At 41.8% G+C, this 576,716-nt stretch overlaps 2 protein-coding genes and 1 long non-coding RNA gene across 4 annotated transcripts; 2 read left to right on the top strand and 1 right to left on the bottom strand.

The window, feature by feature from the left end:
- The first annotated feature begins 169,298 nt into the window (after window positions 1–169,298).
- On the top strand, window positions 169,299–425,513 carry LOC138752856 (sodium/potassium/calcium exchanger 4-like). The gene is made up of 17 exons (XM_069915476.1): window positions 169,299–169,453; window positions 170,361–170,396; window positions 170,778–170,848; window positions 325,162–325,238; window positions 336,580–336,654; window positions 339,433–339,517; window positions 340,286–340,389; window positions 353,756–353,830; window positions 362,688–362,713; window positions 364,686–364,739; window positions 377,951–378,096; window positions 381,855–382,007; window positions 387,774–387,940; window positions 396,306–396,420; window positions 399,478–399,590; window positions 401,060–401,125; window positions 425,085–425,513. The coding sequence occupies exons 1-17, from the start codon at window positions 169,299–169,301 to the stop codon at window positions 425,235–425,237; spliced, it is 1,671 nt and encodes a 556-aa protein (XP_069771577.1). The 3' UTR covers window positions 425,238–425,513.
- A 410-nt stretch (window positions 425,514–425,923) lies between these two features.
- LOC138752294 (uncharacterized) lies at window positions 425,924–437,877 on the bottom strand. Its single transcript, XR_011350493.1, has 3 exons — window positions 437,774–437,877; window positions 433,977–434,051; window positions 425,924–426,187 (listed from the first exon to the last, which is right to left on the bottom strand). It is a non-coding gene; the product is annotated as an uncharacterized lncRNA (long non-coding RNA).
- Window positions 437,878–454,112: 16,235 nt separating this feature from the next.
- Window positions 454,113–572,525, top strand: rin3 (Ras and Rab interactor 3). Of its 2 annotated transcripts, XM_069916229.1 has the most exons (10): window positions 454,114–454,382; window positions 454,614–454,791; window positions 498,186–498,300; window positions 510,793–510,865; window positions 536,107–536,198; window positions 539,905–541,326; window positions 543,756–544,064; window positions 563,401–563,532; window positions 565,320–565,483; window positions 571,507–572,525. In XM_069916229.1, exons 1-10 carry the CDS (start codon window positions 454,333–454,335, stop codon window positions 571,816–571,818), a joined length of 2,847 nt encoding a protein of 948 aa, XP_069772330.1. In that variant the 5' UTR covers window positions 454,114–454,332; the 3' UTR covers window positions 571,819–572,525. The 2 variants fall into 2 exon arrangements, with proteins under 2 accessions (XP_069772331.1, XP_069772330.1); XM_069916230.1 differs by lacking the exon at window positions 543,756–544,064 and having other exon boundaries at window positions 454,113–454,382.
- The last annotated feature ends 4,191 nt before the right edge of the window (window positions 572,526–576,716 follow it).

Raw genomic sequence — 576,716 nt, 5'->3', positions numbered from 1 at the left:
CCTGTCCCGCATCGGACTGGTCAGCCACAAACGAGCCTGCAGCTGACGTGGACTTTTTACCCCCTCCATAAATCTTCGTCCGCGAAGCCAAGCCAAAGAAAAAGAAAAACACAGTATACTGGAGACAAATGGTCGGGCAGCATCTTTGTAGAGAGAACCAGAGTTAACAAATTAAGGTTGAAGTTCAAGAGCAGAAGAATTACAATTTGGGCTTTTCTCTCAAACCATGTTATTTGTAAAGTCGACTTTTAGAGGCTTGTTTAAGTCTTTGTATAAGTTGCACTTCTGGAATATGCACAAAAACACTTTTGCCTAAAATGGAATTGGCATTTATTCAATTTGACCAATTTTTAAGGATTGATTATGTGTGAAATGTCCTTATGTGTTTGCACAGTTCATGTATATTTTATAGCCAACTGACATCAGCATGTTGTTAATGTTATTTCCTCAATGTATTTTGTATACAATGCATATAGAATGTTTTATTTATGTAGTTCATAAATTGGATCAAAAGCCATGATCTGCAGCCTGCATTATTAGCTGAAATGAGTGAAATGTGTGAGGAAACATTTCTGAGATGTGCCTTCATATGGCAGGGCATTGAAAGCAATGGTTTTGGGATGTCATGTTCAAATTATACAAAGTTAAGTGAAGATTTATTGTCAGAGTACCTACATGACATCACATACAACCCTGAGATTCTTTTTCCTGCGGGCGAGGGAGATTTAACGTTTTTTTGGTAGTGTAAAAAGCTGTACTCAAGAAGATACATATACATATAAACAAGCAAAGAAATGTAAACAAACTGACTGTGCAATACAGAGAGAGAGAAAAAATCAATAAAGTACAAAAGTACGAGTCCTTAAATGAGTCTCTGATTGAGTTTGTTGTTGAGGAGTCTGATGGTGGACGGGTATCAGCTGTTTCTGAACCAGGTGGTGTGAGTCTTGTGGCACCTATACCTCTTCTGTTTGGTGAAGCAACGCTTGGAATATTGGGTGCAGTTTTGGTTCCCTTGCAATAGGAAGGATATTATAAAGTTGGAAAGGGTACAGAAAAGGTTTATGAAGTTGTTGCCAGGATTAGGGAAGTTGAGTTGTCATGAGAGAGTGGAAAAACTGGGCCAACTTTCCTTCGAGCACAGGGGATCTTATTGAAGTCTATTAAAAAAATCACGAGGTGTACAGCTAAGTTGAATAATAGCAGTCTCTATCTGAGAATAGCAGAATCTAAGACAAAAGGACATAACTATAAGATGAGGGAGATGGGACTTAGAGGGATGTGAGTGGCCAGTTCTTCACTCAGAGGATTGAGTCCACGTGGAACAAACTTCAAGACAAAGTGGTAGAGGCAGGTACATTAGCTTTCTTGGAAAACGACAAGGATTCGAGTGGCTTGGAGGGGCAAGTGGGACTAAAGCAGGTGGGCACATTGTTCAGCAAGGACAAGTGAGTCTATGGGCCTGTTTCCATGCAGTAATTCACTATGACTCCTTGTTAATTTTAAAGAAACAACTTACTGATTTCTATGAATATTATTATTGATAAAAATGTCTACTCTCCATTGTCTCTTCTTTCACCCAGCCAGGCTCAGGGTCAGATCACATCATTGGTTCAGCCAAGGCTATGGTACCTGCACTGCACTTCTCCTGATGCTACTCACTCACAGGACAAGTCAAATCAAGTCAAGTTTATTATCATCTAATTGCACAAGTATATCCCAATGAAACAGCACTGTTTGGCTGTCAGGACAAAGCAGGCAGACACACATCTAGCCATACATACAGACAGGCAAACAATATGCATGCAGGACAAGTATCCATATATACAAATAAATCAATAAATATGATTTAATGAATATGAGAGTCTTGATGGTTAGTGTGAGGAGTACCTTTGGCTGTTCATCATTCTCACTGCCCGTGAGAAGAAGCTGTTTCTCATCCTGGGGGTGTTGGCTCGAATACTCCTGTATCTCTTTCCTAATGGGAGCAGTTGTAAGATGCTGTGTGCAGGGTGGGAGGGATCCTCAAAGATTTTGCATGGCCACTTCAGATAACGATCCTGGTAGATCAGGTAGATTTGAGGGTGATTGGGTTGGGGGGGAGGGGGGAGGGAGACTTAAGGTCCTGTGGATTGACTTCCAATCCATTTCTCTGCAGCAACCGTACCACACTGTGATACAGCTGGCCAGAATGCTCTCGATAGAGCTCCTGTAGTAGGTTGGCATAATGGTGGCCAATAGCTCTGCCCGCTTCAGGAAGTGCAGTTACTGTTGTGCCTTCTTGACAAGTATAGAGATAGTCCTCAATAGGTCATGAATGATGTGGATTCCAAGAAACTTGGTGCTCTCTACTTTGTTCACTACAGTGTTATTGATGTGCAGTGGAGGGTGGTCATACCTGGCCGTCCATTCACCAACAATATGAAACATTCTGCCCATGAGTTGGGTGAAATCAACAATCCAGTTTGAAATGCCTCTAAAATTGCTGTTATCCTTGAAGTTCTGTTCAACCTAATTTGTGTTTTAGTGAACCAATGCCATATGATGGTATTTTTCAAAAGGAAATGACAAATGTATTGCTTGAAGAGTGGTAAGGAATGGTTTGATTTTTTTTGTGCTGGAAAAATATGATTTCAAAAAAATCATTAATCCACAATCTCTGGGTAAATAAATAAGTGAGAACAACTTGCAAATTCAGAACTGTGTGAATTATATTAGAATGCAGAAATGAATTTCTTAGTAAATTTGAATTAGAAATTAAGGTTGCTAGTCCACGAGTGGTCAAAAGAATGCTCCATTTCAAGATCCTCCTTGAAAGCCAACAAATTGGCACAGAAACTGAAAACTTGGAATGGTGATTAATTCTGTTCATGGAAAGGCCAGTTTTGTTAATGCACCAAGTTTTTTAAGATGGTGTATATGAGCATTAAACTCCAGTGAATGCAACTTGCACTTGAACTTTCAAATCTATTCTGATGGTGTGGTTGATTTTGCAGTATTTTCTTTGAAACCCAGTGCTTATGAATGAAAAGTCCTGTTCCCTAAATCTGAAGCCCAACTACCTATCAAACAAAAGATTTTAAGGAATATAGGGTGGTATGGTTAGCACAACACTGTAACAGCACCAGTGACTTGGACCAGGGTTCGAATTCCATGCTGTCTGTAAGGAAATTGTTACATTCTCCCCGTGTCTGCCTGGGTTTCCTATGGGCGCTCCAGTTTCCTCCCACCATTCAAAATGTATGGGGGTTGTAGGTCAATTGGGTGTAATTGGGTGGCACGGGCTCATGGGCTGAAAGGGCCTGCTACCGTGATGTATGTCTGTAGGTTTAATTATAAAAACTTTAAAAAATTTACAGTCTCCCGCTTCCCTAGCAAGGACATATTTTCAGTTGGGCCATGAATAAGGAAGTACTGCAACCCTTTCTTTAGCCTCTTTAAAGGTTCGTCACCCACTGTAGGAGACCTAAAATACTGAGGAATTTAATCACAGAAGGAAACTCCTTTAGTGCCAGAAGAGTTATAGATTGGAAGCTGGCAACATGGGTACTGAGTTCTCTTTCACCCCTCTTTGCTACCAGGTAGAAGCAGCTGACAGAAGCCAAATGTTTCACTATAGAAAGCTGGAAGTTATCTATCACAGGCTGCGCCCAGTCCACCCACAAACACGATGTTACAAATCTGTAGAGGCAGAAGTTTGGGAGAAGACTGCCTGCTCAAAGTGTGAATAGGATTTGCCAAGTGTAGAAAAAGAAAGTGATATTTCGATCTATTACTTGCAGTTGAATCTGATGGATGGCAAATTGTGGACTTTACTCATAGCTTCCAAAGATATCCGCTGGTGGGGGTGACAGACCACCTCATCACCTAAATTACAACAATGAGCTAAACTGTGTAAACACACACACAGACTGAAGCATTGGAAGATCATTCCACCTCATTATTATCTGTGCTTCCAACCTCTTTTTTAAAAAAATGATTACCGGTTCCCTGGTCTTGGTCTCTTTTTACTCTTGATTCTGATGGTGCTTCTTGTGAATCTAATGAATCTTCACAGCACTTACTCTGTAGCAAATGCATTGATTGAAGAACCCCTCTGTGGCATGAAAGGAGAGCAGTGCTTCACTGATATTGGAATAGAAGCATTGAGCCAGAAATATCTTTCCATGAACATCATTTCAGTGATCAAGTACAGGTTTGCAAGTTCAGATATAGATGACATTTGTTGCACCTTCCATTGATTGTGACTGCAGAAGGGAAGATGGGAAACATACTGTAACTTATTGAGGCGCTGGGATTAACCTTAGGATTTCTGTGGGCACAATTCATTGTCTCTTTAGTTCTGTCCAGATAAGTCTCTGAGGTTCCTGAATATACTGATCCCTCTCTGGATGCTCATTTCCTCCAGCCATTCCTGCTCCCACTTGTGTATTGCCACCCTTATAGAGAGTTCACATAAAGCAGGGCAATGAATTCCAGCACTATCTTCAGTCCATGAATACGTTTGGAGGGGCAGACGTTAGCACTGGTGACATTCAGCTGTTGTTTCACCCCTCTGTATCCCAACACCAAAAAGAACCCTGAATGCTGCTTCTTTAAACATACAAATCCTGACATGAACTATGCAGGTAGAATATCGTGCCCAAGACATTATGGCCCAGTAAAGCAGGTTCTCTCCACACCACAATGATGTCTGGTTTCAGGAAGGATTGAGCTTCTATGTCATATTTTCAGATGACTGTAAGCCTTGATGAGGCATTGTGAAACAACTAGTAGAGCTACTGTCTCACAGACCCAGTGCTGCAGGTTCAACCTGACCTTCAGTGTTGTCAGTATGGAGTTGGCATATTCTTCCTTTCACTGTTTGAGTTTCCTCTAGGCTTACTGCCATGTCCCAAAGATTGACAGGCTAATTAGCCACCATAAATTGTCCCTAATACACAGAGAAGTAGGAGAATGTGAGGAAAATAAAATGGGATTACTAAGGAATTCTTGTAAGTGGAGGCGAGCATGGACTGGATGGGCTGAATGGCCTTCACTTTTTTATGATATCCAGGAGATATATTAAAATATGATTCAAATCTAAAGAAAAATTAAATGCAAAATGTCAATTTTTAATTGAAGCTGTACTGACAATAACCACAACAGCTTTAATAAACTAATATGTCCACTAAGAGGTCTTGTCTCTCTGCAAGACTAACCTGGAAGGCTCGACTGTAGCTCTGGACTGCTTTATGTACAAGGTCACCGGGATGACCCCTGGTGATCTAGTGGTGTAATTACATATCACCACAGGAGCCATTGGGATCCAGGATCTAATTTAGTTTACTAGCTCAGAACTGAAAGGAGAATGGAATTTAGCAAAGAGGACAGTCAATAGAGTTTCTCCATATTTTTTTACCACAATCTTCCCATGACTTGGCAGTCAAGAGAGGGCCTGGATCTCTCTGAGCACCATGCTTTCAATGACCTTCATAGATCAAACTTACACAAAGGGTCAATTGTGATGCTGACTTCAGAAGTGCTCATGTGTTGCAGAGGGGAAAAATAAAAGGAAAAGTTCCATTATTGTCACATCATACTATATTTAGAATGTAACATACATGAAATTATTTAACTTTGTCTACTGTAAGGAAGAGAAAGTCACCACTTTTGTCAATTGCCCCTCACAGAAATGAGGCCCCAGCAAGGAATGAACTTGCAACACTTGGCTTTCAAGATCAGTGTTCTAACCACTGCATTAATAGGTGTTAACAAGAGGGAGCCCACTTGTAGCTTCTCAGAATGATGCACGTACATTGGAAAGTTGCACTTTCACGGATGTTCTGAGGTTGTGCGGTGTCTCGTTGAAAGCAATGCAGCTTTGAAGAATTGGAGTCATTGAGTTACAGAGCAATATAGCATTGAAACTGGCCCTTCAACCCATCAATTCACACTGTCTATCAAACACTAATTCACACTAATTCTGCATCAATTACATTTTGTTCTCCTTACATTATTAACCCTTTTTAATTTGAATTTAAATGTGCTCTTCTGAGAAATGCTCTTGAAGATTTTCTTCATACAACCTATCATACTTACGTTTGATTTTTTCTCAATTTTTGGTATATTCAAAAGTTGGTTTTTTTCCTAGTATTTTAATATTGAATTACACAGGGCTCAGTATTGGTATCTGGCTGTGAAACCAGGGTAAATCTGGACAGTTCTTCAACTGGGTGAACTTACTGACTTCGAAGATATTACTGGATACCAGTTCAGTGGAAACTAACTGAATGAGGCTAAAGGAATCTTTTGGTATCCAGCCAGCTGAAGTGAGAAAGGTCCTGACCAGCTGTGAGTTCCACGTTCTGAGTGGCAGACGACTCTGTGTCTATCGTGATACACTCCAAGGGATTCCAGTGACAGGCCCCTGGTCTAGCTTGAATTCCCCAGCAGTGCCCTGGGAATGATCTCCCCGACCTGCACTAAGTTTGGAGATTCGATGCATTTGAATGGGGCACCTCAGACAATCGAATGAGGAAGGTAACCTTTCTTTTGATTATTATAGTTAGTTTCCTGTTTCTAAATGTTTAATTTTGTTTTATTTAACATAATTATATTGTGAATTGAAAATGGCAATCTAATTTATTTCAATTATTTACACCAGATTTAATAGTTTTAAACAATAAATATGTATTTTAGCTCCATTATTATCATTGAATTTTTTGGGGATAGATTGGGGGGGGTTGTGAGGGAGGGAATGGGAGGAGGGGGTATATAGGGATAAAATTTGTATTATCATTTTACTTTACGCGATATTTGTATTTTAAATTTTGTTCAATAAATAAAGAAAGAAAATTTTGGTGAGAACGTAAGAGACATTTAAAACTGTTAAAATGCATTTGCAGATATTGCAAGATGCGGAAACGTTGCTTCCTGTCATAGACTGTCAGGGTGTCTTAGGGCAAGGTTTAGCCTGATGCCTCATCACTGCCCAACCCTGGTCTGAGCCATTTGCTCTCTGCACATAGAGGTGGCAAGGTTTGGACAGATCCAGTCTGGCATGGATAGTGCTCAGATTCCTTGTGTTTCCTTCCTGTTGTTGCAAGATGAAGGAATGGATTCAAAGACACCCAATGGTGGTAAGTCTGTAAGGATACATATCTTGCTGAATTGCTTGTTCTAGGTTAAAAAAGGGAAGGATGAAAAAGACAATGAAAAACTGCGGATAGGCAGAATAGAGTTTAGGAGACGGGGAAAGAAGCCAATATTTTCTGATATCTTTCTGATATGCTTCTCTAGCTTTCGCTCCCTACCTGCTACTGGGGTGGAGGATTATCCACAGAATGAATGATTTGTTGAAGCCTTTCATGGACAAACACTCCACAATGACGTCACTCTGGCACTGGTCCTTTTTCTGCTAAGCCATCGGAATCAATAAAAGAAATTAAATTCTGTCATCAAGGACAAGGCAGCCACTACCAGCATATCAATTGACCAGGAATGGAGTGAAATTCATACTTGAAATTGAAACAACATATTTTGAAGAGTAATGGAAATCAAGTCAACTCCAAGGTTGCGATCTCATCATGGCATGAGTGTTGCAGCCACCAGGATGTTATTTGAGCATTATGATTGGATTACCACTTTGAAAGCTCTCTTGGGAACCTGCTATTCTTAATAGGAACATGCCAGCAGCTAGAAAGTTCTTCTGAATTTCTCTGCTGGTTCCAAGTAGTGATGCTTGAAAACAAGCTGTAGCCAGATCAGAGCCTTCCAAAAATAACTTTTCTATTAAATAGGCATCTGATGTTGCATCGTGCAGTGTAGGAGGCCATTCTGCCATCTTAACACAACTTCATTTAAAAAAAAAATATATTTCTGTTGTCCCAATTTTGCATATACAGTAAAACACCTGGTGTCTGGCACCTATGGTACTTGTCCGGTAGATGCCGGATGTGAATTTTCTGGTTGCTTGAGATTGTGTGTTGTATGATTGGCGAACTAATAGCAAGGCACGTCAATTTTAAATTTCTGGGTTTTTTTAACCTATTTATTTTCTGTAATTTTTTTTCCCTGATTGTTTGAATTCCGGATAACAGGGATTTTGCTGTACCATGTTCCCTTCCCACTTAAATTGCAGATGGAATTGAATCTAGATAAATATATGGTAGTGAATTTCATGGGCATCAATGAGGCTAGGACATTTAAGATCAGTGGTGTGGTTCAAGGGAGTATTGACAGTGGTGTACAAGCCCAAAGATTCTTGCAGGTGGCAGCTCAAGTAGATAATATGTTCATGAAGGTATATGAGATACCGCTCTTCATTTGTTGAGATAATGAATTCAAGAGCAGGGAGGCAATGTAATCAAACATTGTTTAGATATCATTCAGACTGGAGTATTGCATGTAGTTCTGGACACCACATCTGAAAAATGCTGGAGGGGTTCAAAGGAGACTCATCAGGATGTGGCTTGGAATGGAGTGTCTCAGTTATGTGGAGAGATTGGAGAGTCTCGGCCTGATCTCCCTGCAGCAGAGAGGGTAAAGAGGGAACATGATCGAAATAGATAAAATTATGGAGGATATAAATAAGGTAGAATGCAGGAAAGGTTTCTCATATCAGAGGGAGGTAAAGTGAGAGGGCAAACATTTAGGGAAAGGGGAAAGAGAGAGTTTAGACAGATCTGAGGAGAACCTTTTACATCCAGACAAGAGTGAGTACTGGAAGACGTTGCCTGAGAAAGTTGTGGCAGCAGAGGTGCTAACAGGACTTAATCACTGTCTGGACAAATAATTAAATTGCCTGGGTATAAAAAGGCATAGAAATTGGATGAAAAAGTACATGTTGCCATTAGTTAGCATAGATGTGGTGGGCCAATAGTCCACTGCCATGTCGTATGACTCTAACAGTAGAGGGAACTGTGAAACCACCCATTGGTTCTAAAAGCTTAGGAAGAGAGTCTGCCATTCATGGGGCAGCAAACAATGAAGGATTGAAGGATGAGGGAGTGAAGGGTGGATGATTACACCTGGCCCAGCCAGTGAACAAATACCATATTGTGTTATTGGACTGTGGTCTCTGAAAGTTTTAAACTTGACCTTTGTTTGCCCATAAGAGATAAACATAGAAGGTTGAATGATACAGTACAGGAACACGCCCTTTGGTTCATATGACTGCACTGAACATGATTTCCAAATTAAACTAAAACTCTACCACTTGCATGTGATGTGTACCCATCAGCCCAGAAGACTCTTGTTACTCTATCAAATCTGCTTCCACCACTACTCCTGGCAGCCCTCTCAAGATACCCATCACTCACTGTATAAAAGTATTTGCCTTGCACATCCCCTTTAAATTCCACACCCCCCTCGCCCTCATCTTGTCTCTATTATTTAATATTTTTTTTCACCCTGGGAAAAGGATTATGACATTCTACCCTAGTAATGCTTCTCATAATCATATAAACATCGATCTGGTCTCTCTTGGCCTCTGATGCTTCAGAGAAAAACATCCCAAGTTTGCCTAACTTCTCCCCATAGCTCATACCCCCCAATCCATTCAACATACTGGTAAAACCTCCACATCCTTCCTATAACGGGGCAACCAGAAATGTGCACAACCAGAATTTTATGTAGCTGCCACATGGCTTCCTTACATCCAATGAATACAAACAAATCTTCTTTGCCACCTTAATTACTTGGATGACAATTTCCAAGGAGTATGGGTTTGGAGTCCACACCATTCAACACCCCATCCCCGCTTCGCACCCGTTTCTGCTCTCTCTGAACATCAATTAAGTTTCCTGCCAATCACTGTATAGTTTCCCCTTACATTTAAGTGCCAAAATACAACACCTCATGCTTGTCCAGATTAAATTCCATCTGACATGTCTCTGGCCATGTCTGAAAGTGATCTATATCCTGTTCTATATTTTGATGTCCTCTGCACGGTGCACCTATCTTTGTGCCATCTACAAACTTTACTAAATCACCCACCTACTTTTTCATCCAAGTCATTTATATACATCGCAAACAACAAGGGCCCCAATCCTGATCCCTGCTGAACACCACTGGTCACGGAGTAAAAACACACAGTAAATGCTGGAGGAACTCAGCCTCAGAACTCGGGTCTTGCAGCGTCCACAGGAGGTAAAGATATATTACCAACATTTCAGGCCTGAACCATTCTTCAAAGTATAAGCAAAAAGCAGACAGGTGTCTCACTAAAGACTGAGAGAGAAGTGGGAAACTGGGAAAGTGTTCAGACCAACTAACAAAAAGTGTTAATTGGGTATGATAACAGGAAAGGTGAGAATTAATTATGGCTCTGTGAATGGAGACAGAGAGAACTAGGAGACGGGACAAAGATGTGGGGGTGGGGGGGCAGTGGAGTTTAATGGAAACTGGAGAAGTTGATGTTAATGCCATACATTTCGAGGGTGCCCAGAGCTCACACCTTTCTACTACTGCACTCCCTTTTCTGTGGGCCAGCCAATTACAAATACAATGATCAAAAGAAGGATCGTTCTAGCTATGCTATCAAAGTTTCCTCCATCAAACAGACTTTACGTGGAAGCAGTAATTATTTTTCTTGCTTCTCATTGCTGTCATTGGGATGTGTCTTTTTCAGAATTATTGTTGGGTGAAGGTGGTGCAGTGATGAGCCCTGCTGCCTCAGCTCTAGAGCTCCAGGTTCAAAGTTGTTCTTGGGTGCTGTTTTGTGTGGAGTTTGCACATTCTCCCCCCATCTGACTTTGTGGGTTTCTCTTGTGTGCTCCCAAATGCCACAGATTTGTGGTTGGTTACAATCAATTTCCTCTAGCTTAAGTGGGTGGTAGGAGAATAATGGGAGGGAAATTGGGCCAGTAAATGGCTGATTGAATTTATTGCAGAGAAGTGTGAGGTGTGGCACTTTGGCAGAGCGAATCTGGTAGGTCGTACACAGTAAATGGTAGACCATTGAGAAGAGCAGAGGAGCAAAGGGAGCTGGGAATACATATACATTGTTCCCTGAAGGTGATGTCGCATGTGGATAGGGTTGTAAAGAAAGCTTTTGGCATCTTAGCCTTTATAAATCAAAGTATTGAGTATAGAAGTTGGAATGTTATGTTGAAGTTGTTCACTTAGAATATTGTGTGCAGTTCTGGTCGCCCAGCAGCAGGAAAGATATCAATAAGATTGAAAGAGTGCAGAGAAGATTTACTAAGATGCTGCCTTGGTGTTCAGGAGTTGAGTTAGGACTATACTCCTTGGAATGAAGAAGAATGAGGGGAGACTTGATAGAAGTTTATGACATTATGAGGGGTATAGACAAAGTAGATGTGAGTAGGATGTTTCCAGTTAGATTGGGGGAGATAACTATGAGAAGTTGGAGCTTTAGGTTGAAAGGGGAGAAGTATAAGAGGAACATTAGGAGAAAGTTTTTCACTCAGAGAGTGGTAGATTTGTGGAATGAGCTGCCATCTGATGTAGCGAATGCAGATTAAATCTTGAGTTTTAAAAATAAATTGGATCAATACATGGATAGGAGAAGTCTGGAGGTTATGGAATGAGAGCAGGACAGTGGGACTAGCTAGCTTTATTGGTCGGCAGAGACCCGAATGCCCTGTTTTGCTGTGTTGTAACGTTCTATGATTCTATGGGTTGAGTGTCAAAGCGTGCTATACAGAAAGCGCTAATACAGTGGGGTGAAGGGCCTGTTTAGTGCTGTACCATGTAAGATGGAGGATTTTGCCTTTGAGATGGCTCCACGTGATAAATGATTATTGATCGTGAAAAGAACAGACAACCAGGCTCTTCCCTGCACGTCCGTCGTTTTCATTTCCTTCACTTCCTTCCTTCCCCATAAGAGAAGGAATTTAGCCACTGATATGTCCAAAGTTCAAGGATAAAGTGTTGTTTTGTGCTGCAGTATGAATAAATTGGGTGAAGGTTGATTGAAGTGAAGCAACACATACATCAATGTTATTGCCACGAGTGTAGTTTCTCTTCAAAGAGAATCAGTTAATTGTGTGTAATTGAATAGACAGTGCTTTCATCTCCAACTGTTACGTGAACCATGATCAAATTCCACTCTGCTTCACATTATCACGTGAGCCAACGAATTGAACTTTAATTTGATGAAACTATGGTTACAGTAGCATAGCTGTCACACGATTGGTTTGATAGTCAAGGAAGCTGACCAAATCAGACTTAAGTTCAACTATTCCCATGACAGTATAGATTCAGTTAATTGTTTACATTTGGAATACAAACTGATATAATTAATGGAAGGGCAAATACAAATGTGTTCATTTTCTAAATTAGATTTAGGAGAGCTAAAGTAAAGGGAAAACACTCCCCTGATTAATTACTTCATAATTCCTGGATATTATTTCAGTGATCCTTACTTGGGGTCCTTGACTTTTCACTCTGTGGATAAGCACTCAGCTTACAAGCTGATGAAGCATCCTAAGCAGAATATTGATCGGGGTCAGGGCTGGGAGTGAACAAGGAGGGGGAGATGGAGATGAGTGGGGAGAACAGCTGCCTGCAATTGAGGTTTACTTAACTCCTTTTACATTTAAATTTAATGATACAGCATGGCAGAAGGCCCTTTCGACTCATGAAACCCATGCTACCCAATTACATCCAATTAACCTCCCAAGGAGGGTGGGAGGAAACTGGAGAAAACCCATGCAGGTTACAGGGAGAAAGTGCAAACTCCCTGCAGTCAGTGTTGGATTCTAACCCGAGTTACTGGTGCTGTAATAGTGTTGTGCTAACCATTTATTGGCTCACATGACCTGTTGTCTGAACCCATCTTGCATTCGAACTCCAGATTATTTTAATCGGCAAGGGAATAGATACATTATTACTATTTCATTATTCCTGACCTCTGAAAAAGCAAGTTTATCTACAATATTTCTGTTTCATATTTCCATTGGGTTTCTTGCATCATTGACCTAGTGTTTAAGCTTTAATTCCTGAAGACTTCAGATAAATCTGTGGAAATTTGCGACTTTATCACTGGATCAAATAGTTGTTCATTCATACACATAAACAGCTACCAGTACAGTATGGCAGTGACCATGTTTTTAATTTTTATAACATTTAGACATACAGCACAGTAACAGGCTATTTTGGCCCACAAGTCCATGCCACCCAATTTACACCCAATTAACTTTCAACCCCAGTACATTTTAAATGGTGAGAAGAAACTGGAGCCCCTGGGGAAAACCCACGCAGACACGGGGAGAATGTACAAATTCCTTACAGACAGTGCGGGATTCAATCCCCAGTCCCGACCGCTGGCGCTGTAAAGGCATTGCGCTAACCGCTAGACCAACTGCGCCACCCATTTCCAATGGCGTCAGCCCATGTATGGCCATTTGTTTTTTAAGGCAGCAATGACTGTGGACATCAGGACTCTATTGATAATCAGGGGTTTGGGAGGCCCTGTTGCAGGAGGTGGAACTCAATTTAGAGAATAGGGTCATGGTTCAGTAAAGGGCATACTCGCCTAATGGGGGAGAACACCACGTCTGGCTCTGATGCTCTGAAGGGAAGGCAAGAGAAAAAGAGAGCAGTGGTGACAGGGGAGTTGGTGGACAGGGGGACGAACAGGAAATTTTGCAACCAAGAGCGAGACTCCTTTTCCAATCTTTTTATTAATTTTAAGGAGACTCCTCAATGGTATCTTGATTGGGTGTGAAAGGGATGTCTCAGAATCAGTTCACAGCATTCTTAAAGGAAAGGGCAAGTAGCTAGCAATCATGGGACACACTAGAATCAATGAAGAAGGTAGGGAATAGGATCCTGCAAAATGAATATCGGGAGCTAGAAAGTATGTTAAAAATAAAATTTTCAAGGTAGTAATTGTAAAGGTTTTTGTATTTCTTTAAGCTAGTATTTCTATATATCTTTTATATCTTCAGATACAAAATTAACTAAGAATCAAAACACAAGGTTTTAACCTTTGCAGTAATCTCTGGATTACTTGCAGTGCCACATGCCAGTTTGAGTAGGAATAGGACAGAAGATCACATAAACATGTGGCTGAGCATTTGGTGCAGGAAAGGCTGAGTTATTGTGAGAAATTGGAAAAAAGTACAGAGTGTAGGAGGGTGAGAGGAGATCTTATTGTGTTTGAAATCATGAGGGGAAAAGATTAGGGGAATAGTGACCATCTGTTTCCCAGAGTAGGAGAATCTAAGACGAGAGGGCATGACTATAGATTTTTCAGATTTCAGATTGATTGTCAGAGTATATCCCTGACATCACATACAACCCTGAGATTCCTTTTACCTGCAGGCGCAGCAGAATCACCACTAATTGGCAGCGAAAAAAATAAACTGTGCACAGCATAAACATGTAAACAAATAAAAGAACTGTAAATAGATAATGAAGGTAAACAAACTGACTGCAACACAGAGAGAACAAAAGAAAATCAATAAAGTGCACAAGAGTCCTTAAACAAATCTCTCACTGAGTTTGTTGTCAAGGAGTCTGATGGGGGGAGGGGTGGGAGTGTACCTGAACTTGGCAATGTGATTCTTGTGGCACATATACCTCTTTCCTGATGGCAGCAGCGAGAACATTGCAAATGCTGGGCAGTGTGGGTCTCTGGTGATTGCTGCTGCCCTCCAAATGCAATGTTCCCTGTAGAGGTTTTTGATAGTGGGGAGGGCTTTGCTTATAATGTCCTGGGCTGTGTCCACTACTTTTAGGAGGGCTTTATGCTCAGGGGTATTGGTGTTCCCATACCAGACTGTAATGCAGCCAGTCAGCACACTTTCCACCACACATCTGTAGAAATTTTCCAGGATTTCTGGTGTCATACCAAACCTCTGCAATCTCCTGAGGAAGCAGAGGTGCTGATGTGCTTTCTTCACGATGCCATTGGTGTGTTGGGTCCAGGAAAGATCCTCTGAGATAGTGACTCCCAAGAATTTAAATTTGCTCACCCTCTCCACCTCTGATCCCCCGATGATCAGTGGATTGTATACCCCTGGCTTTCCCTTCCTGAAGTCAAGATCAGCTCCTTGGTTTTAGTGACATTGAGTGTGAGGTTGTTGTTGGTGCACCATTCAGCCAAGTTTTCAATCTCCATCCTTTACGCTGACTCATTCCCTTCCTTTATACGACCTACTACCATGGTATCGGCAGCAAATTTGTAGATGGTGTTTTTGTCGTACTGTGTGACACAGCCATAGGTGTAAAGTGAGGAGAACAAAGGGTAAGGACACAGCCCTGTGGTGCTCCAGAACTGATGGAGATGGTGGAGGAGAAATTCTTACCAAGTCTCACCAATTTTGGTCTGGAGGTGTGGAAACTCATGATCCAATTACATAGTAGTGTGTTAACTTCCAGGTCTTGGAATTTGCCGATCAGTTTTGAGGGGATGATGGTGTTAAATGCTGAACTGTAGTAGATACAGGTCTATAAAGTGAGTGGGTTGGATTTGGACAGGAGATAAGGGGACAGTTCTTCATTCAGATGGTGGTGAGCTACCAAACAACGTGGTGGAGGCTAGTACATTGGCTTTCTTTAAGAAACACTTGCATAATTACATGGACAGGAAGGGCTTGGAGAGCATGGGCTTAATGTAGACAAGTGTGACTAAAGCAAGAGGATATGTGATTTGGCATGGACATGCTGTGCCTGTGAGAGAAGGCAACTTACCACTATATTATAATAAGCAATTGCAGATGTAAAACAAACACCAGCCTTGTCAGTTTTGCCCATGTCTCCATATGAAAAAAACAAACTAAATAACCTTTATGTTGATGAACAGTCTTGCAGTTCCTTAAATATTCAGGATATTAGCTTCATTCTGTTTGATTCTTGCATTTAGATGGCCCTTTATGGACATTTGTCCAATTAGCACAAGGGAATTTAATTTAGAATCATAGAATATTTAGAACATAGATGGCCATTCAACCTATCATGTCAGTGCTACCCCATAAAGAGCTATCACCTAGAATTGATCTATAGCCCTGCAGGCCACAGCACTTCAAGAACAGACCTCAGCCCTGTTTGATGGGGGTTTCTTCCTCTACCTCTCTTCCAGGGAGTGAGTTTTGGACCCCTGCAATCTTATTTTTTAACCCTCACTTCCCATTCAATTTTTCTGTAAATGATTTAAAATCTTTGTCTCAGTTTATATTCAAAGGTCACCCAGCCAGGTTATGCCAACAAACTGTGGTGACCTTTTTTCTAATTAAATGTCAGACGAGTTCAGTTAAAGATTTTGTTCACAGTGAACTTTTTGCATACACCGGAAACAGATCGGAATTTCAGATAAAATATATAATTACACATGCTCAACTGAAGCACCTCAAAGCAGTTCACTAATATTAAGTGGGTCAAAGTCATGACAATAGATAAAAATCAAAACACAAACTTCCAAGGAAAATCCAGCCTCAAGAGTTATTTGCTTTGTGTAATTGCCTGAATGATTTTTAAGTTCTTTGTAATAAAATTAGGAGCTTCAAACCAGCAGTTCTGTGCATAACCCCATGTTAATTCCACACTGTGTATCCAGTTTTGTTATCTCCAGAACTGTGGTAAAGTTTGGCATTCCTGTACCACAGCAAAAAAACATTTCCATAGCTGGTCACCAGGAATTTCTTCATGGAGTCCAAAGGAAGAAAATGAACTTGTACAACTTGCGCAGCACATCCTCTGGGAAATCGGATTACTGTCCAGTGTCAGGCTAAAGTTTACACGGGCTCCAAGTGATGAGAAAGGAACAGGTACTAAATGATAGGGTCTCACTTTCTGAACAGCTTGATGCCTTTGAGAGTTCAGCAGCTTTCAAAGGCTTTTTATGTTTTTAAATGTCATAGATAGATTTAAATAACTTAGAAAATGTCAGGAGAGCATGACCAATACTATTAATGTGGCGCAATACAATTTTTTGTACCAACTATATCTTACGCTGCAAAAATTACACAAATTAAAATCAGAAATATCAGGTCAATGTTTTAGATGCGGTGAAGAAACAAGAACCTTTTTGCATTCAACTAGGTCATGTACCAAGGTGAATATTTTCTGGGAATATTTGGGAAATCTTCCAGAACAAATCTCTAAGATTCATTTTATACAGATATCGGAATTGTTTCTATTGATGTAAGACCTACAATGTGGCTGTCGAAATACCAATTAAAATTTGTAAAGGTTGCACTGGCGGTGGCCAGGAAGTGTACAGCAGTTAACTGGAAATCTGATGCCCACCTCGATATGACCCATTGGAAAACAGAAAGAAATGCTTGTATTCCCCTGGAGAAAATTACTTATAACCTTAGGAAAAAAAATGATGTTTTTCTAAAAATTTAGAGTCCATATCTTCAACACATAGGTGTAGATTCTTCATGATGCCCCCCTCTCCCCCCCCCCCCCTGACTTTGGTCCCCTGCATCCTGGGATTTCTGGTAAGTCAAGATATTTGTCCCTTGGCAGGAGATTGATGAATCCAGTAAAACCATTTTCTTTCTCTTTTTTTTGTCTCTTTTTCTTTTCTCTCTTCAATTCTATTGACTATTTCTCTCCTTTTTCCCCTGGGTGGATGGGAGGGTTAGGGCTTGTTTGTTTTTTTCTTGTTTATTTTTCTTACTCAAAATCAACATCGAATGATAAGATTATATTTCTTTTATGTAATTGATGAATTTCATGTCATCATGTTGATTTGAAAATACAAATAATTAAAAAAATAGAAAATAAGTAGAAACTTAGAAATAACTTAGTGCCTGTCGGGAAAGAGATACAGGAGGATCAGAGCCGGCACCACCAGGCTGAGGAACAGCTTCTTCCCATGGGCAGTGAGAATGCTGAATGACCAAAGGAACTGCTCACACTAACCATCCGAGACTCTCATATTTACAAATCAACATCTATTTATGTATTTGTATATGAATACTTGTTCTGCAAATATATTGTTTTGTCTGTATGTGCGTTAAGTCTGGTTGTGTGTCTGCGTGTTTTGCACTGAGATCCAGAGAATGGTTTTGTCAGGTTGTACTTATACAATGAGATGACAATAAACTTGACTTGATTTGACCTTGACCAACATTTAGAACAATATTATATGAAGTGAAATAATACAAATACCTGCACTTTCCTTATCTTACAGGGACAGTGAATAATGACATCAGTATTCCAGTGCCCACCCATCCTTGTGGCAAGTCGAGAAACAGATGCAAGGTGGATCTTGACCTGTCAGCAAGGAGTCGGTGCTCTGCCAATAGGGGTTAATAGGTTAGATAATTTTTTACATGATAGAGGAATTAGGGGATATGGGGAGAAGGCAGGTAGGTGGAGTTAGGTCATAAATTAGATCAGCCATGATCTTATTAAATGGCGGAGCAGGCTCGATGGGCCATTTTTGGCCTACTGCTGTTCCTACTTCCTATGTTCCTATGAGACCAGACTTTTCTCTTCCAGTGTGCAGCTGTGGCAATCTCATTCAGGCTGATTCTTCAACAAACGGCTAGCAGTTAGTTGGATTTTTCCCAATGACTTTGGTATTCCTGACGATTACTGTACTTGAAAAAATCTCGAGTTCTGCCACTGTTGGGGTTGGGTAAGTGGGATGATAAATCAAAGGCAGTTGCAGGGTGAAGAAACGTGGAACTGCTTGCGAGTTATGAAAGGCCATAAGGAACAATTATATTCTTATCGCCTTGTGTTTATTATTGCTGTACACCTAAAATGATTACAGTTTAGTTGACAACATGTTTGATTATTGCCGCAGTCCCGTTCTGTCGCTATTGTGAACCTATCATCTGCAACGGGACAGCCTAATTACTTCTATAATTCACATACTTATTATTTTTGCAGGGAACCCCCATTAGTTACCTCTCCAGTTGCTGAAATGTAATTTTAATGTTTTCCTAGTGGGCTGTAAATAAAGGAATATTCAGTAATATGCAAATATATTCAATTCAGATAAGTGTAGGTGGGAAATCAGTGGGGAATTGTTTACTCCACTACAGTCGGAAATTCTAATAATGCAAAAATGTCTTACTGAGGGCACAATGAGTTTCACATAATTAAGCAAGTTCTGCTAAGTTTATGTGTTTCGGGGAGTTGGTTCAGCAGGGGGATGTCATTATCTCCCTCATTCACTCCATATCCGGCAAGTTATTTAATATTTTCCAAGAATGAACCTATTGCCTGAACATTCTCAGTAAATTACATTTTAATTAACCATCAAAGAGATTATTAGGTGAAATCAAACACTTGGAGATGCTGCTCAACCATTCACTATCACAAAGTACTGACAATGACTATAGGTTTTAGTGGATCAGTTCAGCACAGTTGAGGTTGGGGATAGATCCATAATCCATAATCACACGACATGTTGTTCCATCAGTGTGTGTGTGTGTGAGTGTGTGAGTGTGTGTGTGTGTGTGTGTGTGTGTGTGTGTGTGTGTGTGTGTGTGTGTGTGTGTGTGTGTGTGCGTGTGTGTGTGCGTGTGTGTGTGCGTGTGTGTGTGCGTGTGTGTGTGTGTGTTGCTTTGCAATCACATCAGATGGGAGATTCGTGCAATATGACTGCGTTTCAAACAATGTAACAGCTTCACCAACATCAGAATCAGAAACTTGTCACAAAACTAGTCACTATCAGGAACTTGTGATGGATTATGTCATATTTTATATTGAATAGAGATATGTTTTAAAGGAGATAAATTGTGGGAGGTTAATTTAGTTTAGGTCTCATACAGATACAAACACTTCAAAACAGATTTCGTTTAAAAGGCCAGAGCTCTGCTCATGCCAGACAGTCCAGTCTCCGGGTGCCTTTGCAAAAACTTTGAAGAAGACCTATAAGGTGTTAATTGGACATGCTGTGGAGTAATGGATTATTGTTTTGGAAAGCAACAGATGAACAAACTCAGAAGATAAGGTCCAGTGCCGTCTGAGGGCAGCTTGTTGTTCTAAGAGGGTCACGTGTTTTTTTTTTCTCTGAGAGAGAGTGAAAATTCAGTTCTACAGTTCAGCAGCAGCTGCTGGGACTGGAACAGGACAAGCTGGCAAGCTTGTGGAAAAACCCCATTTGGAAGATGGGTTGTGAGTTCTTAGTTCAGCCTGGGCAAAGCCTTTGTGGTCCATACAAGAGGAGAGGACTGGCTGCATAATGTTTCACTTGAAATAAGGGAAACAAAAAGGTGACCTGAAAGAAAGAGGTTATCATCTGGAAAACCCTGATGGAGCAAGTTTCTTTGGCAAGACACTAAAGTGGCTGATCTAAAGGAATCATTTGTGGGTGTCCAACGAGCAACAAATCTCTCTCCGAAAACCAACAAGAATCTTCCTGAGCGGTAACCATTTACTTTTCAAGCACCAAAGCCTGATGAAATTCATAAATGTTAAATTTTGTGCACAGTATAAGAATTGCCTGATACCAGTGAATTTGGAGGAGTGAGAAGTAGGATTGGACTGTGAATCAAAAAATTTTTCAGAACTTACACACACAATACATACACGTGCGCTTAAAATTAGAAGGAGGTTAAGTTAGGTGATGTACGTTAATAGTAATGTTAAAGTTTGATCCTGTTTTCATGTTTAAAGATAATTAAAAGCAACTTTTGTTTAAGTAACCATTTGTCTTGGTGAATTTCTATTGCTGCTGGGATTTGGGGTCACAAAATTTGTTTGTTTTGCAGCCGCTTTACAGTGCAAATATTACTATAGAATTACATTTAAAAATAAATAATTTAGTTCAAAAATAGGAGAAAGTGAGGTAGTGTCTGTGGTTCACTGTCTGTTCAGAAATCTGATGTCAGAGGGGAAGAAGCTGTCCTTGTGCTGCTGGGGCTTTGCCCTTCCCAATGGTAGGAGTGTGAAGAGACCATGGCCTGGGTGGTGAGGGTCCTGGAAGATAGAGGCTGCTTGTCTGTTTCCTTAAGACTCCGCCTCTTGCAAATGACTTCTTGCAGATGAGTGGAGACTGATGCCTGTGATGGCAGTGGCTGAGTTTACAACTCTCGGTAGTTACTTTCTTGTCCTGTGCTTTGGCATCTCTTTCCAAAACACGGATGCAACCCATCAGAATGATCTCCAGAGTACAACGTAGAAATGTGGAAGAGTCTTTGGTGACATATCAAAAATGCTCACAAGCCTTCTTCATGATTGCATCAACATGGAGGCCCCAGCACAGATCTTCAGAAACTTGAAGCTTTTAATCCTTTGCACTACTGACCCCTCGATGAGGACAGTTTTGTATTCTCCTGATATTGCATCTGCTGTGGAGTGACTGTGATGGTAGTTTTCACTTAGCTTCAAGACTCAACGTATAATTAGCTGCATTGTTTTCCAATAGATCCCTACATCTTTGTATATACATTTGTTATATCTCAATATCTTCTAAAGATATTACAAATTAATGAGAAAGATAGAACTATAGAACATTACAGCTCAGTACAGGCCCTTCAGCCCACACTGTTGTGCTGACCCATATATACCTAACCAAAAATAAACCAAAACCCTCGCTACCTCATAGCCCTCTCTTTCATCTATGTGCCTGTCTATGAGGCTCTTAAACATCTCCATTGTTCCAGACTCTACCACCACCCTTGGCAAAGCATTCCAGGCACCCACTACTCTCTGTGTAAAAAAAACTTACTCCTGATGTCCCCTCTAAAATTTCCTCACTTCATTTTGTTCAGATGTCCTTTGCTGTTTGCTACACCTGTGCTTGGGGTGGGGAGGGGTGGGGGGGAAGGCACTGACTTGCCACCTTATCTATGGAATCTCATAATTGTGTAAGTCACCTCTCATCCTTCTTCAAAGAGAAAAGCCTTAGCTCTGCAGTACAGGTTCATGGGCCTAGAGGGCCAGTTACCTGCTATATATCTAAAATAAAATCCCATCTATTGCACTCAATGCTTTGATTTATGAAGGCCAATGTGCCAGAAACTTTACTACCCGATCCACTTCTGACACCACTTTCAGGTATCTGTATTCTTAGACCCCCTCTATTCTACTGCACTCCATTCACAGTGGATGTCTTATCTTGGTTTGTCCTTCCAAACTGAAACACCTCACACTTGTCTGTATTACATTCTAGCTGTCATTTTGCAGGCCATTTTTCCAGCAGGTCCAGATCTCTCTGCAAACGTTGAAAGCCTTTCTCGTTGTCCACTACAGCTCTAATCTTTGTGTCATCTGCAAATGCTGATCCAAATATTATCACCCAGATTATGGGTATAGATAACAAACAACAATGGACCCAGCACTGATCCTTGAAGCACATTGCATTTCAATGTTGCTGCATCTTTGGTCTGGCTCAAGTAAATTTGATGAAAGCCATTAAGTGGTAAAACTTTGCATGTGGAATTTCCAGGTCTGTGGAAATGTCATTAAAGAATACAAAATAATTTGGTCCATCAGAAGCAACTGCAGCCCTAAGCTGGCAAATTTATGAGAAAACATTGAAAGCCATGGACCAAATCCTGGCAAATAGAATTGGTAGAGCGAAGGACTGGATAATCATTATGGATGATTCTGTGCTTTATGACTCTGTAAAAGCGTGGATTCATTGGAACAACATAGGTCTAATTAGAGGTAATCAGCATATTTGTGTGTTGTGCCTCGCAAATGAGAGTTTTTTGAGGAAATGATGAAAGTGATTGATGAGGGCAGGGCAGTAGATGTTGGCTACATGGACTTATTAAAGCATTTGACAGGGTCTCTCATGGTGAGCTGATTAAATCACAAGAGATTGTGGCGAGTTTGTAAATTGGATCCAAAATTGGCTTGGCCATGGAAGATCAAGGGTAGAGGGAGAGGGAAGATTTTCTAACTGGAGGTCTGTGACCAGTGGTGTTCTGCAACATTTGGTGCTGTGTCCAATATACTTCAATATTTTGGAGGAAAATGTCAGTGGTCACGTGGATAAGTTTGCAGATGTTCCGAAAATTGGTGGACTCGTGGATAGTGACAAAGGCTGCCTGAGGATATAGCCGATATAGAGATACAAAGCCATGATAGGACTTAGATAAAGACAACAGTCACAGTCTTCCCCAGGTAAAACTAGAGGACATAACTTAAAGGTAAGAGGGGAAGGATATCAAAGGGACCTGAAGCGTAGCTTTTTCAAACCAAAGTTGGTGGGTCTATGGATAGAGATATCAGAGGAAGTAATAGAGCTGGGTACACTAGTCATATTTAAAACACACTTAGAGAGGTACGTGAATAGGAAAGATTTAGAGGCTATTGTCCAAATGTATTCAAATGGGACTATCATAGAAAAAAATTTGCTCGGCCTGGATAAGGTGAGCTGAAGGCATGTTTCTGTGCTATGTGACTCCATGTGATCAGGTGGATAGTTGGATGGAGAAATGGCAGATGGAGTTTAATCGAACAAGTGTGAAGAGATGGATTTTAAGAGATCCAATGCAGGGAGAAAGTATTTAGAAGATGGCAGGAGCCTTCCAGTGATGGACGGGGGGACTTGGGGCACTTGCTTGTAACCCTTTGAAAGTGGGTAGAGTGGTAAGTAAAGCATACACCATGCTTACCTTCATTGGTTAGGACACTGAGTATAAAAGTTGAGAAGTAATATTGCAGCTGTATAAAGCTTTGATGAGGGACATTCGAAGTAGTGTGTTGGGTTCACAGTAGTATAAGAGGATGTGGAGGCTTTGGAGTGGGTGTAGAGGGGTGAATTACAGTGTATTAACTATAAGGAAAGCTTTCTGAGGTTATGTTCAAGAGACTATATGAGCAAAACATCAGGCTGAAGTAAAGAAAATGTGTTCATTCATGATGAAAAGTAGCGAACTTTGATTTGAAGGTGATGCCAATGACCCACACCCAGTGAAGGAAATGGTAGGGATCATCACCCATATGCAAAAGACTCACAACATGTCAGAGTTAAGCTGGTTCGAAAGGATGGTACAGTTTCATGCATTATTCTTTTGAGGTCTTGAATACCATTACATCAGCTGTTGTGGGACGATGTTAAGTGAATGATGAATATAAGAAAGGCCTTCTGATTCCTTATAAATACGAGGCTTGTTATCAGTGCGCAATGCATACAGTTAATTTGAAAAAGCTGCAAAGTGCTTTCTGAAGGATGATGAACATTTCTTTTGTTGCAACTGACAACAATGCAACTGACCACAGGAATTCAAAGCCGAACATTATCCAAAAGCTCTGTCACTGCCCTCACTTGGGAAATCTGAGGCCAGAAGTGAAAGTGTGTTGAGAATATTAAATGCAATCATCAAGAAACTTCCAGTGACTACATATGAAATTGCAGTCAAGACCTGGAGAGAGCCAGTACTGAAAATTGCAGATTTGGGCCAGTGTACAGATGAAGATCTATTCCATAATGAGACTGTTGGTTCTATCCCTCAACCTCTTTGCCGACACCATGGTACTCAGCTTCCATCCTTCAATCTGGAGGTCTGTGCACTCAAGGACGTTTCTCTTGCCTGACAGAAGTGGGGAGAAGAGAGAGTGTGAGCGGGTGCAATGGATCTTTTAAAATTAGCAGCTTTTCTGAGAAGTATCAATGGAGTCAATGGATGCGATATTGGTTTGTGCGATTGCTTGAGCTGCATTTCTCTGCTATTTCTTGCAGACTCAGGCAGATGCTCTGTATTCACTACATTTAACCAAAACTACACTAAGCACAGGCAGAGCAACCAATATAGATGATGTGACAGGAAACTTTGTGTACAAGAGTAACATGGGAAACTAGGGAAGCTGGAATCTGGAGCAAACGCAGTCTGTTGTTGGACCTTGGAGTCGGAATCCTTCATCAAGTACTGTAGAGCAAAAATAGTCCAAAGAGAAGTTTTATTTTTACAGAAAGGAGAATACAGTGCAGCATTTGCTGCTCATCCACAATTTCAGAGGTTATTTAAGAGTCAAGCTTATTGATGGGATTGGAGCCATTTAGTGACCAGATGGGGAGGATGACTGATTTCTTCTTCCAAAGGGCTATAGCGGCCAGATGGGTTGTTACAACAATCCAATCATTTTGTGGCCATTGTTATTTGTGATTTGAACTTGAGCCTCAGTAGCTTCACAACTTGCCTGCCATTGCACCAAAGTGTTATTGGTATGACAGAGCCTTCAGTAATAGCAACGAACATTTGTGAGGCATTTTTGGGCAACGCTGTTGGACTTATAGAACATGCTGTTAACATCTGCCAGTCTGTTTATACACTCACCATGACAATAAATTTTTTTTATCTTAGTTTAGTAATATCCCAGGCAAATGATTTATGGTACTGTGTCAACAATGCTTACGAAATCACAAAAAAAATCTTTGGCTTACCATATGAGTTCCACAATAATTACATTGCAATATTTTATAACGTTAACTTTCAAATGTCTTTGTGAAAAACACATTTGCTGCCTTTATATCATCTATATACATATTCTAAACATTTTCTGCATATTAAATTTGATTTTGCATGCTCTTATAAACTCTGCATTAAGCAGTGAAATATATAATCTGACTGAATGATCCCTGAATCATTGATAATTTTGGAATGCACTTCTGACTGATAAGAATTTGTCCAAGCATAATTATTATGCAGGCAGAGGTTTGAATCTTACAGAAACTGGCTTCTGTCATTATCAACCATTGTGGGTGAATTCCTCTTAAGTGCTACAATTCATTTAGCAGATGTTTGAACTGCATTCTATCAGATATAAAGGATAGCTGGAGCAGAATTAATGTACTCTAGATTTTTGAAGAACGAGAGGTGATTTTGTTGAAACATGTGGTCAGGCTTGACAGGATAGTTTCTGAGTGTTCGCCAGTTGTGGGTGGAATTTAGAGCAAGTCTCTGGAGAGTTGTGATGAAGAGGAATTTCTTCTTTCAGAGTGTCATGAATCCCAAGACAGCAGTGAAGAGGGCCATTGAATATATTGAAGGTCCAAAGATCATGCAGGAAGTTCAGCCAAGGCCGAAGATCAGCCATGGAATTATATTCACAAGAGGCTGGTGATGTTTTCATGCTCCTTTGTCTTCATTTTTTAGGAGGTGGGGCTACAAGAGTAGGAAGATGGCTAACCCTGGTATCTATGGACAACTGATGCATCTCAAGGCTCCAATCTAAAATCATTTACTTTCCAGTTAGATGCGAGCTGCTTTCTTGACGACATAATGTTGAGAAAAGCCCAGCAAATACTTCACTCAGCATAGCTAATTTCCTTGGGAGGATTCCACAACATGCATCCAGTAGCCTGAATATGCCTGGTGTTGTCTGATCTCAGAAGCTAAGCAGGCACAAGGACTGGTCAGTACTTGGAGGGGAGTGCGCCTGAGAACACCAAGTGCTGTAGGGGCACTGGACAAAATGGAAACTTTCTGTCTGCCTTATAGTAGACAACAGTTAAAGAATTTCATATATGTTACACTCTAAATGTAGTATTACTTGACAACAATGGAAACTTTACCTTCACAATATGTGTTTCTCCATAATACACATTGGTGTTTAACTGAATATCATCTGTGATCAACATGCTTTTGGATAATTCTCAGATATCCTTGGGACACAGAGCATGACCCTGCTACTTGGATCATTTGCAGTTCTCTTTAAAATGCATTCATAATCAAATTCAGCTCCGCAAGGATGAAAGTACTGTTCATTTAGCTGAGCATAAAAACATTTTCTAACAGTGGGATCTTTCCATTAATGGAAATTCTACAATTAATGCACTTTTTTCTATTCATCTTCAGTGTTAAAAAAGGTAACATGGCAGTGAGTCGTTACCTTGGTCTCCTTCTGCTTCCACTTCCATTTACCAGGTGTAAGGAGCTGGATAAGCTGAACGTTCCAAGCTGAGAGATGTCTAGAGAGATGCCAGGAGTTGGCTTCAAGGCGAGGATCCTGAGATACTATCCCAATAGCCTTTGAGTTAAAGGCCAGTTTCTATTCTGTTGTTATCAAGCTCTTGGACAGATTTCTCATTGGTTAAACATGATGCATTGCACTGTTTAACTGTACTTTTCTCTTTAAGACCCCACTCTTTAGTTTTAAGTTGTTATTTTATGTATAGATTGACCTGCCCGTGTAGCATGCAAAACAATGTTTTTCACTCAGTAAACGTGATAATAAATATTCAAAACTTTTAAATAAGGTGAAGTAATTTAAAGTTATTGGAATCTGCATCTTTTACATGATCTTTGGTTCAAAAGAGTCTGTACACCACTGTCCAGTATATATCCAGCCTGTCTGTTTACACATGAATGCTCTGCACACTGGTAAAGCAGGACACTAGTTGTCTCCATGGTGGACCTCCAGCTCATCCCAGACTTTTGTATTTGACCATACTTGGATTTTCCTGTGATACTTACACACAGTAAACAACGAACAGAAACAAATCCGATATTAAAACTTCTAGCTCTACACCTAAACTATTGGTATACACTGTGAACACTTATAATCTCTGAACAGAACCTTGTGATCGAAAAAGGTAAACCAAAGAAGTTAGATTCAAGTTCAAGTTTATTGTCATCTGCTTGAACATATACAGGTACAACCTGACGAAACAGCACATCTCCAGACCATAGTGCACACATGCTAACACACAGTATACCCTACTCACAACCGACATATATACATAGCAATCCAAAATAAAAATATATTTATTTATATATAAAAATAAGTTATAGATTTTTAGGATTGTTCAATCAGCCTGACAGTTCTGGTTTATATGCTCCTGGACCTCTTCCTTGAAGGTAATGTCTCAAAAGTCTTTATCACACTGGCTAACCAGTAGATTGGCCGTTCAGTGAACTGGTTAAGGAAGCCATTTTTGCCTTTCACGCAGGACACTGTTAACCGGTTCTCTGTGTCCTTTCACACTCATCTCAAGGCATCCCCTGGGATAGGGGATTCTACCCTCCACCGATGATGTCTCTAAGTGTCGCATCGAGTGATGGTGGACCTGCCCTGAATCCTGATCAATGTATTATGATTTTGTATTTAAACAAAATTAATCTTGCCCAATTATAACATAATTGTGTTACGTACAGCACAGTATGAGCCCTTCAGCCCTGTTGTTGAGCCTAACGATATAAACCTTTATAAATTTATAAAATACAGTGGCTAACTTGTATAAAACACATAGCTGCACAATTTATAAACACCATGGTAAAGTCCTAGCGGCAATAACACACAAATTAAAAAGACTGTGGGAAAGAGCGATGGAGGACCTGCCCTCGCACAATTCTGTGTGACAAAGAAAGGGCTGTATGCATGGAGCACTCATGGAGCACTCAGGCAGGGGTTTCTCTGCTGTACAGAATTCTGGGAGGACAGATCTGCCATCTCTCTCTCCTTCCCATGATCTTTTAGACATTTATAAAGGTTTATATAGGTTGGCAAAGTTTATACCTTCATTTGAATCTTTTGTTCCCTTAATGTTCCTGCACTCAACGTGTCACTAATTTATCCCAGGATACCCTATGTCCCTTTCACACTGGGCTAATTGGCACGTATGCATCATCAGACACCAGGGATGACACTACCTATAGGTAGGTAGTATTATCCCCAACATCTGATGATGTCTACATGCTGATTAAAGAGCATTCACACTGGACCCTTAACTGGTAGATTGGCCATTAATTACTGGGACAAGGTGCCAGTGTGAAAGGGGCAAAAGATACTGCAGGCTGGATGGTAAGGATCCTCAATGATTCTCTGAGCCTTTTGTAAGTGCTGCTTCCTGTAGATATCATTGATAGAAACTCCAGTGATATTCTCAGCACCCTCCATACTGACCTCCAATCTGATGCTTTGCAGCTATCACACCACTCTAGGATGCAGCCAGTCAGGACACTCTCTATTGTGCTCCTGTAGAATGTTATTAGGATAGTCGTTGTAGTCTTGGCCTCCTCAATCTCCTTAGGATATTGTATTGGGAAGGGCCACTCATGAGTGCACACCTTACTGTTGAACTTCTGTAAATTACCTGGACTGCACTCTCCAGCCTGCCTGTACTTGGCCTTGGGCCATTGTAATTGGATTAACCTTCCTGGCACTGAGCCATTGGCACCCTGTAAATGATCTGGGTGGGACCCTCCAGCACTATAATGGAGCTATATGCTCTTTGTTCTCTGCTCTTTGCCAGCTTGGGACCACCCTGCTTCACTCCAGGCCTAGAAATGTGGAAGGGCGCTGGAAAAACTGTTGGTATGATGTGCACTGTTAAAAGGGTTGGGAGTATTTAATTAGTGTTCCTTGTAGCACAGACCTGTGCCTGCATTGTCAAGGTGTGATTAGGCATTGTAGTGATTTTTCCTTGATCATTATATGTACCAGTTCATTGTGTGTGTTTGTGTGTGTGTATTTTGTTCCCATGCTATTTTCCCCATATTTGTTATTTATTGTTCTCTATTTCTTTCCCACAGCTGCTGTAAAGTGTGTGCGTGTGTAGGTGTGTGTACTGCATCAGTTACCATTTCCCACACTTGCCTTCTGTAAATAAAATAGTTCCCCATCAAAACTGTGTTCAGAATCTTTTGCCTTTGAGACCTACCAAACCTGTTTCCTCACTCACAACAGATGACTAACGAGGAGATGTTGTAGGTCCAGGAGAGGTTGTCCTTTAAATGGACACCAAGGAACTTTGTGCTGCTTGGTCTCATTATTAAGGAGCTACAGATACGTAGTGAGGAATGATCCTTCATCCTCCTGAAATCTACAGTCAGCTCCACATTGAGATTCAGGAGGTTGCGCCTACACCACTGTAAGGTGAATCCTCATTAGAACCATAGAACACTACAGCACAGAAACGGGCCCCGTCAGCCCTTGTAGTTCATGCTGAACTTTTTTTGCCTAGTCCCACTGACTTGCACCCAGTCCATAGCCCTCCATACCTCTCCCATCCATGAACCTGTCCAAATTCTTCTTGAATGTTAGAATTGAGCCCGCATTCACCACCTCAGCATTGTTGCCGATGAGGCCAAACTTCTGTTGTAAACTTGATGATTGTGTCGGAGCTGAACCAGGCAGCACAATTGTGAGTTAACAGCAGGGTGAGCACACAGGCCTGAGGTGCACCTGTGCTCATTGTGATGGGGCTTGAGGTTTTGTTGCCAACCTAGACAGACTGTGGTCTTTCAATCAAGAAGTTCAGGATCCAGTGGCAGAAAGGTGTTCTGAGTCTCAGCCGCTGAAGTATGAAAGGGCTGAAGTCAAAGAACTGGCTTGCTCACCATCAATACATACTCTTTTCCTGAATGATTCCCATATACCTACTCCACTGCCCTTCTCCCATATTTGTCCATGTTTTCTCTTTACAGAATTTATCCAATTCCATTTTAAGTTACTCTGGATCAGGGTCAGCGCCATGGGGGTGTTGTGCACCCTTGTACGGTCGCAGCCATAGCTGGCCATCAGACCTGCCCCTTCCCATGTCACTAGCGTCTAGCTGACGCATGCTAGCGACTTTCCACCTGCCCCCGGCCACGTCACTGGCGTGCGTCAAGCTCCTACATTGGAGGAGCAGGCTGTGTTAACGACAGGTGGATTCAGCTGGCATCCAATAGCACACCCCACCCCATCCTACCCCATTGAGTGGTAGGTCCTGGCCACACCCCCTCTGCTGAATGAGTTTCCCCCCCCCCTCCCCCCAACATGCTAATGCCCAAGTCTAACATTTGTTCTGGTACTGACCCTGCTCTGGATCCTCATTTCTCCAGTACGTAGAATTAAATTGTTTATTGTCACACGTGCTGAGACAGAATGGGTAACGTCTCAAATCCCAAGCAAAAGTTGTTTAGAAAGACTTTCCTCATGCCATCTCTGGTTCTTTTGCGAATCTAGGTAAAATTTGAGACCCATGTTTATGCGCCTTCTGCCAGCCTAAACCAATTTGGCAAATTCTCTGCAACTTTTGTTTTTCCTTTCCACGCTTCAAACTACCTTTACCTCCATTAAGATGCTTTTCATCCCATTTCTTTCCCCGAATCTTCACAGAGAATACTTTGTTGGAGGCTACAAGCCATTGCATGCCTTGTTGACCAAATTTATCACTTTCTCAATTGAATGACTCAGCACAAATCTTCTTGTCTGAAATTTCTGCCTTATTGATTTCTTAATTTAGATTCTTGGTCACTCCATCTTTAATTAAAGACTAATTACAGAAGTTAAACCAACTCACTGAAATTATCATTACTTGCCCATTGGAAATTGGGTTAGCTTCAGCAATGCTCCTATCTAAATTAGGTTCAGGGTTCAGACCAGCCACGAACCCAAAACTGAATACAATTGATTGGGGTTCAAAAATCAGCTCACAATCTCATTCCATTTGTTTCTCTCTCAGCAGGTTAACTGAGGGAAACACAGGGTTAAAGTTCAAAGTTCAGATTTAGCGTCAGAGGACATGTATAACATCATCTACAACCCTGAGATTATTTTCCTTCTGGCCAGGCAGAATTTCTAATTATCAGCAGTAAAACTGTACTCAAGAAAAGGTATGCAAAAGAGATCAGATTCAGATTTATTGTCGGAGTACATACACGACATCACATCCAACCCTGAGATTCCTTTTCCCTGTGCGTGCGGCAGAATTATCACTTAATGGTAGTGCAAAAAGTAAACTGAACACTGTAAACACTGTAAACAATCGAAACACTGTGCAAAACAGAGCGAGCAAAGAAAAAAATAGTAATCTGTAAAGTTAGAGTCCTTTAATCAGTCCCTGATTGAGTTTGTTGTTGAGGAGTCTGATGTCAGATGGATAGCAGCTGTTTCTGAACCTGGTGGTGCAAGTCTGGGGGCATCTATACCTCTTTCCTAATGGCAGCAGTGAAAACAGAGTGTGTGCTGAGTGGTGTGGGTCTTTGATGATTGCTGCTGCCCTCCAACAGCAGGGTTTCCTGTAGAGGAAAGAAATGTAAACAAATTGACTGTGTAATACAGAAAATAAATATTCAATAATAAATAATGTGCAAAGTAAGAGCCCTTAAATGAGTCTCTGATTAATAGATTGATTGGATAGTTGAAAAGGCTTAAGATATACTGGCCTTCATTAGTTGAGGGATTGACTTCAAGATTCTTGAGATAATGTTGCAGCTGTACAAAACTTTGGTTCGACCACACTAAGACTATTGTGTTCATTTCTGGTCACATCTTTGCAGGAAGGACGTGGAAGCTTTGGAGAGGGGGCAGAAGAGATTTGCCAAGATGTAGCCTGGATTAGAGATCATCTTCTGATGTGAGGCTAACAGAGCTCGGGCTTTTCTCTTTGGAGCAAAGAAGGATGGCAGGTGACTAAATTGAGGTCAACAAGAATGAGAGGCATAGATAGGGAGGACAGCCGGCACCTATTTTACCAAGGAGATGGTAGCAAATACCAGAGGACGTAGGTATAAGGTGAGGGGAGGAAGGTTTAGCAGAGACATCAGGGATACATTTTTTAATACATAGAGAGTAGTGAGTGCCTGGAATACATTGCCAGGGGTTGTGGTGGAGGCTGGTATAATAGGGACATTTAAAAAGCTCAGACACATGAATGTAAGAAAAATAGTGGCTTCCATAGAGGTAGGGAAGATTTAGATTGTTGAGTAGGTTTATATAGGTTGACACAATACCATGGGCTGAAGGGCCTGTTCTGTGCTGTTAAGATCGTTCTGCTGATAAATAAGTGTTCTAAATGTCAAGCAAATATTTTACTTCTAAAATAAAGATTTAAAACAACCCAAAAACTTCACCTTAACCCGAATACTAAATACCATCTTTTGTTAATAATATTTTAAATGGACTTCTATGGCATTGCAAAATTTCTGATATTAAGATCAATCTACCTCAGTTGAAATTTTGCTACATTATTGTATGAATGAAGAAAATACTGGCATTGTTAAAGCTTTAACTCATTATATCTTGTAATGAATGCCATCTATATTTTTTAAAAAGGTATTGCCATTATCTCCCAGCAACAAAAATAGAAAAAGCCATTTCCCTTCTTGACTCTGGGATTCCCATTTGGCCTGTGAATAATCCCATGTTTGAGCTATATAACAAAATATCTTGAAATCTGTTGATTTTGCATTACTACTTTACAGATAAATTGGATAGTAAATTGAAACTGTTCTTTCAATGTCAAAATCCCTGAATCTTTTCTACGTCCTTTCTCCCTGTGTATTGAAAAATGTGCCATCCATGTTCCTGTTATAAACTGAGAGCTTCATGATCTGTGACTCTTGGTAAATCACAGTGGGTATATAATCAATATTGTGATATCTAAGAAATACTTATAACATGTTGCAGTGAATACAAATTGCAAGCCCTGCTGTTATCTATTGTGAGATCTATTAAGAGCTGAATATTATTTAAAGGGTGAAAAACTACAGCATGCTGTTGTGCAGAGGGACTTGGGAGGGCTTGTGCATGAATCACTAAAAGTTAGGTTGCAGGTGCAGCAGGTTATTAAGAAGGCAAATGGAATGTTGGCCTTCATCGCTAGAGGAATTGAATTCAGGAGTAGGGAGGTATTGTTGCAACTGTATAAGGTACTGGTGAGACCGCACCTGGAGTACTGTGTCCAGTTCTGGTCTCCATATTTGAGGAAGGATATACTGGCTTTGGAGACGGTCCAGAGGAGGTTTACTAGGTTGATCCCTGGGATGAAGGGGTTGACTTATGATGAAAGATTAAATCATCTAGGATTGTATTCGCTTAAGTTCAGAAGAATGAGAGGAGATCTTATAGAAACATATAGGATTATGAAGGGTATGGATAGGATAGATGTAGGAAGGTTTTTTAAGCTGGCCGGGGAAACTAAAATGAGAGGACACAGTCTCAAGATTCGGGGAGGTAGATTTAGGACAGAGATGAGGAAAAATCATTTTTCCCAGAGAGTAGTGAATGTTTGGAATTCTCTAAGCAGGGAAATGGTTGAGGCTGCCTCATTAAACATATTTAAAATTCGGTTAGATAAATATTTACATGATAGAAGAATTAGGGGATATGGGGAGAAGGCAGGTAGGTGGAGTTAGGTCATAAATTAGATCAGCCATGATCGTATTGAATGGCGGTGCAGGCTCGTTGGGCCATTTTTGGCCTACTCCTGTTCTTACTTCCTATGTTCCTCCGCATTGGTTGCTGCGCTAATCAAGATATTTAATTAAATATACTTGTGCCAACATATGTTTTAGAAAGAGAAGGCTACGGATTTGCCATAAATCAGCAGAATAATCCAATGGGACTAATCAACGGGAAGATTTGATATTTGCTCCTGAGAGCCACAGCCTCTCAGCTAGTTAAATTAAGAAAAGAGACAGGCAGGTTTACAACCAGAGGGAAATATAATGATTTAAAGAGCACATGAAACAGGGATCTGACTAGATGGACCAGCAAGTACGAGGATGCTGAGGCACAGTAAAGATGCAACAGGGAAGATGAGAAAGAAGAAAGAGAATGATGAAGGATCATTGTTCACCGAGTAGGGATAGATATCTTGTTCAGCACAGGAAATTACTGTCCAAACACCTACAGATGGGGTTAGATATAGCGAAAGATGTTGATCCCATTGCAGTGGTTTTCAAACTTTTTCTTTCCACTCACATAACGCCTTAAGTAATCCCTATACCATAGGTGCACTGTGATTAGTAAGGGATTACTTAAGGTGGTATGAGTGGGAAGGGAAGGTGGAGAATCACTGCTCTAGACTCTATTGTTATTGAAATAATTTGCTCGAGGAAAAATTGTCATTGGCCCATTTCCTTTGGAGTTATGAAACCATGCACATAATGAGTCAGTGAGGTACGATTAAAACCATGGTTTTCAATCGTTTTCTTCCCACTCACATAGCACCTTAAGCAATCCCTTACTAATGACAGCATCCATGGCATAGGGATTACTTAAGTTGGTATGTGAGTGGAAAGAAAATGTTTGAAAACCACTGCATTAGCAGATGATTCAAGTATGGGGGAGCAAATTCAAAACTGATGAGCAAAAGATACAAGGATGTGTTGAAGAAACGAACGTTCTTTAAAGAACTTACTCACAGCAATTTTTCAAAGGAAATCATTTAGGTACTTGAGAAAAGAATAATTTTACAGAACTTTGGGAAAAGAGCAAAGAACAAAAGAATGGCGCTGAATGGATTGATCCACCCAGAGCCAGATGGGCTACATTCAGTCCAATAATGCTTCAGTGATTCAATGCTTCTCATGCACTGGTCTACCCATAGCAAATAAAGAGACCAGAAAAGCTGTGATGTAATTGATGGCTGAGGATCGAGGATGTATATATATAAAAAAAATACATTGACAAGGATTGATTGAAACCATAAAACAAAAAGTAAAAATAATTGTATCATATTCAGGGTGGAAGGATGGTGTGGATGCCACAGAATCTATACTGGGCCCTCTGTTATTTCCAATTCATGTTAAGAGCTTAATTTACGTGTGGTGATACCTCTGCATTACCATCCCTGTTCGTATGCTGGCTCGCCCCTGTATTGACTATATCAGTGACTCCTCCCCTTGGAATCCCCTAATAAAGGCAGTTATGCCCAAACCCCTCTCCCAGTAAGAGCTCTGGACTTGGGCCAAACAATATGAGTGTACCTATAGTTTTAAGCAATCCCAAGCCTATCATTCTGGCAACTATGAAGTTGGTTGATAGTGCAACAGTACGATGGGTTAGATTCACTGAGGGCATAACCTATGAATGTAATATCCTAGAAACCGTAAAGAACACAGCAATGTATTAAAGTGGCATTTTTTTTTGTGAGGACACATTCTACTTACTTTCAGGGCTATGGGGGAGTGATTTTTATTAAGGCACAATCTTCAAAGAGTCATGTGCACAAGAGTTTCAGTTCCGGGGCTTTTGCCGTGGTTACGCATAGTTTCAGTGAATGATCCACCTGTATGAACTCACGTGAGCAATGATGTCCCAACGTGAATAGAACTCTAAAATCAACAGTTCTCAGCGGGACTGCTATTCGAAGCAGTCAGATCACCTACTGGTTAGATAAAGATACGGCCACTCCACTTTTATGATGCTAGATCAGGCATCAAGATAACAGAATGGCAGGACCACTTCTGTGATGCCCTCAAATTAAAGTGTAAAGACCTCCTTCAAAATACTGGAGATCTGATTGATAAATGGATCAAAGAAAAGGGCATTTATGGAATTTTCAACAATGGCTCAGGAGAAGACAGTGACTTGAACACAATAACAAAATCACTTTAGGTTTGTAACAAGTTGTAGTGCAATCAATAACCACCAGCAGACACGAAGCAAGTGATTAAAGGCTTTAATGTCCTGAATTATCCAACACATAATGCTTCTGGCCCAGATCCAAGACTGGTATTGAGGGAGGAGACTAGGGCTAACAGTCTTTATTGGGAAACTACGGGGAGGAGGTGGGCCAGCCTGAGCAGACCAGTGAGGTCAGTTATAGCAGTAATGGGATATTAGAATGGGAATCACAACACTCAAGTCATCAACCAGGAACTCAGGCATAGGTTCACTAGTAAAAATTAGGAACTCAGCTGGTTTATTCAGCATCTATAGGAGACAAGGAAAAATCAGAGCAGGGGTCTCCAAAGTGATTGATATTGACTCCTGGAACTATCCAAAAGGTCGATAAATGCCATAGGGTGAAAAGGGGATTGATAACGTCGGGGGGGGGGGGGGTCAATTGAACTTTTGTGGTGGAAAGCAGGGGCGGATCAATGGAAAATAGCACCTATTACTAAGTGTGGCCAACCTCTCATGAAAGTGGACCTGCATTACCGTGTTCCTCCACACAAATTCTTGTCCTTGGTTCCCTTGAGAACAAAGCTTTTCCAGTCTACTACTTCTACTTCCTCTGCAGCTAACTCGTTACCCTTTTGTCTCTTGATATTCCAGATCATATGCATTTCTGCCAGTGCTGTCTTGTACGTTGGGTTCTTTTCCCTCTCGTTGCTTTTGAGCTTCTCTTCATAAATTTTCTGCTAAGACATTCTATAGCTCTTTTTGGCCACATTGTATGAAACAGATGTCCACTTTTATACCTTTAATACAATCAGACTCTTTCCTAGCACTTCAGGTTGTGTCTGTGATACTGTATATCATGTCGCCAAGTGTTTTAGATCATCAACCCCCTTCACGGAATACTTGATCCCTCATCCACCCCCAGGCATGGATCCCAGTGCTGGGGTGGGGGGGGTGGGTGGTGGTGTGGTGGCGCTGGACTGAGGGATGGTGGTGTGGCATCACTGGATTGGGGAGGGCACTATCAGAGGTACAAAGAACACATACAAGTTTCTTCTACGCTCCGTCAATTGTTCCATTCACTCTCAACTTATTCAAAGGCCGAAGCCAAATGCAACACGGTGGCCACAAAGGCCCACTTTCGTGAGAGGTTGGCCACACTTAGCAATAGGTGCTATTTTCCATTGATCCGCCCCTGCTTTCCACCACAAAAGTTCAATTGACCCCCCCCCCCCCAACGTTATCAATCCCCTTTTCACCCTATGGCATTTATCGACCTTTTTGATAGTTCCAGGAGTCAATATCAATCACTTTGGAGACCCCTGCTCTGATTTTTCCTTGTCTCCTATAAATGCTGAATAAACCAGCTGAGTTCCTAGTTTTTACTAGTGAACCTATGCCTGAGTTCCTGGTTGATGACTTGAGTGTTGTGATTCCCATTCTAATATCCCATTACTGCTATAACTGTATCACATTAATTAACAACCTACTGGTTCCAATGTAAATATAGCTTTATGTTTTGTTGGCTGGAATTCTGACAGCCAACCAGAGAACGCAGTTTTGTCATTTTGTACTTGAACAATTGGATGATAACTAAACTTGAACAAACTCATGACGTAACTCAAGCTGCTTAGCAGGTATCCACTGCCAGATTCCTCTGACTTTGATTTGGGTGCCACTGCATCAAATGCTCCACATTTGTCCACTTTCCTTCATTCTACACTTCCTTACATGTCTGCTACCATTGATCCCAACATCTGAGGGGTCCATTGGGTCAGGTTGCTTGTCCCCGAGCCAAGTTTTCTTATTACAGAGATGTGGAAAAATTTCTTTAGCCAGAGGGTTGTGAGTATCTAGAACTTGTTGCCACAGGTGGCTGTGGAAGAGAAGTCTTTGGGTGTATACAAGACAGAGATTGATTAGTCAGGGCCTCATCAGTTATGGGGAGAAGGCTGGGGAGTGGGAGTGAGTGGGAGGATGGGTCAGGTCATGATGGAATGGTGGAGCAGACTCGATTGGCCCTACTTCTGCTCCTCTATCTTGTGACATCCCACAAAGTCTGTAAATCTCGGCAGTCAGAATGGAATCCTTTCCCTCCAACTCTTGGTCAGTTTTATCAGCTATTCTTGATCACTGATCTGTCACTACTGCTACTTCTGCGAACTGTGTTACAGCATCCACTAGCTCATGACTGCCTGGTGCATTGCTCTCCCACTGACTCAGTAGCATCAAAAGTGAGACGATTACTCAACAGATTCAGGTTCTCTCTGCTTTGCTTTGCCTGATAATTAGATGGAAAACACTCTTTCTCAGTCTGAAATTCCTCACCAAACCTAATCCTAACACTATCAACCTCTGGGAACAGTCTGTGTAATTATTGACAATTCTGTTTCCTGATTTTGTTTAATCACAGTACACTCCACTCCTCCCTATTATATATCTCACCTCTCCAGAGTATGTGCTCATCAGGATCATTCTCTTCATTAGATGGACTTGCAGAAAGTAATTCCTCAGGCTACCTCACCCCTTTGCTAAATGATTTGCTGCAGTATTTGCACTAATTGCAATGTCCTGACTGTTTATTTTAATGACTGTTGAGAATGCTGCAATCTTTTTGTCCAAATATAGCATGGATACCATTCAACAACCATTCATCAATGTCCACATTATCTCCAAGGTTGTTCAGAACACCTTTCCGATGTCTTTTGCAGATGGATTTGGAAAGGGCTTGCCCATCGCAGAACAGAGGGTTGTAGTGGAATTGATATTGTGGCGAAGGTCAGTGACCAATGACGATCTGCAGAGATTGGTGTGGGGAGATCCCTGTTGTTTTTGATGTATGTACATGGATGAAAAAGTAGGTGTGCAGGCTATTAAATTTTTAGTTGATACAAGGATTGGTGGTGTTGTGGGCAGTGTGGTGGGCTATTAAAGAATGCAACAGTACAAAATCAAAAACCAATTACAAATATGGGCAGAGGAATAAAAGTTGAAGTTTATTCTGGACAAATGTAAGGTGTTGCAACTGGGAAGTCAAATGTAAGGGGGAAGCATGCAGTTTATGCCAGTATTCTTAAACACATTAATGTGCAGGACGGTCTGGGGATTCAGGTTCATAGGCCCTTGAAAGTGGCCACACAAGTTGGTAGGGTCATGAAGAAGGCACATGGTAGGCTTTGTTTCATTGGTCAGGGCATTAGGAAGTGGTAGAAGTAGATAGATTAGTGGTGTTTAAGAGGCTTCTAGATACACCCATGAACATGAAGGGATCCCACAGGATTTGATGTTATTTTTATTGAGTAAAATTAAGGCTATAAGGCCAAAATTAAAATTAAAATTTATCAAATTGAATTTGTGTTAATTGCTTTGGCAGTTTCTAGGAAATGTATAGCTATAATCATGGAAGTCAGAAATAGATTTAGGCATGGAAAGATGGCACGCAGAACTTCGTAGTTGTATACCATTAGAGAAAATTACTTATTATCTGTGAGATAAATATCATGCTTTTTTTGGAAAATATGGAGCCCATATTTACAACATTTTGGTTTGCATGTATAATTGGACCTCACTTCTTCATAACCTCTGTCGTGCGCTGTCAGGCAGAAGCAAGCACACAAAACCAAAAGACTGTACAACAGGCTTTATTCGCCGTAAAACTTCACAGAGCCAGCTGTGAGATTGTGCTGCTGTGAGCTCTGAGAATGACTTTGAAGGGCCGGCTCAGGCTTATACCCCGGAGGGTGATTGACTCCCGACTAGGTGGCGCTTGGTCCATTGAGGTTGGCTGATTGACAGCTGGCCAGGTGTTGTTTTGTCCTCATGCTCTTCTGCAGGTACAGAGGTTGCCCCTGCAATAGGCCAGTGATGTACCACCACGACCTCCAAAATATTTTATTGTGTAAATATTTTCTTTTCTTGGCATTCTCCAGATTTTTTCTTTTTTTCTCTTTTTTAGGGGTGGGGGGGTGGGTAGGTGTGGTGGGATGATATATACCACATGTATAATTTTTTTGAAACAATATTTAGAACTGAATGTAATGCAACTATTATTGTAGTTTAAAAATTTATAAAGTATTCAAAAAAAAAGAACACGAATGCAATGGAGGGATAGGTATCAAAATCAAGCAGCAGATTTTCAATTTTGGTGCAAGTGGGCTGAAGGGCCTGTTCCTGTAATGTTCTGTTGTATATGAAGGGGATTGAGAGGTAAATTTATTCACCCCTTTGGTGTATGGAACGAGGTGCCATGGGAAGTGGCAGAGGCGGGAAGACAACTTGATTGGGATGTGCGAGTTGGGCTAAAGGGCATGTTTTCATGCTGTTTAACTCTGACCCGCAGGGCAACCAGCTATCAGTCCAGTAAAGCTTTTCTGAAACTTCCTTGAAAATGTGAACGTCCTTCCTTAAATAAGGAGACCAACATGGCGCATGCTATTCGAAGAGCATTGATGAAATGTCTTTATCAGGCATTTTCAAATTGGGCCATACCCCCCACCCCCATAGGGAACACAGCACATTTAAGTGGGGGCACAGACTGATTTCACAAAGTATTTTTTTGTTTTGCATGCAGTCAGTAGGAGAGAAGTACAGAAGAAACCAAATCCTTCTTCACAGGGATGGAGGCCCATAAACCGAGCAGATTCCTAAGGGGGTTGTGGTGGTACACCAACAGCCTACTGGAGGGGGAAACCTCTGTACCTGCAGGAGTGTAAGGGGACAGGACAACACCTGGCCGGCTGCCAATCAGTCAGCCTGAATGGATCAAGCCCCACCCAGTCGGGTGTCAATCACCCTCCGGGATATAAGCCTGTGCCGGCCTCCTGAGGCCTCACTCAGAGTTGCTGCAGCCACAGCCAGCCTGGCTCTGTGGAGGTTTTTGTGGATTAAAGCCTGTTGTTCAGTCTTTACCTTGTGTGTCTGATTCTGTCTAACAGTGCACCACAGGGGTCATAGCCAGTAAATGGTTGAAAATAGCTACTCTATATACAGTAACTGAAACATAACCTCCCTAGTATTCAATTCCCCTGATAATAAATGATAAAAATCTTGCTGTTCCTTCATGTTAGCCTTTTACAAATCATTCACGAGCACACCATAATCTCTGTTAACTCAGAGCATGCATGCCAAATGGACAATTTTATATTTTCTCTCATATTCCAATTATTCATTCTTTGCTTATTCATTCTAATATATTTCTTCATAACCTTCTTATCCCTGTGTCATAACTTGCTCTCCAACTGGATGGCATTAACATTGACTTCTCTGAAACCCCTCTTCTTCCCCGTTTCCTTTCCTCTAGTTCTATCTTTCTTGCTCTTCACTTTTCCCTCTGTCTCCTTTCACAGAACCAAAATCAATTCTCATCTTTCCTCTTATTGTATCCAATAATCTCTTATTGTATCCAATAATCTTTGTGAGTCTGCACACCACCCCCTTTCTCTTTGCCTGCCTGCATTTTTCTCATAAAGTGAAGCCTCAGGCTCGAAACATTGATAATATATCTTCATCTTTGACTGTATAATATATCTATGACACGATGCTCCTTATAGACTATAATCTACAAGGCTTTACTTCCTATGGAAGTTTGGAATGACATCAGAAACCCTGGCACATTTCTACAGTTGTGCGGTGAAAGGTGTGCTGACTGGCTACATTACAGTTTGATATGGGGACACCAATACCCCTGAGTGTAAAACCTCCAAAAGGTAGTGGACACAACCCAGGACATCACAGGCAAAAGCTTCCCCACCACTGAGAACATCTGTGGGCCATTGGAGAGCAGCAGCGATCATCAATGGCCCGCGCCATCCAACACACTATCTGTTCTTGCTGCTGCCATCAGGAAGGAGGAACAGGTGCCACAAGACTCGCACCAGCACATTCAGGAACAGCTGCTACTCATCCACCATCAGAGTCTTCAACAACAAATTCATTTAAGGATGCTTATTTTTGCACTTCATTGATTTTTTAAAAATTCTCCCTGTATTGCAGTCAGTTGTTTATATTTGTTATGTTTAGTTATTTGATCACTTTTCCACTACCAATAAGTAGTAAATCTGCCTCCTCTGCAGGCAAAAGAATCTCAGGGTTATAATTAATGTCATGTAAGTACTCTGACAATAAATCAGAAATCTTTATCTCCTATGGACGTTGCGAGACCAGCTGAGTTCCTCCAGTATTTCTGTGTGCTTTTACTACAATCACAGCATCTGCAGAATTTTGTGCTTCACCTCGTAACTTACTTTCTGACCTAACTTTGTGTTGTCAGCAAATTAAGTGACTTATAACTATGGTCCATTCATTCAAGTCATTTTGATAAATTGTAAACAGTGGAAACCTCAGCTTTGATCCCAATGGCACACCACTCATTGCATCTTGCCAACCATAAAAGTCCCTTTTATTCCTATTTTCTGTTTCCTTTTAGCTAGACCATCTACTTTTCGTGCATATGTTAATTTCTTCACAAAGAGCTTTTACATTCTGCCACCAACCTTCCATGTGACACATGATTACCTTCTGGAGACACTGATAGAGCAGTTACCCCTTTACTTACAACACTTCTTCAAAGAACTCCAATAAATTGGTTAAAATAATTTCCCTTTCACAAAGCAGGTGGGCATATTGTTGGGCATGGACACACTGGACATTCTCTGTGAGACTCTTTGACTTTAAAACCATCTGCACCTTCAGTTGACTGGATCTCTTCAAATTTCTCACTCCCACATATATTGGAACCAAAACTTCAATTGCTTTTTTTCTATTCATTCATTAGATGTGGGCTTCACAGGGTGAGCCAGAATTTAATTATCCATCTCTAAATGCCCTTAAGAAGATGGTGGTGAGCTATCTTTTTGAAATGCTTCCACACACAATGCTGTTCAGGAAAGAGTTCCAGGAAGGGTAATGGAGCACTGACAGATTTCCAAGTCAGGATGGGTCGTGACTTGGAGGGCGACTTTCAGATTGCAGATGTTAGCATGTTTTTGCTTCTTTTGACCTTCTAGCTAATGCAGGTTGTGGGGCTGGTGGGTGTTGTTTAAGGAGTACTAATGAGTTGCTGCAGTGCATTGTATAGATGGTGCCAACGGCTGCTACTGTGCATTGATGAATGGTTGTGAATGAGGTGCCTATCAAGCAATCTCCTATGTCCTATATGGCAATAAAGCTTCTTGAGTGTTGTTGAGAATGCACTCATTGGGTGAACTTACTCTAGAGTAAGATCTTACAAATGAAAAAGTTTGACCAGTATCCGTTGTTCTGGCCCTCAACACTCTGTCTAAGGACATTCTAAATTTTAGGAGTAAAACTTGAAAATCTGCAGGTACAGTGGTTGAAGTCAAAACACAATGCTGGAGAAACTCAGCTGGTCAAACACGGTCCTTTATAGAGCAAAGTAAAGATACATAATGTTGGCTTTCTCCAGCATTGTGTTTTTACATTTAAAATCTTTCCAAGTTTCTCCAACCAATAGATTAGGTATCAAGTTATAATTGTGAAACCTGTAACTCTTTTAAAAAATGGTGTGGGGTTGATATCCACCTTCAGCTTCTCAACAGTATTGTCTATCATGCTGACAGATTACAAACCATATTCAGGCATTATCTCAGGTAGGCAACTTGGCCGGCATTTGCGAGTTGAGCCAAAGGGCCAGTTTCCATTGCTGTTTAACTCTAACACACATGGACCATTCCACATTGTCCCATGGACCCTGAACATTGAAATACTCCAAAAATCCTCCTCGTGCTTTCTCACATTTACAAAATATCCCTCTTGGTTTTTTTTTAACCACCTGGTCCTGAACTCCCCAATGCCTGCGCTAATTTTAATTTTGAGAAATACCTTCTGTTACAACACACATTTGTAAATTTAAAACTCATCCAATCTGTAGCCCGGGACTTGCATGTGGAACCATAGAGAGATGCAACGTGGAATCTGTCCATTCAACTTGGTGAGTCTACACCAACGACCATCCAATGATCTACCTACACTAACCCTAATTATTGCCTTTTTAAAATTCTGTCCCGTTCTCATCAACTCCACCTCCCAGATCCAACTATTCATCTATACACTAGGGGCAACTTACAATTACCAACAAAACCAGACTGGAGCACCTGGAGGGAACTGACATGGTGACAGAGAATGTGAAAACTCCACGCAGGCAGTGCTTGAGATCAGGATTTATCCTGCGATCTCTTGTAACTGTAAGACAGTAGCTCTACCAGCTGCCCATTGTGTTCCCATGCTTCCTGCCACCGCAGTCCCTTGTGGGTTCACCTGAACATCTCTCTGGAACTCACTTACTTGTTTAGATAATTTTTGCGCATGGTGTTTAGTGTTTAGTTGACTCTTGGAGTAGGCTAGTACAATGTCGAAATGGTTATTAATGTGAGTTAAACAAGAAAATCTGCAGATTCTGGGGTCAAGTGGCTATTATGGTTAGTACCACTCTATTACAATCCCACTGACCTGGGTTCGAATCTGGCGCTGTCTGTAAGGAGACTGTATGCTCTCCCTGTGTCTGAGAGGGTTTCCTCCATGGGTTCCTGTTTCCTTTCACCCTTCAAAATGTACAGGAGTTACAGGTTAATTTGGGCATTTGGGCATCATGGGTTCGTGGGCCTGTTGCCATCCTGCATGTCTAAATGTAAATATTTAAAATTAAAAGTGCAATGCACACATGTGCTGGAGAAACTCAGCAGGTCACCCTTTACTTCCTATGGATGTTGTGTGACCTGCTGAGTTTCTCCAGCACATTTATTTAATGTTAGCTGGTTCTGTAAACACCAATATCACCAACTTTAAAGTTACACCTACTTACATCAATATACACACACCACACCACCGAATCTATCTTCAAATGTAAATTTGGAACCAACATTTTGAAACTAGAAAGCAAAGCAGGAGTGGCCTATAACTTGAATGCATTTCTACACATGACCTTGAAATGGATGGGGCAGAACTCTTGCCTGAAATAGGCACAGGAAAGTGGACTCCCCTAACAGATACGTTTCAAGCCAAAAATGTAATTTTTGAGTGCTTCATAGATCAATGCCTGACTCTCACAATGACTTGGCTGGAGTTGCTGGAATTTTGCCACTCAGCAGAAAAGATGTTTAAAACGCACAAAGTTCTTGCTGAGTTGATGGAATAAAACCGGACATTAAAATCGCCCAAGCTTCTCCTTGCAGCCATTACCACATGGAGTGGAAACTCAGGTACTTAGCCCAATATGTGTGCATTTTCAAAATCACTCCCCCCTTCTCCACCCTTTATTTTAATTCAAGCCTTTGAATCGAGATTCTTCACAACGCATTTTGAAATGACATTGCAAATTTCAGCTTTCTGAAGGTATTAAATTAAATGAAAATAGATTTTATTTTGAGAAGTGTGCTCCTTTAAACGTAACAAGGAAAGCCTATGTGGGATAACCAAGATTGGATATTGAAAATTAGCTGAGGCAAAGTGTGTCAAATCCATGCCTGCAAAATTTCTATTACCTTGGGAACTCAAGTCAGCATCTTCAACTTCCAACCAAACCTGGTTCAGTTAACTCAAAGGTAACAGCAAGACAAGTTGTTAACCATTTCAGCCCTTGCTACAACAAATATTTTTTGTTTAACGGTCAGTTAAACATAATTGAAATGACTACACTGCTTTCAAAAATCAATGGAAGTTTACCCAGAAATTTGAAAATATAACTGTCTATTTTCAACCCAAAGCGTAATGACCAAACAAGTGAACATCTTTAAATTTAAAAATATATATTTAGAGTGGGATAGAAGCCCATTCCAGCCATTTAAACCTGTGGTGCTCAATTACATCCAAATTAACCTACATCTCTGTACATTTTGGAGGGTGGGGGGAAACCAATGCACCCGGGGAAAACCCATGCAGACATAAGAAAACATTCAAACTCCTTAAAAACAGTGCCAGATTCAAACCTGGCTTGCTAGCAATGTAATAGCACTGCATTGGCTGCTATTCTAACCATGCCCCATGAGAAAAATTTCCTCAAAGGGTGGTGAAAAAGTGGAACTTGCTCCCATAAGAAGTGGGTAAAATGGAATCTGAGCAATAGAGAGTTGGCATTAGAGGCTTGAGCTGAGTGTAAATACCAGCACATAACTCCCATTTTTGTAATAAAAATCACTAAATTGGCTTGGGCACTCACATCAGCACGTCAACATGTCGGATTTGACTCATGATGGGTTCAATCAGTGTGCAAGCACCTTTCAATCACTTGCACTGACATTTGGAGTTCAAAGTCCCTGAGAAGTAATGTCATTGAATGGTCTCTGTCTGAATAAAAAAGGGAACTATGTTCTTTACGTAGCTGTTATTTTTAAGGACCCATGCTCCGGAAAAGGCAGAACTGATTGCGCATTGCATAGTTCTCACACTCGTGGAGGGTGCTTGCTGCAGTATTTAACTGCTCAGCATGCACGTTTCCACCGTAGATTTGTAGAAGCTTCAGGTCAGGAAGGATTGGGGTCCCAGGGAGGAAAGCATAGGAATTCCCAATGTATATACCCTAGTCCCAGGGAAATTTGAGAGCCACAGGATTGCACCCTGATAAGGAATGATCTTACAGGCTTGGGGTTATTAAAGGTCACAATTACTGAGGTCTTTGATATTCAGAGATGATCATTAGTCTCCCTCTTGGACATGCACTGCTTGATATTTGACCCCATCTGCACAATTATCAAATCCCAATATGTCGGTCATGAAAAGATTGTGAGAATCTTCAGCTTCCTGGACTCATGATCAATCCATGCATCTGTGACCATCTGCCACATATCTCACTTTGCTGCATTAGACAGTCACCCAGGCTTTGCATTCATGGAGGCCTATTTTTGAACAATATTGTGATAGTACAGATTCTATCACCAATGTGTATATGTACATATGTACAGATGGTAGTGTAGGATGACTGTGATTGGCTGAGAGTGTAGCCACACCTACTGGCAGGTCTTAAACGATTGCTACGAGCCAGACCAGGTCATTCTGGACTGGTCGACCTACTTGTGATATGCTCCAGTCTTTTAGTTAATAAAAGCCTTGGTTTGGATCAACAAGTCTTTGGTTCTTTCGACGCGCATTACAAATTTTATTAACTAAAATAAATTTTGAAGGGATGGAGCGTATGCTACGGCTGGAATGCCTCAACATCGACCCACAGTCAGCTACAGCCTCGAATGACTTTAAGCACTGGGTGAGATGCTTCGAAGCATTCTTACAGCTCTCTGATCCTGCCGTGATAGAGGACAGCCATCGACTACTAATATTGATGACTATGGTGTCCCCGAGAGCCTACCAGAGTGTCTAGGATGCAACCACTTAGACCGCAGCCGTGAAGGTGCTGAAAGGACTCTATAAGCAACCAGTGAACAGGGTCTATGCTCAGTACAAACATTCTACAAGGAGGCAACAGCCCGGTGAGTCCTGTAAAGCTTATATTCAGGCACTAAGGGCAATGGGCAGGGACTGTGCCTGCACAGACAGAACTGCTGCGGAGGCCACAGACGATCTCATTCGGGATGCCTTTGTGGCCGGGGTTCGATCGAATGAAGTGAGGCAGTGCCTGCTAGAGCACGGGGTAGAAAACCTAGAGGACGCGATCTGGATCACAGAGACAATGGAGGCTGTGGTCTTAAGAATGGACATGTACTCTTGGGGCTGGACCCCACACTCTAATGTGAGTAGGATGCCCTCCCGCTACCCTACTACTGCTGCTACGCTGCCCGATGGAACCCCGAAGTGTTATTTCTGCGGGAAGAACAAGCACAGCAGGTCCCAGTGCCCGACAAGAAAAGCCAGGTGCCAGAAGTGCCTTAAAAACGGCCACTTTGCTGTAGTCTGTTGTTCCAAAATGGCCGCCATCAAACACAGTGCCTCGTGTGAAGCCAAATCGCCACTCTCCATTTCAAACACTTCTTCCTCAGAGCACTTGTCCAATGAGAGCGAGGACTCCACCACGTGGCAGTGCCTGACGTCACAGGGCAGATGCCGAGCGCAGAAGGTACAATCCACCCTCGCCGCAATGATGTTCACCCTAACGTCCGACGAGGCCCCAGCCCCGATCTCAACGCCCGCCACCGCCACCAACCAAGGACCCACTGCCGCCGCCAACCGGGGACCCGCTGCTGCTGTTGCTGCCGACCGAGGACAAGCCGACACTGCCGACCCGGTACCCACCGACGCTGCTGTTGAAATGACTCTGGTGACACGGCGGTCATACCGGATGGTCAGACCCCCTGACCGGTACAGCCCCTAACCTCCATTCACCCTGGGGTTGATTCTCAAAGAAGGGGTAAATGTGATAGTACAGATACTATCACCAATGTGTACATGTACAGATTGTAGTGTAGGATGACTGTGATTGGCTGAGAGTGTAGCCACACCTTCTGGCAGGTCTTAAAGGATTGCTCCTAGCCAGACAAGGTCATTCTGGACTGATCAATCTACTTGTGATTTGCTCCAGTCTTTTGTTAATAAAAACCTTGGTTTGGATCAACAAGTCTTTGGTTCTTTCGACGTGCATTACAACTATGTTGAAGAACGAGGAATCTTGTGGACTGGGATGTGCTAGTGTTGTTAACTATATGCTTCAAGGACTGCCTCTTTTCTGTTGTTATCAGACTCTTGAATTGGCCTATCAATGGTAAAGGACTACTTTTGTTTGATTCATCCAGGTTGATTGATGTAAATGGTCCACCCAGGGAAGGGACAATACTGGGAAAGGAGCCTAGTCAGGTAATTGGAGTCTGAGTGGGTGAGCATTTTGGGAATAGTGATCATTATTCCCTACGTTTTATAGTTATGTATGGAGATATAAATGAAAAACTTCGTTTTACATGCTTTCCAGGCAAGTCGACCAATGCACAATACAACAGGGTGCAATAGTAAAAATCACAAATGTATCTTTGGCTTGGCTTCGTGGACGAAGATTTATGGAGGGGTAATGTCCACGTCAGCTGCAGGCTCGTTTGTGGCTGACAAGTCCGATGCGGGACAGGCAGACACGGTTGCAGCGGTTGCAAGGGAAAATGGGTTGGTTGGGGTTGGGTGTTGGGTTTTTCCTCCTTTGTCTTTTGACAGTGAGGTGGGATCTGCGGTCTTCTTCAAAGGAGGTTGCAGCCCGCCAAACTGTGAGGCGCCAAGATGCGAGGTTTGAGGCGATATCAGCCCACTGGCGATGATCAATGTTGCAATAAAACAGCAGTTCAGGGTGTAGTGTCACATAAGACAAAAGTGCAGGCCAGCATGTTCTCGCGAGGTATTTGGACTGCAGGCAGGTATCGGCACGATCAAGGAATTTTGCCGCTACGTGGGCAGTCTAAAAAGGGATGTCCGGGAATTTTGAGTCAATTCCTGCGCCGCGATTTATCCTCCAGGACCCCTACAACATTTGTGAGGAAGCCTGCCATGAAAGTTGAAAAATTTGTTGACGACCCTCCACTTCACTGCACATCCACCCACCAGGACTATTGCACTCAGGCACTTGCAGTCCTGTGACAGTGGTCGATTTGCTTCGAAACATACGTAGAGTGACTTCTACACATATCACAACAAAGAAAACAGTTTTACGCTGATATGCATTTTAACTGCATCGATAAATAAACTTAAAGAGCTGAAATTTGCACTTTTTTTCATTTGGGGGATAAAATTGTAGGAAAATAGCACACTCATTCAAAAGGTAAAGATAATTGGAAATGACAATAAAAAGTCATCTTCTCTTAATAACTCTGAATATGAAACATTAGCTAAGTGCTTAGAGCAGGAAATTTTCTAATTAAGTGTCAAATTCTAATGATTAGGATAATACATGTCTCAGCTTTGTCATAACTTTCATTTCTCCAGGTGTCAGATTTAGGTCGTCATTTAAGGAATGCACTTTCACCAGCTATCTTTAATTTCGACCACTTTAATTGAACTGGTAACTGGGAACGTTTGATTTGAGATTCCTGTGCATTTTCAAAAGGAAGCATTTCATCTAGCATTTGATAAATAAAGATTTGCTGATACTTGCGGCAGGAGCTTATCCTCTATTAGTTATATCCACTTCTAAAACATTGGAATATTATGCGAAGTTTCTCGGTTGCCACTCTGCAGAGTGGACGCGATGGTTCAGGAGAGGGATGCAACTGGAGATGCAGTGGGGGATGGAGTGACTGGAAGTCTTCTCCTTGGAATGAAGGGCGAGCTCTGAAGGTGCAGAACATTCTGAGGGCCAGAGAAAGGGTAGACAGCACTTTTCTTATTTCAGAATCGTCTGCAACCAGAGGTCATGGGCATCAGAAAGGAGCAAAAGGTTTAATGGGGATGTGAAGATTTTTTTTTCAGGTGGAGTTTGGAGAGGGCAGTGGAGCAGAGAGTCTCATAAAGCTCAAAGGGTGCCTGGAGAAGTGCGGTAGCCTCCCTGGTATCTGTCACTGATAGGGGGGATTGGTAGATGCCAGATAACCGAATTTTTCGGTTGCTTGAGATTACGTGTTGCATGATTGGTGAACTGAGAGCAAGTTGTGCCAATATGAAACCTGCATTTTTTACCTTTTTATTTTTTGTGATTTTTTTTGTTGTTGATTGCTTGAGGCTGCTGGTTGTTTGAATTCTGGATAACGGGTTTTACTGCACTCGAATCACCATGGCTCAGAAGGCTAAGAACCAAAATGGGATATGGGATTAATATGATAAATGGTGTTAATATAGATGAGTACTTGATGGTAGGCATAGGAATGGTGCGTCGAGGGCCCTGTTTTATCTCTCTAAGGCTAGGACACTATCTGGCAAAGAAAACAAAGATTTACATTTACGTTATTGCCTTTTACACTCCCTTTGGAACGTTTACAAGCTCTTTACAGAAAATTCAATCTGAAGTCTATTTGCTATTGTTTTGGAGAAACATTGTACATATAATATGGTATGATATGCTATGTTGCACGACAAGAGTTCACACCCACACCCTATTGCACTCCACAGATGCACCCAAATCTTTGCTTGCAGCCTCACAGGTATGTAAGATAGTGTAAATTAATTTACCACAATGTATCATAAGTCAATAAAAATATACATTTAAAGGGATAGCGCACAAGAAATAGGATGTTTCAACTGTGGTCAAATCTTTTGGTGGTTTTGCTTTATGGATAAGAGTCTGATAGCTGCTGGTGGAAAAAATCTATTCTTGAACCGAGAGGGGTTGGACTTCAGGCTTCTGTTCCTTCCGCCTGAAGGAATCAGTGAGAAGAGATTGTGGACATGCATAGAGAACTCCAACATACAACATCCAACATACAGACCTGTGCGTGGAAAGAAAAGTTTGAAAATTATTGGTTTAGAGGATGTAGCGCATCTAATGACTCAAAGACCTGTTGACTCAATCCAAGGCTTTTATTAGCAAAAGACTGGAGCATATTACATCGAGGTCAACCAGTCCAGACTGACGTGGGTCTGGTTATGACCTGCCAGTAGGCGTGGCTACGGCTCTCAGCCAATCACTATTGTTATATGTAAATAGATACAAATGTGTACATTGGTGATAGTATTCTGTACTATCACAGAGGGTTAAGGGCCAAATGCAGACATATGAGACATTTTGGGCAGGTTTGTCAAAAGTACCTGCTTCCATGCTGCATGACTCTGTAAATTCTCACAGATGCTAATTATTTTTATAGTTTGTAATAAATTTATTGTACATACCATTTGCAGTGTGTGGGTTATTGTAACTCAATGTGATAGGATATTTAAACAAAGATTTTAATAAATTCTGTTGTGGTAAAATAATATGGCAGTTTTACAACTCTTGACTAATCTATGTTTTAGTCCAAACGGGATACTTCGGTGTATGGCCAGTCAACTACACATCTATCACTGCATTACAATAATAATTGATTATTTTTCAGATAAAATAGCTAAGTCAGAAGCAAAAAAATGTTTGATAGTTTTAGGGAAATACAAAAGTGCCTCCAAACCTTCATTTCAGAAAATACCTATTAATTGTCTGTCTACTGAGAGAGCATTGAAGGAAAATGTGCCAGATACTCATTACAATTTAATTCGAAGATGGCCACATTGAACACTGCTGAGTAAAGTGCCAATGATATGCTTGCCTACCACTGGCAAAATCAATTGACATGCCCAGACAGACTTCTGCCCCAAGTGTCAAGACAAATTTCACACTTCCAAATTGGTAAAGTACTTAATTGTGGCAATCCATTAATCTCCTGTACTTTTGCAAAAACCAGCTGCTTCATCAATGATCTTCCTTCACTTTTCAGATCAGAAGTGGAAGGTTTGCAGATGATTGCATAATGTTTATTTCCATTTGCAGCTCAACAAATGAAGCAGTCTATGCCTGATTGCAGAATGTACTTTTGGCATGGGCAACCAGTGGCAAGGATCGTCTGTACCGCAGAAGTACCAGGCAGTGACTGTCTCTTCCAAGTGAGCTGAACCATTTGAGTAGCACAGTGGCACAGCTCCAGGTGTTCCTGTTTCCCCTCATACCCTAAAGTGGTGCAGGATAACAGCAAAACATTTGAAGGTTAAAAACTGCCCCTCGTGTACATGAGTGATAAAATCTAGAAGTCAATGGAATGTGGTGAGAGTCAGTTACAGGGAAAATTAAAGGAGGAATTGGATTCCTTTTCGAGCAGGTATTGTACAATAAAACTAGAGGCTAGTTTTGGTGAAAAGTCTGTTCAAACTAAAAATGCTCAAATTTATTATTTGGATTACAGAAGTGTGGTGAGATTTGAAGGACGCGAGAAACAAACGAGATAGAATAATTTTGAACTCAATAGATCTTAAGAAGCAGAAATGCATCTCAGCTAAAGGGAACATTGGTCACCATGAATCTGAAGTTCATGGTAGTGTCTGACATTTAATTTTATTGTAATGAATTGAATTAAATATCGCACATTATGTGTGGTGGGCAGCTGATCCAACACCATCTGTTTTGTATAATGAGTGAATTTCTAACCCATCTTTGACTTGTCTGATAGTTGTTTTGAGTCACTAGTGCTGGGATTTTTAAAGTAGATATTTATCCTATGCTTTGCGCCAGGATTCTATAAAAGTAGTAAAAACACAAAGCTGGAGAAATTCAGCAGGTCAATCAATGTACCTTATCTTCTTTCTTTCTTTGGCTTGGCTTCGCGGACGAAGATTTATGGAGGGGGTAAAAGTCCACGTCAGCTGCAGGCTCGTTTGTGGCTGACAAGTCCGATGCGGGACAGGCAGACACGGTTGCAGCGGTTGCAGGGGAAAATTGGTTGGTTGGGGTTGGGTGTTGGGTTTTTCCTCCTTTGCCTTTTGTCAGTGAGGTGGGCTCTGCAGTCTTCTTCAAAGGAGGTTGCTGCCCGCCAAACTGTGAGGCGCCAAGATGCACGGTTTGAGGCGATATCAGCCCACTGGCGGTGGTCAATGTGGCAGGCACCAAGAGATTTCTTTAGACAGTCTTTGTACCTCTTCTTTGGTGCACCTCTGTCACGGTGGCCAGTGGAGAGCTCGCCATAAAAACACGATCTTGGGAAGGCGATGGTCCTCCATTCTGGAGACGTGACCTACCCAGCGTAGTTGGATCTTCAGCAGCGTGCTTTTATATAGCAAAGATAAAGATACATAACCAACATTTTGGGCTTGAGACCTGCTGAGTTTCACCAGCATCGTGGTTTGACTTCAGTAACAACGCCTGCAGACATTTATGTTTTACTTCTATAAAAAGCAGATGGGATTTCAAGATGTTTAAAAAATAATGAGTTGAGCAGAGTTAGTGTGGGTTTTTGAACATAAATTATGTTTGTCTAATCTTCTGGAGTGTATATAGTCTTGTAGATGAGGGGGAATCAGTTGGGGTTATGGTATTTTTTAGCAAGTGTTTGATAAGGTCTTTCACAGGAAACTGGTGAAAACGATTGGAGCATATGGAATTGGAGTGAAATACCGTACCCAGTGTGCATTGTTTACAGAAAGAAACAAAGAGTAAAGATAGATGGGCCTTCACAAATTGGCAGGCCAAGGCTATTTATTTTCTGCAGGGATTAATACTTGCACCTCATTACCCATATAAGTAAGTGGAATCTGATTAATGCTGAGGACACGAAGAGACTTCAAGAAGATCTATGCAAGCTCAAGGAATGTGGCAGACTCTGAGTTTATCCACTTCAGTAAAAAAAAACCAGGAACGTAAAAAAAACAGAAGAGGGCTATGGACTAGGTGCATGTCAGTGGGATTAGGCAGAAAAATGGTTTGGCACAGACTGGAAGGGCGCCATAGAAGAATGCCATAGGTGTTCTATAGTTAGTAAGGGATAACTTAAGGTGGCATGTGAGGGAAACAAAAGGTTGAGAACCACTGGCTTATAACTCAAGCCTCCTGTCTCAGCAACATCCTTGTGAATCTTTCTTGCACCCTTTCCAGCTTAATGTCATCATATAGCTGGGTAACCAGAGCTACACACAGTACCCCAGGTGTGGCCTCACCAGCAACTTGTCCAGTTGTAACAGGCAATTGTTGGTGCAGCAGGCAATTAGGAAGGCCAATGGTATGCTGGCCTCTTTTGCTGAATGATTAAAGGAGAAGAATCAAGTTGTCCTACCACATTTTAGAGAGCATTTCTATAATAATGCTACATCTCAAAATTAAAAATAAAAAAAAACCAGTTAAAATAAAAGGTAAGGTCTTCCAATAGCCATTGGTAAGTAAAGGAATCGATACTGTATGAAGGCAGACTACTGAAAGAAGTGAAAGCACCGGGATTGTGGTGCATGACTCCTCAATATTGAGTGTCCGAGGCTTTGATGGGTAGAATATGTTAGGTGATTCTCTTTTTTTGAAATATGGATGTTTATTCATGCTCAAACAATTAATCAAGTACAAACTTCCATTATTCACAATTTAAGACCACAGAAAATTTGCATAATGAACTGCATTATTTACATCAATTGCCTCCTCTCATTACTTTTTCTCAATTATCTTTTTCTTCAATTTTTCAACTGAAGAGTCATACTATTGTTTTACACAGTCTAATCTCGTTGATGGCACTATGTAATCAGATTTTAAATTCAAGATGTGACTTGGTATGAAGCATTTCAGTATGGAGCAGTAGGGACTATGGGGAGAGCTGAATGAGGTTTCCAAAATTACAAAGGGCATAGTTAGAGTGTTTGGGAAGTGATTTTTTTTTTATCCCTCACAGAGTTATCTAAAGCTACAAGGCATAGGTTTTTTAAATTTTTTATTTTTTTTAAATTTTTCACACTATGAACCATATTAATCAAAATACACACAAACATTTCCCTCTTGAATATACACAGTGTCATTTTCTCCCCTTTTGGCCCCTCCCTTCCCTCCCTCCCTCCTTCCCACCCCCCTCCCTACCCACTAAACGTTCAACATATACAATACAATAAACCCATTAAAAAATGTAATCACACAATGAAAATAAACAAGAAAATTGTGTCATCGACTTTTACACACTGGGTCAGTTCATTTCGTCTTCTCATTCTATCATTTTAGGGGGTGGGGGTCCGCGGTAGGCCCTCTCTGTTGTGTTCCATGTATTTTTTTTAAATGATATGTTATTTTTTCCAATGGAATACATTTATTCATTTCCACGTACCATTGCTGTACTCTCAGGCTCTCTTCTGATTTCCGAGTTGACATTATAGATTTTTTTTGCTACAGCTAAGGCTATCATAATAAATCTTTTTTGCATTTCATCCAGTTTGAGGCCTAATTCTTTACTTCTTATAAAAGCAAAAAGCAAAAAAAAGCAAAAAAGCAAATTGGGTAAATATGGGGAATATAGAGATTGCAAAAGGTGTAGTTTTAAGGCTTTTGAAGAATATAAAGGTGGATAAGTCTCCAGGACCAGACAGGATCTTCCCCAGGACATTGAAGAGGTGAAGGAGGAAATAGCAGAGGCTCTGGTGGTAATTTTCCAAATGTCATTAGATATGGGGATAGTGCCGGAGGATTGGCGCATTGCGCATGTGGTTCCGTTATTTAAAAAGGGTTCAAGGAGGAAGCCTGGCAACTATCGGCCTGTAAGTTTGACGTCTGTGGTAGGTAAATTAATGGAGAAAATTCTTAGAGATAGTACTTATAAACATCTGGATAGACAGGGTCTGATCAGGAGCACTCAACATGGATTTGTGGGAGGAAGGTCATGTTTGACCAATCTGATTGAATTTTTTGAAGAGGTGACTAGGAATGCGGATGAGGGTAGCGCAGTGGATGTTGTCTATATGGACTTCAGTAAGGCCTTCGATAAGGTACCACATGGAAGGTTAGTTAGGAAGGTGCAGTCTTTAGGTATAAATTTTGAGATAGTCAAATGGATTGAACATTGGCTGAAAGGGAGAGGCCAGAGAGTGGTAGTGGATAATCGTCTGTCAGGTTGGAGGCCAGTGACCAGTGGTGTGCCTCAAGGATCTGTATTGGGCCCATTGTTGTTCGTTATATACATTAATGATCTAGATGATGGGGTGGTGAATTGGATTAGTAAATATGCAGACGATACTAAGATAGGTGGAATAGTGGATAATGAAGAAGGTTTTCAAGGATTGCAGAGGGATTTGGGCTGCTTAGAAAAGTGGGCTGAAAAATGGCAGATGGAATTTAATGCTGATAAGTGTGAGGTGCTTCATTTTGGTAAGAAGAATCAGAATAGGACATACGTGGTAAATGGGAGAGCATTGAGGAATACAGAAGAGCAGAAAGATTTAGGAGTAATGGTACATCGTTCCCTGAAGGTAGAAACTCACGTGAATAGGGTGGTGAAGAAGGCTTTTAGTATGCTGGCCTTTATCAATCATTGCATGGAATATAGGAGTTGGGAGGTGATGTTGAGATTGTATAAGACGTTGGTGCGGCCTAATTTGGAGTTCTGTGTGCAGTTCTGGTCGCCTAATTATAGGAAGGATATAAACAGAGTGGAGAGAGTGCAGAGAAGGTTTACCAGAATGTTACCTGGGTTTAAGCATCTAGAGTATAGGGAGAGATTGGACAGATTAGGTCTTTATTCTTTGGAGCGTAGAAGGTTGAGAGGGGATTTGATAGAAGTATTTAAGATTATGAAAGGGATAGACAGAGTGGATGTGGATAGACTATTTCCGTTAAGAGGAGGAAAGATTAAAACAAGAGGACATGAGTTAAGAATTAAGGGGGAGAGGTTTAGAGGTAACATGAATGGGAACTTCTTTACTCAGAGAGTGGTAGCCGTGTGGAATGAGCTTCCGGGAGAAATAGTGGCGGCGGAGTCAATTGTATTATTTAAGAAAAGGTTGGACAGGTATATGGATGAGATGAAGATGGAGGGTTATGGGCATTGTTCAGGGAGGTGGGACTAGAAAGGGGTGTTTGGCTCGGTGCGGACTAGAAGGGCCTAATGGCCTGTTTCCGTTCTGTAATTGTTATGTTATGTTATATTACTTAGAAGCAAGATCTCTGGATTTTTTGGTATGTTGCTGTGATAGTACAGATTTATCACCAATGTATATAGTGTATATAGTTACAGTATCTAGACTGTGCTTACAGCGATTGGCTGAGAGCTTAGCCACGCCTACTGTCTGGGCCTTAAAGGGTTGTGTCCCTAGCCAGGTCGGATCATTCCGGACTGGTCGGCCACATGTGAAGAGCTCCTGTCTTTTGCTAATAAAAGCCTTGGTTTGGATCAACAAGTCTTTGGTTCTTTCGACGAGCTCCACATTTGCTTTTTTGTGATTTTATTTAATACCTGATTTAGATCTTCCCAAAACTTTTTCACTTTCTCACATGCCCAGATTGCATGTACTGTTGTGATGTTAGGTGATTCTTTAAACAGTAGGTGATTGTCCATTCAGAGAAGGGGTATTGTGCTATTAATCGAACTTCCTCTTGTGATAGTGGATTCAGGGAAGGAGAGTGGTTGCATATCATTAAGTTTTAAGATGGATATGAATAAGGAAAAGTCTAGAGCTCAGGGAAAGTGCTAATTTGGAGGATAAGGCAAACTGAAACATTATTAGCCAGAGTTATGGAGAGTAGATTTGGAGCAGCTATTATTAAGTTGACATCTGCCATGTGGAAGTCATTTAAAGACCAGCTGCTCAGAATTCTGGACTGGCACGTTTCAATGAAAAAGAAAGACAAGGATGGCAAGATTTTGGATGACCAGAGATATTGAAAATTTAGTTAAAACTTTTAATTTAAATTTTTAATAAAAAAAATATAGACATACAGCACTGTATCAGTCCCTCCCGGCCCACAAGCTCAGACTGCCCAATTACACCCAATTGACCTAATTACACCCAATTGACCTACAGCCTTGGTACATTTTGAAGGGTGGGAGAAAACCCAAGCAGACATGGGGAGAATGTACAAACTCCTTACAGACAGCGACAGATTTGAACCTGGGTCCCTGGCGCTGCAACAGCATTGCACTAACTGTTTGCCGCAAAAGGAAACAAATGTAAAGTTTAGAAGGTTGCAGTAAGACAGAATACTTAAGAAATGTAAAGGAAGCAGGAGAGAATGGGGAGTCAGGAAGGCTAAAAGGGGCCATTAAATGTCCTTGGAGAGTCAGATTAAGAAAAATCCCAAAGCATGTTTACATACATTAAAAACAAAAGGGAGCAAGGGAGAGGATAGGGCCACTGAAGAATAAAGGAGGGAATTAATGCCTGAAGCCAGAAGAAGTGGGCAAATACTGTGCAAAAACTTTCTTTCACTTCACTCAGGAGAAGGATGTGGAGGATAGTCAGATCAGGGAGGCATATGTTGAAAAGCCTGGATAGTGTAGGTGTGGCAAGGTTGTTTCCCATGATAGAGGAGTCAAGGTCAAGTGGGCACAACTTCAGGATTGAAGGCTGGCTGTTTAAAGCAGTGAAAATTAAAAAGGAGAAATTTCTTTAGCCAAACAGTGGTGAACCTCTGGAATTTGCTGCCATGGGCAGGTGCAGAGGCCAGGTTTTTGGGTCTATTAAAGGCTGATTAGTCAGGGTATCAAAGAAAAGGCAGGCGTGTGGGAGAATAGCTCATGATGGAATGGCAGAGCAGACTTGATGGGTAAATGGCTTATTTCTGCTTCTGAATATATCTTGTATTCTAAGGCAGCTTGATATCAAGAAGGAGAAAGTGGAGGTCCCTTGAAGGATATTAGCATGGATAAATCTCCAGCGCTGTTTTGGACCTATCCCAAGTTTTTGAGAGAGGACTTCACTGTGGCCTTGATGGAAATGGAGATCTCCGTATCCACTCAAGCCACGAAAGAGATACCCGAGGACTGGGGAGTAGCCAATGTTCCTTTATTTAAGAAGAGCAAAAGAGATAATCAAGAAAATTATAGGCCTTGTGTCATTGTGATGTTTCTGCAGGGGATTCTTAAGGTTAATATTTGCATGCATTAAGAAAATGTGCTCATTAGGGATATTCAGTATGATTTTATGCAGGACAGGTCATGTCTTATGAACTTTTTTTTGTTTTTTTTTGAGGAGGGCAGAGATGATTGATGAGGGTAGGTCATTCATAGGCTTTAGCAAGGCCTTTGTCAAGATCTCTCATGGCAAACTGATCCAGAAGACAAGTGAGAGGCAGAGTAACTTTGTAGATTGGATTCAAAATAGATGTGGCCACAGAATATAAAGGGTAGGGGTGGATGGGTGTTTTTTGCACTAGAAATGGTCTTCTGTAGTGATCAATGTGACCTTTGTTATTTGTAATGTTTGTACAAATTGGGGTGGCACAGTTAGCGTAGCAGTTAGTGCAATGCTGTCACAGAGCCAGAAACCTGGGTTTGAATCCTTCACTGTCTGTAAGGAGGATGTATGCTCTCCCTGAGTCTGCATGGGTTTCCTCAGAGTTCTCCAGTTTCCTCCCATCCTTCAAAGCATACCAGGGGGTGGGGGGGGGGGGTGGATTCTAGGTTAAGTGGGCGGCAGGGGCTTGTGGGCTAGAAGGGACCATTTTCATGCTGGATATCTAAATAAAAATTATTTGGGAAAATGTAGATGGGAATGCAGGGAGGATGTTTCTCTTAGCTGAAGATTCTGGAAGCAGGACTATCAGACCCAAAATATGGAAGAGCTGGCATTACTGAAATGAGGAGAAATTTCTTCCTGCAGTGGATCTTTGGCATTCTCAGCTCTAGTGACTTGGTCATTGATTGCATTCAAAGTAGCATTTAATTAAGGAACAAACCATGAAAATGGTGCTTGTGTATTTGTGCTGGAAGATCAGCCACAATCTTGTCGAATGGTAGGAAGAAGTTGAATGGTATATTCCAGCTCCGACTTCTTATGTTTTTTTTATATATCTTGACAGTTCTGACTTTGGGAAATTTTGAAACAGTACAGAAGAGGAAACAGTCGACCTTTCTCCTCTCAAGCGAAATCTAAGCAGCTGCAACAATGCAGAGGGTATTTTTGGAAACAGCATGCCCCATTCATGTAATATTTGACATTGAAGGATCTAGGACAATGAGCGAGTATAAGAGGGAAATAATATTTTGATCAATCCTGAACATAGTGACACTCAGGACCCTGTGACTTGCTAACTATATTTAGTATATTTGAAACTTAAGAGTGAATTTGTTGTAAAGAGCAATTAAGATGATGGGATTTTTGGCATGTAATGCCGAAAGGCCCCCTTTTGAAATTCACATTTTAATGAGGCTGTTAACAGTCTGCAACATTCTATAGGTTTCACAGCTTTGAATGATTTTTAGGGGTTACCCTCTGTTGACTTGTATTACTGTTTTTCTGACTAAGAGTTGACAGAAATAATCAGATCTGCAAGGAAACCAAAGCCTCGCAGAATTTTACTGAAAGCGCGTTGCCAGAGGAGCAAACCTAAGTGCTGAACAAAAACATTTATTTATCCTTTGAAATATTGCTATTTATTTCAAGGTTAAAAGTTGACATTTTTGTCTTCTTTACCTAATTGTCTGCAATTTTTTGTTTTGTCCATCTATTTTTTCCCCAGAAGGACAGGCAAAGAAGAACAATGGTCAAATGTATTACTGGTGTGTCCAGTGGATTCAAATCAATATAAGTCAAGTTTATTGTCATCTGATTGTACAAGTACTACCCATGAAATAGCGTTCTCCAGTTCTTGGTGCAAAATGTGCAAACACACAATATGTGTACAGACAAATGATACAGATGCAGGTCAAGTACTTGGTATTCATCCATGCAAATAAATAGATATTATTTCATGAATATGACAGTGTAGAGCTCGTTGAAAGAACCAAAGACTTGTTGATCCAAACCAAGGCTTTTATTAGCAAAAGACAGGAGCTCTTCACAGGTGGCTGACCAGTCCGGAATGATCTGACCTGGCTAGGGACACAACCCTTTAAGGCCCAGACAGTAGGTGTGGCTAAGCTCTCAGCCAATCGCTGTAAGCACAGTCATTACACTCTAGATACTGTAACTATATACATTGGTGATAGGTCTGTACTATCACAGACAGTCTCGAATGGATAGTGTGAGCAGTTCCTTTGGTTGTTCAGCCTGGTGGTACTGGCTCTGATCCTCCTGTATCTCTTTCCCAATGGGAGCAGCTTGAAGATGCTGTGTGCAGGGTGGAAGGGGGTCCTCAATGATTTTGTGTGCCCTCTTCAGACAACAATCCTGGTAGATCATGTCAATGGTGGGGACAGGAGACTCTGCCATTATAATAGTCCTATGGTTTGAGCTCCGATCCATTTCTCTGCAACAACTGTTCCACACTGTGATGCAGCCGGCCAGGATGCTCTCGATAGAGCTTCTGTAGAAGGATGACATGATGGTGGCCGGTAGCCTTGCCCGCTTCAGTCTTCTCAGGAAGTGCAGTTGCTGTTGTGCCTTCATGACAAGAGAGGATGTATTTTACTGTCTGTCCATGATAGGTCACTAGTTAAGTGGACTTCAAGGAACTTGGTGCTCTCTACATTCTCCACCACAGAGTCTCTGGTCCTCCTGAAGTCTATGATCATCTTCTTCATCTTGTCCACATTGAGACTTGGGTTGTTATTCTTGGACCATTTCACAAGATTTTTCCACCTCTTCTCTGTTATGAAACTCATCGTTGTTGCTGGTGAGGCCAATGACTGTTGTGCCATCTGCAAACTTCATGATACTGTGGGAGCTGGATCTGGTGATGCAGTCGTGGGTCAATATTGTGGACAGGAGCGGGCTGAGCACACAGCCCTGTGGTGCACCAATTCTCAGTGTGACGGTACTTCAATGCTCTAGCAAGCTGTGCCAAGACTGCAGCAAGCCTGGTGCTTCATTCTTTTAGCCTGCCCTGAACAGATTTTAAAAATGGACGGCATTGTCTGAATCTGTTTTCACAAGGGATTATAACTATATCCCTATATGGACTGGCTGACAGCATATCATAATGTCTGTATGGAATCAGTTTAATAGCTGTAGTGCTTGCAGAGGTGTTGTCAATTGTGAAGACAGATAGCTGCTTGGTGTGGTGCCATTTGCAAAGTGCTACTTGACCCTTGAGTTCCTCCAGCAGATTTGTTTTTGCTGCAGATTCCAGCATCTTCAGTTTCAAGTGTCTCCTCAGCTCTCGGGCATTTATGATCCCACGTGAAAAAGGACTTTCTCCTTGTTTACTTATTAAATAGAAAATCACTCATTGTGAATACCTGGAATCTATTTCAACATGGTATATTTCAGCAAGATCATCTTTTACTTCTTTAAATTCCACTGGGCACAGATCCAACCTGTTCAATCTTCCATCAAAAGATGACTTTCCCTTCTCAAGAATCAACCTGGTGAATCTTCTCTGAATGGTCTCCATTGTAAGTACTCTCATAAAAGATGGAGATCAAAGTTGTCTCAGGTGTGGTATTATCAATATCCTACACAGTTGTAGCAAGGTTTTCCAACTTTTATGCTCTATCCTCTGTGACCAAGCTCGTGCAGTCAAGTAGAAATCCAATTATTCACCATCTGACTATTTAGGAATCTTGAAGAATCAGCATTTGGTTCACTTTCTTGCCTCCTTCTGACTCACTGGCCCTGGATCTCACACTCCCCTCCTTGTCACTGGGATCCTAATTCACATGCTCCTTTTCAATCTGTTGGAGCTCTGGTTCCTGTGCTTCCTCCCACTCATCAGGGACCCTGTTCCTGCACTATCTATTTACTCACTGGAGATCCAGTTTCCTTGTTCCCCTTCCACTGACTGGGGCCTAAGCTGCCTAGCTCCCTTTCCACTCACCTGGACTCTGTCCTGTGTTTCCATTCCACTCACTGGCCCCCAGTTCCTGAGCTCCCATTCATTTACTGAGAACCCACTACCTGTGTTCCCTTCACCTCGCCAGACCTCCAGTTCTCTTTCAACTGACCAGGATTCTCTTTCGTCTCACTTTAAACATTTGGTTCCTATTATCACTAGGTTGAATCTTTTAAAAAAAAGTGAACTGAAAACCTGGTCTGGAAAATTTGTTAACATGGCACCACCAACGCGCGGAGTGTGTTGGATAATTGGAGTTTTACTCTGTTCCTCTACTGCTTTTGGACTTTCTTTAATCTGACACACCAAGGATATTTCATGGCCCCTTTTAGCCCTGTTTCCTCCTACTTCCTTTAAATTTCTTAAGCATTCAGACTTTCTACAACCTCCTAAACCTTGCATATGCTTCCTTTGTGGCATGTTTAGCGGAACAGTGTCAGCAACTGGGGTTCAAATCCGGCACTGTCTGTAAGAAGTTTGTCCGTTCTTCCTGCATCTTTGTGGGTTTCCTCTGGGTGCTTTGATTTCCTCCCACTCTTCAAAATGTACTGACATTGTAGGGTAATTAGGAGTAATTGGTCAAAATATAAAACAAGGTTGTAAAATTGATGACAACATTTTGAAAGTTCTCATCAGATTTTCCCTTCAGGACAAAACAAAAATCATGTCGGAGGACAGGGAAGGAGCTCCCCAGGCACATCCTCCATCCCCAGCACAGATGGACAATCGGTTTGTTACTGGTGGTCTACAATAGTTCTCCAGTTTTCTCCCACCCTCCAAAATGTACGGGGTTGTCCTTAATTGGTGTAATTGGGTGGCACAGGTGTCAAGGGCTGGAATCAGCTTCCACAGTGTCAAAAATAAAATAAAAGTTATTGTATATTTTGGCATATGTCAAGTCATAAAATCGTAAAAAATCTCTCAAAAATGGGGGTCGATGTGTAATGCCAGATATACTCCTGAGACATTAAAATCAGCTCAAAAACCGCTCCATGCTGATTTGGCATATAAGTTGACCCTTGAAAAACTGATCTGGTGTATAAATCAACCTACGAAAAACCATTAAAAAAACCTGGTCACAACAATTTTTATTGAAAACAACAACAGATTTGGAACACTTCAAAATCACTATTTTGAGGCAAAGATGGCAACAAACTCATCCATACTCTCACTGTTTAAACCATCATCATATAGGTCCCAGTCTGTATCTGATGAGGCATCTTCAGCTTCATTGTCAGAATCCCATAATAAAACATCTTCCGTGCCATCAATTACACGAAAGATACCGCACATTTTAAACAATCTTATTCCTGTCTCTAACTTTGTCCCATGCCTTGAACATGAAGTTACACAGCACATCAAGTAATGCAGCACACATTGCCCTGTCTTTTGTAAATCATTTTTCTGCATTGGCATGTATTCCATTCCTCTTGCACATGGTCTTTGAATGGCTTCAAGCAGACATCAAGAGGTTGCAATATAGATGTCAAACCACCCTGGACAACCACCATGTAAGTATTATGTAGTGTTAATCTACTTAAGTGGCTACAAAACATATCCCAAACCAACAAACTCTGTTCTTTGCATAAGCCACTTGGCTGCCTCTACCACATGTTGTCTATCCATAGTTTTACACCATTTTCATCCATCCACCCATCCTTGTTTATGAAAATGTATAGAAATACTTTCAGGGAATTTTATTTTAAGTTTAATTTTGTGTTTGAAGATTTCCACGCATCTTAACTTTGTACCGTCGGCCATGCACGATAACACCACAGTAAACCTGGTCCTTTCGTGGCCTGTACTTCTGGTTTGCAGTTTTAACACCTTTCCATTCCACTGTTCTATTGCCTATCATGTCAAAATTCATGGGGGCTATGTCCATATTTGCCAATGCAAACTAATGATTTTGCCAGTTCTGTATAAGCTCTTGAAAATATACAACTTTATGATCAAGATTTTTTGGTAGTTTCTGAGCAATTTTTGTTTTTTTTCGTAATACCAGATTTTTCCTGTTCATGAAGTGCTTGCACCAGCCTACTGTAGCCTCAAAATCTTGACTGAAGTCTGGCTGTGACTTTGCCTACCGCAGTGCAAATGTTCTTGTTTTATTTTGGGTGATCATGTAGCAATTATTGGCTCTGTTCATGTACCCATTCGTCAACATGATTTTCCAACTCTGGCCAAGAAGTGATTCCTCTTCTCATTGAACATTGCCTTTTTGGTATTTTTCTTAAAGTCTCTTCTTTCTTCCTCCAATCTCTTACCAACTTCTCGTATACATCAAATTTTCTTGCAGCAGCGCAGCTGTTGGTTTTCTGGGCCATTTCTATCATTTTTACTTTAAAACTCCCTTCATACTTTTGTCATTTTTATGTAACCTCCATGATAACAATCACCTCCAGTCATCACTCAGCAGATTAAGCATTGCAAATTTTGGGGGTCAACTTGTACACCAACAAATGTCCAATATCTCAGGTATCGTGATTTTTGGGGGGTAGACTTTTAAGCCTGATGCATGATAAAACCCTTAAAATAAGGTTGAAAAAGGGGGAGGGGCGACCGACTTATCTGCTGCTCGACTTGTACACTGAAATATATGGTAAGTGTAAAAAATTTAAAGGAATATCTGAGGTGAAGTTTAGGTGAAAAATAGTTGAGAAACTCTTCTGCAAGTTTGAATTATTAAAAAAAATGTGCTTGAAAATATTGTTTTCTGGGTAGAAGCACCATACACTAGTTAACTTAACCAATCAGAATGTATGGCAAACACAGACAATCAGGTCCAGGTGAACTGCTTCAATCATTGATCTCCTTTTGGGGCTGATTTCAATGCCGATGGTTTGAGCTTAACCTGATGAATTGTATTGCCATCCAGGGATGAGAATCCATTTCATTCACAATAGCTTCAGAATTTTAAAATAGACGCTGAACCCTGAAAATAGGCGGAAGCTGGAAGCTAGAAATTAACCATTGCCTGGTTCTAGTGAGGCAATGCATGTGCACAGATGGCAGATATTTACAGACATTTTCTTGGAGAGGCCTGGAGAAAAACTTGGCATGCCAGCTGGAGTCTTGATGGGACACTGGGCCAAAACCCAGAGCTGTGCTTGATAGAAGGATATTCAAAACTTTATTTGTTGGCAATATGGAATCTCCATGGTCACTGTGACCCATGTAATGTGCTGCACAATTCCATTGAATTCAATCGTATCTCAACAAGAATCTGTCACTCAAATAACCATTGCAAATGCTGGTATGTAAGAACAAATTATAACCATTAGACCCTTGTTTGCAATACTCCCAATGATATCATTCAGTGGTGGCATTCCTACTGCAAACTTCTGTGAAATCTCTTCGAGGGATGTCTCCTTTGCTCTCAGAAGTGAATTGTGTGAGATTCTCTTTCACTGTCCTCATCTGTAATCATAGCTGCTCTCATTATGGCCATGTACTCACCCAGACTCGCTTTCACAGCTGTTGGGCCCTTCCTGCCTTCTCTGTTCATTACCTCCTGCCTGTGGGACTGTGCTCCTCCTCTGCTCCTCCCCACAAGCCATTTTATTCCAGCACCAGTCGACATTTTCCTCATACTTTGATCAAGAGCTCAAGGCCAAAACATTGGCTATGAATCTTGATTTTTGCTCTATAAAGTATACTGTTTGATCTGCTGAGTTTCTCCATCATTGTGTTTTTGCCATTCCTAGCCTGTTGATTGCTTTCTATGTTCCTGACATTAGGCTTAGGCTTTTTGTGGAATATCATTGCGTCCTAGAATGTGGCCCTCTTTTTAAATAAAAGGGGTGGAGTGCAGGTAGTGGTGTACACATTTTGTAGGTATGCATATTAACTCTGCAGCTGGCATTTAATGTAGGAAATAGGCTGAGAATTGGGGTGATAGACAGCTTGATCAACTGAATACTGTCCAACCATTTCTTGAATATTATGATTTACAATGCAGGTTGCCAGCTAAAGGGGTTGACTACTTGGCCATGAATCACCAGTAGATCATGTACAATTGTGAAACTGAACACATCAAATTAAGATAGACTTCAAATGATTGTGGTCTCATCCTTTGCACCTGAAAGGAATAAGAAACCACCTTTAATTCAACTTTTGGGATCTGTCTTTAGAACTTAATTTAACCCTATTTCTCCTGGATTTAAAAGCTTTGATGCAAAAACAATAAAAGGCATTTTTGTTTTGAAATAAATGGAGACTTATTGAAAATTCTTTCATTTACTCTGGTTAAAAAAAGTACAGGATAGTAGAAAATGCAGCAATGACGTTAAAGATCTAATCCCAGGAGGGAATTGCTGCATCTGTTTAAACACATTGTTGTTTTTGAAGGACAACTATCATTGAAGAAGACAATATATGAACATACCTTTCCGTATAGACTTAGCAAGTTGGAAATAATTTTATTTTCTGTCAACTGATCCCTTTAAAATATGCCCAGGTAATCAACTCATTTATAATAAAAAGTGCTTCCCTTTAATTTTGGATCATTCCCAATACATCAGGATGTTCCAAATCTATGAAGAGAAAGTTGGGCAGAATATAAGAGAAATTTGCATTCTACACTTTCTTTGCCAGTATCCTTGGAGAGGGACCCGATTAGTGGCGGGGGGGAGAGGGGAGAATAAAAATGTGTTGAATTCAACTCATTTAAATGCTTGAAATCTGGACAAAAAAGGTAATTTACAGCTCATGTGTTGGACTGAAGCCAAATGACTATAAAATAGATACAGGGTTAGATTTTCAATGACTTTCTAATAATAAACAGAACTCATTTTTCAGAACCCCCTTCCTCAAAAGCCTCTGCCCACACCACAAACCTTTTGCTGAAACTGGGGATATGCAAAGAATGATTACTTCACTCTACCACAGGATCCTGTCACTAACAATCAGTGCTGAGAACATCTCTCTATAGAGGTGAGATTCACCGATGGTGGGGATAAATCCTTTCATTTGTCTTCTTAAAGGGGCATAGTTAGCATAATGTTATTACAGTGCCAACGACCGGCACTGATTAGAATCCGGTGCCGTCTGTAAGAACTTTCTACCTTCTCCTTGTGACCTGTGTGGGTTTTCTAGTTTCATCACACCTGAAAAAGCTTAGCGAGTTTGTCAGCTAATGGATGTAATTGACAGCATGGGGCCCAATGGGCTTCTACCAAGATGTATGGTTAAAAAAAAACTTCCAACAGAACTTAAAACCTTTTTCCTTCTCCTTTTCATCCCTGCCTTTTGTATCATAACCAAGAGCGGAAGCACTGAGGAATTTCTATAACCTTCCTTTCATTATTGATGAAATCTTTCCAGTACTTTATTTCTCTCCCAGCTGAGATAATCCAAGCTACAGTATTGGTTATATAATGTTCATGTGTTCAATTTGACAACACCATGCAATTTCATTTAAGAGCATCGGAATATGTATCAAGTGAAATTTGTTCAAATTGCTTTGGATGGAAAATGTATTGGTATAACTTGGAAGTCAGATATTTGGGAATTGATAGATGGCATGCAGAAGTTCAGAGTTGTATTCCACTTGAATTACAATTTAAGAGATAAATATCATACATTTTGTGAAATATGGAGCCCATATTTACAAATTGTTATTAAAATTTAAATGAATTTTGAACATTCCCTTTCTCTTATAGGTCTCCGAGTGTGTGTGTGTGTGTGTGTGTGTGTGTGTGTGTGTGTGTGTGTGTGTGTGTGTGTGTGTGTGTGTGTGTGTGTGTGTGTGTGTGTGTGTGTGTGTGTGTGTGTGTGTGTGTGTGCGTGCGTGTGTGTGTGTGTGTTTTTTTTTACATGTATATAGAAAGTGAAGTGCTTCTGTTGTGGTTTTCTTGTCCCTTTTTCTCTTTCTTTTTAGTTTCTAGAGGGTTGGGGAGAAGGGATTTAGAGGAGGCTTTTTCTTTCTTATTTTATACAAAATACCACATGTATTTGGATTAAGTTTGAAATATTGTGAAATGTTAAGTGGTTTTATATTAAACAAAATATTTAAAAAAAACATCAGATATGGGTTGGAGTACAAGGAGCACCTAGTGCAAGTTCATAAGAAGCATTTTAATACACAAATGTGATGGAGAAATTCAGCAGGAGATGGCTGCATTCTTTATGACAAAGAATTCTACGTGACCTGCTGAGTTTCTCCTGCACTTTTGCGTATTAAACTGCACCGTAGACTTTCTTGTTTAACTTCATAAGGAGTATGCTGCCTCTATTTTACTAAGTTTCATTATTTGTGTTTAACTACTGAAATATTTTGGACGTAAATTATCAAAATCCCTGAGCCTGATTTCTGATGTGATCAGGTTCATTTCTACAATCACAAGTTTATCATCTGAAATTTGCGACAATAAAGAGTTGATATTTTCTATTCATTTGTGACGGTTGATGCACAGAAGGTTAACTCTTCTTTGATTCAATGAAAGTGACATCCCTGTTAATTAATTAGCCAACTGACTGACTCCATTTAGTCCAGTAAATCAACATTTGTTAACAAATTAGTCAATGTTTTTCTGAAACAATTGTTTGTAGTAATTTATTTCAAATTAAGTTCCATAAAGTGATGGTAGAAGATTCCATGATGTCCCAATAAATGATGGGGAAATAGATTCCAACAATCTGTTGCCAAGCTTGCTACAAATAATTATAGCTTACTTTGAAAATAATTTTGGCCAAGGCTCAAGGTAGACATTTCCTCTGAGAGAAACCTACTGAACAAACTAAACCTTCCCTGCTTTGTACCATGGATCCCAAGCCTCATGACTTTCTGAATGAGTCTACCATCAGGGACCTTGTCAAATGCTATATTAAAATCCATATACTCTATATCTACCAACTTATCTTCATCATTTTCTTTTCTTACTTCCTCAAAAAGACTCAATTAGGCTTGTGAGGCATGTCCTGCCCCTCACAAAGCAGTGCTGGCTATCCCTGAGAAGACTATGCTCTCTCAATGCTCACAAATCCTGTCCCTAAGAATCCTCTCCAATAATTTGCCCACCAACTATGTCAGACTCACTGGTCGATAATTCTCAGGATTCTCCCTATCACATTTGTCATTCTCCAATCCTCTTACCTCTGCTGTGGCCCAAACCCCAGCAATCTCTTTCCTCGCTTCCTGTATATTTCGTCCCATCCTAGGGACATACCAATCTAATGTTTTTAAGAAGATCTTGCACTTCCTCCTCCTTAACTTCAACATGCTCCAGTACATAAGCTTTTTCTGTACTGACCTCACTTGGACCAAAGTTGCTCTCTCTGATGAACACTGAGCAAAGTATTAGCTTAGGATCTCCCCTACCTCCTTTGCTTCCAGGCAGATGTTGCCTCCTTTATCCTTAAGCAGCCCTACCTTCACAGATGCATGGAACACCGTAGGGTTTTCCTTAATTCTACTTGCCAAGGCCTTCTCATGCCCCCTTCTAGCTCTCCTCAGTTCATTTTTTGCTACCATCTAATTTTCATGAGCCCTTCCTGACTTTTGCCTCCAGAACCTTCTCTATGTTTCCTTCTTTCTTAACTCATCTCTTTTGTCTCTTTTTCCCTTATCCTCCCATCTTTTCCCTGTCTCAGTGGGACAAACATCCAGAATCCCTACAATTGGTCCATAAATATCCTCCACATTACTTCTGTCCTTTGTGTGTGAGTGTGATCCCTGCTATGACTTCCCTCATGAGTAAATAAATACCTGTGGCGACGCATTCAATGTGCTGGCTGTGTCTTTCTTGGCTGTGGTCAACTCTACCCTAGTGTAGGATTAAGCTGCTTTCAGACTTATGACTTCTTGGCCCTCCGAACTTGATCTCCACATCACAGCAAGCAGCCGAATTTGGCAGAGTGAAGGAGGGCTCCACCTTGGGCTCAGCGGGCTGTAGGCTTTATGCTATGCTGTGGGCACCAGCAACTTTCAACAACCAGGGAATCAGGTCCAGGGCACGAGGAGGAGCCATATGAGGGCTCAATGTCAGGGGGCAGCGGAAGGAGATGGAGTGGTCATTTTGCCACTCTGTCTTTTTCTTTTTCTCCTTTTTTTGCAAAATGGCGACCCTTTGAATGGCATGCAAAAAAATAAAGCTTTTCACTTCATTTCAGTACATGACAATAATACATATATGTAAACATATACATACGTGGCAGTACAGTACAATGCTAGCATCCTGGTTTTGAATCCACCACTGTCTGCAAGGAGTTTGTATGGTCACCCCATGACCTGTGTCCATTGTCTCCGGTTCCTCCATCCTCCAAATGTAGGGGTTGGTTGGTTGATGGGGAAGTAAGGGTCTGAAGATGGATGTAAATTGAGCAATGTAATCTTGATTTGTGTTGTTGGGCTACCTCAGCTGAGCTAGGAAATTTCCACTAGCCTGGGGTTTCCTGGACCATGTGACTCGTGAGAACAATCCCGGAGAAAAGGAGGACACAGCTTATGTGACCGGTTTGCGAAATGACGCTATCTGTGGATAACAGTATGTAGCTTAATGCTGAGTGGGTAATGCTTGTCATATGGAAGAAAACTGTTTTGGATTGGTTAAGTCAGATAGTGATGGGTTATATAAATTTTTATACTTGTATGTTTAGGAAGATTCTTGACCCTCTATAGGGGTGATGAACTTGCTGCAGGCCTGTGTTCAAAGAAATTGACAGAAGGAGAGTCTAAACCCTTCATTCCTCAAGGAGAGTAGACTGCCGATTGAGATTTCACCCCAGAACCTGGACTGAGGATCCAAACTGATTCTCCACTGTAAGTGGGCAGCAAGGGTGTCATGGGCTGGAACACTCTTCTACTGTATTGTATCATTAAAATTAAGATTAAATTAAATCTAACACTTCTTTTGACAGACTTCCAAATGGATACCAGGGAGACACAGCTGTGACTGTTTGAAACCCACTTCATGCAGGTTAGCTCCAAGTCACAGTGAACACTGTTTTGCTGGCACGGATTGATTTCCAAAAAAACTTAAACTGGAACTAATGATATTATTGAGAAGTAGAGTCTAGGCTGCAAACAGGCCCTTTGGCCTCCTGTGGTCATGCCAGCCATCAGCCATCTCTCCATACCATTCCCATTTCCCAGCACTTGGCCCAGAACCTTCAAGGGCATGGCACTTCAGGTGCTAAATTAATACTTCTTAAATATTGCAGAATCCTTGCCTCCACCACCCACTCAAGACAGTGCTTTCATGATTTCAAATATCCTATAGGTGAAAAGACACCTTCCTCAAATCCACCAAATCTCCTCTGACACTGCAGTTCTGGTTACAATACTGTAGAAAGGGTAGACTTGCACTGGAGAGAGTGATTTTGAGATCCTTAGAGATGTTATTTAGGATGGAACATTTCATGTATGAGGGGAGATTTAAAAATATTTGGAGCAGAGAAGGCTGAGAGGGTACCTGGCTGAGGTATATACCATGTTATGAGAGATAGGATCAACTTTTACCCATAGACTAATATATTGAAAATAAAGTGTGTACTGTGTCCAGAGGACTTCAAAATCTAGCAGCAATAGATATGCACCATGACAAATGGTTACTTAAATAATCTTTGAACATAAAAATAGAATCACACTTTAAATAATATCTATTGACTCACTTCACCTACTTAACCCCACCCCCCCTTTCTAATTCTAAGTGCACGTGTGTGTAATATGTGTTCAGCAAAGTTCTTTGGTTCACAGTCTCTCTCACAGAGTGAGAGAGTGAGAGAGTGACAGAGTGAGAGATTTTCTTGTTCCAGGACATCCACACTGATTCCTTTTTGATTACCCACTCCAGTGTCTTGCTGACAAAATTTGCCCCCTTCAGGGTTCTCCAGATGATTACCTCTTTCTTTCCGGTCACAGCAGAGTTCCTTTCTGTTTCTCCTATTCCAAGGGAAACACTGGACAGCCAGTCCTCTCCTTTGACCAGGTCGTCTTCCAAAGCTTGCCAGCTTGTCCCTCTGGAACTGATCTCTCTCTGCCTCTCTCTCTCTCTCTCTCCCTCTCTCTCTCTCTCTCTCTCTCTCTCTCCTTCCAACTCTGAGAGCAAAGCCTGTTTTTTTTTCCTCCTCTCTGCCTGCAAAGATCACAAGGCCTTCCAGACAGCAAGTTCTGTTTTCCAGACAAAGCTGCTACTGCCTGTTGTAACATTTGTTGCCTTTTGCAAATGACAGTCCACCATGAGTTCTGAGCACTCTTGCAAAGACTCCTACAAAGATTCTGTGTTTTTAAGTATTTGTGTGTGACCTATTCTAACAAACCCTTCCCAACTTATCTCCCAAACACCTCTATATACTCTGTCACGGTACCTAATCAGGAAGTTAATGAAGTAACTGTTATGTCTGGTAGCAGAGTTTAGCTAAGCCACTACTGTGGTTATGCTACTGAGTAAGATTTTTAAAAATGTATAGTTAATAGTATTTATCCACTTGAATGATCAAAGGAGATGCAATCTGCAGGAGAACATTCATTATCACTCTCTTTTATAAAGAATGAGAATTGTCCAGTTGGTAAATATTTTTCTTTGATTAACTGCAAGTGTCTTAGGAATCTTTGAATATGCTCGGGATGTTTTGTTAGGCAATACACACATTTTTAAAGCAGTTTTTTATGAATGAGAGAGGAATGAATGAACCACGTGATGTAGCGGGCGAGTTCATACATGCTCGGGTTTGCTCCTGGTGCTCTCGCCCTTAATTTCTCCAAAGACTACAATTATTTACTCCAGACCCTTGGGTCCAAGTATCCTTTAGCCCACAGCTATCTGGAAAAACAGACAACAGGACCTCAAGTGATGGATTATGAGTTCCTTTCTTCTAATCGCCCCATTAACACTTTGACAGTTCACTGTTTAATGCCTTTCTTCGTCAGACATATTCTAAAATATTTGAAACAAATCTCAAGTTATTTACTTACAATATATACCAGCCCTACATGTCTCCCTGTTTCTCCCCCATCACCTTTCCCATGGCTCCAGTGGCTTATTGGGTGCTAACGTTACAGATGCCCTTGTGACAAAGAAGTCAGAACTGGAGAGAGCGAGGAAATGTCCTTCTCAGATCAGGTTACACCTTCTGAGACCACTGGCAGCATCTAAGCTCCTGTTTTGCACGCTTTACACCGACATGACCTGCCGAGAGGCACTTAGGGTAGCTGCTGTGAATAGAACATAATCAGGGTGTACCCCACAGTATTGTATATAATACAGGTTCAGCTGACCATAGTGTGTGGCAGAATTGTGGGATAGTGCATAATACTAATGCAAACATTGTTACAAGAGAGAATCTGGGAATCCGACTGATTTGCAGTGTCTTCAAGATTGAACCATCATTGAAGCTCGCCCACACAGCACACAAGAGCCTTGTGCTACATTAAAGAATCCCTCTTGGACCTCGTTCATATTTTCAACAACCTTCACATCCCGAGGCATCTGACAAGTGAAGACCAATCAATGTTACTATGTAGGAAGAGCAACAGGCAACTTTCACAGCAAGATCCATGAAAAGTTGAGCTAAATGAGAAAGACAAGTTATCTGAGTGATGTTAGTTGAGGGATGTCACATAAAAGACTTTTGGGATTATAATTTGCATATATTCTCTTCTATCGGTCTTCTTATACTCATACCAGTAAAATAATGTCCCCTTTACTTTGTTGTAACAAATCTTTTTCTGTAACTCTGCATTCATACCATATTTTTAACTGCTGTACCATGTAAGGGCTGACAAGAAGGACAGCTCACAAAACAAATTTCTCATTGTACCTCTTGAATTTGAACTAGAAATCTTAGGGCAGTCATTTCAATCCAATTTGCTGACAAGATTAAACCAGTGCTGGTCTGTGCATGAATTGTCTTTCCGTTCAAATCCATATAACCATGGAACACCACATCACAGAAACAGGCCATTCAGCCCATCTACTCCATGCTGAATTATCTCATTGACCTGCACCCAGATTATGTCCAAGTCAAGTTTAATGTCATCTGATTGTACAAGTACAGCCCAATGAAACAGCATCCCTCCATTTGCCTCCCATCCATGTATCCATCCAAATGTTTCATAAATGTCAAATTCACCACTTCAGCTGCCAGCTCGTTCCACACTCTTGGCATTCTCTGCATGAAGATAAATCCCCTTAACGTTCCCTTTTAACATTTCACCTTTCTCCCTAAACCCATGCTTTCTTGCACTTGTACTCATTGGGGGGAAAAACACCTGTTTAATTTACTCTATCTACACCCCTCATCATTTTGTATACTTATCAAATCTCTCCTCATCCTATGACACTTCAGGGAATAAATTGCTAACCTATTTAACCTTCCCCTAGAATTCAGCTCCTCGAGTGCCGGCAACATCCCTGTAAATCTTCTCTGCACTCTTTCAATCTTATTGATACCTTTCAATCTTTGCCCACAGGAATTGGTCATGGTCATCTTTCCCTGAGTGACCCATATGAGGTGTTGTGATGGTAATAACAATTCAACCTTCTCACCAATGACTCAAAACCAAATGATCTTTATTCAGATTTAACACCGCCTGTTAAACAGGACAGCAGAGCACAGACAACAGACTCCTGGATTAAATCTGAAGAGCTATCTTGAGATAAAAGATGGGTGCAGAAACTTGCATCTGCCTGCCTCTCTAATACTCGAAGAAGCTTGTTTACTTTTAGATAAGAAATTTTGGATGAAAACTCAGTGTCAATCGAATATTTCAAAAATAAATCTTGGCAAAGATTTCTGTGATAATTTTCATCAACTATTTTGGGGTAAAACATGAAGATATGAGAACAATATCTGCAGAATTTTGTGCACAAGTGCCATATTTGTCATTGAGCTGTCTTTAATAACTGCACCACAACTTATTTAATAATTCATATGCTGAATATATAAATTCCTGTGGGCATTCCAGTGACAAAAATACATTTTGTGTCTTTATTATCATATTTGGAAGGAATCTAATTTATCATCTGATTATTTTTTTTGGTTTTATCTGATCTGTATTCTCGACTTATGAAGGAAATAAAAAGAAGCAAGGCTTTTGGAAACAAGGTGGAATTTCAGTGCCCCTCTTTATGGGCAGTCAGGACCAAGCACAGTTTCTGAGGGTCATTTCGATGTGTTAAGATAACTGAAACTGCTTTTGCTAAGATGAGAGGAGGAAGTCGATAGGAATGAAGGCCAAAGAGGTAGGTCTGAAATGAGAATGCAGTGTAAAGGAACAAATGAAAGGATTTGCAGAAGTCATAAGGGTGGCAGAAATGGTATCTGCCAAGGGTGGAGAGTTACTGGAGTGGCAAATTTTCTCCTGGTAGGTGTGATAGGGCTGCTTTGTTGGCATAGTGGTTAATGCAATCCTTTTACTGCACCAGCATTCGCGACCAAAGTTCAAGTCCCGCGCTGTCTGTAAGAAGTTTGTACGTTCTCCCAGTGACTGCATGGGTTTTACCAAGGTATTCTGGTTTCCTCCCACCCTTCAAAACGTACCTGGGGGTGTAGGTTAATAGGGTGTAAATTACATGGCGTGGAGTGGTGGGCCACAATGGCCTGATACTGTGCTGTATGTCTAACTTTTAATTAAAAAAAACCTAAAATTATTTCCATGATGGGAACTCAGGCAGATCTGTGAAGATCCAGTATTTTCCTGAGTCAGGAAATATTTGCATGTTCTAAGGGTCTGGTGACCTCAGGATTCTTTACATCTCAAGGGCAACTCTATTCTGTAATGAAGCAAATGCTGAGGCATCATGGGAACAACTAGTTTAATTGTTGATGGTCAGACCCCAGAAGATTGTGAGAGTTCTATTTTATTCCTCCATCAGGGTATTTATAGCCTCAACACTTACCATGTCAGCTTTGGGAAAGTGTGGAAAATATATGCTGAGAAGTCCTGGAGACCTTTCGATAATGAGGATGCGACTCATGTCCAATTTTGTTTTTAAATTCTCTCTCAGAGGCAAGGCTCTATTTAATGCCTTTCCTGAGTTAATGTGCTCCTTTTCTATGCTACCTTAGATTAGATCACATTTCTATTTCCCAATCTTATTGGGCGATTCATCATGGTTGATTTGGTTAAAGATACTGGTATTCACAAACAGAGGTGTAAAAGGTGAAGGAACTTTGGCCTTCATTGCTAGAGATTTTGTGTCCAAAAGCAAGAAAATGTCACTACAATTTTTTAGGATCAAGATGAGACCACCTTGATATCGAAAACCCTGGCAAATTTCTACAGATGTCCTGTGGAAAGAGTGCTGACTGGCTGCAACACGGTCTGGTATGGGGTAACCAATAGCCCTGAACATAAAGTTCATGAAAATGTAGAGGACACAGCCCAGGACATTCCAGGCAAAACCTTCCCCGCCATCAAGAGCATCCACAGGGAGCACTGCCGTCGGAGAGCAGCAGGGATCAAGAATGCTGCGATCATCAGGATGGAGGTACTTGCACCACCAGGTTCAGGAACAGCTGTTTCCCTGCCATCATCAGTCTCCTCAACAACAAATTCAATCAGGAACACATTTAAATTTTAAATTTAAATTTAGATACACACCATTTCTGCCCATGAGCCCACACTCCCCAATTACATCCAAATGACCTACAACCCTCAGTACTTTCCAAATGGTGGGAGGAAACCCAAGCAGACACAGACTGCTTACAGACACCATGGGATTCAAACCCCGATCTCAATCACTGACGCTGCATTAACTGCTATGTTAACTGTGCTGCCTGTAAGGATTTAAGGACTCTTACTTTTGCACTTTGTTGAATTTTTTTTCTCTCTGTGTTGCAGACAGTTTGTTTACATTTTATTTATTTACATGTGTACATTGAGTACAATATTTTTTGCGGTACCAATAAGTGGCAATTCTGCCTTGCCTGCAGGAAAAAAGAATGTCACGAGTGTACTCTGACAATAAATATGAAATATGAAATCTGACGGAGTGTGAACACTTTGGCTTCTTTCCTAATGAAGCATATGCTTGCCCTAGAAGCAGTGGTTTTCAAACTTTTTCTTTCCACTCACCTTAAGTAATCCCTATGCCATCAGTGCTCTGTGATTAGTAAAGGATTATTTAAGGTGGTATGTGAGTGGGAAGGGAAGGTTGAGAACCACTGCTCTAGACCCAATTGTTACTGAAATATTTTGCTTGAGGAAAAATTGTCATTGGCCCATTTCCTTTGGAGTTATGAAACCCTGCACATAACGAGTCAATTAGGTATGATTAAAACAGTGGTTTTCAATCTTTTTTCTTTCCACTCACATACCACCTGAAGTATTTCCCATGTCATAGGTGCTCTGTGATTAGTAAGGGATTGCTTAAGATGGCATTTGAATGGAAAGAAAAAGTTTGAAAACCACTACCCTAGGGGAACATAGAACTTAGAACATTACAGCACAGGCCCTTTGGCCATGAGGTTGTGCTAACCTATAAATACCTACCCCCTAAAAAAATTAAACCTTCTCTACCTTATAACCCTCTATTTTTCTTTTGTTCATGTGGCTGACAAAGTCTTTTAATTGCCTCCACCACCACCCCCGGGCAATGCCCTCCAGGCAGCACAATCTCTGTGAAAATCTTACATCTGATGTCTCCCCTAAACTTTCCTCCCTTCACTTTGTACAGATTTCTTCTAGTGTTTGCTACTCCTGCCCTGGGAAAAAGATCCTGACTGACTATGTATGCCTCTCATCATTGCAGAAGTTCACCAGACTGATTCCCAGGATGTTAAGACGATCAGATGGGAGGAGAACTGTTTGACTTGCTTTATTTACTAGAGTTTAGAAGAATGGGAGGAGGCCACATTGAAGTGTACAATATTTTAATCATCCTGGTTACAGGGAGGATGTTTGTCTTGGCTAAGGTTTCTAGACTTATCGCAGTTTCAGGATATGGGGAAAACATTCAAGATGAGGAGAAGTTGCTTCACTCAGATGGCAGATTGAATAGCAGAGCAGGCTGGAAGGGCTGAGTGGCCCACTACATTTTGAGGTTTTTGAGAGGTTTCCTCTTTAATCATCCTGTCCTTTTGTTTCCAACAGGGTATTTTTCATGTGGAATCCAGGTAATGTAGGACTAGATGTTAGTATCGCTTAGTTACCTTTACGTGGTGTTCCTTCCACTCATCGATCATAGAACACAGTACAGTACTAACCTCTCCCATGCTGCTGTGCTGACCTGTATAAACCTACTCCACAACAATCTAATCCTTCCCTTTCTGGGGAGTTTTCAGGGAGCTGATAAAAATGTGAAGAGAATAAAATGGGATTAATGAAAAATTAGTGGGGCAAAGGGCCTGTTTCCAAATGTATGTCTCTAAAACTCTATGCAGTGATCTAAATTCCACTCAAAAACAAGCAGATAATCAGCATTCACCATACGTTAATAATACATCCTCGTGACTTGACGTCCGATCTATTGAAACTGGCCCATAGGATAATTTCATGGCATTTTTGTGTTTAGCACATCTTTGTCCAATGTTCAAAGTTCAGATTTATTGTCAGAGTACATACATGACATCACACAAACCTTGCAATACTTTTGCCTATAGGAGAGGCAGAATTTCTACTTAATGGTAACTGCAAACTGTTCTCAATATAAAAAATAGGTGTACAAAAGAGAGAAACATAAGCAAGAAAAATGTAAACAAACTGACATAGAAATACAATTAAAAAATAAATATTCAGTAGTAAATAAAATCCAAAGTTAGAGGTCTTCAATGAGCTTCTGATTGAGTTTGTTGTTCAGTAGTCTAATGCTGGAGGGGCAGGCAGCAACTGTTCCTGGACCTGGTGGTATGAATCTCTTGGCACCTACACTTCTTTCCTGATGGCAGCAGTGGGAGCAGAGCATGTCCTGGGTGGTGTGGATCCTTGATGACTGCTGCGGCTCTCCAACGGCAATGTTCCATGTAGAGTTTCTTGATGGTGTCTCACAATTCATTAGCTCCAGCGACCTGGGTTTGAACCTAACCTCTGCTGCTGTCTGTCTGCATGGACTTAACATGTCCTTCTTGTGACCACTTGGGTTTCCTTGGAATGCTCCCCTTCCCCCTCATAAGCCAGGATCATTGGGCCACAGTAAATTACCCATCGTGCGCCGTTGAGTCGTAGAATCTGAGAGGAGTTGAGGGGAGTATTGGGTGAATAAATTGGAATTAGTGTAAATTGGAATTGTTGGTTGGCATGGATTCGGGGGTTGAAGGGTCTGTTTCTGTGCTATATGATTCTCTGAATACTATTTGAATTCTATTGCTTCCTCTTTCACAGACTTCTTCATCTGTACCTTAATTTTGTGTTTCACATGAACATTTTTGAGGTGTATTTGAAGAATCAATCAGATTTGATAGCTGTCATTAATCTTGAGTATTGGGTTTTTACACAAAGACATTACATTATATAGAATTAGTTCCCAGAATGGAAATATTACAGCATACCTTTTAATGAATTGTGAATTTTTAAGACATAGTTTAAGAATTTATACAGTTGGGGAAAAGGAGTCTAAAATTACTGTACATCTAAAATAATGGCAGGCTCTCTAATGAGGAGAGATTAGATAGTCAAGTTGTACCTAGTATCCTGATACAGCACCTAAATAGCCTGAATATGCCTGGGATTGTCTGATCTCAGAAGCTAAGCAGGTACTGGAATGGTCAGTACTTGGAGGGAGACTGCCTAGGAGCACCAGCCACTGTGAGGAGTGCTGGACAAAGTGGCGACTCTCTGTCTGCCTTACATTAGACAAAAGCTAAAGAATTTGTGCTTTTTTTAAACTTTTTTTTCTCTCAGATGGTTGTGAATCTTTGTAATTTAAAGTTTGCTGGATCCATAATCTTGCAATATTTTTAAAGCAGAGGTAACGACAGGCAAGAAAAATTACAAGGGATATGCAGGAATAAGGGCTTGAGGCCAGGATCTTTTAAAATGATGGAGCAGGCTTGCATGTAAGTGGAGTACTCCTGCACCTGATGCCTATGCTTGCATGTTGTTTCAGTGGTGTGGATATGAAAGCTAATGTAGACTGGTTTGGACCCCTGTGAGATAGCTGTTCCCTGGAGCGTTGGAGAATGAGGAGAGATTTGTTAGAGGTATACAAAGTTATGAGGGGTATTGATAGAGAAAATGCGAGCAGGCTTTTCCCACTGAGGTTAGGTGAGACAAGAACTGGAGAAAATTGGTTAAGGTGTGAAAGGTGAAATATTTAAGGGAAGCATTGAGGGAACTTCTTCATGCAGGGAGAGTGCGGAATGAGGCGACGGCTGAAGTGGTGAATGCGGACTTGATTTTGTCCTTAAAGAAAAATTTGGATAGGTGCATGGATGGGAGTGCTATGTGGTATATGGAGGGTTGTGGTCTGGATGCAGTCAATGGGTCTAGGCAGAATAATATTGCAACACAGAGCAGATGTGCTGAAGGGCCTGTTTTTGTGCTGTAATGTTCTGTGGTTCTATGTATTTAAAATACATGATACAGGGAAAGACAATTCATGCTCAGAGCAAACTCTGGTTCAGTCTGGTCAGCAAATTGAATTGAGGCGATTGCCCGAATCTTTTAAAAAGCCTTCTAGTTCAAGTTCGAGGTACGGTGTGGCCAAAGCGCAGTTTCTGTGTTGTAGCTTTTTATGGTTCATGTGTTACTCAGCTGTCAGCAAAATAGGGGTTAATGGACAGGCTTTACTCTGGCCTGCAACAAATATTCATGATTTTCACTTTTGCATAAAATGGAAGTAAAATGGGTCTATTATATTTTTCCTTCTTATTTTGTTTGAGTTTCTGTATGTCCTTAAGAAAAAGACATTTCACTGAAGATACTGTCTTTGCTACTACTGACTGATCAACCACATACTGTGCTTTTCTTTCTTCTTCTTTGGCTTGGCTTCGCGGATGAAGATTTATGGAGGGGTAATGTCCACGTCAGCTGCAGGCTCGTTTGTGGCTGACAAGTCCAATGCGGGACAGGCAGACACGGGTGCAGCGGTTGCAAGGGAAAATTGGGTGGTTGGGGTTGGGTGTTGGGTTTTTCCTCCTTTGTCTTTTGTCAGTGAGGTGGGCTCTGCGGTCTTCTTCAAAGGAGGTTGCTGCCCGCCGAACTGTGAGGCACCAAGATGCACGGTTTGAGGCGAGATCAGCCCACTGGCGGTGGTCAAGGTGGCAGGCACCAAGAGATTACTTTAGGCAGTCCTTGTACCTCTTCTTTGGTGCACCTCTGTCTCGGTGGCCAGTGGAGAACTCGCCATATAACACGATCTTGGGAAGGCGATGGTCCTCCATTCTGGAGACGTGACCTACCCAGCGCAGTTGGATCTTCAGCAGCGTGGATTCGATGCTGTCGGCCTCTGCCATCTCGAGTACTTCGATGTTGGTGATAAAGTCGCTCCAATGAATGTTGAAGATGGAGCGGAGACAACACTGGTGGAGGCGTTCTAGGAGCCGTAGGTGATGCCGGTAGAGGACCAAGATTCGGAGCCGAACAGGAGTGTAGGTATGACAATGGCTCTGTATACGCTAATGTTTGTAAGGTTTTTCAGTTGGTTGTTTTTCCAGACTCTTTTGCGTAGTCTTCCAAAGGCGCTATTTGCCTTGGCGAGTCTGTTGTCTATCTCATTGTCGATCCTTGCATCCGATGAAATGGTGCAGCCGAGATAGATTACCATGAGACAATTCATCCAGAGGCTTTTCTTTCATCCTGGTACCTGACTCAGTTCTGGTGAGAAAGGGTAAACCTACTTGCTCACTTGGGATGTCTTGAGTATTGAATCTTAGAAAATCTGTGACACAGAGGACCATTCAACCCATTATCCCTGAGCTGGTCATTAAAGTACAACCCAACCTAGAATCACTGTCCAGCACTCATTCCATAGCCCTGCAGGTCACTGCTCTTCCAGTGCACAACCAAGCAGGTCTGAATTATGATGTGTCTGCCTTTCCCACACTTTCAGGCATAGAGTTAGACTCCTAATGCCCTCTTGGTGGAAAAATCCTTCTGCCATCTCCCTTCTAATCATTTAACAATTATTTTAAATCTAATTCTTTTTGGGGACCCCCGCCCCCCCACTTCCCAAACTCAGGGAACTGGTTCTTTCCCAATTTATTTTTTCTGTTCCCCTCATTATTTTATGCACTAAATTAAGTCTCCCTCAGCCTCCTTTGTTGCAAAGAAAATAACTCTGGTGTTTATGAAATACTTCCCCTTAGCTACATTACCCAGGGTTCCTCAGCACCCATCCTTTAGATGGGGAACTGTATAGTACTCAAGCTGTAATCGAACAGATGTATAAGGTTCTAACATACCCTTCCGCTTCTTATACTTCACCTAATAAAGGAAGCATTTTGTATGTCTTGTTAATCATTATCATTACTTATCATTTTACCTTTCTCGTTGTGTGGACGTCCCTCTGTTCTCCACTGCATTCAATATCTTTCCACTTATTGTATTTTCCCTTGTGGTTTCTCCCCAAATGCAATACTTCCAACTCTCCCTTGGGGATTGGATTAAATTCTCTTGCCCACTTCATTGTCCAACTGCACCTTTACTTCTTCAACACTTTCAGGGCTTTGGTATGACATCAGAAACTTTGGCAAATTTCCTCAGATGAAGTCACCTCATTACAGAAAGGATGAGGAAGCTGTGGAGAAGGCGCAGAAGAGCTTTAACAAGATGTTGCCTGGTTTGGATAACAAGTCAAGGTTAACAAGTTAGGCTTTTTCTCTTTGGAGCGAAGAAGGATGAGAGGAGACTTAATAGAAATCTACAATAATTGGGAGGCATAGATAAATTAGACAGTCAACACCTTTTTCCCAGGGCAGGAGTAGCAAACACCAGACGTTATCTGTACAAAATGAAGGATGGAAAGTTTAGGGAAGACATCAGGAGTAAGTTTTTTTTTTACACAGTGAGTTGTGGGTGCCTGGAATGCCTTGCTAGGGGTGGAGGTGGAGGCTGAAACCTTGGGGCATTTAAGAGGTTCTTAGACAGGCACATGGAGGATGATGAGGTAGGAAGGCTTTGTTTTTCATTTATAGGAATATATAGGTCGGCACAACATCAAGGTCCAAAGGGCCTGCACTGTAGTTTTCTATTTTCTATGTTCTATACATGTGGAAAGTCTGCCGACCAGCTGCATTATGGTCTGGTATGGGGACACCAATACCCCTGAGCAGAAAGCCTTGCAAAGTATAGGGGACATAGCCCAGGATGTTACAGGCAAAACTCTCCCTACCATTGAGAGCATCTACAGGGAATGCTGCTGTCAGAGAACAGCAACAATCATCAAGGATCCACACCACCTACCACATGCTCTGTTCTTGCTGCTCTCATCAGGAAAGAGGGTACAGGTGCTACAAGACTCACACCACTGGGTTCAGGAACAACTGCTCCCCCTCCACCATCAGACTCCTCAACAACAAACTCAATCAGGGACTCATTTAAGGACTCTTACTTGTGTACTTTAATGATTTTATTTCTTCCTGTATTGCACAGTCTGTTTGTTTACATTTCTTTATTTGCTTACATGTATATGTATCTTCTTGAGTACGGTTTTTTGCAATGCCAATAAGTGGTAATTCTGCCTTGCCCACAGGAAAAAAGAATCCCAGGGTTGTACAAGATGTCATGAATGTATTCTGACCATAAATCTGAATTCTAAATTGACCAGAACATCTATAACTTCCTGCAACATAAAGCTTTTATTCTCACTATCATTTATAAAGTTAATGATAAATAATAACTCCAAAAGACTGCAAGTTACCAGCCAAGAGGCTTTTATTCCTATAAGACTGTAAGTGCATTCACATTGCTGACCCAATTCCAGGGTTCATGCTGGAGGACAGACTTGGGCGAAACCGCCTTCATTGGGGAATTCCAAGGGGAGGAGTCACAGGGTTAGTCAGCAAGGAGGAGGGCCACCCTCTACTACACATCAGCAACTCTGTAGTAGAGAGAGAGTGGAGAGCACAAAGTTCCTTTGAGTTCTCTCAACTATTTAACTACCATGGACACTCAATATCTCCTCACTTGTCAAGAAGGCGCAACAGCGACTGCACATCCTGAGAAGACTGAAGCAGGCAAAGCTAGTAGTCATCATTATGTCAACCTATAGGAGCTCTATAGAGAGTGTGCTGGCCGGCTGCATCCCAGAGTGGTATGGTTGCTAAAGAGAAATGGATCGGCGGTCAATCCATAGGACCATAAGAGTGGCAGAGAGGATCACTGGAGTCTCTGTCCCTCCTCCATCGATGTAATCTATCAGGATCATTGTCTGAAGAGGGTGCAGAAAATCATTGAGGCCCCCTTCCACACTACACACAGCATCTTTCAGCTGCTCCTGTTGTGGAAGAGATACAGGAGTATCAGACCCATTGCCACCATGCTGGGCAGTGAGAATGCTGACCAAAGGAGCTGCTCACACTAAACATCTGAGTCTCTCATTTGTGCAAACTAACATCTATTTATTTATTTATTTATTAGATTATAATACTTATTTTTGATATGTATTATTTGTATGTGCGTTATGTCTGGTTGTGTGTCAGCGTGTTTTTGCATCGAGGATTGTAGAATGCTGATTGTTGTACTTGTACAATCAAATGAGAATAAACTTGACTTGAAGCAAACAGTAGCCATAAGCATTGCCTGGTGCCTCTCACAATAAGAGAAAGAGGAGCAAAAAAGAGTCCCTTCAGAGACACTGAGTGTCCATGGATTCACCTCCAGCACTCCAGCAGCCTCGAGAGCTGGACAGACTCCAGTTCAAACTATTGGCTACTCAAACTCCTGGTCCAAAATTATGATACATTCAGGAAGATTTCAGCACCTGAGGCACTTTGGGAGCCCTTCTTCCCCTCAATACCCTTTCAAATCCCAGTTCCCATTGTGATTTGGAATTGGTGATCCTCTTGACCACTGGAGGGTGTCGGAAATGGAATGTTCCACCTAGAGTTAGATGCAAAATGGATGTCCTATGAGGTGATGAGTTGTTAATGAAACATAATTAATACAAAAGAACCCAAGTTTCTTTATTATGACAAAAGAAGCATCAGATGGTACCAGGAGTCAGTATTAGCAGGAGACATGGAAAGTGTGAAGTATCCTGATGCTGCAATTTGGACTCAGAATGTCAGTTGTTCAAACAACAATTCATGCTGTATCTGCAAGCCATTGGACTCTATAGCAACCTGATGCATGGAATAATGCACAGCTACTTACTACAACCTCAAGCACCAGAACCTTTCAGCACATTTATTTTGTGAGGCAAATGACTAGAGCACATTTGACAAGATGTTTGATGAACAGAGCTCACCAAAGGAACATGAAACATTCAAGAGGTAAGTGCTTTGCATGCGCACGCCACTGCAGGCAGAGAGGTTCAATACTTTCTTAATGAACATGCAAAAATATGCAATTTTGGATCGCTGCAAGATTTAATGATCCATGATCAAATTGTGTTTGGAATTATTGATAAGAAAGAGAGAGAGAGGTTACTATAACAGATAGAGTTTGCCTTAGCTGGAGCTGTGAAGAAATGCCACACCAATGAATTAGCTCTGCAGCACACAAAAACGTTTGGTGAGAGTGCAAAAGCCAGTGAAAATTAAGACATAGCTATAGCCATGGTATCTGGATGCACACATAGACAGAGAATGAGTCACCGGAAACAACAAAAAAAAGCGAGACATTCAATTGTAAATGATGTGGCACCCAACAGGCACCAAAACAATGCCCAGCCTATGGAAAAGTCTGTAACAAGTGCAAAGGGCAGAATCACTATGTAAAGCAATGTTTTTCCAAAGGAAACCAAACAGAAATAAAAGTGTGCACACAAAAGAAGAAACTTTTCTGAGTGATGCATTCTTTGAGGACATGGTTGTGCAAGAAGGTTTCAAACCAACAGACATTGAACAACCAAGTGTGAATAGAGTTGAGCAGAAAAAGTGGCCAATGCCATTGCATGGAAATGGAGCAGATATTACTTTCAAGTTGGACCCAGGGGAAAGGCCAATATGATCTGTGAACACAACATCAGGACAGTGAAGATGAAGCCACACGTCCATCCAAATTCTGTTCAGCTCAAGGTCTACAATGGAGAGCACATTGACAGAAAAGGTACATGCAGACTCAAGGTAAAAGTTAAAGGTAAAGAGCACCACCTCATATTTGCAGTAATCCCAGATGGCTGTGCCTCTGCTTGATGAGAAAGCATGTGAAATTTTAAGCCTAGTCAAGAGGGTGTACCGTATTAACAGTGCCAATGCACAGAATAGCATAGAGGAAATGCTGGATCTAGTTCCAGACATCTTTAAGGGATTTGGTGTTCTCCCATTCACCTGTAAGATACTCTCCTGGCTGTGCAGCCTTTTTTAACTGTATGCCCCAAGGCAGGTTCCAGTACCATTAAAAGACATGCTCAAGCAGGAACTTGACCAAATGATGTCACCAGGCATCATAAGGAAGGTGGAGTAGCCCACAGAATGGGTGAATTCAATGGTGTGTGACAAAAAGAACCAATGTAAAGAGGAGACAATGTCAGATTCCAACTAGGAATGAAATTACAAGTGAGATGGCCGGTGAGATGGCACAAAATATTGTACCTTCAATACACTGGTCAATACTTTTGTTTGAGGTTGCCTTTTGGAATTTCCACAGCTCCTACGAGGATCCACACAAAAACAATACAACGAGAGACACATCAAAGTGCTGCAACATCCAGAAGTATAGATTAAAGTTAAACAAAGCAAAATGTCAGTTTGGTGTGAAGGAAATCACCTTTCTGGGAGATAAACTGTTGGAGGCAGGAATGGAGCCAGACAAGAGCAAGGTGAAAGCAATTCTAGGGATGCCCAGACCAAATGACAAAAAAGAGCATATTGAGAGTGCTGGGAATGATCAATTTCAATGGTAAATTCATTCCAAACCTGTCTTCCAGAACAATGTTCCTGAGGAAGTTATTCCATGACAAATGTCAATTCCAGTGGATGACCAACCATAAGGAAGAATGGGGACGACTGAAGACCACTCTAACTACAGAACCTGTGCTTTTGATGTTCTTTGACCCATCCAGAAGGACAGAAATATCTATGGACACTACTAAAGATGGAATAGATGCTGTACTTCTTCAGGCTGTGGGAGAAGATTGGAGGCCAGTAGCCTATGCAGCAGGGACAAATGGCCACATCTGAATGTCAATACATGCAGATAAAGAAAGTGTGTCTAGGCCTGGTCTATTGTCTTGAGAAATTCCACAGCTATGTGTATGGTCTACCAACATTCATGGTAAGCAGACCACAAGCTATTACAGCCATAATCAAGAAAAACCGCAGTGAGATGTTGCTGCAAATTCGAAGACTGATAATGAAGCAACAATGTTATGACTTTGAATTGGTCAACACACCAGGGAAACCTATTGTGCCTGCTGATGCACTGTCCAGGCAACAACACAGAGTGAAGCACACATTAAGAGTTCCACAGACAGATGTGAATCTCCACATAAACTTGATCACTGAATTTCTTCCTGTATCTGACATGAAATCCAAGCAGATCACAGCTGAAACAGAGAAGAACACAGTTCTACAGAAGGTCATCAAGAATCTTAATGAAGGATAGCCCAGAGGTGAATGTCAGCAATACTACAACATTTGAGCTGAGCTGAGTGTTGTCAATGGGCTTCTATTCTGACAGAGCAGGATTATCATTCCACAATCACTGTGACAAGAGATGCTGAAAAGGCTTCAGGAGGGGCACCTTGGAATGGAAAAATGCAAGAGAAGGGCCAGAACTGCTGTTTATTGGCCAGGGATAAAACCTAACATTGGCAGAATGGTCTCAAGCTGAGAGACCTCTCTGAAACATCATGCAAAGCAGCCAAAGGAACCCATGATTTACCAGAGGAGACATGGCAGAAAGTTGGGACTGATGGAATGAATGACCTGCTGTTTATTGACTATCATACTATCCTGAGATGGCAATGGCACTCTTCCCAACATGTCTGCTATCTGTGTGATCAAATATATGAAAATGATCTTTGCAAGATGGGGAATTCCTCAAATTGTCTACTGTGACAATGAACCATGTTTCAGTTGTAGAGAATTCCTGAACTTTGCAGAAGAGTATGATTTTCGACATGTGACTTCAAGTCCTCTGCATCCCCAGTCAAACAGTAAAGCAGAGAAAGGAGTTCACATAGTTAAAAAGCTGCTCAAGAAAGGACAAGACAGTGGCTCAGATCCTTATCTAGCTCTGTTGAGTTACCAAACTTCATCACTTGAACATGGAATGTCACCCGCTGAGGTCCTGATGATACGTAAACTACACACGACCTTTCCCTACTCTGCAGATCCAAACAAGAACAGAAATGTCAAATGGAAACAAAAGTGTCTGCAAAGGAGACAAAAAGCAAACTATGACAAGTCAGCAAGAAGCTTAAAGCCACTGACACAGCACAGCACAATGAGACTCAGAGATTCTAATATCTGGGACAAAAGGTCACTGTTCTGGGAGAAGTAAATCCAAGATCCTACACTGTCAGAACAGAGGTTGGTCATATACTGAGGAGGATTCAAAAGAACCCGCTTAAAAAGCAAGTGAAGCTGCAAGAACATACAAATGCAGAAGATTCAACCTGCACAGCAAAAGAGGAAACACCACCAGTGCTAGTCAGTAGTGGGTCAGCAGAGCTGACGCATGCACTGTGTTGAGAAGATAAACATGTTATCAAAGCACCCGACAGGCTGAACCTCTAAAAGAAAAAAAAAATTGCACACTTAAAAAGTTTGTCTTTTTGATGTTTGTGTTTAACTTTAATAAATTGGAAGGAATACTGTATTACCCTGTAATGTTGCTAGATTGGACATTTTAAGGAAAGGGGATGTGGTGATTTGGAGTTGGTGATCCTCCTGACTTCTACAGGGCATTGGAGAGGGAATTCTCCATGTCGGGTTGGATGCAAAATGAATGTCCCAGAAGGTCGGGAGTTGTTAATAAAAATATAACTAATACATAAGAACCCAAGTTTCTTTATTACAATAAAAGAAACATTATAATTCCGATGCCTGATTCCCAAGAGTCAGTATACAGCAATCCACAACTTGTGTGCGTCCTTTGAACGTAAGTTCCCAGCCATCTCCCCAGCCAGTGTGAGACGTTCCACCACAAATCGCCAATAGCCTGCAGCCTGTGTAGGCCCTTCAACTACTGGGCCCCTCACTGTTCATCATGCCATCAACATTTAGATCAACATCATTTACATTTATTATCAACAGCATGAGACTGGGTGTTAAGCCCTGTTGTTTGTGGTCTTGAAAATCATGCATGAGCCAATATTTTCTGCCGGAGAGCCAATTGTGATTAAATTTGCCACTCCTCTTTTGATTCAATAGGTTTTAAATTTCGATTTTGGTCAGCCTACCAAGTGGGATTTGTGTTCAAAGTGCAGTGGACAGCTGCAAAACAATTGATAGCAGTCTTGTTTTTGAGACAAAAAAAAAATTTTAAGAAATTGATTCCCTATCAAAGCTTGAGTCCTGGCTGGTGATCCAGTGTGTTGCAAAACCTGGAGGAGTTTGCATTGTGATTAAGACATATCCAAAGTAATTCTGAGCAGAGAACAAGCTGTTTTATCTTTGTTTGTAAGGTTATGTTGTACAGCAAAGTCATGTGATGTGCGGTACCCCTCTGTTGTATCTAATTGTCTAGTCAGGCACATCTATTGGCTGATTGTACCTGTGGTCCCTCCCCACAGGCTCCTGTGTACAGGTGATTGCTCCACAGCCCCCTCTCAGTGCAGGTCAATCGAACAGTATGGATGTGCCTTTGTTCTGAAGTGAATAAAAGCCTATTGTTTCTCAACAACAGACTTTTGAGCGCATCTTGATGTGTCTGCCTCTCAGTCTGGAACATTTAGTTTGTGGCAACTTTGAATCTTAACGTGTAAAAACATTGTCTTATAAATAATCTTCTATCTCTTTGGATCTATATTTGCTATGATTCAAAGTAAATGAGCACCATTATTCTCTTTGAGCAACAGTTGTCCATTTCATCTAGAACTAATTTTCCTTTCAATCCCAGCAAAAGGATGTCAAACATCAACATCTATTAAAATACAAAAGCATTATAAATTAGCTACACTCTTGAGCTAAAATGTGTTGGTCTCTTGGCTGCATGCAAAATATCACTTGGTGCAGTTTCGAGGGTGAAGTTATTTCTGGTGACCCAGTAAATATTATTCCCTACACCTAGCTTGCACCATATCTCTTTCACACACCCCTACATTGATTCCTTATTAAGCTGTACCACATTTCAAAATTTTTCATCCTAGTTTCCAGAGACCTTCATGATTTCACCTTTCCATAACCTTGTAATCTCCTTCAGCTCTAATGCTGAAGATAAAGATGCTCAGTAAAGCCCCAGATATCTGGAATTCAAGCAACCGGCAGCATCAAGCGACCAGCAAGAAAAAAAAGAAAACAAGTATATAAAAAAAAATAATAGTTTATAAATATGCCTGTTTGAAATTGGCATGCCACCACTCACGTGATAGGCGACACCTGAAACCAGTTCCCACCTTGTGAACCACGTAATCAAACCAAGATTCCATTTCACGTGACATTATTTTGGATAAATTTCCCTGCCCCCCCCCCCCCCCAACTGTTAGCATGCCAAAAAAATAAATCAGGCAAGTATTTATATGTAGTGCTTACCCAGAAGCAAAAGTAGAAAGAAACTAGAAAATAGTGCCAATTGTATATTCATGAAGGAATATAACATTAAGGCCCAGTTCTCAGAAAATTAAGCAGTTTTATATGAAGTCCAACCCCAGAGAGACATCACACTCTTCATACCCCAAGATGGACTAAACTTGACTAGGCTCTTTGTGAATTGTTTCGTTTGAAAAGGTTGGAAGGTTCTAACATGTCAGAACCCATGTTGCAAGAAAAAGGAAAGAAGTTCCAGAGAAGATTAATATTGAGGCACAGTGCTCTTTTTCAAATAGCTAGCTTAGCAGATTCAAGATTCATCACGATATCTGGATATTGGACTTGTTCGGAAAGCAGAAATCAGTGACTCATGATATTGTAAGAATGAGTTTCAAGCAACCAGAAAATACCAATGCCCTTAGGTGCCGGATTGTACATCCAAAATCCTCTAAATATGGCATTTGGAATACCAAAGGTGGCCAACAAGCTCTGGGATTCCTATATTTATGCCTGTCTCCTTCTCGTTCACTTTTTATGATGGTTTTAAGATCTAGCACTTACATCTACTTTGTGCTACTCTGGTTTTCGTTATTCCACGAATCAGAGCTGAGGGTCATTGAACCAGGCAGGTGGGTAGAGAGTGAAGGGGTATCCTCCTCCTGATACTTATTCGGAACATGTGTGTACACGTGGACTGAAGGTTTTCAGTGACAACCTGAATGCCCTTCTCTACTTTAAGGAGTCAAGGGCCGGAATTTTCCAGAAATTGGCAGAGATATTTTCAAGAAGGTTTTGAACACATTTCTTGGTTATCCTGTACATCTCTTCAGGGTGGGGTGGGGGAGGGGTGGATATTTGTCTTGGTAGTCTGGTATCAAGTGTGTAAGAGTTGTGACATGTCCAGTAGAATCTGCTGAATATAATTACGCCCAGTATACTGCGTTGGCCTGGGAGAGGACACTGATGTTGATTCATATAGTCCCAGAAGATTTGAAGCATTTTTCAGACACAGTGTACATAGGATCTCTCTAGTGCTTTGAGGTACCCACTATATTAGGGCAGGACAATTAGTGTAGTGAATAGTGCAATGCCATTACAGTAACATCAAACCAGGTTTGTATGCAATGCTGTCTGTATGGAGTTTGTGTATTCTTCCAGCATCCTCATGTGTTACCTCTGGCTTCCTTCCACATTCCAAAGACATACCGGGTTAGAAGGTTAATTGGTCACATGGGTGTATTTGGGCAGCCGGCCTTTTACCATGCTGTGCCTCTAAATTAAATTAATTAAAACATGCCATGCATGATGGACTGCAGTGAGATACTGCAGTGAACATAAATTTTATTTTTGATATGCAATTGTATTTGAAACAGAGTCTTTTTGTATGAGGGGCACAGTCACCATGACTGAGGAAAACAAAGATGTCTATGCTGCAGAGATTTGCTAAAAATAACACTGCTGTCATGTTCCTCTTTTTGGCCATGCTGAGATCTATTTAAATATTATTACCATTCAATTGTATTCTTTCACAACATTTTACTGAGGGAAAATACCCTGAACCCTATCACTTTGTGAAATGCAGTCTATGTTGCTTGCTGAGAACAAGCCAGCAATTCCCTGGTGAGGATCTATATTCTGCCTCTAAATGTCTTTAAAACTCCAATTCTGATGTGTCCTGGCTTTATAACAGCAAGTATTCATTTAGGTGTTATTTTCCTTTTGGAACCGTTCATCATTATTGCTAACCAAGGATAGGTTTTCATTCCCTGATCAGAATGAAGAGAAAATTAGCATTAGGGTCGCTCACACTTTAGACAAAGATGTAAAATACATTATATTGAGGCAAACACCAGTTAATCATTTCTTCTGATTTTCATTTCTTTTGATATTGAGGAATGGAAATTACTCCAAGTCCTTTTTTAATGATAAAATATTTTTTTAATTGCCTGAAATTCTCTCACGCCAGCCTGCAGACTGCTGGAGACCGCCTTGAGACTGCCTGAAGGGGTACCAGGTATTGGAATCAACGTGCGAGAGGGCACTGGAGGCTTCTTGATCACATAGGAGGTTTGGATCTGGAGCTTGGTTTGCTGTTGGTTTGGACAGAAGGCCGTGCAACTGGAGTGCTGGAGGTGAAGCCATGGACATTCAGTGACTCTTTTACTTCTCTTTCTCTGGCTGTCATGAATGCTGGATAATTTCTGCTGATAGTGAATCTTTGTCTGCCTTTGGGGTGAATGTTTGCCAAGCTGCCTGTCTCCCCTCTGGTGAGCCTTGCTGCACTAACATTGGCTGTGCATTTTCTCTACTGTTAAGGACACTCCCCTTGGGTATAACAGTGTATGCACCTATTGTCTTTCATTATGGTACCATGAGTTTCTGCTAATAAAAGCCATGATTATTGTTTGACCCCATCGTCTTTGTCTACTTCATCAACTGGCACTTCAGGCTTATGGAAATTTTGTGTAATATCACATCTTCTGTTGTATTACATAGCAATAAAATAATTTTGAATCTTGAAAAATGCTCTATAAGGAACTGAGACATTGTGAATGCCTGCACTTTTGCTAAGACTATAAATACTGCCAAGATGTCTGTTCCAGATCCACCTGGTCTTGTAGGCTGAAGGAAAAGTAGATGGAATCTTCTCGCCTTGACATGGTGACCTCTCAGCTGCAGTGAGCAGCCTGGAATCATTCTGGAACTGAAGCTGAGGTTGGCACTGACCTCCATGGGCAATAGAGCTGGGCAGGAGTATGATGCAGTCTGACACCTCTGAACAATTTCAGGAAAATGGGGTGAGTCGAACATGGTTGTTTTGTGAATAACTAAGAATTGGCGTTTATCAGATGAGTTGAATTTGGAATCTCACTGCCACAATGAGTGTTACACCAATAATAGCAACATTTACGAGTTTTACTCTGCAAGGACAAATGAGAATCTTTGCAAAAAGACAGGTTTTTTTCCCCCTGATAGCACAAAAAAAAAGTTGGCACAAATTTGTTCTGCTCCAAGCTTAAAAAAAAATGCTGGAGAAACTCAGCAGGTCAAACAGCGTACAGTAGCTAAGATTAAAGATGCATAACCAATGTTTCGGGCGTGAGCCCTTCATAAAGGTATGAGCAAAATGTAGGTAGGTGCCTACTTCAGGTTAACCCACTTTTTAACTCCAGTTTTACTTGGGACAGGGGTTGAGGCCATGAGTTTAAAACAAGCAGTTTTTCCAACCAACCCCTTTACACATTGTGTTCAAGCAATCTCCCTAAAAATGTAACGTATCTAAAAATGCGCACTCCCAGTTGATGCAGTTCTCGACTAAAAATAATTAAGGTACAGGGCATTGAAGGATCAGTGGCAAATATCCAAGCAGTGCAGTGCACAAAAGTACGAGAGAAACTCAGCAGGTTATACTGCATTCATAGGAAGAAAAGGGAAGTTGATATTTTGAGCCTGAGTCGTCCTTCAGGAGTGCTGAAAATAAAAAATTGGGTGGGGGGGCAAAGGAAAAATGGGAGTAACACAGGTAAACAGTGAAGCTACAGGAGTGACGGTAGAAGAGAAAGAAGCGGAGAAGTTATCAGAGGAGAAGGCTGAGGGCTAAGAAGGATAGGAGAAAGAAGGGAAGAGGGTGGGGATGAGAAAGGGAGAGAGTTAATAAAAATCGGACATCAATATTGATGCAATCTGGCTGGAGGCCACTAAAACGTGTTGTTCCTCCAGTTTGCTAGTGGCTTCAAATTGCAGAAAATGAATGACATGTTGTACTTCATGATTTTTATATGCTTGAAGTAGACTTAAAATATAAGAGGAAATAGGGTGTATCTATGTAGTGCTCTATCAGTAACCACCAAGACTAGACTGAGGGAACAATGGGCTTTAATATACAGAAAAACCTTGCTGGCCAAGATCCAGGTATAGGAATGGAGGGAAGGATGAGGTGACTTGATCTCTATGGCTCAAGCATGGGGGAGGAGTCATAGGGTATGAGTCATCAGTGGGCGGGTCAGCTCCATATATACAGTAGCCAACAAGAACTATATAAAATGGAGGAAACATATCACCACAATCTAAACACGGTACACGACAGGAAAATTTTAACGTGATTTTTCGTGATCAGCAGTCCAAAATCCAGACAATAAAAGTGTTCAGGAAGCAAAATCTTTGATATCCAGTGTTTATAGAAGGTGATTGCACTGGAATGAATGCAAAGAAGATTCACAGAGATGTTGCCTTGGTTGGGGCAATTCAGGCGTTGGGTTTGAGCAGGGAGGATGACTCAGAATACAAATTTGTGTGGGGTCTAGACAGTGAGAAACCTTTCCTCATGGAAGTGTTGTCTCTCACCAGGAGGCAAAGGTATAAAGTAAGGGATGGGTGATTAAAAAAAAAGGTTTAGGAATGAACTTTTTCAACTAAAGGGTGGTTGATATCTGGAGGGTGACACTTGAGGAGACGGTTGATGCATGTATCTCTAAGAACATTTATATAGCATTTAGCTGTGTCATTGAAATGCTGTTGCATCGAAGGTTACGTTCTGAAAAATGGGATTAGTATAGATAGATGACAATAGCTAACACAGACCTACGGGCAGAAAGGCCTGCTTGCACGATGAGGGATTCTGTGACTCTGATATGTATTTTTCCAAGAGAACATTCGTTCAGAGTTATTCCACCCAAATGTCAGATCATCTAAGTATTTATCTGTACAGTTCAATACAAAATGTGTATCTGAGCAGAATTTCCAGGTAATATTGAAAATGCTTCATATTCCATGAAATGTCAGCAAGACAACAAGCAACTTCAGGTTAAACTTTAATTGTGGATCCTGTGAAAACAGGATCCATCGTTCACTGCAACACCTCTCTCAGAATTTCTGGACTGCGTCCCTCTGTTCTGAGTGCCCTACTTTTCAACATTTGTAAATCAGAAATTCTATTTATAAACTATTGTCAAGGGGCTGAGCCTTCGAAAGAAAAATGTTTTCCCTGCACCAGCAATTCTGCTTGCACCTCCTGTCAATTCTGTAAGATTTTTTTTTTTCATTTTTGTGCAGAAGTAATGGGGAGAGTATTTCTGTAATCATTTTTTTTCAGTTTGTATTCTCCCCTGGAAACCAATGCTTTGCTGTCACCAAGTGCCAAAAATGTTACTGAATGTTGGTCTTTGGAGCTGCTAGGTGGGTAGTGGAAGGTTTGGGAGAGATGTTGACCGACGTTAATGCAGGGATTGCTCCTGCTCGACGATTAGCATCTTCTAAAGAGCTAAGAGGACAAGTGGGATTTGGAGCCCCCCCCCCCCCCCCACCCCACCCCAGGCCTTGCCTTCTCCTGCGTCATCAGGGTTGTCTCCCTCAACTCTCTGAAGGTTGTGCAGTGCTTCTCAGCTCTAGTTTTAGCTCACACGCTGCATTCATTTGCATAATTTTATGCGAGTAACACTTTGCTTCACAGTGCAATAAAACCTGGATCTCTTCTGCGTGCACCCATGACAAACACTGCCAGGTGTAATTAGCTTTCATGTTCTAGTTTCGTTTTTAACATTATTAATTCCAGCAAGATCTTGTCTTTCTTTATCATTTTTATTAACAGCATTGCGTTAATGCCCTCCAATCTCAGAAATGAAACCGCAAGAGCTGCAAACCACACAGCACAGTTAGTTTAGGGAATGGAGAGCAAGCCCCATAAATAGTCTCTCTGCACTGCATTTCAGGAAATTTTCAGAACTGTCCATGCATCAGAGTCCACGGTTTCAGCCTCCAAGTGCTTGCGTAATGAGGGTTGAGGTTGATCTGCCATTATGATATTAGCTCAGCTGTTGAGTGTGGGTTTCTGAAGGAGCCAAGCATTTCAAGAAAGCTAGCTTTTAGTAAAATATCAAAGTCTGCAGCCACCGTGGTTGAAGTAAAAACACAATGCCGGAGAAACTCAGCACGTCCAACAGTGTACTTTATATAGCAAAGATGAAGATACACAACCAATGTTTCAGGCTTGAGCCCATCATCAAGAGAAAGTGTATGGGGGGGGGGGGGGAAGGGGGACATTGGCATGGGGAGGAGCACAGGCCCACAGGCAGGAGGTAACAGGTGGATAAGGGACGAAGGGCACACCAGCAAGCAGAGGGATGGGGTGGGGGGGGGTTCTGTGAATGGAGAGAGAAAGGGGTGGAGAGCTGGAGGAAAGAAGACGAAGGGAGGACGAACAAAGAGTAGGTTAGCAGAAACTGGAGAAGTCAATGTTAATGCCATTGGTTGTGGAGAGTACCCAGACAGAAAATCACCTGTTGTTCCTCCAATTTACGGGTGGTCTTGGTGGGACAGAGCATGAGGCCATGGACAGAAATGTCAGCACAGAAGTGGGATGCAGGATTGAAGTGGTTGGCCACTGGAAGGGCCAGGAGAAGGTGAAAGTGGGGGGAAGAATTATTGGCACTCTCAATCAGTGAAATGATGTGAAAGCCTGTATCATTCATGAAAGCAGCAGACCTGACTGAAGAAGACAATAAATTGTGCTATTATTTATGACCAGATCTTAGGGAAGCCTGTAATCATGCTGTAGATCAAGTGAATTGAGTTCAAATCCTGCCACGTCATTTGGGTGGTATAAATTTCAGATAATTGAATATATGTGGAATAAAAAGCTAATGGGGCTCATGAAGCTGACAGATTATTGTTTAAATATTTTAACTGAAAGTAACTGAGAGTAGTAAAAAATCCATTTAAGGCAGCAGTTTCCTGACCATCTAGTTGAGAGGAGAACAGGAGCAGTGATAATCGACACACAAATGACATTAGAGGTCTGATCTCATCAGTTGATTCCTGCATACTTAATTAACCGTGTTTCCACTTCTGGCACACGCTTGTCACCCACATCTAAATTTGTAATGAGGTCCGCTGGCAGGTAATACAACACCTGCTAACTCAGAACAGCATTTGGGGCCGGGCAGTGTGGAGGAGGAAGGGGATGATTTTCAAAATGAACAGCCCACAATCAACTTTAATCTGTTGCATTAATTGTACTGGGCGTTGTCACTAGGATTGGTGTCACCCAGTGCGGTACCTCATGGTGTCACCCCTCCCCCACTACATCAGTGATGCCAAACAAAGGTTGGGTGACCTCTCCACCGAGCATCTGTACGAATCTTGTATCCCAATAACCAACCATTTTTGACATCTCTGTCATCGGCCTCATCTGCTGTCGGAGTGAACTTGACATAAACTGGAGGAACAACGTGTTTTCTCCAGGACAACGTTCACCCTAGAAATGTGATGGTTGAGTAAGACATGGATGACGAAGTCATAGTGCCGGTAATGCATGAAGTGCAAAATCCATAACAATAGAAGTGTTCTGACAAGGCAGGACACTTTTACCCAGATGTTCCCTCTTTGAGTTAATTCTACTAAAAAAAGATAATAATCGTGATCAGGAAGCAACATTATAGAAAAATGTTAAACGTAGGAAGAAGGGAATTGCATCCAGTATTTAAAGGACCAAAAGTATGGGAATATAGGTAGAAGGTAAATTGCTTCAATATTTGGACAAGGGAAACTTTAGAATATTGTGAGAATATGGATATCAATTTCAAGGTTCATAGCTGAGGAGGGAATTTTATCAACCTTTATTAATAGATGGAATGAAACAACCTAGGAATAGGGCAAATGTGATAATAATTATTTGGGGGTCCTAATGAAGGATACCCTAAAGGTTAACCTCCAGATTGAGTCAGTAGTGAAGAAGGTGAATGCAATGTTGACATTCATATCTCGAGGAATAGAATCAGAATTTATAGTCCTGAACAAGTCACAAAATTCACTGTTTCAAGCCAGCATCACAGTGTAAACATTTATATTGTAACCCTCTTACAACATTACTATAAAAAATAAAACTAATAGTGCACGAAAAGTAAGGCAATGTCTTTATTCGGGTCTTTATTCGGGTATCTGATGGCAGCTAGAATAAGCTTTCCTTGTGCCACTGAGTGCTCATCTTTAGGCTCCTGTACTTTTTCCCCCAATGGTAGCAGAATGAAGAGGGCATGCCTGGGTGGTGGAGGTCCTTGGAGGTAGAGGCTGCTAATTTTTAAGACATCGCCTCTTTCGATGTCCTCGATGGAGCAAAGTCTGGTGCCTGTGATGTCGCAGGGCAAGTAACAACCCTCTGGAGTTTATTCTTGTCCTGAGTGTTGGCACCTCCATACCAGACAGTGAAGAAACCAGCCAGAAAGTTCTCCACAGTACACCTGTAGAAGTTTATGAGAGTCTTTGGTGACATACTGAATCTCCTCACAAGGTATAGCTGCTGGCGAGCCGCCTTCATGATTGCATCGACAGGGAGGCTCCAGAACAGTTCCTTGGAGTCATTGACACTCAGGGATTTGAAGTCCACTATTGAGACCCTGATGAGGACTGGGTCGCGTTCTCTTGACTTCCTCCTGAAGTCCATAACCTTCTCCTTGGTTTTGCTAATATTGAGCACGTTTGTTGGCATGACACCATTCAAAAAGCTGAGCTACTTCACTCCTCTACGCTTCTTCACTGCCATTTGTGATTCTGCTGGCAGCTGTGATGTGATTGGGAAATTTGTTGAAAGCATTGGAATTGTGCCTGGCCACACAGACGTGGGTGTTTAATGAGTACAACAGTGGGCTAAGCACGTATCCTTAAGGTGTGCCTGTACTGATAATTAGTGAGGAGGAGACATGGCTTCCAATTTGTACTGATTGTGGTCTTCCAATAAGGAAGTCAAGGATCCAGCTGCAAAGGGGGTGCAGAGGCCCAGAGTTTGTAGCTTCCTGACCAGCACAGAGGTAATAATGGTGGTGAAGGCTGACCTGTAGTCAATGAAGAGCAGCTATATGATGAATTTCTGTTTTTGAGGTGATCCAGAGCTAAGTGCAGAGCCAGCAATATTGCATCTGCTGTGGAGAGAATGTGACAATAGGTGAATTGGGTCCAGACCTTTGCTTAGATATGTGTTAATTCTGGCCATGACCAGCCTCTCAAATCCTTTCATCACAGAAATTAGTGCTACTGGGCAATAGTCATTGAGGCAACTCACACTGCTCTTTTGGGCACTGGGAAATTATGTCCTTTTGAAGCAGGTGGAAACCTCTAACTGCACCAATTAGAGGGTGAAAATGAACACTCTGGCTAGTTGGTTGGCACAGATTTTCAGTACCCTGCCTGGTACGCCATCAGGGCCTGACACCTTGTGAGGGTTCACCCTCTTGGATGATGTTCTGACATCGTCCTCAGAGACAGATATCACAGGGTCCTCAGTCTTTGCATGGATTCTAGTAGGCACTGTTTGGTTCTCATTCTCAAAGTGGGTATAGAAGGTGTTGGGCTCATAGGGTAGTGAAGCATCACAGCCATCTACGGTGTTCGTCCTTGCTTTGTAAGCTGTAATTGCCTGCACATCCAGCCATAGATGGCGTGTATCTGTCTCTGTCTTTAGCTTCCTCCAGAATTACCACTTTTTTTCAGAGATGGCCATCCACCAGTCTTACTTGGACTTCTTGTAAGTAGCTAGATCCTCACCCTCAGCAGGTTGCGAATCCTTTGATTCATCCAAAGCTTCTGGATAGAATACAGGAGCACAGATGTGCTGCAGCACTGTTGAGTCCTCACTTGGAGCATTGGGTACAATTTTCGGCTCCTTATGAAAGCATGTGCTGGCATTGGAGAGAGTTCAGAGAAGGTTCACAAGAAGGATTTCTGAGGAATGTCTGTTGACTCTTGGACTGTACTCCTTGTAGTTCAGAAGAATGAGGGGGAACCTCAAGAAACATTTTGAATGTTGAAAGCCATGGACAGTGTAAAAGGGGAGGTTAGGACAAGAGGGCACAACTTCAGGATTAAAGGGTGCCCATTTAAAGCAGAAATGTGGAGGCATTCTTCAGCCAGAGAGTTTAGTACCTATGGAATTTGCACTGGAGGTATAGTAGGTGTGTTTAAGGCAGATTGATAAGTATCAAAATAGTCAGGGCATCAAAAATGGTTATAAGGAGAAGGCAGGGGAGTAGGATCAGCTCATGATGGAATGGCAAAGTGGACTCGATGGGCTGTTTGGCCTACTTCTGGTCCCATATCTCATGGTCTTATTTGCCTATGTAAAGTTGGACTGAATGGCCAGTATCTTAGTAATGACTTCATTGTACATTGATGAAAAATTGTTGAATGGTTTTACTGGAAAGATTAAATTAGCTGGGCTGAAATGATCCAAGTGCACTCTACGGTGCTTGTTGCACTGTATATACAACATACACAGTCCAGCAGGTACAATCTTGAGGTAACTGCACAAGTAAGATATTTTTCCTTTATGATCAGCAAAATAAATATAGAATTGAGTTTCAGAGATATCCAAGTTAAATGACGGTGCAGCCAACATCATATGTGTTGTTCTTCCACTGTTAAACCCCTGTTGCTCCATTAGAAGTGGAAACTCATTTCATTTATTTGGATTTTGTGAATTGCTGTTGACTTCACCAGTTCTGTTGCTCTCCAACATTCAATGGGGTACAGTGCATGAGCAAGTAGGGGTGGATGCGAGTAATGTCAGGAGATTGGTGTAATGTTACTGCCCCGAAAAGAATATTCATCTTAAGTGTTATTGACAAAAGGAGGCTGTAAATTTAGATTTTATTTGCAAAAATGTTACCTTTGATCTAATACATCCAAGTAATTGGCAAAAATCTCAGCACTGTGAAAAATAGTTTATTAAATTGCAATTGTTAAACAGGCTAGATTTAAGGATGATTTATAAAACAGATCCTTTAAAGGAATTCTAAATAAATGGTCCACTGATGCACAGTTTTCATTGTGTGGATGTTCTATCTATTTATTTATTTATTTATTAGATAGAGAGAGAGATATATATTATATAGATATGTTTTATATTATATATATTTGTATGTGCGTGTGTGTATATATAAATATATCTTATATATAAAATATATTAAAATACAGCCCATGCCACCTAATTACACCTAATTGACCCACACCCTCATACGTTTTGAAGGGTGGGAGGGAATTGGAGCAGCTAGGGATACCCACACATTGATGGTGAGAACGTACAAGCTCCTTTTAGACAGTGCTGGATTCTAACCTGTGTTGCTATAAGAGGGTTGTGCTAACCATGCCACCCCATTTATGGAGCCTTTTTCAATACTTCAAGTTTTTAGATACCATTTATGTCATATCCTAAGTAAAGACCAACCTGACAACCTTCAGAAATGACACATGTTAATGATCATGGTGGCAACGTTTGCAAAAGGCACACTGTAAGCTATCAAAGTACATCTGACAGGCCATGAACTGCAGCAGCAATCACACTGGAGAGGAGGCATATGATAGAAATATATTTTGAGAAATGCAACAACATTTCTTTTATAGACTCTAAAGAAGCCCGATTGTTATGATTTTAGCTGCACTGTGGGAGTGAAATGCTTCTTTGAACAAAAAGATAAAGGTGACTTGTATGTTATTTCGCCTCAATTAACAATCCATATAAAATGATTGGAGTAAAATACAAAAGTCCGCAGAAACCATGATTCAAGCAAGAACACAGTTCTGGACAAACTCAGTAGGTCAAACAATCCTCTCCATTCACAGAGTCATCCCTTCCTCCCGATGTTTGATGTTGTGCCCTCCCTCCCCTATCTCTTGCCTGTGGTCCTATGCCCCTCCCCCTACCATTTAGTTTGGGCATATGCCGACATTTTGTTCATACCTTGATGAAGGGCTCAAGCCCGAAACGTGGGTTGCATATCTTTATCTTTGCCACATGAAATATACTGTTTGACCTGATGAGTTTCTCCAGCAGTGTGTTTTTCACTTATATGAAATGATAATTCAATCCTAAATGAATTGTTGCAGGTCATTCGTGAATGAGAAAACAGATAAGTCCATTTTATTTTATTAAGAGGCTCTGTTTCAAGGGAATCTTTAAATTTAATTTGGAGAATTATTTTGATAGAAAATAATAGAATTAAGATTTTTTTTCTGAGCAAGCCCCACGTGGAGACAAACTCTCAGTATGGTGTATTTGAGTTTGTTCAAAACAACAAATTTTATTGGTACATGCTGAATTTAATAAATAGATGTTAAAGTGAGGTTGGGTTATGGGTAGAAAGGAATTGTCTGGATTTACCTTCTTTGTATTGTTTATTTAACATTTTTGTGCTATTAATTTGTGCAGAGCACACAGTATTCTGGATAGCCATAAAGATCAAATGAGAAATGACTGTTGATTACCTTAATGAATGAATTGTTGAACTTATCTGCATGCTATTCACCCTTTTGATATTGTAGCCGAATGTTATCGAGTTATTTTAGATGGGTCGTACCTCAGTTGAATTTTTAAATATGAGGATACCATCCAGACATAGTACCATGGTGTATGTCTAAACTTAGATTTTTAAAGCCCAGGGAAATGTTCTCCATGGTTTAAAGATATAAATGGTGTTAAAATTGAGCCATGCACATTTTGATTGAGCTAGTGAGAAAAGATTGGACATTTTCTTCCTCATTAAATTTAGAAGCACGTGGATAGAAAACAGATTGGGATGAAGTTCAAGGCTTTAAAAATGTTCCTAAATCGGAACTTGCAATATAAAAGCAGGAAGGTTATGAGGAACCCTGCTTAGTCTACAACTGGACTATTGCATTTCATTCTGTCGCACGCATTTGGAAGAAGGGTGTCTAGACATTGGAGAAGATTTAGAGAAGCTTAAAGGAGGTAGGATGTCAGACCCAAGGTTAGATTAATGAAGATAGGATTGAACTCCTTGAATAAAAGAAGGTTGGTTGGTTGGTATGGAGCATTTTCTTGACAGGAATGATTGGAAATCTGTAGATTTCTCGACCTCAGCGGGCCACTGATGTAGAGTCAAATTTTCCTAAAGTTAATTTTTTAATATACTGTACACATGCAGAATGTGGTTATGGTCTGGAACTCACTGCTGTGGGAGAAGTGGAAACAAAATCGGTCAGAACTAAAAAGGCTGGACAGACACAAGGGGAAGTAATCAGCAGGGCTATGGGGGATTGGTGGATTTTTCTACAGAGTTGGCACAGACCCTATGAGGTATGATTTTGATAACCTTCCATCCATAATTAAGGAATAAAATTCCTTAAATTTCTTCCATGTTTTGTGCACAGCAAAGTAACACAAGCTCTTGACATATTATCATTTCACGTCAGTCTCTCTTCATAGCTATTATCATGTTCTTCATTTTAAGGGAAAGAAGCAGATGAAGTAGAGAGCAAATTAAATGGTTGGGACCCTTCTTGCCTTGAGATTGGTATATAACAAAAAGATCCAGCAAAATTATACAGGAATCTCGGAGCCCACATTTGGAGCGTCCCTGCATTTTTGATCTCGTACCTAATAGAAAGATTGATGATGGGTTATCAGAAAAGAGACCCAGGAAAATTAGTCTATGGCTTTGAGAGTTTAGAAAATGATGGATGATACTTTGGAGGCATAAGGATTGATGGATATATAATGAAATAGTTGGCAGATCTCAAATGAGAAATCACCCATTTAAAATAGCTCTGCCCTTCGAAGAGATCATGACTGATGTTGGGCCAAGTTAAGAGTGACTGAGAATCCATAGCCCTCTGTGGTTTAAAATCCAAAGATCCACAATCATACATCAAGAAATTTCTCCTTGGGCAGCGTAGTTGGAGAGCAGTTCGCACAATGCAGTTACGGCACCAGTGACCCAAGTTCAAATCTGGCACTCTCTGTAAGGAGCTTGTACGTCCTCCCCATGTCTGCATGGGCTTCCTCCGGATGCTCCACTTTCACCCCGCCCTCCGAAATGTATGGGGTTAAAGCTTAATTGGGTGCTATTGGACAGCATGGGCTTGTGGGCCAGAACAGCCTGTTTCCATGCTGTATGTGTGAACATAAATATGAAATTTCTTCTCTTCTGAATCCTAAATGGGTGGTCTCTTATCCTGATACTGATGCAACAATCCAGTGATATCACCATTGCTGAATTTATTTCATTGAATTTAAGTTCCCAGCTGCTGTAATCGGATTTGAACTCATTCTCTTGGATCATTTGCCAAGATCTCTGAATTGCACATCCAGTAGTTGAACCATTATACTGCTGCCCCCAGCCTTTACATCATCTTCTCATTTTACTACTCTGTTGTATGAATTCTCCACTCCTCTCTGACCTGAACCAACTGCACAGCCATCAGTGTTTATTTCCCTTTCATGTGATTCTTATAAGCACTCCCAACACTTCTAATGAAGAAAACTACAAATTGCCTGGTTGATCTTTCAGTGATGCACATCCCAGGTGGGTGTTTCCTTATGCAACAGTCTTTCCTTTATCAATGGATTCATTAACAGCCTCTGGTTCATATCACTGCACCAACACTACCTTTTGTTTCTCCTCTGCTACACCTTCTTGTTATTTCGCTGGCATTCCTTTCTTATCTCTAGTTTCCCAATTATTTCTTTAAAGTGATTCAAAAACAACCATTTGAAGGTCAAAAGAAATGCTTGCGTCTTTATGGAGTTAAATGATAAAAGTCTGCAGCTGCTGGGGCCGAACACAATAGACAAATGTGCTGGCAAAACTCAGCAGCTCACGCAGCATCCTTAGGATGTAAAGGGTAATTAACATTTTGTGCCTTCATCATTTAGAAGAAAATAACAGGCCCTGAATAGAAAGAGGGGAGAGGGGAAGGGGGAAAAACATAAGATAACAGGTTAGAGGTGGATACAGGTGGGGGGGGGGGGGTAGAACAGGGAAAAAAAGCTGAGAAATGATGGGGGAGATGGCCAAGGGTAACTTTCTGTTAAGAGAAGGAAGGGAAGGGGTTGGGTAGCAGAGAAAAGGAGACTGGGGATACACCTTACATTATGCTTGCGCACATTCCAACCAAATGGCATTAACATCGACTTCCAGTTTCTGCTAGGCTCTCTCTGTGCCTCCCTACACTTCCTCCACCCTCCCCATTTTATTTGGGTACCTCCTGTGTTTTCTTGTACCCGGTGAAGGACCCATGCCTGAAATGTTGGTTATCCTTTGCTCTCTATGGATTCTGCCTCTCGAAGCATTGCATTTGTATTGCAACTCTCAGATCAGTCCAAAGGCTTTACAATAAAGTATAGCTATCAGTGAAGTGAATAAATTGGGGGCATAGTTTTATTGTTGATAACATTTATTTTTGAAACAAAACAAAGAATGATTTATGGCCATAAAAACTGACTTCTGCAATTCATCTCGAGGTTTTCGCTAAAGGCCTTTGACAAGGTTACTTATGGGAAGTTAATCATAAATCAAGGATATACACCACTCAGCACACACTCTGTTCTTTCTGCTACCATCAGGAAAGAGGTTTAGGTGCCATAAGACTCGCACCACCAGGTTCAGGAACAGCTGCTAGCCCTCAACCTTCAAACTCCTCATCAATCAACTCAATCAGGGACTCTTACAGTGAAAGTGTAAACAGGTTAGGACATTATTCCCTGGAGCACAGAAGAATAAGGGGAGATTTGATAGAGGTATTTAAAATTATGATGGGTATAGATGGAGTAACTGCAACTAGGCTTTTTCTTTTGAGGTTGGTTGATATACAGAGGACATAGTTTAAATATGAAAGAAGAGTATTTATGGGGAACAGTAGAGGAAATCTTTTCACACAGAGTGGTGGGGATATGGATTGAACTGCCAGCTGAAGTGTTGATTACGGGCTATTTTAACATTTAAAGAAAATTTAGACTGGAACATGGATGGTTTGGAGAATATATGTAAATTATTTTACATTAATTTTTGTAATTCTTTTCAGAAACCATCCATGAATTTAGAAACCAAAACAGAGTTTTAGATTTGCATGGTCAGTTTGACTCAATCATACCATTATTGCAAATGAATTTAAAAAAAATGGAATCATCTCATCTGATACAGGTCTGGAGATGCTTCCATGTGACTCCCAAAAAATCAAGATTGCACAGGTCAAAATTGCATCACTTAAACAATTGCACACATATTTTTGAGTGGGTAAACACAGGTCATTATTAAGGATGAATGTTTTGGTGTAAGAAATCATGCATTTTTTATTTGGATTATAGGGTGCCCATATAAAGACAACAGTATATGAAATTTCTAGCAAGATTTTCAAGCATGTTAGCCTAAATCGTGACTGGTTCAGTTTACTTGCAGGTTTTTAAAAAAATGAAGTCAAGCTGAATGTCCTTTAAAAGACCACATATTATCTTCCTTGAGAAAATCCAAACCAGGGTGCTAAACAGACCTCAAGTTGACCAATGTAATTTGACATCCTAGTTAGCATGCCATCAGTAATTTCAACAAATTCCCCTTAAAAATGAGTGACCAGAAATGCCAAGAGAAGTCCTGCAAAAACAGAAGAGGTTCTTCCTGGTCAGAAGGAAAGGACATCTGACGAAGGATGTTGCATCCTTGGCAAGAAGTTGCCAGGGATTTGACTAGGGTTCATCATGATGGCCTACCATTTTGCAATCACAGCCAAATTCCCTTTCCATAAGTGCAGCCAACAAATGTGAAATAGCCTTTTCTTTGTTCCACCCCATCTCATGCCAATGGTTGGAAGCTGGTCTCCTATAAAGATGTGTTTTCTACCTGCAAAATGAGCCTCCAAATTAATGTGGGGAATAATTTTGGGATCCTTGGCAATAACAAAGATGTCCTTTTCAATTTAGTTCCCATTTACTCATCTAAAACATTTTAACAAATATTCTCTTGTTTTGAAAATATATCCATCAGATATGACTTAAGTTCAACCTACACAGATTCTAAAATAAAAATCTAAGTACAGTTTAGATCATAATAACCGTTCTTTTTCAGTCTAGGACAGTGGTTTGAAAATGTTTGAAAACCATTGACACGTTGTGTGCAAAAGAAACGGGCCCAATGACAATTTTTCTCAAGCAAAATATTTCAGTAACAATTGGGTCCAGAGCAGTGATTCTCAACCTTCCCTTCCAACTCACATACCACTTTAAGCAATCCCTTGCTAATCACAGATGGAATAGGGATTACTTAAAGTGGTATGTGAATGGAAAGAGAAAGGTTGAGAACCACTGATCTTGAGAAATGGTTCTCAACCTTTTTTCCCCACTCACTTAACACCTTAAGTAATCCTTTACTAAACCAAGAGCACTGATGGCATAGGGATTATTTAAGGTGGTATGCGAGTGGAAAGAAAAAGATTGAAAACCATTGGTCTTGAACAAAATACTACGGCTGAATAACATTTAATAAGATCTTGTAATTAAATGTGATGGTGGATTTTAAAAATATAATTAATAAGATGGGACCCAAAAAATGCACTTCATAATCTCTGTAATCTTCTAATTGTTGTTCATCTTGTTAAATCTATTGTCTAAAAATACACTTGTATTTTAAGAAGACTGGAAGGATTAAAATCCTTGATATTCATAATAGATTTATCTTCCTTTATAAATGTAGAAATAGGTTTTTCTTTCTGAATATTGAATGACGACTCATATGAAAGAATCATTTATGAAGACAACCAAACAGGAATATAAGATTTTGAAAGTATTACATGTATTCCATTGCTTCAATAGATTCCATGGGAAAAGCAGTTCCTCCTTATATCTCTCCCAAATCTACTACCCTGAATCCTAAGGCTATATGAGTGATCAGGGTGATGGGAAATTTTTATGATGTTGGCCGGCTTCTTTTGGCAGTGCCTCCTGCAGATGTCTTCAGCAAATGGGAGGTCAGTTCTCATGAAGTTCTTGGTAAGGCCTTGCACTTTATTGGAGCCTTCTGAAGGGCGTGAAACAACCAGTCGGCATACTTTCTAAAGTATATTGGTAAGCTTCAGAAAAGATGATCAATTGACGAAATTGACATGGTTTAATGGGAGTCAGGTTGACCAAATTACCATTGAATTAAGGAACCAAATATTGGTTATGTTGGTTGGTTGTCTGTTCTCCATTAGATTTCCCACTGTATATTCAATTGATGTATCAGAAAAAAATCTCATGGTTTTTTGCTCAGCTTCAGAGTTATAAAGATAAATTAATCTTTCTCCTTTATGCAGTGCTGTCATCAAATACTGTACTGTAAATCATCTTATCTAGCTGTCAGTGAGTATATCTATATTATACATACTGCTGAGTGATATTTGCACAGCGGCTATGTGAAATCACATCATAAACTCATGTGGGAAGATATTTTCTCATCACTATAGCTGTATTGTAAATCAGATTATCAGTATCTCCAGAGTGCCATTTTTATACATTGTAAACTTGATCTTTGTTAACATATTGCTCATTTCACTAGAGGCATTGAAATATCTCTACATTCACTTATGATGGCACTATAAATGGTAAAAGAAATCAAATCTGGAACTTCATTTAAATTGTATAGATTTTATTTTTTTAAATTTTATTTACAACACGGTAGAAGCCAATTCCAGCCATTTAAACCCATGCTGCCCAATTTCTCCCAAATTAACCTACAACTCCATTTGTTTTGGAGATTGGGAGGAAACCAGAGCATGTGGAGAAAACCACACAGACATGGGAAGAATGTACAAGCTTATTACAGACAGCACTGGATTCATACCCGGGTCATTGGCGCTGTAATATCTTCATGCTAACCGCGCCGCCTAATTTATGAAATTTTGCATTTTAACATTCAGTTTTCTTTTAATTTCTCTATCAGTACATGTAACTAAATCCTAATACTCAGCTCATTTGTCTGACCCTCTCTCCTGGTTTATTTCTCTTTGCCTATCTTCCCCTCCCCCTCACCACTTTGTTCATTCTGATGTGGTGCATGTTCTGTGACCAGTATTCTGGAGTAATTTATATGTGGTGGACAACATCAGGTAAATCTGTCTCTTTCAAGGGCAATGGGTTGTATTATTTCTAAGATAATTCATGCCAAACCACCACATGTTTTATCACTGGCTGATTACCTACTAAAGGTACCAGATCCAACAAGGGGTAGGGAAATGGAGATAGGCTGAAACCACATTGGTCTGTGTGCTTTTGTAGTGAGTCCCATGGCAATGCTGAAAGATGTTTATTGATGGTGGGTGGAGTTCATGGTTGGTTGATTGTCGGGGCAAAACTCAAGGGACAAAAGGAACTGTTTCCTTGTAGTATGTCCCATCACTTTAGCACCTGGTGCCTGCAAAGCACAAAGTTCCTCCAATGGGTAAAAGGTTTGAGAGGGCAAGACGTGTCTCTGCTCTTTGAGCTCATGCAAGCAGAAGGCAGTAAAACTGTTGTATGCTGCACAGGTAGAGATGGTGCTGGAAGAAAGAGTTCCCATCCATGTTTAGCTCTACTACTGCACATCAGCCAGAGGTAATTTATAGGATCATCCATCAGCATTGACTAAGAAAAGCACAAGCATTTGCATTTAGGAGCTGGTGTTGAGGTGGGCCAATTGTTTAGGCTGAGTGACTAACTGAATGAGACACAGAGCTAAGATGATAGCTGAATTTATCAACTTTATGCATAACTTTCTTTTAATCCATGTTCAAGGTTCAAAGTTCCTTTATTATTATCTACATAAATACACAAAATATGTTAAGTTTTGTTTGTCCGTAAAGGAACACAGAGGTGCCACATGTCCCTTGTAGAGTGCGTTGAAAGAACCAAAAACTTGTTGATCCAAACCAATGCTTTTATTAACTAAAAGACTGGAGTCGTATCACAAGTAGGTCGACCAGTCCAGAATGACCTGGTCCGGTTAGGAGCAATCAAAGACCTGCCAGTAGGCGTGGCTACGCTCTCAGCCAATCACAGTCATCCTACACTACCATCTGTACATTGGTGATAGAATCTGTACTATCACATCCCGCACTCCCTCCAACAAGAAGCAAGAGTTCCTTCAGAGAGATTGAGTGACAGTAGATCCCACCACTTCCTCCTATACTCCTGTAAGTTCTGTAGCCACGCAGCCTCCATCTGTTCCAGTGGTGAACCTGAGCTCCAAGCATCCCAGTCATTCACCTTGGCTCCTGGTTCTGAACTGCTGATAAGATTAGGAAGCTGTCGATGACCAAGGCCCTTAAGAAGCCATCAGCATCCTCAGGAATCCCGGTCGCGATACGTGGATCCCACAAGTCCAGGCTCTGCAAGCAGCCTGCAGTCTGCTTTATTGATGCCTGGATTCACACCTCTGTGGAATGCAAATTCAGAGGAAATCTGTTATCTCCTTGGATTTTAAATAGACAATGTATCAGGAGTCTTTTTTGGGGGGTCAGGATCTTTCAATTCAGTCTACCGACTGATTGTGGTGTGCTTCACTTGTATTATTATTCTTCCTGTATTTTCAATTTCTCCAAGAAAATATTATCTTGATCTTTGGTGAGGCTTCTTTTATTTTATAACATAGCTAGAAGTAAGAAGGAGCAAGCAGAAGAGGAAGATTTGTTACATGCATGAGTAATCATTTCCAAACTGTAAAAGCAATATTTCACTGAACAATGAAGAATAAAAATCAATTTGTTTAATCTCAACTGCCTGTGAACGCTCTTGATCCGCACAGAATGCCATTCCTGCAGGATTCACTTTGATGTTCTTTGTACGTTGGGCAAGAGATATCTACTTCAATAATTCTTAACGTGTACTTGTTAGATCTATAAAAATTGTTTTGCTCACATCGTCACAAAACCTCCACAGCTTTGATACTTTTTTCAGACTTTTGTTTTAAAATCCACACCTAACAATTCATTCTCAGTGATAACTGTTCATTTAATATTTTGAAGCAATTTGTACATTCCCTCATTAGACAAAGGTCACATAAATGTTTGCAAGGAAGATGGTTCTGAACTCCACAGTATGACTACATGGGCACAATCTATTATGACAGAGAGTGAAAACATACTTTGCCCCATTTCTGGTATGGTGGTGATTATATAACGTACTTCCATGTTCAAATGAAATTCTGCACTGCAGTTCTTGGGAAAACAGAGAAAAGGTTTGAGAAAAGATCTTGTCAGAAAGTTTTGACAGGTGACAATTCTTTTTGTCCTTGCAGTTCTGGGACTCTGACTTTGACCAGCCAATTGAATTTTGGTTGCTCTGTACACAATTCCACTAATCTGCTCTGGTTCCATATTCCTTATGCTCTTTCCTATTGTTTCAGTTCTGAAATTTTCAGTTTCTACCTTAGCGTCAATGGCAGTTTTGGGGAAGAGAAGCCCACTTTCTCAGAACCTTTGCTGGCCTTCATAAATCATAGTATAGAGTATAGGAGCTGAGTAATGTTGCTGCGGCTGTTTAAGACATTGATGAGGCCTGGTTTGGAGTACTGTACTCAGTTCTGGTCTCCAAATTATAGAAAGGATATAGATAGGGTGGAGAGAGTGCAGAGAAGGTTTACAAGGATGTCGCCTGGCATACTGCATCTGGATTACAGGAAGAGATTAAGGAGTCTGGGACTTTATTCATTGGAACGTAGAAGGCTGAGAGGGGATTTGATAGAGGTATTTTAAATTATGAAAGGAATTGATAGACTAGACAAAAACAAACTCTTTCCCTTGAGGGCAGGGGAGGTTGGAACAAGAGGGCATGAGTTAAGGGTAAGAGGGCAAAACTTTTGGAGAAATATTAGAGGATGCTTTTTCACTCAGTGAGTGGTGGCAGAATGGAATGATCTTCCAAAAGAGATAGTTGCGGCAGGGTCCCTTCTGTCATTTAAGAGAAGGTTGGATGTATATGTGGAGGTGAGGGGGTTTGCAGGGTTATGGGCGGAGAGCGGGAGGGTTGAGCTAGTGGAGTTGTTCAAGTGAACCAGTGCAGACTCGAAGGGCCGACATGGCCTGTTTCCACACTGTAAACAGTTATGTGGTGTACCCTCAGATTATTCCTCAGTAGAATATAATTGGTTTAAAAGTTATGGTACTGTGTTCTAGACTGCGCTGTTACTAATTTGGAATCTACATACCATGCAGTTGACTTATTTTTTCCCCCTTTTTGTTCAGGAAATGTAATTCTTTTGTACATTGATGCAATCCCTGTCTCATTAATTCCTTGAAATGAATGGGTTGATGACATTAATGAGAGGTAGAAGATAAGAAGTTGTGGATAATGCCTCACTAATTACTTTCTGGAGGGAGAAATCTGCCTTTTTAATGAACTTTTATCTAATTTTTGATTGTGTTATCTCTGGCTCAGTGTTTTCTGTAGCACAATAATAACTAAATTTCTCAAACTATTAGCTATAAAAGGCTTTGAGATGTCCTAAGACTATGATAGCTCAATCTTTCTGTTCTGAGCTTCAAATCTTAATAAGTTCTCATATGCTGAATTTAAGAGGAAAATGAAAAGCAATTGGTACCTGAATTGGGGATCAGGATTTTTGGCCTATAAATCTTTCACAGCTGAGTGCTTGAGAATATCCTGCATATTTTTTAAAGCTTACCTTCCTTATGAAAAATGACAAGCTTTGAGGTTCAGTGAAATGCAAACCAAAGATCATGGGTTAAGGGTGAAAAGGGAAAAGTGTAGGGGGAACATTTCTTCATATAGAGAGTGGCGGAAGTGTAGAATGAGCTGCCAGCTAAAGTGGTGAATGCGGGTCAATTTTAAGAATCAATAAATATTTGGACAGGTACATGGATGGGAGGGGTATGGAGGGATATGGAATGGGTGCAACTTTGCAAAATAATAGTTCAGCACAGATTAGAAGGGCCAAATGCCCTGTTTTCTGTGCCATAATGGCCTATGGTTCCATTCAGCTATTTGTGCCCTTAAAATAACTTCTCACACATGTTCATTTTCCAATTTCACCCAGACATTCTTTGGGTTAGAGTTAGAAAGTAAAAATGGATATTTATATAATTAGAAGGTTTAAAGGTTGTTCTTAAAAATCAAGATATTCACAGATCCTATTTTATGTCAACTACTGACATGTAGAGCACCTCAGGCACTCTTAAATTATTAAACATGGTAATTTTTCAGTGAACTATTTTTAAAAATATTATATATTTCTGAATGATAAAAGGACACTTGAAGCAGTGAAATGTAGGATAATAGTATGTTATGCAAGAAATCATACCTGAAAACACAGGTGATGCATCCAAAGCAAAGCTTTACAAAAATGATTGCTGCCTCAAATTATATCAATGGTGACATTTGAAAGAACTTTTCCTCCTTCCAGTGAAGATGAATCACAAGATTAATAGAATGTGTTACACTGTCCAGTTGTAAGACACACATCTTTAAGGCTGATGTTAAGAATTTAGGTACAATGGGATTCCAATCATGATTTAATATTAGAATTAAACTAAATTCCATGCAACATACTGTGGTTTCCATTTGATTTATTATGCAGCTAGGCTCGTATCCATCCCCTCACTCCTAGTGGGCTTTGAAAGTAACGCCTTCCACATTTTGGCATATGTCGAAATGCTGCCTTAGATAACAATGAAGATGAGTTGACGGAAGCCAAGAATCAAGGGAGTCAGAGATTGGATAGCCATAAAAGGACACGATAATAATCACACATTTCCTTTCATTCACCTGGTTATCAATGGTAATGAAAGCAATAAAATAACTGCAGTAGAAATTTTACCATAACAGACAAAGCTCCTGCTCTCAAAGTACTTTCATTATATTACCTTTAAGACATTGCCTGGAAATTACTTGTATCAATGCTTAAAGAGATCATATGAGATTCACACAAAAATAATCAAAATAACAAAAATGTACTGCTGTCTTACATATAAATTAATATTGCCCTTATAACTTCCATACTTGAGATTCTTTCACCGAATTAGTTAAATGTTTCATCCCATCAATACATAAATACATTTTCCTGCTTGTTCTTGTGGAAATGCTTGGTTGTTGGGCGGTCCCACGGTTTTCAGCTCTGCCTTGCATATTGTCTCAGCAATACTGGTCAGTTCCAGAATAGGCCAGCTGTGCTCAATATCTACCATAACCATAGTGAAAAGGAAGGCAGATCTTTGCTATCGAAAGTGGTAGAAATCGCATGGTACCCACCTGCCTAGCTTGGAGTCATGAGTAATTAATGCATGAGAACAAATAGGTCAGAATTGGATGTCGGGCTTTAGTTCCTTCAGATCCAGGATCTTCAGATATCTGCTGCCCCTCCCAAGTCACTTGGGTTTGAAGAGAATCTTTCCCTATATCTCCTTTCCTCTAGCTCTGTCTCCGTCCACCCAAATTTCATGACTTGTTCATGACAATTGATTCTCTCTCTCTCTCTCTCTCTCTCTCTCTCTTCCCTTTTGCCTCTGTCTACTTTCACAGAACCAAAAATTACCCCCTCACCCAATCAATTCTCACTTTCCTCTCTCCTGTCTTCCTATCCATATCCAATTAGCACCTTTTGTCTGTAGATCTATTCTCCTCCCCCTCCCATTCTTCCCTTTTCACCATCCTTTTTAATATAGGCACCTGCCTGCTTTTTGTCCATACACGGAGGAAACCCTGACACATCAGTAATATATCTTGACCTCCTATGTGCTGCAGGATCCACTGAGTTCCTCTACCATCTGGGTTTTTGAGCTTGGGTTTGAAGCAAGCATCAATGTTGTTCCACTGTAAAGCTGGCTATGGCCCATAGGTGGGTCCCATGAATGGTCTAAAAAACTAATGCATGACAGTTAGATGATTATAGAACTATTGAACATTACAGCACAGAAACAGATCCCTTTGGCCCTTCTAGTCTGTGCTGAACTATTTTTTTTGCCTGGTCCCACTGACCTACACCTAGTCCATAGCCCTCCATACCTCTTCCATCTATGTACCTGTCCAAATTCTTCTTAAACATTAAAATTGAGCCTGCATTCACCATCTCAGCTGGCAGCTCATTCACACTCCCTCCATTCTCTGTGTGAAGAGGTTCCCTCTCCTGTTCCTCCTGAACTTTTTCCCTTTCATGCTTAACCCATGTCCTCAGGTTTGAATCTTACCTACCCTCAGTGGAAAATGCCTTTCTACATTTACTCTGTCTATCCCCCTTATAATTTTAAATACCTCTATCAAATCTCCCCTTATTCTTTTACACTCAAGAGAATATAGTCCTAACCTGTTTAACCTTTCCCTGAAACTCAGTTCCTGAAGTCTAGGGTGTTGCCTGGACTTCATGAACTGAGTAACAGGGAAAGGTTAAACAGATTAGGACTATATTCCCTGGAGCATACTCTTGCTCTTCCTGATAACCCAGGAAGGACTTATTTGCTTATTTTTAAAGATGTGCAACTATATATTTTGAAGGTGAAACTGAAAAATGGGACTGTTGACTATTTTGTCAGAGGCTATATTTGTTACGATAGTGTCATGGAGCTCTATAGCACAGAAATGGGGCAACCTTGTTCAAACCAACTATTTTGTTCCCTTACACTACTCACCATCAATTGCTTGAAGGCTAAAATCCTTTCTGCATCTTTTCAGGGCTTTCTGAATGTTTGACTTAATGATGTCACCCTTGTTCCAAACCCACCATTCCTTAAATTCTTATTAATCAACAGATTGGATATGCAGATAATTAAGTTGCAAACATGGATATGGATGGAGAGCATCCATATCCAAATAAAAACAGATTTGAACTATTCAGATGATGGTTGATTGAAGTTCATCATGCTTATGTCCCAATGGATAGTAGCTCAAAATTAATTCCAACTTGTCTCTGATATGACAGACTAGACTGAAACCTCACAACCTCCAGTGAGCAGTACTACCCCCTGTGCTGATATGACACCGTGCATTTTCACCAAAAGAGCACCAATGAGCCCACATGCTCATCATCCTCTGCTTTTTAATGCCAGATAGTTTTTTTTTAACAAATTGCCTTTGCTGGGATTTGAACTCACACATTATTAACCCACACCTATGAATTACCGACAAACATAATACGAAAGTGCAGGAAATACTTGGCAAGTCTGGTAACATCTGTTGTGAGTAAAATAGAGTCAATAATCTTTCCTCAGATGAGAGATGTAATTGAATTGAGTAAAGAGAGAGTTGGGAAGTGAAGAAGGAGCTAAGAAGATGGGAGGCAGGGACAATTAGAGAAATGTTGAAATTTAAAATAAAAACAGAAAATGCTGCTCACCACATCAGGATGCATCTGCGCAAAGAGAAAGGTTGGAGATGCTTATTATAATTGTCGAGCTGAAGCTACCATTTCCAGGCTTTGAAGCTCTATCATTTCTACGTTTCCCACCAAAAAAAACTCCTTGGTTGAAGTAAAAAGAACAGAAAATTATGGAAATGGGAAGAATGGAAGTAGGGTGGAATGGATCAATGTATGAGGTGAGGGTACAGACCAGATAGATTATTCCACAAAATAGGAAGTAGAGGTAGGATCCCAGTTCTGAACATTTTAGACAGAGCAAGTGTTCTTGCAAACAAACCTGGATTGGCTTTTATCAGCAAACAAGCTATTGGAGGAGCTCAACGAGTTGAGCAGCATTAGTGAGAGAAAAAAAAGGGTTCATTTTAAATTCAAATTTAGATGTACAGTGCAGTATAAGTGAGCATTAGAAGAAACAAATATCATCCTTGGGAGAGACTGTGGGGAGCAAGTATCACTCCTTGGTAAGATAACTGTCCGAGTGCGCTAAAAATATTGTGAGAAATTCATGCTGAAATTGTTGATGGCCAAAGGAAATCGTCCAGTTCTCTTTGGCAGAGACTGGCTTACCAAGATCAGATTGAATTGGGAGAACATTTTGGTGGTTAGAGATTGGGGTAATGAGGCCAAATCTCAGCCCAAGCCAACCGCTAAATCACGCCATAAACGGGTTGCCACACCTTCAGTCCAGTTGGAGTTCGACTCAGTTCTAAGAAGGCATGATGCTGTTCAGGAATGAAGGATCAGGCATAAAAGGGTTTACTGCTTCAATTTAACGCAAGTCGGGTGCAAAACCGACATTTTAGAAAGCATGACCCGTGCCCTATTGTTAGGTAAAAACATCATGAGCTGGGAATGTAGAAGGAGTCACCCAGTGCTGGGCCGTAACAAGATGCAGTTGTGACCTTGTACTCTCAAGATAAGAGTGGGGATGACAAATTGATGTGCAGGAGGCTAGCAGAGAGGGACAGCAACAGTTTATTCATTGGACAATGTCATGGTATGATAATTTACTAAGTACGTATCCTAAGGTATATAAAAAACACCACTTGCTGATAACGGCAGAATGCGCCTTCTCCAACTAACACTGTTAGTTGCAAGTGTTACAATCTGGCAATAAAGAACAAAGAACCTTGATTTCGACTCAGTCTGGTGTTTGACTCACTCATTCATGAACAAAGCAGACCTAACACTATGCCCTGGTGGAAATTGTAAATAAAGATTGAGTGGCTCATAAATTAAGACATACTGACCCTACACATTGAGTGTGGGCCTCGCCTACAGTTCACATTCCCAAATCTCAAGGGAATATTCGCGTGTGCAGGAACTACAAGCACGTGAATGAGGACATCGAGGATGATGGCTGCAAGCTGTCCAATGCGCAAGATGGTACTGCACTGAAAGTGTATTCGGTCATTGTCCTAGCTGGTGCATTTAACCAGCTCTTTCTCGATGAGGAGTCGGCTGAACTCCTGGAGCTCAACACTCACAACGGCTTGCTTGGACCCAAATGCTTATGCTTTGAAGTGAAAACCGCACCAGTCTTGTTCCAAGCAACTATGGACAAGAATTTGTCAGGGATGGAGCGTGATTTTTGCTACGTCGATTACAATTTGATTGCGACCGATGCCTACGAATGGCACATGAAAGTGCTAGCAGAGCTGTTTGCCCAGATGGACAACCACAATGTGCAATTCCATCATGAGAAGTGCCAATTTCTGAAGCCGACTTGGACACATTCCCACTGCTGATGACATTAAGCTATTGCAGGACAAAGTAGACGTGATCAAAAATGTGTGAAGACCAGAGATGATATCTGAACTTAAATCTTTTCTCGGGATGATACTTTAGTATGGGAAATTCATTCCGAATCTGAGCTCAAAACTACACCCGTTTTATGTGCTGCTGCCACATTCGCAAGGTGGAAACGATGCACAAAATGCAAAGAAGTCTTTGTGTATGCAAAAAACATGCTTGCTAGTGACCACATTCAAGTCCATTACAATCCATTGAAAGCACTAGTTTTGAGTGTGGATCTAAGTCACAAACTGGATGGTGGCTCAGAAAAGCCAATTGCATATGTGTCGAGAACACTAAGCATTGCTGAAAAAAAAACTATGCACAAATAGACATGGAAGGCTTGGTGATTGTGTTCGGTGTGCAGATGTTTCAGCTCTCCCTTTATGGGAGAAATTTCTCTCTTGTTTTAGACCATCAGCCTCTTACAAGCATTTTCGGTCCAAAATCGGGGATTCCTCCTCTGGCTGCTGCTCGCATGCAGGGACGGGCTCTGCTCCTCTCTGGCTATCGATATCAGCTTGATAATCAATCTTCATCTCGCCATGCAAATGCAGATCTATTGAGTAGGTTACCCCTGGCTACTGCTATTCCTCATCCAGATGAGGTGTGCGCACACCAGGTACCAGTAAGTGCACAGCAAATTGAAGATCAAACGAGACAAGATCAGGTGTTTGGAAAGGTGTATGAGCCCACCCTGTCAGCATGAGCAAATCATATCAAGGATGTCTCGCTGCAGCCATATTTCAGGTGTTAACATGAGCTGTTCTTGAAAGATGGATGCATTCTATGGGGTGGACGAGTTGTCAGCACATACTCAATGAGTTACATGAATGTCATTCTGGCATGAGCTGAATGAAGGCTCTTACACGATCGTACATTTGGTGGTCTGGTATCAAGCAGGATAACAGAGTGCACACTTGTTCTACTCGTGTTGAAGCTCATAACACATTTAAACAAGTTCCATTGCTACTCTGGCCTTGGGCCACAGGTATATGGCAAAGAATTCACATTGACTTTCCCAAAGTCAAAGGTCAGCAATTTCTACTTGTAGCGGACAGCCGATCGAAGTGGCTGGAAGCATTTCCGATGAGTAGCACTACACCAGCTGCTACCATCACTGCGCTGCCCATTTGGGATTGCTCTTACAGGTATTAAGTGACAATGGCCTGCAGTTTACATCTGAGGGGTTTGCATTATTCCTCAAGGGTAACGGCATCAAGCACACCCTTTGTTCAGCGTACCACCTCAGCCAGCAATAGTTTAGCTGAACAGTACGTTCAGACTTTCAAGTGGCTGCTTGAAAAATCTGACAAAAAGCTATTCATCCAACATAAGGTGGCAAAGGTGTTGTTTCATTACAGAAAGACACTGCACACAACCACTGGAAATAATCCAGCGGGGTTATTCCTCAAGCCCTCTCCATGAACTCAACTTTCTTTCGTGAAGCCCAGTCTCAAACAGAAAGTAGAGGAGAAACAAATCGCAACCATAGATCAAGGAGACGGGCGCATCCCAAAATGTGAACATTTGATCTTTATCAATCAGTTAGAGTCAGAAACATGAGGCGAGGGAAGAAAAGATGGCGACTGGGGCGGTTATCAATAAAGGGGCGGCTCACATGTTTGGGTAGAGTACCAGGAAACAATAGAAGAGTTGTTCATGCAGATCATCTGATCCCAGATGACTCTAGGAGTAATGAATCTGTAGATGACCTGTCTGAACCACACACACTTGTTGATTTATTCCGACTCTAGGAGTAATGAATCTGTAGATGATCTGTCTGAACCACACACACTTGTTGATTTATTCGACGCTCAGTTCACACTCAACTCCTAATTCTGACCTTGGTGACCAATCACTCCCAGCTCATATAAACAAAGAAATCCCACTCGTAGTTATATGGTCAGGCAGAGTCGTTCAACTGCCAAAACGTTATGAACCTTAAGAGTATGATATTGTATAATGATTGGCCTATGTGTGTTCTGTTATGTCATAATTCCAGATTTAAAGTAAGGTCTGAAATGACCTGGTACACTCCGTCATAAAAGAAAAATGTCCTGTAACAAGCAATAATACTTGATCGTTGAGTAATTGATTTGGAATTGAAACAGTGGAAACTAAATTTTTGATATTGTTAAAAGGATGAGGTACAATATTTATTATATGGTAGAAACCAAGTTGAAAAATGTGATTACGTTTTCTTGAAGATGCATGACATAGGAGTTATAGAAGTCATGATCTAGAAGGGAGGGATGTAGTATCCTATAACTCAGCATCCATGCTGATATAAGTATCTCATGACTATGCAATTATGCAAAGTCATTAACCAGATTGTTTTAAGTCAATGGCCTGTCATGATCTGCTGCATAATTAGTGCCCAAGGAACGTCCACTATAACCATATATGGTAATCTCTGTACAGCTATGGCTGAACTGCCTTGGAATGAGACTTGACCACTGCTCGGTCCATGTGCTTTGTGAATAAACCACTTGAGTTTTAGATCTCACTCTATCAAGTCAATGGGTGCCTTGTCTCTGTTCTGTTGACTGGGTTCGTTAACTACTGGAACTTCAAACTATGCTCATACTTTCTCCAGTACAAAAAAACATGGTAACAGGCCATTTCAGCAAACGAGTCCGTGCTGCCCAACTTACTCCCAATTAACCTACACCCCCCGGTACATTTTGAATGGACAGAGGAAAGCAGAGCCCCCCCCCCCACCCCCCACCCCGGGGAAAACACCTGCCGACATGGGGAGAACGTACAAACTCCTTACAGACAGTGTGGGTTTTGAATCCCGGTCCCAATTGCTGGCGCTGTAAAGGTGTTGTGCTAAACACTACGTCAATTGTAGCTTTGGGTTGGAACACTTCATCAAGACTGAGAGTGCAGAGGGAAAGAGCCAACACCTATAATAGGCGCAGGCCTAGTTTGTTTCAACTGGAGAAGCTCTGGGGCTCTCAAATCATTGTTGCAGGAGTGGGCCCTGACACATTGGATTCCTCTAATTGCACTGGGGAATAAAATGTTCTCTCACAGGAAGATGAAGAAAATCCATCTAATTTGAGTAATTCAAATGGAGCCTAATACGAGCAAATAAAATGGTATTTCATCCAGCTGCTACAGTTAGTTCTGCTATTCTATAAAATTATGGTTGATCTCCCCTCTCAGCTGCAACTCGATGCTTATCCCACATGATTATTCTTTTAGAGACTAAGAATATATCAATTTCTTTAATATATTCATTGACGGAGCACTCACAGCCTGTGGCAAAAAAAAGGACCAAGTATTTGTAACACCTTCATCTCAATCTTGTATGGTTGACCATTTAGCCTAAGTTTATGACCTTATATTTTGACTTTCTCAGTCACAAGAAGCAGCCTTTCTGAATCTACAGTGCCTCAAAGAATTTTACACAGTTTAAAGCAATTTTGCCTCATTCATCGAAACTCCAGGCACTCAGGTGAACTTTCCATTCAAGGAATCAGACTTTCATTTAATCTCCTTCAAGGCAAATATATCTCAAAATGAAAATGATTTGAACTAAATTGATTTGTAAAAATAACTAGATAACCTGCTTATTTTTGTTTGTTGTCCTATTTGAATCAATGAGACAACTGGCGACAAAGGAAATAAAAAGACAAAACAAAGAATGCTGGAAACATCCTACAGGTCAGAGAGCATTCATGGAGAGAAAAGCAGTTAACATTTCAGGTCAATCACCCTCCATCAGCAATGCTCAAACTCTTTCACTCTTTCTCTCAGCAAATTTTCATGGCTTGGCTTCGTGAATGAAGATTTAGGAAGGGGGCCATCCACATCTGCTGCAGGCTCGCTGGTGGCAGATGAAGCCAATATGGGACAGATATGCCCAGCCACAGCGGCTATAAGGGAAATTCCATTCTGGATTTTGTAATGCTGTGTCACTGTTCTTCCTGCATCTCCTTTTGTCCTCAAGGTCAACCCTGAGTGCGCTCTCAAAGGAGGAGACAGAATGGCGTGTCACCAGGCCACACGATTGGAGACAGGCCTGTCACTGGCGATGATTAATGTGACAGGCACCAAGGGATTTCTTCAGAAAGTCCTTGTACCTCTTTTTTGGAGCCCTTCTGTTATGGTAGCCAGTGGAGAGTTCACCATACAGCACATTCTTGGGTAGGCTGTAATACTCCATCCTAGAGACGTGTTTTGCACACTGTAGCTGCGTCTTCAACAGCATGGTCTCGATGCTGGTAACCTCTGCCTGTTTGAGGACTTCAATGTTGGTGACAAAGTCACTCCAGTGGATGATGAGGATGGTGCGGAGGCAGCGCTGGTGGAAGCGCTCAAAGAGTTGTAGGTGGTGACAGTAGGTGACCCATGACTCGGAGGGTGGTCAGTACAACAGCTCTGTACACAGGTAGCATTCGTGGAGAGAAAACATTTCAGGTCAATAACCCTTCATCAGCAATGCTCAAACTCTCACTCTTTCTCTCAGCAAGTTTTATCTTACATGTGTTACACATACTTTGAAAATCTTCAAATGCCTTTGGAAAGTGGCACAAACAGAAAACTCTTTCTGTTCTGCTCAGATTGTTTGATCTCACCACACCATTCTAATTCCTCCTGACTCCCAGTCAGAAAGCTTCAATTGATAATTTCTACACTGATTTATCTGTAAGAGCATCTTGCAAAGAATAATTAACATGTAACAATCAAAGGTATGACTAATATGATTTAGAGGCAGCCAATTAAATTATTTTTTGGTTTAAAACTACACAAAGAATGTTACATAAAGCAGACAAATGGTATGTGTAACTTTCTATGCAGATCTTTATTTTTTTTTCCGTAATTTTGGCAGAATAAAATAGATCAAAACTTACTTTAGTAATTGCAATTGCAGATTTATTTAAATAGTGGACAATTACCAGTATATTTCTAGACGATAGGGCCAATTAGGCCATTGAGCCTATGCTGGTTTACAAAGCAAACCTATTTCTCCACTTCCTTTCCCTGTAATCTATTCTGCCCAAATTCCCATTAGCTCTCTCCAAGATTCTACTGTTCATCCAAACACAGGTGGGCAATATACATTGACAATTAATTTGTCGAACCAGAGGTGTTTGAGATATGGAAAAAGACCGGGCAAAAGCCCATAATTTCACAGTCAGAGAGTACAAACCCAACACAGGCTCCACTGAAGGTCAAGACCAAACCCATGTGTACCACCCATACTGATGATTTATTTAATTGTCTGCACCAGGTTGGCTGCATAACAGTGTGGTATGGTCAAACCACAGGACCATAAGTGTGGTAGAGAGGATCACAGAAGTCTCCATCTCCACCCCCACCCTCACCCACCATTGACATAATCTACCAGGATCGTTGTCTGCAGAGGGCACATAAGATCATTGAGGTCTCCTTTCACCTCACACACAGCATCTTTCAGCTGCTCCTTTCAGGAAAGAGATACAGGGCTATCAGAGCCAGCACCACCAGGCTGAGGAACAGCTTCTTCCCAGGGGCAGTGAAAATGCTGAATGATCAAAGGAACTGCTCACAATAACCATTCAATACTCTGGTATTTATGAAACAATATTTATTTATTGATTTGTATTTATGAAGACTTGTCCCGCATGTGTATTGTTTGTCATTTGTGTGTTATATCTGGATGAGTGTCTGTGTGTTTTGAAGTGAGGACCGGAGAATGTAATGTCATCATTTTGTACTTGTGCAATCAGATAATAATAAACTTGGCTCGCCTTGACCAAGAACTGGACCCCATTTAAAAGATATGTTTGGAAGCCCATAAAAAGGCAGCAGTGTGATGGGTGTGCAGACAGCATCCTTTTTTAAAACAATGGTGTAAAAATGGAATGTAACAACTGCCTTTTTACCTCTTCCCTTCCTACCATCCAGAGATACAAACAGACTTTCTAGGCGCAGCAACCATTCCCTTGCACTTTGTCCAGTTTAATCCACTCATTCAATGTTCCCACTGCTGCCTCCTCTACATGGAAGAAATTGAATGATGGCTTTGTGGGTCATTTGTTTTCAGTCTGCTTCAGGTCTTCTGCCACTTAATTTACTCTTTCCACTCTGTCTGTGCACTGCTGCAGTGAGGTCCAAAGCCCAACTAAAGACCCAGTACCTCTTCTTCTGTCGGTCTCATTGCAAATTTTCAGGCTTGGCCCTGAATTCTGCAAGCTTCGGTAACTTGATTTTTCTTTCTTGTGTTTCATAATTTTTGCTCAGTTTTTCTTATTTCTCTTGGTAGAGTGGAAAGCTTCGTTTTGTGATCATACAGGCAGCTCGCAAAAAAAAAATCATCATACTCCAGCACTATTTTGGATCACAAGAAAACTGTTGCAAGATTAACCATGACCATAGCAGCTTTTAACTTTAACGTAATCAAATTTCAAAGGTAAAGGAGAAATTACAGCAGCTTCCTGAAGGGAATCTGGCATGACCATTGCACCAGGCATGGTCCCTCTCTCTCTTGCTTTCAGTTTCTCCCTGTTCACACCAGTCTCTGCTGCTAAAGCTACTCCTCTCATTTTCTGCAATCACTACCACCTCCCCCACAAACCCCCTGGATTTGCAACATATTGTCAAGTCAAGCTTATTGTCATCTGACTGCACAAGTACAGCCTGATGAAACAGCGTTCTCTGGTCCTCGGTGCAAAACATGTAGACACACAACCAGACATAACACATATACAGGCAAACGATACATATGCAGGAGAGATATTCATATGCCCAAATAAAAATATAACTATTGTTTTATGAATATGAGTCTCGGGTGGTTAGTGTGAGCAGTTCCTTTGGTCCTCCAGCATTCTTACTGTCCATGGGAAGAAGTTGTTCCTCAGCCTGGTGGTGCTGGCTCTGATAAGAGTATCTTTTTCCCAATGGGAGCAGCTGAAAGATGCTGAGTGTGGGGTAAAATGGGTCCTCAATAATTTTAATTGTCTAGATAAAGAATCATAACCTCTCCCCCACCTTCTGTGCCATGTAAAACAACTCACTTCTCTTGTTCTCAGTTTCTGAAAAATTAAAGGTTTCTCTTTCCTCAGATGCTGTCTGGCTTGCTGGGCAATTCCAGCATTTCCTGCTTCAACATTAGAGCAAACATTGGAGAAACTCAAATGGTCAGGCAGTGCCTGTGAAAAACAAAACTGATTTTATTGGACATTAATATGGGTAATAAAGGGACATTTAAGACCCTGAGAACTATTCTTGAACTTAAAGGTTTTGGTCCAGGCTTCTGTACCTTCTTCATGAAGGTAGCAGTGAGAAGGATGATGAGAAAGTGAAGGCAGCAGATCACATCGATGGCTTCAATGGGTTGGAATTTGGAGCCTGTGATGGACTTGATGTTTCCTACCTTTGGCAACCTTCTACAGGTACATTCTTGAACATCCAAATTACCAAACCAGACTGTGATGCAACGAGTCAGTTCATCCGTAGAAGTTTGCTAGCATTTGATGATATAGCAAATCTCATCAGAAAGTAGAGATGTTGGTAAGCATTCTTCACATCTGCCTCTCTGTGCTGGTTCCAAGAAAGGTCTTCTAATAAATGGACTCCCATGAACTTGAGATACTCCCTTTCCACCACCATTCATTTCAATGTGGACAGGTATGTCTTCTTCTTCCAAAAATCCTCAGAAAGCTCCTTAGTCATGTAGACAAACATGAAAATCTGCAAATCTGATTATAGTTTACTCAAAGAAATGCTGGAGAAACACAGCAAGTTGTGTAGTGATCTTTATGTAGTAAAGATAGAGCTATCTATGCGATGTTTTGGATATGACCCCTTCAAGATATGAGCTAAAGGCAGGCAGGCATCTGAATAAAATGGCGTTGGGAGGGTTAAGGGGAGGAGCACAGAGCACAGAGTCACAGGTCATACATAGGGCATAAGAGAAAACTCCTGAGGAGTGATAGGGGCAGGAAATAGCTCTCTGAATGGAGAGGGATGGCGAGGAAGGGTAATGGAAGTCAGAGAGAGGAATTTTTAACTTCCTCTGACTTCCTGTTGTTCACCGGTAATGGTGATGTTTTCAGCGAACTTAGACATTGCAGTGTAGCCAAACATGGCCACAAAATCATGAGTGTAGAGGAAAAAAAATGTTACATTTAATTTAAATGTTAACGGCACGTTGTTTAATTTTTAAATGTACAGCATCAACGATTATGAGGACAAGCCAAGATCAATATGATAAGGCATTGCCATATTTTCATTCCACTCAACACACCCAATGGGTCTTGCTGATTCCTTTTCAAATCCAACGCAATTCTTCCACTGATTGTCCTCTTGACCATACCAAGGGGTCTGCTCGCTTGATCTTATTTCTTTTTGGCAACCTAGCTTCCATGTTACCTCATGTTGAACACGGCTCGTGGACCTCAGGTTGTGTATCCCTCCCTTTCATATTTACCACCTTCACTCTCTCTTTAAAGAAATCAACCAATAATCCTCTGTCCTTCCAAATCACTGTTCATTAAAGACGTTAAACATACAATTGCATCACAAATCAGTGCTGATCCTTGTCTGAATCCCTGCTGTACTGAATCATCTCTATTCAAACTCACAACTTACATCCTTTGAGAGTGTAACCATAAAAAATTAAGCCTTACATTTCTTGACAGGTTTGACAGTCTAATCACAGCCCTGTCTCCACTGGCATCACCAGAGGGGGGTGGGGGGGGGGGGTGGGGGGACCGGTGAGGACTGCACCAGTTGACACCATCAGAAGGGGTGAAACCAAAATGACTTTCTTTAAATTTTTTGTGCGGCGTTTCAGTAGAAATATATTATTTTTTATAAAAATATCCCTGTATATAGTAACAACAAAAACATTTTTCATAAGCCCAGCTTACATGTATCAATACAGCTACAAAGCTAAAACTCTATGCTAATTTACTTTTTGATCTCTGATCTCCGGTCAGAGATGTCATTATTACCCAATTACAATGATTCAAATCACGTGGTTTCGTCTGAACGTGCTACAAATACACGCTGTTGTTTTTGTTCCTGCTAGTGTTTTTATAGTCGCTGCTTTGTCAAATTTTCTGGTGTTTTAGCTACAAAACTTGTTGCAGTGCTGTTTAAGAAAGATCACATTATTTTTATTAAAAAGGAATAATGTTTTGAATTCTGACAATAAATTTTCCAAATCCTAGATACAGGTTCTGCTGAGTTTTTAAAGAGAATGGTTGAGCGTGCCATCCAGATGTGTGTTGACGAACTGATAATTGTTCTAAATATAAACTAATTATTTTAAGTCAAAATCCTAAGCTTGATTGGAGCCCCAGACAATATGTTGAAAGTTAAAATCTCCTACTAAGATGCTTCTGTACCTTCTTCCCAATGGTACTGGGTCAGAGATGCTCCGTGCTGGATGGAAAAGGTCATCGTGAGCTCGTGGAGTTGTTCTAGTGAACCGGTGCGGACTCGAAAGGCCGAAATGGCCTGTTTCCGCTCTGTAAATGGTTAAATGGTTAATATTGTGGTAATTAGTATTTTTAAGAATGAAGTAGTAATTAAAGGAAAAGGAGAAAAATCAAAAAAAGGATCCCGTTCAGTTACTAATAAAAGTAATTCAATGTAGAAAGATTTTACAAAACAATTTTGCTGTTACCATTCATGTAATATTTGTAAGATATTGTAATTTAGAGGTGCAATTTAAATTTTGCTAGTTGTTTATCTCACTGCTATGGCCATTGCATACAGAGGTATAAGGGCATTATGAATAACAGGGCAAAAAACTTTACTAAGGATTCTCTATGGTCTGGTATGGGAGACAGTTCAATGGGGGGGGGAAGGTGGTGACACCGTGAGTTACCGTGACAACAACTTTGTCTATCAGGTTATGACCAGAGGAGCATCAGCAATGGATTCTCTTCCAATGGCAGTGTCATTACTTTAATTGTCCCAAGGATAGTTCTCCACCTCCTTCCTATTTTTCATCTATTCCTTGCATCCACTCCACCACATAACTCATTTCCTCTTTCCTCTGCTTTCTTTGCATTGTCATATTTACTTGAACTGGAGAACTTTCAGGAAATCCAAGTACCATTTCCAATTTTGCTGACTGTACCTGCCGGGCAGGAAGGAGTCGGATCAGGATTCAGTTACGGATGGAGCTCTCTCCTCCTGGGGGTGGATCTGTGGGTTTAAACCACCTGCTGCCTTGCAGGTTTTGCCTCTTCAGGCAAGGGTTAGGAGAAGGTAACTCTGACTTCAAATCCCCGGGCTCGGCTAGCCCAGCTGTCAGTACCTGGAAAGGGCCCCAGCTATGGGCAAATAACACATGTCAGTCTGCCAGCAGGGGTTGGCAACTGTGACAGAGCACAGGAAACAGTTTCCCTAGCGGTCTGCAGCAGCAAACTTAGTGGGCGAAAGATCCGTAAGGACAACGGCCAGTGAGAACGGTCTTGGAACAGACCACTGCGGGCCAGTCCCGCATCACTGTGGCTGTCATACCTTGCACTCAGCACGACCCAGTGACGCCAGAGGGAGGCATTTGTCCTGGGAAAGCACTCGCCTCCAAGTCCTTGCCCCAGCACATGGTGCCTAGGGCTCCATGGAAAACGGAACAAAAGTTCTGTGAGGACAGAAGAGCTACAAGGCACCATGTTCATCTTCGCTTGCAAAGATAATGACTATACCACAGTAATGGGTTGTATAACAAGGGGTAATGAGCCAGCATGCAGAAGGGAGATTTAAAACTTAGCTGAATGGTGTACTAAAAACAGCTTTGCTTTCGATGTCACCAAAACCAAGGAGCTAATTGTTGACTTCAGAAAGGGAAAAACAGAGATGTACGATCCATTGGGGGATCAGAGGTAAAGAGGCTGAGCAGAGTTAAGTTCTTGGGAGTCACTATCTCAAAGAAACTTTCCTGGACCAAACACACTAACGGCATCGTGAAGAAAGCCCATCAGTGCCCCTACTTCCTCAGAAGTTTGCGAAGGTTTGGTATGACATCAGAAATCCGGGAACATTTCTACGGATATAACCAGCTGCATCATGAGGACACCAATACCCCTGAGCACAAAGCCCTACAAAAGATAATGGACTCAGCCCAGGACATCACAGGGAAAACCCTTCCCACCATTGCGAATATCTTCAGGGAACACTGCCATTGGAGAGCAGCAGCAATCATCAAGGATCCACACGCTCTGTTCTAGCTGTTACCATGAGGAAAGAGGTATAGTTATCAAAAAAACCTGCACCAGCAGGTTCATCAATAGCTGCTACCCCTCCATCATTAGACTCTTCAACAACAAATTCAATCAGAGACTCATTTAAGGATGTAGTGGGCTGCACTGATCTGCAAGCGAACTGGGTCACAGAGGTGCAGCCTTGCACTTGCTGACATCACAATGGTCCTGGTGGTGGTTGGGCGGAAGGTGCAAAGGATTGTGAGAGTCATGCTGAGAAGCTCTTGGAGAGTTCCAGTAAAACCAGTGGGTTGGTTGAGCTCACTAACAGTTTTTTATCTTTCGTTCACTGCACAGCACACCGACAAGAGTGGTGACCCCTGAACTGTGAGACATCCAAAGTGCAGAGGTACGTGAAAGTCCCTCTTCAGTCCTTCCTGCCAACACACATACGATTTGACCACATCCACGTGGACATCATCAGGCCACTGCCAGCTTCCAGAGGCACCACGTATCTTTTCACAATGGTGGACGGTTTCATTGAATGGCCGGAAGCTGTACCACTCTCGGATACTTCCACTACATCCTGCACCAGGGCCCTCATCGCCAACTGGATAGCCTGTTTCGGCCTTCCTTCCAATATCACGTCGGCTGGGGAAGCAAAGTTCACGACCAGTTATGGATAGCACTTGCACAGCTCCTAAGGACCCAGTTACATCACACCACGGCCTACCACCCACAGCCTGGTGGAAAGGTTGCATTGGCCTCATGGCACGGCTCAGAGGCCTGGATTGAGCTGCCTTGGGTGCTCCTTGGCATCCACACAGCACCGAAGGAAGATTTGGCTCGTCCCTCACTGAGCTCATCTATGGGGCTCTGCTGACAGTCCCGGGAGAGTTTGTACCAGTTGCTCATGGCCAGGAGGAAACACCTACGACACTGCTAATGTGACTTCATGAGGATGAGGGCACCCGAGTCCCCGTCCCCACCTCACGCCAAGGTCCAGCTCCATCCAACATCATGAAGGATCTTGAAGACTGCGAATACGTCTTCACAAGGAGAGGCACGCACCAGACGCTCCTTCAGTACCCACATGAGGGTCCATACAAGGTGCTATGACACAATGGGACAATGTGCTATTTGGACATTGGGGGTGGGCAGGAAACATTCATGGTCAACCGCCTCAAACTTGACCTTGACCAACCAGTAACTGTTCCAGCCCCATGGCGGAGAGGTCAGCCTCCAAAACATATGAACTGTTTACAAACGGTGGACTCAGCACCTCAGAACACTGGTTCTAGGGTGGGGTGGGGGGTGGAGTCACATAGTGAGCTGCTCTGATCTGCAAGCGATCTGGGTCACAGAGGTGGAGGCTAGCACTGGCTGACATCACAATGGTCCCAGTGAGGGTGGGAGTTGCAAAGGATCATGGGGGCCCTGCTGATAAGCTCTCAAGAGAGTTCCAGTCAAGTCATTTGATTGGTTCAACTCACTCACAGCTTTAGTGTGTTTTTTTCTTTTGTACACTGCATAGCACACTGACCATAGACTCTTATTTTTGCACTTTATTGATTTATTTCTTGCTCTGTATTATGCAGTCAGTTTGTTTACATTTCTGTATTTGTTTTTATATATCTTCTTGAGTACAGTTCTTGCACTACCAATAAGTAATAATTCTGCCTCGCCTGCAGGATAAAGAATCTCAAGGTTGTATGTGATGTCAATTAATCTGAAATCTGATCAGCAAAATTGTTGTCTTAGATTTTCATCACAGAAACTCCACTACCTGCTCTGTCCCTGTCCCTGAAATTTGCCTGGGGATGGACCCTAAAATGCTTGACATCATGTGAACTCCTGAGTTCCACATCATCGCCGACACCTTCTAGTCCATCAATGTAACATCCCCTCACTCTACCCACATCCAAGATCAACAGATACTGACATCCCTCTTGTGCAATCATATTATTCCACTCTCTCCCAGTCAGTGACCCTTATCCTAGCCAACTTGCACTATTGGTCATCCAAGCTGCCTGAATCCCGACCAAACCCCATTCTCTCTTCACCCATTGTTTTATTGCTTATGGTTTTATGTCAGGCATTGGCTTGATTATAAAAAAAATAGTATATTTGTTTTCAATTCCTTCAGTTGTGAGTTATTATCCCCATTGTGTGTATATGCTTGCCTCAATGAACCTATTGCATGTGGGAGATTAGAGAATGGAAGAGGAGGCAAGTGTTTAAAAGGTGATGACAGTGGAAAATGCAGCTTGTTATTCCAAGGGAGAAAGACGAGAAGAGAGAGTTGAAACAGACAAAGATAGTTCTGTGTTTGACTTCCAACCTCACTATCCCCATAACCTTTATAGTCACTGCAAGCCTCAGTGTACACTCCCAGTCATCTCAAAATATGCAACATCTCCATTTGACTCTCTCTCATTCTGTGGCACCTTTTTCTATAGGGAAAAGGGATTTGAAGATATTCCACGTGTGAGTTCTTAGGCAACACATGGATGAAGGAAAAGGTTCTTTACTTTAAAATTGTTGTAAGCAGCCCAGCATGAAATTTGCAAACCTCAATTACAGATCTCCCATGCAGCAGTTTCCCCATCTGTGCGAGCCCCCTGCTGGCAGCCAAGTATAATCAAACAGGAACTATGATCCTTAAGACATTGCTAGTGGCAATGCAAACATGATCACTACCATTACAGAACGTGGCTTACATAATGTACATCAGGAAGAATGTGTATGAAAGCAGGAGTTTGCCTTTCAGCCCATAACCCTAACCCATCACTCTGTCCTTGAATATACTCAATAATTAATCCTTTAAATGGCCTCTTAATGTAGAGAGGAACAATGATGTCCTGGTGGACCTATAAGGTTACTAGTGTGTCTCCATTGTGGAAGGAGTGCTTGAGGAACTTCCTTGCTTTCATACCTTACCTTTATCCCCTGAGAACTATGTCAGGGCACTAATCACCCTTCTGAGGCACGGATGACCTCCTTCTATCTTTACTGCACCCTGATCATATCATTTGAGAATGTAGGGGCCCAAGCAGTCCACTAGCCTCAAAATAAATCACAGGTTGTCTTTGACTAACATTGGTTTCACCTTACCCACTGACTGCCAATCCAACAATTGCACAATTTATCCTTTTGATTCCATAGAGTTGCAGGGGAAGAAATCCCAACCATTGACTGTTCCATGTGCTCCTGTGAATCCTTGATATGGGCAATGGCTTTACATCCTAATGGGGAGAGAATTGGGTAGAAATTCAATGCATGATGTTTTACTATAAATATTAAACAGTGGAAATAATTTTTCTGCAGTTCCCATTTCAGAACTTTTATTACAAGGTTGCTGTGAAATTGCTTTCAGTTTGGATTAGCACTGGCTGAACTAAATGTGCTTTGACAGCATTCCCTGCGCTCCAATCCAACCTGTGAACCAGTGCAGTCTTAAATTATTCCATCGTGTGCTTGCTATTGTGTTTGCTGTAGTTTTTTTTCAGTGACCAGAAAAGACAAACTGCCAAAGTGCAGAATATTTGAAACTAAATATTAAAAGCAATCAGTTCCAGTTCTAAACTGTAATTGGCATGAATAATTATTAACAACAAATTATAAGGATAAATTTATCTCCAGTGTAGGGCACAAATTAAAAAAAAGAAACATTTTAGATGTGAAATAAATTATACTGTAATTTTGCAAAAAATAGCTGTAGCTTGAAGTTAATTCTTAACAGTAAAACAGGATTCAATTAGATCTCTGTAGCATAGAAATGTTAGTCAGATCAGGATACAAACTTAATGAATATATTTGAATGACATTAGTTTGTTACTTTAACTAAGGCATTCACCCAGATAAAATAAAGTCTTTAATGCATCTGTTAAAATAGACCAAAATCATGTACAAGTCCAAATCGTAAAATCTCCAGTGCCACTCCTGAACTTACAAAATAGTAAAAGTTCAAAAATCTGGATGCCAGAAATCTGGATCACCCAAAAATCTGGACTTTTCAAAAACTCTCAAGCTTTTAAGATTTAGTGAGTTTGTGCGTGTGTTTTCCGCGTCCCACGACTCCCTGAAATGACACGGCTCCCAAAAGCCTTAGCATTACAAGTCCCTGGGAAACTCCTGGACCCATGGAGACCTGCGATTCCGAAGCTCCGGTGAGGTAAGTAGTGGCACGGTCTGCCACATGACCCCCCCCTCCCAGAACTGGAGTGAGGAGTTGACGCCCCAGTCTGGTTATCACGAGTAGCATTGGCCGGTGGGTGCCTCCTGTACCGGCTTATCTCGGTCCACGTGTGGTGGCTTAAGGCAATCTACCAAAATAGTTTCTTGCCTGCCGCCAATGTCTATAACAAACATGGAGCCATCATTCCGTAGCACCTTCATATAGCTGTTGCAATGGCGTCCTGTGCGCATCCCTGCGCAGGAATACATAAAGGCAGTTCTTGAGTTCAGGCGGAATGTATGAAGTCATAGACCCATCCCGGGTGGCCTGGATTGGCGCCAGTGTACCCACCCTCTCCCTCAAGTGTGTGAATACCGGAGTGGGAGACTCTTGTTCTGCTGAAATGAAATCTCCTGGAACTGCTAGGGGGGTTCCGAACACCAATTCTGAGGAGGACGTAGTCAGAACCTCCGTCGGCGCGGTACGGATACCTAAAATTATCCAAGGCAGTTCATCCATCCAGTCTTGTCTTTTAAGACATGCCATGAGAGCCACTTTCATATGATGGTGAAAACATTCCACTGGGCCAATGGGGATGATAGACTGTGGACCGATGTAGTTGCGTGCCCAGCAACTGTACGATTGTGGATGTCAACTGAGCTCCTCTGTCAGAGGAGATGTGTATGGGTAGTCCAAAGCGCACTATCCTATTGGCAATGAGGGCACTTGCAAAGCTAAGGCAGAGGTGTCGGAGGGCAGAACAACCTCTGGCCATCTCGCGAACCTGTCTACTATTGTGAAGAGGTGAATAGCACTCCTGGATGGGGGAAATGGGCCGATGATATCCACGTGGATGTGATCAAACCTGTGTTGCGTGGGTGCAAAAACCTGTAGTGAGGTTTTGGTGTGGTGCTGAACCTTCAAGGTCTAGCACTGGTTGCATGTCCTTGCCTAAGTGCCAACTTGCTTGCCTGGCATGAGCCTTGTTGTCATCTTAATTGAAGGGTGAGCCAAACTGTGTATGGCATCAAACCCCCAATTTCACGACACAGCAGGTACAATGGGGCTCGGTTGGCTGGTGGATATGTCACAAAGTATGAGGTATTTGCTGGACCAAAGTTTATGCCCTCCAATTTCAGTCCCAAGATGGCTTTGCAATACGCGGCCATCTCCTCATCTTCCTGCTGAGCTGCTGTCAAAGCTGTGTCATCTATTCCAGCAGACAAGGCTTCTGTCCATCCATGAGTGCCAGCATCTCATTCATTAGTTCGGAAGGAATGCTGTCATCCAAGCCATCCATATGGAGAAGTTGTGCTGCCCTGTTGCGTTAGGAAAAGCTGAAAGTACATATGAGCAGGATTTTGATGGCTTCCTACCTGTCGTTAGCTGAAGGCTGGAATAAGAAATCAGCAATAAGCCCTGCAGTGTCTTGGTCCAGCGACATAGTAGTATTTTGTTGTGTCAGCGGTAATCTGGTGCAGATGGAACTGGGCCTTGGCCTGCTCAAACCAGACCTGTGGCTGCGAGGTCCAAATACTGGAAGTTTGAGTGCAACGACGTTCTACACATCCATAGTGAATCCAAAATGCCATTTGGACTGTCGGGTTCACCTATGTGGCGGGTGATCACTGTAGCAAGTGATGAAGCAACAAAGAACACAAGCAATGCTATGAGCTAATGAGCTGACTAGTTTAATGGTGTTCTTACAGTCATTTAAAATATCCAAGATTTGTGCACTCCCCACATCACATGACTCCTGGAAGCCTTAGCATCATTAGTCCCTGGGAAATTTCCATGAACTCTCAGGCTCACAGAGACCCGCAACCCAGAGCTCCAGAGAGGTAAGTAGTGGTGTGGTCTACTATACTATCAACGCTTACCTGTTCATCTCTTCTTCATTCCTCCTTAAATTTTAATTTTAAAAGTACTGCCCGAGAATCTGGAAAATCTGAAAATCTGGATCAATCCAATCCTCGAGCAGTCTGAATTTTTGGACTTTTACCGTATTTTTTATTTCATGCATTCATGTACAAATACAGCTCAATGTTTTACCACCTGATTGCATCACAGTCAATGTGCATCCAAACATCTCAGAGATAAATTTATTTGATTCTTCCTTACTAAGCAATAATTCTAAAGTAGATTGTCTTGGTAATTTTAAACTATGGCCTAATTTCTCCAACAAAATGTTTTAACCTGATAATAACAAAAAAAAAATGTATTATCAGGAACTTGAATCTTCTCCTTCATTCGATTGAAAGATAAAAACTTCTCTGCTTCAAAACAATCTTCAACTTTTTTAATCCCCAATTGATTCCATATTTTCAAAAACTGATTATTAACAGTAAAGGGAAATAGTTTATTCTGATATAAAGGCATTTTCGCTGAAATCTTTCCCTTCCCACCTATCTGATAATCAATCTTATTTCATATTTTAATTAAAATTGGTGGATCTATACCAGTTAACAATTTTGAATTCCACTTATAAATAAATTCAGCCATAAACCTCATAAATTTTATTTTACTCTATTTGACCAAATAGAAGATTTATTTAAATCAAACATTGCATTAATAAATTTCATTTGTGCAATTTATCTCTGAGATGTATAAATTGTGGCAAAATAAAATGCCTAAATTGAATGTTCATAAATCAAGAATGAAATGGGAACTTGATTTAAATAGAAAGATAGATAAAAATGTTTGGAGAAATTTGTGTTAGGATAATATGACTAAGGTTATAAATGTAAAATATAGACTGGTACAATATAATTTTTTACAGCAATTGTATTTAACTCCTCAGAAATTTTAAAAAATTGAATTAAATTCTTCAGATTTATGTTTTAGATGTGGACAAGAAATAGGTACTTTTTTTATTCTAAGGTTAAGAATTTTTGGTTACAAGTTAAATTGTTTTTGGAACGAGTATTAAAAGAAAGTTTACCATTTCATCCAATGTTATTTTTATTAGCGGATATTAAGACAATTGTTTTAGGGTTGAGATTTTTACATTTGGCTTTGGCTGTTTCTAAAAAAAATGTTTGGCTATCACATGGAAATCTGATTTAATTTTAGGAATGCAAAGATGAAATGAAACCCTGTAACCCTTCAGAAAAACGCACACAACCAGACGGGTTGAGCTTAGTGAGCAGACTAGTTTATTGCTGGGCTGTACTTATGCTGAGAACCCCGCTGGAGGGCACTGACATCACCCGGGCGTCACGTGGTCCCCCAGTGTGGGCTTCTGAGCCCCGTGCTGGGAGGAAGGGAAAACTCCCAACAGCGCCATTTTGGCCGGCTGCCCCGCCGCATGGCTTACAAGTGGGGCCGGTTCAGCTGCCTAGTGGTGAGCTGCCACACAGACATCCAAGAACCAGCGCCAATGTCCTATTTCGCTAGGCAGCCTTGCTTCTTGGGCTGGGCTACGACCACAGGCTCAGTGGGATCGAGGTGCACTGGCTTCAGCCTGTCCACAGTAAACAGCTCCCGCCTGCTGCCAATCTCCAACGTGAACGTAGAGCTGAAACGCTGTACAACCCTGTATGTCCCCTCGTATGGTCGCTGCAGAGGTGCCACGGTCGGGCCCTGCTGAACAAAAATGTATTCCACGGTAAGCAGTTCACCAGGAATGTGAGACGGGTGAGTGCCATGCCTGGGTGGTGGTGGGGTTTCGAATGAGTTCAAGCGTGCCCTGAGGTGAGGAAGTAGTTCATGCGGTGACCGCTGGGGATTGTGAGGTGGGTTGATGAACTCACCAGGTAGTACCAGCGGCGCACCGTAGACTAGCTCAGCAGATGACGCCTACAGATCTTCCTTGGGAGTGGAGCGGATGCCCAGGAGCACCCAAGGCAGTTCGTCCGCCTTGTTGGGACCAGTGTGGCGGGCCATGAGTACCGACTTAAGGTCAGATGTTCGATCAGTCCATTGGCCTGCAGGTGGTAAGCCATGGTGTGGTGTAGCTGGATCCCCAAGCTGTTGGTGAGCTGTGCTCAGAGCGCAGATGTGAACTGAGTGCCCCGATCGCTGGTGAGGTAACCCGGGATGCCAAACCGGGTGACCCAACCTTGCAACAGTGCTCGGGAGCAGGAGTTGGTGGAGGTGTCTGGCATCGGGATCACCTCAGGCCAGCGAATGGTGCGGTCCACCATCGTAAACAGGTAACGGTTGCCCTGGGAAATGGGTAAGGGCCAGACGACATCCACGTTAAAGTGGCTGAACCATTTCCGGACATGCTCAAACTCCTGTACGGGCGCCCTGGTGTGCCTGTGCACCTTGGACGTCTGGCAATGGGTGCATGTTCTGGCCCAGCTCACGATCTGCTTCCACAGCCCATGCCATATGAACCATTCTGTCACCATCCGGACCGTGGACCTGGTGGATATGATGGAAGACCTGCCTGCGCCACTACTGGGGAACCACTGGTCATGGGATACCCATGGAGATATCACACAGGATGGTGCTTTCGCTGCTCAGAGTTTGGAGGTGTCGGAACCGCAGGCCCATGATGGCGGTCTTGAAGGCCGTCGTCTCCTCATCAGACTTCTGGTCCCGGGCGAGCTGGTCGAAGTTGAGGCTGGGCATCAGCGCGCAGATGGCAGGTCGCGAGAGTGCATCAACGACAGCATTGTCCTTCCCCGCCTTGTGCCGAAGTCGGTGGTAAACTCCGACACGAAGGAGGTGACGCTGCTGGCGGGATGACCAGGGATTCCTTGCCATCGAGAGCACCTGGGTGAAAGGTTTGTGGTCAGTGAAGATTGTAAAAATCCTCCCCTCCAAAAAATAGCGGAAATGCTGCAACGCCAGGTACATGCCCAGTAACTCGCGGTTGAAGGCACTATACTTGCATTCTGGTGGGTGGAGCAGGCGGCTGAAGAATGCCAGTGGCTTCCAAATGCCCATTCACCTGCTGTTCCAGGTTGGCACCGATGGCTGTGGCAGAGGCATCGACAGAGAGTGCCATATACTGGTCGGTGTGCGGGTGGGCAAGCATGGCGACCTTCGTGAGGGTGTCCTTGGTGGCCTCAAATGCGGTGCAGGCTTCTGGGTTCCAAGCGAGCATTTTGTGTTTGGCTGCATGATGTGCACAGCTCCCAGGATGAAGTGGTTGTAAAAGTTGACCATACCCGCGAACTCCTGCAGCCCTTTGAGGCTGTCCGGGTGTGGGAACTCCCTGATAGCGGCGACCTTCACAGCGGTGGCCGTGGCTCCTTCAGCCATGATGGTATGGTCCAGGAACTGTATGGGCTCTTTCCCAAACTGGCACTTGGCTGGGTTGATGGTAAGGCCGAAATCGGCCAGCCAGGAGAAAAGGGAGCAGAGGTGGGCCTTGTGTTGCACCCAGTCCTTGCTGACGACGAGGATGTTGTCCATATAAATAAGGACAAAATCCAAGTCCCTGCCCATAGAGTCCATGAGGCACTGAAAGGTCTGAGCGGCATTCATGGGCCCGAACAGCATGCACAGGAATTCAAACAAGCCAAAGGGGGTGATGATGGCCATCTTGGGTATGCCCTCAGGGTGGACCGGGATCTGGTGATATCCACGCACAAGGTCAACCTTGGAGAAAATCCTCGCACCGTGCAGGTTGGCTGTAAAGTCTTGGATGTGAGGGATGAGGCAACAGTCAGGATCTGTTGCCTCGTTGAGCCATCGATAGTCTCCGCAGGGACGCCAGCCACTGGAAGCTTTCGGGACCAGGTGGAGCGGCGAGGCCCATGGGCTGTCAGACCACCGAATGATCCCCAGTTTCAACAGGTGCGAAAACTCCTCCTTCACCACCTGGAGCTTGTCAGGCAGGAACCGACGTGCCTTGGCGTGAGCTGGTGGGCCGTGGGTGGGGATGTGGTGGAACACCCCGTGGCATGGTGAGGCAGTGGAAAACTGTGGCTTGAAGAGTTTCAGGAACTCGTCCAGGATTTGCTGGAACTCGTCTCTGGGCGTGCTGATCGTGCCCATCTGCGGTTGCTCCGAGCGGGAGGCGTCAAGGCGAATAGCCTGGAAGGTACAGGTGTCCACCAGGCACCTACCTCGAATGTCCACCAGAAGCCCATGTGTGAGGAGGAAGTCTGCACCCAGGATGGCAGTCGAGAGGGATGAAATGGTGAACCTCCACGCAAAATTCAATTGGCCGATCTCAAAGTGGACTGTCTTTTCTCCATAACTCCAGATTTCTGTTGTGTTGGCCACACGGAGGGGAGGTGCACAAGGTTGGTTCCTGGACTCGACGGCCATGGCTGGGATGATGCTGATCTGGACTCCAGTGTCAACGAGGAACTGCCGGCCGTTGACTGAGTCCTGCAGGTAGAGGAGGCTGTGTCCTCGGCCAGCTGCCGCAGCCGTTAACAGAGGCCAGCCTGGTCATTTCCCTGGAACAAGCAGGGCTGACTACACTTCCGAGCCTTGGCTCCCCGGCGCTAGTGTTTGAAGCAGAGGCCTGGAGAGGATGCTGTGGCCTTGGTTATGCTCTTGGGGGCCCCTGCAGTGGCCAGATGCTCTACTGCAGTGCTAGAGGCGGGCTTGGCATGGTCATGCCCATGCCTCATGATTTGCTGACCGCTGAGCTCTCCGGGAATCATGTGAGCCATAGCTCTTGGGCCTTCTGGGTGACCTTCCTCGGGTTGGTGAAACTCTTCTGGACCAGCAGCGGCCAGAGGTCCCCGGGCATATGGTCGAGGAAAATGCGCTCAAAGAGTGAGCAGTTGGTGTGCTCAACCATGAGTATGAGCATCTCATCCATCAGCTCCATCGGGGACCTGTCCCCCAGGGCGTGGAGGTGCAGCATCCGAGGGACAAGCTGGTGTCTGGATAGTCTGAGGGATCCGGTAAGCACTCGCTTTATGGTCTCGTATTTTTCTTCGGCAGGTGGGTGCTGAACGAGGTGCAACACGCGTCTGGTGGTGGCCTGGTCCAGGGCAGCGACCACATGGTAGAATTTGGTCATGTCAGACGAAATCTGGCGCAGGTGAAACTGAGCCTCTGCGTGGCCGAACCAGGTCTCTGACTCCTGAACCCAGAATTCAGGCAGTTTCACGGCTATAGCGCTGATCCCAGGCTTGCTCATGATGGGTTCAAAGATGTTTGAACCACTCGGGGTCACCAATTGTAGCACCGGCTACATTGCTCCTGCAATAACACACACAACCAGACGGGTTGAGCTCAGTGAGCAGACGAGTTTATTGCAGGCTGCTGGGCTGTGCTTATACTCCCAGCCCGGACCTGGCTGAGAACCGCACTGGAGGGCGCTGACGTCACCCAGGCGTCACGTGGTCCCCCAGCGCAGGCTTCTGAGCCCCGTGCTGGGAGGAAGGGAACAGCCCTGATGGCGCCATTTTGGCCAGATGCCCCGCCACGTGGCTTACAAGCAGGGCCGGTTTGCCTGCCTAGTGGTGAGCCGCCACAAGATAACATATAATTTGAGGGATAAATATCATTTTTTTGTTAAAGTATGGAGCCCATATTTAAAAATTCTTGGTATTAAAATTTAATCTCTCGATCTGCTCCAGTGAATGACTTTTGGTTTCCACAGCTAAAAGGTTGATTATTAGTTGTTCTTAGCGATGATCTTTCTTTCTTTCTGGGTGGGTGGGGAAGGAGGGAGGGTGTTAGGGGGTGGATGAGGGAGGTTGGGGGGCTTTGTTCAATGTTTGTATTGATATATTATAACTAATGTCAAATTATTTAAAATTGTAAAGAAAATATATATATTTTAATTGTGCATCCAAACATACGCAGAAACGCGTGTTGTCTGTGATTTCTAATTCTCAAGCAGAACCTAATTTTCACTGGGTAGGTCATAGTTCAAGCTTCCATGAGAATTAATTTGGATAATCGCTTATACAAAACCTTCCATGAATCAGTGCAAAGAGACTACATAAGAAAACATAATATTATTTTTATTTTGAACATTTGAAGAGTTTTTAAAAATGTATTTATAGATAGGGCCGGTGATACTTTACTGAAAAATTAACATCTTTAATAAGTCTAGATCAGAGGTGGCCAATCCTTTTGATTGTGGGCTGCATACAGGAAAATATTAGGAGTCACGGGTCAAATAACATTAAGCCTGGCAGTTTTCAACTCCTGTAGGCTCCTTTAACAGGTCGTTTAAGACATGTACAGAGCCAACAGCAGTTGGACCCTGTGGGGGGAGCGCTGAGACTTGGCTCTCCGCAGGTCCGCACCAGCTGCAACGCTGCCGTTACAGCAACTCTGGCAGCACCGCCATTTTTTCTCTAACGGGCCACTTAAAAATGGGCAATGGGCCGCAGTTGGTCAGGGACCGTATTCTGGCCACTACTGCTCTAGATCATCACTTGCGTGTAACCTGATCTAAACATCACTCAAAAGTTATGCTGTCCACTCATTAGTTTGCCTTCAAGTGGGAAAAATGTATGTGGGATTTGAGAGGGCTTTCCCAACAATCATAGTGGATGAAACCTCAATTTAGGTGTTTGCACTGTTTTATAAGAGAGTCTAAACTGGGGCAGATGGCTTCTTGAGCAATGAACATTGTACAAATTGGTACCAAATGCAAACATGCATTTCCTGCGAAGATTGAAGTGGGCAAAGCTACTTACCACCATTATGTCAACCTTCTGCAGGAGCTCTATTGAGAGTTATCTGGCTGGTTGCATCGTAGTGTGGTATGGTTTCTGCAGAGAAATGGATTGGAGAGCAATCCACAGGACCATGAACGGCAGAGAGGATCACTAGAGTGGCAGAGAAGATCACTCCACCCCTCCCATTGATATGACCTAATAGGATTGTTGTCTAAAGAGGGCATGGAAAATCAGAGAGGACCCCTTCCACCCCACACAAAGCTTCTTTCAGCTGCTCCAATCTGAAAAGAGCTGCAAGAGTATCAGAGCCAGTACCACCAGGCTGAGGAACAGCTTCTTCCCACGGGCAGTGAGAATGGTGAACAAACAAAAGAACTGCTCACCCTAACCATACAAGACTTTCATATTTACGAAACAATTTATTTATTCTTGTCCTGCATATGTATTGCTTTTCTGTATGAGTGTCATGTCTGGGCTTGTGTCTGTGTCCTTTGCACTGAGGACCAGAGAATGCTGTTTTGCCGGGTTGTACTTGTGCAATCAAATAACAATAAACTTGACTTGATAGCCTTACTCTATGGGCCAGTTTTTGCATGGGACTCCCATCAAAAGTCACTATTAACTTGTATGGTGACTCTGCTTTTGTTCCTGAGAGGTGTTTCGATTGCTGCTTAGTCTTAGAGGCATATGGATGGAATCAGGTCCTTTGACCCACAAATTTTTCAATAATGCCATTTTAGTCTCTTCACATTTTATTTGTTTCTTATAAATTCCCAACAAAGGGGAGGATTAGATTGTTGTGGAGTTGGTTTATATGTCAGCACAACATCATGGGCCAAAGGGGCTGTATTGAGCTGTCATGTTCTATGTTCTACCAATCAGCTATGTATTAGTGATTTAGAGTGACAAATTATCCTACACATCTGGGCCTAGAGGAAATTCATGGGGTCACTGAAGGAATGTGCAAACTCCACATTGATAACACCAGTGGCTGTACCACTGTGCCATCCTTCCCATCACGTGGGAAGGCTAGAAAATGCAATTCATGTAATAATATGTCTCTCTTGGGCAGCCGAAGCTAGTTTATTCTGAGACCCTGAGGTCAGAGCATGGTGCATAGAACATTGCACCTAGTACACAGCACAACACAGTCCGTGATGTCTGCAAACATAAAGAGAGATTAAATCTCTACTCCCTGCGTGAGGTTCCTCCATTTCCTTCATATTCACATGCCTATCGAGTAACCTCTTAAATCCTCTGCTATCCAGCATCTATGGAGATTGGTAAATGCTTGGTGAGTGCATTTTCCAGTGCTTGAGATTGTTTGGTTGCATGGGTTGGCAAACAATTAGCGAGATGCGCAAATTTTAAACTTTTTAACCTATTTATTTTCCTAATTTTTCTTGCTAGTTGCTTGAGGCTGCTGGATACCAGGGGTTTTACTGTATTCTGTCTGCTTCCACCATTACCACTTGCACCCTATTCCAGGCACTAACTGCGTAAGGAAACTTGCCCCCCACATCTCCTTTCGACTTCCTGTCTCTCTCACCATAAATGCATGTCCTCAAGTATTTAATATTTTTACCTGGAAAAAAAAGATTCTGATTGTCTTCCCTATCTCTGCCTCTCTATATTGTTTATGATATACTTTCATATACATAAAAAATAATGAGGCTTTCAATCACATAACACTTAAGAAACTGGCAATATGCCACAGCATTTATTTATGGATAATGCTTCATCCATTACTGGTTTAGATGAAATGTAGAAAAGAGAATAATTTAGAGTATTTTTTTCTCATTGCTGCAGGGATTTAGTTTCAGTTTTTTGACATTGCCAAGAACATTACATGGATTGGATGTGGAGTGCTGAGGGGTTAGGAAGGAGATATTTTCATCCTTGAAGGCTGACCATTTCCCTATGGCCAGTTCCATTTGATCAGAAATCCGTCAACTTTGAATGATGCATCCTTAAATTTAAATTTTCATGCTTGCTTAGTCATTTTCTCCTGATTGGGTTGATAGACCTTTAATCTTTCCATGTTTTGTAGCAAATCCGAATACTTCCCTATTTATCACTTACATCGGTTCCTGCTGTGGAAGATATTTTAGTTCTATTTGTACCTTGCACTCAATGGAAAATCCATTCAGGTTCTCTGAATAGCAGATATTGATTCTGCTGAGGATTAGTTTGTTTAATCCAGGATGACATTGAAACCCTGGTCAGCTACTTTTAAAAGCATGAAAGGATTTTTTTAATTTCTCCAAAGACGTAATCGCACACAATCGCTTGTTCAGGGATCGACTGGGCTTTCAGCTTTCCCAAGGTGAAAAAAACTGCATAAGCTGGAAATCTGGAATTAAACCCAAAATGCTGGAGGTACTCAGCAGGTCAGGTGATATCTCGTACAGAAGGGAAGAAGGTTAACCTCTGAAGTCACACAGCATGGAAAACGCTGGAGGCAGGCAGTTTTCAAACCACTCTGGAGCCAAACAAGGAATAAATAACATAGCTTAGATATGGCCAAATGGATGATGATACAAGGCATAAGGCATGGCATGAGATGGTGTAGAAAACAAAGACAACTCCACTGTAGCTGAAAATTGCTTTAAAGGAATAGTAAAGGAGAGGGATTGGCGCAATGCTATTACTGCACCAGTGACCTGGGTTCAAATCTAACACCATCTGTAAGGAGGCTGTTCTATATGTTCTCCCCACATTCGCATGGGGTTTATCCAGGGGCTCCTCCCACATTCCAAAGATGAGCAGGATTGGTAGATTAATTGATCACATCATAGGTATATTTGGGCGACAAGGGCTCATGGGCCAGGAGGGCCTGTTACCATTTGGTATCTCTAAATTAAATTTAAATTAAAAAAAATTATGTAAAGATATTGCAGAAGAAAGGCAGTGACTTTGTGGATGAGTACGATGGCCCATTTTCAGGTAGAGAATTAAGCATCATTCTGTAGAGCCACCCTGCCAAAAGCACAGCTTTTCTTTGTGTCCAGTTACTTGCTGTCTGAGAGCAAATGGGAGAAGCAGTTATGGCCTAAACTGGTGGATCACAACTATTTACTCACAGACCATTTTAAATGTTCTTCTACTTAAGGCAAACGACCTATGGATCACCAGTGGACTGGCAATCCCCTTCCCAGATCACTAATGGGATTTTTGCTTTGCTTTGTTGAGAAATTTCAAGATTTTTTTTAGATTTATAACCTTCTTTTATATAGTTTTTTTTATCTTCAATGGGGACCACCTATAACAAACACATTGATTACCAGTGGTTTGCAGACCACAGGTTGAAAACTATTGTTCCAAAGACTGCTAGCCTTGTCCTGAAGAAGGTTCCATCAATCAACTACGATGACAGGTCATTGATACCATATTTTAACTTTGCTTCACTTATTCCAGTTGCTCTCTGTTCTTCTCCTGAGTGCTTTCAGTATCCATTCCTCCTTTAAGCTGCTAACCACATCAATATTTCAAACAGAGAATATGTTTCTTTAGGAGTAAATGTAAAAACAGAAAAAGGTGGAGAAGCTCAACAGGTCAAACAGTGTATTTTATGTAGCAAAGGTAAAAATACATAACCGACGTTTCGGGCTTGAGCCCTTCATCAAGGTATGAGAGAGAGCCAGCAGGCATCCAAACAAAAATGTGGTGGGGGGGGAGGGGGAGTGGCAAAGGTAGGAGATGATAGGTGGAGAAAGGTGTGAGGAGACACCAGCAATGAGGGGGAGGAGGGTTCGCTGGATGGGTGAAGAGGAAGGGAGGGGAGAACTGAAAAGACAGGAAAGGGGGAAGGGAAAGAAAAGGCGAGCACGTTTAGCAGAAAGCAGAGAAGTCAGTGTTAATGCCATGTGGCTAGAGGGTGCCTGGTCGGAAAATAAGGTGTTGTTCCTCCAATCTGCGGGTGGTCAGGGTGGGATTGTGCAAAAGACCATGGATTGACATGCAAGTTTGGGAGAGTGACTCGGATGGAGGGTAGGTGCTCAGTGAAGTGATCTCCCAGTCTGCGACTGCTCTCTCCAATGTAGAGAATGCATTGAATGCAGTAAATCAGTCCAGTGGATATACTATGTTTCTTTACATCATTATTCAGAAAATACTTCCTCTGGCAGATTAAACCTAAAAATATCAGAGTTGCAAACCCATCGATGTTTTGGAGTCCCACTTGATTAATATTCACAATTAGCCAACATGTATTGTAAATTCTAAGGGGAAAGGCTTTCAATCACAAATAAGTTTAGTGTTAGAACCTTCAGTTTGGTACTTTGAATGTTTAAAGGATAACATCAGGTGGATCTCCAAAAGAATTTTGATGACTCCATTTGGAAAAATAATGCTGGGATATATATAAATGTTGTATTGATCTAACACAAGAACTGCTTCTTTTATTTTCTTCTCTAAATTGCTGGATATAGTTTTAAGCCATTGAAAATAATTCCTTGAACTAATTCCGAGACCTCAATCAAATGAGCAGAAGGCACTGTAAACATCAGGGGGAAAATCCTGGAAAAAATACTATACATGAGCGTATAATTTTTCAAAGTAAGGGTTATATTCATATAGTGTTTTTATGACCTTTGGACAACCAAATGCTTTACAATCTCAAAAGCAGATTCAAAATGGATCCACTGTCAGCATGTAGGAAATGCAGCAATATTTAGTACAATTTCAATTAGAGCATGTGTCTATGATTTAATCATCTGATTAAATGACATTGGCTGATTGTTGAATCACAGAACACTTATGGCAAAAGATGGCCCATCAAGTCTTCACCACTTGATGTCACAGCAATCCAGCTAGATCTACTCTCCTGCTGTCTCCCTTGCCTTTCAGAAACTAATGCAGCTCCATTTTGAGTGTTACATTTGTATTGGCCTTGACAATGTCTGGTTCTGCATTCGAGTCCCTTGCCTTGACAAAGACAGCAGATGCTACTCACCCGCTCTTTGCTGATATTGAGCCTGAGGATGCTTTATATCCACTGAAGAGGACTTGTTGGGCATCAGGTTATTGTTGCAACATTGATATAAACAAAAGGTTATGATCAGATTTAGTTTAATTTCTGAATAAACCTCACATTGAAGCTGTTGTTGTATACTAACCTTTTGATCTGTAACTGATGTAGTTATATCTATGAGAGCAGCAGTGGAAACTTTGGCCATAGAGCTTGACCAATTCTCTTTCAATCTATTATTGATGCAATCACAAACAAGGCTCACCCGCAGCTATAATTTATGAGGTCTCTAAGGATATTCAGTATGTCACCAAAGACTCTCATAAACTTCTACAGGTGTACTGTGGAGAGCATTCTGGCTGGTTGCATCACTGCCTTGTTTTGAGGCACCAACTCTCAGGATAAGAAGAAACTCCAGAGGGTTATTAACTCGACCTGCGATATCACAGGCACCAGACTACACTCCATTGAAGACATCTACATGAGACAGAGTCTTAAAAAAAGCAGCCTCTATCATCAAAGGTAGAGACCATGCCCTCTTCACTCTGCTACCATCAGGAAAAGGTACAAGTGCCTATAGACGAGCGCTCAGCAACACAAGGACAGCTTCTTCCCCGCTGCCATCAGATTCCTGAATAATCAATGAACCAAAGACACTCCTTTACTTTTCGTGCATTATTTTTTTATATAGTAATGTTGTAAGATAGTTATAATATTAACGTTTGCTCAATGAAGCTGCCGTAAAACTCCAAATTTCATGACTTGTTCATGACAATAAATTCTGATTCTGATTCTCTTATCACTTATTCATACTCTCAAATGGGGAGTATTACTGCTGCATCAGAATGAGTTGCACAGAGGAAAAATTGGAGTTGCCCTGTTAAATGTTAAATCCATTCAAATTAATGCATGGACAAAATAGGTGCTTTGTTCGTTCCATATCTTTCAATCCTCACCACCTATCACCTGCATCCAGAGATCTCAATCTTGATGTCATGCGAGGCCGGCCTGCCAAATTCTTCAAGGAAGCACTGCTCTTCGCCACCAGAACCAGATCGCAAACTGGGAGCTCACTACAACAGATCAACACAAACTATTTATCTGGGATCGGCCAATAAAAAAATCCAATGGAAATACAAAACAGTCTGCAAGGTAAAGTCAAGATACACATTAACTCAGAAGAAAATAGTTAGGTATCTCCTATATTTCCTACCTTTGAAATCTTGATGGGACTGGAAGCATTTTCTTGCAGATGCTGGCGAATCTCTGGAATCCTGAAGGGACGTGGAAGCTAATAGTTAAGGATGAGGGAGGCACATTTTTGAAAAGGGGATTTCACATTAAAAAAAAATTAAAATGTTATTTACAGGACAGTAGAAGACGATTCTGGCCATTTAAACCCATGCCTCCCAATTACACCCAAATTAACCTTTTGGAGGGTGGGAGGAAACCAGAGCACCCAGAGGAAACCCATACAGGCATGGTGAGAATGTATAAACTCCTTACAGACAGAACCGATTCAAACTAGGGTTGCTGGCACTTTAATAGCATTGCACTAACTGCTATGCTAACTGTGCCACTCATGGTTTTTATCAGTTCCTCCACTGAAGAAGAGATGAGACCCATAATCATAGTGAGGGCCAGGACTGTCCTTGAGGGAATGATTGACCTACACTTACTCTTTTTATGTTCTTGTGTTATCCAACCTTTGAGGAAGCAAAGTTTATCTCCTTTAGCGACATGTGATGTTGGTCAGAGAAGGTGAACAGTTTTCCCCAAACCAACTTCATTATTGCCGAAGATGTCAATGGGGAGATACAGGTGGCTTCACCCAGCAGAAATTGATTCACCGTCGTAAGTTCAGAGTTGCAGGCATCCACAATAATGTTGTCTGTAGGCATCTGTTAATCCACCATTTTAGTCTCTAATGCACTGCCTCATGATGAGGGTTCCACTTATCGCATGATCAATGTGTTGAGTTCGTCATTGCCCCAATCTCTGCCAAAGAACGGGCCTGAGGGAAGTGAAACTTTTCCTCAGTGCCACTTTGCACAAGAGCCTGGTCTTATCTAAATGTCGTGGGCACTCATACAGATCCCGTGCCACTGCTACACTGTTGGACATTGCTGCCTTACTGCTGGACTAATGAAGATTCAAATGGCCATGCAAAGGAAATGCAGTGAGTAAGTCACATGCACTTATGTGTCCTACAGATATGGCAATGTTCAGTGATCCAAAGAAACAGACTCCAAGACTGACAAATGATGCTTTGAAAGTATCCACGAGATGTTGAAGTAGAACATCCATGATAAATGTCTCTGGAAGCAAACACAACTACCACCATTTCAACAATCTGGGCAGAAATAGAGTTAATGGTAGTTTGTGCCCCTTCCTTTTAATATCCAACACTACTGCTTGCCTTCTGAGAAGTTTCTCTCACACTCAGAGTCAAAAAGATGCTTTTGGGGCTAAATTCTGGACCATGCTCAGGTCATCTCCAATCTACAGTGCAGTTCTAGGATTTGAGGTTGGTCTCATTCAGTGTGATCACAGTGTGAGAATCCTTCCATCTTGGTTCTTTGATTTATTTAACAAAGGACACAGACTTAACAATGCAGATGCAGAGGGTGGGGCTTCCCTGGGCTCAGAAGCCGGTGGCAGTGGGCTCATCTGCTTTGAGAAGCATCTGCGTATCACACATAGGTTAGAGAGTCGATCAATGTCAAGCTAGGATCTTGGGGATGTCACCTGGTCTTCAGGAAGCATAGTTGAGAGACACCGATTCTTGGTTGTTACATGACAATTTGGACAATGTATGTATCGATGATGGTCAACAGGTACGGAGGCTGTGTCTTTCTACCAAGTTCATTGCCATGTTGAATTTTATGGCAGCATGGTACCACTGGGTGGACCTTGAGACTCCCAGAGACCCTCTTATCCAACCTGAACAAGCCCAGTATACCAGCAAGGGAATTATACCAAGCACAGGGGGAAGTAGGAATCTTAAAATGGGTGCTCAGAGAGTAGTTACAGCTAAGCCACTCTAGTCTTGCAATCAAGATTTGTCCCATCTGCACTACTCATGATTTGACTTTCACTATTGTGAAGATTAGGTGTAAAAGTCATGTCCAGTTTCAAAGGATTCATATGGTACATACGCTTGCAATGAGAGTTGGCGAAAATGTACATTATAAGATATTGTGTTTCCAAATCTCTTGGTGCCTGCCACATTGACCACCGCCAGTGGGCTGATATCGCCTCAAACCGTGCATCACAGTTCGGTGGGCAGCAATCTCCTTTGAAGAAGACCGCATAGCCCACCTCACTGACAAAAGACAAAGAAGGAAAAACCCAACACTCAACCCCAACCCACCAATTTTCCCTTGCAACCGCTGCAACCGTGTCTGCCTGTCCCGCATCGGACTTGTCAGCCACAAACGAGCCTGCAGCTGACGTGGACATTACCCCTCCATAAATCTTCGACCGCGAAGCCAAGCCAAAGAAAGAAAGAAGAAGACTCTGATGCAGGAAGTTCAACAAGTCTGACAGAAGGTTCTCATCCAAGTCGCTTTTGAAATGCCAATTATCTTGATGGAATTGGCCTAGAGAATAATCAGAGCCTGACTAAAGTTCTTACTTGGTAATACTTGTATTTTTCTTCTTCTAGATCGTGAATCAAAGGAACCTGGTTTGCAGTTACAAAGCATGATGAAACAGGGCATTTGTTGAGGTCTTTAACCAGTTCTGGATTGAAATGTTGACTGACCCTTACTGTTAGAGATGCAGACAGCCATATAGTCTCAAAGCTCCATGCAGCCCAGTTAGGTGTGTTTGGTTGAGTTAGTCATCTGCATTGAAGTTTCTCTAGGTCTCTAGACATCCAAGTAAGTGTAGCTCCCATGTCCATCTGGTATATTTAGCAGTACTATTCAAACTGTTGCCAGTGATGTTGCCCTGAAAATGTGCAGTCATCTGACATGTGGTCCCCACCTGGATCTAGTGGAACATCTTTTTGCTGTTTGAGATTAGAATTTTTGCTGTTTGAGATTAGAATCGAGTCTTCCTAGAAGTCCATCAATGTACCCTCTCACGAGTGTGCTTTGCTCTTGGAGTGAGAAATCATTCAGAAATACCTGATTGTGACGTGTAGTTCACATCTGGTTCATTCGGGTTCAGCTTGGCATGTGTAGAAGGAGACAGGTTTGACTGGAGATTCCTGAGAGTTTGAGGTGTTCATGTCTAGTCGAGCATTTTATTGGTTTGACTTTTCTCATTTAATGATTTGATGTTTTGATGTATTTGATGTTTTGAATATGGTCAAAAAGTTTGTTTTTATCAGAACTCAACCAATCCAATTGCAGGAAAGGAATAGAAGGTTGGCCCATTCAAACCTGGCCCACCAATAAGATCATGGCAGATCTGTTGTAACCTTGAATTTGCATTCTTGCCCACCTCACTGACAAAAGACAAAAGCTTCCTTTTCATTAAGCTGTTGAACCCTGACTGATTCTGTTTCCATTAAGGGAGAGAGTGCCATACAATTGTGACTCTCTGAGAAAACAATTTTTTTGCTTATTGACTCCACAGGGTCAATTTCTACAAACATTCAGCAACATGGATTCTGCATTGGATACTGCTGAAGGGAGTATGAGTCGTGGGGGTCAGGTCTCTGGCACAGGGGCTGCCCCTGAGGTTCAGAAGGGAAGGAGGGATAAGAACAGGATACTTGTAGTTGGGGACTCGTTAGTCAGAGGGACAGATAGAAGGTTTGTGGGATGAGATCGGGGATCCAGGTTGGTCTGTTGCCTCCCTGGTGCCAGGGTCAGGGATATCTCTGATCGAGTTCATAGCATTCTGCAAGGGGAAGGAGAACAGCCAGGAGTCATGGTCCATGTGGGGATGAGGTCCTGAAATGGGATTATGTGGAATTAGGTATGAAGTTAAAAAACAGGACCTCCAAGGTAGTAATCTCTGGATTGCTGCCGGTGCCACGCGCTAGTGAGGGTAGAAATAGGAGGATGTGGAGGATGAATGCGTGGCTAAAGAGATGGTGCAGGGGGCAAGGGATGAGATTTCTGGATCATTGGGATCTCTTCTAGGGAAGGTCGGACCTGTACAAAAGAGACAAGACTCCAATTGAACTGGAGGGGGAACAATGTGCTGGCAAGCAGATTTGCTAGAGCTGTGGAGGAAGGTTTAAACTAGTTTGGCAGGGGGGTGGGGAAATGAGTGTGAGAGCAGTGTCCAGGGAGCATGGCCACCTAGATAGGAATAATAATGATAACAATGGTAAGATGGAGATTAGGGTAAAAGGTAGAAAAGAGAATATATGTGAGGGTCATTCTCTGAAATGCATATATTTTAATGCAAGAAGCATAGTGAACAAGATAGATGAGCTTAGAGCATGGACAGATACTTGGGGTCATGATATTGTGGCAATTAATGAGACCTGGCTACAGGAGGGGCAGGACTGGCAACTTAATATTCCAGGATACATTTGTTTTAGATGTGATAGATCAGGGGGTAAAAAAGGGGGAGGAGTTGCTCTGCTTGTTAAAGAGCACATTACTGTCGTGAGGTGGCAGGATGGTCTGGAGGGATCATCCAGTGAGGCTGTTTGGGTGGAATTGAGGGGTGAAGGAGGCATGAGGGTGCTAATAGGGGTGTATTACAGACCACCAAATGGGCCAAGAAAATTAGAGGAACAAATTTGCAGGGAGATAACATAAGATATCATAAGGTAGTGATCATGGGTGATTTTAACTTCCCTCACATTGATTGGGATACCCATACAGTTAGAGGGCTGGATGGGCTAGAGTTCGTTAAATGTGTTCAAGATTGTTTTCTAAATCAATTAGTAGAAGAACTGACTCGGGACAGTGTAATACTGGATCTCCTGTTAGGGAACGAGCTAGGTCAGGTATCGGACATTAATGTTGGAGATCCAATTGGGTCTAGTTTTAGGGAAGAGCAAGGAGGGGCCTAAAGTTGAGGTTCTGGATTGGAGAAGAGCAAATTTCGAAGGAATAAAATGGGATTTGGGGAGTATTGAGTGGGACAAGATATTTTCAGGTAAGGATGTAATTGAAAAATGGAGGATATTCAAAAAAAGAAATTTTGAGGGTACAGAGTAGATATATCCCAGTGAGGATCAAAGGAAAGGCTGGAAGTCATAGGGAGCCTTGGTTTTCGAGGAATATTGGAAATTTGGTTAGGAGAAAAAGGGAGGTGTACAAGAGGTATAAAGAGCAGAGCAGGGAGCTGAGAATTAGAAGGAGGACTACAAGGAGTGTAGAAAGAATCTTAAGAAAGAAATTAGAAAGGCCAAAAAAAGGCACGAAGAGGCTTTAACAGACAGAGTAAAAATAAATCCAAAGGGTTTCTATAGGTACATTAAAAGTAAAAGATTAGTGAGGGATAAAATTGGACCCCTTGTAGATAGCGAGGGTAGGCTGAGTGAAAAGTCAGAGGAAATGGCGGAAATTTTGAATGATTTCTTTGCCTCGGTATTCATTAGGGAAAAAAAAATTGAACCAGTTGAAGTAAAGAAAAATAGTGGGGAGGTCATGAAGCATATAAGGATAACCGAGGAGGTAGTGGTGGCTGTGTTGAAAAAGATAAAGGTGGATAAATCTCCGGGACCGGACAAAATATTCCCAAGGACACTCAGGGAGGCTTGTGGACAGATAGTGGGGCCATTAACAGAGATATTTAGGATGTTAATGGCCACGGGGTTAATGCCAAAGGATTGGAGGGTGGCGCATATGGTTCCGCTGTAAACCTGGGAATTATAGGCCCGTGAGTCTGACGTCTGTGGTGGGCAAGTTGATGGAAAGTGTTCTGAGGGATGGTATTTACAAATATTTGGAGGTACAGGGATTGCTAGGGAGTAATCAGCATGGTTTTGTCAGGAGTAGATCATGCTTGACAAACCTGATTGAGTTTTTCGAGGGGGTTACAAAAAAGGTTGATGAAGGGAAAGCTGTGGATGTTGTCTATTTAGATTTTAGTAAAGCTTTTGGCAAAGTTCCCCACAGGAGGTTAGGAATAAAGGTGGAGGCATTAGGTATAAATAAGGAGGTAGTGAAATGGATTCAGTAATGGTTGGATGGGAGGTGTCAGAGAGTAGTGGTAGAAAATTGTTTGTCCAATTGGAGGCCGGTGACTAGTGGTGTTCCTCAGGGATCGGTCCTGGGTCCACTATTGTTTGTTATATATATTAACGATCTGAAAGTAGGGGTGGAGAATTGGATAAGCAAGTTTGCGGATGATACAAAGATTGGTGGTGTTGTGGACAGTGAGGAAGATTACCGTAGATTAAAAGGTGATTTAGGAAGGCTGGAGGTGTGGGCTGAGAAATGGCTGAGGGAATTTAATATAGATAAATGTGAGGTGTTACATTTTGGAAAGGCAAATCTAAGTAGGTCATATGCATTAAATGGTAGGCTATTGAGATGTGCAGAACAACAAAGGGATTTAGATGTGATGGTAAATAGTACCCTCAAGGCTGATACTCAGGTAGATGGTGTGGTGAAGAAGGCATTTGGAATGTTGGCCTTCATAAATCGGAGTATTGAATTCAAGAGTAGGGAGGTTATGATGAAATTGTACAAGGCATTGGTGATGCCAAATTTGGAGTACTGTGTACAGTTTTGGTCACCAAATTATAGGAAAGATATAAACAAAATAGAGAGAGTACAGAGAAGGTTCATGAGAATGTTGACAGGATTTCAAGGTTTGAGTTACAGGGAAAGGTTGTGCAGACTAGGGCTTTTTTCTCTGGAGCGTAGAAGATTGAGGGGGGACGATAGAGGTGTTTAAGATTTTAAAAGGGACAGACAGAGTAAATGTGGATAGGCTTTTTCAATTAAGAGTGGAGGAGATTCAAACTAGAGGGCATGGTTTAAGATTGAAGGGGGAAAATTATAAGGGGAACATGAGGGGAAATTTCTTTGCAAAAGGTGGTAGGGATATGGAATGAGCTTCCGGCAGACGTGGTTGAGGCGGGATCATTGGTTACATTTAAGGAAAGACTGGATCGTTACATGGATAGGAGGGGACTGGAGGGGTATGGACCGGGTACTAGTCAGTGGGACGAGGAGGGTGGGAATTTGTTACAGCATGGACTAGTAGGGCCGAACTGGCCTGTTCTGTGCTGTAAGTGGTTATATGGTTATATGGTTATATATGGTTATAATGGTTAAATGGAAATGGACTCTAAGTGATAAAAGGAATGATTTGGGTTGATGAACAGATGTTTCATCAAAGGGCAGATTTCAAGAAGCCACTTAAAAGGGGAAACAGAGAAAAGATGTATAGTGCTGGGAATTTCAAGAGCTTAGAGCCCATGCTGTTGAAGGCACATTGCAGATGGTGAAACAATAATAACTAGCTTGCTCAAGAACAGAGAATTGGAAGAAATCAAAGGTATTATACATTTGAATGATTGATTGAGATTAATAAACATGCAAATATTTCCTTTTCAAGAACAAATCATATTAGTCAATATTTTTATGTTATTTTGTTGGGAATTTTCTGCTTGAATATTCATTAATACTGAATTATGAATCTGTATATAGCAGAGGAAATTACTATGGACGTATTTCTGGTCAATTTGAAAATGTCACATTTTCCCATCATGCTTTCAAACATGATTCATGTTCTCTAGCATTTGTAATAATATCTGAATTGTACAACAATGCAGAAAATGGCCAGTGTTTTGTCTCATCCACCATTAAATGAGTGAGGGAGGGTCATGCTTCATTCCTTTTAGCATACATGGAAATCTTGTACATGAGTGAGAATTTAGAATTTGGAGAAAAATAGTCACTAATCCAATGTGTATTAACCCAGGCTGGATCAGTGAACTCCCTGACCAGTGACTAAATTCCCCTCTTGCAGACCCTCCCCAACCCCTAGTGCCCCATCCAATGAACCATCCATAAACTCTTCCCATCTTAGCTTCTGTCCTCTCCTACCAAGTGTTGTAGCCACCGTCCTTCACATGACATCTCCTATCCCTCAACCTTGTGTACGTGACCCACTGTGTTTATTTCTTCTCCCTCTCACAATGTGTGAGCTTGTCCAAATGCTGCATGAAAAGCAACATTTACTGTACAAAGTCAATACTGTGTAAAAAGTCGACCCCTATTTTTGGCCAAAATATCTGGTATTATCCATATATCACGTGTAAAAGCTTATACATTCTATTTCTGGCCCTGGCCGCCCACCCACCGGAGCTCCCGGTGACCCGACCGCGGATCCTCACCTCAGCTGCCCACCCATCTGAGCTCCCGAAGCCCCAACCACAGACTTTCCAACCAGGCCCATCCATCTGAGCTCCCTTCACCTCAAATGACACAAGTACTTACTGCAGTCAAAAGTAGTATGAATTTTACCCTAAAAATTTGTCTCCAAAATTTGACTTTTACACAAGTATACATGGTTCATTATGTGCATTTGTACACCAATAAGCAGAAGGAAAAATGTATGCATTGCAGTCCCCAGATTAGCCTTGTGCTGGTTGTGCCTCAGTCATTGCTCCAATTTTGAAAGAAGATCGAAGGACCTGATATAATGGCAGAGGTTGCTCACCAGGATGGTATCAGCATTGAGAGTATTGAATGATGCTGATTGATGGAAGAAGTGGTGATTGTTCTTTTTAGAGCACTAAAAGTCACAAAAGATCTAACAGGGTATTTAACGTAGGGGCTACATTAGATTAAGGATGAATGCTCCCTTGACATGGATCTGTAATCGGATGTTTTAAACTTAAAATAAATGCCAAAAATGCTGGAGGTAGCGGGCTGGATAATTTACTTGGCTTGCATCCAAAAGCCCAGACCAATGATCGGAAGACGTGATCACATCCCATTGGGGCAGCTGGGGAATTTAAATGTAAGTGGTTAGATAGATCTGGAAGTAAAATTACAAAGCTGGTGTCAGTAATGATAATAATGCAGCAGCAAGCTTGCAGTAAAAAAAACCCCACATCTCCTTCTCTAATACTATTTAAGAAAAAAACAATTTTTACCCTTACCTGTTCAAAATGTGACTCTAACTCCTCTTTGGTGAAAGGGTGTTAGGGATGGGCAATAAATGCAGACCTTGCTGTGAATAAAAATATGAAGGGAGATTCTGTCATGTAGTGGGTTGCCAATGTACCAAGTATAGTTCCTAAAACGATGGAGGATGTTGGCAAAGCCAGAGATGATTGTGGACTTCAGGAGAACAGATACATTGAGGGCTTAGCTGTGGAGAGGGTCATGCTCTCTACTTTGCTGTCATTGGGAAAAAAGGTCAGGAGCTGAAAGATGAGCACTCAGCTGAACAAGGACAGCTTCCTCCCCGCTGCCATCAGATTCCTGATCCGTGAACCAAAGACACTGCCTTTTCCTGCACTTTTAAAAAAAAGAATTGTAAGGTGGTTTATATGAACGTTTGCTCTATGAGGGCTGCTGCAAAACAACAAACTTCATGACTTGTTCATGATAATAAATTCTGATTCTCATATTGCATTGTATATTGTCAAGAGCAAATAGAGGGATTAGAGGGCAAAGGCTGAAGGGTGGGAATAAATGAGATACACTTCCAAAGACCCAGCAGAATTACAAAGAGCTATATGGCTGATGTCGGCACCACAAGATCCCATTCCGCTAAAAGTGTAAAGTTTCCCACTTTTAAGTATGTGCTATAAACCAATTAGCCTGCACAACAAATTGAGAAACAGAGTTAAAGGTTCTATTACAGTTTCAAATCTCATAAGGAATTGTTAATGGCAAGTTAGATGGCACTTTGTTAGTTTATAGAAGTCCATCTTTCTCTTCACATGGATGCCCATTTGTATGTACTGAATTAAATGGGAAGCATCTTACTTTCAGGCTATCATGGAAATATTAATCCCTCTTGGATGTGCATACATTTGATTAGTTCTATAAGTTATTTAAGCAATATGAGGTAATAAGTTTTCATCTGATGCTGAGGAAAAATTAACTTAGTTACCAATCTGTTTTCTACCATCAAAACTTGTTTACTCAACTTCCAGGATCTTTTAGCTAATACTCTACAATATCCAACATTATTGTTATCTTGCAATCTCCCTTGGGTGCTGAATATAGGTCAGTTCTGGTTCTCTGGCCATAAGTGCCATGTAATTATTGTGGGACCCACTCCACAGAATGTCCTATTCTGTCCACCGTGCCAAATTTGAAATTCAAGTGCAAACTGAGCTCTGATTGCCAGTGGGTGGATTACAGACTCCATCTAAGTGCAGAAAACTATTCTCAGAGTCTTGGAAGATGTTTGGTCCTCGCTCAACAACATCTATTTATTAGCATCTTACTTTTTCTAATATCTTGTTTATAACTTGGCAGCTGCATTTCCTCTGTTTCATGGGGCGGACAATTCCCAAGCACATCAGAGATGACAATGAATTTGGTTCTTAGGGCTTGTCTGACTTTTGAAACAACATCACACTAATGCAAGCTTTAAAAGGTCATTCATCACTAGGACTGTCTGGCATTTGCCAAGTTCCTTCTCCCAAAGAGCCTGCCTAAAATTTAATTCTTAGTGTATATGCCCATGGAGCTGACCACAAACAATCTATTATAATGGCACTAGTTCCTACTAGCCCAAGTTACCATTATTAAAGGGCTTAGGATAGTTACTGGAGCCTTTCTTGCATGTGCACAGACTCCCATATGCTGATGTCATTAGTATAATAGAGGCCATCAACAATATTATAAATACTGTCTGAGATTTTTTATTTAAAAAATATTTATAAAATATATACAATCATTACACAACTTTCATTACCAATCATTGGGCCAAGAGGTTAATAAATGCTTTTTGAATATATCAGTGCTTTATTGGATAATGCAAACATGAAGTGTTTGACAGGTTTTACACAGGACACAGCCCCTTAGTATCCAGTGATGGCAGGACTGTGGTCCTTCCCTACAAAGGCTTTGGAGTGGCTGCACCAAGTTTCAGATCTTCACTCAGTACATCCTCCTGTGGCTTAAAATTGCCAAATGGGGGTATTCGCTTGTGAACATCTTCTTAGACTGGAAGACCAACAAGCTCTGAGCAGATCAAGGCACATCTTTTACCCAAAAGATAATTTCCAGCAACAGTTGCTTCTATCTCAGTATGCGACCATAGGAATAAATTTAAATTTAGACTTCTTCTTTCTTTGGCTTGGCTTCGTGGATGAAGATTTATGGAGGGGTATAGGAACATAGGAACATAGGAAATAGGAACAGGAGTAGGCCAAAAATGGCCCATCGAGCCTGCACCGCCATTCAATACGATCATGACTGATCTAATTTATGACCTAACTCCACCTACCTGCCTTCTCCCCATATCCCCTAATTCCTCTATCATGTAATAATTTATCTAACCGAATTTCAAATATGTTTAATGAGGCAGCCTCAACCACTTCCCTGGTTATTGAATTCCAAACATTCACTACTCTCTGGGAAAAACTATTTTTCCTCATCTCTGTCCTAAATCTACTCCCCCGAATCTTGAGACTGTGTCCTCTCATTTTAGTTTCCCCGGCCAGCTCAAAAAACCTTCCTACATCTATCCCATCCATACCCTTCATAATCCTATATGTTTCTATAAGATCTCCTCTCATTCTTCTGAACTCAAGCGAATACAATCCTAGACAACTTAATCTTTCATCATAAGTCAACCCCTTCATCCCAGGGATCAACCTAGTAAACCTCTTCTGGACCGTTTCCAAAGCCAGTATATCCTTCCTCAAATATGGAGACCAGAACTGGACACAGTACTCCAGGTGCGGTCTCACCAGTTCCTTATACAGTTGCAACATTACCTCCCTACTCCTGAATTCAATTCCTCTAGTGATGAAGGCCAACATTCCATTTGCCTTCTTAATAACCTGCTACTCCTGCAACCTAACTTTTTGCAATTCATGCACAAGCACTCCCAAGTCCCTCTGCACAACAGTATGCTGTAGTTTTTCACCCTTTAAATAATATTCAGCTCTTTTATTTTTCTTGCCAAAGTGGATAACCTCACACTTACTAACATTGTACTCCATCTGCCAGACCTTTGCCCACTCATCCAGCTTAACTATATCCCTCTGCAGACTCTCCACATCCTCATTACAATTTGCTCTTCCACTCAATTTGGTGTCATCCGCAAACTTGGCTACACCACATTTTGTCCCCTCCTCCAAGTCATCAATGTAAATGATGAACAGTTGTGGGCCTAACACTGACCCCTGTGGCATCCCACTTACCACTCTCTGCCAACCTGAAAAACTCCCATTTATCCCGACTCTCTGCATCCTGTCAGACAACCAATTTTCAATCCAGACCAATATACTTCCCCGGACTCCACTTTCCTGTAACTTACTGATAAGTCTCTTGTGCGGCACTTTATCAAATGCTTTCTGGAAATCCAAATATACAACATCAACCTGTTCCCCTCTATCCACCGCACCCATTATATCCTCAAAGAATCCTAACAAGTTTGTCAAACAAGATCTTCCCTTTCTAAAACCATGCTGCGTTTGCCTGATTGAACCCTTACGTTCCAAAAGTTTCACTATTTCATCTTTAATGACGGTTTCAAGCATTTTTCCAACTACAGACATCAAGCTAATTGGCTGATCATTTCCAGTCTTCTGCCTACATCCCTTCTTAAAAAGTGGCGTGACATTTGCTGTCTTCCAGTCTGCCGGGACCTGCCTAGAATCCAAGGAATTTTGGTCTATGACCACCAATGCATCAACTATAACTTCTGCCATTTCCTTCAGAACCCTTGGATGCATATCATCAGGACCAGGTGATTTGTCTGGCTTTAGTCCCATTAGTTTCTCCATCACTACTTCCTTTGTAACAACTATTTTATCAAGGCCCTCCCCAACATTCGCATCCTTAACTCCGCACTTGGGCATGCTGGACGTGTCTTCCACCGTGAAGACTGACACAAAATATTTGTTTAATGCCTCGGCCATTTCCTCATTTTTTCCTACCAGTTTTCCTTTCTCATCCTCCAAGGGTCCTATGTTAACTCTGGCCACCCTCTTCCGTTTTATATATTTATAAAATTTTTTGCTTTCTGTTTTTATATTTTGTGCCAATTTACTTTCATAATCCTTTTTCCCATTTCTTATTACTTGCTTTGTTGTCTCTTAAAGTTTTCCCAATCTTCCAGTTTCCCACTGCTCTTTGCATCTTTGTACACCTGCGCCTTCAATTTTATACTCTCCTTTATTTCCTTTGTTAACCACAGTTGATTTTTCCCTCCCTTGCTGCCCTTTTTCCTGACCGAAATATATTTTTGTTGAGCATTACAAAATATTTCTTTGAAAATCTTCCACTATTCCTCAACTGTTTCATCAATGAGCCTGTGCTCCCAGTCCACTCTGCCCAATTCCTCCCTCATCCTATGGTAGTCACCTCTGTTTAAGCATAATATATTAGTTTTAGATCTAACTATTTCCCCTTCCATCTGAATGAGAAATTCAATCATACTATGATCGCTATTTCCCAGATGGTCTCTGACTATTACATCATTTACTCTACCTATCTCATTGCACAACACTAGATCCAGGAGAGCATTTTCTCTTGTGGGTTCCTTAACATGCTGCTCAAGAAAGCTATCGCGGATGCATTCTATGAAGTCCTCTTCTAGACTCTCATGACCAACTTGATTTTCCCAATCTATGTGGAGGATAAAGTCTCCCATGACTACTGCCGTATCATTATTACATGCCTCACTTATATCTCTATTTATTTCCTGTGCCACTAAACTATTGTTATTTGGTGGGCGATAGATAACACCGACCAATAATTTTTCCCTTTGTTATTCTTTATCTCTACCCAAATGGACTCAACATAATGCTCTTTAGATCTTATATAATTCCTCACTACTGCCTGGAGCTCATCTTTGATTAAGAGTGCAACTCCACCTCCCTTACCATCCTGTCTATCTCTTTGCACCACCTGATACCCTTGAAAGTTTAATTCCCATTTAGGGTCACCTTGTAGCCATGTTTCCGTGATGGCTACCAAATTATAGGCATGGGTACCGATTTGTGCCTCAAGTTCACTAACCTTATTTCTAATACTGCGGGCAATCAGATAAAGTGCCCTTATGCTCTTTGTCCTTTTAATATCTAGAGACTTCTGTAACCTTTTCTTTTGATTTTTCTGCCCACTATTTTTCTTTGTAATTTTCTTAAGACTATCATTGACCCGAAAACTCACTGCACCATCTGATTTTTTACTTTTTCCTCCCAACATTACTTTTCCTATTTTAATTTTCTTGGCCATTACTTTATCTTCCCTACCCTTTTCCCTATCACTCTGGTTCCCATACCCCTGCCAAATTAGTTTAAACCTTGCCCCACTGCTGTACCAAACATACTTCCCAAAATGTTGACACCTTTTGGATTTAGGTGCAACCCGTCCCTCTTGTAAAGATCATGCCTTCCCCAAAAGAGATCCCAATGATCCAAGAAGCCAAATCCTTGCCTTGTACACCAGCACCTCAGCCACACGTTCATTTTCCTTATCCTTACATTTTTTTCATCACTAGCATTTGGAATAGGTAGTAATCCCGAGATCACCACCCTAGCATTCCTGACTTTCAGCTTTCGTCCCAGCTCACTGTAATCCCTTTTCATTATCTCCTCCCTTTTCTTGTCTTGGTACCCACATGTACCAAGACATCAGGCTGCTCTCCTTCTCCTCTCAGAATATTTTGGACCCGATTTGTGATATCTCGTACCCTTGCACCAGGGAGGCAGCACACCATGCGGGTATACTTATCTGGCTCACGGACCCTCCTGTCTGTACCCCTGACAATGGAGTCCCCAATAACTACTGTCCACGTCTGCTGCAGGCTCGTTGGTGACTGACAAGTCCGATGCGGGACAGGCAGGCACAGTTGCAGCGGTTGCAAGGGAAAATTGGTTGGTTGGGGTTGGGTGTTGGGTTTTTCCTCCTTTGTCTTTCGTCAGTGAGGTGGGCTCTGCGGTCTTCTTCAAAGGAGGTTGCTGCCCGCCGAACTGTGAGGCGCCAAGATGCACGGTTGGAGGCGATATCAGACCACTGGCAGTGGTCAATGTGGCAGGCACCAAGAGATTTCTTTAAGCAGTCCTTGTACCTCTTCTTTGGTGCACCTCTGTCTCGGTGGCCAGTGGAGAGCTCACCATAGAACACGATCTTGGGAAGGCGATGGTCCTCCATTCTGGAGACGTGACCCACCCAGCGCAGTTTGGTCTTCAGCAGCATGGATTCGATGCTTGCGGACTCTGCCAGCTCGAGTACTTCGATGTTGGTGATGAAGTCATTCCAATGAATGTTGAGGATGGAGCGGACACAGCGCTGATGGAAGCGTTCTAGGAGCCGTAGGTGATGCCGGTAGAGGACCCATGATTCGGAGCCGAACATGAGCGTGGGTATGACAACGGCTCTATACATGCTGATTTTTGTGTGTTTCTTCAGATGGTTGTTTTTCAATACTCTTTTGTGTAGTCTTCCAAAGGCGCTATTTGCCTTGGCGAGTCTGTTGTCTATCTTGTTGTCGATCCTTGCATCAGATGAAATGGTGCAGCCGAGGTAGGTTGACCGTTTTGAGTTCTGTGTGCCCGATGAAGATGTGGGGGGGCTGGTGGTCATGGTGGGGAGCTGGCTGATGGAGGACCTCAGTTTTCTTCAGGCTGACTTCCAGGCCAAACATATTGGCAGTTTCTTCAAAACAGGACGTCATGCGCTGGAAAGCTGGCTCTGAATGGGCAACTAAAGCGGCATCATCTGCAAAGAGTAGTTCACGGACAAGTTGCTCTTACGTCTTGGTGTGAGCTTGCAGGCGCCTCAGATTGAAGAGACTGCCATCCGTGCGGTACCGGATGTAAACAGCGTCTTCATTGTTGAGGTCTTTCATGGCTTGTTTCAGCATCATGCGGAAGAAGATAGTAAAGAGGGTTGGTGCGAAGATGCAGCCTTGCTTCACGCCGTTGTCAATGGAGAAGGGTTCGGAGAGCTCATTGCTGTATCTGACCCGACCTTGTTGGTTTTCGTGCAGTTGGATAACCATGTTGAGGAACTTGGGGGGGCATCCGAGGCACTCTAGTATTTGCCAAAGCCCTTTCCTGATCACGGTGTCAAAGGCTTTGTTGAGGTCAACATAGGTGATGTAGAGTCGTTTGTTTTGTTCTCTGCACTTTTCTTGGAGCTGTCTGAGGGCAAAGACCATGTCAATAGTTCCTCTGTTTGCACGAAAGCCACACTGTGATTCTGGGAGGACATTTTCGGCGACACTAGGTATTAGTCTATTAAGGAGAATCCTAGCGAAGATTTTGCCTGCAATGGAGAGCAGCGTGATTCCCCTGTAGTTTGAGCAGTCTGATTTCTCGCCTTTGTTTTTGTACAGGGTGATGATGATGGCATCACGAAGGTCCTGAGGCAGTTTTCCTTGGTCCCACCATAGAGCATGAAAAACTCATGCAGTTTGGTATGCAGAGCTTTGCCGCCAGCCTTCCAGACCTCTGGGGGGGGGGATTCCATCCATACCTGCTGCTTTTCCACTTTTCAGTTGTTCAATTGCCTTATATTTAATTGCCTTAAATTTAGACTTACGGCATGGTAATAGCCCCTTTCAGCTCATGAGCCCATGCTGCTCAATTACACCCAAATGACCAACAACCCCCGGTACATTTTGAATGGTGGGGAAACCAGAGCACCTGGAGGAAACCCACACAGACACGGGGAGAACGTACAAACTTCATACAATGGACAGATCACAGAATACTCTGTTACACTGCTGTATGGGTTAAACCTCGATGGACCATTGTATACATTTCAGACAGTCCTTGAAAAAGCATGTGGCCCACAAAGAGATGGATGATCATCTCATCCACACTGCAGCCCTTTCTGAAGCAGCCTATGGTGGGAGTGAGGCTCTGGGTGTTCAGGAAGGATCTGATGGACAGGGCTTCACTCACTGCTGGCCGTTTCAGATCTTAGTGCTTGTTGATGAGCTCTGGTGATGAGGCATTCTACTGAAGGACTTTGACAGTCTGCTCAGGAAACTATCCTATTAGGATCTGTCATGTCCTTGTCCCATGGGAGTTGCAAGTTAATTCATACTGATCCCTTAAAATACTTATTTTTGCAGAAACATTTTTACAAAGAACAGGTAGTACAAGAAAGTTCAGTTGAATGGATTATTATATGGCATTGAGGCCGAGGCCATCCTTTACAACTCTGGAGACAGTAGAACCTCGCACACTTTGCTTCTGCACATGGTTTGGCAAAGCCATAGACAATGGTGGCCATCAGGTCATGGGCAATGTTGGGGTTAATTTCTCCCCCTCATTCTCCAGAAACATGTCCATCATAACCCAAAGGATGCCATCCACCATGAATGAAGCAGGTGATTTGGGTGATGTCACACTACAGGGGCAGGTAAGGGATACACCTGCACCACAAACAGCAACACTGAGAGCAACTCACACCTGATGATCAGTTTTTTGCCCACCATAGAGAGGGAGCACCACTCCCACATTCCCAGTTTTTGTTTCATCTTGGCTATCCATTCCAGCCAATTGCTGCATATGCCTCAGCTCCTCTAAACCAGATACCAGCACCTTCAGGTAGTCAGACTTGACAGTGAAGGGAACAAGATTAGTTGGGTCAATTGCCAAAGAACATGGTCTCACTCATCCTATGGTTGATTCAAACTGCCAACGTAAGGAGTTTGTAACTTCTCTCCGTGTCTGTGTGAGTTTCCACTGGGTGCTCTGGCTTTCTCTCACCGTTCAAAAATGTACCAGGGGTTGTAGCTCAAAGTGGTCGCAGATGCTGATTAATCTGTTAACTGACCATGGATCTAAGCAGGATTCTGTGATGCCATCCATGTACGGGGAGGTAGTGATCTCTGTGTCCCAGCTGCCTGGCATCATCACTCCTCTTATACCTACATCCTTTTTTGATGGATTTGGCAAAAGATTCAATGCAACCCACAGGCAAGTTAGAGGACACTGGGAAACCTTGATGACCAGACTTGACTGAGAAGCTATGTTTCCCTCCTGTTAATTTGAACTACCCTACTGATGTCTGTGCAGAACAGTTGGATCCAATTGATTATTCCCTTGCCAAAGCCTATTTTGGAGGGTACATCCATTATGTGCTGCCAAATATCTTCAGATCCAAGATCACCACCCTCCAGCAAGACTGTCAGAGATTTTCCCACTGGAGTTAAGGTTGACCTGGATAGATCACCTGTCCCAAAATGGACTTGACACTATCTCTGATGCCCTTGGTCAAGATCTTGTGTCATACACAAGCCATAGTATGAAAGGATATTCTTCTCTCTGAGACACGCCATGCGTTAGCTCGGCAGCAGCAACCTGGTGAGATTCATTCCGTGTATGCACACGTATTTCTTTGAGAGTAACTTGGGAAGATGCGCCACCCTTCCGCGAAACTTGGTGTATCGCCGCTGGCCTACAACTATTTCCAGGTACCTCTAGCCGTGCGCTAAAAGGTTTGGGGCATGGGTGGTGGATGTGGTTGCAGCGATGTCCTTACGGACATGTTTCTTCCTTAAAAGCTGATGGTGGCAACTCAGACCAATTCCAGCACCCTCGCTGCTTCCAGACCAATTCCAGCACCCTCCTGAGACCTGTGCGCTCAGGGGGATCCCCTCCCGCGGTATTCAACCCACAAGGGACATACTGCCAAGGTGAGAGGTGGATAAAGGCCACATCAACCTCTTGGCATCTCCAAATGTACCCCCAGCATCTCAGAGGCCAACGTGGACAAGGATCTGAAGGCCAGGATTTCTGTGCATTAGACATCATTGGTTGGATTGAGAAAGGTGGGGGGGGGGGGGGGGTGGGAGGATTGAATTAGAGGTCATGCGCAGTTAGAGACAAAGTTAGGAAGAGATGAAGGTGAGGAGGGGAATAATGGAGAGCACCAGAGCTCGGCAGTGCAATAACCGAGGGGTCGGTCGCTCCTCGCACGACCTCTTGCTGCAACTCGCCAAAGACAGCTTTCTTCACTAGAATCATTGATCGACTTTAATGTTTTATCTCATCGTTCCCTTCCTATGTTTTAAATGTGGTTGACGGGGAGAGAGGATGTGATCTTCGAATCATCAGGGAACTGCATGTATAGGTAAAGCCCCCCATTCCCTGCCTTGCGAGCCCTCGTCATTACCCGAAGCAAAGAGCGTCCTGAAACTGACAAGGCTCCTCTCTCTCTCGCTCCTGAAACCTGGAGCTCACATGTGATCTCGACACTGCATCAGGGCTTTTTCCCTCCTCCTTCACCGGCGTGAAATGAGAAGTGGCGCCGGAGTTTAAACACGCACCAGAATAGAAAGAAAGAAGGAGGGAAGGAAGGAAGGAAGGGAGGAAGGAAGGGAGGGAGGGAGGGAGGGAGGGAGGGGGTGGGACGGGCGGACGGACGGACACCGCGCCTCGCCATTAAACCAAAAAAAAAGACATCAAATTGTCAGAAGCGATGGACTCGGGCAGCAGGCGGCGGGGAAACGCAGCGTTGGCCAAGATGACCAAAGTTCGCAGGAGGAAAGAGATGGTTCTCTACCAGATCGCCGTCTCCTGCAGCATCCTGCTGCTGGCCTGGTGCATGTGCAGTCTGCTGTCCAGACTGGGTGAGTGAGGGAGGGAGGGAGGGAGGGAGTGGGGAGGGAGGGAGGGAGGGAGTGGGGAGGGAGGGAGGGAGGGAGTGAGGAGGGAGGGAGGGAGGGAGTGAAGAAGGAGGGAGTGAGGAGGGAGGGAGGGAGTGAGTGAGGAGGGAGGGAGGGAGGGAGTGAGTGAGGAGGGAGGGAGTGAGTGAGGAGGGAGGGAGGGAGGGAGTGAGTGAGGAGGGAGGGAGGGAGGGAGTGAGTGAGGAGGGAGGGAGGGAGGGAGTGAGTGAGGAGGGAGGGAGGGAGTGAGTGAGGAGGGAGGGAGGGAGGGAGTGAGTGAGGAGGGAGTAAGGAGGGAGGGAGGAAGGGAGTGAGGAGGGAGGGAGGGAGAGAGTGAGGAGGGAGGGAGTGAGGGAGCCCTTCAACTTTTCCCGCCTGCTGTCTGCGGATGCAGCAGGGCTCCCCCCCCCCATCCATCCATCCATCCATCCATCCATCCATCCACAGAACTCGTGCCCCGACCACCGAAAGCTGCCCGAGAAAGTCGGCTTCGTGGAAGCGGTCATTTGGACGGTTTGATTTTGTTGTTGTTTCGCGTACTTTTTTAAAAAAAGTTTTCCGCCTCTCCTTCCGTCCCACCCGTGAACTTGGCAGAGCTGGGAGGCTGGACTGGAGTCGAATGGCCGGCCAGGTTCACATCGCACGAGTGAGTCGCTCACCTGGGAGGAACGTGCAAGTTTCCCCAAGGAGAGAGGGAGAGAGAGAGAGAAAACCCATCATTAATAAAGGCTTCTTCCGCCCCCCCCCCACCCCCCGCCCCCCCCCCCCCCCACGGCCCCCCCCTCCCCCCTCCCAACCCGGTCAGTGATTGCGGACTGGCTAATATTTCTGCAAGAAAGTAGGAGAGCGTTCCCAATTTCTAAAACGAACTTTAGAGTGGTGGTGGTCGGGGGTAGGGGTGGGGGGATGGAGTAGGGGGGATGGAGTGGGGGGGATGGAGTGGGGGGGATGGAGGGATGGAGTGGGGGGATGGAGTGGGGGGTGGGGTGGGGGGGATGGAGTGGGGGGTGGGGTGGGGGGGATGGAGTGGGGGTGGGGTGGGGGGTGGGGTGGGGGGGATGGAGGGGGGGATGGAGTGGGGGTGTGGGGTGGAGGTGGATGGAGTGGGGGGGTGGGGTGGGGTGGGATGGGGGGGGGGAGAGCAATCATTGAATTAGATGCGGCGATTTCTTGGAGAGTTCTGAATAAAAACGAGAGTCAAAGGCTGGACGATTCCCCATCACTCACTGGCAATTGCTCAACCCGACAGAACAAGCGGGACGCCCCGAGCAACGAGCCGTGCGGGACCGAAGGTGGTGGGGCAGGAGGTTAATGACAGCAGCGACTGACAACGGTACCCAAACCAAGAACTGCACGGAACCAGGTGAGGAGCAGACCGACAACCGACAACCCCCATCCCCCCCATCCCCCCCCACCCATCCAAAACTGTTCCATGCACGCGTATGCTGAGCAGAGCATATAATAAATGGATAACGAGGCTGCTGTTCTCATGAAATATACGCTGCTATAGTAACCAGTTTAAATAGAGATGTCAACGTGTGTGTGCATGTGAACTGCTGGGATTGTTCCTATGGAGCCGGTGAGACCAAAGGGAACAATTACTGCAGACACGCATCTTCTCAATGGCAGCTCTTCTCCAGGTTCTGACTCCGTGCAGCGACGTGTAGCATCAAGGAAAGGGCTCTTGCAGCAGCCCACCGATTTCTGGGATTACTTTCATTCCGTGTATCAGCACTCGTTAAGTCCTCTTGAGAACTTGCTTGGGAAATTATTTTATTTCCAAAGTAAATTCCTCCTCCCTCCCCCCTCTCTCTTTCTCTCTTCCCCCCCCCCCCCCAACTCTTCTTCAGTATGTGTGGCTTGTTGATAGTCTCCCCACCACCCACCCCAACTTTTAAAAGGTGTGTGACTTTTAGCTTAATATTTCCACCTGTCCTGGACGATTGATGTAGAATTTGAGAGCGATCTTCTGCAGGGGCTCGTTGGGGGGACCCTGGCAGTTTGTTGTCCACATCAACAATCTGAATGGAGAGTCGGTGGTGTGACCAGTAAGTTGGTTGATGGGGTGAAGGTTGAGGGTTGCTGGTTCACAGTGAAAAGGGGAGTATTTAGCAACAGAACTATTTTTGGCAAGATGGCCTGAGAAACAGCAAAAGAAACATGTGAAGTGACACATTTGGGGAAGTAGGATAGACCCAGTGAAGGGTAGGATCCAGATGGTCTAGGTACCTAGACATGTTTGGAGATCACTGAAGGCAGCACTGCAGGTAGACACACAGCTATTTAGTTCTGTAAGCTGGAGGCCTAGTATACAAGTAAAAGGAGGTTATGGTACAACTGAATAATTTATAGTGTTGGGTATGGTCTTGGTCACCACACTGGTGAGGAGAGAGTCATCAGGATGTTACCTGGAATGGAATGTTTTAGTTATATGGGATAGGTTGGGTCTGTTTTCTTCAGAGGCGAGGGATCTGATTGAAGTACACGCAATTAGGGGAGGCATGGATAATGAAGAAAGTGAGAAACCCATTCCCCTGAATGGAGGTGTCTTTGACCAAAGAGCATAGGGTGAGCATCAGGGAAAAGGAGATTTGGAAGGGATATGAGGAAGATTCTTTACACTCAGAGGGTGAGTGAAACCTAAAATGCCCTGCCCAAGGAGCAGTGAAGGCAGGTACCACAGAAAAATTTAAGTATTTAAATGAGCCCTTGAAGTGCCATAGTGTTGAAGGCTGTCGGCTGAGTTCCTGAATATGGAGTACCTGATGGGCAGCATCAGCGAGGTGGACAGAAAGATCTGCTTCCATATTCCATGCCCCTGTTGGAGCTCAGCTGGAATTGCAGAGTCCACATGAGGTGAAGATACATTACCGACATTTCAGGCCTGAGCCCTTCTTCAAGGTCCTATGGACGCTGTTAGACTGGCCGAGTTCCTCCAGCATTTTTTTTGCATTTTTTACTATAATTATAGCATCTGCAGACTTTTGTGTTTAGCTCCATATCTCTGTTAACTGGCTTCAAGCAGGAAGTTCAGGAAAAACTGAACAGTCACCATTCTTCTCTCTTTGAATGACTCAAATGTGGCCTCGTGTATGATCTTAAAACAAAGGGGTTTGGTGCGACAAGTGTCAAGATACTTTTGGGGAGTTCTTATCTCGCAAGCGTATATAAAATCTATTCATTGATTAAAATGTAAAAGGGTATTCTGTACAAACTTTACTCAGAGTGTTGGAAATATGGAGTGGTCATGGATAATAACATTAATGCATTTAAGAGGTAGTTAGACAAAAAGATTAGTCAGCAAGATGCAGAGTATATAGTGATAGTGAGATGGTAAGGGTGGTGCAATGAGGAACTTGAGTGGAGTTTGCACTCCTACTGAACTGAATGACATGCTTATATTTGTAAATTTCGGTGTCATTCAATAGAGAGTGGTGCAGAGTAGGTTGCGATAGGAATAACTGGCACAGAGTTGGCTGAATTGGAATTGACTGATGTTCAATAATTAAGCTCTTGAGACAGAAATTGGACAAATAATATTTGGAATTGATCAAGTGCTCCAAAGAACACAGTGCAGCAGCTTTTAATGTGAGCATGTAAAATGTAGCACACAAAGATATTGGAGGAGATGAAGGGATACCAAAAAGCAATCCATTTTAATTTTTGCTCATTTCAAATAAGATAAACAGTTCTTAATTTTTTTTTGATCTACAGTATCAATTTAGATACTGTAGATCAAAGGGATGGGTGAGGAAAATTAGCTCTTGAAGTCTTCCTTTTGGTGCTGGGGTATTAAATGGTCTTCAGTGACCCGTTCTCCAGGATAGCTAATGGATCTTCTTTCTCATTTATTTCAATGACCAATAGCAAAAGAGCTTGTACATATGAAGCAAGGTAACCTCCCTCACGTTAAGGCCTATATTTGCATGTTTATATGTGACTTCACGAAAGCCCTATCCATTTTGTTACACTGAGCTCTTTAGAGTACTCGTCTGTCTCTGCAAGCTTGACATTGGTCTCACCAAGGTAGTGGAGAAAACTCAGCTCAGAATCTAAAGAGTACTCAATTGGAGCTTGTGCCCAGAGTGTTTTAAACTGTTCCCCATTCTGAAGTCACAGCTGCCAGGTCACTAGGTCACAGTCTCCGGGTAGGCTGCATATTGCTGATGCCAGATGAGATGTTTATTTAAGTATAATTGCATGTTGTTTGTGTGATTTTAAAAAAACTGGACTAATGATCAACTAACAAGTTCAAATCCCTCAATGGCAGCTGCAGAATTTAAATTCAGTTTAAGTCTGGAAAATAAAATAGTGTTGGTGTTGGTAACTATTGCAAATAAAAATCTTCTGGTTCACTAATGCCCTTTAGAGATGGACATCTGAATGTTTTCTGAGTTGAATTTTAATCTGAGCTCACAACAATGTGGTTGATTCTGAACTGCCTCCTGAAACTACTTCTTAAACCATGAAGTTCGAGGACATTTAGCAGTTCAAGTAGGCAGCGATTCTTCAGTTCAACATTGGTCCCTCAGCACCAAATTGCTTCCATAAATTGTTGTCCTGGAATGATATGCAATATAGAAAAACGAAAAGAGAAAGGCTGTTTTGTCCAGAAGAATCAACGATGAACAACCATCACTGAAAAAATTGTTACTAGGAAACAAAGAACAGAAGCTAACATAATTATCTTCATGCACATTGTATTGCGAACAATTTTGACACTGAGGTGGGTGGGGTGGGGTGGTGGTATTAAACATTAGTGCACTAATATCAATTTTTGGCAGTGATGTAAAATGGACAATTCCTTTTGCTTTCCATTTTAATTAAAATCAATGAATAGGAAAATTAGACTGCTTATTATAACAGCTGATTTCCACCTTTAGCGAAGTTAATTTTCTTACATAGAATGGTTGAAGCAAAAACCAAAGGAATTTTTGAATTTAATAAATGTTTTAAAAAACATGCTCTTTGCCATGTTAAGTGAAGAAGAAGGTTATTAGAGTTTACTTATAAAAATGATGTAAAGATAATTTATGTAAATTAAGTGGATCTAAACGATATCAACATTTCTTGAAGGATTGTGAGGATTTTAATATTGACAGGACCATACAATGGCTGATTGTATCCCGTAACTTGCTGAGATTATCTTCTAGTTGGGTATGAATTGAGCTCTGCAGGTTGGTGTGCTAAGATGAAGAACCGAGTTTCAAAGTCATTTCCATTCCTTTCACACCTTTAAAATTTCCCAGTGTCCTTCAAATTCCAAACAAATGGCATTGAGAACCACTGAGATGTGATGACAAGTAACTAAAACTGGGCTGAGGAAGTAGGTTTTCTGAATCGCCTTAAAATTAGAGAGTCAAAGATTCCAGAGTTTGACGCCAAAGCAGTTGGCTTTTTGTTCTGGAATTATTAAAATTTGGAAATTTCAGCACATTGAATCTGGAAGGCATAGAGATATTAAGAGCGTTGTTGGACTGCAGGAAGTTACACAGATAACGTGTGTATGGATGTGCACCAAGGTCTAGAGAATCACTGTTTCGTCTGGTTGATTGAACTTGCTATAAATATCTTCTGGCAAGAAAATTAATTTTAAAAATCTAAAGCTTCCTGCTATTATATTACATTTAGCCCTTTTCTATCATAATTGTGTTGAAGCATGTTGTCTTTGAGATTTAAAATGTGAACACTACAAATAATGTTAATAGCACAGTTGTTTGATCATGAGCAGTGTGTTATAGCAGGCTTTGTGATGCCTTTCCGTGTAAAAGCAGTATTTAAAATGGGAGTTGGGAACATGCAACTGATTGATCCTGAACTGGATAATCTAGCTGGGTCAGAATTCAATCCTTCACAGTAAACATTTTAATGTTTAAAACAATTTGTAATGTATGCCAAAATAAAATGTTAGAAGGACATTACCTTACCTCAAACAGTGCACTGAAAGCTCTTTGTTGAAGTAATTGGAGAATGGTAATCAAAACATTTCTATTTTGTCGCTTGGATTGCGCATTCCCTTGCAAATTATCATCAGATATTTCATTGATGCTTTTACCTCACTTAGGGAAATATATATTTTCAAATACTGCAATGGCCCCTTGGAATTTGGAAGAAATATAGCAACAACAGGCCACTCGGCCTCTTCCATGCCTGTGCTAAGCAAGATAGTAATGTAAAATGCACGTCATTCTGTATATGGTCCATATCCTCTGCCAGTTTATGTGCCAGTCTAACTGTGCATGCTTCTGCAACCTTGTGTGTGTGTGTGTGTGTGTGTGTGTGTGTGTGTGTGTGTGTGTGTGTGTGTGTGTGTGTGTGTGTTTGTGTGTGTGTGTTTGTGTGTGTGTGTGTGTGTTTGTGTGTGTGTGTGTGTTTGTGTGTGTGTGTTTGTGTGTGTGTGTGTGTGTGTTTGTGTGTGTGTGTGTTTGTGTGTGTTTATGTGTGTGTGTGTTTGTGTGTGTGTGTTTGTGTGTGTGTGTGTTTGTGTGTGTGTGTGTGTGTGTGTGTGTGTGTGTGTTATTAAAACACACACACATTCATCTTTTGCCTAAAGCAATTAAGTATTTGCCATTTCTACTCTGGGAGAAAGATTCTACCTCCCTATGATTCTCTTAATTTTATTTATTTCTACCAGCCTCCGATATTCCAGTGAAAACAATCCAGCTGTATCCAACCCCTCCTCTCAGACAAGTGATACATATGCACGGTACATAAAAAAACCAAATATTAAAATATTTCAATACATAGTTGAGTCATGGAAGGTTTTGTATGAGATGTCCACATAATACTTTGAACAAAGTTTTATAAAGCAGCAACCTTCATATTTAGTGCCCTGATTGATGAACTCAGGCATGCTGTGCACCTTCAGTGTCACCCTATCTCCTTGTGTTACCATTTTCAGAGAACTATGAATTTGTACCCAAGCACACTTTCCAGCTATTTGACCTCCCAAAGTGAATTATTTCAAACTTGTCTGAATTAGATGAAGGCAATTTCTCTGCCCATAGTTCCAACTGGTCTGTATCCTGCTGCAGCAAGAACTTGGATCACAATCTTGTATTGAAAAGTGCAGTTTCAAATATATATTGTAACTGTGCCTTTTATGAGGTTGAAAGGAACATATTTGTACAAAGAGGCTGAAGTTCTAATGGAACTTGTATGATTGATTTTTTTCTATCAAGCGTTGTTTATGTATTCAGGGTATATTCTAAGATGCTAGGATTGGTACACATACATGTCACTTCTGTTTCTAAAGAAAGATGAAGTCATGCCTTCTGTGATCAATCTGTGGAGAATTTTTATTATTATAATTGAATATATTATTGGTATTAGCTGTAATGTCTTGTGCTAATACAGATTGAAGAAAGATGCATTTGTAAGATTTGAGCTGGATGAGTGAAAAAGTGCTAATTACCTCTGCAGTCATTGAAAACCACACCAAAGCGTCATTTGTACATCAACATTTCTGGTGAAGATCAGCACTGATTGGTAATATTTATCTTCAGATAGTACAGGTGAACTTAACAGTTAATTATGTTGATGGCTATTGTAACATTGGATAGGACCATTGGATCTGTTCTTTATGCTGAACTTGTTGCAAGGAAAATGACATGACCAATTTACTTTATCTTTCATTAACTTACCTTCAGCAAATTTAGTGAGAGTGCCATCTCTAAGATCCTAAAGAAAATTGGATGCCTGCAACATGCTCTCTATATCATGAGTTCCATGAAGGTCCACTACAATAATTGACTATTACCTGGTTTCAACATTGATACTGGCATGATGGTGTTTTTGGTATTGTCTATTGTTGCTTTCTGTCAATAATCCCAGTCTCAAATCACTCTGCTTGTAAATTTTATGAAGCAGAATGGTGTCATGCATCTCTCATGTCATCCACCTTCAAGAGGTCATTTGGAATTGTTTAAAACAAAAGCTCCCAGGGTGCAAACTTTGGAGCTCAGCATGAAACCTCACCTGCTGAGCATCTTGCTGAAGAGAAGAATAAACCTTTACATTGCGGTGGGGTGCATACCCGCAAACAATCAATAAGGAGCAGATTGAGAACAGGTTTGAGCTTTAATCAACAAAATTTGGCATCTAGAATTGAACAGATTCCATTGAGCCAACATGTCCTTCTGACACAAAGAAGAAGGAATGCAGTTTCAAGCAAAATATGTGCATCTTGTATTCTTAGCCCACCTAATAACTTCAGCTCAGACCGTGGGAAGAAGGACTAAGGGAGGGATTTGCAGAATCATGAGTTGAATTGATGTCAGAATCTGGTGTTGCTGTAGATCTTGTGCAACATGACTGATTCAAGGATATAATGAAAAAAAATAAGAGAAAAAAATATTAAATATATGTAATCCAAAGCCTAAACCATTCCAAAATTGCATGGCAATAGAAAGAAAAAGGACAGTACTAGTAAAAATAAGAAGAAACACAAATCCATAGTTATATAATTATTATTCCCATTAAAAGTTATGAAAATAATTCAAAAAGGAGCCCAAAAGATTATTAAAAAATTAAATTTAAAACACTTGTTGAACATCTTATTTTCTCCAAAGTTAAATTTGACATCACATCATGTAACCATTGATTTTGAGTGGATGGGACAGCATCTTTCCATCTGATCAAAATTACTTATCTCGCAATAAGAAAAGTGAAGGCTCATACATGACCATTGAGATAAAAGCAATTTCACTACCCTATGTTCACCCATCCCAAAAAAGGCTATTACGGATTTGGTGTTAAGTTTGCATTAATGATGATTGATAAAATACGGAAAACCTCTTCCCAATATTTGACTAGGTTGGACAAGACCAGAACATATGAATTAGTGAACCATCCTCATTCTTGCACCTATCACAAAGATAGCTGATATTAGGATAAATACGAGCTAATATAACTTTTGACATATAGGCCTGTGGCCACTGGAATCACAGTGGACATGAGAAAATAATCACACAAGGCATTTCTAGAGTGAATCAAACAGATTTACTCTTCATCACCCGCGTAACCTTTTAAAAGCCTGGGAGTTGTAATGCCGCCATAGCACCACTGCAGGCTCTATGCACAACTTTAAATTGTAGTAGTGAGTGACGGGCACATTGAGATGATGTATTAATCAACTTAAAAATGGAATTCCAAGAATCTTCAGAAATTGAAATATGGAGGTCCTGCTCCCATGTCTTTTTAATTTTGTCCAATGAGGTTTGCCTTGATTTCAACAATGTATCATACCACAACAGATATTAACTTTTTTCTGAGATGGTTGTAGATTGTAAATTGTTTCTATCAAATTCAAAACAGGAACCTGGGAAAGGTTTGACAGTTGAGAATGGAAAAAGTCTGTAATTTGCAAATAGCTTTAAAAAAAAAAGAGAATTTGGTAAATTAAATTTGATAGAAAGTTGCTCAAATGTAGCAAGATTGCTATCAAAAAGTAAATCATCAAACACTTAATACCCAATCTAAACCATTCCTGAAAAGCAGAGTCCATCAAAGCAGATTGAAAAAAATAGTTTGATAGAATAGGACTAGCAAGAGGAAACCTATGGAGTCCAAAATGTTTCTAAACTGAAAACAAACAAATCTAGTGTTTGACCACTAGATTATCAATCTTTTTACCGATAGGAAAAGGCAAGGATGCTCCAAGTAAAGAAACAACAGAAAATTTCTTAAATCAACCTGGGATGGGCCACCCACTTTGTTATCATAGTATAACCAAAATATAACGAATATTAACAACCCAATAATAGAATCTAAAATTGGGTAGAGCCAAACCTCCATTCTTTTTGAGATTTTGGAGCTCAATTTTATTTAAACATGGACATATATTTTTCCAAATATATGATGATATAATAGAATCAAGTAAGTCGCAAAAAGATTTAGGAAGAAAAATTGGAATAGCTTGAAAAATGTATAGAAATTTGGGTAAAATATTCATCTTACTAGCATTAATTCGTCCAATTAGGGACATCAAAAGAGTCGACCACCGAAATAAAGATTTCTTCACCTGATTGAATAGAGCAAGAAAATTTTCCTTCAACAAACGTTGGTGATTCTTAGTAATTGTTACGCCAAGGTATGTAAATTGGCTTTTAGCAGTCTTTTTTTAAAAATATTTTATATGTATAAATTTTAAAGCACAATATTAATTTCATTTCATTAAATTTAAAAATTATTCAGAAGGTTATACATGTGGTATATATTAAAAAAGAAGTAAAACAAACTCCTTTACCTCCCCTCCCCAACCTTCTTTCCTCTCCCCAAAACACCTAAAAAGAAATAAAAAGAGATTGAAGAAAGAAAGACCAAAGAATGCCAAGGGAATTACATTTATAACGTAAAGTCTAATATTGGTCTCTAAAGACCAAGAAGTGAAGTCTTCAGAGAGTTTATCAAACATACAAATCCACATTTTGTAAATATGAGTGCCATATTTTCCAAAATGAATGATACTTATTTCATAAACTATAAATAATCTTCTCTAAAGGTATACAGCTACAAAGTTCTGTGTGCCATCTTTCCATACCTAAATCTATCTCTGACATGATATTGCTATGCATTTCCTAGAAACTGCTAAAGCAATTTGCGCAAATTCAATTTGATGCATAGTTAATTTTAATTTAAGTCTTATAACCTTAATATTACTCAATAAAAAATAACATCAGATCCTGCAGGAACGTGACCCCAGTAATCCATTCCTAAAGGTTACCGACTTCCAACCAAAAATATCTGACTTTGGCTTTTAGCAGTCTTGAAAGGAAAAGCAGTGTGTAGAGGGTTTAATATGTTCAAAGAAAATAGTTCAATCTTTTGTAAATTTAATTTGTATCCAGAAAACTGGCCAAATTTATGGAATAATATTAATGCAGCAGGAATCAAAGAATTAGGATCAGGTGCAAAAAGTTTCCTGTAGATCAAATAATCTATGTTTAAAAATGCATCATCTGGATTATGAATAGTTACCTCACGAAATTATGTCTGAATTGACTCCAATATAAAAGATGTTTATTGTTATGTAATAGTTGGGACAGTGAGAACGGTTTGTAGTGTGTGCAATCTAATAAGCCAACTCTAATACACGTACAGAAATGCAAAGTAAAAGAGCAAGAGCATATTCACAGTGTGTAGTGTTAAAGTGAAACAATCAATTGACATAAGAAGGGGAGTGTGGGAACACTATTGTGAGGTTCATTCAGGAGTCTGATGGGTTCAATATGAAACTGTCTTTGACGCTGTTGGTGTGTGATCATTTACACACTTAAACCTTCTCCGCAATGGAAAGAGGGAGATGAGAAGGTTTCCAGGGTGGGGTGGGTTCTTCAGTATGTTGGCTACTTTTCCAAGGCGGCAGGAAAGATAGGCAGAGGTAAGTTTGTGTGATATTCTGGGCTGCCTTCTGCAACTTCTTCTGATTTTAGGTGAAGCAGCCCCCATTCCACATGGTGGTGCATCCAACTAGGATGCTTTCCATGGTGAAAAGTTGTTAAGGCACTTGGGGAAACATGCAAAACTTCCTTAGCATTCTAAGGATTTTCTTGACAATCCTGTCAGCTTGGTTGGTCCAGATAAGGTTACTGGAAATGTTTACTCCCAAGAACTTGAAACTATCCAAAGCACTCATCAGGAACTGAGGCACCAGATCCATGCCAGTCTGAGAAGGAAGAAAGCTTCTTTTTAGTTCAAAGGTGGGATCCAACAGAAGAAGAATGGATTTGACACTAAAACCTGTAATTAGATCAGAAAAGGGACTGGAAACTGGTTACTGGAGTAAATTTATATTTTGTGCTGACTTAAATTTAAGCAAAACAGCACAGTAACAGGCCCTTCTGGCCCACGAGTCCATGACACCCAATTACACCCAATTGACTTGCAGCCCCAGTATGTTTTGAAGACATGGGGAGAATATACAAACTAACAGATAGCTCCGATTTGAACCCTGGTTGCTGTAACAGAGTTGTGCTAACCACTAGGCTAACCTTGTAGAAGAGAAAGGCATTTATAATTATGTGAAATATGTACAGTGATATGATATTTGTACAAGTATGGTATTGAAAATAGGGTATTATCAAATACTTTATATTGATCAAATGAAAGATAGTGTGTTCCTTGTGTTGGACATACTGTGATTCTGTTGAACAGGAGACGTGTTCCGTGATAATAGTCAGTCTCTAACAGGAGCACAAAGAAATGTAATGACCATGTGTTCTTCTTTTCAAATATTTATTTTTTGTTATGATTCATATCTCCTGCATTTATGAGAGCACTGCTGAGAGAAAGGTGCATTATTTTATTATCCTCTTGCTACTGAACTGTCTTCCTAAATGGTTTCTATCCAGTTACATTGAGACAAACATTTATTATTTTCATTCTGTTGTTTCAATGGAAAGGAACAGTGAATGACATAAATTCACCCTTACCATCGATACTGTGTAAAAGTCGACCTCCCCAACTTTTGGCCCAAAAATCTGATATTTTTCATATTGCGTGTAAAAGTCGACACCCCCTCCTCCCCTTATGTTTGGCCCCAGCTGCCACCCATCGGAGCACCCGAAGCCCCGATTGCTGTCTTAACCACCTGGTCCCAGCCACCCGCCCACCTATTGGAGCTCCCAACGCCTCTATCATAGGCTTACCAGTGGTCCCGGCCACCCGCCCACCCTCAGAGTACCCAATGCCTCTATTGCAGTTTTACCACTGGATTCGGCCACTTGCCTGCCCATTGGAGCTCTCTCCGCCTCTAACGCAGGCTTACCACTGGTCCTGGCCACCTGCCTGCCCATCGGAGCTCTCTACGCCTCTAACGCAGGCTTACCACTGGTCCCAGATGCCTGCCTGCTCATCTGAGCTACTTACACTTCGAATGGCCCAGGTACTTACTGCGGTCAAAAGTAGTATCCATCTAATGGTTGACCCCATAAATTTAAAGTTTAAAAGTGGTCTTAAAAAACTAGACTTTTACACAAATATATGGTTGATAAATTAACTCCTCTTAATGCCATAATGAATAGTGTTTGCAAGATAATTTTTGATTGACACAAAAGAGAAAGATGAAATGTTTTCTGCATCCAAATTGCTTCCTTGTTCATTAAGAATTTATTTCTTGGCCGAAACAAATTTCCTATCCCGCTCAAAGTGAATTTTTTTTTCTTCAATAGCTGCTGTCAAAAAAGGAGATCAGTGGAGAAAAAAAAAGTTATCTCCGTGCACAGAATGTGCTCTCCACTGAGAAATAATCACTGCAGGAACAAAATAATTCATGTGCCAGCCAGAGGTTGTGGATAGTCTCTCTCTTTCTCTTCTTCTCTCTTTGGCTTGGCTTCGCGGACGAAGATTTATGGAGGGGGTAAAAAGTCCACGTCAGCTGCAGGCTCGTTTGTGGCTGACCAGTCCGATGCGGGACAGGCAGACACGATTGCAGCGGTTGCAAGGGAAAGTTGGTTGGTTGGGGTTGGGTGTTGGGTTTTTCCTCCTTTTTTTAAGGGAAAAGGCTGATGGTTTCACCAATGACTATAATAAGCCAAAGGGTTGAGAGAGATTTTGGAACCAGCAATAGATGACCAAAATATTGATATGGAGGGCGAAATTGGCATAAACCTGAACATATCTTTAAAATTTGTAAGAATTTGAAAAGTTCAAAATTGCAGGTGCTGAAAACCTGAGAAATGAAAAGGTTAACAGCATCTATAGAAAAAGAAACCGAGCTAACTATTCATGTTGAACACCATGTAAATGTTCTGATGAAGAGTCTTTGACCTGAAATGTTAATTTTCTTTCTTTTCCCATGGATACTGCCTGACCTGCTGAATATTCCCGGCATTGTCTGATTGTAAGTACTTGTATGGCTTTATATAAAAAAAAGATTGTGGCAAAAGTAAATTGGTTTCCATGGAGACAAGGACAGGAGTAATGATAAGGGAGGAAAAAGGAAATATTTTGCATCTGTCTTCACAATAGAAGCAGGATAAATGTACGAGGACTAATGGGGAACCAAGAGAGTCCCAAGACATTTTAGAATTTAAAAACAAGAGGCTAACCAAGGAGAGGAAATGCCCACTTAAGGAAAAAGAAGGGATTTTGTGCTGGGAGTGGGTGAGGAAGAGGCTGAGGTGCACTAAAACCCCTAGTATATGGTGCCTATGGGGGGTTGGTAGATGCCAGATAAGCTTGAGATTGAGTGTTGCGTGATTGGCAAACTAACAGTGAGGTGTTCCAATTTCAAACTTTCATGTGCTTTACCTATTTATTTTCTGAGATTTTTTTGATGGTTGCTTGAGGGCTTTCTTGTATTTTGGATAACAGGGGTTCTGGATAACAATGCTTTGCATTGGTATTCTTCAAGAACATGGAGGATAGTGAGAGCATTATGGAGAATGCTAATATTTTGGGGCATTTTGAAATAAGGAAAGAAGCATTGTTCAGTCTGTTGAAGAATTCTTATTTGGTTAAGACCTCAGAATCTGATGGGATATTAAAAAAATAAAATTTAACATATACATACAGCACGATAACAGGCCTTTTCAACCCACAAGCCCGTGCCACCTCAATCTGTGGGAGGAAACCAGTGCCCCCGGACAAAACCCACACAGACACGGGAAGAATGTAGAAACTACTTACAGACAGCATGGGATTCGAACCCTGGCCCCCAATTGCTAGCGCTCTTCATAGATTATTGAAAGAGACAAGAGGGAAGATTGCTGAGGCCTTGACCTGGATCCTTCTATCCTCACTAGTAACAGATGACTTCCTTGAGGATAAGAGTGGCTAATGCTGTTCCTTTGTTCAAGGATTAAAGAAGCATAATCCTGGAAATTATAGGATGGTGAGCCTGCCAAAGCAGGGAAATTTTTGGAGAGGACAGTAGGGACAGGATTTGCATGCATTTGGAAAGGATTGATCAGGTTAAGAACAGTCAGTATGGCTTAGTGCAGGGCAGATCATGACTTGAAAATCTATTGATTTTTCAGGAGGTGACAAAGGGGGTGATGAGGTAGGGTAGTGGATGCTTCTACACAGACTTGAATAAGGCATTTGACAATGTCAATTTAGGGTGGGCTGATCCAGAAAGTGAAGATGCATTATATTCATGGTGGTAGTTCACTTACCCTTGGAAGAATAGAGGGTAGTGAAGGAAGGGTGTTATTCTCACTGGACCAGTGGAGTTACTTTAAATTTGATGAGCTAGTATGAGCTGTTGGACTTTGTAAGGGGTAATTATGCAGTTAATGCTAATATTCTTCGTCGCATTGATGTTCAGCGGGATCAAGGGTTCCAAGCCCATAGCTCCCTGAAAGTGGCAGCAGAGATCGATAGGGTAGTAAAGAAGCTATACACCAAAATTGCATTCATTGGTCACAAAATGAGTGTAAGTACAAGGATATTGTATTGCAGGTATATAAAACTTGATTTGGGCTGCACTTGAAGTGTTGTGTGTAATTCTGGTCACCTCATTATAGGAAGGATGTGGAAGCTTTGGAAAAAGTCAAGAAAATATTTACCAGGACGTTTAAGGAGAGAGGTCAACGTTAAAAGATCAAAAGACCATAAGACAGCAGAAATAGGCTTTTCAGCCCATTGAGACTGCCCCCCCATTGAGACTGCCCCCCCCATTTAATCATGAGCTGATCCATTTCCCCATTCAGCCCCACTGCCTAGCCTTCTCCCCATAACTTTTGATGTCCTGGCTAATCAAGAACCTGTCAATCTCAGTCTTAAATACTCCCAATGACCTGACCTTCACATCTGCCTGTGGCAACAAATTCCATAGATTTAAAACCCTCTGGCTAAAGAAATTCCTACGTATCTCAGTTCTGGAAGTTGTCCCTCTCGTCCTAGACTCACCCTCCATGGGAAACAACCTTTCTATATCTACTCTGTCCATGCCTTCAAAATCTTTCAATGAGATTCCCTCTCATTCTCCTAAATTCCAATGAATACAGGCCAAGAGCTGTGAAACACTCCTCATATGACAACCCTTTCATTCCTGGAATCATCCTAGTGAATCTCCTTTGAATCCTCTCCAATGTCAGTGCGTCTTTTCTTAAATAAGGAACCCAAAATTGCTCACAATGCTACAAGGGCAGTCTCACCAATACCTCATTGGTTATGGGCAAGTTTATGGCGGAGCAGACTCCATGGGCTGAATGGCCTAATTTTGCTGGTCTTTCAAGTTTTTTAGCACAACAAGTGGTAGATGCCCGAAACTGGCTGCCAAGGTTAGAGGTGGAAGCAGATACAATTACACCTATTTTAGAGGCTTCTGCGTCGACACATGAATGTGCAAGAATTGAGAGACAGGTATCATATGCAAGCAGCAGAGAATTTAGGTGTGCTTGGTGCAGACATGTGGAGCGAGGGGGATTTGATTCTGTGCTGTACCGTTTAACGATATGCGGGTAGAATGACTGAGAAGGAATAATATGGGGCATAAGACCGAATAAATCTTCTAGACCAGATGGCAAACATCCCATTGTTCTGAAAGAAATTGTTGCATATTGCATTCGCTAAATTTTGTAACAGTCTCAGAAAATTAGGATGCAGAAAAGATTAACAGAAAAAATAGGCATCTGCTGCAATTTCTTTTCAAGCAATGGAATGCAAGCTGTCTGATCCAGGGGATTTATTAGGTTTTAGTTCCCTTAATTTCTTTTTCCAAACATGACGTTCCTGAGTCAGACCCATAGTTCTCTATTGGTTCTGGTACGTCAGTCAAATATATAAAATTTGTCAAAGTACTGGAGTCTATCATGATGGATTTGGTGTAGAAAACAGATCAAATTATAATACATTTAGTCAGAACAGCAAAGCTCTATGAAAAGGAATTTCTCTTTGAAAAATGTAATAAAACTTCCAATAGATCAGGGGCCAGCAGTAGATGCAGTATATCTGGCATTTGATTGAAAGCACCACTTGAACAATTGCTACATTAAGAAAGGGATTCACTGGATGGGGCAATGTATCAGTGTGAATTAACTACAGGACAGTAACATTAAGCAGGAGTGATCTGGAATTGTCAGGCCATTACCTGTGAGATGAAACCAAGCACTTGGCTATTCAGCTTATCATAGAGTCACAGAGACATACAGCATGGAGCAGGCCCTCACCCATGTTGACTATGCTGGCATTCTGAGGTAGTCCTATTTGTCTGCATTTGGCCCACATCTTTCTGATTTTTGAATTTTTTGACATGTTGGATTTTAAAATGCCATGTGTATCCTCACAGCTTTGGAAGAACTTTAATTCGTTGAAAGGTTTCTACCAAAAAAAGCAATGTTTTTTCAGAATAATTGATCAATTAGCCTGGGTGTATCTTAGTAACCATCTGCAGCCAACAACTAATTCTCTAATTCAGTCCCCCCCCTTCCTCGCTCCCACTTCCCCCACCCCTCCCTCTCCCCCCCATCTCTCTCCACCCCCTCCCCCATTTGATCCTTTATCCTGATATCTATTATTTAGGTCAAAGTCAAATTGACTGTGAATCTCTTCGGGTCCTCTTATGCCATGGACATTAATTGTGATGGGAAAAGGATGTGGAAAATTCATGGACTCCATCTGTTGTTGAGAACATGAAAAGAAAAACAGTTGCCCAAAAGGCAAGTGCTGGATAAAAGTTTAAAAAAAAAAGGCAGGAGGCCAGAAAAAACAGGTCAGTTACTGATGGAAAATCCCTGGCTCACTCTCTATCTGTGATACTGAGAATATGAACAGATTGCAGTGGTCCCAAAGGCATTTTGCTGAAGCAAAACCTACACAAGTGGAGACGGTTGTCAGAGGTGATTCTTCACTGAACTTGAGGATGTGATGTGGAGGAGTCTACATTATAGCAATGTGTGATGTAACGTTGGTGTAACAAACAGCATTTTCTGGACATGCATTTCTATACCTCTTAGAGACAGCTAAGATCCAGTCTCATGCTGTTAGTGAATTTACCATGATTTTGAAGATGTGACATATAGAATAGTTGGGTGTAGTCCATTTAGCTGTGCAGAAAGCTTTCTTAGATGGAAGAAATGACTTCAGAAATGGAGCCTTCTCTGATACTCAGCTTTCAAAATTCCTTACATTCTGGAATTCTTGTGGATTGGAGTGCAGCAAATGAGACTCTGCTATTTGCAGTGTTGTTGAAACCACATTGTATATAATTTCTGTCTGAATTAAAGACTCTTGAAAGCACTTGAGGACAGATTTGCGAGAGTGATATCTGGAATGATGAAAGGTTGGACAGATTCGATTTGTATCCACTGGATGAGAGAAGACAATTACAATATACAAGGTCTGAGGGGAGAGGACATTTCCCTTTGAGGGAAAAAGTAGAACTAGAGATCGCTGTTGAAAAAGAAGCTTTGGCCAAGTTCAAAGACAGATGAGACATTTTGTTTCTCTCAGACTTGTGTGTATTTGGAACTCCCTTCATCAAAAGTGTGGTGCAACCTTGAATGTGTTCCTGCAGAAGAGGAATTGCAAAGGGATAAGAGGTTACTTCTGTGAAAAGGAATGTGGGCAAGAAGTGCATCGTGATGTGAGGATTGATGCAGCGAGTATTTATAACCTGCAACTTGTTGATTTTAAGAGAGGAAGAAATCGTGATGGTATATGACTTGATAAGGAAATTGAATAGGCATTTAACATGGAAGATTGTAGCACAGTGTGCCCTCAATTTTGTGCCGACTTATATAAACTTAACAAACTAAACCTTCCCTACTTCACTCCCATAACCTATTTTTCCTTCATCCATGTGGCAGTCTAAGAGGCTTTTAAATGACCCTAATTTACCAGCCTCCACCACCACTCCTGACAATGCATTCAAGTCACCCACCACTCTGTTTTTTTTTTTAAAAAACACCCCTGACATCTCCCCTAAACTTCCCACCCCTCACCTTGTACAGATGTCCTCTGGGGTTTGCTACTCTTGCCCGAGGGGAAAAAAGTGCTGGCTGTCTACCCTATCTATGCCTTCTGTTATCTTGTAGACCTCTATTCAGTCCCCTTTCATCCCACATTTGTGGGGAATAAACTTTCAGGCCTACAAGGATAAGAGCTTGTCAGTGGGACTGGCTGGATTACAATACACACAGAATTAACACTATGGGCCAAATGGACTTCTGTACCATTGTTTTTTTTTTACATTTCCAACATGGTAGAAATTGATTCCAGGCTTTGAGACGCATGTTGCCCAATCAACCTACTACCTTGTATGTTTTGGAGGAAAGGAGGAATCCGGAGCACCCGGGAAAACCCACGCAGGTCTCTGGAAAAATGCACAAATTCCTTTCAGGCAGCTAGTTTAAAAAAAAGTTTAGTTGTACAGCATGGTAGGAGGCTCTTCAAGCCCATGCTGCCCAAATACACCAATGATCCTACAACCCCCATTTTGAAGGGTGGGAGGAAACTGGAAGAAACCTATACAGACTCAAGGAGAACGTGCAAACTCATTACAGGTGGTGCCGGATTCGAACCTGGGTTTCTTCCTCTGTAATAGCATTGCGCAAACTGCTACGCTAACTGTGTATCGGATGCACATTTATGCACAGACATTGAAAAGTAGAACTTATCTGAAAGGGCTGAATAATGACACTCCTCTGCTTCCCCATCACCTGGCATTTTTTGTATTAGAGCATTAGAACTTCTGGGTCACAGGGTTCCAACCTGGCGCCAGCACAGCTACCAGGTTGGTTATACCCATGACTGGGTGACAGGTTGCAAGTGTTGAAGGTACAAATGACCTTCCAGTTGTGTAACCTGGTGTTCAGTCCAAAGAGCCTCAGTATCTTTCAAACATTACTGGGGATTTTGAGGTAAGTCTCACTTGCCAGGTTTGAATCTTAAGTTGCAAAACATGTTGGGAAACATAGGTTGTGTTTAAATCTGTTGGAAACGATCAAAATACATTTGTGGACATCTCACTGTGGTCTAGCTGAGATGAATGCAGTTTTAATCCTCGGAGGGTAAGAGTGGCCAGCAAATTTTAGCAGTGTTTTGGGAAAGTTCCATGTGTAAGTGTGTTTTGTCACATTATTTTGGTGTGTCTATGACAAAGATTCACAACCATTTATCTTTTGTTTCTTTAACAGTTGTCATAACTCTCTGGCAAACTGTCTATGAAATATTTTGAAGGAAATTGTACAATATTACAATTGGTTTCCAAAGCATCTTTATACCATATCTTATGGGGGCGGGGAAAGCATATTTAAAAACTCTTATGCCATTAAAACATCGTGCTCTTCCTAGTTACCTAAAGAAATTCCGGGACTCCACAAAAAATAAACCCGCTGCTTAATATTCCAAAATGACAACGTTTCTTTTTTTCTCAAGCCATGGTGTGACTGGCAAACTGTTTGATCGTCAACACCTCAAGATGTTGGTGGTGGTGAGGCTTGCTGAACTGAATCAATTGCCAGGGCATTTAGTTGGAAGTTCTTAATCGTTGGTTGTAAAAACTTAGTTACAAATAAATAGCATGTCAGAGATGGCAACACAGGTTGTCACTGCAGTATAAAGTCTTAGAGTCAGCATGGAAACTGGCACCAACCTACTGAGTGGAAGGTAACCATCAGGCACCCATTTTATATTAATCCTATCCTAAGACGATTCCCATTAATTCCCCCAATTCCCATCAACTTCCTCCACCCCATCTCCCCCCCGCCCAACCGTATTCCAGTTCCATTGACCAATTAACCTACCAGCCTTCAGTTTTGGGGTGTACAAGGAAACTGGAACACATAAGGGAAATCCACTCGATTGCAAACTCCACACACACAGCCCCTGAGGGTGGGTTGGTGGAGCTGGAATGCAGTGGCTCTACCAACTGTGACAAACTCTACCAACTCCCACAGCTGTTACTCTGCCAGTCTGTGGGATGTGGCACAAACTTGCTCTTGTGTCTGTGTAGATGTCTCCTCAGTGTTGCTTTTGTATCTGCTTCTAACACCTGCCATGGCAACGCTTTCCAGGCACCTGCCACTCTTGGTAAAAATAATAACAAAAATTGACTTGCAAATCACCTTTGGAATTTTTCCATTTCACCTTAACTTTGCCCTCTGGTACTTGGTGGTCTTATAAGAGTCAGTGTTGGGCAGGCCTGTGTGAGCAGTGAGGGCTGCACAGCATTGAAATTTTGGTGTCAGGGCATCACTCCAGCTGGCATGATGAATGTGGACTGGCGTTTGTTGACAGGTCACCCACATCCTCTGGTCTCACTCATCAGCTTCTGTTCAATGTGATAGATGATGTTGTCTCTCACTTTTTGTTGTCTCCACAGCTCTCCTAGCCTGAAGATATTGTATCAAAATCAATGACACCTTTTCTGACCATTTGAGGGCATGGTTTGTGCTGGGTTCTTGGAATTGCATTTCCATCTTTAACATATTTCCATCTCGAGTTTATTGTCATGTACGTTGAACATTGTACATGTGCTCTGAAATTCTTAACTTGCTGCAGCCGAACAGATACTTCACAAAGGAAGACTACTCTATAGTATTAAAAAGTCAACAAATACAAAAAATAGATAATAATTATTCTATATAACACTCATTTCTTTCAGCAAGGTGCCACCATTTTATACATTGTAAAAAGTTGAAACCCCAGCAGCACACACTTTATGTCACTCCCTCTGTGCAAATTGCTGGTAAGAGAAATACTTACTCTGTTTCCTGTAAGCTGATTATCTATGCCAGTATATCACCTTTTACACCATGAGCATTCATTTACCACAATAATATCTTATAAAAAGCCTTTTGGAGATCTATATATGGTACATGCACAGGTTCCTCATCATCTCCATCTTCAAAGAGCTCCAGTAAATTGGTGAAATGTGATTTCCCTTTTGCAAAACCATGTTCATTTTGACTGATTACCATTGTGGTGCACTGTTAGACAGAATCAGACACACACAAGGTAAAGATTGAACAACAGGCTTTAATCCACAAAGACCTCCACAGAGCCAGGCTGGCTGTGGCTGCAGCAACTCAGAGTCAGGCTTCGGGAAGCCGGCGCAGGCGTGATTGACACCCGACCGGGTGGGGCTTGATCCATTCAGACCGACTGATTGGCAGCCGACCAGTTGTTGTCCTGTCCCCTTACACTCCTGCAGGTACAGATGTTGCCCTCTGCAGTAGGCCGGTGGTGTACCACCACAACGTTAAATTTTTGTAAATGCCCTACTATATGGTCTTTAATGAGTGTTTCTAAAAATTGCTCTGTGATAAACGTAAGCTAACTAGCCGATTTCCAGCTTTTTATTTTGTTCTCGTTTTGTATGAGAAATGGATAACTGGAATGACTTCTTTATTTAAGGGTGGCTTCAGAGAGTAGCCTGATACCTCCAATGTGCTTTATGTCAGCGATAGAAAAATAATTGGAAAAAAATTCTGAGGTATAGGGTATATGTACATTTGGAAAGGCAGAGGCTGATCAGGGATAGTTGTGTGAGGGAATTCCACTTACTATGTTAGATGAGTATTTTTTTAAACTTTATTTATTCTTTAAAAATCAAATAATATATGACATATGCAGCAATTAAACATGAACATGAATGGTTTTTTATATATAGAAAAAAAGAAAAAGAAAAGAAAAGAACCTCCCCCCTTCAGCCAGCTCTCCTAAGGAGAGCCATAAAAATAAGAAAAAAGAAAGAATATTAAAGAAAAAGTTAAATATACATATTAAAATCTAATCAATATAAATTGAAATGTAAATATTCCAAGTATAACAGCCATGTATTAAATTAAAAAATTATGATTATCACGTGAAACATATGTAATTTTTCCATTATTAAACAATATTTCATCTCATTATGCCATTTATTAATATCAATCATATTTGTATTTTTCCATGTACTAGCAATACATTTTTATGCTATGGATAAAGCTAAATATACAAAAGCAAGCTGGAACTTATCTAATCCCAAACCTTTCAGAGGTTGCAAACTACCCAATAAAAATAGTGTTGGATCTAAAACTATTTTAATCTTATACAGGTATTCTAAAAACAATTGAATTTTCTTCCAAAAAGATACATGACCAAACAGCATGAAAAAAGTTCCAACCATATCACCACATCTAAAACACAAATCTGATTCATTAAAACCATACTTTTTTAATTTTTCAGGTGTCAAATATAATTGATGTAAAAAATTGTAATTAATCATTGCAATAACGTGCATTTATCAATCCAGTTACACTATCATAACAGATATCTAACCAATCCTCTTCAGAAAAAGTAAAACCAATATCTGCTTCCCATTTAATTCTAGATCTATCCCAATCCTTTTTATCCATACCATCCTGTAATATTTGATACATAGATGAAATATAACCTTTCTCTGGTACCTTCATAAGAGAAGTCTCAAATTTAGTCATTTTAGGTAAAATCATATCTCTACCAAACATACATTTTACTAAAGATCGAATTTGATAATAAAGAAATAAAGAGTTCTTATCAATACCAAAATCTTCCCTCATCTGATTAAAAGATAAAAACTTACCCTCTTTAAAACAATCTCCCAAATTTTTCACACCTTTAAATCTCCAATACAATAAACTTTGATTATGTATTGAAAAAGAAATAAGTTGATTATTATATAATGGAGTCAAAGCCAATAATTTACCCCTAGAACCTATCATTTTATTTTTCTTTATCCATAACTTCATTAAATATTTTAGTATAGGCACATTATATTGTTGTAACAAATTTATATTCCACCTAAACAAAAATTGATGTATTTCAAATTCAGAAATACTTGCCATCTCAATTTTAGCCCAACTAGGAGGCCATACCAAATCCATCAATGAACTAATAAATTTAAGTTGGGTTGCTTCATAATAATTTTGAAAATGTGGTAAACGTAGTCCCCCTAACTCATATTTCCAAGTTAATTTATTCAAAGCTACTCTTGAAAATTTACCCCTCCATAAAAACTCCCTAACCATTTTATTCAAATCTTGAAAAAAAATTTGATCAAGTAAATACGGAATAGATTGAAACAAATATTGTATACGCGGAAAGATATTCATCTTAATTGTATTTATCCTTCCCATTAAATTAATAGGTAAATCTTTCCATTTAATCAAATCAGTTTTAATTTTTTTCATTAATGGAGCATAATTTAATTTATATAAAAGTTGATAATTAACATTAAAAATTATACCCAAATATTTAACTCAATCATTCCACTTCAAATTAATAATATTCTTATAAACTGAATAATCTCCTTCACTTTCCGGTAATATTTCACTTTTTTCCCAATTAACTTTATATCCAGAAAGACATCAATATTGTATTAAACATTCTTTCAAATGCAAAAATGACTGAGCTGGGTTTATTAAATACACCAATACATCATCAGCAAATAAATTAATTTTATATTCCTCATCTAAAACTTTCATACCTTGTGTCTGTGTATTTTGTCTTATCAACTGTGTTAAAGGTTCGATCATTAACACAAACAAACTGGTGATAAAGGACAACCTTGACGAGTTGATCGAGTTAACTTAAAAGATTCTAAAATCAAACCATTCATCAATACTCTAGCTACCGGTTTACTATATAGAGCCCTAATCCAACCAATAAAAGAAGGACCAAACTTAAATTTCTCCAAAACTTTAAACAAAAAATTCCATTCAACTCTATCAAATGCTTTTTCTGCATCTAAGGATATCACCATCGGGTGATCTAAAGACTGTCGAAATCTATTAATCAAACTAATCACGCACAAAATGTTATCTGAAGCATATCTATTCGTTATAAAACCTGCTTGATCAATATGAATCAACTTTGGTAAAATTTTAGCCAATCTATTCGCTAATATTTTAGCTATTATTTTATAATCTACATTTAACAATGAAATTGGTCTATATGAAGATACTTCTAAAGGATGTCTATCTTTTTTAGGAATTACTGTAATTAAAGCACTAGAACAATACACAGGTAATTCATAATGTTCTCCAACTTGACATAATAGATCCCCAAACACTGTAGATAAATCATCATAAATAATTTTTTAAAATTCAACTGAAAATCCATCATCACCAGGCGATTTACCATTTGGCATTTCCAGCATAGTCATTTTAATTTCCGAATGAGGAAATGGTTCTTCTAACTCCTGTATATCTCTGTCCTCTAATATCGGTAAATTCAACTGTGATTAAAAAAAAGATCAATCGATCCAGTTTCTTGTTTTCCTTCAGATGTATATAACTTTTTATAAAATGAATAAAATTCATCATTAATCTCACGAGATTATTATAAGTAATAAGAGAATTCCGTCTAACAGCATTAATAATCCTCGATATCTGTTCTTTCTTTAATTGCCACGCCAATACCTTATGTGCTTTCTCTCCCCATTCGTGATACTGTTGTTTAGTCCTATTAATCACACATTCAAATTGATAAGATTGCAAAGTATTATATTTCAATTTCAGCCTGGATAATTCTATTTTCTGATCTTCTGTAGCATCTTTCTGAAATTCCTTTTCTAACTCATCGATCTGTTTCTCTAATTCAAGACTTTGATTTAATCGATTCTTTTTTATTTTAGAAGTATAACTAATTATTTGTCCTCTCAAATAGGCTTTCATAGCATCCCATAATACAAACTTACTTTGAACAGAATTAGAATTTTCTTTAAAAAAAATTAATGTTTTTTCAAAAAATCAATAAATTCCATATTTTTTAACAACATTGTATTAAATCTCCAACAATAAGCTATTTGAGTTTTCTCAGAAGTTTCATACGTAAAATATAACAGAGAGTGATCTGAAATCACCCTACTTTTATATTCCGCTTGTTGTATTTTCCCTTGTAAATGTGCCGATACTAAAAAGATTGGATGAGTATTTTAATGGGATAAGTAAGAAGATTGATGAAGGAAGGGTTATCAAGGTTGTATATATGGATTTTAGTAAGGCATTTGACGAGGTTCTGCATGGCAGCCGAGTCCAGAAGATTAAGGCACATAGGAGCACTATATGGGTTCTATATGATGTTGGCTGCCTCCTTGAGGCATCGCCACATAGATGTATTTAATGGATGATGTCAGAGCCTGTGATGGACATGTTTGCTACCTTCTGGGGCATTCTGTGTTCTTAGGTATTCAAATACCCAAACCAGATTGTGAATCAACCAGTCAGTACACTTTCCACTGTTTATCTGTGGATGTTTAATGACATGTCAAATTTCTTCCAACTCTTTAGAAAGTATAGGCATGGGATGACTTCTTCACAGTTATCTCAAAGTGCTGGCTCTAGGAGAGGTCTTCTGAAATATAGACTCACAGAACTTGAGGGTTCTAACCTTCTCCACCTCTGGCCTCTCCTTCCCTAAAATACCCAATAAGTTCCTTTGTCTTTGTGATGTTGAGAGCAAGATTATGGTTCTGGCAGGACACAACCAGATTCTTGATCTCCATCCTGTATTCTGAATCATTATTCCTAATTAGTTGGCCAATGACCATGCTGTATGACTCTAGTCAGCCATTTGGGAAGGCGTAGAAGAGAATGGACCTAATGTGGGCAAATGGGATTAGAATAGACTTGGATGTGAAGGGGTCGTTTCTATGCAGAGCAACCCCATGATTCCATAACTCTATGCATTGGCTATGTCCATCAACGTAATGGACTCCTTTCCTGAATGTACAGAATTTTGAAACATTAAAACCAACACATTGCTGGCTCTCTACCTTCCATTTTTCCTTCCCTGTTTTCTGTGTCCGTAAATATTATGCACCTCGTTCTTGCCAATATGTAAGTGGCATTTTGTTTATGCTACAGTGTTGTATCACCACACAGATATCTATGCTCACCAATCTTACTCATTCAATATTTGTGCATTTACATAGATGCATTTCAAAAAAACTGGCAGTCCTGTATTTCTTAGTTTGTTCCAGTCTAACGCAGTATTTCCTCCTTCTCCGGTACTGTGCGTCACTCTAACTGTGCACATAATGCCTGTTGATCCACAGAGCTAAGGGTTGGGATGATTCTGAATAGTTTTATTTTTTAGCTGATTGTGGACTGAATGGTCTCCTCAGCTGTAAAGGTCAATTCGATGACTTATGGAGCAGTTACCTTTTCATCAGTACTGGCAGGCTACTCGGAAACTGGAGTACCACATTTTGTTCTGTGCATATGCTCAGTGAACAAGAAGTGAAGAGGTGTCTGAAAATGTCATCGCCATGGTAACAGAGATTCAAGGGGAATCTGTGCCCCATTTACACTGTTCTGCCTCTGAATGAGCTCAGGCATTATAATATAGCCCTGTTGGGCAGCTCCTGCAAGAACTTTCAGTGTTGATCTGCTCAGTCTGTGCAGATTTAAGGGAGCTAGATTCCTGCAAGGTGCCCATTTCCTCGGTTAACTCTAAAGTTGCACAGACGGAGCAATTTCACCTTTATTCCAAAACTCTGTGTGCTGCTGCTCATTCTGCACTGTTGACCCCACTTAATCACTTATTCAAAAAGCATACAGTCACATTTGACTTTATGAGGTAGTAATGGAGCTGGACTTTAAAAAAAAAAAGTTAATTTTTAAGTGAGGAAAAAAAAACTGGATGAATGTGGTATGAGAAACCTAGACTATAGTGTTGAAGCTTCTCCCAACCTTAATGACCTCTGTAATTTTTGACAGTCCTTTGAGATCAGGAATACAGAAGCATGGATTTATGTTCTTCATTAATATGAATCTCAAGTATGTAGTGCCATGGCCCCAATAAAGCTCTTTCTGGGAGTTCATTATTTTTCATTTCCAAATTACACAGTCGATATAGTTGCTAAACAGAAATGTCCACTCTCTATACACCTTATCTCCTCAATGTTGAACATATCAGAGCCCTTCATTTCTTTTCAGTAACAGTCACAACTAGTCTCCCTCCACCACCATTCCCCTCCGCCTGTAAGAAAATGTGTGGATGAAGGGCTTGGGCCTGTAAGGTTGCTTACCCTTTACTTCCTATAGATGCTGCGTGACCTGCTGAGTTTCTCCAGCCCTTTTGTGCCTTGTGATACTAATTGCTACTTGTCTTTCTCTACATCCATTGCACCGTTAATTCGACACACATTGCAACACGTCAATGCCACATTGCCTCAAAAGACTTAGCTCTTGAGAGGTTGTTTTGCTGGATCAACCCTCTTAGGGTCCAGGGGCAGCAGAAGTCTAGACTGTGATTTTTTTTAATGTATATAAATATATACATGCTCATGCAGCTGTTGCAGTGGCTACCCTGAACTTGGCCCATGCTACTGCACCAAAGAATATGCATTCACTCAAAGGTACCAGGTTACTCTGGGTGATCAACGGTTTAGGGCAGACTAAAGTGTGTCTTTCATTAAAGCTGATCTTCCGGCTATTGTTGATTGTCTGACAAGGCTTTCAGGCTCAGACGTATAATACAGAGTCATCTGTTACACAGCTGCACAAGAATGAATCTTGACAAGGGTCAATGCATCCTCTTCCCAGACTTCCCTTTGTAAATACAATTGGCAAATGCAGAGTCCATGCCAAGTTGGTTAACACTCTTCATCGACATCACAGCCACTTTGAGGACAGCCTGTGGCCGAGTGAGGCTCCATCTGTGCAGGAAGGATCTGATTAGGAGCTGACCCAGCCTGAAAGAACCAGAGTCCTTGTTTACAAGATCTGACCATGAAGTGTTTAATAGTCTGCCCAGGAAACTATTTCAGAGGATTCCATCCAAGTGCTTCTCCTGCAGAGCTTCCAAAACACTGTATGCTTAGCGCTGCCTGAGGAACTTGCAATCAGATTTGTTTTCCTGGATCAACTTCTCTACAGAGGGCAGCAAGATACAACCAAATGTAACTCTGCACAGTAATGAGGCCTGGTCTATCCTTGCCAATACCCTTGATAATGAACACCAATGAGCTATTCAGCTAGAAGAGATGGACAGGTGAATACAATCCTATCTAAAGCAGAGATCAACATTTTTCAGCTGTTGGCTGAACATGTTTTTTATTCACCCATGCATCGTTCTGGAAGTGGGAACGCAAATTGATTTGGGCGTAAGTCGATCATTATAGGTGAAATATACTGTATAACATAAATTACCATGACATATACATATTTATCTAAGCCTCTATATTGTCGAATCACACCTTACTTATTAAAATGTAAATACTGTACAGTACCTAGAAAAATATACAAACACCGGTAATAACAGTAATAAGACTGTATGTGCACTTACCATGACTGGTGCTGAAGTGTTGTACGACATGAAGGCAACTGCAGAGTGAAGGGACTATACAGTATTCTAATTTACAGTCCAGGGTGAAGTATTATCTTCAACAAAATCAATAAAAACAAAAAGAATTCACTGGCTTTTAATTTTGTCGGCTACCTTTTTTTGTTTACTTTTCAACTGTACCCAGCATAAATTAAAAAATTTTTATTAAACGCTTATGGTGACCTGGGACATACCTGTGATTGGACATTACTCCATCGAGCATAAGTTGAGGTATGGCTGTATTAATATAGCAGGATTTAATTTGTTTAATTGAAGTCTTTTGTAAATGCGGCTGGTTTATTTTGTCCTCTCGTTGACTATAGAAATACGACTAGGAATTAACAACAATAATATTATTATGGCAAGGGAACAAAAAAAATTGTAATTAAAAATTGCATCTGGAATGTGGCAGCCTTACATTTCAGTACTCATACTTGGACATTCTCAATAACTTGGTGCATTGATCCACAGACAATCAGAGGAAAGGTTCAAAGTAAAGATTCTCAGTGTGTCAGTTGTGAATTTGCAATTGAAAGAATGCTTTTGGATATAACTGGAAAATTGGTAAACCCGTACACACACACCCCCTGCCCCCCCCACCCTGGCCACCATTTCTAAATATCATTCATTTTGCTCAATTAGAATTCAATTTGCGCAAATATCAGATGGAAACAAGATCATCAGTACTCAGGAGACCTACTGAGTATCTCCAACGTTACTGTTTTTATTTCAGATTTTCAGCCTCTACATTTATTTTTTTTCATTTTCATTTTCTGGAATTCACTTGACTGTAACATCCCTCATGGTCAACTCATACTCTCAGCTCACAAAGTGGCTGTATCAATCACATGGCTCTCTCAAGGTCAATTCCATGGCATTATAGCTCAGCAAGATGACAAAGCTTTCAGCAGAGGGAGTACGAGGGAACAATTTCTTAAGTAAAATACAAAGATAAATTCCGAACAGGAATGCTCTTAACACAAGGTAACCAGAGATTAGTTGGCAAATGGTTGCAAGCACAATAGCTTCAATATGGGTTTTTGGAAGATGTGTGATAAAGTGCTACAATTTCATTTTGCTTCTGCACTGCAGGTGCGTTCATCAATACAGTGGTATTGAAGAGCTTTGGAAACTTACAACTTATTTTACTGCATTGAATTTGTCAATCGTGCACTTTTTGAAGATTAGTGCATTGTGTGGCTTCACTTGTATTATTCAGTCATAGAAATCTGTGCTGAAAGTGAAACTGCTCACAGATGTGTTGCACAGCACACATATATCAGTCAAAATTTCACAAACAATACAAGGAAATTGGATTGTCGAGATCTAAGATTGAAAGGGGTTGTGATAAAGTGTGTGCTTTGGCCTGGACTCATCACAATGGCTGCTTCGCTTTGCTTTTGTGTAGCAGTGTTTGTTTCTATATAGAATGCTCATTTCACTTCTTTGTCACATATTTACACTTTATTGGTTGATGATTAAAATCTGGAATCGTGTAGGATGATTGGCAAATTTCTATCTAATGTGTGGAGGAAGTGACATCAATTTTCTCCATTTACAATAGCTTTGTCAAGTCCCTATGGCGTGGGTGGCATTTTGACCTCCTTGCAAGCCTAGTGTTAAGCAGGTTCTGTAAAGAGAGCAGAGGTAAATCCCAGCACCAATTTCCCTGTTTTCAGCATTTCATTTATCCAGAGAGCCCTGGATTATATGTCCCAGCCGAAATTGTTCCCATTTGATAAGGATGGACTGAGTGAGGGAGAGCGTGATGTTATCAAGAGTGGTCTCATGATGTACGGGATGGGCATGCGAATGCATGCTTATGAAATTCACCTACTACTTAAGGAGCCCATTCTTTTCAGCATTAACGAGAACCGTGATTAAAGATGAAAAAAAACACTTGCAATTATCACACACCTTGTTTGAAATATTGCTGGAGCATTGCACTTAATGTGAGGTTACCAGGCCTAATGTTTGCACAAAGTGGGCACTGGCTACCTGGCACTTGCTGGCTGTGAGAACCCTGCCATTTTGATGCACGTATTAAATCTGTCTGGGTTCCATGAGCCAATAATACTTCCCTGTGCATTGGGAAGGTCAATGGGATTGGCTGGAAAGCAGGTGGAACTCCTTGAAATCTGCATTGGGATAGGGTATCAAGCTGTTGCAAATGATGACTTACTGCATCTCAGAGTTAGATTTATTGTCATAATGCGTACAACCCTAAGACTTCTTCTTGCAGGCAAGGCAGAACGACCACTTATTGGTAAAAGTAAAGTGCAAAAAGCACTGTCCACAAAAATACACATGAAAACAAATAAAGAAATGGAAGCATATTGTGCAATACAGAGAGAAAATAAAGTATTAAAGTGCAAATGTAAGAGCCCTTTACTGATTTTGTTGTTCAGGAGTCTGATGGTGGAGGGGTAGTGTGATAGTACAGATTCTATCACCACTGTATATATGTACAGATGTACAGATGGTAGTGTAGGATGACTGTGATTGGCTGAGAGTGTAGCAGGTCTTAAAGGATTGCTCCTAGCCAGACCAGGTCATTCTGGACTGGTCGACCTACTTGTGATATGCTCCAGTCTTTTAGTTAATAAAAGCCTTGGTTTGGATCAACAAGTCTTTGGTTCTTTCGACGCGCATTACAGGTAGCAACTGTTCATGAAACTGGTGGTGCAAGTCTTGTAGCACCTTTACTTCTTACCTGATGGCAGCAGCGAGAACAGGACATTTGCTTGATGGTGTGGATCTTTGATGAACGATGCTGCTCTCCAATGGTAGCATTTCCTGTATATGTTCTCAATGGTGGGGGGAGGGTTTTGCCTGCGATGCCATGAGCTATGTCCACTACCTTTTGCAGGGCTTTATGCTCGGGGATATAGGTGTCCCAATGCCAGACCGTGATGCAGCCAGTCAGCACAATTTCCACCAAACATCTGATGAAATGCCAGAGTTTCTGGTGTCATACCAAACCTCTCCTGTGGAAGTAGAGGTGCTGACGTGCTTGACTCCCAAGAACTTAAATTTACTCATCCTCTCCACCTCTGATCCACCAATGATCAATGGATCGTACACCTCCGGCTCTCCCTTCCTGTAGTCAACAATCAGCTCCTTGGTTTTGGCGACATTGAGTGCAAGGTTGTTGTTGGTGCACCATTCAGCCAAATTTCCAATCTTCCTCCTGTATACTGACTCATCATTCCTTTTTATACAACCCACTACCGTGGTATCATCATCGAATTTGTAGATTGGGTAGTTGTCGTACCAAGCCACAGCGTCATGGGTGTATAGCGAGCAGAGCTGGGGGCTAGGAACACAGACAGCCCTGTGGTGCTCCAGTACTGAATGGGGATGTTCTGACCAATTCTCTGGTCTGGAGATGAAGAAATTCAGGATCCAGTTACATCGTGGGGTATTGAGTCCCAGGTCTTACAGTTTCCTGATCCTTATGGAATAATAACAGTGCTTAATTGTAAAATAAATATATGATAGATATTCCTTTGCAATTGTGCTAGTAATGTACTGCAACAGAAAGGTAACAGGAAGGGGCAATTGTAAAATACATGAAACAACATATAACATCATACACTTAGCTTCAATAAAATAGCTCCCTTTGGTAGCAGGGCCAAAAGTTGTTTAATTAAGTCTTGAAGGGATAGTTCAACCAAAATGTTTTGCTAGCGGTGTTTTATTTCCTGAATGTTTTATTTTGTGTGAACTTCCATTGTAGCTTAGTAGTTTAATTGATCAATATAAAGGCAGCATGTAACTAAAATGAAAAAGCACAGCATTCCCTTTCAAATAATATGCAAAAGGGAGCTACTCTTTGACATGTCTGGAAGCATTTTATTTTAAAATGGTTTTTATTTATCTATGTCAGGGACTTCGATTTTAACCTGAGATCATAATGAACAACTGAAGCCTGTCTTCTGATTAAGCTACTTGACAAACGTGCTCAACATAAAATCAATTTTGTCCAAACCTGTTTCAAAATGTTTGATACTTCAATGGGAGTCAAGCGGGGAGGTTAATTTTTTTTTCAGTTTCAAGAGCTAGGTGATGTAAAACCATGGTTGTGGACCTCACCAGAAAACTTTGACCATGTTCCATGAGTGTTGAGAATCATTGCTGAGGATACCTGCTTTAAAACACTGGCTACTTCTCCTGGCTCATGTGGAGATTGATATGGGCTAAGCCAATGAAGTCCTATAGGTTAAAAATTTTGTCTGTCTGTGGGGAAGGGGAATGTTTCTGATCGGGTAAAACCAGGGTGACAATGGGGATAAATTATAAATAGGTAAGTGAATGGGAGCAGTGGGGAGAGAGAGTGTAGACAAAAGAATATAAGAATTGCAAACTCTCCGTGGGTTCCCCAGCATCCTTGCAGCTTAATAAACATCTTGTTTTGTCCTTCCCAGTTCTGATGTGGGGTCTTCAATCTTCAATGCTAACTCTTCCCACAGATGCAGCTGACCCATTGGATATTTCCAGTAACGACAACTGTTATTCTCATTGATCTGTACTAATTCCACAGGATGATTAGGACTGCTTTTGTGATTGGATGTCTGTGAATAGTGTTCCATGGCAATCAGAGCTGAATCAATTTTATTGTTTTGGATGTAGATGGAGGAGGCATGGTCACTGGGTTTGCAGATGGCACAAGGATTGATGGAGTTGTTGATAATGGAGGATTGTCTTTGCCTGTAGGGAGATAATGATGTGTTAGTGAAATTGGCTAAGAAATGGCAGATAAAGTAATTAAGGAAGGAACCCCATAAAGAAACAAAGTTCAACATTTATTGTTCTGAACAAGTCATGAAATTCAGTGTTTTGTGGCAGGATCACAGTGCAAACATTCATATTATAACCATTTTACTATAAAAAAATAAAAATAATACTGCACAAAAAGTAAGTCAGTGTCTTTGGTTCATTGATTATTCAGGAATCTGATGGCAGTGGGGTGGGGGTGGGGGGTAAGAAGCTGCCCTTGTACCATTGAGTGCTCGGCTTTGGGCTCGTGTACCTTTTTCCCGATATGGTAGCAGAGTGAAACAAGCATGGCCTGGGTGGTGGGGGTCTTTGAGGATAGAGGCTGCTTTTTTTTTGAGACATCACCTCATGGAGATGTCCTCAATGGAGTGAAGTCTGGTGCCTGTGATGTCACAGATTAATTTAATTTCAAGGTTCATTTTTAGTAGTGGAACATGTAATTTTTCCCGAAGTCAGATAAGCCATCATATCAGACAACCATTGATTATGAGTGGGAGGGACAGCATCTTTCCATCTCATTAATTTGTAAGATTAACTAGTTTGTGGTTTTGATCCCAATGTTTAACTTCCTTTTTTCTTATTATTGGTAGTGGACTGTTGGTGTTAAGTCAGTAGCCTCCGAAGGGAGGGGATTGATATTTAGATAATTAGTATACTGGTTTTCTTTTATAATGTAACATAGATTTAAATACTATTTGTATTGCTATATAAGATTTGTTAATACTTTATTTTGTTGTCATGTAACATTTATTTGATAAAACCAATGCAAATATTGGAAAAGAAAGAAATGGCAGATAACATTTAGTCTTGATAAATGTGAGGCGATGCATTTTGGCTGGATTGTGCTGCATGAATGGTAAGGTCCTCGGGAAAATGGAGGAACAGATGAACCTGGTATGCAAGTTCAAAGATTCCTGAAGATGATGGTCGAAGCAAATAGCATACTGCCCTCCATTAGTCACGGCATTGACTGAAAGAGCAAGGAGGTTATGTTCCAACTTTATAAAATCTTGATCACATGTCAGCTGGAGTATTGCATATGGTTCTGGTTTCCACACCATAGTTTTCCACTGATATGACGATGCTTGAGGGGAGCAGAGGAGAAGAATCGATGTTTCTTTTGGATGGGGTCTTTCAATTATGTGGAGAGGCTAGGTGTATTTTTCCTGAAGTGGAGTAGATTGTGAGGGGCTGCAGGAAACTTTTCCCCTCATCAGAAATGAGTAAAATTAGAGACCATAGATTTGGGGTAAGTGATGGGCAATTTAGAGGGGATGTAAGGAGGATCTTTCTCATCCAGAGAGTGATAAGTACCTGGAATGCACTGCTGGAGAGAGTGGTGACAACAAAGTTGTGATGATACGCTGCGGTACATCACTCGGCGAACAGGTGGCTTAGAGACACGGCACCCGGCCTAATGACATCCGACCACCAGGTGGGCCCAAAGGGCTCATGGTATAAAGTCGAGGTCCCGACCATGTGCTCTCTCTAACTCCTTCAGGATCACACTATAAGCTAGCAGCCAATTAGATATTTATGTGAGTGGAATAAAGCTGTGTTGCCCCAATCAGTATTGTGTCATTGTTTTCCTTTGGTGCAGCCTAACACAAGAGTTACTGATAGCAATAAAGTAGTGTCTTGAAAACCATTTAAATGGCCTTGGCGTAGATGGCTATGGTAAAGCACAGAAATGCTGGAGGAACTCAGCAGGTCTTGCAGTGACCAATGGAGGTAAAGAGATACTACTGGGGTTTTGGGCCTGATTCCTTCTTCAAGGTATGATTAAAGAATGAGCAGGTGCCTCTGTGAAAGCAGGAGAAACCCCCTCCCCCAATCATTTCTCACCTTTCCTCCTATCCATATCCAATTAACATCTGTGTGCTGGTCTGTGCCCCTCCCACTTCTTTCTTTCATTCTCCAAGCCTTTTAATTCGTACACCTGCCTGTTTTCTACACACCTCTTGAAATGTTGGTTGTATAACTTTACGTCCCAGAGCCACTGCATGTCCCACTGAGTTCTTGTGCATTAAAATAATTTATCCTCACAACTCCTCTCTACTTCCTAAGGTGTTTGAGGAGATTCGGCATATCATCGGATATTCTATTACATTTTCTCTCGAAGTTTACTGACCGGTTACATCAACGCCTGGTTTGAATGGCCAGGAATACAAAGTGGTGGACAATTGACCTCCCATGTATTGAAAACATCTAGGTGATGCACTGTTTCATGAAAGAAGCTGAATGGGTATGAAAGTCTGAAAAATAATACTTAAATCATTCACATTAAATGTATTAATGGTTAGGAGGCCTCTATGTATTAACGGGCATTTTCTTGTACTACTAGGATGGAATAGTGGCACAACTCATAGACTCCCTGCTTCATTACTCCTCGGATACTGATTCGGTACTGATTTTGGTTTTGTCTTTGTGGAGTTTGCTTGCTCCCCTTTAGGTGTTTCCTTTAGGTGCTCCTATTTCCTGGCAAATCCCAAAGTCGGAGGTCAATATTTGGCCCCTGTAACTTGCTCGGAATGTGTTGGAGAATGATATAATGGGGGTGTAGGGAGGAGTGGATGGGAATATTTTGAGGCTGTAGTAGGATTAGTCTAAATGGTTGCTTGCTGACCGGCAGGATTCTGTGGGCTGAAGAGTTTATTTCCACTCTGCACTCCTCTATGACCCCACACTTCCTTTAGTTGTACTTTTTAGAATCATGTATGGATTTTAGCATAGAAGATCTAGAGATTAATATTCGAAAATGCAAACTGAAGACCTTGAACATTCAGCAGGCCAGGCATCAAGTGTTCATTGTTGCTTGGTCTAAGTGCTGGAACTCTTTCCCTACAACAGGAATGGGTGTACCTTTCTTTTTCTTTCTTCTTTGGCTTGGCTTTGCGGACGAAGATTTATGGAGGGGTATGTCCACGTCTGCTGCAGATTCATTGGTGACTGACAAGTCCGATGCGGGACAGGCAGGCACAGTTGCAGCGGTTGCAAGGGAAAATTGGTGGGTTGGGGTTGGGTGTTGGGTTTTTCCTCCTTTGTCTTTTGTCAGTGAGGTGGGCTCTGCGGTCTTCTTCAAAGGAGGTTGCTGCCCGCCGAACTGTGAGACGCCAAGATGCTCGTTTAGAGGCGATATCAGCCCACTGGCAGTGGTCAATGGGGCAGGCACCAAGAGATTTTTTTAAGCAGTCCTTGTACCTCTTCTTTGGTGCTCCTCTGTCTTGGTGGCCAGTAGAGAGCTCGCCATAGAACACGATCTTGGGAAGGTGATGGTCCTCCATTCTGGAGATGTGACCCACCCAGCGCAGTTAGGTCTTCAGCAGCGTGGATTCGATGCTTGCGGACTCTGCCAGCTCGAGTACTTCGATGTTGGTGATGAAGTCATTCCAATGAATGTTGAGGATGGAGCGGAGACTGCGCTGATGGAAGCGTTCTAGGAGCCATGGGTGATGCCGGTAGAGGACCCATGATCCGGAGCCGAACAGGAGCGTGGGTATGACAACGGCTCTGTACACACTGATCTTTGTGTGTTTCTTCAGGTGGTTGTTTTTCCAGACTCTTTTGTGTAGTCTTCCAAAGGCACTATTTGCCTTGGTGAGTCTGTTGTCTATCTCTTTGTCGATCCTTGCATCAGATGAAATGGTGCAGCCGAGGTAGGTAAACTGGTTAACCGTTTTGAGTTCAGTGTGCCCGATAGCTGGTGGTCATGGTGGGGAGCTGGCTGATGGAGGACCTCAGTTTTCTTCAGGCTGACTTCCAGGCCAAACATTTTGGCAGTTTCCGCAAAACAGGACGTCATGAGCTGGAAAGCTGGCTCTGAATGGGCAACTAAAGCGGCATCGTCTGCAAAGAGTAGTTCACGGACAAGTTGCTCCTGTGTCTTGGTGTGAGCTTGCAGACGCCTCAGATTGAAGAGACTGCCATCCGTGCCATCCATGCGGTAACCAGAAGAACTACAGTGGTTCATGGAGGTTGGCCTTGTATGAAATGTGAAAAAATTGAGATGAAACCCTCGGATCGAGAGTGTGTCACTGGCTTCTACATTTATCAGGTCTCAGTAAAGTATCTGGTTTGAACTAGGGACCATCCTTTTTTTCCCACTGATGCTGCTTGAAGCACTGCGTTCCTCCAATGGATTATGTTAGGCTTCACATTCCAGCTTCTGCAGTCCCCAGTGTGTTTCGAGTTAATGACCTGTTATTAGAACTGGAGATGTAAAATTTAATTTTTTTTAATTAAAAAAAAAATTAAACTCCAACTAAAGCAATAGGACAAGGTCAAGGAAGTTAGATTGGGAGGAATAGGAAAAAAAAAACAAAGAGTGAAAGGGAAGTTTGAGGTCATGCCACCCATCTGTACGACCACTCGTATTGAAAAGGGAAGCATATCATGAACAGCAAATTCTGTGTACTAACTTGAGGAAAGAACAAGTAACTCACACATCAAGAGCTTCTTTTGGATTGGAAAGTACCGTGGGAAAGTTGGTGGATTTTGGAGAAAATGGAAGAATGTAGTGGTATCCTGGAAGGAATACTTCCTTTGAATTCTTGAAAGGGGAGGAAGATCAGAGTTTATTGTCATGAACAAACCATGAAATTTGTCACTTTGCGACATCATCACAGTGCAAACATTTATAGAAACCCCATTACAAAATAAATAAAAATTGTGCAAGAAAAAGTCAAAGTGAGGTAGTGTCTGAGGTTCATTCAGGAATCTGATGGCAGCGGGGAAAGAAGCTGTCCTTGTGGAACTGAGTGCTCATCTTCAGGCTCCTGTACCTTTTTCACCGAGGGTAACAGAGTGAAGAGGTCATGGCCTGGGTGATGGGGATAGAGGCTGCTTTCTTAAGACACCACCGCTTGTAGATGCCCTCGATGGAATGAAGTCTGGTGCCCGTGATGTCGCAGGCCGATTTAACAACCCTCTGAGTTTTTTCTTGTTCTGAGTGTCGGTACCTCTTTACCAGACAATTCATCAAATAGTGAAATTTTATGAAAAATATTGAAATATTTTGGGGATTGTCCACTGGATGTGAAGGCATCTGGAAAGGAAAATGAGATAGAGGAGTTTATCCTGGTTCTGGGAGAGGTAGAAGTGGGAGCAAACACCTGGGGAAATGGAATGGATGGAGTCAAGAAATATAATCAGTTAGGTAAAGGGAGATCCAAAGGTGTGGAAGAAGGAAAGCTCATGGAAGTACTGGCGTGGAATTGCTGTGGTCACAATTGTGAAGGAGAGAGAAATTACGGAAGAAATAAATGGAGTCCTTGCAGGAAGCAGAATTGAAGGGTTTCATTCATGCATCTGCCCAGGGGAGTAAATCTTTGAGCATCCTTTAAGGCAAGCTCAATTTTTCATAAGGTACAGAAACCATATCTTTGCCCAGCATTCTCAGTCTTGTGACAGATTACATTGTGTTTGTATTATATATAGATATGTTTTTGGGAGATAAATTAGGGCAGGTTTTTTAGTGTAGGTCACATATAAACACTTTAAAACAAATCTTATTTAAAATAATGGAGCTCTGCTCATGCTAGACAGGCCAGTGCCAAGAGCCTTTGCAAAAGCTTTGGAGAGTGCCCAAGAGATGTGCGTCACTAATGGATTGTTGGTTACAAAAAGGCAACAGATGAAAGAACTCATCAGAGCCGCAGGCTGTCTGAAGTGGGTCAAGAGGGTCATGTGGTTTTGCAAGCAGAGAGAGTAAAACAGGCTTTCTCTGTGTGTGTTGGGGGGGGGGGGGTGTGAGAGATCAGTTCTGCAGTTTTACAGTCAGCAGCAGCAGCTGGGACTGGAACAGGGCAAGCTGGCAAACTTGTGGGAAACCCCATTTGGAAGAGGGCTTAGTTCAACCTGGTCAAAGCCCCTGTGGGTCATGCAAGAGGAGAGGACTGGCTGTCTAATGTTTCACTTGAAATAAGAGAAACAAAAAGGAACTCTGTGGTGACCTAAAAGCAAGAGGTTGTCATCTGGAAAACCCTGATGGGGTAAGTTTCTTTGGCAACACACTGAAGTGGCTGGTTACAAGGAATCAGTTGTGGGTATCCAGCGAACAACAAATCTCTCTCTGAAAACTGACAAGAACCTTCCTGAGTAGTAGCCATTTACCTTTCAAGCACCAAAGCCTGGTGAACTTTATAAATGTTAAATTCTGTACACAGTGTAAAAATTGCCTGCAACCAGTAAACTTGGAGGAATGAGAAGTGAAATTGGACTGTGAATCAAAGAACTTTTCTAAACTTACACACACATTACATACACGTGCACTTGGAATTAGAAGGGAGTTAATTGCAGTGAAATGTCTTTAACATCACAATCCAATCAGTTTGCCTCTGGGTTATATGTATATTAATATTTTGCATGTTGTGTATTGGGAAATCCATTTGAACTTGGCCATCTACATTTACCAATTTCCTCACTTTAAAAATATTTTTACTTACCCATACTTTTTACTATTTAAAAAAAAAGTTTTTTAATGATACAGTAGTGTCGTAGGCCCTTCCGGCCCATGAAACACATTCAGCCCAATTGCATCCAATTAACCTATCAACACTGTATGATTTAGAGAGTAGAAGGAAAAAGGATTATCCGGAGAAAACTCACGCAGGTCATGGAAGCTCCATACAGACAGCGCCAGATTCGAAACCGGGTCACTGGCGCTGTAATAGCATTGCACTAACTGCCTTGCTAACTATAATTGGGTTGCCTCAGACTTTCCTACATCGTACTTTACCTGTTCCCTTCTTGCCAGTCATTTTACCAACTTACTTTGGCTTGTAGTTTCTTTGCATCCTGCATCCAAATTCTTTTCCACATTGTGCTGTATGCAATGTGCTTGGATATATTGGAGATTAGCTTGGCACAGGAACTTCCTTACATAAGTAGTAAGGCAACTGTACTTCAGCATACAAATCCTGTTGGAAATTAGCTTGATGTTTTTTCTGACCTTTTGATCCCCTTGCAGCAAGCTCTCCTCAGTGAACACTTTCCCCAGATGTACAAACTTTTCAGAATAACTCTGTTGAAATCTTTGCGCAGTCTGAATAGGAGGCGAAGGACCCTGGAGATTTCAGCCACCATTGAAAATGTTTTGTAGTTAGGCAACAATAAATATTAAAATGCATTCAAGACGCTTCTTTTGGAGAGGACTGTATCAATGTTCACAGTACGACTATTCCAGCACCATGAAGGCCAATTTTGTAATTCAGAGAGAATTTTTATGAGGATTATATTTCAGATTGAAATCTCTACAGTGTGATGAAGTGTCAATTCACTTCTTCACTGACCTAGAATTTTTTAAAATGTAAAAATAGCACACCATATTTCTGGAAGAGAGCTTTAACAATTTTGCATATGCAAAAGTTTGCCTGGCAACCCTTCAAATTGATTTTCTTTTTTGTCATGTTTACTGAGATGCAGTGAAAAGCTTTTTTTTGCGCACAATCCAACCAAGTCATTGCATAAGTACACCAGGTGGTTCAATAATAGTGCAATATGTACAGTTAAAGTCATGGTTTAGATCTCCAATAATAAGTGCAGGGTGAAAGAAAAATACAGTTAACCAGTGTAAACGTATTATCAGAAATCTAGGGAGTGGTGCCACATAGATTCATCTATATTTCATTCACATATGCTTTGCACATAAATGAAGAGATTGATGTTAAAGTTCTCCAAGGCAATTCTTGGAACATTGAAGGAGGCTATCTGAGTCAATTTCTCCCAGAAGAGCAAACCTATCATTCCTGTTTGCATTCTCCCCCTCTTCTTTCTCTGTAACACTGCAATTTATTCTGGGTCACATGCCTATTTGATTATTTTAGCTGCTTACCCGCACCAAGAGATAACACAGTAGCTACTTGGCTTACAAGCATGTTTTATTGGGATATGAAGAAACTAGAGCACCTGAAGGAAATCCACACTCGTGTGATTTCCACAGAGACGGTACTTGGGGACAAGTTGAACCCAGGTCACCAGTATTATGAAGCAACCACAAATACCTTTTTATTTAATTATACTGGACAACAAGGACTTTGGTTCCTAAACCCTTTTGGATGTATTTTATGGAATTTGGGCTGCTGATCACGAAAATCACCCTAACATTTTCCAATCACATACTGCATTTTAGATATAAATATTTTTGTGATTTCCAGTCATATTTTTTCTACTAGTATATTGTCCACAAAGCTATTCATTTTGGTCAATCCAAGAATGCCTGGGCATGGTTAGTCAGGATAGATGCAGACCAGCTATAGAAGCAGATCACATATATCGATGGTATGCATTACATTGATATACATTGAGCGCATATTGATGCACATGTTCTTCAGACAATAGCATCATGAGTGTACTTAGCAAAAGCATTTATTGTCTTCAAGAAGACTCATTACAGTTTTTGCTGTAAGAAGGAAACAGGAACAACAGGACATGCAATTTGGGCATGTGAGAAAGTGGAAAAGTTTTGGGAAGATCTAAATCAGGTATTAAATAAAATCACAAAAAGCAACATACCAAAAAAATCCAGAGATCTTTCTTCTAAGTAATATAAGAAGTAAAGAACTTGGACTCAATTTGGATGGAGCTAAAAAAAAGATTTATTATGATAGCCTTAGCTGTAGCAAAAAAAATATATTACGTCAACCTGGAAATCAGAAGAGAGCCTGAGAGTACATAGAAATGAATAAATGTATTCCATTGGAAAAAATAACATATCATTTAAGAAATAACATCACAGTATTCGAACAAATTTGGGAACCGTACATGGAACACAACAGAGAAGTCCTACTGCAGACCCCCACCCCCTAAAATGACAGAAGGAGAAGAAGACGAAATGAACTGACCCAGTGTGTAAAAGTAGATGACACAATTTTCTTGTTTATTTTCATTGTGTGATGACATTGTTTAATGGGTTTAATGTGTCGTATATATTGAATGTTTAGTGGGTGGGGTGGGGGTTGGAAGGAGCGAGGGAAGGGAGGGGGATAAAGGGGAGAAAATGACACTGTGTTTATTCAAGAGGGAAATGTTTGTGTGTATTTTGGTCAATATGGTTCATAGTGTGAAAAATAAAAAATAAAAAAATAAAAAAGACATTACAACAGAAATGTCTCATCAGTGTCGCAACAGCTGTGATACACTTGTGGCGAATTTATGCTTAATACTCAAAGACACAGCAAAACTGCACTTTTTCAGAAAGCTTATGAGCTCTACTTCAATTGCAAACATTGGTGACCAAGACAAACTCTGGGCTCCTCATGTTTATTGTGCAACATGTGCAGTCGATCTAAGAGCTTGGCTCAGAGGTACATTAAGCAATTAAGCATGCTAAATTCAAATAAAAGTTAATTTAATGTTTCCCAACTTCCTACATGATACAGTAAGTCTGAACTTATCTTTTGTGTTCAGCTTGAAGTTGTCTGTCATAATCCCCAATTTTTTTTCAGGAAGCAAATCTTTTGAGGGAAAAAAAAATTGTTGTCCAGTGTTATTGGGGAATGATAGAAGGATTAAGCTTCTTGACCACATGCAGCACAGGTTACAAACTTGAGTGCACAACCCAGCTGATCCACACTCTCAGCACACATCCAGAGCTGATGCAGCAGAAAGACTTGTCCCAGTTTCTGCAGTTCTGAGTATTGCTTTGTAGAAGAGATGCTAGGTATGTGGAAGATTCATTAAAATGACAAGTTATCAGGTCACCTAGAAGTTTTGTTTATCACTTCCAAAGAAATGGAAATAATTTTTAATCAAATATCTTCTCTAAACTTTTTATGTTTAAAACCTATTAATTTTCTCTTAACCCATCTCTGCTTTGGTGAAAAATCCCCCAAATTTCAGGTTAATTTCATTGAGAGATGTGTTATTCCATGAAATTTAAATCTTTAAATTAATGCTCAGAACATGAGGCTTTCATGGAATAACACATCTCTCAATGAAATTAACCTGAAATTTGGGGGATTTTTCACCAAAGCAGAGATGGGTTAAGAGAAAATTAATAGGTTTTAAACTCATAAAAAATTTAGAGATATTTGATTAAAAATTATTTTCATTGGTGAATAGGCTGAGAAAGAGACACACACAGAAGATTATTGCTTATAAAGCAAAGATTTTTCAGCCAAAGGATGATTAGATCTTCACCACATTGAGGCAAAGAGTTAGTAAGAACGCAGCATAATCTCAGCATCTCCCTACATTTACTGAAAACAGATGTTCATTTCCATCAAATTGGATCCCAACAATAATATATTTTCATGCCTAAATGACTATTGACCATGGCACTCACATCAAGAGTGATGAAGTGTTTTAAAAGAATGGTGTTGAAGCATATCAGCTCCTGTCTGAGCAGTGACATGGATCAATTCCAATTCCCCTACCATAGCAACAGGTCTACCGAGGATGCCATCTCCCTGGCTCCTCGCAAAGCCCTGGAACACCTGTTCTTTATCAACTATAGTTCAGCATTCAACTCATCATCCCATCAAAACTAATCAGCAAACTCCAAGACCTGGGACTCAACACTCCACTGTGTAAGTGGATCCTTGATTTCCTCACTTCCAGACCATAATCAGTGAGGATTGGTAAGAACATCTCCTCCACCATCTCCATCGGTACTGGAGCACCACAGGGCTGTATTCTTAGCCCCCTGCTCTATTCTCTATAACTTATGACTATGTGACTCAGTATGATTTTCAAGTGATACCACGGTGGTGAATTATATAAAAAGGGTGGAGATTGAAAATTTGTCTGAATGGTGCACCAACAACAACCTTACACTCAATGTCACCAAAACCAAGGAGCTTTAGGAAGGGAAAATCTGATCATTGGGGATCAGAGGTGGAGAGGGTGAGCAAATTTAAGTTCTTGGGAGTCACTATCTCAGAGGATCTTTCCTGGACCCAACACACTTATGGCATCATGAAGAAAGCATGTCAGCACCTCTAATCCTCAGGAGTTTGAGGAGGCATTGTATGACATTGGAAATCCTGGCAAATGTCTCCAGGTTTGTGGTAGAACGTGTGCTGACTATGTCTGGAATAGGGACACCAATACTCCTGAGTGTAAAGCCCTGCAAAAATTAGTGGACACAGCCAAGGACATCACAGGCAAGAACCCTCCCAACCATCAAGAACGTCGACAGTGAATGCTGCCGTCGGAGAGCAGCAGCAATCAAAGGATCCACACACCATCCAGCATATACTCTGTTCTCACTGCTACCATCAGGAAAGAGGTGTAGATGCCGCAAGATTCACACCAGCAGGTTCAGGAACAGCTGCTACTCCTCCACCATCAGACTCCTCAATAACAAACTCAATCAGGGACTTGTTTAAAGACTCTTACCTTTGCACTTAATTGTTTTTTTCTCTGTATTGCACAGTCAGTTTGTCTACATTTCATTTGTTTACATGTATACAGTTTTTTGCTCGACCAATAGTAGTAATTCTGTCTTGTCCACAGGAAAAAGAACTTCAGGGGTGTATGTAAGGTCATGTGTATATGTTATTTATTGTCGAGCAATAAATGCTGTTCTAGCATTTAAATGGAATCAAACATTTAATAAAAATGTTGGTACTGCTGCAGAACTGGTGGTGTGGATCCGGGAGAGCAGACAGCAGAGATGCATGCAGGGTCCTGTTGCCCGGTCATTAGGCTAATGTCCCCATACAGATTTCAAATGGCCACTAGAAGTGGCCGGCATGGTTTTTTTTATTGTTAACATTGGTGAACCTGTGGAGATCCGCCTAAGGTGGTGGAACAAGGGTTGTGGGAAGAGCACCTGAACAGGAGAACATCTGGGACTAGACTAGAGCCCTTTGATCTCAAGTCACTAGCAGCCTGTGTGGGTTCCTTTCCCGCAAGTTGCCAACAGCTTACCGCTTGGCAATGATCCCCACCTAGAAAATAAACATTTCATTGAATGATTTTCTCAGTCACATTCTGTTAGAAGCAAGCAGTATTTTGGAGAACATGAATATATGCTTCCTTGCATTGCACTTGCTGGTTTCCACCTGCTGAATATTCATTTAGATTCCATGAAGATTTGCTTGCAGGAGATAGTTTTCTTTTTGCATTCCTTTGTACCCCGAAGGGTAAAGAGAGTGGAAAATTACTTTCATTTCAGCGTGGAAGTAAGAAAGCAATTATTCATGATGAGTCCAATGTGAAATACATCTCTGTGACCTAGTGGGCTGTCTTGAAAAGAAGAGAAATCTTCCTGCAAATAAATCATTACAAGTGTGCAAAAATCCTTGGCATCTACTAACTGTTGCACTTGCAAAGCAACTCTCATGAAGCTGAAATGCCCCAAACCATTTTATAGCCAATTAAATACTTTAGAAGGTTAATCCCTGTTGTTGGCTTGGAATTTGTGCAAGGAAGAATCCACATGCACAATCATTATATAATTATTGAATGATACACCATGGAATTAAGCCATTCAGCTCCATAAATGTGGACTGATCATCAAACTCCATTTTTTACACTAATAAGACATTTTATTCCCTGCATTCCCACATTTTACCACTTCACCTGCACCCTAGGAACAATTCATTGTGGCTATTTCTCCAACCAACCCAGGCATTTTTGGGTTGTGGATGAAACCAGCCTATCTGGAGGATACTCATGTGGTCACGGGGCAATGTTCAAAGATCACTCAGACAGTGCCAGAAGACAGCATTGAATCTAGGCACAGCATCTCCACTAACTGCACCACTGTTCCTTTGACAATATTTTTTTAATATATTGCTATAAGCCTGGACTATGTAAAACTTACCTTCATTTCTTTGATTTAAATCTGAGGTTTTTTTTTAAACCATGGACGAATAAGACCTGTGACAAGAAAGGGAATCTGTCTTTGTTCTACATCTTATTGAAATCCTAGAACATTGACTGGTGCTGCACTGATTTGCTCCAGACGGTGCGCTTAACTCTCTGGGGGAGGGGACGCACCCATTCACCTTGTAACCCAGATTTCGGGATGATGCAACTGAGGCAAAGCTGGCACCCAGGAAAATCAAAAGCAAAGGCCTTCAACTGGAGCTATTTGATCTTCTGACTTTCAGTTCCATGGATGAGTGCCTTTGGTTTGCATCCAGTTAAACACAATCAAAATGACATTACATCACAGTATCACAAATCACAAATCATTTAAAAGCTCAGTCTCTGGTGGGTTCCAAAGTTTGGGTTGTCATATTTCACCTTGATTGCCTTTTTAATGAGAGATTGAGTCGTCTGGGGCAGTACTCACTTGAAATGAGAAGAATGAGAAGGCATCTTATAGAACCATATAAAATTATGAAAGGGATAGATAAGACAGCGGTAGGTAAGTTGTTCCCATTGGTGGACGAGGCTAGAACTAGGGGACATAGTCTCAAGTTCTAGAGTAGTAGATTTAGGATGGAGTTGTGGAGGAACTACTTTACCCAGAGGGTGGTAAGCCTGTGGAGGCTATCTCAGTAAATACATTTAGGACCAGGTTTGATAGATTTTTTACAAAGTAGGGGAACTAAAGGACATTGGGAAAAGGCAAGAAAATGAAGATGAGCCTGTCATCAGATCAGTCATAATCTCATTGAATGGCACAGCAAGCCACTCCTGCTCCTAATGTTCTTATGTTCTAATATTATTATTTTTTCTTTTAAAAATCAACTCAGCCAAGTTTTTCATGTTCCTTGGACGACCGTAAATTTGTTACAAAGATCTTTTTTATTCCTTAACCTGTATTTAATGTGATGAATAACTATTTAATCTTTTATGAAATCAGCATGACGTAAAGGAAGTGCTTAGAGTTATATTTTTGGCACCTGAGTAAAATTGCTCCTCATTTACAGACACTGGAGATGCAAGATTCCGTCTACTATGTCATCCACTTTGTAGAGACTGCCAACTGCACACGGCATCACAGCCTCATTCCTTCCATCTGTTCTGTAATTAGGAGGCTTCTGAGTCTGTCTAAAGTCAGCTTTCCATCCCGAAGAAATGCCCAGTTTACGAATACATTTCGTCAAACTTTGTTGACATGAACAACGGTGTTTGGGAAATATTTTGTTCCCAATTATCGGGTTGCTTCATTGAAGTGCCAATTCTTACAATTACGACCCATGCTTTTTCTTCTGTTAATGTTACTTGGTTGTAAGCTGTCTGGTTTATGGTTAAAATTTAAAAAAAATTGCAAGTCATTCAAATATCATACAAGTTTTTTGGCTGTCCAAGATTTGGACGTCTTGAGGCTATGAATGACATTATATTGCTATCATTTTTTTTTTATCATGCATTGTGAATGAGTTGATGGTAAGAAAAGAAAGTGCTGGAATGGGAGGAAGTTAGAGAAAATAAAAAGCAAGAGCATACAGAAGTTGTGAAATGCAAGTGAGAGCTGAGGTTAGAGGAGGTTGTGTTTGTGGATGGACAAAACTGAACACTGTAATTACTATTACAGCTGAATTGGCCACCTAATACAGACTGGAGGTGATTGTTGGGTCATAGAAGGGTCAGAACGGAAGTGGGAAGGAGAATTAAAGTACTAAAACATGGAAGTCTGGAGACACCGTGATTGAAGTAAAAGCCAATGCTGGAGCAGGTCAAACAGGGTACTTTTTATAGCAAAGATAAAGATACATAACCCACATTTCAGGCTTGAGCCCTTCATCAATGTATGAGAAAAATGTACCTGAACAATATGGTGGAGTCTAGGAACAGAGCACAGTCCCACAGGCAGGTGTTAACAGGTGGATGAGGGAAGGAGAGTGCATGAGCAAACAGTGGGGGAGGGGGGGATGGCTCTGTGAATGGAGAGGGAAGGGGAGGAGAACTGGAGCAAAGAAGACTGGGGGATAGGGAAGAGAGGGAGAACAGGGAGTGAGCTAACAGAAACCAGAGATCAATGTTAATGCCATCCAGATAGAGAGTGCTCAGACGGGATATTAGGTGATTCTCCTCCAATTTACAGGTTGCCTTGGTTTGGCAATACAGGAGAGCCTGGACAGACATGTGAGCCAGGGAGTGGGGCAAAGATTTGAAATGGTTGACCACTGGGAGATCCCCGTCACTAATGCAGACAGAACGAAGGTGCTCTACCAATCTGAGACTGGTCTCTCTGAAGTAGAGAAGAGCACCAGATGCAGTAATTGACTCCCACAGATTTACAAGTGAAATGTTGTTTCACTTGGAAGGACTGTTTGGAGCCTTGAATGGTTTTGAAGGAGGAGATATGAGCACAAGTGTAACACCTTCTGCAGCCGCAGGAGAAGGTTCCAAGAGGGCAATTAGTGGAAAAGATTAAGTGGACAAGGGAACCACAAAAGGAAGGCTGGAAAGGGAAGATCTGTCCGGTGGTGGGATTGTGTTGTAGGTGACAGAAATAATGGAGGATAATGTGTTGGATACAGAGGCTGGTGGGATGGTAGGTGAGGAAAAGAGGAATCCTGTTTTTGTTACATCTAGGGGCGGAGGGCAGGGCAGGGCAGCTAAGTGAGAAATGGAGGAGATGGGAGTAAGGTTCTAAGTTGATGGTGGTAGAGGGGAAGCTGTGTTTTTGGAAGAAGGAGGAGATTTCAGATGATTTGGACTAGGTGTAAATTGCCACAGGGTCCAGAAGATGAGAGAGTTACATGCATAGCTGAATGATTGGTGTGAGAGAAGTGGCTTCTAATTCATGGGAAATTGGAACTAGTATTTCAGCTGCTCTTGTCGGGAAAGAGATGCAGGAGTGTCAGAGCCGGCACCACCAGGCTGAGAAAAAGTGACCAAAGAATCTCCTCACACTAACTGTTCAAGACTTTCCTATTCATGAAACAATATTTATTTATTTATTGGTAATACTTGTCCTGCATATGTATTATTGGTCTGTATGTGTGTTATGTCTGGTTGCACGTCTGCATGTTTTGCACCAAGGACCGGAGAATGCTGTTTCATCGGGTTTTACTTGTTCAATTAGATGACAATAAACTTGACTTGAAAAGGAAAGTAATTGGTGTTGATACAAGTGCCAACAGGAAAAGGGTATTTGAAAAGTCAGGGTCAAGAACCCAAAACCTGACCCAAAACTTGTGGTCTGGCAAGTGGAGGTGATCCTTTTCTTACCATATCCTTCTGAGACTTCGCATTTAATGTTTCATGCCAAAGTTGCCTCCACAAAATTCTCTGAATTCACTGGAAGGATATGTCCTCTCCTGGCCAATATCCCCAACCTCAGTTCACCCTAACAGGGAGGTTACATTGCTCGATGACTGATTCTGGATTCCCAAATACTGCACAGAAGAGATCGCCAGATGAAGAATAGGAAATAGTCAAGGGCTCAACATTTCATAGAAAGGTTTTGCAAGAACCCCACCAATGACCTCTTAAAATGGAAAAGGAGAATTCAGGATATTGCTGAGAAGTTCACACATCAGGAGAACACAAACATTCTGTATTTATAGTAGACGATTATTCCACTTTATGAAATACCAATTCTTCCTTCCCCACCAACCCCTGTAAAGGACCTTCTGCCCCAGGTATGGAAGAAGTCCCAGTCTCCACACAATCAGAGTGGAAGCAAGTTATCTTTGATCTGGAAGGACTGCCAAAGAAGGAGAAGAACATTTATGAAGGCGTTCTATTTCTTGTTGAATCCCTGTGGGAAAGTAATGACTCCCCCTCTGACACCTTTGAGCTACATTCTCTGTATTAAGTTTGAAGAGAATTGGCATCCTTTTATAAACTATTTTCATATGACTTAATTTGTATTTTGACTTTACCTTCCAGATTGTTTTGGATTTCTATTGTTTTTTTTTATTGGCAAGGACCAGATAAATAGTTTGATTTGATCTGTTGAAGAGAAGTCTCGGTTTAGGCTGCCCAGCCATTTTTCCCCCCCCCCCCCCCCCACCTTTGTTATTGTCGTTTATTTTTTGTTTAGTTTGGTAAGTTAGATGGGGTTTTAATAAATTTTTTTCTTCTTTTTTCAATATTCCAAATTGAGGAGAAAAGGATAATATTTACAAATTTTTGGAGGTACAGGGATTGATAGGGAGTAATCAACATGGTTTTGTCAGGGGTAGATCATGCTTGACAAACCTGATTGAGTTCTTCGAGGGGGTTACAAAAAAGGTTGATGAAGGGAAAGCTGTGGATGTTGTCTATTTGGACTTTAGTAAAGCTTTTGACAAAGTTCCCCACAGGAGGTTAGGAAAAAAGGTGGAGGCATTAGGTATAAATAAAGAGGTAGTGAAATGGATTCAGCAGTGGTTGGATGGGAGGTGTCAGAGAGTAGTGGTAGATAATTGTTTGTCCAATTGGAGGCCGGTGACTAGTGGAGTTCCTCAGGGTTCGGTCCTAGGTCCACTATTATTTGTTATATATATTAACGATCTGGATGTAGGGGTGGAGAATTGGATAAGCAAGTTTGCGGATGACACAAAGATTGGTGGTGTTGTGGATAGTGAGGTAGATTATTACCGTAGATTAAAAGGTGATTTAGGAAGGCTGGAAGTGTGGCCTGAGAAATGGCTGAAGGAATTTAATACAGATAAATGTGAGGTGCTACATTTTGGAAAGGCAAATTTAAATAGGTCATATACATTGAATGGTAGACAATTGAGGAGTGCAGAGCAACAAAGAGATTTAGGAGTTATGGTAAATAGTACCCTCAAGGCTGATACTCAGGTAGATGGTGTGGTGAAGAAGGCATTAGGAATGTTGGCCTTCATAAATCGGAGTATTGAATTCAAGAGTAGGGAGGTTATGATGAAATTGTACAAGGCATTGGTGAGGCCAAATTTGGAGTACTGTGTACAGTTTTGGTCACCAAATTATAGGAAAGATATAAACAAAATAGAGAGAGTGCAGAGAAGGTTCACGAGAATGTTGACAGGATTTCAGGGTCTGAGTTACAGGGAAAGGTTGTGCAGACTGGGGCTTTTTTCTCTGGAGCGTAGAAGATTGAGAGGGGACTTGATAGAGGTGTTTAACATTTTAAAAGGGACAGAGTAAATGTGGATAGGCTTTTTCAATTACGAAAGGGCGAGATTCAAACTAGAGGACATGGTTTAAGATTGAAGGGGGGAAATTATAAGGGGAACATGAGGGGAAATCTCTTTACGCAGAGGGTGGTGGGGATGTGGAATGAGCTTCTGGCAGACGCGGTCGAGGCGGGATCATTGGTTACATTTAAGGAAAGACTGGATCATTACATGGATAGGAGGGGACAAGAGGGGTATGGACCGGGTGCTGGTCAGTGGGACTAGGAGGTTGGGGATTTGCTACAGCATGGACTAGTAGGGCCGAACTGGCCTGTTCTGTGCTGTAAGTGGTTATATGGTTATGTTCAATATGTTATAATGTTATACGTTTTATTATGTATTGGAATAGAGTGATGTTTCTGTTTTTACATTTTGATTCTGTATTCTACTCTCCTCATGTATATTTACTATAATATGTTTAATAAATAGATTGAAAAAGAAAGAAAGAGCTACATTCTCCTGACCAGGGCCTCTCTTCCATTGCATCAAAGGTGCTCCACTATGGAATGATATCCAGCACTAGTTCCAGCCACAAAACATTTCATGATAATGAGTTTGTTGTCATATACATAAGTACAGTGCGCAGATGCAGCAAAATTCTTACTTGCTGCAGCCAAATAGCATACCCTATATTACCCCAGTATAGAAAGATACAATAATTATAAAAGATAGACCAATTTTTTTTTAAACAGTTACAGTAATGCAAGAAACATATTTGTTTAACCTACGACAACCTTCAACATTATCCATAACTCCTCTAACCTTCTTATCATTTGCAAAATTACTGTCCCATCCTTCCACTTCTTCATTTAGGTCATTGATAAAAATCGCAAAGAGCAGGGGTCCCAGAACAGATCACTGTGGAACTCCACTAATTACTGGCCTCCTGACAGAATACTTCACATCCAATACTATTCTCTGCTTTCTACAGGCAAACCAATTCTGAATCCACACAGTCAAGGTTCCATGGATCCCATTCCTCATGACTTTCTGAATGAGTCTCCGATAGGAGGCCTTGTCAAATGCCTTACTAAAATCCATATACATCAAAACCGCCCAGTATCTGGCACCTATGGGGATTCGTAGACACCAGATAAGTGAATTTTCTGGTTGCGCAAGATTACGTTTTGCGTGGATTGGCGAACTGTCCGTGAGAGGGCACCAATTTTAAACTTTTGTATTTTTACCTATTTTTTTTCTGCCAATTTTTGCCTGTTGCTTGAGGCTGCTGGTTGCTTAAATTCCAGATTATGGAGATTGTACTGTAAACCACATTTACCTCCCTACCTTCATCAATTTCTTTCATCAACACAAAAAAACTCAGTTAGGCTTGTGTGGCCCCTTCCCCTCACAAAGGGCTATCCCTGAGAAGATTGTACATTGCTAAATGTGTGTAATAACTGTATTAAGAATTCTCTCCATTGGTTTGCATACCACTGACGTTAAGACTCATTGGTCTATAATTCACAGGATTCTCCCTATTACTTTATTTTTGAACAAGGGGATTACAATTGCCATTCTCCAATCTTCCAGCACCTCCCCTGTGGCCAAGCAGGACAAAAGATCATTGCCAATGCCCCAGCTATCTCTTTCCTCACTTCCCACAGCAACCTGGGTTATATTCATCCAGCCTTCGAGATTTATCAGTCTTAAAGTTTTTAGGATGATCCAGGGCTTCCTCTTTCCTAATCTCAACATGAATCACAAGCATTTTCTATTCTGGCCTCATCTTGACCAAGGTTATTTTCCCTGGTGAATACTGTCAAGTAAATAGACATATTTCAAAACTTCCAAATGACAAAATTTATGCTTCCTCCCCTGCCTGTCCTCCTTCACAAACTCGCATCACATTGCATCATCCTTTACACCTCTGCCCTATTCTCTGCGCTCACATCCTGGTTTCCATCCCCCTGCCAAACTCGTTTAAACTCTCGCCAACAACTCTTGCAAACCTACCAAAAAGGATATTGGTCTCACTCCAGTTTAGGTGCAGCCCGTCCATTTTGTACAGGCATACCTTCTCCAGAAGAGATCTCAATGATCCATAAATCTGAACTCCTGGGATTGTTGAATTATTTTAATAAATTACAGTTTTTTTTTAAATAGTCTTTTTCCATTACACCAATAGCTGTGAAAGGATGTGAAGCTCAAGATGATTTTGACTTCCTGCCTCCCCCCACCATTTTGTCATACTTTGATGAAGGGCTCAAACCTGGAACTTTGGTCATGTACCTTTATCTTTGCTTCATTGTTTGACATGCTGAGTTTCTATTCATCTTATCTGTTCCCAAAATGATGTCTTCCTTTCCAGATCATCTGAAATGTTCTCATGTACAAAAATGTGGCTCCCGTCCAACATCAACTCAGCCCTTTCCTGCATTTCTTCCATTTCCCGCTCATCTGCTCTGGCCCCTCTTGCCCCAGATGCAACAAACACAGGATTACCCTTGTCCTCATCACCCCCCCACCCCACCCAGCCTCCACATTTGTAATTTCTGCCACCTACAACATGATCCCCTCCACCAGACACATCTCCCCCTCTCCACCTTCGTAGGAACTGCTCCCTCTATGACTCCACCATCCATTCACCCCTGGTACCATCATATGCTAAAAGAACTGCAGCACGTGGTGCCCACACCTCCTCCTTCACCACCATTTGTGGCCCCAAACAGTCCTTGCAAGTGAAGCAACAATTCATCTGTGTATCTGTGGGAGTCAACTACCGCATCCGGTGCTCCCACTGTGGCCTCCTCTCCAGCGGAGAGACCGGATGCAGACTGGGAGGTGGCTTTGCTGAGCACCTTCACTCTGTCCGCAGGGGTATCCCCAGTGGTGAACCATTTCAATTCGGTGCCCCACTCCCATTCTGACATGCCTGTCCTTGGCCTCGTGCACTGTCAAGCCAAGACCACTGCAGTGAACTGGAATTCACTGTCTGTGTATTGTTCTGAGGGCTGGCTCCTCCCTCACCTACCCCAATATAAACCTTGGTTTTCTCGCCTTACTTCAGATTCACCTGAGGACCATTGTGTCGACTGGCCATTGATTGCAAGCTATTAAAAGCGTGTTGTACTCCTCACTTTTCTCTGAGTGAGTTACAAGCAACATTTAATTTTACGCCTGGGTACTCTCCAATTGGATAGCATTAGCATCAACATTTCCGGTCTCTGATTGCCCATTCCCCATTCTCCCTCTGTCTTTTTTTCCTACCGATTCACCCCCCCCTTCCCTCTCTGTTCACAGAACCATCCCCCCCTCCCCCTGTTGGCTTGTGTGCCCAATTACCACCTCTCAGTGGGGCTGTGCCCCTTCCCCCCACCACTTTGTCATACCTTGATGAAGGGTTCAAGCCTGAAAGGTTGGTTATTTATCTTTGCTACATAAATTGGGCAGCCCGGGCCAGTGATCAGGACTGATGTTCGAATCCCGCGCTCTCTGTAAGGAGTTTGTACATTCTCCTTGTGTCTGTCTTGGTTTTCCCTGAGGGCTCCGTTTTCCTCCCACTGTTCAAAAATGTACTGGGGGTTGTAGGTTAATGGGTGGCATGGGCTTGTGGGCCAAAAGGGCCTGTTTCCGTGCTGTGTATCTAAACTTAAAAAAATATATATATATAATTTAAAATAAAGTACACTGTTCAACCTGCTGAGTTTCTCCAGCATTGTGTTTTAACTCCAGATGACTTTTATGAGTATTATAGTCCACTGAAGTGCTGGTCCAGTACTCTCAGCAGACACAGAATTAGTCTTATTTTCTGCACTTCAACATGTGACATTAATGCAGCGTTGTTCCACTGGATAGAATACAGTATTGAAATACCAATAAAGTTTGGAACACTGAAAATAGCAGAGAAAACATCATCTCAGCTGGATAAAAGAAGTTTGTCGTCATGTTTCAGTGCAGTATGTTCCATAAGTAATTTTCTGGACGACACTTCATCTGATTTCCACATTCCATGAAATGAAGCCAGTGCCTCACACAGTTTCCCACAAGTTTGAACACTGACTTTGACCTTGAGGGCCTATGAATATGCTATTTTCTTTAAAGACAAGAAATACCATGGAAATACACACGCTCTTAGTGATTTTCCAATGCCAGGGCAAAGTGCTGATGAAGCATCATCTGGGACACTCTATATGTGAGAACTGTGCAGATTAGGCAGTGGACAGCAAAAGATCTGGCAGTGCCTCAAAGCATGGTTAGGCACACTACCAGAGAGAGAGAGAGAGAGAGAGAGAGAGAGAGAGAGAGAAGTCGAGCATATTTGAAAGATTTTATTTAATAAGTTTGAATTAGCTTGAAAATAATTACTATTTTTAATTCATCTATATGTACATTAATATAAATATGATTTTTAGCAGACTCCATTTCTGCTGAGTTCTGCAGGGAGCTGTATTTGCAGACATGCACTCAGAAGGCTTGAAGAAATTACATTTCCTGAAAGGTGAAACATAACTTCCACCTTTTTTTCAGATAAAGATGTAACAATTTTCCAGCAGACAATATCATGCCTGCTGTGTGCTCACCTCACACAGCACAACATGGATCTAACGGTATGTCAGATACTACTTAAAAACAATGAGAATAGAGTAAGACATCACACTGCATCATTGAACAACCCCTGTCATGTGACCTCACTGAGGCAAGGTGGGAGAAATGTAGGGCCCATGCATGATGATTTTATCCAAAGAAAATTTTGCTCATCAGAATCAGAATTTATTGTCAGGAAATTTGTGCCAGCATCACAGTGCGAACATTCATATTATAGCCACCTCATAACATTACATAAATAAAAATAAAAATAAAAATAATAGAGCGTGAAAAGTGAGGCAGTGTCTTTGGTTCATTGATTATTCAGGAATCTGATGGCAGCGGGGAAGAAGCTGTCCTTGTGTTGTTGAGGTTCCCGTACCTTTTCCTGATGGTAGTAGAGTGAAGAGGGCATAGCTTGGGTGGTGAGGATAGGGGCTGCTTTTTTTTAAGACACCACCTCATGTAGATGTCCTCGATAGAGTGAAGTCTGGTGCCTGTGATGTCACAGGCGGAGCTAACAACCCTCTGAAGTTTTTCTCGTCCTGAGAGTTGGTGCCTCCGTACCAGGCAGTGATGCAACCAGCCAGAATGCTCTACACGGTACACCTGTAGAAGTTTTCGGTGACATACCGAACCTCCTCAGACACCTCACTAAGTACAGCCGCTGGCAAGCCTTCTTTGTGATTGCATCGACGTAGAGGCTCCAGGACAAATCCTCAGAGATGTTGACACCCAGGGATTTGAAGTTCTTGACCCTCTTCACTACTGAGCCCTCGATGAGCAGTGGGTCATGTTCCCCTGAATTCCTTCTGAAGTCCACAATCATCTCTTTGGTTTTGCTAACGTTTAGCTCACATTTGTTGTCGTTACATCATTCAATGAGCTGATCCATCTCCCTCCTGTACGCCCCTACCATGAATCCCAGTTAAGTTGTCAGAGACCTTGCTGACTGCAGTACCTGATGTTTATTCCCTGGTATTGCTCTGCTTGATTTAGACCTTCCTTAAAATTTGCTTCCTCTCTACTTCAGTTCTTCCCATAAAATGATCGTATCTTCTGGCTGTGTGATCTAATATTTCCTTATTTGGCTTGGCAACAATCATGTATTTGAAAACGCCCATGAAACTTTCTAGGACATTATTGTCATGTTAAAATTCCAATGTAAATTGGATCTGCCGTTTCCATTTTTTTTTCAGTTGGAAAACGACTGCTTCAAAGTGTTCCCTCTTGGTTTCTGTGAACTAATATCAATCTGACCTACAGCAAGAGTCAGATTACAATTCGAGGGCACAAATAATAAGAATTGGGAATACTCTGGTGTTGTAATAAGGAAATGCTGCACTTCTGAAGTGCACCTTTAAATCAAGGCCTTGTTAGCATAAAAGAGAACGAAGATGTTCTCCCTACAATCTTGGCTAATTACTAAAATCAACTAAAATCATTAAAAATTGATATGGATGTGATAGTACAGATCTATCACCAATGTATATAGTTACAGTATCTAGAGTGTAATGACTGTGCTGACAGCGATTGGCTGAGAGCTTAGCCACGCCTACTGTCTGGGCCTTAAAGGGTTGTGTCCCTAGCCAGGTCGGATCATCCGGACTGGTCGGCCACCTGTGAAGAGCTCCTGTCTTTTGCTAATAAAAGCCTTGGTTTGGATCAACAAGTCTTTGGTTCTTTCGACGAGCTCTACAATGGGTGTTTTCAAATTGCACCAGGTGTAATATTGCTGCATGTGTGATAGTACAGATCTATCACCAATGTACATAGTGTATATAGTTACTGTATCTAGACTGTGCTTACAGCGATTGGCTGAGAGCTAAGCCACGCCTATTGTCTGGGCCTTAAAGGGTTGTGTCCCTAGCCAGGTCGGATCATTCCAGACTGGTCGGCCATCTGTGAAGAGCTCCTGTCTTTTGCTAATAAAAGCCTTGGTTTGGATCAACAAGTCTTGATTCTTTCGACGAGCTCTACAGCATGTTATTTGCTTTCCCACTGCCAACTTTACAACAGTGAATATATTCAAAGATACTTCATTAACAATAAATTGATCTGGGACAACCTGAGGCTGTGAAGAGGACAAAGTAATCGCAGAACTTCTATGTAGCACAATGAGCTTCTCACCTCCACACCTTGGGCAGCACAGTTAGCGATGTGGTTAGCCCAATTCTTTTACAGTGCCAGTGAATCCTTTATTGTCTGTAAGGAGTTTGTATGTTCTCCCCTGGATGGGGAGCTCTGGTTTCCTCCCACCATTTGAAATGTACCGGGGGGGTGTACGTTAATCGTTGTAAATTGGGCCATTTGGGCTCGTGGGCCGAAATGGCCTGCTACCGTGCTGTATGTCTAAATTTAAAAAAATCAAGCAGTGTGGATCGGCAAGAATATCTCCTCTACAATCTCCATCAGCACTGGAGCACCACAGAGCTGCATACTTAGCCCCCTGCTCTTCTTGCTTTACACCTATCAATGTGTGACTCGGTACGACAACAACAGCATCTGCAAATTTGCTGATGATAACATGGTAGAGGGTGGTATAAAAAGGGGTGCTGCGATAGCATACGGAAGGGAGAACTTGGCCAACAACAACCTCGCACTCAGTGTCACCAAGGAGCTAACTGTGGACTTTTAGAAGAGAACATCAGAGGTGTATGACCCACTGTTCATTCGGGTATCAGAGGCCGAGAGAGCGAGCAAATTTAAATCTTGCACCCAAGACATGAATGTCATCGCGAAGAAAGCAAATCAGTGCCTCTAATTTCTCAGGAGTTTGCAGAGGTTTGAACAACAAACTCAAGCAGGGATTTATTTGTTAATTGAATAGTTATTTTCTGTATTGCGCTATTTGTTTACATTTCTCTCTTTTGTATGGTATCTTTCTTGAGTACAGTTTTCTCTTTGCACTTCTGATAAGTAGAAATTCTATGTGGTTTGCAGGGAAAAGAATCTCAGGGTTGTATGTGATATCGTGTAGTACTCTGAATTTGAACTTTGTGCCTCATCTGCTGGCATCTACTGAAATATATGATATGCACTACAAATGACTCCAAAGGCTGAGCGAGGAACAACAGGCTTTAATGCACATTAGATTTCAGCTGGTCCAACTCCATGTGCTCGAATGAATGGAAAGAGGTAGGGAGGTCGACCATGTCACGAGGGAGGGGATACAGGGGATTGAGTCATCAGTGGGCGGGCTAGTCATTTATACACAGAACAGTCTATACATATCACCACAGGATGTAAAGAGACAGAGGACTGTTCATTCTATTCAAAAGAAATGCCTGTTTTGCACCATACTCTCAAAAGCTCTTACTTCTCAACAATCCTGCTCAGAGCTTAAATCTAAGGAGGCATTTCAAAAACCTCCCCCTCAGTTGTTGGCAAGGTACAGGGAATCTGCCAAAAAGCAATAAAAAAACAAGTGAACCATCACTCAACATGAGCCCCTGGAACTCCCTTTTCTCTCTACTTCGGTTACTTCTCTCAACAGTTCTGAACTCTTTTATTTTTTCTGTCTTTCATTGTTTGACCAAGAAGAATATGAGTTACCTTATATTTTACTGCTAAGCTCCAAGCACAATCAATCCCTCCTTAAAAATAGAGTATGAATCTCTCTGTCTCCCTCTCTTCCTCTCTCCCTCTCTTCTTCCTTCCCTTTCTCCCTCTTCCTCCCTCTCTTCTTCCCTCCCTCTCCCTCCCACTCTTCCTCCCTGCCCCTCTCCTTCCCCTCCATTATTTTCTTTAAGACCTATTTGGCCAAATTTCAATTTTTTTTTCTATTTTATTTTCAGTTTTAACAAATCTGTCAATAAAAAAGACATTTTACTGTATTAAAGTTGCCACATAAATATAAGTTGTTTTATTTATTTTCTTGGAGATCACAGTGACCAGTGCTCTGAATTAGCTGCCATGCACAATTAAATTCCAAATTTAATATATTGCAACCTTTTCCTTGTCTCATTTCAGGTTCAAATCCCTCCTTAACAACCAACCCCATGAACTATTTAAAAAAAAACAAGTGTCATTAAAGAGCTTTCACCTAAATCTTCTGAACAGTAGAATCATTTCCAAGGTTCAGCCTTTTCTGTTTGTGAGCACATACCGATTTTAAAATCTGAAGCTCTACCCTCACCAGGTTTTGTGATTTAATATGTCTATTTTATATTTCTTGTTGCGTTCATTTCCATAATCTGAGTGGAAGTACTTTGGTTTTTACGCAACAATAGCGAAAATTCCAGTAAGCATGAAGATTGCTTGATTAATTGTATTGATTCCTCAGAGGAATCAGATGCTCACAGCATCTCAAGGTTGTACTTTTTTTTCTGTTCTTTTTGGCAGCTTGAATGGTGCTTCCCTCGTCTGATTAAACATCAAGATTCTCACTTTTACTTTTGCAAAAGTAGAATGTGATGAAAAAGCATAAATTACTGTTCCTACACCAAAAAGAACAAGAGCCAGGAATATACTTACTGTATTTCATTAGTCTGGCAATGGAATGCAAATAATATTGAAAAATATAGTGTTCAAAACTATGCTTTTTTTAAAAAAAAATTCTTAGCTACTGGATTTTTAACAACAACCTAGTCAACTTTTTTTGCAATAAACAGCACTGGTGGAATCTTGACTGCCATCAAATGCTAAAGCAAATGGCTTCTCAAAATCAAGTGATTTAAGTGTAGGTTTATGACATAATGTCATTCCATTTGTCAAATGCTTCCTGACACATGGCTGTCCAAATAAACTTTGCTCTTCACTTGACTAATATTTTAGAGAGAGTGCAATGTCCAAAAAGTTTTGACAATTCCCACAATAGCCAACCATTCCTAAAAATCTCCCAATAATTTTCTTACCCATGGGCTTAGGAAATTCAGAAATTATCTGAATTTTAACCTGAACATGCTTCCATTTTCCTTGGCCAACAACATAACCAAGATAACTCAATTAATCATGACAAAATTTACCTTAGATGCTATCTCATTGTGCCCAGAAATTCTTGCTCTAATTGATTAGACATTGTTAATGGAATTACCACTTTATCTCCTGGTTTAAAACTTTTCTGTCTTGCTTTTCTGCCATTCCAGACTTCCATTTTATCCTGAGCTACTTTTAAATTCTCCTCAGCTACCTTACACATTTTTTTCCAGCGATCTTTAAACTTTGAAATATAATTCAACAATTTCAACTGTACATCTTCATTAACCCACATTAACAACATTAAAGGTTTTATAATTTCATGTCCAAACACCAATTTACTTACTTCAGACAAATGTAAACGAGCACCTTCATCCCAATTCTTGTCATTTTCTTGATAGCTTTGTTTTCAAAGAGAATGGAACCTCTCCAAAGCTCTCTGAAATTCTGAATGAAATACCAACAATGCAATTAATTTAGCTCTCAATTTATAAACTAACTGTTGAAATACACCTGACATAGAATTCTTTGCTTGATCAGATTTTATTTCTTTAGGCAAATAAAATGAGCTGATTTTTTTTCTAGACCCCAGCCACAGTTTTTGCTTTAATGCTCCTGAGTGGTATTATTTCCATAAACCTAGAAATGACACACATATTGGTCAACAGATATTCATTTCCAGTTTTTGTTTTGGGCATTGGACCAACACAGTCCACTATTACTTTAGAAAAAAGGATCCGAAAACAGGAATATGTCAGAAAGGTGCCACTGTGAGACCTTGATTAGGTTTCCCTGCAGCTTGACAAGTGTGACGTGTTTTACAATATCTTTTCTTAAATTTGGCCAATAAAATTGTTTCATAATTTTGTAGGTAATTTCCTTTACCCCAAGGCGCCCACGCAAATGTGTTTTATAAGCCATGTTCAAAATATCATCTCTATAGGCTCTAGGATCTATAACCTGGTGAACCACTGCCCATTCTTCATTAGACATAATATATTTTCTCGTTAATAAACCCCCATTAAAACAAAATCCAACTGGTACTTTCTTAATTTTCTTCACCAGAGAGTGTCTTCTCTCTAACTTCAGCAAGATCATTATCCTCACTTTGTTTTTCTATCAGTTTTTCTCTGGACATCTCTGTCTTCACTGTCACTACTTTCAAGTTTAAAATCAGAATCAGAATTCTGACTTTAAGAAATATTTAAAGTGACTGGTGATTCATCGCAGTTTCTTTGCTTCTGCACTTGACAACTTATTTCTTGTTTTATCTCACAGCCTGCTTGTTTCTGTCTTTGCTACTGCTTTCTTTAAATCAATTTGTCCAATTCATTTTCCACTGTGGCAAAGTTTTTAAACTTTAAACCAGTTTGTTCAACATTCTCACTGGCAAAAGTTTCCCTTTCATTCTCAAACTTACTTGGACACTTTACTGCAGAGATAACCTTATCTCCTGACACAAAAAACTTGAATTCCTTCCTAACTTTAGGCACAAAGTTCACATTGTGATCATTAGTCTGCCAATGAAGCAGACGTTTGTCCCTTTCTGGATTTAGCACATCATAACCAGCAGTAACTTTAACTGAATTTTTCACAATCTCAATTTCTCTCTCAAATTCCTGGCTTCCTCCACCTCAAATTCCCTTTGCCTCCTCTAATCTATTTTTTTTCATCTCTCTCTCTCTCTCTCCCTCTAATCCAGTGGTTCTCAACCTTTTTCTTTCCACATACATACCACTTTAAGTATTCCCTATGCCATAAGTGCTCTGTGATTAGTAAGGGATTGCTTAAGGTGGCATGTGGGTGGAAAGAAAAAGTTTGAAAAACTCTGTTTTAATCATACCTAATTGACTCGTTGTGTGCACAGTTTCATAACGCCAAAGAAATTGGGCCAATGACAATTTTTCTCAAGCAAAATATTTGAGTAACAAATGGGTCTAGGGCAGTGATTCTCAACCTTCCCTTCCCACTCATATACGACCTTAAGTAATCCCTTACTAATCACAGAGCACTGATGGCATAGGGAATACTTAAACTGGTATGTGAGTGGAAAGAAAATGGTTGAGAATGTCTGCTCTAATCTAAGTTTTTTAATTCCATCCATCTCAGCTTTAACTGCTGGTCAGGAGATCTACTCTCAAAAAATTGTTTTAACTCCTTCTCTTCAAAAATACCCCCTTTTACATAGTAGTCCGCCATAATTTTCTGAATCTCTATTTTTTTCATCGACACTTTGACCTTCATATGTTTCAACACCTTAGCAATAAGCAATAACTCCTTTTTCACCTTTTTTTATATCTGAAAAGTTTGGTGATAACAAAAACATTTTAATATCCATTTGGACAATTTCACTTGGCCCACACTTAAATTTTGTTTTTAAAACACACTTATCTGTACTTTTTACAAAATCTGACCAAGTTTCAAAAATTTCACTTGATCCACACTTAGTTTTGGGGTTTAAAACATTCTCATCTGCAAATTCTGCAGAATCTGACAAAGTTATCACATTTAAATCTGCACAGATTGGTGTTTCCAAACATTTATCAAAACCCACTGCTGTTGTTTATCCACACACATCATAAGCCCTTTAAATGAGCATGGAAAAACAATTTACTAATAAATCACAAAAAATCCAAAGGTTTAAGATCCCAACACTCTAAATGTTTTAGTTCCCAAACCTCAAATATTTCAAATCACAACAGAAGAACCCCCAAAATATGTTACAAACTAACAACCCTTTCATTTATTTTTGGGACTAAAGGGACTTTGTTAGCACTAACACAGGAAGAGCATGGAAAATTCATCAGATAGTGGTAAAATCAAAATAATAGATTTTTTTATTGAACTATTAATAACATAACACTTCTTACTTATCTCTAAACTTAACTCTAAATTTAATCCCACTATGCGCAAATGTAGAATGTAAGTGTGTGTGTGACATTAAAGTCCCACTCTGAAAAGTCAATTTTAAAAATTCAGCATCATTTTAGTCTTGCTTGAAGATCTTAAATTTTCAGTTCAGAAATAATTACAAAGTGCTTTTAAACATCATATCTTCAGGTCTATTTACTCACAATTCTGAGTTCTTTTCAAAGAATGTAGCTATTTTCTTCTATGACAAATTCAGAAACCCAGACAAGGGTTAAATGAACTGGCTATTTTCTTTCACAATGAATTCACAAACCCAGACAAGGGTCAAACAAAGTGGCGATACAAAAATAGACTCAATATAATTCTGTCTTCCTTTTCAAATAGACAGCAAAGTGATCTTGCTTATTTCAAAAGTCACTGATTCTGTGTTCACCTCTTTCCTGGAGTAACACACACAACAGCACCTATTCTGGTTACTGTAAGTCAACCCTGTCTTTCACAAGGTTTCATACCCCTGTGTGTCACAGGGTTTTGACTTCTGTAAACTCCAAACTGAACTCAACCAAAAATGTCTTAATTTGATAATATATTTCTCCAAATCAGATGACAATTTACATAATCAATGAGGTCAGTTCCAATTCTTTAAAATCATGTGATCAGTTATTGGAATTTTAAACAGTTGCAAACCTCATTTTCTTGTAAACCATGTGATCTTCATATCTCTGCCTTGTAGACGACATGACTTTGAAAGATTACCTCACTTCTGTTTCAAAGGCTTAAGTAAATCATTCATATGGCTCTGAGTTTCATTTCTCTTGTTCAAGAGGCTTTGTAGTTTAGTTTATAAACAGATGGCTTCCTTCAGCAGTTCTTATTGACTACTTATGTACTTCAGTTTTTAATAAAGCAAACACTCCATTGTTCTTGAATAATTAAGACCCACTTCAAATTCATTACCTCTGTGTCTTTCCAAGACATGTTGACTCCAAAACTGAACTCTCATCTCGGAAAACAATGGTTCTCAGTAAATGTGCTGTGACCTGTGTGTGACCTTGTACAACTAACTTACTAAGACGACAGATACAATATTTTAACTCTATAATTTACTTTACTAAGTCATTTTTATATATGAGAAATAGAGTTTAACATTAAATTAAAGGTTAACACAAATCTGTTACACCTTCCAGTCCAAGTGTGAGCTCTATACATGGTTTACACATCATGAAATGAAGGCACAGGTTTGCGATTTTTAGAACTTGACTCAGGAGAATTATTCAGGTCAGGTAACGAGTCAATAGAACCTGTTGCAGATTTAGAATGTAGCCACGTAACTCCTGGATAGGTTATAAAAGATACTTCCAGTCCCTCCTTGAAGTACACTATACATCTAACATATCAGCCTCAGCAAAGACAAAGACAAAATATAAATATCACACAATAGTGCAATGACATTGAAAAAGACTTCCAGATATTATTTTATAAATAACGGCTTTAGCCTTAATATTTGACTGTGTGATAAATAATATTTTGGCATTTGTAATGATTTGTAAATGGAACAATCTTGATATTTGGATCTCAAAATAAGTAGGTACCAGTATGATCAGCAACTATTCTTCATGGTACAAATAGTTCATTTCTGAGACAGAGGCAGGTGAAATTCTAATTTTTATTCTTTTTCAGGAACTAGGTATTGCCAAAAGGGTCAATATATATTGCAATCCCTTGAGAAGGTGGTGGTGAACTAACCTTTGAAACGACATCACTTCCCACTGGAAACACAGCCTCTGACCTACCAGACATAGGTATTTATGTGGCTTGTTATGAGCCCAGAGGGCTCCAAAACCCAGCAACAATAGATATTCACCTAGACAAATGGTGGACTTAAAACAAAAGTTGCTTTTAATTATCTTTAAACATGAAACAGGATCAAACTTTAACTTATTATTATTAACTTAACTAACCTAACTTAGCCCCCTTCTAATTCTAAGTGCACATGAATGGAATGTGTGTGTAAGTTTAGAAAAGTTCTTTGATTCACATCCCAATCTCAATTCTCACTCCTCTATGTTCACTGGTTGCAGACAATTTTTATACTGTGCACTGAATTTAACATTTATGAAGTTCACCAGGTTCTGGTGCTTGAAAGGTAAATGGTTACTGCTCAGAAAGTTTCTTGTCAGTTTTCAGAGAGAGATTTGTTGTTCCTGGATGCAAACTGATCCCTTTTAATCAGCCACATAAGTGTCTTGCTGAAGAAACTTGCCCCATCAGGGTTTCCAGATGATAACCACTTTCTTTCAGTCACCACAGAGTTCCTTTTTGTTTCCCTTATTTCAAGTGAAATATGAGGCAGCCAGTCTTCTCCTCTTGTATGGACCACAAGAGCGTTGACCAGGCTGAATTAAGAACTCACAACCCATCTTCAAAATGGGGTTTTTCCACAAGCTTACCAGCTTGTCATGTCCCAGTCCCAGGAGCTGCTGCTAAACTCTAGCACTGTAGAATTGAATTCTCTCTCTCTCTCTCTCTTTCTCTCTCTCTCTCTCTCTCTCTCTCTCTCTTTCTCTCTCTCTCTCTCTCTCTCTCTCTCTCTCTCTCTCAGATAAAAGCCTGTTTTACTCTCTCGCTTGCAAAATCACATGACCCTCTTAGAACAGAAACCTCCACTCAGACAGACTGCGGCTCCGAACCTAATCCTCTGAGTTCTTTCATCTGTTGCTTTTCAAAAACAACAATCCATTAGTAAAGTCCCTTGGGGTCTCCCCAGAACTTTTGCAAAGGCCCTCAGAGCCAGCCTGACTAGCTTAACCAGAGCTCCAGTATTTTAAATGAGATCTGTTCTGAAATGTTTGTATGTGACCTACACAAAAAAAAGCCTGCCACACTTTATCTCCCAAAATCATATACTACAATATAAAACACAACATATTCTGTTACAGGCTGGTCCACTCATTTCTGGTCAATGATGACCCCCCCCCCCCCACCTAGGACATCAATCATGGAAACGGAACTAACAATGCAGCTGAAATGTCAAGGGCAAGGGTCAGAATCTCCCTAGATCATTAGCTAGTACTTCTGTTGTTTGGATGTTCCCGGTGTCTTGTAAGTCTATGCTTTAGTGTTATCCATATTTTGCTGCTTATAAATACAGGCAACTTCATTTTTGGAGTTGAGAATGAAATTAAACATGTTGTAGTTATTGGTGAACATCCCCACTTCTAATCACATGATCAATGGTAAAACCTCAGACAGTACCTGAGGAACTTCTGCAGAGACATACTGGGGCTGAGATGATCAACTTTTAACAATTGCAACCAACTTCCTTTGTGTGACAGTGATGGAAATCATAGAAGCATTTCTGTCTTAACTCCACTGATTTCAGTTTTACCATGATTGCTTGATGCACAATTTGGACAAATGCTGCAATGTTGTCAAGGACAATGACCATCTCCTCAGCACTGCAATTCAGCTTCTTGGTCCATGTTTCAAAAGAGCCGATGATGAGGTTGGAGCTATCTACCTCTAATGAAGCCCAAATTGATCATTGGTGAACATCATTTGATGGCTTTGTTGATAGAATTTCATCATTTTACTGATGATTCAGAGTGGATGATTGGAGAGAAATTAGCCAGATTGGATTTTTATGGCCTTTCGAGAACGAGAACAATTTCCACATCATCAACTACAGTACAAGCCACTGTAGCCATTGTACCAGAACAACTTGGCTAGAAGCACTGGCTACAGGTTGTCAGCATTACAGCTGGGATGTTGTACAATCCCATAGGCTTTGTTGTATCCTGTGCTTGACATGATTTCTTGGTGTCACCTGTAACCAACTTTTTTCACCTTTTTCCTGCGGTGTCAATAGCAAATACCAGAAGAAAATGGGTTAAGGTGAGTGGAAGAAGGTTTAAGGGAGCTGTCAGAGATATGTTTTTTACTCAGGGTAGTGGGTGTCTGGAATGCATTGCCAGGGGTGGCAATGGAGGCTGGGTAGAGCAGGGACATTCAAAAGACTCAGACCGGCACAAGCATTTAAGAATAATAAAGGATTATGGTGTAAGATAGGGAAAAATTAGGTTTTTATGAAGTAGGTTGGCACATAATCATGGTTGAATCTAAGCTTCAGAAGGGACAAGTGGAACAATAGTCAAGGGTAAAAAATAGGGGATTCTGCGGCCACAAACTTGACTCCAGGGTGCTTGGGTTCAGGTCGTCTCTGAGTGGGTGAAGAATATTCTTAAGGGCGAGCATCAGCAGCCAGTGGTACATATTAGTACTAATTGACATAGGCAGGAGTGGGGTAGAGGTTCTGCAAAGTAAGTTTACAGAGTTAGGAAAGAGATTGAAGAGCAGAGCCTCCAAGGTGGATTACTGCAGATGCCATGAGCTTGGGAAGGTCAGAATAGGAAGATATTGCAGACTGAAGAGATGGTGCAGGAGCAGGATTTCTTGGGGAAGCGGTGACCTGTACAAGTGGGATGGGTTGCACCTGAACTTGAGGGGAACCAATATCCTGGTATGGAGATTTGATAATGTTGTGAGGTGGGATGGGGGTTTAAACTAGATTCTCAGGGGGGTTGAAATCAAAGTGAAGAGGCAGTTGGCACATGAAGGGACAGCTGGCAGGGTGTTTGTGTGGAAGGACAGGCTGATTGAGCAAAATTGCAGCCAGTGGGATGAGTTGCAATGCACAGAGTCAAACGTTATAAATAATGGGCTAAAGGTTTTGTACTTAACACACCATTAGACATAAAGTGGATGACCTTGTAATATAGCTGCACATTGGCAGGTATGATGTTGTGGCCATCATGGAGTCATGGTTAAAGGATAAATGTCATTGGGAAGTGAATGTCCAAGGATACACAGTGTATCAAAAAGATATGCAGGGAAGCAGAGGGGGTGGTGTGGCTCTATTGGTGAGGAACAACATTAAATCATTAGAAAGAGGTAACAAGGATCAGAAAATATAGAATCATTGTGGGTTGAGTTAGGAATGGCAATCATAAAAAGAAACTGTTAGCATTTATATTCAAGCCTCCAAACAGATGTGGACAACAAATTACAACAGCAAATAGAAGTGGTGTGTCAGAAGGGCAATGTTATGGTAGCCCTGAGAGGATTTTAACATGCAAGAAGATTAGGAAAGCCAAGTTGGAACTGGATAGCAAAAGAGAGGGAATTTATTGAATGCCATTGAGATGGCTTTTTAGAGCAGCTTGTTGATGAGCCCACCAGGGGATCAGATGTACTGGATTAGGTGTTGTGAAATGCACCAGAGGTGATTAGCGAGCTTAGAGTAAAGGAACCATAAAGGGGCAGTGGTCACAATATGACTGAATTCAATTTGAGATTTTACAAGGAGAAGTAAAGTCAGTTGTGTCAGTATTTCGGTAAAGAGAATTACAATGGTATGAGTGAGGAATTGACCAAAGTAGATTAGAAGGGTACACAAGTATGGAAGACAGCAGAGCAGCAATGGATGGAGTTTCTGCATGAAATGAGGAAGATGAAGGATAAATGCATACCAAAAAAGGAAATATTCAATTGAAAAAAATGTCACAACTGTGGCAAAATATTTCAGTAACAATTTGGTCCAGAGCAGTTGTTTTCAACCTTTTTACCCCCACCCACAGACAACCTTAAGCAATCCCTTACTCATCACAGAGCACCTATGGCATAGGGATTACTATGTGAGTGGAAAGAAAATAAATTGAGGTGGCAAATGAAATACAATGTCACAATGTGTACGGTCATGCCTTTGGTGGAAGTAAATAAACAGGAAAACTATTCTCTAAATGGTGAGAAAATTGAAAATATCCAGGTGTAAAGGGACCTAGGAGTCCTCATGAAGGATAGCCTGAAGGTAAACTTGTAGGTTGAGATGGTGGTGAAGAAGGCAAGCTCTTGGCCTGTATTCATTAAAATTAAGAGAATGAAGGGGATCTCATTGGAAACTTTTTTAAATGTTGAAAGCCAAGGACAGAGTAGATGTAGAAAGGTTGTTTCCATTGGTGGGAGAGTCTAGGACAAGAGGGCACACCTTCAAGATTGAGGGGCATCCACTTAGAACACAGATGCATAGAAATTTCTTCAGCGAGGGGGTGGTGAATCTGTGGAACTGGTGGTTGTGGAGGGCAAGTCTTTTGGTGTGTTTAAGTGTTACAGAGTTCTGTGTTGTGAATTGACCTATGTGTTGTGTGGTTTTATGTTAAAACGTGACAGTCTGCCTTGGAGAGCCAAGGTGAAGGTGGATTGCTGAGAGAGTGGGAGACAGACTAAGCATGTGCAGAAAATGATCAAAACATTTCTGGACTTGGACGATAAACCACTACTGGGGGTTGCTGTGGAGTGGAAGGAGGCCCAGAGCATGAGTCATGGTCTGGAGGACAGTTTAGAATGTTGGGATTTCCAAATGGATCAACATTCCGAAGGCAGCCAGAAGGATCCGGACCAAGCCAGTGGTTCCTCTCTCTGCAAGCAACACAAGAAGACAACTTTGAATTTTGTGCTCCCTCTCTCAAAGATCTTTTGGCTTCAGTTTACCAAACAAACTGAATTTTGTTTATGATCTTTGCTTCGGTTGAGATCGAAGTTTTGTGAGTCTTGTGTGTTTTGTGTTTGTTTTGTGTCTAAGTTTTTCTGTGGGCTTGTTGGAAGTGTAGCTTAGACTTTAATTACATATGTTATATTTAGGCTGGGGAATTTATTAGTTTGACACTGTTATAGAGATTTTCATAGTAACCAGTGGACATTGTTATAAAAGGGGAGATTTTGAATTAAAGTTTGAAGGTGAATTTTTGTTAATAAAATCATTGTTCATCTTTACCTCTGTGTGATGTACCTTCTTTGTGGTTGCTGGTTTGATCTTGTAACATAAGAAAGAAACTGATAGGCTCTTATGATCAGCCAGGGCATCAAAGATTATGAGGAGAAGGCCAGGCAGTGCAACTGAGTGGGAAAATGGATCAGCTCATGATTAAGTGGTGGGGCAATCTCAATGGGCTGAATAGCCTATTTCTGCTTTCTGTCTTATGCTCTGAAGTTCTTTTGGCTGAATGACCTCTACTCTGCTGTAATGTTCAATGTTCCAACTGAATGGGCTGAACACCAGTTCCTGCAATGGCGGTATTTTCAGAATGAAGCCGAGTTAGATATCTATTCATCATGCTGGCTGAATGTCATTCAAATTCTCCAGCCTTCAGCTTGCACTTGTAATGATGACTGGGGCATTCTTGGAAATTCTCCCTTCTGTATTTCTAGGCACCTGTCCCTACAAATTAAATGACATTACCATCAATGTCTCTCCCATCATGAACGATCACCAGTGACCAGGAACTCTGTTGAGTCAGCCAGATAAAGATTGAAATCACTTTTTGTGACTTTTCTAATGCATTCTAAAACACAAAATAATATGCACTTTCTGACAAGGTCAAGATGGATGAATGCAGATGTCAAACGTCTCAGTATTTTCTAACAAAACTGTGAGCCTTTCATATGTATCAACTTTATCAGAGAAAAGGGCCTCAACACTTTCTCAGCGGCGTAAATAGCAAAAACTTGAAACAAAAAAAAAATGCTGGAATTAGCGCATTAAACCATATGTGTGAAGAAAAAGACACATTTAAGATTTCAGATTGATGACAAAGGGTTTTGATTAAAAGTTATCATCTTGAAACAGTAGCTCAATTGCCTTCTCAAGGGATGCTGCCTGACCTGCTCAGCTGTCCCAGCATTCCCTGATTTTATTCTCATACATAATGCAGACCTGGATTTTCATCAGTTTACAAATTTACTCTCATTATGATTAGTGACTTATCTAGTCAATTTGCAGAACAAACTTGGACCGCAGAACATGGGTGAAGACACTAATTTCCCAATGGCCTCCAGAGAAAGGCCTCTTTTTACATTAACCTACAATCACCCCTGTGGGGTGTCAACCCCACTTATTCTGCAAAGCATTTTTAGTACCTGTGAAACCATTTAAACACCATTTAAAGATTATTACTATCAAAACAGCAACATCCTGATATCGTTAAAAAAAATTTCATTGTATTTACTTCCCTTGCAAGAGATTTTCAGATTTACTCCCAGTGGCCATTCATTGCAATTTCACTGACCCATTCCCTTGCTGACATGTCAGTTCATGGTCTTGTGCACTGCCAGACTGAGACCACCCGCAAATTGGAGGAACAACAACTCTTCTTCCGTCTGGGCACCCTCCAACCAAATTACATTAACCTCGACTTCTCTGCTTTCCATTTACGAAGTTACCCTCTCCCTTCTTCCTCCCTGTCTCCTTTCCCCTAGTTCTCATGTTTTCTCTCTTTCTTTCTCTCTCTCTCTGTCTGTCTCCTTTCACAGAGCCAAAAATCAATTCTCACCTTTCCTCTTATCATATCCAATTAATACCTTTTGGACTCCTTCCCCTCCCATTCTTCCCCCTTAATCTCTAGACTTTAATTAAGACACCCTGCCTGCTTTTGGCTTATACCTTGAAGAAGGGCTCAGGCCCGAAATTTCAATAATATAACCTATACCTCCTATGGACGCTGGGAGATCAGTTAAGTGCCTCCAGCAATTCTATGTGATTTTTCTATAATCTCAGCATCTGCAGACTTTTGTGTTTCACCTCATATTTACTTTAGTTCACTTCAAAGCAAGGGCCTGACATAAATGGTGCAATTAATTACCCAGATTTTATTTTCAAACCTGTTTTCCTGAAAAAAATCAATAATCAGAGCTTATTTTCTGTTTAAACCTGAAGTCCAATTACACAGCAATCTTTGAACAGATCTAATTTAAAATTTACGCGAACTACTGCAGGTAGGAAATGCCACAAAGATATGGCCAGTGAAGGATAAATTGGTTTCAAGATTTGTCTCCTACACTGTGAAACTGATTTCTTGTTTCTGGTAGAAAAACAATGCAAGATCATTCTTTGATAATCGTTATTATCTTCATCAAGAAGATACTTCTGATCCAAAGTGATAGACAGTAAAACCCCTGGTATCCAGCACCTAGATGCCAGATAAGTGAGTTTTCTGGTTGCTTGAAACTCACTCTTACCATGCCTAACTAAAACTCCTGCATTAAGAATAAACAGTTTAAAAGACAAAAATATATACTGTCGTTCCACTGAACATCACTTGCACGAATATTTTCAGATCAAATTCAGATTCAAATATCAAATTTATTGTTAAATGCATACACGACATCACATACAACCCTGAGATTCTTTCTCCTGTAGGCAACAAAAAATTACCACTTATTGGCAGTGCAAAAAAAAAAACGGACTCAATGTACACATGTAAACAAATAAAGAAATGAAAACAAACTCTGCAATACAGAGGGGGGAAAAGTACAAAAATAAGAGTCCATAAATAAGTCCCTGATTGAATTTGTTGTTGAGGAGTCTGATGGGGGTAAAATATATAAACCTTAAAGCATTTTACTTTATTTTCACTTGCATTCTTTGAAAACATTTAACCATTGGTCCATCTGCAGATTCCTTCCCCTCCATGGAGCCGCCTGAAAGGCGAACAATAACATTATAGATTATTAACACTCCTCCCATGCCCCCCCCCGCCAAGATTACAGATAAAGCCTTACTAACATATTTAATGATATACTGATAGACACTCTTACTAAGCAGAGATACAGAGACATTTTAAGAGAGTCACCCCAATGGTGGGCAGCATCAACCTGGGCGAGGCCTTTGCTGTTTCACACAACTTCATTCAAACAGCTGGCTGAATATTTTCCCCCATCTTCACAAAAGGTTTATGTTACTTCAGGGAAAATTCCATTTTACAAATTTTAAACTTTACATTTGTATTCATTCTATTTATTTATTTTTATTTTTTTTTGCCGTTTGCTTGAATTCCGGAGAGCAGGGATTTTACTGTATGCCATTTGTAACCCAGCTGAGAGAATTCTTGCTGGTTAGGTCAGAAGTTTGCAAGTTCACCCACACCAGAGATCTAAAATCTAAAAATCTATTGCACCAAATCTTCCAGTCTCCTCAGTTAGCTATGAACTATTCTGTACTGGTTACCTGTGGAGCAGGAAGGTTATCTCTGGTGTAATAGTCATGACTGGTCCACAAAGTATATCCCTAAAAAGATATTTATTATGTTGTTAATTAATTTTTGTCACTGGGAACTAATGTAGTATTTTCAATGTTACACTGACACAACTCTTAAACCCCATCCCCCATCTTCTTTCCTCTAGTTCTGTCTCTCTCCCCTTTTCCCTCTGTCTCCTTTCACAGAGCCAAAATCAATTCTCACCTTTCCTCCTATCCAATTTACACCTTTAGCCTGTTGGTGTAGATTCCTCCCCCCTCCCATTTTTCTCCCTTTCTCTCTCCAGTCTTTAATCCAGCTGCCTACTTGCTTTTTGCTTCTACCACAAAGAAGAGCTCAGGCCTGAAACATCAGTATTATATCTTTACGTCCTATGGATGCTGTGAGACCGGCTGTGTTCCTCCAGCATTTCTGTATGTTTTTTTGTTACAGCATTCAAGTTCAAAAGCAGAGAAACACATGAACGCAGATACTGTAATACTGAGCAACAATGAGAAGTCGGAGGGACTAGGCAGGTCACGTGCAAAATCCCATGGCAGGACCGGAAGCTGTAAAAAATGCTAGAATTAAGTGCTTTTTCTTCCTAACTGATCCTTATTGGAAAAGATTATATTTCTTGCATTTCTGAAAATCCAAGGGTGTGCAAGATTCCATTAGGGCCCCTCAGAATAAATAAATGCAGATCTGAAATAAAAATAGAAAATGTGGAAAATCTCGATCTGTTAAATATTTTAGTATTTTCTGTTTCCGTATTACTAGATCGGAGATTTTCCTTCATTAACAATGAAGAGAATAGTAACTTGATAAACTATGATGATCTGCTTCATGAAGAGGTTAAAGAAAAGGTAACAGAGATGGTCTCAAAAGGAAGATGAGTACAAGGTCCTCAGCGGTGCTGACTTCCAGCCCCAGTGACCCAGGTTCATTCCTAACCACTGGTGCCTGAAGTGTGGAGTGTCTGCATTCACCTGTGACTACAGAGCTTTTTCCCAGGTACTCTGCTTTTCTCCCATGTACAAAGATGTGCAAGGTGAACATTTAATTGTCCCTGTGCAGGCGAGTGACAGAATCCAAGGCGATTTGATGGGACTGAGGAGAGAATAAAATGGAATTAGTGCAAGTGGGTGCTTAATGGTCAGCATCGACAATAGGCTGAAGCATTTGTTTCTGTACTCTATAGCTCCTTCACCCAATGACTCCAAGGGGCCAAAAGCTTAGGGGCATAAGTTTAAGATAATTGGAGAAGCATTAGCAAGAAGTTGAGAAAAAGATTTTGCTCAGTGAGTGGTGTGGACTTGGAACTCCTTGCTTAAAATATTGAAGACAGAGCCAGACACCACATTAAAAAAAATATTCAGATGAAGACTTGAAGAACTATCACCAACAGAGCTTTGGGTCAGGAGATGAAGTGGAATTCACCTAGTATTCATTTTTGGCTAGCATAAATCTAATCGCCTGAACTGCCTTCCATAATGCTGAACATCTCTGATGTGCTAAAAATAGCGGCCGATAATCCATATGGTCTGACTTTCTTTCCTTAAACCTCAATTACTTTAAAAAACTGGATAGGGGGTTGAAAAGGCAATGATTTCTTTGTTGATCCTATTGCAAACACATCAAAGTTGAATTTCGCCTTCTGCGTTTGCTCAAGAACATCATGGAAAACACAGCTGGCCTAGTGTTTAGCACAACGCCTTTACACCGCCAGCGATCAGACTGGGGTTCAAATCCCGTGCTGTCTGTAAGGAGTTTGTATGCTCTCCCCCGTGTCTACATGGATTTTCTCTGGGGGCTCCTGTTTCCTCCACATTCAAAAATGTACCGGGGATGTAGGTTAAATGGGTATAAATTTGGTGGCACAGATTCATGAGCTGAAATGGCCTGTTACCATGCTGTATGTCTAAATAAAAAAATTAAAACTTTAAATGTTATGATTCAATTTTACAGTTTATTGTACAATCTGAAATTACTTCAAAAGATCATTTTACATGAACTGGTAAAATGCATATTTGAATTAATCTTCTTCAGTGTTGCAATTCAAAGCTGAGCCCTTAGTAGTAGATGGTTGACATATTAAATGATATCTGATGAATTTTGCTGGAAGAAGGTAGAAATATGGCAGTGGTAGTTGAGACATTGAGCATTAGACCAGCAAAATCACATGTCCAACCCTTCATCAATGTTAAGCTAAGGACAATAGTGGGCTTCTAAAATCTGGCCCAGCCCCTGCTTTCAACCAGCTACAATCAATAAGCAGTGACTTCAAGTGTTCCTTAAAAATGTGGAAATCAAAAGAGAGCAGTTTTATCATGGTGTTCCAGTGTGCGACTGGCTGATGAATAGGTGACTTTAGAAAGTTAACAGAGTGCACAACAACAGTTTTTTCACTGCTAGACAGAGGGGGGGATGAAAAGTAATGAAGGGAAAATTACAAAAAAGAAATACTACAAATATGTATTGATAAATGTACAGCAGAAGGCAACATTTTAGGTCAAATACCCTTGATCAACAGAGTTATTCACTTTGAATACCAGTCGTGAGTTCATTTTAATATTCAATTTGCAAGGATTTGAACAGGATCTCTTTGCCTTAAATTAACTTCTTCTGCACTAAGTTTCAAACTTTAAAACATAGTTATTCCATTTCATGTGAGGAGCACAGAGATATATAATCAGACTGCATTTCCAATTCCAAATATTGAATTCAGTTGTGTCAACTGTATCCAATTCATCTGTGAAAGAATCCCAAATTTTATAAAAACGATTATTTTCTAGATGATGTACCACATGCCACATACTTTGATCATGTATAAAATCATCTCTTCAATAATAATGTAAAATAAGTTTATGCATTGTGTTTATTCACCACAGTAAACCAAGGAATATGCCTAACCAGCCCAAATGTTTTTTAAAAGTATTTATGGTGTTCTTGACATAAAAGGTTGCATACTATATATAATTCGAGTCACCAACCAATGTTTATTTTATATACTCCTGCCTGTGAATTCAAATGTCAAATAGGTTATCATTGCTGCTTCCTTTAAATAGCTTGCTTTACTTATGTACACTAACAAAGGGATTTGGGATAAATTGAGACGGTGTACAGATATCATTAAGCCTATCTGTTCATGCAGAGGATTAAAAATTGATTGGTTTTACAATGTTGCCTGTTCTTCTGTTCTTTTTTTTTAAACGCTTGATATGTAGAAACTTTATTCAGGATGCATCTTCCCTTGAAAATAATTGTTTAATTAAGAATCACTAATTTTCCTGAGCAGAACAGAGTAATTAAATCACCAAGCATCATATATCTCCATTATGCTCATCAAACAGCATCCTCAAAGCTACTGGAGAGCAGACTGATTTAGTCCACAGAGTTCATCTCTTCTTCATGGTCCTTTTCCATAAATGAAATAAGAAATGCATTTTTTCGCTCCATTACGTACGAAGATCATTTGATTTCCATCTACTGTGTGGAGAGGTCATATAACAACAGCCTTAATGTTAAACATAAAAACATTAGAAATGGGAGCAGGAGGGCTTACTACCATCGGAAAGCAAGTTCTGAAGCATCAAAATCAGGCCTGCCAGGCTGGGAAATAGTTTCTTCCCGCAGGCTGTGAGATGGATGAACGGTATCTTGTAACCTTGGGTCTCTTATAAATAAAATGAGTAAATTACTCCAAAATATTTACACATATTTATTTTATTTTATATTTTTATTTTATATCTGATTATTTTGTGCATTATCTGTGTTTTTCTGTAACTGCTTAATCTTATTTTTAAATATAGGCTTTTATCGTCATTCATTCCTTTAATTAGAAATCAAACTAATTCCTTTAAATGATCACAAATGATAAACTGGCCTGTAATTACTCTGCTCCTTCCTTCCTCTTTTTTGGAGCGAGAGTAGGCACTTTCAGGTGGCCAAAATACCCCGATGTAAAACTGCATATTCTACCCCTATGAGGCTGTCGGGTGGCCATCTGAAAGCGGAGAACCCAACCAGGGTTACCTCACCCTCCTCCTGTTGGTATAATCTCCGACTCCGAGAATTCCCCCCCGTTGCACCTGAAAGCAGCGGTGGGTCTATGGCCAGAGTCTACAGGAGCCGGTGTTCGCTCGGACGCGGCTCTCCTTCAGCTGACACGTTCAGGTGACAGGAAGGTGTCTTCTCCGCGGCCACCTGAATGTCCCATCTGCACTCCCCCAGCCACGTCTGCCGGAGCATTACCTGCGTCCGAACACCTGAAAGCGGCTACTAATAGTAGCAGTGCTCCAATCTGATGGTTCCTCTTCTGGAGCTAAGGCAAGTGATAGATGGTGCCTCAGCAATCCATACATCTTGTTTATCTGAGCCTTGTAATTTATCCAATTTCAAAGCAGCTAAATGAGTACTTAATTTTGATTATTAATCCAATAGGACACATTCTTCCACCTTAATTCCAACATCAGATGCCTTGCGACTTTTGATGAAGGGCTCAGACAGAAAACATGAACAACTCTTTTTCTCCCACTAATGCTGCTCGAGCTCCATTAGCAGGTTTTTTTTTGGCATTGGTACCATCCTGCTTTTTTGTATAAATAGCAGCTAGTGCTGATTAAGAACGTCTCCCACGTCCTCCAATTCAACACACCAATTACCGGATATAGCAGTGTATAGGATGATCCTCAAAGCTTAAAAATTTCACCTTAATATATAATGGGTCTAAAATCCAAACCTTGACAGCAAAGTCTCAACTCCGCTGCCATCTTCCCGCCAGCTCCGGTGCAATCTTGTGCCTGTCCTGTTAGTTATAAATGAAATCTCAGCACTCCCCACAGGATCCTACCGCCCAGTCCGACTGCCATTGGCTGTGTGCGTGCTTTAATCGGCCTGTTACAGGAGCCAATGGTGGATTATTTTAAAATATGCTAATAAAATTAGAACCTTTACAGCAGTGGTTCTCAACTTTTTTCTTTCCACTCACATACCATTTTAAGTAATCCCTATGCCATCTGTGCTCTGTGGGATTGCTAAAGCTGGTATGTGAGTGGGAAGGGAAGGTTGAGAATCACTGCTCTAGACCCAATTGTTACTGAAATATTTTGCTTGAGAAAAATTGCCATTGGCCCATTTCCTTTGGAGTTATGAAACCGTGCACATCATGAGTCAATTAGGTATGATTAAAACAGTGGTTTCCAAACTTTTTCTTTCCACCCACATACCACCTTAAGCAATCCCTTACTCATCACAGAGCACCTATGGCATAGGGATTGCTTAAGGTGGTATATGAGTGGAAAGAAAAAGGTTGAGAACCACTGCTTTACAGGGTAATTTGGCATTAAAATACTTTATTGTGATTTACTTTTAACAGCATCCACTGGTCAGCAGTAAGTCCCAGATTTTGGGTCATCTTATACAAAGGGTTTGCTCAAAATCACCATTTTAGCTAGAAATTCTGGGTCGTCCTAAGCATGAGTCTTCCTATATGCTGGAATATACTTTTTTGAATCCCTCTCAACAAGTTATTTTTTGACTTACATTGGCTCCAAATAAATCAAAACCTCAATTTGAAAATACACATTCACATTCACATCCTCCTTAACTCATCAAACCCCATGACCCTCCAAGATTTCTGTATATATCCTGTTCTGGCTTGTTGATCATCTCCATATAATAAATAATTTCCCCACTCGGAGCCATACTTTCAGATGCTAAAGTCCTGATGGGATTAAAGATTTAAAATTACCCACCCTAAACTTCCCCTCTATCCTTCTACTCTTTTCTTCCCTTAAGAGGCTCATCAAATCCGTATCCAAACTCTATGAGCATGTTTATCTCCCATACTACATATGTGTGTGTGTGTGTGTGTGTGTGTGTGTGTGTGTGTGTGTGTATTACTCACTATATGTGTATACTATATACAGGTATGCACTTCTTAACGTCTACCATATGTTCTGAAATTGGGTGCTATGCAATGTGGAAGTTGTGTGAACACCATATGTACTTAGCCAAGCTAAATGGGATACTGAACTTATGCAAATTTAAACTGCTTAATTTTTTTTTCACTTTTTAAACTTTTATGTAAACACTTTCTGAGCCTATATCACACACAATTTAACAAAGGGGGTCAGGATCATCCACGTCACAGTTCTCAACCTCCTCATAGTGTTCCACTGGAAGAGTTTCAGGTCGAATATCCTCTATTGATGAACTGTCACTCTGTGATGCCTGAAGGACCCGGCTGAGACTCTTCTAGGGGAGGTGTTGGAATATGTCCAGTGTTATTTGCCTAGTTTGCTGTTTTATTTTCTTCATAAATGTCTTTATATGCAGCAAACACTGCAGGAGCGTTCCTCTCTCTCAGTGAAAAGCGTTCAATGTTTGGGTCCATCTCTTCAGCAAGCTGTTAAGATCTGCAAAGAATTTGGCGAACCCTTTAACAGTGAACCTCTTCTGCACTTGTTCTTCTCCTTCTGCAGTTTTATTTTCCCTTGACTCTTCTTCATCTAGTTTATCTAAAGTTTCAACAAATTATTCTGCTGTCTTCACATCAGCACTTGCAGACTCACCACTCACTTTCACATTATGAAGCGAAAAACGCTATTTGAAGCGTTTGCACCCCCAAGAACTAGCATTAAGTTCAATACCGTATCTGGTCCTGCTTCTTCTTTAAGCATCTCGAACAAGCAGTGACCATCAACGTGCTGAGAGGGATTTGCTTTTGTGTTTGTACCTCAATCCACGACATTAGCAATTTCTCCATATCTGATATAGGCCCCTCTCACATTTTCATTAGCCTTGTAGCTTTCAGTGGAGCTGATCCTTTAGCAACTTGGATAATTATTTCTTTGTTTTTGAGGATCGTCGTGATTGTCGAGTGCGACATGCCTAAATCAAAAGCATTCACTGATTTTCCACCTTTGTGTTGTTTAATAATCTTTTGTTTCATTTCCAAATCGATACTTCTCCTTTGCCTCTTGCTGCTTCCATCACTAGCACTGGTTTTGCTGCCTTTGGGAGCCATGATGGATAGAAGGTTACACTACAGAACCTACAGATACAAAACACGAGATACATATGTTGCGTGTAGGAAGTTGTTACGTACATCCAGTTACATCCACTTCGTCCCATTCTCTGATCGGGATATATATCTACATATATTTCTCTCCATATCTCCTGTATATATATATATGTATATATACACACACACACACACACACACACACACACACACACACACACACACACACACATACACACACACACACACACACACACACATATATATCTTTGGCCTCCATCGGTTATGGTCGAGCATGGGTACTGCACCTCTGGTAGTCACTGTGGAGTGGCCTCTTCAGGGTGCAAGCCAGGGCAGAGTTGATAGGGAGATCTGCCTATTGCCCATGCAGTAGGACCCACCCTCCCTCTCCATGCTAATTTCAGGTCCGAAGGAACGATGAAGGTCAATACAGTTGGGTGCCAGAAGCATCGCAGGAGTTGCTAAGCCAGTGCTGAGTACAGTAGTTGGCTGCCTTCGGGACTCCGACTCTGGATTTGTCCTCGGGGTTTACTCCCCAAGCCTTTCCCGTGAACTGGTGTTGCCACAAGGCAGCGGAGGTTTGAAATCAGAGTTTTCCATCTCCTAGAGGAGTTACCATCTGTGGTTAATGAGTCCTGTCTGTCCGAAACAACTGGTTTCAAGGCACCAGTGGCCCACCTTTGCACCTTCACCTCTCTGCCGGGCATAAGAACTATGCCACACATGAAGGCCAGGAGTTGGTCTTGGTTGTCAGAGGCTGTTTGAGATGCACACCATGAAGAGCATTTGTGCGTTAGTGGGAGCTCGTTCCCACTACCATCCTTTGGTTATGTCAACCTTTAGAGCCTATCTTTCTTCTTTGGCTTGGCTTCGCGGATGAAGATTTATGGAGAAGGTAAAAGTCCACGTCAGCTGCAGGCTCGTTTGTGGCTGGCAAGTCCGATGCGGGACAGGCAGACACGGTTGCAGTGGCTGCAGGGGAAAGTTGGTGGGTTGGGGTTGGGTGTTGGGTTTTTCCTCCTTTGCGTTTTGTCAGTGAGGTGGGCTCTGCGGTCTTCTTCAAAGGAGGTTGCTGCCCGCCAAACTGTGAGGCACCAAGATGCACGGTTTGAGGCGATATCAGCCCACTGGCGGTGGTCAATGTGGCAGGCACCAAGAGATTTCTTTAGGCAGTCCTTGTACCTTTTCTTTGGTGCACCTCTGTCACGGTGGCCAGTGGAGAGCTCGCCATATAACACGATCTTGGGAAGGCGATGGTCCTCCATTCTGGAGACGTGACCCACCCAGCGCAGCTGGATCTTCAGCAGCATGGACTCGATGCTGTCGACCTCTGCCATCTCGAGTACTTCGACGTTAGGGATGAAAGCGCTCCAATGGATGTTGAGGATGGAGCGGAGACAACGCTGGTGGAAGCGTTCTAGGAGCCGTAGGTGATGCCGGTAGAGGACCCATGATTCGGAGCCGAACAGGAGTGTGGGTATGACAACGGCTCTGTATACGCTTATCTTTGTGAGGTTTACATCTGGTACCGCACGGATGGCAGTCTCTTCAATCTGAGGCGCCTGCAAGCTCACACCAAGACACAAGAGAAACTTGTCCGTGAACTACTCTTTGCAGACGATGCCGCTTTAGTTGCCCATTCAGAGCCAGCTCTTCAGCGCTTGATGTCCTGCTTTGCGGAAACTGCCAAAATGTTTGGCCTGGAAGTCAGCCTGAAGAAAACTGAGGTCCTCCATCAGCCAGCTCCCCACCATGACTACCAGCCCCCCCACATCTCCATCGGGCACACAAAACTCAAAACGGTCAACCAGTTTACCTATCTCGGCTGCACCATTTCATCAGATGCAAGGATCGACAATGAGATAGACAACAGACTCGCCAAGGCAAATAGCGCCTTTGGAAGACTACACAAAAGAGTCTGGAAAAACAACCAACTGAAAAACCTCACAAAGATAAGCGTAGAGCTTATACACACACTGAAAATCTGATTATCTGAAATTGTTGGGTCTGGGCCTATTTCGGATAAATGTTTTTTTTCGGCAAACTTGTCATTTTTTTAAAAACAGCCCAGTAGCAAAGGAAATCACTTGTAGCAGTCTTTATACAACAACAAATAACAAGGTTAGTATTTTAAAGCATTAAAATAATGTTTAATTATTACCAAAAATATGCTGGCTGCTGCCGATCACTGACACCTCCCCACCAAGGCCTCTCGTATCAGGAGCCCTAGGTCCCCAGTCAATTCAGTTCTGAAAAAAAACTTATAAAGGAGGATTTCTGATTTGTTTGGTATATCCTCATTAACTTTGGATAATTGAGGATTTTGGAGAATCCGATTTCGGATAATCGGAGTTTTAGTGTATATACCGTTTATCCATCTTTCTGTCACACACACACACACACACACACACACACACACACACACACACACACACACACACACACACACACACACACACACACACACACACACACACACACACACACACACACACACACACAAATAGAAGCTGTTTTTACCATAACCTTTTAGTAGATTCACATTTTTGTGCAACATTAATCCAGATTTTTCAATCATTTATGTTTTGACTCACAATCTCCAAACATTGATCTCTTTTATGTTTTCATTACTTCCTAAAACAAATCACTGAAAAATATCTGCAGTCCTTGATAATGCATTCATAGATGCATTAATTATAATTTTAATTTCAACATCAATCAGATTAGATCACCTTCTATTCAAGAGGGCCTTCCCCATTCTCTGCAATCATGAATCATGAAATACATGAAGCAGCAGCTCTGTGAGTTCTTTAATGCTATTTGAATAACTAAATTCCTGAATAATCCCTCCTTTCCCTTTTAATAATATAACAAATTTCTACATTTGAGACAGAAATTAGGCCCCATATGAAAACAATTAAACTGTTAGGTTGCAGGTGCAGCAGGTTATTAAGAAGGCAAATGGAATGTTGGCCTTCATCGCTAGAGGAATTGAATTCAGGAGTAGGGAGGACATGTTGCAACTGTATAAGGAACTGGTGAGACCACACCTGGAGTACTGTGTCCAGTTCTGGTCTCCATATTTGAGGAAGGATACACTGGCTTTGGAGACGGTCCAGAGGAGGTTTACTAGGTTGATCCCTGGGATGAAGGGGTTGACTTATGATGAAAGATTAAATCGTCTAGGATTGTATTCGCTCGAGTTCAGAAGAATGAGAGGAGATCTTATAGAAACATATAGGGTTATGAAGGGTATGGATAGGATAGATGTAGGAAGGTTTTTTGAGCTGGCCGGGGAAACTAAAACCAGAAGACACAGTCTCAAGATTCGGGGGAGTAGATTTAGGACAGAAATGAGGAAAAATACTTTTTCCCAGAGAGTAGTGAATGTTTGGAATTCTCTAAGCAGGGAAGTGGTTGAGGCTGCCTCATTAAACATATTTAAAATTCGGTTAGATAAATTTTTACATGATAGAGGAATTAGGGGATATGGGGAGAAGGCAGGTAGGTGGAGTTAGGTCATAAATTAGATCAGCCATGATCGTATTGAATGGCGGTGCAGGCTCGATGGGCCATTTTTGGCCTACTCCTGTCCTTATTCCTATGTTCCTATGTTCCTATGTTTGTATTTACAATTCCTACTTTGGGAAACTTCATCTATTATTCATTGTTCCTTCCAATAATTGACCAGCTGATCTCCAAAGGTCCACTATTGGCAGGCACACTTCAGATTCTAAAGCCCTAAAATACCCTATGTAAACTTCCCTGTCATCTTTTCCTCCTCTAAGATGCCCAGCTCACCTGCTCTTCGTGGGACTGGGATGATTGATGCCCTTTTCAAGCAGGTGGGAACCTCCGACTGCCGCAATGAGAGATAGAAATGTCCTTGAGCATTCTGGATAGTTGGTTGGCACAGATTTTCAGTACCCTGCCAGGTACGCCATCAGGGCCTGTCGCCTTGTGAGGGTTTACCGTCTTGATGATTGTTCTGACATTGGCCTCAGAGGCAAATATCACAGGGTTGCCGGCAACTGCAGGGATTCAAATCAGTACTATTGAGTTCCCTTTTCAAAGAGAAGATTAAAGGTGTTTGGCTCATCAGCTAGTGAAGCATCACAGCCATTTATGATATTCAGCCTCACCTCGTAGGATGTAATGGCCTTTAATCCCTGCCGTAGCTTGTGTCTGCCTGTCCCGCATCGGACTTGTCAGCCACAAACGAGCCTGCAGCTGACGTGGACTTTTTACCCCCTCCATAAATCTTCGTCCGCGAAGCCAAGCCAAAGAAAAGAGCTTGTGAGAGTATTGGACTTCATCTCTAGCTTCCCTTGGAATGGCCTCTTCGCTGCTGTGATTTGCGCAATGCTATTACAGCGCCATTGACCAGGTTAGAATTCGGCCCTGTTTGTAAGGAGCTTTACATTCTCCCTTTGTCTGTCTGGGTTTCCTTGGGGTGTTCAAGTTTCCTCCTCCTCCTCTAACTTACAAAATGTGTGAGGGTTGTGGGTTAATTGAGGCATTTGTGCGGCATGGGCTCGTGTACCAGAAGGGCCCGTTACCGTTCAGTGTGGCTAAATTTAAAACATTTGCCAATATATTTCTACACCAAAACCCTGTTTGTGCTTCCAACCACTGCTCAGGGTCGATGGGTTGGACCCTCCAGTTGAGATTTAAGTTATTATTGATTACCCTTTTGAAGCTACTCAGTGATGTTGGGCCTAAGGTTCTGTCTGCCTATTCCTTGCTCACTATCCAACAAGATGTCTCTTCCCAGGTGAGGACCTCATCCAGCTCTAGCTTTAGGGGCTGTTGAGGGAGCTGGAGCAGGGCGGATTCTTGGACTGAGCGGTTGGCACTGAAAAGAGACTGGAAGTGTTCTGACCATCGGTTGAGAATGGAGATCTTGTCGCTGAGGAGGACTTTGCCGTTTGAGCTGTGCAGCGGGCTTTGGACTTGAGGTGAGGGGCCGTACACACCCTTTAGAGCCTCGTAAAAACCCCTGAAGTTGCCAATGTCCGCGCTGAGCTGGGTTCGTTTGGCGAGGCTGGTCCATCACTCATTTTGGATCTCCCAGAGTTTGCGCTGAAGATGGCTGCATGCATGACGGAAGGCTTGTTTCTTCTCTGGCCAGGACGGCTTTGCAAGATGAGCCTGGTGGGCAGCTCGCTTCTTTGCCAGCAACTCCTGGATTTCCTGATTGCTTTCGTCGAACCAGTCCTTGTTTTTTCCTGGAGGAGAAGCCCAGTACCTCTTCAGTGGATTGCAGTATGGTGGTCTTCAGCTGATCCCTGCCACATTGACCATCGCCAGTGGGCTGATATCACCTCAAACCGTGTATCTTGGCGCCTTACAGTTCGGCGGGCAGCAACCTCCTTTGAAGAAGACCGCAGAGCCCACCTCACTGACAAAAGACAAAGGAAGAAAAACCCAACACCCAACCCCAACCAACCAATTTTCCCTTGCAACCACTGCAACCGTGTCTGCCTGTCCCGCATCGGACTTGTCAGCCACAAACGAGCCTGCAGCTGACGTGGACATTACTCCTCCATAAATCTTCATCTGCAAAGCCAAGCCAAAGAAAGAAGAAAGAATCCAACAAGAAGCCATTTTTTTAAAAGTTTTTGGGTCTTTGAACAATGACTGATCCCTTTCTCCCATTTCTGCCCTCTGATGGGAACATCCTTCTTTCTCATGAAACAAACTCCTAGCTGCAGTCTTCCCAAATATCTTTCTTCACATTATATTTTAAAATTGACAGCACAATGTTTTCAATCACACCATTCAGTATTTTGTTTAACATTTGAAAAGCTGAGAGTTCAACAGGAGAGCACCAGAGAGCACAGTGCTGATGTAGTGTGTTATTAACACACACCCCTTTGACAAGGCCATGCACAGAATTCATATTGCAAACAAATTTGCATAATTTAGCTCCCACCTGCCACTAGAAACGAGCAGCAGCTCAGGTTCCATAGCTGATTAAGTTCACCATGTGCCATTTAAAAAAGGAGACCTCATAGACAAGTTTGGCTCCAAAATTTGCTGACGACACCATTGTTATCAGCTGAATAAAGGGAAATAAAGAATCAGAACACAGGATGGAGGTTGAGAATCTGGCTGGGTGGTGACAGAACAATAAATTTTGCACGTCGTTGAATGCTCAATCAAACTTCTGCGGGCATACTGTGGAAAGTATACTGACCAATCACATCGCAGCCTGGTTTGTTAATTTGAATGCCCAGAAAGCTCCACAAAGTAGCAAGCACAACCAAGTCCATCACAGGCTCCAACCTCCTATCCATTGTCAACATTTATGTAATGAGGAGGCAGCCAACATCACAAAGGACCCCCTTCACCCTGGAGCCAAACCTGGCTGCAGACACGAGTGGACAGGGTAAAGTCAAGTGCTGAGTAGAATGGAGTGTAGAAGGATGAGAGGTGGCTTAATAGAGGTCCACAAGATTCTGAGAGGCATAAATAAGGTGGACAGCCAGTGCCTTTGTCTCAGGGTGGGAGTAGCAAACACCAGAAGACATGTGTACAAAGAAAGGGAGGAAAGTTTAGGGGAAACATCAGGGGTAGGTTTATTTTTGCACAGAGAGTTGTGGGTGCCTGGAATACCTTACCAGGGGTGGTGGTGGAGGCTGAAACATTAGGGGCATTTAAAAGACTTGTAGACAGACATATGGATGAAATAAAATTAGGTTATGAGGTAGGGGGTTTCATTTTTTCCTTTGGTATTTATATGAAAGTTGGCACAACATCGAGGGCCAAAAGACCTGTACTGTGTAGTGTTTTATGTTCTACGTCTTTAGCTCAGTTGCCTTGTGCCACTGAAGCATTTGTAATGGTTTGACTTCACTTTGAACTTGATGTAGTTCTTTTGCATCTAAGTGGTGTCTCAAGTTGTGTATTTCATTCACCGAGAAGGTTTATCCACTCTTCTTCAGACAAAGGCTTGCCTTTACCATTTTGCACAGCACTCAACTTCACCCTGTCCACTCATGACTGTAACTAGGTTTGGCTCCAAAATAATCTATAAATTCACTGACAACATCACTGTGGTTGGCCGAATAATGGGTAATCAGGTATCAGAATGCAGGATGGGGATTCAGAATCGATTGGGTGGTGCTAGAAACAATAATTTTGTTCTCAAGGCCACCAAGGTACGAAGCTGCTCATTTTCGGAAGGGAGGGCGAAGGACCGCACACTTGTCCGCATTGATGAGATGGAGGTGGAGAGGGTTAGTGCCTTCAAGTTCTTGGGAGTCTATATGTCAGGAGACCTCTCCTTGAGCCATATATCAAGGGAACTGTGAGGAAGGGCAATACCAATGCCTTTACTTTCTAAGAGATTGGAAGTTTATTGTTGAGAAGTCTGATGGTAACAGGTTCCTGAGCCTGGTGGTGCGAGTCTTGTGACACTTGTATCTCTTTCCTGATTTTTTAAATTATTTTTTTATTTTAAATGTATTTAGATTTTAAATTTAGACATACAGCACAGCACAGGCCCAAGAGCCCATGCCACCCTATTACAGCCAATTAATCTACAACCCCTGGTACATTTTGAATGATGGGAGGATAGTGGACCCCCCAGAGGGAATCCACGCAGACTTGGGGAGAACATGCCAACTCCTTACAGACAGCACAGGATTTGAACCCTGGTCCCGGCCGCTGGCACTGTAACAGCTTTGCCTTAACTGCTACACTAACCGTGCCTCCCTTATGGTAGCAGCAAGAACAGAGCGTGTGCTGGGTAGTGTGGTTCCTTGATGATTGCTGCTGCTCTCCAATGGCAGCATTCCCTGTAAATGTTCTCAATGGCGGAGAGGGTCTACCTGTGATGTCCTGAGCTGCATCCACTACTTTTTGTAGGGTTTTATGTTCTGGGGTATTGGTGTGAGGCAGCCGGTCAACACACTTTCCACCATACACCTGTAGAAATTTGCCTGGATTTCCAATGCCATACCAAACCTCTACAAACTCTCGATGGAGAAGGGTCGTTGATGTACTGGACCTGCCATTTGTGTGTTGGGTCCAGGAAAGATTCTCTGAGATAGTGACTCCCAAGAACTTAAATTTGCTCACCCTCTCCACCTCTGATCCCCCAATGATCACTGGATTCTATACCTCTGCTTTAGTGCATGAGTGCATTGTGCAATGCACATGATAATAAACCTGTTATTATCATTATTACTTGCTTCGGATTCTACGAGTGTTTGCTCTTAAGACACTTATAACCAGGATGTCATCCAAGAATCCAGTGAAGTTCTGCCTGACCCACAGGAAAAAGAATTTCAGAGTTGTATGTGAGGTTGTGTATGTAGTCTGACAATAAATCTGAACTTTAAACCTTGGAAATGCCCTGAAGCAACAGTTCTCTGAAAGATGGGAGGTGCAGATGAAACTCCAAGAATACCCAGTTATACGTGAACAAGCCATTGTCAAGTAAGGCTAATTATTATCAGATTGCACAGTTACAATCTAATGAAAGAGTGTTCTCCAGTCCACGGTGTAAAATGTGCAGACACACAACAGACAAATAACATTCATATAGACAAATAAACAAATAAATATTGTTTTTCATGAATATGGGAGTCTCAGATGGTCAGTGTGAGCAGTTCCTTTTGCCATTCAGCCTTTTCACTGCCCGTGAGAAGAAGCTGTTCCTCAGCCTGGCTCTGATCCTCCTGTGTCTCCGATGGGTGATGCTGTGTGTCAGGTGGTAGGTGTCCTCAGTGATTTTGAGTACCCTCTTCAGTCATCGATCCTGGTAGATGACTTCAAAGGAGGGAGGGAGACTCCAGTGATCCTCTCTGCCATGATCTGGTGAATTGACCTCTGATTCCTTTCTCTGCAGCAACCATACCACACTGTGATGCAGCCAGCCAGGAACTTCCTGTAAAAGGTTGGCATGATGGTGGCCAAAAGCCTTGCCCATTTCAATCTTCTCAGGAAGTGCAGTTGCCTTCTTGACAATAGAAGTGTACTCATGACAGGTCACGAGTTAAATGAACTGGTGTGTTGACAGTCAAAAACCTATTTGACGTCTTGTCCTATATTGCTGATGCACACGATTCAACGTTGCTGCCCTCGAAACCAAGTTGTAAATACTCCAGTACTTGCATTTTCGAGATGACACAAAAACTTGAATAACTGTCATTTTATAATCTCCACAAATTCTGATGGATGCTTTGTGTTCTAAAACTGTCACAATGGATGCTGCCTGCATGGTGTAATTAATTGGTTCAATTATTTATTTTCTTCTTAGAAGCCTGATAATTTCTGCCTTCAATTTTGGTTTAATTGTATCAGGCACTCACTCTGGCACGAGGAACCATGGGGAATTATTAGGACAACGTGCGTTTTCACACCGATACCCTTTCAGAGCCAGGAAACACCAATGTTCACAGTCGTCATCCAGTGCCAACTGCTAAAGCTCACCTTTGTAATCTCTTCGACTCTCTCTGGCTCCACAGCAACATTCCAGCTTCAACCTCCTCAAGTCCAATGATTTTCTTCTCCTGCAAGGGAATTTTATTCAGCTCGTCATTTCCCTACCGCTTCACAGCCTACACAAGCTAATTTATTGCCACATCATCGACTCCAACCCCGCCAATACTTTCACCTGCAGGTGCAATGTTTTCTGGCCACCCAGCTGCTGAGTTGGTCTGGTTCACGAGTGTAACATGGCACCCAGTGTCAAACTCAAAATCTGCATCTCATGACAACAATGAATGGTTCTACTTTTGTGAAGTCACTGAATACTTTCCCTGTATTACAGTCTTCACTTGCTTCCTTTAAATGGTAAGAAGGCTTCTTTGAATTCTTACTTCCATTTTATCTTCTCAACTTGACGCTAGTCTAACAGATTCTGGCCTCACAGTCCCTTTAAATCCTACATATGTCTCTTCTTGCTTGAACAACATTCAGCACAACATATGTTTCCCTCCATAGTAGCAACAGCCTTTGTTTAGCTCTTTAAAATGTTCAGTTTGTTTCAAAACTGTGTGTTTTGGCCGCGTCTTCCTCACCGCTGAGCTGCTCTTAGCTGAAAGTCCTACAGCTTTTAACTTGCCAATTTCACTGCTTGGGCAACGTTCAGTCTATTCTCTGAGGAAAGAACTGTGTTCCATTTCCTGGGAAGACTGAAGCGGTCAAGACCACTGGCCACCATCATATTAACCTTCTACAGAAGCTTTCCAGAGAGCATCCGGCCGGCTGCCTCACAGTGTGCCACGGTTACTGTCGAGAAATGGACTGGAGGTCAATCCACAGGACGATAGAGAGGATCCCTTCCACCCCCCCACCCCCCCCACCCAATTGGTGTGATCTACTCGGATTGTTGTCCGAAGAGGGCATTCAAAATCGTTGAGCCCTACCACCCAGCACACAGCACCTTTCAACCACTCCCATCGGTAAAGAGATATAGGAGTGTCAGAGCCAGCACGACCAAACTAAGAAACAGCTTCTTCCCACAGGCAGTGAGAATGCAGAATGACCAAAGGGACAACACAAACTGACCATCCAAGTCTCATATTTATGAAACAATGTTTATGTATTTGTATATATGAATATTTGTCCTGCGTATGTATTGTTTGTCAGTATGTTTTATGACTGCATGTTTTGCACAGAGGACTGCAGAGCATTGTTTCATCTGGTGGTACTTCTGCAATGAGATGATAATGAACTTGACTTTTTTTTGAAATTTTTATTTTTCATTTGCATCAATAAGAAATATAACATGCTTATCCATAATCATCCAAAGTAATAAAATGATGCAAAAAGAATACATAATTCTCCCCCTCCCTCCCTAAAAAAGTGGGAAAAAAAATGAAAAAAGCCTACCTGAATTTATCATATATCATTCATTGATTAATTAAATTTCAAATTTACGAATATAATCTTAAACCTCTAAATTAACTAGGGTGAGTTGTAGCAGGAGTAGCAGACGCTGTAGATGAACTCTTACCAATGAAATCCATATATGGTTTCCAAGTCTTATAAAATTTTTCTGGTTGATTCGGTAAATTATACGTTTTTTTCTCTAACGGCATACGATTTTGTAATTCCACTTGCCATCTATTCAACCCCACATTATTGTCTAATTATAATGAACGACTTGAACTGCCTCTGGATCTGATTATCATTGTTTTTACACATTAACGTGGCCCGTGGTAATTCAGAGAATGAAGACTAATCTTGTGATAACTTCCTCCATTTGGGCCCCTCCATAAGCCAATCTTTGTTAGATTTTCTTAACTTTCAGTCAGACTTAAAGTATTGCAATATTTTCCTTGTCTTGTTTTTCATTGACAAATACACCCATTCCTTATTTCGTATTTTGTTAATAGGTTGCTCCAGGCTCATCAAATTGTACCTTGGTTTATCCACCACACTAATTAGTCACGGACTTCTGTTTATTTTCGTCGTATCTCTTCTCTGAAGCAAAGAAATGTGACAGTATCTCACAATATTCCTCCCATCTCTGGGTCGGAGAATCGCATGTTCCAATCAAGCGTAATGTTGTGGCCATTTACCTTTCCTTATTCTTTTATTAAAGCAGACAGTTGTTGGACATTCCTCCTTCCCTCTGACACACCACCAGCCACCCACTCCCCTCCACCCCACTTCCTTTCCAAGAATTTTTCTTCTTCTTTGGTCCTGCCTGACTGGAAAGAATGTTCCTGTCTCTAATATATCCAACCTCACCATGCAGAATAAGTAGAGGCTGTTTCATCCTTTAGGAGGTTTAGTTCTTTTCCTCAAGTATGCTTGGTGCACATGTCTACAAACGTAGCCTCTATGGAGATGAACTAAAATGGCAACTGCCAAAGAGCAAAACCTTGTAAGTACAATGATCCCTGCTGTCACTACCAAGTGGAAACATTCAATTACATGCAGTTAAAGTCCTAAAATCCGGACTGCTCGGAGATTGGGTCAATCAGATTTTCCAGATTCCAGATATATACAAATGCCATCAGGACATTACAATCATATACCTACATGCAGATATAATTTAAAATATATAAATATTTCCTCGGTTGCAGGATACCGTTCATCCATCTCAGAGCATGTAGGAAAAAAACATTTTTTCAGCCTGGCAGTCCTGATTTTAATGCTATTGTACCTCCTTCTTGATGGCAGTGGATCAAAGATACTGTGAGCTGGATGGAAAGGGTCCTGAATAATTCTTTGGCTCCTATTAAAGTAACATTTCTGGAGAACGTCATCAATAGAGTTAAGTGATATTCTCGGCCGTTTTGATGATCCTCTGTATTGACTTCCAGTCCGGTGTTTTGCAGCTACCGTCCCACACAATGATGAAACTGGGCAAGACACTCAGTTGTGCTCCTGCCAAATGTTTTGAGATGGAGGGAGGTAGCCTTGCCCCTCCTCAATCTCTTTAGGAAGTGTAGGTGCAGTGATACGACCACTAGCCTACAGGGGGCGATCTCTGTACCTGCAGAAGGACCACCTTGGGGCTGACTCCACCTGGCCGGCTGTCAATCAGCCGACCCGAATATAAGCTTGAGCCAGCCCCTCCAGAGCCAGTCACTCGGGAGCCACCACAGCCGAAACTGGGGTGTACAGACTTTTAGCAGAATAAAGCCTGTAGTACCGTCTTTTGTGTTTTGTGTCTGCTTGCTGCTACCACAATGCATCACAGTAGGCGCTGCTGTGGTTTCCTGTCTCATGAGGAGGGGCTGTCACCCCTGTCCCACTATGGTATGTGGCACATGATGATGTATGTGTACATCATATTAGGTTTTGTAGATTGTTTTATGCCTCAACCTTGGCTACTAACTACTTGAGCCACTTTATATTTCTAACATGTTGGCCAAGATATTATTCCCTTTGCTTCAGAAAGTGAGTCAATCTTTCAGTCGGCATGGAGCTAACCAATTTATATGGGTTGGCTTCCCACAGCAAGATTCTATTTTGTACAAGGCTCAATGGAGTGACTGCTGCAAGGCACATGCAAACTCAGTATTCTGTGTGAGCTGCACAGGTAGAAAGGGAAAACAGGAAGCTTGCAGATTTGCTGGTGGGGAAGGGGAGAAGGAGTGTCATAGGGGTTGGGAAGAGAATCTCAGTGAGGAGTGAAGGTGGGACCTTCAGCAAAGGTATGACTTTCCCACCTGGATGGGGAATCAGGAGTGAGCGGTGGTTGCAACCTTGAGGGATGGATTATCTGGAGACGCAGTCGGATCAAAGTCTGGAGATGGCAACCTAAAGGATATTCATAGTGAGATGGTTAATTCACAGATATGCTGGGGAAACTCAGCAGCTCATGCAGTGTTCTTTATGGCAAAGATACATAACCAATGTTTCGGTCCTGAGCCCTTTGTCAAGGTATGAGCAGAAAGCAGGCAGGCATCTGAATAAAACAGTGGGGGGGGGGGGGGCAGAGGGGGGCCAAGCACAGACCCACAGGCAATAAGTGGATATGGGTGGGAGCAGGGGCATAGCCAGATTCTAAAGTTAGGGGAAGTGTACACATAAAAAAGGCATCATGACATATACCAGATGGTGAGTCAGTGGTTGAATGGTGAACTGCACTGATCTTTCGGTGGCGTCAGACTGGGGGTCGTGGCAGCATCAGACTAGGGGGCGGGGGGGGGAGGAGGGGAGATGTCACTTTGGAAAAATTTGCTCTGCACTCCCTCTCCCCTCAAAGCAATGCCACTGGTTGGGAGGACAGAAGAGAAAAAAAGCTCGGAAGTGATGGGGGAGGGAATAGGGAGTTTGAAAGGGGACAGAGGGATAAGGGAAGAGAGGGAGGGAGAGAGAGATGGGGAGGGGGATAACAGAAACTGGAGAATTTGATGTTAAAGAGTGAAACATGAAAGTCTGCAGATGCTTTGATTGTAATAAAAAGACACCAAAATGCTAGAGGAATTCGGCCGGTCTTTTCAGCATCCATAAAAATCAAAGATAAATTGGCAATGTTCCAGACCTGATGCCGTATAAATTGGCAATGTTCCAGACCTGATGCCGTCTTCAGGGAATAAGCAGAATGAACCAGAAGCAGGAAGTCTCAGAAAATCTCAGAATTCAGACAATGCTGACTGGGGTAGAAATCCAGACTAACAAAAGGTGTTAATTTGATATGATAAGAGGAATGTTACAGTATATAGATATGTTTTTGGGAGATAAATTGGGGAAAGGTTTATTAGAGTAGGTTACATAAAAAACACTTTAAAACAGATCTTATTTAAAATACTGGAGCTCTGCTAGACATATGGCTCCACAGCTTTTGCAAGAGCTTTGGAGAATGCTCAAGAGACTTCACTAATAGATTGTTGTTTATAAAATGCAACAGATGAAAGATCTTGTTGGAGCTGCAGATTGTCTGGAAGAGAACTTGTTGTTCTAAGTGGGTCATGTGATTTTGCAAGCAGAGAGAGTAAAACAGGCTTTCTCTCAGGGAGAGAGAGAGAGAGAGAGAGAGAGAGAGAGAGAGAGAGAGAGAGAGAGAGAGAGAGAGAGAGAGATCACTTGCACAGTGTTACAGCCAGCAGAAGCAGCTGGAAAGCTTGTGGAAAGCCATTTGGAAAATGGCCTGGTCAAAGCCCTTGTGGTTCATACAAGAGGAGAGGACTGGCTGTCTAATGTTTCACTTGGAATTAGAGAAACAAAAAGGCACTCTGTGGTGACCTGAAAAAAAGAGGTTATCATCTGGAGAATCCTAAGGGGGCAAGTTTTATCAGCAAGACACTGAAGTGGCTGATGGACGTAAATCAGTTGTGGGTGTCCTGGAACAACAAATCTCTCTCTGAAAACCGACAAGAACCTTCCTGAACAGTAACCATTTACCTTTCAAGCACCAAAGCCTGGTGAACTTTATAAATGTTAAATTCTGTGCACAGTGTAAGAATTGCCTGCAACCAGTGAACTTGGAGGAATGAGAAGTGAGATTGGACTGCGAATCAAAGAATTTTTCTGAACTTACACACACATTACATACACGAACATTTAGAATTAGAAGGGGGTTAAGTTAGGTTAGTTAAGTTAAAGTGTGATTCTGTTTTCACGTTTAAAGATAATTAAAAGCAACTTTTGTTTAAGTAACCATTTGTCTTGGTGAATATGTATTGCTGCTGGGTTTTGGGGTCCTCTGGGCTCATAACAGGAGAGGTAAGCATTTATCATGTCTGTACGAAAGGAGACAGGGAAGGGAGAGAGTACCCAGACACCCCTTCCCCCACCACTTTATTCAGGTGCTTTCCTGCATTTTACTAATTCCTTAACGGAGGGCTCAGGCACAAAACGTCGTTTAGGTATCTGTGCCACGCGTGTCTATGTGAATTTGGATTAATCTCACAGCAAGATATTAGAAATCATTCTGCTTGTCCAGAGGCCTCCATGTGAATGTGTGCCGTGTACACCGAGGACCTGGAATGAATTTAGAAAGCTACATGATCCATGCTTTCAATGGAGCATGGCACATTTAAGTAAAAGTCTTGCTCTCCTTGCATCTCACATAAACATCAATTTTTTTTTAATGTTTTTATATCGTCGGTAGGAGAGAAGCACAAAAGAAACCAAAACTTGATGCTTCACAAGAATCATAGAACACCTGTGTGTATTATTTGCTTGTAAACAAACACTACCTGAATTTTTTTAGTGCAGGCAAGCTGAGAAAGCATCAAATATAGCAAATATAGTTTGCCAAAATGCATTATGTTCATGCAGCTATAACAATGCCAATTTACTGGGTTAAAACAGAGTGAAGCTCTGATTAGTTTTTGCTTACAACTGCTTTAATTGAATTTGATTTGATTGGCCCTTATATTCCCCTTAACCTGAAGGTCAAATAATTGTGCTAAATCGTGCTACTTTAGTTAGGCTGTCCTTTCTCAGCTTAGTATTCAGTTTTAGGACAAGTATGGCATTGTATTGGGTGGTCTCTTTGCAATTAAAGCATTATCCTTACAGAATCCAGTCTGATTGTGTCCAGTTAACAAGCTGTAACTCAGTTCTTCACCCTTCAATCTCCATTCCCAGGAAAGTTTGTGAATGAAGCGAAAATACTCCAGAATACTAAATACTACCGGAAATCTGAAATAAAACAAATGGATATAAAAACTCTAAGCAGTCCGGAAGTATCTGGGTGGCACGGTTAGTGTAGCAGTTAGCACAACACAGTTTCATTGCCAGCGACCCAGGTTTAAATATGTGCTGTCTTTAAGGAATTTGTACGATCTCCCCGTGACTGCGTGGGTTTCCTCCAGGTTCTTCGGTTTCCTCCAACCTTTCCAAACGAACAGGTCTGTAGGTGTAATTGGACAGCACAGGCTTGTGAGCTGAGATGGCCTGTTACTGTGCTGTATGTCTAAAATTAAATTTTAAAATTTTTCATTTATATCTGCAAAAAGCGAAACACGTTAACCTTTCAGGGTTGATGTGAAACATTAACTCTGCTCGTCTTTGTACAAATGCTGCCTGAACCGATTGCCCCCAGCATTTTCTGTTATTATGCAATTGCAAATAAAGCATTGATTTGGAAAAAAAGGAAATGGTGAACGCATCTTCCTCTCCCGTAACTCCCTGTGCATTATGCCCAAAATTGTGTCAGGTGTGAAAGGATGTTTGCCAGGATGTTGCCTGGAATGGAGGATTTTCGTTACAGGGAGAGTTTGGATCGACGGTGCTCGTCTGCTTGTGTTTGCTGGAGCAAACAAGCCTGGGGAGGGACCTGATGCAGGAATGTAAGATTATGAGAGGCAGAGACAGGCTAGATAGTGAAAGTCATTTTTATTTCATGACAGCGATATCAAAAACAAGAGGGCATAAGTTTAAGGTGGAAGGACTTTAAAGGGAAAAGTGGGATAAGCTTTTTACACAGAGAGTGGTTGTTATCTGCAATGTTCTAGTGGAGAAGGTGGTGAATTCAGATACAATTAATACTGTTAAAAGAAATTCAGATTTCAGATTTATTGGATGAAGAAGAAAGCTTTGGGAAAATGACAGATGTACTTTAACTCGTAGATTGCAGCAGCGATCAGCAAAGACCCACACCACCCAGCACATTCTCTGTTCTCGCTGCTGCCATCAGGAAAGAGGCTGAGCAATATTTTCAACTCAAAGGCAGCTCTATAAGCCGAATGCCCCCTGCCTTAGTTTTTGCCATTGCATGAGGTAAACATGTTCAGCTGGAAGGGTTGGCGATGCTGGGAAGAGGGCTAGCTGCTGGAGCCCTGATCAAGCCTGATCAGTGGGGTTGCCATTGAAAGATCAAAGTTGTGTGAGGAATCCTCATTTGCAAGAGCAGAATCTGCAGTGGTGTTTTCAGCACTCATGGAAATGGGATCAGGGTGAATGAAAGATCTGGCCATCAGAGCAGAGGAGAAAGCAGCAGTGAACTGGCAGGAGATGCATCAAATCTGACATTATCTTTGTGTTCAGCTTGAAGTTGTCTGTCATAATCCCCAATTTTTTGATTCAGGAAGCAAACCTTTTGAAAAATTTATTGTCCAGTGTAACACTTTGGCTTCAGGTGGTGGGAAAACACATTTATGATGGACCTGGTGCAAGGCTGAAGTTGATGTCCCTGAATTTTGTCCTGCAGAACTCTATCCTGGCAAGGACTGGTGCTCTCAGCAGCAAATTGATATAAACCTCCCTAGACCTTAGTTTCTAGTCTAGTTAATAGTTCATCCAACGGGCAAAGTTTGGTAAATTGACACCGTGCCTTCTTGGCCTGGTTTGGGTTTTATTGCGGTGGGGGGGGGGGGTGGGGGGTTGGCAAGGTTAACACAGCATTATTACAGTGCCAGAGACCTGGATCGAATCCGTTGCTGTTTTGTAATGAGATTGTGCATTGCCTCCCCCTGTGTGTTTGCATGCGTTTCCTCCCACCCTTAAACGTATGGAGTTTGTAGATTAATTGATCAGCCATGCTCTTATTGAATGCCGGAGCAAGCTTGACAGGCTGGATCGCTCCTATTTCTTATGTTCTCTGCTTCAGTTGGGGGGTCTTACATCAGGGAATTACTGGATCGGAGTGGCGATCAGCATTCATGAAATTGAAGTGAATTGCATTGTTGATTTTCACACATACCGACATAAAGTGAAAAGCTTTGTCTTGTCTGCTATCCAACAAACCAATCCACACTTAAGTACAGCTGGTAGATGGAAGGAAAAAACAAAAGTACAGGATGTAGTTTTTACAGGAAACCAGGGTGCAGTGTTAGAGTCAAAGTGCAATGGGTGAAGAAAGGTACAGTTAAAACGGTACAATGACGTAATCTTTTAGAGTGGAAAGTCCATTTAAGTTTGATAATAGGAGGGAAGAAACTCGCTGAACTCTATCTGCCACTTTTCCACCCAACTCTGCATCCTGTCTATATTCTATTGTAATCTACGACATCCTTCAAGACTAATCACAACACAATGGTGGAACACTGTAATACATGCATTGTACTGGTTGGCCTGCTTCTAATACAATAACTCCTCCCTCTTCAGGATTCCTAATAAAGGTGGTACCGCTGTATCCCCTCCCTCAGTACTGCCTTGGAATCAGGCCAACAGCAAGTAAGATATGCCTGTAAGTTCATAGTGATTAAAGCCTATTAAACTCGACTTCTGGTCTATCGGGTTTAATTGATAGCGCTACAAACACCTCCAACCTTCATATTATCAGCAAACTTACTGACCCATTCCTCTACTTCTTTGTCCAGGTCTATTCTGACATCACCTTGACCAAGGTCCTTTGTCCTTTACTGAAGCAAAGTATTCATCTAGGAAGTCCCCAACCTCCTCTACCTCCAAGCACATGTTGTCTCTTTCTCCTTAAGTGGCCCTAAATTTACTCTCGTCAGTTCTTCACATATGCATAAAATGCCTTAGAGTTTTCCGTAATCGTACTTGCCAAGGCCTTCTCATGCCCCATTTTAGCTCTTCTTTCTTAGTTTCCTTCCTGGTTATCATATAATTCTCATGAGCTCCTTCTGTTTTTTGCTTCCTAAATCTAATATATGCTTCCTTTTTCTTCTTCTCGACCAGCTGCCTCACCTGTTTTGTCAACCATGGTTCCCTTTTCCTATCATCTTGACCCTGTTTCAGTGGGACAAACCTATCCAGAACCCTGTGCAAGTGGACCCTAAACATCCTCCACATTACTTCTGGAACATCTGTTCCAAATTTGCTCTACCTAATTCCTGCCTCATCCCCTCGCAATTCTCCCTTCCCCAATGGAAATCACATTTCCATTTTGTCTGCTTTTATAGTTATGCTAAAGCTCAGAGATGGTCTCTATCACCGAAATGCACCCCATTGAAAGGCCCATCACCTGACCAGGTTCATTACCAGTATTGCCCTTCATCTAGTTGGCAGTGTCAGGAATCCTTCTTGGACACACCTGACCAATTCCTCTTGGAGTAAAGAGGTGCCAGTCAACATTTGGGAAGTTGAAGTCTCCCATAACAACAATTGTGTTATTCCCGCACTATTCCAAAATCTGTCTACATATCTGCTCCTCAGTGTCCTGAAGGCTATTTGGTGGTCTATAGACCATTGCTCCCTTCCTATTTCTGACTTCCTGCCACAAGACTCAGTAAGACACTCCCTATACAGCGTCCTCTCTTTCTGTAGCTGTGACACTATCCCTGACCAGTATTGCTACTCCACCACCCCCCCCCCCCACCCCCACCTCCTTTACCTCCCTTTTAATACATCTAAATCTTGGTACCTGCATTGGACAATCCTGTCCTTGCATTAGCCAAGTCTCTGTAACAACCACAACATTGTAATTCCAATTACTGACCCGTGCTCGAGATTCATCCCCTTTATTCCTAATACTCCTTACATTCAAACCCTCCAACTGACTACATTTGCTTCTTTGCAATACTTGTGGATTTTATTATAGCATCCCTGACCGAAGCTTTCTGTCCCCCATCTGAGTCACTGCAGCTATTAATTATCGACAAGTAACAATTAAAAATAAAGTCAGAGAAAAAGGAAATTATTCTCCAATGACTGGCAAACTTGGATTCTGGCAAAGAGAGAGGGAATGGTGTGTACGTTTTAGTTAATATAATCTGATGCATGGACATTGGTGATGTACTATCAATTACTCAAAGACTGAGGTTGAGAAACCAATAGGCTTTTATTCACTAAAGAACAAAGGCACATCCATACTGCTTGACTGCCCTGCACTGAGGAGGGAGCTGTGGAACAGTCACTTTTATACAGGAGCATGTTGGAGGGGGCACAGGTACAGCTGCCCAATGGGTGTGCCTGACCTGACAAATACATGCAACAGTGGTTTACCACAGTTGGGGTCATGCCAATCTCCTGCTCCGCTGCCTTAAAGCAAATCCCGATTAAATGCAGACTCTTCTATCTATCCCAAGAGTTCTCATCAGTAATTCTCACTGGAGTTTATATCCCTCCTGTAGCCGATTACAAACAGGCATGTGGAGCTGCATGATGTGGTCAGCGATAAGGAATCGGCCCAGCCTGATGTATTACAAATCACAGTCAGTGACTTTAACCAGGCCTATGTCAAGAAAACACTACCATCAGCTTGTAACCTACTATACCAGAGGTTTCAGCACACTTGATCACTGCTACACCAAGATAAGGAAGGCCTACCAATCTTTCCTAAGACCACATTTTTGGAAGTTGAATCACCTGGTTGTCCTCCTTCTCTCTGAATACAGAGAGAGCTTATAAAGAGAGGGTCCAGAGATCAGAATAGCCAGAAGGTGGTCATGGGAGGCTGAAGAGGCTTGAATCAGTGGATTGGGCAGTGTTCAAGAATTCAGCTGAGGATCTGAATGATTACAATAGAGTTGTTACAAACTTTATCAAAACAGCAGTTGTTCCACCAAATTATTTAGGTTTTCCATAACCAGGAGCCCCGAAAAAACAACAAAATCTGAAACCTTCTGAGAGCTAGATCATAGGCATTTATGCCTGGAGATCCTGAACACTGCACAAGGAGCAGGTATGATCTATGAGAATTTCCTGGGAAATTTTGGACTAAAATGGAAACAATGGTGGATACCCGACTGCTGTGGCAGGGCCTCAATGTCACAACTTGCTACAAAACCAAATCCAGTGCAGTAGGAGACAGTAAAGCTTCACTCCAAGTTGAGCTCAATGCCTTCTATGCCTGATTTGACCATCAGAACAAGGAAGTATCTGAAGATGACATGTGGGCTGCCTTCGGGTTCCAAGGAAAGAATATCTGGTCAGGAACTGAACACCTGTGCTGACCAACTTGCTCATGTATTCATCGATTTTGTCAAAATCTCACTCCAGCAGGGGGTGGTACACACTTGTTTCAAACAGGCCTCAATTATACTGGTGCCTAAGAAGAGTGTGGTAACCTGCCTAAATGAGAACCGACTAGTGGCAGTCACATCAAAGAGATGGAGTGTTTTCAGAGGTAGGTGTTGAAGCATATCAGCTCTTGTCTGAGTGCTGACAAGGATCTAATCCAATTTACCTACAACAGCAACAGATCTAGAGCAGATGTCATCTCACTGGCTCTACACAAAGTCTATGAACACCTGGACAGCAAAGACATATACATCAGGATGCTCTCTATCAACTACATTCAACATTATCATCTCTTCAACACTGATCAGCAAGACTTAGGACTCAAAACCCTACTGTATAATTGGATCCTGGATTTCCCCACCTAAAGTCCACAATCAGTGAGGATTGGTGAGACCTTCTCCTCCATAATCTGCATTAGAATGGGAGCACCAAGCCCCCTGATTTACCCACAATACACCTATGGCTCCGTACAACAAAAACACCATTGAAAAATCAGCTGATGATGTCATGGCAATTGGTTATGTAATAGGGGCATGAGCCAGCATACAGGAGAGAGATTGAAAACTTGGCTGAATGGTGCACTAACAACAACCTTGCACTCGATGTCACCAAAACTAAGGAGCTGATTGTTGACTTCAGGAAAGGAAAGCCAGATGTGTACGATCCAGTGATCATTGGGGGATCAGAGGTGGAGAGGGTGACCAAATTTAAATTCCTGGGAGTCACTATCTAGGAGGACCTTGCCTGGACCCAACACATGAATCCCATCATGAAGAAAGCACATCAGCACCTCTATTTCTTAAGATGTTTACGGAGGCTTGGTATGACATCGGAAACCTTGGCAAAGTTCTACAGATATGCTGACCGACTGCATCACGGCCTGGTATGAGTGCACCAGTACCTCCGAGCAGAAAGTCCTGCAAAAGATAGTGGGCACAGCACAGTACATCACATGCAAACCTCTCCCTACCATCAAAAGAATCTGGATTGAACAGCAATCATCAAGAATCCCCACCACCCAGGGCCTGCTCTGTTCTCTCTGCTGTCATCAGAAAAGAAATAGAGGTGACATTAGATTTGTACCATCAGGTTCAGGAACAGTTACTACACCTCCACCATCAAATTTCTGAACAACAAACTCATTCAGAGACTCATTTAAGGACTCTTAATTTGCACATTATTTGTTATTGAATATTCATTTTCTATAAACTAAACTTTAAAAAAATGGCGATACTACCGAATCTGCTATAAAACCAGCAATGCCACAGGGGTGGACTCGCAGCTAGTGAGGAGAGGAGACAGAGGGCTTCTCTATAGAATTCCACTGCCCTGTCCAAATACCAATGGATCCATACAGGCTTTAAACGCCTGTTAAAGCAGCTGACAGTTTATTTTAAAATCCTGCAACCATGGCATCTGGGCCCAAGATAACAGTGCCTATGTTTGGCAGCAGCCTCGAGGGGCTGCAGAGTCCGGGGAAGCAGGGGACTAGCGCAAGGCACCAGATAATGGGAAGACCACCCCCCCCCCCCCGTCTATTTGAAATGGAGAGGCAGAGGATACAACTCATGGGATGCTGACCATGGCGGCACACAAGTGAGGGGCTTTGCGGCTGAAGAACACGCAGGCGGTAGGCTGATAGTGATTCAAAGCGAGGTACCCAGGCAGGCAGGGGGCTGATGGCGACTGCAGTCAGTGTACTCATACCAGGCTGCTGACTGCTGGAGACTGGCTGAAGAGGTACCAGGATGCGAGAGGGCATTTAGGCTGCTGAAGGCTTCATCTCAGAGGTTCGGATTTGGAGCTCAGGCTGCCGTTGGTTTGGACTGGTGTCTGTGTAGCTGCAGAGGATGTGGGAGTGCTAGAGGTGAATCTACGGATACTCGGTGACTTGGGAGGGGGGGGGGGGGTACTCTCTTTTGCTTTTCTTTTCTAACTGTAAGAGATGCCTGGCAATTTCTGCTGATAGCGAATCTGTATGTCTTACAGCAGACTAAAGTCAATTTAGTGTAATATTACACCTGTTTTATTACATGACAATAAAGGAATCTTGAATCTTTATTTAAATGTCTTTCTTTGTTTACATTTCTCTCTTTTGAGTACAGTGGTTTTGCACTGCCAGTAAGTAGAAATATTTGCCTGGCCCACCGGAAAAAAGAATCGCAGTGTTGTATGTGATGACATGTATGTACCCTGGCAATAAATCTGAATTTCTGAACTTTTTTGGACTTTTGAAATATTCTTCTCTCTTTCATAGAGTAAGTCTAGAACCTGACCATCAATCTGGAGGATGTGTAAATGGGAGAAGCTGAAGTGTTCGTGGATAATAATAATTAAAAAAAGCAGAAGCAGGGAATCTGCACGTCATCAGAAATGATAAACTTAAGTTAAATTCAGAGTCATCCCATCAAGAGAGAGATCAGTGGCTTTAAGTTGCCTAGAAAATGAAATGGTTTCATGGGCAGATCTTTGGCCCCAAGTCCACACTTCCTTAGATTCATTTACTATTGTCATGTGTACTAAGATACAGTGGAAAAATTGCTTTTGCGTGCCACTCAAAGGCTAGCAAAGAGTTGCCTGAAATTCTGTGCAGAGATGATGTGTGGTTGAGGATCAGGCTGCACCCTGTGATGCAGCTACCTTCCCCACTGTCTCCCCACTCCTGTAACCACCCGTTGATAAATGCCATGAATTACAAAGAGTAAATAACTTCATGAATTGCTCAAAAGTACATTTGGGGTACTGGCAAAGAGAAGCACTGATGTCAGTAAATACCTGTGAAGAGCGTAGATGGCGTCATGGTGGATTTTCTCTTCAAAATGCTATGTATTTCCATTGGATTGTTGAGAGTTACGCAGTATGTAGCTGTGCATCATTAGTTCTCAAGCTGCTAATCTGGTAATGCTTGAATCAGAAAGAAGGTGCCACTGGAAGATCCAAACCAACCTCATGTGAATGAATTAGCTAAAGCACATAAAAATGATGAACTTTAGCACAGTAAAACCCCATCAATGCCAGTTGCTCAAAGGTTAATTAGGATGTTTCCTATGTATGACCTCAGAAATCAAGGTCATTTGTCTTGCTAATTGAATGTGAGTTGTTAAGTTTGTAGAGCTGTTGAAATAACTGTAGTATCTTAGGAGAAGATGGCTGTCTAAATTCATTTGGTCCAAAGTTATCCTGCAACCTATTACATGCTGAAATTTTCTCACTTGTTCATAATCGAGGATTCAGTCACTGTGTAATTTTGTTAAACAATTTACTGCTCATTTGTCGCATTTTATTTTGGAGGAGTTGGGTCAATAACAGGTGATGGTTGTGCCTGATGGAGGATCGGTCTGAGAGCTTATCTTTAAATATTGTAAGGTAAAACATCATGAGATGGGAATGTGTAAGGAGTTACCCTGTACAGGGCTGTAACAAGATGTGAATGCATCCTTGTACTTACAAGATAAGAGAGACATTGATGGATTGAGAGGCAGGAAGCTAGCAGGGAAAGGATAGCAACAGTTTTAGTCATTGGACAAGTAATGATATGATGATGTTCTAAGCATGTATCCAAGGGTATAAAAAATCACCATTTTGCTGATAACGGCAGAATGCATTCTCCGACTAACATGGTTAGTCGCAAGTGTTACAATCCGGTAATAAAGAACAAAGAACCCTGATTTCGACTCAGCCTGGTGTTTGTCTCACTCATTCATGAACAAAGCAGACCTAACAATACCCATTAACTTATCAAAAAAAACTCATTTTCTATCACCAGCCTATTCAAGTTCAAGTTTGTTATCATCTGACTGTCTCTGTAGAGCCTGACAAAACAGCATTTCTCTGGAGCACAGCGTGTGTGTGCGTGCATACACTCTCTTTCACACACTCACACACACACACACACACACACACACACACACACACACACACAGCATAATAATGCAATAATACATAAAGATATATAAATATTGGGGATGATTTCCTCAGATTCAAACATTGATTGTCATTTTCCAATATCTGTAAGTAGTTGGAAGTCCCCCATAATCACCACATACTCGGAAAATTACCTTGAAATACTTCTTGAATAAGAAGGAACCGTTAAAGCTAATTTCCGAATAGAATTCAATTTAACTGTTAAAGCTTTCAGAAGAATTTTGAATTGGCTGTGAGAACTTCACCATTATTGCTGATGTATTATGTTCATGCTAATCTAGTTTATTATATTTTGAATGAGTTCATCATTATATCAATTACTTAAGCTAAAATATTTCTACTTAATACTTTGGCAAATCAACCAATGTTTCATTATACCAACTCACAATTAGTTTGACAAAGATCCAACAGTTAAAATCTGGACACCCTTCAATCCTTTTGCTCAGACAGTAATGTAAATAGGGCCCATCTTCTACATGAAGTTAGAACATAAATCACAAATAAATGCAGTGTTTTGGAATAATACTCATATATTTAAAAACAGGTTTCTTAAAATATATGCCATTTGACAACAAAAGGAAGAAATAAAATAACAGGGTGAAGATACTAAAATATGGTTTAAGATTAAAATTTGAAAATGATCAGAAGATAACAAGATATAGAAGCAGAAGTAGGCCCATTGGCCCATCGAATTTGCTCCGCAATTCTTATCATGAGCTGATCCACCCTCCCATTCAGCCCTGCCCCCCTGCCCTGACTAATCAAATAACTGTCAATTTCTGTCTTAAGTACACCCAGTGACCTCGCTCCCACAGCCGCCCGTGGTCACAAGTTCCACAGACACACAACCCTCTGAGTAAAGAAATTTTTCCATATCTCTTGTTTTAAATTGATTCCCTTTTATCCTGATGTTATGCCCTCTTGTCCTAAATTCCCCTACCATGCAAATATTCTTGCCTCATCTACACTCTACAGGCCTTTCAGCATTCGAAATGGTTCCATGAGCTTCCTCCTTCATCTTTCTGTACTCCAACGAGGGCAGTCCGAGAGCCGATAATCATTCCTCATATGCTAACCCTATCATTCCTGGTATCATTCTGGTAAATCTTCTCTGAACCCTCTTCAATGCCACCAGATCATTTCTCAAATAAGATGCCCAAAACTGTACACAGTACTCCAAGTGAGGTCTCACTGGTGCTTTTTAGAGCCTGAACATTACATCCTTGTTCTTATAAGCTATTCCTCTACTAATAAATCCCAACATTGCATTCATCTATTGCACTACCAACTCAAACTAGAGGTTAACATTTAGGGTGTCCTGTATGAGGACTCCCAAGTCCCTTTGCATTTCGTAATTTTGAATTTTCTCTCCATCTAAATAATAGTCTGCCCATCTAATTCTTCTACCAAAGTGCATGGCTGTGCACTTTCCAACATTGTATTTCATCTGTCATCTCTTTGCCCATTTTCCTAATCTATCCAAAGCCCTCTGCAGCCTTTTGGTATCCTCAGCACTACCCTCCCTAGCAGCTATTTTGGTATCATCTGCAAATAGCTACAAAGCCATCTTTCCATATCCATAATCATTTATATACAACAATGGTAACCAGTAGCCAATCGGAATAGGATCTCTTTGTTCCAACTCTCTGAACCATGCGAATAGCCTTCCTGTAATTTCATGGGCTCTTATCTTGTTTAGCAGCCTTACGTGTGACACTTTGTCAAGGACCTTTTGAAAGTCCATCCACTGCCTCTCCCCTTGTCTAACCTACTTGTGACCTCTTCAAAATATTGTAGTAAGTTTGTCAGGTTGATTTTCCTTTAAGAAAACCATGCTGACTTGGGCCTATCTTTTAATGCACCTCCAAGTATTTCATAACTTCATCCTTGACAATCTGCTGTAAAAACAGTGAAGTGACATTCGTACTCCTCCAGTCCACCAAAACCATGCCAGAATTCTGGAAGATCATTACCAATGCTTCCACGTTTTCTACAGCTACCTCCTTTAGAACACAAGGGTGCATTCCATCCAGTCCAGGAGACATCTACTCTTAGACCATTTAGCTCCATCACCCTCACTGCTTCTCACTCTCATTCCCTCTAATGATGGTTCAACATTTGGCCATTTTTCCTAAATTCCCCTCTCTCTCTGTCTGTCTGTCTCTCTGTCTCTCTCTCTCCCCCCTTCTCCCCCACCCCCCCCTCTCTATTCCTAAATGTCACACTTGAAAGGCCTGAGCTTTTTATACTGATATTTAAAACCATGCTTTCCATCCTAAACTAATCCATGGAACTCACTGTGTCTACTCAGAGATACCTCTGGCAGGTTGGATGGCCAAGTCGGAATAATTATCATGTAGATTATGTTAATCAGACCTTTTCACTGATAATCTTTAGAGTTTACTTGACACACTCCAGCTCCAGTGACCCATGGTTCTATCCCAATCTCTGGTATGGTTTGCCTGTGTAGAGTTTGCTTATTTTCCTCACTTCTCCATGGAATTCCATCGGTGCTCCCTAAGTTGAGCTGGTTGGCAAATTAATTGGCAACTATAAATGAACCCTGGTGTAAGTGTGCAATAGGGGAAGCAAATGATGTGGAATTGAACGTCATGTCCAGGGGAATGGGATTGATTGGATTGCCCTGAGAGCAGACATGGACTTGATGAGCCAAATGTAAGGAAATATTAAATACATCTGCGGTCACAGGCAGGATATTTATTGTAAGTTAATGTTGAGCTCACATCAGAAATAATTGTTTCTGTCTGAAGGGAAAAATAATTTCTCACCCCTTCATTTATACTACATCTTTTGTTAATTAATTGGCAGAGGGGATGTTAAGGCTGCCTGTCCTCCTTGAGAAGGTGGCAATGAGCTGTGAGTTACAGATGTTTCTTACAGTGCAAGGGAGTGGTCATCAATGGAGTGGGCTGAGTCAGAATGGAAAGGCTTTGGCAAGAACAGATAAGAGGCAAGGGATAGTAGGAGTAGAAATAAGAAAGGGCCACCTTATTCAAGGAACAAAAAAAGGATTCAGCAGGTAGGTACAGGTAAGGGCAGATCTTAGATATCATATTTTTTTTCTTCTAGCCGTAAACAGTGGGAATGGCAGGCAAGGCAGGGGAATGCTCTTCTTGCCGAATGTGGGTTGTCAGGGAAGACAGCAGTATCTCTGATGTCTTCATCTGCGATAAGTGCACCCAGCTGCAGCTCCCAACAAGAAGAGTTAAGGAATTGGAGCTGGAGTTGGATGAACTCTGGATCATTCAGAAGGCAAAGGGGTGATAGGCAGGAGATACCTGGACACTGTCACATCTAGGAGGCAGGGTAGATTATGTCAGTCAGGAGAGGGAAAGGGAACAGCTAGGCAGTGCAGGACACCTTTGTGGCCATTCCCCTCAATAACAAGTATACCATTTTGGATACTGTTGGGAGGATGACCTACCAGGGACAAGTCACGGCGATCAGGTCTCCAGCACAGAGTTTGGTCCTGTGGCTAAGAAAGGAAGGGAGGAGAAAAGGCGAGCTGTAGTGATGGGGGGACAGGTGAGAGGTTCTGTGCCAAGGTCTGAGATATCTCAGTTCGAGTTCATGGCATTCTCAGGAGGGAGGGTGAGCAGCCAGATGTTGTGGCCCATACAGGGACCAATGACTTGGGTAGGAAGAGTGAAGAGGTCCTGAAGGAGAGTACAGGGAGTTAGGCGCTAGGTTGAAGGACAGGACCTCCAGGATTGTGGTCCCAGGATTGCTACCCATGTCACGTGCTAATGAGGTTAGAAAGAGGAGGATAATGCAACTTAACAGGTGACTAAAGACATGGTACAGGGGGGAGGGCTTCAGGTTTATGGAGCATTGGATCACTTCCAGGGCAGGTGAGACCTGTTCTGAACAGGAGGAGGACTGATATCTTTGCGGGAAAGTTTGCTAATGCTGCACTGGAGGGTTTAAATTAAATTTGCAGGGGTTTGGTAACCAGAGTGCCAGAGTAGATAGAGGAGTGGAGGAGGGAAAAGATGATGTGAAAATTGTTTGCACCGTTAGAAGTCAACAGGTTGTACATGGTGAAAATGTTCTCAAGTCCATCTATTTCAATGCAAGGAGTATTGTGGGAAAGGCAGACGAGCTTAGAGCATGGAATGACACGTGGAATTATGACATTGTTGCAGGAAGGGTAGGACTGGCAGATCCATGTTTTGTGCTTCTATTACTTTAGACATGATGGAATGGGGGGGGGGATGGAAGAAAGAGGAAGGAGTGTCAGGGAAAATATCACAGCTGTGCTCAAGCAGGAGAAACCAAAGGGCTCATCTACTGAGGCTATATGGGTGGAACTGAGGAATGGGAAATGTATGATCACATTCATGATGTTGTATTGAAGACTATGCCCAATAGTCTACAAGAATTGGAGAAGCAAATCTGTAGAGGTAGCAGACAGCTGCAGAAAACATAAGGTTCTGATAGTAGGAGATTTTAATTTTCCACATATTGACAGGGATTCCCAAACTGTAAAAGGGTTAGATGGCTTGGAGTTTGTCAAAAGTTAGCAATAAAGTTTTCTTAATCAATAGATAGATGTACCAACTCGAGAGAGCACAATACTGGATCTCCTCTTAGGAAACAAGACAGGACATGTGACAAAAGTATATGTAGGGGAATATTTTGGGTCCATTGATCATAATGGCTTTAGTTTCAAGTTAATTATGGGAGAAGGATAGGTCTGGTCCTCGGGTTGAGATTCTAAATTGAATAGAGGCCAATTTTGAGGAAATGAGAAAGGATCTAGAATGTTTGGATTGGGATAAGTTGTTTTCAGGCAAGGATGTGCAAGGTGAATGGAGGACCTTCAAAGGTGAAATTTTAAGAGTACAGAGTTTGTATGTTCCTATGAGAATTAAAGGTAAGGTTAACAGACATAGGGAATTTTGGGGATCTGGTTTGGAAGAAGAGAGAGGTGCATAGAGGTTATAGGCAACATGGAACAAATGAGGTAATTGAGGAGTATATAAAATGCAAGAAAAACTCAAGAAAGAAATCAGGAAGGCTAAAAGAAGACATGAAATTACTTTGGTAGACAATGTAAAAGAAAATCCTAAGGGTATCTACAGGTATATTAAGAGCAAAAGGATAGTAAGGGGAAAAATTGATCTCCTGAAGGTCAGATATGTTGATTTTTTATGGAGCCAAAAGAGATCTTAAATGTTTTTTTTTCATCAGTATTCACTTAGGAAACGGGCACAGAATCATGGAAAGTAAGGAAAACAAGCAGTGAGGTCATGGAACCTATACAGATTAAAGAGGAAGAAGTGCTTGCTGTCTTCAAGCAAATAAGAGTGGATAAATCCCCAGGGCCTGACAAGATGTTCCCTTGGACCTTGATGGAAGCTAGTGAAAAAATTGCACGGGCTCTGGCAGAAATATTTAAAATGTCCTTAGCCACAGGTGTGTGGATGGTTATAGGGTAGTTCATGTTGTGATTTTGTTCAGAAAAGGCTCTAAAAGTAATCCTGGAAATTATAGGTCTGTGAGCCTGATGTCAGTGGTAGGTAACTTATTGGAAGGTGTTCTAAGAGATCAGCTATACAATTACTTGGAATGCCAGAAACTGATTAGGGATAGTCAACATGATTTTGTGCGTGGTAGGTCATGTTTAACCCACCTTATAGATTTTTTTGAGGGAAGTTGATGAAAGAAAGGCTGTGGATGTTGTCTTCATGGACTTTAGTAAGACCTTTGACAAGGTCCCACATGGGAGGTTAGTCAGAAAGGTTCAGGCACTAGGTATTCATGATGAGGTAGTGAAAATGGATTTGACAATGGCTGGATGGGAGAAGCCAGAGAGTCATGGTGGATGATTGCTTCTCTGACTGCAGGTCTGTGACTAACAGTGTGCCTCAGGGATCAGTGCTGGGACCATTGTTGTTTGTCATCTATATCAATGATCAGGATGATAATGTGGTAAATTGGATCAGCACATTTGCAGATGACACTAAGATTGGAGTTGGTGTGGACAACAAAGAAGGTTTTCAAAGCTTGCAGAGGAATCTGGACCAGTTGGAAAAGTGGCAGATGGAATTTAATGCAGACAAGTGTGAGGTGTTGCATTTTGAAATGACAAACCAAGAAAGGACATACATGGTAAATGGTAGGGCACTGAGGATTGTGGTAGGACAGAGGGATCTGGTAATGCGGATACATAATTCCATGAAAGTGACGTCACAGGTGGATAGGGTTGTCAAGAGAGCTTTTGGCATATTGGCCATCATAAATCAAATCATTGAGTATAGGAGTTTGGATGTTAGGGTAAAGTTGTATAAGACACTGGTGAGGCCAAATTTGGAGTATTGTGTTCAGTATTGGTCAGGAAAGATATCAATAAGATAGAAAGAGTGCAGAGAAGATTTATTAGGATGTTGCCCGGACTTCAGGAACTGAGTTACAGGAAAAGGTTAAACAGATTACGACTTTTTTCCCTTGAATGTAGAAGAATGAGGGGTGATTTGATAGAGGTATTTAAAATTAGGAGGAGGATAGACAGTAAATGTAGAAAGGCTTTTTCCACTGAGGGTGAGTGAGATACAAACTAGAATACATGTGTTAAGACTGAAGGGGGAATATTTTAGGGGGAATATGAGAGGGAACTTCACACAGAGGAGGGCATGGGAGTGTGGAATGAGCTGCAAGCTAAAGTGGTAAATACAGACTCAATTTTAACATTTAAGAGGAATTTGGACAGGTACATAGATGGGAGAGGTATGGAGGGCTATGGACTGGGTGCAGGTCAGTGAGACAAGGAAAGAAAAAATGGTTTGGCACAGACTAGAAGGACCATAAAGGGCCTTTTTGTTGTAATGTTCTTTGGTTTCAGGATCCCATCAGCAGATTTTTTTTTGCAAGAAATGTGAGGGCAATGTAACCCAAAGAATGGAGAAAATAACAGAGGGATGAAATCAGTCTTATATGATGACAGGGAAACACAGCCTTCTTGGAACAAGGACACCCCTTCAGGTATAAATAACTCCAATCAAGCAGAAGGCAGTGAAATAATGTGTGCAATTTTTAAAAATGTATTTTCAAATTGCCTGCAGTGCTTCCCTACAAATGTTGTGGTGAGACAGGACACAAGGCAGGATTCTCTCTTGCATCTGGAATGTGATCAATTACTGCACTGGGTTTTCTCGTCTCTATGTGGCTGCAGAATTCTGATGCCTCTTTCCCCCTCGCACCACCCCCCTCATCCCCCTCCTCCCATATGAGAATTCAATATTCAGATCCAAATCTTTTCTTCCCAACAGCTTAACTTATGATTCAATCACCCAAGCGAAGAAGTGTTAAAACAACATGAAAGTGAGCAGATTTTCTTCCCTAGTGCGCAGTGGTTCTGCACCAAACCCAAGAGGGATGCCAACTGAGCACTTGCCAGTGTTTGATGCAGTCACTCGTTGGCATAGATTATGTGCTGCACCTAAATTTCATAGTACTCGAGAGTTTTTGGTTGGATTCCAAATTTTTAACTCAGATTCCTATCACCACCCTATTGCAGAAAAATCTGCTTCAAAGCTCGCTCACGCTGTGTCCCTTATAATTACAATGACAACATATGCCATTCCCAGATACTTGGCATCAGCTGTTTGCAATGTGTTTAAACCCCTGCTGGCAGCCACCGAGCTGGGGGGGAAAAGTCCAGAGTTAAGTCTGAATTTCACACTTGCCTGCTGGTAAAGGAAGAGCATTGGGTTCTCAGCTCTTTCATCATCTCAGTTAGGGATTTAGTTCTGTGATCCATCGAGCACACCACACATCATGTGGAAGAGCTATCACGAATAACCGAATGTTCATTAGTTAATTCATGGTAAGTCAATTATGCTTACTTCCTCTAACCTTTTCCAAATGTCTTTCCCCATCTATTTTAAACTCTTCATAATTACAGTCATGAACGTAATGTACTATTTTAAATTGATGCTCCTGTGATGGTGGAGTGTGACTGGAAGGACAATGAATTATTCACTTCCATGACATTACATCCCCTTAAGTGGAAATATATAAGTTGAGAAATTACATTCCCAAAGTCCTTCAAAATTTAAACAAAAAGTATAGGGTTCATTCATTCATTCAGGTACCTTGCCGTTCGGCGTGGGCAATCATGTCTCTCCATCCGTCAAGATCTCTGCCCCTCTGAATTGTAGTTGTTGCCTCTCCTGTTCTCCTTTGGTGAAGGCTCCATCTTTGAGCTGAGACCATGGTCGATGTTGAGCTCATGATTATACGAGGGAAAAATACTGAAGTGGTTTCTTCAGTTGCAGTGTCCACACTGGACAGGTAACCCTGGCCATTGATCAGCAGATCCATCTGCCCAGTATTTTTAGTTTTACAACCACAAATTCCAATTTGTAGAATCTGCTTGTAAAAACCCTCCACCATCTGCAATCCATGGCTTCACGTGACCTGGAGGCTATCACATGGAAGGAGCACCTTATACCTCCTTTTGCTAAGCAATTGCACAGCAATGACACGAATCTTATTGGATCTGGGGTAAAGTTAGATATAATAAAATGAGAATTTGTCATGAATCCTTTTAAGTTGCAATGTACTGGGCATTGATTCCTGTGAGTAACTAGATGGTGTCTAACTCTGCCTTTCATTGCAATCCTTTCTCATCAGCCTTGTTTCCCTACTGGTCAAGTCAATGATTTGGGGAGGCAGTAGTGGGAGCGGATAAAATAGTGGCATTTAGGAGACTTCAAGGTAAACACATGAAAATGAAGAGAATGAAAAATAGCAGTCGTGTTGTATTTTGATTTGGACATTATGCTTAGCCCAGACCTATGGGCCAAAGGACTGTAGAGTTGTATGTTTTCTATTCTTTGATTCACTTTAGAGATTAAGATTGAGAATGATCAGGATTGCTGACCTACTGACTGTCAGCATCCCCTGCTGTTTCAGAGATTTCCTATTACATCCTGAAGGAAACTTCTGCCATCCAGTTCTGGTGATGATTTTGAAAAACTTACTTTCCGAAGTAGGCCTGTTGGTTCCATCAAAGACTTGATTTAATTTTATTAGAAGACCAAGGGAAGCCATGAGAACACTTGATGTATCAGTCAACAATGATTATCTCCAATGAACATTAGCATTTGGAGAGAAGTAGATAATGATTCCTCATGCCAGAGATCCCTTGCTAAGCTCACCAGTTATTTAATATAGTACTATGTAACATTTAAACACCAAGTGAATTGAAAGTGTGTTGGGTATATTCATTAGAATAGTATCCAGTTGTCCAGAAGAGTGGAGCGGTTGGACTGGAATGTTTTGGGGAACAGTGGTAGGTATTGCCTTGTGTAGATTAAAGATGAAGTATTCCACGTACCTCCATGGTAAGAATATTTTAAACACTTACTCTCTTGGACAACACATGAAACATTCTCTTTTTAGGCAATTTGTCAAACATCTTGAAGACCTGTTTATTCTTGTTCATTTAAGGCCCCACAATATTGTAAAGGTGCATTCATATTTCCTTTCCACATGGAAGGAATCAATTGAATCTATGCAAGCTGTCAGGGTAATTCCATTTCCATACTTATTTTCCCTGTAACCTATTCTCTCCATATTTCCATCAACAGTCCTGATTCTACCATCCATCCAGTGGCAATTTGCAATTAACCCACTGACCAGCCTGGCTTTGGGGTGTGGAAAGAAATTGGAGCACCTGGGAGACACTCATAGGATGGCATTGAGTATGTGAAAACTGCACACAGATGCACACCAACACGTTTACCTTCCATGAAGTCTGAAGAAAATTAGCATATACCTCATTGAACCTTCTACAGGTGTGCTGTGGAAAATTTACTGACTGGTTGCTTCACAGTCAAGTCTATTGCAAGCACCAACCTCCTGTCTATTGAAAACATCCATGTGATACCCTGCCTCAAGAAGGCAGACAACTAGATTAAGTGCATTATCATCTGGATATACATATACAGCCAGACGAAACGTCATTTCTCCAGAGCACCATGCACACACATATACACACAATGCACTGCATATATTAATCATATTTATACATAGATATAATTTCAAATAAATACATATAAATATTTTGGAATGATTTACTTGATTCTATGAGCCCTATTTAAGTAGTGAATGTCGACATCGTACAGGATCCCTGTAAGCACGGTCATAATCTCTTTGCACTGCTACCTTCAGGCAGAAAGTACAGAAGCCTGATGTCCAGCACCTCTCGGTTCAAGAAGTTTTATTTTCCAATAGCTCTTGATAGCAACTTGTTAACTACTATACTATACTACTCCATGACCACCAAATTACTCCAGGACCACCAACTAATCTCAGATTTCAGATTTATTGTCAGACAACCCTGAGATTCTTTATCTTGCAGGCAAAAAGAAACTACTTAACATACACATATAAACAAATAAAGAAATGTAAACAAACTGCACAATACAGAGAGAAAAAAAATCAATAAAGTGCACGAGCCCTAAATGAGTTCTTGATTGAACATGTCGTTGAGGAGTCTGATGGTGGAGGGGTAGCAGCTATTCCTGAACCTGGTGGTGCGAGTCATGAGGCACCTATACCTCTTTCCTGATGACAGCAGCAAGAACAGAGCGTGTGCTGAGTGATGCGGATCCCTGATGATTGCTACTGGTCTCTGACGGCAGCATTCCCTGTAGATGTTCTCGATGGCGGGACCTGTCTGCACATTTGAAACGTCACTTATTTTTCTTGCGAGAACCTCGACTGTGAATAATTATTTATCTATCCTTTTATAATTACTATTTATGTTTCCATTGCTTCTTGTGATATTTTAATTGATACTATAATAGTTGGTGTATCCTATGGACCTGTTTGGCTGCAGCAAATGAGATTTTTGGTGCATCCGTACATTGTACCTATGTAGTGATAATAAATTCTCATTACCTCTCATCAGACAGCACTGAACCTGGGTCACAAGAGCCGTGAGCATCAGTTTTATTAGCTGTCCCACTGTTACTAAACAGGCATTGGATCCCTTTTGTGCTCTTCAAACCAATTTTCACCAAAATGACTGCGGTAGATTTCATGTTTGTGCTTCCAACTCATTAGAGGTTGAGGAGGCTACTTAATGGCTGTTGTCGAGTGATTGATTTCCTAGGTCACAATTCTGGAACAATTTTTCCGACTGCTATAATGGATGTAAATTATTGAGCACATTTAAACACATTTTGTACATTTGTGGAATATGTAACTCTAGTTTTAGATAAGTGAAAGCAGAAGCTGGAGTTCAGATAAATAACGTCATTTGCAATATCACAAAGCAATTTTAGACATTCAAATAGCCAAAATGAACAAGAGTTTTCAGAAGTTCTTGGGTGACATTTTCATTCGTTTCAAAAGTTTTGCAAAAAGAAAAGTAAATGAGTGTGAGAAAGATGTAGTTCTGTCAGGGAGTGCTATAATTAATGAATAAAATCACAGTTATTATGTTTGGGAAAGTGACTGTCGAGGGAATTGGATAAATACATCTGGAGTATTGTGTGCATTTGTGGTTGTCCAATTATTGGAAGGATGTCATTAAACTGGAGAGTGCAGAAAAGATTTATGAGAATACAGAACTGCCAGCAAGGTTTGAGTGAAAAGGAGAGGCTGCATCTTTTCTGCCAGGAGAATAGGAAGCTGAGTGGGGGGGGGGGTGCATTTATGGAGGTTTGTACAATCAGGAGTGGTATAGAGAAGGTAAAGAGTTATGGTCCTTTTCCTAGGGTAAACTAGAACACCCTCCATTGAGAAGGAGAAGCATAGAAGATAAACCTATAGGACGGTGACCACCACAGCAGACCAGCAAGGGTCTCAATGGCTGAAGGATTCCACCCAGGCTATGACTTGCGGTCAAAGGACTCACAAAAGGCTGCAGGATTCTGGAGCCTGGCTCATGGGAACTAGGTATTGGAACCAGGATTTGAGAGGATCTTGAGGACTCCTGAAGGGCCTCGACTTCCTGATGGAAATTTAAATCTGAACCTCGGGATGCCAATGGTTTGAACCGAAGTCCGTGCAGCTGCAGAGGCTGTGAGAGACAGACCCACGGACACTCGGTGTCTCTGAAGAGACTGTCTTTTCCTTCTCTTTCTCCTATTAGGGGTGCCAGGCAATGCTTTTGGTAACTCTTCATTTGCCTTAAGGCAAACAAAAGTTAAAGTATATTTTACATTTTCAACGTTTTATACTGGGACAAAAAAAATCAACCTGTGAACTTTTGAATGGGCCACGAGGAACGGCCCTTAATGAAGGCTGGTGGCAGGAAAGTTAGGAGGAGTTGGTGAGCTTGCAAGAGAGAATGAGCGAAATATATAAGTTGAGAAATTACATTCCCAAAGTGAAATATATTGGGAAACGGGACTTAATTGGCTGTTTCTGAAATTACAAATTGATCAAATTGGAGGAGGATTTCAGACTTCTTCCCTTAAAGGATATTAGAGACCCATAGTTGTGATTGTTATTCATGGCAACGCCACCACAATGGCATTTGAATGTGAGCCTTTGAATTATTAGTCCAGGCTTGGATTACCAGTGCTGTAGTTTATCAATGTTCAACGACTGTACTCTGAGATGGAGAAGGGCAATGCCATAAACCAGCTGATGGGTGAACTTGATTGTGATGAGAGAGAACCATAAAGATATACAATCAAGAGAAACTACTACTCAACTACAGCACTGGAAGAAATCATGCCAGCATTGACAGAAGCCTAGGTTTTTGGAGAACTTGCCGTCAAAAACAGGGAGTGGAATGTAAAGTTAGATCAAGAGACTTCACTGTTGACGAAACTCAAAACGCCAATTGGGTGATAAAAGTTCTGTCACTCTGATTTTGACATGTGGAGCTTCTTCAGCTGAAAGCAAGTTTGCCTCAAGATGGCAACAAGCATAAGAGATGAAATCCAGATCCATGGAGTGGATGGTAAAGATCATCTCCATCAGATGAAGGAAAGACCCAAGCTTAAGCAAAAGACAGACCACTGCACCACATGGAGGAAAACATATACATCAGAATGAGTTCCCCTCACCCCAGCAAAGGTCAAGGCTATTGCTGAGATGATACCAGACCACAAGAAAGAACTAAGAATCCAAGTTTCATTCTTCATGCATGATCAAACCTTGGAGGACGAATGAAATTTTCGGTACACGGTCAAGTTTTTTTTATTTACACAAGAGTTGTAGGTGCCTGGAATGCATTGCCAAGGGTGATGGTGGAGGCAGGATCATAGGGGGATTTAATAGGTCTTTAGACAGGCACTTGGATGAAAGAAAAATAAGGGGTCATTAGGAAGGGAGGGCTTAGTTTTTTTGGAGTAGGTATATATATGGATCAGCACCACATTGTGGGCTGCAGGGCCCGTACTGTGCTGTAATGTTCCATGTTCCAAAGTGCTGAATATCGGTCCCCATGAAATGAGTTCGACAATTTATGGAGATGGTGTGCACTGCAGTACTTCATTTCAATGGAAAACAGTCACTTTGCAGGTAGCAAGTTGTTAACCGTGTAGGTGCAGCCTTAGTTTGAACTGGCAAGATGATAGTATTTACATCTTGAGCACTCACATCATCAAAAACAAGGGGTGGCAACATTGCACATCTGTTAGAATTCAAAAAAGAGCGTAAGAAATCCCACACATATGTCTGTAAGTGATTTATCCTCACTGGTCCTTAGAACAAACATGTAAAAAAACTACATCCAAGATTGATAGGATTACATCTGAGGCTAAAGAGTTATTATTTCACTCCAAAATGCAATCCATGAAAAGGAATGGTGCTGGCAGGTGTGCCATTTTGTCCGTTACCCCGGGAAAATTGTGAGATGAGGTATCAAGGCACACTACCTAGTATATATGACAAAGATAAGGAGTAACAGAGTTTTCGCAGCAAATGATTCATGGATTTCTTGGAAATCTGAAACAGAAGTAAGATGTTACTGATAAATCAAAGGTGGCATGTGGATTTCACAGGGAGGTAGCCTCAAGAGACAAGGGAATAGCTTTAGGATGGGGATGAGGAGCCCAGAGAGTGGTGAATCTGTGGAATTCTCTGCCAAGGAAGTAGTGAAGGCTACCTCATTCAACATATTTAAAACGGAGATGGATAGATGTCCGCAAAGTAGGGAACTTAAGGGTTACGGGGAAAAGGGAAGCAACGTGGAGCTGAGTTCATGGCCATATCAGCCATGTTCTTATTAAATGGTGAAGCAGAATTTATGGACTGAATGGCCAACTCTTGTTCATGTTTATTAAATTAGAACCAGAATCATCAAACAAAAAAAAAATGTGAGGACCATTAAGCTGGCAAATATCAGAAGACCATTTAGATACAAAAAATAGGGAAGATGTGAGCCAGGTCAGCTAATCACGGGATTGACACTGACAATAACATGGACAAAGACAATGGTGTTCCCATGCCAGAAGTATAGAAAGAACACAACAAAAGGAAGACTGATGCACAATCAATTACTCAAAAGACTATTATAGAGAAACCAATAGGCTTTTATTCATTTTTATTAAGAACACAAGCACATCCATACTTTTCAGTTGTCCTGAACTGAACTGCAGGGGGCTGTGGAACAGTCACCTTTATACAGGAGCCTGTTGGGATGGGCCACATTTGCAACCGGCCAATAGGTGTGCCTGACCAGACAATTATACATAACAATGGTTTACCACAAAGACGTGTTGGGTTACAGTCGAAGCCAACCTATGCCATGCAGCTCCTCATTACATTTCCAAAGGAATGCAAAATGGCCTGAAAATTAATATTTTCAGTGAGGTAATTTAGAGCCTGCGACATCCAAATATACCAATTTACCTACAAGCTTCATACCTTTTTGGAGGATGGGATGAATCTGGAGCACCCAGAGGAAACCCACAGAGACAGGGGGAGAACATACAAACTCCTTACAGACAGTGCCAAATTTGAACCCGGGTCACTGGTGTGTAATAGTGGTGTGTTAACCACTACGCCAGTGGCTCTCAACCTTTCTCTTCCCACTCACATTCCACTGTAAGTAATCCCTATGCCATCGGTGCTCCGTGATTAGTAAGGAATTGCTTAAGGTGGGATGTGAGTGGGAAGGGAAGGTTAAGAACCACTGCTCTAGACCCAATTGTTACTGAAATATTTTGCTAAGAAAAATGATCATTAGCCCATTTCCTTTGGAGTTATGAAAGCACGCACATAACGATCACAATTAAAACAGTGGTTTTCAAACTTTTTCTTTCTATCCACATACCGCCTTAAGCAATCCCTTACTCATCACAGAGCACCAATGACATAGGGGTATGTGAGGGGAAAGAAAAGGGTTGAGAACCACTGCAGCACGCTAACCATGCATGTGATGAAATTCTAAGCAAGCCTTCTCAGAAAAGGGTTGAGATCCACTGCAGAAAAGGGTTGAGAACCACTGCAGAAAAGGGTTGAGAACCACTGCAGAAAAGGGTTGAGAACCACTGCAGAAAAGGGTTGAGAACCACTGCAGAAAAGGGTTGAGAACCACTGCAGAAAAGGGTTGAGAACCACTGCAGAAAAGGGTTGAGAACCACTGCAGAAAAGGGTTGAGAACCACTGCAGAAAAGGGTTGAGAACCACTGCAGAAAAGGGTTGAGAACCACTGCAGCACGCTAACCATGCATGTGATGAAATTCTAAGCAAGCCTTCTCAGAAAAGGGTTGAGAACCACTGCAGGAAAGGGTTGAGAACCACTGCAGAAAAGGGTTGAGAACCACTGCAGAAAAGGGTTGAGAACCACTGCAGAAAAGAGTTGAGAACCACTGCAGAAAAGGGTTGAGAACCACTGCAGAAAAGGGTTGAGAACCACTGCAGAAAAGGGTTGAGAACCACTGCAGAAAAGGGTTGAGAACCACTGCAGAAAAGGGTTGAGAACCACTGCAGAAAAGGGTTGAGAACCACTGCAGAAAAGGGTTGAGAACCACTGCAGAAAAGGGTTGAGAACCACTGCAGAAAAGGGTTGAGAACCACTGCAGAAAAGGGTTGAGAACCACTGCAGAAAAGGGTTGAGAACCACTGCAGCACGCTAACTATGCATGTGATGAAATTCTAAGCAAGCCTTCTCAGAAAAGGGTTGAGAACCACTGCAGGAAAGGGTTGAGAACCACTGCAGAAAAGGGTTGAGAACCACTGCAGAAAAGGGTTGAGAACCACTGCAGAAAAGGGTTGAGAACCACTGCAGAAAAGGGTTGAGAACCACTGCAGAAAAGGGTTGAGAACCACTGCAGAAAAGGGTTGAGAACCACTGCAGAAAAGGGTTGAGAACCACTGCAGAAAAGGGTTGAGAACCACTGCAGAAAAGGGTTGAGAACCACTGCAGAAAAGGGTTGAGAACCACTGCAGAAAAGGGTTGAGAACCACTGCAGAAAAGGGTTGAGAACCACTGCAGAAAAGGGTTGAGAACCACTGCAGAAAAGGGTTGAGAACCACTGCAGAAGAGGGTTGAGAACCACTGCAGCACACTAACCATGCATGTGATGAAATTCTAAGCAAGCCTTCTCAGTCGTGTTTTAAAAGATCCTGGGCAAGCATGGCGTCGGCAAGTGCAACGACAATGGGCGCCTCCTGTTGGAGCTCTGCGCAGAACAGCGGCTTGTCATTACAAACACCCTTTTTCAGCAGAGGGACAGCCTTAAGACCACCTGGATGCATCCCCGATCCAAACACTGGCACCTCCTGGACTACATCCTGGTGCGAGAAAGTGACAAACAAGATGTGCTCCACACCAGGGTCATGCCTAGCGCGGAATGCCACACTGACCACCGGCTGGTTCGCTGCAAGCTCAACCTTCACTTCAAGCCAAAGCCCAGGAACAATAAAGCCCCCAGAAAGAGGTTCAATGTTGGAAAACTGCAGTCAGACGAAGCGAGAGGAAACTTCCAGGCAAACCTCAAAGCAAAGCTCGACGTTGCAACCCGCCTCACGGACCCGTCCCCTGAAACCCTCTGGGATCAGTTGAAGGCTACCATACTGCAATCCACTGAAGAGGTACTGGGCTTCTCCTCCAGGAAAAACAAGGACTGGTTTGACGAAAACAGCCAGGAAATCCAGGAGCTGCTGGCAAAGAAGCGAGCTGCCCACCAGGCTCACCTTACAAAGCCGTCCTGTCCAGAGAAGAAACAAGCCTTCCGTCGCGCATGCAGCCATCTTCAGCGCAAACTCCGGGAGATCCAAAATGAGTGGTGGACTAGCCTCGCCAAACGAACACAGCTCAGCGCGGACATTGGCGACTTCAGGGGTTTCTACGAGGCTCTAAAGGCTGTGTACGGCCCCTCACCCCAAGTCCAAAGCCCGCTGCGCAGCTCAGACGGCAAAGTCCTCCTCAGCGACAAGATCTCCATCCTCAACCGATGGTCAGAACACTTCCAATCTCTTTTCAGTACCAACCGCTCAGTCCAAGATTCCGCCCTGCTCCAGCTCCCTCAACAGCCCCTAAGGCTAGAGCTGGATGAGGTTCCCACCCTGGATGAGACATATAAGGCAATCGAACAACTGAAAAGTGGCAAAGCAGCAGGTATGGATGGAATCCCCCCAGAAGTCTGGAAGGCTGGCGGCAAAACTCTGCATGCCAAACTGCATGAGTTTTTCAAGCTTTGTTGGGACCAAGGTAAACTGCCTCAGGATCTTCGTGATGCCACCATCATCACCCTGTACAAAAACAAAGGCGAGAAATCAGACTGCTCAAACTACAGGGGAATCACGTTGCTCTCCATTGCAGGCAAAATCTTTGCTAGGATTCTACTAAATAGAATAATACCTAGTGTCGCTGAGAATATTCTCCCAGAATCACAGTGCGGCTTTCGCGCAAACAGAGGAACCACTGACATGGTCTTTGCCCTCAGACAGCTCCAAGAAAAGTGCAGAGAACAAAACAAAGGACTCTACATCACCTTTGTTGACCTCACCAAAGCCTTCGACACCGTGAGCAGGAAAGGGCTTTGGCAAATACTAGAGCGCATCGGATGTCCCCCAAAGTTCCTCAACATGATTATCCAACTGCACGAAAACCAACAAGGTCGGGTCAGATACAGCAATGAGCTCTCTGAACCCTTCTCCATTAACAATGGCGTGAAGCAAGGCTGTGTTCTCGCACCAACCCTCTTTTCAATCTTCTTCAGCATGATGCTGAACCAAGCCATGAAAGACCCCAACAATGAAGACGCTGTTTACATCCGGTACCGCACGGATGGCAGTCTCTTCAATCTGAGGCGCCTGCAAGCTCACACCAAGACACAAGAGAAACTTGTCCGTGAACTACTCTTTGCAGATGATGCCGCTTTAGTTGCCCATTCAGAGCCAGCTCTTCAGCGCTTGACGTCCTGCTTTGCGGAAACTGCCAAAATGTTTGGCCTGGAAGTCAGCCTGAAGAAAACTGAGGTCCTCCATCAGCCAGCTCCCCACCATGACTACCAGCCCCCCCACATCTCCATCGGGCACACAAAACTCAAAACGGTCAACCAGTTTACCTATCTCGGCTGCACCATTTCATCAGATGCAAGGATCGACAATGAGATAGACAACAGACTCGCCAAGGCAAATAGCGCCTTTGGAAGACTACACAAAAGAGTCTGGAAAAACAACCAACTGAAAAACCTCACAAAGATAAGCGTATACAGAGCCGTTGTCATACCCACACTCCTGTTCGGCTCCGAATCATGGGTCCTCTACCGGCACCACCTACGGCTCCTAGAACGCTTCCACCAGCGTTGTCTCCGCTCCATCCTCAACATCCATTGGAGCGCTCACACCCCTAACGTCGAGGTACTCGAGATGGCAGAGGTCGACAGCATCGAGTCCACGCTGCTGAAGATCCAGCTGCGCTGGATGGGTCACGTCTCCAGAATGGAGGACCATCGCCTTCCCAAGATCGTATTATATGGCGAGCTCTCCACTGGCCACCGTGACAGAGGTGCACCAAAGAAAAGGTACAAGGACTGCCTAAAGAAATCTCTTGGTGCCTGCCACATTGACCACCGCCAGTGGGCTGATAACGCCTCAAACCGTGCATCTTGGCGCCTCACAGTTTGGCGGGCAGCAACCTCCTTTGAAGAAGACCGCAGAGCCCACCTCACTGACAAAAGGCAAAGGAGGAAAAACCCAACACCCAACCCCAACCAACCAATTTTCCCTTGCAACCGCTGCAATCGTGTCTGCCTGTCCCGCATCGGACTGGTCAGCCACAAACGAGCCTGCAGCTGACGTGGACTTTTTTACCCCCTCCATAAATCTTCGTCCGCGAAGCCAAGCCAAAGAAGAAGTTTCACCATCTCATAAATTACAGAAGTTCCATAATTTTTGCTTCATTGGAAGGAAATGAAGCACAAGGCATTGATTAATAATAATGGCACTGAAATTCTAGCTATTTCAAGGAGTTTAGTCTTAGAATGTACAATCTCCCTGCCACATTTTAGAATAATTTTTAATGAGATAACTACTTTTAGTAACTTGATAAGGGAATTGCAGAAGATTTCAGATTAGGTTCTGGGCTGCTTCAATTATAATTAGATTTTAAAGATTGATTGAATAGATTCATGTTAAGTTTCCAAAATCCAAGATAACTTATTTATACCAAGTGCTGTCAGACTTCAATCTTATTCGCAGAGGATTCTTGTTTATCATGACTGCATGGGCTAATGTTGAATTAAATTGTTTATGGTCACATGGGCAGAGAGAGAAAGTGAAAAGCTTCTTAATGCATGTCTCAAAATCTCACAAGAGACTCTTCATTTTGGATCCACAAAAAAAATGTTGAGAGAAAGAGGCAGCCTCTAACTTCAACATTTTCATTAAAGTAATGGGCAAATCAAGCTTAAAATGTAAATAAAACATTTCAAGCTTCCGGATAGGAATACAGCACATCGATCCAGGTACCCTGTATAATCCCATAAATGTCCTGTCTCTCGCCCTCTCCCTGTCATCAGTCACACCGGCCTCCATCCCCCAAGGGAGCTTCTCTCTTGTTCCGCTGCCACTGCCACCTTCCCTGCAGCTCATTTGCTGTGGTTCATTGGATGGAGACTTCCAGTCTCCCCTGCAGTGGTGTACAGTTTGATTCCAATTGCATCATTAGAATGAATAAATGTGAACGAATATTGTGACCCACAAAACAAGCCAATGCAACCAGCAAAGCTTTACCAATATTGATATATAATCCATCCAGATTTTGTCTCCATAGATCCAGCCATTGATTTCAAGGACAGAAGTCAGAAAGTAGGAAATCCTGGCTCCAGCATCCACAACTCCCTGAAGTAGAGAATATAGGATCCACAAACCCCTGGGGTAAAAATCCAGAATCCATGGCCTCTGGAGCTGAGTATTAGATTTAGTGCTTATTAGTATATTATCTTCAACTTAATGCAGCTTGATGAATGAAGTAAATATATTCAGAGAATAGAGAAAAATTGCAGGTGCCAAAAGTGATAAATGAGGTCATAAATCGAAAATTGTTTTTATATTCTAATCCCTCTCGAGACAGACACAATGCTAAATAGTGCTGACTGCTACCCTATTGCATGGTAATTGAAAGTTAAAGAGGTATGGTACGTAGCGGCAATGGGTGACTCTTCCTGCTTACTTCCTCCTCAAGCATCCAGGGACTCCATTCCAACCACTCTGGTCCTCTTTAAGTTGGTTGGGTCCAGAGCATTTATTTGTGCATTGCTAAGTGAGTTTTGAAATGAATGAGGCCAATTACTTTATTTACAATGAGAGCAGTTCAAATTAAAAGCATCAATGGTTTAGACTCTAACTACTATTTGAATAGTTACTCAGAGGTCAGACACCACAGTTACTGAACACACATGCCTGTTTATCATTGAGAAACATTTTTTTGCAGCACTGCTGCTATCCATGAAGTAAAAGATTACCCGCAAATGAGGGCTGGGTGTTTTGAAGCTGAGACCTATCGATGAGGTGATTCATGCCGAGGTGAGAGCATGAGTTAGATGCGGCAAAAACCCTCACCATTCTTAAAGCTTGCACCATCCTTCAGAGAGACCATGGCTCTCAATCCTCACTTTCTGCCAAACCTTTCATCCTTCTATTCCTTTCATGCACTAAAATCTGTCAGTTATTAATCTGCTCAATGACGAACAAGAACAGCCTGCTGGGCTGGAGAATCCCAATGATATACAGCTCTCTGAGTCTTCATTCTGACACTGTGCCTTCTAATTCCAGATTCTGCAGCTTGAGAACACAGTCTCTCAATAATTTTGAAATCAATCCCTCTCGGGGTGAGGAGCATTGATTTGGCCTTTTCGTGCATGTACTGTATTCATAGTTCGAGGTATTGGAGATCACAAGTTTGGAAATGATGGACGTTTAATCAAATTAGCTGGCATGTCATTGAGGGAGTCAAGCTACTTGAGAATTGTTGCAGCTGTATTGTTGCAATCCACTCCAGTATAAATACAGTAAAACCCCTGGTATCTGGCACCTATGGAGATTGGTATATGTCAGATAAGTTTATTTCTGTGTTGCTTGAGATTTACTCCTACAATGCCTAACTAATATACCTGCATTAAGAATAAACAGTTTAAAAAATAAAAAATGCTATACTGTACACTCAATGTGAATAAACTTCACTAACATGAATATCATATAAACCTTTTTACTTTATTTATTGTCACATTCTTTGAAAAAACTTAACCATTGCTGCATCTGCAGGTTCCTCCCCTCTCCACGGAGCTGCCAGAGAAACAAACAATAAAATTATAGATAATTAACCACCCCTTCTCTAAGTTTACAGATAAAGCCTCTGACCGGGGCAACCCTCACTAAGCAGGGATAAGGAGACACTTTAAGAGAGACATCCCAGTGGTGAGCAACATCAACCAGCTGGGTGATGCCATTGCTCTTTCACACAACTTTATTCAAACAGCTGCTGTGAGCAAAGCACCCCAAGGCACACCAGTGGCTGAATATTTGCTCCTATCTTCACCCAAGGTTTATGTTACTTCAGAGAACATTTACAATTTTAAACTTACATATTTTAAAACTCATTATTTATTTAATCTTGAGCTGATACATCCACCCACTCAACCCTTCTCCCTGGCCTTCTCCACATAACTCTTGATGTCTTGACTAATCAAATGCCTGTCAATCTTGCCTCTAACCTCCTTCATTAGCTACAGTATTTCAAAGTTTCCCAAGGAAGTTAAGGTGGAGAATCAGGTTAAGCCATTGGACTAACAACATGAAGGAAATGTATACAAGTTTATTTCTAGAAAGTATTTGTTATTGATGAGTGAGGGCCCAAAGCCAGGTTTGCATAAATCTAGGGTGAGATGGAGTCCAACTGAGACACAATAATTGATTAATAAGTCTGGTCAGATCTGTGTCAGGAAAGTATGTTGGCTACTATCAATGCCAGGTATAGATTGGTCCATTATAATTTTCTCCATCAACTGTACCTCACCCCACAGAAATTACATCAATATAAACCTAAATTATCAGAGATATGTTTTAGGTTCATTTTACATTCTACCTGGCTGCATGAAGGTGAGGCCCTTTGGGTTTGACCTGTATGACACCCTAACCAAAATCACGGGAATCACCTTCCCAGTAGACCGAGAGCTTTGTCTTCTGGAGAATTTTACCACAGTTGGTAGATCACTAACTAATTCTTAAATTAAATTCACAGAAATTGCCTTATGTGCGGCCAGGAAATGTACAGCACTAATGTGGAAGTTTGACTCCCATCTCCTCAAGGATAGGTGATCTTTGGAAATGATTAGCTGCATCCCACTTGAAAAGGTCACATACAATTTCAGGAAGGGATATGAAAATCTGGCAGCCTTATTTAGAGCATATAGGTACCTCACTGGTGCCTATATAGGGTTACGATCACTACTGGCTAGCCAGTAGACCTCTGTAAAGATTTTAACCCTGTGATATTATCGTGTCTCCATATGTTTTACAGTCCGGACTGACAATTAGATTTTTTTTGTGTTTCTCTTTCTTCATTCTTTCTCTGTTTAATAGAACTTCTAGAGAGGGGAGGGGTTCTCTTGATGCTTTGTATGATTATCGCCTGTTAAATATATTTAAAATGAGAAATAAAATATTATAAAATGTGGTGTCAGATCAAAATATCACTAAATGATGAGCTCATGCAATCCTGATGGTGCATAATTAAAACTTGTGTGAGTACATCAAAAGAGGAGAATTGAGGAGTTAAAAGATTATTCTTCCTTTCAATATGAATTCATCTGAATGTGTGCAAAGAAGACTGCAAACTTTTTAGTCACAGAGGAGCCTTGGTGTGGGCTCCATATTTATTTTAGATGATCAGGTGCATTTCTGAGTCTGTTTCTTTGCATTAGCGGGGTAGAAAGTAAATCATTTTATTTAATGAATAATGCATTTCTGTTGCATTTTTGGAATGCTTAAAAACTTCCTTACCTTTAAATAAAGTTGCTACCTTATCAATACATTTTCTACCAATATTTTTCATCTCACACCTGTGTATATGTATTTACTCTGGAGTGACAGTACATAATAAAATCTTGTAATTGTTCTGATTTATTTCTCACATTATAGAACACTTTCTTTGATTGAATTTGTTCATTTTTCACTTGTTTTGTCCCTTTGTTTTACATTGGCCCCTGATGTTGTGCCAAAATTTTGTTTGGAAAATTTCTATCTCTGTCTTAAATTGAACACAAGGGAGCATATGATGAGTTTTGCAATATAACCCACATAATAAGTTGTCTGATGACTTGGCTGACAGTACCTATCACACAGGCAATCAAAAATTTTCAGTGTCAAGCACTTACGTTCAGTCCTAACATGGAGTGATGTTGTAAAACGATTGGCTACGTTAAACCAATTCTGACAGGCTTACCCTAGAAAACAGCTTTTATCATTCAGAATTGATTTACTTTTTTTTACACTTAGAAAACAGGGTAAAAGATTTTGATTCATTTTACAAGACACCAACAGCCTTGTGGAAATTAAATTACAAAATGCAATGGTTTTGTAAGCTTGGAGGCATGTTTTCACCTTCTGCAACAGAATGGAGAGATAGGAAGTGGGTAAATATACTTTGAGCCAAGGGAGGAGAGGCCAAAGGAATGTTAACCATGAAAACACTGATGAAAGGAGCTTCTATCAATATTATTGATAGAGGGGGAGGGCAGGGGGCTGATAAAGATGCCCTCTGATGTGAGGGAGGAAGGGAAGGGATTGGCAGCTGGAGAAGTGAGGTATAGGTGACAGGCAAGGGAAAGAGAAGAGAATCAGAGGGATGAGGGAAGCAATGGGAAGAAAAAAAGAGAAAGGGGTAGGTATTCCCAGAAATTGGAGGTTGATATTGATGCTGTCTGGTTGGAGATTGCCAAGACAAAACATGCTTTGTTCCTCCAATTTGCATGTGGCCTCAACATGGCAGTACATGAGGCCATAGACAAGTGTGGGAATGGGAACTGGTAATGAACTGGCTGGCCACTCCGAGACCCTTACTGTCAACGAAATGATCTCCCAGTCTGCGTCCAGTCTCCCCAGTGTAGAGGAGGCTACAATGGGAACATAGATATCTTGCTTAAAACTGTTAGTACAGAGTTGCTTGCTCAAATTTTAGATGAATAAGACTGAGATGTCAAAGTTTGAAACGTGCACAAAATAGCAGAATAAATCAAAAGACCCCCTTGAGCCTGCTCCATCATTAAGTTAGCAATTGATTGTTTACTCAAGCTTGTTTTAGCAAATAATTCCAATTTGGCTCTTTTTTCCCTAGTGTCCAAAATCCAATAATCCCAGAATTGACTGTTCACAACAAATTAAAATCTATGGCCTTGCCAATAGGTAAACTTCCAAAGATTCACAGCTCTGTGAGTCCAGGCCTGAATAACTAAATCCCAATTTCCAGCTTTTCCTTTCTACCCTGTCAGGATCTTGTATGTCTCAAGCAGTGCTTCTGTTACTACAATAACAGGCTTCAATGACTACAACCCTCAGGCACTGACATCCACCATTATAAAATACTTTGAGCATCTGGTGATGAAACGCATCAAAGCGCACCTTCCAGAGAACCTGGACCAATTTAAATTCACCTATAGAAGAAGCCATTCCACAGACAATGCTATAGCTTTGTTCCTTCACTCTGTCCTGTCCTGTCCCACCTGGATAATGTCACCTCATATGCCAGGCTGTGTTTCAGTTAACTTAAGATTAGTGTTTAGTACGATCATCCCCCAGAGGGTGGTAGAGAAATTGTGCTCTTTGGGACTCAACACCCCTCTCTGTAACTGGATCCTGGACTTCATATCGGAAAGACCACAGTCTGTCTGGGTCAGTAGCAGAACGCTGAGCACTGGCACACCTCAGGACTGTGTGCTCAGCTCTCAACAGTTCATGCTACTGACCCAGGACTGGATTACCAAACCCAGCTCCGCAGTGTCATCTGGTTTGGAGATAACACAACAGTATTTGCCCTCATCAGCAACAACGATGAGTCGCACTACAGAGAAGAGGTGGAAAATTTCACGATAGGGTGTGAGAGTAATAACCTGAGTTTCAATGCGGACAAGACAAAAGAGATGATTGTGGACTTCAGGAGGATCAGGAATGACCACCCTCCACCTCACTTCAAGAACTCTGTAGTGGAGTGTTGTGAGTGAGAAAACAGATTCAATGGGTCTCAAAAGCAAGGACTCTGAACACCGTCTGGTAGTAAATGATTTTATTTACAAAGATGAGTGTGGCAAAATGGTTACGGGAATAACATACACACGTGCAGAGTTTATAGAGAGCATGGGAAAATCACACCAGGGATAAAATACACACACACACACCCCTGAACTGGGTACATACAACAATGTGATAACAATACAATACGATACCAATACGATATGATACCAGCCACCCCTTGACTCAATTCAGGCATGGCTCTATGCTACAAGAGAGACTAATTAAAAAACTCCCAATCCTTTAGCAGTATACATCTTACCAACGATTTCTCCAGCACTGTTCAATGGTTCTCGGTCTGGAGTGAAGCACGGTGGTCCCTCGAAGGTGCCCAAGAGGAAGAACTGAGCATACATAGGACCCTTTATAATGATGTAGGGCTGTGGGGGAGTTCAGTCCAGGTAATTTAAAGGGTGCCAATGGCTCGGTGCCAGCAAGGTTGTTGATTATAACAGCCAATGCCCCAAGGCCAAATACAAGAAGGCTGGAGCATCCAGCCCAGGTAATTTATATGAGACCAATGCTCTGTACCAGCAAGGTTAAGTTGATTACAAAGCCCCAAGGCCAATTACAATGGAATTTAAATTAGCCAACGGCAAGGTGTGCACTAATGGGTGGGGTGGGGCCAAACTTTAATTGGCAGGTGGTGTGTCTTTTGACCAGGTAGTGAATAGTTTTGTCACATGACAGCCACAACCCTTCATAATACATTGAGAGAATGGAGAGCATCAAGTTCCTTGGAATTTACTTAACAAGTGGCATATTGTTTACACAATCTCCTCACTTGACAGGAACTTGCAACAGAGAGTGCTCTTCCTGAAAGGACTGAAGCAGGCAAGGCTACTGGCCACCATTATATCATCCTTCTACAGGAGCTCAATCAAGAGCATGCTGGCCGGCTCCATCACAGGGTCATAGAGTGGCAGAGAGGATCACTGGAGTCTTCCTCTTCCGATTGACATGATCTACCAGGATCATTGTGTGAGAGGGTCTACAAAATCATTGAGGACTCCTTCCACCCTGCACATAGCATATTTCAGCTGCTCTCATTGGGAAAGAGATACAGGAGGATCAGAGCCAGCACCACCAGGCTGAGGAACGGCTTTTTCCCGTAGGCAGTGAGAATGCTGAATGTATAAGAGAACTGCTCACACTGACCATCCGAGACTCTCATATTCACGAAACAATATTTATTTATTTGTGTATGTCAATACTCATCATGCATATGTATTGCTTGTCTGTATGTGTATTATGTCAGGTTGGGTGTCTGCATATTTTGCTCCGAGGACCGGAGTTGTACTTGTGCAATCAGATGACAATAAACTTGACGATTTACAATTCTCTCTCTTATTCTTCTGACCTCCAGTCTTTTTGGTCAACCTTATTGATAAAACACTCAACCTTCATCCCATTTGTTTGTTACAGGATACTAGTACATTGAAAGTTGTCTTTGTTTCAATGCAAGCTTCAAACAGGTGCATTTTTAATATTTTAAATTTAGGCATATATCACGGTAACAGGCCATGAGCCTGTGTCACCCAATTACATCCACCTACAACCTGGCAAGTTTTTTTTTGAAGGGTAGGAGGAAACCCATGCAGACATGAGGAGAATGTCCTTATAGACTGCCCTGGACTCGAATCCTGGTCACTGACACTGTAACAGCATTGCGCTTACTGCCACGCTAAACGTATCAGCCAGTGGTTTCCTTACATCAGAATGGTACCCATGTAGTGTACATCTCTGTAAGAGCTGTGAGGCTGGAGATATGATTTACTTATAGATTCAGTCAAGTTAAATAATTTGATGTATATTCTTTACCCATTTATTTTGTCTAATCTTAATTATATTTTAAGTCTCATTTCCTCATCAGCTATTGGTTCCCGTGTACATAGAAGTCATGCTCACATCCTAGCAACCTCTCCTCTACAGTGTGAAGCCTCTGTATGTGGAGGCTAATCTTGCTGATTGCCCTTCATTTACTGCAACAGATTTGGGCTGCTTTGTTTGATCATCTAGTTCAGCATAAAAAAAAACAAATATTTTGTTTCCATTCTTCTTTCCCATTTGTCCTCGGAAAGCTTCTTTAAAATTCAGCTTCTGTGGTTTTAAAATGCCCCACATACCTCTTTCTTCCCAGTAACTTAATTCCCAGTGTTGTGACCAATGTGGGGCACTTTAGCCCTGCCACAAGACATTTGCCACCACCTGCTTCAAAAGGCCATCAATCATCCTGGTGCCCAAAGTGAGCTGCCTCAATGACTATCAACCAGTACCTCTCACATCTACTGTGATGAAATGCCGTGAGGGGTTGGTCATAGCCAGAATGAACATGTACACAAGCAAAGATCTGGACCCACTGCAATTCGTCTGTCATCACAATTGCTCCACAGCAGAGTCAATGTTGCTGACTCTCAATTCAGTTCTGGATCACTTAGAAAGCAGCAGCTCATCCTTCAGCACCATTATTCCCTCAGGGCTGGTCATCGAGCTCTAAATCCTGGGCCTCTGTACCCCCCCCCCCCCCCCACCTTCCTCCTTGGAAGGCCACAGTAAGTATGAATGGGAAACAACGTCTCCTCCTTACTATCATCTATCACTATCAACACAGGATATGTGTTTACCCCACTGCTCTACTCACTATACACCGATGACTGTGTGGCCAGGCACAATTCCAGTGCTATCTATTAATTTGCTGATGACACCACAGTTTTTGGCAGAATCACAAACTGCAGTGGTGTACAGGAGGGAGATGGATTAGCTTGCTGAGTGGTGTCAACCTTGCACTCAACGTTAGCAAAACCACGGAGATGATTGTGGACTTCAGCAGGAAGTCAGGAGAACATGAACCAGTCCTCATCGAGAGCTCAGTAGAGGAGAGGGTCAAGAATTTCAAATTCCTGGGTGTCAGCATGTCTGAGGATCTATCCTGGAGCCTCCAAGTTGATACAATCATGAAGAAGGCTCACTAGCAGCTCTACTTTGTGAGGTGTTTGAGGAGATTTGATATGTCACTGAAGACTCTTGAAAGCTTCTACAGGTGTACTGTGGAGACCATTCTGGCTGGTTGTATCACTGTCTGGTACGGAGGTGCCAATGCTCAGGACAAGAAAAAATTCCAGAGGGTTGTTATCTCGGCCTGCGACATCACGGACACAAGACTTCACTCCATTAGGAAAAAAGGTACAGGAGCCTGAAGACAAGCACTCAGCAGCACAAGGACAGCTTCTTCACCGCTGCTATTAGATTCCTGAATGATCAACAAGCCAAAGATACTGCATTACTTTGACTTTTGGTGCACTATTTTTTATTTATTTGTAAGGTGGTTTTTATATAAATGTGATGCTGACACAAAACAGCAAATTTCGTGCTTTGTTCCTGACAATAAATTCTGATTCTGTTGTTGTTGAAGTAAATTACCAAAAGTAAAACTTTGCTCCAGTTTTGTTTCTATATCATGGCTTGCAGTCTAGACATTGGAAAATGTAAATACTTGAGTGATTAATCCCAGAGAATGTTTCTCTGTGACATTACTTGTGATAAAAGATTAACAGCAAAATTTTATTTGGTAATGTATCCCTGATTCTGTTTTCCTGTGTAGTTTGCCAGGATCTTTAACTCTTGAACAAGGTTGCAGGTTGCCCTGTCTGACTTCTGCTTCTCCATCAAAACATTAATGAGATGGTTTTCATGAATTTATTACTAAACATTTACTGACACAAGACCAGATGTAGTTCACCAGGCCGCCATCGTTCAATATACCTGTAAACATGGCTGATCTCTGCTGGCCTCAACGCCTCTGCTGTGCCAGTTCTCCCTAACCCCCAAGCCCTCTTTAATCAAATTAAATTAAGATAACTTGACATTAAAGTTAATGGCTGTGTGAAAAGTATGAAAAGACTTTATTACGGCATTTTTGAAAGAAACACAGCTTCTTGTGTAATTCTATAAAAACTGTGAGACCCTGCATCAATTGATCAGTATAATTCCACATTCTCATGCATAATGCATTCTTTGACCTTGGAAGCTTTCCCTCTTTTTGTTCAGTAATAGTCTAACAGCAGAGATTTAATCATATAAAAGCAAAACACATTAAAATGCTCATTATCATAATATGGTACACAAGCCTTTTAAATAATGAGACATTGAACTCTTAATATGAACTATTAGTTATTTTGTCAGTATGCGAGCAAAAATACACAATGATATTTCTTTTTATTCAGTTACAGATAGGTTAGTATATCTGGAAAGGCCAGGACTGCACTTGAGATCTGCTTTCTTGAACTGCGGAAGTTCTGGTTGTGACTCAGAGTTATTGAGGAAGGTGTCCCAGGATTTAGGTCCAGCAATGACAAATGAATCTGGTATATTTCCTAAGGAGAGGAGAAGCTGCAGACAGTAGGAATTGGTCACATACTGATTGTGTGCATTGCAATTTGTCCATAAGTTAAGCAACTGTGAAAGCCTAATATCACAATAGTTTTGAATCACATAATAAGGAATAATCAAATTAACATTTTTACTATAAACTATTTGATTTGGCCTAAAATTTTAAAAGTATGTGTTCACAATAGGTAATTCCCTGATCTATAATTTATTGCTTTACTGCTTGGCAAATCCAACTCCAATAACATGAGGCACTTTTAACCACCACCCCCCCCCCCCACCCAAAAACAAAAATCCATCAGAGCACTCCATACACACTTCCAAAAAAAAAATTGACAAGCCGGAGCAGTGGATTGTTAGAGATGGTAACCAAAATTGCGATTGGTGTTGCAGCAGGAAAGGAGGGAGGTAAATAAGAACAACGGCTTATGCTTGGAACTCACCATTACAGAAGCAATAATCCAACCGCAGTCATGTGAGCAAGCCACCTTTCCTCTCAGCTATTCTGACAAGACTTTCACTCAACCCGCCCTACTCCAGGGGAATTTGTCCTACTATCTGCACATTTTGCTCCCACTCACGCGTCATCCTGATTTGGATCTTTGATCATCGCTGGTTCGAAAACCTGGAATTCTTAACCTACAGCTTGTACTTGAAGGATGCAGCAGTTGAGGCCGTCTCAGCATCATCTTATCAAAGACACTTTGAGGTTAGGATAACAGTCATCTTGGTAATGAAAAATGAACAATAATCACCCTTAACAATGGGATATAATATTTTAGATACCTGGTCCTGAAAAGGGATCAGGATTCATCGATGATTGTTGTGAGCAGGGGCAACACATGGTCATTTGAGCAATTAAAACACAAGTCTGGTTTTGCTAACAATACTATATTCTGCTATTTTCAGTTAAGAGCATACTTAAGGGATAAACTGGGCCCGACAATGTGCAGTGACGTGGAGACTCTGACTTGAAAGGGAAACACAAAGAAATTTACTTCATCAATGTATTTATTACTTCAAATGGGACCCCCCCCCCCCACCCCAAACAGGAGGTACGCGTCTAGACAGAGATGGGAATCAAATATAAGTATTGGTGATCAAAGCTGGCCCGATTTGTATCGAGACTGTATGACAAACTGTACAATTTGCACCAGATGTATCTCACACCGCAAAAATTAAATAAGTTAAATCAGACATTTTGGATCAATGCTTGAGTTGTGGTGAGGAGATAGGAACCTTTTTTTACATTCTGGATATTAAGTCATGATTATCAATTAAATTACAATGGTAATTTATATTGTTATATAAACCCTTCGATACAATTTCTACCATTATTCTTCATATAACATAATGCTAAAGACTCTTAAATTCAAAGCACACAGAACTCCAAGGCCTCCAGTAATTAAAAAAAAAGTTCCTTTCTTATTTTATACTGATAGCTCTCTGCTATTTATCATTCCTCCATTGTTCATTAAGTTACTGGATATTGCAGACATTCACCAAACTTGCATGGAAAGTAATTTTAGAAGGATTTGAATAAATGGCTAACTATCATGAGAAATTGTAATTAAAAAAACTGCTGCCCAACTCATTATTCGCTAGAGATGTTTATTTGTTTTCTCAAAAGCAGGTTCTTACTGTTAACAGCTACAACACCTTGTTTTCTCAATAAATGGTAATGATTGGTCCGACATTAATTTAGCTAGAAATATTCAAGAACTAAAAATAAGACCATGGTCAACAGTTTTCATTTCTTCCATTGTCAATATGGCCAGTATTAAGATGTAAGAGATGTTAGTGAGTGGTACGGACACTAACCCCTGCTGAGTCTATCCCGGGTGACCTTCCTCTGCCTGAGACAGAATGCTTTGTTCTCAGCAGAGACCTTACCTTCATCCTCCTATGCCCACACCTCAGTGGGTTTCACGCCTGGCATGATGACTAGCTCGTCTTCATGTCTACCTCTTCAATGAGGATTCTCCACCCCTCACTGAGGATCCCATCTCCCATCATAAGCCTTCTTCCTCCTTTTGGGCACATTGTTCTGGACTTTTCCCCACTCTGGATCTTTTTATTTCCAACTGCTACTGAGACAACCACTGCATTGACTTCATCATTCCACTCATCTAGACCAAACGTAACTCATCAGAATGCATTGCCCTTAATTATCTTTCCTCCCATCCCATTCTCACTGTTATATCTGCAGACAGGGAGTTTAAGATAACAGGCAAGAGGTAATAGGTGGGCACAGATGGGAGGATTAGAGAGAAAGAAGCTGAGAAGTGATGGGGAAGAGGGCATTCGGATAAGAAGGGTAGCTCTCAGATATGGAGAAGGAAGGAAGGGAATGGGGAGCTGGTGGAAAGGAGATAGAGGGATAGAGAAAGAGATCCTGGGGAGGGGGGTTAACAGAAATAGGAGGTTGCTAGTAATGCTTTCTGGTTGGAGACTGCCATGACGGAAAATAAGGTGTTGTTCCTCCAATTTTCGGGTGGGCTCAATTTGGCAGCACTTGAATTCATGACAGACATGTTGGTGTGGCAGTAGTGTGTGGAATTAAAATTGTTGGCCACTAGGAAGTCCTAGCTGTTGCAGTGGACAATGCAAATGTGCTCAACAAAATTATCTCCTAGTCTGTGTCCTGTCTACTCAATGTAGAGGAAGCAGTAGATGACCTCTATAGATTCAGAGGTGATGTCTGTTTGGAGCCCCAAATAAAGGTGAGGGAGTAGGTGCGAGTGCAAGTGTAGCATTTCTTGTGGTTATGGGGGAGGTGACAAGGGGACAAGTAGCGGGAATAAATGAGTGGACAAGGGAGTCCTGGACGGAGTGATCCCCATGGAAAGTGGAGAGGGGAGGAGATGGGAAGATGTGTCTGGTGGTGAGATCTCAATGGAGGTATCAGAAATTGTTGGATGCAGAAGCTGGTAGGATGGTAGGTGAGGACAAGGGGAAACCTCAACCTTATTACGTCTCGGAATAAAAGGGGCAGGGGAGATGTGCGGGAAGTAGAGGAGATGCAGGCAAGGGCTGAGCTAATGTCAGGAGGTAAGTTAACAGATGTCCTGAAATGGACAGCCTCATCCTGGGAGCAGAAGTGGCAGAGTCAGAGGAGTTGAGAAAAAGGAATAGAATCCTTACAGGAGATAGATTGGGAAGAGGCATAGTTGAGGTAACTGTTAAAATCGAAGTAAGATAAAGAGAGTGTAAAAAAGATCCACAATGATATCGTTGGGATGGGAAGCCCTGATGTAAGGAGAAAATAGATAGGCTGGAACTGTTCTCCTTGGAGAGAAAGAGGCTGAGAAGTGATCTTGCAGCAGTTTATAAAACAATGAGAGGCATAGAGTTTTTGCCAGGACATAGGAGTCTTAATCTAGGGCACATAGGTTTAAAGTGAGAGGGGAAAGGTTTAAAGGGGACCTGAGTGGTATGTATTTCATTCATATCGTGGTAGTCTATGGAACAAACTGTTCAAAGAAGTTTTAGAAGTGAGTATAATGTTTGGACTGATGGATAGGAAAGGTTTAGAGGAATATTTGCCAAACACAGGCAAATAGAACTAGTTCAGGCAGTCACCTTGTCACCTGGTAGAATTGGATTGAAGGACCTCTTTCTGTGTTGTTTGACTCTATGATCTTGTGGAGATATGTAATTACACCATTAGGTCACCAGGGGTCATCCCGGTGACCTTGTACATAAAGCAGTCCAGAGCTACAGTCGAGCCTTCCAGGTTTGTCTTGCAGAGAGACAAGACCTCTTAGTGGACATATTAGTTTATTAAATCTGTCTTATACTCGCACTGCTGGTATGGTTATTGTCAGTACAGATCCCTCAGTTGTAGCATCAACATATGGTAGAAGTTTATATCATCTGCTGAAAGCAGTTCTAATGCTCTTACTGTGAAATTCTCAGTTTGTAATGCTACTAAGTTACTTGAGGATGATATTTTGGATAATCAAATGGAATTGTTAGTGATTCTTCCATTTCTAAACAGTCCTTCACGATTGACAGTGAATTACATCCCTCTGGTTTTGTGGGCTCTGTGGTGGCCAATGGGGAAACTGTAGTCTCCTCCACAAATGAGGCACAAAGGTGGTAGTGTGTGAGATGATTCACTCCTTTTATTTCTTGCGCACAGCCTCAACGTGCTCTTGAGGCATGCACTCGGTCCTCGACGCCACCCAGAATCCTCCTTATTCATTTCATGGGCCACTTGTTTAAGGAGGCTTTGTTGCCTCTTTCGACCCTTCCCTTTGTTCACGTGGAAATCTGCACCAGTGAGTGAGCTCGGAATTACACCTGCTTCAGGAGTCTGGTGTTGGCAATGCGACCATTGCTGCCAAAATGAACGCAGGCAACCCAGTGCAACCAGGGCTCCTAGGTGTCCACTTGAAGGACAAGCAGACCAGTGTCAGTGCCTTCTCCCTGCCAACATCCGCAGTATTATCAGTGATATTTGAAATATCTTTTACAAAGTAACAGTATTTTAACATAGATGTGAGCTGCTTCATAAACATGCACGTCAGAAGAGATAGCAGCTGCTGTGCTATCCTTCAGTTTACAGCTTTGGAAGCAATCCAATATTGCATACTGATTATGTCACAATTGCAGTATGTATTAGCAATGCATGCACCAAAACCCTTCCAATGTGACAGCTGACCTGGTTTCACTGCTTCTGTAAAGGAAGTGCCATTACAACTCATAGATATCTCCAATACATGAAATGCCAAATTCAGATGAATTTTTGGACTGGCGATGCTTTCAACATGAATAGTTGCTTGCCCATCTGAAGTTCTTATTTAGACTCTCCGCTCAGATCAAAGGAAAGACTATTGCTGAACATACAATTGATATCATACGGATCATTGAAGTTGTTCAAAAAAGCACGGTGATATCTGGAATAAGTCTGGAGCTCAGGGGAAAGTGCTACACTAGGGGAAGGCAAATTATAACATTACTAGGCAGGAGATGATAAAAAAAACATTAGCAACTCTCATTGGGTAAGACCACATCTGGCATGTGGGAGTCATTTAAAAACCAGTTGATCAGAATTCGAGACTGGCATATTCCAGTGATGAAGCAAAGCAAGGCAATTATTTGATGTGCCTCTGTATACTAGAATCTTACGCGGTTAGTATAGTAGTCACTAAACGTTATTACAGCATTAACAACCCAGGTTCGAATCCAGCAGTATCTGTAAGGAGTTTGCACCTTCTCCTTGTTACTGCGTGGGTTTCCATTGAGTCCTCTGGTTTCCTCTCATGTTCCAAAGACATACAGGGTTAGTCGGCTAATTGGTGACATGGGCATGTTTGGGTGGCGTGGGCTGGGAGGGCCTGTTACCGTGCTGTATCTCTGAACTAAAAACGAACTATTGCAGATGTGCAGTTATTTGCAGCTGTATGCCACTTTTGATGAGTTATTATGACAAATGAGAAATTACAAAGTGAAGTAAATAGCAGATCAGGCAGCATCTGTAAAGAAAGAAAATCAGTTTATGGTTCAGGTCGATGGACTTTGCTCATGAGCTTATCATCACAAATTAAAAATGTCTGTTCATTTCCAGTGAATGTAGGTGTATGTGGGCCTGTTTTGGAGCAACCCATTGCATTGCATTTGAGAAACCTAAACCTGGCCCATCATTAGGTGTCAAAACTCATGAACAGTTTTCACACAAGGTACTGATGGTGAGGATGTCCTGCCAGTTGGCACTTGTGGAAGAGGAGGTTGGTGTAGGCACTGGGGAAATAGTGTGGAATTGTGATGTAGAATCCTGATTTTGCTGGGTGTACTTATTTTCCTTTTTTGTTCGACATAAATTGCTTTTCCCTCAATGTGTTGTTGCCTGTCATTGGATATCTCATTTTGAAATATTCTCATCTATTTTAGATGGTTCCTTAAAATGCCTGAAAATCTAGCTTGTTCAATTTGGGCAGCTCGCCAGTTTTCCTTAAAGTCCAAAATATTGTTCTTTAACTGGGGCAACTTTGTTCCAAGAAATGGCAGTAAGATTCTAACCTAACTTCCAGAGTATACTGAGATTCTTATATAATGATGGAAATGTTGACATGTTCAGCACCTGCAACAAAAGATTATTTATGGACTTCTTTAAAAAAATGTGTGTAATGGGGTCTGAAATGCAAGCTGATGTGTATTTATTACATGGAGATGGTGCTTCTTTCATTAAGATTCAGATTTCAGATTTATTGTCAGAGTACATACATGACATCACAAACAACCTGAGATTCTATTTTTTCCCTGTGGGGAAAACAAAGTCACCATCATACTGATGTTTTTAAGTAAGAAATGGGGTGCTGGAGGAAATCAGCAGGTCGGGCAACATCCATCAGTAGAAATGATCAGTCAGTCAATAAGCTATCACTTATTGATAGTGCCAAAAAAATTGTACAAAACGTACACATGTAAATACATAAGGAAATGTAAACAAATTGACTGTGCCAAACAGAGAGAGAAAGATAAATAAAGTGCAAAGGAGTCCTTAAATGAGTCTCTAATTGAGTTTGTCATTGAGGACTCTGATGGTAGAGGGGTAGTATCTGCTCCTGAGCCTTGTGGTGCAAGCCTCTTTCCTGATGGCAGCAGCAAAAATAGAATGTGTGCTGGGTGGTGTGGATCATTAAGTCTGGCTTTGCATATTTTCTGCCTCAAAGTGCCTTCCTGTTTTTTTTTCCCTGCACTTCCAACTGCTACAGTAATGCATCCCAGTTCTGGCAGGCTACCTGAATGAAAAATTTGCCTGAAACTTTGGTTACAATCTTTGCCATAAAGAACGCTGTGTGACCAGTTAAGTTTCTCCAGCACTTTTTTTGTATTAAACTACAGTCACAGTGTCTGCAGACTTTTCTTGTTTAACGCAAGTAAAATTATATTACCTCTGTTCTGTATCAATGGATCTCTCTCTCTCTGTAATTCTGCATTCTGTATTGTGTTTTACTTTCTGTACAACATAAGTATTTGACCAGCTGGACTGCTTGCAAATCAAACTTTCTTACTGCATCTCAGTACATGTGACAATAAACTTGAACAGCCAGAAATATATTATTGTCATTAGATATTTCTGGAAAGGAAAAAGATGCATTCATAATCAGTGGTTTGGATCCCTTTGCTGCATGTCAAGATTTCATTGATATATATGCAGGCAGATGCCAACTTAGAATAATATTTGACTTGGAGCAAAAGCAGAATGTGACTCCTAAATTAGTTTTCTGTGCTTTTTTCTCCATGTTGAGTTACATTCAATACCAATTATTTTTGATCCAAGCATCAGTCATCATTTTTACTTTTATATTATTTCCTCCAGGCATTGGCTATGTTAAAATGTAATATTTTCTGCTATTAGGTAGGAGAACTGAAAAGGTGAAGACCCTGTGAAAGATCATTTATTTCCTGAACCTGTTATTTGCTGTGTGTGATACTTGTTTATGTAGATATTGTACGGAGCTTTCAATGGGATATTTATATCAAATATAGCTTTCAGATGACTACCTTCTCATTAATTTTTTTCAGAAGTACTCTATAGAAATTGTTAGTTTTCATTTCTTGCAGCTCATTATCGGATATACTAAGAAGAAATAGAAGGATCAATTTTATGAAATCTTAGTCGAGTGATTCTCATTTTGTTATTTGAATCATGTAGTTCCCTGGATCTTTCTTATCAATATATCTCCACCTATAAGTACAACTGAAAATGTAATTTCATCCATTTTCAGTGAGGACTCCAATACAAAGTCTCTTCTTGGTAAAGTTTCAACAAGGGCCCCTTTTGTAATCTGACCCAGAGGAATGAGGCACATGAAAACATTGGCAACTCTGGATTTAAAATTAGCTTTTCTATTGAGGACAAGTGGTAGTGGCAGAGAAGTGTTTTTCTAGCCCCTTTTCCACTGGCATCTCAGTTAATTGGTTGTGCAATGTCCCGGAATAGGAAGTCCTTTGTGCCATTTCCACTGGGCCACCCTTAACTGGGACACAATTCATCCCCGTGGATCGGAGTGTTCTACCTTCAACTGGTGACTTTCTGCTGCTTTTCCACTGGTTTTATCAGCATGCCGGCATCAGGAAATGCCAGAGATACGAGTAGGGGTAGAGGTGGTTAATCCCTGGCGTGCAATGATATCATTTGATGCCGATGTTCGGACAATGTTCCTTTTCCACTGGACCCTGTGCCAGTAAATTTCCAGTTAATTCCTGGAGCAGGGTGCCAGTGGAAAAGGGGCTAATGATTAGTGCAAAAATGTAGGCATCAGTCTGGAGATGCACAAAATTAGCAGAGTTGCAGATAGTGTGGAAGGCCATCCAAGGATTCAGAAAGATATCGACTGGATGGAAGGTCGCTATAGAAATGTCAATGGAGTTTAATCAAGACAAATGTGAGGTTGCACGTCGGGAGGTCAAATGTAAGAAGAAAGTATACAGTAAATGGCAGGACATTTAGGAGCATTGAAATACTTAGGAACCGTGGGATCTACTCCTCCAGATCTTGAGACTATGTCCTCTGGTTCTAATCTCAGTTACTAGTGGAAATAACTTTCCAGCCTCTATTATATCTATCCCTTTTGTAATTTCTTTGTTTCCTATGGGCCCCTTTCATTCTTGTTAATTCCAAGTACAGGCAACTCAATCTCTTGTTCGAGACTGATCCCCTCACCTCTGTAATCAACTTGGTGAACCTCCTCTGGGCTGCCTCAAAAGCCAGTATATCTTTTTTTCAAGTAAGTATAACAGAACTCCACACAGTACTCAAGGTGTCGCCTTACTAGTACCCAACACAGCTGCAGCAGAACCTCCCTGTTTTTAAATTCCATCCCTCTAGTAATGAAGGCTAAGATTCCATTTGTCTTCTTAATGACCTGTTGCATCTGCAAGCTAACCTTTTGCAATTCACGCAGAGGCACCTCCAAGACTATTTAAAATAATTAATAAATAATCATCTGATCTACTATTTTTCCTTCCAAAGTGGATGTCCCTGCACCTAAAATTGGTAAAGATGCTAAAAAAGTGCACGACAAGCAGGCACTCTGTCTGGAGTCTCTCCGTAGCAACCCAAACTCAAAGAAAAATCAAGTGTTTTTTTACAAGAATAACAACAGGCAATCTAATTCAACTTCAATATCTACAATGGCATTGTTTAATTCTGTATTTGAGATTGGCAAATGGTTCCTTTGATTCACATATACACAATGGAAATTCGCTGTAACAAAGAAGACACCTCTGCGTGTTGACGCACTTGAAACACTGACTGATCATTTCTACTGATGGATGTTGCCCGACCTGCTGATTTCCTCCAGCACCCCATTTCTTACTTAAAAGCATCAGTATGATGGTGACTTTGTTTGCATAAATATCCCATTTATTGATTGACAGAGCCCATAATTCTGTTTCATGTGCTAAGTGACAAAAAAAAAATAAATCTGTCATTTTACATTGGTGGGGGAGAATAGAACCAGGGGACATAGCCTCAAGATTCAGGGTAGGAGATTTAGAACGGAGATTAGGCTTTTCCCAGAGGGTGGTGAATCTATAGAATTTGCTGCCCATTGAAGCAGTAGAGGCCACCTCAGTAAATATATTTAAGACAAGTTGGGTAGATTTTTACATTGTAGGGGAATTAAGGGATATGGGGAAAAGATAGGTAGGCGGTCTTGAACCTATCATGAGATCAGTCATAATTACCTTGAATGGTGGAGCAGAGTCGATGGGCCGGATGGCCTACTCCTGCTCCTATTTCTTATGTAAACCAATTAACACAGCCCCGTTGTGAGACTTTGTACACGTTGTAATTTAGAAGAATGAGAGGGAATCTTATAGAAATGTATTAAATTATGAAGGCAAAGATAAGTTAGAGGTCGATAAGTTTGTTTCCATTGATGGAGAAACTAGATTCAGATTCAATTCAGATTTATTGTCAGAGTGCATACATGACATCACATACAATTGTGAGATTCTTTGCCCTGTGGGGGAGGCAGAATTACCACTTACAGAAAATGCAAAAAAAACCCCCAACAGAATATACACATGTAGACAAGTAAAGAAATATAAATAAACTGACTGTGCAATACAGTGAAAAAAAAAGTGTAAAAGTAAAAGTCTTTAAATAAGTCCCCAATTGAGTTAGTTGTTGAGGAGTCAGTCGGATGGTGGAGGGGTAGCAGCTGTTCCTAAACCTGGTGATGCGAGTCTTGTGACACCAATACCTCTTTCCTGATGGCAGCAGCGAGAATAAAGTATCTGCTGAGTGGTGTGGAACCTTGATGATTACTATTACTCTCAGATAGCATCATTCCCTGTTGCTGTTCTTGATGGAGGGGAGGATTTTACCTGTGTTGTCCTGGGCTGTGACCACTACGTTTTGCAGGGCTTTTCACTCAGAGGCATTGGTGTCCCCCATACCAGACCATGATGCAGCTGGTCAGCACACTTTTCACACACATCTGTAGAAATTTGCCAGGGTTTCCGATGTCATGCCAAACCTCTACGAACTCCTGAGGGATAGAGGCACTGACATGTGTTCTTCACGATGCCATTTGTGAGTGGGGTCCAGGAAAGATCCTCCAAGATAGCGATTCCCAAGAACATAAATTTGCTCACCCTCTCCATCTCTGATTCCCCCAACGATCACTGGATCATACACCTCTGGTTTTCTCTTCCTGAAGTCAACAATCAGCTCTTTCGTTTTGGTGACATTGACCCGGGGTCGGTGTCATGGTGGGGGGCATTCGCAGGCCATGGCCTCCAAAATGGGTTATTGTACCCACCCGGCCTGACGCTGCCGCCACCACCCCCCCCACCCAAGGTCTGACGCTGCCATCCCCTGGCCTCCCTCCCACACCCCCCCCCACCCCGAGATGTTACATCTCCATAGGTAATTTTGGCATCAAAATCAGCCTATACAGACCATGAGTTGCAATTTCATCTTGATCAATTAATGTAAAGATTGATGAATAATTCTATATTGAGCACTGCAAAATTTGTAGATGGAAGCATTTCTGCAGTTAATCACAAGAAAAACAATTTAAGAGCCCAGTGAGGAAAGGTTCCTGTCCATAATGTATATAAAAAGACCATTTTATTTATTACTTTACGAATATCACATAGTGAAGGAAATTAATGTGGAAAGACTAACTGAAAGTGTCTGTTATCTTGCACCTACCCCCACACCAGCTGCTCACTGAATGCCCTGAATACTTGCACAGAATATTCGTAACTGCAATATCTGTTTCATTAAAATTATCCTTCATCTTTATTTATTAATTTATTTTGGATCACTATGTATGTGTTTCATTTATGTGTGTGTGTGTGTGTGTGTGTGTGTGTGTGTGTGTGTGCACTGTGTTCCAGAGATACGCTGTTTTGTCAGGTTGTATACTATATGTACAATCAGTTGGCATTAAACTTGAACTTGATATCAACAGAGCATGTCTCCTCAGTTATATGCTCACATTTCTGTGGACCTTTAAACCTGCAACCCACTGATTCCTCCCTTTCTTCAATGACAATTACCATTGAGTCAAGGTGGTTTTCTAAGTGCCAATTGTAAACGCGACCCAGATGTGGTGTTAGTCCATGCCAAGTTCTCATTCAGCCCCAGTTATTAATGAATACAAAACATTCCTGCAAACATCAATGTGATCGTTGGGAATGCTTTCCTGGTCAATAGCACAGAACCCACAATCAGCTCATGGAAGAGAATTGAACTTAATAATTGTTTCATTGTTGTATCAGTTTTAATTAGTTGCATTGAGCAATATATATTGGCCAGGAGAAGAGGGAGGCCCTTCAAAATATATTTTGTTTTGCATCCAGCTGCAAGAAAATATGGGATTGCTCATCTGATCGCTCATGTAGATCTCCTTGGATATGGAAAAAAGAGATGGGATTTCAGGTTGGGGAGGAAGGAGAGACTGTTAGAGTCAAGTGGTCTTATATCCATGTCCTATTATAACCTGTTAGCCTGAGCTCCTCCCTTGCCCATTTTTTTTCCTTCTCCCCCAGTCTTTTCATTCAGGCATCTACTTACTTTTTGCTCCAATGTTGAAGAAGGGCTCAACCCAATATGTCAGTTATATATCTTTACCTTCTGTGGATGCTACAAAACCTGCTGAGTTCCTCCAGCATTTTTGAATTTTTTCTTCAAGTTAATAGATTTTCTGAGATTTTGGAAACCAGTGAAAATTGTCATAAGTAACTTAAAAAGTTAATAGAGAATCCCTAAAGTTATAAGACTCGTTAAATCAGAAAGTGCTGGTCTTATTTAAGGAGAATTACCCTTAATGCATAGGGATAACTGGAAAACTTAGAGGTATTGAAAAACAAATTTGATCTTTTGTTGAGTGTATCAAATGCATGACATGGTCTTTTGGAGCCAGTGGAAACAAATGTCTGGAATTCATTGAATATTTAACATCTGAAACAGTAGGCACTTTTAAACTGCCGCACCTGGGTAGCCCTCTTGGGACCCAGGTGCATTTAATGGGTTGAAGGTGCTCCCAGCACCTTTTAACCTGCAGGGAAATCGCCCCATTAAATCAGCAAACCCAGCAATTAAAGGGGGATCCTACCCACGTGATGAGTGACGTGTCGCGCTCTCACCAGATGAAATGAAGTAAAAGATTTTAACCTTACTCTTCCTGGGAAGCATGTTTAAACCATGTTATAATATCCCCTTTCCTGACCTGCACTGTTGAGTTCCTCCTCTACATTTGAACTTGGTGCCAACATGCTGCCCAGTGACGCACGCACATAAGCACTGACTTCACCAGAATAATTGGGTCGGCCATTTTTGTTTACAAGCCGCCAATGGATGCAACCTAGGTAAGTTTAACTGGGTTCTCTGACTACCTCTGAGGTAGGGCAGGGATCCAGTTGATTTAGGAGCATGCTGACTGGGTCGAATCCTTTCAAGCTGCCTTGTGAATGGGGCGCTAACTGGGCAAATTGCCCAGTTAACCCCATTTTACAAGGCAGCTTGAAAGTGTCACATTTTTATCCTGTGGAGCATTGATGAAGTAAGTGTTGGTAGAGACACCAGTTTAAAAAGCACAGATTTAAGATGAGTGATGAAATGAGCAGAATGAAGATATGGGGGTTTTCCTTGTGAAGTGTTTGTTCCAGCATGAAAATAGGCCCAAATATTTGCTCTCAAAAGAAAATAGCAACTTGAATAGTCACTCTGGGCTGAATGGTTGTTACTGAGGTGACTTGTGAAAAATTTCTGATTATTTTACTGTTTTTGTTCTCAATAAATCAAAAATAAAAAATTCAGCCAAATGTTGGAAAGTCAGTTAATGCATGAAGCAAAACTGATGGTGCATTTAGTGGCATGGTCCCCTACTAGTGGAACATAGGGCTTTATTCATAGTCCCCTAGTGTGAACCTTCAGTGGGCCAACCGGCTCACAGAGGTCTGAGCCGACAGCCACAGGATGCCTGGCAGCATCGAGCTTGCTGTCAATCATCCTGGGGGACGACACTTCCAGGCCGAGCAGTGCAAAGGTCGTCGGGAGTGCGAGTGCTTTAAAAGAACACACCAGAGTTGAGGCAGTTGATCCTAATCAACCCTGGTGACTGGTTGGCATTTAGTTAATCTCTAAATGACTACAATGTATCATTATTGCTTCTGTGGAAATTGATGCAAAATCTATGCTGTTTCAGTTAACTGTGTATGGTCTTCTCAAAGGGTGGATCTCTGAATTAGAATCATAATTTATTGTCATGAAATTTGTTGTTTTCTGGCAACATTACAGGGGCAAATATTCCTATAAATTACATTTAAATAAATAAGTGCAAAAGAAGAGTAAGGAGGTATTCATTTTCCATTCTGAAATCTGATGGAAGAGGGGAAGAAGCTGGTTTTGTAGCACTGGGTGTTCATCTTCAGGCCCCTGTACCTCCTTCCTGATCCTTGCAGGGTGAATAGTGCATAGCCCTGGGTTGTGAGGGTCCTTGAGAATAGATGCTGCTTTCTTAAGAAACCTCCTCCTGTAGATGTCCTTGATAGAGTGGAGACTAGTGCCCGTGATGGTGCTGGCCGAGTTCACAACTCTCTGCAGTCCCTTCTTATCATGTGAATTGGCACCTCCATAACTAGACGGTGGCAACCAGTCAGAATGTTCTCCATGGTACACCTGTAGAAATTGGTGATCCTTCTAACCTCTCACAAAGTATAGCCACTGGCGAGCCTTCTTCATGACTGCGTCAAAATGGAGTTCCCAGGAGAGATCTTCAGAGATGTAGATACCCAGGAATTTGAAATTCTTAATCCTTTTCACAGCTGATCCCTTGATGAGGATTGGTTTGTGTTCTCCTAAAGTCCACAATTAGTTCCTTAGTTTTGCTAATATTGAGCTCAACGTTATTGTGGTTACACCAATCAACTAGCCTTCCTTTTTTGCCATCTGTGATTCTTCTGTCAACTGCGGTGTCATCAGCAAATTTATAGATGGCATTTGAATTGACCCTAACAACACAATCATGGATGTAGAGCAGTGGGGTAAGCACACATCCTTGAAGTATGACTGTTTTGATTGTCAGTGAAGAGATGCTTCTGATTCATACTGACTGTGGTCTTCTAAGAAAAAGTCGAGATTCAATTGCAGAGTGGGGTGCAGTGGCGTAGGTTTTGCGGGATTGTTGACAATATTGTGGGTATGATGATGTTGAAAGCTGAGCTTGGTTGATGAATAGTAGTAGCCTATTGTATGTGTTGTCTAGGTGATCCAGAGCTGAATGGAGAACCAGTGATATTCATCTGCTGTGGAGTGATTGTAATGGTAGGCAAGTTGCAGTCAGTCCAGATCTTTACTTGGGTATGAATTAATTATGGCCATGACCAAGCTCTCAAAACATTTCATTACAGTAGATGTGAGTGTCACTGGGCAATACTTATTGAAGCAGCTCTCTCTGCTCTTCATGGGTACCTTTTGAAGCAGGTTGGAACCTCAAACTGCAGCAATAAGAGATTGGAAAATGTCCGTGAACACTCCAGTTAGTTAGTTGGCACAAATTTTCCATACCCTGCCAGGTATTCCATCAGGGCTTGTCACTTAGTAAGGTTTAACCCTCTTGAAGGAAGTTCTGACGTTGGCCTCAGATGCAGCGTCGTCAGCTTCTGCAGCGATTCTCATTAGTACTGTTGAATTCTCCTTTTCAAAGTGAGCCTAAAAGGTGTTCAGCTCATTGGGTAGTGAAGCATCACAGTTATTTATGGTATTTGGACTCGGCTTGTAGAATGTAATGGTCTGCAATCCCTGCCATAGCTGGGGAGTATCTGATTGTCTCTAGCTTCCCTTGGAAATACCTCTTTGCTGTAGGTCGTACCTGGACTTGCTGTAGAGTTCTGGATCACCGGTCTTAAATGTCCTTGACCTCCCCCTCAGCACATTGCAAATCTTTTAATTCATCCACAGCTTTTGACAGGGTACACGCACTCGCCCATCTGCACAAATCCTGATGAAGTCATTAACAGCTGTGGATATTCATTCAAGTTTGATGATGAATCCTTGAATATGGTCCAGTCAACCAATTCATAGCAGTCATACAGGCACTCCTCCACCTCCCTCACCCATACTTTTACAGTTTTCACCACTGGTACTGTTGTCCTCTGTCTCTCCTTGTATGCCCAGAGCAGAAGTACAGCCAGGTGGTCACACTTACGGAGGTGCAGTCATGGGATGGTTCAGTAGGGATTCTTCATGGTGGTGTCAAAGTGGTCAAGTATGTTGGCTCCTCTGGTTTCACAGGTTGGATACTTCTAATTGCAACGCTATTTTTTCTAGTAAATGTAATTTCGTTTTTATTTTCTATTAGTATTTTTATAATAATGAATAGTTTGGTATTACTGGGTATGACAGATGGCAGAAAGGAGACTTAAAATGTGATGTTACAGAAGAAAATGCATGAGGTTTTGCTTTTATGATTTTTCACTGTCAAGTAAACAGTGGTCATTGGATGAGAAGTTTTTCAAATCCAATTTTTGCTGTTCTTAGTTGTGAGTGGAATTATCAGTCTGCAATTTCCCTGCAGGTGTAAGTGTCCTATTTTTGTCATTGCAGAGAGCAATCAGTGCAACAAAACATTATGGTTGCCACATGAATAAAGCATTCTTTTTTTCCTTTGGATTTAGCTTGGCTTCTGTTCAAACCATCATCAATTAGAACATCATTGCAATGTTCTGCTCCATTTCAGAACTTTCTGAGATTGATTCTGAAATATAAAAAAAAAGTACCATCGTTTACTTTGGTTGTATTCCATTGTTTCTTTCCTGGGAGGCATGGAAAAGGGAAAAAAAAGACTTGATCTACTTTTTCCTGACTAAACGGAGGTTCCTCTCCAAGACCAATGAAGTTTTGACAATGTCAAAAATTCTGAGGGAATTTGGTCAAAGCAAATAGGATCAGACCAATGAGATAAGGAAAACTATGTTCAAAAACCTCAGATTTCCAATGATTATTTTATTGTGAATTTTCAACAAAGGGAATTGAAAATTATTGCAAAAATAGTTGTGGGTTTTTTTAAAAAAGTCCAGCAACGTTGGAAATGTGAAATAACTGGAAATGTTCAGCAGGTAAGGCAGTATCTGTGGAGAGAGAAAAACAGTGATGTTTCACTTTGATCCCTTTCATCAGAACCCTTTGGTGATTAAATATTATCTGTGTCTTTCACCATGGATGCAGATGGACTTACTGATTATCTGCAGTATTTTCTGATTTAACTGAAAATATTGATTCAATTTTTGCCAAATTAAGAATGCAATGATTAAACAATGAAGGAAAAGCAGCAGATAAAAGTCTGGAAACTTTTATCAAAATTAAGCAAATCCTCTATACTATTTTGGAAATTACTGTTCTTCCAACAGTACAGTCTGTAACCTCTGAGTCAAGTATTAAGGTTCAATCCCTGAGTTGGAATGATGGCAGTACTGCTACTGGTGGGGCCCCAAAATGAACGGAAATGCTTTTCTCAGCGCTTCTCTGTTGGGTCCTACTGCCCATCCATTCTGCCAAATGGGCCTGTACAGGTTTAAAATGCTGGTGGCCAGTTTTTTTTTAACATCAGAGGTTGGTGCCCAAGCTCAGCAGTCTAGAACATGAGGGTTTCAGCCACTGGATGGCTGAACACCCGGCAAGGAGGAGAAACCTGGGAGAGAGATCCTACAGGGTCGGAAATTGCTTGCTACTGAACACAGCCGTATATGTTAAGTGAAAATGGTATCAACTAATTAGCTTGGCAAACACTGCATTGTGAACCAATGAAACCAAAGGAAAATTATGGTTCTTTATGTATTTCAGAATCAATCTGAAAATTCTGAAACTGAGTCCTGAATTCTAGAATTCACCAGAATATCCTTCACACTACTGATCGAGAGACCTTGTTTGGAGCTTGTAACTTTTCAGTTTTATTTAAGGGCTGATGACTTCATCCACTTTGCAGTAAACTAATAGCCTGAATATACCTGGGACCTCAAATTCACTTGGTTCATCTCTAGCAACATTCTCACTTTCTTTCATCTGTTTCCATCTCAGGAGACAAATACTTAACAGACATCTTCTATAAACCCAACAACTCCCACATCTACCTCAACTATACCCTTTTTCCACCCTGTCCCCTGTAAGGACTCCATTCTATTCCCTCAAGTCCTCCATCCCCATCGCATCTGCACCCAGGCTGAGGGCTTCCATGCCAGATCATCAGAAATGTCCTCCTTCAAACTACATGGTTTTCCCTCTTCCACCACCTGCATATCCTCCCTTACCCGCACATCTGCCATGGCCCCCTCCGCCTCCACACGCAACAAGGACAGGATTCCCCTTGTCCTCACCTACCACCCCACCATCATCCTCCGCCATTTCCACCACCTACTACAGATCCCACCCCTGCCATTTTCTGACCCCCTTCCCCCCCCCCCAACATTTATTAACCTCATGGGTTGTCCCATCAACCCCAGGGGTCAATATTGACCACTTTGGAGACCCCTATTCTATATCCTGAAGTCCAGCAGATTATTTGAGAATCTGATCTGACCTCCAGGCTTAGTTCTTTCAAAGTTGCAGGATACATTAGTTGTTCACCACATGGGCAGAAGTTTCATTACTTGATTCTGCAAATTAAATAAATTTTAAAATTCCACTACTTCAAACTTTTTGCCATTTCTGTCAGATGAGATAGTTTCTATTTTTTTTTATTTTGAGTTTCACCTTATGAAAATTAGGACAAAAATGTATTTCTCTTCACACAGTCATTTGAGCTCTTCTTGACTGTAGTTTTATTGAATAACCTCAACAATCTGTTAAAATTGTTTGACTTTGCATAGTTCCATCATTTTTTTCCCATTATAGTGTTATGATGGCAGCCACTTATGCCAGGATCACAGTACACTTTTATCTCTCCCCAGAAGTGGTGCTGAATATTATGAACAGTTTGTCATCATTGCCCCAGGGAGTAGATTTCCTCTGTGGTCAGTTTTTGTAATTTTACTAGAACTCAGTGTCTGGCAAATTTCCAACCTCAGGACAAGGTGGAATCTGTAGGTGGCATCAGTTTCCATTCGTATCCATAGACAGAGGGATCGTGTCTGCATATGTGAAACATTTTTCCAGCCTATGTATTTTGTGCTCTGACGAGAAGAGAATTGGTGAGCTTGACATAAAAGCGACAAAAAGCTGTCGATTTCTTTAGAAAGGCCTAATTTACTGAAGTTTGAATTCTGCAGATGTCTCTTTGTTAATGTTTCATCTTCTGTCATGGCTTGGTGCACAGTTACATGTCCTGATCTTTTTGGTCCTGCAATTGTGAGATGCATTAGAATATGTAAATCGCATGCAGTTCTCCCATTTCTTGAGAAAAAAAGTGTTTTACAGCCTGTGATGTATGTTCTGTTACAGCGATCCATGAATTTCCAAATGATCTATTTACCAATAAGGAAAGGCAACACGGAGGAGTATTACTTCATATAACAGGAGTAAGTACAGTCACACAGATCTTTCACTTGGGAATGTGCCTATTGTGTATGGCTTTTTTAAAAAACTTGAAATACCTTTTCAAAGTAAAATAGATTGCAGAAAATGAAAATAAACTTTACTGCAAAAGGAAAGCAAGATTGTATTCTATAGATAGATAAGAATATATATTTAAAAAAAGCAAGAGAAGGTCCTCTGTCTCCATCTGCCTACTTCACCATTCAATCGGTTCGTGGTTGATTTTTTTTTGTCTCAGTCACACTCTGTCCCAGTCCCAGGTCTACTGATTTTCATAATATTCAAAGATTGAATCAAATTTTAGAAAAAATGCTATGAGAAAATTCACAGGAGAAAATGGCACTGCACTTCATTGTTGATATTGTTTTCTCCCCAACTTGCTCATAAGGTACTAATTCATTCCAGAACGTTGACATCATCTTCACAAAAAAATTAGACAAATTATATGTCATTATTAGGTCTTTACCTTCAAAGGGAGTCAAGAAAAAAATGCCCATGTTACATGTTTGCATTAGTGAAAGAAGATTGATAAGAAAACTAACTGTTGAGTTCTTGACATCCTGCATCTACATAAACATGCACAAATATGAGTGAAGGTTGCACTTTTGGCACAAGCATTGGATAATGTACAGGAAAGGAGTAATATCCATCACATGCACACGTCTACACTTGACAAAAAGCATGCATTAAGTTGGATAAATAACCAATTAAAGATCATTTTCATTGGCCAAGTGATAGAGGCAGTTGCATATTCTGATAGATAGAACACCACAAATTCATGGCTGAGGAAAGGTCATTAGGGTTACCAAGATTTGAACTTTGAACTTTGAACTTTATTCATCCTCGGCGTGATTTGAATTCCAATGTTTTGTCATCTGTGACTGTTCAATTAATTTCTAATTCATCAATAATATTATCCTAAGACTTCCCTCTAATGTCTAAAATTTAAGGTCCTTTCATCTTTTCTCATAAGCAACTGTCTTTACATCTATGATGAACGTTTCAGACGTAGTTATAACTCTGCTCTTGTGTCCTGGCCTAATTTGAAGAAGACCGCAGAGCCCACCTCACTGACAAAAGACGAAGGAGGAAAAACCCAACACCCAACCCCAACCAACCAATTTTCCCTTGCAACCGCGTCTGCCTGTCCCGCATCGGACTTGTCAGCCACAAACGAGCCTGCAGCTGACGTGGACATTTACCCCCTCCATAAATCTTCGTCCGCGAAGCCAAGCCAAAGAATTCATTAATATAGTATAAATATAATCTTTGTATCATATTTCAAGGTGAAAGATTCTTCAATGTTTTTGTCTGCCATCATTTCCCTTGGAAAATTTGTGGTGGTATTCCTTGCGTTTTTCCAGCGTACTGTGGAAAAACTATCTTCCCATAGATAACAAAACAGAAAATCTACCTTATTTTCTCAAACTAAATTAGCTCCTTTAATTATTAAATGTAATCATCGGTATGGCTTTACAGAGATGCATAAAAGAGCTATCCATGTTATTTATTTTGGGTAATTGAAGAAAGATGAGTGATGCCAGGCTCCAGGGAGGTTAAATGGCCTACTTCAGTTTCTATTAGACTTTTAAATTGCTTTGGCATTATTTGGATCCTTTTTTTTATTATAGTGCACTGACTCTGTTCCTCGCATTCTATACATGTACTCCACAATTTTTAAACTATGTGGAATTAATTACACTTTCAATGGGATGTATGCATTTGCTGAATTGCGCGATTAATCTATATCCCCCCCTTATTGAAATCTATTGCTAATTTTTTTCTTGCAATTGTTTTTCCTATTGCTTCTGTAAAGAAAAATAAATAAAACTCAGTCTTTTAAAATATCCCAGCCATAAATAAAAAACACCTATAATGATAACATTATTCATTGTTATAACATTCTCTCCAACTGATGTTTAAAACCAAAAAAGTACCATTGTATCAACTCACCAGAGGCCTAATCGAGCCGTCTCAGGAGGTCCGTCATTTGGAACGCATGGGGTTTTCAAAAGTTGCGCGTGACTGTTTAAGTAAACGACTTTTACTGAACTCGACTAATTCAGATCATTCTCCCAATCTTCATTTCGCACTGCCTGCATTGCTGCATTGTGAATGATTAATAGATACAGTTGTGCAAGTGCCCTGCATACAGCTCAGGAAGGTTTCTGCTTGGGATACAATCTAGAGACTCTCAAAAGGATGTTCTTGTGTACAAAGAAAGCAAATAGCTAAGATGGCGCTCATCAATTCACAGGCTTTTCAAAAGAAAACCTCCACTCCCTAGAAGCTTAACAGCATCAGGGCAGCAAAGTGAGAGAGGCCAAGACACACTTCCGTGAATGCACACCAGCTACAATCATTAGCCCTCTCATTTTGCTGAAATGCTTACAAGGTTAATCAGGACCCATTTACATGACCAGCTTTCCACACTTGATCATGGCCAAAAGACCAAGAAGCGATTCTCTGACCAGCTGAAATCCGTAAGAATGGATTTCACTCGAAGATGTGAACTGTTTGCTTATTTCCCCCAGCATTGTCTGTTTGGCAATGTGACTGCACGTTCGGGCATATAGAGAACATTCTATTGTAATGGGGAAGACCAATCAACAAGAAGGCCGCCTTGAAATGGTTGGTGGTTTGTACATTGACGTGGATTAATTGTGGAATAAATGTTGATGACAAAAATAGGTGCTCTTTGAGCTGACATTGCACATGAGATACATTTGCTGATCATGGACCTTTGTATGAAGAATGGATGTGTGGTTGATAGGATTGTTAGCCAGGTGAGATAGTAAAGATCTTCTAAATAATTTGAACTACAGTATAACATTGATTGTCACCATCAACTGACAGTCTTCAAGTCACTACAGCGTAACAGTTTCACTGTTGTCTTTACTGATGCCAGCTTCTTTTATATCTAATCTTCTATAGTAGGGCTTTCTCTTGCACTGTCGATTGCAATGGATGCCATGCCAATTCCAAATTCTCTGCATTAGCACAATAGAATATTATATTTTAATCCCAGAATGAATCTACTTCCAAAATCTTTCACAGGGCCTTATTGTGCAAGAGCTGACCCCTGAGTCTCTTATTTTTTCTCAAAATACTCTCTTTGGATCTATTTAAGGTATGAGATTGTCTGACCGCCTCTGTTAACACTGAATTCAGTTAACACTGAATTTAATGTACGTTGCTCCCCAGATCTTGATGATCTGTTCCAAGAGTTTCACCTCACTTCCTTGGATACTCATCCCGCTCCACATGAAGCAGGATTTGTAATTGCTACCAATTTTCAAGACTTTGATTCTGTGATGCACTGAGAAGCAGGATCAAAATGTCATTTATATTCACATTTATTTTGTTGCTCTGGTTTCAAAAAAAGATCAAAACACAGAATGGGGGGGGGTGAATTATGTGCATTTTCCATTGCACATTCATATGAGATTTGTTGACTTGTGAGTGGCTTGACAGGCCAGTCAAAAAAACAGTAACTATCTACAAGGCTAAATGACTTGTGAACAGTTTCCAGATCATAACCCAACAGTCTACTTTCACTTGGAATTAATTGCTATTTTACAAAACAAAATACAAATCGTATAAGTCGAGTCGTGAAACCCTAAAAAAAATCCCGAAGTTGGGGAGGGGGGGGGGAAATCAACTGGATATACTTTTGAGACAAATTCACTGGGGGAAAAAAGATTGACGTCAATTTGGCGTATAAGTCTGTACTGGAAGTGCCTTCCCGCTGCCGCTTCCCAACACTAGGTGCCGCCATAACCACTCCTAGCTGAGAACATGAGGTCGCCATTGCTGCTCCTGCCTGGTAGGCCAAGGTTCCTGCTCCCACCTGGAGCACGATGTCGCCGTTCCAGGTCCAAGAGCCATCTCTGCTCCTGCCCGGTAGGCCAAAGTGTTTTTTTTTACTTAGTTAATTTACAGCTTTTTTACTTGGGATTAGAGTGTTTTAAAGAATTTTGGGTTGTTCCTGGGAGACCCAGACAGCCCCAAAAATGGGGGTCAACTTGTATGCTGGATATAACATAAAACCATTAAAATTAGGCTGAAAAATGGGGGTTGACTTGTACACCGAAAATTTTATCTCTGAGGGACTGTGGTCAATTCATTACCCTGATGAAGTTCAGGCCACCCATACAAATTTGTGTAAATGTGCATGCCTGAAATTCCACGAAGCAGAGCATTTCTGTCATTCAAGATCAAGTCTGGTTTATTGTCATCAGACTGTACATGTATACAACATTTCTATGGATCGTGGTCCATTCACAATACACAGATCACACATATCACATAACCAAGACATTACCACAAATGAATTACTGAAAGTTAATTCAAGACTAATAAAATATGCCTCAAATAGACCTCAATGGTGATAGGGTGTTTCTCGTTAGTCTCACTGCCTGAGGGAAATTGCTGTTCTGCATTTTGGCAGTCTTAAGTTTAATGCTCCTGTACTTCCAAATGGAAATAGGTCAACAAGACTGTAGGATGGATGATAAGAATCCTCAACAATGCTTTGGGCCCTCTGTGTACAGCGCTCCTGGTAAATGTCATATATAGTGGAGAGGGAGACTTCAAAGATCTTCTCAGCGACTTCCTAATCCTCTGTAGCATTTTTCAGTCCGATTCCCAACATTGGATAACTCCTGAAATCCATCTGTGGAGCACAAGAATCCTACAAGTTCCTGTTTCAGACTTGGGTTAGTTCAGCAGTTTCATTTCTCTCATAGAGAGGAGCTGGTGCGAGGGAACAAAATGAGCTTCAAATCATTTGTGATGTAAGTGGATTTGCTTTACTATTTTGCTGTTTTAGTGTTTTGAAAATATTCACTTTTTAATAACTTTTGGACGTTTGTGTACACTCTCTCTCTCACACATTGAAGATGCTTAACAGCATTGACAGCTGGTTCAGCTTTGGGGTGTGGTTTTATCTAGCTGTCAAAATGTTTGTGGGAATAGAGTCAGAACTCACTGTTCCGTGGGAGCTTCGTGAAAGCCGGGTTTATTCCAAGCATTCTGCCAAGCAGATACCCTCAAGATGAGGATTGATTTAGTAGGCAAGCAAGGGTGGAATTCCAGATTTTAAATTCCTAGTTGTTTGGAATCTTGCTCTGCATGGTTTGTCTGCCAATTTCTTACAGTATAACAGTGACTCCACACATCAGATATCACTGCTTCAACTCTGGGAAAGATTGAGAAAGGCAGTCGAGCAATGCCACTGTCTTGTGTGAACATCACACTTGGATTATTTGAAGTTTTGGAGTTTCAAAAGCAGCAAACCACAGGGATAGGGCTGTAACTTGATAAGTTTGATTGAAAAGCACCATTTTTGCACCAGTTCAAGGGCAGAATTTTATAATAATAATCTAATTTCAGTCTGTGAAGACACTGATCCCTATGTCAGTGATAAAATACCAATTTTGCTTCATCTGAACCCAACTATAACAGACAATGGAACTGTCACAATATGTACTGGCACTTTCATTCTGAAATATCATAGTCGATAGCAAACCTCAGAATTTCGCAGTCTCTCTACCCTTTCATTGTTATCTAGATTCTATTGCTACCTTCAAGATGTGGAATACAGATCTCAGCTGATGCTAGCTTTCAGGGATTTCCAGGACCCCAGCTGGTTATTGTGTCTCTGAATTACTTGGGGAGGATTTTTAAATCAGTTAGAAATGCAAGATTCAAATAACAAAGGAGACTTTACTTACTGATGCCTTCCACCATTTCAGGAAACTGTTCACACACCCTTGTATGCATATACATACTCCCCACAGTGGTGCACTACAGTTACTACAGTGAGAAGGGTGTATTGTTACGCGGTTACAAATAGTTCACACAATCCTGACTCTATAACAGAGTAAACAAACTTGTATGCATGCAAATTCGGAGCAGCAAGTGGTCAGATGGCTCCTCAAATGTATGCAGTTGGGAGCGATCTGAATGTATCCTCAGCTCCACATTCCAATCTACCCACTCCTGGCATCAAGCCATAACTCACTATCTCCCTTTGATATTCCAACTCGTAATTGTTTGTGAAACAGCCTCTCCAAATCCAAAGTCTTGTTTTTCAGGCACTTTCTCTCTCACTACTCAAAATTCCCAGTAGATGGAGAGCCTAGTCTTTTCAACTGTTTTGCATAAGTCTTCCCACCATTCCAGATGTTGGCAAACATTCTGTGAACTGCAAGGAGTCTTTAAGGAGTTTGTATGTTCTCTCCATATCTGTGTGGGTCACTTCCGGTTGCTCTAGTTTCCTCCAACCCTCTGAAAACGCATGAGGTTTGTAGGTTAATTGTAGGGTGTGACTGTATGACGGGGGTTTAAATAACCTGAATTGGCTTCTGGTGTGTAGTAAATAAAAAATTTTTAAAATGAAAAAAATTAAAAACAGCTTTCAATGTATCCTTCCTTAAGTAAGGAGACCAGTACCATCTCACCGAATCTGAAGTATTAAATTCACCAGAATAAATAATATCTTGTTAGATTGCTTAATTATTTGGTGTTCATTCACATTAGCCTTTTGCAAGTTATATTTTTACTTGAGTTAATGCATATGTGCATGGTCCCAAATCTAAGTTTGTGCTCATGGTTCTGTGACTGGATATTGTAGCAATACCAGGAAGAAGAGTGGCTTAGGGTATTTCTATTTTCTTGTGCGGCAAGACAAGCAAAAGACTGTTAGTGCTGTACAGGTCCAAAATTTGACCAAAAGTGAAAATTCCAAGTGTACTCTGAGAGAAGTTGGGTGTGAGTGTGTAAACTGTGAGCCAATGTGACAGTGGCACATGTCTGACCTTCTGTGGCTTCTGACGGAGCCTAGAGCAAAAAACCTAGAAATACAAACATATTTCCTGACCCGCTTATCGAGTCCATGCCAGCATTCAGAACTGCCCATCGCTCCAGATCCCCATTAATTTCCCTGTAACTTATTTTCAGACACTTGGCCAGTAAAATCACTGTAATTCGCCTATGACACAATGGAAAATTCACAATAGTTAAGTAAACTACCAATGAACATTTTTTATGATAAGGGATGAAATTGGAGAATGAGGTGGAAGCCTTCCAAATTGCATGCAGATAGGACCAGAGGCCAGAATCGAACCCAGGCCTCAGCACCACCTACAGCACTACTGCAATTGTTGTCTCTATATAGGTACCATTTTATTTCCATTCTGGGTAGGTTTAGTTCATCAACAGAAAAGCAGGTGCTGGCGGATTTTAAAGTTTTACCGTAAAACTTAAGAGCTCTCAGCCACATAGGAGGATGATCAGAATAGGTGGCCCAGTCAGTGTGGCGGTACTCCACCAGCCTACTGCAGGGGGAAACCTCTGTACCGGCAGGAGCGTAAGGGGACAGGACAACACCTGGCCGGCTGTCAATCAGTCGGCCTGAATGGATCAAGCCCCACCCGGTCGGTCGGGATATAAGCCTGCGCCGGCCTCCCGAGGCCTCACTCAGAGTTGCTGGAGCCACAGCCAGCCTGGCTCTGTGGAAGTCTTTGTGGATTAAAGCCTGTTGTACAGTCTTTATCTTTGTGTGTGTCTGATTCTGGGTAACAGCGCACCACAGTCATTCATGCTCCTGAATCTCCTACCTGACAGGAGGATGGTGAAGTTCAAGATCAAGTTTGTTATCATCTGATTGCACAAGTGCAAGCTAACGAAACGACATTCTCTGTTCCTCATGCAAAACACACACACACACACACACACACACACACACACACACACACACACACACACACACACACACACACACACACACACACACACACACACACACACACAATTTCTCTGGGCTAGGGTCCACGCTATGTGCACATGAAACAAGTGGGCTGTCTTATCAAGGTTGATTGAGCAACTTAGATTGACCTTCATCATGTTTATGAATATGAGATGATCTATTTAAGATGCAAGATTCCAAAGGATTCTCTGCGGTAGGTGCTGAGAGAGTATTTCCCCTTCAAGGAAAATAGAACAAGGAGCACATGCTTTATAAATAAGGAGTTACCCATTGGAGTTGGAGATGTGAAGAATTTTGTTTTTGTTGCTTTAAGTGAGTTTTGGGGCCAAACTGTTAGAATATATTCAAGACTGAGCCAGATAGATTTTTGGAGACGAGGTCAATCAAAGGTCAAGGAGAGCAGGCAGGAATGTAAAGTTGAGTCAAAGACTAGATTAGCCTTGAACTAAAGGTGCTAAGTGGACCATCCCTGTTCCTTATATTCTTATGTAAGTGAGGCACACATGGGTATAGATGAACTCATGCCATATGCCATTCATAAAAATTAGGCCTCTGTGTACATCCATGAGCATTTAACATAAATAAAAACTTAGGTACTCGTATACATTTGTGAACAATAAAATGTAAAATAAAACCACTCGTATCCAGAATTCAAACAACCAGAGGCCTCAAGCAATCAGCAAAACAAAATTGAGGAAAATAAAAACAAAAAATTAAAATAAATAAGAATAAAATAATAGATAAAAAATTATGTAACTTTAAAATTGTAAAAGTGCCATATACACTCGTGTTACAGTTAATCTTGTGTAATAGTCAAACTCTCCCTCCCCAACCTTTTTTGGGATGTTTTCCATATGATCCATGTAAAAGTTGGCCCCCTCCATATTTTTGGCCCCAACTGCCTACCTATTCAAGCTCCCGATTCCCTGTCCATGGATCCCTGTCCTGGCCACCTGCCCACCAGAGTCCTTGTCCGCCCACCCATCTGAACATCTGATGCCCAAACACCCACCCATCAGGACTCCTGATGCCTCAAACGTAGACATACCACCTGGTTCTGGCCATCTGAGCTCCTGATATGCCCAACGGGGACTCACCACCTGATCTCAGCGATCCAAGCTCCTGACGCCTCGAAAGCACACACTTACCATGGTCAAAAGTATGACTCATGCTAAAGTCAACCCCTTCCCCACCCCCCCCCCCAATTTGACCCTAAAAATTGGTCCAAAAAACTACTATTACACTAGTGTATACGGTAAATGTTTTCCGAAGTAACACGAAACTTTGGTTAAGATGGGAGCAAATATTCAGCCAGCAAAGTGCCTTGATTGTGCTTTGCCCATAGCAGCTATTTGAATAAAATGGCTCTGCCCAGGATGAGGAGTTCATTGATGCCTCTCACCGTTGAGGTGACTCTTTTAACGTGTCTACTTATCAGTAAGAGTTGCCCCAGTCTGAGGTTTTATCTGTAAACCTGGGGAAAGGCATTTAATTATCTATAATGTTATTGTTCATCTTTCGAGCAGCTCCTTGGAGGGGGAGGAACCTGCAGAAGCAGCAACGGTTAAATGTTTTCAAAGAATGTGACTGAAAATAAAGTAAAATTCTTTAAGGTTTATATATTCATGAAAGTGAAGTTTGTTCACTTGTAAGTATAGTATTTTTGTCTTTCTCTTAATCTGTTCATTCTTCATGCAGGTATATTAGCTAGGCATTGTAAGAGTAAGGCTCAAACAACTTATCCGGCATCTACTAATCCCCATAGGTGCTGGATATCAGGGGTTTTACTTTATGTGCATTCGTGAAATCAGGCCTATATGTGAAAACACAGCCTTTCAAAGTACTGTTCACAGACTCTGAACGATGCATACTCACTCAACCGTGAAGGGTGCACGAGCCCCTGTTGAAGGCGTCATTAAAAACATGCCCAGCATTGCCCTAAACCCCTTTTGACCGAAGACGCAAGGTTATTTCTTCTCATCACCTGTTGCTAACGATAATCTTATCTGTTGAATCAAACAAAAATTATGGTGGCCATATTGGGAGTGGAAGCAATGGAGTTATCGGTGCACAGTGCTTTACCGTATCCTTTCTTTGGGGGAAAAGGCCTCAAAGTTGTTTGTCAACTCAGTGACAGCCACTCATGAATGAAATGCTGTTAAATATGGGCTCAGCTGATATTCAGGGAGATACAAAGATGCTTAAAGTGGTGGATGATTAGACGAAGTTGAAAAGTTGTTCATTGTTATTTCAATCAACCACAGTATTTTTACAAAGCTATCAGTTCTGATTATTCAGCATTTTTCTGTTCAAAGAAGTATAATTACCAAAGCACTCGATGTAAATCGCAGCAAAAAGTGAACAACAGATTACAATACGAACCATGTCTCACTTCTGCGGTATTCCTTTAAAGAAATGTTAACATAAAAATATTCTTCATTCGTTTTCTGAATGTTAGGTTTCATACCTGAATTGAACTGATTTGCATTTCTGATGTTCAAGACCTCAAGAATTATTTGATACTCTTATCCAATTGGCAAGGATAAGGTGATTGTTAAAACAGTTGAGATGATCATTTCTCAAAAACAGCAGCACATCTTTGTTTGCTTCACCAATCAAAGGTTAAAAAAGTCGACAGTTACTAAAAAAATAAATTCTGCTCCATCGAATGAAATTCTAGCTGAGAGAAATGACTAGCTCCTTTGAGAATTCTCGATGTATGTATTTTTTCTAATGCTCCAATGAAAATATTCATTGTTTTTGTTCTATAATATGTATGAAATGCCATTTACTAACATGTAAAAAAATATGCAATTTTGAGCTGCAAATATTTTGGAACAAATTTATTTTTCTAAAATTTTGACATGTCACATGAAATTGATAATTTTCTGAGTGGATTCCTGTACTCCACAGTTTTCAGGCAGTTAGCTTGTTAGGCCTGGTTCGTTTTTGTCACTGCAGTTAAGGCGAGAAAAAGACCTTTGGGGCTTTTCCAAAGTGAATTTGCCAACATCCTTTGTGAATATCTTCACTGGCCAACCTTTTCCATAAATGTGCATTATTTCAGAGGATTAAAGTGTCCCCAAATGATGAGGTATTAACATGGATGTACAACCCACGCACAGATTCTCACAGTGGTATCTCCATTCTCATGGTCTTCCCAGAAATGCACCCAATCAATGACAAACCAAGGGAAGCAGAATGGGATTTGCTTTACTCCACCCAAAACCTAGTATGCACCTTGATGTTGGGCTCCTTCATGTTGTTTTTGTTTTTCATTGGCATTGATAAAGCAATTAAACTTGTTACCTAATTCATTAACATAATTCACAATCCTAAATTGAAGGTGGCATCATCCAATATCTCCCAGGAAAGATCCACAGAAGCAATATAATATGCACATTACGCAAATACATAAATGAAAGATAATCCATGTCCTGGCCATTTTGGTCCTCAGATTGCACTTTTGAGAAGGGGGGGGGGGGGGGGGGGATCTTGGAGAGAAAAAGCTTTTTTGTGAAATATAACTGACGTTGCTTCTTTTCTCTTTACAGGCTGTGTATATGTTTTACGCACTGGCTATAGTTTGTGATGATTTCTTTGTTCCAGCCTTAGAAAAAATATGTGAGGTATGTTGACATGCATTTACTTCAAACATTGAGAGCCCGAAAAACAAACAGGATTTCTGAAGCCTATATTATCCTGCAACTGTTGAGTTAATGCTGACCTTCATAGTGATACCCAGATTTATAAAAAAGAATTAAGTGTCCTAATTCAGAATATGTTTGCTAATATTATCAAAAATATAAAATTGTGGGCAGCACGATTAGCATAGCGTTTAACGCAATGCTATAAACCAAGGCAATTACTCGGGTTCAAATCCAGTGGTGCCTGTAAGGAGTTTGTACGCTCCTCCCCCGCCCCCCCCCCCCACATCTGTGTGAGTTTCCACTGGGTTGCTTCAGTTTCTTCCCACCCTTCAAAATGTTCAAGGGTTGTAGGTTAAATGGGCAGCACGGGCTCATGGGCTGGAAGGGCCTGTTACCGTGCTGTATGTTTAAGTTTAAAATGTAAAGTTTAAAATTTAACTTGAAGTTATTTTGGTAGACTTGAAGAGTTTGGTGTAGTCTTCCAATGTCTCCTTTAGTATCAAAAATTACTTGCATTCACATCAATTGTGGGGAGGGTCTAATGAGGCTAATATGGGAAATACAAACTCTTCTACAGAGGGGGCTGACGGCATTTGCCAGATGCATTAGTTTCCAAAGTGGGTGCTGCTTATGCAGGGCATCCCTGTGTTCCTGGTACATAATCTTGAGGATCTACATATCATCTCAAATGTTCCTAATCCCTTAACTGCCTTATTTGGTATTGTTGGAGAGAATGGCATAACCTTAATGGCATCTGATTTGCATGTATTAGCTTTTATTCTCTTATGGCTAGGCGGGCAGTGTTGCTCAGATGGAGGGTCATTGCTCTGCCTATTCGTGCTCAATGGATGATATGTCATGTTTAAATTTAGAGAAGATTAATGCTCAATTTCCAATTTGAATTCAAATTTTCAAACACTGTGGGGACCCCTTATTACTTTCATAATCTCTGATTTGATATGAAGGTAGAAGTGTTGATTAATAAAGTAATTTCTTACTCTGATAAGAATTCTGTCTTTTTTTTTGCCAAATGGCTTTTTGTTTTGGTAGTGGGTTTAGATTTTTTATAATAAAATATTAGTACAATGTAATTTGTTTGATTGAAAATGTGCGGTACCTTGGATGAAATGTGACATAAGTGTAATGTATCTTTTTGACTTTTAACATGTATCCTTATGTACTCTGTATTTTTTTGATGTAGTAGAATTTCAATGTTAATAAAAATATTGAAAAAGAAAGTAATGTTCCTTCTGTATCTTGAGAAACCATGTGCCAGAAATTCCCAGGAGTCATTGAGGATGTTGCATTCTTTATTTAAAATTTTATTTTGATTTTTTTTTAAGCAGACTCTAAGTAATTTCAACAGTCAAGACAATCTTTTCAACATTCATAGAACATACAAAGTCTGTGTTTTGTTCCGCCCCCCCCCCCAACCCTTGCTACCAAATTCATAATCAGACCAATTATACATTATACAAATACATGTGGGGTTCAGAGCCACCACCGAAAACCTAAAAAAAAGGAACAACCTAATTAACTAAATAACCCAAGTAAGAAATTTTTTAAAAATTAAAATAAAACAAACTAAAAAGGGGCTAAAAAGAAAACATCCACATCACCTCTGCCACATTCCATTTCCTTAAGTCCATTCCTTTCCCTACTAAGACAAGTTTTTATAATATCCATATTTCACGGGGAGGGAGAGCTGGTCAATCTACATACCCATGTGTTTCAGATACGGCTGCCACACTTTAATGAATGTATCATGTCCTCCCCCATAGATTGTAAGTGATTTTTCTCCAAGGGAGGGCAATTCTGCATTTTCAATTCCATACACCTTCTGGCTGGATGTTACATTTCTTCAAGGAGGTGCTGAGTACATCCTTGAATATTTATCCCTGTCAATCTGGTAATCTCTTCCCTGGACCCCGGTGCCAATTATACGAATAATATGACTAGCCCAACATAGTCAACTAAGAGTATCTGGTACCTCCTTGGTAGGAAATTTGGCCAAGAGAGGGTGTGGATAATGATCTGCTTATCCTTCCAGGGAATTTGTAAAATTTTCTGGAGACTGTTGGTATTTCCCCCCAGAGCCATAAGATAATTGCTAAAGACAATCCAGGTCTCTCAAGTGTGTAGGAACATATCACTTATGCATGTCAGTCTGAGTTTTGCACCAGGTCTGAGATCTTAATTTTGACACACCCTTTTCCTTAATCAACTGAAGGTTGTACTGAACCATGGACAAACTTGCAGAAAAACCAAACTAATTTGTTCTAACCATGTACCCAAGAGAAATATTATTGTGTTCCAGCAAGCACAGAATTGCAGAGGAGTTGGGATGGAAAGGCCATCCTGGGAAGTCTAAGTTAGACTGATTATCAAGGTCTTTAGAAAATACTTTGTTAAAAAAAATACAATTCTGACAAAGCGATGCAACTCTAATATTAATAACATAAGCCTCAGCAGCAGAATCAAGTGATTTGTACCTCACCAAAAATATATAGAACGGATCATTGACGATTGAGAAAATATACTTTAAGTTTAATGTCTGATGTATGTGTGCACCATCAGGATGTGTACTCAGTTTTGTTGTACTTGTGCCATGACAATAAAAGGTTATCTTAATACATGGGTAGGGCCATCTTGAAAATAATATTTCATTCTCTAAACTTGAGGGCTTAGAAAGAATAATTGTGTGTGCATCTGAATATTTGTGATTTCCTGTAATGACTTAACTTTCTTTTCATTAAGAGATTACATTTGAATGAAGATGTAGCTGGTGCAACATTCATGGCAGCTGGAAGCTCAGCCCCTGAGCTATTTGCTTCAGTTATTGGTAATAACAGTTAATAAATCCTCTAAAATAAATCCAAAATTCTGCAGTTGCTTTAAAGTTAAAAAAAAAAACTAGAAGATCCTGGAAATGCTCAATGGTTAGACAGCATCTGTGGAGAGACGAGGATTAACATTTCAATTCTGATGAAATTATTCATCTGAGAAGTTAACCCTGTTTTTCTTTCTACCAAATGTTGCCTGACCTGCTGTTTATCATTTTGTATTTATTCCTGAAAAAGAGCATATTGCATGAACATAGTAGCTAAACAACAACAACATTAAAAAATCTGTTTGTTTGATTCTAAAATTTAATTGCACGAGCGATGTCTATGAGAATATCATTGTGCAATTAATCCCTCCAAGTTACTGCTAAGGAAGGGCTTGTAAGTTAACATAAAATGTCCATTTGACCTTCCCATCTCTCTGTATGGTACCCAGGCCAGTTCTTCTCAAATCCAAGTAAGTTCATGTGAAAGCAATTAGAAATTCCATCCCTTGGGGGAAATGATCCAGTTGGAATTGGTCTATACCCTCATTCTTTTTAAATTTGTTCCTTGGATCATGTTGTGGAATTTTTGTGGGTTGCTTACCTTCACTTTAATTTTGTGCAAAAGCAAATCAAATCATTTCTATCTGTAGGTCTTAGCATCAGTTTCATTTGCAACTATTTTGAAGATTAACGTTATCACTTGGATCACTAAAAGAAATGTAGTTATAATAAAGTCTAGTAAAGCTAATGAAAAAGTAACGCACTCTTATGTTCCTGTAGGTGTCTTTATTACTCACGGAGATGTTGGAGTTGGAACTATTGTTGGTTCGGCGGTATTTAACATACTCTGTATCATTGGCGTCTGTGGACTATTTGCAGGACAGGTCAGTCCAATCGAAACTACTCCTTTTGAAAAATAATAAGTAAACTTTGAAAACTGCATTCACATGCCACCTCAAATGTTAAATCCACTGGGAGGGCACCCAATACACATGTGGCAAGCAAGTGTGTAAGCCATCTGTTGGTTCTCTGGTACCTGCCAGAAAAAAAACTGCAGACTCTGAAAATCTGATATAAAACTGAAACTTCAAGAGGTGCTCAGCAGATCACATAGCATCTGTGGATAGAGAAGCGGTGTGAGATTTAGATTGATGAAGCGTGTCGCGCGAGAAATATGTGTGAGGAAGTAGTTTCTGATTCGCCTTCTGTTGTTCTGCTGTTTCCCCTCATGAGACACTGTGTCATACATTCTGAAACATGATTTCCTTTTTTATTAATTAACTCTTGCAGAATGGTGAAGCATAAAAAATGAAAATTACTCCAGTTGCATCAACTTTGATGCAAAACTCAAAGCTGAAGATAGTGGAAATCTGAAATAATGCAGGGAACACTGATAATACCAAAGAGGCCAAGCAGCATCTGTGGAGTGAGAGGAAGAGTTAATGGTTGAAGTTAATGTAAAATTACAGCAAATAGACTAGAACATGGAGATGAGGTTATAATCAGATTACTTATGATCAGATTAAATGACAAAACAAGCTTGAGGACCAATGAGCCCACTCCTCCCTCTAGTGTGCAGATCCATATATATGTTTATTCTCTCACACATTATGCTAGTGTTGTCATTTATTTTGCTCCATGTTGAATCTACTAAGGGTTTGTTCCTTTATGAGGCTAGAATTTCTACAACTTCAAACCAGCTGATTAAGTTAACATAAAATGTCCATTTGACCTTCCCATCTCTCTGTATGGTACCCAGGCCAGTTCCTCTCAAATCCAAGTAAGTTCATGTGAAAGCAATTAGAAATTACATCCCTTGGGTGAAATGATCCAGTTAGAATTGGTCTATACCCTCATTCTTTTTAAATTTGTTCCTTGGATCACGTTGTGGAATTTTTGTGGGAGCTGATTAAAGTAAAGGAACTGACTTTCAAAGGTGGGTTGTATTAATTGGGGTCACTATGTACGTTATTTCTACTCACAGCTGATTTTTTTGAATCTAAATAGTAGCAAAATAATGCTGGTTTAGGGGTCTGACCCATGAGGTGTATTATCTCGTTTGTGTTTGCAGCAGAGAGACATTCTCACATCGGGAAAATTACCTAACTAAAAATGTTATAAGCCCGAATGAGTTGGCTTTCAAGTTGATGCCGGCTAGGTTTCCTTCCACTTTTGTTTGTGTTCTGCACTTTACTTTTGGGGTTTTTTTTTAACATAGAATAGTTGAAAAACCTCAGGAAACAAGTAACATTTTTCTTTGCCCTTCAATAATGGTGAGAGAGCAGCAATAAAGGAAGGTACTGTTAAATCCTCCAACCAAAAACATTGTCTAGTGCAAGTCTGCCACCCAAAATGTTCATATGTAACAATGAAGACTGATAGCTTTCATGACTATTGTGTGGTTCAGAATCTTGTGATTTTTACATACAAGTTATTTCATGTTAAAAATGAGACGGATAATGCTTATCAATATTAGATGATGGAGAATTCCTCATTTGAGAAAATGAAGTTAAAATTCTAAGTAAATATTTCCTTTTTCTAATTTTGCATTATTTTTAAGATTGTAGGTTTATGCAATTTGCCTTATTTGAAAACAAACTCTGTCTGTAACAGCATTTTTTTTTTAATTTAAACATACAGCAGGGTACAGGCCATTCCAGCTCATGGGCCCATGCTGCTCAGTTTACACCCAATTTACCTGCACTTCCCGGTACATTTTGAATGGTGGGAGGAAACTGGGGCCCCTGGGAAAAACCCATGCAAACACGGGGGGAACGTAAAAACTCCTTACAGTGTGGGATCCGAACCCCAGTCCCGATCGCTGGGGCCAACTGTGCCGCCCCTTTGCATCTTTTTTCCATTCATCATTTGTGGATTGTAGGATCTTGCTCTGATCATTTGTCCGTACATTTGTCCTTTGTATAAAACGTGCAAACCACAAGACACACAGTATTCATCAAACTGGTTTTTAATGTCATTCAGTCTGAAGAAACAAAAACACAACATTGATTGATTTACTCCTTGTAAGGCAAGCTGAACATAACAAAGAACACAGGCTTAGGCCTCTGAAGAGGGACTGGAGTCCACAGCCAAAAGAAGAATGCTACCAACCGTGCCATGTTTCTTTAATGTCAAATGCCTAGTCAAAATACATCACATGGTATTTGAAGGAAGAGATTTAAATGCTGATTCACCTTTTTTTGTTCTAATCTTTTTCATATACTTAAGCAAAACTTGTATAAATTAATTTTAATGGAAAGTAAGAATATACAGAAATGAACAAAAAACAATTAACAGTATTTTAAAAATTCTTAAAACAGCAAGTAATTGACATTCCCTTGAAAAGAATGTTGACCTGTAATGATAACATTACAAAACAGAGTTTCAAACACCATTTTCATTCCAGAAATAAGATCATAGTCTGATTTGTTTTATGTGTCTTTAAAAACCAGAGAGAAAAGGATAAGTGCTTTTTAGTAACTTTCCTCAAGAGTGCTTCCACAAAATCCTGGAAATATTCTCAATTGCCACCAGGAATTCTATTAACTAGCCAGATAATTTTGAAATTATAGTATTTCTTTCAGCAATAAATAATGGGAAGATCACATAGAATTTGCAGTAAATAGCAATCACTAAACAGATCATTAAAATATTGAGATTACTAAGTGCTCCATGTGATAGTACAGATTCTATCAACAATGTGTATATGTACAGATAGTAGTGTAGGATAACTGTGATTGGCTGAGAGTGTAGCCACACCTACTGGGAGGTCTTAAAGGATTGCTCCTAGTCAGACCAGGTCCTTCTGGACTGGTCGACCTACTTGTGATATGCTCCAGTCTGTTAGTTAATAAAAGCCTTAAATGCAAGTATTTGGTTCTTTCGACATGCTCCACAATTTTATGAACTAAAAAGTTTTGAAGGGATGGAGCGTATGCTACGGCTGAAATGCCTTGACATCGACCCACAGTCAGCTACAGCCTCGAATGACTTTAAGCACTGGGTGAGATGCTTCGAAACAGCTCTATGACCCTGCCTTGATAGAGGACAACCATCGACTACTAATATTGATGACTATGGTGTCTCCGAGAGTCTACCAGAATGTCCAGGACGCGACCACTTACGCCGCAGGGTTCTACGAGCGACCGGTGAACAGGATCTATGCTCGGTACAAACTTGCTACAAGGAGGCAACATCTTGGTGAGTCCTTCCTATAGAGCTTATATTCAGGCACTAAGGGCAATGGGCAGGGACTGTGCCTGCACAGACAGAACTGCTGCGGAGACCACAGACGATCTCATTCGGACTGCCTATGTGGCTGGGGTTCGATCGAATGAGGTGAGGCAGCGCGGGGGAGAAAACCTAGAGGACGTGATCCAGATCACAGAGATGATGGAGGCTACGGTCTTAAGTATGGACATGTAGTCTCAGGGCTGGACCCCACACTCTGATGTGAGTAGGATGCCCTCCCTCTACCCTGCCACTGCTGCTACACTGCCCAATGCAACCCCAAAGAGTTATTTCTGTGGGAGGAACAAGCACAGCAGGACCCAGTGCCCGGCAAGAAAAGCCAGGTGCCAGAAGTGCCTTAAAAACGGCCACTTTGCTGTAGTCTGTCGGTCCAAAATGTCCGCCGTCAAACACAGTGTCTCGAGTGAAGCCCAATCACCACTGTCCATTTCAAACACTTCTTCCTCAGAGCTCTCGTCCAATGAGAACGAGAACTCCACCGCGTGGCAGCGCCTGATGTCACGGGGCAGACACCGAGTACAGAAGGTACAACCCACCCTTGCCGCAATGACGTTCACCCTACCTCACGAAGCAATGTCCGACCAGGCCCCAGCCCCGACTTCAACGGCCGCTGCCACTGCTGACCAGGGACCCGCCACCGCCGCCGACCAGGGACCCGCCACCGCTATCAACTGGGGAGCCACCACCACCGAGGCAGCTGACCAGGTACCCGCATCTGCAACTGACGCTGCCGACCAGGGACCCACCGACACTGCCGACCGCCTGACTGATCGCCCCACCGCTGACAGCAAGCAGCGACCCCCCCAACACTTACCGTTGGCTGGCCAACACCCCCACCAGGCTGCAGGCAGCAACACCAACTCCTCTACGCTGTCTCTTCAGGCCCAACTGTTTGCGTGTCGTCATCACGCAGGACTCCACTGTCCTCATTACAAGTCTCTGCATCAATAACCCTCGACCAGGACTTCCCTCAACCCTTCACAAAAGCTATGGAACTGATTAAAGTGCATGGACACTATACCAAATGCTTATTTGACTCGGGGTCAACTGACAGTTTTATCCGCCCAGACATGGCCCACCGTTGCAGACTGGCTATTCTCCCCACTACACAGAGAATTTCATTGGTGACCAGATCGCACTCAACTGGGTAAAGTGGTATTGCGTGGCGACCCTGAAAGTCCAGAGCATCACGTTCACAGACTTCAAACTATTAGTCCTTCCACAATTGTGTGCCACTGCACTGCTGGGACTGGATTTTCAGTGCCAGTTTCAAACCGTTTCCCTGCACTTTGGGGGGCCTCACGCTCCACTCTCTGTCTGTAACCACTCAACCCCGGAAGCCTCCTGCCAGCGGCTGCCCGAGCCACCCACCCCCATACCCCGGGGCCTCACCTGTAGTCTCTCCACCCTCCGAGTTGCTCCGCCAGCACTTTTCGCAAACCTTACTCCTGGCTGGAAGCCTGTGGCCACCAAAAGTCGGCAATATAGTTATGAACACAGGAAATTCATCACAATCGAGGTGCGCAGACTGCTGGACGAGGGCATTATCGAACCTAGCTCGAGTCCATGGAGGGCCCAGATGGTGGTTGTTAAAAATGGGGAGAAACCGCAGATGGTGGTTGACTACAGCCAGAAATCAACTGCTTCACGCTTCTGGATGCGTACCTCCTTCCACGGATCACGGATGTGGTGAATTAGATCGCCCAATACCATGTATTTTCCACCATTGACTTACGTTCGGCCTATCATCAGCTCCCGATCTGCTGAGAAGACCGACCTTTCACGGCCTTCGAAGCGAATGGGTGGCTGTATCAATTCCTCAGGGTACCCATTGATGTCACAAATGGCGTCGCGGTCTTCCAGATGGTGGACCAGAATGGGCTGACTGCTACTTTCCTGTATCTGGACAATGTCACCATCTGTGGCCATGACACGGAGGATCATGATGCCAACCTTGAGAAATGTTTTCAGACTGCAAACTTGACCTACAATTTCGACAAGTGTGTCTTCCGGACCACTCGGCTCCCAATTCTAGGTTGTGTGGTGGAGAACGGGGTGGTCATGCCGGACCCTGACTACATGCGTCCCCTCATGGACTTGCCCTCCCCACTCCCACACCCAGAAGGCACTCAGACACTGCCTGGGCTTTTTCTCTTACTATGCCCAATGGGTTCCATGCTATGCCAACAAGGCACGGCTACTCATCAGACCACCTCCTTCCCCCTGTCAACTGAAGCCAGAGCGGCCTTTGACCGCATCAAATCGGACATTGCTGCTGCAACACTGCACGCCATCGACAAGTCCATTTCGTTCCAAGTCGAGAGCGATGCGTCCGACTTTGCACTGGCAGCCACTTTGAACCAGGCCAGCCGGCCAGTAGCCTTCTTCAGAACCCTCCAGGTTCTTGAGAGCCGACATTTCTCTGTCAAGAAGGAGGCCCAGGCCATAGTCAAAGCAGTACGTCATTGGAGACACTACTTCATTTCAAGCACTTTACGCTGTTGACCGACCAATGCATGGTCTCCTTCATGTTTAGCAATACTCAGCGAGGTAAGATCAAGAATGACAAAATCGCCAGGTGGAAAATCGAGCTCTCCATCTTTAATTATGACATACTGTATTGGCCCGGTAAACTCAACAACCCACTAGATGCGCTCTCCAGGGGGACTTGCGCAAACATACAATTGGACAGGCTGCAGAGACTCCACGAGGAGCTCTGTCATCCAGGGGTCACTAGGTTCGCACACCTTGTCAAAGCTCGCAACCTGCCCTACACGGTCGAGGAGATTCGCTCCATGACCCGAGCCTGCCCGGTGTGCAGAGTACAAACCCCACTTCTTCCGTCCGGAGAACGCCCACGTCATCAAAGCCACCCGCCCCTTTGAGCATCTCAGCGTAGATCTCACCTACATCCTTACGGCCATCGACGAGTACTCCTGCTTCCCGTTCGCTGTGCCCTGCTCGCATATGACTGCCTCCTCAGTTATAGAGGCCCTGCACAGCATCTTCGCCATCTTGGCTGTGACCTCCCTTGATGAAAGATGAAGCAGAATGAGAGGCAAAGGGTAGAATTCTGTTTCAATTATGTGGGGTCTCAGGTGAGACCACCCCTGGATCATTGTGTACACATTTACTCTCTCCACTTAAGGAGGTATATGCTTGTGGTATAGAAGGATTACAGTAAGGTTCAGCACTTTGTTTCCTGGATTAGCAGGGTTTTTTTTGTCTGGAGAAATTAGGCCTGCCTTCTTCATATTAGAAGAATGAGAGGTGATCATTGAAATATGTAAAATTCTTGTGGCGTTTGACAGCTGTTGATGTTTCCCTTGTATGAGGTACCTCAAACCAAGTTTCTCTAGCCAAGTTACACTTGCGTCCCAGTAAATCGATCGTTCGGTGTCCAGTTAAGAATGGTGTTTTTGCTTTTCACACTTGGCCACTCTTAATCGGGATACTGCACACTTTTACACTTACAAGGAGCCATCCCTGGGACTGTTCTAACTTCAGTCGGAAGTGTCCGAATGTATTTCTCAGTTTCACACTTGGCTGATTGCAACACCAGCATCTGCAGATACCGGGGATTTGCAGTAGGGGTCGAGGCAGCGTATCCCCGGCATGAGATGACGTTTTATGCCAGCGTTCAAATGATTTTACTTTCACACGACCCTTTATCAGCCAATTGGCCACTAATTCCTGGGACCACATGCAAGTGTGAAAGGGGGTTTCAGACTCAAAATGAGTTGGCCATTTAGGTCAGAGATGAAAAGGAGTTTCTTTGTCAAGAGGGTAATGACTCTTGAATTTTCTACCCAAGGGAGCTGTGGAGGCTCGATTTCTGTGTGTATTCAAGGTAGAGATTGAACAATTTATGAATCAGGCAATCAGAAGTATAGCGATTTGCACAGGAAAGTGGCAATAGCCTACTTGTGCTGTTGTTTCTTTCGTTGTTAAACATTCACTGTATTAACATGACAAAATTAATATAGATGCAAAATCAACTAATCCCTTTCACAATAGGTAACCTTTCTTTTAGAGAATGGGAGAGAAAAAGGATCAAAAGAATAGAAAATTGTTTTTTGGGAAATAAATTATTATCTTTTGAACAAATGAAGGATAAATATGGTATAACTCACGATACAATGTTTGCATACCACCAACTGAAAACCTACTTGAAGGACAAATTGGGAAGCAGGCTGAGGTTACCAGAAGGAAGCAATTTTGAATATGTGATTACAGACACAATGATAATTAAAAGATTTATAACAAACATGTACATCAAACTGCAAGAGAAAGAGAACGAGGAAACAAGCTGTAAACTCAAACAAAAATGGGAACAAGATCTAAATATAAAGATAAAGAATGAAACATGGGAAAAGCTATGCTCTGGAACTATGAGAAATACAATAAACACGAGGTTACACATGATACAATATAATTGGTTACACAGGCTAGACACCACGCCCCAAAAGTTAAATAAATGGGACCCAACAGTATCAGATAGATGTTTTTGCTGTAAGAAGGAAACGGGAACAACAGTACATGCAATTTGGGCATGTGAGAAAGTGGAAAAGTTTTGGGAAGATCTAAACCAGGTATTAAATAAAATCACAAAAAGCAACTGTCTTGGGTAAACTTATACCTCTCACTTTGTTCTTTTTAGATTGGTCACAATGTTTGAGCTACCGAAAGTAAATAGACACACACGCTGAGAGAAGTTCAGATTATACAAATGTTTATTACAAATTCAAAAGCCGATTTCACACTACAATATGCAAGCCCTTCCCAACTATCCTTATCAACGGTTGGACTGGTCCCAACTGCCGAAGCGAGGCAACGACTGCGCACTTGTAGTAGGTTGTCAGGGCGCCGGTAGCAGGTTTTCCACCTTCCCTGACCAGGACGTTGGCTGGACTCTAGAAGTTCTTCTTCTTGCTGAGAGATGTTGCCACCTCTCGGAGAGTCTCAAACTTCAGCAGTAGGACCATGGCTTATATTACCCAAAAACTGCTTACCCAAACACCTATTCCCAGCACAGCAAGAAAGATAAGCGAGCAAGCTAGCATTCTAGGCTTCAATTGAATAACATAATTTTCAGCTTATCACTTTGAATACAATGGTTTAGTTTGCATCAAGGCTAGGCCTCTGACAGTCTGCGACCAAAACAAGCAGGAAGATTAAATATTCTTGGAACACAGATGTCCTTTTGTCAGATAACAGCATCTCTGGCCCCTCGGTGGAATTTAGCTTATGTCAGCTGATTCTAAAACACAAGCAGGTTCTCAGCCTGGCAGAAGCAAAGGATGCAAAAGTAAAAAACATGGTAGCAGGGCATCCCCTAGTAGTAAGTAAGTAATCCACCTCTCTCCCTCTACTCCGCAGCTCAGCAGTGACCCTGATATCAGTAGACAATGTTCCTAATCCCAACAATTTCTCAGGGGTTAAAAATACATTATCCCCTCCTTGTTCCCAGACACGCAGGAGCCAGGCTGCCAGAGTTTCTCCTGCCTTTTGCCTAAATCGATCTCCAATGGCAGCCAGCTCTTTTACAGAGAAGTCACGGATCATTGACTGTTTCCGACCCCTGTTCCCACTTTGGCCCACAGGGTCCTCCATCCAGTCTAGGGGAGGAGGAGGTCGAGGCCATCCCGTAGAGGGAGTAGGCCATAGAGCATAAGCAGGGGTTTGGGTATTTTCCCCTGGGTCCACGTGGGAGATCGGGGTATCTATCCCTTCTCTACCCTTACATCATCCCCCCTTCCGACTGTTTGGAAAATCTGCTGCCTTATAGGGCGGGTGTGAACAGCAGGTGGTGGAGAGGGTAGTATGTTAGACACATGCTGAGGAGTATCTGCATTATTACCATTGTCATTCCAGATATTCCTATCCCAATCATCAATTACATCGGGATCATCACCATTCCTTATCATGGCACGAATACGATATGGATCGGGTTCTACTCCATGGCTTTCCTTATCTGCACAGAGTTGCTGCTGGAGTTTAATATTACGGCAGATCGTTTGGACATGCTTATCCTCCCATTCTTTGCCTCGGTCTGGACTGGTGCAAACAATCTCACTCATCATGGAACAGTGTTGTCGCAGGGCTTCTAGCTCCTCCTCTAATTGGTTTCTCTTGCGCTGAGATTCTACTTCTCTTTGAATTGATTCTGATTCATGCTGAACGGAGTGGTGTAAGGCTGTGGCCAGCAGCCAAAAACCATCCGTCAGCGTCCCCTTTTTATCAGGAAATTTACTTTCTCGAAGGAGACTGGCAACCCTCTCTCCCAGAGGTGCACTTGATGGGTCTAACTTCTCATCCCAACTAATGGGTGGTCCCAACAAAGACAGGGTATTGGCCAACATGCCAAACCCATCGTCTTTGTTAGTCCATCCCGGAATCAAGTACTGCTCAGGGCTCACCACTTTCTTTTGGCGAAACATCTTGAGACCAATCCTGCTCGCAGCGCCAATTGTCTTGGGTAAACTTGTACCTCTCACTTTGTTCGTTTTAGATTGGTCACAGTGTTTGAGCTACCAAAAGAAAATAGACACACACACCAAGAGCAGTTCTGATTATACAAATGTTTATTACAAATTCAAAAGCTGATTTCACACTACAATATGCAAGCCCTTCCCCCAACTATCCTTAACAACGCTTGGACTGGTCCCAACTGCCGAAGCGAGGCAACGACTGCGCACTTGTAGTAGGTTGTCAGGGTGCCAGTAGCAGCTTCTCCACATCCCCCGACCAGGATGTTGGTTGAACTCTAGAAGTTCTTCTTCTTGCTGAGAGATGTTGCCACCTCTCGGAGAGTCTCAAACTTCAGCAGTAGGACCATGGCTTATATTACCCAAAAACTGCTTACCCAAGCACCTATTCCCAGCACAGCAAGAAAGATAAGCGAGCATGCTAGGCTTCAATCGAATAACATAATTTTCAGCTTATCACTTTGAATACAATGGTTTATTTTGCATCAAGGCTAGGCCTCTGACAGTCTGTGACCAAAACAAGCAGGAAGATTAAATGTTCTTGGAACACAGATGTCCTTTTGTCAGATAACAGCATCTCTGGCCCCTCGGTGGAATTTAGCTTATGTCTGCTGATTCTAAAACACAAGCAGGTTCTCAGCCTGGAAGAAGCAAAGGCTGCAAAAGTAAAAAACACGGTTAGAATCTTACATTACAGCAACATACCAAAAAATCCAGAGATCTTTCTTCTAAGTAATATAAGAAGTAAAGAACTTGGACTCGATTTGGATGGAGCACAAAAAAGATTTATTATGATAGCCTTAGCTGTAGCAAAAAAATGTATTATGTCCACCTGGAAATCAGAAGATAACCAATGGTACATAGAAATGAATAAATGTATTCCACTGGAAAAAATAACATATAATTTAAGAAATAACATCACAGTATTCAAACAAATTTGGGAACCGTACATGGAACACAACAGAGAAGTCCTACCGTGGACCTCCACCTGGTAAAATGACAGAAGGAGAAGAAGACAAAATGAACTGACCCAGTGTGTAAAAGTAGAAGACACAAATTTCTTTTTCATTGTGTGATGACATTGTTTAATGGGTTTAATGTAGCATATAGGTTGAACGTTGAGTGGGTGGGTGGGGGGGGGGTGAAGGAGGGAGGGAAGGGAGGGGGAAAAGGGGAGAAAATGACTGTGTATATTCAAGAGGGAAATGTTTGTGTGTATTTTGGTCAGTATGGTTCATAGTGTGGAAAATTTAAAAAAAAATTAAAAAAACATGATCACTCACTTGTACCCCCCACAAAAATTTGTGAAATTGGATTGAGATCAGTTGAAAGATGCAGTGTGATGTTGTGCACAGAGAATCGTGCATTGAAGCATGGTTTATAAGTCTAGCAGTTAGTGCATCACTGAATTCAGCACTGTCTGTAAGGAGTTTGTATGTTCACCTCGTGGGTTTTCACTGAGTGTTCTGGTTTCTTTTTTTTAATTTAGACGTACATCACAATAACTGGCCCTTCCGGCCCACAAACCTGTGCTGTCCAATAACATCCAATTGACCTCAACCCCCTGTTTTGAAGGGTGGGAGGAAACCCGAGAGTCCAGAGGAAACCCATGCAGACACGGTGAGAAATACAAACTTCTTACAGACTGGACCAGTTTCGAACCCAAGTCACTGGTGCTGTGACAGAGTTGTGCTAACTGCTACGCTAACCCTGCTGCCCAATGTATTTCCTCCCACTTTCCAAACACGTACAGGGTTAGGGTGGTAGAACCCTGTAATACATGCATTGTGCTGGTTGGCCAGCCCCTGATACTGTAACTCCTCCTGACCCTCAAGTCAACAGGGCTGCTCATCGCTCAGTGGCAAGAGGTCCTACCAGAAGTGGTCCACGCCACCAGGTTTCTCCTCTGTACAGCAACAAATGCGACCCCACATGAAAGATTATTCTCCTTCCCCAGGAGGTTGGCATCAGGAACAATGCTACCAGGGCCTGAGCTACTCTGGAGACACACCAGAACCCACAAAGCAAACCCCCCCCTCCGGTCTAAAAGGTCCACCTCCTCCATGTGACCCCCAGTATGCCTATGTGCAGTACCACAATGGGCAGAGAGACACTCTCTCTGTCCGGGACCTGACATATGCAGGAGCCCCCTCAACTGATCACCGTCAATCAACCAGCACACACCCCCTCCACCATTACCAGAGATACAGCCCAGGATCTGATCCCACAATCAGCACCAGTTGCATCGTCCCAACCCACACCCTCACCCCCCCCCCACCCCGATCCAGCCGCAACTGATTTTGTTCAGCCATCTGAATCACAGCCTGTCACACAGAGCATTTCCCAGGAGCCTACAGCAACACCAGTTCGACAGGCAAAACCCCTGGACAGGTTGAATCTGTAAATAGACTCTGAATGGACTCTGTCACTTCACCCCACTGGACTTTTTCAAAAGAAGGGGTGTATGTGGCGGAACACTGTAATATATGCATTCTACTGGTTGGCCTACCCCTCATACTGTAACTCCTCCCCCTTCAGGATTCCAAATATAGGTGGTACTACCCAATCCCCTCCCTCAGTTCTGCCTTGGAATCTGACCAACAGCATGTAAGATATGCTTGTAAGTTTTTAGCAATTCAAGCCTCTTAATCTCAACTTCTAATCTGTCTAATTGATAGCACTACAGTTAGAAGGTTGATACATTACATGAGTGAATTTGGGCAGTGAGGGCTTGTGGGCTGGAAGGGCCTGTTAACGAGCATGTGGCGACTATGCTGGCCACAGTGAAGTGCTCAAAGAACTCGCTCCCTGCCTGTACATCGGCAGATAAGCTGCAACACATTTGTGCGAAACACATGGAGAAGGGGAACACAGTAATCTCTGAATTAGTAGGTAGCCTCTCTGCCATCATTTGGCCAGATACAGATTTTCCATGACCCCAGGTCAGTTCAAGGTGCAGGAAAGGCCAATAATTACAACTTAGAAATGAGAAAGGCTGTGATCAATGATCAAAGAAGCCAAGAGTCATTGCATAATATTGACTATTGAACCCTGAGGTTGCCAGATGCTGTGTGCAAGATACAAATGGGGAAGTACAAATTCTTAATTGCCATCTCATTTCTGAAACCTGTGCGATGTACTCCTGTTTATTTTCTCTGTGAGCAAGAAATAGGTTGCACACAAAGGCTAAAAATCCTGTTGCAAGTGAAGGTCAAGCGCAGTGTTTTACTTGGAATCATACATTAAGGAAGTAGCTCATTTGGCCCCTGGTCCATGCTGAACAAGGGACTATGGCAGCATCCTTCCAGCAGTTTGAATACCTGCTATCAAGGCTGAAGAATGGCATTTGATTTTTTTTTTAAATAAAAGAAACATGAAAACAGGAAATAGGGCACTTTTTTTCTTCGTTTTCCTGCATTTTTCTGAAACTTGGAAGGCTCGTGTGGCATCAGCATCGGAATAAAAAGCATGAAAAATTCTCAAAAGTAATTTTACTTTTTGTCTTTTTCAGATTGTATATCTGACTCAGTGGTCTGTGTTCAGGGATTCGTTGTATTATACTTTGTCAGTCATTCTGCTTATTGTGGTAAGTGAAAATCCTCATTCTACCCATTGCTAACTTTTACATCCCAAGGATCACTGATTATAAATGGTATTGTCATGTATATTAAGGGTGCGTTATCAGTAGTGGTGACTTTCTTCATATAAGACCCACAGGCACATAAGACCCTCTTCCCCCATTTCAGGAGACAATATTGAGTTTTTTTTTCCAAGGTCTTCATTGAAGACTAGTGTCCGTGATGTCACAGGCTGAGTTAACAACCCTCTGGAGTTTTCCTTGTCCTGAACATAGGCAAGCAACAAATGGCCAAAAGGAAATGACATATTCCTCTGAACTCCATATACATAACTTGGACCACTGCTGGGTTTGGTTTCACAGCAGTGTACCATCAACTCCTCACTCTTCTCACCCCTCCACACCTCCGACACTACTTTTGTCTCTGTGATTGAATGGGCACTGCTTCAAGGCACATCTTTTACTGAACCTAATATTGCAGCAGCTGCAATGTGTGTGGTGCCCTTGGGGCTCTGATTTCAACACGCATATTATTTTTGTAAAGTACATTAGGAGCAAAGGTAGGCTAGTCAGCCCATCAAGTCCTCTCTGTCATTTCATCATGAGCTGACCCATTCTCCTGCTCAGCTCCACTTCTCTGCCTTCTCCCCATAACCCTTGATACCTTGACTACTCAAATATCTATCAATCTCTGCCTTAAGTACACCCAACGACTTGGCCTCCACAGCCGCCCAGGTTAGAAAATTCCAAAGGTTCACCACTCTCTGGATGAAGAAATTCCTCTGCATCTCTGTTTTAAATGGGTGCCCTTCAATCCTGGAATTGTGCCCTCTTGTCCTAGACTCCCCTACCATAGGGAAACAACTTTGCCACATCTACACTGTCCAGGCCTTTCAGCATGTAAAATGCATCTGTGAGGTCCTCCTCATTTCTTCCGAGCTACAAGGGGTGAAGTCCAAGAGCCGTCAAAAGTTCCTCATATTGCTAATCCTTTAATTCCAGGAATCATTTTTGCGAATCTTCTCTGAATCCTCTCCATCCTTTCTTGAAAAAGGAGCTCAAAACTGTACCCCATATTCCAAGTGCCTTATCAGCATCACACCCCTGCTCTTGTACTATACTCTTTGAGAAAACAATGCCAATATTGCAATTGCCTTCTTCACCACAGACTCAACCTGGAGGTTAACCTTTAGCATATCCTGCACAGGGACTCCCAAGTCCCTTTGCACCTCCATATTTTGAATTTTCTCCCCATCTAAATATTAGTCTGCACTTTTATTCCCTCTACCAAAGTGTATGACCATACACACATTACAATATATTTAATTTGTCACTTCTTTACCCATTCTCCTCGTCTGTCTGTCTCTCTGCAGCCTCTCCATTTCCTCCTCAATACCTGCCCCTTGACCTATATCATCTAAAAACCTAGGCACAAAGCCACTTATTTCACAAACCAAATTAGTAACATACAGTGTAAAAAGAATTGGCCCAAACACTGATCCCTGCTGAACGCCACTGTTAACCGATAGCCAACCATAATAGGAAAGTTGGTGCCATCTCTGCTATGAATCTATGACCATTATTTTCCTTTCTTTTGTGCTTATGTACAAAGTACAAACTAGATTCAGCTTGATAACACACCTTCCTGAAATAATCTGTGTGAAACTCCTTACACTCATAAGATGATAAGCAATCATTAACCCACCCCCCGGCAACTGAATCCTTGACTTCCTCATGGGAAGACCATAAGTCAGTACAAATCAGAAGCAACATCTCCTCCTCACTTACACTCAGCACAGGCACACCTGAAGGATGCGTGCTTAACCCACTGGTCTACGCCCATACACAGGTAGCTAGGCACAATTCAAATGCCGTGGGCAAATTTCCAATGACACCAAGGTCATCGGCAGAATCACAGATGGCAATGAAGAAGAATACAGGAGGGATGTAGATGAGTTAGTTTAGTGATGTCACAACAATCTTGCACTCAACATTAGCAAAACTAAGGAGATGACTATGGACTTCAGAGTTTGTGGGGGGGGGGGGGGGGGGAATCAGGAGAACACAATCCAGTCCACATCAAGTGGTAAACAGTGGAAAAGGTTAAGAATTTCAAATTCCTGTGTGTCAGCATCTCTGAAGATCTGCCCTGGGACCTCCATGTCAATGCAATCGTGAAGAATCACCAGTGTCTTTACTTTGTGAAGAATTTGAGGAGATTCAGTATGTCACCAAATACTCTTGAAAATCTCTGCAGATGCACTGTGGAGAGCATCGGTTGCATCTCTATCTGGTACAGAGGTGCCAACGGACAGGACAGGAAAAAAACTAGAGTTGTGAACTCAGCCAGCACCATCATGGGCATCGGTCTTCACTCCACTGAGGACATCTACAAGAGTTGGTGTCTTAAGAAAGCAGCCTTTATCCTCAAGGAACTTCACCACCCAGGCCATGCCCTCTTCATACTGATACCATTAGGAAGGAGGTACAGGAGCCTGAAGACGAACAAAAGGACAGCTTCTTCCCTTCTGCTATCAGATTCCTGAATGGACCACAGACACTACCTCACTTTCTCATATTTTTCATTAATTAATTTATTTTTTAAATGTAATTTAGAGCAATATTTGCACCTGTAATGCTGCCACAAAACTACAATTTTTGTGCCATGTTCATAACAATAAATTTTGATTCTGATTTATTTATGGTAATGTGGTATAATTGACAGCAATAAACAGAATCAACAATGTTTACTTCAACACTTCACTAATCATCTTATATTTGATTAATTGATGGAAAGGTAATGAGAGGATTTGTAAATGATCCTAACCAAACCTTATATGGAATCAACAGGGACAATTAATTGTGACTCGAAATTGTTGAACTAATTTTTGAGGCTGTAAACCTATAAAGTGGCTAATCAGATGATGAAGTCCTCTTCCTTAAAAGTCATCCACTTTTGGTGAACAACCAGGTAATGCTATTACAGTTTGTACGTTCTGGGTTTGTACGTTCTCTCCATGTCTACGTGGGTTTCCTTTTGGTGCTCTGGTTTCCTCCCACTCTTCAAAACGTACAGGGGTGGGGTGCAATTGGACGGCATGGGCTCAGGGGCTGAAAGGGCCTGTTACTGTACTGTATGTCTAAATCTAAAGTTTAAAATGAAAATTTAAAACTTGTACTCTGTTTTAAATCATGCACAAAATGAAGAAAGTTCTCTGAGCTTTAACATTTGTCTGAATTTTATGAGAAACTTTATAATTCTCATCCTTACAAGTTCATATCTGTTAGAAAAGTTGCAGGTAGTTCCAAGTGAGTAAGTGCTCTCCATTAATGGAATTCCCAAGAAGCATATTTCAGCATTCCATGCAACTTAAGCTGTATTTACTCTCTCTTGCAACATCACTTTGTGGCCAGTGTGAAAGCCTTTCTGTACAACAAGGATAAGGCCCTTACGCTCATTCTCAGACGGAAGGAATTTTTCCAAGAACTTAAAAACTTTATTGCCCCAAAGTTATGGATGGAAAATATATGAATCTCCAGAGAAAGGGACGGCACAGTTAGTGTAGCAGTTAGCTACACTAGTTCAAATCCGGTGCTGCCCGTAAGGTGATTGTGCATTGCCTCCCCTTGGCCTACCGCACACTGGAGCTCCCGACAGCCCAACCCCAAACCTTCCCCTCGGCCTACCCAACATACATTCCTAAGCTTCCGACTGTCCAACTCAGAACCCTCCCCTCGGCCTACTGCACAACGGAGTTCCCGTCGCCCTTTTCAGAATCCTCCCCTTGGCCTACTACACACTGGAGCTCCCGATGCCCGACTCCGAATTCTCCCCTCAGCCTATCTGAACTGTGGGGCACAATTTGCTTCAGTTTTTAAATAAAACATTTTACTCACTTCTCTCTGATTTACTTCAAACATAAATCAAATATTGTTTGTGCCTTGGGTTCGTGGCGATCCATGCAATCCCCAATCCACGCCAACACATAGCTGAAGGCTGAATGTGCCCAATCAGCAGGGAGCTTACCCTGTTGACATCTAATTGACTGAAGGCACACAAGGAGAAGACAGATGAGTCTACTCAACCTAATGGTCAGTTCGCCACTGGTGAAAACACAGTTCAAAAAATATGCTCGGGGGAGGGGTCACCACCCTTTCCCTGCACCCCCCCTCCCCCCTAGCTATGCCACAGGTTTCAGATACAGATGAGATTTATGAAAATGTTTCAAGGATGAGGAACTTCCATTATTTGGATAATCCAAAGGTGGTTTTGTTCTCCTTGGAATAGAGGCAGTTGCAAGCAGAGGGTTTTTTTTAAATCTTGGGTGTAGAGTATGTTGTTATCTTCAAGTGGAATTAACAATTTTTTGTGAGATCTATTCCATTCTTTTAAATTGGTTACAACATGGTAGAAGCTGATCCCGGCCATTTAAACGCACGCTGCCCCATTCACCCAACCTATCCTACAACCCCGTGCATTTTGGAGGGTGGGACCAAACCAGAGCAACTGGGAAAAACCCATGCAGACACAGGGAGAATGCACAATTTTAAATATAAATAACAATTATGTACTTCCTTTAAAATTGTATATTCCTTAAGTTCCCTGCATTTTGATGTTAAATACAAAATAAGAATGAATAATGAATTTCAAATTATATGTTATGCGTTGTGGAGATCTGCACATTAATTTCCTTTATGCACCAGGTTGCAAAACACGTGTGCGCACGCACAAGGACACAGCTTTGTGGGAACAGTGATCAAGACGCCTTTTTTACGCGCTCGCTCCCCCTAACGTTAAAAACTGGCTACGCCCCTGTCTAAACCATTTTTTTTCTGAAGCATAACACCCAAATCTGGACATGGTGCACCAGTTGTGGCTGAACCAGTAATTTAACTAAGGTTCGTTGCAACTCCTCGTACTCTTTGCGTGTATTTATGAAACAGCACCCTCTTTCTTGATTCCTCCAGAGGATAAAACTCTAATTCTGCTTATCCCAGTTTACAATACAGACAAATTGGCTGGGAAGTTGTTTTGAGATATAACTTCATGCTAATGACATTTGTATTTTCATTTCCACACAGCTGTGATTAAAAATGAAATATCCATTCCACAAGGCACTTGCTTTTAAAAGCTCACGATTCACATGTGCTGACGAGGGCACGAGAATTTTTTTTAACTGCCTTATATCTGGGTATTTCTACCCTGTGCAGTCAAGCTGGAAACTTGTGAATCTCAATGGAAGACTATCAATAAACGGCAAGTTCATCTGGGGCTTCACAATAAATTGCACATGACAATGGTTCAGAGCAAATTAATTCGTAAGGACAGAGTTAAAATGAAAACCTTTGCCAGCAGTAGAACAGACACTTGTTTTGCAGCAATACAGATAATCTTGATACGTCATTGTAATAAGCATAGATTGGCACTGAAAAGAGATTGAAAGTGTTCTGACCATCGTTTGAGGATGGAGATCTTGTCGCTGAGGAGGACTTTGCCATCTGAGCTGCGCAGAGGGCTTTGGACTTGGGGTGAGGGGCCGCTCAGTCCAAGAATCTGCCCTGCTCCAGCTCCCTCAGCAGCCCTTGAGCCTAGAGCTGGATAAGGTCCTTACCCGGATAGAGACATATAAGGCAATTGAACAACTGAAAAGTGGCAAAGCAGCAGGTATGGATGGAATCCCCCCCAGAGGTCTGGAAGGCTGGCGACAAAGCTCTGCATACCAAACTGCATGAGTTTTTCATGCTCTGCTGGGACCAAGGAAAGCTGCCTCAGGACCTTAGTGATGCCATCATTATCACCCTGTACAAAAACAAAGGCGAGAAATCAGACTGCTCAAACTACAGGGGAATCACACTGCTCTTCATTGCAGGCAAAATCTTCACTAGGATTCTCCTTAATAGACTAATACCTAGTGTCGCCGAAAATTTCCTCCCAGAATCACAGTGTGGCTTTCGCGCAAACAGAGGAACTACTGACATGGTCTTTGCCCTCAGACAGCTCCAAGAAAAGTGCAGAGAACAAAACAAAGGACTCTACATCACCTTTGTTGACCTCACCAAAACCTTCGACACCGTGAGCAGGAAAGGGCATTGACAAATACTAGAGCACCTCGGATGCCCCTCTAAGTTCCTCAACATGGTTATCCAACTGCATGAAAACCAACAAGGTCGGGTCAGATACAGCAATGAGCTCTCCAAACCCTTCTCCATTGACAACGGCGTGAAGCAAGGCTGCGTCCTCACACCAACCTTCTTTACTATCTTCTTCAGCATGATGCTGAAACAAGCCATGAAAGACCTCAACAATGAAGATGCTGTTTACATCCGGTACTGCACGGATGTCAGTCTCTTCAATCTGAGGCACCTGCAAGCTCACACCAAGACACAAGAGCAACTTGTCTGTGAACTACTCTTTGCAGACGATGCCACTTTAGTTGCCCATTCAGAGCCAGCTTTCCAGCGCATGACATCCTGTTTTGCAGAAACTGCCAAAATGTTTGGCCTGGAAGCCAGTCTGAAGAAAACTGAGGTCCTCCATCAGCCAGCTCCCCCCCACATCTCCATCGGGCACGCAAAACTCAAAACGGTCAACCAGTTTACCTATCTCAGCTGCACCATTTCATCAGATGCAAGGATCGACAACAAGATAGACAACAGACTCGCCAAGGCAAATAGCGCCTTTGGAAGACTACACAAAAGAGTCTGGAAAAACAACCACCTGAAGAAACACACAAAGATCAGCGTGTACAGAGCCGTTGTCATACCCATGCTCCTGTTCAGCTCCGAATCATGGGTCCTCTACCGGCATCACCTACGGCTCCTAGAACGCTTCCATTAGCGCTGTCTCCGCTCCATCCTCAACATTCATTGGAGCGACTTCATCACTAACGTCAAAGTACTCGAGATGGCAGAGTCCGCAAGCATCAAATCCACGCTGCTGAAGACCCAACTGGGCTGGGTGGATCACGTCTCTGGAATGGAGGACCATCGCCTTCCCAAGATCATGTTATATGGCGAGCTCTCCACTGGCCACCGAGACAGAGGTGCACCAAAGAAGAGGTACAAGGACTGCTTAAAGAAATCTCTTGGTGCCTGCCACATTGACCACCGCCAGTGGGCTGATATCGCCTCCAACTGTGCATCTTGGCGCCTCACAGTTCGGCGGGCAGCAACCTCCTTTGAAGAAGACCGCAGAGCCCACCTCACTGACAAAAGACAAAGGAGGAAAAAACCAACATCCAACCCCAACCAACCAATTTTCCCTTGCAACCGCTGCAACCGTGCCTGCCTGTCCCGCATCGGACTTGTCAGTCACCAACGAGCCTGCAGCAGACGTGGACATACCCCTCCATAAATCTTCGTCCGCAAAGCCAAGCCAAAGAAAAGAAAGAAGAAAAAAGAAGAAGCATAGATTGGACTTTCAGCCAAGTATTTGAAAAGTATTAATTGTGGTCAGAGTGAGGTATGGTTTTGCATGTCAAATAAAGCAGAAAAAACAGGATTGGAAATAATTTGTATACATTTATGAAATCATAAAGGTTGTAATTGTAAAATAAAGCTAACGTGTAAAACTGGATTGGATGACTGCAAATTCTAACAAATCTATTTAGAATATTTGTTATGAAATATTATGTGTTCAATTGAATGTCCAGAACAAAATGAAATGATAACTTTGAAATGTGTCACATTCAGCTTCAGATTCAGATTTATTGTCAAGAGTATGTACATGACACCACATACTGAGATTCTTTTTTCCTGTGGGCGAAGCAGAATTTTACCACTTACTGGCAGTGCAAAAAAAAACCTGACTCAACGTACACATGTAAACAAATAAAAGAATGTAAACACACTGTGCAATACTGAGAAAATAAATCAATAAAATGAAAATGTAAGAGTTCTTAACTGAGTTTGTCGTTAAGGAGTCTGATGGAGGAGCGGTAGCAGCTGTTCCTGAACCTGGTGGTGCGAGTCTTGTGGCAGCTGTCCCTCTTTCCTGATAGTAGCAACGAGAACAGACCATGTGCTGTGTGGTGCGGATGATTGCTGCTTCTCTCCCTGCAGATGTTCTCACTGGTGGGGAGGATTTTACCTATGTGTCCACTACCTTTTGAAGGGATTTTTGCTCGGGGCATTGGTGTCCCTATACCAAACTGTGATGCAGCCGATCAGCACACTTTCCACCACATATCTGTAGAAATTTGCCACGTATCATGCATTCACATGTATTATGATGCTATCAAAGATTTTTCAGCTCATGAAATAATTCTGATATATTATAACTATTGTACAAAGGTCTCACAACCATCATTGATATAACAACTGATTTTAGTCATGTTGAAAAAATGATATATACTTGCCAACAGGAATAATCTTCCTCGGCCTCCACCCATAGATTTGTTCTCATTTTATCCAAAAGCGAGCACCTCTGACATTTTTATTCCTCAGAAAGCATATTTAGCTTTGACGGCCATACTTGTTTATCTGCTCAGGATTCTATTCCTCTTATATTTAAATGTCATACTTTTCCTTCTTGTTCCATTTATATTTAAATCTGTTTCGTTTCTTGCTTCTCTTAACTATCTGGGTTCTATTGTGTGAAGTCTTGGAGAGCAGAGGCATTCAGACCAAAAACTGCTGTAGGATCATTTTCCTCCCTGGTAAGCATTTCATGTAGTTTCGTAGTTACATAACTAGTCACACGAGTGGCTGCCATTCAAGGAAGCTTAGGTTTGAACCAGTGACCACAATAACAGTAAAAAGTGAAACTCAGACTAACAGCTTTTTCAATTGATTTGTTAATTCTTTAACATCAGAAGGAGACACAAAGTTGTGGCGAAATTATTTAATTAACTCTTTTTTCTTGCAGTTCATGTATGATGAGAAAATCGATTGGTAAGTAGTATGAACCAATAATTGCTTTATCAAAGCTTTATTGTGTGATAATATATCTGTAGATTATTGATTGGAATTTAAATTTTACTAATCAAAGTCGTTTGAGATTTCACACAATGATGCAATGCATCAATAATATGCAAATACTGCATTTAATTTTACATTTTTTTCACAATGATTTTGCTTTGTCCTTAAATATACATTTTTTTATGGTTAAAGTTTGGTTGTTGTCTATTAAGTGGTGTATATAATGGAGATTCAAAAATCCTGATGCCAGATATCCAGACCACCCGAGAATCCGAATTTTTTTGTAAACTCAAACTTATTAAATTTATTAATTTACCTGTTCTTCACTTCTTTATTCCTCCTTCAATTTTGAGTCTTAAAAGCACTGCCCGAGAGTCCATAAAAATCTGAAAATCCAGACCGATCCATTTGCCACGCAGTCCAGATTTTCAGACCTCCACTATACATCCAAGAACATGATTCATTGCAACATCACGCAATTCCTTAAAATTAAGACATGGATATTTAATCCAGCATGGCAAGCTATGAGACTCTTGTGGCCCATGGGTTTGTGCCAAGTGAAGGTCGGGATCACCATGAATGCTTTATGATGGGGCTCTCACAGGTCTACAGAGCAATTCCATCTCTCCGCTTTCATGACGGAGAAATTTTTTCTCAAAATTTTGTCATTGACGTCAAGTTTTATGCTCCGATTCCTGGCAGTCACAAAGCAAGAATGTCAGGAATGAAATGAATTTGTGTAACTATCAAGTGAATTTGGCATTAAATCTGCTGATTCCCGTAAATGTATCCATGCTGATTGTTTTACCTGTATTTCAGGACATCATCCTCCATCTTTTCTGCCAGCTGCACCTAGACCCCACCACCAGACCCTTCCACCACCACCACCCCTCATCTTTTTCTGTCTTCTGCAGAGATTTCTCTCTTCATGACTCCCTTGTCCGCTTCATCCCTTCCCATCCACCTCTCCATGACCCCTGGCACTTCCCATGTGACTACAGGAAGTGCAACATTTCCTCCTCCCCCCCCACCACCATCAAGTGTCATAAACAGCCCCTTTTACATGAAGCGACCTCTTCGAACCTCATTTGTTGCATTCACTGCTCCCCCCTCCCCCCGAGTGAGGCCCAGTGCAGGCTTTGGAGACTGTTTCACAGACCATCTACGTTCTGACCTCAATGGCCATTGTGAGCTCCCAACTACATGCCATTCAAGCCCCCACTCTGATCTTTCTGCCCTGAGCCTTCTCCACTGGCCCTAACATAAACAAGAGGAACAATACCTTTGTATTCCACTGGGCAGTCTGCAGCCCAATGGTATGATCATAGAATTTTCTAATTTCAGGTAGCATAACCTTTCTCTTCTGTACTCCTTTGGCTTTGTCCCCCCTTTCCCATTTATCCCCTCCCAGCATCTCATCCCCTTCCATCCCCATTTCCTCATTGAATTCTTCTGCTCGCCCACTCCCTCCCTACACCGTTTCTATCTGGTCTCTGTTTAAACCACTGTTGTCACCTTATCAGATTCCAGCAATGGCAGCCTTTGACCTCTAATCAGCCCCTCCAGTCTGTATGTCTCATCTTCCTCCATCTAACCCCTGTTTTTTTTTGCCTCTCTCTCCTCTTGTCTGGCATCTACCAATCTACTGCCTCTGTCCATTGAACTTCACCTCTCCCTGGTTCACCAATCCCACCTGTGCCCCTGTTCTGTTTCTCCCCACCCTATCCTCTGTGCACTGCCTTCTCTCTCTTCACTTCCGGTTGCTGAAGGGCTCCAGCCAGAAATGACTCACATTCTTTTTCTTGAACTGATGCCGCTTGACCCGCTAATTTCCTTCTCCAGCAGACTGTGTTTAGCTTTGGATTCCAGCATCTGCATCTACTGTGTGTTTTGCATTATTCCTTCATAATTTCTTAAGTACTGACATCCTGTTTATTTCTTTGAGGTGGGAAGGCCTTATCCTGATCCTTGTGTATGCAGGCTATATACTTGTGATGAAGTAAGTGTTCTAATTATTTGGGTTTTTTTTCTTGTTATGCAATAATTAGGCAAAATATAATGACAGAGGGAACATAATTTATCATAGAATTTGTTCCTCTTTCTTTGCACTCTCTAAACCAGGACTGTTCCTTTTCATCGTTCCCAGCTCTTTACAGGTACATTAGAACATATAACAGTAAAAATCCTTAACGCAGTAAAAAGAATAAGATCACTGTCAAACTGAAAAATTTAGGCATCACCAAGTCTGAGAAAATAAAGAAATGTCAAAAAAAAAATTAAAGAATCTTCACAGTTCATTCAGCCAATTTAGACCTTCTTAAAACATATCTGAATGGGGGAGCAGTTGTTGTAGGTCAATTGGATGTAATTGGGCGGCATGGGCTCATGGACCAAAAGGTATTGTTGCCATGCTATATGTATAAATATTTTTTTTAAAGACTCAGGAGATACCTGTGACGTCACTGAATGGGTTTCACATCTGAATAAACTGCTTCACTGAGTTAAACTCTCAACGCAAGTTGTTAAGTGAACACTGGGTGCAAGGCACTTGGGTTTGTTCATTCAAAGAGTGAAAGATCAACAACAGCATGAATGAAACTAGCATCTCTAAAGCAGTGAAATATCTTAAGGAGATTGACAACAGCGTTTTCAAACAAAACTGACACCATGCCAAAAAATACAATATTAAGGCAACTAATCAAAAGTTTAGTGAAGGAACCTGCTTTTAAATAGCATCTTAAGGAAATAGAGAGAAGCATAAAGGGAGGGAATTCTAGAATGAAGGACCCTGACATTTGAAGACTCTCCAATCAATGGTGGACCAATTGTGACACTGAGATGGACAAGATCATGAGTTCAGTGAGCTCAGTGATTTAGATGGCTGAATAACAATAAAGAGAAAACAAGGATATAATATTCAAGTTGTATAGAGCCTTGTTTTAATTACATTTAGGATGTCTCAGTAGTGTATCTAGTAGAGCCACTGCTCCTCAGTGCCAGAGACTTTGGTTCAATTTGACCTCAGGTGCTGTCCATGTGGAGTATTACATGGACACATGGGTTTCCTGTGTCTTCTCAGATATCTTCCCACATCCCAAAGATCTTTTGGTGGACCCAGAGTAGTTCATGGTTAGGGTAGTATGGGGAGGCTTGTCAGCTGTTGGAAAAAAACTATTCTTGAAGGTAGAGATGCTGGACTTCAAACTTCTGTATCTTATTCCTGAATGTAGCAGTGAAAAGAGATTGTGAGCAGAGTGATTTGGATTCTTTATAATCTTAGCTGCCTCACTGATGTGTGGAGGTTTGGGATGACATCAGAAATCCTGGAAAATTTCTACAGATGTGTGGTGGGAAGTATGCTGACCAGCTGCATCACAGTCTAGTATGGGGACAGCAGAAGGTAGTGGTCACAGCCCAGGACATCACAGACAAAACCCTCCCACCATTGAGAATGTCTACAGGGAACACTGCTGTCAGAGAGCAGCAGCAATCATCAAGGATTCACATCATATATGATACATTAAACCCATTAAACAATGTCATCACACAATGAAAATAAACAAGAAAATTGTGTCATCTACTTTTACACACTGGGTCAGATCATTTCGTCTGCTTCTCATTCTGTCATTTTAGGGGGTGGAGGTCTGCGGTAGGACTTCTCTGTTGTGTTCCAGGGAGGTGGGAAGGAGGGAGGGAAGGGAGGGGGGGAAAAGGGGAGAAAATTACACTGTATATATTCAAGAGGGAAAGGTTAATGTGTATTTTGGTCAATATGGTTCATAGTGTGAATAATTTTTTTTTAATTTTAAAAAAAGCATCCACATCACCCAGTACATGCTCTGTTCTCACTGCTACCATCAGGAAAGGAGTATAGGTGCCTTAAGATTTGCACCACCAGGTTCAAGAACAGCTCCTCCACCATCAAACTGCTCAACAACAAACTCAATCAGGGACTCATTTAAAGATTCTTACTTTTGCACATTATTGATTTTTTTTTCTTTGTATTGTGCAGTCAATTTGTTTGCATATGAACATCGACTCTATTTTTTACACTACCAGTAATTCTGCCTCGCCCACAGGAAAAAAGGAATCTCAGGGTTGTATGTGATATCATGTATGTAGTCTGACAATAAATCTGAAATCTTCTTGAGGCAGCGTCTCAATGTTTTCAATGGATTCTTAATTACATTGTGTTGCGCCCTATCGGTAGCCCCAATAATGATGCAGACAGAAGACTGAGGGGAACGATAGGCTTTACTGAGCTAGAGACTGCTGGGCCGGGTCCAGGCTAGGAAAATGAGCAGGAAGGAGAGGGGACTTGACCTTTCTGGCCCGGGGTCACATGGGCAGACTAAGGGAGGAGCTAAGGCAGGGAGACACCCGGAGGGCGTGCCAGCCATTGCATACAGTCATATCACCACACGTTGTGTTGGATTTGGGATCATATTTTGGTTAGACCAGATCAGGAGAGCAAAGTTTCACTCTTAAAAGGTATGAATCAACCAAATGGGGCTTTACCACAGTCTCTTGCTGTTTATAATTATCACTTACAAATTTATTTCATAAATTAATAGAATTTAAATTCTCCAGATACCAAAATGTGATTTGAAGGTGTTTTTCCATTATTTACACGAGTATGTTGAAAAATAATCAATGTGCAGAAATGGCATTGATTCTGATAAAGTGGCTAGGTCTGTAAATCTGACCATCTCAAAAATGTATTTTGTGTAAGTACGTGAAAGTCATTTAGAGGTCAAATAAAGAATTCAGGATAAATTTCTTCACATGGACAGAAAGGTCTGTCTGTGCACTGACTGTTATCTGGATGATCAACATATGGATGGGAAGAAGGTTACTGAGGCAGGATATGAAGAGATAATTTGAGTGGGAGGAGATCCTCAGGGAAAACTGACTCCAGTTTAGACTATAGATTCTCAATCGTACTACAAAATATATTAACAGTACTTCACAGCAGCCTTTAATCATTGTTCGAGAGAACTCCCACTCAAATCACATTTTGTGTCTCTCCGACATTATTTCTGAAACTAACTATCTTGCGCTTTGGGAAGGCTATGGGGGAAAATAGTATAATTCTAATCTGATCTAATCTATAATTCTAAACTGAAATCTTCTCAAATAGTAACCTAGCCCTTTGTCTCTGTCACACCCAGATCTTCTGTTTCCTATTAAATAAACTAAAAATTCAATCATCAGCTTATTTTTCTTTTCATGAGTAAACTAGTATATGAATCTTTTCCTTATCTAGGATGGTACCCACTCTCCTATGGTTCCTTCTATTGGTTGGCTATCCACATCCAGAAACCCTCTCAATGTACATATTCTCCCCTATCCAAGTCCCTTGCAGTTATGAAATCACAGTCAGAATTGGGGAAATTATAGTTACCCACTCTGATAACCTTGTTTTTACATCTTCCCAAAATCTGTTTCCATATCTGTCCCTCAACTTCCCACTTTCTATGGCACAGGTAGTGTAGCGGATAGCGCAACACTATTACAGAGCCCGTGACCCAGGTTCAAATCCAGCGTTGCCCGGTACATTATCCCCATATCTGCATGGGTTTCTTCCAAGTGCTCTGGTATCCTCCCACCCTTCAAAAATAATTTTCAGGGTTGTAGGTTATTTTTGGGCAGCAAGGGCTCATGAACATACACCTGTTATCATGGTGTCTGTCTAAATTAAATTAAATACTAAGAGGATTGTGATAGCAGCTTTCTTTATTTCCACCCATATTGCTCTGTAGATGAGATCTCCAGTACATCCTAATCTGAATGCAGCTCTGATTTTCGCACTGATTAGTAATGTAGCTCTTCCATCTCTTTTACATCCCTCACTATCACATCTGAAACATTGATCAGTCTTACTGATCTCTCATCAATGTCTCACTAATTATGTCACAGTGCAGCATTATCCATAACTAGTGCAAAACTGCTTTCAATTTATATACATTTTTCCATCAGCCTCGTGTCTGCTTCACACTCCCAGTAATCAAGCTAAGTAAATGGGATAATAAATGCTCAACAGTTTGAAACTTAAAGACTAATGTGGCAGATGATGTTATATTTTATATAGATATGTTTTATAGGAGATAAATTGTTGAAGGCTTTTTGCAAAAATGACATACAAATCCAGAAATTCTGTCCTTTCTCATCTTCCATTCATCTTTTCTCTTAACATTCTTCCCAGACTTAATTTCAGACTTATTAGTCTGCTCCACATTAACCTTCTGAACAGGTTCACTATTCTGAAATTTGTTTTTGTGAATCAAGGCATATTCATCCGCTAACTTTGCCATTTGCTGCCACATCCCCATATCTCTCTCATCCAGGTATAATTTAATCTCATTTGGGACATACCTTTTAATTTTCTCAATTAATATCAATTCTCTCAATCTGTCAAAATCATTATTTATTCCTTTTGATGGACACCAACAGTCCATTTTTCTTTTGGCCATCTTGAGCTCTCAGCAACCTTTTCGAAAAGCTGAAAATATGTATCTATATCTCCCTCATCAAAAGGAGGAACTAGATTTACTTCTCTACTAGCCAAAAACCTCTCCCCAGACACTACAACCTCAATTCTCTTACCTTCCTCCATCTCAATGTTTAACTTCTCTGATTAAAACCTTCTATCTGTTTCAATTTTTTTCAAGTCATATTTTCTGTCTTTCATCCTCCTCCCTCTTTCAGCTACCTCTGCCTCATTCTGTTGTTTCTGCAACTCTAAGTTCCATTTCTCTCTTTCTCCAGCCACCCTCAATTTCTCCAATTCCAATTGTAATTCTACAGATCTATCCTCCAGAAAATTTTCTATCTTTATCAACAAATTTTCACTCACCTATATAATATTTCACTATAATCCTCTGTATTTGTATTTTCTTCATCGAATGCTTGACTTCAGTCAGTTTTAATTCCTTAGAAATAACCATCAATTACTCTTTTCTCTTGCTTCGCAGGTGATGGTTGTGACAAAAATGTATCAACATCCATTGCTGCTGTCTTTCCACACACATAAGATTTAAATTAGCTTGGAAAAACCAATTAACTATTAAATTACAAAAACTCCTATTTTCAATCCAAAAAGACAACTCCCCCCCCCCCAAACATTACAAGCCCAGAGAACCCCAAAACCCAGCAGTAATAGAAATTCACCAAGACAAATGGTTACTTAAACAAAAGATACTTTTAATTATCTTTAAACATGAAAACAGGATCAAACTTTAACTTATTACTATTAACTTAACCTAACTTAATCCCCTTCTAATTCTCAGTGCATATGTATGTAATGTGTATATAAGTTCAAAAAACGTAATTTGATTCACAGTCCAATCTCACTTCACATTCCTCCAAGTTTACTGGTATCAGGCAATTCTTATTCTGTGCACAGAATTTAACATTTATAAACCTTCACCAGGCTTTGGTGCTTGAAAAGTAAATGGTTACTGCTCAGGAAGGTTCTTGTCTGTTTTCAGAGAGAGATTTGTTGCTCAGTGGACACCCACAAGTGATTCCTTCTGATCAGCCACTTTAATGTCTTGCCGAAGAAACTTGCCCCATCAGGATTTTCCAGATGATAACCTCTTTCTTTCAGATCACCACAGAGTTCCTTTTTGTTTCCCTTATTTCAAGTGAAACATTATACAGCCAATCTTGTGTGGACCAAAAGGGCTTTGACCAAGTTGAACTAAACACTCACAACCCGTCTTCAAAATGGGTTTTTCCACAGGCTTGCCAGCTTGTCATGCTCCAGTCCCAGCTGCTGTAGAACTGAATTCTCTCTCTCTCTCTCTCTCTCTCTCTCTCTCTCTCTCTCTCCCTCTTAGAACAGCCAAATGCACTCAGAAAGACTGTGGCTCTGGAACTAATCTTCTGAGTTTGTTCATCTGTTGCTTTCTAAAACAATAATCCATTACTCCACAGCATGTCCAATTAACACCTTATAGGCCTTCTTCAAAGTTTCTGCAAAGGCACTTGGAGCTTGAACTGTCTGGCTTGAGCAGAGCTCCAGCATTTTAAATGAGATCTGTTTTGAATTGTTTGTATCTGTATGTGACCTAAACTATAAAAAAAACTCCCACAATTTATCTCCTATAAAATATATCTATATACAATATAAAATATAACATAATCTGTCACACTAATTTCCCCCAACATAAAATTCCGTCATGTACTCATTCTTTGTTTCAATTATTTCTTTCTCATTTAATGATCTTGAAACACTGAAGTAAAAAACAATGATTGTGTATTTCAATCATTTTGATTATTTTTACAAACAAAGCAAGACAAGGTCAGAGAGAGTTGGCTATTCATTCTGTTGATCTGCTTAAAAGCATGGAAACTTCCAAACTTGACAATAATTGTTCAAATATTAGTTGAGGAAAGTTTTTTTCACAGTCATGGATACAGGAATTTACTTTTATAATTTATGGTGGATAATGTGAGTGACTTAAACAGTTTCCTTCATCTCCGTGTACATTCAAAATGTACAAGGGGTGTAGGTTAATTGGGTAAATTAAGTGGCATGGACTCATGGGCTGAAATGGCCTGCTTCTGTGCTGTATGTCTAAATATTAAAATAAAATTTTAAATTTTAAAAAATTTAAAAATCAGTATCTATTTTCTCTTGTCGCAGAATGATCGTAAGAAGGGGAAAAAAAACACTTTATTTCAAATGGTTTGCAAACATTTTGAACAAGGAAGCACATGTAAGAAGCCACAATCAGGGAGGGATATAATGAAAGTAGAATAGGGATCAAACATGGAATCAGGAGGCTCAAAAGTGGTCATGAAATGTGCAATCGTACCTTGATAAAGGGTATATAAAGGACACAGTTTGACCTGCTGAATTTCTCCAGCATTTTGATTTTAAATGGTCACGAAATATCTTTGGAAATGGAATTAACTCGGGAGAAGATTGGACTACTCAAGGACTCAGGAGGAAATTTATACCTTGAGCCAGAGGAAGTGAGTGAGAACTAAATAAGTACTTTGTATCAGTATTCTCCAAGGAAAAGTTAATGGAAGGTGGTGAGATCCAGTGGTGATAATATTCAGTCTGTTGATGAACATTAAGGTGGATACATCCCCAGAGCCTGTTGGAATTTATCCCAGGTTATTGAGAGAGGATATTGCTCTGCTTTGACAGAGATCTTTGATCCTCTCAACCCTCAGGAAAAGAGGACTGGGGAGTCTCTTTGTTTAAGAAAGGCAAGAAGAATTATCCTGCAAATTATAGTCCAAAGAGCCTTACATCAGTGGCAGAGAAATTATAGCAGATAGGATTTTCTAACATTTTGTAAAGCATGGGCTTATTAGGGATTGCTTTGTGCACGGCAGGACATGTCTAATTACCTTGATTGAGCTTTTTGAATAGGTGACACAGATGATTAATGAAGAAATGACAGTGGATATTAGTCATAGTCACATGGACATTAGGAATTTGACGCAGTTCCTCATGGTTGGCTGATCCAAAAGATTAAGACATGGGATCCGCTGTGGATTGGATTCAAAATTGGCATGGTCCTAGAAGATGGGGGAGTAGTGAAAGCTGTTTGTCTGGCTGGAGGTCTGTTCTACAAGAATCTGTGATGCATCCTTTGTTGTTTGTAAAAGTAAAAATGATTTGGTCAAATGCATTGATTATTACATTTAGAGACCACATAAAAATTAACAAAGTTGTGGATAGTGAAGCAGGTTGAAAGGAATACTGTCTGATATAGATAACTTGGAGATATCTGGATTAAATTACATCTGCTATTTCCCCAAATAAGAATGGAGTGTTGTACTTTGGGAAATCATTATGTGAGAGGAAAGTGTGGAATTTCCTGGACTTTTAGGAACATTGACATACAGAAGGATTTGGGGTGCAAGTCGAAAGCTCCCTGAAGATGGGTGGTGAAGAAGCCATTATTGGTCAGGGAGGCATATCTCAGCTGTTAATTAGGCCACATTTGGAGTACTGTGTCATTTCTGGTCACCAGATTACAAGATGGATGTGTGGTCTTTGGAAGGATGCAGTTTAATTTAGCATCATGATCAGTACTGGCATCTTGGACCAACAGGCCTGTTCCTGTGCTGTAGATTTTTATTTCCCGACTTTCTTATGAGGTGAAAGAAGGCATGGGAACAATTATAAATGGCTAGAAGTATTGAGCAGAAACTCATGGAGGATCATTGCTATGACATGAAATAATAATAATAATCATGTAAGAGATGGAGAAACGGCATCTTATGTTTAACATAGAACCCACCAAAGTTATTAATGGCTTGGGTTGGGTGGGGGGGGGTGGGAGGCGATGCATTTCTAATCCTGCCAATCAGTGCAAACAAAGCAGATGATCGATTAAAATACTGCTGGCATATCTAACCACAAACCACTGAGTTGTTGTGACACAATTTTAATCTGCCCTTTAAATTAACCCACAAGGACTTCTACCCAATCCGTCAAAGTCCTTCATAACCTAACAAAATGAGGAATAGGTGCTGCTTGATCCACTGAATATTTCAAATAATTTTTGGCCTGGTTTCAGATTTTCAGCATTTGCAGTTTTTTTTTTATTTTCCTGTGTAGCATTAACTTGTTGTCCACCAGGTACAAGTGTGAAACCAGTAGGAGGCCACAAATATGACATTTTAATTTTTCTTGTTATCAGAGCCAAATGGAGCAGGAATGCTTCTTCTGCCCTCACATAGAAAGAGTTGCCTGCACAGCTGCAATCCCCTTGCTCTCTTCCCCTGATCTCAGGCCACATGCCATAAGTCCAGTGGGCAATTCTGCCCCATGTGGCATTGGCTAGTGGTCACTGTGGTTGTCTTCCATGCTTGGAATGAGACCAAATTAGGCCATTGGGTTTGTCGTGAAGCTTGAGAGTGAACGAGGTTGTGAATTTTAGAACGGATAGGACATTAAGTCCTTAAAGCTAAAATCAATCAGGGCAACGTGGTTAGCACAACCCTGTTAAAGCATCAGTATTCAAGACGGGGGTTCGAATTCCCACGTTGTCTGTAAGGAGTTTGCATGTTCTCCTCGTGTCTGTGAGGGGTTTCTTCTGGGTGTTCCGGTTTCCTCCCACCATTCAAAACGTACCAGGGATGTAGGTCAATTCGGAATAATTGGGCAGAAAGGGCCTGTTACCGTGCTGCATGTCTAAATTTAAATTTAAATCATGATTGTTCATATTTCTTATGCTGGAGCCTTTGCTGGGCAGAATGAGCAAACCATGATGAAGTGGAGGGTGGAGTTACAGATGAAACAAAGGATTCCAGATCAGGAAGGTGCAGCACCTACACTTCCTACGGAGGGTTGAAAGGGGTAATGCTACTGTCCCCCATCTTGACAACATTTTAGAGGAGCACAATTGAGAGTTCCTGCCTGGCTACATCATTGTGTGTTATGCTAGTTGCAAAGCATTGGTTCAGAAATCAACACAGAGGATCATCAAAACAGCCGAGAAAATCACTGGGCTATTCCTTTCTTCTATTAACAACTGAGAGTGTTGCTTAAATAGAGCTCAAAGAATTATTGAGGACCTTTTCTATCTATCACAGTATCTTTGACAAACTACTATCAGAAAGGAGGTATGGGAGCTTCAAAATTAGCACTGCCAGGCAAAGAAATAGCTTCTTCTTGCAGGCTGTGAGTTGATGTATGGTATCCTGTAACTGAGTGAATTATTCCAAAATATTTTAAAGCATTTTTTTTCACAACTTTATTTATTCGTTCAACAAAGTTATTACATACAGTGGGAAAAAGATACATATTGTGAACAATAAAAAAAATTTAATGTAAAAAATGAAAAAAGAAAAGAACCCCCCCCCCCCCCCCACCCACCCTCTCTCAGCCAGCTCTCTTTAGGATAGCCAAAAAGAAAAAAAACTAAAATATAAACTAAAAGATATTCACTAAAATCTAATCAAAGTGATTTAAATGTAAATATTCTGAATATAAAGATCACTTATTAAGAAAAAAAGAATAATTATCACGTAAAACATACGTAATTTTTTCCATTACCAAACAAGTTTTCATCTCATTATGCCATCTGTTAATATCAATCACATTAGCATTTTTCCATGTACTTGCTATACATTATTTTGCTACAGATAAAGCTAAATATACAAAAGCAATCTAAAATGTATCTAGTCCCAAATCTTTCAAAGGTTTCAACTTACCCAACAAAAAGATTGTCGAGTCTAAAAATATTTTAATCTTATACAAATGTTCCAAAAACAGTTGAATTGCTTTCCAAAAAGACTGTATATGTACACATAACCAAACAGCATGAAAAAAAGTTCCAACCGAATTACCACATCTAAAGCAAGAGTCTGATTCACTAAAACCATATTTTTTTTAACTTTGCGGGTGTTAAAATAACAGTTGGTGTAAAAAAAATTAACCATTGCATAACGAACATTTATCAATCTAGTAACTCTATCATGACAAATATCTAACCAGTCATCCTCAGAAAAAATAAAATTAACATGATTGTAATTCAAAAGGTAAATTTTGATATATCAAAATTGCTACTCCCTTAGCTTTAGAGTTAAATGAAGAAGAAAAAAATGTCCAACCCAATCCCTCTTCAATTTCATACTTTCTTTTTCATTCAAATGTGTCTCCTGTAGAAAAGCAACATCAATTTTCATCTTTTTGATATATGCCAAAACTCTCTTATGCTTAATCAGTTTATTTAATCCCTGAACATTAAAAGTAGCAAATTTCAAATTTGACATATCTAATACAATTACTAAATACCAAAAATAATCACAAAATTAATAATAACCATATAACCATATAACCACTTACAGCACAGAACAGGCCAGTTCGGCCCTACTAGTCCATGCCGTAGCAAATCCCCACCCTCCTAGTCCCACTGACCAGCACCCAGTCCATATCCCTCCAGTCCCCTCCTATCCATGTAACGATCCAGTCTTTCCTTAAATGTAACCAATGATCCCGCCTCGACCACATCTGCCGGAAGCTCATTCCACATCCCCACCACCCTCTGCGTAAAAAAATTTCCCCTCATGATCCCCTTATAATTTCCCCCCTTCAATCTTAAACCATGTCCTCTAGTTTGAATCTCGCCCTTTCTTAATTGAAAAAGCCTATCCACATTTACTCTGTCTGTCCCTTTTAAAATCTTAAACACCTCTATCAAGTCCCCTCTCAATCTTCTACGCTCCAGAGAAAAAAGCCCCAGTCTGCACAACCTTTCCTTGTAACTCAGACCCTGAAATCCTGTCAACATTCTGGTGAACCTTCTCTGCACTCTCTCTATTTTGTTTATATCTTTCCTATAATTTGGTGACCAAAACTGTACACAGTACTCCAAATTTGGCCTCACCAATGCCTTGTACAATTTCATCATAACCTCCCTACTCTTGAATTCAATACTCCGATTTATGAAGGCCAACATTCCAAATGCCTTCTTCACCACACCATCTACCTGAGTATCAGCCTTGAGGGTACTATTTACCATAACTCCTAAATCCCTTTGTTGCTCTGCACTCCTCAATGGTCTACCATTCAATGTATATGACCTATTTAAATTTGCCTTTCCAAAATGTAGCACCTCACATTTATCTGTATTAAATTCCCTCAGCCATTTCTCAACCCACACCTCCAGCCTTCCTAAATCACCTTTTAATCTACGGTAATCTACCTCACTGTCCACAACACCACCAATCTTTGTGTCATCCAAAAAAAATTTGTTATATCAAGGACTCTCACATTAAAATATATAAGCCCTCCAAATTAAAGTAATATTCATTAAAGAAAACAGCAAAAAAAAACAAAAAAAAACCCAAAAAGAAACTACCAAAAGGTAGTAACTCCCTAAAAAAACTGGGTGTGGATTACCCACTAGTGACTGATGTCTAACAGAGAAATCAGTGCAATCCCCTCCTCCCCAGGCAGCCAATCAAAAATATTAACATATTACAAGAAAAAAAATTCAGCCTTGAGATTCCAGTCCAAAATTAAAATTTTAAAATTGAAATTAAAGGGTTAAAAAACAGGTACTTAAAAGTCTGACCAGGGAGGACAGGGATCACAGATCTAGTCTCTACGCCATCATGCCACGCCCCCCCCCCCCCACTTAAAGCATTTATATAGCATAACATTTATATATGTGGTCCACCCATACCGGGGCAGGGATATTACCCCTACATTTTTGCGCCAGATCGTGCATGGCCCAAAAGAAATAAATCAGAGTCTCACCGGGTTGCTGTTTTCTCGAGGCCAGGAGGTACCGTGAGCAGATTTTGTTTACCCGCAGTTTGTAGAGGTTGCGAGCTCAGTCATAGCTGCGGAGGAAGTCGTGCAGCCCCTGATCACTAAGTGCACTCTGCGGCCGACTCTCACTCGCAGTAACTTGAGATTCTTCTTGTCAGAGTCCACGAGGTCCTCAGAAGCTTCCAGGAAGCAGTCAATCCACTGCTTGTACAGCTCTGGGGCTCCAGGTGTCTGTGGACCGAGGTCTAGTCTGTCAGGTCGCAACAGTTTGTCCATCCCGTGTGAAAAATTTAAAGTATAATAACTATCAATATCTATCAATAACTCCAAAGTCGTAGGATGAGGAACTATAGGCTTTATTATACATTAGATTTGTAGCTGGTCCGATTCCAAGTGTTTGACGGAGGAGAGGGAGATCAACCTTTATTCCAGGGACACAAGGGGAGGAGTTACCAGGGAGCGAGTCACCATTGGGGGACAGGCCAGCTATCCATCAGCAATTACATATTCGTATCAACACAATGTGATTATTATACGCTGTGTATTAGGTGTGTATGTGGGGGTGCTGTGGTCCGGAGACGTACTGTTTCTTCTGGTGGCATATGCACAGTCAGGTGATGATAAACTTGAACTTTTCGTGCATCAAGCTACAAATTCAGTTTTTTTTTAAGGTTAATCATTCAATTAAAATGACGCATCAAGTAAAGCCAAAATTCCAGTCGCCAAGGGTAGATTATGACCAGATGATCATACTGGCTTGACAAGAAGAGACATTAATCTTTTTCTTTGAATGGATACTTGAAATTACCTTGACAATGCAAATATTAGTTGTATGTTTATCCTGAAATATAGTCTCCATTACAAATAAATGTGCATCAACATCAATAAACCTCCATGTCAAATAGGAAAAAAAAAAGCCTCAATTTTGAGATTCTGTGCTGCTTGAAATGTATTCACAGGTTCAACACCAAGATGCAGAATTACTTTGTGAGCAAGCTTATGAAAGATGTGGCAAATGGCAATGTGATCGGCAATGAGTTGGAGGATGGTAATACCGATTATCTTCGTATTCATGATGACCCAACTCTCCCACTGTTATCGCAAGGTAAGGCTAACCAGACAGAGAATGGCCAGTAAAAACCTTTTATCCGCACATAGCATTTGTTTAGTGATTCAATGACTTCTCCAATTATTTTCTGAGCATCTTTGTCAACTGATATTCAATTTGTAAGAGAATCTAATGAAAAAGTGAATTTTCTGTTAGAGTAGAATTATTTGGGCTGCCGTAACAATGAAAACTTGACACAAATGCTTAATGTTTCAATTTTTCTTTCACGATCAGGAGCAGGTATCATTCCTAGGAGTGATTGTGTTGGGAAGCTGAAGGCTGTAGAGCTGCTGCTTTTTCATTCTGAAGAGATCCTGCTGGGAGAGGGCGCCAGTCACAAAGTGATTCCGCCTCTGCCAGTGCGGTGCTGCCCATTCTTCTACTGACAGCATGACTTGTTCACACACGAGTTGGTAACCCAGCATGAACCTAGGAGAAATCGTTGCGCCTTAGCCATCTTGTGATTTCTAGCATGCGGAATGTTCCATACTTGATGTGGACCACTGCAAAAGGGACAATCCTCCATAGACACGTACGCACGCGCACACACGCCTGCACACACACCCACATAGGACACCCAGACGTGCAAACTATGCACACGCGCAGACGCAGACACGAGACCACACACGCGTAAACAAAACGTTGATTTTCATTTCCATAGGAACAATAAAAACTTAAGGCACAGGAGGCCATTTAGCCCACTGTGTCCATCCCAACCAGAAATGGCCATTAGTTTAATCTCAGTACTGAGCTCTTAGTACACAGTTCTGAGGGTTATACTTCTAAACTGCATCCAGAATCACTTTTATCTATTTCCTGGTCATTGTCCCACCCTCAAAATAAAATAAATAGTTGCAGATAATTTTGCCAGCTCCCTCATGATTTCTGCACCTTGATTAAATTTCCCTCTGTTTTAATTTGTTTCTGTAAATGCATCCCAGCTGAGGCCTCATCATAATTACAATTCTTTGGCTCTGCAACATCCTTGTAAATCTTCTCTGTCATCTACTTTTTGTAGTGTGTGGTGACCGGAACTGTGCACAGTAGTCAACCTGTAGATGACTAATGTCTTGTACAGTTCCTGTGCTCACAGAGCATGGAAACAGGCCCTTCAGGCCAATCAAGGTGCCTTCCTAATTTGACTGCATTTGACCCACATCCCTCTAAACCTTTTCTATCCTTCGACTTGTCCAATGTCGTCTGATGTATCCTTCCTGCTCTTATGTTCTGTGCCTCAGCCAATGAAGTCAAGTATCCTTGAAGCCTTCTTAGCCACTTATCTTCTTGTCCTGCTACCTTCGGGGACTTGTGGACATGCCCATCAAATTCCCTCTGCTTGGTATTGTGCCACTTACATGCATTTCCTTGTCGGAGTAATGTTTACAGAAATAAATAAAAGAAACACATTAGGTTGCCGCCAGTCAGCCCAACCCCCCCACATACTCATGCTTCAGGAGATAAAGCAATGAAAATGGCACTTTGCAAATCACTTCAACTAATATACAAACAGCTGCAATGATCAAAGTACATGAAATGAGATTGAAATCATTAACCATCATAAACTTGCAATTGGAATTCCATTGGATGATTTAAATAATAACTATGACCCTGTAAAGCATTTATTCCAGATATGAATATTGTGGAAAATTGCAATGTTCATTTCAAATCACCCACCAGTCTTCTAAAGTCAAGCATGGTTTGTTCTCGACTGGTTCTTCTACGCACTTTGCTGAACACCAGTTAATATCTTTGCAGTGTTCTCCATCTATCTTACTGTTGTCAGAATTCTGTCTGCTTAGCCTTACTGTGGTTCCTATTTACTGATATCTTCCATAACAACCTTCTGAATACAATTATGTCTTTTAAATGCTTTTTTTTAATTAATGTTTTCTGCAATAAATAACAAGAACCTGTAATCACTCTTAACTACTTAACAATGGCTCAGGCTGATAACATGGCTTCTCTAACCAAGACTCTAACAACACAGAAAATAAATAAATTAATACCTTTCTCCTCCTGGATTGTTACCTTAAATTGGAGCAATTGGATGATGCATGAACTTCTGCATCTTTTTGTTTAGTTTTGACTACAGCTCTGCCCATCATGTTTAACGTATTAATGAACTTTGCAGGCATGCAACTGCCAATTGTAAAGTCCATTACTGAAAAACAAATTCTAAATGTAATGTGTATAAATTATATAGGCAAGCAAGCAAATATATAATAATTAACAATCAAGCTACAAATTTGGGGTTCATTCTTTTCAAAGTTAACAATGCATTTAGAATTACTGCAATGTGAAGTTTCAAAATTAGGTTTCAGACTTTCAAAGGTCACAGAACCATGCTGGAAAATTTGGAGCTTCTGTGCTTTAAAAGAGCACATTTTAAAACAGCCAAGTTTAAAGGATGTGTAATATCACTTACTTGTGAATACTGGTAGTCGAGGCTTTATTGGGGCCTTGGTTCAAACACTAGGTTTTAATCATAATCATTCATTATCCATTTACTAGTCCACAGTCCATTGCCTTCTATCCTATGGTCATTCAAGTGCATGCTGTGAGAGTATTTAAAATTAAACTTTAAATTTAGACAAACATACAGAATGAACCATCATAAACTTGCAATTGCAATTGGATCCTTTCAGCAAACGAGCCCGTGCCGCCCAATTGACCTACAATCCAGGTACATTTTATAGGGTGGAAGGAAACCGGAGCCCATGGAGGAAACCGATGCAGACATGGAGAGAATGTACAAACTCCTTGCAGGCAGCGCTAGTGCTGTAAGAGTGATGCACTAACCGCTGTGCTCGGCATGCCGCCCTGGTTCCACTCAGGCAGTGAGTTCCACATTCCAACCACCCCATGGGAGGAAAGGTTCTTCTTCAGATCCCCTCTCACTGTCTTAGTCCATAACCTAACCCTTTGTTCCATTGGAAGGGATTAAGATGCTTTAACTGTTGGTAGAGACTTGTACTACATTCCCTGACACACCCTGTCATCCTACCAGCAGGATTATTCAGGTCCACCCTTTGGGAAGATCATGACTTGCATATTTCTGTTCTCTGATCTAAAGGTATTCAACATTATACAGAAAAATAACCAAGTGGGTGAAGTCTTTCTGACCTCAACCAAAATGGCCAAACCTACATAATAGTGAGGGGCATAAATTTTGTTCATACAGATTTTGCTTCAGGTCAGGTGCCCGACAAGCTGTTCTCCCAACATCGCCCCGTTTCCGTAGCTTCGTGACATTGAAACTGTGCAGAGCAGGTGAAGCACGGAGCAGGCATGTTTAAGCCTGTGCAGCTCAGTCACACATTAGGATTTACTTAGAATGAATTTAGAGATATCGGAGGGTAACAAGCCCTTCTGGCCCACAAGTCCTCGCTGCCTAAATATACCCATTTGCCTGGAGGAAACACATGGAGACACAGGCAGAATGTATGAACTCCTTACAGATGGTGCTGGATTTGAACCCAGGTCATTAGCTCTGTAATAGCATTGCACTAACTGCTACACTAACTGTGCCACCCTGAAAAATACACTATAAACAATAAATTTTAACCTTTCATGCTTAAATGTGATCATTGAGTGGTTATACTTAATTCCCTTGATAAGAAAACATTCTAATCCCCATTATTTTCCATTTTAAGATATTAACAACTTGATACACAGTGTCATTAATAATTCACTTTATATGCTGGTCTTTGATCTTTCATGGATTTACGTACAATTTGTTTATGTGCAATGACCAGTTCAGTCTGCCAATGGTGTGGACAAGGAAATCTGTGCAGCTGAGAAATGTGATGGTATCGAAAATGGAAATGTCCCTCTGGACATAAATGCAAAAGAAGATGGCAACAAGGATGAAAGTGAACTAGAACTGATGTCACCATTTTCTCCACCAGGTAAGGATTAGTACAACAGGTATGTATTCTTATTATCTATTTATTTATTAGGGAACATCGGCACAGCATTTCATGTCATGGCAGAGATGAGTAGCAGTCAGTAGATGTTGTCCACGTGGACTCAAGTAAAGCATTAAACAAGGAACCTCATGATCCAGAAGATTAGGACACATGGGATCCATGGTGACTGATTCAAAATTGGCTTGGCTATAGAAGACAGAGGGAAGAGTGGGACTGTTTCTCTTATTGAAGGTCTTGACCATTATTAATCTGTATTGGAACTTGTTGTTTGCAAAATAAATGATTTGGATGAAATGTAAGTGGGTTGATTAGTAAGCTCTTCAAAGGATGCCTACCCTGATTAGTAAGTTTGTAGATTACTCAAAAGTTGGTTGAGTTGTAGTCAGTGAGGAAGGAGTCAAAGGCTACAGCAAGGTTTAGGCCAGTTGAAAATAAGAGCAGAGAAATTGTGGGTTTGTACTTTTTTTTAAGCATTCTGAGGTGGTGAAATTGGTATAAGTGAGGAGAGTGGTGACATCAAGTCAAGTTTATTCTTATCTGATTGTACAAGTACAACCCAACAAAACAAGTGTGAGGTGTTGCATTTTGGAAGGACAAACCAAGAAATGATGTACACATTAAATGGTAGGGCACTGAGGAGTGCAGTAGAACAGAGGGATCTGGGAATACAGATACGCAATTTCCTGAATCCCTGAAAGTGGCATCACAGGTGGATAGGGTTGTAAATAGAGCTTTGGATTATTTGCCTTCATAAATCAAAGTATTAAGTACATGAGTTGGGATGTTATATTAAGTGGTATAAGACATTGATGAGGCCAAATTTGGAGTATTGTGTTCAGTTTTGGTCACCTAACTACAGGAAAGATAGAAAGAGTGCAGAGAAAGTTTACTAGGATGTATCCCAGACTTCAGTAACTGAGTTACAGGACTTTATTCTCTGGAGCGTAGAAGAATGAGGGGAGAATTGATAGAGGTATTTAAAATTATGAGGGGCATAGACAGTAAATGTAGATAGGCTTTTTCCACTGAGGGTAGGTGAGATACAAACCAGAGGACATGGGTTATGAGTGAAAGGGGAATGTTTAGGGGAAACATGAGGAGAAAATTTACACAGAGAGTGGTGAGGTGTAGAACAAGCTTCCAGCTGAAGTGATGAATGCGGGGTCAGTTTTAACACTTAAGAGGAATTTGGACAGGTACATGGATAAGAGGGGTATGGAGTGGGTGCAGGTCAATGGGACTAGGCAAAAAAAATAATGGTTTGGCACAGACTAGAAAGGCTGAAGGGGCCTGATTCTGTGCTGTAATGTTCTATGATTCTGTGGAAACACCGTTCTCTGGTCCTCAATGCAAAATATGCAGACACACAACCAGACATAAACACTCATACAGACAAACAATACATATGCAGGACAAGTATTTTATCTATATAAAATAAATTAATTAATACTATTTTGTACATATGAGAGTCTCAGATGGTTAATGTGAGCAGTCCCTTTGGTTGATGACTCGGTGGCAACTGGAAATATAAAGATCCAAAGCAGGCAAAAGTCCAGAATGAGTTGTCATTCTAAATTTTTTTTTTGAGAGTTCAGATGGGATGAGATTAGAATAAGTAAGAGGAGTGGTGAAGCTTTTTTATGGAATTCAATCTGGATAATTCTGAGGCACTGCACTCTGGAAGGTCAAAAGTAAGGAGAAAGTATACAGTAAATGGTAATATCCATGGAGCATTAATGTACAGAGGGTTCTTGGAGTGAAAACACAAAGCTCCCACAAAGTAGCAACGTGGTAAAAGAGGCATAAAGCATGCTTCCCTTGATTGGGCTCAGACATTTAGTATAAAAGTCAGGAAGTCCTTTTACAGCTGTGTAAAACTTTGGTTAGATTGCATTTAGAGTATTGCATGCCATTCTGGTCAGCACATCACATGAAAGATGTGGAGATTTTGGAGAGGGTACAGAAGAGGTGAACCAGATTAGAAAGTATTAGATTTAAGAGAGGTTAGACCAGTGGTTCTCAACCTTTTTCTTTCTCTCGCATACAACTTTAAGTAATCCCTATGCCATCAGTGCTCTGTGATTAGTAAGGGGTTGCTTAAGGTGGTATGTGAGTGGGAGGGGAAGGTTGAGAATCACTGCTCTAGACCCAATTGTTATTGAAATATTTTGCTTGAGAAAAATTGTCAGTGGCCCATTTCCTTTGGAGTTATGAAACCGTGCACATAAAGTGTCAAGTAGGTACTTTCTTTCCACCCAGATACCACCTTAAGCAATCCCTTACTAATCACAGAGCACTATTGGCATAGGGAATACTTAAAGTAGTATGTAAATGGAAAGAAAAAGGTTGAGAACCACTGGGTTAGACAAACTTGGATAATTGTCGCTGAAACATCAGATGCAAAGGGGAAACCTGATAGAAGTTAAATAAAATTAAGTGTGGCAATGATAGGATAGATTGTCAGATTCTCTTTTGAGAGTGGGAATGTCAAATGCTGGAGGGCTTACATTTAAGATGAGAGGCAAAAGTTTAAAGGAGATTTTTTCCCCCCCCACACAGAGTCCCTGGAATTTGTGGCCGGGGGTTAATAGAATCAGATATGATAGCAATATTTAAAAGGCATGTAGACAGATACATAAACAGACAAGGTATCAACAATGTACAGGCAGATGCAGCATTTAATTTGACATCATGGTGGGCACAGACCATGGGCTGAAGGGCCAGTTCCTATGCTCTACAGTTCTTTGTTCCAAATATATATAATATGATCGATTGAAAGGCACAAAGAAACCTATGAAGTATTTGAAATAAATTATACTCAAAATTTACCAATGTCAGCCTGTCAGGAAGACACAGTAGTTTTGTATTTCAGAATGTTTCCCTATAAATATCCATCATTTGAATATAACTGTCTCAATCCCATGTGGTCTCTTTTGCTTCCCTTATTGCTAGTTGTTCAATACTGATGAGAAGGGTAGATGCTGTCCCTCCAATGGCTATCTGATACGATGGCATGCCCAACTCTAGAAAAAAAAATCACATGTTCTTCTACTGTAACAGATTTAAATTTTCTACATTTATGGGGTCCTTTTATTAACTATTTTTGTAATTTATAAGATTACTGGGTTCTTGCTTTGTGAATTTGTAGTTTCTTTTGATGGTAGTGAAATTATATGAACTTACCAGGTAACTCTCGAAGGGAAGGGGATAGAATTTGTAGTATAGTATGATACTTACTTTTTGTATATCTTTTTCAATTAGCCATGTGTTGTAACTGTTTACCACTTTCTGTTTGACTGTTATATTATTTAATACATATATAACATTTTTACTTTTCTTATATAATGGTCTAATTTTCCTGTATTCCTTAATATATATTACTTTTGATTAATGGCTTTTACTTGTGTACTATTTCTGTAAAATCCAATAAAAATATTGAAAAAGAAATATGGATAGTCCTTTTAAAGTTCAAACCAATGATGTAAACAATTACATCGTCCCCTGAAAAAGGCAACACTATTAGACAGGGTGGTGAGAAGGCATTTGGGCATGTTTGCCTTCATTGGTCAGGTCGATGAGTACAGAAGTTGCAAAGTCATGTGCAAGATGTTAGTGAGACCACACTTGGATTATGTGTACTGTTCTGGTACCTAAAAGGTTGTCATGAAGCTGGAAAGGGTGCAGAAAAGATACACAAATGCATAATTTGGACCCAAAGGCATAGATATGCCATCAGCACAAATTGCCCAGCTCCCCTTACAGTCAAAGAAAAAGAAGCAAAAAAGAGAGTCACTCCTGCAACCACACAGCCTTCAGTCCAAACCATTGGCAATCCGAGTTCCAGAACCAAACCCCTGACACAATCTGGAAGTCCCCAGTGCCCTTGCAACCCTCTCACATCTTGATTCCAATATCTGATGCCCCTTCAGCCAGACACCAGCCAGTCACCTGATCTTTGGGATCCTGAGAAATCCAAAATGCAATCTGTCCGGAGCATGATTTAAACCTAACTTCCTCCCACATATCTTAGTGTTTTATCCTGCAGTTCATTATTCCATTGACTGCTCTAATGTTTTATGTCATTCATCAGCACTCAGAAAAATTGTCAGCGCTTTTACAAAGCAATTTAGGTTCATACAACTGAAACTGAATGTTAGTAACTACAGCTATTAACTTGACCCCCTCTATTTAAAATATACCCTTTTTGTGCATTGCTGATTAGGCCTTTACGTGTGTTCCTTACATATTTAAAATTCGGTTAGATACATTTTTACATGATAGAGGAATTAGGGGATATGGGGAGAAGGCAGGTAGGTGGAGTTAGGTCATAAATTAGATCAGCCATGATCGTATTGAATGGCGGAGCAGGCTCGATGGACCATTTTTAGCCTACTCTTATTCCTACTTCCTATGTTCCAATTGGCGTCAGCATAGCTTAATAATAATTATCTATGCATATGTGACCATTATATGTGTGAAAGAGGGTAATAAAATGACTGATAGCAGTGTTAATTAAAACAATTGAATCCAATTAAACTTACTGATTTAAATCGAAGGTCTTCTCAGCCTTCTGCCCACTACTATTAGTTTTCATTTATTTCAGTACTCTGTTGCAATTAAGCCAGGCCTCAGAAGGCAGATTTTTCCAGCCTTATGGAGCTGGGAAATCTATGGAACGTTATAGTTGCTCCATTTGGATAGTGATTGGAGAGTCCTGGCAAAGCGTTGTCAGCATTTCATTGGAGCACGCACTCTCAGAAATTCCAAGATTTCACCAAGTTGCTGGCTGCATTTCATATGGAAGACTGGATCCCACTGATTTCAACTGGCCTTGTCAGGATTTTTAATTAGACACCAGTCAATTGATTTGATGTGGAGATGCATGCTGCCATTCTCATTGCACCTTGAAATATAGTATGCGGCCAGTAAAAACACACAGAAATGCTGGAGGATCTCAGCTGGTCTCACAGCGTCCATAAGAGGTAAAGATATATTACTGACGTTTCAGGCCTGAGCCCTTCTTCAAGGTATGAGGCCACTCAGTTAATCAAGCCTGTACTGCCACTTATTGTAATAATGATTTGCCCAACACCTCATCTCCTCTTCTGCGCCAGTTCCCAATTCCACAACGATTTCAAAAAGTGTACCTAGTTCTTCTTTAATTCTTCTTTAAATGCCGCCAATTATATTGCCTTCATGGCCATCCCGACATTTACCACCATCTGCAGGTAGAATTTCCCAACGGGTACCTGAGTATTAAACAATTGCCACTGATTCACACTCTCCCACGAAATAGAGTGCAGCTCTCTTCACTCCAGAAGTATACGGAAGAGCTTCCCTCTTCCACATCCTTCTTCAAAGTCTGCCACCCAGCTCCTCTTAAACGACTAGTGGTCACCAAGCATTTCACATCTTCAAGAACTTGGAGATGGGCAGCTGAATGAATAAATGCCCACTTTTGTAACTGAACATCAAGATATCGTTGCAGTTTGTCTACCATTCTACCATACTGCTTTTCCCCCTGACAAAAGCTCTAATTTTTTGCACATCATAGTGTCCTGCGAGAGGTCTAACAGTAATAATTAAAATTAAATTGCCTATGCTTCACCTCGAAACAACTGTAAGTTGTAAGCTCATGTACCAGTAATTAGAATCGGTCGTATGGTTTTATAAAAATTTAGTTGGATTTTTTTTTGGATGCCTCCATTGCTTTACTGTGTAAGATCTAATGCATTTTTTCCACAGAGGGTCACTTGAATAAGATGAAGTGGCTGAGTTCGTGGCCAGTGCTCGTTATGCTATTCTTCACTGTCCCTAACTGTGCGAAGCCTCGCTGGGAGAGGTTCTTCATGATAACGTTCTTCATGTCCACCCTGTGGATTGCAGTCTTCTCTTACCTAATGGTGTGGATGGTAAGTAAGGGACAAAAGCAAACCACTCTATTTAAAGTACAACTCTCCTGACCGGCATTTATAAAAATTCCAGACTGCTTCTATTCCAGATGCTGGAAGCATAGTGGGGGAAAAAAGGGATGTGTGTGATCCAGAGTGGAGAAGGATATTGCTGGAAGCAATAAGGCTCAGCTCAAACGGACTGACTCCTATCAGCCTCCTGCGCGTAATCTCTGGATTGCACATTGTGTTTTGTACTGACTCTACCCATTCAATGGTGTTCCTTAGGAATTTGTGAAAGTGTTGAGGAAAAGATAAGATCACCTCATCAAAAACATTTTCTTACCAATTTTTCCAGAATCAGTGAGTGCGAATACTGTATATAAATTTGGATAACCACATTAATTTTTGTTTAAATTTAGACATACAGATGGTTACAGGCCATTTCGGCCCACGAGTCTGTGCAGCCCAATTTACACTTAATTAATTTTCACCCCCACCCCCAGTGCATTTTTAACAGTGGTAGGAAACTGGAGCCCCTGGGGAAACCCACATAGACATGGGAAGAACGTACAAACTCCTTACAGACAACACGGGATTCGAGCCCCAGTCCCAATCGCTGGTGCTGTAAAGGCCTTGCACTAACTGCTAAGCTAACCATATCTTAATATTAAAGATATAAAATTTAGAATAACTGAAATAATCCAGGAAATTTTGGGGGATATTAGTTGTGTGACAGATTGTTATATTTTATATTATGTATAGATATGTTTTTGGGAGATAAATTGTGGGTTTTTTTGAAGAGTAGGTAACAAACAAACACAAACACTTCACAACACAGATCTCATTTAAAATGCCAGAGCTCTGCTCAAGCCAAACAGTCCAGGCTCCTAGTGGCTTTGTAAAGACAATGGAAACTGCTTTGCTGAAGGACTTCTCAAGTAGGTGTTGATTGGACATGCCGTGGAGTAATGGATTATTGTTTTGGAAAGCAACAGATGAACAGACTCAGAAGATTGGGGGCAATGCCACAGTCAGTCTGAATGCAGTTTGCTGTTCTAAGAGGGTCATGTGGTTTTCTCTGAATGAGAGAGAGAGAGAGAGAGAGAGAGAGAGAGAGAGGAAAAATTTCAGTCCTGCAGTTCAGCAGCAGCAGCTGGGACCAGAACAGGACAAGCTGGCAAACTTGTGGAAAACCCCATTTTGGAAGACAGGTTGTGAGTTCTGACTACAGTCTATTCAAAGCCCTTGTGGTTCATACAAGAGGAGATGACTGGTTGTGTGGTGTTTCACCTGAGATAAGGGAAACAGAAAAGGAACTCTGTGATGTCCTGAAAGAAAGTTATCATCGGGAAAACCCAAATGGGACAAGTTTCTTCAGCAAGACACTGAAGTGGCTGATCGGAAGGAATCAGTTTGTGTCCAACGAGCAACAAATCTCTCTCTCTGAAAACTGACAAGAACTTTCCTGAGTGGTAACCATTTATCTTTCAAGCACCAAAGCCTGGTGAAGATTCATAAATGTTAAATTCTGTGCACAGTATCAGAATTGCCTGATACCAGTGAACTTGGAAGAGGGAAAAGTGAGATTGGACTGTAAATCAAAGAACTTTTCTGAACTTATACGCATATTACGTACACATGCGCTTAGAATCAGAATGGGGTTAAGTTCATAGTAATAAGTTAAATTTTGATCCTGTTTTTATGTATAAAGAGAATTAAAAATGACTTTTGTTTAAGTAACCATTTATCTTGATGAATTTCTATTGCTGCTAGGTTTTGGGGTCCTCTGGGTCGATAACATTTGTTATGATATAATGGACAAATGTCACCAAATTTTATGCCCCAACAGTTTCTCACCTAGTTTTGTGCTGTTGCCTTCAGAGCAATTTTATCCTTGATGTTTGAATCATCGTTTTTAACACAAACTTCATACTGTGTCAGATAAAATGCACTGAAATCTGCCAGCTTTAAAGATATTAAAATGCAAAATTTTAAATAGCCACAGGAAGCTCTAAAAGTAAAGAAGAAAATCTGCAGATACTAGGGTCGAGTGCTGGAGAAACTCAAGAGGTCACGTAGCATCCATGGGAAGTTAAAAAACAATCAGCGTTTTGGACATGGCTCTTTCGTCCGGGATCTGGGAAAACATTTTCAAATTCAAATTCAGGGGTCCTGGGGCCAAAGGCATACTGGTTACTTCAGTTCACCCAGTTTCTAAAATTGGGAAGCGAGTCTGGGTGAGCACATGGTCATATTGCTAAAATTGGTTGTTTTTTGTTTATTTTATGTTCTGGTCTTTATTCTTTTTGTAGAATGTTTTAAAATGTTTTTTTTTGTTTTCTTCCACGAGAAGTGCTGAGCTGCTTGATAAGCTTTGTAATGCCATAATGGCTGGATGCTAGGCTCCCTTTCAGCTGATGGCATAGGGCAGAAAGGATTAGAAAAGTAATTCTTGGCACAGAGATCCGTAGATTCACTGAGCATATAGGAACTTACCTCCACATCAAATGCAAGCACCATTGCTTCGCTCCCACCCATAAGATTCACAGACTTCACAAACAGAAACAGGGGTACCTCTTTCTTTTTGAGGAAAAACACAATTCCATTAACTAAAAGTTGACTAAGCACTGGGATTGCTTTTAGATTGAAAACAATTTGTTTGTGCCCCATTATGCCCCATTATGAGTTCTCAGAACAAGATTTTATGAAAACGTGCTGTCAAATTTTAAACCTGGGGATGTATGAAACAGTTAAAGATTTTTTTCAACCTAAAAAAGGAAAAAAAACAGAAATTCTGTCAAAGTTCAAAGCTAATGTAAGAAATAACAAGTCTGTTCCCTTAATTTTTGTTCTGTTTGCTGCCATGCAGAATTCATGTAATTTATTTCTTTGGAACTGAAAAGGTATATTGTTGGACCATATAACTTTTTTTAATCCTTTTTGCAAACTTTGCAATTAGTAAGGACCTGCCATTGAAACCAAAGAGGTCAGATATAATGTATATTCAGATTTCAGATTTATTGTCAGAGTACATACTTAACATCACATACAACCCTGAGATTCCTTTTTTTTTCCCAACCTTGAGATTCCTTTTTTTCCCTCCAGGTGCAACAGCATTACCACTAATTGGTGGTGCAACAAAATAAACTGTACACAGAGTAAAGAGAAAGACAAACAAAGAACTGTAAGCAAACTGTGCAATAAAGAGAGAACAAAAGGAAAATCAATAAAGTGCACAAGTAAGAGTCCTTAAATGAGTCCCTGATTGAGTTTGTTGTTTAGGAGTCTGATGGTGGAGGGGGAGCAGCTGTTCCTGAACCTGGTGGTGTGAGTCGTGTGGCACCTAGACCTCTTTCCTGATGACAGCAGTGAGAACAGAGTGTGTGCTGGATGGTAGGGGTCTTTGCTGATTTCTGCTGCTCTACGATGGCAGCGCTCCCTTTAGATGTGCTCCATAGTGGGGAGAGTTTTGCCTGTAATGTCATGGGCTGTGTTCACTACCTTTTAGAAAGCTTTACGCTTAGGAGTATTGGTGTTTCTATAGCAGACCTTCATGCAGCCAGTCAGCACAGTTTCTACCACATCTCTAGAAATTTGCCAGAGTTTCTGATGTCATACCAAACCTCTGCAAATTCCTGAGGCAGTAGAGGCACTGACTGGCTTTCTTCATGATGTCATTGGTGTATTGGATCCAGGAAAGATCCTCTGAGATGGTGACTCCCAAGAACTTAAATGTGCTCATCCTCTCCACCTCTGATCCCCCAATGATCACTGGAACGTACATCTCTGGCTTTCCTTTCCTGAAGTCAACAATCAGCTCCTTCGTTTTGGTGGCATTGAGTGCAAGGCATTGAGTGCACCATTCGGTCAAGTTTTCAATTTCCATCCTTGGAAATGTTTATTTTCATTCTGGTTTTGGAAAGGCGAGTTCTAGACAAATTGAGTCAATTACATGATTGATCCAGTGATGTTTCTTCTACTGCTTCTAATTTATTGATCTTGGCTTTGATGGAAATCAGAAATGAAAGTATACGTTGTACGTAATTTACATGATAGTAGTCGGCACAATGTGAATTTATAAGGGTGGCCCACACAATTTTAAGTAAATTACTAAAAAGATGTACTGGCTTAAAAACTACCCTTGATATCGAAATAAAATTGTCCAATGGATCACAGACAGTTTATAAGAGTCATTACATCATATTGTGGGCTTTAAACCTCCTTCTCAGCAGATACCAAAAAGCAAGTCATAAATATTCAATAAGTATATTATGCTATTACTGTGCCAGTGACACAGGTTTGAATCTGGCACTGTCTGTCAGGGGTTTATACGTTCTCCCCCATGTCTGCACGGGTTTCCTCCCAACCTTCAAAATTGTACAGGGTTTGTAGCTTGGTGCATTGGACGGCAGGGGCTCATTGATCTGGAAGGTCCTGTTATCATGCTCTATGTCTATATCAAAACATTTTTAATTAAGTAGGAATCATTTGTTTATTGATTGAGTATTTTTATGACATTTGTGGTAGGCAGTCAAGGGGTAGTTCGTGCTACCCCTTCCACACCTGAGTCTCATCCACAGTTCATACAACACTTGAATAATAGACACACATGGCAAATCTTGCGAAATATGAATCTCCAGACTGGAAGTGTGAGTCAACAATTTTGCTGACTGTCAACAAACTGAGAGTCGCATTTTATAATGTTGAAGTCTGTCCTACTGCAGTGACAGCTGTTACTGCAGAGAATGTATATAGACTGATTCATTATGAAAGCAGGCAAGCAAAAAAAAATCTAAAGCAGTGGTTCTAAACTTCTAATCAGATGACCTCACCATTGCTGTTGCCCATGTCACTGTTACCCATGTCACATGTTATTTGTAAATGCTTGTGGAACAAATAGGTCATGTGGATGTGAGCCACATAAAATATCAGGAGCTATAAATGTGGTCTAGAATGATAAATGGGTCTAATCCCATTAATCTAAAGTAGTTTCTGACCAGTTCTACCTCCTACCCAAGAAAGGCCAGATGACATCTCTCAGTCTTACCCCTTCAACAGGAATCCATGAAAGAACATCAAGCCACCACCTCAAGTACTATATCTAACTTCATCATCTCTAGTCTTCTCCCTCCCATGACCTCCAACCTCATTGGTTCCCATGTCTTCACTGCTCAGATCTACCTCATACCCAAGAACCTTTTCTCTCTGACCAAAAGAAGTTGAAGATATTTTACTTCAATGGCCCATCACATAAACATGCCAAGATCAGTTCTACCAGGACAGTTCGGTTGCTGCATTACATTTTGCTTTATGATTCCTGCATAGAATGATAGGGTTGTGCTTGCCTCCTCTTCAGGAAAAGCCTCCAGCTTCTAGTATCCCCAAGAGGTCTCTCATCCAAGTGCTACCTGACCCTGTGTCGGCTTAGCTTATGTGATGCAATGGGATCGGATTTTTAAAAACTAGTACCTCCTCTAATGTAGTTAAACGAGAAAATTTTTAAGCTGCTGGCCTTGAATGCAAAAGAACAAATGTGCTAGAGAAACTCAGCCGGTCATGCAGCATCTATAGGAAATAAAGGGTAACCTACTTTTCAAGCCTGGGCCCTTCATCAGGTATCCCTTAATGCAGCTTTTCCCACTTTTTTTCCCCCTCAGAATGTTAACATCTTTGCCATTCTTCCTTACAAACCAGTCAGAATGACACTGTACTATCTTCTAAAAACTGGAGGCCTGTTGTGCAATAGGATTCTGCAGATTTCACTGCACTGCCACATCCTTTTAAAAGTAAGCTGTTTGGAGAGGATATAAACATCGTCATTGGCTTCAAAAAGAGGAAGAAACTATGGACAACAGAAGATGTCAATTACCGGGTTGAAAAGTGACAATTGAAATTCACTGTGGAGAAGTATAAGAGTGGAAAAGTAACCAAGGCAAAATGATACACAGTTGGAAAGTTTTAAGGAACCTTGACATACACGTCCACAGAGACATGAATGTACAAGTCTAGGACAGGTAGGTAAGATGATTAAAAAGACAATGGGGATACTTTCCTTTATCAGCTCCAGCATGGACTGGAAGAGCAATGTGGAAGTCATATGACAAAAATCATATCGGATCCGCTATAATGGCAGTGCTGCGGGGAGCAAGGAGCAGCGCTCCTGCAGGCTCCAATCGCCCAGTCCAACTGCCGTCAGCCCCACACAGGCTTGGAACAGCCCAGTAAAAGAGCCGATGATAAAATCCCACAACTGCAGGGTCTGCGCCCAAGATGGCAGCACCTATGATCGGCAGCAGCCACGAGGGGTTGAAGACTCCAGGGGAGCAGAGGACTGGTGCAGTGCACCGGAAAACGGGAAGACCATCCCCTGTCTGAGAAGCAGAAGAGATGGTTCATGGGACAATGACCATGGCAGTGGACCAGCGAGGGAGCTCTGTGGCTGGAAAAACCCATGCATGTGGTGAGGTGCTGGCGACTCGAGGCGAGGAACCCATGGAGGCTGCGGGTTGCTGGACACTGTTGTCGGGAGACTCGTGCCGGGCTGCGGACTGCTGGAGACTGGCTTGAAACTGGCTCGAGGTATTGGGTATCGGAAGCGCGGGTGCTGAAGGCACTGAAGGATTCCTGACTGCGTTGGAGATTCGGATCTGAAGCTGGGATTACAAATGGTTTGGACTAGGTTTGGAGGCTGCAGAAGGACTGGAGGTCAATCTACTGACACTTGGTGACTCTTGGGGGACTCTTCTTCTCTTTTTCTCTGACAGTAAGAAGCGCTTCACGCATTTTCTGCCAATTGGTAAATCTGTCTGTCTAACAGCAGGCAAAAGCAATTTCATGTAATATGACACTGTTTTATTGCATTGACAATAAATTGAATCTTAAATCTTGATATGGACCCACACCTCGCAAACTAAGGTGATAAACCTGCTACCTAGTCTGTGAGTGTTCACTGTGAGTATTGGCTGGGTGGTCTAGAACAGTGTAGGCTGAAGTGAGATTCACTGAAATGAATAAATAATGAGAGCTGAGATAAAATTGGTAGGAAAGACGTGATCAGGAGAGCAGCATCGGCTGCTTTCTTTGGTTGCCATAAACATGATGTACCAATTGGCTTCTTTCGGTGCCATACATTTCTATAATGCCACGACAACTCCGAGACAGACTACTGTGAATGCATCGACTTTCAGTTGAATGGTTATGGCTGAGAGATGGTATTCCTACATGAAATTGAAGTTTTGGAATTGGTTGAGGGTTGCAGTAGCAGATAAAATGCTTTCTGCTGCCAACCAAACTAAATAAAACATGCCAATGCATTAAATCCATTACATTTACAATAAAAATTCATAAACTACACAAACACCTTGTTTTGATGTCTGCCTTTATAACATTCTTGGCACACTGTGCTCAGTAAAGTAGTTATTTATATACAATATGTTTCCAATTATCCAAATGCTTGGGACTGGATGTGTATCGGTTAACTGCATTTTCCAGATATCTGATCTGCAGGCCAGTTTAAGCAGAAAAATACTTGTGTCGGCTGTCGCCAATCCCGACACCTCCCCACCGCCACTGCGGAATCTTCCCAGGAAACTCCAGCCCTGACCCCAGGTGCCAACCCAATGGTCCCGATGACATGGCCAACGACCCGAACACTGGCCCTGGCCACCGACTCACCAGAGCTCCCGATGTCACGATGCCAACACAAACACTGCCCCTGGCCACCGACTCACCGCAGCTCACGATGCCACAGCTACCAACTCCAGCCCTGGCCCCAGCCACTGACCCAACTGAACTCCCAACGACACGGCCACAAACTCTAACCTGATTCCTGACCACCTACTCTCCAGGGCTCCCAACACTTCGACCACCGACTTCAGTGTTGAACCAGTTCGCCTACCTGCAGGAGATCCTGATGCTGAGGCCACTGACTTACCTGAGCCCCGTCCGTCCTCAGGCCGGAGCTTCCCGGGAGCCCGAGGTCCCCACTCCGATCCCAGCCCAGTCACATCAGCATAATGCTGGTACAGTCTTCTTTGGCTTGGCTTCGCGGATGAAGATTTATGGAGGGGGTAAAAGTCCACGTCAGCAGTTAAAACAACAAAAAAATAAGGGAAGGTTTTTCCAAGCATGAAATAAAGTTTAATTCTTACCCTGAGTACACTTGAGTACATGAGAGCTTCATTGGATGCAAGCTGGCACTAACAGTACATTAGAGTCCCACCTGAGCATGGCAGGTAAAAAAAAACTTTTTTTTATCAACATGTCGCCACCAAAGATTTTTGCTGATAACTGGTAATTTTGGGAAAGTGGCTTTTGAATATTCGGAAATACACTGTACATCTTCTTGAGTTATTTTATCATTTGCTTCTTTTTTTGTGTGCAGGTTACTGTAATAGGGTTTACACTCGGAATTCCAGATATAATCATGGGAATCACATTTCTGGCAGCAGGAACGAGTGTTCCAGATTGCATGGCTAGCTTAATAGTGGCCAGACAAGGTAAATAAATATATACTCATTTTATGCTGGTTTTCAAATGGACATTTATAGTGTAAATAAGCTGCGTTAGATAAGGAATTAGTCGTAATAGTTTCCAGCAGTCAAATCCACCTTTAAAACGGCCCATTTATCAGATCAATAGGATTGATTTCTTTTTTCAAAAAACTAATTCTTAACATTGATTGGTTTTATGGATTCGGAATGTTTTCTTGTCAGATATCAATACCTCAGTCATTTTAATTGTACAGAAAGCTGTTGTAAAGTTGTTTGAATGGAAAATAGGTCACATTCATTATTCATTCCATATACAATGTTTATAAGACATTGAGATGCACTGATTTATGGTCATAAGCATTACACATGATATTTTGTTTCATCTGCCAGCAGTCCCCAAGCCACCAGGCTCCTGAATTCCCAGAACATGTGTGGATAGTGTACCATGAACTTTTACTGTATACATCTTAATATTTTAATATTTTGGTGTTTAATTTCTATTCTAACTTATATTTATCTATATACGTTCTGTGGTCTTGGAGAAACGCTATCTCGTCTTTATGTGCGAGCATGGCATGAACAATAAATAAAGGTGACGACTATATTATACATTGTATCGCATGCTATTGAACATGATATAGGCAAAAATCTCTTTACTGGTCCAGAATGCAGAGTGATAATGCATTGATTTCACAAACTGCATGAGTAAATGAAGGAAAATGGAACCCATTATGTAAAGAAAACACTTCAATGGTATCAAAACACCCAAATTTACTATTCAGACTGGGAGAGCTCACTCCAACACCTTATTCTCTTTATTGTGAGATTAGTAGGACTGTTGAAAAGGTTACATCATATTACAGCCTTATTTCATCTCACTACATCTTTCTATTTATTTCTCCCACATGCAATTACCCAACATTATCCTTAAAAGTATTTCTGCTATTTGCCACAAAATGTGCGAGTGTGATATGTATCCAGATTGCTTATTAGCTAAAATTAGATTGTTCACGGCCAAGATTTCACAGATGTTAAAACCTTCCTGCAGAAATCCAACACCATTCTAATCCTTTGCTATTTTCCAAGATATTTCACATACTTACATTTGATTGTATATTTAATCTGTTCCTGATTTGTATAATCTAGTGTTTATGCCCCTTGTTATAGTTAATCTGTCAGTGCAAATAATCTCCCAATTAGGCCCACCATCCCAAATAATTTTAACAGTTAAATGTATGAAGTTACCTTATAACTATATAGCAATCACACCATGGGAACATCATGGCCCTTCTTGTCCATGCCGAAACACTTAAACTCTCCTAGTCCCACTGGCCTGCACTCTGCCCTTAACCCTCCATACCTTTTACATCCATATACCTATCCAAATTTTTCTTAAAAGATAATATTGTGCCTGCCTCCACCACCAACACCAGAAGCTCATTCCACACATTATTTACTCTCTGAGTAAAGAAGCTTCCCCTTGTGTTGCATTTAAACTTTTTCCCCCTAACTCTCAACTCACATCCTCTTGTTTGAATCTCCCCTATCCTCAATGGAAAAAGTCTATCCAATCTACTCTATATAGCCCCCTTCAAAATTTTAAAGACCTCTATCAAATCCCTCCTCAGCCTTTTACGCTCCAAGGTATAAAGACCTAACTTGTTTAATCTTTCTCTATAACTTAGGTGCTGAAACCCAGGTATCGTTCTGGTGAATCTTCCCTGAACTCTCTCTATTTTGTTCACATCCTTTCTATAACTTGGGGACCAGAACTGAACACAATTATTCTAAATTTGGCCTTGTACATTTTTAGCATTACCTCCCAACTCTTATATTCTATCCTTTGATTTATAAAGGCCAGCATTCCAAAGGCCTTTTTCACGACCCTATCCACCTGAGATTCCATTTTTAGGGAACTGTGTACCTAAATCTCTCTGTTAATTGCATTTTTTAACACCCTACCATTCACCATGTATGTCTTATTTTGATTAATCCTACCAAAATGTAGCACCTCACACATCAGCAGTAAACTCCATTTCCCAACTTTCAGCCCATTCTGCTTACAGTTAATAGCAATCTCTCACCTCTCTGCTTAATATAATCTTCCATAGTCTTTGCATTGTGACTATGACCTGCTATATAATAAAATCTTTAACATTTGGTAGAGAAGCTATCAAAGCAAATGCAACACTAAAAGAAAAGTGTGTTGCATCCAGAACTAACTCCATCTAATCATTGCAGTTGGGAGTCAAGTCTTTCTTCCTTTGTTCAAGCCTTTCCCACTGCTTATATGATCTAACCACAGAAGGAAATTGACATGAAAGTGAGCTGCTTTCCTCTTCATACTGTGGAATCACCAATCAGCATGGCTGAATCAAGAACTTAGCAGTGGATGCATGCCAGAGAGACTCATTAGCGCAAATTTATGTTGCAATCTCACCTTGATGCCTCATGATTACTCAGTACTATGGAACTTAGGAACTTCACCGAAACCTAAGAGAAGTGTTCAGTTCCAAAAGTAAGCTAAGTGTTGTGGCAAGAAATTAGAAATTCTGCCTGACCCACAGAAAAAGAATCTCAGGGTTGTATGTGATGACATGTATGCCCTCTGACAATAAATATGAACTTTTTCAACTTTGAAATTTTATTTGTACCAGAGTGGACAATCTCACATTTTTCCACATTATCTGCCGTGCCCTTGATCCTTTCCTTAAACTGATTATATACCTCCAGGTTTTTTTTTTCTGCATTCTCAAAACATTCTCTGCCAGTTTCCTTATTCCACATTATACCTTGTGACTCAGTCTGCAATTGCTTAATTTGTTTGCTAATCACGATAAGATGGTTGGTTATGTGGGGTGTGAAGAGAATGCAGAGGACATGACATTAGATCCTCTGGGTCTCTTAGGGCTATAGTCATGAATTAAAACAGTCTTGAAAGCTCAGGTGTAATGACAGAAAGAGGAATTAGAGGGCTCATGATTCCCAATGTAAACTTTAACCAAACCCAATCAGTCAACTGGCCAGATCAATCTGAAAATGTGTATTTTTAACATTATAAAGGAATGGGTGACATGGCCGTGTCCAACACTATTGGAAGCAATGTCTTTGATATCCTTGTGGGTCTCGGTCTTCCATGGGGTCTTCAGACAATGATTATTGACTCTGGATCCTTCGTAAGTATGTTGTACTTCTGCTAAAACATCAACCACTAATAGTGTGCAAATCTGTGTGCGAACCTTGAAAAAAAAAATCCAGGATGCTCTATTAGCTACCATCTCAAATGCAATCATCCCAAAAATGAGAGTGAGAATCATAAGGTTTATTGATTACAGACCAGGCAACATTCTCTTCATTTAATCTTGGTAATAATGCATCTGTGGAGTTCTGGATTCATGAGGGGATAATCACAGTAAGAAGTTAGCCTGGACCCGAAGGTGATGTGACAGCCTTTCTCCAATTATCATATACTGGGAATAGTAAATGCAGGATTCAAAGTGAGACAAAACTGATGTAGTGTTTTCAGACACTACAACAAGATCCGAACGAAGGAGGCACAAAGCATAGAGGTGTTCCTTAATCATTAGGGGGTAGGGGGGATTGAAAACCCTGCAACCCAAAAAAAGGCAATGGGAACAGATAACTCCAGTGGTTATTATCATGAATTCAGCTCTGACCACCTGGATGCAGTGGTAGAGATACAATGACAAATGCTTCAAGGTCATTGAACGCATCCTCATATTTCACGACTTCTACCAGTGCACCATGGATCTCAATCACTGCACAACACCCACATGATTTGCCAACAAACAATCTCTATAGCAAAACTCCAATTTACCAAACCTACCTTCAACCACTCCCCATCTCAATACTCCAACTAACCTCTCTGACCCCTTCCAACCCTCCACCTCCCCCTCTGATCCCTTACTTACCCCTTTGACTGGTCCCCACCAAAAAACCATCAAGCCACCATCACACGCACTGAATATGAACTGGCCATCTCCCTCCCTGAGCCCCTAACCTTGCTGTTTCTCATCTGGTTCTATCTCCTATCCAAGATCCACAAACCCAATTGTTCTGGAATGATACAACAATGATTATCTTACATTCTAAAGAATTCAGCCTGATTGGTAGATATATTTCCAAAAGAATAACATTTTTATGATAATGCGGTCATAGCCACATGGCATTAAACTCAATCCTCCCAAACTTGTGTAATATGTTGGACCTTACCTGCAAATCCAGGAGTTCTAAGTTACAAACCAAAGATTAATTATTATTTAATATAAATGTTCTCTATTCATTTATGTATCGTGCAACTGAATTTATTTTAAAACTTCTGCCCCCTTTTTGTCTAAGCTTCACAACTGATTCAGGTACAATGGCTATCTTTGAATCACAGTTGACAATGAAGAAGTTATTTACACACTTATTAGGAATTAATTAACAGAAATCAAACAATTAGAAAATATCACCAAATTCCAACTTCCGGTAATATCCAAATTTAAAGCCCTGTTTTCCCCTCCTTAGCAAATCATCTCCTAAAGTTCCAGGCATCCTGAGGCATGTCATTATTAATGCTCCCATTTATCCTGATTGCTCCAATCTGAGCCTTGGTGACTAAATGGGTTGTTTTGTTTTACAGGTACGCATCAACAGCAGAGGTCTTGTTTATTCTGTCGTACTTCTTTTAGGGTCTGTGGCACTCACAGTAAGTATTTTACTCATGCAAATTATCTCTGGTGGTGCAAGTCTATTGACAAACCCATGGCATAAATTGAGTAAGGGCTGATAGCGTTGAGTCCAGCTGGAGCCTCCTGCAGGACTTCCGCAGTCTTAAGATGGAATGCCTGACATATCAGGTGGAGAACTGTTAGGTTCAGCAGCCTCGTGAACATCATGACTTCAAAATAAAATGCTCATCCATTGAATTCATGTGGCAAGAGGCTTCATGCTCGTTACTAATGTTGGCGCCCAGTCTACCCAATGCTGGTGCTCCACCTAGGGTTACCTACCTTCATCTCCTCATCTACTCTTCCTCATGACAGTTTGCAGTGAATCCATTTAACTTTCTGTCTGGTGTCCTTCCTATCATGAATGGTGGCATTTGACACACATGCCCAAACAATCACAGTCACCTCCTCTTTCACTATTTGGATAGTAGCTTTTGCATTTGTCCTCTGTTGCACTGGATTGGAGATTTTTCTACACCGGAAAATGTCAGGGCTCTTTCAAAGCCAGCTGGTTTTGAAGGTCTCCAGGTTGTGATCTGTTCTTATCATAAGTTTCCTGTACTCTGAACCACACAGTAAAACTCAGTAACTAAAAGAGGTAAACACAGTTATTATAAAGTGAATTTAAGGGACAGATCAAACTTGGTAATGCATGATATGATGATCGTATTGTGGATAAGATGATAATTATCATATATACTTAATAGTTCTGCTATTTCATACAATTACATGAAAATTATTGAAAAGTAAGACCAGATGATGCTTCCATCTTGGCCTAGATGGAATGATATCTCATTCATCACATAAAATCTTTGAGCTACCTTTTGACTCCATTTAATCCTGGAGAAGTTGAAATCCTGTTCTGTGATAGCCAAATTCTTCCTCATTTTCCCATCTATCTGCATGAGTCCTGTTGTTAAGTCCTACCAAAGCGATCTAATCTCTGTCCAAGTGAACAACCTTCTGGGATATCATTCCTCATTGCTGCAGTTATGAACTTGTTAATCACTATTGCAATACCTCCTCCTCATTTATATCCAACCCTATCAAGTCTGAAGGTTGTCTTGGAATGTTGAGTTGTCCTCCGTATTCTTCTTTCAACCATGTCTCTGTGATTGGAGCAATATCTTAATTGCATGTGCTGTAGTCTCTTTGCATTTTAATAGATGCAATTTACCTTTCATTCTTCTCATGTGCCATATTATTCCGACGTCTGTTCTGCCTGCATGAATGACTTCATTTTCCTTTTGTACTTGACTGTTCTTGTCCACAAATGTACATCTCCTCTGTGTCCTTTCGTCTGCCCAATCAATTTAACAACTTCCTCAGGCCCCTCCTCCCATGACCACCTCACATAGCAGTACCAACAAAACTCCCTACAAAGATAAAACACCATTCCACATCAGGTGTAATATGTCTGACTTGGATAGATCCCACCTACTCCACCAATGGGACCCATTAATCCAGGAATCTAGAGATTTCTGTTGTACATCACACTCATCTGACCTAGTCTCCTACTCCTGTACTCACTAGCACATGATACAGAAAGCTTATAAATCCTGGCCTTTACTGTACAGCTTCCTAAATGAATGTTACAATATCCTCTTTTTGCCTATATTGTTACTATAAAAGTAGACCATGACTGTTATCTGTAGAATGCTCCGCTACCATTGTGTGGCATCAATGAACCTAGCACTGGGGAGGCAACACACCATTATGGATTCGCATGACCACAGAAACTCATATAGTCCCCTCCCATCACTTCAGCCTTGGGCTAGTACTTTTATTTCCCCCTTTGCAGCGAAGCACCTAGATTGACAGGGCCATAACTCTGACTGGACTAATCCTCAGAGATCCATTCTCCACCATTTTCCAGCACTTAGAATTGATGATGGAGTGAAATGAATTCTGAGGTTTAGGATTCTCTCTCCTTAGATGCTGGCTGACATGCTATTTCCAGTATTTCTTGTTTTTATTTCACTCTTAAAGCTACATTTACCGAAGGGAAAAGGGAGGAGGTCAAGCAGGGAAGTCAAGGGAAGCGCTTTTAATTTGAAACAATCAAGTGATCATTCTTCCAATGATCTCCAGTCTCTCTACTAACCCCTCCCTCCACCCATCCAACACCCCACCCTCTCAATCCTCACACTTAGTCTGGACAGATATTCTAGCTGAGACTTGACTAAAGTCCTGTACAAGGAGAAACAAGTACATGCTTTCTTTTTCTACTCATAGAGTGCTAGTGCTAATCCTGACCACTAGAGGGAGGTGGAAGATGAGCTGTTTCAACTTGGGTAGATTCAAAATGGATGCCTCCATGAGATCTTGTCTGTGTGTGCTTTATCTAATAAATATAGTTGTATTAAAAGAACCCAGGTTTCTTTATGACAATAAAAGAAACATCACATGGTTCCAGAAGAGGGGCCGTTCAAACAATGATTCATGCTCTATCTGCAAGCTGTTGGACTCTATAGCAAGCCTGATGCATGGAAGATTGCACTGCTACTTACCGTGACGGGACATCAAGCACCGGAGGTTTTCAACACATTTGTTTTTGCCGAGGCAGAAGACCAGGGCAAGTCCGACAAGGTTATCAGGACATTTCACCAAAGAAAAATGAAACATTCGAGAGGTATATGTTTCACTCACGCACACAGCTGCAGGGAGAGAGCTTTGATACACTTTTAACGGATTTGAAATTAAAAGAAAAAACGTGAAAATTCGAACTGCTGCAAGATTCAATGATTTGTGTTCAAATTGTGTTCGATATTATTGATAAGGAAGTGAGAGAGAGGTTGCTGTGAGAGACAGAGCTTAAGAGCTGGAGCTGTGAAGATATACCGCAGCAGTGAATTAAGATTCAAGATTCAATTTATTGTCATATTGCATTAAATTGCTTTTGCCTGCTGTAAGGTAGATTTGCCATTGCCAGAAATTGCCTGAAGTATCGCTTACAGTCAGAGAAAGAGAAGCAAAAGAGACCCCCACCCCCACCACAGAGTATTAAAGGTTGTTAAAGGTTACGGAGAGAAGGCGGGGACGGGGTTCTGAACTTTAAGATCAGCCATGATCTCGTTGAATGGCGGAGCAGGCTCGAAGGGCTGAATGACCTACTCCTGCTCCTATCTTCGATGTTTCTATGTTTCTATGTTTCATCAAGTGTCCATAGATTCTCCTCCAGCGTGTCCGCAGCCTCTGCAGCCACACAGAGTCCAATCCCAACCATTGGCAACCCGAGCTCCAGATCCAAACCTCTGACACAGTCAGGAACCTTTTGGCACCCCCCACGCATCCCAGTTCCAATATCTGGTACCACTTCAGCCAGCTTCAAGCCAGTCTCCAGCAGTCCACAGCCTCCGTGGGTTCCTCACCTAGAGTCGCCAGCTGCCCACCACATGCATTGGTCTTTCAGCCGCAGAGCCCCCTCACTGGTCCACCACCATGGTCACCATCCCATGGGTCATCTTCTCTGCTTCTCCTCAGACAGGGGATGGTCTCCCCATTTTCTGGTGCCCTGCTCCAGTCCTCTGCTCCCCTGGAGTCTGCAACCGCTCATGGCTGCTGCCAGATAGAAGTGCCATCATCTTGGGCACAGATCCTGCTGTCGCGGAATTTTAAATAAAACTACCGTCAGCTCCTTTAACGGGCTGTTCAATGCTGGTATGGAGCTGACGGCAGTTGACTGGGTGGTTGGACCCGTGGGAGCGCTGTGTCAAACAAAAGCATATCCGTTGCAACAGTGTGTGCCCACACACAACAAAAAATCAGAAATGGGAAACAACAAAATTATGGAGAGACATTCAAGTGCAAATGATGTAGCACTCAACATGCACCAAAGTAATGCCCCACCTATGGAAAAGTCTGCAATAAGAGCAAAGGGCAGAATCACCAGGTAAAGCAATGTTTTTACAAATGGAAACAAAGCAGAACTGAAAGCATGCACACTGTACACACTATGGAAGCAACTGTTCTCAGTGATGCACTCTGCATTGCCATGGTAGTGCAGAAAGACTATAAACCAATAGAGACTGAACAGCCGTGTGTGAATAGAGTTGAGCAGGATGAGTGGACAGTGTCATTGCATACAAATGGAACAAATATTCCTTTCAACCTGGACACAGGATTAAAGGTCAGTTTGATCTATGAGTGTAACATCAGGCAAAGAAGATAAAGCCATACAACCATATAAATCCTGTACAGCTCAAAGCCTACAATGGATAGAACATCGACATGAAAGGTTCAGGTAAATTCAAGGTGAAAGATAAAGAGGATTACCTCAGGTTCGCAGTAGTCCCAGATGGGCATGAATCACTGCTGGGTGACAAAGCATGTGATAACTTAAGCCTTGTCAAGAGGGTGTACACACTAGGAAAACATATTTGTTAGCTGATGCTTTATCCAGGGCAACGATGCAGAGTGAAGCACACAATAAGAGTTCCACAGAGACAGATGTGAATCTCCACGTGAACCCGATCACTGAATCTCTTCCCGTATCTGACATCTAAACTGATCGCATCTGAAACAGGAAAGGACACAGTTCTACAGAAGGTCATCAAGAATCTGAATGAAGGATGGCCTAGAGGTGAATGTCAGCTATACTACAACATCAGAGCTGAGCTGAGTGTTGCCAATGGGCTTTTACTCAAACATCAGAATTGTCATTCCTCAATCTCTGCGACGAGAGATACTGAAAAGGGTGAATCAGGGACACCTTGGCAAAATGCAAGAGGAGGGTCAGAACTGCTGTTTATTGGCCAGGGATAAATGCTGACATTGACAAGATGGTTTCCAGCTGTGAGACCTGTTTGAAACATCATGCAAAGCAGACAAAGGAACCCATGACAATAATTGACTTAACAGCCAAACCATTGGCAGAAAGTTGGGACTGATCTATTCCACATGGATGGAAATAATTACTTGCTGGTTATTGATTATCTATTGAACTATCCTGAGATGGTGCTCTTCACAACATGTCTGCTGCCTGTGTGATCAAATATGAATTCAATCTTTGCAAGACATGGAATTCCTCTAATTGTTTACAATGAAAATTGTACAGCTGTAGAGTTCCAGAACTTTGCAGAAAAGTATGGTTTTCGACATGTGACTTCAAGTCCTCTGCATCCATAGTCAAACAGTAAAGCAGAGAAAAGAGTCCATTTAGTTAAACAGTTGCTCAAGAAAGCTCAAGAAAGCACAAGACAGTAGCTCAGATCCATATCCCGCTCTATTGAGTTACAGAGCTTCATCGCTTCAACATGGTACGTCACCCGCTGACCTTCTGATGGGACGAAGACTACGCACCACACTTCCCTACTCTGCAGGACCAAACAAGAACAGAGATGTTGAATGGAAACAAAAGCATCTCCAATGGAGACAAAAAGCTAACTGTGACAAATCAGCAAGAAGCTTAGGGCCACTGGCACAACATGGCCCAGTGAGACTCAGAGATTCCAACACTTGGGACAAGAAGGCCACTGTTCTAGAGGAAGTAAATCCAAGATCCTACACTGTCAGAATAGAGGATGGTCAAATACTGAGGAGGAATCGAAAGAGCCTGCTGAAACACAGGAGACAGTGCAGGAGCAGGCAAATGCAGAAGGTCCAGCCTGCACAGCAACAGAGGAAACACCACCAGTGCTAGAGGGTAGCAGACCAGCAGAGCCTACACAAGCACCTGTGTTAAGAAGATCCACACATTATCAAATCAGTTGACAGACTGAATCTCTAAAATAAAAAAGAACTACACACTTAAAAAGTTTGTGTTGCTGATGTTTGTGTTTATGTTTGTTTTGAACTTTAAATTGAAATGAATACTGTATTAGTGTTCATGTTGTTAGATTAAACATCTCAAGCAAAGGGGATGCTCTAGTAGCATATTAGTGTGAGTACTAATCCTGACCATTAGAGGGAGTCAGGAGATTAGCTGTTGCAACTTGCTGGATTCAAAATTGATGCCTCCATGAGGTCTTGTCTGTCTGTGCTATAGCTAATAAATATAGTCATTTTAAAAGAACCCAGGTTTCTTTATTACAATAAAAGAAACATCACACTTGTGTGTTGATTTTCCTGTCAATGCACACATAAACCTTTTTCTGCTTTGGGGATAACTTCCAATCATTAAAATGAATCTTTGGAGATTAATGAATGTAAATAACCAGATTTCTTTCCTACATGATAATCTTATTTCCTTTGCTTGAAAAATATATGTCTGTGTGTTTAATGTTTGACTTGATCATGTGTACATCACTTTGATTCTGTAAGATAAACATTTTATTTTACCTTACATAGAACAAAGAGCATTACAGCACAGTACAGTCCTTTGGCCCTCAATCTTGTATATTCCCATCAAAAAATCTAAACCCTTCCTACCTCATAACCCTCTGTTTTTCTTTCATCCATATGCCTGTCTAAGAGTCTCCTAAATGCCTCTCGTGTTTCAGCCTCCACCACCAAGCAGCCACAACTCTGTTTTTTAAAAAAAACTTACCCCTAACCTCCCCTCTCTTCATTTTGTACAGATGTCCTCTGGTGTTTGCTACTCCCACCCTGGGGAAAAAGGTGCTGGCTGTCTATCTTATCTATGCCTCTCAGGATCTTGTAGATACCTATTAATTCACCTCTCATCCTTCTTAGCTCCAAAGAGAAAATACCTACCTCTGCTAACCTTGCATCTCAGTACTTATTTTCTAATCCAGGCTACTTCCTGGTAAATCTCCTCTGCATCCTCTCCACAGCTTTCGCATCTTTCTTATAATGAGGTGACCTGAACTGAACACAATAAGTGTGGTCTCACCAGAGATTTGTAGAGTTGCAACATGACCTCTCTACTCTTGAACTCAGTCTCCTTATTAATGAAGCGCAGCATCCCATCGACCTTCTTAACTACCCTATCAACCTGTGTGCCAATCTTGAGACATTGATCCAATCCCCGAACACATCTTGATTTACTTGAAAGAATTGGACATCATCTATAGATTTAATTCAACCTTGTATTTAAATGCCTGGTTCTAATTCATTAGTAGATGATGTATTTACTGTAAAGGGAGGTGTATAAGGCTAATGACTTTCATCAGTTTAAGAGCTTATATACTTGATTGTCTCATTTGAAGTTTGTTTATCATTGAACGTTGAATTTAATGGTTTCCTTTCTTCTATTAATCAGTTCTGTGTGCCTCTTCAGGTGCATTGATAAGAATTTGCTGAAACCTATATCTGGACATATCATTTCTGCCTCTTTTTACAGTCCTTCCAGATATTTTTAAATCAAATATATATTAGTAAATTGTTGAATCTTATCAGTTTGAGATGCACAGATCAGGGCAATCAGCATAAATTTGTATGCAGTAGGTGTTTACAGTATTACTCCCCTTGCAATGTCAAATTAGAGATTACCTCCAGCCCTACACTATCCACGGAAATCCTGCTGCACCTAACAATCATTGTTCAAATATTAGACATCAAAGGGTTTCACATCACCTCTCATGTTCAAGAGTTGCACAAAGATCCCAGATCAAGGGTTAGAGTCCTGGCTGTTTTCTACCTCAGAGACCTTTGGCAAAATTAACCCCACCAATGTTAACATGTTCCCCAGTTCATGGAGATTGAAGCAGAATTGCTTGGGTGGAGTGATGGAATGCCACAAATGTAATCATTGGTCCAATAAGGAAAGGTATTATTCATTATGATGCATTATGCAGACCCACCAAACAGGACTTAGAAGAAAGTATGAGACTATCTATTTTTTTTTATTTAAAAAAAACCGATACATACAGGAGGGCTTGTAGTTCTGAGGGGGAGGGTGGAGGAGGTTTAACAGAAATGTGTATATGTTTACAAGGGAGTGGGATGACAGAGTGGTCATGGGACTGTAGTATTTAAAAGGCTTCTGGACAGACAGATGAATATTATATGACATTCTTATTCCGAGTTGTTTTTTGAGAAATTATTTAAATAAATACCCACAGATCACAGATTGCAGTTCAGCAGTACACTTCACGGTTTTAGATATTTCTCCATCCCCCATCTTTAGCAAATCAAGTAACAAATTAATCAATTAATGTAAGATATTAATACTAATATCTTGGACAAGTCTCCAGTTGTAAAGACATCCCTTTTCTCAGAATTTATCTCTATTTTTTTTCTTCTTTGGCTTGACTTCGCGGATGAAGATTTATGGAGGGGGTAAAAGTCCACGTCAGCTGCAGGCTCGTTTGTGGCTGACAAGTCCGATGCGGGACAGGCAGACACGGTTGCAGCGGCTGCAGGGGAAAATTGGTTGGTTGGGGTTGGGTGTTGGGTTTTTCCTCCTTTGCCTTTTGTCAGTGAGGTGGGCTCTGCAGTCTTCTTCAAAGGAAGTTGCTGCCCGCCAAACTGTGAGGCACCAAGATGCACGGTTTGAGGCGATATCAGCCCACTGGCGGTGGTCAATGTGGCAGGCACCAAGAGATTTCTTTAGGCAGTCCTTGTACCTTTTCTTTGGTGCACCTCTGTCACGGTGGCCAGTGGAGAGCTCGCCATATAACACGATCTTGGGAAGGCGATGGTCCTCCATTCTGGAGACGTGACCCATCCAGCGCAGCTGGATCTTCAGCAGCATGGATTCGATGCTGTCGACCTCTGCCATCTCGAGTACTTCGACGTTAGGGATGAAAGCGCTCCAATGGATGTTGAGGATGGAGCGGAGACAACGCTGGTGGAAGCGTTCTAGGAGCCGTAGGTGATGCCGGTAGAGGACCCATGATTCGGAGCCGAACAGGAGTGTGGGTATGACAACGGCTCTGTATACGCTTATCTTTGTGAGGTTTTTCAGTTGGTTGTTTTTCCAGACTCTTTTGTGTAGTCTTCCAAAGGCACTATTTGCCTTGGCGAGTCTGTTGTCTATCTCATTGTCGATCCTTGCATCTGATGAAATGGTGCAGCCGAGATAGGTAAACTGGTTGACCGTTTTGAGTTTTGTGTGCCCGATGGAGATGTGGGGGGGCTGGTAGTCATGGTGGGGAGCTGGCTGATGGAGGACCTCAGTTTTCTTCAGGCTGACTTCCAGGCCAAACATTTTGGCAGTTTCCGCAAAGCAGGACGTCAAGCGCTGAAGAGCTGGCTCTGAATGGGCAACTAAAGCGGCATCGTCTGCAAAGAGTAGTTCACGGACAAGTTTCTCTTGTGTCTTGGTGTGAGCTTGCAGGCGCTTCAGATTGAAGAGACTGCCACCCGTGCGGTACCGGATGTAAACAGCGTCTTCATTGTTGGGGTCTTTCATGGCTTGGTTCAGCGTCATGCTGAAGAAGATTGAAAAGAGGGTTGGTGCGAGAACACAGCCTTGCTTCACGCCATTGTTAATGGAGAAGGGTTCAGAGAGCTCATTGCTGTATCTGATTTTGGAAACTAATTACAAATTACATTCTGAGATTTCTATATGGTATATTCTTTCTCAAAACTCTATAGAAAATGAAAGCAAGGGATTCTTGATAGACAAGTGAGTCTGTAAGGATGTTGATTATTCTGCAAATAATGAAGAATTTGTGGTGTTTCATTATTCCATGTATATCTGCCTGAGTTTACAATGCAATTCATGGCTAGTACAGACACAATGGGCCAAATGACTCCTAATATGCCAAAATAGTTCTGTTATTAACCACCTAACATATAGACTGATATAAATAGGAAGTTCATTTTGGCCATATCAGTTAGAAGGAATTAGAAGTGAAGATGGAACACCAAGAAAGAAGAAAGTTCATGTCAGGTACTAGGAAGTGAGAAGCATACAGAAACTGCAGGGGAGAAATTAAAAGGGAAATTCGTAAAGCAAAGAGAGGGTGTGAGAAAATAATGCCAGTTCAATGCAAAATCCAAAGATGCTTTATAATCTGGTAAAACAGTGAACAGATAAAGAAAAGGTTGGTGTTTTTAAAGAGCATGAAAATCAACTATATTTGGAGGTACAGAATATATATCACAAATGGCCTTAGTGCAGTGGTAATCAATGTTTTTATTTCCACTCATGCCAACTTAAATAATCCCTTACTAAGAACAGAGCACCTATGGTACCTGAGTGACCACCCCTCTATCCTCCACCTACCCCTTTGACCTCCCCAACCCTCCACCTCCACCCTCTGGCCTCCCTTGCCATCTTTCTTTACCCTTTGACCTCCAACTCCTCCCATCCCCCTCCACCACACCGATTCCCACTCTGATCACTACTTGGTCTTTATCATCCCCTCTGATCTTCCCCTCTCTGAGACGGAGTGCTCAGCCCTCAGTAGAGGCCTGACCTCCATCCCCCTCTGCCCACACCTCAATGAGTTCTGTGCATGCCATGATGCTGAACTCTTCCAACGTCACCTTTATCTCTAGGCCTATTTCCACAACCATGACTCTTCAACCCCTACCAAAGTCCCTTTCTCCTGCTTTTAAGACTTCTTCCTCCTCTTGGACACCACATCCTGGCCTGCAGCCTGCTCTGGATCTTTTTATTTCGAATTGCCACTGAGATATCAACCGTCTCAACTTCAACACTCCCCTCTCTTATTCTAATCTTACTTCCTCCGAATGCTCTGCCCTCCACTCTCTCTGCAACAATTCAAAACTCACCATCAGACCCGCAGACAAGGGTAGTGCTGTTGTGGTCTGGCACACTGACCTCTACCTTCCTGAGGCCAGACATCAAGATACCTCCTCCTACTTGCCTCTTCCACAGGAGCCCACGACAGCTGACCAAGCCACTTCTCCAACCTCATCACCTCTGTTCACCTCCCTCCTATAGCCTCCAACCTCACTATATACCATCCCTGCATTGTCCATTTCTACCCTTTACATAGAGACCCATTGTTTCCATTTGCTCTTGATCCATCGAACTAGTTTCATCTTACCTTGACTCTACTTACTTCTCTGACCCAATCCCTTCCCACCTCCGTCCATGGTATCTCATATGCCCTCCAGCTGTTCAATTACATTAGATTCCTTGAACTGGACCGCCTCATTTTTATTATGGATGTCCAATCCCTTTATACCTCCACCCCCATACAGAAGATCTCAAACCACTTCGCTTCTTTCTGGACAAGAGACCTGACCAGTCACGTCACCCTCTACCACCACCCTTCTCTGCCTGGCAGAACTTGTCCTCACTCTTACCAAAATCTCCTTTGACTCATCTCACTTCCTTCAAATCAAAAGAGTAGCCCATGGGTCCCACCCTAGCCTGCCTGTTTGTAGGCTTTGTGAAGCAATCCATGCTGCAAGCCTACAAAGGCAAGGCCCCTCAAATATTCCTCCGCTATATTGATGACTACAATGGGACTGGCCCATACATCCACGATGAGCTCGTCAACTTCATCCACTTCGCTGCCAACTTCCATCCTGATTTCAAACTCATCTGGTCCATTTCCAACAACTCTCTCCCATTTCTGGATCTTTCTGTTTCCATCTCAGTATACAAGCTTTCCAACCACATATTTAACAAACCCACCATCTCCCACAACTACCTCGACTACACTTCCTCATACCCAATCCTGTGCAAGGATTCTATTCCCTTCTCTGACTCCACTGCGTCTGTTCCCACGATGAGGTCTTCCAGTCCAGATCATCTGAAATGTCTGCCTTCTTCCACAAACGTGGCTTCCCCTCCACCACCATCAACTCAGCCCTCACCTGCATCTCCTGCACTCAACTGCCCTGGCCCCCTCTGACCCATGTCCTTACCTACCACCTCACCAGCCTCCACATTCAACACATTATCCTCTGGAATTTCCAGCACTTACAACAGGATCTCACTAACAGACACTTCTTCCCCTCTCCTCCACTCTCTGCCTTCCATAGGGACCATTCTCTCTGTGACTCCCTCATGCGCTCATCCCTCCCTACCAATCACCACCACCCCCACCCCCCAAGCACCTTCCCCTGTGGCCGCAAGAGGTGCCACATTTGCACCCACACCTCCTCCCTCACCATAGTTTGGAGCCATAAGCAGGCCTTTCAAGTGAAGCAACACCTCACTTGTGTACCCTCAGGATTGATTTACTGCCTCTGTGCTCCCTTTGTGTCCTTCTTGACATCGGAGAGACTGGAGCAGACTGGGAAGATCGCTTCGCTGAGCGCCTTCACTCAGTCTGTACCAGTGTCAGGAACCTCCCAGTAGCCAACCATTTCAGTTCTGCATCCCACTCGTAACTCACATGTTTGTGCATGACTTCATGTACTATCCCACCAAGACCACCCCATAAATTGGAAGAAACACAGCTGATTTTTCCGTCTGGGCACTCTCCAGCTGGATGGCATTAACATCAGCTTCTCTGGTTTCTGCTAACCTCCTCTCCTTTTCCCCCACTCTTCCCTTCCCCCTGTCTTATTTCCCTCAGCTCTCCACCCTCTTCCCTCTCTATTCACCTAGCTGTCCTTCCACTTGCTTCTGTGCACTCCCTCCATTCTCCATCAATTACCTTCTGCCTTTGTGACCATGCTCCCCCCCACCACCTTTTTATATGGGAACCTGCTGGCATTTTTCCATACCTTGATGAAGGGTTCAAGCCTGAAACATTGGTTATATACTTTTACCTTTGCTACATAAAGGACACTGTTTGGCCTGCTGAGTTTCTCCAGCATTCTGTTTTTAGTTCAACCACAGTATCTACAGATGTTCATGTTTTACTTCCTTATTACTCTAAGATGGTACGTGAGTGGGGGGGGGGGGGGAGTGGGGGAGGGGGGGGGTTGTAGAACCACTGCCTTAGTGAATAATCTGTAGCTGTTTACTCAAAAAAGGGAGAAATGACAATATTGTAGGTAAGGAAGGAGATAGTGAAATATTGGATGGGAATAAACACAGAGTGGAAGTTAAAGTGAATAAAGTATAAGACCCAGATAAGGTTGTTTGAGAAGTAAGGGAGGAATCTGCATAGTCTATGACCATCTTACTTCAATCCTCTTGGTATGGTGTACAATTATGAGTTTACACATACTCACGTACACTGTAAAGCAGGAAGTACAGCTCTCATGCAAATGATAGGCCTTTTGATTTGCTGCTTGTTATGTCTGCTAGTTAGGTCAGGGTCATTTTCTGATTGTGAAGACCTTTGTTAATATTGCATATCAAGAGTGCAGCTTTTTTTGTTAAAAAGCAAATAATTTTTCTTTATTTGTTAGAGGTAATGCTTATATCGTTTCAGATAATTCACTGTTGGCTGTGTGGCTGGAACAAGTAAAGTTTTGTTACATCTGAACATTATAATTATGCATTTGACAGTAAACTCCATGTTCTCAAACTTTTTTGACCAACCTCTTGCATTTCTGTACAAATTTCTTTTTCCTGCTTTATTACTCCTAATCCTCAAGTTAATTTCTGATAGCTTTTGATTAAGTACTGTCTTTACTTTCTCCTCAGTCACTGGCAGGGTTTTGTGTAATGGAACTTGTACAGATTAAAGAGGAGGAGGTGCTAGCTGTCTTAAACTAATAAAGATGGATAAATCTCCAGTGCCTCACAGGGTATTCCCTTGGACCTTGAGCGAGGCTTGTGCAGAAATTGCAAGGGCCCTGGCAATTATATTTAAAAAGCCACAGGTGAGGTGTCAGAGGATTGGAGGGTATCTCAATTTTGTTCCATTGTTTAAAAAAGGCTTAGAAATAATTGAGGAAATTATAGGCCAGTGAGCCTATCAAAAGTTCCTCATTTGCTCCTTGTTGACTATATGTGCTATGCACCTCTCTCTTCTTAACCAGATCCCCAATATCCCTCAAAAATCAAAGTTCTTTTTTGTTTTAATTTTGCCTTTAATCCTTACAAGAACATACACACTTTGTACTCTCAAAATTTCACATTTGAGTGACACATCCATGCCAGAAAACAACCTAGGCAAGTTATCGGAAGATGTTCTAAGAGATCAGATATACAAGTATTTGGATAGCCAGGGACTGATTAGGGATAGCCAACGTGGCTTTGTGGGTGCTCGATCGTGTTAACAAATCTCATAGATAATTTTGAGGAGGTTATCAGAAAAGTTGGTGAAGGAAAGTCTGCGGATGTTGTCTACATGTGAGAATGTAAATTTTAAAATGTTGACTGGGAGAGAGAAGCCATCTGCATTGTTATGTATAGACACCTGCATGTGTATGACATCATCACACTGAGCATAATAAAGGTGTACTGGGGGTGGATCCATCTTGTATTAAACCATGAAAGAAGTTTCACATCTCTGTGTGCTACTCTATTACTAAATAACAAATACATAACCGTGGCGCCGAGGATTGAAACGGGCCCCCCCCCCCCACATCAGATTGTGGATGGAAGATTAAAAAAGAGAAACACCAGATTTTCAATACAGTGGACCCCACAACTTCAGTCACAGAGAACAAAGAACAGAAGTCTCAAAATGGCAGAGGTAAAGTTTAAAGAATTTGTGGAGTCAGAAGAAAACTGGTTTAACTATGTAGAAAGATTTGATCATTACTGTCTACCCATAATATTGATGAGACACCACCTGTAAACTAAAAGCGGTCACTGTTTGTGAGCCCAATGGGCTGTAAAACATTTGATCTACTCAAATCCCTGCTGGCTCCTGAGAATCTGGGGACAAAATCATACATTGTGGTCAAAATCGCAGTTCTGTACATCAATAGGGGTACATTTAAGTCCCAAATCACTCGCTATGGTTGAAAGACAGAGATTTTATGATAGAAAACAAAGAACAGGAGAAACTATGAGTGAATACTTGGCTGCATTACATAAACTAGCAAAACAATGTGGTTTTGATCAATTTTTGAACCAAGCGGTATGAGACCATTGTGGGATTAGCCTTCCGCAAGACCAAACAAAAATTACTAAGTACGGACCATGTAACACTTGATGTAGCCTTTGGCTCTGGCTCAGAAATGGTTGATTAAAAACTTGGATATCAGCCAAAGAGATCTACTCGTTAGGAAATGTTCTCACCAAGAACGCTTCCGCTGCGGAAAATACAACTAGAGTCTGAATAATTGTTACTTCCAGAAATCCAGATGTCATCTCTGTGATAAAGAGTGACACATCAGGGCCTTATCCCCAATTTTTTTAAAAAGGGAAAATTGGATAAAAAGCAGAACCAAAACATGGAAAACACCCATCTGGGGTGAAAACAATGGAAGAAAATGATGAAAGCCCCAGCATCAGCAAAGAAATAAATGACTTGGAGGAAGACAAGACATCGGAGATCATGTATGTTCATGGATTAAATGATTAAAATGATTAAATTATCCAGTTGAAAATCAACAATGAACCTCTTCGAATGGAGATAGACATGGGGGCAGTGATACCAGTGTGTTTAAAACAACAACTGCTACCCAGCTTCCCATTTTTTAAAAAGTACAATTTTAAAGACAGTCACAGGGGATAAGGTCACGGTGTTTGGGATGTGCAACATGAATGTACAGTACAAAGAACATCCATCAATAAGACTACCCCTCTATATCATGGACACAAAGGGGCCAGCACTTTTTGGAAGAAACTGGCTAACACACATTCAGTTAAACTGGGTAGAAATTGGATCAAGAATGAACTTAAGACAGGAAGAGCAGGCCCAGCCAAAACTGAAACAAGTTCTCAAGAAGTATCAAACAGTTTTTGAGAAAAGCCGAGGATAAATCCAGGAAGTACAGGTGAAACTACACCTGAAATTAGGTGTGGAACTGAAGTTCTTTAAGCCCAGAACAAGACCATTTGCAATAAAAGGCAAGCTTGAATCGGAACTCAATAGATTAGAAAACGAGGGAATACTGGAACAAATTCAATGCAGTGACTGGGCTGCTCCCATCGTTCCAGGTGAAAAGCCAATGGAGAAATCCGAATTTGTGGTGATTCCAAAGTCACCATTAACCAGGCCCTGCAGATACTGGAACATCCTATGCCTAAAGAGGAAGAATTATTCCAGGCTCTGAATAGGGGAAAGAAATTCACAAAGCTGGATTTATTACAGGCAGACAGACCAACAAGACTCAAAAAAATACATTGCAATCAATACTGATTTAGGGTTATTTACCTATATCCGAATACCATTCGGAATAACAGTAGCCCCGGTAATATTTCAAGTGACCATAAAGAAATTATTACATGGCATCAATGTGGGATGTTACCTCGATGACATCATGATTACCAGTGGGGACGGCTCTGAGCACCTATCCAACCTAAAAAAGATCCTAACCCAACTGCAATAACCAGCGTCTGTCTGCACACAAGAAGTATGTATTTACGGTACCATCTGTCACATACCTGAGCTTTACAATTAACGGTAAAGGAATCCGAATGGATATTGCTGGTATTGAAGCTGTCCACAGAGCACCATAACCAACAAACTGAGCTGAATTGCAGTTGTTCTTGGGTTTAGTTGTCCATTACCAGAAGCACATTCCAAACATGTCAACGCTCTGCAGCTCACTAAATCAATTGTTAAGAAAAGACCGAAAATGGTGCTGGAATAAAGAGACCAGGACCGCTTGAAAAAACTATTCATGTTCAGCAACGATGTTCTCGTCCACTATGATCAAGGACGGTAGAGGTGCTATCACAGGTAATGGAAAAAGAGGAACAACTGGTAGCTTTTGCCACCCGGTCTTTGATGACTTGTGAATGTAATTATGCCCAGCTGGAGAAAGAATGGCTCGCCACAATATTTGATGTCAAGCAGTTCCACAAATACTTATATGGTAGGAAGTTTACATTAATAACAGACAACAAACCACTGAGTTTGATTCTAGGCCCTAAAAAGGGAATACCAGTGCTAGCTGCAACAAGAATTCAAAGGTAGGCCAAACTGCAAGCTGCACACAATTAGGAGTTGCAGCATAAACCAGCAACCCAAAGAAACAATGCAGGCGCTCTGTCTCGCTTACCTCAACCAGAAACGGAGCAGGAAGACAAGATAATTAAATGGACGGCAGAGGCTACAGTTGTTAATCAAGAACAGCTTCATCGTTTACTAATTACAGCAAAGGTGATTAGCAAAGAAGTAGAAAAAGAAGCGTTATTATCAAGGGTTCTTTACTTCACGTTAAATGGGTCACCCGAGGCCGAAATGATATCAAAAGAACTAAAACCCTATTATACAAGGTACTTTGAAATATCAATTGATTATTACGAGGAACCTACAAAATGGCAAACAGCCATACTGTCAGAACTTCACGACAACCTCCCAGGAATGGTTCGGATGAAGGCATTGGCACATATGCATGTCTGGTGGCCTTCAATAGACATAAGGAGATGTAATGTTTGCCAAGATATGCAACCCAAAACCATCACAACCATGGAATAGGATTCACATTGACATCGCTGGTCATTTTATGGGAGAAAACTTCCTTATTGTTGTAGATGCATACTCTAAATAGCCAGTAGTATCATATATGAGAAAAACAACAACAGACCAGACAACTGAAAGACTATGAAGTATATTTGCATCGTATGGATTGCCTATTGAACTAATTTCTGATAATAGTCCGCAGTTTGTATTGGAGAGCTTTAAGGAATTTCTAAGTAATAACAATATATGACACATCTTGTCATCACCCTACCACGCAAGCACAAATGGGGAAGCTGAACATTTTGTACAAACCTTCAAAAACACAATGAAGACTAAGAAATACTTAAATGCTTCACAGAGATCAAAAATTGCAGATTTTTTTGTTAAGCTCTAGAAACACGCTTCATTCTCCTACCAAAAGAACACAGGCTGAATTGATGTCTTGGAGTTAACTTAAACATAGAAACATAGAAACATAGAAGATAGGAGCAGGAGTAGGTTATTCGACCCTTCGAGCCTGCTCCGCCATTCAACGAGATCATGGCTGATCTTAAAGTTCAGTACCTCGTCCCCGTCTTCTCTCCGTAACTTTTAATACCCTTATACTGAAGAAATAGTTCTAATTCCCTCTTAAATATATTTAATGAACCTGCCTCTACTACCCTCTGTGGCAATGAATTCCACAGATTCACCACCCTCTGGGTATAGAAAATCCTACTCATCTTGGTCCTAAATGGTTTGCCTATTATCCTCAAACCATGGCCCCGGGTTCTGGATTTTCCCATCATTGGGAACATCCCATCTGCATCCATTCTGTCCAGTCCTGCCAGAATTTTATATGTCTCTATGAGATCCCCTCTCAATCTTCTAAACTCCAGCAAGTACAATCCCAATTTGCGCAATCTTTCCTCATAAGTCATTCCTGCCATTCCAGGTATCAGCCTGGTGAATCGCCTCTGCACTCCCTCCATTGCAAGACCATCCTTCCTTAGATAAAGTGACCAAAACTGCACACAATACTCCAGGTGGGGTCTCACCAAAGCCCTGTACAGCTGCAGTAAGGTATCCTTGTTCCTATACTCAAACCCTCTTGATATGAAGGCCAACATACCATTTGCCTTTTTAACCGCCTGCTGTACCTGCATGCTCGCCTTCAGAGACTGGTGTACAAGTACCCCTAGGTCTCTCTGCACTTCCCCATCTCTTAATCTATTACCATTCAAATAGTAATCTGCCCTCCGGTTTGTATTACCAAAGTGGATAACCTCACATTTATCCACATTGTAGTGCATTTGCCATGTATCTGCCCAGTCCCTCAATTTATCCAAATCACACTGGAGCTTCCTGACCCCCTCTTCCGTGCACACAACCCCTCCTAGCTTAGTGTCATCTGCAAATTTGGAGATATTACATCCAATCCGCTCATCCAGATCATTAATGTAAATTGTGAACAGCTGGGGTCCCAGTGCAGATCCCTGTGGCATCCCACTGGTCACCGCCTGCCACTCAGAAAATGAGCCATTTATCCCAACTCTCTGTCTTCTACCTGCCAGCCAGTTCTCAATCCACATCAATACTTTGCCCCCAATCCCATGAGCCTTGATTTTGTAAGCCAGTCATTTATGCGGGACCTTATCAAAGGCCTTTTGGAAGTCCAGGTACACCACATCCACTGGCTCTCCCCCATCTATTTTACCTGTCACCATCTCAAAGAATTCCAATAGATTTGTCAAGCACGATTTACCTTTTGTAAATCCATGTTGACTCCGTCCGATCCCTTCTCTGCTAGTCATATGCTCCTCTATTACATCCTTAATAATGGATTCCATCATTTTGCCCACCACTGATGTAAGGCTCACCGGCCTATAATTCCCTGCTTTTTCTCTACCCCCCTTTTTAAATAGTGGGGTAACATTAGCTACCCTCCAATCTATGGGTACTGATCCTGAGTCTATCGAGTTCTGGAAAATAATTCTTAAAGCATCTGCTATCTGAATGGCCACTTCCTTAAGTACCCTAGGATGTAGATTATCAGGCCCTTGGGATTTATCTGCCTTCAATCCCATCAATTTCCCCAAGACCTTGTCCTTAGAGATACTGATTTCTTTCAGTTCCTCCCTTCCATTAGTCTCTATGTTTCCCAACATCCTTGGGAGGTTATTTGTATCCTCTCTTGTAAAAACAGAACTAAAGTAAGAATTTAATTGGTCTGCCATTTCCTTATTCCCAATTATTTATTCCCCTGATTCCGACTGCAAAGGACCTACTCTGAATTTCACCAATCTTTTCCTCTTGACATATTTATAAAAGCTTTTGCAGTCGGTTTTTATATTTGCCGCAAGCTTATTTTCGTAATTTATTTTTGCTCTCTTGATTAATCCCTTTGTCCTCCTTTGGTGCATCTTGAACTGCTTCCAGTCTTCGGTTGTGGTACTTTTTTTGGCCAATTGATATGCTCTCTCTTTGGACCTAATGCTGTCTCTAATTTCCCTTGTTATCCACGGTTGAGTCACCTTTTTTGGTTTATTTTTATGCCAAACGATTTTTGCAATTTCTCCATTAGATCTGTGAAGGCTTTCCATTGTTTATCCACAGTAAACTCCCCCATAAACACCATCCAATCAATCTTACTCAACTCCCGTCTCATACCATCATAATTCCCTTTATTTAAATTCAGGACCTTAGTCTCGGTTTTAATTTCATCACTCTCCATGTCGAGTGAGAATTCGATCATATTGTGATCGCTCCTATCCAAAGGGCCTCGTACAACAAGATTGTTGATTAGCCCCTTATCATTGCATAATACCCAATCTAAAATGGCCTGCTCCCGGGTTGGTTCCTCGACATATTGGTCTAGATTACCGTCCTGTAAACATTCAAGGAATTCCTCCTCCTCAGTATTTTTACTAATTTGGCTAGTCCAATCTATATGCAAATTAAAGTCTCCAATGATGACAGCTGTTCCCTTATTGCACGCTTTTTTAATTTCAAGAACAAGACTTCCTACAGTACACCCCAACTTTGGTCTTCGAATGGAAAGATCAACGTCTCCCAGTAAACTTACCAGATCTCTAGAAGTGGAAGAACCAGGGGCCATGGGTGAGAGGATTTATTCTTAAAAAATTGAGTCCTCGTTCTTACTCCTTTCTGATGGGAAGTAAAATATGGAAATGGAACATCGACCAATTGAGAGCAGTGGATGACCCTATGGCCACGCCCACCACTCATGACCCTGATGAGATTCCAGACGAGATTCCAGGATCCACTGTAGATGTTCCAGAAATCTTCAGAAACTGAGCCTCCTTCAATGTTGACTGGTCAACCGAGCAGCACTATGGCTCCACAGAGCAGTCCTACACTACATCCTACCCAACTGTGCAGCTCTATGCAAATTCCCAATGGGGTTTTCCAAAGACAAAGTTCACCATCCTTATCACCAAGTGAGGTGTCACCCCAGAAAAAGCAAAGTGCCTGGAAAATTCAGAAAGTATCCCAACAGCTTCTACCTCTCTAAGATGATCCAAAAGGGAGGAACAACCCCCAGAACGACGGAAGGACTATGTACAGTGATAGGTTGGTCTATCATCTCATACTGTGACTGTAATCCTCACCATTAGTCTACGTAGTTATCGTAGTTTAGTTTAAGTGTTGGCGGTAGGTTATTTTCACAAAGCATTTATTTTGTAGGGGGGAAAGAGTGTTATGTATATATGCCTGCATGCGTATGATATCACATTGAGTGTGATGACATTGTCACTCATACATACTGTGTACTGGGGGGAAACCATCTTTAACTTGTATTAAACCATGAAAGAAGCTTTCACGTCTCTGTGTGCTAATATATTTCTATATCATAAATACATTACATGCATTCCTTTCTTTTGTTTTCAATTTAACAAGGCTAGGGATGATAAGAACCTCCTTATTTGGCAAGGTATTAAAACACTATTAACTATTGGTAAGAGACACAGCCTGATTAATGAATCCCCAGATAATTCTAAGAAACGTACTGAGATGGAGCAGTCTGTTGGAATGTTATAGAAAACTAGAAGTTCTGACTATATAAATATATGACTTGTAAGCCACAAGGCAGAATTTCTTAAGGTGAGACTAACTATAACAGGATTAAATTATGGATTGATGGGTATAGATAGAATAAATCCAAGTAGGCTTTTTCCACTGAGGTTAGGAGAGATACAAACTATAGAACATGGATTAAGAGTTTGCAAATGTGTTTTTGCAGCTGTATTCATCTTGGTTTACATGCAACCTCAGGTCCATTTTAACACATGAACTTTGCTAAGGTCCCACATAGAAGGTTAGTCAGGAAGGCTCAGCCACTCGGTGTGGTGAGGTAGTAAACTGAAATCAACATTGCCCAGAGAGTGGTAGAGGATTGCCTCTCTGACTGGAGGCCTGTAAGAAGTGGTCTGCCTCAAGGATCACAATGGGCCCAATGTTGTTTATCATGTCAATGATCTAGATGATAATGTGGTAAATTGGATCAGCGAGTTTGCAGATGTCACAAAGATTGGAGCTGTAGTGGTCCGTGAGGAAGGCTTTCAAAGCTTGCAGAGGGATCTGGACCAGCTGGGAAAGTGGGCAGAAATATAGCAGATGGAATTTCATGTAGGCAAGTGTGAAGTGTTTCATTTTGGAAGAACAAACCAAGATAGGACATACATGGTAAATGGTAGGGCACTGAGGAATGCAGTAGACAACTCTCTGTAGTCTTTTCCTGTCCTGTGCATTGGCATCTCCATACCAGAGAGTGATACAACCAATCCGAATGTCCCCACAGTACAACTGTAGAAATTTGCAAGAGTCTTTGATGACATATCATATGTCCTCAAATTTTGAAGTTCTTCACATTTTCCACTGCTAACCCCTCGATGAGGTTTGGTTCATGTTCTCCTGATTTTTCCCTCCTGAACTCCACAATTAGTTCCTTCATTTTGCTAACGTCGAGTACAAGGTTTTTGTTCTTACCCCACCCAACTAGCTGATCTATCTCACTCCTGTATCCTTCCTCATTGCTCTCTGTGATTCTGTCATTGGCAAATTTATCGGTAGCATTTGAATTGTCCCAAGCCACCCAGTCATGGTGTAGAGCAATGGGCTAAGCACGCATCCTTGAGGTGCGCCTATGTTGATTGTCAACGAGGGGGAGGCGTGGTTTCTCATTCCTCATGACTATGGTCTTCCAATGAAGAAGTCAAGGATCCAGTTGCAGAGAGGGGTGCAGAGGCCCAGGTTTTGGAGCTTGTTGACCAGCACTGAAGGTATGAGGGTGTTGAAAGCTGAGCTGTAGTCGATGAAAAGTAGCCTGATATACGTGTTGCTGTTGTCCAGGTGATCTAAAGCTCAGTGGAGAGCCAGTGAGGTTGCTTCTGCTGTGGAGCGATTGTGGCAGTAGATGAATTGCAGGAGGTCCACATCCTTACTGAGATACGAGTTAATTCTTTCCATGACCAGCCTCTTAAAGCGTTTCATTACAATAGAGCTACTGGGTGATAGTCATTGAAGCAGCTCACTCTACTCTTCTTGATGCGGGCGGGAACCTCCGACTGCAGCAAGGAGATTGAAAATGTTAATTAACACAATGGCTACACTTCTCTACCGACACATTTCTTCAAGGTATCAATAACCTACCTGCTTTTTCTCATAACTTAAAGAAGGGCTCAGGCCCAAAACATCAGTTATATATCTTTACCTCGTATGGACGCTGTGAGACCTGCTGAGTTCCTCCAGCATTTCTGTGTTTTCACTGCAATCCTAATGTCTGCAGACTTTCCTGCTTCATTTCATTCTTAGAGATGCATTTGGTATGGCTTCGTGTCATGATTTATCACTTTTGTTTCACATTCTTCTTTTGATTTTGATATGCTATGAAAATTTAATGCAATTAATTGTTAAGATTTAGTTAATATTGTTGATTCTTAACCTTGAAACTACCAGATGAATATACATTGAAAGTTAATATCTCACATACTGTATTTACTTGTGTAATAGTTGAGTTTTTTGGACCAATTTTTTGGGGGGATCAAATTTGGGGAGGTCGATTTTCACACAGATCATACTTTTAACTGTGATAAGTACCTGTGTTGTTCAAGGTATTTGGAACTTGGATGGCTGGTACTGGGTGGTAAGTCCGCATTTGGAGCGTCAGCAGATCGATGGGTTGGCAACCAGAACCTAGAATACAGTCTGTGGCCAGGGCAACAGGAGCTCGGATGGGCGGGCAGCTGGGGCCTAGGAGAGAGTCTGTGGCCAGGGCGGCAGGGGCGAAGATCCATGGTTGGGGCATTGGGAGGGTTAGTGGGCGGGCGCCTGGGACAAGGATCCACGGTTAGGATGTCAGGAGCTCGGATGGGCAGGCGGACAGGTGTCGGGAGCTCGGATGGATGGGTGGGTGGCCGGGGCCTAGGAGAGAGTCTGTGGCTGGGGAAAGGTTCCATGGATGGGGCCTTGGGAGGTTCAGTGGGCAGCCAGCTGGGATGAGGATCCACGGTTGGGGCGTCAGGGGCACAGATGGGTGGGAGGACGGGCATCAGCAGATCAGACGGATGGGCAGTTGAGGCCAAAATAAAAGGGTTCAACTATTACATGAGTATATACAGTAAGTGCATAAGGTGGCTGCATTTATTTCTGCTATAATAACTGTAAATATTTGTGATTCCAGGTGGCTGGTATCCATGTGAATGGATGGAAATTGGATAAAAAGCTTGGTATTTATGTGCTCGTCCTCTACGCTGTTTTTCTGTGTTTCTCAATCATGATTGAATTCAATGTGTTTACTTTTGTCAACTTGCCAATGTGCCAAACCAGCATTTAAGTATATTTGAATGTCACTGGATACCGCCAAGAAAAGAACTTAGTTAAGCTGCTCTTGTATCTTTCTTTGATAGATAAGGATTTTTTTTGGCTACTTTGAAAGTTAAAGCAGCCTTTTACACAGAGCCAAAAACTATTGTTTGAAGAAGATTGCTGACTGATTGTCGTGCACTGAAGTCAAATAAGGCACTCTCACTCCCTCCTATGGAGCTTTTAAGAATGACGCCTATGGTTAAGCAACTGGTCTCCGACATCTGGATTTCCTGTTTGTTTTACAGCCTCCTGCCTATGCAGATGAGTGCAAAATTACAATATGTTAACGTGCTACAAATCAGTCTTTCCTGGGACTTCACTGCACGTACTTTGTGCGGGAAGTCATTTGTGAGGCAGAATGTTTTGACCTAATTTTTAGTCAGGCCACAATACATGTTGAAAGCCTGTCTCTGTTCAGAAACGTAAAGAGTATATACTGGAATTATGTGGACTTGAACAAAATAATTTGTATATTTGGTGAATGTAGCTTAAATAATGAATGAAAATGCTAAACTTGTACATTTTAATAGGAAAGTATATATGTTCACTTTGTTATATATACCTATAGAGAGAGCATAATGAAGATAGAGTTCTTTTATGAAAATTGAACATTATAAGATTTTTAAACATTTAATTCATTTGTTCCAGCCGTGATAAACATGGACGAACTCATTCTTTGGCTGAATTATAAGGTGCAATATGGTTCCTGCAACATTTTGTGATATTTTTGGCAATATAAATATTATTCTACATGACATCTGCACTGCATATAATGTGAACACATGGAACAGGAGTTGCTGGGTAGGGATGTTTTGATTTTTTTTAATGTCTTTCTTTACAAACTTGGAAATTTGAAGAAAGGGGTGCAAGCATTTTCGTATCTTCTGTATATATATTTTCGCATCCAATGGTTGCTTTCTGCATGAAAGGCAATGGACAAAAAACAAGTGAATCTTTCTTGCAAATCAGATTAAGTAATAGATATGATAAACAGGTCCAAGATAGAATAACAGAAATATGCTATTCTTGATTATTGATCCTATATTTACAATTTTCACATAAAATTGATAATGATTTTTGAAACATGATTTGGCTTTCAGCAAGTTTAAAATTAAACAAAAAGTAAGCTCTAGAAAACAATGATAGGGGCATTTAAATTTAAAATTACATGTAGGCTTAACTGTTGTATTGTAAATCATATCTTCCATAGCTAGAAATGCCTAGAACAATGACTGAGACTCTCAGCCTCCTATTGAGAATAATAAGAGCTTCAAAGCAAAGTAAAACATTTTGTCCAAGTGTGATAAATTTCCATTGAATTCACACACAGTTTCCCCACAAATACACTATTATTCCCACTTTCAAAGGATCCTGGTTCATCTTTTCATCATAATTTTTCCCTTCAATGTGAACCCATTTGATTTTTTAGTCCATTTCAATGATGTTGTGGCAATAAAAATGGATAGGCTGAAAAATGAAAGTTAAGTCATTGAAAAGTCAGTAAAAACTTTTCACTTGGTAGGTTGTGAATGGCCTTGTTTGTTGGACCGATTAAGAGGATTAATAAACTGCAGTCGGTCCTCTAGGTGCACAAAAACTGCACATGCTAGTGCTATAAATTAGCATTTTATATTGTTCCATTTACAAACTCAAAATAACAGTCTACAAAATGCAGATAATCAAAGAGATTCTCAAACACCCTGTATTTTTACTGGATTCATAATGTAACGTTAACCAGGCTGTAAAGAGAACCCTAAAAATTGAAATGATAATTGCATCTCCATAAAGCAGCCACAATTGGTCATTGTTGGAGAGTGGAAGTCATACAGGATCTCCCTTCTGACTACTATCCCATGGTTTTGAATGCAGACTGCATCTGTGCACGTGCTTCCAACCTTGGTGTCCTCTCATTGTTGACTGACGTTTTTGTCTGCCTCTATTGAGGCGATGCTGCTTAAACCCAACATGAGTCACTTCTTATGGGGCAGAAGTTGTCAGGAAAAGGATTTATGCTCATTTTGTAAAATTGCTGTCAGTGGTTCACTGAACCATAGAATGCTACAGCACAGAAAAAAAGCCATTGGCTCTTCTTGTCTGTGCCAACCACTATTTTTCTAGTCCCACTGACATGCTCTCACTCCATAACCCTCCAGACTTCTCCCATCCATGTATCTATCCAATCTATTTTTAAGACTCAAGATCAAGCCTGCATTCACCACATCAGTTGATAGCCCATTCCACTCTCCCACTATTATGAGTGAAGTTCCACTCATCTTTCCCCTTTCAACTTAAAACTATGACCCATCATAAAACTATGACCCAATCCTACAGCTCTCATAATCTTGTAAACCTCTATCAAATCTCCCCTCATTCTTCTTCGCTTCAAGGAATAAAGTCCTAATGTGTTTAATCTTTCCCTGTAACTCAACTCCTGAAAACTCAGCAACATCCTTGTAAATCTTCTGTGCACTCCCTCTATCTTCTTGATATCCTTCCTATAGTTAGGCGACCAGAACTGCACACAATATTCCAAATTTGGTCTCATCACTGCTTAAACAACTTCAACATAACATCCAAACTCCTATACTCAATATTTTGATTTATAAAGGCTAAGATGTCAAAAGCTTTCTTTACAACCCTGTCCACCTGTGATGCTACCTTCAGGGAACAATGTATCTATATTCTCAGATCTCTTTGTTCCTCAGCACTCCTCAGTGCCCTACCATTTACTGTGTGTGTCCTACCTTGGTTTGCACTTCGAAAATGCATCATGTCACTCTTGTCTGCATTAAACTCCACCTGCCATTTTTTGGCCCATTCTCCCAGTTGGTCCAGATCCCTCTGCAAACTTGCTGATCCAATTTACCACATTATCATCCAGATCATTGATATAGACAACAAACAACAATTATCCCAGCACAGATCCCTGAGGCACACCAGTAGTCACAGGCCTCCAATCTGAAAAGCAACCATCAACTACCGCTCTCTGTTTTCTTCCATGCAGCCAATTTCAAATCCAGTTTACAACCTCTCCATGAATACCTAGTGTCTGAAAGTTCTGAACTAACCTCCCATGTGACACCTTGTCAAAGACTTTACTGAAGTCCACGTAGACAACACCCACAGCCTTCCCTTTATCTACCTTCTTGGTAATCTCCTTGAAAAACTCTACAAGATTTGTTAAACATGACCTACCTCGAACAAAGCCATCCTGACTGTCTTTAATCAGCCCATGGCTGTCCAAATACCTATATATCCTATCTTTCAGAACTCCTTCCAATAATGTACCTACTACTGACGTCAGGATCACCAGCCTGGTTTATTTTTGGAGCCTTTTTTAAACAATGGGATAACATGAGCTATCCTCAAATCCTCTGGCACCTCACCCATGGCTAAGGACATTTTGAAGATATCTGCCAGGGCCACTACAATTTCTACACTAGTCTCCCTCAAAGTCCAAGGGAATATCATATCTGGCCCGGGGGGGGGGGATTTATCTACCTTTATTTTCTGTAAGGCAGCAAGCATTTCCACCTCCTTAATCTCCACATGTTCCATGACACTTCTGTTTGTTTCCCTTCCTTCCTTATGCACTCTGCCAATTTCCTGAGTAAATACTGATGCAAAATAACTATTTAACATCTCCCCCATTATGTGAGGCTCCACACATAGTTGACCATTCTGATCATCTAGAGGACCAATTTTGTCCTTTACTATCCTTTTACTCTTAATATACTTGTAGAAACCCTTTGGGTTTACCTTCACATTGTTTGCCAAAGCAACCTCATGTCTTTTTTTTTGCCTTCCTGATTTCCTCCTTGAGTATTTAATTGCATTTTCTGTGCTCTTCAAGTACTTCATTAGCTCTTTGTTGCCTATACTTGCTATATACCTCCCTCTTCTTCTTAACCAGATCGCCAATATCACTTGCAAACCAGGGTTCCCTATGCCTGTTAATTTTGGCTTTAATCCTAACGGTAACATGCAAACCCTGCACTCTCAAAATTTCACCTTTCAAGGCCATCCACTTGCCTAACACAACACACCCTTGCCAGAAACCAACATATCCCAATCCACTCTTCATAAATTCTTTCTCATTTCCACAAAATTTGTGTTTTTCCAGCTTAGAATCCCAACATGAGGCCAGACTTATCCTTTTCCATAATCAACTTTAAGCTAATGACATTATGGTAATTTTACCCAAAATGTTCACCTGTCTGATTCCCTAATAGGAGATCCTCTCTCATTGGTACTTCTATATTTTGATTTAGAAAACTTTAATGAACACATTTCACGAACTCCAGCCCTTTCACAGTAAGGGAGTACTAGTCAATATTTGGAAAGTTAAAATCTACTATCACAACTTTATGCTTTTTACATCAGTCTGCTATCTCCCTACAGATTTGTTCCTCCAATTCTCTCTACTATTGGGCAATCTATAATACATTCCTTTCAGTGTTATCTCACCTTTCCACCCAAATGGCCTCTGAGAACAAACCTTCCTGGCTGTCCTGACCGCACAGCTGAGATATTTTCCCTGACTAGCAATGCCACTCCACCCGCTTTCAATCCCTCCCCCTCTATCATGTCTGAAGCAACGGAACACCAGATATTAAGCTGTCAGTCCGCCCCTTTTGCAACCAAGTCTCACTAATAGCAATAATGTAGTCCCACATGTCAATCCATGCCTTAAGATCATCAGCCTTTCAAACAATACTCATTGTATTAAAATAAACACATCTGAGAAAATTTCAATCAATCCTTTGATTTCTGTCTATACATGCAGTCCTCACATGACCTTTATCCTCCTCCTTCTCACTAACTGTTCTAACATACTGGTTCCTCTCCCTCTGCAACTCTACTTTGAACCCATTGGGACAAGACTAACAAACCTACACGTAAGAATATTGATCCCCTTCCAATTCGGATGCAATCCATCCCGTTGGTACAGATCTCACCTTCCCTGGAACAGAACCCAGTGATCTAGAAACCTGAAGCCCTCCCTCCATCACCATGACCCCAGCCACGTGTTAAGCTGCCCTATCCTCCTATTTCTAACCTCTCCAGCATGTGCCATGGGAAGCCATCCTGCAATCATTATCCTGGAGGTCCTCTTCTTCAACCTAGCTCCTAACTCCCTGAACTCTCCTATCAGGAGCTCCTCACCATTCTTACTTATGTCATTGGTCCCTCCTGGACACAATATCAGGCTGATCACCCTCCCACCTAAGGATGTCGTGAACTCGATCTGAGATATCCTAGACCCTAGCACCAGGAAGGCAATGTACCATCCAAGATTCATGATCTACTCCACAGAACCTCTCATCTTCCCTTCTTACCACAGCACTAGACCATGCCAGAGACCTGATTGTCATGTCTTGTACCTGGCAGGTCATCGTCCTCAACAGTATCCAAAACAGTATACTTGTTTTTTTTCAGGAGATGCCCACCAGGGAGCCCTGCTCTGCCTGCCTGTTCCCTCTCCTAACTGTAACCCAACTCCCTGTTCATGTCTCATAGGTGTAATTTTGTCCCTGTAACTCTTATCTATCATACTTTCAGCCTCCCTAATGCTCCGGAGTTTCTCCAACTCCTGCTCTAAAGCTTTAACATGGCTTGTCAAGAGGATCAGGTGGATGCCCTACTCACATTTGTAGTCATCAAGGAAACTACCAACTTCCCTAACAATCCACATCCTACAAGAGGAACATTCCCCTGCCCTGGGCTCCATACCCACACTCTCCCTATCTAATTCCCTCTCTCTCTATCCCGCTCTCTGTCACCACTGCACAACCACGCTGCCTTCTATGCTGGTAGCGTGGCTCCTAGGTGAGGTGAAAAACCAAAGAAAAAACCTGCGGCCAATTTCAGGAAAAAAAGCGGAAAATTTCTCCCTGGCTCCCTAGTGGCAATAGAGCAAAGCTCCAGAAGATCACTAAGAATAGTGATCCTCTACTAGCAATACTATGTCTAATAATATGTAACAATTTAGACCAAAGTTCCCAATCACTGGTATGCTGAAGAGGGACTCTTACTTGTGATCCCACCCACTAATGTATGGTGATTAGTTTGGAGAGCATTGACGTGATGGAATTATCTCATTTCGCTAAAGCTTATTGATGGCGTGAGTTTTCTAAGAATGGTCTTGTCACTATTTCCATCAAGGTGATAATGGTAATACCGTTGGGATGATGAATGCAACACTCTTCCCAGAGAGAGGTCAAGAGAAAGACACATGTTTATAAAGTGCCTCTCTCATCTCCCTCAAAATATCACAGAACACTTGAAGTACTTGCAAGGAATAATCATTGTTGTAACATAGGGAATTGGCAACTAATTTATGCACAGCAAGTTCCCACCAGTAGCAAACCGATAATAACCAAAATATTTTTATTTTGAAAAGCAGAACACCTCTGCTACCCTTCAAAATAATGCACAAACTCGGATCTATGTGATAGTCCAAGTGAGGCCAGAATCTTAAATCTGAAACACGAGGGTTGCACTCCTTTCAGAGCTGCACCGATGTATTAATCTGGATCTCTATGCTCAGGTTTGAGACACACAAGGATCTTACGAGGAATAATGGCAGGCCAAATACCCCCTCTCAAGCCCGCTTTACCATTCGGTAAGACCACGACTGATCATTCCCCTCCTGTTCCCCATATTCCTTGGTCTCCAGGGATCGACTGATTTCGGCCTTAAATATTTTCTCCTATGAAACATGCAGATTCTTCTTGGGTAGAGAATTCAAAAAATGAATATCCTTTTGAGTAAGGAAGTTTCATTTCTATATAATTTCTACCTTGAAGAAGGGCTCAAACATGAAATGTTGGTATATGCATCTTTATCTTTGCTACATAAAGTACATATTTTGACTTGCTGAGTTTCTCCAGCATTGTATTTTTACTTCAATCATGGTGTCTGCAGATTTTCTATATGATTTTACTCATTTCTATGTTTCACATTTTACTCATTTCTATATGTTTCAGGTTTTACTCATTTCTATATGATGTCATTACTCATTTCTATATGATGTCTTTTCATCCTATGTCCCCAGAGGAAAGCGCTTGTTGACATTGACCCTGACTAGTGAGTTTAATCCAATTTTATTTGTAGACTCCCCTGCAGCCCTCTTGTCACAGCTAAGTCAAGTGCATCCTTCCTTAGTTGTGGAGGTAGGGGCACAGAAACAATCAATACTGGGAACTGAAACAGAGCTGAAGTTAAAGTCATCGCTGAGCAACATTTGTTGTTTTACAGTCGAGGTTGGGAATTATGGTCATAATTGTTGGTTCAACTGTTACAGGAAGGAGAGAATATAACGGTTTTAAAAATTAATCGCTCATATCCCCAACTACCATTTGCTTTCCCATTCTCTTAGCTGAACCTTTCTACTCTAGCTTCTGTCCCAGGAAGTGAAAGTTGATTATTTGTTTGAGTGTGCTATCCTTGAAGAATTAATAATCAAACATTAATGGCACTTGGGGGCCCTCATGGACATAGCAACTGGAGAGTGACATCTCCTCTCCCTGGTGGACATTAGATTTCTATTAGGGTTTTCTCAACACCTGATAAGTATTTGAAGAATAGGGAGAAATTGCACAGACAAGCAAGAAACTGAGAATTTGCAAGGCAGGAGATTTAGACAGTGTAAACCTGTGAGTGGCAACTTGGTTTCATGTGAAGATTGCTCACTCCCTTTCTCTGTTAGGTTTTGATGCAATTCAAGCGACCTAATCTCATTTCCAACATTGCTTTCTCGGTGGCTGCTGAAGGCAGCGACAAATTACGGGGGCAAAAGTATGAAAAGGTTGAAATCTTATATTTTCACGGGAGCCACAAAATAAATGATATTTTTTCCACAAATTCACTTTCAAAGTTATCTTGGATTTTTGAGCATTCTCAGCAATGTAAAGTTTTATAATTAATGGAGTATTATAAATAAGGAGCCGTAAAAGAGAAGATAACTATATTGTTGAAATTGCATTGGGAGTGGAAAGGAAAAAAAATACTATTTTTCTGTCTGAACTCTATTGATATTTCAATTAAATTCTGTAAAAGAGAGTTTATCAAGAGATTGTTATATAAAGAGTGGGTATTTTATTAAATGTTTTTAATACATTCATGTATTCTGTATTTTGTTGCTAACATTTCCAAAGCCAGAATTATCCAAGTATATGATATGATGTGTTGAAGAAGGAAGCTGAGATATCAACTTGTATTCTCTCAACTAATGTCTTGACTACTGAGAATCTCTTCTGTTGTTTGGCTCATATTTTAGGCAATGTTGTTAATGAATTATATGCTATTGCATTGTCTTATTCAGATCAACCTCTTCAGCTATCTACCATGTACAGCCTGCTCCATTCTGATGTATTATGAAAATATTGACTATAAGTTGAAATGATCCAAACTCATTAAAAATATATGTAAAGACAAGTTAGTAGGCTATTTTATATATCCCACATGTGTACATACCATAGGACATAGAAGTTGCCATTTTTTAAATTATCTCAACAATAACTACGATCTTGCACAAATTGTATTGTTATTGTTAGTGCTATCTTCAAAACTTAGTGTGAGGTTTTTGAAAAGTTGACATTGCAAATTCCATGCCATCTTGAAGTCAGTGGCTAGAAACAAAAGAGAAATGTGCAATTCCCTGTCTGTCATTGTGAATCATATCCGAGGTAACTGCTGAATTTACCTTGTGCTTCACCATAATCTGAGAATCGGACACTCAGCTTCAGTCAGTAGTATTGTTGCAATGGTACAGGTTAGGCTGGAGAGACAGGAGAGATCAAAGGGATATTGCAAATGAATGGGAGAGCAGTTTCATTCTGCTTTCTCACAATGTGTAAAGCAATCCAGCATCCATTGAGTGGGACCAGCAACCCAAGGGTGGAAGGGAGGTGCGCAGCATTTGATGTACTGCAGGTTGGGAACCAACTCAAATGTGCGTGGATAAAAGAAATATTGTTAGACCTAAATAAATTGTTTGTTTTACATATTTTCTTTTGAGTGTTTTTCAATTACAGGTAGATTATGGAAAATCTATATTACCAGTTTTGGACCATTATTTTTAAAAGTAAATATGGAATTCTTCCTTAAAATTGAAAAAAATGGACTTCAATCATTCAATAAAACATGAGAATAATGTTATAATATTAGAGCCTGTCATTAGTTTCCTGTTTTGGATCAGGACTGTTTTTAAGGTTGCCTTGTAGAATACTGGTAACTTAGTACAGACCTTTATAGGATTACATTATGTGACAGTTAATAGCAAAATTGTGTTGAGTCTAATATTGATGATACAACTCTTACACTATTAGCATAATATCAGCTAAGTTGGCTGAAATCTTGGAGTAATTTTAAAGAAATGTATGATCAGCTTCTGAATGTGAGATTGGGGTAGGTTTCCTGGTCCTGCATCTGGTTTCATTTGATTCGTCAAACTAGGCTAAAGTTCGTTTATGGCAATTCTATTTATGCTTGCGTGGATTTTCTTTATTGCAGCACCGATCCACTATTCCAGGTTATGGGATCAGGAAATTGTGAACCTTACGGCCACTAAACCAGGGAAAAATATAAGAAGGCACAGGCCAAATAATATCCCTGGCAGTTATCAACCAGCTTCTTTAACAGGCAATCTGTACAGATCCGCAAGCAGTCAGACTGGAGGTTGGACCCGCACTGAGACTTCACTCCCCACTCTACCAGGGTCTGCACCAGCGGCAGCGCTGCCCTTACAGCAGTTCTGGCAGCACCACCATTTTTTTTCTCTAGCAGGCCTGTTAAAAATGGGCAATGGGCCACGGTTGGCCAGGGGAGGCCAAGGTTTGGCCACCCCTGCTGTAAACAATCTGAAAGGATAAGCTGTGTAAGAGGAAGGTATCCTGGTCAGCGTTCACCCTCAACCACCGATATTTCATTTCACTAGCTGCTAAGTGTTGCATTTTCCTACAGATTAGTGGTGATTGCATTTTGAATATAATTTATTTGATGAGGTGCTATACAAATGCTGGTCCTTAGTTCTGTTAAATGTATATTTTGCTCAAAAACTAACAAATGCTGGTCCTTAGTTCTGCTAAATGTATATTTTGCTCAAAAACTAATTTATATTGGTTCTTAAGGAACAGAATAGCATAAGCCCTAATGGTGGGATGGGAAGACTAGGTTGTGAACGTCATTGGATTCAAGACCATTTATATCAAACTATCAAGTATCATCTTGACCAATTCTCGATTTCTCAGTTAATCAATATATATTCTCTTAGAGAAATGGCAATATCTTGTGTAAATTGTAAAAGTCATGCAATAAATATTTATTCAAATTCATATCTAGAAAAATTGGAGAATGAATGTGACCTAATGCACTGTGAATGGCCCTTGATGTGGATTTAGGTGTGTAAACAGATTATATTATGTAAAAAGTTAAATTAATGGAATGTATTATCATCCCATGACTGAGGGGTGAAACAAAATGTCTGCACATGATGTATCTAAGAATAACCAACAGAAGATTCCCCATCGAGCAAATGTTGATATATTAATATACGAATGCTTAAAAGAAAAGTTTGACATGTAATGCAATGTGCATCTTTAAATAAATATGATCAATACAATTCTGATCAAAGCAGGTGCCTTGTTTCTGCCCCTGAATGAAAAGTTGTGAGGAACGTAGGTCCTTATCATTTGTGAATGAATGAAACATCTCACAGTTTTTGCCATGGGTTTGACTCATGATTCAACAGTCATTTATATTCAGACTTTCATTCAGGAACATCAAATGCAATGACATTTACAGAATCATACATTATGGAGGCTTGAGGCAGCAAATGAGCTAGCTGTCCTGCTCCAAACTAGAACTCATCATTAACCTTCAGAATAGGATACATTAAACAGTAGTTACACCAGCCAACATTTGAGACCTCTTCCTATTCTGGTAGTAACATGGCCTTTTTAAATTTAAATTTAGACATAGAGCACAGTAACTGCCCCTTCCAGCCCATGAGCTTTTGTTGCCCAAATACACCCAGTTAACTTACAACCCCTGTATATTTTTGAAAGGAAGGAGGAAACTGGAGCACCCAGAGGAAATCCATGCAGACATGAGGAGATCGTTACAGACAGCACCAGATTCAAACCTGGGTCCTTGCTGCAGTAATGGTCTTGCGCTAAATGGTACATTAACCGTGCCACCTTGATAAGTTTATTGTTTATTTATTGTTTTACATGTTCTCCAGGTCAGTCAATCTCCTTGAGTACCACGGGTAGTGCAAAATAAAACAAGTGCAGAGTAAAGTATTACAGAGTAAAAGTTTGGTTAAAAGAGTGCAACGTCATCATTTTACTAATGAGATGGGGGGGCGGTTAGCTTTGTGATTAGCGCAATGCCTTTACAACGCCAGTGCTGTCTGTCGCTGGGGAAAAGCCTCCGGTTTTCTCCCACCCTCCAAAATGCACAGGCTAGTGAGCCGAAATAGCTCGTTATCTAAATTTTAAAAATCAAAATCAGAATTTATTGTCATGTTTTTTTTGCAGCAGCTTAAACAGATGTCCTCTGGTAGTTGCTGTTATCACCTGAGAGAAAGATTCTGGCTGTCCACCTAATCTGTGCCTGTCTTAATCATATATACCTCTATTAAGTCACCACTCATCCTCCGTTATTCCACAGAGAAAAGTCTCTATTAAGTCAGTCATCCTTGCTTCATTAGTCTCGTAAACAACGGGGAAGAAATCTGCTTAATTTCAAACTCCCACCTCCTCTTCTGGAAGAGGAAAGAGTGTGGACAGGATGAGATGGGTTTTTTAATTACTCTCTTTTTCAATCTTTTAATTGGTTTTTATAATAAATACAATACAATGAAAAAAAAAGGAACAAAACTGAAAATACAATATCACATTGTAGAGCGCATCTCGAAAGAACCAAAGACTTGTTGATCCAAACCAAGGCTTTTATTAACTAAAAGAATGGAGCGTAACACATGTAGGTCGGCCAGTCCAGAATGACCTGGTCCGGCTAGGAGCAATCCTTTAAGACCTGCCAGTAGGTGTGGCTACGCTCTCAGCCAATCACAGTCATCCTACACTACCATCTGTACATATGTACATATACACATTGGTGATAGAATCTGTACTAATCACACTCATATATATGTATATATGAGAGAGAGATAAGACAAAACTTCAAACAGAATAAACTCGGTGCCAAATCCACTGCACTGGGTGTAAACAGAAAATACATTTCAAAATTGTTTATATAGATATAGATATAATATATATAAAAGAACCCCACCTACTCTACTCTTAAAAAAAACTAAACCAAAATAAAATAAAATCTGAGCAGCTTATCCTGGGTTACATATATTTTGTAGCTTTTGATTCATACTGTGAATCAAAAAACCAAGGTAAGACTGTATCACATCTGGAAGAGTGAATACATCTAATCACATTAAAAACATCTTCATCACATAAAAATACGACATAAAAGGTTGCCATGTACCTTCAAATCTCACCAATAAATCAAATACATGATATCTAAATTTTTTCTAAATTTAAACAGGACCAAATATGAGGCAACTCTCTCAAAGCAGCAGGACGTGTAGAGGGGAATTTGGTTTGCTTGATGACCTAATAAGGTTGTAGAATTTTCAAGAACAAAATGAGGCTGTTTAGACTTGTTGATTGTTCGTTTACTTCTGCTTCTTTGTCAGTGTTGTCCAATTAGTTGCTAACGGCAGCATGGGAGTTCTCCCTGCATACAGACAGCAGCAGTTCCAGTGATTCATGTCACCCGCACTACATTTAGCAGAGAAATACTGTAAATGCTGACATTTGAAAAGAGAAACACTGCTGGGGTTTTAAATCTGAAATAAAATCAGAATCTGCTGGAAACCGGTTAAGGTGCAGAGAGAAACTGAGTTCATGTTTTCTGACGAATAACTTTCTTCAGAAGTGGGAACAGGCATGATTCGATCGGCAGAGGGGTGAACAAAGGGAATCCCTATGATAGACTGGAGACTAAAGAGAGATAGGAGCTACAGTTTGTCTCTGTTAGGAGAGGGAGAGACAAAAGTGGGTATACACCAGGAGAGAGGAGAGAACTAAAGTTTGCTGGAACGGTCAGATACAGAACCCACCGGTTGTTGGAGATCTGAAGTAAAGGAGAGTGCTGGCAAACCCCACTGTAGAGAGAGCAGCACTGGGACACCTCAGAACTGAACTGATTGAAAAGCCCAAAACAAGCAAATGCTAGAAATCTGAAACAAAGTCAGAAGATGCTGGAAATCCTCTGCAGGCCAAGTAACAATATGAATCTAATTCCCCTGACTAATGACCACTTTCCTCCCTTCCCCTACAAGAGGTCATTGACTTTAAATTCCATCATTTTTCTCCTCCCTCACTTCCCTTACCCCTCTGAGCACTCCCAGCATTAATAGAACATAAAACAGTACAGGCCTTTCAGCCCACAATGTCCAATCTGATCCTTGTCAACCTGACACCCATAATCCTTTACTTTTCTAACATCCATGTACCTGTCCAACAGACTTTTGAATGTCCCTATCGTACCACCCCTGGCATTGCATTCCAGGAACTCCACTCTGTAAAATAAAATGATCGTATATGTGCTTGTAATAGTTGAATTTTGTGGACCAATTTTTAGGGTAAAATTTAGGGGGTCAACTATTATATTCATACTACCTTTTACCATGGTAATTACCTGGGCCAAGTACATCGGGTGCTCAGATGGGCAGCCAGCTGGCTCCAAGGCGAGAGTCCACAGTCAGGGCATCGGCAGCCCCAGTAGGTGGATGGCATGGGGAAAAAATAGGGGGTAGTCAACTATTACACATGCACCTAGGGTACTTCTGACATCCACCCTAAACTTTCCTCCACTCAGCTTAAACAGATGTCCTCTGGTAGTTGCTGTTGTCACCTGAGAGAAAGATTCTGGCTGTCCACCTAATCTATGCCTGTCTTAATCGTATATACCTCTATTAAGTCACCACTCATCCTCCGTTATTCCACAGAGAAAAGACTCTATTAAGTCAGTCATCCTTGCTTCATTAGACATGTTCTCCATTCCAGACAAATACCTGGTAAATTTCCTCTGTGCCCTCTTGAAAGCTTCCAGATCCTTTGTGCAATGAGGCAACCCCAGAACTGAATGCAGAACTAGGTGAGGCCTAACCAGAGTTTCATGGAGCTGCATTATTGCCTTGCAGCTCTTGAACTCAAACCTCTGAATAAAGAAGCTCAGCCCACCATTCACTGTCCTTGAACCAGAATCTGCCAGTTCTGATTCACACTGGAATAATTGGTTATTTGAAATTGATGAATTTATTGCTGAACCCTAAGCCTGAAGTTCAAGTTTATTGTCACATATAAAAAGGTACAATGAGAAAGTTTGTTTTGCAAGCATGCTGTATTCTATTTTTACTGGCCCATATAGTACAACAGTAAAAAAAGAATACAGGGCAGAGTTACAGAGACATCGTAGTTAGAACAGAGTATATGCAATGTTATTTTGCTATTACAAAGTGTGTCTGGAGAGAAGTTAAGATAAAAGGCAGAATTATGAATAGCTCAGTGTGTGATGCAGCATAATTTATGTTTTTTACACAGCCACTGCATTCCAGAACATTGTTCCCAAAATTCCAGAACGTATTCTGTGTAAAACGCCCTTGCCTCCTGGACCCCTAGAGAATTTCACGGAACCCCTGCAGTCTAAACATTACTGTAGGCATTCGACAGCAACAATGATGATGTACATTGCATGTAGGTTATACGTCACGATCGACGTCGACGCAGTAGCATCCCACGTCGATGGAAAATACCGCTCCTCAGCTATTTAGTGTAAACGTGCAGTGAGATCCAAATTTTTAGCATTCTGGTCATTCCAGTGTGAACGACCACTCTAGAAGGTAGACGTGATAATTGCCAACTGAAAACAAATGTCAGCTATGTGTAAAAAAATATATATGGAGGCAAAAGATACAAGCCAATATTTTGGGTTAAGATCCTACATCAGGACTTGCACTGACACTCACTAGGCACTTTCAGATGGCCAATTGACCTGCTTGTAAAGCCACATATTTTGGCAAAATCAGGTTATGGGAAGGCCACATGAATGTGCAGGAGGCACCTGCAAGGTGAGTTTGGTAACCCTCCTCCAAGAGGGATAATCCCCGCAGGACAGTGGACTCCCCAGCCATCTGAATGCAGCTGCCTAAAGCTGTGGGAGTAGGCTGGATAACACTGGACAATTATTTTTTGCAAAATGTTTGCTTCCTGAAAAAATAATGGGGATTATGATAGACAATAAGCTGGACACATAGATAATTTCAGATTTGCTGTATCATGTAGGAAGTTGGAGAAATATTAAATTAACTTTATTGAATTTAGCATGCATCATCAAGCATGACCTCACCGGAGTGCCGGTCAGGCACCTCTGTAAAAAAGGGCAAAATAAACAAGAGGGAAATTTTAACTAGTGGGGAATTTAACAGCAATCGCATATTAAGTACAGGGGATTTTCCGGAAGCAGTTATTGAGGTGGGGGTTAGGGAGAGGGGGTGGCGGCTGGCAGGGGGAAAATACCACTTAGACAAAGTTAAAGAATTTCCTATATGTTAAACTCCAAATATAGCATTACATGGAATCATGGAACCTTTACCTTTAATTACATTCAGTTAGTTTATAATTTTTGGTGAAATCCTGGAGCTATGACTGTCTTTTAGGTATTTGTGAAATTCCTCCTCGCTTGGCCCGTTGTCCTAGGAGGCTAGGAAATGCACAAGTGTGAGTATTTTTCCACTCTTTCCAATGGGGACCATTGGATTCCATGAAGGAGTTACATTAAGCATGGAATGACCTTCGAAACCCAAGGTTAAAAGTCGAAAATAATGATAGAAAAATTCACCGCTCGCTTCTCTTTGGCTTGGTTTTTATGAAATATTCAAGGTAATCGTCCAAAATATTCTTCTACACCTGGATAAATTTAGGTTTTTGTTTTCTACAAGCCAAATGGAAAAAAAAAACATTTCTAGGCTATAAGCTAGTTTTACGTAATTTCAACTATCATTAATAGCGGATCAGCCCCTTGGCCTCGCTGTAGTTGATTGAAGAGGCTCTTTTATCTCTTGAAGTTGATAGGAAAATGAGCAATTTAGGGAGGCAATGAACCAGACAAAACACATTTCCAAACCTCCCAAATGGTGGCTCTCCTCCCCGTTAATATTTGTCACTTCCAAAATGCGATACTTTTATTCGTATTAGATATGATAAGAATTTATGAAAAGATTCCCGCTTCTGCGTGCGTTTCCTCCGGTTACTCTGGTTTCCTCCCACCCTTCAAAAAGTTACCAGGGTCGTAGGGTTTTGTTTTGAATATTTTATTTTAATTTTGTGGTTAAACGAGTATCAAAAAAATGAACTATTGCAGATTCAGAGAATAAAGCGGAAAAAAAGAATCATTGATTCATGCTTCCAACTAGCCCCATCCTTCCTCCCACCCCACCCCAAATGAGTCCCCAAAATAGAAGAAGGAAGGTAGAAAATAGAAGAAGAAACTTGAAAGAAAGAAAGAGGAATCAGTCCAGAAAGTCAAGCACTTTTTCTTACCTGGATATCAAATATGGAAAAGAACAGGGACATAAAGACTCGAGAAAAGAATAAGTATCTTATTCTATTATAGGTTAATTGGGTGTAATTGTGTGGCACAGAAGGAGTCTTATTACCATGCTGTAGGTCCAAAATTATTATATAAGAATAAGGAATTCCCCATTTAAGAAATAAAATTATCGTGAGGCTTTTGAACTCTCTTTCTCAATGGGCAGTGGAAACAGAGTCTTTGAAATTTTTTAAGGGTAAGGAAGTGAGTTAAGGATTGCAAAGGGTAGACAGGAGGTTTCAGTTAGATTCACCAAGATCTTATCAAAAGGTGGAGTAGATATGAGGGTCAGAGTGATCTAATTATACTCCCGAATTTGTGATCATATTACCTCTGGCCAAAGAGCAGCCAAAAATAAGATAGAGTACACGTCTGTAATGCAATATACTACTTGAAAAGCATTTTGGTTCCAATATTCCTTTGTTAACCATCAGGTTAAAAATGTTGTTGTGGAAAATGTGCATAATTCTAAGGCTAGAGACTTATCTGTTGAAAACATTAGCTTCACGAACCTAAAGAAGTCATTTGGGTTTGTCTGATGGTTTGATTTGACGGATGGAATACAAGTTCATGCATGCCATTGCCTACGAGACCAGTTTGTTAGAGGGAAGAACAGCAAACATCATCTTCCTCCATAACAGCATCATCTGACAAGGGCAGCTGCCAGCTGGGGAAATAAATGTGAAGCAATTAGTTGAAAATGCTCATTCAACATTTATTCTGCATTATCCCATGAAATGTAAGCATATTAATTAATAAACTACATCACACTCTGAACCAAGATCTGCATTTAAAAGTTCAATCTGGAACATCTGCTGAATAATTCAGTCAGTGATCATTCAGGTCATTCCTGTGGTCATTATCTGTAAAATTAACGAATAGAAACAAGATTTAAAGTCAGCCATTTATAAAGGAGGTACAGGTATGTAAAAATGTCTTTCAAAGTGGGTGGTGAATCTCTGGAATTCTCGACCTGAGAGGATTAGAACATAGAAATCTACAGCAGATTTCAAGCCATTTGGCCCACAAGAGTTGTGCCAACAGAATAACCTACTCTATCAACTGCCTAGAATTTCCTACTGCATAACCCTCCATTTTTCTCTGATCCATGTACCTATCTAATGGTAAATTTTTAACTTTAGACATACAGCATGGTTCCAGTCCTTTCTGCCTCACGAGCCCATGCAGACCAAATTAACCTACAACCCTGGTACATTTTGAAAACAGCTCTTAAAAGATCCTACTCTAATTCATATGTTTTGGTCTTGTTTGTCCCTTGCCAAGTATTGAGAAGAGGTCTTTCGTACTTTATCAATAATTATTCATGTTAACCTAGCGCTAGACCCATTGGAGGTCTTGCTTGGGAAGGTTGAATAGAGGGTAGTGAAATTCTCTTCATTTCAATGCCATGCATTAACCTTTTTGCCTCTTACTGCGAGACGAGTTATTTTGATCGGATGGAAAGATGTGATCCCACCCATTCATAATCAACGGTTATATGATATGATGCCATATTTAACCTTGAAGAAAATAAGATGTTACATAACTGGCTCGAATTAAAACTTTCCCAATCTTTAAGGTTCTTTTTTGAATTATTTTCACAGCTACTTTGTGATTCTTGTAATTATGCATTTATTTTTATTTCAACTGGCATTTTTTTTTACTATATTGTTGGGGTCTAGATTAGTTAATTATTTTTTTCTCTTTTCCTTTTTTTTCAATTTACCTATGAATAATACTGTCGCATAAGAAAAATCCTGTGTGTGTCTGCTCTGTTATATAAGTTTGTATTAGTTTTATGCATCTTTATGTATGTGTGCTATTATATAAAATTCAATAAAATATTGAAAAGTAAAGAAAAAGATCCTATTTTTCCGCCTCCTCCTCCATTGCCGGCAGCTAATTCTATGCACCCACCTCTCTTTGTGTGGAAAACTTACCTCTTGCATTCTTCCCCACCCCGTGCTTACTCCCAGGCACCTTAAAACTATGCCCCCAGGTGTGAGCCATTTCAGCCCCGAGAAAAATCCTCCACACGATTGTGGAGACTTGATCATTACAAAGAGCAGCTAGATAATTTTCATGATAATCAGGAGACTGAAGCCACGAAAGGTGAGTGATGGGTCAGGATTGAGAGACCAGGTGGACTACTCAGGCTTCTATTTTCTTGTTCTTCAACCAGTCATTTACTCACCAATTCCCAGCCTCCATGTCTGGAGTTAAACAAGACAGTCTGTGGACTGTAGTTTAATACCTATATGTGCTGAAGCAACTCAAGAGGTCACACAGCTTCTTTATGCAGTAAAGATACATTACCAACGTTTTCGGCCTGAGTCCTTCATCAAGGTAAGAGCAAAATTCGGCCAGGTGTCTGCATAAAATGGTGTGAGGAGGGACAGGGAGAGGTTCCAAGTGGATTAGGGAGGGAGGGCAGAAGAGGAAAAAAAAGCTTGGAAGCAATGAGGGAGGGGCTAGCTCTGATTGGAGGGGGGAGGGGTGGGAAGCTGGAGGAAAGGAGACAGAGGAATAGGGAAACAGACAAGGGAGGGGCCTAAAGGAAGAAATCAATGTTAATGCCATCCAGTTGGAGGGAGCCCAGACGGAATATTACGGGCCATTCCTCCAATTGGCAGGTGATTTGGCGGTGTATGAGGCCAATGGACAGACATGGAGTCAGACCTGCTTGCCCAGATATGGGCTAATTCCTCCTGATGCCAAGTCAGAAAACTTTGGCTTCAATTTTCTGGCTAGAGACTGAAAGCTCTGGGTTGATGTTCCAGTGTGGTGCGAACGATGAGAGGTGCTTTTAGAAATATGGTCCTTTTGATGAGTCAATAAACTATTTCTTGCGTGAGAAAGGGCGGTGGAAATCTTTTGTGTGTCCTGATCATAAATAGAATAGATTAACTGATCATCTTCCTCTTTGTGGAACTTCCTTATGTGCAAATTGGTTTCAGTGTTATACGTTGGTAGAATTTTATTACATGGAATCTACAAAAGTGATATATAGGATTATGAGCAGTTGCTTGGCAGGAACATAGCAATTGTCAAGTCAAGTTATTGTCATCTGTTGCATAAGTGCATCTTGACGAAACAATGTTCTCCAGTCCTCTGTGCAAAACATGCAGACATGCAACCAGATATAACACACATACAGACAAACAATACATAAGAAGGACAAGTGTGAGCAGTTCCTTTGATCGTTCAGCAGTCTCGCTGCCCATGGGAAGAAGCTGTTCTTCAGCCTGGTGGAGCTGCCTCCGATACTCCTGTATCACTTTCCTGACGGGAGCAGCTGAAAGATCCTGTGTGCGGGACCGAAGGGGCGCTCAGTGATTTTGAGTGCTCTCTTCCGTCAATAATTTCGGTAGTTCTCGTCTGTGGGGGAAGGGGATTCTCTCGTGATCCTCTCTGCCAATTTTGCTTCTTGTAGTTTATGGCAGCCCATTAGCCCACCAACAAATCTTCAGGATGTGGGAGGAATCTAGAGCACACAGAGGAATCTCATGCTGTCATGGTAAGGACTGGCAAGCTTCTCATAGATGGGGTGGATCCATGTAATTATATTAGTCTTTGATCACTTCTGACCATGTTTGTCATCAGGCTTGAGGATTTGCCCATTTTATTGGCAATATTTTTTTTCATGCTATGTTTTCTATCTGAAAACCAAGATGGAACCCTAAGTTATTATTTAGAGCCCTGGTGTTTTGGAGCATGGAAACAAGACCTTCAGCCCAACTTGTCTGGGCTGGCCAAAATGTCTAATCAAGTTAGACCCCTTTGCCTTCATTCAGATTATATCCATCTAAACCTTTCCTGTCCATGTGCCCAGTCTAAATGATTTTTCAATGCACGGTTAGTGTAGCAGATAGCACAATGCTGTTCCAGTGCTAGCTACCCAGATTCCAATCTGGCATTCTCTGTAATAAGTTTGTATGTTCTTCCCGTACCTGTGTGGGTTTTTTTTCCGGGTGCTCCAGTTTCCACCCAACCTTCAAAATGTACGGGAGTTGTAGGTCAGTTGGGTGCTATGGGCTCCTGGGTTAGAAGGCCCTGTTACCATGCTGTATATCTAATTTATTTTTAAATTAAAACTGTAAAATTAAAAAATTTAAATGTTATCTCTAGCACTTCCTCTGACTGCTCGTTCCAGATACCCACCACCCTCCGTGTGAAAATGGGGCACCTCAGCTCCGTTGAAATCTTTCGCCTCTACCTTAAATTGAGCCTCTAGGAGGGAAAGACTAATGATGTATCTTATCTCTCTCCCTTATGATTATATAAAAATCTATAAGGTCACTCCTCAGCCTCCTGTGTTCCAGGGAGAAAAGTCCCAGCCTATCCAGCCACTCCTCATAATTCAAGTCCCCCAGTCCCAGCAACATTCTCATGAATTTTTTTTGTGACATTTCCTGCTTAGTGATATCCAGCTTCAGTGTCACCCATTTCCCCTTGACCTTTCTCTGACTGTGACAAAAGATGTCACTTAGTTCTGCGCATGATCATTAATCATAGGTTTCTGCATCTCATATGAGCATTAATATTTATGTTGAACGTGGTAGAGCAGATCATTTGCTTTATATAGAAACCTCTGATCTTCATTTATAGTTCGGGCTGCTCCCTCACTGACTCCAATCTGCAACCCTTCAATTTCTAATCAGTCGTAATAATCTCCCTCATTCTCTCTAATCCCTCAGGCTCCAACCGTACAAATGACACGATGAAAATCATGGAAAAGTAAAGGCACATGTCACACTCTAGCTCACTGTGCACATTAATTTCAGCAAATGACCTTTTTAAAAAATATTTAATCTTAATTTTAGAGATACAGCACAGCAACAGGCCCTTCTGCCCACAATACCCAAATACACTTGTACGACCAATTTACCTACTAACTCTGTATGTCTTTGGAGCATGGGATGAAGCTGGAGCACCCGGAGGAAAACCAATGCGGACATAGGGAAAATGTACCAACTCCTTACAGAGAGTGCTGGCTTCGTACCAGGGTCCCTGCGCTAATCGCTATGCAAACCAGCATTGAAAAGACATTTAGACAGGCACATGGACAGCAAAGGTTCAGATGGATTTAGTTTGAACGTAGGCAAAGGAGACTAGCTTGAGTAGACATCTTGGATGGAATAGACAAGCTGGGCTGAAGGGCCTGTTTCCAGGCCTGGCCACAGGAAGAATGTACAAACTCCTTTCAGACAGTGGTGGATTTGAACCCAGATCACTCACACTGTCTCTTGTACTCATGGTACGGGAAGAACAATATCCCTGAGAAAAAGCCTTAAGCAGAACATCTACAGGGAACGCTGCCATCAGAATGTAGCAGCAATTATCAAGGATCCATATCACCCAGTACATGCTCTGTTCTCACTGCTATGATCAGGAAAGGGGTTAAGGAGCCACAAAACTCTCACCATCAGGAATAGCTGCTGCCCCTCCACCATCAGACTCCTCAACAATAAACTCAATCAGGGAATCATTTAAAGACTCTTAAAATGGTCTTTAAAAATATTTAATCTTAAAGAGGGGAAAGACTCCTAAAACCAGGAGGAGTCAGAGACGGAGTGTGTTGTATCTGGGGAATGTTGCATCTTGTGAATGTTGTTGCATCTTTAGTGAATTCAAGATGGATGCCTTCCCATGAGGACTGAATGTGTGGGTTCTGTGTTTAGAGCTGGTTGCTTCGTTAATAAATTTAGTTGCTTTAAAAAGAACCCAAGTTTCTTTATTGTAATAAAATAAACATCACATTGTACCAGGAGTGGAAGAAACAGCCAAGTTCCTCTGTGCACAGGAGTGAAAGAAAAAAAAACCCACAGTGTGCACAATAAGTAACAGTTGATAACCTAACGCTGTAAATTGGACTGGAAATATTGACCACAAGTGGAGGCTGTTTAACCAAAGGTTTATGCTTTATCTGCAAGTGATTGGAATCAATAGCCAACTGGATACACAGAAGATCACACTGCTACTTACCGTGGTGGGACTTCAAGCTCTAGAGGTTTTCAACACATTTGTTTTTGCCGAGGCAAGAGACCAGAGCAAATTCTCCAAGGTTGTCGAGATGTTTGATGAACAGTGTTCACCAAAGAAAAATGAAACCTTCAGGAGTTGCATGTTTCGCTCGCGCACGCAGCTGCAGAGCTTTGACATTTTTTTAACAGACTTAAAACTAAAAGCAAGAACATCCATGATCAAATTGTGTTCAGGATTATTGTAAAGAAAGTGAGAGAGAGGTTGCTGCAAGAGACAGTCCTTACCTTGGCGGGAACTGTGAAGATATGCCACGCCCATGAACTAGTTCTGCAGCAGTCGAAAAAATTCGGAGGTAGTGTAAAAGCCAGTGAAAATGAAGGCATAGTCGTAGCCACAGTGTCTGGACACACACAAACAAAAAATGAGATACAGGAACCAAAAAAAAGTTGGAGAGACATTCAATTGTAAACGATGCAACACGAAGCATGCACCAAAGCAATGCCCAGCTTATGGAAAAGTCTGCAACAAGTGCAAAGAGGAGAATCACTATGCAAAGCAATGCTTTCCCAAAGTGAAACTAAACAGAAGTAAAAGTGAACACATTATAGAAGACACTGTACACACTATAGAAGAAACTGCTCTCAGTGATACACTTTTCTTGGGCATAGTGGCGCAAGAAGTGAACAGTGTTGAGCAGGATAAATAGACTGTGTCATTGCATACAAATGGAACAAATATTCCTTTCAAGTTAGACAGTGGGACAAAGGTCAATTTGATCTCTGACCATGACATCAGGGCAATGAAGATAAAGCCATACATCCATGAAAATCCTGTTCTGCTCAAAGCCTACAATGGATAGAGAATCAACACGAAAGGTACATGTAAACTCAAGGTGAAATTTAAAGGTAAAGAGCACCACCTCAGGTGCACAGTAGTCCCAGATGGACATGATTCTTCTTTGGCTTGGCTTCGTGGACGAAGATTTATGGAGGGGTAATGTCCACGTCAGCTGCAGGCTCGTTTGTGGCTGACAAGTCCGATGTGGGACAGGCAGACACGGTTGCAGCGGTTGCGAGGGAAAATTGGTTGGTTGGGGTTGGGTGTTGGGTTTTTCCTCCTTTGTCTTTTGTCAGTGAGGTGGGCTCTGTGGTCTTCTTCAAAGGAGGTTGCTGCCCGCCGAACTGTGAGGCGCCAAGATGCACGGTTTGAGGCGAGATCAGCCCACTGGCGGTGGTCAATGTGGCAGGCACCAAGAGATTTCTTTAGGCAGTCCTTGTACCTCTTCTTTGGTGCACCTCTGTCACGGTGGCCAGTGGAGAGCTCGCCATATAATACGATCTTGGGAAGGCGATGGTCCTCCATTCTGGAGACGTGACCTACCCAGCGCAGTTGGATCTTCAGCAGCATGGATTCGATGCTGTCGGCCTCTGCCATCTCGAGTACTTCGATGTTAGGGATGAAGTCGCTCCAATGAATGTTGAGGATGGAGCGGAGACAATGCTGGTGGAAGCGTTCTAGGAGCCGTAGGTGATGCCGGTAGAGGACCCATGATTCGGAGCCGAACAGGAGTGTGCATATGACAACGGCTCTGTATACGCTAATCTTTGTGAGGTTTTTCAGTTGGTTGTTTTTCCAGACTCTTTTGTGTAGTCTTCCAAAGGTGCTCTTTGCCTTGGCGAGTCTGTTGTCGTTCCTTGCATCCAATGAAATGGTGCAGCTGAGATAAGTAAACTGGTTGACCGTTTTGAGTTTTGTGTGCCCGATGGAGATGTGGGGGGGCTGGTAGTCATGGTGGGGAGTTGGCTGATGGAGGACCTCAGTTTTCTTCAGGCTGACTTCCAGGCCAAAAAGCATGTGAAAACTTAAACCTAGTCAAGAGGGTGTATCGCATTAACAGTAACCATGCGCATGACAGCATAGAGGAAATACTGGATCAATATCCCAACATCTTCAAGGGGTTTGGTGTTCTACAATTCACCTATAAGATACAGTTAAAGAAGGACGCACAGCCAGTAGTTCATGCCTTGAGGCAGGTTCCAGCACCACTAAAAGTTCAAGCAGAAACTCAACCAAATTACACCACTAGGGGTCATAAAGAAAGTGGAGGAGCCCACAGATTAGGTGAATTCAATGGTGGGTGTCAAAAAGGACGGTGACCTAAGTTTGTGCATGGACCCAAAAAGACTTGAATGTCAATATAAAGAGAGAACATTATCAGATTCCAACCAGGGATGAAAGTACAAGTGAGATGGTTGGTACAAAGTTTTTTTTTAACTGAATTGATGCATCCCACTGCTTCTGGCAAATAAAACTGTATGAAGATAGCACAAAATACTATACATTCAGTACACTGTTTGGCCAATACTTCTGTCTGGGGATGTCCTTTTGAATTTCCTCAGCTCTGGAGGTGTTCCACAGGACAATGAGCACATCAAACAAGGCTTAAATGGGGAATGGATGCACGTGGATGACATGATCCTATGGGGATCCACACAAAAACCACACACGAAAAGTTCATCAAAGTGTTTTGATGCATCCAGACGTATGGATTCAAGTTAACAGAAAAATGTCATCTTGGTGTAAAGGAAATCACTTTTCTGGGAGATAAGCTGTCAGGAGCCAGACAAGAGCAAGATTAAAGCAATTTTAGAGATGCCCAGACCAATGACAAAAAAAAAGGCATATTGAGAATGCTGGGAATGATCAATTTCATTGGTAAATTCATACCAAACCTGTTTTCCAAAATAATGTACCTGAGGAAGTAATTGCAGGACAAATGTGAATTCAAGTGGACAGACAACCACAAGGAAGAATGGGGATGACTGAAGACCATTCTAATGACTGAACCAGTACTTTTGATGTTCTTTGACACATCCAGAAAGATGAAAATATCCACGGATGCTTCAAAAGATGGAATAGGTGCTATACTACTTCAGTCGTTCCAAGTGAAGCAACATTTCACTTGTGAATCTGCAGGGGTCATCTACTGCATCCAGTGCTCTTGTTGTGGTATCTGCTGCATTGGAGAGACTGGTCTCAGACTGGGAGATTGCTTTGTTGAGCACCTCGGCTCTGTCTGCCGCAATAGCGTGGATCTCACATTAGACACCCATTAAAATTCCTGATTCCTTGCTGACATGTCTGTCCACAGTCTCATGTACTGCCAGGCTGAGACCACCGCAAATTGGAGAAACAACACCTCATCTTCTAACTGGGCACCCTCCAAGCAGATGGCATCAATATTGACTTCTTTTGCTTTTGTTAACCTACCCCCCCCCCTCCCTTGTCGCCTTTCCCCAGCTCTATCTCTCTCCCTTCCCTGTCTCACACAAACATGATACATTCTTACATAGTCTCTTATCATATCCAATTAACACCTTTTGTTGGTCTGGATTAATCCTCCAGCCAGCATTTTCTGAATTCTGAGACTTTGCGAGATTTCCTGCTTTTGGCTCCTTCTGCTTATTCCTTGAAGAAGGGGTCAGGCCTGAAATGTCAGCAATATATCTTTGCTTTTCATGGACGCCGAAAAGACCGGCTGAGTTCCTCCAACATTTCACTGTGTCTTTACTACAATCACAGCATCTGCAGACTTCCGTGTTACAGCCATGCCTCCACTGTACCACATATCCTCTTAAGCTCCAGGTCCACATTGCCAGCAGGAGAAAGATAATCCTGCATTTTATAATGTCAGTAACAGATATAAATTAATGTGTCTGTCACATACCACGTTTCTTGAATTTCAACTGAAACTTTGGATGCAGTGTTCAACAGATAAGAAGTAATCAGATTTATTTACTGAGGTGGGTAAAAACCATGGAAAGGATGATAAAGAAGTGTTCAGATTTCAGATTGATTGTCAGAGCACATACATGACATTATATACATCTCTGAGATTCCTTTTTCCTGCGGGTGGGGCAGAATTACAACTAATTGGTAGTGCAAAATATAAACTGTACACAGCGTGAACATGTAAACAATCAAAATAACTGTAAACAGATAAAGAATGTAAACAAACTGACTGTGCAATACAGGGAGAACAAAGAAAATCAATAAAGTGAGAGTCCTTAAATGATTCCCTGATTGTTGTTGAGGAGTCTGATGGTAGATGGGTCACAGCTGTTCCTGAACTTGGTGGTGTGAGTCTTGTGGCATCTATTATGCTTGCTGCCGCCCTCCGACGGCAGCGTACGCTCGAGATGTTCTCAATATTGTGGAGGGTTTTGCCTGTAATGTCCTGGACTGTGTCCACTACCTTTTGGAGGGCTTTATGCTCAGGGGTATAGTGTTCCCATACAAGACCACGATGCACCTGGTCAGCACACTTTCCACCACACATCTATAGAAATTTGCCAGATTTCCGATGTCACCCCAAACCTCTGCAAACTCCTGAGGAAGTAAGAGGCGCTGATGTGTTTTCTTCACAATGCCTTCGGTGTGTTGGGTCCGGGAAAGATCCTCCAAGATTGTCCCTTCCAAGAATCTAAATGTGCTCATCCTCTCCAATGATCACTGGAGTGTACACCTCCTGAACTATCAGCTCCTTAGTTTTGGTGACATTGAGCATAAGGTCATTGTTGGTGCACCATTCAGCCAAGTTTTCAGTCTCTATCCTGTACGCTGACTCATCCCAATCCGCTACCATGGTATGGTTGGCAAATTTGTAGATGGTGTTATTATCAGACCGAGGCAGGTGGTAAAGTGAATAGAGCAGGGGTCTAAGAACAGATAAATATCTGATAAAATGTGCAGAGTTTTAAAAAAATTTTTGGGAAGAACTAATCTGGGCGAGTCATTCATTATGCAATGAACAATAGGATGTTAAGGAGCACGATGGAACATTAGTGTATAGCTGTAAAAGATCCCAGACGATGGAAGCACCGATAGATAACGTGATGAAAAAAAAGGCATATATGGGATGCGTGCTCTGGTACTGTTGGAGACTGTGGAGAAGTTCTTACCAGGTGTCAACTCATCTTTAAAAAGAAAAGAAAGAAAGCCTGGACTTTCTCCCACATTTGAGGCATTTCGTCTCCAATCTGTTTATACAAGGGATAGCAGATCCTTTCATACAAGCTGCCCCTTTTGTAAAATAAAACCCAGACCACTCTCTTCCAGCAGAGCCTTCCTGTCATTATATTTTGTAACCAGCTATTTTATCTCTTTTTCTACCCTGAGAATCGCTTCACTACATGTGGAAATTGCTTCTTCTTGCGAATTTTGCTGAAGCCACTGAATTCATTCTCGTGCTGAAACAACTTGGAAAGTTGACAGTCCTCCCCCCCCCTCCTCCTCCCCTCCTCCCCCCCTCCTCCCTCCCCCTCCTCCCCCCCTCCTCCCTCCCCCCCTCCCCCCCTCTCCTCCCTCCCCCTCCTCCCCCCCTCCTCCCTCCCCCCCTCCCCCCCTCCTCCCTCCCCCTCCTCCCTCCCCCTCCTCCTCCCCCCCTCCTCCCCTCCTCCCCCCTCCTCCCTCCCCCTCCTCCCCCCCTCCTCCTCCCCTCCTCCCCCCCTCCTCCCCCCTCCTCCCTCCCCTCCTCCCTCCCCTCCTCCCCCCCTCCTCCCCTCCTCCCCCCCTCCTCCCCCCCTCCTCCCCCCTCCTCCCTCCCCTCCTCCCCCCCTCCTCCCCCCTCCTCGTCCTCCTCTCCTCCTCCCCCCCTCCTCCCCCCCCCTCCTCGTCCTCCTCTCCTCCTCCCCCCCTCCTCCCCCCTCCTCGTCCTCCTCTCCCCCTCCTCCTCCCCCTCCTCCTCCTCCTCCTCCCCACCTCTCTCGCTAAGAAACCCCCGTTTCTGATCGGTATCCGCTAGAATTGGCCAGTGCATCTGGCCTGAGTTGGAGAATTGGCTCAGATTTGAGGGGGGGGGGGACGACGCGAGGGGCAGGCGAGAGCAATAGGCGAGGACGCTTCTGCACCTCGCACAGCCCCAGCATGGTGTCACTAACGTGGCCAAGATTGCAAGAAAAAAAAACCCAGATGGACTTCGTTTCCACCTCCCTGCCGCCACTTTTAAACTGGATTCAGCTGCCAAGGTCGACCAGCTGAAATCAGTGCTCCTCCCACTTTCTGCGTTTGGAAAGCAGGAGGTCGTCATACTGAAGGCTTGACCACTGAGCACTGCCTCTTCCTGACACCCCCTCCACCCCACACAGGAAGCCAAAGGCAGAGAACCCGCCCCGCCCCCCCCCCCCCCCCCCCACCCCTTCTCTAGGGCTGTAACTTATTTTTTAAAAGTCTTTCGAAAAGAAAATCCAACGCCATCTTTCTGGCTGGGAGGCAGAGTGCAATACTCTTTTTTTCTTTCGCGAAATGTGATCTGCCCCTGTCAACTTTTGAAAACTTTTTAAAAAGTTTCCCAGCCAGAGACCCGCTTAAATGGGTCATCGCAGCGGAGCTGATCGTGGGAGACAATGATGAAGAGAACATCAGGGGAAGAGGTGGAGAGTGGAGACATGCCAGGGTATGTAGTTTAAGGTAGAACAAATTTTATATGGGGAAGGTGGGGGGGTTTGTGGAGAATCCGTCGCTCACCCAAGCAGCATTTTATTACTGCATTTCACTTAACTGCAGCTTTGCAAAGACTAACTTTACTCGCTGGTGCTCTTGTGTTAAATAAGCGTCATGTCGCGGATACCATCGTGAACGTGGTCCTCTTTGGGTGGTAGAAAACTTGCACGTTGTGTCCGTTCAGCCCACCCCCAGGTGCCCTCGATGACTGCGGGCAGCCTCAGCCAGTCGCTTCCTTGCTGACGCCTTTGGCTGGAATCAGTATCCTGGACAAACTCATCAGGACTTGCCCAGTCTGGCTGCAGCTCAACGCCAGAAGGGAAAGAGTGGAAGAAGTCCTCCGAAAAGAGCCACGACGAGGGGTAGGTCTATGCAAAGCGCTCCCTTTTAATACTGGATGGTGGGAAAGCAGATGTGGCGGAGATGGAGTATCCTTGAGTTGAGTTGAGTTGGGAGGGGTTAATGTTATCTTTTAATTTACCTAAATGTGGTCGGTTTGCCATCAGAGCTCCTTAGACTATGAATGGAACTTTAGCCACTTTTCCACTAAGCCTAATAATCGTTATTTGATAAGCTCTTTTTGCAGTTCAGACATTTTGTTGCAAATATTGAATCCCAGTCAGAAAGCTAACGTGACATTTTGGATTGTTTCAGGTCATACGTTGAGCAAGTTAATTCACATGTGCCAGGGTTCCAATTCTGCAGCATTAACCCAGGCACCTCTTAATAGGGAGGGGGGGGGGGGGGGAAGGATCCTCAACAGGTTTGTGTTTGGACCATTTCCAAATTTTTTTATCTTCAATGAATCACTGATACTCTTTTTTTAAAAAAAGCTAATTTATTGCACATTATTTCACAGTGAGAGCTGTGAATATTTCCTTTTCTCTGGCATATTTTCTGAATGTTCTTGGGCTTCGCTGCTCCACTGGGAGATGCAGGGCCAGCAATTATGTGTTGTCCTGAGCCTGCTGCCCCGTAATCCAGCCCCACCTGATCTGGACGACCTTGCTGTGTCCAGTGATGAGGTGGTAAGCAGAGATGGGGCCACAGAGACTCTTCAACTCCTCAAAGAGTTTTGTCAGTTGGCAAAGCATCTCCCCCCACCCCCTCCCCCTCGCCTCAGCTTTGCAAGCTGTTAAAGCTGTCAGGAATCTTAAATGTTATGGATACATCTGGTTTTCAGTAATATCTATGATGGGTACTTATAACAAAATGAAAAAGTGCTTAATGATTATATTAAAAAAATGAAAAATATTTACTTCAATATAGTAAAATTGAACAGAAGACAGATAAATTACTTTGAACTATTTAAAAGCATTAAATGAACCACAAATAATTATTTTAAGAAAACCATTTCCTTCCTTGTCTTCCTCAATGTAACAATCCCCATTGAAATCAGAGGTCACAGATCAGGGTCCCTGTTTAAATGGGGGAGGGGGGCACGATCCAAGAGCTCATTCCTGGCCATTCACTTTGGTAAAGTTCCACAGCTGGAATCCATGGGGAATCCTGCAACCAAACTTTAATGAAATCTATGCATCCAATGGATGGTGAGGTTTGTGACATCTGCTTTTGACCACTTGACGGCAAAATCCTGGGCTTGTTTTGATGATTGCCAGAAAAATCCAGATCATAAAAGCCCTACCACCTGTATCTGTCTCTTACTGCACTGCCCATTTCAATCCAAAGAGATTTTTTCCTTTAAATCTATGCATTTTCTTGCTTTTAGAAGTATAATTTGTGCAGAATTAGTTATGGCATGGCAAGGAGCAACAGCGCCTATTCTATTGTGAGCCTCCATCCCCTAAGGCTATCTCTTTGCCATGTCAATGAGTGGCACGTGTTTCCACACTAGATTTCTATTGGTTGCCATTTGTCATCCTTCAAGTGAAATGGGTCTTGGGATTTAGCCCATAAAGATAACAGGGTGACAATTCTGTATGAGATGGCCAGCTTACTGAGTGCCAAGCTCTTCATTTGGTAAACTGACGTCACACATGGCTAAGGTTATTGCTATTCCCACCTCTGAATCATTGCTGAGACCCAGCTTCAGCAGTCCTGGTTCAATTCTGACCCACGCAGTTGTCTACATTTAGTTTGCATGTTCTCCATCTGATGAAGTGGGTATTTTTTCTGGTTACCTCCCACATTTCAAAGATTTGTCAATAGATAATTTAATTGACTTGCAAATTGCCCCTCATATGCAGGTGAGTTGTATATCTCAGGGAAGCTGGTGGGTAAGTGGAGGAGGTAAACTGGGATTAGCGTAGGATTAGTGTAAGCTGGTGCTGGATGGCAGTGTGTCGATGAGCAAGTATCTGATTCTGTGTGGCATTACTCTATGATGGTATGGTTCTAAAAATATTGCTTAGCACTTCAACTAGTCAACTATAGACATGCCACCCTTCAAATAAGATACTAATTTTCCTTTCAGTAGGAAACAAAACACAATGTGGCATTCTCTTAAAGTTCAGCAAGAGAGTTTTAATCTTCGTGTGCTGACCCTCAGCTTTCCCCATTGCTGTAAGAGTTTGTTGTGCATCTATTTTCTCCTCTCTTTCTTAAATCGTAACAACTCTGTAAAATATTTGGTGTTGTGATACAAGGCCATGAATGATGCTATACAAATATAAATCTTCCTTTCATTACGCCATTCACATACTGTTATCGCTCTCCCCTTCTCTACCCCTCTCCCAATTGTTTGGTACTTCCTGTGAATGCACCTGGATAATTATCTAAGTGTGCATCTGCCCTCCTGATTAGTTCATTGATGGATTCTCACTATGAGTTGGGAAGAGTGTGATCTGGTGACATGTGATGAGTAAAACAAAGCCCAGAGTACCCCAAAACCCAGCAGCAATAGATATTCACCAAGACAAATGGTTACTTAAACAAAAGTTGCTTTTAATTATCTTTAAACATGAAAACGGAATCAAACTTTAACTTAACCTAATTTAACCCCCTTCTAATTCTAAGTGCATGTGTATGTAATATGTGTGTGTAAGGTCAGAAATATTCTTTGGTTCACAGTCCAATCTCACTTCTCATTCCTCTAAGTTCACTGGTTGCAGGCAATTCTTGTACTGTGCACAGAATTTAACATTTATAAAGTTCACCTGGCTTTGGTCCTCCTCACCACGGTCCGAGGTCCCAAACGGACCTTTCAGGTGAAGCAACACTTCACCTATCCCTCCAAAGAACTCATTTACTGTATCCAGTGCACCCTCTGTGGCCTTCTCCACATCGGAGAGACCGGTCTCAGATTAGGAGATCGCTTTGCCCCGCACCTCCTCTCCGTCCGCAACAAAAGCGACCTCCCCGTAGCCAACCATTTCAATTCTGAGTCATACTCTCAAGTTCACATGTCTGTCCATGGCCTTTCACACTACCCCACCCTGACCACCCCCAGATTGGAGGAATACCACCTAATTTTTCATCTAGGCATGAACATTGAGTTCACTGCAACAGCTTGCTTTTACCCCCCTCCCACCCTTAACTAATTGTTCCAATTCCTACCTCCTTTCTTCCTTCCCCCCCACCCCCCTCCACCTATCATCTCCCACTCTCACCACCTTCCCCTCCCCTTTCCCCTTTTGTTCCGACATCTCTAGTGTTCCTCCACACCTTGATGAAGGGCTCAAGCCCGAAATGTTGGTTCTGTATCTTCACCTTTGCTACATGAAGACACTGTTTGACCTGCTGAGTTTCTCCAGCATTTGTGTGTTTTTTTTCCACATTGGTAGATCTGGTCAGACCTGCAAACAGGATGATTTTTTTTAAACATAAATCCAGTAAATTTCAGTCTAGTTTCTTTTTAAAGGATAACATTTATTTATTTTGTAGCTTAAATTTCCCATCTATTAATATAAGACCATGAGACATAGAAGCAGAAATAGGCCATTCAGCCCATTGCATCCGACCTGCCATTGAATCATGAACTGATGCATGTTTCCACAGTTCCACTGCCCGGCCTTCTTCCCATAACTTTTGTTGCCTTGACTAATCAAGAACCCATCATTCTCTGGCACTCTGGCATTCTACTCCTCTCTCTGAATCAATGGTTCAGTTACTGGGTACAAGTTCAGCAAATGTCTATGACTATGAGGAGCCCCAACTCCAAAAGTTTTGTCTCGGGCCTAAACGTTCTACCCTTCCTCTGGATGATGTGTGACCTGTTATGTTTCTCGAGCACATTTTTGCATACCCATATGAGGAGACTGCAAGGTATTCCTAAACAGACTGATGATTGAGTTCACTGCCACCCTCACCAAGTGTATTCCTGAGATTAGCCAGCTCTTGATGCTTTAACAAGCTTCAATTGTCTCATAACTAAGCAAAGATTATTGTGAGCTTGGAGAACCAAAGCTGTCTGAAAACTGTGTTCAGAGTTCAAATTTATTGTTAGAGTACATGCATGACATCACATACAACCCTGAGATCTTTTTCCTGTGTGTCAAATTCTCTCTTATGGGTTGTACACATGTAAGCAAACTGTGCAATACAGAGAGGAAAAAATATCAATTAAGTGCAAAAGTAAGATTCTCTGATTGAGTTTGTCGTTGAGGAGTCTGATGATGGAGAGGGTAGCAAGCAGCTGATCCTGAACCTGGTGGTGCGAGTCTTGTGGCATCGATACCTCTTTCCTGATGACAGCAGCAAGAATAGACCATGTGATGGGTGATGTGGATCCTTGATTATTGCTGCTGCTCTCCAGTGACAACGTTCTTCATAGATGTTCTCAATGGTGGAGTGGGTTTTGCCTGTGATGTCCTGGGCTGTGTCCTCTACCTATTGCAGGGCTTTCGGCTCAGGAGTATTGGTGTCCCTATATCAGACCGTTATATGTCACCGTGAATAATCAGGGACTAAAGAGGTTAAGGAGAGCTGAGCAAGGCAAAGGAAGTACATTGAGCCAGAACAGGATGGTGAAAGACCGGTGCACTTTATTATGTTTGTTTTAATGCAAAAACCCTGGAGGGGAAAGTGGATGAACTTTAAAAGTGGCATGGATATGAGATGTGGTTGAAGGAGCACCAGGAGTAGCAGCTCAATGTTCCAGGCACTGTTGTTCCAGGTGTAATAAGAGCAGGGGGTGGGGGTTGTGGCAATATTAGTCAGAGACGAAATCACAGTAATCTTTAGAGAGGATCTTGCCGGTGAACTATCGTGTGAAGCAGTGTGGGAGGAAATTAGGTTCTGAAAAGGAGTAGTCACCCTAATGGGAGTATACTCTCAGCCACCAGAGTCACTGGGAGCAAGAGGATCAAATATGTAGAGAGATTGCTGAAGTTTTCCCACTGGATTTTTCCACTCATTCCTCTTAAACCCCCCCCCCCCCCCCCCCCACTAAGCTTTGGTCCAATCTGGGCTCGCTTTTTACCTCCCTTTTTCATCACGTCAACCATTCTTTTTCTCCCACTGATGCTGGTTGACACCCCAAGTTCCTCCAGCAGGATGCATTTAGCTCCAAAAAGAGTGACGCAAAATTGGGAGTGACAGTTTCAAGTAGGATTAGCGTTATGGAGCAATGAAGAGACTGTGTAAATTGCTGAGAGTCCGAAACCGGAAGATGAAGATGGGTGACAGAAGCAGAGCAATTGGAATGTGCACATGATACCCTGGAAGGTGATGACTGAGAACAGTAGAAACATAGAAAATAGGAGCAGGAGTAGGTCATTCGACCCTTCGAGCCTGCTCCACCATTCAACGAGATCATGGCTGATCTTAAAGTTCAGTACCCTGTCCCCGCCTTCTCTCCGTAACTTTTAATACCCTTATACTGAAGAAATAGATCTAATTCCCTCTTAAATATATTTAATGAACCTGCCTCTACTGCCCTCTGTGGCAATGAATTCCACAGATTCACCACCCTCTGGGTATAGAAATTCCTCCTCATCTCGGTCCTAAATGGTTTGCCTATTATCCTCAAACCATGGCCCCGGGTTCTGGATTTTCCCATCATTGGAAACGTCCCATCTGCATCCATTCTGTCCAGTCCTGCCAGAATTTTATAGGTCTCTATAAGATCCCCTCTCAATCTTCTAAACTCCAGCGAGTACAATCCCAATTTGCGCAATCTTTCCTCATAAGTCATTCCTGCCATTCCAGGTATCAGCCTGGTGAATCGCCTCTGCACTCCCTCCATTGCAAGACCATCCTTCCTTAGATAAGGTGACCAAAACTGCACACAATACTCCAGGTGGGGTCTCACCAAGGCCCTGTACAGCTGCAGTAAGGTATCCTTGTTCCTATACTCAAACCCTCTTGATATGAAGGCCAACATACCATTTGCCTTTTTAACCACCTGCTGTACCTGCATGCTCGCCTTCAGAGACTGATGTACAAGTACCCCTAGGTCTCTCTGCACTTCCCCATCTCTTAATCTATTGCCATTCAAATAGTAATCTGCCCTCCGGTTTGTATTGCCAAAGTGGATAACCTCACATTTATCCACATTGTAGTGCATTTGCCATGTATCTGCCCAGTCCCTCAATTTATCCAAATCACACTGGAGCTTCCTGACCCCCTCTTCCGTGCACACAACCCCTCCTAGCTTAGTGTCATCTGCAAATTTGGAGATATTACATCCAATCCGCTCATCCAGATCATTAATGTAAATTGTGAACAGCTGGGGTCCCTGTGGCACCCCACTGGTCACCGCCTGCCACTCAGAAAACGAGCCATTTATCCCAACTCTCTGTCTTCTACCTGCCAGCCAGTTCTCAATCCACATCAATACTTTGCCCCCAATCCCATGAGCCTTGATTTTGTAAGCCAGTCATTTATGCGGGACCTTATCGAAGGCCTTTTGGAAGTCCAGGTACACCACATCCACTGGCTCTCCCCCATCTATTTTACCTGTCACCATCTCAAAGAATTCCAATAGATTTGTCAAGCACAATTTACCTTTTGTAAATCCATGTTGACTCCGTCCGATCCCTTCTCTGCTAGTCATATGCTCCGCTATTACATCCTTAATAATGGATTCCATCATTTTGCCCACTACTGATGTAAGGCTCACAGGCCGATAATTCCCCACTTTTTCTCTACCCCCCTTTTTAAATAGTGGGGTAACATTAGCTACCCTCCAATCCATGGGTACTGATCCTGAGTCTATCGAGTTCTGGAAAATAATTCTTAAAGCATCTGCTATCTGAATGGCCACTTCCTTAAGTACCCTAGGATGTAGATTATCAGGCCCTTGGGATTTATCTGCCTTCAATCCCATCAATTTCCCCAAGACCATGTCCTTAGAGATACTGATTTCTTTCAGTTCCTCCCTTCCATTAGTCTCTATGTTTCCCAACATCCTTGGGAGGTTATTTGTATCCTCTCTTGTAAAAACAGAACTAAAGTAAGAATTTAATTGGTCTGCCATTTCCTTATTCCCCATTATATATTCCCCTGATTCCGACTGCAAAGGACCTACTCTGGATTTCACCAATCTTTTCCTCTTGACATATTTATAAAAGCTTTTGCAGTCGGTTTTTATATTTGCCGCAAGCTTACTTTCGTAATTTATTTTTGCTCTCTTGATTAATCCCTTTGTGCTGCATCTTGAACTGCTCCCAGTCTTCGGTTGCGGTACTTTTTTTGGCCAATTGATATGCTCTCTCTTTGGACCCAATGCTGTCTCTAATTTCCCTTGTTATCCACGGTTGAGTCACCTTTTTTGGTTTATTTTAATGCCAAACAGGTATAAACGTTTTCAGGATGTGTTCCCACAGCTCCACTGCATTGGGGCACAAGTAGGCCTGTAAGCCAGAATTCTGACCAGCGTTGTGAACACCTGGTGTGGGGACATCATGGACACCCAATGAAGCTTTGTGTTTAAGGAGATCCCATAGATCAAACAAAGCAATAGATTAATTAAACATGAGTTATTGAGCTGATAAATGTATGTTTGTATGAAAAGATCAAAGTTCAAACTTCAAAGTTCAAATTTATTGTCAACCCTGAGATTCTTTTTAGTGTGGACCAGGCAGAATTTCTACTTATTGGTAGTGCAAAAAAAACTACTTAAGAAATTATATTTACATTTCTCTCTTTTTATACATATCATTTCTTAAGTGGAAGGAAGTGGAAATAAACTGCAATACAGAAAGTAAATATTCAATAATAAATCATGTGCAAAGTAATAGCCCTTTCAAAGAGTCACTTTGAGACATTTTTTTCAATGAGTTTGTTGTTTAGGAGTCCGATGGTGGAAGGGTAGCAACTGTCCCTGAACCTGCTGGTACAAGTCTTGAGGTACTTCTACCTCTTTCCTGATGGCAGCCGAGAGAACAGAGCCTGTCCTGGGTGGTGTGGATCCTTGAATATTGCTGCTGCACTCCAATGCCAGCGTGCGATGTAGATTTTATCAATGATGGGAGAGTTTTGCCTGTGATTCAGGACTGTGTCCACTCCCTTTTGCAGTGTTTTCCACTCAGAGGTATTTGTTCCTCCATTCCAGACTGTGATGAAGCTGGTCAGCACACTTTTCACTTCACATCTGTGGAAGTTTGTCAAGGTTTTTGATGTCATACCAAACTTCAGAAAACTTCTGAGGAAGTAAAGGCGCTGACGCGCTTCACAATTACATTTGTTTGTTAGGTCCAGGAAAGGTTCTCCGAAATAGTGACTCCCAGGAATTTAAGTGTGCTCACCCTCTCCACCTCTGATTCCCCAATGATCACTGGATCATAGCATCCTAAGATCAATAATCAGCTCCTTGGTTTTGGTGACATTGAGTGCAAGTTTGTTGTTAGAACACAATTAGCTAAGTTTTCAATCTCCCTCCTGCTGACTTATCTCCTCCTTTTACATAACCCACTACTGTGAATCGTCAGCTGATTTGTAGCTGGTGTTATTGTACTGATTCGTAGGTGTAAAGTGAGTAGAGCAGGGGGTTGAGAATGCAGCACTGGTGGTACAATATTGATGGAGTTTGTGGAGGAGATTTTCTTATCAATCCTCACTGATTGGGGATTTAGGTGAGGGATCCAGTGAGCCCCAGGTCTTGGAGATTTCTGATCAGTTTGAGGGGATGATGGTGTTGAATATTAAACTGTAGTTGATAGAGTGTCCTGAAGTATGTATCTTTGCTGTTCTGTAGAGCCACTGAGATGGTTATCTGCTGCAGACCAGTTGCTGTGGGAGGCAAATTGGAATGTATCCATGTTGCCACTTATAAGAAGCTGATATGTTTTAACACCGGCCTCTCAAAACACTTTATTACACTTTATGTGAGTGCCACTGGTCAGTAGACATTTAGGCAGGTTACCACACGGTTCTTGGGCACAAATATGATGAGACCTGTTTGAAGCAGGTGTGTACCACACCCTGCCAGAGTGAGATGTTGAACACCTCTGTGAATAAATTGGCGAATTGGTCAGCCCAGGTTTTCAGTGCTCGGCTGAGTACTCCGTCCGGATTAGATGCTTTCCTTAACCTCTGTTAATCTTTCATGTGTGTCTGAAAGATTCAATAGTCTTATTACCTTTACAAACTGGATTGTAAAGGCACCTTTGTGGTAATTTCCTAGACCAGTGGTTTTCAACCTTTTGTTTTCCACTCACATACCACCTTAAGTAATCCCTTACTAACCACAGAGCACCAAGGCATAGGATGCCATATATGCCCTGTGGTTAGTAAGGGATTACTTAAGGTGGTATGTGAGTGGAAAAACAAAAGGTTGAGAACCACTATCCTAGACTCTTTAAGTCTCTGGATCTGTTGCTATTATCTTACATAACCCTGCCATTTAAAAATGGGCAGACCTGACAACGGTAGTGGTGAAAATGTCAGAGTTCAATAAAGATACTGCAGTATAGCATTGGGGAACAAAATGTATTTGAATCTGTCAAAGTCATCATCAGTACTGAAATTATGCTTCACAAAGTTGCAAGAATTTCTTTAAAGATGTGATTAGTTGAATGGATGAGGGTGAACCAGTGGTTTTAGTTTGAACTTTCAGATGATTTTAACAAGGTCCCACGTAAGAGATTAGAGAACAAAATATGAACCGTATCCTGTAACTGAATAAATTATTCCAAAATATTCATTTATATTTACTTTACATTTTATCTTGTGTATATATGTGATCATTATGTGCTGTCTATTATGTATGTGTCTGCACTGTGGTTTGGAGAAATGCTGTTTTGTCTTGTATATTTAAAGTCCAACAATAATAAACTTGAACTTGAAAGTGAACATGTGATTGGTAAGGCATACAGATTGACAGCTGGTAGGCATACAAGAAGCAGATTAAGAAACAAAACTATAGGTTAAAAATTTAGTTGATGATACTAAATGTAATAGCTTGAAGATTTTAGACAATTAAAAACTAGTTGGAATATGACCATTGACGAGAATGTAGCGGGGCACGGATGCAATTCTCACATGTTGAATGAGCAGGCAAATGGATGGCAGGTGCACTTCAATGCAAGTTTGAGGTAATATATATATTACAGGCAAAAAAAACAGGAAATTAAATAATTATCTGCAAGGTACAAGATGAGGAAAAGGGTGTTTTGTGTGCGAGTTGATGAAAGTAAGCATGCGGCTGCAGCAGGTGGTTAAGAAAGCTCATGATGCATTGGGCTTTATAGCTGGAGGATTCAAATGCAGGTTCAGGCTCATGGAGGCCACATTTTGTGAGCTCTGCGGCAAGAGCATTGTTCCTACAAGGAGAAGACAAAAATTTCAGAATGCATGCAGCAATCACCAGACTGATTCCAGGGATAGAGGAGTTGAAATATGTCATCTTGTATTTGCTGGAGTTCAGAAGAAAAGAGAAGAGGGGCTCTCATCGAATCTTATTGAATCTTGACCCCATAGAGGGTCAGATAGAGGTAGGAGGCACATGGCGAATCCCGAGTCTGGGGTTACAGCCTAAGTATGTGGTGTAATGTTTAAACCATTTAGGATGGAGATGAAGAGAAATTTCTTGACCGAAAGGGTGAACCTTTGGAATGCTTTACCATAGTTGTGGCAAGACTCTATGTTCAAAAGAAGATAACTGTAATTCTAATATCTTTAAACACATCAAGGTGTATGGGGGGGGGGGGGGGGGGGGAAAGGAGGAATGTGTTATTGAATTTGGATGAACATCCGTGATCACATTGAAAGCAGAGTAGGATTGAAGAGCTGAATGGGCATAGTCCTACTGCTAATTTCAAAGTTCCAGTGTTGAGATCGGAGTGTACCATGTGGCAAGAACATAGAACACTACAGCACAGTACAGGCCCTGGTGCTGTAACGACCCATATATTCCTTAAAAAAAAAGTACTAAACCCTCCCTACCCCATAACCCTCTATTTTTCTTCCATCCCTGTGTCTATTTAAGAGTGTCTTAAAAGCTCCTAATGTTTCAGCCTCCACCAACATCCCGAGCAAAGCCTTCCATGTACTCACAACTCTGTGTTTATATATTTTTTTAAATCACCCCGATGCCTCCCCTAAACTTCCCTCCCTTCACTTTATACATGTGTCCTCTGGTGTTTGCTATTCCCGCCCTGGGAAACAGGTGTTGGCTGTTTGCCCTATCTATGCCTCTCATAATCTTGTAGACATCTACTTTCTCTTTGGAAAATAGAAGGATGAGAGGAGACAAGTCCCATCTCTGCCAACCTTGTGTTAAAAGACTTAATTTCCTATCCAGGTAACATCCTGGTAAATCTCCTCTGCACCATCTCCATAGCTTCCACATCCTTCCTATAATGAAGTGACCAGAACTGAAAATAATAGTGTGGTCTCACCAGAGATTTGTAGAGTTGCAAGATGACCTCTCTACTCTTGAACTCAATCCCCATATTAATGAAGCCAAGCATCCATAAGCCTTCTTAACTATCCTATCAATGTGTGTGGTGACCTTGAGGGATGTATAGATTTGGATCCCAAGGTCCCTCTGTTCATCCACACTGTTAAATAATCTGCCATTAATCCTATACTCAGCTTTCTGGTTTGTCCTTCCAAAATGCATTACCTCACACATCCAGATTGAAATCCATTTTCCACTTCTCCACCTAACTCAGCATCCTGTCTATATCCTCTTGTAACCTTTGACAACCTTCAGCTACATCCTCAACTCCTCCAACCTTCGTATCACCTGCAAACTTACTGATCCATCCTTCCACTTCTTCATCCAGGTCATTTATAAAAATCACAAAGAGCAGAGGTCCCAGAACCAATCCTTGTGGTACTCTACTAGTCATTGACCTCCAGGCAGAAAACTTTCCTTCCACTACTACTTTCTGCTTTCTACCTGAAAGCCAATTTTTTTATCCTCACAGCCAAGATTCCATGAATCCCATGCCTCATGACCTTCTGAACAAGTCTCACATGGGGGACCTTGTCAAGTACCATACTAAAATCCATCTATCACCCTACCTTTATCAATTTCTTTTGTTACTTCCTCAAAATACTCAGACTCGTAAGGTGCGACCATCCCTTCAGAAAAATGATGCTGACTACCCTTGAGTAGACTGTACTTCTCCAAATGCTCATAGATCCTATCTTTAAGAATCCTCTCCAATAGTTTTCACACAGCTCTGATGTAAGACTCACCGGTCTATAATTCCCAGGATTCTCCCTATTACCTTTTTTAAACAAGGGGAGTACATTTGCCAATCTCCAATTCTCCAGCACCTCCCCTGTGGCCAAAGAGGACTCAAAGATCATAGCTACTGCTCCAGCTATCTCTTCCCTCACTTCCCCCAGTAGCCTGGGGTATATCGCATCTGGCCCTGGGGTCTTATCAACCTTGATATTCTTCAGAAGATCCAACACTTCTTCCTTAATCTCCACATTGTCCAGCACTCGGGTGTTTTCTATTCCAATCTCGCCCTAATCAAGGTCTTTGTGAATACTGATGCAAAGTATATATTTAGGACTTCCTCTGCCTCCAGACACATCCTTTATCCTTTAGTGGCCCCACCTTCATTCTCATCATCATTCTTCACATATGCACAGAACACTTTGGAGTTCCCCTTAATCCTATATGCCAAGGCTTTCTCATGCCCCCTTTGAGCTCACCCAAGTCCTTTCTTGAGCTCCTTCATGGCTACCATATATCTCTCACGATCCCTTCCTGTTTCCTCCTTCCTATATCTAATGTATGCTTCCGTCTTCCTCTTGCCCAGCTGCCTCACCTGTTTCATCAACCATGATTCTCTTTTCTTATCATCTTTTCCCTGTCCCAGTGGGGAAAAAACCTATTCTGAACCCAGCACAAGTGGTCCCTAAACTTCCTCCACATTAGTCCTGTGCTCGCACCCTGAACATCTGTTTCCAATTTACTCTCACTAGTTCCAGCCTCATCCAATTGTGATTAACCCTTCCCCAATTAAGCACTTTCCCATTTTATCTGCTTTTATCCTTTACCATAGCTAAGCTAAAGCTCAGGGAGTTGTGGTCACTCTCACTAAAATGCTCCCCCACTGAGAAGTCCGCCTCCTGACCAGGTTCCTTACCCAGAATGAGATCCAGTGTGACCTCTCCTCTCATCAGCTGGTCCACATACCATGTCATGTCAGGAATCCTTGAATGCACCAGACAAATTAGAGCTAGTCACTATTAGGGAAACTGAAATCACCCGTAACTACAACCCTATATTTCCTACACCATTCCAAAATCTGCCTGCTTATCTGCTCCTCGGAGTCCTGAGGGCTATTTGGGGACCTATAGATTGCTTGTTCCCTGACACAGATGAACACTTGCTGAGTTGAGAGATACGGTTTTCAAAAATAATCTTCTATCACTCTGTATCTAATCACCTGTACTTGGAGCAACGCAAAAATACACCCACATTTCATCTCGCTAAGCAGTTTTTTTTTCAAATGGCATTAGAGCCTCAGTGCGTAGGAGTCCAACCAACTGTGTCTGACTGAGTGAGTTTTGCATTTAAATGCTGGTTAAACCCTTCAGACCTGCCTTTGGGGAATAATCTCCTTAACTAAATTTATTATTCTTCAGTGCAATATAAAAATGTGATTTGCATAATCATTTAGATTTCCTTGCAGTGTGACATCTGTGTTCATGTTTTTCATTGCCTGTTCAATTCTTTTTTTTTAAACTGCAGCTCCCATCTGGAGCCATTGCTTGACTGAAAGAATTTGGCACACAAATGCAGGCTGTTTAAAAAAAAAACATACATCATTTTCAGTTCTTCCCAGGTCCTTTAATGAATATAGTCTTCCAAAAAAGATCATTCTTCCTTTGTACAGTTGGAAACTACAAAGCTTCCAACTGCACAAAGTTGGAACATCCAACAGTCCAGCACAGTGTTGGCCCTTCAGTCCACAATGGTGTGCCAACCTATTCAATGATCAGTCTAACCCTTCCCTCCCTCCATCCCTCACAGCCCTTAAACCTTCTATTACATTCATGGCCTCCTCTTGGGGGAGGGATAATCCTCTTTCATCCAAGACCCCATCAGCTTCACCATTACCACATTTTTAAAATCCCCTCTTTCCTCCCCCCCCGCCCCCCCATTCTCCTATTCGTCTCTACACTGGGCACAATTTACAAGGGACAATTAACCTGTCTTTGGGGAAAGGATGGAATCCAAAGCCCTTGGTGAAACTCCCATGGTCGCAAGGGGAATGTAATTCACGTGCAGACAGCAATGAAATTGAGGATTAAACCTGGGCCAGTCTGTTTCACTGTTGAACCTCTTCATGATCCATGTTTTCAGAACATATTAATGCACTCACAGAGTTTCAGAAAAGAATGATCAACCTCGTAGCATCTTGGTTGTCTGCTATTTCAACAACTCCTCCTTATAAACAAAGCATATGACAGCAATTGCTGTGAGTAAGACAATCATGTGTGTTCTGGTCCTTCTTCAGATTTGTGATCACTTTATGAGAGAGAGAAAAAAAATTGAAAGTTGAATCTTTCACATCAATTATTAAGTGAGGAGTTCCCCTTCTAGTCTGGATAAATCTAACTCTTTTTTTTAAAAAAAAAGCATGAAACAACCCTTTTAAGTCATTGCTGTTTGTGTATTAGTTCGCTGACATCTTTGTCTATATAAAACCAATAGCTCAATATGCAATTTACAGATTGTGGGCAAACAATTCATTTTCATACATGCATACATTGGTGACCACTTCCAGTGGCAGACTAGTCTGTATTCAAGGATTCGGCAAACAACTTCAATGAATACATTGCACCTGAAAGTGCCTTTATCAGTTTGTCGAAGGCTGCTTAACCAAGAAGACGACGATAATAAAGGTATTACTCAATCGGAAACCGGGAATGAACTGGAAGTCATCTACTGCTCAAGGCCATGTTAATGCCATTCAAGTGAGAAGACCTAGTCCTCCAGAAGAAATCCAGATATGAACTCCAAAATGCCAATAAATTCAAGTATATTTGTCATCCGGTTGTAACAGTACAACCCAACGAAACAGCGTCCTATGGTCAACAGTGCAAACAGACATACAGTCTAAACATGTATACAAACAAATACTGCACATTGCATTTGTTGATGGAACGCATCAAAGAACACCTCTCACAGACCCATTTTAATTTGACTAGAAACCGTCCCACTGATGATGCTATAGCCTCATCCTTCCACTCCGACCTAACCCACCTGGAGAATGGCACCTCGCATGCTGGGCTGCTGTTCATCGAATTAAGATTTGTATTTAAGATGATCATTCCCCAAAAGCTGGTAGAAAAGCTCTCCTCGCTGGGACTTAACACCCCTCTCTGTAACTGGATTCTGTACTTGCTAACGGAAAGACAGCAGTCTGTCCAGATTTGCAGCGGAATGTCGAGCACTGTCACACTCAGCTCTGGCGCACCTCCGGGCTGTGTGTTCAGCCTGCTCCTGTTCAGGCGACTGATCCATGACTGCAACACCAGATCCAGCTCCAACAGAGACATCAAGTTTGCAGATGATACCACAGTCGTCGGCCTCATCAGCAACAATGATAAGTCACACGACAGCAAAGAGGTGGAAAATCTCATGCAATGGTGCGAAACTAACATCCTGAGTCTCAATGTGGACAAGATAAAGGAGATGGTTGTGGACACCGGGAGAACCTGGAACGACCATCCTCCAATACACATTAATAATTCAGTAGTGGAGAGAGTACCAAGTTTCTGGAGGCTCCTGATTTATTCTGGACACACATCTCCTCACTTGTCAGGAAGCCGCAACAGTGACTGCATTTACCGTGAAGATTGAAGTGGCTAAGGCTACTGGCCACTATGTCAACCTACAGATGGTCCTGGCCAGCTGTATCACAGTGTGATTCACAGGTAAATCCGCAGGACAATAAGAGTGGCAGAGAAGACCATTGGTCTCACTCCCTCCCCATCGACATGATTTGCTGCGATCATTGTCTGAAGACGAAACATTCCACCCCACCATGTTTCAGCTACTCTCATCAGGAAAGAAATACAGGAATATCAGAGTCACAACTCTGAGAAACTGCAGTCTCCCCCAGGTGGAGAGCCGGCAGCCTCCCCCAGGCGGAGAGCCGGCAGCCTCCCCCAGGCGGAGAGCCGGCAGCCTCCCCCAGGCGGAGAGCCGGCAGCCTCCCCCAGGCGGAGAGCCGGCAGCCTCCCCCAGGCGGAGAGCCGGCAGCCTCCCCCAGGCGGAGAGCCGGCAGCCTCCCCCAGGCGGAGAGCCGGCAGCCTCCCCCAGGCGGAGAGCCGGCAGCCTCCCCCAGGCGGAGAGCCGGCAGCCTCCCCCAGGCGGAGAGCCGGCAGCCTCCCCCAGGCGGAGAGCCGGCAGCCTCCCCCAGGCGGAGAGCCGGCAGCCTCCCCCAGGCGGAGAGCCGGCAGCCTCCCCCAGGCGGAGAGCCGGCAGCCTCCCCCAGGCGGAGAGCCGGCAGCCTCCCCCAGGCGGAGAGCCGGCAGCCTCCCCCAGGCGGAGAGCCGGCAGCCTCCCCCAGGCGGAGAGCCGGCAGCCTCCCCCAGGCGGAGAGCCGGCAGCCTCCCCCAGGCGGAGAGCCGGCAGCCTCCCCCAGGCGGAGAGCCCGGCAGCCTCCCCCAGGCGGAGAGCCCGGCAGCCTCCCCCAGGCGGAGAGCCCGGCAGCCTCCCCCAGGCGGAGAGCCCGGCAGCCTCCCCCAGGCGGAGAGCCCGGCAGCCTCCCCCAGGCGGAGAGCCCGGCAGCCTCCCCCAGGCGGAGAGCCCGGCAGCCTCCCCCAGGCGGAGAGCCCGGCAGCCTCCCCCAGGCGGAGAGCCGGCAGCCTCCCCCAGGCGGAGAGCCGGCAGCCTCCCCCAGGCGGAGAGCCGGCAGCCTCCCCCAGGCGGAGAGCCGGCAGCCTCCCCCAGGCGGAGAGCCGGCAGCCTCCCCCAGGCGGAGAGCCGGCAGCCTCCCCCAGGCGGAGAGCCGGCAGCCTCCCCCAGGCGGAGAGCCGGCAGCCTCCCCCAGGCGGAGAGCCGGCAGCCTCCCCCAGGCGGAGAGCCGGCAGCCTCCCCCAGGCGGAGAGCCGGCAGCCTCCCCCAGGCGGAGAGCCGGCAGCCTCCCCCAGGCGGAGAGCCGGCAGCCTCCCCCAGGCGGAGAGCCGGCAGCCTCCCCCAGGCGGAGAGCCGGCAGCCTCCCCCAGGCGGAGAGCCGGCAGCCTCCCCCAGGCGGAGAGCCGGCAGCCTCCCCCAGGCGGAGAGCCGGCAGCCTCCCCCAGGCGGAGAGCCGGCAGCCTCCCCCAGGCGGAGAGCCGGCAGCCTCCCCCAGGCGGAGAGCCGGCAGCCTCCCCCAGGCGGAGAGCCGGCAGCCTCCCCCAGGCGGAGAGCCGGCAGCCTCCCCCAGGCGGAGAGCCGGCAGCCTCCCCCAGGCGGAGAGCCGGCAGCCTCCCCCAGGCGGAGAGCCGGCAGCCTCCCCCAGGCGGAGAGCCGGCAGCCTCCCCCAGGCGGAGAGCCGGCAGCCTCCCCCAGGCGGAGAGCCGGCAGCCTCCCCCAGGCGGAGAGCCGGCAGCCTCCCCCAGGCGGAGAGCCGGCAGCCTCCCCCAGGCGGAGAGCCGGCAGCCTCCCCCAGGCGGAGAGCCGGCAGCCTCCCCCAGGCGGAGAGCCGGCAGCCTCCCCCAGGCGGAGAGCCGGCAGCCTCCCCCAGGCGGAGAGCCGGCAGCCTCCCCCAGGCGGAGAGCCGGCAGCCTCCCCCAGGCGGAGAGCCGGCAGCCTCCCCCAGGCGGAGAGCCGGCAGCCTCCCCCAGGCGGAGAGCCGGCAGCCTCCCCCAGGCGGAGAGCCGGCAGCCTCCCCCAGGCGGAGAGCCGGCAGCCTCCCCCAGGCGGAGAGCCGGCAGCCTCCCCCAGGCGGAGAGCCGGCAGCCTCCCCCAGGCGGAGAGCCGGCAGCCTCCCCCAGGCGGAGAGCCGGCAGCCTCCCCCAGGCGGAGAGCCGGCAGCCTCCCCCAGGCGGAGAGCCGGCAGCCTCCCCCAGGCGGAGAGCCGGCAGCCTCCCCCAGGCGGAGAGCCGGCAGCCTCCCCCAGGCGGAGAGCCGGCAGCCTCCCCCAGGCGGAGAGCCGGCAGCCTCCCCCAGGCGGAGAGCCGGCAGCCTCCCCCAGGCGGAGAGCCGGCAGCCTCCCCCAGGCGGAGAGCCGGCAGCCTCCCCCAGGCGGAGAGCCGGCAGCCTCCCCCAGGCGGAGAGCCGGCAGCCTCCCCCAGGCGGAGAGCCGGCAGCCTCCCCCAGGCGGAGAGCCGGCAGCCTCCCCCAGGCGGAGAGCCGGCAGCCTCCCCCAGGCGGAGAGCCGGCAGCCTCCCCCAGGCGGAGAGCCGGCAGCCTCCCCCAGGCGGAGAGCCGGCAGCCTCCCCCAGGCGGAGAGCCGGCAGCCTCCCCCAGGCGGAGAGCCGGCAGCCTCCCCCAGGCGGAGAGCCGGCAGCCTCCCCCAGGCGGAGAGCCGGCAGCCTCCCCCAGGCGGAGAGCCGGCAGCCTCCCCCAGGCGGAGAGCCGGCAGCCTCCCCCAGGCGGAGAGCCGGCAGCCTCCCCCAGGCGGAGAGCCGGCTGAACCACTAAACTAACTGCTAAAACAACTCATCATGACTCTACTATTCTTAAATAATTTTTTTTAAATATATGTATATAAGATATAGTTCAAGTTTATTTTCATCCAAATGCACAAGTACAACACAACGAAACGGCATTCCCCATTCTCATGAGGGCTTAGTCACTATCTCGAGGATGTTATTGTGTAGAGAGCATGTCAGCTCCCCTTCTTCCTCGAGTGTTTGTGGAAGATCGGTACGACATCAGCAACATTGGCAAACTTCCACCAATGTGTAGTGGAAAGTGTGCTGTCTGGGTGAATCACAGCCTTGTATGGGGTGCCCCCGAAATCTCTGAACGGGGAACCCTTCAGATGGTAGTGGACACAGCTCAGAACATCACAGGCAAAACTCTCCTCACCATTTAGAAAATGTTGCTGTTGGAGAGCAGAAGCAATCATCAAGGATCCACACCACTCAGGACCTGCTCTGTTCTCACTGCTGCCATCGGGAAAGTGGTATAGGTGGCACAAGACTTGTACCACCAGGTTCAAGAACAATTGCTACCCCTCCACCAACAAACTTGATCAAACTCATTTAAAGGCTTGTAGTGGCCCATGAAACCAAATCATGACCCAGCTCACAAAATGGCTGGCAAGCATGGCAATCGCAAGGGCCCAACAGGCACCAAAGGCCGTCATCCCGTGTGACCTCCCACATGGTGGGAACGCTGACAAGTCGGAAGCTGGCACTATGATGATATCACTCCTATTGTCCGAGACGGAGTGAATATAAACTGAGTTGGCAGAGTAATATATCAATCTAGGATCTCGACTGTGTGTGTGTGTGTATGTCTGTGTGTGTGTGTGAGTGTGTGAGTGTGTGAGTGTGTGAGTGTGTGAGAGTGTGTGAGAGTGTGTGAGAGTGTGTGAGAGTGTGTGAGAGTGTGTGAGAGTGTGTGAGAGTGTGTGGGAGTGTGTGAGAGTGTGTGAGAGTGTGTGGGAGTGTGTGGGAGTGTGTGGGAGTGTGTGGGAGTGTGTGGGAGTGTGTGGGAGTGTGTGGGAGTGTGTGGGAGTGTGTGGGAGTGTGTGGGAGTGTGTGGGAGTGTGTGGGAGTGTGTGGGAGTGTGTGGGAGTGTGTGGGAGTGTGTGGGAGTGTGTGGGAGTGTGTGGGAGTGTGTGAGAGTGTGTGTGTGTGTGAGAGTGTGTGATTGTGATTGAGTGTGTGTGAGTGTGTGAGTGTGTGAGTGTGTGTGTGAGTGTGTGTGTGTGTGTGTGAGTGAGTGTGTGTGAGTGAGTGTGTGTGAGTGAGTGTGTGTGAGTGAGTGTGTGTGAGTGAGTGTGTGTGAGTGAGTGTGTGTGAGTGAGTGTGTGTGAGTGAGTGTGTGTGAGTGAGTGTGTGTGAGTGTGTGTGTGTGAGTGTGTGTGTGTGAGTGTGTGAGCGCGAGCGTGAGCGCGAGCGTGTGCGCGAGCGTGTGTCATTCTTACTCCACCACATAGCGCACACACTACTTTGCACCTTATTTTTTACTGGATTTTTTTTCTGTCCTGCCAGTTATTGTATTTCTCTTTTGTATACAAATCTTTTTCTCGAGTAGACTTTACAGTTACCAATAAGTAGAAATTCTGCCTGGCCTGCAAGAAAAAGATTCTCTGGGTTGTATGTGATGTTACGATGATAAATCTGAATTTGGAAGTGCTTTGAGAGTCTGGTCATGGATTATATCAACTCTAATCTCCCAGGCAGCTTACTGGCTGAACAGACCCATGGCACATGCCAACTCCCTTGTTCTCCACTCAGCCCTTTCACATTTGGATGCCAAGGACACTCTGCCTTCAATACCATCCACTCCAGCAAACTGATTCCCAAAGTTCGGGATCTAGGCCTCAGTGTCCCCTCTGCAACTGAATCCTTGACTTCCTGTCTAATTAGTGACGATGGAGGAACAACATCTCCTCTATGATTGGGCTCAACATTGGCACTCTACTCAGTCTACTCCTCCTACACCCATGACAGCACAGCCAAATACCTTTCCATCACCATCTGCAAATTCTCTGATGACATCACAGTAGTGAACTGGATATCAAATAATGATGTTGTGCATTACAGGAAAGAGATTGAAAGTCCAGTGGCATGATGCCAAGGTAACAGCCTCTCTCTCAATGTCAGTAATACAAAGGAAATGATCATTAACATCAGGAGAGCGAGAAGAGTCTGTATTAACGACACTGAAGTCAAAAGAGTATATAGCTTCAAGTTCTTAGGAATAATATCTCCAATGACCTGAGCTCATCGACACGGCAATCTAGAAAGCACATCAATGCCTCCAGTTCTGTAGAAGACTAAAGGCATTCAGCAGCTACCCTTGCCCCTCCAAAACTTCAACAGATACACCATTGAAAGTATACTTGCTGAATGCATCACAGTGAGGTATGGGAGCTGTCATGCTCAAGATTGGAAGAAATAATAGAAGGTGGTGGCTGCAGCTCAGAAGGTTGGAGCTGATCGTCAGGAATGAGTTTGTGGAGTACTTGGAGGCACATGATGAGATAAGTCAAAGCCTATCTCGTCATGGTTTTCTTAAGGGAAAATCTTGCTTGACGAACTATTGGAATTCTCAAAGAAGTTGACTACCAGGCTAGATAGAGTAGATGCAGAGGATCTTGTGTATTTGCATTTTAAGAAAGCCTTTGACAAGGTGCCGCATATGAGGCTACTTGACAAGATGAGAGCCCATGGTATAGCAAGAAACATGTGTGTAGAGCATTGGCTAATTGGTAAGAAGCAGAGAGTTGGAATACAGGGTCACCAAATTATAGGAAAGATATAAACAAAATAGAGAGAGTGCAGAGAAGGTTCACGAGAATGTTGACAGGATTTCAAGGTTTGAGTTACAGGGAAAGGTTGTGCAGACTGGGGCTTTTTTCTCTGGAGCGTAGAAGATTGAGAGAGGACTTGATAGAGGTGTTTAAGATTTTAATAGGGACAGACAGAGTAAATGTGGATAGGCTTTTTCAATTAAGAAAGGGCGAGATTCAAGCTAGAGGACATGGTTTAAGATTGAAGGGGGAAAATTATAAAGGGAACATGAGGGGAAATTTCTTTATGCAGTGGGTGGTGGGGATGTGGAATGAGCTTCCGGCAGACGTGATCGAGGTGGGATCATTGGTTATATTTAAGGAAAGACTGGATCGTTACATGGATAGGAGGGGACTAGAGGGGTATGGACCGGGTACTGGTCAGTGGGACTAGGAGGGTGGGGATTTGCTTCGGCATGGACTAGTAGGGCCTAACTGGCCTGTTCTGTGCTGTAAGTGGTTATATGGATCATATTCTGGTTGGCTGCCAGTGACTAGTGGTGTTGCACAGGGGTCCGTGTCGGGGCTGCTTTTTATGTTGTGTTTTAAGTTTTAGATTAAGGAATGAATAGCTTTGTGGCAGAGTTTTCAGATGATAAGAAGGTGGGATAGAGGGGCAGGTAATACAGAGGAAACAGGGAGCTGCAGAAGGACTTGGACAGATTAGGGAAATAGCATAGAAGTGGCAAATTAAATATGATGTCGAAAGTGTATGGTCATGCACATTGGTCGTAAAAGTAAACAGGCAGACTATTTTGTAAATGGGGAGAAAATTGAAAATTCCTAGATGCAAAGGGACCCGGGAGCCCTCATGCAGGATAGCCTAAAAGTAAACTTGCATGCTGAGTCAATGGTGAAGAACACAAATGCAATGCTGGCAGTCATTTCAATGGGAATAGTATATGTGATGTGATGTTGAAGCTTTTGGGGCACTTGTGAGACCTCATGGAGTATTGTGAGGAGTTTTGGGCTCCTCATTTAAGAAAGGTTAGGCTGACAATGGAGAGGGTTCAGGGGAGGTTCACAAGGATGATTCCAGGAATGAAAAGGTTTTCATCTGATGATATTTGACAGCATTTGGCCTGAACCAGTTGGAATTTGAGCGAATGAGTGGGGGAGAATCTCATTGAAACATTTCAAATGTTGAAAGACATGGACAGAGTAGAAGTAGAAAAGGTTGTTTCCCATGGTGGGAGAATTGAGGACAAGAGAGCACAACTTCAGGATTGAAGGGCATCCACTTAGAATAAAGATGTGGAGGTTTTCTTCAGCCAGAGGTGGTAAATCTGTGAAATTTGTTGCCTCAGGTCACGATGAAGGTCATGTCATTGGGTGTATTTAAGGCAAAGATTCTTGATTAGCCAGGGCATCAAAGATTATGGGTATAAGGCTGGGCAACTGGGCTGAGTGGGAAAATGGGTCAGATCATGATTAAATGGTGGGGCAGACTCGATGGGCTGAGTACCCTATTTCTACTCCTATGTCCTATGGACTTGTACCAAAAACCTCCAAGAACTCAATTTTCACCTCTCACTGCCTAAGAAAAGCAGCCAACTTACGGAAGTAACCATCACACCCTGAATACCTCCCTCTCACAATTGGGGAGTAGACTTAAAGAATGTGAAAATATGCACTAACAAGGTTAAAGCCAGTTTCTTCCCTACAGCCATCAGGTTTTTGATGAACCCTAAAACAAAGCTATCATGCTGCCCTTAGTGCTAATTGATCTTCCTTCTCTGTTTTTAATCCAATACTCTAAACTGTGCTCTGTACATGACTGTATGTAAGGAATGAGATAACCTGTAGTCTGTGTGCATGAGAACCCCTCTCACTGTACTGGGTATTTTGTGACAAATAAACTTCACCTAATGATGTCACGGGTACAATGAATGTTCTTTATTGGTTGGAGATTTATATAGTATGCAATTTTTTTTTAAACTAAATTATCTTTTTTTTTTAAGTTTGCCTGGTGATAAATTCATTGGGACAAATGAATGCTTTTGCCATCCTGTGTCATGCAAGTTCTGCCAAGTGCTGCAATTACATTGTAGCTCTAATTTCTGCCTCAACGAGTTGTGAAAATATTGAAATTAACCTCCTGAGCACTAAATTAAAATACAAACAATTGTGAATGCTGCAGACCTGAAACAATAACAGAATGTGCTGGAGAGAATCAGCAGGGGACAGGCAGTATCCGCGAAGAAAGCAATTGAATATTAAGGACAAAGGCTCTCTATCAGATGAAATTTCTTCAACCTGATCTACAGATATGTCCAAATCGGTTGGACATGTGTGTATATATTATATATATCTATCTATATATATATATAAAAATATATATATATCTATATATCTATATATATATAAATATAAATATATATATATCTATATATATATATAAATATATATATATCTATATATATATATAAATATATATATATCTATATATATATATAAATATATATATATCTATATATATATAAATATATATATATCTATATATATATATAAATATATATATATCTATATATATATATAAATATATATATCTATATATATATATAAATATATATATCTATATATATATAAATATATATATATCTATATATATATAAATATATATATATCTATATATATATAAATATATATATATAAATATATATATATAAAAAAATATATATATGTATATCTATATATATCTATATCTGTATATCTATATCTATATCTGTATGTATATCTATATCTATATCTATGTGTGTGTATGTGTGTGTATTATATATGTGTGTGTGTATTATATGTGTGTGTGTTTTATATATGTGTGTATTATATATGTGTGTGTGTTATATATATGTGTGTGTATTATATGTATGTGTGTGTGTATTATATATATGTGTGTGTGTATTATATATATGTGTGTGTGTATATATATATATGTGTGTGTATATATGTGTGTGTGTATTATATATGTGTGTGTGTATTATATATATATGTGTGTATATATATGTAATGTATGTGTTTGTATGTATGTGTGTGTATGTGTGCATCTGCATGTGCATGGTGTGTATGTATATAATGCACAGCACATAATCATCACATGTACTATATATTGGATCAAGGTATAATTTAATTAGTCACATACTTATGGGGTTGTTGTAGTGATGTGTTTTCTCTTTGTACAGTATTCCTTAACTGTGTGCTGTTGTATGTATGAGGCTGGCCCACCCACTAGTCACGATGTGGTGGTACACCACTGGCCTACTGCAGGGGACAACCTCTGTATCGACAGGAGTGTAAGGGGACAGGACAACACCTGGCCGGCTGTCGATCAGTCAGCCTGAATGGATCAAGCCCCACCCTGTCGAGTGTCAATCACCCTCCAGGATATAAGCCTGCGCCGGCCTCCCGAGGCCTCACTCAGAGTTGCTGCAGCCACAGCCAGCCTGGCTCTGTGGAAGATTTTGTGGATTAAAACCTGTTGTACAATCTTTATCTTTGTATGTGTCTGATTCTGGCTAACAGTGCACCACAATTTAATCCACAAAATTTCCCCACGGCGGCTATGGAAAAACTCCTGTGCGCAGGGAGCCTTGAGGTCGACCCACGCCATTGGGAAGCCCAGACGTGCTTCGAGATCTGGCAGCACGTGGTCGAGGCATATGAGGGCGACATCCTGGACTCTGATCGGAATTGGTTGGCCCTACTCCGGTCAAAGCTGGATCCCCGCGCCTTCCAGATAACCAAAGGTGGCTCCAAGTACAAGAGCGCAATGGACACTCTCAAACTTGTACAAGCCGCCCATGTGCATGGTACCTCCTCAACACCTGAGCCCAGAAACCCGGGAAGACAATTGAGTCTTACCTGGGACACTTGCGAGAGTTGGCCTGAACCTGGGGTAGGTGCAGAGGAGGTAAAGAGGCTGATCCAGGACGCCTTTGTCTGAGGGCCACGCTGGAGGGCCATCCGGCAGAAGCTGCTGGAAGACAACATCTATGCCCTAACCAGGACAGTGAAAGAGGTCCAAACCCTAGAAGCAGCAGCTCTGTATGTCGAGGCCTTCAATTCCAGGTTCCCCCAGGCTCCCTCATTGCCCTCTCTTACTGCAACTGCAGCCCCAGGCCGTGCTGGGGAAGAGAACGTCGCTGCAGCAGGCGCCTGGTGCCCCTGTAAGTACTGCGGGTCCTGGTGTGGGTCAGAACAACGATTGCACCAAAACTGCCCAGCTAGGAATTAGTATTGTTCCTGATGCGGCAAGAAATGTCACTTTGCACAAAAGTGTGCCTCTCTAAACCTGCCAACAGCTCAGCGGCCCTCTACGACCTCCCCACCTCCCGGCGAATCCCCATACGTACGCGTGCCGGGTGGTGCCATTGTCCCCGCGATAACTTCCGCCTTCCCCAACTTTGACCGCGCAACATCCGGCCCCACCGGCAACCATCGCAGCATGTGCACCGAGAATCTGCACAGCCCTCGCCGGCACCACTCGCTGAGAACTACAGCAACGTCACTGCTGCCGGCCGTGATGACGTCACTTCCCCCGGCACACCGGACACGGCTGGAGAAGGAGGCCAGCCACACAGTGGCCCCCCACATGCTGCTGGCATCTTGGGCCAGGGAGCGCCCAACACTGAGGGCCCCCAACAACGTTGAGAATGATGTGGTCAACATGGGCGATGACCAGGCTGCCCTAATGACATTCCCCATACCTCCGGGTGCCATCAGCTGCCGCACACCACACCCAGAGACCGACTGCAACATGGGCGATGAACAGGCCGCCCTACCAACGCTCCTCACGTCTCCAGAGGCCATCGGCTACCACAAGCTGCACTTGATGACCGATGTCGACGTGGTCAACACGGGCGATGACCAGGGTGCCCTATTGACGTTCCCCATCCCTCCGGATAGCGACAACTCCGACTCCGATACGGTCCTGGGTGCCACCACGCTGACCAGGGACATCCCCCACAACCTTCGGCACTCGATGATGAACGTGCAAGTCAACGGGCAGGTAATAAAGTGCCTGTTCAACAGTGGCAGCACCAAGAGCTTCATTCACCCGAGCGTGGCCCACTCCCTAAGGTTAAAGGTCCACCCCACCACCTGGTCAATCGCCCTCGCCGCCAAGGATAAGACTGTTAGTACCCTCGGGCACTGCTTGGTCGATATAACGGTGGGAGGTGAGACTTACACAGGATTCAGGCTCCTGGTCGTGCCTAAACTCTGCACACCACTCCTCCTAGGCCTGGATTTCCAGTGCCGCTTGCAAAGTGTCACCCTTGCCTTCGGGAGGCCCCACCCTCCACTCACATTGCACAGCACGCCAACCTACCAGTCCTGGCCAAACTGCAGCCTCTACACACTGCGCATCACCCCACTGGCGCTCTTCCCACATCTTGCGCTAGGTTGCAAGCCGATCACCACCAGAAGTAGGCGCTATTATGCCACAGACAGGGACTTCATCAAGGCAGAGGTGCGGCGACTCCTGGCGGATGGCGTTATAGAGCCCAGTTACAGCCCTTGGAGAGCCCAAGACCTGGTGGTCAAAGGGGGAAGTAAGCCAAGGATGGTCGTGGATTACAGCCAGACCATTAATCAGTACACCAAGCTGGATGCCTACCCCCTGCCGAGGATCGCCGATACAGTCAATGAGATAGCTCGCTATCGGGTTTTCTCCATGATTGACTTGAAGTCGGCATATCACCAAATCCCTATCCACCCGAAGGACAAGCCCTACACCACCTTTGAGGCAGACGGGCGCCTGTACGAGTTCTGCTGGGTTCCGTTTGGGGTCACAAACGGGGTCTCTGTCTTCCAGTGGGAGATGAATTGCATGGTAGACCAGCACAAGTTGAAGGCAATGTTCCCATATCTGGATAACGTCACTATCTGCGGCCGTGACCAACAGGACCACGATGCTAACCTGGAAAAATTCCTCCAGATGGCTGCGGAGCTGAACCTTACAACAAGGAGAAGTGTGTGTTCAACACCACCCGCCTTGCCATCCTGGGGTACATCGTGGCTCATGGAGTCGTCAGCCCAGATCTGGAAAGGATGCATCCATTAATGGAGTTACCCCTCCCCCCCACGCTAAAGGCTCTCCGCAGGTGCCTGGGCCTGTTCTCTTATTACTTGCAGTGGATCCCTTGTTTCACGGACAATGTCCACCCACTGGCCCAAGCCACAACTTTTCCCCTCCCACCTGAGGCGCAGGCGGTTCACTCAAACCGCATCAGGCAACACATCGTGGATGCCACAATGCAGGCTGTGTGTGGAGAGCGATGCCTCCGAGGTTCCCCTTGCTGCTACCCTCAACCAAGGGGGCACCCCGTCGCCTTCTTCTCCAGGACCCTCCACGGCTCCGAGCTAGGGCACTCCGCCATTGAAAAGGAGGCCCAGGTGATTGTTGAAGCAGTCCGTCACTGGCGCCACTACCTGGCTGGCAGGAAATTCACACCCCTCACAGACCAGCGATCTGTGGGGTTCATCTTTAACACTACCCACAAGAGCAAGGTCAAGAACGACAAGATCCTGCGCTGGAGAGTCGAGCTGGCAACCTACAGCTATGACATCCAGTACCACCCCGGGAAGTTTAACGACTACCACGATGCCCTCTCTCACACCTGTGCATCTATGCATAACGACAGGTTGCAGGCATTGCATGAGTCCCTCTGCCATCCAGGTGTCACCTGGTTGTACCATTTTGTTAAGTCCCGAAATCTGCCGTACACCATCAGGGACGTCAGGGACATGACCAAGGCCTGTCGGATCTGTGCGGAGTGTAAACCCAGCTTCTTCTGCCCACCCCCCATCCCCCAGACCCACGTCGTAAAGGCTACTCGGCCTTTTGAGCGTCTCGGCATGGACTTCAAAGGGCCTCTGCCTTCCACGAACCGAAACGTCTACTTCCTCACAGTAGTGGACGAGTACTCACACTTCCCTTTTGCCATCCCTTGTCCAGACACCTCCACGGCCACCGCTATCTGGGCATTGGGGCAGATTTTCACCATGTTTGGCTACCCCGCCTTCATCCACATCGACCGGGGGTCATGAGCAACAAGCTGTGCCAGTACCTGATGGCAAGAGGCATCGCGACCAGTTACACGACAAGCTATAACCCGAGAGGCAACGGGCAAGTGGAACATGAGAATGGGGTGGTCTGGAAGGCAGTCCTCCTGGCTCTCAGGTCAAAAGGGTGGGCCGTTGAGTACTGGCAGGACGCCCTGCCTGAGGTGCTCCATGCCATTAGGTCACTGCTGTGCATGGCTACCAATGAGACCCCTCATGAACGTCTGTTCTCATTCCCTAGGAGGTCGGCGACTGGAATGTCACTCCCAGCATGGCTCACGTCCCCGGGACCGGTGCTTCTGCGTAAACATGTACGGACACACAAGACCGAAGCCCTGGTCGAGCAGGTTTTCCTTCTTCACTCAAACCATAACTATGCTTATGTTAGGTTCGGCAATGGCAGGGAGGACACCGTCTCAACCAGGGACCTGGCACCAGCAGGAGCACCCACCACACCATGCCACCCTCCAACCCAGGACGATACTGACTGGGCATACATCCCCATCCCCAGGCAGCTGTGGGGCACACAGGGCCTTCTTGACCACCAGGGGCCCGCTTCAGACTTAGGAGACAAACCCGCCCCCCACCCATCCAATGTGACCCACATATATCGACCTCAGCCACCCCTCCGCAAGGCACCATACCAGCCACACACACCCCTGCCGCCAGCCCCCCCCCCCCCCACTTCCCCTCTGACCAGTGACCTACGACGGTCACAGAGACCCCGGCGGCCACCAGATTGTCTCAACTTGTAAATATTGTATGTAAATAGTGGGTGTGATTCCTTGTTACTGCCCCCTCCTCCAGGACAATTTTAAAGAAGGGGTGAATGTGGTGGTACACCACCAGCCTACTACAGGGGGCAACCTCTGTACCTGCAGGAGTTAAGGGGACAGGACAACAACTGGCCGGCTGTCAATCAGTCAGCTTGAATGGATCAAGCCCCATCCGGTCGGGTGTCAATCACCCTCCAGGATATAAGCCTGCGCCGGCCTCCCGAGGCCATACTCAGAGTTGCTGCAGCCACAGCCAGCCTGGCTCTGTGGAAGCCTTTGTGGATTAAAGCCTGTTGTACAATCTTTATCTTTGTGTGTGTCTGATTCTGGCTAACAGTGCACCACACACTCATCTCCTATGTCTCCTCCCCTTATGACCTGGCCATAAAGGTCAACCTCCCTCCCCACTTCGGCATTGCTGTACCTGGATCTGGTCCAGCCAAAGTCTCATGTTTATTAAAGCCTATCATTACCCTGCTCTCTACTTCATGGTTATTGATAGAGCCTATCAATTGTATTATAGGCCACCCAATTGTCAGAGAGAATTGGAGGGGCAAACCCGCAGAAAGTTTGTGATAGTAGGTGACTGGGACTCCCATGCAGTAAAAGGGCTAGATGTTCAAGAAACTTTTCTAAATCAATATATTGAGGTACAACTGCTTATATAACTAAAGAGAACACAATACTGGATCTCCTCTTTGGGAACAGGATAGGAGTGTGCGGCGGGGAACACTGGGTCCAGAGATCATAATGGCATTAGTTTCAGAATAATTTTGAATGTAGATAGGTCTAATCCTTAGATTGAGATTCTAAATTGGAGAAAGGCCAATTTTGAGGAATGAGAAAGGATCAATAAAGCATGGATTGAGTTAGGGCAGTGGTTCTCAACTTTTTTTTACCCTAGGCCCAACTTTAATATTTCTAAAAAGTATATGCCTCTTCATTATTGGAAAAATTATATAGTCAAAAGAAGTTTTAATTAAATAATTTACTGAAAGTGTATTTCAATGTAATTAAGGTAGGGAAGACACTGGAACACTTATTTCATTTTCAACGACTACTTCAATATGTCAACCATCTCAAACACACATTCAACAATTGTCGTCACTTCAGTGGGAACCTCGCCCCTGACACTGGCTGCAGATTTTTTTTGATTTGAGGGACTAATTTTGTTAGTTTCAACCTTAAATCTCCACGTTTTGTAATTTCCAGTTAGTTTTGGTCTCCTAACTATAGGAAGACCTAACAAAAAAAATTGAAAGAGCGCCAAGATGACTTACGAGGATGTTGCCAGGAATTGAGTTACAGTTAAACAGATTAAGACTTTATTTCCTAAGAGCATAGAAGAATGAAGGAGATTTGATAGCGGTATAGAAAGTTATGATGGGTACAGATGAATGGGTTAGGAGAGAAACAAACCAGAGGACATGGGTTAAGTGTAAAAGGGGAGCAGTTTTAATAGGGAGAACATTAGGGGAAATTTATTTACACAGAGAGTGGTAGGTATATGGAACAGGTTGCCAGCTGAAGTGGTGAATTCGGACTCAATTTTAACATAAGAAAATTTGGACATGTACATGGATGGCAGATATATGGAGGGACATGAAATGGGTGCAGGTCATTGAGACTAGGAAGAACAATAGTTTAGCACAGACTAGAAAGGCCAAAGAGCCTGTTTTCTGTGCAGTAATGTTATAGGTTTCTATGGTTCTATAAAATACATATATAAATATTTTGGAATGATTTACTCAGTTACAGGTTGCTGTTCCTCAGTTTCAAAACCTGAGAGAAAAAAGCTATTTCCCAGCCTGGCGGTTATGCATTGATGGTTGGATGGAAAGACAATAGACAATAGGAGCTGGAGTAGGCCATTTGGCCTGTCGGGCCAGCACCACCATTTTAGATCATGGCTGATCATTACCATCAGTACCCCTTTCCAGCCTTATCCCCATATCCCTTAACTCCGTTACCCACAAGAGTCTTATCTAACTCTCTCATTCTTTGAGCCGTATTCAAATAACGTTCCTAGTAAATATCAATTGAGGAAAGGGATTTTTTTTTAATTATTTTTTTTCTTAGTTGTTTTGAAGATCCTCTGTGTTTAGCATTCATTTCCAAGTAACATGAGAAGTTTAGAGCACAAATCATACCTGGAATAAGAAGGGTGAGTGCATCTTTAGGCATGCAATTGCATGATAATCAAAATGGATGTAAGATCAAACTGTAACCTCACCACATTATAAGGAGGGCCCCAAACTTTTGTTGCAGCCCTGACTTGCACCAACCTCCCCCCCCCCACCACTCCACCCACCCCCACCCTCTCCATCCTTTCTTTTTCTTGGGGAATGCAGAAGAGTGGAGTAAGTGCACCTCCTCCAAAATTATCTTGATGAGTACTGATTGCACTTACATCTGATGACGGTAAGAATGGGTGCCTGAATGAGCCCCATCAGAAAGACAGGGAATTGAATGACCCGAGTGTGATTCTCTGAATGGCAGCCAGTTGTAATTATTTGGCAGGGGTGGATTCCCTGTCAGCTTTCTGTACAAACCTGTAGGCTTGAAACTAATGTATAGGCCCAAGCACAATTTTTTTTCATGGAATTGAAACTAATTAATTAAGGGATGTTTTCACTTTTGAAGTCTTCAAAAATACTAAATTATGAGGAAATGAGCATTTGATAGAATTGGTGTCAAAATTGCCTTATATATATTCTGGTCAAAATTTAACACTTTTCTGTCCAATGTTAGAGCCGAAATCAGAGGTTGTAGGATCTAACAAAACAGTGCAGAAACTCATGCTTAAATAGATGAGATATCATAGCAGGGGCTTCCACATTCATTTTACTTGCAAGTCCTAAATTAATTAGCTCACATTTGGAATATTGTGTACCATTCTGGTCGCAGCAGTACAGGAAGGATGTGGTAGTAATAGATAAGAGTGCAGGAGAGATTCACTGAAATGTGGCCAGGAATGGAGGACTGTCGGGTTGGCTGGATTTATTCTCACAATATGGTGCACAATAGACCAAGTGTGAGCTAATTAATTTAGGACTTGCAAGTGAAATGAATGTGGAAGCCCCTGCTATGATATCTCATCTATTTAAGCACGAGTTTCTGCACTGTTTTGTTAGATCCTACAACCTCTGATTTCGGCTCTAACATTAGACAGAAAAGTGTTAAATTTGGACCAGAATACACCAATTGGTGTAGATATTGGTGTTTTGACACCAATTCTATCAAATGCTCATTTCCTCATAATTTAGTATTTTCGAAGACTTCAAAAGTGAAAACATCCCTTAATTAATTAGTTTCAATTCCATGAAAAAAAATTGTGCTTGAGCCTATACATTAGTTTCAAGCCTACAGGTTTGTACAGAAAGCTGACAGGGAATCCAGCCCTGCCAAATAATTACAACTGGCTGCCATTAGGAGAATCACACTCGGGACATTCAATTCCCTGTCTTTCTGATAGGGCTCATTCAGGCACCCATTCTTATCGTCGTCAGATGTAAGAGACTGTGGATGACTTTGTAGAATTTTATAACATTAAGAGGACGTGGATAAGATGGATAGTCGGAAACTTTTATCCCAGAATAAGAAGATAAATGTACCTGATGAAAGGGGAGAAATTTAGAGGTCTGAGTGGTGAGCTTTTCATACAGAAGATGGAACATGCTACTAGATAGATGTATTTAAAGAGGCTTTCTAGATGTCCTGCCTTCTCTGTCTCACTGAATGTTGCTAATTACAATTGTCATCAAACTTACTTGGAGAATTAGTTCAGGTACAAGTTTTCTAAATCATCATTCTTGGAGAGCTTCCCTTTGTCTATCTCCTCGAGGCCGTTTATTATACTGCACATTGACTTGCTGGTGGAGATGCGTTCTCTGGAACTTGATCCCTACAAGTCAAAGAAGCATCCTAACTTGAACTGAACGATTTTCTTTCTTTTTCTAAAGTGCTGTGCCTGATTCATCATGGTGAAGGGAGAGTATTTGGGAGGAGATTTCTCTAGTCCCAAGCAATTAATCTTGCCAACGATTTCAGTTTCCTTCACCATTCCCACACAGACCTGGCAGTCATTGGGTCAGTGAGATCAAAGGCTAAACAGAGGAACTGCTTACCGTATATACTCATGTAAAAGTTGACCCCTATTTTTGGCCATAAAACCTGGAATTTTCCAGATTTCTCATGTAAAAGGTGACTCTAGACTCTCAATTCAGTTACCCCCACCCCCCCAACCTGTACAGAGGCCAGAGGCCAGAGCTTCCAATGCCTCAGTCACAAACTCACAACTCGGCCATGGCCGCCCACCCCTCGGAGCCCCCGACTCCTCCAGTGTGGCTCTTGCCTCGGCCCTGGCCGTCCGCTCGTTGGAGCTCCTGATGCGTCGATGCAGGCTCTCACCTCAGCTCCAGCCTCCCACCCATTGGAGCTCCCGACGCCTCGAGCAAGAACTCTCGCGTGGGGCCCGGCTGTCGGTCTATCGGAGGTCCCAATGCCTCGAATGCAGATGCTTGCCTCAACTCTGTCCACCCACCGATTGGAACTGCCTATACCTCCGACGACGCAGATACAATGCGATCCCAACCTCCTTCGTTTTAGGATGTGTTTTGATGCACAGACTCTATATTATTTCTTTAATTGTGTTTTTGTTCTTTGTTCATTGAGAGAGCATTTGGACTTCTGCTACTGGCATGTTATTTTGGTTTCTAGTGTGAATTTCAGCCCCTAAAAAGTAGTATCCATATAAATAGTCGAACCCTTAAATGTAACATGAATAAATAGTGTACAAACTTCGATTTTTTTATTTTTATTTTTTTCTGAGTACATATGGTAATATATGCCTCCTGCCTGCCCTAGATCCCAAAGGCATGAATGATAAGTTTTCCATGTTCAGGTAACTCCTCACTTTGACCCTAGTTCCACTATTTCCATCCATCCTTTGCCTGTGCTCTTTCAAACTTTCTCAACCCCCACCCTTTCTCGTAATCTCCTCCCTTATTTGTTTCTCCACCTCTGCAATGTTCATTTTCCCAGTATCCAATCACTTGGATTGCCCCACCCCTTTTATCCTTGCTACCTCCCCTTCCCACCAGTCTCCACAGAGGCCCCTGACCTGAAATGTTAACGGAGTATTTCTCTCCATGGATGTTTTTTTTTAGTGGAGAACTACCAGTGATCATTCATTGTATTTTCTAACAGTGAGGGGCTGGTAGTGGTGTGCAATGAAATGGGAGTCACTGGTAGTGTGTTATGCTGATGGCTGACCCTACCTCCTAGCTCTACCTTCATCTGCTCACATATAACCATGGTTTCCCGTCTAAACCCAAACGGCAATTAATTGGTGTATTATTTCGATTGAACTTCAATGGATCATTCTCCATATGGTAGTCCAGTGGATTCTATAGCATTCAATATGTCAGCCTTTCTGTAGAGTATCAATGGGTCATTCATTGTATGTCTATAGCAGGTTAATTGGTTGCTCTTTTACCTGGAGGTTTTATGGGCCATCCCTCCATGACACTCCAACAGGTATGACAATTCACTCTCTTTCTGACGAGTCAGTAATCCTTTTTCTGTACAGTATACCCCTGAAGCACAGTGGGAACCAAATTCATATCCAGAGCCCGATAGCTATTGGTGTTCTTGAACCTAGAGGTGCTGGACTTCAGGCTTCTGTATCTTCTTCCCAAAGGTAGTGGTGAGGAGAGGTGAGTTTTTACTTGTGACCAGTGTGTTTGGGATCTTTTATGATCTTGGCTGCCTTCTTGATGCAGCACCTCACGTAGATATCATCGGGTCAGAGCCTGTGACGGACTGGGCCATGTTGGATGGATATGCCATAAAGCATAGATTTGAAGATTTATCTGGTTAAAATGCTAAAAAAAAAAAATCTTTTAGGAATATGAGAGGCAGGATATAAAAATGTTTCCAATAGTGGATGAATCTCCAACTTATTCATCTCAGTGGTGACTCTCTACCCAAAGGATGACATCATTGGAGGTATTTAACGAGGAAGTGGATACAATTTTGAAACATTGGGAAATTGAGGGCTATGGGGAACTGGCAGAGAAGTGAAGATGAGACCTGGGAAGATCAGCCATGAATAGTATTGATTGACAGTCCTATTTTGTTGTTTGCATGAGCTAAGACAGAGCAAAACCATAAGCAAATTAAATGGCAGAATATGATGAGTGAGTATCTGTTGCTTTTTACATTTAAAGCAGATCCTTGTGTTAATTTTATTAAATGAAAGAGTTGATGTGTAGGACTGAATTGCTCTGTGTCCTAGATATTTTTGTTTAATGTTTGCAAGTTTGGCCATATCATTCCTTGCTCCTTGTTACACAATTTAATTATTTGAGTTGTGAATGAAAAGGAAACTGTGCCTAGAGCCTCCAGTTCAGAGATGTAATCAAACAATTCTTCAATATTTAGTATGTTATTTATCCCACCCTTTTGGCAAGACACTATAAACTGAACTTCCTGCTATTCTCACCTGCTCATTACTACAACCACAAAACTCGGTGGTAATTGAAATGGAGACCTCATTCCTTAAGCGCCATGTAGCGTGAATAAAAGCTCTCACGACTGGAGGGAGAACAAATGCTTTGATTAGCTCATAACTATGGATAAGGTCTCATAGTTGTCTTCAGAAGGGTTCTGGGTTTAGGCGGAGCCGGGAGGCAAGGCCAGCCATCAGCACAACATCCTACCAGTGAATCCCAGTTCACTTTCCTGTAGAATTTAGGGTCTGTGAATGAGGCCAGAGAACATGGGTTCAGAAATAAGTGGTTAAAAAAATATACAGTTATTTACAAATTTACAGATTTAAGTGGTCCGAGGGTCTGGAGATCCTGGTGGAGCACTTTAGCACTGGGGGGCCTTGGACTCCTTGGGTCTCCTGGTCCCATTGTGAGGGAGGAGAGGCAGTTTGGGTCTCCGGCTCGAAGGTGGAGAGTGATGCATTTCCTCCTGAACTGGATCCCCTGAGACTGGGGCTGGTACAAATGAGCTTTGAGGCTTGCAGGCAACGGACCCTCTGTCCCTGATGGAGACTGTGTCCTCCTTGCCATCTGGGTACTCCATGTAGGCGTATGTGGGATTGGCATGGAACTGTTTCACCCTTTCGGTCTTGCTTCTCCTCACGTGTTTCTTAAGAAGTATTTGGCTAGGAGTGGTGAGCCAGACTGGGAGTGTAGTTCCTGATGCTGACCTTCTTTTGAAAATAAATAGGAGCTCATGAGGATTAACGGTAGTAGCGGCCGGATGGAATTGAGTGCCATGGGGACGATTTCCTGCCAGCGTGAGTCTGGAAGGCCTTTTGATTTCAGGGCCAGTTTGACAGCCTTTCAGACCGTGGTGTTTTCTTTTTAAACCTGCCCATTCCCCTGGGGGGGGTTGTAGCTAGTAGTCCTGCTGGATATGATATACCTCACCAGCAGGTACTGACGTAGCTCGTCACTCATAAAGGATGATCCCCAGTCACTATGAATATAGCCGGCATACCCGAACAGTGAAAATGGAATCTAAGGCCTTCATGACTGATGAGGTAGATGTGTCTGGGCATGGAATAGCGAATGGGAAGTGGGAGTACTCGTCAATGACAGAGAGAAAGAAGGTGTTACCATTCGACGCTGAGCAGTTCGAAGGGCCTGGATGCCTTGATATAGTGCGCCTTTGTGGGGCAATAGAAGTGTGGCTTGCACTCCATGCAGACCTGGAAAGACCAGGTCATTTCCCTGACATCTTCCATGGAGTAGGGCAGATTGCACACCTTGATAAAATGAGCTATATGGGTGACCCCTGGATGGCACAGCTCATTATGCAGAGACTACAGTTGGCCGGTGTGTGCAGAGACACAGCTTCCTCTACATAAGGCATCTGGAGGGTCATTAAGGGCTCTTGGCCACTAAGCAATGTCATAATTGGAGGTGGAGAGCTTGATTTTCCACCCAGAAATCTTGTCATTATTGATTTTGCTCCTCTTGATGTAACTAAACATGACTGTGACCGAGCGCGTAAATCTTCTACCAGCCAGGTAGTGTGTCCAGTGCCTCATGGCTTCCACAATGGCTTGAGCCTCCTTTTCTACCGATGGGTTCCGGAGCTCATGGCCTTGCAATGTCCATGAAAAAAATGCAACTGGCCTGCCCACCTGGTTGCGGGTAGTGGCCAGAGCATCGCTTTCCACTTGAAAAGGCACATTCTCGTCCACCGCGTGCATGGTGGCTTTCACAATGTGGTTCTGGAGAAAGCCGTTTGGGTTTAGATGGGAAACCATGGTTATATGTGAGCAGATGGAGGTAGAGCTAGGAGGCAGGGTCAGCCATCAGCATAACACACTACCAGTGACTCCCATTTCATTGCACACCACTACCAGCCCCTCACTGTTAGATGATACAATGAATGATCACTGGTAGTTCTCCACTAAAAAAAACATTCAAGCGGTTTACATGACTGCTTCTTACATCCATCAAAACGTTACTTTTCATCTTAGCTGGATGGAAAATTTCCACTTAACAAATAATAATTGTAATGTATTTATTCAAGATTATTTTATTGTCATGCAGTAAAGCATGTAATATTACATGAAATTGCATTTGGTCTGTCATAAGGAAGAGAAAGATTCGCCATCAGCAGAAAATTGCCCAGAACCCATTATAGCCAGTGAAAGAGAGATCCCTCAGTGTCACTGAATTCCTGTGGTTTCACCTCCAGCACTGCCACAGCCTCCTCAGCCACACAGACGTCAGTCCAAACCATCGGCAACCCAAGCTCCAGATCCAAACCTCCAGCATAATCAAAAAGCCTTCAGCACCTTTGCCACCCTCTCGCATCCCATTTCGGATTCCAGGTACCCCTTCAGCCCGCCTCCAGCAGACCACCATATTTGTGTTCTTCAGCTGCAGAGCCCCTCACTGGTCCGCCGCCATGGTCACTGAATCTTGACGTTGCCTCCTCTGCTTCTTTTTCTCAACTGGGGGGGTTGTGGGGTGGTTGTCGCCCTGTTTTCTGGTGCTGTGCACCAGTCCGGTAGAACCCTGTAGAGGAGCACTGGGTCTCTGCTTCCCACTTTACACGGGTCTGCACCTGAGGCAGCTCTGCCGTTGCAGGAGCTCTGGCAGTGCCACCATTTTTAAAACTAGCTAAAGTTTGGGGAAAATTCTTTGATTTAATATTTGATTTAGATATTCAGTACGTTAACAGGCCTTTCCTGGCCCACACTGCCCAAACACACCCATGTGAACAATTAATCTGCTAACCCAATCTCTCTTTGAAATGTGGCAAGAATCCAGAGCACCTGGGTAAAGCCCACGTGGTCATGGGGAGAACGTACAAACTCCTTACGGACAGCGCTGGATTGGAACCCTGGTCAGTGGTGTTGTAATAGCGTTCCCAGGTGATTTTCATTCTGCCAGAGCATTCTCGGTCAAGAATTCCCAATAGTCAGCTCATTTCTAACATCCCCTATGAAATGTGTTACAATTAGGTTGATACAATATAAACAACATACAAAATGACCTGTAACTGCTATTGTAGATTTTAATCCTCCCCACTGTATTTTATATGGTAATATAATTTTAAATACATGAATCTGATCCTACGATTTTTTTCTAGATCTGTCTGTCATTTTCACAGAGCCAGCAAGGATTACAGAGCCCTTGGCTCAGTCTTCTCCTTGCCTGAAACAACCTGTCCTTTAGGAATACTAAACTAATAACTAATTGGAATTTAATTTTAAATGCAACAGGACTAAAAGTTTACAGGAAAGAACAAAATTAAACATCTGAAACCATGAAGCTACTTAAGTAGATGATGCACCATCAATTACCCCAAAAGACTGAGGTTGTGAAACTGATAGGCTTTTATTGACCATAGACTGGACCAACAACTAACCTCATCAACTGATCGTGACAGGGTGAATTGGGAACAGGCAAAGGGGTAATGGATAGGATTGGTCTTGGGTGGCATGTCCAGCTGGCAGTAACCAATCACCATATAACAGTGATTTACCACAGTAGAGAAGAGTGAATTTACAGCTGCGGTCCAAGGACAGCCAAGAGAAATGATCAGGCTCTGATGGATTAAAAGTACTGTATCAAGAGGTAGTGAATAAAACCCTGGGACCACAAGAGATTTCCATAGATGCTGGCTCAGGTATGAAGCAGGTGCAAGCAGAAAAGCATCTCAAGCTTAAACTTACAGAGTGGCTAAATATATAGGTTTGAATTAAACAGGTTTAAAATTACTAACCAAGGCCAACAACTACGAGTCACAAACTAATTCAAATCTGAAGCATAGTGACGCTGATCTTCCATTGAAAAGCTAGCAGGTCTGCCATTTTTACACACTTGGCTGAGTGGATATGTCTGCCCGCTCAAATATGGCCAGGTTCATTTAAGTTTGGGTATATGAGCACCAATTCTGTGTTGGTGATTTCCTTATTCAAAGGAAAATGGACTTAGTTTGAATCTATTTACTTGATTTTTTTTAAATTGTACATGAGGCTGGTAATGATGCTGGCTCATAGCTTCTGTGACTGGAGTTTGTTCCTGACTCCAAGTGATCAAGTCACATTCTCCCCATCACCTATCGGCTTCCCTGAGGTGCTCAGGTTTTCTTGGTCATCACAGCCATATGTTGTTAAGGTGACCTGGCATCTGTAAACTAACCGCTTGTGTGGGTGAGAGGCAGAGAGTAGCTTGCAGAGTTGCAGCGGAATAAAGGAAGAGGGAGTGGGAATGATGGGACAGTTTCCTAACCTGACATTGATTTGATCGGCTGAACGGTCTCCTTCTGCTATGTGTGGTGGTGTTAATCTTTATATTTTAATGATTATAAATACTTTGATATTATTTTTATTTGATTTAGTTCTCAGAGATATTTGATCGTAATTATGGCAGTAAGAGCAGGTGAATGTGGGGCAGGACCACCAGCTGTCAAAGTCACTTGGGGCATCATAAGATGGCCCCTTGTACTCAGAAAGATTGCACTGCATTAGGCCTTTCTTATTAGCTGAGAGTCAGTCTCCCAACAGTGAACCTCGCTGAAAGAAGCAAGTGAGGTCCAAGGACAGCCAAGAGATGAGGATAGGCAACTCCACAGTCAACAGGAAGATTCAGGCCAATAATTTCGAGGATCTGCAGACTTGTAGTGTTCGTGTGGTCTCTGAGTGACCTCCTTTGAAATGATGAGTTTACAATCCTCTGCTAAGGTAGCTTTGTTAACATTCAACAGGTTGGCTTCGAGCCTTGAGTAACCCAAGGATTATGTGATTGGCCTTGGAAACACTCATGAGGTTCAAGGGATTGTCAGAAATAGAGTAACTCATAAGATTTCTTTTGTTTGCAGATGATCTCTTAGTTTGTATTTCAGATTCAGAAAGATCTATCCCAGCTATGTGATCTGTGTTTTCTAATTTCAGCTCCTTCTCTGGATATACAATGAGCCTTCATAAAAGTGAACTTTTCCCGATTAATATGCTGGTCTATATCTACACTCTAGTTCCTTATTTAGGGGTTAAAATTACTAAATGATTTAAAGATTTATATAAACAATTTTTCTTCTGTGTCCGAGTATGGGAGATTATCGGGTCTTCTTTATCATTATTTTTGATAGGTTGTATTAATGCAGTTAAACTGAAGTCTTTTTTTGATAATATTTACCTAATTTTTTTTTTCCTTTATTTGGAAGAACAAAAATTCTAGAATTAGTAAATTTAATTCACAAAAATTTGAAAAAAAAATGGAGGTATGACTCTACCTAATTTTAGATTTTATTGCTAAGCTGTTAATAATTGTTATTTAACTCTTTGGATTTTTTACTCTGACAAATTGGATCGTCCATAATGGCAGATTTAGAATTGAAATCTATACAGCAGTATTATTGGGTACCTCTCTTCCATTTAGATTTTCCAAGATCAATAAGGATATATCTAATCCAGTACTCAAACATATATTGTGAATCTGGTTCCAATTTGGGAAATGTTTTCATTTAAAAAGCTTTGTTTTATCTAGTGCTATCTCTAATAATAATTTTTTTTTGACCATCAATAATTGATCAACCTTTCTCTATATGAAAAATCAAAGGTATTATTTTTTTTGAAAATTTGTTTAAGGAAGATCTTTTGAACAGCTGACAAGTAAATATGACTTATCAAATAGGCATTTTTTTACATATTTGCAGATTAGAAATTTCTTAAATACCATACTACCACCAGATCTAGTTGGTAATATTTTTCAATTGAATCCCTCTCAGAAAGGATTAATTGGGATTATATATGATAGATTATTGAAATTACACCCTGTACTTTATGATAAGATTAAAAAGGTTTGGGAATTGAAAATTGCAAGACCCTTATTGGAGAATCTATGGGACAAGATTATTAAACTGGTGAATACATCTTCAATATGTGCCCAACATTCATTAATACAATTCAAAGTGGTGCATCATGTCCATATGTCAAAAGATAAACGGGTTTGTATCTTTTCTAATATTAACCCTACTTGTGACAGATCCAAATCTGATATTGCTATATTGACATGTTTTGGTCTTGTCATCCTTAGAAATCTATTGGAAAGAATTTTTTAGTGTCTTTTCAACTGTATTTCAGATTGAGCTACCACCCAATCCAATAACTTCTTTTTGGGGTTATTGAACCAGGCATAGGAAGTTTTTATGTACCTGCGCCATGGATTGTAGCCTTCTCTAGATTGTTGGCTAGAAGAGCCATCTTATTAAAAAAGAAAGACTCTGGACCTCCAACAGTTTTTCAATGGTTCTCTCATATTATGTCCTGCTTAGAAAAAATTAGGTATCATGTGTTTGATTCATCGGTGAAATTTGAAGATACGTGGTGACCTTTTCTGTCTTATTTTCATTTGATGCAAATGTTTATAATGTGATTAGATGTACTTGCGTTTCCAGATCAGATGTAGTCTTTGTTTTTTGATTCGCGGTATAAATCAAAAGCTATAAAAATATATGTAACCCTCAGGATAAGATGCTCAGATTTTTTTTGGTTAATTTTCTTTTTTATTATATATGTGATATTGTATTTTCTGCTTCATTTCCTTTTCTTCATTGTACTGTATTTATTATAAAAACCAATTAAAAAAAATAGATTGAAAACGAAAGAAAGAGTAGCTGGAAGATTCTTCATGCAGGGTGGTAAAGGGTCTCTAATAATTTTACAAGCTCTCTTGGAACAATCCCAGTAAATCACTTTGATGGAGGGAGGGAGACTGACTATTCTAACATGGGTTACAACAAACTGTGCTCCTTTTTTTCAGGTCACGAGAGTAGATGTCAAGCTCCATTTGAGAATTTTGTTTTCGTATCAGGACATTAATTGACCAGATTTTTCTTCTTTATCAATACCAATTTGTCAGAGTTTAAAAGAATTTCCACAGATGTTTCCTGTTTGCCTGGCCTTGATGATCCTCTTTCTTTGTTACACTCACAGAGCTCGAGTAGAATGTCTGTGGTTTCCAAGCTCTTTACATTAAACTAGATATTATCTGCCAGGTTCTTTTTTTGTGTGTGTGTGTGTGTGATGCTTCTTAGCTCTCCTCTCGACAAACACTTGAATTGAAAACCTTTATGAATAAAACTATGTTCTCAATAAAATGTTGCAAACCCTTGAAACCAATCAATTATTTTGAAATATAATGATAGAACAGGCAGTTTGCAGAGCGTAAACTTCCAGAAACGACAATGTAATAATGATAACATAACATTGGACAGTGTGGTCAAACATCAGAATAAATCCCATGCTTCTCATTCTGTTGATTGATTTTGCATCCAGTTTACTAAGTAATTGTGGCTTTGGTTTGAAATTGTCACTCAAACCTTAGAACTTTTATTAACATAGTACTTTGATGGGTCTACTGAGTCGCAACCTACCAACTATCAAGTGTTAATTACTTATTTAGAATTATGTGGTAAGGATGGGGATATTATGAATTAAACTAATAGACTTAAATGTTGAATGGAAGATGACACCGGCAAGTAGACAAATGGCTAGTATTATGCAGCAAAATTGGCCTGGGAAGAGTGTGTTTTGTTTTTGAGACATTTTTAATAATTACAGCCCAATTAATATGATTCATCATAATGTATTCCCACTTACAGACATTCATGGTGAGAAAAGATTGCACCCTAACAACCATGATTCTTTCCGTGAATTTTCCTGGAGTGGATGGAACCCCTAAAATCCTTGACTACCCAATAAAGGAAGAAAAATCAAGTGAGTTCCCATCTATGCTCTATTCGTAATATTTTCTTTGATAATTCCAGGTAAATTAGTCTTTCCTTAATTGCATTAAAAGATCTGGTTGACACAGCAAGGAACACACTTCAACATAATAGATGCACAAATATCTGGTTCAGGGGAATGTTCCGCCATTGTCATAAATTGTTTCAATATTAACAACAGATTAGCTGCTATTTGTAAGGAGTTTGTGCTTGCTCCCCACGACCTGCATGGGTTTTCTCTGAGTGCTCTGGTTTCTTCCTCCCTCCAAAACATTTGGGCTTGGGAGGTGAATTGGGTGGCATGAGCTTCATGGACTAGATACTATGTGGTATCATTACAAATTAAAAATAAAAATGCTGTATTTTATACATATCAACAAATTAAACCAAAATTGGCAGTATATAGTAGACAGCAAAGAATATTAACTAAGATTACAACAGGATGTAGATGAACTGGGAAAGTTGGCCAAGGAATGGCAAATAGAATTTAACTCCAAGCGGGTGAGGTGTATGTTAAAAAAGAACAGGACTTGTACAGTGAATCGAGGGACCCTGGAGATTATTGTGGAATGGAGAGACTTGGGGATACAGGTACATAGTTCCTTGAAAGTGACAGCACACATTGGCAAGGTGGTGAAGTTATTTGGCACTCTTGTCTTTGCAGCACAGGGCAATGAGTAAAGGAGCAGGAATATCATGTTACAACTACAAGACATTAGTGAGACCACAGTTCTGGTCACCCAGCTATAGGAAAGGTATCATTAAGCTGGAAAAGGTGAAAAGAAGATTAACAGGAATATTACTTGAATTCAAATGAGAGACAAAAATGTGATAGATGATGTTATATTTTATATTGTACATAGATAAGTTTTAAAGGAGATAAATTGTGGCAGATTTTTTTTTAGTGTAGGTCACATACAAACAGATCTGCTCAAGTCAGACATTCCAGGCTCTGGGTGCCTTTGCAAAAACTTTGAAGAATGCCTATAAGGACTTCACAAGTAGGTGTTAATTGGATGTGCTGTGGAGTAATGGATAATTGTTTTGGAAAGCAACAGATGATCAAACTCGGAAGATTATTCCGGAGCCGTAATCTGTCTGAGTGCAGTTGGCTGTACTAAGAGGGTCGTGTGGTTTTCTCTGAGCGAGAGAGAGAATTCAGTTCTACAGTTCAGCAGCAGCGCCTGGGACTGGAATAGGACAAGCTGGCAAGCCTGTGGAGAAAAAAAAAACATTTTGAAGACAGGTTGTGAGTGCTTAGTCTAGCCTGGTCAAAGCCCTTGTTATCCATACAAGAGGAGATGGCTGGCTGCATTATGGTCTTCACTTGAAATAAGGGAAACAAAAAGGAACTCTGTGGTGACCTGAATGAAAGAGGTTATCATCTGGAAAACCCTGATGGGGCAAGTTTCTTAAGCAAGGCACTGAAGTGGCTGATCTGAAGAAATCAGTTGTGGGTGTCCAACGAGCAACAAATCTCTCTGAAAAGTGACAAGAACCTTCCTGAGCGTTAACCATTTACTTTTTAAGCACCAAAGCCTGGTGAACTTCATAAATGTTAAATTCTGAGCACAGTTTAAGGATTGCCTGCAATCAATGAACTTTGAGGAGTGAGAAGTGAGATTGGACTGTGAATCAAAGAACTTTTCTGAACTTATATACACATTACATACACATGCGCTTAGAATTAGAAGGGGATTAAGTTAGGCTAATAGTAATAAGTTAAAATTTGATCCTGTTTTCATGTTTAAAGATAATTATAAGTAACCTTTGTTTATGTAATAATTTGTCTTGGTGAATTTCTATTGTTGCTGGGTGTTGGGATCCTCTGGGCTCATAACAGAAGCATAAGAAGTTAATGGGGGACCTTAGGTTATAAAGTTATAAGGGACATAGATAAGGTAGCCTGTTATAGTCTTTCTCACAGAGAAGAACCTAAAATTAGAGGGCACAAGTTTCAGGAAGGATGGAAAACAAAGGAACTTGAGGGGTACCTTCTTCGTACAGGGGTATATTGAATGAGCTGCCAGAGGAAGTGTGGTAGAACAGAGACAAGTGCAATACTTCTAAAGGCATTTGGACAGGTTCTAAGTAAATCAGAAAAATCTGTAGTCACTGTGGTTGAAGTAAAAACACAAAGTGCTGCAGAAACTCAGCTGGTCAAACATTGTCCTTTATGTAGCAAAGGTTAAAAAATATAGCATGTTACATCCCCTCCCTCCCTTCTCCTACTATCATCTCCTGCCTTTGACCCCCACCCCCCCAACCATCCTTTTGTTCGGATGGCTGCCGATGTTCTTCCATTCCTTGATGAAGGGCTCGAGCCAGGAACATCAGTTATGTATTTTTATCTTTTTGACCAGCTGAGTTTCTCCAGCATTTTGTATTCTTACTTTGAACAAGTACAGTACTTGGATAGGAAAGGTTTAAAGGGATGTGGGCTGAATGCAAAGGGGACCAGCTTGGCCAAAGGGCCTGTTTCTCTGGTTGAGAACTCTGTGATTCCATGTCTGTTTTTGGCATTACTCGTACTGTTAAATATCACTTTTTATTAAGTAGTGTCTGATTTATTATGCCAAATCTCTTCATTTCACAGCAAATACATTTTCAAAAGAGAAGGAAATGTATCTTTTCTACTGAGGGAGCAACTAAACATTAAGTATGACTTGCTTCCATTTCAGTTCTAAGGAATGGAAGATGACTGTACATAAATTTCTTGAACATGATGTAGCCGTATCACACCACCTGCATTATGGTCTTCACTGAGCAATGCCCTAGAGGTCCGAGAGGATTGGAGATGAGTTTTAATCCACAGTGATATACTCAAACCCACACAGGAATGCACACATGCTTACAGAAGCACTCTGACACACGCAGACACAACCACAATATTTTCCTCAGCCCTCTCTGCTATCTGGTTTCCTCTCCCTCTGAATGCCTCTTAGTTTATCATCTACATCCTCCTCCCTCAATATTCGGACAGTTGAATAAAAATGTGGTGGGGGGGGGCATGGGGACATAGTGTAACAGGTAATTGGTGGATACAAGTGAGAGGGAGAAGAAGAGAAAAAAGCTAAGGTTTCTGGGGGAAGAGGGCAGAGGGCTAAGGATGATAGCTCTCTAATAAAAGGAAGGAGATCTCTGGCCCGCTCCAAGCACCTATTCATAAGGTTGCACACTAACCTTTTATTTGTTGAGTCTATAAACTTCTACTGTAAATTGCATGTCCAAGAAATTGTTTCATTATTAGATAGTGAGATAAGCCCATAATTCTAGACTCACAGAAGACTGCAGCTGCTAGAATCTGGAACAACAACAAAACTTTGAAAACTGAATAGAATCAGAATACTGCTAGACAAATTGATACAGAGGGAAATACATGGTCCTCTGTGACAACTTCGAGTTTGATACATTGCAGCTACCCTACCACAAAGTGCTGCTGCCAAAGGACACTCTCACTTGTGCTCTTGTAAAATGTTGCCGAGATGGGGGCCAGAAGCCTTGCCCTCCTCAACCTCCTTTGGAAGTGTAGGTGTTTCTGTGCCTTCCTGACTAATGAGGAGGCATTGTGGGTGCAGTATAGATCATCCATTATATTCACACAAAGGAACATTGTGCTCTCCACGACGAAACCAGTGATGTGTAATGGAGAGTGGTCAACCTTCATGCTTCTGAAGTCCGCAGTCATCACCTTAGTCTTGTTAAGACTCAGGATGTGGTTCTCACATTATTTAATGAGCCTCTTAGGGGAGCAGATTGATCACCGATGTGATGGGAACCGTGGGAAGTAATTGACAGCGCTGTTTGGCTGGGAGGAAATGCAGCTAATCCTGGCTCATTTACTTCATGCAATCAGGTTGACCGCCTTATCAGAAACTCCAATAACTATGGTTTAAAAAATAAAAATATTTTTAAAATAGGGGCATGTAGCCACCTTAAGACATGCCAATAGCCACCCAACGACCTCCAAATGGCATGGTGTACTACCCCTTCTTCCCAGAAGTGGGCAGGTGTGATGTTTGTTAGAGTCTTGTTTTAGGTCTTGAGCTGAATGCAAACCACTCTGTGCAAAACTTGGCATGATAGCAGGAGCAGTAGGAGTGTAACGAGTTACCCAAACATCTCCACATTGTAGGGTACCCCAGTGGCACAGCTAGCAGAGCTGCTTCCTCACGGCTTCGGTGACCCAGGTTGTATCCGGACTCCTCTGCTGTGTGTGGAGTTTGCATGGTTTCCTTGTTACTGGATGGTTTCTACCTGTATCCAAAAGATGTGTGTTTGCAGGTACACTGGTCTCTGAAGATTTCCCCAGGTGTTTAGAATCTGTGGGGAGTTGATGGGAATATGGTGAGTATAAAATTAGAATCGGTGTAAATAGGTGTTTGATGATCCCACTGGGAAAAAGAGATTATTTCTTTGCTGTATAGGCCTGTGGTGTCTTATACCTCTCTTGGAATTGTGTGGTTTCTTCTAACATTTAAATAACCTTGCATTTGGAGAATAGTTCCCAAACCTTTCTACCAATGGAGTGTCACCTCATCTGGACCGAGATCGATCACCACGATCAGTAAATCTCATTGGTGTAATAATTCATGTGATGACTGCCAAGATTGTAAGGGACAAACTGAAAGGTCATTTTCCATTCTATGCGCTATGAAAGAAGAGGAGATGCGTAAAGATTGCTTTGGTTGCTATTGTCAGTGCCACTTTGAATTTTACCTTCCAAAGTGTCTGAACATTGGTTTTACAAAAGAGATCTTTAGTAAGGCAAGCAGATTTATGTTTATTTGTCATTACATTCTATATTTTTGACTTAATGGAATGTTAGTTCTCCCGCAGTTTGGTCTCAGTGAAAGGAAAATAAGGAGTTAGGACTTAGGACATTACAGCACAGTACAGGCCTTTCAGCCCATGATGTTGTGCTGACCCATGTGAACCTTCTCCACAGCAATCTAATTTTTCCCTACCCTCTAGTTTTTTGCCTGCCACCATTGTACCAGCCTCTAACCACCATTCTCTGTGGGGTTTTTTTTAAACTTAGCTCGGACATCTCTTCTAAACTTCCTCCTCTCAGTTTAAGATGTTGTCCTCTGGTATTTGCTGCTGTTACCCTAGGAAAAAGGCTCTTGGTGTCCACCCTATCTCAGCCTCTCATAATCTTATAATAGTGTACCTCTGTTAAGTCACCTCTCATCCTTTTTACTCCAAAGAGAAAAGACGATGCTCTGTCAACTTTGCTTCATATGACATGTTCTCCAATCCAGGCAACGGTAAATCTCCTCTATACCCTCTCCAAAGGATTTGCATCCTTTTTATAATGAGATGACCAGAACTGAATCCAATACTCCCCAAGTGGTCTAACCAGAGGTTTATAAAGGTGCAAATTTACGTCACGGCTCTAGAATTCAGTCCCCCAACTAATGAAGGCTAATGCACCATATTCCTTCTTAACCACCCTATCGACTTGAATGGTAACTTTGAAGGAACTATGAACCTGGACCCCAAGATCTCTTTGTTCCTCCACACTGTAAATAATCCTGCCATTAACCACGTACTCTGCCTTCAAGTTCGACCTTTGAAAGTGTATAACTTCACACTTATCTGGATTGAACTCCATCTGCCATTTCTCCACCTGACTTTGCATCCCGTCTATATCTTGTCACCTACGACATCGATCTACACTATCTACAACACCTCCAACCTGCATCATTTGCATTTGTATAGTGCCTTTCGTAATACTCAAAAACACTTTGTGACATTTAAGTACTTTTCAAAAAGTGTAGCCACTGTTACAGCTTAACAGCCAATCTGTGGATATCAAGCTCCCACAAGAATAATGATGGTGTGATCTGGTGTTGAAGGATCTTGTGCTGTGGCTTACAGTTCCAGGGATTCTGTTTGATTCTTCTTTTGATTTTCCAAATATAACTTTATTTACAATAAAAATTATATTCAAAGGGAAACAATGCAGTGTCTTCTCACATTCTTAATGCCGTATTCATGTTTACATTAATTTACTGTACATTATAGTGTTCTCCTTTTATTTTACTACATAGCATCATTGCCACTAATATGGGGTTACTCCCTCTTCAGTTAGTTGAGAGGTTTACCAACTTCTCTTTGCTCATCATTGCCCATTAGCAGAAGGATCTTAGACTGAGGTCTAGTTGTAGAAGGTTGCCATAACCCCAATGTCCGTGCTCCACCCGGTATTAACAATAAAGCACTCGCCACACCCTCTCCCTTTTCCAGAATCCAAGTTCTGACCCAGTCTATGAATGATGGAACCGTCTGGTCAAATAGCAGTGTCTCCAGTGTGTTATCTGTTAGCCAGGTCTCAGTGCAGCAAACAACTGAGATTTGTCTCGCCTGTCTCTGATAAAATAGCCTTGCCCTCAGGTCGTCAATTTTCCAATTGAAGAATCTACATATAACAATTATATCACAGAAACTGGCCAGTTCGGCCCTTCGAGTCCAAGTTGAACCCCTTCTCCCAGGTAGTCCCATTGACCCGCACCTTCCATACCCCTTTTGTCCATGTACCCAACCAACTTTTCCTTAAATATTAAAATCAAACTCGCATCTACCACTTTGGCCATTTTTTGCAATTGAATCAGAATTTATTGTCATAAACATGTCACAAAATTCATTGTTTTGTGGCAGTGTTACAGTGAAAATGTTGGTATAAATCAAAATTAAATAAATAGTGCAAGAAAATAGGATAAAGTGAAGTAGTGTCTGTGGTTCATTGTTCATTCAGGAATCTGATGGCAGCAGGGAAGAAGCTGTCCTTTTGCTGCTGGGTGCTCGTCTTCAGGCTCCTATACATTTTTCCCCAATGGTAACTGAGTGAAAAGGGCATGGCCTGGGTGGTGGGGAGTCCTTGAGGATACAGGCTGCTTTCCTCAGACACCACCTCTTGTAGGTGTCCTCGATGGAGTAAAGATTGGTGTCCATGATGTCACTGGTCGAGTTAACAACTCTCTGGGGATTTTTTTTCTCCCTTGTCCTTTGCATTGGCACCTCCACACCAAGGGGCTGTTTACAGTTTTATTTTTTTCACTACCAATAAGTGGTAATTCTGTCTGGCCTGCAGGGAAAATAATCTCAGGGTTGTATGTGATATCATGTATATACTCTGACAATAAATCTGAATCTGTTGCTCCTATGGAAAATTAATATTTTTGATTTTTCCAATTATGTGGATATTACATGTAATTGAAATAGTTTTCAAGCTCATCTATGTTACAACAAATTGTGAAAAATAACAGCCAAAGTAAAACCATATGAAAAGGCAAAACTGTGAGATCTCTGTTCATGCCAATGTCACAAGAATTTAGAGCTCCAATGGATTTTTTGTTGAAGCAGAACTATTTGCCATTCTTCCTAGTTTTGTTTTACTTTTGGATAATGTGCCAGAACTCAACGTGAAGTTTCTGGCTCCACTGAACTCAAAGGATTATTGAACAATAATCATTTTGGATTTGGACTGATGCCAGCTTTCTGCTTCTTGTCCAACTAAAAAGGAACAGATCAAAAATAGGTCTGCAACATCTAGCTTGTGATTTTCATGTCACTTTGCTGCAGGGTTACTAATTACAACACTGGATTAATTGTCTCTGCCAAGTTAACTACAAATGGAATTGCTAAGGTACTCACAGTTGATTAAGGAACACCAGTTCAGGCATGGCTCAACTTTTGTAAAGAGAAATTGCCAGCTCATTGGGTTTGTTTCCATGAATGGAAAAAAAAGAAATCAAAAGAACGATTCTAATAGTTATAAATCACTAAAGCAAACCGAGAGAGATTTAAAAGACCCAGTTAGTTCCTTCCTTAAAACTGATACTTAGCCTGTCAGTGACCACTGCTGAGTTGTCGTGACAACAAATGCGGATGTTCTAACTGTGTGAAAACCACAGCACTACCCTACACTGTAATGAGGTCTCAAATTAGATTGGAAAAAGTGTCTATATCATGGTGTTTTACAAAGATTTAAGGTCATTAAAAGTTCTCTCTGGGATGTGTTCTGCTGATGTTGCCAGTAGTTTCACTTCTCCTTTCCATTTCTATTTTGTTACATCTTTGGAAAGTAGTAAAGTAGTCTTATGGGAGATGTGTCATTCCCTAGCCCATGATAGAGTACATCCTGTATTGTAAAATCTAGCCTTTGACGTCCTGTAGCCAGATGCCAATATTTAATGCTGACAGTTTGCATTGTGTGCTGCTTAACATTTCAGCAAAAATTCATTCCAAAGCGATCCCTTACAGGATCGAATCATTCACCTAATTTGGAAATAAATGTTCGAAGGGCATAAAAATAGGCGTTACCATTATTTATAATATAACGTAGCGCCTGAATTGATTTCAGAGCAGAAATTTGGAGAAGCTGACCAGAGTGGCTACTTGAGTTTAAATTTAAATTTTTAAACTTAGGCATTCAGCAAGGTAACGGACCATTTTGGCCCACGAGTCTGTGCCACCCAATTTGCATCCCTACACTCCAGGTATGTTTTGAATTGTGGGAGGTTACCAGAGCCCCCTGGAGAAAACCTGCGCAGACACGGGGAGAATGTACAAACTCCTTACAGACAGCGTGGGATTCGAACCCAAGTCCGGTCCTGATCGCTGGCGCTGAAAAGGCAGTACTGGGCCAAAGTTAACATTGTCTAATTTTAAATCCTGTGCAATTTCAAATCTGCTTTATTATTGAGGAATTTGGGACATTGGATACTTTTTGAACCTCATTTATTTCAGAGCAAATGCATTAAATTGGCTAATTGTGTAGGATCCATTTGTTTCTTAGGCACTAATAGCCTCCCACACTGCGAATGATGGTAGCTGAATCTGGGAGGGGAGAGGCATCCACTCTGATTGGATGCACTCTGATGAATTATGGAACATTGTGAAATCAGCAATGCTCAGCAGGTGTTTGAAATGAGCACACCATATGCCAGCACACGATTGAGGGGATGCTCCCCTGCAAAAGGCAGAAGAACTTGGTGTTACTTGATCTGCTGAGTTTCTCCAGCATGCTTGTGTATTGCAATTTAAACTATAGATGCGTCATTATCACAAAATATAGTTGGGACAATATTCATCATGCAATCAATATCATGAACTGATCCCAAAGTGCCTGCCTCTTTCCCTAGGCAGTTCATTCCATATGCCCACCACAGTCTGTGTGAAAAACCTGTTCCAAAGATCCCCTTTTATACTTTCCCCTCTCACCTTTAATCTATGCCCTCTCATTTTAGACTCCCTTACCCAGGGGATTAAAGAATGTAACCAAATACCTTATCAGTATCTCTAATAATTTTATAATCCTTTAGAAGGTTACTCCTCAGTCTCCTTCGCTCCAGAGGAAAAATTGTCCAAAGGAAAGGTAGTTCTTCCGGAGCTGCTGTCACGGCAGTGCTGCCGCCAGTGCGGACTCGAGAGAGCGGGAGCGGAGATGTAGAGCTGCTCTGAAGGGTCCTACCACCCAGTCCTGATGCTGACGGCACCGGACAGGATTTAAACAACCTCTTAAAGGGGCCAGTGGTGCTTCTTTTTAATCCTGCCACCAGGAAGGTCTGTGCCGATGATAGCGGTGTGTGTGCTGGGCAGCGTACCACGAGGGCTTTACGGACTCTGGGGAAGCAGTGGACCAGGGCAGGGCACCAGAAACCAGGAGAACTGCCCAGTTCAAAAGAAGAACCCTGGGAGATGACCACGGCAATGGACCTGCGAGGGGCTCAGAAGCTAGAGGGCCCACACAGGCTGCGGGCTGTTGGCGAACTTGTGGTTGAAGGACTCCCACAGGCCTTGGGTTACTGGAGACTGGCTCATGGAAGCCAGGTATCAGAACTAGGATTTAAGGTTGTGCTGAGGGCAAGAAGGATTCCTGACGAGCCTTGGGTGCTGAAGACTTCCTGATCGTTTCAGATATTTGAATCTGGACCTTGGGTTGCCGATGAATCAAACAAGAGACTGTGAGGTAGCGGAGGCTGCTGGAGCATTGGAGGAGAATCCACGGACATTCAGTGACTCTGAAGGGACTCTTTTCTATTTTTGGGTGCGCCGTGACGACAGTGCTCATGACGGCTCTTTGTTTGCATTGTGAGAGACAAAGATTGGAATACATCATGTATATTACATTTTTAATGCATTATTACATGACAATAAAATAAACCATAATCTATTGAAATAAAAATGCTGATGAATTATGGAACATTGTGAACATTTATGGGCACTGATATTATCATTCTAAAGAAAGGATATCCCTGATTAACTATGAGATTATCATAGAAAGGAAATTTTAAAAACATTCTTGAAAAGTATAAGATGGTAGCCGCTGAAAATAAATAGAGGACACCGGTATTTTATTCCCAAAAATGTTTTAAAGCAAGGAAGGTGAATTAAAGTGAGATAGAGAAAGTCAGCCAAAAGGTGTCACTGTTAATGCCACGCAGTTACCAAGCCAGCGATTGGGACCAGGGTTTGAATCCTGCGCTCTCTGTGAGGAACTTGTTCGCCCCGTGTCTGCATGGGTTTCCTTCGAGCGCTCCGGTTTCCTCCCACCCTTCAAAAACATACCAGAGGTCGAAGGTTAATAGGGTTCAATTGGGCAGCACAGGCTCGTGGACTGAAAGGGCATGTTGCCATGCTGTATGTCTGAATTTTCAAATTTGAGGCATTATTATCAGACAGACAACTATAGAAGCTGTGGTCAGGATTTACAAAGAGAAAGATTAAAATGCATGACAAGATTGCGGAAATAGAAACCCAGAACTCAGAAACCTTGATGAAGATCAAAAGAGTAGAAGAGCAAGATGGTAAATGAGTAATAAAGCCAGACCTATAAGAAGCCCCTTAGAGACATCTTTAGAACCAGTATATACTGTAACAGAGTGAAAGCTATGATGCAAACTTCCATTCTATATAAAGTGTTGTATTCCATTCATTTATACAGTATCAAGCTTTCCTTTATGGGATACTGTTCAGATAATGTAAAATAGTTGCTGATTGATAAGTAACATGTTTTAAATTTTTTTCAAGCTTTCTTGATATTAATGGAGTGAAATTTAAAAAAAAATGAGACAAGAGATTTACTCAAAGCATTGTAGAAGCTGGATCACTGAATATTATTATGAACAAGGGCACTGTGTGTTATAAATTGTACATTTTCAAAGTTTGGAAGAAATTATCAATGTGATATTATGTACAATGGCTTTTTTTAGTTTACAAAATCCCTATCATGGCAGACATGTCTTGTGTAAAATGGTAGGCAGGGTCAGTAACAGGAAGAATGGTTTGCGCAAAGGCATTTAAATTAAACTACTGGGCAAAAAGTATGTGTATTAAATGTCAAGAATTAAGTAGGGTAACTGAGATGAGCCTATCAGAGTTTTGCAAAACCTCAGGATACGAGTTCAGCGTAATCTTTTGAGCAGGAAGGAGATGCATCTGTCAAAATTGGGTTTATTTTCATGGACAAATGTCAAGAAATTTGTTTTAAGCATTGCAGGTGCAGAAATTGCTATAAATTACATTACAGTAAGTATACTATTTAAAAATAAAAAAGTGGAAAAAAAGAGAATGGAAAATGAGGTAATATCTGTTCATTCTCCATTCAAAAATCTGAAGGTGGAGGGGAAAAAGCTGTTTTTTGTAATGTTGGATGTTCATCATCAGGCTCCTGTACCTCCTTCCTGATGGAAGAAGAGGGCATGGCCTGAATGGTGAGGATCCTTGATGCTTTCTTGAGAAAGCCTCCTTTACATGCCTGCGATGGAGTGATGACTGATTCCCGTGATGGCGCTGACGGAGTTTACAACCCTCTGTAGCCTTTTCCAGTCCTGCACATTGGCACCTCCATACCAGACGACGATGCAACCAGTAGAATCCTCTCTATTAGTACACCTGTAGAAATTTGCAAGGGTTTTGGGTGCCGTACCAAATCTCAAATTCCTAACGAAATATGGCCACTGACAGAGACTCGAGGCCCTGCTTTAACTTAATCTACCATTTAAACTGTGGGCCTCGGAGAAGAACCCAGCAGAATGGACAGAGTAAAGTAAGTGCAAATAGATAAGCACTTCCATCTTTTATTTTTGTGGGCCTGGAATGCGAAACAGCTAAGATTTTTCCCATCTTCAGTTCATCCAGCCCAACTTCCTTCAAATCCGTGCCCACAGTCAGCAAACTGGATGACTGTTTCCCAGCTGCAGCCTTCTGCTGTAAATCATTTCAAACTGCAAAGTGGATTGGGGCCTCCAGATGAGATCTCCAAGACAAAATGGCCCAGGTCTCTCACTGCTGTGGTCACAAATGTGACCACCAGCCTCAATTCCCAACCAGGCAATTCCCACCCCATGTTAAAATTGGAGTCACTGTACAATGAATTCAGAAATTGATTTATGTGTCATTTAATTCTGTTTAATATTTTACGACTATGATATGAGCAATGAATATCTCAATTCTATTCACCTTTTTTTCTTTTCAGTTATGTACTTGGATGGTTCCTTGTTGGTGTTTGAAGATATCTTCAAAATGGTAGCATTCTACTGTGTGAGCAGGTAGGCACTGTTTGATGAGTCTACTCAGCCTGTATGAAGTGTAATCTCTCACTGTGTTCAGTGAACAATAATACCTTGCAGGTGTACACAATGTACTAATTTAATTTGTATTCTTTCAATTATTCTCCAATATTCAAAAATAGAATCTCTTCTTCCTTGCTGTTTCTCTGTCTGGTGGCCTTTATTCCATTGTCATATAGGCTTCTGTTTCAGCTAAAGACCACAGCACAGCTTTTAGATGTAGAAGCGATGGAGATTGTTTAAGAATTTATACTATTCTGACTAGAGTACTATATGAAGTTGGATCTCTATATTTTTTTAAATTTTTTATTTTTCACACTATGAACCATACTGACCAAAATACACACAAACATTTCCCTCTTGAATATACACAGTGTCATTTTCTCCCCTTTTCCCCCTCCCTTTCCTCCCTCCTTCCCACCCCCCTCCCCTCCCACTCAACGTTCAACATATATGATACATTTAACCCATTAAACAATGTCATCACACAATGAAATTTGTGTCTTCTACTTTTACACACTGGGTCAGTTCATTTCCTCTTCTTCTCCTTCTGTCATTTTAGGTGGTGGAGGTCCACGGTAGGACTTCTCTGTTGTGTTCCATGTACGGATCCCAAATTTGTTCAAATACTATGATGTTATTTCTTAAATTATATGTTATTTTTTTCCAATGGAATACATTTATTCATTTCCATGTACCATTGCTGTACTCTCAGGCTATCTTCTGATTTCTAGGTTGACATAATACATTTTTTTGCTACAGCTAAGGCTATCATAATAAATCTTTTTTGTGCTCCATCCAAATCGAGTCCAAGTTCTTTACTTCTTATATTACTTAGAAGAAAGATCTCTGGATTTTTTGGTATGTTGCTTTTTGTGATTTTATTTAATACCTGATTTAGATCTTCCCAAAACTTTTCCACTTTCTCACATGCCCAAATTGCATGTATTGTTGTTCCCGTTTCCTTCTTACAGCGAAAATATCTGTCTGATACTGTTGGGTCCCATTTATTTAACTTTTGGGGCGTGGTGTATAGTGTGTGTAACCAATTATATTGTATCATGCGTAACCTCATGTTTATTGTATTTCTCATAGTTCTGGAGCATAGCTTTTCCCATGTTTCATTCTTTATCTTTATGTTTAGATCTTGTTCCCATTTTTGTTTGGGTTTACAGCTTGTTTCCTCATTCTCTTTCTCTTGCAGTTTGATGTACATGTTTGTTATATATCTTTTAATTATCATTGCGTCTGTAATCACATATTCAAAATTGCTTCCTTCTGGTAACCTCAGCCTGCTTTCCAATTTGTCCTTCAAGTAGGTTTTCAGTTGGTGGTATGCAAACATTGTACTGTGAGTTATAACATATTTGTCCTTCATTTGGTCAAAAGATAATAATTTATTTCCCGAAAAACAATTTTCTATTCTTTTGATCTCTTTTCTCTCCCATTCTCTAAAGGAAAGGTTATCTATTATGAAAGGGATTAGTTGATTTTGCGTCAATATTAATTTTGGAAGTTGATAATTTGTTTTATTCCTTTCTACGTGAATCTTCTTCCAAATGTTGACCAGATGGTGCAATACTGGTGAATTCCTATGTTGCACCAGCTTTTCATCCCACTTATATAGTATATGTTCAGGTACCTTCTCCTCTATTTTATCTAGCTCTAATCTGGTCCAATCTGGTTTTTCCCTTGTTTGATAAAAATCTGATAGGTATCTTAATTGTGCTGCTCTATCGTAATTCTTAAAGTTTGGTAGCTGTAAGCCCCCTTGTTTGTACCATTCTGTTAATTTATCTAGCGCTATCCTCGGTTTCCCCCCCCCCCCCCTTCTATAAGAATTTCCTTATTATTTTCTTTAGCTCATTGAAGAATTTCTCTGTTAGGTGAATTGGTAATGATTGAAATAGGTATTGTATCCGTGGGAAGATATTCATTTTAATGCAATTTGTCCTTCCTATCAGTGTTAGTGGTAAATCTTTCCAATGTTCTAAGTCGTCTTGTAATTTCTTCATTAATGGCTGATAATTTAGTTTGTATAGATGGCCTAGATTATTATCTAGTTGTATTCCTAGGTATCGAATTGCTTGTGTTTGCCATCTAAATGGTGATTCTTTCTTAAACTTTATTCATTGGCATTGCTTCACTTTTATTTGCATTGATCTTGTACCCCGATACTACTCCATATTCCTTCAATTTCTTATGTAATTCTTTTATTGATATTTCTGGTTCTGTTAAGTATACTATGATGTCATCTGCAAATAGACTGATTTTATATTCCTTCTCTTTTATTTTTATCCCTCTTATTTTATTTTCTAATCTTATCAGTTCTGCCAGTGGTTCTATAGCTAATGCGAACAGTGATGGAGATAGTGGACATCCCTGCCTAGTTGATCTGCTTAATTTAAATTGGTTTGATATATATCCATTTACTGTCACCTTCACCAATGGTCCCTTATATAATACTTTAATCCAATTAATATATTTCTCTGGTAGGTTGAACCTCTGTAGTACTTTGAATAAATAATTCCATTCTACTCTGTCAAAGGTTTTCTCTGCATCTAAGGCAACCGCCACTGTTGGCGTCTTGTTTCCTTGTACTGCATGGATTGAGTTAATGAACTTACAGATATTCTCCGTTGTTCGTCTTTTCTTAATAAATCCAGTTTGATCTAGTTTTACTATTTTTGGTATACAGTCGGCCAATCTGTTTGCTAATAGTTTAGCTATTATCTTAGAATCTGTATTAAGTAGAGATATTGGTCTATACGATGCTGGTGTTAGTGGATCTTTCCCCATCTTTGGTATTACTGTAATTATTGCTGTTTTTCATGAATCTGGCATGTTTTGTGTTTCTTCAATCTGGTTCATTACTTCCAGGAGAGGAGGAATTAATAAGTCTTTAAATGTTTTATAGAATTCTATTGGGAGTCCATCCTCTCCCGGCGTTTTATTGTTCGGTAGTTTTTTTAATATATCCTGTATTTCCTCTATTTCAAATGGTTTTATTAATTTATTTTGCTCCTCTTCTTGCAATTTTGGTAGTTCAATTTTAGCTAGAAACTCATCTATTTTGTCTTCTTTCCCTTCATTCTCAGTTTGATATAGCTGCTCGTAGAATTCCTTGTAGTTTTCATTGATCTCCGTTGGATTATATGTAATTTGTTTGTCCTTTTTCCTTGATGCCAATACTGTTCTTTTAGTTTGTTCTGTCTTAAGCTGCCAAGCTAGTATTTTGTGCGTTCTTTCTCCTAGCTCATAATACTTCTGTTTTGTCTTCATTATGTTCTTCTCCACCTTATATGTTTGTAGTGTTTCATATTTTATTTTTTTGTCCACCAATTCTCTTTTTGTTGTATCTTCCCTTATTGCTAATTCTTTTTCTGTACTTGCTATTTCCCTTTCCAGTTGTTCTATTTCCCGATTGTAGTCCTTCTTCATCTTAGTTACATAACTTATTATCTGCCCTCTGATGAACGCTTTCATTGCATCCCATAGTATAAACTTATCTTTCACTGATTCTGTATTTATTTCAAAGTACATTTTAATTTGTCACTCAATTAATTCTCTAAAATCCTGTCTTTTAAGTCTTATCCTTCTTTGGCTTGGCTTCGCGGACGAAGATTTATGGAGGGGTAATGTCCACGTCAGCTGCAGGCTCGTTTGTGGCTGACAAGTCCGATGCGGGACAGGCAGACACAGTTGCAGCGGTTGCGAGGGAAAATTGGTTGGTTGGGGTTGGGTGTTGGGTTTTTCCTCCTTTGTCTTTTGTCAGTGAGGTGGACTCTGTGGTCTTCTTCAAAGGAGGTTGCTGCCCGCCGAACTGTGAGGCGTCAAGATGCACGGTTTGAGGCGAGATCAGCCCACTGGCGGTGGTCAATGTGGCAGGCACCAAGAGATTTCTTTAGGCAGTCCTTGTACCTCTTCTTTGGTGCACCTCTGTCACGGTGGCCAGTGGAGAGCTCGCCATATAATACGATCTTGGGAAGGCGATGGTCCTCCATTCTGGAGACGTGACCTACCAAGCGCAGTTGGATCTTCAGCAGCGTGGATTCGATGCTGTCGGCCTCTGCCATCTCGAGTACTTCGATGTTGGTGATAAAGTCGCTCCAATGAATGTTGAGGATGGAGCGGAGACAACGCTGGTGGAAGCGCCGTAGGTGATGCCAGTAGAGGACCCATGATTCAGAGCCAAACAGGAGTGTGGGTATGACAACGGCTCTGTATATGCTAATCTTTGAGAGGTTTTTCAGTTGGTTGTTTTTCCAGACTCTTTTGTGTAGTCTTCCAAAGGCGCTATTTGCCTTGGCGAGTCTATTGTCTATCTCGTTGTCGATCCTTGCATCCGATGAAATGGTGCAGCCGAGATAGGTAAACTGTTTGACTGTTTTGAGTTTTGTGTGCCCGATGGAGATGTGGGGGGGCTGGTAGTCATGGTGGGGAGCTGGCTGATGGAGGACCTCAGTTTTCTTCAGGCTGATTTCCAGGCCAAACATTTTGGCAGTTTCCACAAAACAGGACGTCAAGCGCTGAAGAGCTGGCTCTGAATGGGCAACTAAAGCGGCATCATCTGCAAAGAGTAGTTCACGGACAAGTTGCTCTTGTGTCTTGGTGTGAGCTTGCAGGCGCCTAAAGATTGAAGAGACTTCAATCTGAGGCGCCTGCTTTTAAGTAGCATGGAGTTTAATCTCCAACTATACGTTCTCGGTGGGATGTCCTCCAGCTCTATTGGTAATAACAAGGGTGAGTGATCCGATAACAGTCTAGCTTTATATTCCGTTTTCCTAACTCTCCCTTGAATGTGGGCTGATAACAGGATCAGGTCTATCCTTGAGTATGTTTTATGTCTACCTGAATAATATGAGTATTCCTTCTCCTTTGGGTGTTGTCTCCTCCATATATCCAAAATTTTCTGCATCGATTTAACCATAAATTTGGTTACTTTATTCTTTCTGCTAGTATTTTTTTCCAGTTTTGTCCATCTTTGAGTCCAAATTATGTTAAAGTCCCCTCCTATCAGTATATTCCCCTGCGTATCTGCAATCTTCAAAAAGATATCTTGCATAAATTTTTGATGCTCTTCATTAGGTGCATATACTTTGAGCAAATTCCAGAGTTCTGAATATATCTGACACTTTATCATTACATATCTCCCTGCTGGATCTATTATTTCCTCCTCTATTTTGATTGGTACATTTTTATTGATTAATATAGCTACTCCTCTGGCTTTTGAATTATATGATGCTGCTGTTACGTGTCCTATCCAATCTCTCTTTAATTTCTTGTGTTCCACTTCAGTTAGATGTGTTTCTTGCACAAATACTATATCAATTTTTTCTATTTTCAGTAAATTTAACAGCCTCTTCCTTTTGATTTGGTTATATATTCCATTAATATTTATAGTCATATAGTTCAACATGGCCATTTCATACTTTGTTTACCTTTCATTTCCACTACCTCATCACCACCTTTCCCCCTTATCCATTTCTGTTCTTTTTTTTGAAGACACTGTAAGACAACACTTCTAAAACAAAATATTTCCACTATTCCCACCTCTAAAATTTCCTTAACCCTAAATGTCCCCCCCGCCTCTCTGAGTTGCCCCTTGTCCCTTGTCGGGCAAGCACATCTCCCCTCTCCATTTGGATTGCGAACCCGCTTGCAAGCATCAACTGATTTCGCAGTGACTGTTATTCTCTCCCACCCAGCCCCCTCCAGAAAAGACTTTTATCTTCACATATAACAAAGCTCACCCTCTTAATTCCCCCCCTTACTTCCTTTCTTCCCCTTCTTAGTTCTTACTTATACATTATTATTCTTCTTTATATGAAGTTTGTCGTCATTCTTGTTCTTGTTACATCTCTTCATCTCTCTGTCTGTTTTGCAGGCATTCTGCAAATTCTCATGCTTTCTCCGGATCCGAGAACAGTCTGCTTTGCTGTCCCAGGATAATTATTTTAAGCACTGCTGGATATCTTAGCATAAATTTATAGCCTTTCTTCCATAGGATCAATTTTGCTGCGTTAAACTCCTTCCTCTTCTTCAGGAGCTCAAAACTTATGTCTGGGTAGAAAAAATTTTTTTGACCTTTGTATTCCAGTGGCTTTTTGTCTTCTCACATTTTTTTCATTGCCTTCTCCAATATATTTTCTCTTGTCGTATATCTCAGTAATTTTACTAGAATGGATCTTGGTTTTTGTTGTGGCTGTGGTTTAGGGGCTAATGTTCTGTATACCCTTTCTATTTCCATTCCTTCCTGTAATTCTAGCATTCCTAGGACCCTGGGGATCCATTCTTTTATAAATTCTTTCATATCTTTGCCTTCTTCATCTTTCTTAAGGCCCACTATCTTTATATTGTTTCTCCTACATTATATCCATCTTCTGAGCTAACAGCTCCTGTGGTTCTTTAACTTTTTTATCAGATTCTTCCAGTTTCCTTTTTAAGTCGTCCACTTCCATTTCTACTTGTGTTTCTCGTTCTTCCACCTTGCCTACCCTTTTCCCTATTTCTGTCATGACCATCTCTAATCTGCTCACTTTTTCTTCTGTACCTTTTATTCTTCTTTTTATTTCACTAAATTCTCGTGTCTGCCATTCTTTTATTGCTTCCATATATTCTTGAAAAATTTTTTTATCCATGTACTGTCCATTCCCTTTATCTTCCATTTCTCTGTGCAGAGCTTGATATTCTCCCTCCTCTTCCCCTGAGTCCACTCCAGGACCTGTGTCCTCTACCTCTCTTCCTTGTATCTGTGTCTTTTCTGACTTTCTTGTTGGGCTGTTTATCTCAGTTTGCTGGGTATTGTTTTTATTAATGATGTCTTGATGTTGGTCCTCTTCCTCTGGGCTGGTCATCTGCTGTGTCTCTGATTTCCTTTTTTCATTCTCCTCCCTCCCGTTCCCGTTATTTTCTATATCTTCCCGCTGGGAGCCCTGCTGTCGGGTCTTACTCAGCTGTTCAAGCTGTGGATTTCCACTCCACAGCTGGTACCCCCTCCCGTCAGTGTTGTCTTTGTCATGCGCATCGCGCACCTCTGTTTGGCTCCATGAGCCATCCTTGTAGTCCTGCGCTCGGTGGGAGTGGGCTCCTCTCTCCACGGCGGGTCCCTGCTTCTTCGTATAGGTAAGGCCTTCACCTTTCTCTTCCGACGTCTTTCCTTCTTCTTTTCTTCCCGTTGTTTTTGGCTTTTCTTTCTTTGGTGCCATTTCCTCTACACCTTTATTTTTTATTTGTTGTGGTTTGTGTGTCTGTGGCTTTGCTTTTTCTTTACTTTTTTCTTCTTTTCTGGAGAGGGCTGGTATTCTCCTACCGGCCACTACTCCATCACGTGACTCCTCCCAAGTTGGCTCTCTATATAAGGAGAAATATGTCTGCAACAATGTTTTCAGAGGTCAACAGTGATTTTTCTTGATTGACAGATGAATAAAGAGCAAGTTTAGATGTTGTGTATCAGAGATAAAGATAATCGTAGCTGGTATCTCAGTGTGATTGTACCTTGTACATCGTGGGATTGTTGCAGCTGCTGTAACTGACATGGGAGGAGTGGGGGATTGGAGACATGACCATCCCATGCAGGTTTAAGCTGCCTGTTGAATGGTAGGGATGTGTTGCCCTGCCTTTAGTGGCAGGAGAAAGTGAACGGAGGAGTCAGCATTGAGTAAGAATGAGTGGAGAGAGACCACAAATTGAGGACTGGGGAAGGAGACATGTTGACTTAAGCAGCGGTGGGAGGAGGCAGACAATGTTGAACAGGATGGAAGTGTGTGGAGGGGGGAGGGAGAAAGGTAAAAAAAGGGAATTGCTAGAAGGATGGAATATAAGAAAAGTGGAAAAAAGGCAAATTTGAGGAAGGAGAAGAATGCTAATTTGAAAAGCGGGCAGAGAAGCATGAAGAGTATCAATATAAAGTGAATACTTTGGATGAGAATTAGTGGATTATACTTCCTCTCTCTCATATCTAGAGTGTCATTAATTCAGCGGATACAAATTCTGCCTGATTCCCATCCACACCATTCATGGTAGACAAATTTCCAAAGCCAGACTTCTTTGTCTGAACATCTGGCTGTTTTTGAATCCTGAATCAGGCATAAAAGAGAATCATCGCTAAGAGCTTTGGATGTATACTGCTGAGAAACCTGGCAGCTTAATCATGGAGAAACTAAAGAAAATGATTAATGGTTTAAAGTTTATGACATTCCAAACAGGAGTATAATTGGTATAAATCCTGGAGAAAATTGGCTCTTATTTTCCACCTGTCATTAAAATAGCCACATAGAACCTCATTGCCATGGTTCCACTGACAGCTTTCAAAATGAAAGATTAGTCAAATCCTTGTCGTCTTGAAACCCTGTGGGATGTCTGAAACTTCAGATCTCAGCAAGTTTCAGGAAGCACAATGATCCTGCCAGTTACAGGAAAAAAAACTGCAAGAAACTATTTGGATAAGGAATAAATGATTCCTGAAAATACGCCAAGCATTGTAACACTTCACCCAAGTGATTCCTCCAGACCACAATGTGAACGAACACCAATCTCTGCTACTGTATCCAGCGCCTTCCAAAATGCTCATGTGGTTTTTGACATGGACCAGGGAGTTTCAACGTGACTTTTTTGTAAAGCAAATGAAAGAGAGAGGGAAGACAGATTTCCATCTCTCCTGGGTTCATTTGCTGCCCTCTAAGATCAGAACAGATCATAGACAGGACAAAATTAGTTTGTATAAGGGATTGAGAGTGGCATAATTACAAAATTCTATTTAAACAATTTATTCTTGGCCTGTAGACTCTGGTGCTAGTTGGACTTGGGTAACATTGTTAGCAGAGTCTGCTCTCCTCTTTCCTGTCTTCCTTCAATCCTTCAGCCAATATGTTACCTTGTTTCATGTGTTTAATTTTGCCCCTCCATAGTCAGAAAACAACTACTCGGTCAACAGCTGCATATTGTCTTTAATAGAGCCAACTTGATATCTCAACACCTGAAGACTCGACTCTGTCCCACACTGGCTGCAACTCCTTGTAATTGAAGCATTATTTACCATCATCTTTCTCACACTATGTGATCCCACCACTAAACTCTTCTTCCCCTCTCCTCCTTCCGCAGGGACTGCTCCCTTTGTGACTCTGCTGTCCACTCCTCCCTCCCTATCAATCGTCCCTCTGTGACCATATAGGATACTTCACACATCCACTCCTCATCTCTCACCACCATTCGGGGCCCCAAAGAAGTGAAGCAATATTTCACTTGTGAATACGCAGAGGTCATCAACTGCATCCTGTACTTCCATTGTGGTCTCCTCTACATTGGAGAGCCTGGGCACAGACTGGGAGATCACTTTGTTGAGCACCTCAGGTTTGTCCGTCGTAATAGCATAGATCTCCCAGTGGCCATCCATTTCAATTCCCTGTCCAATTCCCTTGCTGACATGTCTGTCCATGGCCTAATGCACTGCCAGATTGAGATCACCCACCTATTGGCAGAACAACACCTCATCATCTGACTGGGCACCCTCCAACCAGATGGCATTAACTTCACCAGTTTCTGTTAAACTACCCCACCACTTCTTCCAGTTACCTTTCCCTCAGCTCAGTCTCACTCTCTTTTTTCCCTTTTCTCTGTCTATTTTCATAGAATCAAAGTCAATTCTCACCACTCCTTTCATTCATTCATTCATTCAGGTGCCTGGCCATTCAGCGTGGGTGAGCATGTCTCTCCATCCATCACGATCTCTAAAACTCCGAATTGTAGCTGTTGCCCCCCCATTCACCTTCAGTGAAGGCTCCATCTTTGAGCTGAGACCGTAGTCGATGTGGAGTTCATGTTGAAACAAGAGAAAACTGCTGAAGTGGTTGCTGCCTTCAGTTTCAGTTTCCATACTGGACGGGTAACCCAGCCATTGATCAGTAGATTCCTCTGCCCAGCATTTTTACAACCATAAATTCCAATTTGTAGAATCTGCTTGCAAAAAAAATCATCTACCATCTACAATTCATGGCTTCATGTGACCCTGACTGGGAGGCTAAACAGGTGCTACGCCTTGGGTTATCGGACGGAATGAACACCTTACACCTTTTGCTGTGGAATAGTGTAGCACTGCCTCCTCTCCTTTATCATATCCAATTAACACCTTTTGTTGGTATGGATTCCTCCCTGGCAGTCTTCAGTCTTTATTCTGACGTCTTTCTGTTCTTTGCCTATTGAAGAAGGGCTCAGCCCCCAAACATCAATGATATATCTTTACCTTCTATGGACGCCTGAGTTCCTCCCGCATTTCTGTGTGTTTTTACTGCCATCACAAGGTCTGCAGGCTTCTATGCTTCACACTTTTCTTACACTGACCACCCAGTCGTTGCTTACTGCATAGCTCTAATCTCAAGCACCCTGTTATCTCCTTCATTGTGATGATAATGCAGCTCAGGACATCCTCTGCTTCGTTTGAAATATTTCCAGACATCAAACAGAAAAAGAGTCAAGGAGAAAGGGAGTGGAGGGAGAATGGAGAGTAGGCTAGCTGAAACCGGAGAAGTCCATGCTAATGCCATCCGGTTGGAGAATTCCCAGACGGAAAATCAAGTGTTGTTCCTCCAATTCATGGGTGGTCTTGGTGGGAAACTACATGAGGCCATGGACAGACGCGAGATGCAGAATTGAAATGGCTGGCCACTGGGAGATCCCCTGTCACAGAGCAGGACAGAGTGGACAGAGCAAAGGTTGCCGCTAACCTACTCTCAATTGTCCCTCCCTTCCCTGTGGGATCTACAGCTTTATCTTATTAATTTAAAGCAGTAGTTTGTAAACTGCCCCCCCCCCCAATTCGCAATCCACCTTAAATAATCCCTATGCCATAAGTGCTGCGCAATTAGTAAGGGATTGCTTAAGGTGGTATGTGAGTGGGAAGGGAAGGCTGAGAACCACTGCTCCGGACCCCATTGCTACTAAAATATTTTGCTTGAGAAATATTTCCTTTGGCGTTATGAAAAATGCACATAACAACTCAATTAAGTATGATTAAAACGGTGGTTTTTCAAATTTTTTTCTTTCCACTCACATTCCACCTTAAGCAATCTCTTAAAGAGCACTTACGGCATAGGGATTGCTTAAGGTGGAATGTGAGTTTAAGGGGGAAGTTTGAAAACCACTGATTTAAAGGGAAGATGAAGCTTCAAAATGTCTGAGGCCTTGATGCCGCAGATTGGAAAGCCAACCAGCATATTTCAATTCTGCCTACATTGCAAAAATGTACATTCTTATGAGGCACATAAAGTCAGAAGGAAATGCAATTCATCCTTGGCTGACAAATAAAAAAATGGTGTTAAATCAATGAAATGGCAAATAAAGATTCCAGAAAAAAATAGCAGGCCTGAAAATTTGGAGCATTTTAGAGCTAAGGAATACAAGAAATTGATAAAAGAAGGCAAGATGACACAATAGTGGTAAGAAACCTTTTTAAAAAAGAGACTACAAAAGTATTTATGGATCGGTAAAATGGAGAAGAATAAATAAAGACAAAAAGGCTACTTATAAAGGAAAATGGGTGATAGGTTGATGGTGCTACTACTGAGGAACAATTTGGACCCCCTGCAAATAGAGACAGGAGAATTTATGATTTAATTTAATTTAGACATACAGCGTAGTAACAGGCCCTTTCGGACCACGTGCCCATGCTGCCCAGTTACATCCAATACTACACCCCCCCCCCGGAACATTTTTTTGAATGGTGGGAGGGAACTGACGCAAACTCGGGGAGAATGCACTAACTCCTTCCAGACAGCATGGGATTCAAACCCCAGTCCCGGTCGCTGGCGCTTTATCATTGGTTGTGCTAAACATTACTCTTAACTGTGAGAAGAATTATTATTTTGTATTCATTTTCCCAGAAGAAGGATTTTAAAAAAAAGCCTGCCAAAATGTCTTAAAAGGTCGAGGAACCAAAATAACTAACTAAAAATAACTAATTTGGCAGGGGTATGGGAACCAGAGTGATAGGAAAAAGGGTAGGGAAGATAAAGTAATGATCAGGAAAAGTAAAATAGGAAAAGTAATGTTGGGAGGAGAAAGTAAAAAATCAGATGGTGGAGTGAGTTTTCGGGTCAATGATAGTGTTAAAAAAATTACAAAGAAAAATAGTGGGCAGAAAAATCAAAAGAAAAGGTTACAGAAGTCACTAGATATTAAAAGGACAAGGAGCATAAGGGCACTTTATCTGAATGCCCGCAGTATTAGAAATAAGGTTAGTGAACTTGAGGTGCAAATCGGTACCCATGCCTATGATTTGGTAGCCATCACAGAAACATGGTTACAAGGTGACCCTAAATGGGAATTAAACTTTCAAGGGTATCAGGTGGTGTAAAGAAATAGACAGGATGGTAAGGGAGGTGGAGTTGCACCAGGCAGTAGTGAGGAATGATATAAGATCTCAAGAACATAATGTTGAGTCCATTTGGGTAGAGATAAAGAATAACAAAGGGAAAAAAATTATTGGTGGGTGTTATCTATCGCCCACCATATAACAATAGTTTAGTGGCACAGGAAATAAATAGAGAGATAAGTGAGGCATGTAATAATGATACTTTAACTTTAACTTCCACATAGATTGGGAAAATCAAGTTGGTCGTGGGAGCCTGGAAGAGGACTTCATAGAATGCATCCGCGATAGCTTTCTTGAGCAGCATGTTAAGGAACCCACAAGAGAAAATTCTCTCCTGGATCTAGTGTTGTGCAATGAGATAGGTAGAGTAAATGATGTAATAGTCAGAGACCATCTGGGAAATAGCGATCATAGTATGATTGAATTTCTCATTCAGATGGAAGGGGAAATAGTTAGATCTAAAACTAATATATTATGCTTCAACAGGGGTGACTACCATAGGATGAGGGAGGAATTGGGCAGAGTGGACTGGGAGCACAGGCTAATTGATGAAACAGTTGAGGAACAGTGGAAGATTTTCAAAGAAATATTTTGTAATGCTCAACAAAAATATATTCCGGTCAGGAAAAAGGGCAGCAAGGGAGGGAAAAATCAACTGTGGTTAACAAAGGAAATAAAGAAGAGTATAAAATTGAAGGTGCAGGTGTACAAAGCTGCAAAGAGCAGTGGGAAACTGGAAGATTAGGAAAACTTTAAGAGACAACAAGGGGTTACAAAGTGGGTAATAAGAAATGGGAAAAAGGATTATGAAAGTAAATTGGCACAAAATATAAAAACAGAAAGCAAAAAAATTTATAAATATATAAAACGAAAGAGGGTGGCCAGAGTTAACATAGGACCCTTGGAGGATGAGAAAGGAAAGCTGGTAGCAAAAAATGAGGAAATGGCCGAGGCATTAAACAAATATTTTGTGTCAGTCTTCACGGTGGAAGACATGTCCAGCATGCCCAAGTGCAGAGTTAAGGATGCGAATGTTAACCATTTAACCACTTACAGCACAGAACAGGCCAGTTCGGCCCTACTAGTCCATGCCGTAGCAAATTCCCACCCTCCTAGTTCCACTGACCAGCACCCGGTCCATACCCCTCTAGTCCCCTCCTATCTATGTAACGATCCAGTCTTTCCTTAAATGTAACCAATGATCCCACCTCGACCACGTCTGCCGGAAGCTCATTCCACATCCCCACCACCCTCTGCATAAAGAAATTTCCCCTCATGTTCCCCTTATAATTTTCCCCCTTCAATCTTAAACCATGTCCTCTAGTTTGAATCTCCCCCTTTCTTAATTGAAAAAGCCTATCCACATTTACTCTGTCTGTCCCTTTTAAAATCTTAAACACCTCTATCAAGTCCCCTCTCAATCTTCTACGCTCCAGAGAAAAAAGCCCCAGTCTGCACAACCTTTCCCTGTAACCTTTCCCTGTTGGGGAAGGTCTTGATAAAATAGTTGTTACAAAGGAAGTAGTGATGGAGAAACTAATGGGACTAAAGCCAGACAAATCACCTGGTCCTGATGATATGCATCCAAGGGTTCTGAAGGAAATGGCAGAAGTTTATAGTTGATGCATTGGTGGTCATATACCAAAATTCCTTGGATTCTGGGCAGGTCCCAGCAGACTGGAAGACAGCAAATGTCACGTCACTTTTTAAGAAGGGATGTAGGCAGAAGACTGGAAATTATCGGCCAATTAGCTTGACGTCTGTGGTTGGAAAAATGCTTGAAGCCGTCATTGAAGATGAAATAGTGAAACTTTTGGAACGTAAGGGTTCAATCAGGCAGACACAGCATGGTTTTAGAAAGGGAAGATCTTGTTTGACAAACTTGTTAGGATTCTTTGAGGATATAATGGGTGCGGTGGATAGAGGGGAACAGGTTGATGTTGTATATTTGGATTTCCAGAAAGCGTTTGATAAGGTTCCGCACAAGAGACTTATCAGTAAGTTACAGGAAAGTGGAGTCCGGAGAAGTATATTGGCCTGGATTGAAAATTGGTTGTCTGACAGGAGGCAGAGAGTGGTAAGTGGGGTGCCGCAGGGGTCAGTGTTAGGCCCACAACTGTTCATCATTTACATTGATGACTTGGAGGAGGGGACAAAATGTGGTGTAGCCAAGTTTGCGGATGACACCAAATTGAGTGGAAGAGCAAATTGTAATGAGGATGTGGAGAGTCTGCAGAGGGATATAGTTAAGCTGGATGAGTGGGCAAAGGTCTGGCAGATGGAGTACAATGTTAGTAAGTGTGAGGTTATCCACTTTGGCAAGAAAAATAAAAGAGCTGAATATTATTTAAAGGGTGAAAAACTACAGCATGCTGTTGTGTAGAGGGACTTGGGAGTGCTTGTGCATGAATCGGAAAAAGTTAGGTTGAAGATACAGCAGGTTATTAAGAAGGCAAATGGAATGTTGGTCTTCATCGCTAGAGGAATTGAATTCAGGAGTAGGGAGGTAATGTTGCAACTGTATAAGGTACTGGTGAGACCGCACCTGGAGTACAGTGTCCAGTTCTGGTCTCCATATTTGAGGAAGGATATACTGGCTTTGGAGACGGTCCAGAGGAGGTTTACGATGTTGATCCCTGGGATGAAGGGGTTGACTTATGATGAAAGATTAAATCGTCTAGGATTGTATTCGCTCGAGTTCAGAAGAATGAGAGGAGATCTTATAGAAACATATAGGGTTATGAAGGGTATGGATAGGATAGATGTAGGAAGGTTTTTTGAGCTGGCCGGGGAAACTAAAACGAGATGACACAGTCTCAAGATTCGGGGGAGTAGATTTAGGACAGAGATGAGGAAAAATAGTTTTTCCCAGAGAGTAGTGAATGTTTGGAATTCTCTAACCAGGGAAGTGGTTGAGGCTGCCTCATTAAACATATTTAAAATTCGGTTAGATAAATTTTTACATTATAGAGGAATTAGGGGATATGGGGAGAAGGCAGGTAGGTGGAGTTAGGTCATAAATTAGATCAGCCATGATCGTATTGAATGGCGGAGCAGGCTCGTTGGGCCATTTTTGGCTTACTCCTGTTCCTACTCCCTATGTTCCTATTTGTCAGAAAATAGCACGCAAAAGTTGATGTGCTTGGGGGCATCCAACAATTTAGTCATGGATATTCTGGGGATCAGCAAGCTTTTTCTCAAGTTGTTCCTGCAGGTTAGAGGGTAGCACATGGGTCTGACTATTTAAGAAAAAGGAAGGATAGAAAAAATGAGGAACGACCAACCTTTTTCCCTAACACCAGTGACAGGGAAATTGCTTTAATCTACCATGAAGATTGCAATTACAGAATACGATGTTGATAATAAGGGTCAAGAGGTGTCAACATGACTGCAAAAGAGAAGGCGTGTTTGTCTGAATTATTACTGTATCTTGAAGATGTGACTTGTAGGTAAAGAGCAATAAGTTGATGTGGTGATCTAACTTGGTGCAGAAGGCAGAAAACCAGAGTAACTAAATTATCCTGGAGTGGGTTATATGATGAAGCTCAAAGGGACTTAGGGTGTGCCTGCACAAGTCACAGAAGGCTACATCATGAATTCAATTATTACTTAGTCAAGTGCAAATTGCTAGCATCAGATTATTTTAATTCTCATGCAACAGGTCACACATCTGATCTCATAGTACAGTACTTAACTGGTAGAGAGCCGGCACAGACATAATGGTTCAGTGGTTTCTTTCTGTGCTGTAACCAATCACAGATTTAATGAAATGAGACCTGAACTGTAGAAAGATTCCTTCATTGGCTGTGGGCAAACAGTCTGGCCATTCCTGGGATGCTATCGCTTGATAGCAGTGACCAGAAATCCAGGCAACACTCCTGCTGAGGTCCAACCGAAATTCCTGTGATGACCAGCAATTCCATTTTCTTTCTTTTTAATTTTTTTTAGATATACCGCACGGTAATGGGCCATTTTGGCCCACAAGTCTGTGCTGCCCATTTACACCCAATTAACCGACAACCCCCGGTACGTTTTGAACAGTGGGAGGAAACCAGAGCTCCCAAGGAAAACCCACGCAGACAATGGGGAGAAAGTACAAATTCCTTACACACAGTGCGGGATTCAAACCCTGCTCCCAACCACTACGACGCCAACCGTGCCACTTCTATCTGTGCTGCATCTTCAAGGATATTTGGACTTGCAAGTCAAGGTTCAAGTTTATTATCATCCGATTGTACAAGTACAACCTGACAAAACAGTGGTCTCCATCCTTGGGGCAAAAACACATATACAGTCAAGTGATTCATATGCAGAACATGTATACATTTTTCTCAGCCTGGTAGTTCTGCTCTGATACACCTGCTTCTCTTTCCCGACAAGAGTTGCTGGAGGAGACTGCATGTGGGGTAATAGGGATCATCAACTATTTTGTAATTCCTCCTTAAACAGTGATCCTGGTAGATCACATTGATTGGGGGAGTTTGGTGGGGGGGGGGGGTGGTTTGTGGAGGGAGATTCCAGTGATTCTCACTGCTGCTCTGTACTTTTACCTCTGATACAGTGCTCTACAGCAATTTTGATGCAGCTGTCCAGGATGCTCTCAAAAGATTAGAAAGATTGGTGGCCTATAGCCATGCCCATTTCAATCTTCCCAGGAAGTGCAGTTGCTTTGGTACTTCCTGACAAGTGAGTAGATGTTGTGTATCCAGGATAGGTCACTACTTAAGTCGACTCCAAGGAACTTAGTGCTCTCTACTCTCCCCACTAATGAGCTATTGATGTGTTGTGCAGGATGGTTGTTCCTGGTCCTCCTGAAGTCCACAATAATCTCCTTTATCTTGTCCATGTTGTGACTTGGGCTGTTATTCTCGCATCATTTCACTAGATTTTCCCCTCTTCTCTGCACTGTGACTCATTGTTGTGTTGATGAGGCTAGCTACTGTTATGCCATGTGCAAACTTGATGACGCATTGCAGTCGTGGATCCGTAACATGAACAGGAGTGGACTGAGCACACAGTCTTGAGATGTCCCAGTGCTCAATGTGACGGTGCTCGACGTTCTGCTGCCGACCTGGACAGACTGTGGTTTTTCCATTGGGAAGGTCCTTCTGTCTCTCATTACTCTGAGAGCTTTACCATATATGTCCTTGCCTCAAGAGCTCTCCTAGAACGAATCATTCCATCTATAAGTACACATAAATATGGCATATAGGAGGAAAATTTTTCCCCATAGCAGAGGCACCTAAAACTAGGGGCCATGTTGAGATTCTAAGGGGTAAAAGGTATAAAGGGGATCAGCAAAATAATGTTTTCATCAAAAGAGAGTTTAAGATCTGGAGCCACTGCTCGAAGGGCTTGTGATGGAAGGTAAATTCACAATATTTAAAAAGTACCTTGAACAGCACTTGAATTACCAAGGCATGGAATGCCACAGACCAAGTGCAGGGACAGATTAGTACACAGAGCTTAGAATGTGAATAGTAGGCTGAAGATTCTGTTTCTATAGCTGTAGAACTCTATAACTGCTAAATAACATTGTCAAGCACAGAATAATGCTTACAATTTATGTTTGGATTGGTAAACACAGATTTCAATCCAAAGTACAGTAGAAGTCCGAAAATCTGGACTGCTCGGGGAGTGGGCTGGTTCGGATTTTTGGATTTTATGATTTCTTGGGCAGTATTTTTAAAATTCAAATTTAAGGAGGAATAAAGAAATTTTGGTCATTTCTTCATTAACAATTAATAGGGTGCTTCATTTGTCAAAATGAGCAGTTTTAAAGAAAAAGGAAAAAAAATGACATTGTTTATCTGTGGGGTTTACGCATGTAAGAACATGTATAAAAGCATGCTAAATGTAAAAAGTTTAAGAGTTTTCAAAAAGTCCTGTTTCTCGGGTCGTCCAGATTTCTGGCGTCTGGAGTTTTGGGCTTTGCTGTATTTCATAAAGTTAGCCGTGATAGGACAGATTCTATCACCAATGTGCATATAGTGTAGGGTGACTGTGATTGGCTGAGAGCGTAGCCACACCTACTGGCAGGTCTTAAAGGATTTCTCCTAGCCAGACCAGGTCATTCTGGACTGATCGACCTACTTGTGATATGCTCCAGTCTTTTAGTTAATGAAAGCCTTGGTTTGGATCAACAAGTCTTTGGTTCTTTCAACACGCTCTACATTAGCCACATGTCTGCCTGTCCCGCATCAGACTTGTCAGCCACAAACGAGCCTGCAGCTGACGTGGACATTACCCCTCCGTAAATCTTCGTCCGCGAAGCCAAGCCAAAGAGAAGAGAAGAAAGATGAAAGAGTCATTAGCCAAATCACAAGCCTCTTCACATGTAAACCAATATGACAAGACAGTGTATTAAAGCATTAATCAGTGTTCAATCTCCAAAGGAAATAATAGTGATATCCCTATTAATCCAGGTTTGTGGCAGTGATATCCATCTGAGGGCCAGTATAAAGGAGTAATTGCACAGTACGCATGTGATTTCTCCTGGCATCTATTTTGGTTCAAGGCAGTAGGAAAGATTGCCAATTTTAAGTGCATCCACAAGAGGAAGTGTTTCAGCCATTGCCTGAAGGCCACACCACACTCCAGGATCTTTACAACCCCAACGAGTAGTGACCCTGAGAAGGAAGCAAGGCCCAATTCTATTTCAAGCATCACTCCACTTTTATCATGTAAATCAGAGTCTTCTATCCATGACGGACCCAGACTGCAGCCCTTTGGTTTGAAGACGACGAGGTGCTCTGCTCATTTTGCACCAAATTAAGAGCAATTAATAAAGGGAAGACTGAGGAATAAGCAGAGCCCAAAGGAATTTAAAAGCATGGAGAAAAATGGTCAGTCAACATTTTGAGTTGGGATCCCCTATCAGGAGGAAGGGGAGATAGCAAGATAAAAAGGAAGGAAGGTGAAGGGACAGTAAAAAGATGTTCATCAGGAATAAGCAGGCATTCCTCTCTAAGTTGCTGCCGACCACTGTTCCCTCTAAGCTGTGCGCATGCAGACACATTTTAACACTAGCGCACAAATGAAATGAATGTGCGCCCAAAAGGTCAGTTACTCAGAATAGTGAAGTAATTAATAATTATATTTATTGAAAATAATCTCTTTGCTAACTATTTCTGTTAACTAGTAAGTTGCTTAAACGTTGTTGATCATACTTGAATTAAAAACATGCCAATACAATTTTATTAGTCATGAGAAATAGGCTGTAACAAAATTATTTTGAAACAATTACAACTTTACATTTGCACAAGCTTTTGTCACAGGAAAAACATTTGCACAACATACATTTTTGCACACACTAACTACTAAAAATGAGAGGCAACGTTGCTGCTGGACCCATCCTAAGTTCTATTTGAATTGCATCTTCTCCTCTTCCTTCCACTTCAAAACGTTTGAGGGTCAGTAAATATTGACAGGAGTGAGATGTCCCCTCACACTCACCAAATAGGTGAGCTGTCTCAGCTGCAGTAAAAGGCTTCCTGGTAGTATATTATATTCTGATTCTGATATTCAAACAAAAAGAAAAAAAAAGGAGAAAAGGGAAAGAGAAAAAAAATAAATAAATCCCATCCCTTTCTCTTGCCACTGTTATACGATGTTATATATACATAACATTAAAATAAAAGCAAAGGGAGAATTTTTTTAGACATTCAAATTATGTTAAAATATTATAAAGTGGGAAAGTGGGTCACGACTAACCCCCCCCCTTCCACCTCAACATCTGTAAACCTATACCTGAATCATTAACTGAACATAGAGCCTTTTCCATATTCAGCCAGGACATGATGTGCCTCAGCCATTGATCCTGTGTGGGGGCGGGGCAGCATCCTTCCATTTAAGCAAAATCACATGTCTCACCAAAAGAGATGCAAAGGAAAGAGTATGACTCTTAACTGAAGAGAATAGAACACCATCCTTTCCTGTTGTACCAAAAAGAGCAACCAATGGATTCAACACTTTTCAGAATTAAAGACAGGGTACGGAAGATCTCTCTCCAGTACTTTTCCAGACTAGGACAAATCCAGAACATATGCATGAAGGAAACTTCTCCTCTCTTGCACCTATCACAACAAGATATAAGCAAGACAATTTAGCCTTAGACATGTGCACTCCATGTACTACTTTGAATTGCAGTAAACAACGACAAGCACAAAATGAAGATCTATTAACCATCTTAAAAACAAAACCTGAATCTTCCTCTGATATGATCAAATTCCGGTCCTGTTCCCAGGCATTTTTAATTTTAAGTAATGAGGACTGTTTGAACTGTAATAGCTTCTCATAAATGATAGATAGTAAACCTTTATGTAAGGACTGAATTTTTTTTTAAAGTTCAACAAAATTTGTTTCAGATACTTGAGGGAAATCAGAAATTTGAGACTGTAGAAAATGCTGGATTTGCAAATATCTGAAAAGATGAGAGTTAGGCATTCAACATCAGAAAGCTGATTATGCAAAAAAGTTGGAGGAGGTGATTAGATAGAATAGGAGTTGAGAGAGAAAAATTATGAGATATAAAGTGTTTTCTAAACTGTGCCCAAATTCTCACAGAATGCTTAACAGTGGGGTTATCTGTCAACTTAATTTAAAGAAATGGAAATGAAGAACTAAGAAGTGCTAAATTAGAGAATATTGGGAGGAATTCAGCTCCATAGACACCCATAACAGACAGTCAGTATAATTATGAAAATATGACCACCCAGTAATAAAATCTAAAGTTAGGTAGAGCCATACCACCATCTCTCTGGGGTTTCTGAAGAAAACTTTCTTTAGACAAGGGAGTCTACCCTTCCATATATGATATAACCAGATCAAGCAAATTTAAAAATAATTTGAACAAAAATTGGTACAAAAATTTAGGCAAAATATTCACTTTAATAGAATTAATTAAAGATATAGAAAAAGGTGACCATTGAGTTGAGGACTGCTTCACTTGCTTTAGCAAAGTAAGATAGTTTTCCTTAAGTCAATGTTTTTTTTTGTAATACCAGGATACATTGGTTTATAACCATTTTTAAAGGAAAAGCCACATACATTGACATAGGAGAATTTAAAGGAAAAACTTCACATTTGTGCAGATTCAATTTATAACCTGAAAATTGACTAAATTGTGAGAGTAGTGACATCGGTGGGGTGGGGGGGGAGGCAACTGGGTCTGAAATGAAAAGTAAGAGATCATCTGCATAGAGAGAAACTTTTTCCGTATCATCAAGACATCCGTACAATCTCAGAGTGCAATTGCTAACATTTCAATGGCCAAATCAAAAAGTAATGGACTTAAAAGGCACCCTTGACTGGTGCCTCGTTGCAGGTTGAAAGGCTGTGATTGTTGAGAACTAGTAAGAATTGTAGCAGTTGGGTGTAAGTACCCTACAGAGTCTAGGCAGCAAGTCTCAGGAGTGCAATAAGGGATATTAACATCTACATAATATACATGTAATAAAATCAGAACCAAAGATACAATTTTTGTAAAATCATTAACAAATACGATTACTGATTGTTAAATAGCCACATATAACACTTCATAATGGATTTTCTTTGAATTTTTAAATTTATATTGTTTAAAACAAATAAAAAATAATTTGAAAAGAAAAGGCTTCCTGAACTCAAACATTTCCAGTTAGGAGTGGAAGCAGTTCAGGGAATCATGGGACAGCCTATTCAGCTCATTAAATGTATGGTGGTACAGTACAACTCTTATTATCTGAAATCGGATTCTCCAAAATCCTCATTTACCCAAATATTTTTTGGACCCAAATTGGCGGAGGACATCGGGCTGCCTGCGCTAATCTCGGGCATCTCGGTCGGCAGCGTGGACCTCAGTGGGGAGGTGTCAGTGATCGGCGGCAGCCAGAAATTTTTTTAGTGAGATTTAAACATTATTTTAATGCTTAAAAAGCCTTCCCTTGTTATTTGTTGTGGTTTAAACATTGTTGCAAGTGATTTGCTGTTGCTACTGGGCTGTTTTTTAAAAAGTAAACAGTTCTCCAAAAAAAAAAGTTTATCCGACATAGGCCTGGTCCAGACCATTTTGGATAATCGGAGTTGTACTGTATTTTTACCCGTAGCATTTCAGTTCTGGAAATTCTTCTGGATGCTTTAAAATTCCTCTTTTTCATTCTACTCTCTCATCCAGGGACATCAGCTTTTTGATGGTTAGAAATGTATTTATAGTGTTTTATTTTAATTTTTTTTCTTTTTCATTTTAATGATACACCACAGTATCATTAGAAACCCCTGAAAACCCATGCCCAATTACATTTAATTAAGCTACCAACCCCATATGTTTTTGGAGGGTGAGAGTAAACAGAGAATCTAGAGAAAACACATGCATGTCTAGCAAGAACAATAGAAACCCCTAACAGGCAGCACTGGACTGAAACCCTGGTCACTGGAGCTGTAATAGCATTGTGCTAACCAAGCTGCCCATTTTATTATTATTAATTTATATTACACCATTGTACTGCTTCACATTTTGTGATTAGCGGATATTCCATTTGTAATTAGCCGTTATGCAATTTGGTCTTAGTAATAATTTTTTTTTCACTTGTTTCTTAATATAAACATGCTAGTATCGAAAATCTTTTGGGCACCAAAGCAACACATGAGGTTTTTGTGAAAGCCTGCATGAATCACCAATGGTTATGCAAAGCCACAGGCGCATGCTGAAGAACAAAAATGAACACATTTGATGTCATCGCTGCAACTTGGAAGTTGCACAAAATAATTTATTCACAAAATACTTCCTCCGAGAAAACAGAACAAGGGTTATTGAAAGGGTGAGATCATAGCATCTCCTCTCCGGTGACTTTGAATTTGTCCACTATTGTTTGTTTTATATATATTAACAATCTGGAAGTAGGGGTGGAGAATTGGATAAGCTAGTTTGCGGATGATACAAAGATTGGTGGTGGTGGTGTGGACAGTGAGGAAGATTACCGTAGATTAAAAGGTGATTTAGGAAGGCTGGAGGTGTGGGCTGAGAAATGGCTGATGGAATTTAATACAGATAAGTGTGAGGTGTTACATTTTGGAAAGGCAAATCTAAATCGGTCATATGCATTAAATGGTAGGCTACTGAGATGAGCAGAGCAACAAAGGGATTTAGGAGTTGTGGTAAATAGTACCCTCAAGGCTGATACTCAGGTAGATGGTGTGGTGAAGAAGGCATTTGGAATGTTGGCCTTCATAAATCGGAGTATTGAATTCAAGAGTAGGGAGGTTATGATGAAATTGTACAAGGCATTGGTGAGGCCAAATTTGGAGTACTGTGTACAGTTTTGATCACCAAATTATAGGAAAGATATAAACAAAATAGAGAGAGTGCAGAGAAGATTCACGAGAATGTTGACAGGATTTCAAGGTTTGAGTTACAGGGAAAGGTTGTGCAGACTGGGGCTTTTTTCTCTGGAGCGTAGAAGATTGAGAGGGGACTTGATAGAGGTGTTTAAGATTTTAAAAGGGACAGTCAGAGTAAATGTGGATAGGCTTTTTCAATTAAGAGTGGGGGAGATTCAAACTAGAGGGCATGGTTTAAGATTGAAGGGGGAAAATTATAAGGGGAACATGAGAGGAAATTTCTTTACGCAAAGGGTGGTAGGGATGTGGAATGAGCTTCCGACGAGCCGGGATCATTGGTTACATTTAAGGAAAGACTGGATAGGAGAGGACTGGAGGGGTATGGACCAGGTGCTGGTCAGTGGGACTAGGAGGGTGGGGATTTGTTACGGCATGGACTAGTAGGGCCGAACTGGCCTGTTCTGTGCTGTAAGTGGTTATATGACATTACTGGGTAGATGAAGCCCCAATCACATACTGAGGAAGTACTGCACTAGCAGAAATGCTGTCCTTAAGACATTTCATTAATACCTTCTTGAACAATGTAACAAGACACGTCAAGAAGAGTTCTCCTGGAGTGGATGTCAATATTTACCTCTAAACTAAGTTCGGTTTTAAAAAAAATCAAACTGTCTAATCATTTATTTAACTGTCCTTGCTCCATATAAATTGGTTGCTATGTTTCCCTATATTATAAAATTAAATTCTTTACAAATAATGGTCATACTTCAGAATAAAACAGAAGCTGTAAGAAAAACTATATAAAGCAATAAAGGAAAGCCCTCATGCTAGAAAGGGTTGGGAATCAGAAATTGTTCTTCTCAAGGGAGGTAGAACACTTTGTTGGCTTCTTCACCAATGACTTCACCACCACTTCAATCTTGCAGACCTCACTCGAACTCGACTCCAAAGTTACTAAAATTTGAATGGATTTATCTGATTTCAAGTACAAATTACAATTCTGGTGAAAGGAAATAGATTATCATAGTCTTTTCTCTATGAGGACCAACTTTGCTAAGCAAAATGTGGCACATCTACTATCTAATAGACCAAAAATATTTTTCCCTTCCAGGATTGGGCAAGGGCAACATTTGTTATTCACTCCCAATGGCGCTTGAGAAAATGATGATGAGCCACTGTTTCTGAAATAAAGGTGGTGCTTGTGGTGAAAAATTTATCCCCCCGCCCCGGCCCGCAACAGAGCAGTCAAATACATTGATTTTATACCAATGATTGTCTTACTGGTCCTTTACAAAGTCAACAAGGTATCCATCCAGATCTAACCAGATTTACCACCTCAAATGTAATTCAATAACCCTGTATTTGACCTCTTACCAATATTTTCAAATAGTTAAGCTAAGTTTCAATTTCCAAACTGATAGACTAATAATAAGAATTTTATTGTTGTCTGATAATATATTGTAACAACTCAGACTTATCGCACAGTTGTGCCATATGCTTTTAGACAGTAATTTTTAAATATTTTTCTTAATCCTTGTAGGGATATACTGCCGTCACCCCTGACTTTGCCACATGTAATAGCAGAAGCCACAAACCCTGAAGAACTGGAACTTGTTTCCCATCTGGGAATGGGTATGTACTCAAGGAAAGTTTGATGCGTGTTGAATAAGTAAACAAGGCACTGAAAGCCAAGTGTTTATGAAGGCAAATTGCATGCTATCCTAAATTATTGCAAGGATTTGAACACAGGAATAAGGAGATCTTGTGCAATTGTATGAGATTCCGGTGAAACTGCACCTGGAGTATTGGCAATAGGTGTCTTTACTGAAGCAAGGATGTACTTACCAGAGAGAATGTACTAAAGATTGACCAGAATTGAATTTGCCAAATGAGAAGTGATTGAGTTGACTTGGACTATATTATCTAGACTTTAGAAAATGAGAGATTTTATTGCAACCTACAAAACTCAGACCTGCTTTTGGATGCAGGGAAGTAGTTTACGTGAGCTGGATGCAGGCCAGATGATTCCCTTGACTGGGGTCTGTAATGGAAGATTTAAACTGTTTTTTTTAATTTTTGCAGCCTTTACTTCTGCAAGGCTGAGAACCTGCTTGCTGTTTTTTACTTTTGCAGCCTTTGCTTCTGCCAGGCTGAGAACCTGCTTGTGTTTTAGAATCAGCAGACATAAGCTAAATTCCACCGAGGGGCCAGAGATGATGTTATCTGACAAAAGGACATCTGTGTACCAAGAACATTTAATCTTCCTGCTTGTTTTGGTCACAGACTGTCAGAGGTCTAGCCTTGATGCATAATAAACCATTGTATTCAAAGTGATAAGCTGAAAATTATGTTATTCGATAGAAGCCTAGCTTGCTTGCTTATCTTTCTTGCTGTGCTGGGAATAGGTGCTTGGGTAAGCAGTTTTTGGGTAATATAAGCCATGGTCCCGCTGCTGAAGTTTGAGACTCTCCGAGAGGTGGCAACATCTCTCAGCAAGAAGAAGAACTTCTAGAGTCCAGCCAACGTCCCGGTCGGGGGAGGTGGAGAAGCTGCTCCCGGCGCCCTGACAACCTACTACAAGTGTGCAGTCGTTGCCTCGCTTCGGCAGTTGGGACCAGTCCAGGCGTTGATAAGTATAGTTAGGAAGGGACATATTGTAGTTTGAAATCAGCTTTTGAATTTGTAATAAACATTTGTATAAACTGAACTGCTCTTCGTGTGTGTGTCTATTTTCTTTCGGTAACTCAAACACTGTGACCAATCTAAAACGAACAAAATGAGAGGTATAAGTTTACCCAAGACAGGGTCAGATCCAAAAGTTACCATCAGATAAAAGGGGAAGCTGTTTGAGAAAGAAATGAAGAGAACTTTCTTTTCTGAGAGAGTTAAACCATAAAATCCTGCAGACACGGGACCAAATGTAAGACACAAACATGCTGGGGAAACTCAGCAGGTCATGCAGCATTTCAAAGTAAAGGGTGTGATAGGACGGATTCTATCACCAATGTGTATATTTACAGATGGTAGTGTAGGATGACTGTGATTGGCTGAGAGTGTAGCCACGCCGACTGGCAGGACTTAAAGGATTGCTCCTAGCCAGACCAGGTCATTCTGGACTGGTCGACCTACTTGTGATACACTCCAGTCTTTTAGTTAATAAAAGCCTTGGTTTGGATCAACAAGTCTTTGGTTCTTTTGATGAGCTCTACAAAGGGTAACTAACGTTTCTGGCCTGGGTCCTCCGTGAGGTATACCCTAATGAAGAGCCCAGGCTGAAACATTGGGTCACCTTTTACTTCCTATGGATGCTGTTTGACCTGCTGAGTTCGCTTTGACAGTAAATCATTTTCTGCTGTCTGTTTCATCTTTGTGTTTATTCAAACTAGAAACTGATAGATTTTTGGACATATTTATGGCATATTTACGCAAAGCAAGATCAAAGCCCAAGATGACCAGTTCCTATTCCTATTTCTTATTTTCGTAAGCTCTTTCCTGTGACTTCATTGTCTCAACCTTCATTTGGAGAAAGAAAAACTAAAATCCAAGAATAATAAAAATATAACATTCTACATCATGAATGATAGGACTTCTTTGACGGAGCTCATTCATTCCATTAATTTCATGAAACCCCAGAAACATGTATGGATTCAATCTACATCAGACCTTTACTGCACTTGGGTGGACGATCTGGCAAAAATTCCTAAAAAGGTCACGTCATGCCACATTCTTTTGAAATGGTATGTTTATTATTGGAATTTCTGTGTGTTCGTTCGTATTCTCTTTCTTTTCCCCGCCCTCCAACGTTCAGGTGAGAAAGCAAGTTTATCCGAATGCATTAAAAAAGGGAACTAATATCAAAATAAGGATCCTGCGGTCTGGGTGGCCTGTAGCAATGCAAGAACCTTAATTTTAGTTCTTAATTTTATAGACCCACCACCTCGATGGGCAAATTGAATTCTGAGATTTGTTTGCCTAATTTGTGATACACTGGATATTTTTAACTCATTGATGAGATGGAAAATGAAAAGTAAACAAATTGTTCACTCTGACACTGTCCAGTTCTCAAAATGTCAGTCTCATATGCTCCATCTTCTTGACTCCTTTGTCTACTTGTCCTTCCCTCCCCACCAATTGTCCCTCCACTTCCTTTCTTCCTTGCACTCATACCTCCTCCCTCACAACCATTCTGGGCCCCAAACAGTCCTTCCAAATGAAGCAGCACTTCGCTTTGTGTATCCACGAACGTCATCTACTGCATCCGGTGCTCCCTTTGCGGCCTTCCCTACATCGGAGATACTGCATTGATCAGTCAGCAAGGTGAATCTCTTACTGGCCATTAATCATTCAAGAGACTGCTGTAAAGAAACCAATAGGCTTTTATTCACTTGAGAACTTAGCGCATCCCTACTGTTTGGTTGTCCTGCACTGAGTGACAGGGGGCTGTGGAACAGACACCTTTATACAGGAGCCTGTGAGGAGGGGCCACAGGTACAACCAACCAATAGGTGCGCTTAATTAGATACCACACCCTCCTTCCCTTATCCACCTACAGGTAGTTCTTGACTTCTGACCTACAGGTAGTTCTCGACCTCTGACCTAAAGGAGTTACGTCAGCCCACACATATGACCAAATTTTTTTAAAGTCTGTATTAAAACTACTGTACAAGCACATATTTTATATTAAAAGTACTGTATACAATAGTCCCACTCCCAATGGCAGCCTGAAGTCCCCGCTCCCCGTGGCGGTCTGAGGTCCCCATTAAAGGTTCATTTGCTGAGTGTTGCATGACCTCGGGTATGCACGGCGGATCAACCCTGACTTACGACCAACCCTGAGTTACAACCAATCCTTCTTTCCCCATTACGGTGGTAAGTCGGGGACTACTTGTATTACCTCCTGCCTTTGGGATCATGTTCCTCCCCTTCCCCTCTTCCGCTACCATTTTGTTCGGATTCCTGCTGATATTTTTTCATACCTTGAATGGCTCAATCCTGAAATTTTGGTTCTGTATCTTTATCTTTGCTGTATAAAGTACATTGTTTGACCAGCTGAGTTTCTCTAGCCTTGTGGTGTCTTTTTTAACTTCATTCCCATACATTGAGATTCAACAGACCTCTGAAATCTGTGCACCATAAACATCTTTGGGGATTTAGGTTTTTGTCCATGTAAGTCGTGGAAAATATAAAGAAAATTCATAACTCTGTGTGTGTGTGTGTGTGTGTGTGTGTGTGTGTGTGTGTGTGTGTGTGTGTGTGTGTGTGTGTGTGTGTGTGTGTGTGTGTGTATCATGCACTTTTGCTAAAACCATCTAATTTCTTATTGTTCTCTCTGCTTTAGATTTCTGGAACTCTTATATAAACAGAAGGTATCGAGAAGAAAGTTTGAAAGCTTCAAAAGACAGAGTCTTTAATGGGCAGGCCAATAACTTGGCAGCAGCTCCACACTTGTCCTCTGATAAAAATAAGTGCTCATGTGAGATTGAATTGTCAGCAGGAAATGACAAGCTGTGGTTTGTTAATCCTGTATTTATAAAAGAATACTGTGGCTCTCCCCCTTCATCTGGTCCACTACAAAAGCAAAGCTCCAACCCTACAAGTAGCACAGATTTGAAAGTGAAGAGACCTCCACCGCTGCCTCCCCGGCCGAAGCCATCAGAGGCGATGACTACACTGTCCGATATCTGCAGAGAGAGAAGCCAGGTGCTGCACGACGAAGAGCCCCCCAAAAATGCAGAAGTTCGTGTGATCAAAAAACAGGAAGGTTTTGTAGAGCCGATAAAGTGTGTTGGGAGCAAAGAGGTTGAAATTGGAATGCAGAGAGTTGCAACACAAAGTGGTGAGCACTTGCCACCAATTCCACCAAGACGTCGAATATCGGAAAAGCAGCCTACAGACACGACAAGCAGCGGGAGTGAGCAGATGGCACAAAACAACAGTAACTCACAGAATGATCAGCTATCAGATCAAACTTGCATCAAGTCTATCGAGACCGAACAAAATCCTTTGGCGAGTGAGAAAACTACAGATGTTGATGACAGCCTTAATAATAACACCATAGTCGGGAACAAAGCTGAACAGAGGAAACCATTGAGCCAGTGTGTACCTGTTGCACCTCCCAGGAGGAAGAAAATTACCAGGAAAGAAACTGAACAAAAAGACATTGTTACAGGTCAGGAGAAAAACGTGCCAGAAAGGCCTGAGTTAGACACCGTAACGGATCTGTCGGTAGATGTTTCTGACTCCTCGGCCACAAGGTTAGGTAGTCCTGATGTTCGATCTGTTCAACCACATAACTTCAATGAGTTGAAAATGGCTGATGAATCACTATACTCTTCTGACTATAACGCACTCAGCCCCAGTTCAGAAATAGACTCTTGTTCCACCAGCAGCACAGAGGAAGAACTGGATTCAGTAAATACCCCTACGCAACTCTGGAAGCATCACCATTCCATGATGCTGGGCAAGGCAAGAAACAGATTGTCCATCATGGCATTAACCAATGTTTTGAATGCATTCCGTTCCACAAACAAAAAGATTCTGAAGAAAATAACAGAACTTGCTCAAGTTAAAGGCTCTTACTTTGGTCAGTTGATCCAGGACTATCGAGCCTACACTCTGGAAATAATGGGAAATCAGACCTCAAGCACAGAAATGCTACAGGAGATCCGACAGATGATGACACAGCTCAAAAGCTATTTGTTACAAAGTACAGAGCTGACCTCAATAAGAGACTCGACTTATCAGTCTGAAGATAAATTGGGTAATGATTTGCTTTACTAAGTTATTATTAAGTTCATTAACCTTTATTAAGTTTTGTTTGGGCACCTGTCTACATTTTGTTCATACCTTAATGAAGGACTCAAGCCCAAAATTTTGGTTATTTATCTTTATTTTTGCTGAGTTGACTTTTTTACAGAAATTTAAAATGCTAGAGAATTAATTAAAGGGGAATTGAGAATGAAATTGTCACCTTCAGAATAAAGAAATTGGGTGGCTGCTTTATCGAGACCAAAGTGGGGGAAGGGAGATATCAAGCCTAAAAAGCAGGGGAAAGGGGAGGTGATGGGGTCTGGAGAGTCTGGGGCAGTGGAGAGACACACCAGGGAGGAGATGAGACCACTTGGTGAGGAAGAAATATTAGAGAGGAAATGGGAATAGGGAAAGGAGAGATGGAACTGGGCGGGGGACCTAAAATTGGAAAATTCAATCTTGTTCCTGATGGGATTTTATGGCTATCCAGGAGGAACGTAGTGTGTTGTTCCTCAAGTTTGCATTTAGCCTCACCCTGGCAATAGATGATAGTCGTGACAATATGAGGATAGTGAGGGGAATGAAAATGTCTGGCAGCAAAGTGTTCCATCTTTGACTTACAGAGTGCAGGAGACTGACAAAAAGTTTACCCAATCTCAGTATAGAGGAGGGCACATTGGGGGGACTGAATGCTGTAGATTAGGTTGGAGGAGATGCATGGGAAATTCTGCCTGACCTGGAGAGCCTGTTTCTGGCTCTGGCAGGGTGGTTGGGGCCGCAAGATGTAGAAGCAAATTCTCCACCTTCTGCAGCTACAGCAAGAATAATATTCTAAAATATATTTTATTGAGTTTAACATATAAATCCTAAATACAAAGTTGTAGCTACTGGTGTTATTTGAGAGGAGAGAGAGTAACAAGTCATAATTGAGAGGAAGTTCAAACAAAACTGTTTACAGACGCGCTCAACCTTTTTAAACACCCACACACTGATGATGTCACCACACCCTGATGATGTCACCATCATGATGGTCAGTAGCCAGTTCACTGGAACTTGTAGTGATGCTACATGCCCCCACCCCCGTGACCCAGAACCAGCTTGGAAAGGTCCAGTAGATATGTCTTTGGCAGCTGGCCACGCCGTGGAACTGTTGGGAGTGGCACAGTCCGTTCTAAGTCAATGTGTGCAGGTTTTAACCGGTCCACTGTGAGCGTTTGAGGTTGTCCCCCAATATCTAAGACGCATGTTGTCCTAGAGCTTCACAGCACTTTATATAGTCCTTCATAAGGTGTTTTTAGTAGTGATCCATGTCCACCCCTTCAGACAAAAACATACTCACACTCTCCGAGTTTCTTGGGAATGAAGGAAGATTGTGTGCTATGTCTAGAAGCTGGTATGAGACCTAGTTTTCCTTCTCGCTCCTGCAGCTTATATAGTGTTACTGACGGCTGGTCTTCCTATCCTCTAGGAGATGGCACAAACCCTCCAGGGATGACCAGAAGTACTCCATAGACCAACTCTGCTGACATTGAGTTGAAGTCTTCTTTAGGCACTGTTCTGATGCTTAGTATCACCCACAGAAGTTCACCTGCCCAGTCTGGTCCCTGTAAGAGGACCATAAGTGCTGCCTTTAGGTGCCCATGAAACTGCTCCACCATACCATTGGAATGTGGATGATCGGTTATGGTATGGTGGAGCTGCATTCCTAGGAGTCTAGATAAAGCACTCCAGATGGCAAAAGTAAACTGAGGACCTCTGTCCGAAGTGACATGTGCAGGCAGGCCTAAATGAGAGATCCAGGATGAAACAAAAGCCCTTGTGTATGACTTAGTTGAAACATCGAGCATGGGAACTGCCTCTGGCCACATAGTAAACCTGTCAATGATGGTTGAATCAATATCTAAGTCCCCTGGACACTGAGATTGGGCCTACGATATCTGTGCTTTGGCGGTTCAAATGGCTGGAGTGAAGCTTTTAAGTTTCCTTGTATGTTTGACTTCTGGCAGTCCACACATGTCCTTGCCCTTTGAGTGACATCTTTCTTTAGGCTGTGCCAGACAAATTTAATAGTTACTAAATGAACCATTGACCTAATGGAGGGATGCAATAGGCCGTGAATGGCATCGAAAATGTAGTCCCTCCACGAGGTGGGAACGATAGAGCGTGGTTGTTCTGTTGAGACATCACAAAGTAGTGTATTGCCCTGAGGTCCAAAACCCAGGTCCTGGAGCTGCAGGTTTGTAGTGGCCATCATGTAGTCCGATATCTCTGCGTCTTGCCGTTGAGCCAGCACCTTGTTCCTTTATCTGGAGATGTGCTCTGTCTTCATGGAGAACTCTGAAATGCAGGATACGTGATGCCGCTGACATATGTGCTGTCATAATAATCGATCAATGAACAATACACATTATTTAACTAATGAAAAGTTGTCCCTTTCAGAGGCTGTTGTGGAAGCAGCTTTGTGCAAATGTGTTCTGAAACCCTTAAAGGAGAACATCAACAGCCAGTTAAAGGAAATCCATTCCAAAAATGGAACTCTGAAGCTTTTGAAAGAAAATCAACAGATTGTGCAAAATACCACCACCACGGATTTGGGCGTAACTACCAGTGTTCCAGAAGTAAATGTTCTGGTAAAGATCCAGCAGAAGTTCAGCATTATGCACCAGACTTACTCCCCAGACAAGAAAGTCACCTACCTGCTCAAGTCCTGCAAGATGATCTATGATTCGATGTCGATTGGAAATAATGGTAATTACTCTCACAATTTTTCATTTCTAGGAGATGGTGTAGCTCCTTCAAAGTAAATGGCTGGCATCTGTGGGTAGAAATTCCAGAAATTGTTTTCAACAATTGGGGCAGCTTAGTTAGCGTAGCAGTTAGTGCCACGTTGTTACAGCACCAGTGATGCAGGTTTGAATATGGCACTATTCTTGAGGAGTTTGCACATTGTCTGCATGGGTTTCCTCTGGGTGCTCCGGTTTCCTCAAAGTTCGGTGGAGGGGAGGGGGGTGGTGTAAGTTAATTAGGTGTATTTGAGAGGCACTGGTTTGTGGGCTGAAAGGGCCTGTAATTGTCCTGTTTGTCTAAAAAAAAGAATTTACAGCCTGATGTAGGAGAGAGAAGTCTCTGGATTTTAATGATAGCCACAATGGCAGAGCCAATAGAGTTGCTGCCTCACTGCTTCAGTAACCTAGGTTTAATTCTGAACTCCACAGCTTCCTCTGTGGAGTTTGCATGTTCTCTCTGTGACCACGTAGGCTTTCTCCACATATAACCATATAACAATTACAGTACAGAAACAGGTCATATCGACCCTTCTAGTTGCACTGATTTAAGTGAACTCCACTAGTTCCACCTACCTGCTCCTTGCCTATAACCCTCTAACCCCCTCACATCCATATACTCACCCAACCTCCTCTTAAATGACAAAATTGACCCTGCTGCAACCACCTCTTCCAGAAGGTCATTCCACTCAGCCACCACTCTCTGAGTGAAGAAACTTCCTCTTAAGTTACTTCTAAAGTTTTGCCCCCTAACTCTTAACTTATGACCCCTCTCCTACCTTCAAGGGGAAAAGTCTATTTACATCAACTCTATCTATTTCTCTCATAATTTTATATACCTCTATCAAATCACCCCTCAAACTTCTACACTCCAATGAATAAAGACACAGTCTACTCAATCTTTCTCCGTATTCTAGATACTATAATCCAGGTAACATTTTTGTAAATGTTCTCTGCACCCTCTCAACCTTATTGATATCCATCCTATAATATGGAGACCAGAACTGCACACAATACTCCAAACTTGGTCTCACCAATGCCTTGAACAGTCTCAACATCACCTCCCAGCTCCTATATTCTATGCTATGATTTATAAAGGCCAGCATACCAAAAGCTTTCTTCACCACCCTACCTACATGAGAATCCTCTTTCAAAGAACAATGAGATTCTACCTTCAGAGAATGATGCACCATTATTCCTAAATCTTTCTGCTCTACTACATTCTTCAATGCCCTCCCATTTACTACACATGACCTGTTTTGATTATTCTTCCAAAAATGAAACACTTTACACATTAAACTCCATCTGCCACCTATCAGCCCACTCTCCTGAGCAGTCCAAATCCTTCTGCAGTCCACAAAAACCATCCTCACTATCCACAACTCCTCCTATTTTTGAATCGTCTACATATTTACTCATCCAATTCACCACTCTATCATCCAAATCATTAATGTAAATGACGAACAACAGGGGGCCCAACACTGATCCCTGAGGCAGACCGCTTGTTACTGGCCTCCATCCTGACAGACAGTTGTCCACCATGCCTCTCTGGTGCCGATCTTCTAGCCACTGTTGAACCCATCTGACTATCTCAACATTAATTCCTAGTGCCTGAACTTTCCTCACCAACCTTCCATGTGGAAACTTATCAAAAGCCTTACTGAAATCCAAATAGACCACATCTACTGCTCTACCTTCATCAACCTTTCTAGTCACTTCCTCAAAAAATTCAACAAGATTTGTCAAACATGTCCTTCCCCTCACCCCCTCATGTTGGGTGTCCCTGATCAATCCCTGCCCCTCTAGATACTTATACATATTATCTTTACATATAAACTAGGACTTTTTTTCCATGCAATGGAGGAGGCTGAGGAGTGACCTTCTAGAGGTGCCCAACATCTTGAGGGGCATGGATGAAGTAGGCAACTTGCTCACTGTGGTCAAATTGGACCAAAGGGCTTGTTTCCTTTCAGTAAAACCCCATGGCTCCATGCAATTTTTAGGTTAATTAGGCACTACAAATTCCCTCCAGTGGGTATGAGAATCTGGGGGTGGGGTGGGGGGGGGGGGGGGCGGGTGCTGATGGGAATGTTGGGAGTATAAATGGGATGAGTACAGGATAAGTGTTAATGGTCAGCACTGACACGATGAGCCAAAGGCCCTGGTTCCATTTGTTGCTCTCTCAAAGTCTGAAAGCTGCCAGGTGCAAGATGGATCGCTGCTTCTCAAACTTGCATTCGGCCTGGTTGTAACAGTGAGGGGAGGCAGCAGACGGACAAGTTCGAGTGGGAGTGGAATGGGAAGGCAACAGGAAGGCCAGGGTTTCTCCAATGCATAAGTGACCACGTTGTGAACGACTTCTATAGGTGAACTGTGGAAAGCACTGTTACCTGAATCATCACAGTGTGATATGGGGAGCTGGACTGCCCAAGATCAAAAGATCAGAGTAGCACACAAAACTCCATATACACTTCCCAGTGCCTTGGATAGGCAGCCAACAAACTGAAGGACCCATCCTTCCCCAGACATGCACTTTTCTCACTCCTCCCATTGAGGAAAAGGCCCAAGACGGTGAGATCAGGGATCAACAGGTTCAAAGACAGGTTCTTCCTCCCCCCCAGCCAACCCCGCTGCAGCTGTCATGCTTCTGAATGGACTCATGCTGTGAATGAACTCCTAAATTAACCCTAAGTGTTCCCATGCTATTCTTGGCATGTACCAACTGAATACTACCATCTAATCTATACACATTTAATCATTGAATTTTTTGGACCAATTTTTGGAGGACAAATTTGGGAGAGGTCAACTTTTACGTGGGTCATACTTTTGACCACAGCCATTACCTGCATTGTTCAAGGGGTCGGGAGCTCGGACAAGCAGCTGGGGCCTAGGAGAGAGAGAGAGAGTCTGTGGCCAGGGCGTCAGGAGCTCCAGTGGGCGACAGCCAGGGTGAAGGTCCGCAGCTGGGGCATCAGTAGCTCTGGTGGGCAGGCGGAAGGGGCGAGGATCCACAGTCATGGCATCGGGAGCTCCAATGGGTGATTGGGGTGTCGGGATGGGTGGCCAGGGCTTAGGAGAGAGTCTATGGCTAGGGCATCAGGAACTCCAGTTAGTGGGCAGCGGGCCATGATTGGGGAGAGTTGACATTTACACGAATCATTAAAAAAATGTGATTTTTGGGTCAAAAAAAAGGAGGGGGCCAACAATTACACAGGTATATATGGTACATTCTGTAATACAATGCACTGCAATGGGCTCTTCCTCTTCTACCTTGTACCTGTATGCATGTTCTAGTTGACATTCTGACCTACAAAAGTGAACCCTCCTCATTGTTCCAGATGTATGTGACAATAAACATGAAATGTGAGTCGGTTGAATCCAAGCTAAACCTAAAATGGTCATACCATATACTTGACAAAGGGCCCAGACAATCATGTTGCAATCCCTGCCATTTTTACTGGTCCCTCATGAATCGGTGTCAGAGGTAGATTTTGGTCAATTAATACGCTGACTCAAGGAAGAGCCAATAAGAAATGCCTTCAAAGGGAAAATTGCAAAGCAATACCATGTAGGGTCACAGAAAGTTCCTGGAATCCTCATCAGGGACAAAAAGTGAACATCATACACTGGTGAAAACTGTAGAAGATTAGTAAGGGATAATAAACTGTCAAAACAATCATGCACTTGATCGCATGTTCATGTCATGTACAATCAGGCTCTTCTGACACTGCCAAAACAATTAGCCTGATATTGGAAGCTGCATAGCGGCCCAGTCCATCCCCGTACACGAGGGGCTGGCTCGCCACAGCATGCAGCCTACACACAATGGTGCAGAGACCACCTCCTCACTGAGTAGCACCAGGGTTAAAGAGCGTACTGTGGGGAGCAAGCGGCGTTCCTGAGACTGTGCATTGTTGTCACTCCCTTGAGCCAGCGCGGCAGGTAGGGGTTTAGCAGTATTGCTTTTGTAGTGTGGTCTGTTTGAATAAACAGTTACTGGTTCACTCAACTCTGTGCGGACGTGCAACTTTTCTCTTTGCTGTGCCACCGTACAGTAGGCGCCACAGTGATGACCCCGCATAGGTTTCAACGATTTGAGACCGACCGAGCACACAGCAGCATGGATCCTACTGGCTTTTCAGTGGCTCCTGAAGCTGCCGGTGACAAACCTGCGGCTATTTCTGCTCCCACCCTGGCTATGGTGAATGGCCTAGGTGTCCACTTACTGCCATTTTGGCCCAACCAGCCATGCAGTTGGCTGCAATTAGCTGAGGCACAGTTCGTGTTAAGAGGAATAATGGGTGAAGACACCAAATTCTGGCACGTTGTCAGCGCCCTGGAACGGTCACAGAAACAAGAGTCAGCTCTTTTGTGAACCACCAGCCCATGGAACACAAGTATACCCTCTTTCGTCGGTTCTTACTTGACTCTTTCAAACTCAGCCAGCCCGAACGGGTCGCTCGCATGCTTAACTAACAGGGCCTAGGGGATCGCAACCCCTCCGACCTTGTGCAGGAGCTAGTGACAATAGAAGACGGTCACACCAAGTTTTTCCTGTATGAAGCCCTATTCTTGTTGAAGTGGCCAGTCCACGTTGCCTCAGCCATATCTAATATAGACTTTGCTCACTCACATCTTGTGGCCAAGGAAGCAGACGGGCTTTTCTGAACCCCTCAGCCGGATTCAATCCAAGTCCAGCCTATTTGTGCGGTGGGTGCTACCACACTGACAGGGACTACTTCATCCCTCTCCCCGGCACCTGTGCAGATGCAGCGCGGCGACCATCTTGACAACTACCACCATCGATGGGGCTGTAATGCCTTCCTGTTGCAATTTCCCTGGATCCACACCTGGCCGGACGCCGGGAAATGAATAACCCCGCCGTCATTAGTGGCCTCGGTGGATGGCACCAGAAAGGGTCTCCTTTACTTACGGGACCTGAAGATTGGGCGACATTTCCTCATAGACACTGGTGCCAAGATCAGCCTTATACCGCCCACATTCTTCAAGTGGAGAAATAACCCCTAGGGTGTCACCTTTCAGGCACCCAATGGTTCTATGATCCCCAGCTACAGAACTCGACTCGTGACTATCCAAACCAAGGACAGTTTTCGGATGGGAGTGCACAGTTGCCTCTGTAGGTCAGGCCCTCCTAGAGACAGGTTGTCTGCGAGCCAACGAACTACTGGTGGATTTGACCGGGTGCTGCCTAGCAAGCGCAGCAATCTTCCAGGTTTTTCCCCAATAAAGTTTCCAGCCGATGGGAGTCCATGACTCCAACCGGAACAATTATACCTCCCTACTGGCCAATTTCCCATCATTGCTAGTCCCAAATTTCCACTTCATTGAGACCACCAGACCACCAATCTACACGAAGGCAAGACAACTTCCCCAGGACAAGTTCCTCCTGGCCAAAACTGAGTTTGCAGCCATGGAAGAGTTGGACATCATCCATCACTCAAACAGCCCTTGGGCCTCCTCCCTACATATGGTCCCCAAGAACTCTGCAGGGACTACTGGCAGTTAAATAATGGAACAGTGCCAGAGAGGTATCCAATATCACGTGCAACATTTCACTACTCGACTCCAGGGAACTCAGATCTTCTCAAAAGTCAATTTGGTTGAAGGATATCATCAGATCCCAGAGCACCCTGATTACATCCCAAAGACTGCCATCATCACCCTGTTTGGACTTTGAATTCACGCATATGCCTCTTGGCCTAAAAAATGCAGACCAGATGTTCCAGCACCTTATGACTCGGGACCTGGAGGGAATATTCATCTACCTAGATGATATTCTCATCGCCAGCCGCAACTCAGGAACACACAAGGAACACCTTCGGCAGCTCTTCGCCAAGCTTCAGGCTCATGTTCCTATGCAGTATTGCTTTTGTAGGGCAGTCTGTTCACTCGGCTTGGTGCAGACGTGCTATTTTTCTCTTCATAGCACCACTACAGCTGCCTCTAATAAGTATGGATGCATGTGCACATCTAAACTAATGTCTAACCACAGCTTCAACAATCTTTAAAAAAAAAATCTATAACAGTATCCAGCTGCCAGAAAGGGTTAGGTGATCTTCATTTCCTTGTACAGGAAAGGCACAGTGAACTTAAAAGGAAACTGACATAAAGAAGCAGTGAGTGGAGGTCACTGAAGAGGACCTTGTTCAAAACCTGTAGACAGCATTGTGCTTAGTTCCAGAAGAAGACAGCAATCTGCTTATTCGACACACTAAGGCAATACACAAATGCACTGGAGGAACTCAGCAGATTACCCAGCATGAATGAAAGCCAATAGGCAGTTGACTTTTCAGGCCTGAGCCCTTCTTCAGACCGGTCGAGTTCCTCCACCATTTTTGTGCCTTGATCTAGTTCTCCAGCATCTGCAGACACTAACACACTAATCTAACCCCCTTGTGGCACAGGTCTTTAAACATGGTCATGCTTCCTCATGTAGTACACAGAAGTGCTGAAGTAACTCAGCAGGTCATGCAACATGCATCCAGCTGAGTTTTTCCTGCACACTTGTACTTTGCACTTAACCCCAGAATCTGCAGATTTTCGGGTTTATGCTTCCCTGTGCTCTGTAATTTTGTATAATCTTGCTTCAAAAATATGTAATTTATCCTACAAAAGTTGGTTGAAATGTGGCTTGTTCTTAAGTGGACTTGGAAGTCCAATCATGAACCACGGCTCGTGTTTTCAGCAGGGCTCTGCTTTCATAATTTTTTTTTAATGGATAATATCCTTAACAAATTTGCTTTTTTTTTGTTTTGCAATTTCTATCCGTTTAGCTACTTAATAATTTTAGTACAAGTTTAATTTGATTCTGTTTTTTAAGTTAAACCCAGCCTACTAGAGATTTCTGTACGAGACGGGTTGAGGAAATAGGCTCACTTATTCAAGTGTCTACTTCTGGATTCCATATGAAATTATTGGTTGTTGTTCCAGGTCAGACTGTGAAGGTTAATTTCAAGAGAAATCCTGGAAATTCTCCTGTGTATAAGGGATGTGGGTCTGCTTATTCTGTGGACCGATGCTGAAACCAGAAACTGTCTGCTGCACTAATTTGACACAAACTCTACTTCTGACTGTATCCATCAGATTGGAGGCATATCATTCGGCAATATTTCCCCCAACATCTCCAATTTCTAAGAAAAATCAGTTGTTCTCATTCAAACTCTTTGATGGAAATTGCAAGTGATATTCTCCTGGGTTTTTGTCGCATTATCAGTTGTATAATGAGATTTAACCATTCAATGCTGAATAAAGTGGAGCGTACAGGAACCATTGTATGACACATTCATCGAAAGCACGACTAACTTCCCCAATTTAACAACTAGCATCTGCAACTTTCCTCCTTGCATTTTGTATGCTTGAGAATATAAAGTCATCTCTTCAGTAAAATTAGAATATGGAGAAGTTACTCCAACACCAAACACTAGTCATCAAAATGCTTTTTCTATTGCTGCTACCGGAATCTTTCTACAACCAGAGGGGATCCAATAGCACAAACCTAATATTTCATAAATGATATTAATCAGGATTTATGCTCAGAGGATAAAGATGAAAATGTACCTGTGATGCAAACCTTAGGTACATCTTCAGGTAATCATCAGTTAAAGGGGGAGGGCTGTTATTTAAATTGGATCCTTCTACACAAAGAGAAATAATAAGATTTTATCATCACAATTTTTATAACACCAGACAAATGAATTTTAAGATTCTGTGATTATTGCTCAAAAATTTTGTGGGTTCTCCTATCCAACAACTGGAAATCTACAAGCAGTTGCCAATTTGTACATTTCCATCCATAGCAACAATTAGACTCTGTTGACTGAAGGAGCGTCTGACATCATGGGCCGAAGGGCCTGCAAAAATACTGCAATGTTCTATCTCATTGAAACATTTTGAATGTTGAAAGGCATAGCCAGAGAAGGCGTAGAAAAGTTGCTTCCCATGGTGAGAGAGTCGAAGACAAGAAGGCACAACTTCAGGGATTGAAGAGTGTCCACTTAGACTGGTGGTTCTCGACCTTTTTATTTCCACTCACAGACCACTTTAAGTAATCCCTATGCGATCGGTGGTCTGTTTTAGTAGGGGATTGCTTAAGGTGATCTGTGAGTGGGAAGGGAAGGTTGAGAATTACTGCTCTCGACCCAATTGTTACTGAAATATTTTGCTTGGGAACATTTGTCATTGGCCCATTTCCTTTGGAGTTATGAAACCATGCACATAATGAGTCCAATAGGTACGATTAAAACTGTGGTTTTCAAACTTTTTATTTGCACCCACATACCACCTTAAGCAATCCCTTACTAATCACAGAGCACCTATGGCATAGGGAATACTTAAAGTGGGATGTGAGTGGAAAGAAAAAGGTTGAGAACCACTGACTTAGACCATAGATGTGAAGGAATTTCTTTCGCTAAAGAGTGTAAATCTATGGAATTTGTTGCCACAGGCAGTTGAGGATGCCAGGTCATTGGGTGCATTTAAGTCTGAGATTGATGGGGGGGGGGGGAGGGTTGGACTAATTTTAAATTAGACGATTAATGTTGTGTTATAATTATTGGGGGGGTTAATTTGTGTAGTTTAATGATGTAGTATTCTAATTTTTATTATCTTATTTTTTATTATTTCTTTAAATGTAATTTTTATTTTATTCATGTCATAAAATTTTAAATAAAGTTTAAAAAAAAAGTCTGAGATTGATAAGTTGTTATGATTAGCTAAGGCATCAAAGGTTATGGGGAGAAAGTGGTGCTGAGTGGGAAAATGGATCAGCTCATGATTAAATGATGGGACAGACTTGATGGACTGAATAGCCTATTTCTGCTCCAACCTTAAACATCATTGCATTTTATGATTGGATTAAATGTTCTCTGTTATATGTCATTGGGCCTCTCAGCAAGGAAGCCTGATCATTAGCAATCCCATCCTGTAAGGATAAGAGAAAGTGAGGCTGTGAAGTCCAATCTCCTGCAGTTAGTATACCTGCTGTCAAGCACTGGCTATTTCCATCTTTTCCTTCTTCACCAGTCTCATAGGGTTCACACTGTTACTGAGACACACAAGATGCCTGTACATAAATTATTTGTACCCTAGCTACCACTGGTCCTCACAGAAACACGCTCTTGGGCCATAGCAGGGCGGTCCAAAGCAAACGGAGTCTTCCAGACTCCCGGATGTCCATATCTGCACTAGGTGTGTCGAGCTGCAGATTGTCAGGGACCGTGTTAGGGAACTAGAGCTGCAGCTCGATGACCTCAGGCTGGTTAGGGAAACAGAGGTAGTCATAGACAGGAGTTACAGCCAGGTGGTCACGCCAGGGCAACGGGAGGATGAAAGGTGGGTAACTGTTAGGAGAGGGACAAAAGAACGTAAGGTGCCAGAGAGGAGCCCTGTGAATGTAACCCTCAGCAATAAGTCCGCCTCTTTGAGCACTGTTGAGGGGGACATCAAGGTTGGGGGGAGCGACAGTGGCTGTGCCTCTGGCACGAGGTCGGAGCCCTGTAGCTCAGAAAGGGAGGGAAAGGAAGAGGAGGGCAATTGTGGTAGGAGACTCCATAGTTAAGAGGACAGATAGGGGATTCTGCGGACGCAGCAAGGAGAACAGGATGGTGGTTTGCCTCCCTGGTGCCAGGGTCCGAGATGTTGCTGCTCGTGTCCCGGATATCCTAAAGTGGGAGGGACAGGAGCCAGAGGTCGTGGTACATGTAGGTACCAATGACATAGGGAGAAATAGAGAGGAGGTCCTAAAAAGTGAGTACAGGCAGTTAGGTAGGGAGTTAAAAAGAAGGACCGCAAAGGGGGTAATCTCTGGATTACTCCCTGTGCCACGTGACAGTGTGAATAAAAATAGAATGAGGTGGAGGATTAACACGTGGCTGAAGGGGTGGAGTAAGGGGCAGGGTTTTAAGTTTCTGGATAACTGGGACCTTTTTTGGGGGAGATGTGACCTGTACAGTAAGGACGGGTTACACTTAAATCCCAGGGGGACCAGAATCCTGGCAGAGGTATTTGCTAGGGCTACTCAGGATCCTTTAAACTAGAATGGTTGGGGGGAGGGAACAAAATAGTACAGAGCAGTAAGGAGAAGGTTAGAATGCAAACAAAGAAAGTTTGTAGTAAGTATTTGAATATGGATGGGCAGGTGATAGAGAAGGGAAATGCTCTGGAAGAAGATGAAGGGCAATTGGCAGGAAAAGTAAATAATGTTGTTATTAAAGATGAGGGAAAACAGGGATTAAAAATTGGGAAATCTCTGAAATTCATATATTTTAATGCCAGGAGTATTGTAAAAAAGGTGGATGAGCTGAAGGTGTGGATTGATACTTGGAAGTATGATGTGGTAGCGATTAGTGAGACATGGTTGCAGGAGGGATGTGATTGGCAGCTGAATATCCCTGGGTTTCGTTGTTTTAGGTGTGATAGAGTCAGAGGGGCAAGAGGAGGTGGGGTTGCATTGCTTGTCAGGGAAAATATTTCAGCGGTGCCTAGGAAGGATAGATTAGAGGGCACATCCACGGAGGCTGTTTGGGTGGAACTGAGGAGTAGGAAAGGAGAGGTTACACTTGTAGGGGTGTATTATAGACCACCCGGAGGGGACCGAGACCTAGAGGAGCAAATCTGTAGGGAGATAGTAGATATTTGTGAAGAGCACAGGGTTGTAATTATGGGAGATTTTAATTTTCCACATATAGATTGGGAAACACATTCTGTGAAAGGACTGGATGGGTTAGAGTGTGTGAAATGTGTGCAAGATAGTTTCTTACAACAATATGTAGAGGTGCCAACCAGAGAAGGAGCAGTGTTAGATCTACTGTTGGCAAATGGGATGGGTCAAGTGACGGAGGTTAGTGTTGGCGAGCACTTCGGGTCCAGTGATCATAATGCCATCAGCTTCAATGTCACTATGGAAAGAGAGAAGTCAGGGCCAAGGGTTGAGGTTTTTGATTGGGGAAAAGCTAGATTTGAGGAGATGCGAAAGGACTTGCAGGGTGTGGATTGGGACAATTTGTTTTATGGGCAGGATGTAGTAGAGAGATGGAAGTCTTTTAAAGATCAGATTTTGAGAGTGCAAAAGCTTTATGTTCCTGTTAGGTTAAAAGGAGGGGCAAAAGGTTTGAGAGAGCCGTGGTTTTCAAAGAATATTGGAAACTTGGTTCGAAGAAAAAGGGAGGCATACATTAGATATAAGAAGCATGGAGTTAAGGGGATGTTTGAAAGATACATTGAATGTAAGAGGAATCTTAAGAGAGGAATTAGGAAAACTAAAAGAAGGTACGAGGAAACTATGGCAAGCAGGGTGAAAACTAATCCAAAAGAGTTCTACAAATATGTTAATGGTAAAAGGAAAGCTAGAGACAAAATTGGTCCCTTAGAGAATCAGAGTGGAAAACTGTGTGTGGAGCCTAGAGAAATGGGGGAGATATTGAACAGTTTCTTTTCTTCGGTATTCACTAAGGAGAAGGATATTGGGAGATGTGAGATAAAAAAAAGCAAATTGGGTAAATATGGGGAATATAGAGATTACAAAAGATGTAGTTTTAGGGCTTTTGAAGAATATAAAGGTGGGTAAGTCTCCGGGACCAGACGGGATCTTCCCCAGGACATTGAGAGAAGTGAAGGAGGAAATAGCAGAGGCTCTGGCGGTAATTTTCCAAATGTCATTAGATATGGGGATAGTGCCGGAGGATTGGGGCATGTGGTTCCGTTATTTAAAAAGGGTTCAAGGAGGAAGCCTGGCAACTATCGGCTTGTAAGTTTGACGTCTGTGGTAGGTAAATTAATGGAGAAAATTCTTAGAGATAGTATTTATAAACATCTGGATAGACAGGGTCTAATCAGGAGCACTCAACATGGATTTGTGGGAGGAAGGTCATGTTTGACCAATCTGATTGAATTTTTTGAAGAGGAGACTAGGAATGTGGATGAGGGTAGCGCAGTGGATGTTGTCTATATGGACTTCAGTAAGGCCTTCGATAAGGTACCACATGGAAGGTTAGTTAAGAAGGTGCAGTCTTTAGGTATAAATTTTGAGATAGTCAAATGGATTGAACATTGGCTGAAAGGGAGAGGCCAGAGAGTGGTAGTGGAAAATTGTCTGTCAGGTTGGAGGCCGGTGACCAGTGGTGTGCCTCAAGGATCTGTATTGGGCCCATTGTTGTTCGTTATATACATTAATGATCTAGATGATGGGATGGTAAATTGGATTAGTAAATATGCAGACGATACTAAGATAGGTGGAATAGTGGAGAATGAAGAAGGTTTTCAAGGATTGCAGAGGGATTTGGGCTGCTTAGAAAAGTGGGCTGAAAAATGGCAGATGGAATTTTTTTTTTTAATTTTTTTTTTCACACCATAAATCACATTAGCCATGATACACACTTTTTCCTTTTCACACATATACAGTGACATTTTCTCCCCCCCCCTCCCTCCTCCCAACCCACGCCCCCCACACCCCACTCCCATCCATTTAAGGTATACAATCTAGGATACATTAAACCAGTCAGACAATGTTGTCACTCAACAAAAAAAAACACCAGAAATGCAGATGGAATTTAATGCTGATAAGTGTGAGGTGCTTCATTTTGGTAAGAAGAATCAGAACAGGACATACGTGGTAAATGGGAGAGCATTGATGAATACAGAAGAGCAGAAAGATTTAGGAGTAACGGTACATCGTTCCCTGAAGGTAGAAACTCACGTGAATAGGGTGGTGAAGAAGGCTTTTAGTATGCTGGCCTTTATCAATCATTGCATGGAATATAGGAGTTGGGAGGTGATGTTGAGACTGTATAAGACGTTGGTGCGCCCTAATTTGGAGTTCTGTGTGCAGTTTTGGTCGCCTAATTATAGGAAGGATATAAACAGAGTGGAGAGAGTGCAGAGAAGGTTTACCAGAATGTTACCTGGGTATAAGCATCTAGAGTATAAGGAGAGATTGGACAGATTAGGTCTTTATTCTTTGGAGCGTAGAAGGTTGAGAGGGGATTTGATAGAAGTATTTAAGATTATGAAAGGGATAGACAGAGTGGATGTGGATAGACTATTTCCGTTAAGAGGAGGAAAGATTAAAACAAGAGGACATGAGTTAAGAATTAAGGGGCAGAGGTTTAGAGGTAACATGAGGGGGAACTTCTTTACTCAGAGAGTGGTAGACGTGTGGAATGAGCTTCCGGGAAAAATAGTGGCGGCGGAGTCAATTGTATTATTTAAGAAAAGGTTGGACAGGTATATGGATGAGAAGAAGATGGAGGGTTATGGGCATTGTGCAGGGAGGTGGGACTAGAGAGGGGTGTTTGGTTCGGTGCGGACTAGAAGGACCTAATGGCCTGTTTCCGTGCTGTAAATTGTTATGTTATGTTATGTTAACTCAGACTGATCGCACATGCTTCATTTAGCGTCCACGATACGTTCTGTGAAACAGGGCATTATGTGATTTAGATGTTGAGCGAACACCATATTATATACTAATAACAGGTGATTAGAAGTGGCATGGGTGCCAGGGTAATTAAACCATTTTATGACAGCAAGATTTGGTGCTGTGTTATTCCTGCATTAGAATAATTGTTATAGCACTTTTTCACCTGCTAGGCCACAGCTTCGAACATCATTAATTCTGTATTGTAACATGGTGCCTGGAGAAATGAACTTGGGCTCATTTTCTGCAATATTGCTGCTGGATACCCAGAGTTCTTCAGTGTATATGACAAGAAGCATTTTGCAGTCATGACAAACTGGCTGTGACAGAAAGGATCAATTCACACTGAGTGAATTGACCAAGTTCAATTACGAGAGATACGTCCGCTACGTCCCGTTCTTCAATCAGGATTTCAGATTATGCATCAGACTATACTCGAATGGGCTTTATGCAGCGTATAACACTATAGAGACACATGCATATACCCCCATATAAATATAGACTCACACATATACCACCATATAGACTCACACATATGCCCCCATATAGACACACACATATGCCCCCATATAGACACACACATATACCCCCATATAAACTCACACATATACCCCCATATAAACTCACACATATACCCCCATATAAACTCACACATATACCCCCATATAGACACACATATACCCCCATATAGACACACACATATACCCCCATATAAACTCACACATATACCCCCATTTCTTTTTTTATTTGGCTTGGCTTCGCGGACAAATATTTATGGAGGGGGTAAATGTCCACGTCAGCTGCAGGCTTTTTTGTGGCTGACAAGTCCGATGCGGGACAGGCAGACACGGTTGCAGCGGCTGCAGGGGAAAATTGGTTGGTTGGGGTTGGGTGTTGGGTTTTTCCTCCTTTGCCTTTTGTCAGTGAGGTGTACTCTGCGGTCTTCTTCAAAGGAGGTTGCTGCCCGCCGAACTGTGAGGCGCCAAGATGCATGGTTTGAGGCGATATCAGCCCACTGGCAGTGGTCAATGTGGCAGGCACCAAGAGATTTCTTTAGGCAGTCCTTGTACCTTTTCTTTGGTGCACCTCTGTCACGGTGGCCAGTGGAGAGCTCGCCATATTACACGATCTTGGGAAGGCGATGGTCCTCCATTCTGGAGACGTGACCCACCCAGCGCAGCTGGATCTTCAGCAGCGTGGCCTCAATGCTTTCGACCTCTGCCATCTCGAGTACTTCGATGTTAGGGATGAAAGCGCTCCAATGAATGTTGAGGATGGAGCGGAGACAACGCTGGTGGAAGCGTTCTAGGAGCCGTAGGTGATGCCGGTAGAGGACCCATGATTCGGAGCCAAACAGGAGTGTGGGTATGACAACGGCTCTGTATATGCTTATCTTTGTGAGGTTTTTCAGTTGGTTGTTTTTCCAGACTCTTTTGTGTAGACTTCCAAAGGCGCTATTTGCCTTGGCGAGTCTGTTGTCTATCTCGTTGTCGATCCTTGCATCTGATGAAATGGTGCAGCCGAGATAGGTAAACTGGTTGACCGTTTTGAGTTTTGTGTGCCCGATGGAGATGTGGGGGGGCTGGTAGTCATGGTGGGGAGCTGGCTGATGGAGGACCTCAGTTTTCTTCAGGCTGACTTCCAGGCCAAACATTTTTGCAGTTTCCGCAAAACAGGACGTCAAGCGCTGAAGAGCTGGCTCTGAATTGGGCACCTAAAGCGGCATTGTCTGCAAAGAGTAGTTCACGGACAAGTTTCTCTTGTGTCTTGGTGTGAGCTTGCAGGCGCCTCAGATTGAAGAGACTGCCATCCGTGCGGTACTGGATGTAAACAGCGTCTTCATTGTTGAGGTCTTTCATGGCTTGGTTCAGCATCATGCTGAAGAAGATTGAAAAGAGGGTTGGTGCGAGAACACAGCCTTGCTTCACGCCATTGTTAATGGAGAAGGGTTCAGAGAGCTCATTGCTGTATCTGGCCCGACCTTGTTGGTTTTCGTGCAGTTGGATAACCATGTTGAGGAACTTTGGGAGGCATCCGATGCGCTCTAGTATTTGCCAAAGCCCTTTCCTGCTCACGGTGTCGAAGGCTTTGGTGAGGTCAACAAAGGTGATGTAGAGTTCTTTGTTTTGTTCTCTGCACTTTTCTTGGAGCTGTCTGAGGGCAAAGACCATGTCAGTAGTTCCTCTGTTTGCGCAAAAGCCGCACTGTGATTCTGGGAGAATATTCTCGACGACACTAGGTATTATTCTATTTAGGAGAATCCTAGCGAAGATTTTGCCTGCAATGGAGAGCAGCGTGATTCCCCTGTAGTTTGAGCAGTCTGATTTCTCGCCTTTGTTTTTGTACAGGGTGATGATGGTGGCATCACGAAGGTCCTGAGGCAGTTTTCCTTGGTCGCAACAAAGCTTGAAAAACTCATGCAGTTTGACATGCAGAGTTTTTTCGCCAGCCTTCCAGACCTCTGGGGGGTTCCATCCATACCTGCTGCTTTGCCACTTTTCAGTTGTTCGATTGCCTTATATGTCTCATCCTGGGTGAGGACCTCATCCAGCTCTAGCCTTAGGGGCTGTTGAGGGAGCCCATATAGACTCACACATATACCCCCATATAAACTCACACATATACCCCCATATAGACTCACACATATACCCCAATATAGACACACGCATATACCCCCATATAGATTCACACATATACCCCCATATAGACTCATACATATACCCCCATGTAAACTCACACATATACCCCCATATAGACACATGCATATACCCTCATATAGACACACATATATACCCCCATATAGACTCACACATATACCCCCATATAGACTCACACATATACCCCCATATAGACACACATATATACCCCCATATAGACTCACACATATATTCCCATATAGACACACACACACACATATAGACCCACCCAAATATGCACACACATACAGTATATGACCCATAGAGACACACACAGAGATATAGACACACATATACCTCAATAGAGACACACAACAGACACGACCCATATAGACACACACAAATAGATACACACATATTCCCATAGATAAACAGACATGCAAATATAGATACACTCCCATATAGACACACACTAGATTTTTTTGTACACTCTCTTCCTTGGGGCCTTTCTTTGACTATTTTCCTGATCCTCTCCCTGCTTTACATTCAGAATCAAATCATTTTGGACTGAAAAAACATCAAGACTCTCCCGTCTACAAAACCTTTTTGTCATACTGCAGCAAAGCATAAAAGTGCCATTTCAAACTGTTAAGTATTCACCTTCTGTAAATGAAAGTATCAGGTTTAAATATTACCCACATAAATGCATCCAAACATAGAACATGTACCTGCTACGTCACAACTTCATGAGATGGCACTGGAGGCTTGCAAATTCCATCCTTTCCACCTTGCATAACTGATTCTGATCAATTTACTGTTCATCTGATTTATATCAGATGCTAATGTTATTCTGTCCACAAGCACAGTTCCCAATTAATAAAAATTATCATGCTCTTACTAATAATTATGAATATATTAAGGATATACATGCATGCAAGCAGCTGTGTAATACATCAGAATGTAATGTGTCCCTCTGAAGGGGATCAAATTTAAAATCTAATTCATGCCTTGCTGAAGAATACATTTTGAGAATGGGATGCACATTTCCCAAGCATGATCACAGAATGCGGGCTTCAGGAAATGGATTTTGCAGCTTGACCTTAGAGTAGTTTTTTTGGATAGTCCTTGGGGTAAAGACCCTGGCTAGGAACCAGCATTTGTTGGAAATAGGCCACCACTATAGGTCAGAGGGATACCTGACATTCTTGAACAGTGTTAACTTATTGATAAGTTGGTTGAACAACTACAATGATGAATTATTGCAAATGCAGCAAAAAAATCACAGTTCAGCCCATGTTTAAAATATCTTGCTGAAGACATTTTTTTTTAAATGGAACATGCAAACATTTGAATACTGTAATATCATAAACAATTCTTAACTATTATTTAAAAATCATTTTAACATTTTTTGAGGGTTACGATCCACATAAGTGCAATTAGCTTGTTGAGGCCAGGATTTGCTTCACAATAATTAGGCTATCAAAAGCAGCTTTCAGGTGGAATAGCTGGGAGAATGCAGCACCGGAGCTGGCTGTGGGTGTGCGCGGTGACATTCAGGTGGCGGCGCTGTTCTGGCACCTGAAAGGTCCACAGCGGGGAGCGGCGCCGCGGAGCAAATGACGGCTCCTGTCTACTGTGGCCGTAGTCCCGCCCGCTTTCAGGTTCCAAGGGAAGCGCTCGGAAGCGGAGAATCCACTTTCCCGAGGAGGGTTGGGTAAGTCCTCCTCGGGTCAGGGTCCTCCGCTTTCAGGTGTCCTCCCAACAGCCGTATTAGGGTATTTTAGGCTGCTTTACGTTGGGGTATTCTGGCCACCTGAAAGCAGCTAAAAACTCACTTGCGCGTGATGAAAAGTCCAAACTTTTTGGAGTATTTTACTTTGAATATTTGGTAAATACCTGACGCTTATGCAAAACACTGATACCTGGAGATCATAGTATAGAAAATTGTCATGTTTATATTATAAAATTTATTTGGATTCTAGAATTTATTTTCTCTTTTCTATTTTTAATCTTTGAATTCATAGTGTTGCAAAATGTAAAACATTTTCTGATATATTGTGCATTTAACTTTTTTTTACAGTCGTCGTTTTTTCTTTATTCATTTTATATAAAAATATAATGAAAATATTTAAAAAAGAAAAGGTCATGTACAAATCCAGGGAATCTCACTCAGCACATTTTGGATTTACACATAAAAATTGTAAATAAGTTACATCTTATACTTCTTCTTTGGCTTGGCTTCGCGGACGAAGATTTATGGAGGGGGTAAAAAGTCCACGTCAGCTGCAGGCTCGTTTGTGGCTGACCAGTCCGATGCGGGACAGGCAGACACGATTGCAGCGGTTGCAAGGGAAAATTGGTTGGTTGGGGTTGGGTGTTGGGTTTTTCCTCCTTTGCCTTTTGTCAGTGAGGTGGGCTCTGCGGTCTTCTTCAAAGGAGGTTGCTGCCCGCCAAACTGTGAGGCGCCAAGATGCACGGTTTGAGGCGTTATCAGCCCACTGGCGGTGGTCAATGTGGCAGGCACCAAGAGATTTCTTTAGGCAGTCCTTGTACCTTTTCTTTGGTGCACCTCTGTCACGGTGGCCAGTGGAGAGCTCGCCATATAATACGATCTTGGGAAGGCGATGGTCCTCCATTCTGGAGACGTGACCCATCCAGCGCAGCTGGATCTTCAGCAGCGTGGACTCGATGCTGTCGACCTCTGCCATCTCGAGTACCTCGACGTTAGGGGTGTGAGCGCTCCAATGGATGTTGAGGATGGAGCGGAGACAACGCTGGTGGAAGCGTTCTAGGAGCCGTAGGTGGTGCCGGTAGAGGACCCATGATTCGGAGCCGAACAGGAGTGTGGGTATGACAACGGCTCTGTATACGCTTATCTTTGTGAGGTTTTTCAGTTGGTTGTTTTTCCAGACAGCATATACATATAACTTATTTATTAATAAGTTAATAAACACATTGAAAATACATCACTTCTGATAGAAAATTCTGGAATTGTGATGGCAGGTGCACAATTAAACAAAGTGACTATGATTATGGAAATTAATTTAAACACATTTTTAGCAACTGGAGGTTGAGGATGTTACTTCAGAGCTGATTCCTAAGGATCTGTAACATAAATATACAGAGTGTGAGGTACACACCAAGATAGTTTAGATCCTTGGACTTTTCCTAAGAACTCTAGTGACAGCTCCTTGGGAATGTGGAAGATGTTAATTCACTTCCCATTTCTGTTTCAGCCAAGTCGTATGGTGCAGATGACTTCCTCCCCGTGTTAATGTATGTACTGGCAAGGAGCAACTTGACAGCACTACTTCTGGATGTGGAATATATGATGGAGCTACTCGATCCTTCGCTACATCTCGGAGAAGGTACGGCTACTCCTGCGTAAAGTGCTGCAAGCTCTCTAAAGGAGATCAGTGAGAATGCAGAAAAGTAAATAGACCGTCTCACAAATTCAATTCAAATTCCCCTCCCTAAATTTATCTGCTTTTAAATCACAATTTCTTATTTTACATCAGGCACGTGAGAGAAATCAGGTAATGAATTAAGTTGCGTATTAATCAGATGTAAGTTTTTTAAAAATATAATGATTATTCAATTTATTGCTATCAACAGTGGAGTTGGGTCCATTTTAAGAACCCACAAGTAGTTCTAAGGAAGTTCGCTGAACCTGAGCGAATGTGTGAGGTCCATGCAACACACCAGCCAGGGTTCTTGGTTTTCAGATTCAGATTTTAGATTCGTTGTCAGAATACATACACGACATCACATATTTTTTTATTTTCCCATGGGAAAGGCAGAATTACCACTTATTGATAGTGCAAAAAAACTGCACTCTACGTACACATGTAAACAAATAAAGAAATGAAAACAAACTGACTGTGCCATACAGAGAGAAAAATAAAATGCAATTAAATGAGTCTTTGCATCCTTGAGACCTTGCAGTCACCCACCTGCTGGCTCATCACATTGCGCTTCCACTCTGAGAGTTCCCCTCTACTCTGTCTATCAAAATGAGTCTCTGGTCAGGGGCTTCCTCCCCAGTGTCTCATCTTTTTTCAAAGCAGCCAAAGGGCTGCAGAATGATTTCCACTCTCTGTTCCAACCATAAAGCACCGCTAACTAGATTGTGTAGGTCAGCACCATACATTTGTTTGCTGCCTGATCCAATTTTGATAAAAAATGAAATACTGCAAAAACCCCTGTTATCAGGAACTCAAACAACTGGCAAAAACATCGCAGAAAATAAATAGGTTGTAGCAAGGCTGCTACAGCTACAGCGAGGTTATAGCTCTCGGTTATAGCCCTAAGGCTGTAGCTCGAATCCGCAGGATAAGAAAGACACACATACCAGTAGAGTGTATTCAACACGGAGTTTATTCAGTGACAGCTCAGTCACGTCATCAATGATCGTTTACCTTGGATGCCTAGACCCCAATTGGGCTCCCTGCGATCCACCAATGGTGATTGACCAGTTTCACCGCTCTGCCGGCGGCCTACGAAAATAGACATTTCAGCCCACACGATGCTTTGCTGGTCACTGCGTTCAACTACCACTTCCTGTGTTGGCTCGAGGCACAAACTCCTACACAGTTTTAAAAAATATACGGAAGTTTACAATTGGTGCGCCTCGCCGTTAGTTCACAACATACAGTTTCAGGCAACCAGAAAATTCACTTATCCATCATCTACCAAACCCCGTAGGTGCCAGATACCAAGAGTTTTTACTGTAACTTAAAAATCAGGAATGGATCACGAGGCTTGATTTTTATTTTGTTTCCTCTGACATATTAATCCCCTCCCGCACGTCTCCCCAGTTGGTGATTACAGGCAGTCCCAGCAAATCCTCACTACCATAGGTAACCTGTGGAATCTATAGGCATGGACAACCATTGACCATAACTGTCCCAGACCACCCACTACCTCAGTTGATCCACCAGCTTCCCCACCATCACTGAGCAGCTGAACCATGCCACATACACACTTTCCAAGTTACAACCTCTGACCTTTGCCTGGGCAACTTCCCTCTGCAGTCCTCTACACTCTCAGTCTTAACTGATTTCCTGCTCAGGTTCTGTACTGGCATTGCACATGGAGCAGTTTTTACCTGATGTCAGCACAGTGTAAGGAATTGGTGGACTTTGCTGTCTTACAGGTTATTATTATTTAACCACGACATATGGTGCCTTAGAACACATCAAACACTTTGATAAGCAAATTGCCATTCGCCAGCTCAGTCATGAGGTCCAGGATTCCATCCACCAATGGGAAAGGAGGAGGACTCTGAACATGAAGCAACTGTCGAGGTCATCAATGCAGGTCAGTGTCTCGGCAAGTGTAAGCAAATCAATTCCTGCAGCAAAAGAAGATTTACAATTTCTCCTTTTTTTATTCAGTCAGGTTCAAACACTTCACCAATATTTAGGCATACAGAGGAATAAACATGATGTTGAGATTAGATTCGATCTTTATTGATCCTTTACAAATTCCATTCTCTGTTACTTTTTAAAGAAAAGATTAACTTCCTCCCATGCCAACTTTTCATACTTGCCTCCAAGATGCGCGGCAAATAATATTGGGAAACAAAATCCCTTTAAAGAAATACCTCCTTTAAATTAACATATACTGATCTGATCACTATCTCTCTCTATTGTTCTACTCAGTACACCAAACTAATTTATTTTTCTTGTTCCGCAATATAGCCCCAGAAGCAAATCATAAGAAAGATTCAAAAGTCCTGTTTGCATTAACAGTAAAATGACAGCATAAACTAAAACGATTTCCAGGAATAAATTACTTTCGACTATATTACGATGTCTAGTCACAGTAACAATTTTTCAAGCTACCTGGAAGTGAAAAGAAATCATTAGATGAAATCAAATCTTAGCTATGCACCTATCTATCCTAATTCCATCTGGTCTAATCCATTTGTTCACATTAGGTCTACATCCTTCTATGTCCTGCTTACTTGAGCGTCTCGTTCCATGACTTCTTCTTGTAGCATGTGGCAGATTATCAACCACTCTCTTTCCCCCTCCTTTAAAAGCCCTCGCTCTCACCTTAAAACTATATAATTGAAAGTGTTTTGTGGGGTAATGTTGCAGATTCACCAAGTTGGGGGAATATCTACAGTAGTTTTCAAACTTTTTCATTATACTCTCTTACCACTTTAATAAATAATCCCTATGCCAGAGGTGTTCAGTGACTAGTAAGGTGGTTTGTGAGTGGGAAGGGAAGGCTGAGAATTACTGCTCTAGACCCAATTGTTACTGAAATAGTTTGCTTGAGAAAAATTGTCTTTGGCCCATTTATTTTAGTGTTATGAAACTGTGCACCTAACGAGTCAATTAAGCATGATTAAAACAGTGGTTTTCAAACTTTTTCTTTTCACCCACAGACCACCTTAAGCAATCCCTTACTAAATCACAGAGCACCTATGGCATAGAGCACACATGTCAAACTCTGGCCCGCGAGCCAAATTTGGCCTGCGATATAATTATATTTGGCCCGCAAGATCATTTCAAAAATGTATTAGAGGTGGCCCGCTGGCCGCCGCGCCAGTATAGCGCATGCACAGTAATACAACAAATCCCAGAATGCATTGGCGTCAGCCTGTTAATCGCCCCCACCTCCTCTGTTTATGTTGCAGGGTCTCACCGTGGACTCTGGTTTTGGGGCCTGGCCGGTGTCAGGGGAAGCCAAGGCAGCTTCCCAGCGCCTGGAACCGGAGGCCTCGGGCCTGACCTTGCCAGGACCGTTGCCCACTCCCCCTCCCTGCCACAGGCCGACCCGCGACTCACGGTGATGGGGCCGCTGATCCGCCGAGATGCCGCCCTGCAGCGATAGCCGATGTCCCCGCACTGTCGTTGTCCAACCCGATCGCCCGCAAACCCCGCCCTCCCGCACACCGGCCTGAGTAAGGATTATGAACTTTAATCTCAGGATAAAACGATCTTCCAATAGTTTCATGTCACAGTGATAAATATATTCCTGGTTAAAAATGGTCCTGCACCTGCATACAAGCTCATTAGGCATAAAACTTGAAAAGTGTGTAAATCAAAGGATATTTGTACCAATGGAAAAAGGGCATGGCAAATAACCCTGCTAGAGTTCATGCCCACAATCAGTCACCCATTTGATTGGTTCAGGAATCATGTTATTCTCCCACATTCTCAATAGCCCTCAGATTTTACTATTCGACAGCACACTAGCAACATTTGACAAATCCTCTATAGAGAAATATTATTTATTGAATATTTTATTTCTCATTTGTTAATGCTTCTGGAAAGAGTTTATCCAAAACTATTATTAAACATTTATTTTAATAAGAAAAAGTTTAACATTACATATGTTGAAAGAAGAGAAAACATGCAAATGTTGTTGAGGCATAGAGGATTACTTAAAGTGGTCTGTGAGTGGAAAGAAAATGTTTGAAAACCACTGATCTACATCCAAGTATAGAAGGTAAAGGAAAGTTCATGACCAAAATAGCCATCCATTGTATTCTTTTACTCAGGTCTTAATGAATCTTTTTGTGGTTTCTTCAAATGAGCAAATGTCTTCTTTGAACTTACCCCTTCTTTCACTTTTTTTGCCTTTAAATCAAAAATTGTTTTTCACCAACCTGCTGTATAAAATTAAAATATATTCTGGACACATCAATGGGGTATGGGAGCCTTACATTAAATACAATAGCGAAAACCTACCGGGGACAAACATTACCTAAGTTGATGGAAGGAGAAGGAAAGAAAAGAATGGACTCAGTAGAATTTCTGGTGTATTTTTGTTGAATGACAACATTGTCTGACTGGTTTAATGCAACCTAGATTGTATACCTAAAATGGATGAGAGGGGGGGTTGGGGGGTGGCTTGGGAGGAGGGAGGGGGGGGAGAAAAAGTCACTGTATATGTGTGAAAAAGAAAAGGTGTATATCATGGCTAATGTGATTTATGGTGTGAAAAATAAAAAATTTTAAAAAAAAAATGGGGCAGGGTCAAATTTCAACACATGGATTAGTAGGAAGGCATGTTAAGAGTGGGTTAATTATTGTGCGCGTGTTTCCATGTAGCCCTGGCAAGGGTGGAAACATGCGCTTCTGTGGGAGAGCAGTGGTCAGAACACCCCGAGCATCAAAGGTCATCACAGGAAAGAGGACAAAGTAGCAGCTGTTGTGATCTTGTGGCTCCATCTGAACCCTTATAGGCCTTCCACACACACAGGAATACAGAACAACCGATCACCACTTGGGTGTCAGGAGAGGGACAATGGAGGGGAGAGCTGGGTTCACACTTACTTCTATTAACCCCTTCAGTAATCAGGCACTACAGGAGTGGACCCCTATTCACCCTTTTGAGAAATGTCCATGGCAGTGCATCTGATCCAGGGATCTGTCACCTGGGCTTCCTCCCTCCCTCCTACACTGGGAAATCGCGCATTCTCCAAAGACAAGACACTCTCCATTATTTCCAGGCCTTGTGGAGTTAAAATAAAGCAAATCTGAAGTCATCGATCACATCTGTAAGCTATAAAATATGCAGAGTAAATGAAATACTGCTCAAAATCTGGACTGGTGTCAGTTTAATCACAAGCGTATGGTGCGTGCAGTCTCATTCTAAGGTCTGAACTTACTCAGGAATTGGAAAATAAATGAGGCTGATTATATGAAGTGATCCTCTGTAGGAGCAGTGATCACAACCTCGTGACTAGCATGCTCTGCCAAGCCAACAATACCCAGATGATTTGCAACATAACTCTAGCAAGTATTTTCCTATGTATTATCCAATTTCATTATTGAAATTCCACCTTCCAAATTGTATGGGGTTGTAGGTTTATTGGGTGTAACTGGACAGCTCAATTGTAGGTTGTGATCAATGACTGGAATTGGCATCTACTGTGTTGTAAATAAAATTTAAACTTGTTTCTGCTATTTTTTTCCACAACAGTACAGGAATAAGTGTATAATCATCCAAAATCAAGGGGCTGTTTTCAAATTGGACAGAGTTTGAATATAAATTCATAACTTCCACTGTCTCCTGGGCAAAATACAATACTTTGTTTATGGAGACCTTTGCTTTAAAAAGATGTTGTAATGGAATTGCGGATGTTAGCTATGAGGAAATAGGGATCCAAGTTCCAGAGAGTACAGTCTCTAAATCTTCCAGCCTCTTCCAATTAACCTCCCAGTGACCCATCCAGTGTTATGTCAATGAAAGGACATCTTGCCTGAGTCAAGCATCTTGCCTGAGTCTTTAAATACCAAAATACAACGACTTGACTGGGTAGGAGATATCCAAATTGCTAATTATTAGTGTAGAGATAAAGAGAACTCAGTGGTGTTCTGATCCGCCATTCTGAACGTTAAATTTACACAGAAATTTCCCTGCTTGGACAATCTTGATGATAGTCTTCAGAACTAATACTGACCTTGACAGGAAGCTTGTGGTTTGTTTATGGGCCAGCTAAATTCAGTTGTCAAATGCATTTTTAATGCTAATTTATTGTCTCATCTCTGCCTTACCCAGAAAGCTTTGTTATGATATGTGGTAGTAGGAAAATGAAAGAGAAATTTAGCTGGAAAACAAATCAAATCAATTTGCAGGGAGAGAATGAGAGATCTGAACTGCTTTTGTGTCTCTGAGCAATATCATTAGGCTTCAGCATTTAAAACAATCACTAGTTGATGGTTAACCAAAAAGGTACAATTTATTATTTTTAAATGATGGAGCACGGTAAAAGGCTCTGCCAACTCATGCCACCCAATTAATCTCCTAACCCTACATGTTTCTTGGAGGTGGGAGGAAACCAGAGCACCCGGAGAAAACCCACACTGGTTGTGGGGACAAATTTAGATAAAGCATGGTAACAGGCCCTTCTGGCCCACAAGCCCATGCTGCCCAATTGACCTACATTTGGCAGGGTGGGAGGAAATCAGAGCACCTGGAAGAAACTCACACGGACATGGGGAGAACATACAAATAGCTGTAATAGCATTGCGCTGGCCTCTACGCTAACTGTGCCTCCCTCTGCATGAACGGTCCCAACCTCATGGGCAGACAACAGTTTTGTGTGGGTCTCTGCAAGCTTTATAAACAATCTGAGTGATTTGTACATCATTTGTGAGCTCCATCGGAAGATAGCAGCCTAAAGAAAATGTAGCAGCATTTTGGGAACCCAGATACTGAAGCCACAAACAAATAAAACATTTTGAATGATTCCAAAATAGATCTGCTATCAGGAAGAAGGTAATGGTAGTGAGGGAGCCACGGAGTCAATAATTCATACAGCACAGGAACAGGTCATTTGGCCCAGAGTCACACCGAACAGCAACCACTTATTGATGTACATATCTTGGGCAGCCACAAGCAAGAATTTCAGTGCATTGTCCTGATGGGATATCACAATAAACTCTTATGTATCCTACATTAATCCCAGGACTATTATTCTCCCCACTCACTCATCAACTCCACCAGATTCTACACTCACAGACACACAAGGGCAATTTACAGTGACCAATTAGCCTACCAATCTCCACACCTGTGAGATGTGGGAAGAAACCACAGCATCCAGAGGAAACCCATCCAATAAAGGCTCTGCGTAAGCAGAGCACGAGGTCAGGATTGAATCCATCTCTGGCACTGTCAGGCAGCCTCAATCTATCACCCAGGGTGCTAATGGCCATTCCAACTCAAAGGTTTGCCTTTATAACGTTTTATTTATCCATTGTTGCTTTTTTTTAAAAAAAATTAATTTAGACATATACCACACCCTTTCGGCCCACGAGCCCATCCTGTCCAATTATACCCGGAGGAAACTCACGCAGATACGGGGAGAATGTACAGCCTCCTTAAAGACAGCAATGGATTCTAATCCCAGTCATTGGCACTGCAACAGCAATTTCCTGGATTAAATATCCTTAATTTTTCAAAATAATATGAAACTTTTTTTTAAAAAAGTCAACAGTTCATGCAAGGCAAATCACATATTTCCAGCATTAGGCCACATTCCGAGCCCCACGTATCACCAGCTTTGGATGCACGATTAATGAGCAGTTGGCGGAGGTCAACAAGTCTGGGTCTGGAGTGGAGAAAAGAATTCCCATTCCTCCAAGAACATAAAACTGGAACCAGGTGAATGAGATCTCTAAACACACTGCCACCTCTTAGGCCAAACCTGTTTAATATAGTGGGCGATGAGGCGAATCCTTCCCGAATGCAATTAAAACTGCATTGAAACATTCTTTCTGATGACAGTATATAGCACCCTCTACTGCAAAGAGTTGGTGCAGCTTCTGACTGTTGCCTTTTTTTGTTTGATTTCATCAGAATTCTTGTGCATTTTGCAGGATTTCCTGAGCGTGTCCTTTTTGGAGTTTGGGTCCAACATCAAAACATTTGCTGTTAACCCGGAGATGACTGCAGAGAAGCTGTCCAAATACTGCGCTGAAAAGTTCGGTGTCGCAGAATCTGAGGGTTACTGCCTGCACCTGACCATCGAGGAGAAAAGCATGCAACTGGCTCCCGAGGCAGTCCCTCACCATCTCAAGTCCGTCCTTCGGAAGAGGCAGCTACAGAAAGACTATTACTTCATCTACAAGCAGGCAAATCAGGCAGAAGAGAGTTCATGCCCGCCCATAAAGGACCTCCCTCCCTTCTGATTTCCCTTTTTCATTTTATGATCGGCCACAGTTTCTCATTTATCGAAATCAGCACACCGTGGGCAGCTCAGTTGGTGTAGTCGTTGGCGCAACACCTTTACAGTGCCAGCGATCAGGACCGGAGTTTGAATCCTGCGCTGTCTGTAAGGAGTTTGTATGTTCTCCCCATGTCTGCATGGGTTCCCCCCCCCCCCCCACTGAGGGGCTCTGGTTTCCTCCTCCCCTTCAAAATATACTGGGGGTGCAGATTAATTGGGCACCAATTGAGCAGCACAGTCTCATGGGCTGAAATGGCCTGTTACCGAGATGAATGCCTAAATTTCTTATTAATTAACTCAGATGCTGGAAATTTGCCACCATCCAGTGAGCATCTTAAAGGACAATGTGGGACCACATTCCGGTCCTGAACATTCAGTATATTCTCCTTGTGCTAATGTAGGAATTAACATTTCAGTTTTTCAATATCCTAGACAATTTTTAAATCAGTATTATTTATATCTTTTATAACAAATGTAAATAAATCATATTTCTCTTTGCATCCATTCCTGTAAAATGGAAACTTGCAAGGAGAACCTTTGTTGATTCTGTCCGATTTGAATGCATCAAAGTGACAGATTGAAAACCCCACGTTTTGGATGATGTTTTATGGTTACATGAAGTGTTTCGGTTCCATCATGGAAGAAGACCAATAAAGTCAGATAACTTTCTGTGGTTTCTGGTCCATTCCTTAATAGCATAACAGAGAAGGACATGTGGCCTTCAGGTAGAAATGAGTCTGTGTCGCACTGAAGGACAGGCAGGAGATTGGTTTGTGGGCCTGCGATCACCACGTAAGAGTATTAGGTTTTTGCAGGAGGAAGGTGCGGAGGTGGAGAGGTTTGAGACAGGAAGTCTGCTGAGTGAGAGGCCGGTGTGAAAGTAAAGCCACTAATCAAGGGGCTATGTATTCAAGGGGCTATGAGTATGTCAGATGAACAAAAGGCCAAAGTTGAAGAATCACTTAGATTTTACTTTTTTATTTAAATAGTTATTTTGCATTTTATAGGCGTGGACATTTAGCATGGCCAGCATTTATTACCCACCTCAACTTCCCTTCAGAAGAGAGTAGTGAGTAGTCATTCTAGTGAAAGTACTCCAGCAGTGTCAGTGGGTAGGAAGTTCAAGGATTTAGACCCCAGTGATGATCATTTATGTCCAAATCAGGCTGGTGTGTGATTGGAGTGGACCTGGAAGTGGTGGACTTTCCTTGCACTTTCTGTCCTTGCACATCCTGGTGGCTGAGGTGGCAGGTTTGGGAGATGCTGTGGGAGAATCCAGGCAAGTAATTGCTGCGCATCTTTTGCCATTGTGTTCCTGTGGTGGATGGAATGAATATATGGGACGGGGGATGGTGTGCATCAAGCGGCCTGTTTTATCCTAGATGGTGCAAGCAGCTTGAGTGCAATTGAAGCAAGAAAAAAAATTGCAGAGAAACTCAGCAAGTCGAGCAATACATATTGGGGGAAGAAGCTTAGATCATAGAACATTACACCGCAGTATCAACCCTTAGGCCCACGATGTTATGCCAACCAATGTAAACCTATACTACAACAATCTATTTTTTTCCCCTAACTCACACCCATAATCCTCTATTTTACTTAAATCAATATGCCTATCTAAAAGTCTTCAAAGATCCCCGTTCTACCAACCTCCAACGTCATTCCCACCAATGCATTCCAAGCCCTCACCACTCTCCGAGAGGGGGAAAAAAACTTGCATCTGACATCTCTCCCTAAAACATTCCTCTGCTTACATTAAACAGACGTCCTCTGGCACTCCCTATCTATGCCTCAATCTTATGTACAGTAAAATCCCAGTTATACAGAATTCAAGCAACCGGCAAAAAAAATTGAGGAAAATAAATGGATAAAAAAATACAATAGTTTAAAATTGGCACCCCTAAAGGTTAGTTCACCAATTGTGCAACACGCAATCCCAAACAGCCAGAAAATTCACTTATCTGGCATCTACCAATCCCCATAGGTGCTGAATAACAAGGGTTTTACTGAACATCTATTGTCACCTCTCATTCTTCATTACTCCAAAGAGAAAAGCTTCAGCTCTGTCAGTCGTGGTTATAAGACCCAATCCAGGCAAAGTCCTGGTAAATTTCCTCTGCACTCTCTCCAAAGCATCCACGTCAATGGTTTTCAAACTTCCCCCCCACTAAATCTCACATTCCACCTTAAACGATCCCTATGCCATAAGTGCTCCGTGATTGGTAAGGGTGATATGTGATTGGGAAGGGAAGGTTGAGAACCACTGCTCTAGATCCAAATGTTACTGAAATATTCTGCTTGAGAAAAATTGTCATTAGCCACTTCCTTTGGAGTTATGAAACAATGAACATAACAAGTCAATTAGGTACGATTAAAACAATGGTATTCAAACTTTTTTTCCCACTCATACCACCTTAAGCAATCCCTTACTAATCACAGAGCACCTACAACATAGGGATTGGTTAAGGGGGAATGCAACTTTAGGGGGCAGTTTGAAAACCATTGATCTGCGTCCTTCCCATAATTAGGTGACCAAGAACTGAATGGATCCATGCATTCAGCCATGTATAGCAGAGAATGTTGGTAAAAATCTGGCATTCCTTCAGATCTTTCTCCTGCAGGGCTAGGTGAATCCTGTTTGGTGAGAGATAGGTTGCCTTATACCGTCAAGCAGTAGTCAGTGTGTGACTTGAACCAGAGTTGGGGTCAGCAATATCGGTATCAGAAATATGGGCAGGTTTGTGGCCAGATGTGCATCTGGGGTAAGGTAGAAGTTGGGAACCCCAGGGAAAGGATCTGGAATGTTTGTGTGTTTCAGCTCGTTTTAAACCACATCAATGACTGGTCCTCATTTTCCTTCAAGGGTTGAGAATTACAAAAAAAAGAAACTATTATCCATCCTTTTTCCAATAAGTACCTCTTCAAAATTTTAATATTGATATAGTCTTTGTTATCAATATGCCCTTAAAGCTCTTTAAAGTTCCATATCTTCCTCTCTGAATGTGTATTTACACCTTGATTTTTTATTTCTAATTGCAGAAGAGGCTATTTACAGAAAATTCCTTCTTATTCATGTAAATTTCTAACCCCATAAGCCAATGTCATATCAGGGTAAAATAATTTTATAAATACATTGGAAATAGGAGCAGGAATGGGCTCTTTGGTCCCCGATGATTCCTGCGATTCAACAAGGCCATGACTAATCATTTATAACAACACTATTTCTACACTATCCTGCTTTCCTTTGATATTAGTGTTGAATCCAATCAATGAGTGGAGCCTCCCTAACCCTCTGGGGTGGAGAATTGCAATGAATCGTAATTCTCTGAATTGAGGTTTCTCCTCATTTCGGTCCAAAGTAGCCTGCCACTTATTTTGACTGTGACATCTGGTTCTTCACTCCTCTGTGAAGAGGAAAAATAAGCCCCATATTTGCCTTCTCGAGTCCTCTGCTTATTCCAAACTCCATGAATGATTGTTGATTGTCATATACACAAGTAAATGCCTGGTGTAATTGTAGCCTTGTTGCATCTTCCTAGTTACATTTTTTTCCCCACCAAAAATGTACTTTATTCACAATCAATTATTTACAAAAGGAAAACCTGTGGCTTGTCACGCACGCGGCAGGGCAGCCGGCCAAAATGGCGCCATCGGGGGTTTCCATCCAACCTCGGCACCGTGTTCAGAAGCCTTCGCTTGGCGACCCATGTGACGCCCCAGTGATGTCGGGGGCCCTCACTGCGGTTCTCAGCCAGGTCCGGGTTGGGAGTATAAGACCAGCCAGGCAACCTGCAATAAATCAGTTTTGCTCACTGAACTCAACCCCTCTGGTTGTGCAATCCTTCAGTTAGCAGTGTATCCGCCGCTACAAACCATTCAAAGTCTCTTCCCACCCTTAGTTTCATATTCATACATTTTCATCCCTGCACATTCGATTTTATTTACACCATTACTGTGACTGCCCCTCAGATTCAGCCCCTCAATGAGTCCTTCCCCGCACCACCCCCTGCATTGGCTGATGTGCATCCCTCAGCACATTCCGCTGGAGCCTGGAATGTGCCAGTCAGCGAAATGTTAACTATTTCTCCTCATGGATGCTACTGGTCCCATTGAATCCCTCCAACTTCTCATTGTTTGCACAAGATTCCAATAGCTACAGTTTACATATTTCTATATTCCAAGTGTGCTCTCACAAAAAACCATGTAATTGTAATCAAATATCTTTAACCTTAGACTCAAAGCCCCTTGCAATAAAGGCCAGCATGCCATTTGCCTTCCTAGCTTCTTTTAACGTTGTATGTACAAGAATATCCCTCTGAATGATACAACTTGGTAACCTCTCACCATGTAAAAAATACTCAACATTTCAGGTTTTTATTTTAAATCATTGTTGGATGATCTCAGTTATTGTTGGAATAAAGCTGATGCGCAAAGTCTCAGTCTTGTTAGTCATTTGGTGATTGGGCAAATAAAGATGTTGCTATTGGCATACCCAAGCCACTACATTGCACACTGCCTAATCAAAGTGGAATGTATCTAAGCAAATGATTCTCAGCATCCTTTTTGATGGATATCCACTGACCAGAGCTTGCTCAGAAACCCAATATCATCAGTAAATGCCTCCCTCCCCCTTGTCTGCTATCTGCTTACTCTCCCCCAGACTGCTATCCGCTGACCTCAACTCCATTTGGTCTCCCCACCCTCCACCGTTCGAGTCCCTCCCCACTTAGATCCACAATACATCATATACCCTCCACCAACAACTTCCAGTTTCCCGAACTCGACCACCTCATCTTCACCATGGACATCCAATCTCAAAACACTTCCATTCCCCATACCGAAGGTCACTAAGCCCTCGAT

The sequence above is a fragment of the Narcine bancroftii genome, chromosome 2 (assembly GCF_036971445.1).
Source record: "Narcine bancroftii isolate sNarBan1 chromosome 2, sNarBan1.hap1, whole genome shotgun sequence".
Classification (NCBI taxonomy): Eukaryota; Metazoa; Chordata; class Chondrichthyes; order Torpediniformes; family Narcinidae; genus Narcine; species Narcine bancroftii.
The sequence above is the reverse complement of the archived record's forward strand: the minus strand, read 5'-3'. Positions and strand labels throughout refer to the sequence as shown.

Excerpts from the sequence above, each read along its gene's own strand:
- LOC138752856 (XM_069915476.1), top strand. The coding sequence starts at position 169,299 with ATGGACTCGGGCAGCAGGCGGCGGGGAAACGCAGCGTTGGCCAAGATG. Across the intron at positions 362,714-364,685 it reads TATGATGAGAAAATCGATTG|GTGGGAAGGCCTTATCCTGA; the intron begins GTAAGTAGTATG and ends TATTTCTTTGAG. Across the intron at positions 364,740-377,950 it reads GGCTATATACTTGTGATGAA|GTTCAACACCAAGATGCAGA; the intron begins GTAAGTGTTCTA and ends ATGTATTCACAG.
- rin3 (XM_069916229.1), top strand. The coding sequence starts at position 454,333 with ATGATGAAGAGAACATCAGGGGAAGAGGTGGAGAGTGGAGACATGCCA. Across the intron at positions 510,866-536,106 it reads GCATTCTACTGTGTGAGCAG|GGATATACTGCCGTCACCCC; the intron begins GTAGGCACTGTT and ends TAATCCTTGTAG. Across the intron at positions 541,327-543,755 it reads TCAGTCTGAAGATAAATTGG|AGGCTGTTGTGGAAGCAGCT; the intron begins GTAATGATTTGC and ends TGTCCCTTTCAG.